The sequence below is a fragment of the Anas platyrhynchos genome, chromosome 5, assembly GCF_047663525.1.
Source record: "Anas platyrhynchos isolate ZD024472 breed Pekin duck chromosome 5, IASCAAS_PekinDuck_T2T, whole genome shotgun sequence".
Classification (NCBI taxonomy): domain Eukaryota; kingdom Metazoa; phylum Chordata; class Aves; order Anseriformes; family Anatidae; genus Anas; species Anas platyrhynchos.
In genome coordinates this window covers 39,669,853-40,246,568 of record NC_092591.1, presented here as the reverse complement: position 1 = coordinate 40,246,568, position 576,716 = coordinate 39,669,853, and the positions used below count along the sequence as shown (strand labels likewise).

The window sequence follows — 576,716 nt, the reverse complement described above, 5'->3', positions numbered from 1 at the left end:
AAATGATTCCTCAGGCTGTATCAACTAATAATCAACTAAATTAGTTTTATCCACTGGGATCACAGAAGTTTGAATGAGTTTTCCATTGGATTGAATGATCTTTCCATGGATTTTTCCAGCAAATTGCTAACTATACCAGCAGAAGAAACGAATTTTCTTGGTTTTGTGCTTTTTATTATAGCACAGTGTCTTCTTTGCTCTAGACTCAAGCACTTTTTCTTTGTTTGTGTTTTGCCAACCGATGTTTACCATTTTTTTCTTTTTCACATGACATACTAGAAATAAACAAGCAAATAAATAAATAAAACAGGATTTATTCTATAGGGATGTGTTGCACCTTGGCTGTTTATAGAATAATTGGCTACATGTATTCATAGATTTTTCTCCTTCTTCATCACATAGATCACATCTAAGTATTCTTTCCTGTGAAAAAATGGGGCTGGATTCTCTTCCCTGATGAAGTCAGCAGGACTTTTAGCTATTGGCTGTAGCAGCAAGTGGATAACAAATATATTCTCCAGTTTCCCACGTATTTCTTTTTTAGTTTAGAAGTTTATGTATTGCATAAACTGTAACATGAAGAGAAATGAGTGGCAGTAACTCTAAGGCAAAATTGTAGGAGCTGCCATGTGACAGCCGCTACAATGTGCTCTCATTTTTTCCAATAATACATTGGAATAGCTCCTAACTCTGTGCTAGTTAGTAAGGTTCTGAGCACTTTCCAGCTGTGAATAATCCCTGTGTGCTTGCTCATGCCCACAATTGATTTTGTGTATTACTGAGCTGACCATATATTTTAAGAACGTTAAAGCCCATATGCACCCTTATGCCCATATAAAAATTTCACAGAACATTGAAGTTAAGCTTGTACAGGTAGATCATGGCGGCAGAGTGAAATGGCAGAACAAAAGCGAACCTCAGTAATGTTACAGTCCTGCTTGTTTCTAAAGCACAGTAGTGTGCTTTAGAAATGTTATGTTATTCACTAGAGACAGGGAAGACAAGCAGGAATACAAAGGTGCACACAGAGGCTTGAAAAGAGGCGGGTTAATGGATACTGGATGCTTTTGTTATTAAAAATAAAAGCAGATTTAATCTTAACATTTCATAGTCAGTCATGTGTCTGACTTTAATAACTGTAAACTTGTACTCATGTCTTTGTGCACTGATACAAATGCTCTAATTACCTATGCATGCAGCCTGTTCCTATGTGTCCTGAGCACACAAGTGAAGTCACTCCACTACCTGCTGGAACTCCAGCAGATGGTTATTCAGGCAAGAGCAGTAGGATTTTGATGCCACAGTTAGATATTTATGAAAAGAGATGCATTGAATTTTATCTCAGTATTATAGATCAATTTTCAGGACAGAGTTCCTAACAGTGTGTTCATAGGCTGGGTACAAAACCAATTTTATCTGCTTCAGTGGTGTGTGAACTGTATAAGGCAAGACATCTCTTTACTCTCTGATAGCTTATCTTCCCTGGTGACCATTTATGCGTGCTCATGTAAATATACATATTTTACAGAAAAAGCTCTTTAAACTATCCTTTGAGATGACCTTGAAGTAAGAGTATTTGAATCTTCCAGGAAATTAGCAGCAAAGTCTGTTTTTATAATGATTGGTGGTGTGGGAAGTGCCACTCAAAGCAGAAGTAATAATCAGAGCAGCAAGCTGTATTACAAATAAAGTTTTTTTACAAGGAAATATGCAAAAAGAAAAACATACCCACCCTTCCAAGCCTGCAAAATTGGATCTGGGAAATCTTTGGAAAATTTGTGTTTGTCAAAGTGGAGCTACTATATAAGAATAAAAATATTAGAAGTAAACAACAGTAAAAATAACCAATACTTTGTTGTTTGTTTGTTTGTTTGTTTGTTTTGTCCTGCTGGACACATAAATAATGACTAAATTTAGTTGATGTTAATAAAGAAAATAATGAAGCTTTTCCAGGTGATACAATGAAAGCTTCATAACTTTTAACAAGGCAACACATGGGATGTTTTATTATATCTTAGTGTGTAGTTAATTATTTTTATTGCCATTTCCCTTCCCTTCTTTCTGCTATGTTTTCCCATTTTGCCACCAACCAAGGCTTCATACAGGAATATCGTTCCTCTTAAAATATGAAGTCCATACTTTGTAAATATGTATGTATAGTGAAGATTGATATCACTTAGATCCGCTGCCTTAGTATATACATAATGAACCAGACAAATCAAAATATTCTCCCTTTATCTATGCACAAGCAGCTTATAACTCCATGCTAAATTCCCTCACACAGATGCACACACTGTACAAATACTCTTGTCTATAAACGTCTTTTGGCATAAGCACTTTTGTCCGTAACAAATGCGTACTTTCCATGTGTACATGCACATTTCATAGAACACACATTCCCGTGTTCCTTGCCAGCCCATATCAAATGCCTGTATTTGCTTTTTCTCTTGCTGTCTCTTCAGAGATGCCTATATAAAAACTTAATCCTTGCATTATGCCTGTATCTGATACTATACATAGATGTATTCGTTTTCTGTACACAAGCACACATGGTCCTTGTAGCATTCCTTGTAGCATTCATTATGTACCTCTTATGTAGTAGCAGCTTGATTAACCATGAAATTATGGTAAAAATTTCTGTGTGGAACTGAAACACACCTCTGTAACAATTCTACAAGGCCTTCCCTTTTGAATGCTATCATAGTGTAAAAATAAGTCGTAAAGAATTTTGAAAAAATAAACTAGCAGATGAGATGACATGGTAATAACATATATGTTGCTATTTTGAATTTTGCTCAGTGGAATTGTTACTGTGAATTTTACTTATTCTTAATGTTTATGAATATATTAGGAGTCAAAGTCTGGTATCAATTCCAGGCACCAATACAAAGTATTGAGCAGTGACTGAGACAGATTCTCAGAGAGCAAGACAGAAATATTTGTCAGAGGTGCAGAGGAGGCAAAAAGCCCAGCTGAAGCTCAGTCTAACACAAGATGTCAGGAATAAGAAGAAAGGCATAGATATGTGAGCAACAAGCATAAGTACAAGGAAGATGCAGGTCAGCTACAGAACATTAGTACGAGCTGACATGTTAGTTAATACAATACAGAAAAGGGTGACATGCATTCTGTGCCTTGGTGTTCAATGGTAAACTTAGCCTGCAAGTCTGTGCCAAAAAGAAATGACAAAGCAAGATGAACCCCTGCCTGAAGAGGAGAGTCAAATGCCACCTATAGTTATTGTACATATTCAAGCATATGGGACATAGTGGGATATGTCTGAGGGTGCTAAGATAGTTGGCTGATAGCACTGCAGAGTTTCTCTGTTTCATCTTTGAAAGGTTATGGGAGACCAGGGGAAGTCCTGAACTAAAAAGACAAATACATACCCATCTCTAAAAGAGAAGGTCTGGGAAACTACAGACCAATGAGCCTCAAGTCAGTCCCTAAACAAATTATGAAACAGGCACTGATGGAAGTTGTTTCCATGATCATGAAAGACAAGGTGATTGGGAAGAGTCAACATGGATTCACCAGTGATAAATGCGTGACCAACTGATTGCCTTCTGTGATGAAACAGCTTGCTCAGAGGGTGAGGGGAGAGTGGTGGTTGTCATCTGCCTTCATTTTAGCAAGACGTTTGACACAGTCTACTATAATTCCTTTAGGAAATTACACTAAAATAGCTCCTAGTCTGTAAGGACCACATCAGTCAGTTAAAAGAGGTAGTAACTGTACAAAAAAGGAAGATAGTAAACTCCAAGGGTTGGCTCAGATTTGTTACCAGTGACATACTACATCTACCTAATTAAATTATTTTAGAAACTACAAAATTTAATAGCTAGCAAAACAAGTTTGGGGGAAGAACAGTAGATATTTTTGTTTGTTTTTACCAAAAGAGCTAGTTATTTATCACCTGATATTTTTCCTTTTCATGAAAAACACTGATGTATTTAAAGTAAGGCTGATGGAAATCCACCAAATTTAATTACAATTTTGTTGGAAGGTTTCTTGTGTCCCCGAGATGGGCATAAGATGCAACAACCCTATCATAACCAATGAAGCAGTAGTGTGAGAACTAAGGGACTCAGTTGCAAGTTCCTCTGCAAAATCAGTCAGAACAAGGACTTGTACTTCCATTTGGTGTATATCTATTACATTTACAGTTGTTTAACTCACAAATGATAAAATTCTGTTTCAGCTGTATGCTTCTAACTACGATAATTTCACATGAAAGGTAATGATAGCCCCTTCTCAAAGGCTAGGCAAACAGCAACCCTACTGTGAAAAAAAGACACAAAGGGAAGAAGAGTTTAGGCTGTGATGTCTGTACAGCACTGACTCTTACTCAATTACAAATACTCATTTCTACTCTTTCTGCTTCTACCCTCCAAAATAATTATTAAAGTCTTCTTTCTTGTTGTCTTGTCATTTAAGCCACTGATTCTGCAAACCTCTGAAATAAAATCCTCTTTGGCTATGTCAGTGACAAGACCCATTGACCTTCAATGTAAGAAGGATTTCAGCTCCATTGGGTACAATGATTTTAAATTGGACTCTATAAGCTTTCAAGAATGTTTTGATGCTGATCTCAAACTAGTTTTACATTGTGTAAGGTAGGACTAGAATTTGATGAGTCAGCCTAACTGAAAAGGCTTAAGAACTAAATGTGGGAGCTAAATCTAAACAAAAGTTGAGTGACTCGATGTAACCAGAACAAGAAAATATATTTCTAGAACTAAATTCTGAAATATTTAATATTCATAATGATATGAAAACAAATATTTGTATCATCTGGATTCTCTGTGAAATACAAATTATGATTAAATTTGAACAGCTAAGTAGATTAATATAGTTTAAAAAGTAAATCAGAATGCTGGTTCCTGTCATCCCTATTTTTGGATACCATCGACAAATATTCAGGTATAAAGGCAGGGCAGGTTTTGTTCATTAGCAATTACATAGGTTATCATAGACTAACTGTCATCACTATGTTTTATGGAAATTTGTTTTTAATCCAGCAGTACCATATTGCTAATGATTGAAACATCTAACCACAGCATCTTCTACAACAGCAGAGAAAAGCCATGGAATTGATTTTAATTAGCCTTTGGAAAACAAAACAAAACAAAACAAAACAAAACAAAAAAAAAAAAACAACAAACAAACAACAAAAAAAACAAACGTAGAACTCAAAATCCATTGTTCAAATCATATGGCAGCCAAGCAGTGTAAGAGGTTTCTACAACTAACTGGACATCAGGGGCTCATGTCTGTGTTCAGAAATGTACTAACCATTTAATACAAAAATGTAAGGGATGTGTTCACTTACACAGTATCTGCCTAGATAGCCATATAATTATGATTATGATTATAACTGAGAAACAGAGACAAAAACAGAGGCCAAATTTTTATCTCCAGAACAAAGTTCAAAAGGACTGTAGGGATTTCTTTGGAGATGAAAGAACATGTGTCTGCATCATATGTTAAATATGCCTCCATAAATGTATGTGAGTGTTTTACTAAAATATGGTTGTGCTAAATTAAGGCCTGTTGTCTGCTGAAAAATGCAAATCACAAAACAAGTTGTTGACTGATACACCATGCCAGATCTTAGGAAATCAAAGCCAGACACCTTTGTACCTTTTTTTTTGATGTTGTTGTTAATGGTCTATGAGGACATCAGACAAACATGATTTTCTTTGGCTACATAACACATGCTTCTGGGCACTAAAATGTTGACATTACAAGCTGAACAAGGTTAACTTTCCTTGCTGATCTATAGCTGTTTGAGTAATCTGACTTCACAGTGTACAACAATTTCTGACACGTGCAGCTTACCAAAGTTGATGGACCTCAGTGCAGATTTCAAAAAAAAATTTAAAGTTTCATTTTTGAAAATATGTGTACAATCCTTGAAATGAAAAATATGTTTTGTGTTGCAACAGGAGTGGCAATTCACTGCTTTTTTCTTCACTGAAATGTCTTTGTAGGGCAATACTGAAGAACTTGTTAAATTTATTGCAGTTTTGTTTAAAAACCTATTTCCACTTGTGGCAGTTCAGAATATTCTATAAAGTGGTCTTGCTGAACCTCTGTGGAAATTTTGCTTCAGATACCCAAATAAGTCTGTCTGAATTCAATATTATTTACATTTATTAACCGTAACATGATAATGAAAGGTCAAAGCATGTAGGAATTCTGTTTTATGACCAGGTTAAATTTTTTTAGAATTTGTAATAATAATAATAAAAAAAAATAAATCAGAAGGACAGAAGGAAAGTAAGAAACAGTAAGGCCATCTAGGGGGTAAAATCATGCCATGGTATACTGAAGATTCAAGTATGACTTTTCTCATAGTAGGTCTTTCTGATCTAGAAAGACAATTCCATACTGGGACTAAGAAAAGCAGTTTTGGTTTCCGTGAATCATAATCTTTAAAATTCTCAGGCTTATTCTAGTCACTAGACTAATATCTCTGATCATTAGGTCAGCAGAGATAATGTTTCTCAGCCTTTTTAAAAATTTTCTGACACATCTTGGAAGCAGAATAAATTAATGCTGGAAGGGATTTCTGGAAGTCATCTGGTCTAACCTCCTACTCAAGGCAGGGCTAACTTTGAAGATAGATCAGATTGTTCATGGCCTTTTGCAGTCAGGTTTTAAAAATCCACAAGGAAAGGGGTTCCTTAGCCTGTTCCCATGCTTAATTTCTCTCACTGTGATTTTTTTTTCCCAGTTGGAATTCACCTTGCTGCTACTTCCAATTGCGATGATTATCTTTCCATGAATATCTCTAAGACAAGTTCTTCTCCCTCTTCTCTATAATCTGCATTTAGACATTAGGTATAAAAGCCTGCAAAAAGATCCCCTACACCTTCTTACCTCCTAGCTGAATAAAGTCCATTCAGCTTCAATGTATATCTACACAAATCATATGCAGATATGTATATGTGTATATTTAAGTGTATATGCATGTGTATATATGTGTATATATCATGTACTCTAGTCTCATACCCATATTGATGCCCTTCTTTTGGGTTCTCTTGGGTCTCTCACTCTCACGGGAACAGGAGAGGACACTGCACTCCAGATGCAGCCTCACAAGTGCTAGGCAGAAAGAATCATCATTTCCCTTGACCACCGGTTCCATTCTTGTAAACAAAGCCTTGTCAGTGGCTAGTGGTATCACCTCAAGGACATATTCCTGGTCTACCAGAACCCCCAAACTGCAGATTTACCGTGTTGTCAGTCAGTTGACAACACATAATGATGGATGGGATTATCCTAACCAGACAGGATTTTGCTTTTGTCCTCGCTGAACTTGGTGCTCCTGTCAGCCTGTTTCTTCAGCCTCCAGCTTAGAGAATCCCTCAGAGTGTTTTCCCTATCTTTGACACCATCAAGCATTCCCCCCACTTTGGTGTCACCCGTGAAATTCATGAGGGTGCACATCATCCCATTGTCTAACACATTTAAGAATGTGTTAAACAACATCAGCCTCGGTATCTACCACAGAGGAATCCCACTTACAATCAGTCACCACGTAGACTGAATTGCTCACTTTTAACGTTCCAGCCCCACAGTCCAGTGAATTTTTCATCCACCTGGTAGTCCAGCACTCCCATCCATAGCTCCCCAGTGTGGCTACAGAGATGCTATGCCAAAAAAACATCCAGTTTGGAAGTAAATGATATCTTCAGCCCTTCCCAGGCCTGGAAAGCCAGTCATTGTGTTGTAAAAGACGGTGAGGCTGATAAAGCATAATTTGCCCTTAGATTTGTGAAAGCTGTTTCCAGTTACCTTCCTCTCCTTTTTGTGATTCGAAAAGGCTTCAGTTAGGACTTCCTCTGTGATTGTCCTATCTTTTTTATTTAAACAATCCTAGAATATCCTTGAAATAAGATAGCATCAGGGAGCCATATGGACTTAGCACCTAAAAATATTCAGAGCAAGTACGTCTCTCCTCTTTCTACAAATTTTGACACAAATAGTCTCTCTAGTCAAATCTAAGGCTTTAGAAAAGTATGCAATAGAAAAAATACCTGATTTTATAGCTGTCCAGTCATTTATACTCTTTTTGTTGTTAAAGCTGCCCTCTTACGAAAGCATTTTATCCAATCTTCCAGTCAAGGGTGGAAGTATAACACCGTCAGGCAGCTGCAGTCTTAAAATGCCAGTTTTAAAACCATCTGCTATCAGTGACATCTGCCTGTGTTCCAAATGGTAAATGTTCTTCCTTTTTTTTTTTTTTTTTTTTTTTTTCTGGAACGATGCTGCTTTCTCTCACCTATTTCAGAAATATCGTACAAGCTTGGCAATATTAGAAAATATTCCTATTCATTTTTATGGCAAGCCCACAGGTACGCATGGATAATGCCACTGTTTGGGAGCTGGCTTTGAATATTTACATATGTATATATGGATGGATTTCCTTTTCAGTGTTAATTTGAAAAGGACTTGGGAGGACTGACACATAGAACTTTGGTATTACTTTAATTTAAGTTGTTGAAGCAAAATGAAATATCAGTCTACCCAGACAGCTCTCTCAGACAGATTTTTCCTCAGAGCAGAAATGACCATCTTGGTAGGAGTCAACACACCAGGTGTCAGTTTGGTCTATGCAGCCTTTTTGGAAACAGCCTTGTTACATAAATGAAAATGAGACACAGGTTGAACAAAAAGCTTCTCCTGAAAACAACTAGTGAACAGTTTCACCAGTGTTGCATTGCACTTCAATATAGGATGAAATATATTTCTATCAAAGGGCTTCTGTCAATATGACCTCTCAAAATTTGCAGAATCAGTTTTGTCCAACAATGTTAGCATAAAAAACCTTACAAATTGCTAAAAGGAGAAAGGTAAGAAATGTTCTCAAATACTGTAGGTTTGAGCAATCAGCAACCATATCTTGAGTTAAAAAAAAAAAAAAAAAAAGAAAAAGGAAGAAGCAAAAAACAGTGAAAAAACAATACCCTTATTTTGACTGGGCCAATGGTCACGGTCCAAAAATGTTTGTATCATATGCAATGAACACTTTGCTATTAAAACATTTTACCTTACAAAACAGTTGAGAAATGAAACTGTGTAAATTATGAGTATTTCACATAGCAAAGATGATCAAAAGCAGTGATTAATATCAAGATATGTCCCAGCTGCTTAGGGAAATGATTGGAAAGATTTTTTACTGGACTATCTCATATTTTCAATATTCAATTTTCCAGGTTACTCTATCTTTTGAAGAACTTAGATTTGGGATTTTTCTGTGTAATTCACAAATTTAAGCTCAAAGCCAGTACATTGTTCCCACTTTTTTTGCAGCATCTTACCTCACATTACAAATATTGCGATCAGAGGTAGTATACATTTTCAAAACAAAATTGCTTCTGCTTAAATTCAGACCTTGAAAAGACCCTTGAGTATTTAACACTGTATAACAAATTATAATTTCTACTTTAGTGACCTGGCAAAGCTAAATTGTGATCAAGCCCAGAAAAGAATTCATACAGGAAAGATGACATACCCTTGAATGGTAGAAGTACTAATGGCCTTTACTGTAAAGCAGCATCAACAAACTTAGTTCCAGAGAGCTTTCCACAATTCTTTTAATATTTCTTTCTCTTTATCATAGCATAATACCTGACATGACAACAGAAATGTCAACAGTTAGGGCTCTATTCTTCAAATCGTCATGCTCTATTAGCGCTGTTTTTCTGTGGGATTTACCCTGTCAAAGAAGGAATCACCAAGGAGTAAGGTCTATGGTTGTCTTATTCACTAAATCCCTTTTCTCAGTGATGCACAAATGACTAAGTACTTTTGGTGCCTCTGCAAGACAGAAAGTTAAAACAGGTCAGTCTTAGGTTAGGGTGAAAGGAAGTCTGTCCTACACAGGCCAGATGTTCTATGTGCAAAAGAAACAAAATTCTCAGGTGTTTCAAAAAGAAAACACATAAGGAATAAATGCTTGAGGGTAGCTCTTCCCTTGTTCATCTCTTTTCGAGGGATTTTATGGGACTCCATGCAATTAAAGGCAATAGAATTACTAGCACACACACGTGTGACCTGTACTTGAGATGTACCATAGCATTGTTCGTCCAGGTCTTTCCAGAATGCATGGCTCTGCATTGTTTGTGTTCTTCACTGTGCAGTGGCACAGGGCAGGCCTGAGACCTCAGAAAGGAACAAAATGAGACCCCTTAGTAGGTCAGTGCCAAGGCCCTTTGCTTCGGAGGTTCCCATGCAGCAGCACAACATCTACGTTCACAGTTCCATGCCTTACCTGTGTATGCTATGAGTCTGACAGGGAAACTTGGTAGGACACTGTTCTGCTGAGCTAAGGCACCAGTTGTCTCGGGCTTGGAAAGGATGGTGAAAGGCTTTTTTTTCTGGTAAGTTGAAAGTATCTCCCCACTTGTCATGCCCTGCACCTCCAGCATTTGGTCTAGCTGCTGAGGCTGTGAACTTGATCTACACTACTGTGCACATAGTATGGCTTAGTCTGTGGGGAACATTCACAGCAGAAGTCCAATTAGGAGGGGCTTATTATCAATGTAGAATTGTTTGATAGAATGACCTCTCCGATGCTGAGCAAATATTGGTTTTGGAAAATGAAGTGGGAAGTTTTGCTACTGTTGCTGTTCAGCTGAATACTATGGCATTGTGTTTGGACAGAGTCTCTTGTGCTGCTTCGATGGTCATTAGTATTTATGAATGTGAGAAAGAATAAGAAATGCAGATGTGAATCTGTAGGGTGAAGCCTCTGTGTGAGCAGCTGTATGTTCTACATTCTACAATTTTCCAGTAATTACTTTTACCCATATTTTGCCCTATAAAAAACTCTAGGACATAACTATGACAGTAGCTCCTACAGAAAAGTTACTCCCTTTCCATTTCAGTCCTTTTAATTTCTAGAAGAAAGTCTAATTTGCCTTCCTTCAAAACAGTCTTTCCCCTTAAAAATATTTCTTCTGCTAGAACCTAAGATTTAATAGCTACATGGAGGTTTTAAAAATGGTTTTTTGATCACTTGATTTCCCCTTCAAACTAGTGGTAAGATTTTTATTTTTTTTTACATCTGTTTTTTACTGGAAAAAATGCTTAGTCAAATGAAGTGTTTCCTGTTTTGTGCAAGTAAGAATCAAATTGGACCAGCTATTTGGATGCTAAGATACATATTAAGGAGAATAAATTGGAATAAATGGAGAGATTTTTAATAAGGGAAAGGGGGTGCACTTAATAAAAAGAGCATATAGAGACCCTGACTGTGGCTAATGTGCATAAAAAATTCAGCCTGTCAGATCCTCACTTTTCTAATTCAGTAATCTAAATAATTTATTTGACATTTTAGCTCAAGATGACCTTTCTTGGGAAAAAATTACTGTTTTAAACTTTTAGCAAGTGCAACCACTGCAGAGGATTGCTGTTGAAGTCTGCATTTTCCCAAACGAGTAAAGGTTAATCTTGTACAGCTCAAACACATTTCTGACCCTTTTAAACAAGTTCACAAAAAGTCATTTAATTTTTTAATATAATTTCAATTATATTGCAATATTTGTGTTAAACGAGCTTTCTTCCCACCCAACCCTTTCATTTCTGTTGCTCAGAAGCCATTTCCCATGTGTTCAGAAGGATTTAGGTGAAGGGCTTGTTTTGAATGAGTAAAGGTACCATTCTACCAAATGTTACTTATAAGGTAAGTTCCATAAATCAAGAGAAAATGCATGGTAGATTAATAGGTGAGTAGGTTAAAACAGCCACCAGTAATAGCAAGAAAATGACTGTCCAGAGATTCACAGTTCCCAGATTGGTCACTTGACTCGAGTAATCAGCCTCAGAGCTATGCCACAAAAAATGATCATGTCTGTCCCTGGATTCTCTTCCTCTAACTAAACAATCCCATATTTTGCAGAGGGCATTTCAGTGGCTCTACTAAAGGACATTTAGTGTAATTTTACTTTGCTATTTCTGATAATTTATCTAACTTCCAGACAGGTCACTAAAAAAATCTTTCAATGTAAGGATTAATATACCCCCAATTGTACATAATAAAGGCTATAATTCTCTCAGGGTGTTCAGGTGACTTTATAGGGGTACATTATTTATTATTGAAAATGTGAATTTTCTAGAATGGCTGAAATATCACAAAGGCTTCAGAGTCTGTGTAAAAGCTGTGGTGCAGCTGCCAGTTCTAAGAGGACCTAAGCAACTAGCTATCAAAGTAGATGACCAGCAGTACTTAACTCACTCATTAGATAAAGATTCAGGGTCAAGGATTCTATCATGAGATAAAGATTCAGCTGTCTTCAGATTGTTTATTATTATTATTATTATTATTATTATTATTATTATTATTATTATTATTATTACTTTATTTATTTTTTCCCCATGTTATGTTTTACCTCTGACTCACATTATTTCTATCATTCTAGATCATCATCTTACTCATAGTGGTGTGCAACTGGAAGCACTCCAGTGCACTCAGTATGAGACCAGTGTAAGTAAAAGGAGGATCATTGCACTCATCTCTGCTGTAATATTCTCTCTTCACACCTCCACTGTTTTCAGCTAATGCTTTCTTTTCTGGCATAACAGTAGGGGTTTGATCTGATATGCCTGCACATACCAGTCATAAACTACTAATATAAAAATGGGGAGCTGAATGATCAGTGACGCTTATGCTCCCAAGTCATTTTGGCAGTTTTAAAATCCAGGGTAAGTGTAATTGGCCTCTTAAAGGCTTCCAGTGTTATTAACTCTTAATTAACAACAATGGAATTATCTGTGTTGCAGATAGTGTTAGAATTGCAGACCCCTCGTAGTGTGCAAGAATTTATTAAGGCAGGTGTGGTATAACGTGAATAATTCTGTGTTACTCTCAGGGCCAGCTTGTCACTGGAAGTGGCACGGCTGTTCCCATACCACATGGAGGTATAACTCTCAAACCCTCCTTTGAAAACAAGCTAAAGGATGCAGATCTAGCCTGCCTGGCTCTTCCCCTATTCCAATAACTAGAAGCACTGGGCAAATACACCCTGACGGTATGGAGCAAGTTTATGATAGCTGTAACTGTCTCATTAACAATTAGAACATTACGTGTGCATATATTCCAGTTGCTCCATTAAGTAATAAAATGGAGATTGAACTGGTGACCACCAGGACTATTAGCATAACCTCTATTGCTTAGGAAACCAGCATTCTTTGTCCAGGGTCCTTTATAGTTGCTTCATTCTCCATAGAGGAGGCATGCAAAGTTTTGTACTGCATACTCTTATGGGAGCTAACCATTTTCACTGTGTGAATAATAAAAATTGTTATAATCATTTCCTTCCCATACACTAGCTTGCAAAAGAGAGCTTTTTTCAAAGGATTGAGTCAACCTTTCTATGTCTGCCTAAATGCCATCAGTTAGGGTATGCCCACTGGCTAATTTAAGTTAAGGCATTCAACTTTACAAAGGATGTCGTAGGGGTTCTGGACAGGCAACTTTTTATGTAGTGCCTCTATTTTCCTATCTGACATGCTTTTTTAGCTCTTAGTCTTCTCAAGCAGATGACCAGAGTCTTGTGCAGTGAAACACTATGGGCTGTAGTTTGTGTAATTAATGAAGTAGGATATTGCACCATGTTTGTGAGACATGGACTATGCATCCAGTTTATACATGTTTCCACTTTATGCAAAATATAAAATATCATGGCAAAATAAATGTAGCAAAACGCACAACAGCATTGGAAAATGATTGCTCCATTTTTAAAATTTTAATAATAGAGATAAGCTATTGTTTTGTAGCTCTTTATTGTCTAACTACCAAAATCCATGAGGTTACAAAATACAGTTTTGGATATTTTAATATTTATTTTTCAACCTGAAAACTGTTAAAAAGGGGATGATTCTAAGTGAATTAAATTGGACCAATAGGATTAAATTTAGAATTCGGAACTGGACGTGTTGAAAATGTGAACTATTAACAGGAAGAGTTACTTTCAGCACTTTACTGGGTAAAGCTAACAAAGGAGAATTGTAAGCAATAAGCTGCATGCACTGCCATATGAATTTTATTGCTAGTTGGTATGATTGCAAAGATGTCTATATGAAAAAAAGCACTGGTATACTGGCACTGGAGTCAGAGTAATCCTGCTGCCTTGCCAAAAATGGCCTGCAGGTAATCTGGTTGCTTACTAGTTATGGTTACTAGTCCTGTTAACCACATGCTGGTCTTGCATTTTCATCTCTAGTTGTACTCTAAAGCTGTGCAAACTATCTTAGACAGTAGGAGAGGCAGCGTTCATAGAGAGATGGAGTATTATTTCTTAGATCAGTATATAATGTTAGGTGATGTTGAAAGACACATTAAGACTTAGTGTTCATAATTGAACAGTAAGTCTTGGACAAGAATTATCACAGAAATGATTTGATCTTTATATTTATTTTTCATTTTAGAAATGTGACTTTGACTCATGATTGAAGTAGGAATTCAGTGTAGTCAATGTGACTTCTAAGGCACTTGAATAAGGACTTGAATTAGCAATCTAAAGCTGAGAGGTTTGTTCTTCTCATTAACAGTTCTCTATGAAGTCTAGATCTTTTGGCTTGTAAACCTGTTGCTTTTGCATGAAGTACTGAGGCTCTGAGAATGTCATTGTGAGAAAATGACAATGAAAAAATGTTTAAATCTTCTTCCATGTTTCCATCCTTATTATGCAAATTGCATGTCTCAAAACTGTCTACCTATCAGTTATAAGTTTGGCTGGTGTTCACATGACTCTTCATGAAAGATGTTTCTAATTGATTTTCTTTATCCATATTTATTTTCTGTGCATCTGTGATGTCCATGCATTAAGTAAGAATCCTATAAGGCATTTGGTGGTGATGTGGCAGAAGGTGATATTTGTTCTGAAGTTATTTAATAGGTATCTTACTAGTCTGCACAGGAGAATGTATGGAGAAAAAAATTTTGAAATGCAGGAAGATTGGCCTGCTGTGCTCTTAGATATCAATGCTAAAGAGCATTTCTTGACATCTTCTGGCCAACTCATTTAGCTGTGCAACCATACTGTACTTAGGAAGATGACATTGTTTCTCACCTTCATTTCCAGCATGCAGTGAAAATACATAATTCTCAAATGATCAAACAATAGTTCCCATGAAGTGTTGGGACTCTTCCATTCCTTTAAGCAGTCAACAAGGTGATAAAGCCATTTGTCACCAAAAAGGAGCAAGAAGAAAGTATTACCAGGTGGTACATGAACCCATTGCATAAGAGGACTTCTTAAAATTTGCCTGTGTTTTTAGGAGATTCCTCAGAACAAATGCAATTTGGAAGAATTAGTCTCACCCATTTACAGTGTGTTATGTAAAATCCTGATGTGAGAGTTCCTGTGTAAGTTCCCTCCCTTGTGCTTATCTGGCCTGCACAGCATTGCAGGATACAGTCATGATCATAATGGGGGCACCAGGGACTTCTGACATCCATGAAAATCTCTGTTGTTCCTTAGGTGTAGGCCAGAAATATGACCTTACCTTTGAGGACAGTGTAGCTCTTTAAAATCTGACATGAAGAACTGCAGAATTCACACAATGGATTGCTAGATGCTGCTCCCAAACTCATTTGGTTAAGGTCAAGAAGCTGCTTGTAAACACACAGTATGGTTTCCCAAAAAGGCACCTCATTCTTTATCCCACTGAGTGGCATTGTGATACATAAAGAAGGTCAGCCTAAGTGACCAGTAAATGAGCCGCTACTTAAGACTGTGAAAGGCAAAACTGGTTTCCAGATGCAGCTGGAAAAAGGCTAGATCTAAGAATCCTTACCACTCCTGATCCTGAGGAAACACAGGCTCTTAATCAGATGCTGAATCCCAACACTGTGGTTTGAGCTATGCATGGTATGTCTGCATTTCTATTTCAGCTTATCAGATTAATACTGCATGGTATTAAAACTGCAGTTCTATGTTAAAATGGTCATAAATGTTATACAAGTCTGAAAATTGTATCAGATCCAAAATTGGTTTAAGACTGTTATTTCCTACAATGAGAAAATGCAAACAAGAGAATAGAATATCGTTCAATTTTTACTTACTGTGTTGTTTTCTATAAAACCTATAGTAAAACTAAATCTGTGCCCCAGATTAGCAGCATATTCACAGGTAATGTGTTTGTGGAATAGAATAGAGACATTACTACATTTTTGCTTTCCATCAGTGAAGAGCCCTGTCATAGCACCTGTACTTGGTAAGCTGAAGTGGAGCCTGCTGTGGGGACCTTACTGGAGTTCTAAATGTTAGCTGGTGGTCTCGAGTCTGAGTCCTGTCTCACTGCCCAAGTGTAGGTAGTTGACCCAACCACCTCCTTTAGGTAGGCAACTACCTCTGCTAACAAAGGAGAGAGTCAGGAATCAGTTAAAAGTACTCAGCTTAGACTGTTCCAGGGGAGTTTCAGAGCAAGAACCTCTTTCCTGTAACTACACAGTGTGATTATAGCCAGCTAACAGCCTGCTAAGCCACATGCCTAAAATTTGCTTAACTGCTCAGGGTTTAGCCTAAAGGTGGTCTACATACCGCCTAAACCTATGCATCATTAGTTAAAACTTTTGCCTGCCTAATACACATGGAAGTCCATAGATCTGTGCTGTCACTAAGCTAACAAGAGCTGTTGAGTGTATGCTGTTTCTGGCATTTGATGGATGATAATGGCTGCTATTTTTTGTTATGACCATCACAGCTTGAGACTGTGGCACACAAAACATTAACCTCAAGCCCTGCATCAAAGTTATTTACAAGATACTTACACCTCTATGCACTGAGGAAGTTGCAAAAAAAAAAAAAAAAATTTGTATCAGAAGGCTGAGTTGTGTTTCTGTATATGAAAAAAAAATAAAATTGCCCTGGATTTCAGACTCTGAATGGGATTACTCAAAATGGGTAAGAGGTGGAATGAACCATCATCTATATAAATACACAGAGAAAGAAGACATAACTAGAGGAAATAATGTAAGGTCTCTTCTCACCTGCACATTAAGTTCAGTCCCGACTGGTAGCAATACCAAGTTACTATAAGCTGTTGGCATCCTGGTAACCTCTGTGAAATGGATTTGGTGACCTCAGTCCAATTTGTATTGCCAGCTGAATATCCCTTTTTCCTGGAGGCATGAAGCTTTTGGGTGCTCCCTGGCATCATTCTTGGAAATCTCGTGGCACAGGACTGAAAAGAGCAGACAGTCCTCGACTGCCTAATAATATTGAAAGGTGCTTCCTCCATTTCTAGCCATTTTGATAGGATTCTCTGCATGAAAGATGCAAGCAACACAATACATAAGTTTTCTTTCCCCAGGGATATCAATCTGACCCTTTTCAAAGCTACTCAGCTTTCAGTTTTTTTTCTTGTATGCTGAGTACATGTCAGGCCCCGTTTTCAAGCATAGATGCTCTGACTGGAAATGTTTCATTCTTTCTGGTGAATTATTTTTTCATTATTTCCCTGTCATCACCACTCCACCTTTCTTTTTTAATGAAAGGGGTGGGGGAGGTGGGGGGAGACGTACAGGTTCATGTGAAGTTGATCTTAGGGCCGAAGTAAACTTTTGGCCTAAAATTCTTTCCCAAGAAGAGAAACATAAGAAACAGTATTTTCACTTCAGCTCAGACGTCTGCATGGGCTTTTGTGCAGCTGTAATAAATTATTCACTAATTTGCTTGTAATCAGACTATCTGATCTGCTACTTGATGAGTAGCCCAATAGAGAAAGAAAACCACAGAGATGTAGCATTACATTCAACTTGTTAGAACAGACCAGGGACCAGAAATATGAATGATCACATGATTTCTATTAAATTAAAAAGGCTAGTACTCCGTTGTGCTGTCCTTCTAAAACGTCATTAAAACTACTTGTGATGGAAAACTGCACAAGCAGTCACCCAGAGCTAGTTGATGTTAACTTGCTTCCTTTGCAGTTTACTGACTGGAGAAGGAAATCCAGAAAGGGGAAAAATGTCAGACAGGCTTAACGATTTCTAAGGGAGAAAAAAATAATAATGATATATATATATCATTATATATGTATATATATATATACACACAGATACTCTACCCACCCGCACCCTGATACCTTCATTCCCTGTCTTTTGTCCTCCCATCTTTTCTTGTATAGCTGCATGATGATTTGGTTTGAAATTCGGAATTGCCTTCCAAGTATAAAAAGAGACAAAATTTTTACCTGTTAGTTGCAGCAAGCCAAAGACATTTCTGAAAAAGCTTCACTAGGCAACTTGTGTAGGTCCTCTCAGAACCTCACCTACAAAGCCTGGTGTTTTTGCAGCACTTTTCTGCAAAAAAAAACAAATCTATGGCAAAAAGAGGCAAGCAACCAAAGCTTTAGCTCCTGCCTGTAGAAGACATTTTTACCTAGAGACAATAGAGATTCATTTTAGACCAAATGCATGCAGCCTATTTTCTCTTCCTCAGAAAGAAACATAAATTTCTGGTCCTCCCCGCAAGTCTGCTCTCCCCAGCACTGCACTCCTCCCTCCCCCTCCAGTCACACTTTGCTTGAAACCAATTCACTGGCGTTTGCTGGTTTATTTTGTTTTTCCAGCCAGAAAATGTACTGTTATTCTGTAAATGTTTTCGTGCTGTCATACTTCGCAGACCATTTTCTTCCTATTTTTGGAGGCCTGAATCTGCCTTTGGTCACACTATTTGCTCCTCTATGGTCACCTCTGAGAAGATTAACCCTTTCATTAAAAAAGCTTGGCCAGGGTCAAACTACCGCCTGGCTCTGGACTCTTACATCCCTTTGATCTCCCAGCTATGGAGAAATTATTAGCAAATTCTAAGCCTTCCCATGTGATTTGTTTTTGTAAATTTGTAGAAATTATTCCTAATCCTATTACGTGGCCGAGGGCAAACCTGCATTAAATATATGAGACTTTTTGTTATGTGGCAGATGGATAATAAAGGAATGCTGAATGCAGCCCATTCCAAGTTATGGGAATCTGGACACTTCATCAGCATTCACTTAATCCTCTGCCATGGCCTACGCCTTTGATGAATGCTCTCATTTATGACCACTGATGCCACTCACTTAATTTCAGAGAAGAAAAATAATACCTAGCTGTTAATGTGAATATTTGAGTTTATAGCTGTACAATGAATAATTGTGACATTATCAAGGGAACATCTTCTTATACATTATTCACTTGTATAGACCACATTAACCAGACAGAGGAAACTTGCAGTTTTGCATCTTCCATCTTCTTTGGAAGGTAGACACTGTGCAGACAAAAGTCAGTGTCTTAACCCAAATTCTAGCTGACAGTCCGTATCAGCCCTCACTATATTTTGCTCATTGTGGTGCCAATCTCCTATCTCACCAATGACATTTTTTCAAAGAAAGAGTGGATTTCCTAGAGACTCTACCCCATGCAACTTCCATAGCTTTTTATTGAATAGGAAAATGTATCCCTCCTTTTCTCTTTAATGCTGTTGCCATGTAGCATGTCTGTAAATTTAAGCTGAAAATTAAGACAGCACACAGTTTTCATTCGTACTTTATAAAAAAATGCACATCCCTAATACTAATGTTCTTTTCATGCATTTAAAAATAAAAATAAAAATAAAAAATAAAAACAGAGTTTATTACATCTTCAGAGTTTCTAATATATTAACTCACAGCTTTCTCATTCAGAGTTACAAATACTAAGGTGTGGAAACATATTAGCTTGGTTTACAGAAATCTGTGTTATCTGTTTGTTTTCTTTCTTTTTTTTTTTTTTTTTAAAGCATGTTTGTACTATCTCTATCTGATCTGTCTCCAAGTTTCCTTATTTCATTCAAGAGAAAATATAATTCATTCCTAGTGTAAATATTATTTTTAATTGAAAACACTTCCACATTTTTAAGCGTATTTATTTGCATTCCTGACTGTATAGCAGTATTTAAGAGTAGGAGTTTGCTATGTTTTTATCCTACTTTTCTGCAAGTGTAGTAATTTTAGTTGATATTTAGTGGTGCTAAAATTCTAAAAGTAGAACCCTGCTGTCCCTTTTGGTTTTCATGTATAAAATTCAGAGGTATATTGAAGCTCTTGAAAATCATCAGTGTGAGAAACATGTCTGTATTTAGTAAAGTGTAATAAAAAAACAGTCAAACATCTTTTCTTAGTGGGAGTTTTCACACACTGTAACTAATTTACTGGAATCAACTAGAATATGCAACAAGAATAAAAATAAATACTATATTTATTTTTAGTACATTTATTGATCACTACTTTGAAATCTAGCATAGCAGCCTATCAGGACACCCTGGACTGTCTGCTCCAAAATTAATATAGATAGGGGTCCCATGTAGAGTGGTTGCTTCAGTGATCCCTTCCACACTGTCACCTAATTTAACACACAGGCAAGCTTCTGCATACAAGTGTTATTTTCTATTTGCTGTATGTATTGAGATGCCTGTCAGAACCAGGAGCACTGTCAAAGTGGAAGTTTGTATTTGGAAAAGGGATTGTAATACCTTGTGCAGTGTGTCCATATAATTGTAATGATCCAAGATCTATTTTTTAAAGTAGAAAGAAATGCAGACTGTTCTGTGATTGTAAAATGGTACAATGATGAAAGATTACAACTTAATTGACTTCAGGGAGAGCAAGGCATGGCCTTAACATCATAATGTGCTAAGCTAAATTCTTCTCACCCACTTAGATTTCTGTGTTGATTTTTGATACTTCTGTTTTTTCCCCTGAGAATCTCTAATCTAGAGACTTCTGCAGTCACACAATTATTTTTAAAGTATTCTATTTACTATTAACCAAAACATTTGGTTAAAAAAAGAAAGTAAGCTATAGGTTTGCAAAAGTAGAAGACAAGAATACAAAGCCTATTAACAGTGGGTCAAATACACCTTTTGGTGAAAATCTCCATAATTCCAGTCAGATATTTTTCCTGAAATAAATTGCACCGAAATTGCCCCCCCCACACACAACCCCCCCCCCCACAAAAAAAAAAATATATATATATATATATATACACATATATGTATATATAGTGTAGTCCATAGTAGAATTTTTGGTGAAGCAAATCTAAACTAAATCCCGGAAACTAAACAACAAAATAATGTATGTAGGTTGTATGTGCATACAGATACTTAGCTATATCTCTTGGTATAAGTAAGAAGTAGTTAAAGAAATCCAGACTGAATATACTTTGGGGAAACCCTTTAAATATATATGGGGTTTGAGAATAAGAGTTACAATAAATATTCTTCACCAGCACCATGTCACTTGAAACATGTAATACTTACCTGTGTTGTGGCTAACCTACTTTGGCAGTCAACTTTGCAAAATTATTCTTTACTATTATATAAAGGTTTCATTATACACAATACAAGATCAATGTCTAAGGGTTACTGGCTGTATCATTTCAGGCTTTGCTGATCAGTCAGCTGGTGGTCAGGGTCCCTGTTTGCTAAAGCAAAGTACAGATCACTCTACAGTCATGCTGTTAAATGCAAAATGTGTAAAACATCTTTCATACGCTGTAAATTGGAGACCATAATAAAAGAGAACAGGCATAGTACAAAAACATTTTTTCTTGGTTTACTAGAATTAGGGCTGACAGTAAGAATATTATATTTTCCAGAAAGTATATGTGTGTGCTTGGGGGTGAGGAGTTACCTCTTTTTTATAATCTACTGGGTACAGACTTGTAGGTTGTTCACTGAATTTTTTCCTTACATTTTTAAAGCTCCTCTTACATGGTGTCTTAAAAGAATTTTAAATGAGTCTAAACAAAGCCCTTCCTGAATGTAATATTACTTTAAAACAATGCATTCTTTTCATATCTCTAATGAAAAGGTAATGAAAGCATGCTGATGTTGTGGCTCAGTTTTACAGTCAGAAGAGCTTGCTTGAACAAAAAATATAAGAAGCAGAAAGGCTAAGCTGCAAAGCTGAGAGAAAGGACATCTACCAAGGCACTGGCTGTTTTGTACTGGGCATTGAAAGCAAAGCAAAAACAGCCTCCTGCCCACCGCTTGGAGTTTGCATGATCACAGAGCAATCCTCCAAACCCATTGTGTCCAGAAACTGAGAAAATGCTTTTACTTGAAAATAAGACATGCTCACGGCTTCTCTTTCATAAGTTTGTTTTCCAGGGTGACTGTCTTTGAAGCATACAGCATATATCATGTGTGATAAATTATACTTTGCTGAAATGTTGCCTTGCTAAAATATGCTAAGAAAGCTCTGAGCAATATTTACAAATAGTTTAAGTGTCACAACAGTACACCCACCACTCAGTCTTCCATTGATTTTACTATAATAAGACTTGTAATAAAGGATACCACTAAGTATTATGAAAGTATTCCTTATAAAGAAAGATAACTGGTGAAAAATCTCTAAAATCTATATCAAAATCATTTTGCAGATTCTGCAATCACAGCTGTCAGGAAAAGCAACCACAATCTCTTGTCTAAGAAGAATTGTGCTATTACTTCTTGTCTTTCTTTCTGTCCCAGGTAAGTTGTTAATTTACTCACAAAAAAAAAAAGCTTAAAAATCAGCTGTGGCCACTGTTTTTTTTTTGTTTTGTTTTAAATAAACTGCTATAATTTAATTTAAGTTGTGCTAGTGGAATGAAGAGCAGCCTTACTTTGCCATTTAGGATAAACTTTAATCCTGTACACCAAGTGTTAAATTCTGCTGTCTGCTACATGAGTGTAAATCTGGTGTAATTCCTCTACTGCCGAAGAAAGCAGTTCAAATTTACATCAAATCGAAAGAAGGAAGAACCAGACCTTCCCCTGAGCATTTGAAAATCACTCCAATATATTAATGAATACTTCTCGTGCATGCGACTGTATGTTTTTAAGATCTTCCTTAGGGAAGGTAAGAAAGGCATTCAAACACAAGCTAAACCTTTTTTTCTATCAACCTTTATCTTTATTTGTTATTTTTAATGGAGTGTGGAATATGCCTGATATATTTGTCAGTCACAAGGGCCTGTTTCACCCACTAATACCAGTGAGTGACATTGGGGTGATTTTAGCTTACTTAGGCTTGTTCTGGCGGGTTACTATATCTGTCGATCCACACCACTTAGATCTTGACAGAAACATAATCATGTTATATGGGTATATACGGAAGAAGTAGTTAAAGTATATTAGAAAACATATACACTGAAGTGGATCATTTTTTTCAGCCTAAGAAAACAAGGTGCAAGCTGAAGGCTGTTGCTCTACTCGGAGCTTACTATTATTTGGTTAACCAAGAGGAAATATGGTGTAATCTGGAGAACTCTTGCTTCTCCTTCCAAACATATTGTCCTGTTTTTCTACTAAAACGAATCTATAGATTCAATGACTTCTTGAACCCTTTTTCTCATGCTGAAATTAGCACTTGTAAAAAGAGAAGCCTAAACGCCTCGACCACATCAGTGTAAGGATCTGAAGTCTGACACTGCCAATGTGCATTACATTCTAGCTGCATTTTTAGCATAGCAACTGGGGATAATATAGTCAGGTGAAATCTAAAGTAATTTACCCCACCATCAAAATGCTTCCGAAGACCAATCTGCATTTTCATATTAATAGCAATGCTTAGACAAGCTGCCCTCCTACCATGAAATGCATATCTATGCTTTTAAATTTTTTATTTTTTTTTTTTGGCAAAAACAAGCAAAGTCCCATAATAATGTTTTAATTTACAAATTATAAGTACATTTACATACAACTAGGAGAACTTTCAGAAGAAAAAATCACTTACATTTAATAACAAACACATACAAAATGTGCAATGAATTTCATGACCAGGTGTTTGTTCAGATGAGCTACAAAGCAAGCTGGGATGGAAGGGAACTTGTGGGTCCCTGTTTAGTATTAAATTTTCAGACTTGATGTGATTGTATTATTTTATCTCTGTGAATGTAGCACATTTGATATATGGTTATAGCCTAATAAATGTAACAATAAATATCACATTTGTATTCAATTTCAGAGGTCTCCTTACCTCCCTCACACCAGCAGCAATGGGTGTGATCTTATAAGGGTCTGACTGTAAATAATCTGGTTAAACACAAGGTTACTGATGCACTTACAATATAGAGAGTCACAGAGACTGTGGTAAGATTCAAGCCCCTAGATGTGTCTTCCTGTCTCAGTCAAAGCAGATGTATTTGATTCTGAAAAGCAATGCATAATCTATTTTTGTTTGTTCAATAAAGGAACTGTATATTTTCCATATCTTTAGGGATTACTTTTTGTTGTTTTCAAGGAAATAATTTCAATGCTTACAAATTGTTGGATGACATTTCCTTGTACATTTTTAAATATGATATGCAGGGAAAATATTTCTGGTTCTAATCTTTTTATTTAGAATAGAGAAGCTATGTGTAATCTAGGAGATGAAATATGATATCTTTATTAAAGTGGCACATGCTAGCTCTATTACACTTACGGGTCTGCCAGTATATCCATTAAGGAATCCATTTTTCAGACTTTTAACACTTGTCTGTATTCATACCAGAGTGAAACTTGGCACTCAGGTTTATAGCCCAGAAGCAATTTGTGCTGCTATTTACAAATGTCTCTTGGTATTCATTTAAAAAAATGTTTTTCTATTAAATGCCTGAAAACCATTTGGTTATTTAAAATGCAAATGGGAGTAGTATTAAAAAGAACAGTGTTGTCTGCTCAAGTCCCATGCTGTAGCCTGAGAATACTTTTGCCATATGAAGTTTATCATATTAAATCATTATGGAATGAGCTGAAAGTTAGGAGATGGGGAATTTTTTGAGATTAGAGGCTTTATATACCCTTGAGAGAGCTGCTTCTGATTATCATTTCTCTACTACATGATTTAAAAATTGTGTATACCTTCATTTGCAAGGTACAGTGATTTGAAAGATCCCTGTACTCAGATAGATAAAAAACTTTCTTAGAAAATATTGAGTATGTATTCATACAATTCAGTGGTTTATTTCAGGATTGAATCTATTAATAGTCCTTCATGGTAACATAGTCTTGCTTATTTTATTATTTTATTTTATTTTATTTTATTTTATTTTATTTTATTTTATTTTATTTTATTTTATTATTCTATTCTATTCTATTCTATTCTATTTTTAAAAAGTAAGTAATTCTATCTAAGTATGCCATTTTACCCTGTCAAAAGGTGGTGGAGAAAAGGTAGCACATTAACCTAAAGTCCAGTCATATCTTCCACTGTCTTAGTGTTTGAATGTAAATTTACAGTGATTTAACTCAAATATACTTTTGCTTCTTTATTTATACATTATCATTTCTATTTGGTCTTTAAATAAAAGCTCACTTCTTCTGAAATGAAAATAACTATCACTATTTTATTCTCAAAAAGTCTTTATCCTCAGCTGATGTAAATCAACATATGTGTTGATTTTTGCTACTTTTTGCATCAACCCAGAGATTACCTTGTACTCATAATAAATACATTAAAAGTTCTTAAACAATTTGAAAAAAGTTGGAACCATAGCATCTATAAACCATTGATATCAAGTCTCCTCATAAGTAGAGATCTATTACGACCTCCTAACTCAAATTCTGGATTTGAGAATATATAAACTAAACAAAATGATAAATAATTTTTTAACCTTATCAGCATGGGTTTCTCTAAACCATGAGAAACCTGAGGTTTCTGAGGTGGAAGCACTGAAGAAAATGTTACAAATAAAAGAAATCCAAAGTCAAGTGTTCTGTATACCTTCGGGTCATTTTAGGTTTTAGGGGTTTAGAGAAGCCCCATCAAGCTCAATTTAGACTTCAGGAATAATTCCTTAAAGCTATTCTGTAAACAAAATGATTCATAGTATAGACTTTTTGTTCAATTCTGTAGCTGCTGTTCCTTAGCTGTGGATAAAAAAGTGCACAAGGTTTTTTTAAGACTGTACTTTTCACTTCTGTAAACCTAATTTTTAGTCTTGGGTTCTGAGAAATCAAAGGCTATTTAGAATACAATAAAGAATAAAAATGTGATCAATTCTAAGAAGTATTTCTGTGAAGTCTGAACAAAGTGGGAATCTGAATTGCAGCCCCAAGTATTTAAATAAGCTATTACAAAAGGAGTGCTAGGAACCATTATATTGCATGATTTCTTGTGAATAATAGAAATGCTCTCTATCAGGTATTTTTGCTTAAATGGAATAAATGTTTGAGAGAGATGGTGTTCATCCATTGTAACCTTTCACGCCACTACTGTTGGTATTGTTATAACTTCATCTATTAAAAATATGCTTTGAATCTATTAAAAATACTCTAAAACTTAGAAGTGTGGTTTTAAACCACCATACATTAGAATCTCCATCTTTTGGTAGTGTGTCATTTATGCTTTAATGACATCAGTGTAGAATTTCAGCATTCTTATACAGAAAATGTCTGTCATACACAAACAACATTATGGCACTTTTAGTATAATATGCCTATAGTAGTGCTATTATTTAATGGTGTGCTTTTATATTGCTCAAGTAAGTTTTTAAGGATAAATGTGCCTACATCATACACTAGTCCTGGGGCTAGGAAATGGGATTACTTGCTGTTAATAAGGTGAGTGGGCTTTCATCTCTAGTTACGATGGTCCTGATGTCACTGATGTTCACTGATTACTTCAGTGAAAAGACTTGTCACATTTATGACTTCAGTAAGAGCATAAGCAGTCTCTGAGTCCATGTTCATCAAACTTCCTGCTTAAATCTGGTGCATTTCACTGGTGGGACATATTCATGTAGTGCAAGAGTTTTGTTGATTAGGGCTAGTTTCACTCGATTGTCATTTAGGAACATAGGTCTGGTCTCTGTTTGGGCTTAATTCTAGCTGACATCCACACTCCTCTTGCTTTTGCCACAGAAAAAAATGAAATTAAGTATTTTCTTAAAATTTTAAAAGTTAAATTAAGGAAGTCTGCCTCTAGACTGTGACCACACTGCAGTCAAGGGTATAGCTTGAATACAGGTAAGAATCTGGCTCAAGTGAGGATCAGCCAAGAAACAAATGGGAGAAGTATATTTGTTCCAGAATGTCTGGTGATTAAAATACCATGTGTTCCGTTGCTGTTCTCATGCAGCACTACCGCATAAAATTACAGTAACACTGCATAACAGGGTATTCTTTACTAGATTTGGTGGGATCTAGTATCCCAAATACAGGAATGGTTCCTGTTCATGCAATATGAAATATTCAATTTGTTTTGGTTTGTTTGTTTGTTTTTTGAAGGAATATATGACAGCAGAAAGGACTGATTTGTATGCTTTATTAGTGAATAAGGCAAAATATACACATTGTCTCTTTCTAGTAATGGGAACTTAATTTAGAATATTATTTTCCGATGTGAGATACAGTTTTATGATAGTATGTTTTAATACTGTGTTAAACACTTATGAAATGGTTTATAATACTGTTTTCTTTTGTTTGTTTGTTTGTTTTTAATTTTGCTTTGTATCTTGCTTTTCATATCCAGTACAGTCATGGTTTTCATATTCTTTGGCCTATGAATTTCCACACTGAAGGTACAAACTGGCTTTCCTGCTAAGGCATAAGATGAATTCTCTGAGCTCACCTAATCCATAGGCATCCTCCTCAAAAAGTAAATACCCTGAAAGCTGACTGAGAGAATGAAAAGATTTATTACCCATTAAAACCTCTAATAAATTGCATAGTTAAGATACTAAATACGGGAGATGTTTGAATTTAAATTGACTGTGTGTGTAAAGAGTCTTTGGGCCATAGTAAATTATGAGAAATTTCAGGATATGTGATTGTATAACATCACAAGGGAACATATCCTTTAATAATGACATCAGTTTTACATCCCCTAATGTAGTTAGAATGCTATAGGTTATTTAGCTCCAATGGACCAAGCTTTCAAATCCAGTCAAACATCTCCTTGGTGGTCTTTTGAGAATGGCCTGGCATGATCTTGGGAAAACAGAGCCCTTCTACTTAGTACAGTCACATTTGAAACCCACCTTCAGGTCTCTCTGGATGTCACAGCCCTTGTCAGAATGTGAGTACTGCAAGTATCTGGTCACTGCTCTCTTTGATTCCTAAAAGAAAGTCTTGAAGCTGTGGCTCATATTGATTTGAATATGTTTTCCCCAATTCTAAAGTAATTTATTTTCACAAGCCAGTGGATGCTAGCTCACTAGTTAGCATACAGTAAAAGTCTTTTGTTCTTCATTCAAGTTAATTCATATAAGATATGAGTGTAGGTCTGCCAATGTAAGAAATAACTATATATGAATTTGGAAGAAGGTGCTGGTTGTTCAGAGGAAATGGACACTTGAGCTGAGATGCTAGGACTCTGATCCCTTGACAGTTAGGAATGGTTACTAACTACACGTGCAACAAATGTAATCACAATTCTGGTACGTTTAAACCCCTGTTTTACCTTCAGACATTGCTACTGGTTTTTAAGCTGAACCAGGTGGCATATCCAGGAGCCCTTCAGGTAAAGTGCATCGTTCCAGGCACACCTGTGCATGTGTCTGGAAAAGAGAGCCTCTCTGCTTTTGCTGCTGAGGCAGCCACAAAATGTCAAGATAATCCTAATTTATCCATTAAAAATGTAGGCCCATATTTAAGAGTCATCAGCAATAAAGGAAAATATACTGAATCATTTCAAGTGCATGCTAATCATTTAATGTAATAAATGGAGCAACTCTAATTATCTCCCGAGGAAATGATTTCACACTAAAACAATGGAAATGAAGAGGTTACTTTGGGAGCATTATACACAGCTGAAAATTACTCATGTGAATCTAGAGGATATTTCAAATAAATAGAAAGGATTGCTTATGCCTTTTCATAATCATTTAATGCTAGGAGAGAAATACTAAACGATGGTAAAGATATTTAGTAATTTGCACTCAGCCAGTGAGGCTTTCACAGGTACAGCTACACGGCCAAACACTGCTCCTTTCCACCGAGACACTGCTTAGCGCCAGATCAATGTCATAACTACAAGTTCTTAACACAGAATAGTTGAACAGCGAACAAAAAGATGAATATACTAGTCTTTGATATTTGTTAATTCCAGTGTGCATTAAAATTTACAGATTTGTAATTGATAATGCCTGTAAGCCTTTCCCTTGAGGTGCCTGGCATTCTTTATTTTTAAAAGGATAAATACAAATCTTTTTTGATTATTTTTTTTTTTCCCAAACTAAATCCCATGAAAGCTTATTTTGGAAATTCAGCACATTTTTAGCCAACAAAGAAGAAAATGAAAAGCAAACTTTTGAATAAGATATAAAATTTCTCAGGGAGTGGGGTTAAAATTGAGTTTAATGATTCAGTCCATTCCCTCCAAGGGAACTGATTTCACTGCAAGCTAAAATGTTTTGTTAAATTATATACTTCAGTTGCTTGGGTGTTATGTCTCTCTTGGAGAAGCACATGAAATGAGCACTATCCTCCTAGGCATTTTAAAAACACATCCACATTAAATAGAATATATATACAGTGGTTGAGCATACAGTCTTTTTAAACTAGATAACAAAATGATTTTGACTTGTTTTAAAACCTTTTCCTTTAAATGGCTCTAAAGCTAAGACTAAAAGATAGATAATGTGGACTGAAAATTTTCCCCCTTGCTTTCAGTTTTGTAGAGAATAGCACATTATAGGTACTTTCCTTTGTGCAAGAATCACATCAAATGCCAGGAAAAATACGTCTGTTTTGGCTACATATTTAACAGCATGCTTTCCAGAACCATAAATTTGTCTTTATTAATACATCAAATGCAGGTTGTTTAAAGTGTTTGTCCATTCTGGTGCCATGCTACTATAGATACTATTAGCTTATACTTATTACTAAAATTGGGTAAAATACAAGAGAATACAGCTTTTTGCATAGTGAAAGATATGACCTAGATCAAGACAAATTAATGCACGGTGATTCTAAAAGCATAAGCAGATGACTATAACTTTTTGAAGGTCTGCGTTTATTTTAAAGCTGACATATATTTCACAAGAGAATAAACAATTGTTTTTTATCATAAGATTACTGCTCATCGTGTACAAGAAAACAATTGTTATCAGGTATGAACTTAAATGGAATCAACTGCAGCAGTCTTTACAGGAATTTACCGAAATGTCTGCCATTCAGAGCTGGCTTACCATAATATTCTCTACGGAATAGTTGACCACAGGATTCTCATTCACAAACAGCCAGGTTAAACAGTTAAATGCTAGCAAATCCTGCATAGCCCTGTGGGAAATTTCACTTTAATCCCGAACTTATAAGAGGACAATCAAAGCCCAAAGCCTGGGTAACAAATCTGATCCTCTGTTGCAATCTGTGTCCTCATGGGAAGGAGAGAGATGCTCCCTGTACAAGCCTGAGATGGATAAATACCTAAATGATGAGATAGATGGGGAATGCAGAAGAAGCGTCTGGCTTCAGCCATTCGCTTCCAATTTCACATTACATTGTGAAAGGCAATTCTTGTGCAGCTCGGGAACAGCCAGTCCTGATTACTATAAGTTGAAGTGTGGCTTAAGGAATGATTAATGACAGTGTCAGGAGAAAACAAAGCACAATGAGAGTTATCTCTAATCCACCTGCTTGCAGATGCTATAGTAAGGGAATGAAAATGGCCCCAGCGAGCCCTGATAATAAAAAAATCAAAATAGAAAGGTGCAAAGCTGTAGATATGTATTAATCTGATATATAAAAACTAGGTCTTAGCTTGAATAAAGCATTAGGCATGAATGGAGCCCCATAGGTGATAGATATTAGAGCATAGTGGACTTCACATTGTCTGTATTTTTTAAATCAAACAGAACTGTTCCCTTCAGTATTGCCTTTGACATTAATAGGTTGGTATTTGAAAAGTCACAGTTCACTAGATGAGCAGGCTTGTGAGTTCAAGCTCATTAAACAAAACCTCTTTTTGTTGTTGTTTCAGAAAAAAAAAGTGACACCATACCACCACCTTGTGGCTTTTCCTTGCATAAGCCCAGGGAGGAGAGACAGCTGTTTCCATTGCCAAACAAGCTACAGTCAGGTAAAACATAATTATAAGATCTTCGTTCTTTCTGAAATGCAAACAGGCTTACAAGCTACTTCAGTTAGCACAAAACACCTGAGAGGCAGCGAGGCCATTTCAAATAAGTCTTTAATTCGATTTCAAGCTATTCCTGTTAGATCTGCTTTGATTCAAGACAGCAGCTATTGCAGACATAAGAGGGTCACTGATCACAGCTATGACTGAAAACGCAGTGGTGGTTTCCTTCAGCTGCATTTCAGCTGCTCTTCTTCTCTCTTTTTCTGACCTATCTTCCTAAACTTCATGTCTGCTGGGAAATCCTGCACTAGTTGTGAGCTGGGATCTGGAGGTTCACTGCATGGAGCTCTAGGACACCCGTTCTCACTCCTTGGTGCTTGTGTTGTTCATCAGACAGGGCACATCTGTTAAGATCCGTAACAGTGACAGTCTGCTGCTGGATATAAATCACAGCAGTCACATAAGAACTACTTGCTTGCTTTGCAGGTTTCATATTCTGAAAAGTAGTTTGATTTAAATAGTTCTACTGTCTTTTCATTAGGGAGAATTGTTCAAATTCAAGGCACAATGTAAGGTTTCATAAAACATCCAACTGCCCAGGAACCTAAACCTTTTTAACTCTCATTGGGACATAGGTTCCTCCTATATCACCTAGGGCAAGTTGAAAATTTTAGCTATCATCATGGAAGATGGGAATATATACTTCTTGAGACCTTCATGTACATCAGATTTAAAGCTATTGCCCCTTGTTGCCAGCACTGAGGGAATTATTTGACCCCACTGAATTCAGAAACAGAAGTCCCATTAATTTAGATGGGTCAGGATTTCATCCCAATTGTCTCCCTCCCAGCCCCCCTTTTTCTTAGTATGACCAGCAACAAATTAAATGTTAATTTATATTTCATGGAAGTATTTTAATATTGAAAATCTAATGAAGATTTAGCACTCAGTTTTTAATGAGGCTGACATAACTGTCAAAAGAAAGCAAATACATTATTTTAATTAATATCAATTCATAAGTGCTCCTGATTTATATATTAAACAAAAAAGAAAGTGTCTTGTCATACACTACAATTCATTCTGTATTCACCCATCATTTACTCAGAATCTTTTCTTTTCTTTTCTTTCTTTTTTTTTTTTTTTTTTTTTTTCATGTGAAGGGTATGATGGAAGCTGCCATGTAGAATTGTGCAGCTGCTGCAGATGCTATAAGTACTGTGATCACATCACCCTTATTTTCTGATGACGCGCCTCAAATCAATTCTATCCATGTGTCTTTGTCTCCACCTGACACCTCCTGCTATCATAATAATCATGCTGTATGGTTTAAAGCCTATAGCTTTTGCATACTGTATTTTCTTAATAACACCAGGGATCCAGACAGTTTCAGTGCTATAAAGATACATTGTTATAACCAGAAAAGGGTTAAAACTTTTGATCAAGGTATTGAAACCATCCAAAATCAAGTATGTTACAGTGGAAGTTTTGATTGGTCCATTTTAGAATCTGATAAAAATTGAAATCTGGGTACATGTTTGGGTCCTGATCTCTCCTCTAGTCATTTGGGTGTTGGGGTGTTTATTCAAGCTAAAATTTGGAATGGAGCAGAACAGACTAGAGTAGGTTATGAATACATTTGGAAGTGCTTTTACTTGTGCAACAGAGCAGAAAGGGAATATTTTAACAAAGAGAAAGTAGTGTTGCAATTACAATGTTTTATATAGTCATGAAAGATGATAGAGTTAAAACTTGAAAATTAATATATCAGCATCATTAAACAGACATTTCACTGTGAAGATGCAATAGATTGAAGATTACAGTTACATAAATCCAAATCCATTTAAGGGTTAACATCTCTGCTAGAATCAAAAGCATGGAAGCAAGAAGGTACCACTGTCAAACAATTGTCTGAGATCCTTTTATACCCATTTGTTACACTATGTACATGGTTATACTCCTCCCCACTTCGGTATTTTTCCCTTTTTTCCAATAAAATACTTCATTTCCTTCAACCTCATCCTCCCTTCCTATGGCATAAGTTTCTATCTTGATCCAATGCAATCCCCAGGAACCTGAAAGGTTTCTTTCAAAAGATTGCACTAAGCTTTCAAATGTCTCCTCACAAGCATGCTACCTTTGGATGAAATTCTGGTCTTGATGCATGCTCTATTTTAGGTCTGTCTTCCTGCTTTCTTTACAATGTGTGCACCCAGGCATCTTCAACCAGGATTCCGTTCTGAATGTACAATTCCTGAAAAACATTGAGTCTTAGCATGATACCCTGTAAGATCTGAAGGCAGCAGCAAACTCAGCAGAGATTTACAGACTATCACAAAATGTATTTTAACAGAAGCTCAGAATCCTGTTCTGTTAAAAGCAAGGGGTGAGAGAAGGTACAGGATTAGAAGATCAAACTCCTAAAAAGGGGGGTGGAGGTTCAGATTGATTTTGGACACTTGACTGAGATTTAAACTGTCTCTCTCCAATCTGTTTTTGTGCAAGCAGATTTGTCTCTGAGCTGCTAGGGGTGAAATCTTCTGTTCAGAAAGAGCTCCTTAACCAGTCATTTCAAAAGATTTTGCATGAATGTTCTTTCTGGCCAAAACTCATTCCACCCTACAAAGTCAGAAACCAGCCAAAAGCAAGAATGAATAATTTACAAAGGGCAGCTGGCCTGGTTCTTGCAAAATCAAACTAAATTCTTGGCTCCAACCCTCCTTTAAATTACTAGATCCAAAGCTGAGCCCTGCAGGTCAAGAGTATTCTTACATCTGAATTGCATATCTGCCTAAATTTCCCTTTTTCTACTGTATGTAGACCTTGGATAAGGTATTTGATTTTCACTTACTTCCTATCCCTAAATTGCATAGCACTGCAGACTCAGCCACAGTTACCAGTGCTACTTGTGATAATGTGCTTTAAGAGGAGGCAAACATTGCTTGTAGTTTGCAGAGGACAGGCAGATTACTGCCTGGTGAGAAGTTCGCTTAAAGTAGGGTATCTGAAAATCGAGCTACAGTCACTTCCTGTAAAACAAAGTATCGCCCAAATTGCTTGCTTTTGTGTAATTATGAGGGCAGTTACCCTGCTTCCAGGGATGTTACCACACAGCAGTGTGGTAGTAAGTGGTCGGCTCACTTGTGTCACTGCTACAGGTAACCTTCTGAGGTGTGAGATAATGCACTTTACCAAGTAATCTCTTGTTTTGGTTCAAAATCCTAGCAGAAGATGTGAGGCAGTGCTGAGATCCCTATCTGAATTGCATGCTAGGGCAGTTATTTTAGAAGACCTGAATATGTTTTCAGTATATCACATAGTGACTTTTCAGCCATCTCCTCTGACACATTAACCTGCAGCAAAATAAAGAGTTCTCTGTAGTAGGCAGATTAATATTGAGTCCAGTTATATTTACCTTAACTAACAAGAATTCCAGCCTTTTATGTGAATGTTGTTCCCGTTGTGGCTGCATTAAAACATTAAGAAAGTGTCATGTTTGGAAACTGGATCTCTCCTTGACATCCAGTAGGTGCTGAAACTCCATGTACTTCAGGTCTGATTTGAGTTCATGTTCCTTAGAGTTTGATTGCATATGCTGCTCTTTGTGACAAAGTATCTGCTACTGCAGCAGATACTTGAGCATTTTCATAAAAGAATCCCAACAACAACAGCAGGGCCATAGGCCATTTATTATAGACTTAATTTCTTGGATAGCTGTATGATTTTCTTCAGCAGTATGTCTACAACATGTATAGCAATCGTCAACTGAGCGTCAGTATAAGGCCTGCTGTACTCCCCAGGGGAATAACCTGCACCGGTATAAACACATTCATGCTGATAACTTAGTCCATGCTGTAGCCTTTTGTGTGTTCAGAACATTTAAAAGAAGCTACATTTTTATGGAGTGAATTGAAGTGTGTAGTCTGCAAAAGAAGCAGAAAAGCTGAAACAGAGCATAAGATGAGGGTAGCTCAGACGCATTTAGCATCAGCAAACAAAAATCAGTGTTCACTCAGATAAATGGATTTCCATGTGATGTTCCTACCTTCTCTCTTTGTTAAGCACGAAGCTTTTTTTTTTTATTATTATTTTTTCTTTTTTTCTAAAGCTAGTGGTAGATCTGCTCCTGGCAGTATGTTATGTTCAACCATTAGTTTATTTTTTAAGACTAAGAAGAGATATTTCTACATTATAAATTATTTATAAACATAAGAACAAAGGGAGGCTTGTCAGGGCTGCTGGTACTTTGAGAAAACAAAACAAAAAAAAGATGATGAATTTATGAAGAATACAATTTTATGAAGGGTGGGGGGGAACGCAACTACTAATTATAAACATTCATCTGCAGACAAAGACCCGAAAGGATAGGATTAGAGGGATACATTTACATCTGTCTGTCACAAAAAGAAATCTCATTAAAGGTTTACTAAACTGTCACAAAACTTCTTCTAATGTTAAACTTGAGGGTCTCAAGGGGGACAGGAATATCTCATTTTTGGCCAATACAGTGAAGTGATATTAAAAAAGCAAACAAAAAAGCAAACAAAAACATTTGCAGTTTTAGGAAAAGCTCTAGCTGAATCTCCTTAGGTGACAAAAAGGTTCATATGCCATGGAAAAAGTTTTACATGTCACTGCAAGTTTCAGTAGTTTCTATTTACACAGCCATGTGTACTTTGAAACATGATATGGCTGCCACAGCAGTCACTTTGTGAATAGCGTTCATCATCTGGACATTTCGTTTCATCTATAAAAAGAAATCTGCAATAGGTTGCTTTGACAATTCAAGATGCTGAGCCACAGTTTCTCTGCTTTAAAGAAGCAGACATTAAGGTTAAATACCTTAAAAGTGCACAAAAATAAACACACTGTGTATGTACAATATGTTGACAATAGCAAAACTTCAGTGTACTGTAGTTCGTGATCAAAGAACTGAATCTGTGGAAAAGAAATCCCGAATCTAGCTAAAGCTGTCATTTTATTTTTCATAGCAAACTAGTTTATACTGAATACACATCACTAAGGAAAAATCTAGAACACTTCTATATTACCTGGGCTGATGTATGTGGCCACATTAGTAAGGTATTCAGATAGTTCCTCTTAAGGTCAGACATCTATTTTCTAGGATTGTATTCTAATTGATTTTATTTTGATTTATACACTGGTTTGATTAACAGATGAAAAGGCTTGCAAAGGAGAATGTTTTCATCTTGAACATCATGTTAGAGAAAGTCAAAACTATCAAAGAAATATACCACAGGTTCATCCAGATCCATCCAGATAAGTCCTTGTAAAGACAGTTCTCAGCTGTGTACAAACCAAACCCAAGTAAAACCCCTGATATTCAACTATTCCATTCCAGTTATTAAGGATTTGTTTTCAGGTTTTGGATTGGATTCAAAAAAAAAAAAAAAAAAAAAAAAAAAAAGCCTAGAACACTAACCTCTGATTTTCTATTCATTACTTTTTCTAACTCCAGTTTGTAGACTATTCTCCAGTCTCAATTTTCAAACCTGACTGGTGATTAACAGTGTTTACTTTTACGTGCATACCCTGAGACAATATAGAAGGCCTGATTTTCAGAGGCTACTTCCCAAGGTCTGCTGAAGTTTCAGCTCTCTAGGTCTCTCAGCTTGGGCATCCAAAACAGATGCATCCAAATGTATGCCCATATGTTTGAGCATGTTGTACCACTATATATGCACTCCCTGGCACTGTTGAAAGGCATACATTCCCTGCAACCCTCCTACGCTCCTCCCTCTGTTCTGCTCCATTTAGGTCTGTGCACATAATCTAGATTTCAGGTAACCTGAATGAAGAAGTTCTTTCTATTCCAGTAGCTGAAAAATTAGATGGTCAAGACTGGAGCCTCCTCTGCAGCCCACTTTCAGCATGTGAATTCCCTGTGCATGCAGGTTTCAGTTACCTGCAGAGGACACTGTCACTGAAAGGAAATACAAAAGTGATGGCTTTTAAAACAGCAGTTGTGTAAGCAGAAATAACAAGATATTTTGTTCTTAATATACCTATTTTCATATTTTCCTTCATCCAAAACTTCTTTTACTGAATGAACTGTATAACAAAGCCAAACAATCGTTGTAACTTTAGGAAACACCGTAATACATTTCTGAATGACTTTTTTAAAAAATAAAGCAAAATTCATGCAACAGTGACAAATAGCCAACAAGTCCTTAATATAAAGAAGTTAAATAATGTAAAAATCCCTAAAAAATGTGAAATTATAGATGTCAAAAGCACTTGGATTCTTATTGCCTTTTTCAAATCACTTATCTTCCAGACAGCTCTTTTTTACGTACTTTTTGCCATTCTTGCTTGATATTTTAGTAGACAAAAACTGTTCAATAAAGGATATTTTCTGTTACTCATAAGGTAGGCATAGGAAGCCAATTTAAGAAGCAAATGGTGAGATTAAAAAAGCTACAGTAAAGCTAAAATTGAATATTTACTTTGCACCTGTTTTCTAATACACACACACACACACACACATATATGTGTATATATACATATATATATAAAGGCAAGTGGAAAATAAAATCTTTGTTTCCTTTTCATTTTACTTTTTACTTGGGAATTAGATGTTTTTCATTTTTATGTCTGAAATAAACATCTGGGTCAGGTAGCCACTTGAAATACCTTTCCAGTCTCCAGATAGAACAGAATTATTGAAAAGCTACTTATAACTGAGGATTTCTGCTAAATGCAAATTATTGTAGTTGACAGCTATATCAATATGAAGAGTATAATACTCTTGAGCATTATTAATATTTGCTTTTGTAACATACATTGCTAAAAATAGAATTGTTGCACTTCAAACATTTTCTTTATGGTTTACAGAAATGTATTATTCAAATGTTTTTAATTTTATATAATAGGAAAATATGTAGTGTAGGCAGGCAAGTAAAAAAAATCATTGCTGAAACTCATCAAAGCAGCGGCAGGATTTTCACAGAGCAATTATTGAATCTCATCAAAGTTTGGAATCTGACTCAAGAAAGATGTGTTTTCAAGTGCTTGTGCCTAATTCCTCTTCTGAAGCAAGCACTTTGCTGCCTATGTGCAAGGTCAGGAGAAACAGCCCTGGAAAATACTTTCTGTCTGCAAGCTTAAACTTGTGTTTGGTCCACACAGCCTGTCATGTTTAAGCTTGACTCCACAGGAGTGCTAACTGTGAACAGTGCGTATGCACGGTGCAACGCTAATATCAGTTCCTCCACTCTTCTTCCCCATGAAGAAGTCTGCACAGCTATGGTGCTCACTCATCTTTTGTCTCCTGCCAACAATTACTTCTGGTGAATTTTATTTCACATTCCCTAAACTGCATCTTTTAGACAGTAGTGTGGGTCATATGTACAAAGTTAGGGCATTTGGACATGAGGTACCTACTGAAATAATAGGATTTGGGAGTTTGGATTCTGGAACTGCTCCTGCATACAATACACATAGGCTGATTAGGAAAGTCTCCTGTGCAGGATTTGCCTCCTGACAGATTTTTGTGTCCTTATGGCACAGTGGGGAGTAGTAAACCTATTTGGATTATTTGTCAAATATTCTAGAAGGCCAAAATTCAAGGCCTGGAGTTAAATATTAAGTGAACTAGAGATTTAGGAAAACTTCAGACTTTTCTGTAGTTCAGAAGCAAGGCATGCAGCTATTGGCATACCTAAGTGTCTAAATACCTAAATATAAACACTTAGATGAATTCCAGGGTTGTGGTACACATATGGACAGAGAATTCTGCTTGTTTTGGGACTGTTTTCTCTCCTGGAAAAGGAAAATACAGTTTCTAATTCTTCCAAGAATACCTATATAGTAGCTTGCATTTCCAGTGGGGACTTACCTCTCTGCTAGAGCAATCTGGGAGATGCAAGGCAACAAAGAACTGTGTATGGCTCATGTTTATCTGATACAGCACTTTCTGATCAGGGATTCCAAAGAACTTTTAAAAATGAGGTCCATTTTGCAAACAAGGAAGTTGAGGCACTGCACAACGCAATGACAAGCTCAACTACAGCCAAACAGTCAAGCTACAAACAGACTTGTTACTTCCTGGTGCTAGATACACTAGGCCAACCTTGCTGTTACTCAGTGCTTTAAAGAAGTATTCCAGATGTTCTGATTTAGGCTTTTTACTGCAGGCATTATTTTAATTTCATTATCAGCAATGATTAATGGAAATTAATTTTGATAGTTAATGGAGCTACCCAACAGTAAGATCTTGATGCTAAAAATTAGTTAGGGATTTTAGATACTTTTTCAAAACTTCAGATAAAGTCACTGAAGTTATTTAAATGCACTGTGTAGATTCTGTAAACACTGGCAGTTCTAAAGTCAAGGCAGAACATTCCCCTAAAGCAACTTTTCTCATTTAAGAAGGAATTAATTCAGGATATTGTGTAGGAAGTCAAACTAGGTGATCACACATCCTTTCTGGCTGTGTAATCCACGAGTAATGTGGATATACAAATATAGTGAAATATCATTTCCCATAGAAGTAACTATATATTTCTTCACATGCTATATCTCATTGTGTAGTGACAGACTTTATATTTCTGATTAGTATGTTGTAAAGTGGGAGAAGATTTCTAAAACATTGTTGGAAAGTAATCCAAGTTTCAGCGTATTTCCTTTCGGTATTATAGTGAAAGCTTTAAGTGCCCTCTTTTGGTATAATATGGAAATTGCAAGAAAGGTGTTTTGTTTTTATCAAAAAAAAAAAAAAAAAACAAAAAAACAAAACAAAACAAAAAACACTTTCAGGGAATCACAAATCTCCAAATTATGGGAGTCTTACCACGAGTGTTATACAAATGAAATTTGCCCACAGAAAAAGCATTTCATTTCATAAAAAGTCTTATTATATGGTATACTTCAATATTGATCTCATATATACAATCACTTCGTGCTTTGCCACTAAATTCTCCAAAAATATTGGACTTCAATTGTGATGCTTCAAGAATACCTGCTTAAAGCCAATGTGTCTGGAATGCATATGTGCAGGGAAAGTAGAATTATAAGTCATATACTTTCTGTTGGTTTAGCTGTATGGTTATGTCACACTGTTTAGCATGGGGTTGAACTTATCAAAATTGTGACTAAGTTATAGTTGCAACATCTATGGTGCACTAAAAGGTCAAAAACATTTATTTTAAGAATATATAGGTACAAATGTGGAGATTGTATTGGTTTAACTTGTATCTCTGTGTTTGGCCATCTGGATGCATGTAGTGCTTCTGTCCTTGTTTCTGGATGTCTAGAACAGTGATACTCTGATCTGTGTAAACTTTTCAATTGTCTCCTTTTCTATTTTTATTTAGTATCCTTAAGCTCATTTTACCATGACAAAAGAAGCTATCTTCTCGTTTCTTCTTCCTCAGTAACACTTGCTACTGAGATAGTTTGCAATACATTCAGAGTTATTGCTAGTAGTTAACATTTATGCTATGTGAGAGTGAATCTCAGATATAGTTCTAAAAGTAGTTAAAGTCAGTTTTTAATAATATTGTCTGCCAATTAAGAAAATCTGTAGAAATTTTTGATTAGAAAGCATCAGTAGGGCGGTAGTCTTTAAATTTTACTTTTAAGGAAGGTACTTCACTGCATGAAAGAGGTGTGCTGAAAGTACATGCTTAACAAGTACAGCATGAAACTAGAAGGGAGTGCTTTACAAGTTCTTTATTGGCACTAAGATATTCTTCACAAATGTTCTTATATCCTGCTACACTTCAGCCTCTGTTTCTTTGATCATATCAACACTAACCAAGAGATAATCGATCCAGCTTTTCCATCACAGGTAGTCCTACCGAGTCCCAGTTTCTATTCCGGTGAGGAATGCTTGAATCCAAAATCTTTTTCAAATAGATACAAGTATGAACATTTAAGCAGGAAGTGAATACAGCTCACAACATCTTTTTCCAGTCCCTCATGAAAAAAAGGAATGGTCTTGGTATCTGCTTTTTGCTGTTGGTATTCTCTTTAAAAAGATGAGCTGCAATTTTAACTACAACTTGCAGAACAGTGGTTGAATATGAAAGACTATAACTTTGCAGACATAACATCAGTACTAGCTTTATGAGCAGACCAAGGGCAATAGGGCACATTGTCACATCAATTTTTAATCAGGATTTTCCAATTAAATCAATGGACAGTACTGTTTAAAAGTCAATAGTATAGTAAAGCCCTATACTTGGCTCAAGTCAACAGATTTAGAGGACAGTCAAATTCAGGCTGACTGTAATATAAATAATGGAGGTTGCTTTGCTTTCAAGCACTCTCAATCATTTAGCTCACTCTAAAATGCAAAGTTACAAACTGTACATCTGATGATACAGTTATACTCCATTTGTAAATACATTTTCTGTAATGTGGAATGGAATGTATTTTTCATAATGTGATGAATAACCAGGTAGTGTGGGGAAAAAAAAAAAAAAAGGAAAAAAAAAAAAAGCAGAGTTTTGTAAGCAGGTAGGAGACAGAGAAGCAATTTGATATAGTCACAAATCATTGATGGCTAAGAAAGAAGTGTTACATTAAGCAACTTAAATGCCTTTTCTTATATTCCTGAGCAACAGCACATATTTGTTTTTTAAACAAAATACAAGAAATTTTCACAATATTTCTTGGCTTTGTATGCTAATAAGGCAGAGAGTGAGAAGACTATTACACAGCAATGTTGCCTAGTGTTAGGTAAAACTGCAAAAATATTAAACATAACCATTCTATAGTATGGACGATATCTGGATTTAGAAATAATGATGCTGTCAGGAACATGACAGAGAGTTAAGTTTTCCTCAAACAAAGGAGAATCTAACAAAGAACAAATGGGGTAGTTCTGACAAGGACAATTTGCTGGCACCTATCTAGAGATTTATTTATGAGTACACTAACATTTTAAAAATACTTTTATTCAGGACCAAAGAGCACTCTGGGAAGACTGAAATTAAGAGGTTAGCAAGATTTTTCAGACCACTTTATTTTACTGTTTGTTGGGTCTGAATTCTCAACAAATAGTTCAGCCTTTAAAGATGGGAGTAAAAGAGATGTCCACCTGGAGACCAAGAGCAGTGTGTTTCAGCAGCTAACTGTGAAGCTGAAAAGTAAAAGAAAAAATTGTCCTAAGTTTTAGTCTGTCTCATATAAATTGAAAACTTGATAAACATACAGGTTTTCGTTGGCAGGTTTTGTTTTTGTTTTTAATTATTACTATTCAGTCAGTTGGGATTATAATCAATTTCTCTTTACCTTTTTTCAAAGGACTACATGCCTGTGAGGAAAAGAATACAGTTGATCAGAAAAGCCTATATTTGCCTAGAAATTGATTCCCTGAAATTATAAATAATCCAGAGTTAATAAGGAAGGTGGACTAGAAATGTTTCCTTTTATATTTCAGAAGTTATAAAATTCTTGATAGGCTCCAGTTCAGAGACCTGAATCTGTCATTCCCATAGATACAAGTAGATTGTAAATTTTCATAAGCTTCTGCAAGAATGTGAGAGTTTAGGGATCAGATTTGCTGATTTTGCAGAGATTAGTAAAACTTACATTTATTTTGTTAGAAGCAGCATTAGTTTCATACATACTGGTTATGTTCTTAAAACAATGGGTTGTGATTAGACCTGAGTGCTTGACTGTATTACCCTTACTTTTTGCCGTTTGCAATTAATGATTTAGCAGTGTTGGCTACTTCAAGCACTCAAAAATCTTGATAAACCACCCAAAAGTATTGAGACTGTTTAGGGAACTACTTTTACAAACAAACAAACAAACAAACAAACAAACAAACCTACATTTAGAGGGTTATTTATCTTTTGGACATAAAGTATTAAGAGCTCACATTCTCAATCTTTCAATCCTTTTTTTTTTTTTTTTTTTTTTTTTTTTTGTAACTAAAAGGCATAAAAAATCTGTTTGAAAAAATGGAAGCCAAGGATCTAATTTATTTTTAGGATTCAAGATTTTGATAAAGCAATAAAAATTAAATTTTGATTTTTTTGATGAAGTCCATGAGAATTCTGTCACTAGTTTCTCACTGACCAAGATCACCCGTAATAACATCAGAATTGTGAGGAATTTATGAATCTGGCAAAGCTGATTGAAGATAAATCTTTGAGGTTGCGGAATTCTCTGCTATTCTTTGCATTTTATATGACCTGAGGGCTCTGTAATTATTTCAGTGGATTATTGGTAAAGATCAGAATTAAAATTTGGATAGATCTAACAGAGAACAATAAATTTTCGTGGAGCTGAGTGTGTTTTAGAGAGTGAATATATGCTTGGTATTTAGCATCAGAATGGCAAAATATTGTCATCTTGTACAAATGCTCATATTTGGCCTAGAGTGACATATCTAAACATCTGAATTTCCTGCAGGAGTCGTCAAAGGGGAACTGCAGTCTTCTACATTCTAAGGAGCAGGAGGGACTATAGTTCCCTGTAGCAATGATTATATTGATAACAAAAAAGAGACAGAAGGACTCATCAGTATAAATTTTGGTCTCAAAATAAGACACTAAGAGAAAATTATACTATTTTACATTATGAAGTCAGGAAAGAGGACAACAATACAATATGGGTTAAGAAGGAAAATGTTATAGGCAAGCAGGCATCATTCAAATGTGCTTTTGTCTAAGAATGCTTTTCTCTAAAATCAGGGCTAATGGTACTCTAGTGCAATGACACTCTGTAATATAGGCCACCCTGGATATGATCTTCAGAGAATCCCAGTTTAGAGCTTTAATGCTCATCCAAGCTCCTGTTCCAAAGTTTTTCTGATGCCAAACTGCTCCCACTCCTTTACCAGCCTGTTCTAGAGATTCTACAATGTTGTTTTTTTTTAATACATCCCACATCTTTCTCAGCCCCAGGTCTTTCCACGTTAGCCTCCTATTCTTTCATATCTATGAAGCACCAAGTGATAAGATGAGGGGAAATGGCCTCAAGTTGTGCCAGGGAGGTTTAGGTTGGATGTTAGGAGAAATTTCTTTATGGAAAGGATTGTTCAGCATTGGAGTAGGCTGCCCAGGGTAGTGGTTGAGACACCATCCCTGGAGATCTTCAAGAAACATGTAGATGTAGAATTTAGTAGCATGGTTTTGTGGTGGACTTTAGTACTAGGTTAAAGGTTGGACTAGAGGGTCTTAGAGGTCTTTTACAACCTGAATGATTCTATGATTTCCAAGCTTCCAGTCCATCAGGAAACCTTCCATATTCTCCCAAGTCTACCTCTCTAATCTACACTCATCAAAATTCATCTGCAAGGAGATGAAGCAGCATTCTGTGGAAACAGAAGGTTTCTTTAAGTAGTTGCATAATGACAGACATGGTGTGTACTTAATCAAAAATCCATCCTCAGGGACCTTTGTTGGAACTAGGAAACATCAATTCATAGAAAATACAGATGTATGGTAGTTACAGCTCAGAAATGATGGGTTTGATAAAAAACCTTCTTTTCAACAAAAATTTAATCTTCTTTAGTGCCTTCTCATATCCATATAGTAAATGAGTACAGTGATTTGAATTCCCTTGTCCAATAAATAGCATTGCTGCATTCCCAAGCCTCAAAATCAATCCTGCTTCCCAGAGCCCACATCAGTTGTGAACCACCCACATCTCTATGATGTCATTTTAGATCAAAACCAGCAAAGACTGATGCCTTAGCTCCTAGTGGTTTGGCTACCAATGAGATGTGGGAAACCCACATTCTTTGATTTCAATTAAGGGTAGGAGGGTTTTGAACTTCTATACAGTAGACTGGGGTTCCAGCCACTAGGAAGGCTGTTACAGGGCTTCTTGGTTGTAAGAGGATGCAAAAATTCTTGAAATCTTTCAAACATTTTATCAGGCTGAGAAAATTGTTTTCCACTCAGTTCTAATTAGATCGTAGGGTCAATGGAAATTGTAATAATTTCTGACTTTGAAAAATGTGATGTCTCATTGGCTTGAACAGTTAATCAATGATTGAATTCACTCGATATAAGTTTACTTAAGAAACCAGAAAACAGATGTTATGTCTCATTCATTTTGTTGTATAGGCTCAGAAAGGTAATTACTAACAAAACTTAGAAAACCTGATCTCTGACAACTGAATTACATTTCTGTGTGCATATACTGTATACCATGAAATGTCCTGGAGTTAAGAGTTGCAGATTCTGCAGCTGGCCTAAGGGAACCTTTCAAGACATTTGGGATTTATAAAAGGTCAAAGATTACAAGCAATGCTGACCAGTTAATTGCTTCAGGTGAAATAAAATGAAAGTAAGAAAACCATTTTGCATAGTATCAGTGTAGTTGTTGGAAAAAGTCAGGACAAAAAACCCCACTTGTTTGGTGCTAAAACAGATTACCAAAGGTATTTCTGGATCTGTAATTGTCTATCATAATTTTTGCTTTCATAATTAATAATTTTACTTTCAGAACATGTGATCAGATTCCAAGTTTACAGTAAGCTTTCATGAGTGAATACAAAAGATTAAAAACAGAACAAATAGGTAACTCTATTCTGTACAAAAACCCTGTTCTTCAGCACAACTTATGACAAATTGTGCTAATGCAATGCTAGTCAGAAAGTCTTGTAGGAAAAAGGTAAAACAAAATTCTGTTTGGATGAGAGTGTCTTTTTTTTACATATTTGAATTAAAAAAAAAAAAAAAAAAAGAAACAAACAAACTTTTGTAAATCTAGGAACTGATGTCCTTGCTTTATATGCAGTTTACAGGGTTATTTTACCAGATCACTTTTAACACACAAGTTACATTTAGTTCCTACTTGACAATTCTGATGTGTGAGCCACAGTAGGTGCTATGATTCTTTTTCTTTGCCATGCAGTTTTAAAAAGGGGGTTGAAACTGAGAAAAAAAAAAATAAATCTGAATTTTGTCACTCCAATGAATATACCAATTGAGCAAGAATTTTTTTTGACATAGTGTTTTATTAAGCATAAGTGTGATCTACGTCATAATACTTGTTAGATTGTAATTTGTATTGGAAGGAATTGAGAATCTAAGAGATCCACAGTAACTTAGAATGACTTCCTGAATTAGCACCAAGTTTTCATTTGATCTGCTACTGCTTAATATTGTTTGTAGAGACAGTCCTCTGATTCTGTTGGAATCTGAAGATTCCAACATTATCCAGAGCCTTAAGTCATTCTGAGATGAGTAAACTCAAAGAATTACATCATGATGCAAATCCAATGACCTTCTTAACTCTTTCACCGCCCTAAGATATTTGATTTTCCTCCAGGAAAGTACATCTAATTCACTCACTTAGTCTAGATTGAAATACCACTTCATTTATGAATCTAGCATAGACAGAATTATAGCACAAGATAAGTGTCCCTTGTCAGCCCTCCCAAGAAGAATGTGCTTTTAGAGAGCCAACTGATGCACATTCTATAATGTGGTAAAACACCCCTCCTTGAAGCTAGCAAGTCACGAAAGGCAGTTGTACATCAAACAGTCTGAAACTGCATTTCAGTTACTCTGCTGACTTTATATTGTTTTATTTTGTTCTGTTGATAAAGACATAGAAGATTAAAGGCTAAACAAAGGCTAAACATTAAACAAGGCTTACGTTGGCTAAAATACTCAGTCTGGAGTGAGGTCTACAATAAGAGGTGACAAAAAGTTAGTGTTGGTTTATATCACCATTAAATTGAAATAGAACATCTAGAGAATATACAAGGTAGGTTTTTTGTCAGGCATCTGATACTTTGTATGTTATTAAAACACAAAAAGCTGTACAACTGAATGCAATGAAACAAAAAATGCATAGTCTACCTGAAGAATTTAGCTTTCTTTCTTATCAGTGCATTGTTCTTTATTACATAAGGATATCTGCAGATTCATATGCCAATCCAAGGATTTCACAGGTTTTAGTTTAATATTTCAATACCTCCTTGAATCACAGATTTGTGCAAATATTCAGTGTTTTCTACCCATACAATCTTACTTAGGTGTTAACGATTGGAGTGGTAAGTGATTTTGGTACATACAGTGCTCAAGCGTACCTGTTTGAAGCTAGTACTATGCCGATCAGCTCCTGCACGGACAGCTTTGCTGGTTCTTGTGAGAAACATTATAAGTGAAAGTTAGTGATAGAGATATTTCAAGGAAAGGTCTGGGGCACAAGGATCTGCAAATATGAATGCAGATTTCTTAAAAAAAAAAAAAAAAGTGAATTCATTTTTTAAAAGAGAATGACCTTTTTTTTTTTTTTTTTTTTTTTTTTTTTTCTGCTATAGAAGTCACATCCCAGGAATGGTGATTAATAATGATATATCTGTGCTGGTTCTCTTCACAAAAGCTCAGTTTGGGGATGTTAGAGAGGCTAATGTGGTATTTTTATTTGTTTGTTAGTTTTGGCTGGCATTTACTGAAAATAAAGTGACTGGCAAAAAATGAAGGAAAGAAATTAAAGCTTTCCTACATAATTCCTTGTAGCCTGGGGAATACACAGGAAATTGGAAAGCCAGAAAACAAGAAATGTTGTCCTAGAGCCTTCCAAAAGCTTTTTCTAATGTTTCAATGCCTTTCAGAACCTACCTGTGAAACATACAAGACTGAAGACAGCACAATTGAAATAACATCATCCTCTCTGCCACTGTGGTAAATGGACTATTCCTGTAATCTATGCTGACAAAATAAATCATTTCCCAGTGTCAGCTGAAGAGTTTGTACAGTCTCTTCATTATTATCTCTCATTGCATGCTGTCTTTCCCTCTGATCTATCGCCTAAATTACTGGTACGAGGACTCCCTCATATGCAGGGATAGCTCCATTGGCTAATTCAGGCTAATAGGAAGGGGAGCTGCTCTGAGGGAGTGCTCAGTTGGCAGATCTGAGGAGGACAGTGGTAATCAGCTCAGGGCAGTGCTGATCAGGTGGGAACTGTAATTTCTTTGTCTGGCAGAGATGGAGCTAGGAGAGCACATACACCCACGGCCTAGGCCACATGTAAAGTTGTGTCACTCTGCTATCACTTCCACAACAAAAATTCTGGATTTTTAATTCAAATGAGAAAAAAAATCATGCTTTTTTCTTTAGAGATGCATAGCTCAGGCTCCACATATGAATGAACTGTGAACACCATAACATTTAGCAGTGCTGTATGTAACCCCTAAATCACAATCTGCCATGAGCAGAACTGAAACACAGTGCTGTTCCACTGCTCCCTGACAAATATCCAAGTCACAGCTAGCAGAGCATGTGTTCGGTGTCCTTCTGCAGTTCAGCTGCTCTTGCATTCCTCAGTATTCACTGATGGGTGAAGTGGAAGAGGTTAACAGTATGAATTTGAGGAGTTTGGATCAAAATATGTAAAAGTCAGGTGGGGATCTTTGAGTTATCAGTAGAATAATTTATTTTTATTACACAGTATTTAATTTAAGTAAAACATTAATTTTACTTTTCGAACTTTAGTGCTTCCAATTTATTTGATTCTCACTGCTCCCTTAAAAACAGAACAAGGCAGTTATTAGAGACTCTGTATGAAGAAAATTCAAAGTGACACATCGGAAATTCTATCCATCTTTGAAAGAAAGCAACTCACTGTTGTAAGACTATTTGGAATGGGAGCCTCCACCTCGTTAAGGTTATTCTGTTAAGGTCACAAGAACACATAGAGACACAGATCTGGTAGGCAAGGCATAAGAAACAATACTGAAGACCAAAAGTCTCCAGTCACTAGTTGACAGGCCATCAAGAAACTACAGGCATCACTTCAGAAAGGGACAACTTGGACTTTGTAGCTGGTGGGAAGAACTAAACAAGAGGAACATGAGGATCTGGGATATTTGAAGGATTTCTGTAGGCTATGCAAAATTAGTGAAGGAATGTTTAGGAAAGGAGCTGTGGAGCAACAAAGGATGAAAGAGACCAAAAAGAGTATAAAAGGAGCCCATCACATACAAACTGTTGCTGCTCAGTACATTCGTCTGACTGAGCCCTGCACCTGATCACTGCAGTCTGCCCTGTCTTATTATTAAATAGTTTCTTAAGTGTGCAATCTCACTCTTTACCCCATGCGTGTGAGAGTAGTGTGAGGGCTGTGCTGATATTCATAGGGACCCATGAGCACAGGGTGCCTGGGAGATGAGTGTGCAAGTGCATGCATCTGTTCGCTAGTGAGCATCACACTGCACCAGCCAACAGGTGGGAGATTAAGGGAGTGGGTCGGAGGGCTCAGCACTGGCTCTGAAGATGCTGTCTCTTTCCTGAAGAACCTAGAATCTGAGAACCCAGTGTTGCAGCTGGATCCTGACAAATTGAAATCATTATATATTTTGATAGATTTTCAGAATTTGATGAGATTAACTTGATTTTAAGGTCAGCAGATGGGATACAAGAAAACAGGAAATTCAGGAAAACAAACAAACAAACAAACAAACATTGGAGTTTTCAGGTGAAGGGGAGATTTTTGGAATTGTTCAAGTGAAGTAGTGGTTTTGGTTATTTTTTAAGGATCATTTAAAAGGGTTAAGTCTAAAGTTATTAGATTTTAAAATCATTAGATCTAAAGGCAGGACAAAAAAGTATTGTATGCATGTGTACTGTCTGCTAGGGAAAAATATCTTGCCTTCCAAGAGATTAGGTTAATAAAACAAGCAATTTGCTTATATCTCCTTTGTAATAATTTAGCTAAGAGTTTGGAGATAATGTTTTTAAAAATATACTATTTGAATATTAAATAACTATTAAATACTTTTTAATATTGAAAAATTAAAGATGAAACCCAGGAAAATACAGCTGTTTATATCATATCACTGTTCCTCTGAATGAGATCACAGTATAATTGAATGAAATATATGTATCTGGAAGGTCATTAATTAGTCAGCATGTAGTAGTTCACAAGACCTGCTAATATATGGGACTTCTGGGAGCTTTTTCAGATTGCAGCAATTGATTTTGTCACAGAGCCAAAAACTGGGAAGTAGTTTTAATATATTTTTTCCCTCTTCTAGAAACATACCTGATAAATCTGGCAGTGCCTTTTCTTTTCTTACCCTCTGTTCAAATCAGACCATAATTACTCTGGCATCAAGGTCAGGCAACTTGGCTAGCTCTGAAAGATATCAGCTGTTTTTCTCATGCTTGCTGAACCTCTCTTAGACAAATTTTGCATTGTTTTTTGTGTCAGTTTTATCGTGGAACATCGTGCTGCCATCTGGGAAGAAAAACACCATGGTACAGGAGCAGCTGGTGAATGAGAATGGCCAAATAAACATTGGCACTCATTCTGCCATTAGGTGAGATAAGAGGGCTGAGGCCAAGCCAGAAGAGACAGCCCCAAACTACTGCCATTATCCTTCACTGTCCCCTTCCCCCTTATCTCTGTTTAAAAACACAGCTATCATTCATTTTAGAGAAGGGCAACCAAACCTATCTATCAGGTGTTGGATGTGCCCTTCTGAAGCCTGTAAAACAGAGATATCCACAGTCAAAAGCATCTGAAGTGTCTTGCCAATTGGCTGAGTGACTGGATGCTTTTATTTCACTGGAAAAATAACAAAAACATATCATATTTCTGTAATGATTCCTATCATAGGAGCTCAAAGCACTTTAGACATAAATTAATTCTCTAAGCACTTTGAGAATGGGTAGGGAGCTACTAGCACCTTTTTCATAGGCAGGCAAGTTAAGGCACAAAGAAGCAAATACCTTTCTTGCCTATGGTTAGATACAGAATTTGTGTTAATGCCATGAATAAACCCTAATTCTATACTGCCTTGCCTTTTGCCCTACCAGCAACCTGATTTTCCCTCCAGAGACTTGAGGCCAAACAAGAAATTTAAGGAGATAAAGTATTTACCCAATTTTTGTGTCCAGAAACACAAAACACTGTGTAGGGTGCTATTTCTGCTTATTTGTTGGAGAACTGAGCTAAGTAGCTGGTTGGGGATCCCTTACTGGCAGACACGTTGCAAGTTAGAGGAACTACTACGTACTTATACGTAGTAGTACATATAAATAAAATATCACTTCTTTTTTAATAATTAGCATAAATGGTTGCCAGACAAAAAGATAGAAATTTGAAACTGATAAAAAGCAGTCTGTATGGTATTCAAAATTAAGAATGGATCATTCCTTGTAATGCATTATGTTTGTCTTGTGGCATCAAACACAGACTCAGTTGTCCACTCAGGCTTGACTGTCAATAGTCTTTACTGGCTGATGGCTGTTTGGGGAAGAGTTTAGTAACCTCAGTCCATTTCCCAGTAATAACAGCTGGGTCATTTGATATGTCCATTTCCCATGTGATAACAGCAACATCATTTTTATGGGCTGAGAGTCAAAAACAGGCAGTTATTCAATGATAAGGGGATAAGCCTTGCTTCCTGTCATATACAGAAGCCTTGCTTCCTCACATATGTGATCCACCCCCTTTTTAGCTCCTTCCATTTTCCTTGGTAATCCTTTGTCCCCTGCACAAGTCTTCCAGTTCCTTCTGTCCTTGATTTGAGGGCTCTAATTGCTGCGTCTATTAGGGTTAACTGAAAGCTCCCTGTGTGTGTGTGATGTTTAGCTTCAACTCTGTAAATGTCTCTAATGGGCTGAATTCCGCCTGCCTTTCTCTCAGTGGGAGCACTGTTTCAGGTCTCTCTCTGCAGCTGTATTCATATTCATAAACTTGTGCCTTTATGCCTTCACCAGGTTGCTCGGAGAAGGGGCCCTTACAGATGGATTCTGTGTGTTGTCACTTCATTATTTCAGAAAGCTGTGCTACTTACCAAACACCTAGACCACTGGGTGCAACCCTAGTCATGGCATATGGACACAGCCCCAGAAGACATGAACCATGTAGCCACATCTCATGGTGACCAACTGTCCTGTTATAGTACCTTCAGTACAGTAGATTTGTTCTACCTTTTTATTTTCCCAGGACAACTTCTGTTCACCATAGAGAATGCTGATGTTGCCATTTGTTAAACCTCCCTCCCCCCCCCCCCCCCCAAAAAAAAAAAAGAAAAAGAAAAAAAAAAAAGAAAAATTAGTGAAGGATGCAAAAGTCAGTGAAAGAAAACAGAGAAAAATGTTTTCAAAAATCATATTTGGTGAAATGAAAAAAAAAAGCTTTAAATCACTGAATATTTTTACACATTGGCATTATAGGTATTTTATAAACCTGGATCTGTTGTATCAGAAACAAATTCTAAACACCTCAGCTAAAGACATTTTAAAACCTTTGGGAAAAAAAAAAAAAAAAAAAAGAAAGAAAGAAAGAAAGAAAAAACGAAGTGACCGTGAATGAGGCAGTGCAATGTTCCAGGGCTAAACAAGAAATTTTAGTAGACTGATGCTGGTTTTGTGCGGGAACTACTCAGATGCTGTGTCATTAGTGTAATATCCTAAAAACATGTCAATACCACACAATAGAGAACATCCCAGTGGGAATCTGCAGTGGCCATCTGGTACAATATATAACCATGAAAAAAATATCTGTTCAGGTCCCGAACGTAATTTAGATTTATCAAATATTACACCTACATTAATTAGCCATAATAATGTGCCCTAAAACTAGGCCTTGTGTTGTCTAATTCATTTTTTCTGAGTATAATATTAATTGCATACTATTTTAGTAAAGTATTTCATTTGCTCTTGACTGTAAGCAGTGTAAACTGTAAGCAGTGACAAAGAAACATGGTTTCTACTGTGAACTCTAAATGCTACTTTTTGGGGGGGTTATTTTTCTTTTTCCCATGAGTTTTGTACTACAGAGAATGAAAATCTGAAATTTTGCTTTGCAGGAAAAAAATATGTAGCTCGATTGATCCACGGTGACTTTGAAACTTCCCTTTATATTTTATTGTGCTTCAACTTCACTTTGGTTTAAATGTCTGATTGAATTCAGTATCTCAAAGAGAACAGTACTAAAAGTGGTTTTCCAGCAAGATTCATGCAAAGTTTGCAAAAACATCAGCAGTTCAGAAAGTGACTGAACACAGCCTGTTGTGACAGTGGAATCTTGACTATATGGTGTGACAGTGTCAAGTCACAGCACAGAGGGGAAGTTATGAGGACGTTATGGTCTTGAATAAATACAGTTCTGGCTTTTCACAGAACAAATGAAAGCTTGAGATGCTAGGTAGGTGCTGGGAAACATGCCATTTAGCAGGTTTCCCAGCTGCAATACTACTCTGCCACTCAGAATCATGTATCTGCTGCTTATTTGTGCTTGAACTGTGAGGACTCAGCCTGACAGTGAAATGTGCTGCCATTATATTAAAGGCAGGTACAATGGCTTTGAGGCATCAAGTGGGGGGCAAAAGAAGGTATATTTCGTTTGAGAGACATGACAGTGAAAGGGAAAACAGTGAGTATAAAAGAGTATTCAGAAGAAATTAGATACTAAACTATTTCTTTGACACTAAGCTTCTATGGATGGTACTAGTCAAATCAGTATGTGATTTATCACTCCATGATTAGTTTTGACATACATAAAAGAAGGACGGCCTCAGTAACAATCGTGATAAAATGCTGTGGGTAAAAATGCTTTGAGATAGATTTTTCTTTCCTAAACCAGTCACTGCATCGAATCTCAGTGTCCAGCTGGAGATAAAATTATTTCTCCTGTGACTCTCCAATGACTCTGCAACCTGCTTTTCCCACAAATTTTTCATCACAACTGCAGCAATGTTGCAAAATATGCACGGTTTTGTTACAGTAGTTTTAGATATATGCATTGAGAAACGTAAAGAAAAAGTGAGCACTGCATAACTGTTCTCATTTGTGCATCTTCTTAGGTTCCTACAGTCTGAGAACCTATATATTGCCATTGCTTTTGGGACTGTCTTGTAGCGGTAACCAACACATACTAGTAGAAGCGTAGCTGCAGCAGCATGGAATTCATTGCAGAAGGAAATGCCTCAAAACAAACTAGATAACTATTCAGTTGTTTTCCCTGGAAGACATCCATACTACTCTGAGCACAATCTTCTTAGTATCAAGGTATGTGGTTTGAAATTAGCTTATGTATGCCCTCAAATACTGCACTTGTATTACTGTAACGCATCCTGGCAATAGGTAGTGATGTGCTATATTCTTCTTGTCCACAAGATGTCAATACATCCTAAGAATTCTAGTGCCCATATCTGCCAGGTTCTGTGTAAAACGAGGCCTAAGTGTTTGTTTTGTTTATTAGTGTTTAGTATAACTACAGTGCCTAGGCTACCATAGGCATTTTTACAGGGTCCACTGAGCAAATGTCGCTGCTCATAACTGATACTAATGGCATAGATCACTCCATCCTGCAGAATGAACTTTTGGGAATGGTGCAAATCTCAAAGATCTTATGCCATGCAGTCAGCTGCTTGTCCTGTCAGATGCCTGGAAGGAGACAGCAGGATGGGGCAATTAGCAGTACACATGCATGCAGAAGGAAAAGTAAGGTATGTTCACTTAAGTATTATGCTTATTAGCTTGAACTCCCAAAGGGGAGCTTTGCAACATCTGACTTGCTCAAAGCGTAGGTGAAATGAGTCTATATGTATCAACAGCTGCCCTTGTTTCCTGATACATTTCAGTTTAAAAGAGGATTAGAATTAGATTTATAGAAATTTGAATTATTGCTGGTCTGTATAGAAAGCTTTAATTTTGCCCCCATTTATATGACAATATTATTGTAATAACATGAATGTCCTGAATTAAAACCAACAGGATAAAGCAAAGAGTTTTTCTCTTCTGGTTATAAAGAACTCTTGAGGTCTTCATATGATCAATATTAGGGAAGTGTTAATTTTGCTGTGTTTTAACAAGTTAATCTTTTATTTGTATCCCATATAGATAGTTGAAGGTCATAATATACTTGTCTGATGTCTGAAGTCATTCATACAAATGAAATGGACCGATGTAGTCCTTATTTGCCTTGATTTAGAATTAGCTGGAATGGCACAAAAGACCTACTTTATAATGTTTGAATTTTGGCATAAGTCAGCAGGACCTAAGAATGTTAAATTGGTGTATCTGGAAAGGGAGATGCCAGAGTGGGTACTTTTACTGGCATTCCCCCAGGGGAGAAGCAGCCAGCATTCATGAATTTGTTTCAGTAATGCAGTAACTGCTGCCAGTTTGTCAGAAGCCAAGTTTTGCCAAATGCCTGTTCATTTTTTCCATAGACCTTTAATATTTTCTTTCAAAAGAAAAGTATGGAAAATAGACTGAATGTCATTTTTACAACAGAGGAGTGAGACTTGTTCTCTTTTGAATCTTTTAGGAAAAAATATATAATTTTTTATGGTTAATTTTGTGTAGTATAAACCGCAATTCAGTCATTGTCATTCATTTGTCTCTCATTTTGAGGAGGAGATTGATTCTCATTCCATCTACTTGCATAAACATTTTATGGAATTAGTGGAAGTGAAATAAAATGAAATAAATTCAGAATTAGTTTTATATAATATTATTGGTTATTAGTTGTCTAGTACATGATGTTTTCATTCTGTTTTCATTGGGATAAATCTGGATTAACGTGCACATTTCCATTTCTACTAACTAATAGAGAAATACAGAGGGAACTTTTTGCTCTTAAAATCCTTAGCTGAAATGCATTAAACAGGATCAAATGCTACCATGATTTCTTGCAATCAAAGTTTACTCATTTGTTTCCCACAGATAAATGTTCTACTGTAGAAAACACAAAGATTTTGTAGGCTTTTTTTTTTATTATTATTATTGTGGTATTATTTTTTTTCTTCTTACTTTGATTCTTAACAATAATATGCTTCTACCCGTTTCTGTTTTTATTTTTTTAACTATCAGAAATTATATCACATAAATAGAATGTTCACAGAGGCAAAGCATCTGTATTTCAATGAAATATTTCATTTGTCAATGAAAGGAGGAAAAGTTAGTATCCTTTCCCAGAAACATAAGTGATACAACTGGATATGGTGTGGAGGAAAATGGAACTCCTTTTTCCCATTACAAAAATAGCATCTTCCAGGATCAGTTCAGACACAAAGAGCTGTGCTCATGGGATCTGGTGCTATAAGCTTCCCACCTGTGGGATCTGCCACTGTTTTGGGTATCTGAGTCTGGATATGAGTAGGGGTAGGTCTTTAACTAAGTTGGCTGGACTGGCAAGACTGACTGGAAACAGATTGGCTGCCGCTTCAATACAGCAGATAAAGTTTTGCCTATGAGTTCATACCCTATTCCACATACTTTGTGCAAACAGACAATCCCGGGTTGTGCCAAAATGCCAGAAAGCTCTTCTGAAATGAACTTGTAGAAAATGTGTTTTGACAGAATAAAACGGAAAAATAGCTGAACAAGAATTACAGCCTAGGAATTAGGAACTAAACTGGTTTTCTTTTGAGTTTTTTGATAACATTTTAATCAACAATACATTAACCTCTCCTAACTAGGAACATCCTCAGGTCCACCTCTGGCAATCTCTCTTTGTTCTCTGTCTCTGTCTCACTCTCTTTCCCATCCTTAATGTCCAGGTTTATGTCTGACAAGTCACCTCAATAATAAGCTATTCCTTTTCTTCCCTTTTTTTGCTTTGATAAATAGTGAAATAACAATGTTTTGCACTTTGTAAAACATTATCTTTAGCATGAGGTGACAACCGATGAGACAGTTAATCTCTTAGGAGCTGAAGTTCCAGGCGTTAAGCAAATTCAGGCATTTCTGTATTAGTTATACTTGCATCACATTTGGATGATCTTCAATGAAACTATAACTTCTGGTTTACTTCTCTAAATGAAAGCTTAGAGTCTAAACAGCAGTTAAAACAACTGCTTTTTTCCTAATATCATACAAGTATTTCGCATCTTGTTTCTCAGAGAAGTGCCCTTTCTTATCCTTGTGCCTTTGCAAGTATGAAGAGAGGTAATCTATTTTAATAGCTTCAAGTGGAGACACTGTATGTTGAAAGGAGAATACAACCACTAAGTCAAGTACCTACCTTACAAAATCCCGATTTCAAGCACTGCATAATATACATAAAATGAGAATCTGAGTAAAACCTAAATTTTTGTGGCCAATAGTCTACATATGACTTCCTCTCATCAGGAGAGTAATCCTTCAGGAAGCTTTAAAGCTTTCTGAAAAAAAGATTCCTATTTTCAAAGGACACTGAAAGACAAGGCTAGCTTCAAACCCTCTTGTTAAACTGCTCCATAGGGCACAGCCACACCTGATTTCACCTCCTTCCTGTAATTAATCATTACAAATTTTTCTTTAACAAACAGAACTTCTGTATACAGCATCTGAATTTGTGGCAATTATGTTTATTCATTTCCACCAGACTGGTAGGGAAGATAGATCAATAGACAACATTTTGACCTGAGGCTTGTGAGATGTAGACTTTGTGTCTGTACTATATGAGACCTCAAACAAATCACTTTGAAACAGATACTTTCAGAGACAGCTAGGTGTATCTCTCAACTGTATTGTTCTGTGTTTCAGGTGGCTGACAGCCTCTGTGAGTTTTGCTTTCAGTTTTGGTATGCCTGTATTGTCATTTGATGGTAGTTTTCATGACAAGACTATGGCATGAGATTTATCTGAACAGACGTACTGTTCTTCATCCACATCATTGTCTAGACTTTCTATGGTCAATGGAGAAAAATAGGCATTGGAGAGCATGATTCATCTGTTCTTTTAGCAGATGATTCATGCCCTAAAAGTGCCTATTTCTCTCCATTGACTAGAAAGGAACCTTAGTCCTCACTACCCATAATTGAATAAGAGACTATGGTCAGCAGATCTGAAAGTGTGGCTTCAGGAACATCTGGAGAGTCACCTTTAAAGTATATAGTGTATCACCTTTAATACTTTAACACTGTGGCTTCCTAAGCTCTGACAGGGTGACAGCAGATGCCTGAAGCTCCATAGCTTTACAAAGTATCGATGAAGACATGAGGAAAAGGAAAGTGCCATGTTCATAGCCATGCTTGAGATTACTCTTAAAGAGCAATGCAGAGTCTAGCATTTACACATTTCACTAAAATGTTGAGGATAAATATCTCTAAGATTTTGAGGAGCTTAGATACTACAGTGTTGAGGGCCAAATAAGGGCCAGCTGAGATAGATAAAGCCTGCTATTTGGAATTATGTGGTTTTGTACATCATGATCTTCTGCACATTAGTGCTTGCCAAGTGTACAACAAAAGCATTTCAAGCACTGAGACATTAAGAATGTCATTCCAGAAGCAGTTAAATTGTTGCTGACCAGATATATGCACCCTGAGAATTAAAGTCTTTTTTTATGTTTTGGAGGTTTTACTTCATTTTGTTTGTTTGTTTGCTTGTTTTTCTGTTTTTGTGCTGCCATCCCCCTACATAGTCTTTTTTTTTCTCCAGATTTTTTTTTTTTTTTTCAAATTAATGGAAAACCAGTCAGCATGTAAATAGTGATCCAGAATGATCATTAAACATCTGTTAAAACAGGCAAGAGCCAGGAAAAACTTCAGCTGGACTGCAATTGTTCTTGAGAGGGTCAGCAAGGGAGAAAGAAAGCACACAGAGCACAGGAGGCAGCCAGATTCTTTCAGATTTGGTGGGCTTTTTTTTCTTTTTCTTTTTCTCTTTCTTTTTCTTTTTTTTTTTTTTTCTTTTTCTTTTTCTTTTTCTTTTTCTTTTTCTTTTTCTTTTTTTTTTTTTTTTTTTTTTTTTTTTTTTTTTTTCGTTTATTTATTTATTTATTTTCCCCAGAATCATTACTGTTAGGAGGAACCAAATATCTGAGGCACTTCTCTCCCAAGGGATACATGGCCCCCTAGGGTAGGGTAAGATGAATAACTTATGTTCCACGCCTGCTGCACTTTGCCATTTTGTGAAGTGCACAGATATGACAAGGGTTATGGAGAACATAGAAATGGATGTTCCTGAATGTTTTGACAGAATGCACCCAATAAGCTATTTATATTATATAGTGGCAAACTACACTAGCTATCCACAGCTTAGGAAGCACTTTTATCTCTACAGAATTTTGAGAAACAAGTTCTGGTGAACCCTTCTTCTGAAATTAAAAATGTTTCTGCCTCCAGCTGTCCATCCCACTCTTCTGCCAAGAGTTACCACGGAGTTGGTAGAGGGGAACACGTGTAGCACTGAAAAAGCCTGGTGTCCTAGCATAAACCTAGCATAGAAGATGGACATCAGCCAGCACCACCTAGATGGAGTGGCTAGGAGACAGGCATCTTCCTTCTGCATTGGTACAGGAACCTTTGCCAAAGGTGGGGTGGATGGCTACCTGCAACAATGTCTTAGCTCTAGAGCAGGTCAGCTATTACAGCTCCTACTAACTTCACCCTTTGTTGATAGAAACTACCGGGAAAGTCTCTATGCACTAATACATGTACATAGAGCCTTAAATGTTACTTGCTTTCATAGAGGCACAGTGTCTATCCAAGTATGAAATCTGAATGAAGCTATTGCAATATGAACTTCCAGTGTATAGCTTTTCATTCAGAGGAACAGGGGCAGAATGCTATCAGTCTGGCTGAGTCTGTTTAAATGGAGTTGCCATCTGTTATCAGAATGCCATGTTGCCCAATTAAAACAATATGACCGGATTACAACAGTTTGAATAGTATTTTGTGCTAGACTGTTCCTGATTCTAAAAAACCTACCATTCCTTCTGGCTGCTTCTGCACCTGCTAATGCAGACAGTGCAAAGAAATAGCAAGCTTGACATTTATTAACAGTATGGCCAATAAGCTAGGTCTGAACCTGAAAATATTTATGCATTTTAAACTTTGGCTGACTGTCCAGTAGTCATTTCTCCATTTTTTTTGAGGAAGTGCATGGATTTCGATATGAGAAAAATTTCTGCAAAGCTTTTGTATACACATAGTACATGGCTACTAAGAATGTGAGTTTATCAATGAATTATTTTTACTTTTAAAAATAAGTTTTTAAAAGTAGTAAATCCTTCACTTTCTTCTAATTTAGAATGTTAAATTGGTAATTCTGAATGTTTCTTATATGCCTAACTCATTATAACAGAATTTCTGTCTTTACAGTGTTCTGCATTTATCAGCTTTTCTGTAAGATGCAGATGAACATTCCTTTCGGAGGTAGTAGAGTTTCCATTTTTAATTTGTATTTTTGAAAAGATAAGAAACAGCAAATGCAAAATGGATACCAGCAACTCAAACCTGTGTTTTCAAGAACAAAAATAACTGTTGACCGGAGAATTAACATGATGGCTAAGAGAGTAAGGCAAGTCTGTTAATCAAAGACTCTATTAGTTCCCACCTCCAGAGCACATTTATTTTACTTAAATGAAATGTTCAGTTTGATAGCTGCCAAACATATCAAACAAGACAATAAGGTCTTTCAAAATATGCTTTACAACTGTATTTACATTTTTTCTTAGAAAGATTTTAATTTTAAAAAGTTAGAATACCTATAAGTTTGGATTTCCTAGTTTACCTATCCAGACCATCATGAAAACATAGCCCCTAGGATTCCCACCCAGCTTCACACATACTTTCTTGTTGTAGTCTAGTCTTCGGCTACCGATAGGTCCCTGTACAATTGCAGTAGCCACACTTGAGCCAAGCACAGGTGTGGATTGCATACCTGTAAAACTGTTCCGTGGTTCTGAAAATATATTATACCACATCCCATTAGATGTCAATCCTGCTGCTGTCATTAATTCAGTTAGCCATGGCACCAACTTTGTACCCTTCTCTTTGACATTTTGGCTATGCTGAATCTACTCTGCACACTGCTGTACTTCTGCTTTTGCTCTCTTTCTATCACTTTCAGAAATCTTCAGTGTTACTTGTGTGGTTTTAGTGTTCTGGTAGTGGGAGGGAGAGGAACTGAAGGCTGTTCATACTCTATTCCTCTGTCAATCAGCAATCCTTTAGAGCTGCTATGGGTACGGAATAAGTGGGTCCTAGGTAGGGATTGAGTGAGGAAGGGGGTTGGATAAAATATTCCTCTGTTTCCAGTACCATGTACCATCAACTTTGTTCTGAAATCATCCCCAGACAGGTTTTGGCCTCCAATAAAATGCTAATATTCCCAAATTAGTAAGGAGTGAGAAAGATCCTCATTCATAATTTTTTTACTCTTTTAAAACCCCGCTGACTTTATATTCAAAAGATTTAGGTTTAAAATACTTGGTGGTAACATGAATTTTGTATCATGAAAAGGTTCACATGATGTAACCAACCACTGGTCCATCACACTCTTTAAGCCTTGTTTACCTATGCTTTATTTTTAGGATGCAACCTTTTTTTGTGGTTTCCTTCCACTAATATTGTCTCAGTCTCCCATCAGCACAGAGCTGGTATTTGGTTTTGAGGACTCTAGGGAGAAAACAAATAGTGGGGCTCCGAGTGACAAGTCTACAGTGACGTTCGAGTCCTGGACTTCCTGCCTACTTACAGAGAGACTCAGGCTAACATTTGCCCTAAGAGATTTTTTTTTTTTTCGATTTAGAACTAGGCCATTGTGTTTCAGTGAAGACTGCAGACTCCTGAGGACTTTGAACATTTCCTGAGAGGAAATTCAAGTTTGATTTCAGAGCATACTTTCTATAACATGTGAAGCTACTAATAGAGCTACTAATAAATGTTAATTATTTGAGTACTGAAAAGGAGTGTAGTCCTTAATCACTTTTAGTAGATTAGACATGACGTAGCAACTCAAACAAGGCATAGTAAGTCAAACTTGATGAAAAGTAAACTTAAACATTTTTTTCTTGATTTCTTGGTTCCTCTCAGAGTCTCCTAACCACTCAGGAGGTAACTTGTCCTGCCACCTGCATGAGCTGCCCAGGCATCCCAGCATATTCTGAAAACCATAGTAACTGCCTTGTAACCATGTCTCCTTCAAAGAGACCATCTACCTTACTTTCATATGTCAAATTTGTCTTTTATGAATTCCTATCTCAAACCTACTTCCTTTCATCAAAGCATGTGGAGTACCATGAACACTTGAATTTTGTGCAGAAAATGACTTAAATTCTCAATTGTCTCATCTTCATCATTCTGCTTACCACAAAATATATCACTGTGCTTCTTTATCAGATTAAAATGAATTATAGATTAATTGAAAATGGCAAAAGCACTGAAGAGAAATTGGATAATTTTATGTTTTATGAATCTGCACAGCTCCATAGACTGCAGAAGTAGCTACTTTACACCAGTTGTGGCCTACAGCAATTTAGAAGTCTGCTTTCACTACTTCATCAGAATTGAAAAATGTTTCAATTACAGTTCTACATGCACCCAAAGTGACTGATCTCTTTGCTTTTCCTCCCCACTAACCAGGAGCAAATATAATTGCTTGTAAACCATACAGAGATGTATCACATGTCAGTCTTATTGCTGTAGTAAGTCAAAGGAGCAAAATATTGAAAAAAAAAAAAAAGATTGTCAAAATCATAAAATGGTGGCAAGAATTTTTCATCCTGAATTATTATCAAATTATTATAGTCATTAGTAGATTGTTTTTTGATTTTTCTTTTCTGTTTTTAAATCACTTGTGAATGATGTGACTGACTTTACCATGAAGTTGCATAATCTCTGGCATTTATACTAACCCTATACTTTTCTATATTTAAATGTCTCAAGTGAGAATCTTGGTTTTCCTTTTGAAAACAAAAACTTCTGAGCCTGCATGGCCACACTTGAAGAAATCTTCATAACCAATGAACCTTAAAATTTGAGAAGCTTGAAAACAAATGAGAATAACAACAAATTTTATTTATTTATCTGCTTCTGAGTACCATAATAATTAGGCTAATCTGAAAGTGTCCATGAAACTCTATTGAACTTTGAACAAACTGGGATTTTTAAGTGTTTTTTTTTTTTCTAGATAAGGAAGGAATCTTCCAGTCTCCATGTGACAACACTGGGCTTAGACCTCCTCCCAGATTCCTATGCTCAACAGTGACACTAAGAATAAAATACTCAAAACCCACCAGCATCATTAGAATCCCAAAGTTAGCAAAGGACTGGAAAGAATCAAGAAAAGTTATTTACCTCTGGCTTAAAACCACAGATCAGAATCAAACCTACTGTATATATAGAAAAGAGAATTATTTCATTCTTTTGTAATTTTTTTCCAAATTCATAATTATTTTCCCCATAACATGATGAATTTTTCAAAGTGGGAAACAATCACAGAAATGTGGTGTTTTAAACTATTTGAGTACCAAATCTTGAAAGTATTGCAGAAAGATAGTTGTGTTTTTAAGAGTTTTAGGGACAATCACATATAGCTTCAAAAAAAAAAAAAAAAAAAAAAAAGAAATTAAAACTATTCTTGTTTCTTATTTAAGCAGCTTTCAGTCTGTGAACTATGTTTAGAGTTCTTGTTCTCTGCAACAGTCGTGCAGTAACACATCTTTTTTTTTTTTCCCAGGGCAGGAGCATACAGCAGTAAAAGAGGAAAAAAAAAAAAAAAAACAAACTAACTAACAACAACAACAACAAAAAAAACAGTTATTTAGTCTACTTATTATTTTGAAATCTAAGCTTAGGGCAAGAGCTACATAAGTGTAATATGATGCTCATAGCATCCGGTCGTAATTAAAGCAAAAACAATAAGGAACAACAATAAAATCCCTTTCTGCTTTAGCTGTGCCTGTCTGCTGGGCACAGCAGACAGGGGCTTTCACAATGGCTGTCTGGCCACCAGTCACTTCTCATTATGATGACACTTTGAAGCCCACCTTCACTTCTGCTAACAGGGAAGCTGATACTAAAGATTCCACTTTGTTTTCAAGAACCCATTGTGAGCAACACAATGTGACTCTTTGTGGGGCTGAAGGGGTGCTGGGAATACATCTAATGGTACACACACCAGGTGTTTATGGATGCAGTGGAGTACCACTGCATCTCACCCCTAAGTATGAACTGAAATGATGAAATCAGCACCCCAAGTCTAAACCACAGTCCAGCACTGAATGTTTGTAAACCAGACTTGTACTAAAAGTCCAGGTAAGTTTTAGGCTCAACATGTAGAGGAGAGAGACGGAAAGACAGAGACAGAGACAGAGGCACAGTGTACATTTACACATGTAGGTAGGTGTAGGCTGACCTGAGCTTGGAGCTGATAACCAGTGAACTAGCTTCTAGTCTTATGAGAAAGTTGTCTCATTACATAGAGCACCTGTGGCTGCGCAAACCCAAATCAGAGCTGTCTAGTGTCATATGACTGTGTCAGCACACTTCTGTATGGGCAGAGTCAAGGCAAAAGAGAAAGGAAGCTAAGTTGCAAAATTGGATGGAAAATTTTTGAAGCTTCGGACCAATGTTCTGCAAAAGAACAACCTCTCTTTTGGGTTGATACTTTATCAGCACTTCACCATTACCACTGCTGTCCTTGTCACATCTCAATAAATTACCCGTGACTGGAAATATAGCTTCAAAAAATTCTTCACAGGCTCTGAACACTTACAAAACTAGGTTGGCCTGGATTAGTCATAAAAATAAGCTCAGCTGCAATTAGTAAACCCTTAAAGGAAATCCTGGTTTAAGCTTTGAGTGAACCCGGTCCTTTCTAAAGGGTTTCATCGAAACCACATGAAACCACATGAAATTCAATGCTTTTCTCTGTCTTCTGCTTTGACTGTTGAGTTCATTTAAGCTCTAAATTAAACAGAAACCACAGTGCTTGAAATCTGTATGAAGTGACATTGGAAGTAATGTGCCCTGGAGTTGAAATGGGAGCATCACATCCTCAGCCACTCTTGGTAATTCTGCCATTTCCTTTTGCACATGAACAATTGCAAGCCACCATGATGCTTTCATTGTCTGGAATGGCAGACAGATTTCCATGCATTTTGCAAGGTACAGCCAGACATAGTCTACTCCATCAGCACAAACGCCAGAACAAGAAATATGAGGCATGAGCTCCCCCAGCCCAGCTGGGTCTAGCTGCATGGGCCTGCTGCCCCACCTAAGCTGGCCAGGCTCAGATGGTTTGTACAAAAAAGATGTGGCTTCTACCCTAAGGCATTTCTTCATCTTTTGTTAGTTCACCTGCCCATGGTAACAAGAAATGAACTTCTTCTAGACAAGTCACAAAGACTGTCTTGTTTTAAACTACTTCAGTAAAATGAAAATAATCATATTTATCTAAGTGCTTTGAGATCTGTGGATAAGCAGTGCTGTATCACTGAAATGGATCACTGATAAAACAAATCAGCAGTGCTGCTAACTGTAATGCAGTGTATTAGAGTATAATTGGAAGGATTTTTAAAAGTCTGTCCACCCTTAAAAGTATTACAGAATTTCTGTATATTGTGACTACTTGCAGTTTGCTGCAAATCATTGCATAACCATTTCCAATGTCAGAAACTGCCTCTGATCGAAGACTTTGAGGCAGTTTCTAAACCACAGTTTCTGCCCTACTAGCACAAAGATGCTGTAAGAACCATTCAGCCCGGTGGTGTTGCCTGAGGACAGGTCATGGCAAGAAAAGCTACTCACCTCAGCAAACTGTCCTGGGGGACACTGTCCTGGAGACACCAAGGAAGCCCTGCTTCAGCACCTGGGCTGTCCAGCCGCCAGGTCTACCATAAATGAATCATAGTGAAGTATAATAGGTCCTTTAACCTTTTTCTGGTCTCCTCAGTGAACGATGTCCTTATTCATTTAGATTCCATCTGCTTTCCCTTGGGCTCACTCAAATATTCAAGATTCACTCCTAACCACCAGTGCATCATTTACACATATGCCATTTAATTTTGACACAGTTTCTGGCCTTGATCCAGCAACACACTTAAGCATATGCTTAGCACTGAGAAAGGTGGTATACTAGACCAAAATAATATAATTATTGCCCTAGGAACACAGCAAGCAAAGCAGTAAAAAGAAACCTATAAAATATATACTTTTAATGTGAGGGCTTGATCTGCTTATTGGTTCTGTATTTCACAGCCCACTGCTCCAAAATCTAGGCTCCATGTTTAGATTTTTTGTAAGTCAATTTTCTTGAATAATGGCAGAGAAAAATCCTCCCAACCATATAAAACTGCAGCCAGTGCCATATGAGCCTCCAGGAGCTCCAAAACGATGCTTTTCTGAGCAGAAACCCAGCTCCATATGCGGACAGGCTGGGCTTGGGAGCCGGTGCTGGGAGAATCCATTAGCATTCAGCTCGCCCCTGTGCAGCTCAGCTGTTGGGCAGAGTGAGCTGGTTGGTGACGTACTTGGGGCTTTGGCAGAACCTCATGTGTTAGCCCCTTTCTCTTCCTGTTCTGATCTGAATGAATAGCCATTCTGCTTAATTTAACCTCCTCTTCTGCCTAAGTATGTACTCTGTCTATTCACCCTAAAGCTAGACCTCCATATTTGTAGAACTAAAATCCTTCCAAATGTTCTAGCAGTGCTGATTCATTTGTGATTTCTTGGCAAGACTTTTATTCAAGAATAATCCCAAGTGCAATTACAGTTATACAACATAAATGTGCTTTTTGCCATCATCACAACTTATTTTGCTCTCCTAGTCAGTATGAAATATATCCAAAAAATCATGTTTCATTGATACAAATCTTATCTACACAAAGAAGGATTCTTGCACTGTCTACACCCACATAGATACATCTGGTTTAGAGAGTAGCCAAATTCATACAAAGACTTCTAACAAAATATAGTCTCTTCTATGTGCAGAATACAGCCAGTAAACAGTTTAGGCTAGCGTATAAGTAGAAGTCTGTTGCTGAACCCATCTTTTTCCAACATGGTAACAGATCAGCTCCCAATTATCTATCCTTTACATTGCAATCCTTAACACAGTGCATTCCTTGACAAACAACATAAGTACAGCAGCTCAGCACCAGATTCTGCTAACAAGCACCACCCTACATAGCATTAAACTACCACAAATTAAGAGAAACTTTGGCAGAATTTAACAGCAAACACTATTCCAGTACGTGCTTCTGTCACTTGATTTGTCATGTAAATACATGGCTCGTATATCTTTTTCCTCAGTCGAGACACAGGAATATAACAACTTTCACTGTGGTAAATGGCTACAAAATATTACATATAAAGACATTTTGTCAGCATTTCTTTCAAATTATATATTTTCCAAACACAGCTTAATGTTGTTTTTCACAGTATGTCCCAAGCCCCATTGTGTTGGTTCATTGATTTTTACTATTGCAGAACTCAGGAAGGATAGCAAGATTAAAACAAAACCCATCCCTTATCCCATCTGAGCCCCAACAGGTTCTTCTTTGGAGAAGTTGTATTAATCTAAGTGTTCCTTTTACACCAGATTTCTTCATTACAATCAAAACCAGCAGTGGAACTTCAGAACCGTAATATTTTGGTTGGACTGAGAACTGTCCCCATGTCCAAGCACTTTATGAAAATGAGTGAAATAACCCTTACTAACTTTTTGTGGTATAGAATCACAGAATCACACAGAATCACAGAATTTCTAGGTTGGAAGAGACCTCAAGATCATCGAGAAGTATTACTATTTTCATTATTGAACCTAAAGTGACATAGTGATGTGTGAGCAAGCCAGCAATTCAATCCGTATCATTGGGTTCCTCTGATCATAACACATTCTTCAAGAAAATCATTGCCCAGTTTTGAAGACCACAAATATTTAGATATCCAATAGAATACATAAAATTAAAATAAATATTGGATGCTTACTAAATCTACTTCATAGGATAAAAAACATAAAGTATATATTTTTGATTTTTATATAACAAAATTAATTTAGGAACCATTAGAACACTGCTACTGACAGAATATGTAATACATCCATAATTGTCAAGGTAATGTAGTGCAATTTATTTTTTCAGTTCATCAAAGCAAGTTGCAATGTCATGTCATAGAGGTAAAATAAATGTAAAGAATAACCTAAAATATATTATTTATAGATAGATCTTTTCTAAAGCCAGCAGTAACTTCCCTAAGAAATTGTGCTTGCCCTACATGGTTGTATGTGTAACTAGCAGCCCAAAGAACTTCAAAATCTTATTTGGGCTGCTCTAAGGTAACACCTGTCTCGGAATGTTCATGAAATAAGAATGACTGTGCATACAATGAGCACTTCACTTTTTTTTTTTTTTTTTTAATAGTGTTGGACTTGCTTTCATAGGTGGTGAGCAAAATCTCACTGCCGTCTCAGTAGGAAACCTGAGTTGTAAGGCCCTGTTACAGGGAAAAATGTTAAGAGTGGCAAGAGCTCTCTCTTGTCTTTATTCATGCAAGAATCTCCTTCCAAGGGCATATTTTGATGAGTTACTTTTATGGACACATTATTCTCCTGTGCAGAATTACCCAAAACATTTTTTTTTGTGACTCGTGGGGACTTTTATTGAGCAGTCAACTTTTGTTCACCAGTTAGTTACAGTAGTGCTTGTTTTTATTTTCTTTTTGTGTTTGTTTGTTTGGTTGTTTTTTTTTTTTTTTCTTTATTTGTTGGTTTGTTTTGTTTTTGTTTGTTTGTTTGTTTTTAAGTTGCATTTGTATTTAAAAATAAAAGAAATGTAGAGACATGTTTCATGGCATCCCTATGCTTTCCCTGGGTTTATCTGCAAGGGTAATGGTAAAATTTTGTCACTAGGTGGAGCGTCAAGCTGCAATCCTTCAGTGCTCATCAGCTAAATTTCCTGCCGCTATAGCAGGGAGTTCCTCAACCTTTCCAATCCTGTAGCTAGGCAACTTCTAAACCATTTGAGGTAAATTTGGTTGTATAATCTGTTGTACGTTATAAATCCTATTAGAAGCGGTTTTTTACATATTGAGTCATGTTTGCTGTGACTGAAGTTGGATAATGATCAAAGAGAAAAGAATAAAGACTTTCCACATGTGGGCCTGCAATGTAACTTGTATATTAAATTGCTCCATGTTTGGCTCTTCTAATGTTCTTCCAGAAAAGCAGGCTGATTGCGAAGAAAATATGGTAGTGCTGGTAAGATAATACTATTTTCTATTAATGTCTGGCCATGGACATTAATTATGCAAATCAATACACTAGTAAGATGGTAGACTGATAGAAGATAACATAACTATGCAAAAACATAAAGCTGGGGCTTCATCAAACCAGGACAAACCGCCTGCATGTCCTAATATATTTAACATGAAGAAAAAAAAAACATCCTTTATGCTGCAAGCTGCGCCAGTTCAGAAAGCTCTTGGAAAAATGCAGCCTCACATATGGTAGCGTGACATTTACTCTTCCGGTGCCACATGGAGGGGAGGAGGAGCTGCCTCATGCTAGCTCTGTTGTGGTAATAACTTGACCTCACTATGGAATCAGGAAATCTCCCCTGATTATTGCAACATTCAGTAGGGCACACACGTCTCCTTTCCTAACAGGAAACCTCTTTCCCATGCTCTGTTCAAATGTAGTATGAGCTTCATTGTGAAAAAATGTGGCATACTGAATTGTGAGCTGAAGTATGTCCAGAAGGACCTAATCAGAGCTCGTAATTTGTGCCTCTTATAGGTAGGCTGAGCTTTCTGACCCTTAAATATTACTGAAAAGATAAGGGTAACTTTCGAGAAAAACAAACAACATTTGTATTTAGGGCAGTAAATAATGCACAGTAGTAAGATTAGGGTTTTAATCCAGATTGTCCTGGCTACACACTATTCAGCAGATAAATTCCAAATGAGGAGCCCATTCAGTGCAAAGGGCTGAATCCTGACTGGCGCAGAGCAGAAAGCATGCCCCGCACAGGCAGACAGTCAGAAAAACTTCTCAGAAGAAAACAAGCATGTTTAGCTCTTTGTTTCAAAGCCACTGCTTTATCCCAATGAACAGATTGAGCTATTCAGATAGGGGGAATCCTGATAATAAATAGGTGTAGTGGAGGCTGTGAGAAGGCACTGCCTGGAACTATGCAGTGTTTATGTATTTAGAGTCATATTTTTGTAGAACAAAAATTGCAGGAGTCAAGCTTGTAATTAAAAGGTTTTTATCTAATAAAAACTGACCTGAAAGGGAAGCAGCACAAGTTACCAGGCAACGATTTGCAATGGATCGAAGCAAACGTAGATAGTGCCTATCTCTTGGGAGAAAGCTCTGCTGATCTGGCAACAGATAAATTGATTCTCAGTGTTCTTTTATAATCTTTGACCGCTCCCTTTATCCCGTCAAACATTATTTCAATTAGAGAGTGAGAACTGTTTCTTACAGTATCAGAGCAAAGTATATGTTCAGCAGTTCTTTCTGTTCTTTTCAAATTTTATCCCAAGTGAACTGGAATTTCATCTATTCTTGAAATATGTAAGTGCACAAACGAAGCAATTGCTTTTATCTGCACATGCTTTTTCAAAACTTTTACAGAAGTTAGTCTCATTAAAGAGCAAAATTTCACCATAACTAATTTCTCTAATTTACTAGTTAAACCAACATAAAATTTGCATAACAAATGAGGCCTATGCTGCATGATTTTGTACCTCTGGTATATATTGTGTTTATATACAAGATTTCCTTTGATATCAAAGGCCCATAGATTATAGTACTCTCAAGATTTGAGACTTTTTCATCATTCTGTACTCTGAACTCTGATATGGTGTCAATGATTACAGTATAAATGCTTGATAACATCAGGGCTGCTTTTAATTGTTACATGGTGTGGCATAGTGCATATAGAATAATTAAGTGGTTGACATAGTAGAAAAGATTCCTTCTTTAAGGAATATATATCTTAGTTTTCAGAAAATATTTTGTTTATAAAAAGCCAAGGTCATCTGTACATTTCACTGTCCAAAACCCTAAAATTTTTTTTTAAAAAAAAAAACAACTACTTGAGAAGTTAGTTCGGAAACTATTAAAGTAGCTGGACCATTGTACCAGCCCAACAACAATACATGCAGAAGTTTCAGACACATTAAATTCTGTTTAATTAAATTCTGTTAGATTTCCCTGAGACTAATTCTGCATGTAGTTTGAGCAACAGAATTAATGCTGATTTTAAAGTGCACATTTACAGATACTCCTTGACAGTAAATTCAAATTCAAATGTATTTCAAGCACTTCTTTATTTATAAACCCACATTTTTTTCCACTTCTTTTTTCACCCATCTACCTGCAGAAAGGTCAAATGGTCTTAATGCTTGACTGCTGAAGGGGGTAAGTCGACGTGCTTAACATTACATCAATATATTTTCTTCCTTTTTCACTCTGGCTTCTGGCACATGATGTTCTGCTGTTTCCTAAATCCTTTGGAAGGATCTTAATGTAATTTACTGCATGCCTGAATTGCTTGAATATGTAGTGCATTGATTTGATATGAATACTATTTTACTAGAATGTGAGTCACTGAATTTGGGAAGATGACTCTCAACACTCCATGGTTAAGTCTGAAAACATTCACAGTTCCACCAATAAACAGGAGATGATAGATTTTGTTCATGTTGCAAATACAATCACTTATTGACCATGTTGAAGTCATGTTTTAAGAGATATACAAAGATAGATTTTTCAGGGAGCAGAAAATTATATTAATATAGCAGTGTGTGTAGTGTAGTTCCTGCTGAGTGGCTGGTGGAAACAGCTGTTCTCTTTAGTCTTGGTCCTCAGATTTGGGTTGATCTGTTTTTGTATAAACTAACTTTGTATGCTATGAACACAGACAAAGTTGAGCCCTTATTCTCTGGTGTCCTTTACAGACTCCTCCTTATTCTGAGACTTTCTGTAAACCAGTACTTCAGCAAGAGAAAAATTTGACAAGGAGCCACAGTAGTTCCAGGCTGAAGGCCTAGTATGTCTGCCTTACTACCTGGACTTTCTTTCATTCCAGTGTTGCTTTTTCACATTTTCATCTATACTAGTATTTCCTGTGGAAAAAAAAAAAAAAAAAAAAAAAAAAAGAAAGAAAGAAAAAAAAAAGACTACTTTTTCAATTTAATTAATTAGCAAATTTGTAATGTGAGCTGCAGTTCTCATATTTTATTTTTTTTTAATTCTCATTCTGCTGTCACAACTATTGCCAGAAAAAAAAGAAAAAACAAAACAAACAAACAAACAAACAAAAAAAAAAACACAGAATACAAAATGACCTTCCATCTTTCTTTTGTCTAACTTCTAACTTCTCACTATACTGCTTCAACACTGCCATCTTTCATCTTTCATGTGGAGAAATAGAAGTCTGATGCCTGATTGTCTCTTCCAGTCTCTCTCTCTACACAGCCCAATGACCGCATCCCATTTCCTGTTCCCACCTCTCTTATTTCTTTTTCTCACTCTCTTTCAGTGAATCATTCACAATATTGCCATGTGTCTCCCACCCAAAAAGCTGTTCCATTCCTAGCTGTCTCTGCAACCGCTTTCTGTCTTTCATTAGTGCTAAACTCAAGCACTATTATATCTTATATGTCTTATATCTAAACAACTGAGGCCTTATACTTTTTCTTCTAATTCTGTGCTAGATGTTCTCTGATTTCTTCCCACGGCGCTGATGAAAATGCTCCCAGGTAAGCCTATACTTACATCTTCCTAACTAAATCTCAGGATTAGTATTCCAACCTCATTCTCTGTGACTTGGCAGCCACTTTAGACAATATCACCCATGCGCCTCTTGAAATCCTGTCCTCTCTTTGCCTCTTTGTGACAGCTATAATGAGAGTCCCTTTGAACTGCTCTCAAAGTATTCTTCACATGCTCTCCAACAGTCCTTTCAGTGTTCAATTTCTCTTCTTACTTTGCACCTTAACTAATGGCAGTCTAATCCATAAACACAAATTCAGTTACTTAGCTGATGCTTCATATTGATTATCTGGTTTTTGTTTACTAGAAATATATTTCTTATCCAAATTCAAATTTCCACCTGATGTAACTATGGAGGTTCAGCACAAGCTCAACATGATCAAAACAGTATTTATTATTCTTTCCCCACAGTCATCCTCAGTACTTCCTTTGTCATTCATCCTGAGCAATACCACATCCTGCCCATTGTTAAAGCTGTTAACCTGAATGTTTTTTCATTTCTGACCTCTCTATAAGTCTTCATATTAATTCAGTGCCTAGGTTTTGTTCATTCTTGCTGTGTAAGTAACATAAGTCCTTTTTGTCCATCCACACAGCACAAACTCTTGCCTGTATTTCCATCTTGTGTTTGTTTTATGTTTTCATCCGTCTCACATTTTTCCCAACACAGGCTTTTACTGCTTATCACCTACTCAGAATATTTTTGCAAAGTCATTTGCCTCATCCAGCACATGACCATGTCTAAGTCGATACGTCTGTATCAACTCAAATTATTTGTATATGGTTTTCAAGCCCTTCATGAGCTCTGCCTCTCAACATGAGGATATGGTCTTTAACTGATCAATGACATTAGCTTCCATTTGACTCAGAAATATTTTCAACATAATTACATATTTGTGTCTCATCTCATGCTGCTTCTCATGCGTGAGAGAAAGTCTCCATGACCACTCAAATATGGTCACATGAGCTAATAGAGCATCCTCTTTCAGAATTAGAAAAGGTGTAATGTGTTTCAGTGGTTGACATGCTGAAACTACCATCTGTCTTTCTGAAGAATATTGCCTCATCATTTTGCTCATACTTCTGTTACCCTTTATTTCATCTTTATGTTGTAAGCTGGGGAAGGTGAAATATGGTTTTGTGCTTGAACAGTGTCAGGTGCATCTGGGACATGGTCTTAAACTAGGACTCTAGCACAGGACAGCAATATAAATAACTAACTGTGGTACATATTTTTATGTCAGAAAGCTGTCTTTCAAGCCCAATTCCATCTCCTTGAGGGACATTGCATGCCATAAATGCAAATTTGAAAACAAGAGTTTTCAAAATTGTCTTACAAAATAGATTTTTTTTTTCCTGAGAAATTAAAGGAAGAAGCATCAATTTTGTTGTGTTTTTATATCTGTGTTCTGCATATTTGAAATTGCAAGTCTGCAAAGGAAGTTTAGCTTCCTTTGTGTTTCCTGTTGTGCTGATATCTCAATGTGCATAGAGTAGCAACCTGACCAAGCAAAATACAGTGGTAAGAGTCCTTTTCTGGTAATAAACATTAGAAGCTTTCAACCTTCCAGGAGATAAATTAATATTTTGATTTATTTATTGTTTTGTGAGCTTTTTGGTATGTGTCCTATATATTCTAATCAGTATTCATGTTGCTAGGGTATTTATTAAATCACAGTGTTAAATTTTAATTTAATAAACCAAATTTTGCATTTATATTTGCAAGTGTTACACAGATCTAATTCTAAACCAAACAAACACTGACTAACTCATACAGATGACCATCCTGTAATCTATAGAATCAATCATTTTGAATACAAAATACCACATACTTTCAATGAGCTGTATATGAATGACAGATCACCAACTATACACAATGCATCCAAAGCAAAATTTCACTATTTAAAAATCGTAATTCATCTACAAACTGAGAAAGTCAGTGTTTGGATGTATGCATATCTGTATATGTTCTTATATTTTAGACACATTTGATATTGCATTTGATATATGTTAATAATATTGCATTTTTGAGAAATAAGAATAAACTGAGTGCTTTTTTCCAGGTGGATTTAAGCATGTCATATTATATTAAGACATGAAAAAGACTTATATTTTAAGCATTGTAAACATAGAAAGTCCATTAGCATTTTTGAGATATTTTTATCTGAGAGTTTAAAGTTTTGAGTTTGAGCTTGTTTGTTTTTTTCTGTTTTGTTTTGTTTTGTTTTTCAGTAAAGGGCAAAAATACAAAATGCTTATATCATTCTCTTGGCCTGTTTCTGTGTCAAATACTGCATTTGCCATCATTTATCCTGTTAACATATTTATAGTGAGGAACCTTTGCTCTTGTTAGTCACAAACAGGACATGCTTTGGCAAAGGAATTTCTTACAGATAGCATGGAACTGGCAAGCATAGTGACAGAGTGGTATGGGTTATATAGACAGTTGGTTTTGAATTGCTCCTGCATCATCTTTATGCACCATCTTCCCTGGAACTGAGTGCAGGAATAAAAGTAAAAGAAAGCTGAAGCATCCTTTCTCTGATGCAGAAGCCCAACTCTTGTTTAGCTGGAGTATTTCCTGCTTTCTTATAAAATATTTCCAAATGTTACATTTTGAAAGTACATAAACAAATGAAATCATGACCAGAAATTACCAAGTTCCACAATTTTAGGCAGAGCAACCTTTAATGAATTGTGGTAGAGGACCTGGAAGAAAATAATCGCTGGTTTGTGTCAGAGAATCATTATTCTAGGTCATCACTAAATCAGAAAAGTTGCAAACAGGATGTAGTGGAAAGGACCTTAAACGCCTTAAACATAAAGGACACATCTATTAATCATTTTCATATCCTCATTACAGTGACAGCAGAAGTCTATGTCATGCTTTATAAGAAGACACTTCAATTTAGTTCAAAATTTTAGGTGAAACTTTATAAATCTACGAGAACAAATGTAAAGATTCTGAAGGATATTTTCTGTAGTCTAGGTGCATTATAACAAATGAATAGATAAACAATTGCACATCTTCCTTTATATAGTAATATGAAGCAATATTTTAATGTTTCAAAAATGATAAATTACTACTTGGCATTCAAGTTTATGAGATCCATAAAAGAATGAGTGAAGTTAGTTTTTTCCTTTCTGTCAATGAAACAGCAAATCCTTATTCTTTACTGATTATATGGTGTTTTTTTCCAGGATGGTCTCAAGTACTTACCAAAAATTTTAGGTTTACCAGTACTAATTCTCAAATGTTTTCTTCTAACTCAGATAATTCCTAGAAACCAAAATATAATGCTTATAAGAAATTCCCTCAGTGTTAGTGTAGGTCTCCTACAGTATGGAAAATGACTGTGTGTTCAGGAATACTGACAGACACTAAAGTTATCAAATGAAAATTCATCTTTCTTAAGCCAAATGGTAAAGTGTTTTAAAGGGGAGAAGGATTGAGGTTGGAAAGAGTTCTGTAGATTTTTGGCAGATTGTGATCCCCTCCAAATGGTACTATAAGTGGAGTAGGTGCCAAAAGAGGAAGTAATTCAGTACTTTAGAGTTTTGCAAAAACAGAATCTGACCAAATCCATAGCAACCCATTGTTGTTAAGACTTATGTTATATAATCTAAAATTGCAGATAGCAATGAATAAGATGAGTAGTGCATCGTTAATGGCTTGGATTTTCTTTGATATCAACCTAATGTAGCAGGACATTCAGTTGTTTTCAATGCGATAAATATTTGAAGCTTCAATTAGATCACCAAGTCTGATCTCTTATATCAATCAGGACATCTTTGATATAGGAGATAATTTTTATGCTTGTATTTTCACTTTTTTGTTGTTGTTTTTTTTTTTTTTGTTTTGAGTAAAAGTGATCTTTAGAAAGTGAGTTTCTACCTTTACAATCCACTAATTAGTTTCTCCAGTAATTATTTAGCTTTCTTCATCAAAATAAATGAATGTTTTTGCTTGGTATTGTCTATGAATGTACTTCCTAAACATCACAGTCATTTCTAAAACTTCCTTCTGATAAACTAAATAGATTTGATTCCATTCAAACTATCCTTGTCAGTCATATTACTTAGCCCTCAGCTAATTTATCCTGGATTTTCTCTGTATCATATTCATCTTGAAAAGATATATCACACAGTATATAATGTATGGGCAAATAGAGCAATCAGATGTGACCCAAAAAGGTTCACATGTGAGCATAAATGCATTATAGCATTAGCATATGTTTCTGACTTCAGAAGTATTAGTACTGAGGGAGGATTTTTTCTTTTAAATGGAACCTTTGGAGGAAAAATGCTGCCATTAGCTCTCTTACAATTCAAAACTTTTTGAGAAAAATAGCAGTAAGGTAGCCACTGTAGAATGGAAACGATGAACTAAGGTATAACAGTGAAGCTTAGAGCTTAGTGGAGTGGTTGTATAAATCCTTAACACAGTCAGATTGGTATTGCAGTGCAAATGCTGCAATACTAGTACAAATAATTGTACAAAAAGGATTGTTAAAGTCTTGAGAATGGAACAAAACTACCCATCTGCCCTTGATTCAGAAGTCTAGGCTCCTAAGGAAACTATGCAGATTGCAGAACACTAAAATCTGCCAAAATTGATCCAAGACAGTTAAACAGAGACAGTGTGAAGAAGAGACAATATGAAAGAGTTAGTTTTTTCTGTTCAGTTCATCTTAGATAACTGTACTCTGTTGGAAATTTGTAGTCTCTTTGCTTGGTTGATCACTGCTGGTTTGATTTCTTCTGTTAATGTGATTTTTTTATATATTTGCCCAGCTTTTCTGAGGAATCTTTCATAACCACAGCAGTGCCACCTGATGGCTTTGCAGGCTGCTTTTATCTAAAACAAAGAGTTTATGCAGGATTGTTTGTTCTCACTGAAGCAATCCGTGCTTTACATGGATAAAAATTGGTTTCAATGGATGATCTGAAATAGTTCTGTTCTGTTGGCAGCATTTGAGTAGAAGAACATTTTACTGGCATCAACAAGATATTACTTACTGTATGTTCAGTGTTAGTGAAAGCAAGGACAAATTGTCACAAAAGGGTATCTCAGAGACTATCAGGGTACCAAGGTCTTATTGGTACAAAGATGGATTTGCAGTTTTGATATGTGTGACTGCATAAACTGGACCCTCCAAGAAAAAGAGGAGAAACAGATGGTGTCTTCTGAAATGTAAAATTACTACCATGTTGTGAGGATATTGGGAGTAAACACATGAGATATAATATTTTATTCAACAACACAATGTTGTACGTTAAGATGTCAAAGTTATATAAAAAAGATTAAGTAACTTGCGCTAAGTCTAAGGGAAGTAAAAAAAGCACTGGAAAATCCTACATCTTCATGTTGTGCTTGAACCAGAAATGTTACTGCGTCTGTGAGAGTATAGATTTTTTATTTTATTTTATTTTATTTTATTTTATTTTATTTTATTTTATTTATTTTATTTTGAGTAAGAAAGATCATGAAGTTAGTAAAATACACAGAATATATATAGCACCCCTACTAGAAACCCAGCTGCCTGTAGTAATGTTGATTCTGAAAAAAAAAAAAAAAAAAAAGATCAAAGAAATGGGAGACACTATCATTACTGAGATTGCCTATGTAGCAGAGTAACAAATAAATGCTCAGTAATGATAAGGGCCAGTGGTATCAAGGCACAGATACAAGTCTATTACGATTATAGCCAAGTGTCACAGTAATAAATATGCTCTAATGAGGTTTTGAGTAAAAATAAGCCTTATCTATCATCTTCTTTGTTATCAGATCATCTTCAAGATAGTGCTTTTAGCCACACGTATTAGATTTGATGAAAGATTGCCCTTGGATCCACTGTAAATATTTTAATGCCACTCTGCAGATGATCCAGTGGTTTACATAAGCTGTCTGCCAAAATGCAACTCGTACCTTATCCATTCTACATATGTGTGTATTTACAGACAATACAAAGAGAAGATTCAGCCCGGCAAGATACACTGTGCCACCATATCATTTTGTTATTAATCTTGATTTAAGCAAATTGTTTGACATACTGTTAGAAGAGGATTCAGATAACAGCAGTAAAAAAGTAATGTGGATTTTTAGAGATAAATACAGTCCAGAATATATCTCTAACACTACACTAGCCAACAGAGAAACATTATATTTCATTTGATAAAGCAGCCCCTATAAAAATCTATGATCACTGTTTGCTCAAAATCAGGCATTAAGACAATGTTTCCATATGTTGGTATCTTGATAACCCCTGAAAGTCATGCTTACTGTGACCAATTTAACAGAAATATATATCTAAATGAAATAGAGCAGGTTGTAAAGTTCCATATTCGGGGATAAAAAAATACTTCTTTTTTATTACTTTTTTTTTTTTTAATCTATATGGTGTTGAGCAGCCTTGTTAATATGGCATGCAGCTGACCAAATTAGGGATGCAAATGAATAACGCCAAAATGTCTTACTACACCTGTTAATTACGTCTATTATATATAACAACTTAAACTGAGTATTCTACTAATGTTACAAAATATTTTCTGTGTAGGTCAGCAGGAATGTCTCTCACTCTCCTTTCCAGAAAGGAATGAAACTTGTTTGTATTTGCTACAGTTGTCATTTGAGCTTGGAACTGGCATGGATAATTTTCATGAAGCTCATGCTTCATAGAATCATAGAATCATAGAATATCCTGAGTTGGAAGGGACCCTTAAGGATCATCAAGTCCAACTCTTGACACCGCACAGGTCTACCCAAGTTCAGACCATGTGACTAAGTGCACAGTCCAATCTCTTCTTAAATTCAGTCAGGCTCGGTGCAGTGACCACTTCCCTGGGGAGCCTGTTCCAGTGTGCAACCACTCTCTCTGTGAAGAACCCCTTCCTGATGTCCAGCCTAAACTTCCCCTGCCTCAGCTTAACCCCATTCCCGCGGGTCCTGTCGCTGGTGTTAATGGAGAAAAGGTCTCCTGCCTCTCGACACCCCCTTACGAGGAAGTTGTAGACTGCGATGAGGTCTCCCCTCAGCCTCCTCTTCTCCAGGCTGAACAGGCCCAGTGCCCTCAGCCGTTCCTCGTACGTCTTCCCCTCCAGGCCTTTCACCATCTTCGTAGCCCTCCTCTGGACACTCTCCAACAGTTTCATGTCCTTTTTATACTGTGGTGCCCAGAACTGCACACAGTACTCGAGGTGAGGCCGCACCAGCGTTTATATATATGTTCCTATACATATGTATGTATATTTACATGCAAACACAAACTTGTATATACACCTACATGAACAAATGGAGTAATGAGAATGGGACTATGAAACATAATCTTTCTGGAATGGCCTAAGAGTAATGCACTGTAGTAAATTTAAACGAGAAGACCTTTGTTTATTTGATATCAAAATCTTGGTTTAATTTGTTGCCTTAACAGTGTTCTATGTTAATAACTGGAACAAAATATTTTAAAAATAGGTTAATTTTAACTTTCTCCAAACAGCATTCCAACAATCTTCATTGGTTTAATATCTATAGCATTGTTTTATAGGACTCCATTATGTGATGAATTTACAAGACACATTGTCAAGGTGAGTAAGATTCAGGAAGCCATTTTCTCAAAGTTAAATATTTATGGTTGATAACATCTCTGCATTGCCAATGATTGAATGGAAAACATAGAAAAGACAAATCACTTTTTTCAAATCTGCAAGCATAATACCATGTTTTCTAAAATGATGAAAACATATTTTTGTGCCACAGGTAGCTTTAGAATAAATGCATGTTGGTCACACAGCAGATTTTGGTTCTGCAAATCCAAAAACAGGATTTCCCAGCATCATCAAGCTTCCAGCATTCAGGCAGGGGCTCAGGATCTTAGGCTGATTCAACATTAACAAATGTTGATAGTAATCTTTTAGACAGCTATAGTCCAAGCCATTACAGGTATCTTTATAAGAGAACACTTACATGTGAACTGAAATACAGGGGCTCTGTTGGAGAACTAATGCTTTCTGTGCCACCTAACAAGCTACTACTATCTTTTAACTTTGTCACAAATTTTTAGAGGAAGTTATAGTGATTCACATCGTCTTTCTGCATCCTGAATTCTCTATGTGTGAAACGGTGATGTTACTTCATTTCACCCACACATTTCTTAAACTCCAGGCTGTTCAATGCAGGACAGTATTATCACAGCTTTCAACAAAATTACACCACTTTTTTTTTTTTTTTTTTTCCCAGTACAACTAATAGATCATTCTTTTAACTGGATTAATTAAATGAATGAATGAAGGTGGAATGCGTCCCATCTAATTTTAGCAACCTAAATTTAGGCACTGAGTCTAAGCTAGTCATGTACATTTCTGTAGTAAATGAAGAGAGGTAGAAACTCCCAAGGGGTGATTCATCCCATTCTAAGGTAAGTGCACAGAAGGAAGGAATTGCTGTCTCTCTCTTTCCCTGCCCCTACAATGAGCAGGGACAGCTGGTTGACTACATACATGCCTCTTTATAGATGAAAGTAGTTGAAATGACTTGTTTTTTTAGTACAGTTTTTAAAATATGGGCATTCATCTTTCCCAGATTAATTTGTAGTAGATATAAAGCCAAAGAATAAATTTCACCAGCCCAAGGATTTAGACAGCACATGGTTAACATTCAGTATGTGAGTATTGACAGGAGAAATGTGTACTGCTTTGTTGGATAGAATTGTTTGAGGAACAAAGTTAAGTGCATGTGAAATGGATAACCAAGTTGAGGCCTACCATATCTTCAGTTTTACTTTTGAGAAAGAGAAGTCATTGCAACCACATACATTTTTAGCTTATATTGCTTTGAAGATTTATGTAAACACACACTAGTTGTAAAAGAACTGGCAGTACTGAAAATCTCCACCTATTTCTATACCACCGTGTTAGTCAATAAATCAAGGCTAAAAAATTAGCTGATGCATCTACCCAAGGTACCAAATTTGGTGGTGCATTTTGAAGATACCTGCTTACTGGAGTTCTTAGTGTTGCTGAGTGGTTGCTCTGTGTCAATTACAGGATTAACAACAGCAACCACCTATCATGCTAAAAATGTTTTTGCATTATCAGAAATAAAGTACTGAAATATTTTCACTGCTTACTTGTACCAAAAGCTATAAGTACATAACACAGTATTATCCCATCATACATGCATATAAATATACTGGACAGATTGCTGTAATTATCATGCTATTATATCATCAATTCCCTTTATATCACCAATATTTTGGTTATTTCTTTTTTAAGCTCATAGTTTTCTGTACATTTCATTCATTTACCAATACATAGAAATTTATTGTTTTGAAGGGAATGGACACAGTTGCATTTCTAAACCTCAGGTTTGCTTTGGGTGCTGAGAATGAAGTCACTTACCACATTATTGAAACTCATTTTTGCTGGAGTTATCCAGCCATATCTTGTGCATATCTCCAAACTCATGCTTGAGCTTTTTCAGAAGTGTATGGTAAAATAGTCAATATTTGCTGAGTGAAAATTATGTGGGATCCATTTCCGTTCTTCTCATATTATCTGATAGTTGTATACTTAGAATCAGCTATCACAACTCTGTGGACATACCAAAGTTCTGCCAGTTCCTGTGATTTTTAAAAGAGATGTGTAAGAGCGTTTGTTGTCCAAACTCTAAAGTATGGACTATTTTCCCTTTGCATAAATATGTCTACAGAAGTTCCAATAAAGTTATAATTCAAACCTGAAAACATGAAGAAAAAAAACAAAAGAGAAAAACACAAAACACGAAAGGCCATGCAGTGCAGTCAATGCTCTCTAGCTCCCAAGACAGTGTACTAGTCTAAGTGAATTCACTAGTATAAGTGAATCTTGTCCATCTCTTTCTCATTGACTGGGAAAGAGCTGTTATTGTCAAACATTATGAAAAATATTTATGCCTTTACCACTAAGTGTGACTAACTTCGAGTTTTAAACATGGGAGTATGAGCAGTAGTGGATACAGAAAGTTCATGCATGAGATGTTGATGCAAAACATGCATGAGATGGCTTTTGACACTGTTTCCCACAGCATTCTCCTCAAGAAACTGGCTGCTCTTGGCTTGGACTGGCACACGCTTTGTTGGGTTAGAAACTGGCTGGATAGCCGGGCCCAAAGAGTCATGGTAAATAAAGTCAAATCCAGTTGGAGGCCGGTCACTAGTGGTGTTCCCCAGGGCTCGGTGCTGGGGCCGGTCCTCTTTAATATCTTCATCGATGATCTGGATGAGGGCATTGAGTGCACCCTCAGGAAGTTCGCAGATGACACCAAGTTAGGTGCGTGTGTCGATCTGCTCGAGGGTAGTGTTATAAATGGCTCAGGATTCAAATTAGGATTAAATAAAAAAATAGGATTTATTAAAAGATTATAAAGGAATAGAGGTAAGCAAACAGCGCTGGGTGCACCGGGAGTCTCTGCTCCACCAGGAAGGCTCTGCAGGAGGATCTGGATAGGCAGGACCGATGGGCTGAGGTCAACTGCATGAAGTTTAACAAGGCCAAGTGCCGGGTCCTGCACCTGGGGAGCAATAACCCCAAGCAGAGCTACATGCTGGGAGATGAGTGGTTGGAGAGCTGCCTGGCAGAGAAGGACCTGGGAGTAATGGTTGATAGTCGGCTGAATATGAGCCAGCAGTGTGCTCAGGTGGCCAAGAAGGCCAACGGCATCCTGGCTTGTATAAGAAACAGCGTGACCAGCAGTGCTAGGGAGGTGATCGTCCCCCTGTACTCGGCTCTGGTGAGGCCGCACCTCGAGTACTGTGTTCAGTTTTGGGCCCCTCACTACAAGAAGGACATGGAGGTGCTTGAGCGAGTCCAGAGAAGGGCAACAAAGCTGATGAGGTGTCTGGAGAACAAGTCCTACGAGGAGCAGCTGAGGGAGCTGGGTTTGTTCAGCCTGGAGAAGAGGAGGCTCAGGGGCGACCTTATAGCTCTCTACAGGTACCTTAAAGGAGGCTGAAGCGAGGTGGGGGTTGGTCTGTTCTCCCACATACCTGGTGACAGGATGAGGGGGAATGGGCTTAAGTTGTGCCAGGGGAGTTTTAGGTTGGATCTTAGGAAGAACTTCTTTACCGAAAGGGTTGTTAGACATTGGAATGGGCTGCCCAGGGAAGTGGTGGAGTCACCATCCCTGGAAGTCTTTAAAAGACATTTAGATGTAGAGCTTAGGGATATGGTTTAGTGGGGACTGTTAGTGTTAGGTCAGAGGTTGGACTCGATGATCTTGAGGTCTCTTCCAACCTAGAAATTCTGTGATTCTGTGATTCTGTGATATGTTCATGGCCCTCAGAGCTGTCTTTCATTAGCTTGAAATGCATTACGTAGAAGTTTGTTTCCTGTGTACAGAACTGCCATGTACCCCTTATTTATAAACTTTTTTCATTCTATAAATAATTATTTGATGAGGCTTCTCTCCACTGTTGGGTTTTGTAATCTGCTTCTACATTCCTGAAGCAAACTTGATGTTACATCTTGCATCTCTTTTTCCAGTAAATATCAAGCATAGCCTAAATTCCTTGGCTTTCTGTACCTTTGCATAGTACTAAACAAATGCCTTATATCCTCCCCATGTGTCTTTAACACTATTCCCTCCCTGAAACAGAGTCACTCCAGATAGCATGGGGATAGAGATAGCATGGGAGAGTTTCAATGGACCTGTTCTACTGTTTTGTATATGCTTGCCTCAGTTACTTTTTGTGCATTTCTAGCATCAGGTATATTGCATACCAGTAATTCTCTACTGTCCAAGCCTGAGCTTTGAACAGCAATTGTCATGTTTCCAAATAAATTCCTGCCTGCTTTGAATATGCAGTTTCCTTTCCTCATGTGAGATTGTTTGTCCATCTGTTGCTTTTGATTTGGCTTTTTTAAACTCTGTCTTCAATGCTGGGAGAACATATTTATGGAAAGCTTATCCATCAACACATCTTTCAGTATATATTTCACTATGTGTTTCCCTTTGACACCAGCAACACGAGCTGCTCCTCCAAACTCAGCTTTCAGCTTGCAGTAAATAGTTTCTGTTCAGAAAATTTATTTACTGAGTTTTATGTGGCATCTTACGTGCAACTTGTCTTTCTGTGAGCTTCTATTAGTTCAGCTGAAAAAAAAATCAATCTATGCAAACAGTTTATGGCACACAGTATTGTCTACCTGAGAATGTTCAGTGCTTTCTCCCATGTTATTTTTATCCTCTTTGTCTTAGTTTACAAAACCATAATAAGGATCCTGCCGTGCTGACAATCCTGCCAGCAATTTGTACTTGTGTGATTGCACAAGATTACTGTGCCTGTCTTTCCATGAAACCTTCATCCCTTCCTCCCATAAGAAACATTTCATCTCACTTGCTGTTGCACTGATGGGAGCCTTTCTTTGTCTGTTTCTACCCTGAGGTATGCTCCACTGCTTACACACCAAACAGTTCTGGTCCTGCAGCCATACAGATCAGGGTCTGGCATGTAGTTTCTAGCCTATATGTTTGCGTTTCCTTCCCATGGAAACAAAAGACATGGAAAGAGAAAGGAGATGTTGTTGTTGTTGAATCCACACTTGGGTACTGAGATGTGAATTTTACGTGCATTCTGTGATCATGTGCCTGATAGCCCCATCTTCACTGTTCAGCAAAATAGGCATGACACAAAAGGTATGTATTTTAGACTGTACTAAAAAAAAATCAGGACATAATTAGGAGAAGCAATAGCAAACATGCTAGCAAATGTATATTATGGAATTAAGTGACCGTTTTACACCTCAGAAAATCTTTTTCAGGCTTTTATATATAAAAAGACTCCTATTAACTATACCATTAACTATCCACCTCAAACTTCCCAACTCCAATACCACCAGCCACCTGCCTGCTTCCTGGACCATGTGAAATGTAGATGTTCAGTGTTCTAGTATATTTTCTCACCTTTGACTCCATCCAAACTGTAGATGTTCAGTGTTCTAGTATATTTTCTCACCTTTGACTCCATCCAAACTGCACTTTCCAAAGGAAAGTCTGTTGATCACTGGAACAAAGGTAAGAGTTCCTTTTGTTAAAGTGAATAGGCAGGTATTTACCAATTCTGAACTGTCATTATTTATTTCTGCAAATAATTAAATGGCATGTCTGTATTCTAAATCTAATGTTTACATCTTTCTGAATTTTCCATTACAAGATATTCAATAAATATATGCATTTCTATCCTGTGAGGAACACACCTTTATAAAGCCCTAGTGTAAGCCATTCAGAATTGGTTGTTATCATGTGCAGAGAATTAAATTATGCAAGGTATATCAGTAAGAACTGTGACAGTTAATGAAACAGACGTCCTCCAGTTCCTTGGCTCTAAGTAATTTGTGAACAACATATACAAAAAAGGTGTTTTGAACGCAAAGGTAGAGCAGCTAAAAACCCCAGCATAACAAGGAAACAGATTCCCTGAGATCATGAACTGCAGTGAAAAAAAAATGAGCCTAATCAAAGTCACCAAATTAGCAACCTGGGAGTATTAGCATGCAAAGATGTCCAACAGATATGGAGAGTTAGTTAACTGCAATACAAATGCTGTCTTGAAGCACTCAAAGAGGCAATAAGGTGATGCTAATGTACCAACTAATACAAGGTTAAATTGTCCATAGATAATCCAAATTTCAGGCAATAGTACCTTTCTTTCATCAGAATTGGAGGACAGTAGTTTATGCATCACAGTCATTAATAATTATTAACTGTCAGTATACTCACAGAGAAGATGATCCATGGACTTAATCCATGGTCATAGAAATTTTCACCTTACTTATTATTACTATTCCTCTTTTGTTTATAGGAGGTGTATTACTGAATTATAACCTGTGTCCAAGAAAGTGGATTTTTTTAACTAGAAAAAATATGATTTGAAATTTAATACAAGGCTGGGAGATACTTTGTGATTCTGATCAGCTGTTTGGGAGTATTTAACAAATATGAAGTGACAGAATCTAGTAAAAATTCTAACTTTAAATAAATCTATAAAGTTTGAGGAAGCATGGACTGTGACCACCAGCGCAGCTACTGAGAAAATGTTCCTGGAGTCATTCGTTAGTGTTATTCTATATGGTAGATGGGCAGAGTATTTCTATCCTCTCCAGTTAGTTTAGAAAAGATCTCTCAATGCTGGAGGAGTATAAGATTATGGTTTCTTGAAACTATAAAAATACAAAAATTACACTAATTCAGACATCTGTTTAACAGAAATTAAATCAAAGAATGCCAGCATGGGTAGACAGCAATGTCTTGTGTCAATGGCTGTGGACACATATAAGATGGACAAAATTTGATTATTTATTGGAATCCCAAGGCTTGGCCCTACAGGAAGAAGTATTGTGTGTATTGGTCATAGATTGTCATTACAAATAGCAAGAGGATCACAAAAGAAAATCATATGTTTGCACATGGATGTTGTTTCAAGACAGACACTTGTTAAAAAAAGGAAGTACAGGAGGAAAGAAGCTCAAAGTGGCTTCGGTAGGATTTGAAGCAAGTGATCTCCAAAGTAGGTTGTAAATCAGGCCATCACATGGTTAAAATTTATGGCTTTACCAACATCTTTAAAAATGTATTCTTGGATATGTAGTTGTCTTTAAGATATGTTCTGCATTGGGACTTTCTGTGTTATTGTAGATTTGACTGTGCAGGATATTTCTCATGGTATGGGAAGCAAAGGGGAAAAGAGGATTGTGCACTGTAGCCAGTTTATCCCAGCTTTGCCAAAACAGAGGCCTTCTGAAATGTTTTCAAAATTCACACCTGCCTGCCAAGTTTCTGCATAGAAAACAGAGCACAGATTCTATAATTATTTTTTTCTTCTGTATGAATAAGCCCACTGGGAATTAAAAAAATAATAATTATGTTGTGACTTACTGCTTTGGATGATGACTATTAAAAACATTTTCCTTTTTTCTTGGAAGTGCAGTAATTCCTTTGGAGTAGATCAACCATGCAATGAAATGATTTCATCAGAAGGACATGAGACATTCAGAACTGTAATAACTTCCTTCCAAGGTTCAGGCCTTATCATCATAACCCAGAGTACTTCAGACTGTTCATCATTCTTCAAAGTATTTGAAAATTCTTGCCATTGTACAGAATATGAAGACTTTCCTCAGTTAAAGGTAACAGCAGCTAAACTCCTATTTGATTCAATTTTCCCTCAAGTTATTAAGCTGTAGCTTTAAACATACATCGCTGCGAGGACTGCATTACATAATGTCTCTCTCAGTCTTACAACTACTATTATGAGACAACACCTATTCAAAATATGAAATGATTTTTTTTTCCCTTACAGTATAGCAGACTGGAGACAGAAGTCTTAAACTTTGTCTGCTGAAGGGTGTGAGCTGCATCCCTGGTTACTAATTTAGTATCAAACAAAATGATGGTTTAATTAAAAGCAGCACATTGCCTTTGATAAACAGATGTGTCCTTTATTTAACTGTTACCCACAAAGTTAGTACAAATAGATTTTTTTTCTTTGTCACAGCCATTTAATTTCTGGCCTTTGGCCATTGTATCCAGATACAGGTCCAAGAGGCACAACATTCCCAGTTAATGTGTATTGCCATAAATATTAGTTCATCCTTGCAAATCTCTATAATTTCCTTAAAACACTGCATCTAAGAAGTTGAACTTTTCTGTATGGACTGTATGAGTAACAGTCCAGTAAAGCCACACCTAGTTGTCAGTAGCCCGGGATTTGGGTAAACATGGTCCAACCCAGCACTCATGTGTCCAGTGACTTGGTAAACAGTGGAGCATTCAGGATTTTAGGGTCCTACCTGCTGAGTGAATACGACCCCACCTTGCTATTATTGCCGTAACAGCAAGGTAAACAAAAACTCGACATACAACTCAAAAGAGCTGCCATTGGGCCTACTTAAAAATAATTCTGTGCAATTGCTAGATAGGTTGCTGAGCAAATAAAGGCTCGGCTTTGTTCTACTTCTTTTGGGCCTAGGTAAATAACAAGTGTAGAAAAGCACTCACGAGTTAATAAGCAAATACAGCTTTTAACTTTTCAAAAATTATCTGTTAGATACTGCAGCAGATGTTATCATGAATATATTACTGATTTCACCAGTTTATGAAGAATGCTTTGCCTTATTTTTTACATTGTGTTTTATCTGTATGTCTTCAAGAGCTACATATTTTTAGCATCGAGCAAAAGGCAGAAGGTCCATCTGTGTTACACTGAAGCGAAAAAAAACTAGATGTACTTTTAACAGTTGATATTTGTCATTTGATTACTTTTTAAGTTCAGCTCAATTTCTGTCCCATAATGTTCACATAGACCGAGACGTAATACTTACCAAGGATGGACATGAACTGATGTGTTTAAGTTGCAATCTCTAGAAGGCTATCTGAATGGATTTGGTTGAATATGCATTTGTGGCAACATTGTTCCAGATTTTCAGAGCTCAGAATCTGATGTACCAGTCAGCTTTGAGAAGCTCTCTTTGGATTACATATTTAAAGTTTCATAGAAAGCCCTCTGGAAAGTCCCGCATCTGAAATTCAAAGTCTGCAATGTCTTTATTAACAGTTCTGAGGTCTAGTGGGCAGAAAATCTTCCTTTCAAGCACTCCATCCACCTCTAATTAAGAGCATTCACTTTAATGGTATTTCTTGTAGGTACATAATAGTACAGTTTCAGTTATTTTGTGCTCATGAACAGTTAAATATCTATGACCTGATCTTTTGGGCAGCTGAGCACCTCCTTGAAGGTGGTGAATGCTCCAGTCAACATGTTGATGGCTACTTGAGGGTTGCAAAGTAGAACTGTTGCTGTGGCTGTGCTTGCTCTAGTGAAATGCAGGGGAATAAAAGAGTTTCTTTGCCTTTATTTCCCTCAGCAAACACGCAGCTGGGGCCTGTGAGTGAATTGCAACAAAGCAAGAGTTCTATCTATCCTACATCCTGTATTTATTTACCCCAATGGGACTTTTTGTTTGAATAAGGGCTGGTAACATAAGCATTTCCAAAATCAAGTTGTAAGGTTTTCCATGTGACTGTGGTGTTTTTTGTTTTGTTTTGTTTTGTTTTTCATTACTGTAATCAACTGAAACAAACATAAAGGAAATCATATAGGCTGTAGGAGCCACTGAGTCTAAAAACTTGTGTGAGGCATACAACCAGAATACACACTTGAGAATCAAGCAAATCACAGCTATGTGAGGAGTTAAGTGATCACAATAGTAAATAGCTCTGTTACTGCAAACAAATATTGCCCTTTTTATTACATAAAATAGCTTAGAAAAACAAGTTGTGCCACCATATAATATGTTTTCATCTTAATACTTGATACAGTTCCTGCCTCGCGTTTGCGATACTGTTCTGTTTTCTCTGAACTGACTAACCCGAAGTCTCACTTGTAAAGAAATGTTGTCACTGTAAATATGTACAAGGTCTCTGTAGAAGAGAGTTTTGAAAAAGAGCTCTCTGAGTATTGCTTTTTCTAAAATGAATTATGAAAAGAGATGATAGGATTCTTCATTAATAGGCCAAATCCAACTAAGCATAAACTGGAGAAGGGTATTCCCCACCTCCAGTTAGAAGATAATATGACATCCCATAGCTTGCTTGCAGTTTACCCCAACTTGGAAGAACTCAACTTACATTTTCTGACAGCTTTCTTAATTAGCAGATGGGGATTTTGGCCCACAAAGAAATTGAGAAAAGTGTACAGATGAAGGGCGAATTTGTCAAACTTTGCGACGTACCAAAGAACTTGTTTAGTGAACAGTTCTGTCCTGGGTGCACTGCAGTTCTGCTGTTACTTACAGCTTGGGTGAATTTTCAGATTTGCAGGTACTCTTCAGCCATTGTAAGATTTTTGCCTTTAATTTAACAGCAGGCCTTGGTTCTGTTTTGCAAGGTAACCATATGAAGTGTTCACATACAGTCTGCACTGTATTTTAGCTTCACTTTATGCTTTTGGCTGCTCTGGCTGTTACAGGCAGGAAAATATTGCGCGGTAGGAAGGGCTGTTTTTCAGTTGCCAGAATTCCTCCACAGTCTTAATGGAAAGAAGCAGGACTTTTTGGGGGAGCCAGCATCTCATTTCTATTCCGCTCTCATACAGCCACTGTTGTATCTGCAAAGGCTGCAGAGTGCAGCCACTGCGGCCGGAGGAACAAAGACACCATTCAGCCGGGAGAGCAGCTTCCCTTCCGCACCACTCTCCGACCACAGAGAGGTTGGCTGGAGCACGCTCTCCGACAGACACGGGATTCACCAGCTGAACAAAACTCCCCGTGGACGCCCTCTCAGCATGCTGAATGAGCCCACTGGGATGAAGACTTCCTTTTCAGTGCTGGCAATGAGGGTCGGCTGTAGCTTGTCCCTGTTCCTCCACTCTTCACGCACACAAACGCATCCTGTGGGCTTTGCAAAGCTGCCATTCCTGAGCACTAGGCTGGCTGGAGGCACTACCCCAGCAATGCTCTCGGGTGGTATGTTCCAGTGCTACACAAGTTATAAGAAGACATTGTGTCTAATCTGCCACCCTGAAATCCCATTGCAGGGGTCATTTCCTGACTTTTGTGTTGCTGCAGCCCAGTCCTTTGGAAGTTCCCACCCCCTGCAACTTTCTAACTGAGTATATAATTGAGGCATCTTCCTGTATCTATTTCCTAGATTATACCCATAAAAGCATTTTCTTTAGTTTAGGATTTTGCTTAAGAAAATTAATGTAGGCATTTAGTGATTTAAATAATTAAAATAGGATTAAGTTATAAATAAGTATTTAAAGAAAAAACACCTTATTCATAGTGTTTGTTCTTTTTCAGACTTCAAGTAGATGAAAAGCATACAAAAAATTGTTAAAACTTCTTAGCAAGAACTCATGCCAACCTTTAACATATCTGTTTCTTTAATAAGCAAAACCAGGTCACAGCTTTCATTTTCAAGCCCAAAATTACATGGTACCAATACTAGATTTGCAAGTCAAGTATTGCTTTGCAGATAAACAACAGATATGGCTGAGAGAGGCTAAGCCACCATAAACACAGTTTCAACAGAGTCACCATTATGAGCAATGGCAATACAACATCAGAAGTCAGCAATTAAAAAGAAAAATAAATCAGGCTAGGATTATTAGCGAACCAACTAATCCATTGAATATCATTGAAGCAATTGAAATTTAGATCATGGAGGAATAAGGCCCAGCATGTCTGCAGTGTAACTACATGTCATTAACAGATACGGTAGAAATCTTCTCCCAGATGAACCAGTTTAGCTCCATTGATTTCAGGGACATACTTTTTATTTAAACTGCTACAATCAGTGCAATCAGATTTCTGGTGCACTGCTAGTCTGGCATATAGTGCAAGCAAATCTCTGATTTGTGCAGTATGTTGTGTTTCCTTCTTTATTTCCCAAAGTAAAATTAATTTATTTCTACTCATCTGCACTAAATGTGTACATCAGTAAAGCATGAGTCGCCAAGACTTGGTGGCTTAGTTCAGATATGTATGCAGAAGTTCAGTAGTTTCCAGAGTTTCCTGATCTTATCCAAAGATCAGTTTCCTGATCTTATCCAAACTTCTCCAGTCTGGAAACTGGATGGCAATCTCTTAAAAGCAGACTGTCTTGTGATTTTGCAGTACTTCCTTGTTTCATTCAGGTCAGCTGTAGTGCAAGAACAGCCTTTCTCACAGTATTTTGGCATTTCCTATTTCAGTTCTGGCTGAAACAGAGAAGTGCCGAGGCATGAGAAATAACTTTGCAATAGCTTGCAAAACATTTTTAAAAGACTAGATTTGCTTCCTGTTGGCTCAAAGTTCAGGTTAATTTTATTCTAGGTAGACTGATCTAGCCATTTCCTTCCCACACAATAATTTTTCTAGTTTCTTTGCTGACCAAATATAATTTGTCCAGTAGCATTTTCCAAAGAACAAGGCACTTTGAACAAAGTGCAAAACCTAACTGGCACATAATAACATAGAAAGATTACTGGACTGCTGACAAATGATTTTCTGTACTTTTTTGCCAAACTTTAAGTTGTAGTATACTTGTCCTTAGACTAAGTGGCATATCTAGATTTATTAAGGGTACTGTTACTGACTTAATTATTTATACTACAACAAACTAGAGGTAGAATCCTGCTGCACCTTACTTGGCGACATTCTCATATGAAAGTTCTCCAGTTGAGTGAAGAAGGATTTTTGAAGCAGTTGCACCAGCATTCCAGTCCAAGATAGGAGAATAATCTTTAACAGTGATATTACTGAAAACTTATGTCTTTTAATTTATTTTTGTTGTACTTCTTATATTCCCTGCAAAAGAATAAAGAGTCTTAGTCATTAATAGAAGTGGATCGATCATTTGCATAAAATGAGTAATCAACTTTCACGCTCTTCAGAACCGATGTAGGGTAAACTGCAAATAGGCAGTTAAAAAAAAAAAAAAAGTTTGATTTGTCCTTCATTATTTAATTTGCTACTCCAGTTTTCTGTATTTAGACATAAACACACACACACACACGTATTTGTACTTTGTTTTATGAAATCCGGCTTATGCAGGCTTCACTTAAAAGGTACACACCTGCACGACTGTTAAGCAGCAGTCTGTTACACAAGTGTCCAAACAGTATTCATACATAACACTTTCTGATAAAGAAAGCCCTGGCAATGTGGCAGGTGTATATTTGCTGGATGTGCAGACTCAGTCAGTGAATTCTAATGGAATCTAACAGGGGCACTGCTGTCGGACTACAAGAGTGCTGCAAATTTTGGTGACTGCAAAGCTATCTGATTGTTTCAGTTTTATTTCTCCTTCTTCCGTCATACTTTCAAATGACCAGCTGAATTCTTGTTAGATGTTTGTGATGAAGAGAGTTTGAAGAGAGTTTGTGACAAAGGGAGTTTGATTTAAAAAAAAAAAAAAAATTCTTCAGGAAGAAGTTTTCAGGAAGCCAAATGATGCAACCAATATAATGCTGCTATAGTAAGGATTCCTTGCTAGGCTTGAGGAGCTTGCAAAGAGCAAGGAATTAGTCTTTCCTGTTTCACTGGGACAGAGAGCATAAGCAAATAAAAAGTCTGTCTATTTTATTGTCTTCTCTTCTGACCTTTCAGAATGTTTATAAATACATTTAAAGCTAGTTGTTGCTAGTAGATTTGCAATAGTTGGGACACACACTTTTTTTGTTGTTCGGAGAAATTAATCAAAATGCAATCTTTTCATAGAATCATAGAATGGCTCATGTTGGAAGGGACCTTAAAGATCATCCAACTCTCTCTGGTCACACCTCTTTTGATGCAGGTTTGCTGTATTGTCTATTAATCACCTGAGGAAAAGAAAATGTCCTAAAATCCTTTATCATAGGAAGTTCTTTAAATCAGTTCTCCAGACCATCTAAAACCAAAAACAAAAAAAAAACAAAAAAACAAAAAAAAAAAAAAAAAAGCTATGAGAAAAAGCAACCTTGAATCTTTGTTAGTCTGATGAAAATTTCTGAGCAGCAGTCAAGAAGGAACTTATTTTTGGTGGTATTACCAAGTTTCAGATCAGAAAGTCTTCACAGAACCTGTATAAGAAAAATAGTTGACTATGCTTCAGGAACAGTCATAATGGTCCTGTCCCGCACAACTCTCATGGGACTTCAAGCTGGCTGAGGATTTTCTATCTACATGTTTTGGCCTCTCTTTTCCTACTTATGGAAAATGTAGTGATGCAATACCTTTTGTTTGTTTGTTTGTTTTTTGTTTTTGTTTTCTACAGGAAAAAGCGTTTATGTAGATTCCCTCCATTTTCCCATCAGGAAAACCAAAAAAAGAAATAGATACTTTCCAGTTGGCTGAATATGAAACCAAATATTCTGGTTTGCTGAACAAGTCTGAAATGTTTCATTTTAAGTCAGCATATGCTGAAATGCGTATCCCTCTGCAGCTGCTTTGCTCTCATACCCATGTTCTCTCATATGGACCAGTGTTTCTTGGTCAAACTCTCTCTTAAATTAGATGGATGATGCTTCATCAAAGACATATGACTTGGGTATTAAATGCATGACTTCAGTTTGGCCATATGAAAATAATTCAGTTGTGAAAATACTGAAATTAAGTATTACCTTATTTTTGTACTGGATTTTTTTCTAAATATTCTGTTCCATACAATAAATTGGAAATTCAGCTTTTGTTTCACTCTGAGATGAGATAATTTATTGAAATATTATAGTCTCAAACAGATGACATGCTGATTTTCATTCAGCTCAGGTATGATTAGAAAAAAAAAAACAAACAAACAAACAACGAACACCAACACCACCAACAAAAAAAATCCTCTCCTACTAGTACAAATTGAATCATTCTGGTCTGTGTACTTTGGTCCTGCATTTTCTTAAGAATCCCATAGATTTGAATAAGGTTTCCATAATCAGAAGAAGACAGCTTTTATGTTTCTTACAGTAAGACCTGAGACTGTTCCCACTGAATTCAGTGGTAGTTTTGTCACTGACTTCAATAAGAAGGGATCATCTTAAGTGAATATTTATGGGTACAAAAGGAAAGGCACTGGGCATGTGGTTATCTCCCTGTAACCCACATCCTGCTGTGTCTTTCTGCTTACAGGCATTATAAATAGGCACTGTATATATACAAAAGAACCTTTTAAAGTAGACGTACTTTTACGTACTTGTGATTAAAATTGCTATCTGGATATAGAGAAGAAGACCACTAAAAACCCGCCTTATTCTAGGGTGTATCATGGCTTCTGAATGGCTTCTAAGACAGAGAAACGGAATCTGCAAGGCTGTCCTTTACCCACCCTGATGATTTTTTTTTAAAGTGTAACAACATATAGAATGTCCATCTATCACTAAAAGTACCTCCATGAACTGATGCTTAAGCCCTTCATAATTTGTTGTGGGTTTTTTTATATGTTATTATTTTCAAAACACTCACAACTATTTTTTCTGCTTGAGTAAGAAGTGTTTGCCCAGTACAAACTGTGTGAGATCACTTAGTTTTTAAAATTTATTATAAGTAACTATTGATCATGTGTTGTATGACAGTGGAACATTTTTTTTCAGTATTAAGTTGAATGCCTTGTAGAAATTTAAAACTCTTCTCGAAATATTAGCAGCCTTTATCAACCAAATTTGTAATATCTTCTGTATTATTACCATATTCCTTTTGCTTCCTCGAGTGGAAATCTATTTTTTAGCTCTATGTGGTATCAAATTTTTCAGAAGGGCAAGGCAGGCCCTGATCTTGATATCCTTGAGCACTTTTAGGAGGAAGCTAGTGCCCTACTTCTATGATGCAATATTGAGTCCTGGTTGTGGGACATTCCGGGTGCTCAGCACTCCCCAGGAAGTGCTGAATTTTTTTCTTTGATAACGGTAGAAGATAAAAGATAAAGCTCAGGTAGGATGGCAGTAGTAAGATATCTGTCTGTCTTTGTTTAAGGTCTGCAATCCCAAATCTTTTTTTTTTTTTTTTTTTTTAATCGTAGGCTGTATTTTAAATTCAAGTCAAGGTGATGAGAGTTAGAAATTCATTCAGTCACAAGAAAACAGAAATTCAAGTTGGGGAAAAACCCTATTAGTCACTTATTCTGTGACCTTTCAAACTCTTCCCTAATTATATTTACTTCTAAATTTACTCACAAAATTCATTCTATTTGTTATGTATTCAATCTAGTTTTAGACATGTTGAAAGATGGGCTCTGATACTCTGACAAGCCTATTGAAACATCTCTGCATTCTGGGTAAGCCTCTAACTCCTCGCCCAAGCCAAATTAAGTAAAGCTCATTAATTCAAACTCCAGGAGACAGAAGGCTAAAGATCAGACTTTTATAAATATGCACGTGCAAAACCTGGTCTCATAAATAAAACATATATGACATTTCAATATCCATCATTCTTCCTAAACATAGTTTGCATCTTATATAATGCATCTAGCTTTAAATATTTGAGACTGAGTGCATCATGCATATAGTCTTTTCTTTTAAGAAAAGGTCTGTAGTCATTCCCAGAACAGAAGTAACTGTCATGAACTTTGTAAAGATTGTCTAAGCAACTGGTGTGAGTATTGAAAACTGCTCTCAGTGAGCTTCTCAGCATTGCTTTGGAATTCTTTCATGTGCTCCCCTACTTTTGTGTATCAAGAAAGATTTATTTCCAAGCATTGTCAACTTCACTGAAAAGCACTTCATGTTTACCTTTATTTGCTCATGTCAAGTAATTTTCAAGTTGTTCTGAGGCAAAACTTATCAAAGAAGTGGAACTAGAGATTCCATTGTGCAAATCATATCACCATTCCACAGCAGCAAAATGCCATCTTTTCATTCTTTTGTAGCACTGAAGAACTGGATTTTTGACAAGCTGAATTCCCAAGACTAATATTGTAACTGACCAGTAACACCAGGAGCAGACATAATGTTTTAGCATTTGGTGGGATGCTATTAGGTAGTTTACTATAATAGTCATTGCTGTTTTCTTTATGGAACCTTGGAAGCAAAAATGGAAAACTATAGGGCAGTGGCCATATAGAAGGAGGATACCTACCCACATTAAAAATAAGATCAATGTAATAATGTCTTACATTCATATTCTTATATTTCTATAATTATGTTGGACCATAACATCTCTTACTTAAGTCAGCTTAAAACACACACAGTCCTTTGAATTTTCCTTACTAAGGTGCAAGAGATTCAAATCTTTGACCCAGGATTGGGTCAAACAAAACAAAACAAAACCAAAAACAAACAAACGACAAAAAAACACCTACCTATCAATTTTTGGCTGGTTCACAGTCTGTTCTATACTATTTTATTTTCTACTTTGGCTTTTTGGACTGACTAATTATGTTACACTGTTTGGCTTTATCATTATGTAGAAACGAAACACGGCTAATATCAATAATAAAAAATCAATAAATGATTTTTTTCTTTTTACATATTTTCTGGCTCTTGAAAGGGTAGTTAAGTTACTGATTTCATACTTTTTTTTAGTGTCTTCACCTTTTCCCATTCATGGGTATTTATAATGATGAGTTTGAAGGTACTGGTGCACTCTAAATGCACCATTTAGATGCATGATTTATTGCATGCATTTTCATGAGTATTTATAATGATGTCTTAAATGATTATTCTTGGTTTCAAATTTACATATTACAGTGTAACATCTCTTTTGTTGATCCATAAGAAGAGAGGAGTCTAACAGGATCAACTTCATGTTACCTAAAGCTTCCCAGGAGGATCCTGCTGAGTCTCCTGTTTCAGGACAGACACCACTCTTTTAAAGTTTGTAGGCTAAATCATTTCCCTAGAATCTGTGGTGGTTTTCTGAAGAGGTCAGACTACAGCTAGAATGCCTTCACCACTAAAATAGGAAACTGTCACTGGTCTGGTGACAATTTCTGCTCAGAGAAAAGTTTCAGCAGTTAGTTTGCTTCTTCAGCATAGATGGGTGTTCACATTACCTGCGGTGTGTCCAACAGCTAGTACTCAGTCCATACATGCTGATGGAAACCTTGGCTGGGAAGGCTTATGCCAGATGGCATGGCGAGCAAGCAAGCAACACAAGGAGCAGTAAGGGCGATCTCAGCTGGAGACCGGGTTTTCAGTGCTGTGCACTTACCATTCTATGCTGCTCCTCCTTAACTGCGAAGCTGCCGTGCTGCTCGGTTTATGTTCTCCTTGTTGTTGTTGGCAATTACTAGATTGTGCAGGATGGATTACAGGAGCATGTGAAACCCAGGTAAAGCTATTTACTGAAGATATAACCTCTGTGCTATTACAGATACTGTACTTACACAAGAGTATCATTAACATTTGTTCTAATAACAGGAAGGGTTGCATTTGTCCTGAGCAAGTTAAGGAAACCTTGTCCCTCTCTAGGCTTTGTGGTAGGACAGTGTTACAGTTCGGTCTCTGTCTGTTGACACTCCAGAGTCATGAGAAACATCTGTAATAGAGATGGTCCTATGTTCGTTCTCACACAGAGAACAGAAGTTAATTCACTGTTGGTCATGTTTGTGATAATGATTAGTGATATTATTTAGAACACAGGAGATACAAGACTGATGCCTTTATCCGCCTACAAGGTTTGTAAATCTACCTTTCCCTTCTCTCTGTGGCAGTTGTGTATTCATCTGCTGACAAATTGTTCTGGGTAAGATGTGGTGACACTGAATTACCAGTGAACTACCAGGTAAAAAAAAGTTATTCTTACAGGGTAAAACTCAACCAAATTTTTTTGTTGTTGTTTTTTTTTTTTTTTTTTTTTCAGCATTGAATTATCCCAACTTATAAGTACAGGGAAACTTTCATCAACATGACATTCCATGCTTAAACATAAGTGATTGTATAAGTACTGCATTGAATTAAGAGCTGTCCAGCATCAGTTTTCCATCAGGCATGGTAGTTACATGGTCAAAGTATTTTATAAAAACTTACAAATTAATTTTATCCTTGCAAATGTGAGATAGTAGAGCAGTATCATCATGCTCAGTTTTAAATAGAAAAGCTGACAAAGGACATTTCCAGGTCTGTGCAGCTGCAGTGACACTGTTAGAACTCTGGGTCTTCTGGTTGTAGGATCTGTCTTTCTTCACACCACAGAATGGTCCTGCAGGTAGTTTCATCTGTAGAGAGTTCCCATGTTCACAATCTCACCAGTTATTTTTAATCATATTTTACATTGTAGAACTCCATTTCTGCCTGACCAACTTACCCTTCTGTAGTAATGCTCTCTAGTTCTGCCTCTGCCATAGGTGCAGGAGTATGAAAAGATTTCAATACTCCAAACTTAAGCTTGATGTCTAAAAGTGTATAACAATACCTTATAACAATCAGCCAACTGATACATGTTACTGTGCTGGCCTGGCAAATACTACATAGAGCTGTAAAGGCATCTTAATTCTCCTTGTACCTTCATGGAGTCCAGCAAATGGAGTACCTAGAGGATTTTGATCTTTTAATTAGCCATACCATCCTTAATCTTAGGGGAATACTAGTGTTCATTTACCTTGGTCTGAGGAAGAAATGAAGGAATGAAGGAAGGAATTCCTATGAAGGAATAGGAATGTTAGAACAAACCGAGATTACAAATGAAAAACTGTAATGAATCTATGCATTTAGAGTGCATCAGTACTTTCCAACTCAGATTCATGAAAAAAACTGATATTTATCACAGTCACTCAGTCACTATGGTTTTATCATGTTTTTGCCAGCATCTATGTACAGGAATTTTATCCTTGTATCAAATTCTGTCTTCATCTGTGTGAGATCATAATGTTATTGGCTTTGTCTGTCTTTAAAACATAGCCAGATTTATAAGTGCAATATTATATTATAAAATTATAGTAGTGCATTATACAGTTATAAATACAATAATAAAAAAATCAAAATCTCACAACTATTCCTATACTCGGATGAAGCTGTACCAAAGAGCTTTGTGACCTTGGTTCTTCCACTGAAAAAAAAAAAAAAAAAGATCAGTGACGGCTATTTTTTATCAATATTATTTGAATCACTGCAACACCTTCAGGCACCAGTTAGAGACCAGTGCTCCACTGTCCTCAGTATTATACAGACATAAAATAAAGACTGTCCTTGCCTGAAGTTTCTTCCTGTTTTTCCATCCGATGTTAATGATTTGAAGGGGATATTTTTTCTCTTTGTTTGTGTTTAAAATTATATATATCAACATCTTTTATGGTGGCTGGGATTCTGTATTTAGACTCATGTAAACAGATCCCTGCTTCCGTGAATTCAGTCAAGTTCTATATAGGAAAAAGAATCAAATTAAAAGTTCAAGGTTTATGTGAGCGTCAGCACCAATTTATGGCAATGGCACAGTTGCTGTATGGGGAGTGACATGAAAAAATCTGTCTAGTTGGGACAGGAAAATCCTGAGCACTTTTTTCCTACCACTCTAATTTCGGCTTCTCTTCTGACACATATCTGCTGTTACTGCTGTTACTGCCTTTTTTTTTTTTTTTTTTTTTTTTCCTTTGTGCTTTTTTTGTTGTTGTTAGAAAAGCCTGCGCAAGGCAAGATTCACTTTGGGTCCTGCCTGTTAGAACCAGGTAATTTCTTCAAGAACTGAACATCAAATTCTTCTTTTTTATTTTCCAGTTAACTGGAAGGTCAGTTTAATTGGTAGTACTCGATCACTTCTTTATAGTTAAAAGCATTTGTGAAAGAAACTGGTATTTAAAATATGTCTGATCCCTGTAGTAGACTACATCTTGCCCAGGTTGTTCTTGGGAGGGGAGAATGGAAGAAGGCTTCAGGGCATTTAAATAAGGAAAAAAATGGCTTGTGCTGTAAGAAGCTCAGTGTTGCATACCACTCACATGCCTAAAATACAGATAATTTTCCTAAGTCTGAGAATTTCCTGAAATCTGTTGTAGCTTTTGACAAGACATGGTATTTCTCTACACTCATTTTCCTATGGTGGCAGAAAGAAATGGCAGTACTGACCAATCTCACAGGTGAGCATTTAAGATGAATAAATAAATGTTTATATAAGGTTTTGAACACAAAAAGTGGATGCATTAGTAGAACAGTATATGTGCATATACAGTTACTATCTGTTACTTAAAGTATCACAGTTACTGAAATCTCAGCTCTTAAAAAAAGTTTAAAGAGATTTCAAAATTCAGAGTATGACTCAGAATCCTGTTTTCCTCCTGTTCTCCCCTTGAAGATCCATTGCGCTGTGTAGAAGATCCACAAAAACAACAAGGAAACAGGCTTTATAGGCAAAGAAGCAAAAGTGCTGTCAAAAGCTAATGTAAACAAATTTAAAGTAGGGGAAAAAAATATATGTGTTTTGCCATTCACTATGACTCAATGGTGTGTTACATCTAGCATTGTCAGCATATGTGTTTTAGGCAATGTGAATATGTTTCAGCTGATGCTCTTTCTTTGATTCCACAATATACTTGAATTCTTCCCAGCTCTGTGTTATTCACCAAGATAAAATATTAAAGCAAATGAATTGAATTTATTGCATTCCACAAATTTACTGTTGAAGACAGTAAAAGCAATGTAATCAATCTGCTTTCTTTTTTTCTAGTTTCTCTCTTTTGTTCTATACACTTCACTTTTTTCTAACAAGGATAAAGGGTAGTTAGCAGGTAGTGTAGTGCAATATTATTTTTACTGTATTTCTCTGGGTCTCATGAGAGATGATGCATACAGATTTGTCAGCTCAGTCCACTTCCTTACATCCGGCATAGCTTTGGTGTCAGAAACAGGAACATGGAATGGTTTAGTACAAAAGGGGGCAAGCAGCAGGAACAAAAATTAGATACGTGTGTGAAGAATGTGCACAACTTGGGAGAACAGTCCCTTTTCCCTGAAGTTCTCTGGTACATTTGTTTCTTAGGAAGTCACAGCTGTCTAAGTTTACAGTGATCTCTATATGAGTTGGACATTTGGGGATTTGTGAAAAGCTGACTTAAGTTGGAAAAACAAATAGTATTTATAGCATTGTGAGATCAGCTACTTGTACAGGCTTTGATTTACTGAAAAATAATGCTAATAGATGTTTCTCAGTCACCTGAATAACCAATATATTATTAAAGCAGGAGCAATAAAAGAGAAGAAGTATTACTTAATTCAAAAGTCAACATTTTTCCTACTTGTCTAGAGTAACTTTTGTGTTTCACCCCGGAGATGGCTGCACTGCAGTGACAGATACATAAGGTTTGGTTATGAAGTATATGAGCACTTCCAAAAGAAGATATACACATTAATATAATGAATGAAGGATTTTTAAAGAAAATGATCCAGAAATGCTGTTCAGAAAAATTGTTTTCAAAAAATTTTTTTTTCAGAAAGCAGAAAAAAGAAAAAGTGAACAACAAATAGGCAATAGATTTATTTTTCTACAAAGCTAGAATAGTCGGCCCTAGTGTGTTTCTTCCCCAAATGGGAAGAAACTGATTCTTATAGGACTTTACTGGCTCTTATAGGACTTTCTTTGATAATCGGGTAAGTAGGTATACCACTGGTGACTTCAAATGCCCTTACCTCATGTTGATTACAAAGGATTAAAAATGTATTTTCTGAGGCAAGGTTTAGGTAGAAGCGATCTTACAAGATCATTTATTTACTGATTTAATTTCTATAAAAATGAGTTATTCCTAATATTCTGAAAGGCTTAGGGAGGTTTTGTAATCGAGCCTGATGATATAGCCCAAATTCTAAAATGATCATACAAGCCTAGAGTGCAAGGGGTTTAAAATTAAATAGGAAAACTCTTAACCTGAGCTTTGTGATTCAGTGTTGCTTATGCAAGTAATTTACTATAATTGCAAAGAGAACACTATGTCCTTACATGCCTGATGTAAATTTGAGCCTAAAACATGGGATGTCCCTCATAATGAAGTATGGGTTTGGGTGTGTCAGATATGTGTGTGGCTTCATTTGAAATTAGCTCCATGGCTGAACATGACAGGGAAAGAATATGCTGAAGTTTCTTCTCATACCATAGCAGAGAATGTCACAAATGAGTGACTCACTGCCAAAGCTATATTTTCAGTTTCTGTTGTGTTTGGTCATCTTTCTGCTGTGTGGGAAGGATGGCATGCCTGGTCTCCAAACCCCTGCTTTATGTGCTGTAGCAGAAACATGCCCAGCTGCAAAAGTGAGGCAGTTGTCTGTAGGTATCTCTTCCCCTTATCTTTCCAATGCACACATTTGGACCTACATCAGAAATCAAGAAAACTTTCAATGAAATTTCATTGGCTTTATGCTCTCCCACATATATTCTTCAAAACAGAGATGGCAGGATTCTTCTTGTTGGCTGCAACCCTACAATATGCTATACAGTGTTTCCTATAGGCACTCAAGCACCCTAAAAAGAACTGAAGATCGTAATCATCCCATCACACCTGTGACAGTTTGCATCCCATCTTTTTTATTATTTTGAGGGGAAAAGATGGCATGTTTATGTCATTTCAGACAGAAGTACCCTTCTTTTAATATAAATAACTATACTCTCACATACAGACAGCACAGTTTGTACTGTTTCTGTTAAGAAGATGATTTTTTAGGGAAATCTTTCAGGACCCTTTAGAGTAAATGGGAAGAAAAACAGAATAATCATCATTGCACTATGGATTTTACAGACCACATTCTCTCTGTTATCTACCTTTACCACGGTACAAAAGTCACAGGATTACATGGAGTGAAATCTGAGACATAATTTCTGTCCAGTCCTTTTACCTAACTTTATTTAGCCAGCTTCACATCCTGTCCAGTGCCCTCATTATCCCTGAGCTGCACTTAAATATGTATATCCAAGAGTCTGTGTAGTCTGACATATTTTTTTATTTCAACAGAAGATCAATCAAGTCTACTTCAAGCAATGCTGCCAAGCCAGCAATTGCAAAGGTCCTCGGGTCAGCATGACACTGTGGGTTCCCATGTACTGGCCACTACCCACTGTCCAGTACTTCAGGGCGTGAAGAGCAAACTCCTGTGTATACAATCAAAGTTAGAAGTAGGTGAACACAGCACAACAAAAGCAAATCTGCAAGTGATTAACATGTGAAACAGGAAAGAATACTTCCATTTGCTTGACAGCCTGATATCTGTTTGCTCTCCTTTTGTTCCTTTTTTTGTTCTCCTTGTGCTGTCACACAAGTTGGCTGTTTTACCTTCCTATATTCTCATATTTATGCACGTATATCACTACAGTTCTTTGTGGACTAGAAGCTGAACCTGAACTTCCCTTTTGACTGTTGAAAAGATGTATCGTGTGTGTGTATGGAGAAGGGGTAATTTAGGGGTTTCCTCACTATTTTTATTGTTTTTCTGTTCCTTCTTTTGATTTAACACAGGCACGGAATGTTATCACAGTAATATTTATTCTATGTAAAAAAATGTATAGTAGCACAAAGGGGCTGATATATTTCATATCTCCTTCAATACCTCAGTTTTCATCTTTACATGGCTTATATCTTATGTGTACTTAACACAAAGTGCACCTTTCATTCTTTGTTCTTAGGTGCCATCCTCCCTGCTGAGATTTGGACAGTTTGTAATGGGATGATCTTTCTGGCTCACTTCATTAATTTCTGTTCCTTGATGATCATTGTGAGACACATTTCTCAATCTCTGCTCACAGAACTCATTGTTTCTTCATACCTGGATGTTGCCTTGTGTGCTCAATCACTTCTTCTCAGTGGTAAATTTGTAAGACACAGATGCAGTCACTTATGATATTTCTTAAATTCCATTGAACATTGTATTTCTGACAAATTCTACATGTTCACTCCAAGGCATGATGCAGTGTTAGTCATCTTTATATATTCATACTAAAAATAGCCAACCCCAAAGCCAGCTACCTCTCTGTAAGTGGAAGCTGGCTCTGTGACTGTGGAAGGGTGACTAACTCCTAGTGCAAACATTCTTCAGAATGCCTCAGCTTAGTCAGCTCTGCTAGGACATTTCCTCCACTCTCTGGATGATTAATGTGCTAGCCATTGTCTTAAACATTAGCTTTGTATTGGCAGTGGTAGTGAGAAATATTTAATATGAAACTTTGCTCCAAATTTAAGAGATACTCTAAGAAGTTAGAAAAGAGGCTGTTTACATTTGTCCTGCCTCATATTCCATTTTTGCTGAAGTACATGAGACCAAGTATGCCCCAAGGCATCTTGCACTACTGTTACAACCTAAAAACTGTGCATTGGCCAGTAACTAGTGACTCCTGATTGTTTCATGTCCAAAGCCACAATTGGATCACCCTGTCACTATAAAACTAATGGAGTTTTTTAACAGTCTTGAGGTATCAGTTGCTGATTATCATCACTTTGCATTTGTCCCACAGAAGACAGAAGAGATAAGTTGACTCACTACACTGAGTAATAAGCAAAAAATTAAAACTGTGTAAGGGAATGCATAGAGTTGTTTCACAACTGCTTTTGGGAAAAAGCAGAGTAAAACAATATAGCTAGAGAGGAGGTGCTAACTTTTAAAATGGTCAAAAATAAAACAAAGGAATATCTGACAGATTTTAACAGGCACCAGAGAAAGGGCCAAACTGATAGAAAATTTGTATATCTACCAAAAGAAATTGAGAATCTTCCTGGGAGCAGAGAGGACAGCAGCTGTGGATTTTTCTGTTCTGAACTAACCCAGATCTCCACAATGCCAAGTAATGGTTACAGTAGTAACAAAATGTAAATTGCCACATCTATTATACATATATACATGTTTGTATATGTACATATATATACACATATGTTTGCATGAGTGTGTAAAATACTTCAATATAAATACACACAGTTCATCCATATATAAATATAGACAGATACATATAGACATACAAAATATAGAGAAATCCATACACATAAAAGAAAGAGCATGTGGATGAAAGCACCACAAAATATCTGAGGTTCATAAAAACGTTGGGGAAAACATTTTTAATCAGCTAATTGAGTTCATATGGTTGCCTCCAACTCTTATCTATGACAAACCTCATTCCAGTTCTTAGTTCTGAGTCACTATAGGTCACTATTTACCTGAAACATATTGTCAGAATCCAGGCTAGCAGATGTTAAACCAACCTGATTAATCAGAAAGTTTAAGAAAACACCATATTGAACTTTCATCCAGGACTCTGATAGACCTGAAGCTGTAGGATTGGAGCCATAAATACCTAAAATTAGTAAGTTCCCAGGAAATAGACGAAGAGCTACCCTACATATAGGATGTTCAGTGTTTTGATGGAAGGTGGTTAAAAGGTGTCAGCATGGAGAGGGGGCTGTACTTTCAATCCTCACATTTAGAGCTAATCATGTGTATCTATATTATATTTCTCTTTTAAATGAAAGCTTGCACACTCAATGAGTGTGCAAATCTTGTACATTTTCTTTCAAGAATTTAAAAAAATAGAGCAGATGAGAAACTGTTTTTAGGTCATTTCTTTTCATTGCTAGCACTTCTAAAAACAGATATCTCCACAAGGACCTCAGAAATGAACAATTACTGCTTTTACTGCATCTTCAAAGTAATTATTTTTTATTGTTACTAAATGTACTTTTTGTCAAGGACACACTGCTCTTGACTAGTTTCCTGACTGCTGTTGACACAACAAAGATCTAGAACAATACTAGCATGACAAACAAAAATAATATTGAGGAGCCTGATATACAAAATAAGTTAATGGCTTTTTCCTCACTGATAGCCCAAATTGTCTAATCAGTAAGTGATACTCTGGCTTCCATTCAACTCCCTGCTTGTGGCCCTAATAATGATGTCAGAGACTGTGTTTCAATATATACACTGAAAAGATATATACACAGACAAAAGAAAAAAAAAGTTTGTAAAACCATATTTAGCTATCTAAACAGAAATAACTTCATTTGGAAAAAAAGGAAAAAAAAAAAAAAAAAGGAGCAGAAATGTCCCTCATCTGGTCTGTACAACAGAATTTTAAAGTAATATACTCCAGAGGATCGAATTATCCAGGCAGCAGAAAGAGAGACAAAACAAGCAGCCAAGGATTTTGAATAAATACTACAGCTGTGGGAAATGAGTTGCAGAAATAAAAGGAGGAGGGACCAGCTACAGAGTTTGGAGGGTAATAACCATATTAAATCTACAGGAAACACTCAGAACAAAATTTACTCTGATTTATACCCTAAATAATTCCATTGAATTCATTGGCGTTCCACAGGATACCAAATCTCAGAAACTGGTTACTATGTGATGGCTGTGAACAAGGAAAGGGAATTCTGCAGAAATACCACTGCTTTTGTCTTACCATTTTTATATTCCACTTTTTTTTTAGAAAACTTGGAAAGTGATGATCTTGGAGTGGTAGCTAGAGCCAATGGTATTGCAAGCCGGTGTTGCACAACTCCCCAGCTCCCAGAGCTCTGGTGTTCTGATTTCATCCACTGCTGCTCTACTTTTGGATTGCTCATGAAGGACTTCAGGCTGTTAATTCTGTGGTGAACTGGCTAGTGTGCATATTATTCATACAGATGTGGAGCACTGACTAGAAATAAATCTCAGGATTTAATTCAGTTTAGGCATGCTGACCTTCTTTTGCCTGAGCCTTTCTGTAAGCATGGATGCTTTCCAGTCATACATGCATGTAAGGTGAAAAACAGAATGGGCTGAGCCACCCAAGAGTGATTCTCACCCAGGGACCCTTTTTCTGCTTCTGCAATTCTGTTTTATGCCCCCTTCCTTGCAGTTAATTTCACTGCTTTGGATCTCTCAAGATAGTTCTCCTATTGCCAGTGAGAGGATTTTGTTGCCTTCCATACGTATTTCCTCCTCACCATCCCTATATGTTAGAGTATGACGAGGCTAGAATTGTTTCAGCCAGAATCTTACCTGCTGTCTGTCATAAGTAGACAGTGCTTCTCTTTTCTGCCAAAAGGTAGAGAAACAAATAGTTAATTCTGATTAGCAGGGAAAGCATGTTTTATTAAAGCTATTTTCTGTCTGAAAAGATACATGCAGCAGTAATTTTGACTTTCTACAGCAGGCTTAAATGTCTCTGTGCCTGAGCCATCCATCTGAAGTGGTGCTTTAAAGTTTTAATTATTTTAATTATTTCCTATGAGCTTCTACAATTTTTTCCTAGCTGTAATAGAGACTGGAGATGGAAATATGACATAATCCCAAATAAGGGGGGTTACTATTCAGAAAGATCAACAGCTGCATAGGCTTATTTTCAGGTGTTCTCCTGCCTGATTGTTAAACCAAACAGGTGGAATCTGTGCCAAAACCCTCCTTTCTTGTTCAAATGATCTTTTGGTTCAGCTTCAGGGGCCTGGAGAACAAGTCCTACGAGGAGCAGCTGAAGGAGCTGGGCTTGTTCAGCCTGGAGAAGAGGAGGCTCAGGGGCGACCTTATCACTCTTTATAAGTACATTAAAAGAGGCTGTAGCCAGGCGGGGGTTGGCCTGTTCTTCCACGTGCCTGGTGACAGGATGAGGGGGAATGGGCTCAAGTTGAGCCAGGGGAGTTTTAGGTTAGATGTTAGGAAGAGCTTCTTTACCGAAAGGGTTGTTAGACACTGGAACAGGCTGCCCAGGGAAGTGGTGGAGTCACCATCCCTGGAAGTCTTTAAAAGACATTTAGATGTAGAGCTTAGGGATATGGTTTAGTGGGGACTGTTAGTGTTAGGTTAGAGGTTGGACTCTATGATCTTGAGGTCTCTTCCATCCTAGAAATTCTGTGATTCTGTGATTTTATCTGCTTTTTATGTACAACTTAAGCCAGGTCCAGATCTTTAAAGCTAGTGAAAAACTAAAAGCAATTTAGGACAGACTGTATCGAAATAACACTTTGCGTGTTTTCAGTCTTTATCTTAAAGGTGAAGAAACATTGCACAGTTCATTAGAAAGCAAATGTCTTCTAAATAGAATCATAATATTCTAATCTTCAATTTACCTGATATCCTCAGTGTTTCCACCATCCCTGGATGTCTTTAAAAGACGTTTAGATGTAGAGCTTAGGGATATGGTTTAGTGGGCACTGTTAGTGTTAGGTCAGAGGTTGGACTTGATGATCTTGAGGTCTCTTCCAACCTAGAAATTCTGTGATTCTGTGATTTTGTGATTTAGAAATACAAGGTTACTTCAGCCTTATGCTATATGTCACCAGACATAATAATGGAAAAATTTATGGGTGTATATTACCAAAGCTGAGACCAGAAACATTTAAAAAATATATATTATTAATAGGGATCTAATCACTGGGCAAAAGACATAGTAATGGAATTATATCCCAATCTTTTTGGATATGGTAAGGCTACAATGCCATTTGCATTGAGAAAAGACTATAAAAATAAAATGTTGCATTGGAAAGCAGGGTTGAGGATGAAATCCTGTGAGAAACATATTGTTGGTGAAAGATAGGGGAAATGAAACACACTACCACCACAAACTGAAAAGTCATACTATATTACTCGTCCCACTGCTATTCACTAGCAAAACATTGCTTTTGCTAATTCTCTTGAATTTCCACAATATCTGCAGAACAGACATGGAAAGTAGATACATACTAGGATGCCTGAGTAATACTGGTGGTCTGGGTATTTTTAGGCCAAAATCCACTATTGATAAGTCTGGGAAAGGCTTAAAATCAGGATTTTCATATTGATTCATGCTGTTGCATTTACCAATAGCTGAATATGATGTTCATTAATCGTGCCATTTGTAAAAATCGTCTTATCTGTTAGTCTGGCTTTACAACACACGTAGTAAACAGTGAGGGCCATGGGAATGGGCTAGTGCATGGAGGCAGACTCTACTGCTAATGTTGGGCAAGATGAGTCAGCTTAAGCTGTTATCATCTAGAGTAGAACCAGTCTGTGCAGGAGATTGACTCAGCTTCAGTGCTGAATGTACTGCAAGCAAAGCCTAAGTCATGTAGTAATGTGTTGACTTTTGTCTACAGTTTCTTCAGAATGAGAATTAACTCCATGTGTGATAGTTCAGTCACAGCCATAAATACTGGGAGTCCAATGTGTTTGGTACTCGGGCAAAGGGTTAGAACAAAGCAAATTAAAATAGAGGAAAGGATAGTACAAGTAATGTTTTCTACTTATCACCCATATTTACAGATGAAATTTCAATAAAACACAGTGAAAGCATGAGCTGGAAAGATATTTTCTTTCTCACTAGAGCTATTTCTTTTCTGCAGTAAACTACTAAGAGACAATACATGTATTGGTAGTATTGGCATCCGATGAAGTAGGCAAGAAAAAGCAACTGTAATGTGAGCTGTTTAGGTGGGAGGATCTTTTCAGGATGAACTGGCAGTCCAAGAGGTTTGCCATAAAGACCAGAAATCAACGTAAGGGAAGGAAAACACTGTTTGGTCAAATATCCTTGCAAACTGTGTCATTACAATGACCTGGTCTCATGAAATCAAGGTGAAATCCATAGGAGCAATGAATATGCAGGACTTTCAGATCCTTGCTTAGATGCTTAAAAGCAGAAATACAAAAGGCAGTGGGCACACACTGGAACACAAGAGGTTGTCTAAACATCAAGAAGTGCTTCTTTACTCTTCAGGTGACAAAGCACTGACACAGGTTGCCCAGAGAGGTCATGAAGTCTCCCTATTTGGAGATAATCAAAAGCTGTTTGGACATGGTCCTGGGCAACTTGTTCTACCTAGGTGACCCTGCTTCAGCAAGGAGGTTAGACCAGATCTCCTCCAGAGGTCCCTTCCATCCTCAACCATTCTGTGATTCTATGAAATATAGCTTTGAAAACTTTATAGTTTTTTCTGTGATTCATTGAAAACCATTGTGAATATACTTGGAAAGCCAATTGAGGGCTTCATGCCACTGGGTTCTTCTACATATCTTATGATGTTTATCATCTTTAACTACAGGTGTCTTTGTGCAGCATTCCATCATGACTTCAGGAGAAGGGCAAAATACCAGTTTTATCGTCTCCTATTTCCAGAGGTTTCTCTCCCAAGGACCACCCAAAAATCAGACCCTATATCTGAGTGCATTGTCCAAATGCTTCTTGAACTCTGACGAGCCTAGTGCCATGTCCACTTCCTTGGGGAGCCTGTTCCAGTGCCCAAACACTGTCTCAGTGAAAAATCTTTTGCTAACATCCGACCTGAAACTCCCCTGGCTCAGCTCCATGCCATGGCCACAGGTCCTGTTGCTGTCCCCAGAGAGCAGAGCTCAGCACCTGCCCCTCTGCTCCCCTCGTGAGGAAGCTGCAGGGCACCATGAGGCCTCCCCTCAGCCTGCTCTGCTCTGGGCTGAACAAACCAAGGGACCCCAACTGCTGCTCATACATCTTGTCCTCTAGGCCCTTCTTTGGGCACTCTCTAATAGCTTCATGCCCTTCTTATATTGTGGCACCCAAAACTGCACACAGTACTCTTGGTGAGGCTTCACCATGGCAGATCAGAGCGGGACAATTCTTACCCTCAACTGGCTAGCAATGCCATGCCTGATGCACCCCAGGGTACGGTTGGCCCTTTTGTCTGGCACGGTACGCTGACAGCTCATGCTCAACTTGCTGTCAAGCAAGAACCCCCAGATTCCTCTCTGCAGGGCTGCTGTCCAGCCTCTTATCCCTGTCTGTACACATATATATGCAGGGTTGTCCCTTCCCAGCTGCAGAATCTGGCATTTACTTTTGTTAAACTTAATGCAGTTGGTGATCGCCCAGCCCTCTAGTCTGTCAAGACCTCTCTGCAAGGCCTCTCCACCCTCGAGAGAATCAATAGTTCCTCTTAATTTAATAGCATCTGCAAACTTACTTAGTATACATTTGAGTCCTATGTTCAGACTATTTATAAAAACATTGAAAAATCTGGCCCCAGGATGGAGCCCTAGGGAACCCCACTAGTTACTGACCACTAGCCTGATGTAACCACATTTACTACATGTGCATGTATAACCCTTAAAGCCTGACCCATCAACCAACAGAAGTTGACAGTATCTGCATGGCAAGAAGGAAGGAGGAGCCTGTATTAAATATGTGAAAGAAAGAAGAGGGGGGTTTTGTTTGTTTTTTGTGTGTGTGAGTGTGTTTTTAAGAGTAAAAAAATAGAGTCTTTCCTTTTATATTCTTTCTTATATGGCCATTTGAAATATTTTCTGCAGAACAATTTTTAAAGATTATACACATACATACACTGAGGAAGCTTACAGTCCACACATGGGAATTTGTTCATGGACCTCAATAAAAAGGAGAAAATCCTACTCTCACATCTGGCAGTCATTTGTTCATTGTGGAATTGTGCATCTGAAGGTATTGCATAATAAATATGCAGGGCCAAAATCATCCTGGGTGTAACAGTACTGACGTCAATTCCCTTACACCACGAATGAATTTTCTGTGAGGAATGCAAACTGTTTTCATGACAGACAGAGAAACAGTTTAGTATGGATACTTCTTATTTTCTTTAAACAGCTGGCAGCTGGTAGACGCTGGCGTGCTGGCCAAGTGCAATAAATGAGATAGACCATGAAAAAGAACAACAAAGAAAATTAAGAAGGTTGCTCAGATAAGAATGGGTCTGTATGAGTTTTCCTGCTTGGAAAGAGAAGGGGAATACGGGAAGATGGTGAAGAAAAATGATAACATCTTATCTTTTCCAATAAGCAATTATAAAATCAAATTTTTTATCACAAGCAGAAGCAGAGTACTATCTCCCATTCCAGACACTTCCAGACTAACTTTCTTCTTAGTGTGGTCATACCAATTAGTGCCACAGCCAGTGCTCCATATTATTTAGCATCTTCATTAATGATCTGGATGATGAGAGTACTTAGAAAGTACTCTCACAAGTTTTGCAGATGATACAATATCATGAGGAGTGGTTGACACACCAAATGGTTTTGATGCCATTAAGAGACATCTCAACAGGCTGATGGAAATCTCATAAAATTTGACAAAAAGAAGTTCAAGCTCCGTCACCTGGGGCAGAATAACTTTGTACACCAGTACAAGCTCAGGACAATTGGCTTGAAAGCAGTCTAGCAAAAAAATGAGCTGTACATTCTGGTGGATAATAGCACAAGCCAGCAGTGTGTCCTTGTAGCAAAGAAGGCTGGGCTATGTTAGGAAGAGCATTTCCAACAGGTCAAGGAAGATGAGTATTGGGTAAGTATTGGAAAGTCCATATTTGGAGTGCTGGGTCCAGCTATGGCCTCCCCAGTACAAGAGGCATGGACTGAATGGATCGAATCCAGCAAAGGGCCATGATAATGGTTCAGGGACTGGGGCATCTTCCATGCAAGGAGGGTTTGACAGAGTTGGTATTTTTCAGCCTGGAAAAGAGAAGTATCAGGATGGAACAAGACTCTTCTCAGTAGTGCTCAGTGAATAAGCAATGGGCACGAACTGAAATACAAGGAATTCCATTTACACATAGGAAAAAACTTACCTTGGAGTGAGTTGCCCAGAGAGGTCATGCCGTTTCCATCCTTGGAGATACTCAAAACTCAACTGACCCTGATCAACGTGCTATAACTGACCCTACTTGAACAAGGGGTTGGACCAAGTGACAAGAGGTCTCTTCCAGCCTCAGCCCTTCTGTGTTTCTATGAAATTCAGCTAAGGTTTTTGTGAGCCACAGCACAGAGATCATTACAAGATCATACAGGTGTGGCCAACACATAATATAAGGCAAAGATTTTGTTTATCTTAGGTTGGAATGTTGTAGCAACATGAATCTGTTTCCTTCCCTACTTCTTCATGTCTTTGGGCTCCTGATCCTGCACAAAAAAGATTCCCGAACTTCACAGAACAGAGGCTGAGTTGCTGCTGGTACTTACAGTAGCCACAAAACTAAGAGGTTATGGAAGTCACAGCTTAACCCAAAATGCTACGATCCTCCCAGACAGGAATATTACTAAATTGAAATGATTTTTTTTAAATATGTTTAAGTCCTTTTTAAAGTCCATCTTTGTAAATGCAGATCATTTGTATACTTTTCTCTCAAGCTTCAGATGCTTTAAAATGTTCTTTCTTTGATTCTACTTAGAGGGGAAAAGATCAAGATACAGGCCCTGGATCTGTATCTGTATATGTAAAGAACACATAAAGGATATACCCTTAACAAAGAATACATTGGAATTGACTTCAAATTTATGTGTATGTATTGTTCAGCTAATTTGCTTCAACTGAAGCTTAATTAAATAGAGCTACAGCAGTATAAACCAGTCTACACAAAGTAAAAGGAAAATTGTGTGTGTGTATGCACAGGTTTTAATTAAAACTGAGATTTTAAAGATTTTTTTTTAATTGAGCTATTTCAGACTGCAAAAATCAACACTTGCAACTTCAAACACAAAACAAAAAAATAACATCCTCAGTCTAGTCACAGTTAACCACATAGTGACTAAATATAGCATCAGCTAGTCCTCAGGATATGTCCACAATAACAGATTACTCAAAATGTTCTGCTGCTATTCCCTACCTAATATTATGCTTACAACAAAATGCGGAAGTTTAAAATATCTCTGTAATTATGGTAAACAGACAACAATCAGTAAAATTGCAGAGTACTGTCTGCTGTTCCTAACCTACAGGCTGTATATAGAAAGCTAAATTAAACAATTTTGCCTGCCATGGGTACTCATATGCATACTAGATTCCAGGTGCTGGTGAAGCATAGGGAAATCATTCTGAGCTGGATATAAACTCTAGTCCAGATTTTCTTGAAGATTTTTAGACGATTTCTAATTCTGAATAATTAGTGTGTGTTCCTTACTAACTGTGTCAAGAATTTTCACAGATATTTTTAAATGTAGGAGTCATTAGATAGAATGACACTATTTCCTTTTGCTTTCTTACTTTGGAATTGTGATATTACTCAGTGTCCAAAAACCTTTATGCTACACTCAAGCCAAATTCCTCTTGGAATTGAATACAAAAAGAGGAATGTATCTGCTTGAGGTTTCCCTCTCCCTGTGTTTTGAGGAAAGCAGTATTTATTTCAGGGCACGGCTTCCACCCCTGCCTGCCTGCGACCCCCCAGATGGCCTTCTGCTTACGTACTGCAGCCTCTGAGTGAGAACAGGAAGAGGCGAATCAAGGAAGCAGCTGTTCTCTGAATCACAATCCTCTCTGGATTTCTCTTTAAAAGAATCATAGGAAGATAACTATTAGAGCAGAAATATATTCCTTGAAGCTACCTCTACAGCTGCTACCAAAAGGACTCACTAGCATGGTGGTAGAGGTGCAATTGTGAGCAAAGAATTGCAATTTGCAATTGTGAGCAAAGAAGTTTTGCTGTCACAGATTGAGAAAATCTCTTTCTCTTTGGTTGGTAAGATCTACAGGGCTGGATGGCTACAACTTCACAGCCTGTACAAAGCTGCCTTTGATTGGCTCCAGAGGATTCCCTTGTATCTCACCCTGAATAAAGACTTCCCAGTCAGGGTTGCTGGAAAACTTAACCTAACAATAGATAGAGCAAAAATTCATTAGGGATTTCAGCATCCAGTGATCAAAGTGAAACTCGGGTTTGATAACAATATCTTATATAGGAATAAATGGATACACTTTACATAACAGAGAAACAGAATCATGTTCTAGCATCTCAAGATGCCAGAATGCATTTTGTTGTTGGTAAGACTTTCATCTTTAGTGACATATTCCATATTACTCTGTCTAGCTATTGGTAAACATTACCGAAAAATATGAGTTTTTGTTTTTATTGTTGTTGTTTTAATGTGGAGAGACAAATTTCTGGATGTCTCATGGGCAAAGAACATCCAGTTTGTGCTTTCTTTTAAAAATTTCAGAATTCTTCAATAGCGTTAAAAAGGTGACTAAAAGCTAAATTACAGAAATACTTGCTCTATTAAGGACATACAGTAGACATAAAGGAGTGCACAAGTCCAGTTTCTGGAAATCCTTGAGGTGTGTTACATACTCACTGTACAACAGAGTTTTCCCAATACGTCCCTGGGGGGCTGCACTTCTAATATTTTCAAAGTCTATATTGAAGAGTCGTCTCTGTCTTAACTCAGCTATTCCAATACAAACCCATGCACAGCTGGATTTGAAGAAAATATAGAAACTGTATCCCTGTTTAATTGAGCATGTAGAGGCCAAAATTGAATGTCAATAATGGTGAACAGTTTTTGGTCAAGATACCTATGAAAAATATAGATTTTGTTAGTCATTCTTCAAATTTAGGAAAATCTTTCTCATTTTAGAAGAGAACAACTTCTGGAGGCAGATATTATCTGTTTCTTAATTACCCCCAATGTTTATTTTATGAATGGAGCTATAAGATGTACTGAATTTCAGAGTAAACCTTTTGCCTTTCATCTCACAGATGAACTAGACCATTTCTGTACCAGATACTCTCAAGATATTTGTAAAACAGCCAAAAATCTGAGCCATATGTTCAGAAATGCTTAAAAACAGCACTGAAATTGTAGTATCTAAAAATAGCTTTGGTTTTCTGGTCTGAGACCTGACATTCTATTCAGTTTTTACTTGGAACTTTATCAGCATTTGGAGATAGCTAGCAAGAGCTAAAATAGCAAAATGAGTATAAGAACTCCTACATTATCAGAGCCATAAATGACTGTGCTTTTGCATCTTCCTTCAGGAAATTATACCAAAAAATGACAGGTACATTAATTCACAACAGATCAATTCCCATGTAAACTCCTGAAAGCTTCTTATACTTGATTCCTTCTCAGATCCTCTCTCAGCCTTCTGAGATCCATTTCCATTATGTTATTTTAAGGAGAGGAAAAACAACAACAACAAAAAAAAGACATTACTGGCTCTCCTTCCTGGCTCATAGTTCCTTCCTGCCTTCTTGCCCTTACTGAGAAATTGTCTTGATCTGGTTGAAAGCTAGAGTAATACAGAAATTCAACCTTTGTAGCATTTATGCATAAATCAAATGCAGATTTAGATAGATTAAGGGATTTTAATATTCCCTAGTTATGCCACTTGTTACGTGCTTCCTCAATATAGCTGTTAGTTCTGAAGTTTTACCTATGCTCTCCCTCTTTTCTATTTATCTCTGGATTTTTTCATGGTCAAATGCATTTTCATTTACAAAGTCCAGGAACTCATTTCAGTGAGTCAATATGAAAAGAACTTCATATATGTAGAGGCTATGTACAGGATGCTGAAATTGGGTGTTTGCTACTTTGTTGCTTGCTATCAGTAAAAGTCACCAAGGAACTTTGGAAACCATTACTTCCGCTCACTGTATTTTATATGCACAGATATAAATACATTTCATAATTTACATTAGTAGAAGACAGTGAAAAAACAAGTTTCTCTGTTCTGACATTATTAAAATTGCATTTTTAATTCCCATTCTGTTAATTTCTAGATACCTTTTCCCATATATTTTGTATGTGTTACTAATATGGATAGAAAAAAAACCTTTCCTACAAGCTTAGTTGGTGACCTCAGATGACACTTTACATTTCAGTTTGAAAACAGACCCAGTTAATTACTTAAAACATTTATTTCCTTGATTAAACATCTCGTGAAGACAGAACATCAATTTTCATTGGAACTTAGGCTTCTGAATGCAGAAGTCACTTTTTAAAAAGAGCTTAGATGCCTGACCTGGATGTTTCTTGAAAATCATGCTTTGTTAGCTTTAGCATTAAAAAAAAAAAAAAAAAAAAAAAAAAAAAAAAAAAGTGAAGTACACATTCCTGTAATATTTCATCAAGTTCTGACTAACAGAGAAACAGAAATGTTCTAAAATGTGCAATTACAAACAGGCATAAACTTTGAGACATTTTTGTGGTTTCAGAGAAAACTGACTTGAGTACATACGTCTGGAAAGTCCCACCAAGAAGCCACTTCTGTATTTTCAGGAAATTAAGTAAAAGGGCCCACTGCATTTTTTTTCCTATTGTCCTGTGTTTGTTTATTTTAAGCGACAAAATAAACAGACATTTGTGATCATAGGTACAACATTTATACCAAAAGACACTGTTTGAAGATAAAAAGGTAGTTTATGAAAACAACAGTTCTTAAAAGTTTTGAGACCATTTGTAATGGTCTTATATTCTGTGAGACTGTGAATAGTGGGGGGATTTCAAAGCTCTGCAGTTGTGGAACCAAGCCACAATCACAGTCATTCTCCCAAGTACTCCTTTTTTACTTCCTTCTTCTGGAATTACCCACAGAGATTGCTTGACATATGAAAAGTAGTAGGATATACCACAAGATGCCCCTGAAAGGTTATGATAAGAAAGGTGAGTGGAAAAGTACTATCCTGAATTAGATCATCATTCCTGAGCATGAGATACTAGATCAGAAGGTCCCTGTAGTTCCATGTCCTGTCTCCAGCACTGGTCAATAGCAGATACCTACAGAAGAATGTAAAAGCAAGACAAGCATATTGTCCATATTCTCCACTATTTGGAAGACCCCCATATTCAGTACCTCGTAATTCAGAGATTTCTTTACATAAGAACAGAAAAGCCTTGTTGGTTCAGAACTAGGGTTTGGCCCTTGCTAATAAATGTTGAAAAGATTAAAATTACAGTCAGTTGGATCCTGATGTAGCTCAGAATCACATTTCCCCTTTTTACAAAGCAAGTGGCTCCATAAGCTCCATCAGGTCTGCATTGTCAGAATAGACAGCCTCTTTCCTTTCTTTTGGAAGGTCTTCCAGATCAAGGGCTCTTTTCATTCCTTCAGAATTTCTTGATTTCTAAATGCCCCTGGCAATCCAGAAGGCAGGCTGTCCACTTGAAAGATTTCAAGCACGAGTACCTTCCAACCTTGAGGCTAGAGATCTGGAAGTCTCAGAAACAAGACTTTTTGTGATGATAGTGATACCAGGCATCAGGAGACTCACAACTGCCACATGCACTGTCCGATCATGCAGAACTCTGTCCCTGCTGACTCCTTAGCAGTATTGCAAAGCTGTGACACTTGGAATGAGCCCTGAGCTGCACAATTAGTGATCATGGCAGAGGCATCACAAGTGAAGGCATTAAATAGAAAGTATATTTCACATTGTAGCTGAGCAATCTTTGCTGCTTTGTGGTGAGGAAAATGGGAATTCAATGGAACTAAAAGAAAAGGAAAGAAAAGGAGAGTATTCCTCACATTGGCATCCCAAGTTCCACTTCATTTCTTCCTCACATTGGTATCTCAAGTTCCACTGGATTTCTGCAATGTTTCTCCCACTGAAAGAATGATGGGATTAAGGTACTTCATGTAATCATATTATATACTTGCCTATACATACTGTTGAATGTCCAGCAGTAATTAATGATATTGTTCCTTTGTTCAGCTCTTCCTTTAGTGTTGTGAAAACAGTCTTCTAATAATATACGATGCTGTTTCATGTTAATATCTTACACTTAGTTCTTCCTTTCTGTTTTTAAGAAAACAAGCCCAATGTCCTTGCTAAAGGTAAGAGGTTGCCTAGAAAAAGCATTTTCAGAAGGCTTTAGTTCAAAAAAATGTAAGCAATGATGAAGAGTTATGGCAGAACCATCCTGTCATACTGCTGCTGCACCCTGCTACTCCCACATAAAGCACGGTGCTAGGGGCAGCATCACGTCCTCACCTCGCATAAGCCTCTGTTCCAACAAGATGTGACAGCTGAGCTCGCAGACACAGTTATGTCTTACTGAAATATTAGGGTTTGTTGTGCACAGTGACATGCTGAAAAACTCTTAATTAGCTGCTATTTACAGTATCTGCTTTTACAGTAGATCCTAATTCATTGCCCTCTGCCTATACTATGTCTGTATATGCCAAATGTAGATTATATTGCAGCTAATATCCTCTTGTGTATGCATATACAAAAGATGATTAGCTGTAAAGCCTTCTGTGAGACATGTTATGTGGAAAACTACTTACAAAATATATCAGGTTGCACCAGACAGCTGCCTAAATTCTGGAATGAATATCTGCTAACCATTTATATGCCAAGATTGTTGTATCTGCTAACCATTTATATGCCAAAATTGTCATTCACAGTTACTTTGTAACTGTATCCAAACCACTAAAGCAAAAACTTTATTTGGCACATAACACATTTCTGATCCACGGTTGCACTGGTACTAAATAATATACCAGCCTAACACAAGCATGTTATTATGCTTTTTCCTTGCTTTACCAACCTCTGTGGTCTACCATGCCCTCACTCTAAATTTCAGATGTCTGTTTCTAATTGGATGCTTCCTTCTGTAATGATAAAGATGATTCATATAGTGTCTTAAACGTATACAAGACTTTTCGGAACATGCTCGATACTTCTGCTTTAAGGCTGCTCTGTGCTCTTCCGTAATTATATAAGGTCTTCTCAAAAGGGGATTGAAAAAGGCTGTACTTTCCAGAGAACAGCAAATAATGTGATTTATAAAGAGATCGATGTGAAAAAGATATAAACACAAATTTGTTCTCTTTGCAGTGGAATCCATGAAAGCTTTTCTGATACTATTCCTTTTGTGACAGTATGTAATATTCTAGTCTTTCTTCTTTCAAAGAAATATGACTTTCTTTTAGAAAACATTATTCTGTAAAGATACTGAATACAATTAAACTTTACCTAAAACTTAGAAGCTCTTTAGGGCAGAGATACCTGTTATATTTTGTCTTTAAGTAGAAATGAACACAGAGAGAATCTGTGCCACTGCTGGAGTGCCTTGGCACTTCCACAATAAAAACAACAGTGACTCTGGTGAGTAATGTGACCTCTACTTTTATTTATACTGCCTTTTTTGTATTTACACTTGTATTTAAATTTCCCTCCTCTTTAAACTTCTCTCCCATAGGTCATAATTTGTTTCCCCAACCAGTCCTTTATTTTGCATCTCAATCATTGTGAGGCTTATGAAGGGGGAACACTGGAGAAAGAAATGAAAAATTGTGCTGGCTGTTTTACCAGAACACGGGAGTTTTCCCTCTTCAACTACCAGGAGGCTTTGTCCATGAAACTCATGAGTGGCCCTGTAAATGCACAGATAAACTACAATCCTGATTTCCCAAGTTTAACAAGGTGGAAGAGGCCCGTGTCTTGTGGCAAAATTTAAGCATTCATTGATTTCTGTGAGTGCTTGAAAGGACAGGTAGAAATAATATTCACCCCACCTTACCACCCACCTACATTGCCCCTGTACTGCTTTTCCTTGTCTAACGGATGTGGCAGTGACTGCAGAGCTCTCTTAGTACAACTGCCAAACCTTCTTTTCCTGTGGGAGCTGGGAGACCTATTAGTAAAGGCATCTTCTGCATAGTCAGATTCAAAGGTCATTATCTGCCTTTAAGTTCAAGATATACAGCAAGCTCAGTATATCTCAGATCCTTTCTTTGAAGCTTTAGCCCCAAAAGACACCATTTCCATTTGGCAGCAGAAGCTGATTCACGTGTTATCAGAAGCCGGCCTTCCTCTTCTGGGAACTGGAGGAAACCGGATTTGTCATTCAAAATGTCAGCAGCCTTTTAGGTAGCAAAAATTAAAAGGCAAGGGAACTAAGGCCAGTAGTTTCAACTTGTATAATAACAGTGTCAAGACATCTGAAAACAGGAAGAAGAACAGGTCTTGGGATGTTTTAAGTTAGGTGCCAACCTGGTTTCAACCTATGCCTGTTAAAAACTACAAGTCATTAGGAGCATAAAACACTGTTGATTTATGCTTCTTATTCTCCTCCCAATGTCATTTTATTCTCATTGTACAATTGACTTTACAAGCTCCAGCTGAGGACTAACGTCACCAAGGACTATGGAAAGCTCTGCTCATGTACAGACACACACAGAGAAAAGGCTGGTCTACTCTCTCAAGAGCAACTGTACCTATTTTGTCCTGGTGTGAGACAGGAACCTGTCATGTACTCATCATTGCCAAAATATGCTCAAAAAGAATAAAAATTCAACACAGAATGGTTTTCTGTAAAGTATTTTGTTAACAATCTGAGAACATTATTATTGGGCAGTCAGAAAATTAGTTGTTTTTGTTGTTGTTTTTTGTCAGAATAAAGTTAATTACAAAATATAAAGCAATATTTATTACATTTACAAGCATGGGTGCTTAATGACAGTGCAAAGAACTTCTATAGAGGGCAATTCTATTGTCTATTACAGTAGTCTGATTTGACCTGATCTCAGGAAATCGACCTTGAATCAGGTCAGCAGTCTGGTGACTTCACCCATTACTGAACCACCTGATACAAACAGACATGAAACTAAGGACTCCATAAAAATAAAATCTGTGGAAAATAGAGTCTGAGAGCAGCACTCAAAAAACTAAGGTGAATGAAATGTTTGTAGATGTAGGAGTGTTACTTCTTTGACACAGGATGGCAGATGGGTAAAGGTATGATTCATAGGCATTTATCAAACAGAGGATTAGCCTCAATATTATAAGTGAGTTTGTGCTAGAGAAGAATGTCTGAGAGGAACCATATGGCTTTAAGTCATGAAAATAGCAAGTTTGCTGTCCTAAAAATAATAATAATAATAATAATAAAATCTTAGTGAGGTATGTGGTTTTGATGGCAGATTTAGAAAATGATTGGTAAACTACGTTAGATTGTAATTTTAAGAACCACTGAATTATCCTACATTGGTGGTACTTGTCTTTTATTATATGGTCTGAATTCTCAGTGTGGCTTTAAATGTTTGTGTCTACTCTAAGTGCTTTTTATGATATTCATTTTTGGCCAAAAAGAGGATATTTTTATTTAAAGAGATGTGTAAAGTGTCAGAGATTATTTTAATTTATACATTGAATGTAGCTTTATTTATTTGGAAGACAGTTTCTAAAAGGAAATTATTTCCATTTGGAAATGTGAATAGTTAACAAGACAATTCTGCTAGTTTTGCATGTAATTCCTTTTTATGGATGCATAATTCCAAGTTTGGAAAAAATGTAAGGTGGACATATTTCTTCCAGTTTTGGAGGTGAGAACACTTTCCCTCACAACACTTGGAAAAAGCAGTTGGGGTGAAATCAGTAATATTCTAAATATGTTCAATGTTTATACAGGAAAAAAAATAAAATGTCTGACTTGCATCCTACAAAGGAACTGACAGTGTTTGTGGAAACTGGTGGTGACAGCTGTCAAACAGGAAACGCGTAGCAGGGAACAAAACGTGGCAAAATGGCCTCCAGACGTTTTCTTAGAACCAGGAGAAAGGGAGTTCAAGTCATACTTCAGCTGTGCAAGGGACTTGAGAGCTACTGGACAAAAGTGCATTTGGTCCTTTCTGTGGAGAACACCAGCTTGGCGTCCTTCTCCAGTGACTGCACCAAACATGAAGGGAGCCCCAGCTGTGCAGGGTGGCCCCGTGTCAGCTGGAAGGGCATGCGAACCCCCAGACAGCAGCACTAGTGAGGAAGAGGGGAGGTGTGGGGGTCCAGCGTGCCATGGCCCCAGCCAGAGGACATGTTCCAGGTCCCAGTGACACTGCATTTCCTGCTCAGCCTGGAATGCATCTTTCCTAACCATACCCACACTACTGACAGACACGAGCAAATTACATGTGTGAAGTCTGCCTTTAAGCAGATTTCCTGCAGCAGTAGGGATGTAATTTGTGACGCATCTTCTCAGTACTTCACCCGAAAGTAGACTGGCCAGCTGAGGAAGAGAAATGAGCAATAGTAATTCCCCTCAGAATATAGTCATCCTCTTCCCAGTACTTCCTCATGGTCCTAGTTTGTCATCTTTTCTTTCTGAATGTAGAAATTCAAATATATGCATGCATAATTCAGTATTTCATTGCATAGCTTCTTCTGTGATTTTTCCTACTACCCTTTTTTTGCCTTAGCAAGAATCTTTCCATGTTCCTCAAACATGGGACTAATCAAGGAAAAGAAAGGCCCCTTTTTCCAGGAATAACATAGAAAAAATAAATCTGAAGCACTTCCCAGCAATTTTGGCACTTCCAGGATGATCTGCAGTCTTCAGTGTAGCTCTAAAGAACTTTTATCTGGTTTCTCAAAATCTCTTTTGACCACTTCTATAAATCTACCAGGGGTACCAACTTGAGCACATAACAGCAGTCCTAAGTGCCCCTAAATTACCTTCAGAAAATACCTGAGATGCCTCTCTTCCATTTACATGCCTGATTAAGTGCTTATTTGCTATGTAGAGCAAAGCTCTTGCTTTGAAAATTCTGTTTACTTAACAATTATCTTTTTGAACTAGAGCAATGCTAGACATTTCTACTCTGGTATTTCCAAATCCCTCCTTGGCTCAGTTAATCAATCCCAAAGCCCTTTTCTTCTTTAAATAGAAGACTGGATTTATGAACGCCACAAATCAGGGGTTTTTACTTGATGTTATAGTAGTGTCTACATTTCTCTTCTGTAATATGAAGACACTGACCCTCAGGCAAGTTTAGCAGCTCTGCATTACGACAGTGAGACAAAAACAGTTTTAACTGCTGATAGGCTCTGTATAAAGACAAATCTCAAGTTCTCGGGGCAGTTCCTGTGCCTACGATAGCTTCCACTTTCCCTTTTCCAAAGACTTGGCATAAACAGTTATCTGGGAGAAGGTTGAGTATGTTTCTGTCAGCTTCATTGTGGCATGAAATGCAGTGGTTAAGTAGTTGGCCAGGAGTGGGAGCAGTGTTTTTTTAATTTCTCTGAATTAAAAGTCTTTTGCTTTGTCCACTCCTTCTTCTCCAGAATCACTTCATTTGAAGTCAAATGGGACCTTCTGGTGAGACTGGATTGTATTGTAGCCATGACATTTAGTAAAAACAAAGACTTTTTTTTAGCTGCTTTTTTTTTAGCTCCCTCTTCTGCTACCCTCACTTCCTTTGATTTCAAGCATGTTTTACTGTTAGCCAGTATATATGACACAATAAGTATACTTTCATTCTTCCAAAAATAACCATAAATCAGCTGGAGACTGATCTGAACTGAGACCACAACTGAGATTTAAAACTCAAAATTGCAAAACTCATGGCAGAATCCAATGTTTGAATCTCTTCTATCCAAAATGATATAAAGCCCTTGTGAATGTGGCTAAAATACTGAAATACACAACAGCTTCAATTATTTCCTGTCTCTGCTTAGCTCTTTTCATGGCCTTGGTCTCATCACTTTGATTTTCTCACACTCAATTTCTCCATCTATAAAATAGTGTTAAACTTACTCCTTTGTTAAGTATTATGAGATAAACTAGTAAAGTGCTTTTATAGTACCTGGCTATTATAGCGAGCATGGATGATACTTAGAAAATAAGTTACCCTAAAAATTGCACTGACTATAAGCAAAAGATTCTTGCTCAGAGATGTGGGTTTATATAAAGCAAAACAAAACAACAACAACAAAAAGCCACCTCCTTTGGACCAGCCTAATGACTATTACAAACTATTGTTTAGGTAGTAAGGCAAGATTTTTTTTAAAGCTGAATATATTGTAAGCTTGAGATACGTATATTTACTCATCAAGGTGAGAAGTAGGATGACAACTATACAAGAAAAGAAGAAATATTTAAATGTATGACTCATCATAGGCACAAAAATAAAGCATTTTTGTGGGTGTCAAAACTGGCTAGACCACATTTGTTGCCCTCCCAGTAATTACCCATTCATGAGTGATGGAAATACTTGCTGGCATGAAGGAGTAGCCTGATGAGTTCCAGCAAAATGGATACCCTTGTTCACCTTTAGTCCATTATATCTGGCATATAATTGAAAAGTCAGTGGATTTATAAAGGTTTCCACATTGGTATGTGTGTTTGTAGGACTGAGACTGGAATTTGTAAGGTATTTTTTTAATCAGAAAGTACTTCCACTTTAAAAGGCAATGTGCAGATCTGGCACATCTGGCTTCTGTTGTAAGGGACAATGAATGAATCCTTTGCTGCTTTGTACACACAGAACATTGACAATTATGTAAACAGAGTAGGTAAGAAACCAAAGAATCTTAGGTGGGGCAGTGCTCTTTCAAGAATAAATAATTCTAATAATAATAATAATAATAATAATAATAATAATAATAATAATAATAGTAATAATAATAATAATAATAAATCCAGTGTAAGAGAATTAGGTTTATTTTTTTTAAATTACAATTTTTGCGGTGAACTCAGTTACCCAGCCCTTGCATCATGTTGCCTTACAAATTGGCTACACAGTTATGCTAACCTAAATTACTGGTTTGTAATTGGACAAAACCTTTGAAAAGTTTCTCATATAGGACTGAACTTTTTATGACCTGTGTCAAAAACCTCTATTTGAGAATAAAAGCTCCAGTTTCAACTGATGAGTTTTGCTCATACAGATGCAACAATTGATTTGGCAATTCAATTTACATGGAGGTCATTCCAGAGAGGGTTTTACAAATGGGACAATTATAGATTATTTTTATTTCTGTGACTAAAAAGTTAAATTTTCAGGGGTCAGTTGGTAAATCTGTCCCTCAAAAGCATTTCAGGCAAACGACCTTTCATGTTATATGAAGCGCATAAGAAGTCCTCCACCTAGGGTTTCAATGCAAAGACAAGGTCACCAGCCTAACTGCTCAAATTGGCTGGTAGGAATGGCCTTTGTTGCAGTGATAAATTGGTCATTTGCTAAATAAAACTATTCTGTGCTGCAGATTTACTTGCCGATGTTGGGTTTATGTATGGGTCATAGAACAAATTTGATATATAGCATACAAGATGACTAGTTGCTCTTTGTTTTAATAACAAATATATGTAGAATATTTGGCCATGCCTAGTCTATAACCTGAATGTCTGTGCTGTTAAATTACACTGCCCATTGCAGATTTCTCCTAAACAACTCCTAAGCACAATTTAGGAGTAAACACAGGAGAGTAACCACCTGCAATAGTAGTTTGCAAGCAGCCACTCTGATTTGGAAGGATAAAGAGAGGTTAACAGTACTGAGAGGACCAGACCATGCCAGTTGGCTTAAGGCCCAGAGGATACACTATGGTACTATGCATTTTACTAGTATGGATGTAACTTTAGCCTAAGAGACCAGATAAATAGCTTAATATGCTATTACCAAACAAAAAATAGGGTGCATTGATGCAGCATCTGAAGTCAAGATATGTTCCTTGATATCTGTAGTCAAGTAAATAGTTTTGTCAATATCTCCATGTTATTGATGTAAATAGCCTTGTCCTCAAATCAAGATTTATGTCCTATGTACACAATAAGCCTGAAAATGTGGATTTTGTTGAACCAAGATGAATCTGGACCCAAGAGTGTTCAGAGGCTTTATTACTTGCCAGCTAGATCTAGACAAGCTCTCTATGGGTCATATATAGAGATACATAGCCTGAAAAGTAGGGAGGCAGTGGGTAGGACGTACTTCCCTTACAGCTCTTCTTCAGGCTATCTCTCAGGATAGTGTAGAGAGTCATTAAAATCAAAAATCTACTCAGCAGAGTACGAGTGACTCATATAACCAACGGTTTGCTGAATCATCCATTTTTACAGTTGAAGGGCTTCACTCATTGTTCTTCTTGCATAGCAATTGCACAACTGCCAGCCTAAACTGAGTATAAAATGCTCCTAACTCTGGAGATGCTATTTTACACTCTGCACTCAGTACTAGTGCAAGTCATTGTTCAAGATAAAGAACAATGGAGAGCTGGGACTTCAAAAAGTAGTCATGAAGTCTCTTTTTATACATACAAGGCAAGTATTATTCTGCTTACACTACAAGCTCAATGGGCTGAAATATGTACAAATCCAAACAGAAACAGAGGATTGTTTACTGTCATTTATTTTTTACCTTCATTATTTGGTGTACTGCTTTGAGCCAAATATTCTATTAATCAGGGCTTAGAAAGTATTTTATGTTTATGAAGAAAAAAGAAGGAACAAAATGGATTAACTGATTGATGCTAACTTAGCTTTAGAAAGATCTTGTTTTTTTTTAGAAAAAAATCTGAATATGTTCACTTGATTAATTTTTTGTTGGTAACATCATTTTTGAGTTGTACTGCGGGTATTCAGCACACAAGTAAGAACTGAGTTTCTTCTTTTTAATTGACTTACAAAATAGGCAGAGGGAAATCATGTTTCAGAATATCAAAGGATCACAGTAAAAAGTTTTGTTACAGAAAGCAATTTCTACCACCACTATGCCTTTTACCTAAAAACTTTGTTTTCATTTGTCTGTGTTATTCTTTCTTTCATGTGCAAAACACCAAAGAGCTTCTGAGTCCCAAGAATATCCAAAGGTTTAGTGTCCCCCTAAGAAAAGTTGGGCCACCTGACAAAAGCTAACCAGCACTGATTTATAGCAGTGTGGAAGTGCATAGGTTGCTGTGGTTACAGAAATACCAAAACCTAGCTTGGGTCTTTGACTACGGTTGGAGGGAAGCACTGTTGCAGGTTTCTGTTTAGAACTAACCGTGTTACCAACAGCAGTTTTTGTAGGATGTATTTCCTGAACTCTTAAAAATAATGTTCTTAAGATAAGTGCTAACACATTAGCAGCCAGATGCTGCTCGTTAGGAAAGAAGAGTGACTAAGCTCAAATCACCAGCAGTATCAGAGTGAAAAAAAAAAAAAAAAAAAAAAAAACAAAAAAACTTTCTGGATTTATTTTCTTTTGGGGCGACACAATTATTTGCAAAGTTCTGTCACGCATCAGCTGGCAATATATTTGTGCTCAGTTTTAAAATGTGCCTGTATTCTGAAATGTTTTTTTTTTTTTTTTATTATAATCAAATAAAATCAATTAATGTATTTTTCATCCTTTAACCAAAACTAAGCACTTTTTGAAACCCCTAGTGACTGTGCATTCAGCACTGCATTCCCTCTGGGAAAAGCTGCTACTCTAAACTCGTGACACAATTACATTGATTCACTTTTCCTCAGCGCTAAAAATGGGCAAATCCAGGTTAACTGTGAGCATAAACTCTACAACAAAAGAACTCCTTCAATGAGCAGCCTAAACTTTCCTTACAGGGGCTTATTTGAATATTCCTATCCCTGTTGTAAAGAACAGACAATTGATGCAGTCTGCTTCACTGTGGCAGAACTATAGATAAAGCTTTTGCCTTGTCCTTAAGGTAGCATTCTCTTTGTACGCAGGTGTCCTATCAAGTTACTTATTTACAGCTGAGTTACAACATTCCTTTCCGTCTTCCACTGCATACGTGTGTGTGCGTGTGTGTCTACAGAAACACACACTGGAACAAAGAGGGGTAAATATGCACTGATATCCTGTCTACGAATGGCACCCAAAATTGGTAACACTTGAGTCTCAAAAGTCTAACCCGTTTGATCTTGTCTAGGAAGCAGAAGTTCCAGGATAGTCATGTAATGCACAAGCAGAGTTTTTCCCTGCTTACTGCATGAAATGTGGATTTAAAACTTAAGCAATCTTTACTGTATGTTCCATTACACTTAACTATAGCTGAGGTCTTTTAAACAGCACGATAATTGCTAATGAAATGATCAGGTTTTCAGTTCATTTAACATGTAATATTTGTATGATTAGGCATTATGCATTTCCTTAACATTCTTATACTTAGCCAGTGAATATACTATGCAGAATTAATGAAAGAAATTATATGATTTTCTCTGTAATGTTTATTCACAGTATTATCACCATGTGATTTAATTATTCTGATCAGTATAGGTCTGACTATCATAACACTCATGCAAAGGAAGGGCAAGTGTTCAGAGCTATAACAGTAATATTTTATCTGCTCTGTACAAAATTATAGAAACACTTAAATGTCCATGTGAACTTAGAATACTTTCAGCCTGAGAATACTTTTGTTTTCTCAGGTTTTCAGGACTTGGGGTTTGCTTGTTGCCCTGGTAAACAGCATTATTTTTAAGTTAAATGAGTTCCTTTAAAAATAAGACTTTTGCACATGTATGGATTTGTATTTGAATGTCTAATAAACAGCTTTTGTTTGGGAACTAAAACTGTCAATTGATTGGACTGTTCTAGAGAGTGACACAGCTCCCTGAACTAATCAGAGCTATTATTGCTTGTCCTGAAATAAGGAAGTGCAAAACTGCAGTTCATATACAAGCACCTTTCTTAGAGAGCTAAATGACAGTTGCCCTTTCATGAACTTGAACTTATCTGCAGTTGAGAACAAAAAAAGTGATAAAAATCTGGGTAATGAAAGTGCATTGGTTTCGATTTTCAGTGGTTTGTTTGAGAGCTAATCTTGATCTTTCTGAAGTTGCTGGTAAAAATATTGTAAATGAGTTGTGTGGGTACAGCCTATGGTGGATTAAAAAGTTCTTGCTCGTACCTGGAGATGTCAGCTATTGGCCCACCTGAAATAAAATCCTGTGTAAGAAAACATTAACAACCTGAGCCTGAGTGAGAAGTCTCATTCAGTGTTCATGCTTGTGGCCTGGGGAGCATGAGGCGATCTGACATAAGATACACAAGCCAATTACTACTTAATGCTTACTGAATAATTCACTGAAAAATGGATCGTAGAAGTGTGCTTAATGCTTTACTCAATTCTGAAATTGTGATTAAAATGTGTGACTGAACCAAGCAGAAGCTTGGCACTAAATCTGCTTGTTAGTATTGGCAATAGATTATTATTGTTGTTTTTTGTTGTTGTTGTTGTTTGTTTGTTTGTTTGTTTGTTTGTTTGTTTTTGGTTTTTTAAGAGGAAGAAGCTCAAAAGAGCTGGAGTATTTTGATTTGAAAATTGGCAAATGTGATTGCCTGAGGGGTAGACAGGGGTAGAAACTGTTTTATTGAGTAGATAAGAATTCTGAACACAGCAGGAAACATAATCTACAAAGCTTTCCAAAAATGCCAGCACTGATATTAAATATGTATGCCTCACCCCATTTGAGTAATAAGAGTACTGTGAGTTAAATTTATTTCTCACAGTGGTGAAAAACACATCCCACACAGATATGATAAAGCACCAGAAGAACAATGAGACAACCTGGGGGATGAGCACTGCTGTGCTACCAACCAGCAGGCCTACGGCCCCTCCAACCTCTTCCCGCACCCCCAGGCGAAGAGAATCCCAAGGATAAGGCTGTGGGCAAGGTCCCTGTGCTACACGGCTCCCATGCACTTCCTAGAGCCTGCCTGGCCCAGCTCCCCGGACACGGGAACCTCCACTACTTCCCTTGGTGAGCTCAGCACAGCCCCACGCATCCGGGCTGCAGGATGCTTGACCTGACCCGAGGCTTCTCACAAGGACAATGTGGTTTTGTTATTGGTCTTTTCCAGGATCAAAAGAAAAAATATGCTGTCCAAAGTACTCCGCTACATGCCACAGGCAAGCAGACCATCCTGCACAGTAAGCAATGCTCTCTTCTCCTTCTCTCATCTGTACTAAGTGATAAATGGAGGGGGCTAGAGAGCACAGCCTTGCCTTGACTAAGAGGAAAACTTTCTTACGCAGTAGTCCCATATCACTGGACTGGGATAGATTTATCACTCTTTAAGCTGAAGTATAGAGAAAGCAGCCATCAAGAATTTCAGCAAGGACAACATACTTCCAGTTATGCCTCCCTGCGCTTGGCAGATGACAAAGGCATTGAATGTCAATAATTAAACCATATGGACTAAATTTTTTACCCTCTCCACTCCCAGCTCCACACTTTTTCTTGTGGCAAAGTATGGTTTCAGCATTTGATCTGTTCTACTCACCCCTCCCATCCCTATGAGGAAATTAGTTGCATATGTAGATTTGGTTTTGTGTTTTCTAATCTCAAATAGGATCTAAAACTGTGTTTTAAACAAAAGGAAGATGAGTGGGCACAGAGCATTACTTTCTATCAGTGTCTTTCACTGCCAACTTCTCACTGTTCTCCACAGACGTTTTTTTTTTCTTTTTTCCTCTTCATCATATATCTTGCTTAGCTTTTTGTGTGTTGGCTTCTGGTAGCTAAGCCTCCTGCAAATGAAAACTTAAAAATTGAAAAAATATACAAATGGCATTAAGAAAATCACAATAGACAAATATGATCCCACACCATTTCCTAATTTGTTAAGTATGAGGGAGTTATGGACTTCATGTTTTAAGTGTTTTATAACTCAACCAAGAAATACAGATGGTATTATTGCAGGGTTATTTCAGACCTCAAAAGCCTAAAGATGGCCATGCCAAAATAGAAAAACATGGAAGAGGTTAAAAAAAAATGTGAGAGAGAAAGCTTTCTCATGCAAACAGTCTACTGGAAGTCTCAGCCTAGTGTACTAGTGTATGTGTCAATCTTAGTGGAAAGGGTTTGCATTTCTATTCTCTGTGAAGTTACAACTCCTCTTTCTGATTGTTAGGAGCTTGTTTGTTCACATATTTTTGCATTAGAAAACCTGACAGATGTATACATCATATTCAATATACTAAATCATTAATGTATTGCAGAAGAGTGTCTGAAGTAGAAATTATGATCAGTGAAACTGTGAAGAAAGTATCAATCATTTGTAGCTTTTTTCATGAGTATTACTCTAAATTTCACCAAATCCAGTTCCCATGTAAGAATTACAGACCACATTTGTTTGGAAGAAAGGATGTGTGGTACACAAAAGAATGATTCACAGAAGAAAAGATAGAAAAAGAAGAGAGAAAAACCTAAAACTGATAAAAGGATTGAATGTTGAAGAACAGAATACAAAATCAGAGAAGTACAAAGTGAACTCAGGAACAGTTTTGAAATCTAGAAAGACGGCTTTCAAGTGACTTTGAACAAGAGTAGAAGAAGTCATACCCTGTATAGTGGGTCTCTCCTTGAAATATTTTCTGCAGGCAAGGTGATCAGGAAACAGATTTTACGTTAAATGCTGGTCACACTTTGTAAGGTGCAGTCTGAGAATTATGATATATGCAAAGAGCTTCCACATGAGTAACGACATACTTATTCAGGCTCATGTTAAAAATCTAATACTAAAAATAGAGAGAACTATATGAAGTTAGAGAAAAACACCAGCTCAGAGTTCTTCATCACATTGGTTGATGTATATTGACTTTCCTGCCTTCTGTGCATAGCTTCATACCTTCTACTGCATTTTCCAGCTGGTGATTATTCAGTTACCAATCAGAAGAGAGAGCATCATATCTATTGTCAGCATGGTAGTTATGTGATAGTAACAATTTTGTTCAAAAAGATTCAATGATTCATCCAAAATCATGGAATGGGGTATCCTGATCTGAAGGTGGCACAGAAAAGGCTTCTGAGTCTCTCTGGGTTTTGAGATAAAATACGATTTATTTGTGATTATACAGCAAAGGGAATGTTCTCAGAACTGTTTCTAAGAATAGCAGGATGACTTCTTCAGCAATTCTCTGAGTAATTTGAGAGTGGCGTATATTGTGTGTTTCTCTATCCCATGAGAACCTTTTGATCATAAATATATATATAATTTTACATCAGCATTTTGGCATTTGACTTTTTCTTTTTCATTCACAGTAGCTTGACTTGCCTAAGAAATTTGCTTTGCTCCGTAGTGTTTGAAGAATCTTTGTGGGATTTTTTGTGGGAAAGCCATAACATGCATTAACTCTCGGACTTCACAATTCTTCACCTTATCTGCAAGCAAATAAAAAGTCTGTGGAAATCTAAATGGTAGATTTGAAAATGAAGGATCTGAGAATGATGGCAAGGAATAAGAACCACAAGAGAACTGTTCTCAGAAGATTTACTACAATGCTGTCAAAGCTTCTTGCATGTACTTCATTTAATATAAGTAATCACCATACAGTAGCAAGCATATATGTAACCAGTATATATATATGTGTACTGTGTATATATATATACATATAGTGTGTGTATATATATCTATGGTTATGGCCAGCATAAGAGATAGTAATAGTCTGATAGTTTGGGGTAATCCCAAAGCAAATGTCAGCTCTCACAAATCCTGAAAGCCATTGATTATGACTCTATTACTAATGGAAGATAAAATAAAAATCAACAGCATTGACATTATAGGAAGAAGGAAAAAGAGTTGTGGAATGATTAAAGGACAAAGGAAAAAAAATCTGATTTAGCTGAATCTGAGTGAATCCAGCTGAAACGTCCAAAGGTTTAGTAGTGGGGAGAAGATGTTCCTTTTACATTCACCAGCTCTTGAAGTTGTTTGTAACAGAGTCAGATCGCTTCAGGGCTCCCTTAACGTAAATCTAAATCACAAGATCAAGAGAGTACTTTGTTAGCAAACTATTGCAAAAGTATAAATTCCCAGTAACAGTGTCTTTCCTACTAAATCACAAGATCAAGAGAGTATTTTGTTGGCCAATTATTGCAAAAATATAAATTCCCAGTAACAATGTCTTTCCTGTGATAATGTCTCACGCACTGTTGGGCTGGGCTGAAAAAGATATTAAAAAGATATGTTCTTTAATTTAGAAGAATATGTTCTCTTTACGTTTCATATACATGTGTGGCTGCCATAACCTAATGCTTCGACAGTAATACAACATCGCATCTTCATACAAGCCAAAATTTGATGCCAATTCTTTTGTAAGCTATACAAAACAGAATAAAATTTCTAAAAGGAAAACTGAAAATTTACAAATAAACATAACCATATTTGGCAGTACGAATGTTTGTACTATTTTTTAGAAAAATTAGATACAGTGGAGGATAGAAATTTCCTGCCAATAGGATTCATAGCAACTGAAAAGCCAATATAGCAATAAAACCTTACACAATTATTGTCTGAAAGTCCAAGTTAGCTGTTATAGTCAATGTTAACTACATAAATGTTAAACTAATAAACCCTGGAAAATATACTGCTAGGCATTGCATCCACTGCAAAATGCAGCAGCTAACCTTCGAAAACTTGTAAGTAATAAGAGCTTTAGCACCAGACCAAAGAAAATGCCCTTACTGATTCATTCCACTATGTCTTTGTCCCAGTTTTTCTATTCCTGGACTTTAAAACACTTTTTAACAGATATAATTTATCCTCTGAGACCACTAACACTGTGAAACATACCACAGCAGTATCTTCCTGATAGTTTCAGATCAAGGAACATAAAACAGATGAATGTGCTAAATGACTGTTTTGCTTGACTCCTCCTCATTCCTGAAGATAAATGTACTTTCTTCTGCTGTTTTGAAACCTGAACTATACTTACAGGAGTGCTGCTGAGATGGTAATCACAATTTGAATAAAGGTAATTGCTAAGTTTATTCAGGAGGACATATCAGCAAACAAGACCTCAAGACTTCATTGACAGGAATCTAAAAAGACAAGAGTTTGAAAGACAGCATCAAAAGCTCTTTTCCATTGGATGACCTTCTGCAGCTGTCCATGTAGTGTCTGTGCTGTAAACAGCAAGTTTCTTTCTAGACAGGTAGCTGAAAAAACAAAGGTTATTTTCTCTTACATTAAAAATGACTCTTGCACACTGGATTGATTGGAGTCTTCTATAAAATTTATGCCAATCAGCTGCTGTTTCCATTGACTTCCAAGAAAATCTTGCTGTTTGATTCTCTCTTAGGGCTTTTAAAATTTCTTAATTTCCCCAAATGCTTTACCAATCCATTTTCAGTATTCCTACTCTTATTGTTCTAAATTGATTCATAGCCAGTCAAGACAAATAACAGTTCCCAGCAATTTCAGATATATGGCATCTTCAGGTATGCATTTTCTAGTAACAGCAGGAGAATAATGTGTGGTTAACATATTAGATTGAGATCAAGAGGTCTGGAATCAATTCATGTTCTTACCACAGAGACTCACTACAACCTTGGGCAAATCACAGCAGGAAAAAATGTACAACACAAATCTTTAAGCATGTGATCTAGGTACCTCAGCTACAATCTAGTCTCCCTGTGCATTTCCTGTAGGCAATGGATAGATAATAGTTGTAGGTACTTCCCATTTCTCTCTGCAACCACTATTGGACTTCCATTCTTTATTGGATTCCTCTTCTTTATCTGCATATTCAAGGACGAGCTCAATGATATCTTTGAGTCCTGTAGACACACTGACACCAGCAGCAACAAAGCCTGCCCAGTAGGTATAATACTGTGGGAGAAAAAGTGCTGAGAAGGTTTATTAATTTATAAATGCTTCATTTTTCTGGAACCACTGAGATAGGTGTTCATGCATATGTATGCATATCTGTGCAAATCCGTGTGCATGCAGGTATGGCTACATATGCATCTGTCTGTGAATGGCCATGTGTGTATCTGAAAGCTTAAAAACAAGGGCACTTTGCAGACATTTAGGAGAAGACTGATTTAGGGATGGAAGAATTCACCAAAAACACAGAGCACATTTCCCACCATGTGTTCTGCGTTTTGCTTGTCTACATTTCCCATTTAGGATGAATAACTGGAAACACTCTGTCAGTATCCCAGATCACAAGAGGAGCAGCATGCTTCTTGACTGCCACACATTCTGTGAAGGAGAATAGACTGTTTGCTGTAGTGTAAGTCAGATTAAGCTGAAGAGAAGCAATCCTATCACTTCCTCCCGCACGCAGACAATTTACACCTGCACTATTCAGCTATGCTGAAGCATTTTAATCAGTCTCAGAAAATCAAGAATATAATTTTAAACCCCCTTGTTCTCTTATACAAATCAGAGATCCAGAAATTTCATAAGTAGATGTCACAGCTTGTGTGTACAATGGAAAGAATTAAAAATAGCTTCTAAAACCTGATTAAATTTTTGTATATTTGTGAACTAGATTTGGTCATTATATTAACCGTACAGTGGTATTTGTACAGCAAATACATGTACTTTGTTATTTGCAGTGTAAGATTAATATATATATATATTTACACATGGATGATAAGAGGAAATATGTAAAACATTGATATTATCCATGATTCATTGACAACAGGGCAGTTTTTGTCCTTACTTCTTTAGAAATGGTGTTTCCCACGATAGTGCCAACTAAGAATAAGACCCTATTTTGCTAAGCACTATGGAAACAGAATAATCTCAAAACTAGCCCTACCTCAAACAGTTTACAATCTAAGAAATGAGAGAAAGCAGATAGTAGGTGTTCGTTTAGTCTTTATGTCTTGCCTTGTATACTGGAACTGTAAAGAATGATATAAATTGTTGCTAGTTCTGATGCAGCTTTGTGATTTGCAGATTAAACTGAAACAGCAAGTATGGTTTCTGCCCTACTGTTCCAAGATGTGTTTGAATCTCTGGATCTGAATGAACCTGACAACCTTTCTCCTCACAAAGGCTTTATTTTGACTTGCAGAGTTTTGATTCAAACTTGGACAGAAGGGGAGAGAAGCTGTAGATTTTCTCATGCCTTCCAAACTGAATTCTAGATCAGATCAAGCCTCAAAATTATATTCTACTTTATATTTATTCCAAATATTATTTATTTGTCTTTAAATGTCCTGAAATCATTAAACCACTCTGATACAAACAGGTCAACAGCAAATGTTAGCAAGCTGTGGCAGTGGGGGGAACATCGAAGGGCTGAAGTGGCATTAAGGCCTTCAGATGGAAGAATCTAGCCTCTGACCCTAACAAAATGTTTTTTAAAATCTCATTAAAAAAAAGATAAAATACGTGCAGGAGCATTGTTCTCCATGTCAGCTTACAAAGTGCACTTGTTTCTCATCGAATGCTGAAAGCAAAGCATGAAGCTGGAGGGAGGGAACCAGCAGAGTTCCTCCAGTACTGTTCTCAGGATGGGTCTCATTTGCACCTACATGAGCGTAGGGGGTCACAGAACATGTCTGTTGTAACTGCTGTAACTGAAGAAAAAGAGAAATGCATTCATAGGCTGTATTGGAAGGACTAATACCTTTAGTGCAGATCTCTGGCAATATTTAATATAAAATATTCTGTAAAGTTTCTGTGTTTCATGTTCAAGAAGTGTGAATTCAAGCTCCAGGAAGGTGCTGAGATGGGCTGTTCAACCAGTCCTGGAAATGGAGAGCCTGTCATGAGAAGAGACTGGAAGATCGTGGTCTGGTTTATCCAGAAGTATGGTGACTGATATTATGATGGTCTAGAAATGCCTCAAGGGGGAAAATAACTGTTTAAGCTAGCCAGCAATGTTGTCATGAGAATACATGAGTATAATCTGATCGTGAATAACTTTATGCTGGAAATTCAGATGTTTCCTCCTAATTAGGGTATGAAGATAGAGATCAGCTTCCCACTGTGAGTATGGAGGGGAAACATGCTAGGGAGTTGTAACATGAAGTTTGGTTAATATAGAAGAAAAATTATATAATGTGGTTGCTCATGTCAGCACGGCACAGCTACATAAGTCAAATTAATATCTTGCTCCTCAATGCTCTATAGAATATTTTTTGCTTATCTAATGCAACACTGAATTTTTAAATTAGTGTTTCACAGACTGGACTGAAACATTTTAAGGTCATCTATATATCCAACTCCCTTTTAATTCATATAATTAAGATATATGGATTAAAACATTGGGAACTCAAGCATTTTTCCCCAAATTATTGATGGGAGCCACACTGTGATGTGGAAGCTGAGGGAAAAACTTTTTAGTTGGTCATCTGAAAAAGCTGTGATATTATTTCTAATAATATTGCTTTCCAGGGCCCCCCAATGGACAATAGCTTAGTTCTTTCCTACTTGGTATGTTTATCAACCAGTGTACAAAGATCATCTGTGCAACTGTCAGCATATAAAAATTTTTTATAAGTTTTATTGTTTACACTCTGAAGATGTTAAATATTCCTAGACAGCTGGCGAGCACTCATTTTACTTTCATATTCCTGAAATACAGTGAAAGTAACTAAGATTATTTTGTGGCATTTCCCACTAAACCTGTATGCCTGCAATCATTGTACTATCAGGCACTGCCTCAGCAGCCTGATGAACTACAGACAGCTTCAAAATCTTTTTCATTTGTAGCTGTCTGTGATGTCTCAAAAGAATTAACATGACCATTACTGATTAATTTCTTTTTTGATACAGGAGAGAGAATGATGCAAAAATACTTTTGAGCCCACCCTTTTTTTCAAACAGATTTAGCGTGTCCTTTTTCTTTAGCATTCAGTGCTCCTTGAGATCCAAGAGTACCTTTTTATGGTTCACAAGTTGCTGTTGTAATCAAGTTGGCTGCAGGCCCAAAGCAAGCTGTGTGACTCAGTGACAGTTGCAATCAGTGCACCAGGAAAAAGACAAAGAACCGATACATTGGGAAGCCACAGCTACGGATGAAAATGTTTGGAGAGCTTTTCACAAAGTCTATTGGTTGGAGAGCTTCAGATTTAATCTGAGGTTTAAAAAATTCAGTACCACTAACAATGAACATATGCAGCATCTAATGCTGTCAATTTTTATACTTAAAAAGTATTGTTTGATTAGATATGATATTGTTAATGTCTCATTGTAAAAAAAAATAAATATATATATATATATATAAAAAAGCCATCAAGGATGTGCTTAACTTGATGGATTTGCTTAATTCTCAGAAATACCACTGAGATTCAGATGTGAACTAGATAGGAAATAATTTGATTTATACATTGCCATTTACTATCCCAGAGCCTGATAGATTCTCATGAAAATGTGAATTTTCATTTCACAAGTTTCCTGCCTAGGATTTGACGAATGTTTTGAAATCAGTGATATTGTTTCAGTAATAAAGGTATCCATCATTTTTCTGCCCATAAAAATTCCCTGATAGAGATCTCTTTTGTAAATTCTTTCAAATGACTAACAAGCATTTTGGTAGTACTTCTGTGATCTACTTCTGAGAGCCCTCAGGAATCTATGCTAGCTCAACTCTGTAGGGAGGAGCTCAATCAAGGGTAAGATATGGCCAATGTTCAATAGTTACACCTGCTCTGCCCTTTCTTTGAAGAAAGGAAAAATGCACAAAGCATATGAGAACAAGTCAAATATATCCAGGATAGCTCCAGCTTATGTAATAGTACTCCCACCTTCTCTGCCAGCGATTCATTGCTTCTTCATGAACAGCAATGTACTCAGAAGTCACCCACAATCACACATATGAATATAGGCCCACTCGTTTGCACATTTGTACAGCAATTCCTCGAATATTACCTTGTATCAAGCAGCTTAAAAATGAACTTTTAAGGCAGAGTATACAATATACATTTTAAATAGCCTTAGGAACTCAGCGGATACATCAGTGAGAACAACGACATGTACTCATGTCACCAAGAGGCTTCATAAAAATTACATTTAAATTGCCACATTGCCTCACATTCATTGTCCATCGAGTCTAGAATCCTGTTGGTGAAGGTGACAAGTACCAGATGCTTCAGAGGCAGGTGCAAGAAACCCCCATATCAAACACTTATGTAATAGAGAGGGTTCTTCCTAAAATCAGGCAGTTAGTGGGTGGCTTATGCTTCACAGCAGGAGAGTTTATAATGCCGTGAAATGTTTATCTTCATTATGTAACTGTGGATGTGATTACCCATCTATAGTCAGCTTGGGTAAAAAGTGCCACAGGGCTTTTAATAAACACTACTAATCAAGACCTGGTGTCATTTCTAAGCTCAGAGACATCAGAGCAATTGTGGCTCTGAGATACCCTGAAGTATTACACCGATTGCTAGACTGTTCATTTTTTAAATTATAGGAAGCGCTTGCAAGTAGGGTTCATTCAGCCATCTCAAAGTTGGATGTCTGGTCTAAGCTAGCCACTAAACCAGAGATTCACCCTAGTCCCAGCGCTACTAACTCACAGTGGTGAGATTCAAGGGTTACATGTGCTGAGCTTGAATTGGGGAAGTAAGCAAGAGGACTTTTTCCTTCAAAACCTTCTAATTCAAAAGAAAAATCTCTTAGGCAATTGACATTAAAAATAGCCCAGGTCTGAAGTACATTACAGTTATAAGATAACATTCATAATCTCTATTATTCAAGAAGAGTGAGAGTGCTATTTTAAATAAAATGATTGATTTGCTTCATAGTAAAGGAAATTCACTCCTTTCCTTTGTAAGGCAGGAATTTAAACATCCAATATAAATACCGAAAGCCTTCTATACTGCGTGCTTAATTTTAAAATTATATTGCTGTTTTAAATTGCAAGTCTCCTCCCCAAGTTAAAGCTTTTCTACAAGAGGCAGCACACATGCATAACAATTTAATTGAATTTGTTTGATGTTATAATCATGCCATTAGTTAATTTAGCACAACTCTGTGTGGGTCCTAGGAATAATGGTACACACAGCTTAGTTGTCACACTGTTCTGCAGCACAAGCAAGAAGGAAGGAAAAGAAACAAACCCCACATGGGAAGACTCAGGCTTTAACATTAATTTAAATTAAACCATTTCATTAAAATGAGAGTAGCAGACATGGTGGGAGAAGGTAGCTAGGTGGTGGCAGTGGTACAAGGCAAGTTCTCTGCATTGCCAGTGCTGGGCAGAATATTTCCTGAAGTGCAGGATACCTGCAACACCTGTGTGCACGTGAGCTACCATTCCTTTCAGATCCTGTGTATCCATTTCTGATTTCTTTTTGATAGTACTGGAAAGGAGGAGCTTGGGAGAAAGGGCTCCTTCACAGTTATGTATCTGTTTGAATCTCTGAAGCACCTTTAAAAACAGAGAGGGCACGTCCTGTCTCATGTTTTGAAGTGAGAGAAATTAGGGTGGAGTAAGTATTGTCCTCCCCTGGTGGTTACAGCTGCGTAAATGCTCCCTGGCCATTTCAGCACGAAAGAAACAGGTTTGCTGTAACTCCCTTCAATGGCAGGTTTAAGCTAATTTCCAGCTGTGCACTGAAAAGTGTGCATACAATTGACCACAGCATCTCAGCTGCAATCTCTTCAACCACATCATACAGCATGGATTTCTACGTGAATTGACAATGATCGCCCAGCCCAGGGGTGGCCAGGCTGGGAAAAGACCCAGAGCTGCTGACGGGGTATACATTGTTCAGTGTATCAGACCACAGTTTCCCCTAGATAACATGTTTCTGCGTATGAGACAGAAATCTGCCCTTGGCTCCTATTTTATATAGACTGAAAGTACTACAGTGAATCTGTCCTCTGCTGCTGGCCAACAGACCTTCCATTAATATCTGAGTATCTTTGGGACTTTCCCTTTTGAGGATCCTGAGGAGTGTTTTTTTCTGAGTGAGCATTGATAATATGGCCCCAAAAGGCCAGAAGATAAATATGTGAAATATTATATTAAATTTAGAATGAGATTCTAAATAAGATTTGTGTGTGTTCTTCACAGAATATTTACTTCTTAATACAACCATTAGCAAAGGGGAAAAAAAAAAAAAAAAAACTTTAGTAATTTTCCATGTACTTAGATTGTCTGTTTTTTTCCTTCTATTTACCCACATTTTGCAGTATTTTGCCCAGTCTCAAAGCAAAGGGCTGAAACTACAGACCACTGGGTTTTCCCACTTGGCATTTTTTGTGTATGTGTGCATCCCATGAATCTGGACAGTGTGGCTTAGTCTAATTAAAGTGACAAAATGCATCCACTATTGAGAAACAATAAAATAGTGTCCTGCTCTGTAAATGCACCACTCTGGGCTTGTAATCACCCATCATGACTAGAAATAACTAGGGGAAGAAAAGGAGAAGGTAGGGGAAAGGTTAGAAGATGAGAGGATATTCTTCCATCTGTGCTGTTCTTTAGCATAATCAACCTTAGCAAAGATTTGGAGTATACTATGAGAGGCATAAATTATTCTGGCTTGTGCTGTCCTCCTTCTAACTTTAAGCTTCCAAATAATCTAAATTAGAAGTATGCTTGCCTTAGGCTTTCTATGGAGTCAATGAAGAGAGCAAAGCATCTCCAGAAGATGACTCAGATATTTCACTGCTTTTGTGCTTGGCAGGGACGGATGCACCTCCTCCAGCCGGACGGCAGCAGGGAGCCAGGGAAACCCAGGGAGCCCCAGTTGCAAGCAGCAGCCACTCTGTCTCTTCCCAAACACATTCAAGGAGTGCTCCTGCACATATTGCAATTACAGTCACAGTATTCACAAAGAAATAGATGGAAGGAGAAGTATCTCTAGCTGAAGGAAGACTGGTGTACAAAGGAGACATTTTTGTTTCCGGCTCTACCTTTGCCTTGAAGAACTACTTAGAATTAAGTACTACTGCTGGCGTGTAAACACAGACAGAAACAGGAAACATACATCCTGAATTAAAAGCAAAACATTTTCCTCATCGTATTTTCTGATTGCTTCCCCCGAGCAAGAAAACATCTCTTATTTTTATCCCACCTGATCCTGAATACAGCATTCAGCTGCAGCGCTTGAAACAGCAGCCCAATTCTAAGGCCCCAGTTTGCCTTGTTTGACACACACAAGTGCTGCACTTTAGGGCAGCACAAATTGGCACGGCCTTCATGAAAAGCAGTTTTGCACTACCATCGTTTTCTTGTTCACCCCTCTGTGTTATCCCTTATCTCGGGCAAGCATGGCTGTTTACCCAGTTGCATATTTAACTGGACCTATTGAAAGACTAATCAGGTTTTATTTCCTACACTGGTGTTAGCCTGGGTGCATTTACTAGTGCAGTTCATTGCTCAGCACACAACTATTTGGGCCCCTAGGTAAGATGCAAGGTAGGGAAGGGAGCAGAGTAGGAGGAAGGTGAGGCTGCGTCTTCCAGAAGCAATGCTGACCCACACCTTAGGGCCAGCAGGGCTTCAGCAGCAAGGAGGAGCCAGGGTAACCTTCTGTCTCCCCTTTCCTGCCATTGGCCTTATCTGAACGTCGACAAAAGAAGAAAGAGGTCAAGTCTGACCTCCATACCTAAGCACTCACAAATACCACACGTTTATCCCCAAACACCCAGCAAGAAAAGATGGAATAAAGTTCCTGAACAAGAGCTATCACAGATCACCACTGTGATTGTTGTGCACCACCAAGATTGTTGTGCATCAGAGGCAGACCAGCTGATACGTCTGAAAATTCACAAGATGTCCCCCACCTCCCTAGCTGAGCCTCCGTTCTTCCAACACAAAGCACCAATTGCTAGCATTTTTCTCTGTACCGTAAATACTTCTAAGCTATTCCAAATACATAACTGGTATAATTTATGAAATTCAGATATTCTGTTGGGTAACAGCCATCTAAAATACACTAAAATGTACACAAATTATGTATACAAATTGGATTCTAATGTGTTGTGGGTGTTGGTTTTTTTTGTTTGTTTGTTTTTCTTTTTTAAATCTTGCTAGAGAACATCTTGGAGACAGTAGGATCAAACAGAGCATGTTTTTATCCTGTATGCAGTAGCAGGATTCCTGGTTAGAACTTAACAAAATCTGACTTTGCTGAAATACTAATACAGATTTAATCAGCTCACTTTGGCTAAATCCTCACTGGGATGTGTGCAATGACCACCCAGCATTTAACTCACACTAGGACTCTGGATGAAAGCTATTACAAAAGAAATTCCCTAATGACCACTAGTAATTTTACCCCAAGGTGGTGGGGCACCCATACTATTTCCAATTTTTGTAAACTTATCATTAGGATCTGGATATATGTAAATAGATCGCTGTTTTGTGGAGGCAGATTTTGCAACTTTTATTCTTAGGAGTTAAAACCTCAAGCAAGAATTGGTCACTTAAGTTCTGCAATGACTAACTAATCTGGACAGCATTACTTCCACTGATCCTATTATGGATTTTAAGATGTGAATGCCACGCTGATCAGAATTATGCAACCTTACCCCTGTAATACATCTTCTATATATAATTCTTCTGCCACAGATTTGTGGCCTGCTACATGACATGGCCACTCCTGACCATCTGTTTCATTAGAAATATTCACAAACACAGGTGTAGTCATTTTAAGGAATTGTATATAAGCATATTGGGCCAGATGCATGCTGGCTCTACGTTGTTAATATAGGATAAATACCTTAGTCTTGCTTAGTCAAACAAATGTATTTTCCAATGTTGAATGGATTGCCTAAGTCAAGCACTCCTGGTTACCTGACCATTTTGAAGACTAAGGAAGGCAAAAGCAGATGAGTTTTGCATGCTAACATATGTGAAAATTACAACAAATAAATAAATAAATAAATCAGAATTCTGGTTATTATTTCATTTCTACATATGAAAAGGCAGCCTCGCACATTACATGACTTCATTATTAAATACATTGACTTCATTTTCCCTCAGTGGTAACTACTGCCCCTGTTTCCCATTTAGAAAGGTCTCTAGAACCAGAAACAGAATATTTACACCTCAGAGGTCCACAGCTATTAAAATGTTCCAGCAGAGCAATGGCTTTGAGGTATAAACTAGTTTTTGTAAGGTGGAGCTAAAGATCTTTTTCAAATCTGAGAAGGCCAGACTGCAACTCAGGATGTTTTAACTGCAAGGTCTGTGACAACCAACAGCACAAAGGCACAGACTGGTCCTGGATCTGTTTGAGTTTGTGTGATTACAAAGGAAGACAAGCCCCTGAAACGTGTGACACTTGTGACATGAAGCGGTCATTTGTCTGATGTTTCTGAATGGTGTCACCTGTGCTTAGGGCACTTCTGCCTTGTTTGCATGGGCAGGGCTCACGCATACTTTTCACATAAGCCATGTACACTGAAAATGCCCGATCACTTACTTCTGCTCAAAAAAAAAGTCCCCAAACCTGGAAGGCCCTGAAACCAACTGCTTCTCAGCAAAAGAACACTAATACTCCAGGACTGTGTTCTCTGATCTTTCCAACCTGGGCCAAGACAAAGAGGATTTTGAAACCAAGACACAGACCAAAACAGATTTTCTGTCTTCTTTGTGACGTTCAGATAAAGGGACGGAAACTGCTTGTAAGGCCTTTGTGGCAAGAGATTGCCTTCAGAAGCTGAAGAGCTTCCCCAGGTGAAGAAGCAGTGGGCCTCTCTCCTCTTACCCTCTCCATGTAGACCACTACAAGCTGTGGGATGAATACCACATTTTCATAACTGAATACACACTTTATTCTTAATGTGGACATTCCTGAAAACCTTAAGGAGACTGACATCATTTGAGGTATGTTAGAAAACAGTTAATTTTATTGAATTGTTATGGTGAAAAGCATTATTACAACAAATATATTTAAGGAATTAAAAAACAGCAACAGGTTAATGTTTATTGTCATCATCATGTCTCTTCTCCTGAGCTGGCTCTGCATAGAGCTATATCACCGTCTTACAAACTGAGCTGATTCCTGAACATTCTTGTACAGGATAATGTTAATCAAATTATCTTAATAAACTTAGCTTACAGAATGGTAAATATAATGACTTTGAAGTCAGTAGAAAGTCAGAAAGTAACAGGAAGTCACAGTATCTGCCAGTCACGAGACAGAATATGCTAAAGGAATTCTCATTGTTAAGTAGAATAATATCAAGTCCCCACAGCTGAGCTTCAAAACACTTTTTTTCAAAGGGGGGAGTGAGGTTCCTAGAATCAAATGGTGTATTTGAATCAATGAGAACCATCAAATTGTACAAAACTGGGTTTCTAATGTATTTTTAGCATTTAGCTGAGATTGTGCCATGAATAAGTGATCCATTTGAGTGTACCGTTTTAGGAAAAAAAAATGTTTTTATAAAACAATTAGAAATTTTCCTCCAAAAGTGGCCCAGATAAGGAAGCAAGCGTTATTACTGCGGGTTTGAAATGTGTGCTGCTTGAAACACGTGCTACGGGCCATTTATCAGGGCAGGCATGATAGCAGTTTACTATAATTGTTCCATTATGCTCATGGTAGGACTCTTCTACAGACACATGGAATTTTGATCCGCGGGAATATTACCAAGAACAGAAACCACAGAAAAATGCCGTGTGCCTTTTCTTGCAATGTATGATAAAAACAGGTTTTCTGATTAAAATGTTTCAATGCTTTACATACCCCTCCCAGAAAAAAAAAAAAAAAAAAAAAAAAAAAAAAGCTGTATATGCTTTTTTTTTTTTCTTACTTTAATATTTTCTTGTAGTTTCAATTACAAAGAAAAAGTCCTCAGGAAAAATCTCGGGACACCACTGAGCCAAATTTTACTTTCATCCTGAAGCAGAAACGAAGTTTTTCCTTAACCCCTGGTAAAGGCGATGCTGCCCGGAGCCGGGCAGCCAGATGCTGCCAGTTTGCAGCGTGGCCTGCGATGCTGTGAGCCACCCGGGTGCCCTGGAAGCAGCGACACCTCCTTCCTCTGCCTCCTTAGGGAAAGCAGCCGAGGCGACCCCCCGGGGAGCTCGCCCCGTCGTTTCCAAGCAGGAAGGCAGAGCTGGGAAGAAAGCTGGCATTTCCAGGGGAAACTGGCACGGGCCGAGAGCTGACGGGGCAGGCTCCAGAGCAGAGCCGGGCGGACGCTCCTGGGAGACGATCGATGCCTTAAACTCCAGAGCCCCGCGGCGACCCCTGCCCGCACCCCGCCGCTACCGCGCCCCACTCCGCTCGCCTCGTTCCTATGGCCCGCGGCGCCTCCGGCTTCACCCTGTTCTGTGGTTTTCACCCCAAAACTGGAAGCTCGAGACGGAGCCGCGCCAGGCTCCCCACGCACCCCACCGGGACCCCCCAGCACGGGGTGCTCCCACCCGGGGATGCTGCCACCACGGCGTGCGCCCACCCCGACCCGGGTTCCCCCCGGACCCCCGCAGCAGGGGGGAGGCGGCGGCTGCGCAGGGCGCGGATCCCTCCGCGGCGGCGGAGGCCCAGGAACGGCGTGAAGAAGCCGCCCCGGGGGGGCCGGGGGGCACGGGGACTACTTTCGGGAAACTCCGGCGCTGGGCAGCCGCCGGGAGGGAGAGCGGGCGAGGGGGCTGCTTTCTTCCCCTCGCTCGTCCCTCCTCCCCTCTTTTTCCTTTCCTTTGCCTTCCCTCCCCCCTCCCTCCCCTCCCCGCGGTTATTTTGGATCAAGCTGTGGCGGCGGAAGGAGCTTGAAGCCAACGCTTCCGCCCAGTTTTCCTGCGAGGAGGAGGAGGAGGCCGCTAATGGAGTTGAGGCCGGGGAGGGAGCGGCGCTGCTGAACTCGCCGCAGGCCGCCCGCAGCCCCGTCCGGCGGCCGGGGGCTTCCCGTGCCCCGCAGCCCCGGCTCCCCTCGGCCAGGGGCCGTGACGCAGCCCCTCTCCCCCCGGCCCCCCCCGCCGGGCTGCCTTAAATCGCCTCCCTCCCCCCGCCGCCAGCCTTCTCCGCGGGGCCGGCTCCGCTCCCTCCCTCCGCAGCTCCCGGCCTCGCTTCCGAGGGGGCGGCAGCGCCGGGCCCCGCCGCTCGGCCCCTTCTCTTCCCTTCCTTCCTTCCCCTCCCTCCTCTCCCCTTCCCCTCCCTTCCCCCGGCCCGTGGCGGCGCCGGCGTCCGGAGGAATTTGTGCCCCGGCGGGGCGCGGGAGGCGGCACTGCCGCCGGGAGGAGGAGGAGGAGGAGGAGGAGGAAGAGGGGGGGCAGCGAAGGCGGCTGCAGCGGGAGATGAGCCGCAGCGGGAGGACGGCGCGGTGCAGCCTTTGGCGGCGGGCAGCCCTGCCTCGGCGCCGCCGCTCCGCGCCCCTCTAGCCGGGGTGGGCTCTACCCAGCGCCGTCTGCACCGGCCCCGGCCCCGGCGAGCAGGAGGGGATCCGCTCCGGCGCCCGACAGCGGGATCTGGGGCTTTTCCCGGATCGAGGTCGCCGTCCCCCGCCTCGGGCCGCGGCTCTGGCCCTCGCCGGGGAGGGCGGACCGGGGGGGTAACAATGGTGAAGTTTCTGGTGAGTTCTTGCTGCGCCCTGGCCGCCTCGGTGCTGCTCCGGCTCCGCCTCGGATCACGGTGAGGAGAAAATGAGCGAAGAGACGGCGGCTTCTAACAACGAGTAAGCTCCGCGCCGCGCGTGTCCGGGTGGCCGTGGGTCTGTGTGTCTGTCTGTCTGTGTCTGGCCGTGCGCGTTCACGCGTGGCCGTGTCCACACTGCGCATTTCGCCGGCGGAGGTGGAAGCCCCGAGGCTGCCCTTTGTGAGGGAGCCTGGTGCGCGGGGAGTGCCCAAAAAGCGGGCTTCGGTGAAGGGGGAGAGGCCGGCGCAGGTAAGGAGGCTGCGGGCAGGGGGCTCGCAGCGCCCGGGGAGGTGCGGGCACGGCCCGGCCCCGCTAGCAGCCCACTGCTCGTAGACGTTTCGCATGGAAACTAGTGTGTGGGAGCTTCATCCTGCAGGAAACTGCTCCTGAATTTTAATTGGATGAGTCAGGCAGTGTAAATACAGCTTAAACCTACCCTAAAGCCCTGCTTTTTTCTTTTTTCTTTCTTTTTTTTTTTTTTTTTTTTTTTAAATGGGCACTTGGGACTTCTTTTTTTAAAAGAGGAAGGGGACAGTTCAAGGATCTCTTAATATTTTTAACGTGACTGGTCTGGAGGAAATCCAGAGAATGTGTATGCGTGCGGCCGTAGCCCGGTGCATGTAATGGCTTTAAAAAAAAAATAAATACGGGGATAGGAGGGGGAAAATACTTGTCAGAAAATACGGGAGTTGTTTGTGGCCGTGAAAAACAAGCAGAAGATATTTTGAAACTTTTGTTTTATGATTATTAGAAGAAAGTTGAGGTGCGTGGCTGCTCGCTGCCCGGCGGAGCTGCGCGGGGCGGCCCTCTCGTTATGAATGGTGCGGGGCAGCGCCCGACCACGGCCCGGGGGGAGCCGCTCCCTGCCGCGGGGGTCGGGCCCGAGGGGCGCCCCCCGCCCGCACCCCCTCCTCCCGTTTCCCCCCTCCCACTCGGCGCGGGGGCGACGATGCCCGCGGGCGCGCCCCGGGTCCCGGTAGGGCCGGGGTTGGGGTTGCTTTTGGGGTCGCTTTTGGGGTCGGGGCCGGGTTGGCGATGCGATGCGATGCGGGCCGCGCCGCTGCGGTGTCAGCGGGGCCGGCGCTGGAGCCGCCGCCGCCGCCATGTTTTCTTTTTTGTGAATCGCTCTCATTTGCATACCACAATCTCCATTCATAAAAAAAAAAATAATAATAATGGGATAAAAAAAAAAAAAAAGCGGCGGCACCGCCGACCTGCAGCCAAGGGCTCCCCGCGAGGCGTGCGGGGCCAGGCCCGCCTTGCCGAGGAGCAGCGGGCGGCCGGGCAAGCGGGCGGCGGGGGCCGGGGGCTCGCCGGGCCCCGCGGCGCTGCCGCTCGGCGCCCGTTGACGCGGTGCTGTGGGAAAGCGCAGCTCGGGGAGGTGCCGCGAGCACGTGACCCGCTCCATTCATAAAATACCTGGCTGCCCATTCACAGCGCGCCGCAGTGCCGGCGCCCAGCGGGCTCCCGGCCCGGACGGACGGACAGACAGACGGACAGACAGACAGCTCGCAGCCGGGAGGGGCTGGGGTGGGGCCGCAAAGGGCTGCCCCCTGCCCCTCTTGTCCGAGGGAGGGCTGCTTCGGTAAATGTCCCCGCGGCGCATTTACCTCCCCGGACCGCCCGGCCCCGAGGTGCTCTGCTCGGAAACCCCCGGGCCTCCCCCTCCGGCAGCGCCACCCAAACGTGGAACAGTGAAAACCGACCTCGGTGTAGGGACGTGCTTCCGAGCCGATTTTTGAACCGGTTTTTGGTCGTTTGTTCCTGACTGAGCTCTGCTAACTCGTGTCTGCATGGGAGCAGCGCAGTGTGGAAGGCAGGCGGGCACACCTAACGAGGCGGCTGCAAACGTTGCCTGGAAGAAATGCAGGCGACGCTGGAGGCTGCACGTTGGTAGAGATCGGCAATGCAGCCTGTCGTGGGCTGTTTACTTTGAGAATTTGATTGCAGATCAGGTGTCAGCGCTTCTCCTTAACCTATACCTTCACAGAAAGCACCTCTAAAATATCAGAATTACAGAGAGATGTTTTTAACGTGGCGTAAGCTATCCGGAGGTCAAAATATTAACTTTGGCTTTAAATATTCTGAAATGTGCCTTTAAAAATAGTTGAATGTAATTCAGCGATGAAAGATCACTACGGCATGCAGTGCAGTGGTTTGATGCAACTGTTCTATGGTTGCCAGTGTTAAAATGGTGATGTTCATCGCTCGTGAACACACTGTTTCATTATCTTAACAAATTATACTTAAGTGATCCTTAATTATACGTTTGTGGAGTGGAGGAGGCTTTGTCATTATTGAGGGCTAAGACAATACCTGAAAGGTTACTGATCTTTACTTAAAATGAGAAAAGAAAGCTCACATGCAGCATTTAGTTTGAGTTAATCCGGTGTTGCTAAATGTATATAACCTAACAATGCATTGTCAACAGCAGGGCTTTTTCTCACAGCACAGATATTTTTACTTCAGTTCTTAGAATATCAAAAGCAGCTCTAACTGGAGAGGAAAAAAAAATATTTCTCAGTTTCCTTTACTGTTTTGACAGCATTTCTGGCAAGGCCAGAGTCGTCATTCCTCTTTGGTTGATTTTGCACGTAGCACAGACTGCCACTGTAAATGGAGGAGAAACATGACTGAAGCTCTAAATAAATCCTTTGTGGAAATAGGGCAGGTCTACAAATTGAAATACATCGTATACTAAAAGTTCACTGTGTTTAATTGTATTGGTATAATTGATATCATCAATGGCCTTGATTTCATTAACAAATCTCTCAACATGCAACGGTGAATACGGGTACTTTGCAACACACTCGTGTCATTGTGGCTACCAGGAATATTCTGGTAATTGAGCATTATTCTTTGTTTATAAAACTTAGTTTCATGGAGTGAGACACAAAGATTTGTGGTGTCTAGAAATTGACCTCAGTTAATAATATTAAATTCTCAATGTCTTTTAAGCTGTAATGTGTGGTGGGAAAGATTAATTAAAAAGCTGCAGTAAGGACTGTTTGGTTTCTTGTCGGCTGTGAGCATGTGGAAGGAAGTTGTATAAAATTCTGATTGCTGTGGCTGAATCTTCTTCAATGTGATTTTTTGATTGTTCTTTTGATTGTGTTTGTCAGTTATGTGTTAATTAACTGAGAGTACTGCTATACTTTTCCGGATGCATATCTGTATTTATTTCTTTTCCTTCGGTGATGTTCTGTGACCAGTGTGGTCAGTGTGAACAGAATGTGGTGCTCACAGATGCCATTAGTTTTTAAATTAAGGAATTAGTAGGATGCGTGGCCTTGTGGGTCAATCTAATGTTCATGCAACTTAACATAATAATGTCAAAGTAAGCAGATCAGCAGGCACTGTACACGATTCCTAATTTGATGGCAGATTTTATTGGTGTCTGGAAACGCTGCTGGGCTTCAGTGTTGGGTAATACAGAAGAAATGTTACGTTATGTAGTGCCTATTCAGTAGGGATGAAGGATGATAGGATTAAGATGGAGTCCAAGTTGCTCCATTAAAAAGTAGGAGCACTGCTTGTTGACTTTCCTCTGGGGTGCAGGTCGCTCCTTCTCTTTCTGAGGGAATGTCTGTGCTCTTGAATTGGATCTTGAGGGGTTTTTATGTACTGCGTTTGTATAGATTCAGGCTGTCATACATGAATCGTTCTGCTCCTCTGGTATAGGTAACCTCATGCTCATTTTCCTAGATAATTTAATTCTAATGCTGAGTATACACTAATGCTGTGTGCTTAACAATATCTAGATTATGACGGTCTAAACAGCCTCACGTGTTGATTTGAAATAAAATTCTTGCCATATTCATATATCTTTCTTGAATATTAATGAAGATACTTTTATGCTTCATATGGGCTTCAGAATTCCTTGTAGCACAAGCCCAAATGCTGAAAGATGAGCATGAGATCATATCCGAGACAGAGAAGCCATCTAGCTTGTTTTTATTAGTTCTGAAAGGATTTTAACATGTTTCAGCAGGCTAATTTTATTTCTGCTGCTGAGGGCATATACAGGCTTCAGAATTCTTCATCCCTTAATATAAGGAATTTGTGTTTAAAAAAAAATGTTTGTTTTGGGGGAAATGTCTTCTAAACCACTCAGTTACATGATGAAATCATTGAAATTCAGATATATTTTCTTTTGTGGGGATGGCTCTTTATTTAGAGTCCCTGGGAGGCTTTTCCAGTTTTGTGAATGGCTTCTTGCTGTCTCTTTGGCTTTATGCTACGCAGTGTTGTTCTGAAGGTGAAACTGAATTTACATATTACATAATCTGGAAGCCAAGACTTTTTTTATTTATTTTTTTAAAAGGTTCAACTTAGCAACATTACTTGGTTATTGTGGTACTGCATAAAATACGTTTTCCATCTGTTTCAGTGTAACTGGAACCTGTGATAATATTTGAATTTTGAAATGACAATTTTTTCCTTCCTTGTTTGTTTAAAATCTAATGTGCCTGAGCTGTTAAAATGGCAGTGACGGCATCAGTGTATGCTTCAAAAGTAAAGATGTTTCTTGAAAGGAATATATCTTGACGGGATCAGAAGTCACAGGATTAAAGCCGAGGGCATTCATGGTGTTTTTAGGCTAAACACTGGCATTTTTCTTTTTTTTGTTTGTTTAGCCATTCTTGTGAACATTTGAGAAAATCATATGCATTGGTGATGACTTGATGGGATATGACAAACATCAGAAACAAAAAATACTATTCAGAATACTGGTGCAAGTTGAAAAAGGAGACAACAGGAATACTTTTGTCAGTTTGGGTTTTTACCTCTGATTCTGATATAAAAAATAAACAAAACAAAAAACCTATGATATGGTTTACAACATACATTGTCTTAAACTGAATTTTCTGATGCTTAAATGTTTGCTTTCTCCTTCTTACTGTTCTCTCCTGATTGAATGGGTTGCAGTTTCCTTAAAGGACCCAGAGAGCTTGCTGGGGGTTGCCATGTTGTTGAGGTTTGCTGTTTCTTTATCGGTGTTTTAAAAATGGCCCATATTTGTCTTTTTCCTCTCTGTTCACATGTTCAGTATTTAAGCAAACAGATTTTAACTAGCATAGCTTGCACAGCTACTGAACTGCTGGAATTGGTTGCAAACAAAAACTGAATGGATCTATCGTGGTTCCTCAAAATCTACTCCTCCTTTCCCTTGAAAATACTTGTTACTCAATCTGAAAGCTCTTCTAGTTGCAAAATACTTATTTAATGATTGGTGGCAATGTTTATGTCTTTATTAAAGTATTGTATTTTATTTTGCAATATTTGTACCATGTATTTGCAACATTTTTCTGTGCTTTGATACCTTGTTAAGGGTATTCTCCACCCAGCCTTAGTATTCAGCAGAAATAATCTTCAGCAATACTTTTCATTTAAAGGAAGGAAGAGAACTGGGTGCTCTTTCGGTATGTTGTATTAGCCAATATTTCTAGACTTAAGGCAATCCATGCTCTTTTTTTTTTTTTTTTTAATTTACTTTTCCTATTCCTGGTAAGAGACTAAGTCTTCTGCTGATGATTAAAATATGATTTCATGAAATCTGTTGGCTGGAACTACTCCATGTGCATTTTTCATAAATGATGCAGTATCATGTCCTATATGGTAACATTTTATGGTATACCATGGTAAACATGGTATATCTCTCCTCCTCTTTGAATGGTATCTGTTACAGAACTCGGTCTCTAAGACTATGGTGGTTTTGAACAGCACCTACTTACTGAGCAGACATTATATGTGCATGTTTGCACATCTTTTCCAGCTTATCTTATTCATCATGCTCATTCTGATGTTTCTTGTATGAATTTGTTGAGAAAATACTTATTATTTTTATATTCTCTGTGTTATATTCACTGTTCTTCTATTTGTGACAAGAAAATATTTTTTAAAAAAAGCAAACAACAAAATTTTAGATATGCTGAGGGACAGATAATATGCATTTGAGCGTTTTGAGTACTGAAATTGATTATAAATGTTCCTCTAATTAAATAATATCAGACTTGTTGCACACTGTTGCAATCCATAATTCCCACTGCTCCAAGTTAAAGCAGGCAAAGAATAAAATCCCAGTGCAGTCGTGGTATCGATGTAAGGAGCTCACGCATTTTTGTCTTCAAGAATTCACTGTCATGTGATAGTAAGTACTTCAAACAAGGAAAATACACCATGGATATGAATATAAGTTTGGTAACAGCAATGCAGAACAGAGCATAAGAAAATACTTTTCTAATATGTGCTGCATGAGAATTGCCCAAATGTATGCCACCAAAACATCTAAACCACATTAAAAACGAGGTGGTAAGTTATTCCCCCCAGATTCTTGTGGTTGAAAAATATGACCACTGTTCCGTGGGATACTTTTGTTGGGTGAGGAAGTCCTGTAATCCATGCTTCTACTACAAGTCAAACACTTCAGCTCCTCTGCCTTACAGACATGATGTGAGCCATTTTGCTTGAATGGTTTGTGAGAACAGGCTTCCTTAAAGTCTATGGAAAGTCTTTTATCTTAAAAATAATTAACAACAAAAAAAAACAACAACAAAAAAACTAGATCTTCCCCAAGAAGGTCTAATCACTGTTGCCACGTGCTCTTTTTCTTTGACTTGCACTGACAGGTTGCGACACTGACAGAAGTTTGCCGAAGCAAAAATGAAAGTGAGTTATTTCAGTTTTAGTGAAGTCAAACACTGTCAATAAACGAATGTAATGACAAGAAGTATCAGGAATTTCATTAATAAAACAAATACTGAAAACTAAGGTGCAGTTTATTAAAAATTGCCACTGAAACTGATTGTCTAACCTAATTAAAGGCAGAATTGGCAAGAGAGAGTTCTCAGTGAAGGCTCCTGTCTGCAATTTATTTTTTTTTTCAGAAACTGCAGAATTGTTTTGGTGAAGTGGTATAAACCTTGAGGGCACAAGTGACTTTTCTCTTTAACCTTTTGAAAAGATTAAATAAGGGTAGTGAAAGGTGGGAGTACAGAGACAGCTCTGATGTAGGAATTTTTATGTAGCTTCCTCGAAACTTGTCAGCCTCTCAGACGTGACGAAGTGCTCAGTGCCCTCAGGTATTTCTCTTCCTGAGCATGGCATGCTTGCTCTGGCTCCCAGTATAGCATGCCATAACGTGAAGCCTGCGATTGAGGCCAGTATCTGCTGAGCTTGGAGAGGAATGTGGTTTTAAAAGGTGTAGAGACTAATTCAGGAGTGGGAGTTGGGTCCCATGCCTCTAAAATAGGAAAATCTGTTTGTTTGCTTGTTTGTTTTCTAGGTGAGTGGCTGACCTTATGTATGAAATTTCTGTGTTTTTTAGCTCTAGTTCCTGGTCTGTACTCCCTTTAAGAACAAGAAAAATTGGAACTTTCTTTGTAGGGTAAACTTTACAATAGCAAGTTTTGTCCCTCTTCAGGGGCAATTATCTATCTCATTACAAATATCGTTTGTAATTTGGGTGCTGCTGATCTGTGCTGTGGATGTCATGGAAAAAAAAAATCTGTCTTCAGTCTTGCAAAATTAAAAAAAAAAAAGTAGAAGTTTTTCGATTACTGGTTCCAGTATTATATAATGGGTGTACTAAGAGAATGCAAAGTTGTAAAATGAAATGCTTGAGAATTTCCAAGCTTCCAAAGAGAAATTGTGAAATTATAATCCATGTGGCCAAGGGGTATGAATTTTGATGATTTCGATAATGAGACAGAGATAGCACTGTAATCACACAGCCTGGGTTCTGCTCTCAAACCTTCACACTAGGAAACACCCATTTTCCCTTTTTTCAGCCCCTTGCCTCACTTGTTGTTCATCCTGTGCCAGGAATGAGGGCAGCACCTTCTGATCAAGCACAGGTGGTTCTTTCTCATTGAAGACTGCATCTTAATAAGGGTGCAAATTCCGTAACTATTAATAATTAGTAATTAGAAGTAAAGCAATGTTCCTCTAACAGGCTTGTTAGTTTGTTTTTGTTTTTGTTTTTTTTGGCTTGATTGTTTCTCCAGTTTCATCTGGTTTTAGTCTTTAATCTTCACATTTCAGCAATGGGAGTATTTCAGATGCTGGTAATATTACTGTAATTCTATCCAGACTTGTTGCCTGTTTCTTATACCCCTTCTGCTAGTGTGATTTTCTTAATCCTTATCTGAAAGATGGGTTTCTCTTGGTTTTGTTGGTTTGGCTTGTTTTTTCCCCTCAGTTTGGAGGCTCTCTCTGTGAGAAGTTATTTGAGGGAGTAATATATTATGTTGAACTTTCCTTCTGCTTTACTTCTTCCAAGGCAGTAACATCTGTTAGCAGAAGTCATGACACTAGCAGCTATGTACACCTTGCATGTTAGCCATGGTGCCAGTTAGGCTGCTGACACGGGCACATGTGCTGTGGGGGAACCCACAGCCACTACCCCATTGGTGTAGGGCTGTTCCCTAGCACACTACCCGTGTGCTCTCTGTATCCGTGCAAGCGAGCGGTTCCAGCTCAAAATATCTCCCATTGTCGTAGCTGAATGCAGCTTGAAGCATCCTTTCCCAGAGCCCCCGTAGCACCTTAAAATGTATGCACTTTGTTTCCATGGCAATGGGGAAGTATCGTGCACGTTGGCAGCCCCGCGTCAGGTAATGGAGGGTCTGCAGAAGGCAGCCCAGCATCTCCCTGGGGCATGCTACAGGAGCCACCTGGGTCTCACAGGGAGAGCAGGTGCTGCTCGACCTACAGGGCCTCTGTCGGGCCGAGGGGACCTCTTCAAATTGAGGTCAGAAGCTCAAGCAGTGTTGCCTTACTGCATGCTTTTAAGCACCTTGTGTCATGGTCATAGGGTGCTCTGCAGGGGTTGAAGCGCCGACAGGCTTGTGCACAAGTGTTGCCAGTATGTTTGTCACCAGTGCATTAGCAGGTTTGGTTTTTGGTGAGCTCCTTTGGCTTCTGGAGCAGGAGTTTGCCACCTTGATTTCTCTCTTGCCTAGTCCTGCAAAGGGAGAATGCGTCCGCATTTATCACTGTGAAGCAAGGCAGAAAACGTGAGCTCTTCATATTACTCCAAATCTGGATGAAGAGCAGGTCTAGTAGAAGAAGTTATTCCAGAATAAGACATGAATTCCAAGTGCTGTAGTTTAGTACAGTGTTATTTCCTGTTGAGTGTCTTTATTCTCCTTCTGAAGTAAGTTGTGGTTAACTAGGGGAAAGCTGATATGCTCGGTTACCTGAGGAGATGAGTTTTTCAGGTTCTTTTCTTCAAGCCTTTCCTTCTATGCTACACCTATTCAAACTCTAGTTCCGGTGGTTTTCTTATTTTGTTTTTTGTTTTGCCTTAGACATTTATTATTTGTGGGTGTGGGGTGGTTGTTGTTGTTCCTTGGGTTTTGTTTTCATTTCCTCCTAAAAGTGGCATATCTTTCTGGGTTTTGAAGTGGTGAGGCCGTTTCGGTTTTTGTTTTTTCTTGGACACTCTGGGACAGTACAAACAGAACCCAAATAAAAGTATGTGTTTCCTTTGTTGTAGAAAGACAAAATGCTTCCCACAGACTATGAGTTATGTGTATAGAATTGTGTGTAACCTCACTTCTGAACAAAATCTATAGATTAAACTCCTGGAATAACCAGAAAGAAGCTTACTGAATCTGTTACTGTTTCAGCTGGTTTTTAGGTGTGAGCAATTACTGGGAGGTACAGGTTTGGCTTTTTTGTCTTTTGGCTTATCTGTGCTGCATGAGCTTGATCCTTACCACTGAAGATAAAAGTGGAAGTAAAAGCTTTAATGTTTGGTCTTCGTGCTCCTTCCAACTTGTGGGTGCGAACAATGAGCTTTGATCGACATACCATCCCACATAAGGCATGATGATCCAAATCTCTGCCATGTGCTTCAGGAAGAGATTATTTCAGTAGAGAAGTTACAAGAGAGATCCTGTGTAACTTTTACATGTCGAAGGAAGGAAGGAGTATCATTTCTGAAGGGCCAGAGTGATTTTGACCAGCTGTTTTCTAAGGTTGCTTCCCTGTTTGTTTCTCAGGCAGTGACAGCAATATTTGGGGGTGGGAGCTGAGTACTCTTAAAATATTCTGAAGAAATATTTAATTGTTTATAAAAATGAAAGATTGCTCTAAATCATTATGCTCTTTATCTTGCATTTGCTGAAGTGTAGAAATTGCCAGATGAGATGCACAAAACCACAGTCTGAGTGTTAAACCAAGTTTTCTTAGTGGTTGTCTCCTTAGGAAGTGTTGGTTTTGTTTTAGATAATTCAAAGTTGAGAAACGCTGCTGGTCTGGGACAAGAAGAACATAATCCTAATAATAACAACACACATCTGTGATTCAAGTCAGTTTAACTTAATTCTCAAGCTTCAGTGTCCAGGATACAAAACAATAATTCACCGTTTTCCATCCTAAAGTAAAAAATCAAGAATATAAATATACCGTACAATAGTACAAAAACACAAGGAGGCAATATGCCTTCTGTAGTAAACATTACTAAAAAAAAAAATAATTTATTGCAAGGTTACATCCTGGGGTAGATCAGTAGTATATTTAGGTTACCAATCTTCCTACCAAATGGTTACCAAACAGTGCTAGTAAGCCTTTCATTAGGAAATTGGAGTATATATGTCAAGGAAGATTATAATTTTATTGTTTGCTAATTTAAAGGAGGAATGAAATAGTAGTGAAAGTCACTACAGCTTGAATCAGTCACGTTTTTCAGCTTCTGGTAACTTGAAGAGTTAGTTATCTTCACCTTGTGAAGCCCATATGTTATCTTGGACACCAAAGCCAGAAAAGAAACCAGCAAGCAGCTGAGATGTCAGTCAGTGCCTCCAGTGGTATCTGAGCATTTTAGGGGAGGCTTGTTTATACATGGCTTTACTTCTTGTGAAGTTGAAGGTTTACTTTTTGGCAGTGTACAAAATATTTGAAGTTTATCAGAGGTAAGTGTAGCATCTTTGGCAGAGCACAGATTTCACAGTATCTGCACTGAGTGTAACCCTATAGTAACATGACCTGTTTTCTACTTTTTTTCTTTGCCTCAATTATAGTTAGGCATATTTACAGTGGAGAAAGCGTAACTGTCATTTCCCAGTTTTAGCATGAACATCTATGATCTAGGGTGTGTTTGAGAGGACTTCTTTTTGTATGCTCCCTTATTTTCCTGTGTTGTCAAAAAGGTATATTTTATTCTAAAGAAATGTAATCTTAGCAGTTAAATTGAAAGGTGCCATTCAAGCTTTTATCATTGACTAGGAAAATCAGTTTGTTGTATCATTTTCAGTTAGGATGCAAATTTTGTTGTCTTTATTTAAATGGGAAAATTATGTTCTTCAAAAGACTTTCTGCTTTCCTCTGCCATGAGTTTTGTCAGAGAATGCTTCTTTGGAATATATCCTTTGGCAGTAACAGTGCTGGTCTAAAAGTAGCAAGTTCTCTTAGTCTAACCTTTTCTTGGTGCATTACTTCAGTACATCTCAGGAAGTTCAGATTGATACTTCTCAGGGTTAAAATTGGCAGATAGTATTTGTATGCCTTCAACCTCCACAGACAGCATGATCAGAAATTGTTCTAACGCGTCAGTGGAAGTAGGCAGGATTACGTATTACCTCTGTATCTTTTTTCATTTTTTTTTCCTAATGACAAAACTTCTGTTTATTAATCTCCTGTCTTGTGAACTCCATTACATACCATGTTCTTCACAAATTAAAATGTTTTGTGTGTGGATTATTAATTGCAATCTGTAGCCTTGCAATGGCACTTGACAAATCTAGTTGTTGAGGCTGCTACCAAGTGAGGTTCCAAGATCCACAGGAGATGAGATGAATTCAGTATTACTGGTAGCATTTGAGAGTGCATGAAGTTATCTGTCTGTAGTTCTGAAGGTCTGGAAGTTGATATTCCTCTGTAAAGCTATGCAGGACAGGGGTATTCACAAGCAAATCTGCATAATTATGATGTGTAGTTTTTTGTTTTTGTTTTAAGAGGTGTTAATCTGAACTTCTTTTTAAAAGCCTTTCCCAAACAGTATGAAGTTTTGTAGTTGTATGACTGATAGGTGCTAGAGGTGAGTTTGTTTTATTGGGTTTTGATAGACTATTTACATAAGTTGAAATACTTAACTCTTCAGAATGCTTTTTTTTTTTTTTTTAAATCCTTTCTGTCAAACTGTGAAGTGTTTCAGTATAAGGTAAAGTTACATAAGTACACAAGCCCTTTAAAATAGAAATAAAAAGAATTCCATTAATACCCAGCGTTTCACCAACACTGACAAATCCAGTTTTCACTGAATAAACAGCACTGGTACTGTCATTTTGACACACAAAATAACTTTGCCTCTATGTAGTTAATAGCCACCTCTTAAAGCATCTAAAGCAAATTTACAGTTGAGATTAGTTAATGAGGGAGAGTGGGAGTAGATTTATTTGAAATCCACTGAACTTAACTGCTCACTTGTTTGCTTTTTAATGGTAAAGCAGATTTGTGGTTTGAAACAGTTTGGGGAAGTTTTTGTGACAAAGAAGATGATGGTCAGAACTACCTTAAAGCTGCAAAAGGGTCAGCTAAAATTTTTCCTCTCTGAGTTTGACATTGCTTAGAAATGACATTGGAAATCTCCCTTTGAAAATCTTCGAGAAACCCGAGATATTGAAGCTCTTCAGAGATGGTCTATTTGCCCGAAGCATTTAGAGGACATTATAAAACAGTAAAATACAGCACTAAATCATTGCTATTTTAAGATGTTAATGCTTTACATAAAAATGTAAGAATTGCTGTAAAGGATCTGACAAAAATTCTTGTTGACATCCTTTCTCTGACTTTTCCCACTTGCTATACGTGGTTAAATTCCACGCATATCTGTTTCCTCATCAGGATGGATTATATTATTTGTTCCTTGATCCCTTGTTGGAAAATTTTACCTTGTGGTTGTCTGGTAGTACTTCATTTTTGCTTTAGTAGCAGTCTAGCTTTAGATGGTTTATCTGTTCTCGAGTAAATGTTGTGTTCTCAGGCATTTGGAAGTTGAAGTAAGCTGAAACTGCTATGCCAGATCATTCAGTTTCAGTCTCTTGGTACACTTAGTTTGCTGTTCATGTTTGTGTATTAGAACTTGAAATTAGTTTTAGTATCTAAATGGATTGTTTCAGAGCATTGTGTACTGCATGGATATTTCTTTTCTCGAAACAGTTCGTTTCACAAGAACGACGTGAATAAGGTGATGAGATGAAACAGCAGTGTTTCCAGTAGCTACACAAGGTTCAAGGGGAAAACATATCAATTCAGGTTTTGTTAGGAAATGCATTGCATTTATGTTCATGTCAGTGTCAACAGCTTGCTTTCTGATGTAAAGTAATACCCTACTAGGAGGAGAAAGGAAATTGGCAGTATTGGCACTCTTGGGCTTTGGCCTTGAACGAGCACCTCCTGAAGTGGGAAGGGGACTTCTGTGCCCTCTCCTTCAGTTTCCAGGGCAGGCAGGGCTGGCTCATGAGTGCTTCCAAGCTGCTTTGTTTCTACCTCAGCTATCAGAAGGGCAGTTTCATTATGCTTCCAAGACTGTACGTGCTTATCGTCAGATCTAACCTACTTTGTGAGATGCAGCTTCTTCACACTAGATACGTAGTCTGAGGTGCAACGAGAAGGCTTCTAGATTTTAGAAGTTAAATATATCCATATTTATCTCTGTGTTCCATAGGTCGGTCTGTCATTTTTATACCTGAAACAAAATGTATTTAATAGAAATTGATTGAATGAAAGGAATTTCTCTTTGTTTGGGCCAAAGCAATACAAACTATAAATGTGAAATTGTATTCAATTATGATAGCTGCCAAGTATTTTAAATTACTTTTCCCCCTTGTTGCTATTAATATTGTTGAATTTCTTATACGCAGTTTCTCAGAAGTAAATTGTACCTTAAATCTTGCTGCACACAATGCTTTCTCAACTGTAAAATCTCAAAGATGTATCATCAGCAAATCCGTCTCATTTTTATCAAGGTGGGATTAAAGAAAGGAACGTATCTCATGGAAAAAAATTGAGTGAAGCAGGGGGAAAAATGGCAGGGTGAGTAAATGTGCTGTGAGAGCTACCTGTGTCTACAAAGTATATTAATTCTTCTCCCCTTCTTATAGCTGGGCCCCCTGCCATAGAGGTCTCAGCCCCAACCGGGGCTGGCAGGAGTGGTGCTGCCTGCGGGAGGTTATGGATGCCCTGCGTACAACTCTCAGTGGCATTGGCACTCACCAAAGCTCCCTTTTTTTGCTCAAGTTTATCCCTACTGGAAGTTAAAATGAAAGGCAAAAGAGACAGGAAGACAATGCTGAAAAGATGAAGAAGACTGACAAGTAAGGAGAGAAATCTAAGGCCTAGCTTTAGGTATGCATTTAAAAGTCAATTAGGCAAACTACCAGCATTAGGTTTCTAAAATTATTTCAGATGCCTGTCTTGTTATTTGATAGCTCTTCTTGTAGCAGATTTTTAATATTTTTTTCTTCATTGAAGTATAGTACAGTGAACATTAGAGTCCTTTATTAAGACTGTTTCTCGTATTGAGTTATTGCCCTGTCACCTAGTGCATTAGGTTCTAGAAAAATACCTAGTAAACCCCACTGCCTAATTGATGTGCTGTTTGGAAGCTATAGATAGTTTGTCTAAGAACTGCTTCCAGTCCTACCAGTGGTATCCATGGCGCTAGTAAGAAGGCATTTCTAGGCAATTTTTGTAGGCTTTATTCATTAGCTTTCTTGCTACTTTAAAAGAATGCCCATACGCTATTCTGAGATTTTAAAGAAAATGCAAAGAGAAGTTTAAATGTCTCTGTGGGCTCTGCAGCTGCCATTCTGTATATGACGAGTGACAGGCTTCACCAGAGCTCCTGCTTCTGAAGGCAGGAGACCACGATTCTGAAACACGTTATAGCGGTGTTATTTATATCCTGCCAAAAGCAATTATCCTGCAAGGCTTATAAATATGTGTTAGCATTTGTGTGTGTGATAAACTCTGTAGACTTTCACAGAGATCTGTAGGTCTACTCAGACTGATATATTTAAATTTTTGCAGGACTGAAGCCCAAATACTTGCATAAAAAGATGTTTCTAGTGCAGGCATATGCTGATTATTCAGTAGTGCGTGGCAGAAGTCTTTCTTTGGGACGGGTCTTTCATGATTAGGCTTATTATTGTAACAAGGTAAATAGTTTTTACATTCAGTAGCATTTGATAAAAGTTGTTTTTAAGAAATATGTTTTGATCCACGAGGATATTTCCAACAACTTCTAAGCTTTAAGAGCCCTTATCTGTCTAAGAACCCCATTTTTAATTCCTGTGAATCCTGTATTTCCTGATGAAGATTTTTTTTTTTTTTTTTTTATTTTTTTTACTCCTTAAAAGTGCCTTCAGTTAGCTACTTTAAGCCCTAAAAGTGGTCTTGTTCTGCACAGTGTCTTTTCGTCACCCTGTGACTGAAAATGAGCTCCACTGTTGGAGGAAAAGGCCTGTGCTTTGGATCTCGGCTACCAAATAGAGCAGCTTTTCTGTTCACCCCGCAGCTGCTGTTACTGTTTCATTCTGCAACTGCTAGAGGATGGGCAAGTAACCATCCTCATACGAGACAAAAATATAACTCCATTAGTCAGCTGGCGTGGGTTGTTGAAGCAGAAATGCAGGCAGTATTTTCTCCTGGTGGAGAAAAATCCATCACATCCTATTAAAGTTGCCATTAGCTGACTATGGGGGAATGTACATTTCCTGAATCCGTGATTGCCTGTTCTCCTTACTTTGATGGCTGTCTACTTTAAAACTTGTAATTTAGTCATAACTATTATAAGATCATGTTACATCTCTGGGGTTAAATCTATTTGACATATAATCTGTCTGAGAAAAGCCCTTAAGAAATAATGGTGCTTGACACTAACTGAACCTTAAATTATTGTGGCGTGAATTAGAGAAACTTGTTTCTAAAGAGCTTTGGTGAGCTTTCTGAAATCTTTATCACCCTGTTGGACTTCTGCATTTTTAATATTTTAATTTTAACTTTTAGACTACTTAATATTTTAACTCGTTGCTGTTAAACATCAATTTCAAGATTTCTTTTGGAGTTTTTTTTAACAGTTGTCTTCTGAACGTTGGAAACTTAACAGGCTAGCGACATCTTCTACTTGCCAGTGTTAAATGTAAGGCTTAAGTGAGGGAGAGTTAACACCCTTAAGCTTTTTCACAGTAGCATTTGAACACTTTTAAGTTTTTGGATCTTAATCGTTGTAATTCACAACTATAACAAAAAGCAGAACCAAGAAAATAAAAAGGTTCCTTCTTGTAATTGCTGCTTATCAGGTACAAGAAAATTATTTTTCATTGTTATTCTGGAAGTAGCAATCTTTAGTCATGGCTACAGGAGTGTTACAGTAAATCATTTGCATCTTTAGGGCAAGTACAGCTGTGGTTAGGTTTCCTCTTAGTTTAGGGCTCAATTTTGTTAAAATCTTAGCCACCCGATTCCTTATCTCTGTCCTTTTTTCTTTTTTTTTTTTTTTATGAACTGTGCACAGATAGAAATGTTTGAATTTCTTACTTTCCAGAGGGATAAATATTTGACCTTAATGTAGAGTGGATGGTATTAATATAACAGGTGTCACGATCTGTGATTGCACTTTGCAGATGTACTAGCACTTGTAAATTAAAGGCAGAACAATGTCAGTCATACCGTGTAAGGCCCGTGTCTGTCTCTATATTATGTACAACATTAAATCTGAAGAAGAAATGAAGCAATGGCAAGCTATAGTCAAGCTTCAATTCTTATTGTAGTTATATTTTATTTTAGACAGGCCCCAGGTGTATGTCCAGTTAGTTGGCAGTCACCTGTCTCAGTGTGGGTTTTTTGCCCATTACCCTTAAGCTGCTTTTGGTTTGCTCATCTCTCCCCATGATAAATTCGCTTCTTGGTCTCAATAAGCTATCTATATGATATTAAAGAAGTTCAAAACGTGATACTGAACAGTAAAGTCAAAGTAAGAAAATTAGATTATTGTGTTAGGCAAATATAATTTAATTACTTAATGACTCTACAAGTTTAATTCAACTCTTTATTAAAAAGTAAAAATTGTGCAGTTCTAGCTGAGGGAGCTATTTTCTGGCAAGTCAGCTTCCTGTATGTTCATTTAAGTAATGTTTGCTGAACTTTGGTATGGCAAGGTAGACAAAGTTTTGTACCATTTTACTCGAAATAGTTGGTTGCCATGCTAAAAAATGTAAAAAAAAAATTAATTATTACTTTGTAAGATTGAAAATCAAGTCTCTATAACAATCTGTTTTTAACTTTAAAGAAAAGGAAATGAGCAAGATCCTATTCCATTGTATTTGATCGCATTACCCCTTTTTACCAAAGAGCTAAATACAACTTTACATATGCAAAGGTTGTGCCCCTTTGAGATGCCTACACGTTCTTGTTGAGCCTGGGTAATGGGATTTCTCATGAGGTCCTGTGACTGAGTGTTGGGTTTTATTGGATTTTTGCACTTTGGTGTTCAATAAAATGTTTAAAATCCATCCTGATGTGATTCTGGTTGGCCTGCCCCAGTCTATCAGGTTCCAGGCAGCAACAGAGGACTCTTTTCAGCTTTCAACCTTTCCTTTCAGCTCTGCTTTCTTGTGAGCAGGATTGTCCTCTGCATGTGTTGTTCATTAAACAGGTACTGGTTTTCATTTAATACGTAATTTTCTTCAAGTCAGAGCCTTCCTGTGTGCTGAATTATAAATCCTAGTCTTCAGTTTTTCTCCAGCTACTCCAAGTTGCATGTAGGCAGCCGGCTAGTTTTGTGTACAAGGGAGAGAAAACCTGGAGCGTGCTGTAAATGTCAGTAATGTCAGCTGCAAATGTAAAAGTGTGAATGTGTGTGTGAATATGGCAAGTGTCTTGCTGTCCTGAAGAATTCTGGAAGCAAAACGTTACCTCAATCAATGGGCAGAATTTAGGAACTGGTCTGTGTGGATGCAGAAACATGAGCACTCTGTATCTGTAGCTCTCTCTTATCTTGATCTCTTTGGATTGGGCTGTTAGGGAGCTTGTTTTGCCTCGTACAAATTGTAAGAGATTGCCATATGGTCTGGTATAGTTCATGTACACAACTGTGATCCAGTAGAGGAAAGGCAAACTCCCTACCCCCCTACTGCTGTTTCAGAGAGGAACAGACAGGAGGAAGTAGGAGTGAGAACAGATTTCTGGATAGATTGGTAGGCAGCGGGGTGAATTCTTAGCACTTCCCACCAGAAGTTTATTCTAATAGCATCAGTTCTTAACTGTGTAGCTGCTGCTCGGGAAGCTGGAATGTAAGGATCAGGAGCAAATGAATAAACACACTTATAGGGCTTGTTTCAAGTCAGAATGGTAAAATAATTTACTTATTATTCTGAAGCAAGGCTGTAGTGCTTTCAGCCTCTAGCTTGATTTTTTTTTTTTTTTATAAGTGCAACTGAATGTTAGCACTAATAGATATATCTGGAAAACAGTTGTAGCAGTGTACTGGCTGAATGAGATTTGGCTAAGATGCACACCTGGTGGTGGAAGTGTGTGCTTAGTATATCCACATTGATTGAAATAGGTCACATGCAAGAGGAAACTTTTCTTGTTTTCTGGGCCTTTTAAAGGAAAGGGGTAATTTTGAGTAGATTTCCAATACTACATAGAAGGAACAGATGGATTTTTATGTTAGACACCCTGCTACTCCATTGGTCATCAGCTTCAGATTGATTTAAACCAGAGTTAAAGCAGTTTAAAGGAAAGGGGGCTGGGGGAGAACCGTTTAGAATTAAAATTTATATATGGAATAGAGAACAACTTTTATGTCTTTCCTCTGGATTAAAGGTGAATTTATATAAATGCAAAAATAATAACAATAACATAAGCTTTTAAATCTGTAAATCTGCATTTCTCGTGATGAAACTTTGGGCTTCATTTTGGTCTGCCTCTGAAAGGGGGAGTTACCTTTGTTTGCATTCACCAACAATGCCTTTGCCTTAGATCTGAGGAGAATGACTGCAGGTGATTTGGGGCACTGATCTGTCAAAGCAATGTTTTTGGGTTGTTGGATTTTCTGCTAAGGTTGCGCAACCAGCTCTCTTCACCGTTGCATAATAGTTTGAGCTAACACAAAGGAAGTAGCACAATTGTGCCCCGAGACTGAGGGAGGAGAAAGGGGTAGGGATTCATTCACACTGGATTTAGGTGAGCAGGTTTAGTTGCCTTCCTATTATCCCACAAGATCAAATAATTTTTGCTGCAAACCTACAAATGCTGAATCACTGGTAGAACTCTGTGTATATGACTGTTTAGACAACTCCTTTGAATAAAATCTTACAATTAATCAGGAGGTCTGAAAATGAGAGTTGTATATATCATTTATGTGTTCTGCATGGTATACTGTACTCCTACCGTATGACTATTCAATGGAGCATCGCCCTTTAATTTGTCTCATGGCGATGCATAGTCTGTCTGTGTCAAAATGCTTGCATGAGTATAATCTGGAAGCTGCTTTTCTTCTGAGTGCCAGTGTACTGGAACTCAGTGTTGAAAGCTTGAAATTCATGAGGTTTGTATTTCCTTGCATTCTCAACAAATACTGAATAACCTTCTGTAAATAATGATCCTTATTAAAGGATGAATACATGAAAACCCTTCAAGTTTTGCAGCTACTTTTTTCTTCTTTTGAGGAGAGGAGATTTGTATTTCCTCTCCCTTATGTGCCTGGCATAATAATGCAGGAACACAAACTAAAGAAGTGGTAACAAGCAGCAGTGGTTCATGATGCCAATAGCACTGCAGTTTGGAAAATATGTTGTACCACTAAATTAACCAGTCTCAATTAAAATGTAAAGAATCGACACTACAAATTGTTCACTACTGGTATAGTCATCTTTATCTTTTTTTATCCCTTAAAATGAATAAATGTTTTCTAGCAAAAAGGTCAGCTGTCAAATTTTCTAGGTTGTTCTTAAAAGCTACTTTTCTATTTTAAAACTTTTTTTTTTATTATTATTTTAAAGGGAATATCCTTTAATATCCTTTAATGATCGTGATTGTAAAATATATCAGCGAAGATGAGCTGGTGAATCACTTCAAACAAATCATATTTGTATGTTAAACTTTATTCAAAATGCTGGTTGCCAAAATTCCTTTCCATTATAAAGGTCCAGAATTGGTATTCTTAAGCTTTGCTAAGCCATTAAGAGTTTGGATCCAGACTTCCTAATTTGTACAGTAAGGCTACGAACTTTAGTATTAATTTACTGTAATATTATTAAGAGTAAAACTTTGGTTTTAATCTGCAGCAAGATAGTACTTATTATACTGTTTTAGGTGGATCAGTTATATCAAAATCTAAAGTTACAAGCATGTGCTTGTAATTGATTCTCATATTGTGATGTATTTTCAGTTGTATTTCACTAAAATTGTGGTTTCTTTGCCTCTTAGTTTTCACCACATTGTGGGATAAACTTTTTGCAGTGTTCAGAAGATCCATTTTCTGTGCTACCAGAGCTAATCCCCTTGCATCATCTGGAATCAAGAGGGCTTTCCCTTTGTGTATTCAGTCCTTACATAAAGGAAACTCAGTCTATTTTGTTAGCATGTAAACTAGGATTTACTAAATACAATGAGGGCCAAAACTTCTAGCAGTAAGAATTTATAGAAAGAAAATGTATGTTTCTTGGGAGGAAGAAAACTATTCATAACTGCCTTACATGTTTGGTGCTCATCATTCCACATGTATGAAGCCAGAAAAGGGGGACATTTAAGATTTAAGTTACGTTGATACTGCAGAAAGAATGTGCCAAAATTTATGACTTAAATCTTAAATATCCATATTGGTAGTTGTGGATTAATCTCAAAATCCATACATAATGCAGAGAAACAGCCAAGCTCTGACTGGGCTTTAATGTGACTGCCCCATCCTTTCCTGATCTAAACAGGTTTATGTGAATGAGCTTGGCAGCAGTTGCTGAATGTGAAGCAAGCTCTCATACATGTGTTCAGGCTCTGCCATAGAACTTGTGTGAAATATATAATCTGTTTCCAGAACCATTTTGAGCAGTTACAAGAGAGCCTTGATACCAAAAATCAGTCGTTTACTGATTAAGATTGGATAATTGTTCTGGACTGAAGTTATCCTTTTGATTCACATCAGCATGCTGGTGTTGATTGCTGCCTGCTTGCAGAAGCAGTGGAGAAAGTGCATGGCAAGAATAAACTATTAGGACAGGAGAAGAGTAGAGAGAGGCTGGTACTTCTGGCAACAGTACTAAGTCATTTTACTTTAAGTGCTTGAGATAACAGCAGTATTAGTGCAGGTATGAAGGGGGCCCTGGACCTGTTGGTAGAAGATAGTGGAGAACTATCAGCAGTATTGAAAGACTTTCTGAAATCAGGCTGCAGAAAGTGGTTACAAGAGATAATTCTGACTGCTGTCATTTTCATCATCATGCTTACTTGCTGTATAAATGCATCTTAACCTTTCTTTCCATTCAGTCATTATCCCTAGCAGTTTTCCACCTATGTTATTTAAAAAGATTAACATGATACAGCTCTACATTGTAATAGGACAGCTTGTATTTGTTGGAAAGGATTTAATCCATATGCACTTACAAATTTAAATTTCAGTGTTTCACTTTTTCCCCTATTTTCTGGAACCAATTTAAAACAATTTTTACTGGTTCAGATTTAGCTACAAATTTTATACTTCCCTTTTAATGCAGAAGATATCAGTATATTATAGAAAGTCACTGCACACAAATTGCATGCTGAACAAGGATATGGTTTGTGATTATGTTTCTCCCACACATGGGAGGGATATAGGTACCTATATCATATATACATACATACACACATACATATATACACAGATGCACAAGTAGTGTTTGTGCTGCATACATTGAAGAAGGGCATCCAGTTTTTCCTCATTTCTCTGCTTCTTTTTTGGGAAAAAGGGATGTTGTTTGTGTTTGTTTTTTAATTTACGTGGTAGGGAGGAATTTATGCAAGCAGTATTCCCTACCACCACCCCCAACCCTGATCTGTTCATGTAACTGACTTTTGAAACATCTATTACTTCATTTTTGTTACTTGAGTTCTGGCATTTTTAGCTCCCCTTTCTTCCCCTTAAATAACTCTTGGGCAATCTTTTCTTTTTTGCGCTTCCTAAAGAAACAACTGTGTCAGCTGTTTTTCTTTAAACATCAGCTTTTCATGTGGAATAGTCAATACTGGTTTTTACTAAGTCTTCTGTGAAAATGCCTCAAATAAATGGTTGCATTGAGTACCAGTCGCACAACACTTCCCAGTCAACATACAGACAAAGAAAGTAAGTAGGAGCTACTTTAGTCATAGGTAGTTACAATGCGGAGTAGTGGTTCTGGAACCCGTAAACACAAACCAGCATTTCTCTCTTGATTTTTCTTGCAGTCAATAAGCTTAAAAATAATAACAATTAAAAAAAAAAAAAAAACAAGTCTTTACCTCTCCTGCAAGTGTTATTTAAAAAACTACAGCCAAATGAATTCTGTCTAGGAATTACTGTATGACTAGGGAGTATTCTTTCATCCATTCAAACACAGTAATTTTTTGTCACTTGTGCAACCAAATTCAAGAAGCAGACTCCTCAAAAACCCCCATCCACCATGACAAACTCAGATGGGACGAGTGCGTTCTTAATTTTGGGTTGTAAACAAAGTCTAGAGAGTTCTCAGATGAACTTTTATAATACAGTCGGTCATTTAAGCTCAAATTCCTAAATAGGGAATTCTATATAGTTTTTAAAAATATATATTTATTAGCATCACGGAAAAAAATACTTGTAATGTGTTATTGGTCGTTTGACCTCATTTTTTCAGGATGCTTAATAAAATGCTGATTACTTTTCTTTAGCTAGTAAAGCAGTTAATGACTTTTCCTGGCTTATTGGGATTATTCAGACAGTCTCATTGCAGATAAAAGTACTCAGTCTAATTTTTTAATAAGATAAAATTATTTGTAATTCATACTACTTTTCCTATTAGATCTTGTGCTTGGGGCATAAGTAGAGAAGGCCCTTCTCTTGCTAGAAGAGCAGAAGTCTGTAGCAAAAAATAAAGATGAAATTAGTAGTTTACCAAATTCAAATTTCTGTTCCTTGTATTTGAGCTTCACCATCCATTTTTGTCCATTCTGCCAGTCTGTTTTTTCCTTATATTTATCAAATACATAATCTTTTCTTCTGTCTCTCTAAGCAGGAGTCTTTAATTCTCTGTTTGTATTTCTTCAAATATGCAGTCAGGATTCACTGTTAGCAGTTCTGTTAAATACAAGCCCACAAATATTTGTGGAATGGCTCAGTATATATCTCACTACATTGACCTAGTAATTTTTTTCAGATTTATACTTTATACTACTTTGCTATTTAATCATACTGTATTTTATGTAACAGAAATGGCAGATAGTTGTACTTAAAACGTTTTTAGGGTGGATTGCCATATGTATTGTCCAGTAAAACTATGCAACACAGATGTCAGCTGCACAAAAATCTGCCTAATTGTTCTGATGTGCCATTTCTGTCTCTTAGATCGACTGAAGCGGGAGGACTTCTTCTTTATTCCTTGTCTAGATTCTGCTGTCTAACAATTGCTTTGAGCTTTCATTATGGCCTGCTGTACTCCAATCATAGGTTTTGTGCAGCTTCCCTTAATTATCTCCAGCACCCTTTTCACCACTTCCCCCTTATGGTGAAGTTCTACCCCAGGCCCATAACTTCTAATGGCATTAATGGTTGTGAAAAGTTCAAAGAGGAAGCAACAAGATGTTATCACTACACTAAATCATCTCATGATCTCAGTGTTGTAACTTTTTGTTTAGGACTTTGTTGTTGCCAAAATAAGGAAAAACTAGCTTAGGGACCCATTTTCAGTTGCTGAGTAGACTTTGAGAGATTCAGTGATTATTATAGGAGTTCTCATGACTAGATATTAGTTATGAAGTGTGAACGTATTCTTATTTCGATGTTATATATTTTCAGGGGAAAACACATGCGTGACTTGTATTCTTTTTCTCAGTAATTGGTTATAAGCTTTTAAACCTCTGGAATAGCAGCAAATAATACAATTTAAGTAGTCTTCCTTTTGTACTGAGAGGCCTTTTAGTTATTTTGCTGCTTGTTGTGTTCATGCATGAACTATGTATTCATTAAGTATTGCTTTTTGTAGAAACTCATGAACACTGTAGTTGGAGTAGGGAATGCAGTTACAACAGGATTTGATTTTTTTTTTTTTTTTTTTCTGATGCTCTGTTAACATTCCGATGTTCTCTGACCTTAGGACTTGTGAATCCCTTCTATGCTTGAGACTGCTGGCTAAGGATACTAATTATTACTGAGATTATCAAACATAGATCATACAGTTACATATTGGCTAAGTAAATCGTAGTGTTCATTCTGAAGTATTGCAAACGTGAAGGGCACATTGTTAAAACATTTTGTATAATCTTGTTAAACTTGTTTCCTCTCCTTTGATGGATTATTGTAACAGAAGTCTTCGCGTTTGTCTTTCACTTATCTGTCTCAGTTCTTCGTCTCTCCCTCATGTGTCTTTTGAGGGGGGGAAAATACAAAAAAAAAAAGAAAAGACTGATTCAGACTGCAACATGTGGTGCTGCATAACAGGGGAGTGGTAACTTCCTTTCAATGGCTGAACAGAAACTCTTAAAATAGAGCTGGAAGTTGACAAGTTATCATCCTTTAAACTGGGTTCAGATTTTCTTATTTACTCTGGCTATGGTGCTAGAGTAAATAAATTCTGTTAAGCATTTTGCAGGTTGGCTTCTTTTCTTTCTCATTTGTTAATGTGGATATTTATGATTTGTCCACTTTGTTTCTGTTTGAAACATAATTTTGGAAGCCTGTTTTTTTGTCATCTTACATTTAAAAAAAAAAAAAAAAAGTTGCATTTGTGATTGTTTTGCAAAGTAAATTGTGTTCCAGGATCACTTTCCTATGGACAAGTTAAGGTCCCTGAAAAGTCATTTCAATGTAAATGTTGAGACAAGCTTTAGATTTAACAATATTAACTACAGTTTTAATGCATATAGTTTTAAAACATTTTTTTCCATATTCATTAGTAACATCAAAGCTCAGCAAGACACTTAAAGGAAAATTATTTTTTTTATAAGCTGATGTGCTTTATTTGATTTTTGATTCTGAACGTTTTCAGTGCAGGGAAATGAATGTCAGGAATGATCTAGGTAGGTCTTTTACACATTTGTTCTAACACTGCAAGGTTTAAATTTAAATTTGTGGTTGCCCTCCCTATGAAGTGTTGCTTGAGGAGAATAAACTGAGTGGGACGTGTATTTTTTTTTTCCTTCGCTAAATATCTTGGCAAAAGATGTATGTAGCAGTTCAGCAGCTAAACTATATACTGAATATCATCATGCATTCAGGGCTTTATTGAATTAAATTTATTACAGGCGGTTGCTGTCCCATAGTCCAGGATAAGGTGAAATAAATTCAGATATAGTGAACGTAAAATAGGAGACTGTTTTCCAGTGTGTTAGAGAAAGTATAGCAGTTTATAGTTTGTCTCTTTTGTACTTATTTTTGCAGAATAATTTCTTAGATGTGCTAGGTGGCAAGTAATAGTTTTTTGGACGTTTGTGGAGTACTATTTTTAACTGCAAGAAGCATAGAAATTACATAGATGCTTGTTTGAAAATAACATATATGCAGTACAGGCAGTCACACCTTCTTAGGGTAGCTAAAACTGCTCATAAAAAAATTCCATAGTTTTATTTCAGTGTATTAGTTACCTTCATCTTATTTTACTGGTCAAGAACATTATTACAAAGTGACTTGTTGATTAATGCATTCATATTTCCTGTTAACAGGGATTCCGGAGTCCTGTCATCCTTAATCTTGATGGCTAGATGACTAATAGCTTTGACTACAAGCATAATCTAATTGTACTCGCATATTTGAGTGAAGCTCAGGGGCTTTGCATGTAAGAGTGGAGGAAAATGGTCCCGAGAAGAGAGAATTCTGACTTGTTTTTCAGATACTCTTTGTGTCTGAACTTTATTTTTTTATTGACTGTAGTAAGCATTGCTATTCCAAGGAAAATAAGTCACAACTGAATATGTAAGCTTTATTTAAAAAAAATAATAATAAAAAAATTTGACTGGATGGATGTTGTCTGAGTATATTTACTAAAAGTGTCAAGCTGTGTTAGTTTTGGTGGAATCTGCCTCAGGCTACAACCTTGTCCTTGTCTTAAGTTTACTGAAGTGCCAGAGCTCATCTTCCATCTTTTCTTTAGACATTCCTCTGCTTCTGCAAGGATTAGAAGAAACAGAAACTTTTCTTAAATTACTCTTGTTTTGTGTTGTTTGTTTTTTTTTTTTAATGGATTTTTTTTCTCTACGTTTCAATAGTAAGCAAGTTGCAATTAATGCATGGCCTCAGTACCCAATACCTCAACTGCTATGTGGTAAGAAACAAGTAGTGATTCCGTGGATTTTGAAGAGTCATTGGCAGTTCTGTGCTATAAATGCAGTGAAGATATTTCTCTGGATCTTTAGAAATTCCAGGATAAGGTGGAGCTAATGAGAATATGTATGTATATATATATATATTTAGAGAGAGAGAGAGTAGAAGCAGGACTGGGATGAAGAGACTGGGTATTTCTGGAGTTCATGGCTGTCAGTGTGTAAAGAGAAGGAGAAATAACGGTTTTCTGCAGGAAGTCTGTTAGGCCTGGGGAAGCATATGATTAGCAGGATCTAACCACTTATATTGTTGTCCCACCTGCCTAAAATTGGAAGGAAATTAGTCCAGGAGCACCTAGTACCAACACTCCTCTGTTAAACAGGTAGCTGTGGAAGTCCCACTCATTTCACTCACTTCTCCAAGGGAGGAGTACTCCTTACTGTTTCTGCTGCTTCTCTTAGTTCTGCTCTTTATCTAAAACATGTTAACCCATGTTTGAATGTTACTTCGGTTCTTTTTAACTTATTTGGGAAAGTTTTTATTTGCTTGTGTATTTGATATCAGATGCAATTTTCCAAATAATATGCTATTATCATACTGTGTTACGAAAGCCATACCATTACAAAAACTTCAGCCTACAGAAGGCAGTTTCTTTGAAAGAGGTGCAACCCGGGTTTGTGATGTGACCTCCTTCAATGTACTTAAAGGTTATTTCATGTAACCTATGATCATGGATGACATACAGTTATATATAGTCATAGAGACTATCTACTATTATTAAACAAGAAGAGCTGAGAAGCAGGGTTAAATATTATTCACACAAATGTCAAATTTCTACTTGGTAATTTTCATGGTTTTCAAAATTTTTAGCAGCTTCTCAGTTTGTCATGCATTCTTGCTTTTTGTAAAAACTCTTGCAACAATAGCCATTCTTCCTTGCATCCTCAGTTATTTCGCACTGTCACAAATCTTGAGTTTTCTGTATTCAAATAGGAATGTGATTCTAGTGCTACCGTTTTTTAGTTTTTTTCCTTGTGTTATGTCCAAGACAACACTTAACATCAATATACTGTTTAGACAATTTCCCATTTTGGACACTCTTTCATCTGTCTCATTTTTCCCTTTTGACTGTCAAACACATTGTTTTACAAGTTATATTGCCTCTCCTACTAAATAAGCACTGTATGTATTTTTTTTTTTGTCTCTTCTGGGATACCAATTATTACCTCCTTAGGTGATATTGTTTCCCATGTAGCCTTTTCTATCTGCCACATTGGGTTCAGGCTAGGTTGCTTGGTAGCTCAGGCTTCTGTAGGTATCTTTTTGCTCAAGCAGGAATGTCCAATTCATTTTTTTTTGCAGAGTCCAAAGTGTGATGGGAACCAAACTATTCATTTGTAAGTTAGTGTGAGTACCAACATCCTAAATATACCAACATTTGTCTATGGTTCCTCCTGAAACTCCATGTCTTTTCTTCCTAAGATTCTCAAAAATAAAAAGAAATAAAAAATAAAAAAAAATTCCTAAGCATGGCAACCAGGCATGGTTGCTGTACCTTCTGTCCTTATAGCATACATTTTACCTCTCATTTCTTAAAAGAGAAAAGGAGATTTTTCTTAGAGGAGATTTTTCTTAACAGTGAAAATCTACAGAAATACTAGAGAAAGAGAAATACTACAAAATCTAGTTTTGCCTTTTAAGAGTATGACAGCTTGGTATGTGTTCTGATATAATGTTGAGAATGGTAACAGACATGTCAGGCAAAGCCTTGTGTATAGTTATTATTATGGCAAAAAAATACATAGTTTCTTTTACACACAAAATAATAGGATATGCTGTCATTTATTTTCTTGTTGTAAATAATGTTTTGCTCAGCATTCTACTAGTGCTATATTTGCATCTCCTGTTGCACATAATTCATTAATGTTTCATGCTGGTGGTAGTCATTCTCTAAACCTTTTGTAACAACAGGCTTTTCATCATCAGTAGGTTACCAATATGGTCAAGTGATACTGATGAAATTACTTACTTTCTTCTAAATTGAATTGATACTCAACAAATGTTATCTGCAAGTCAAATAGACTTTAGTATGGTGGTTTGGTATTACCTTTTGGTATTCCTGGCATGCACTTACTCATTGAACACTTCTCTAGTTGGGAATAGTAAAATCAGCTGCAAAGCTGCTTGGATAATAAGAACCATAAAAAGCCAAGCTCTTTGGGTGAGGCTAAAAACATACAAGCACCAGAAGCTGGAGGGGTTAAAGTACGTGTGTAAAGTGCCAACCAAAGGTAAGGAGCCTTGATCCATGACAAGTTCACACAGAGATTAGCCTGGAGCTGTTCTTTGTATGCCAGCAAATACAGTGTATTTTCATAGCGAAGTGTGTCAAGATTTTTCAGAATTCAAAATCACTTTTTTTTCCTTAGCCTTGTCACAAGTATTTATCTAGTAGTTCTGTGCAATAACAAGCCATACTTCAAAATATGTGAATTTATGATAAATTAACCTATAATAGCTATTTTTTTAAGATGTTTTATTGAAGTTGTTGTACTTTGAAATATTATAGTAAACGAGCAAACGAATTGCAGAATGGTTGAGGTTAGAAGAGACCTCTGGAGGTCACCTGGTCCGACACCCTGCTCAGGCAAGGCCACCCAGAGTGGGGTGCCCAGGACCATGTCCAGGTGGCTTTTGAAGATCTCTGAGGAGGAGAGTCCACACCTCTCTGGGCAACCTATGCCAGTGCTCAGCAGAGTTTTTGTTGTTTTTTTACTGAAAGTGTTTCCTGATGTTCAGTTAGACCCTTTCTGTGTTTCAGTTTGTGTCCACAGCCTCTTGCGTTGCACGAGGGTGCTCCAGGCCCTGAATTACCTTAGTAACTCATTGTAGGCCAGTAGCTCCATGTCTCTTGAACTGGGAAGCCCAGCACTCCAGGTGCAGCCTCACCAGTGCTGAGCAGAGGAGAGCACCTCCCTCCACCTGCCGGCAGGTCTCCTCCAGGATACCGCTGGCCTTCTTTGCAACAAGGTCACGTTCACGGTTCGTGTTCAACTTTGGTGTCTACTAGGACTCTGAAGTCCTTTTCTGCAAAGCTGCTTTCCAGATTGGAAAGAAACCATAACACTAAATATTTTTCCTTAAGCTAGGAGGGTCAGTTTCTTGTACAGTTCAGTTTTTAAGTTGCAGAACCATTTTTTGATGGTGACTTGTAGTAGTTTCATAGCACTGAAAAAAAAAATAAATTACAGTTGCATTTCGGTTGCCTTTACAAACATTTTTGGGACCACTTATTAATTTTCAGTCCTACCTTAAAATAGAACTGTGCAAGATGCAATATAAAAGATATGTAATGCGTAATATAAATCAGCATGGAAGCCTTCCCTTTCCTAGAAAGTGGGTTAAAATAAATGGAATGCAACAAGATAGCTGCCTTTTTGGTTTTGTTCCTCCCCTTCAACATCTCTTCATCTTTTTCTCTGGGAAAAATATTTTGGCAGAAAATTCTTAACCTTCATTCTCTTTTGGATCGCTAATGGAAGAAAGGACAAATGTTGTAATAATGCTTTGGTATCTTTAATTGGCTTGATATTACAAGTAAGAAATACCCTGAACTAACAAAATAACTTTATTATAAAAAAAAAAAAGGGGGGGGGGGGGGAGGGTGTGTCTTTTCCCCTGACATCACCCGATCCCCTGCCAAAGGGGTTATTCATGAGTTGCTAGGCTGAAGATCTCTGCTGGTCAGGGTCAGTGGAGTGCTTCCCAGTATGGAGCAGCAGTTTGTTCATTCAGGTCATAAGTCACTTTGGGCCCAGGAGCATTACAACAATGTACAGTACAGATTTTGGAGGGAGCTGAGAGCCCTTAAAACCTGTACAGGGTCAGATCATAATGCTTGATGTTCTTAAAGTTGTTAGCAAGCAAGGACTGTGTCTTCGGTATCTTCCTAGTCCACTTACAGTTTGTAGTTCTTTGTTTCTGCCCTCCCAATACTTTCTCAGGTTACTTAGCTCACCCCTTTCCATCATTTGGTTTTAATACAAGAATCATCTTCAGTAATTGTGTTATGATAGTATTTTTAAAATCAAATTTTGCAGATCCAATATCTGAGTGCTGAGTAGAAAGTATACTATGTTGTCTTAAAATTACTTTCTTCCAAGTTTAATAGGAGTACAGATCAGACATGCTGCACTTTTAGTGGTACCTAAGTATGAGGAGAAATTCAGTATGATCACAATTTCTAATTTGTTGTAATCACATAAGAATGCAATACTCATCTCCTTACCTGAGGCACTCTTCTGTTAGAGAGAAGTCCCATTTCCCTAACTGTGAGTTGGTGTTGGGTTTCCATGTGCTGTTGGGTTTCCCCAGTCTTCACTGCTGTTCAGGGTTTATTATTGAGGAGCACCTGTCTCCTATGGGCAACATCCTGTTTTGTGTTTCCCATAAAGCTTGCCCTTGACTCAACAGTTTCCAGTGACCGCAACCAAAATCAGAGCCTCTCAGGAAATGTTGAATGTGATACAGTAGGTCTGGACCTGCTCTTGCAGTGCTGCTCTTCATGCTATGCTTCACATTTGTGGTAGTTCTAATAAAAGGTTTAATCAGAGCAGTGCTCAATTGATTTCCTTGTTTGGCTGGTTTTCTTTTGTTTAGCTGCTCTATCAGCAATATCTGAACGTGCAAGAGCAGGTAAACATGTCAGGCTCTCAGGTTTTAAAAATACTGTAGGGTTGGTGCTGAAAAATACGGGAGCACTGTCTGTGCTCTTTCTCCCAGCTAAACCATCCCAGCATTTTAGCAACTTGTTATAGACATTCTGAAATGTAGATAGGGCTCTCACTTATGAAGACACAGGAGAGCTGGGTGGCTTCAGTAGCAGCAGTGGTGTGCTTTGGTTCAGCATCTTCAGTTCATTTGTAGGGGATTCTAGAAATTTAAATCACTCTTAAGACCTTCTGCTGCTTTGCCAACTTGTATCATTACTAAAAATAGCTATCATTAATAATTGTCAGTTCCTTTGAAATAAAATAACTAAATAAAGCAGTCTCTTCATTGTTTTGGGCATTGTTAAACAAGCACAGTAATGAATCCATCTACTTAACTTATAAGGTAGTTGTCATTAAAAAAAAAATTATTTAAAAGATTATTCATTAAATATTACGGATTTGCCTGCTGGGCACTTTTATTTTTGTTCTTGCATTAATGGAGTGGATTTGACAGTTTCTAAAATATTTGAAAGGATACATATTGTTTCAAATAGTCTAAAGAATACAAAATATGGAAGCGAAATATAAGATTGTTAACTAGACACAGATAGGCTTCTTGCAATAGGGAAGGGGGGAAAAAATTCCAGAAGACTTCTCAGAAATGGAAGTAGCTATTGATATATTGATACTGAGATACCTATTGAAGTTATATGCATATTCTACCTTTGCTTCTCCTTCAGTTCTTGAAAAGAAAATGGTTGTGGAGTGCAAACTACCATTTAAAAGTAGTGTTTTAATTTATCTCATTTAGCCCAAGTGAAGTTCTGTGACTGTCCATAAAAGACACTAAACTGAATCTTTACTGCATCTTAAATACCATCTTTAGTAGTTCTAGTATGCCAAAGAAAACTTATTCAGCTAAACTGACAGCCAAATTTATAGAGCAAATAACTTTTTAAGCTAAATTTGTAGTTAACTTGAAGGAAGTATAGTGGAAATATAGTTTAACCAGTTAGTGCATCCTATTTCTTACTGTTTCATAGAAAAGTCCTGGTGTCTTCAGTTTCTGTCAGGGGAGGCCCTTCACCTGGGACAATAAGAGATAAATGATTACTTTTGCCTTAAGTGCACAGTTGCAATCTTGAAATTATCTCTGAGTTAAGTAGTGATTGAAAACAATGAACAATTCAACTTTCAGTAATACTGTTAAGCATCAAAATTATAGCAATTTTTATTTTCAGACATTAGAATTGATAGATGCGTACAAGAAATATAATCAAGAAAAATCCAATCCTTTATCTGCTGTATGGGAGAAGTTACTAAGAGATACTGGTATAGGAATGCTGTAAAATGTTGACTGAACTGTCATTTTAACTGAGTTTAGGAGGAGGAGGTTAGTTTGTGGGGTAAACGAAGTCTCTACAAGCAACTTCACTTGCCTATAAGCTAAAATTGGATAGTCTTGTTTTTTCACCATTTTGCAGACCTTTATGTATTTGAGCAGCAAAATTATTTTATATTTACATACACATTTACACAGATACATATATATATATATAAATATATATATATTTATATATATATATATATATATATATATATGAATCATGTGTGAATCATGCGTGTGTCTGCAAATGTAATATATTAATTATGCAAAAGAGCTTACCTTCTGTTATTTTGGGAAAAGACCTTAGTCTTTTTCAAACACAACAGTTTGGTAATGGCTGTAATGCATGTTTATGTACAGAAGGAATAGCTTTGTTCCCTTTTAAGGACTGAACAGGAAATACTAAATTCTACATAACTAAATGCTGACTGGTGTAAGTACTCAAGCAAGGTATCATGAAGCTTATTTTTCTTGAAGTGGTGGGATACTTGTTCATGCAGTAAACCATATGTAAAATGTAGGATAAGATCATATAAATTCCATGACAAACCACAGGGTTTTCCAACACATGTAGCTGCAAATTCCTACTCAAAACTAAAATGTGTCGTTGAAATAAATAAAAGGTGAGAGAGATTACCACAAACTATTTTTCTGGGATTCTGCAATAGAAATTGGGCTTTTAAGGAACGAAGTGATATGTATTTGTTTATTTCATAAAAATGCTATATGATGGAAAAAGCCATTAAATTGTAAAAAGTAATTTTCCACACGCTGCAAGCACTGGAGAGAACCAGCTAATAGAAATACTAGTTTTTAAGTAGTCATAATCAATTCTGCTGTCAAACCCCACAGCACTTGTGTTCTGACTTACCCCTTCCAAAGGAGGGGCTCTTTATGTGGGAGGGAGGGAGGAGGGAGCAGCATTTCTGGCTAGAAGCCTGTTCTTGTTTAGATTTCAGTGGCAGAAGGCCTGACCTCTTTCTGCTTCCTTGTTCTCTTTTCTGTGTGATTTCATGGTGGCTGACTCGGTTCATGATTAGTCTAAAATAAATCAAGAGCTGATTTGTACTCTTTTCCTGCCACTGGCCCTCTCTAGCTAGATCACTGACTGCAAAGTTTCTAGAAGAATATAAATTCTGACTCTGAGGAACTACACTGTCTGGTTAAGTTTCTTTGCAAGGAACCCACATGTATACTCTAAGTAAAAGAGGATACTTGTGAAGTCGTCCTAATGAGGGCATAAAACTAGGGAGGAATGTTTATTAGAATCTCAGACTGGTTTCTCCTAGGTGACAGTTACGAAAGCAGTGAACCTCCACTACATGAATTATTTTGATCTTGGTTGTGGGTTTGTTGTGATGTTTGTTTTGTTTTGCTTCTTTATTTGTTTTGTCATGTTTCTTAACTAGTCTTAGCTGTTTTGCATTTATGTAAAATTAATTTTTTCTTTTGCATCTCTTCCAGTAATAGTTATGCACGAGTGCGAGCTGTGGTGATGACCCGGGATGACTCAAGTGGTGGATGGTTACCACTTGGAGGGGGTGGACTAAGCTGTGTCACAGTCTTCAAAGTCATTCCCCAGGAAGAGAATAGCTGTGCTGATTTTCTTATCCATGGAGAACGACTCAGGGATAAAACGGTAACAATTTACATCTGTTTAGTGTTCAACAAAGAACTTAATGCTTGCATATTGTTGCTTGTAGACTGGAAAGTAAATTTACAGTCTCAATCTAATGCTGTTGCTGAGCTTATTCATATGACTATATACCGAGACATCCAACTATTTATTTTAGGTAATACCAAACATTTCTAGAATTAAAGATTTTGATCTTTCAGCAACTTTAAAAACGTAATTTTTCACTGTAGATTTTCATCCATTTGCAAAAAACATTTTGCTAGTCATTTTTTTCCAACGGAGGGTCAAAGTAAAATCTGTTTGTTGACCTGTTTATACACTGATGATACTGTGTTTATTAGCAGTGTTGTCAGCATTTAGAAAATGAGAACTTGTTAAGAACACAAAATCAGAAGGAATTTCTCAATAATTGATTATGGTAATTAAAAGGTAGCTGTTCTACATTAAAGCCACTTCTCTATTGGAAGAAATCATGAAGTTATTAGCAGGTCCAAAAATGCATCTGGTTTAACAAATATGTAGACAGTATTAATTTATCAACTACAATAAATAAATAGCTGTAACAAACATGTCTTAAATAGCACCATGAAAGGCAGCCTCCCAAAAGAAAAACTGGTGTAGAGTATCAGCTGTTGCTACCTGCAAACCTATGGAAGATGGAATTGGCTTACTAATGTTTGCTGGGTTACTTGTATGCCAGTCGATTTTTGAAGGGAATGTGTTACACTGGAAACAAAGTGGGGAAAGCACAAAATCTCTATCTTAGCGACTTCTATCAAAGGCTTACTGTTTTCTGCCAATAATCTACAACTCCCTAAACTTAAGCTGTGTAAGCCTAAAAGGTAGAATTACTTCTCTACGCCATGCTGCTGATTCTTCTCAAGCATACCAATTTCTCCCTTGAGGCAGGACTGCTGAGTTTTGTGCCTTGACTGTGACTGCTGTAGGAAGAGAGCATATAAATAGAAATTCTGCTGACTCAGTTGTTTCAGCGAGGCGTAGTGCTGTTAGCAGAGTACCCTGTGTTCCCGCACAGCTATGTGCACCTGCAGTTCCTTCCTCACTTTGCAGTAGTTCCCTTTAGAACTTTTTTTAGCCGTACTGAAGCTGTTTTTGAGCAGCTTAATTGCATTTAGAAGTACTTGACAATTTTCTCTTAATTCCTAATACTTTCAACATTCACTGTTTGCCTTCAGAATCTAAGGTAATAAAATGCTCAGAATTGAAGGCTGACTTGAAGTTTCTCCAGCATGCATATGAAAATGTTGCAGGCATGAGTGTCCTGATCTGTTTGTGTTCTCTCTCCCAATTCCCCTGGGCAAGCCTTGTTTCGTTTCCGCTTCTGGCAGAAGGCTTAAATGTGTCTGCTCATCTTCCTGTCCAAAATCCAGTCCATATTAGTATAAATATGTTTGCAGATTCCTCCCCCATAGCAGGGACAGGAAGAGAACTTTTGTTAGATAAGGATCAGGTCATCGATTCTAAAAAACATTCTGCTCTTTATTTTCTGTGTAGATAATGGCCCTATGTTTGTTCTTAGTGATATTCCTGTGGATTCACTTAAGGCACAGCTTATAACCTTTTCTTAATGAAGCCAAACAACTGGTTTTCTAGTCCAAATAGGTTTGACAGTAGACAATTATGTTATGCAATACAAGGAAAATACCAAGAAGATGAAATGTAATTGTTTGTTCAATATGTGTTTTTAAAGATACACAGAGGCATTTCTGAAAATACTCCAATGGATTAACACCAAAAAAAAAGGAAAAAAGCTAATCCTTACAGATGGTCTTTTCTCTCCTCTTCAGTCACATTATACACTGTTAAAATACCTTTTTAAATGGATTATATTTTGATTTCCTCTGACCAGCAGTTTTTTGTCTTGTTTTGTTTTTATGAGCTACCCCAGCTTCCAGAAAAGGTGCAGAAATTCCCTTATCCTGGTAAAAATAGTAAAAAATAAACCACAAAACTACTGTAGCATGGAAATGTGGGCACTTTTTCTGTGAGATGGGGAAACATGGGTTTTGAAATGCCTCAGCAAATACATTTAGATCTATGGCTTTTACCTAAGATACATGGAAAATATATAAACAGTATAACATGAACAGTAATACAAACAATATTACTGTTCAAGCCTACATGTTGAAGAAAGAATTTATTCCATAGCAAAAAAATCCATACATAAGATAATAGATTAGCCATTGAAGAAGTAGCTAGATACCTTATATTCAAAAAGAATGAGAGAGTTTTTCTTACTGTTTCTTGTAAACTGGCCTTAGTTGCTTCCTCTCCAAGTACTGCATCTGATGCTACTGACAATTGTAATTCCATTCTAAAGTGCCAAATCTCTTCATATATGTTTTAGCATATGTGGGCATCTAATTAAGACTGTAGATCTTGGTCATCATTATATAAATCATATAATTTGGGATTGAACATCAAAATACTGAAGTACCTCATCACAGTTGCCCTGGGGTTTTTCTCATAATTTCTTTATATACCTGAGATTTAGATTACTATCAGCACTGCTATGAACAAACTTCAGATTGCATGTAGAACATAAAATATATATATATATTGTGCAGTGTGTAGCTATTTAAACATCTCCTGGGTTGACAAAAAGCATTCTTGTCAACCGAGAAGGAAATCAAAGTGGTGGCACCACTGAATTAATTTAGAAGAGGGAATGCTTCCTGCTGGTTTACTCAGGTTGTTTAGATCTGTGTTGGAATGTAAAGTCTTCACAAAATACCCTTGACATAATTACACGTTTCCTCCTTTATTATACCCACCTTCCTAGATCTGGCTCCAGCCAGTCTGCTGGGAACAATTGCACTCCCTTCTAACCTGGTCACTCTGCTGCTCTGTTTTACTGTGTTTACAGTAGTTCTCTTCTATCTTAATGGCAGCAGTGTTAAACATATACTACACTTACAGGTTTTTAGACTTTGAGAATCTTACATTCTGAAACGAAAAGTCTAACAGAGTTTCTTGTTGTACCTTATGCTCTTCTTCCGTCCTTTCCTATGCAAGCTTTTACTGAAAAATGTGTCTAATAAATTTTGGATCACTAGTCAGGGTGGCAAGTCTAAGTTTAAAATCTTTCTTTGAAGAGCAAGTAATTGTGTAAATGGAAAGATGCAAAGCTGAAACTGAATATAAATGTTACTCTGTTCTAAAAATCTGCTTGTTGAATTACTTAATTTCAAACTTCAACACCAATTAAAAAACTAAAAGATTGATTCTGATAGCTGTAGTATAGTCCTCGCATCTTTCTGAACTGGGAGAAAAAAGCATGCATAGAAAAATAATTGTCATGGGGTCATGATGGCACTGAGGTACATATGCTTTGTAACAGTAATATGATCAGGTCATGCTGCTTGGTCCCAAGACTAGACAAAAGTCTTTGATTCTGTTATAAATAAAGTCTCATCTCAATCTGAATTTAGTAATATTTATAAAAGAATATTTATAAAAGGTATAAAAGGCAAGTAAACAGCGCTGGGTGTGCGGAGAGTCTATGCTCCGCCAACAAGCACGCACGAACATCAAACATTCTAAATATACAGAACATTGCTTTACATACTAAACCCGAGTATGCCTATACAATCAGGAAAGGTAACAAACAATCCTTTAAGTTCCATGACTTAACAGTCTCCATTTTCCATTCCTTTTGAGCAATATGTCTTGCTTTAAGTTGTCAAGCAATATGGTCTTTGAGCCTTATGTATCCCGTTCTTCCCGAATCGAAGAAAAGCATATCTATCTCCTTTTCGAGGCCAATAGGGCCTGGGTCAAAAGGCACGTCCAGGTCACCAGGGGGCCTAACAGCAAAGGCCTGCGATGGCTGTAGCGGGAGGGGAGGGGGGGGCGATGGCGTAGCAGTCACACAGAATCACAGAATCAGAGAATTTCTAGGTTGGCAGAGACCTCAAGATCATCGAGTCCAACCTCTGACCTAACACTAACAGTCCTCCACTAAATCATATCCCTAAGCTCTACATCTAAACGTCTTTTGAAGACCTCCAGGGATGGTGACTCCACCGCTTCCCTGGGCAGCCCGTTCCAATGTCTAACAACCCTTTCAGTAAAGAAGTTCTTCCTAACATCTAACCTAAAACTCCCCTGGTGCAACTTTAGCCCGTTCCCCCTCGTCCTGTCACCAGGCGCGTGGGAGAATAGCCCAACACCCACCTCGCTACAGCCTCCTTTAAGGATCCTGTAGAGAGAAATAAGGTCGCCCCTGAGCCTCCTTTTCTCCAGCCTGAACAAGTAAAGGAGCCCGCAGCTCCCTCACTGCCTGGCAACCCACACATTTCTGACTGTGGTCCCACAGGGCTCTTTAAGGCCTCAGAGACTGCTCACCAGGTGCCGAGCAATCCCACTGCAACCTTGTCGTTTTTAGTTGCAGAGTTCCACACCTTGACCTCAGTTTGGTCCTATATTTCAGGCTCATAAACTGTCCAATTGTTAATAAGGAGAATAAGCCGTGAGGTTACCAGGACAGTCTTTGTTTATAAGGACGTATGATTCCCCATAACGCGCAACTGCTTACCAGCGAGGGGCAGTTGTGTGCATGGGTCCGCTTCTCTCCAGCTCCAGTGCACCTATTTCCAGCGTATGAGCGGTTTGCTGAGCCTATCTTCATGAGGCAATCAATGTGCCTGTTCCCGTCCTGGTCTTCATTCTGCTAGCCTGTTCCTTTTCTTTCTGCTAGCCTGTTCCTTTTCTTTCCTTCTTTCTACTTCTTTATTGATGACATAACTTCATCGGGTTGCCTTTTTTTTTTATCTTGAGGACAGGCTCCCCTCTTATAACCTTTTCCCCACATCAGTTCTTCTCAAAACAACTTTTCATTGCTCAGACAACTTTGAATATAACAACAGCAAACACCCAGAAACTTCCATGCCTTAACGGCTGGAGAACAAGAAACCTGAGACAGCATGGAGTCTCCTGAATCACCCTTCTGTGTTCCCTCTAAACTCTTTTACATTCCTGATGGACTCATCGTTAAGAGTCTAATGTTATCATTAAACACGGGGCTTTCCGACTCCCATGGCCACACTCTCAAATCTCCTTTTTATCAACCATTTTCTCAGCACTAATTACCACTGCATATATAACAATTCTATGTAGCAGTAAAAGTATTCAAAAATATGATAAAAAACGATATGCTTATGTGTTTCTAAGTTTGGTCTGTAAATGAGAAACTGTGAAACTATCTGGATGTAATGTAAGCTGTGTAGAACACTAGAAACCAGTAAAATAGTAACTGGCTCCAGTTTATAGAGATGCTTGATTATAGGGTCTGTTACCAGAATAGAAATATCTGTCAAATATGATAAGTTTTTCTCATACTTGTTTCCAAAGCAAGATAAAAATGCCAATATCTTGAATATTCATCTCAAATTTGTTTGAAAACACTTGTCTTGGAATTGTAAGATTGAGAAATTTGTCCATACAAGTCAAGTAGATTTAATACCTTTGAAGAATGTGGCTTGTAGAGATGAAGAAAGAAACATACAGCAAGCAAGTATGTTTGAATAATTATGAACTCATTAGTGTTGCACTCAATGAGATCTGGATGCTATATTAACAAAGTATTTTCATATTAAATAGTAGTAAATAGGTACACAGTGCTACATATGCTCTGGGAGTTGAGTGGTTTTTTTCTGCAGCTGTGTGCTTCTGGAGTTTGCTATCATGAGTTTGAGAATTCTGCAACATGAATGAATGCTGAGGTGTCTGCTTCATACTGGCATGGAAGTCTTAGTGAAGAGAACTATCAGAACAGTAGCCCTTGTTTATTAAGAAATGCAATTATTTTGAGACATATTCATTTAATTTACAATTTCACAGATTTTCATTGTGCCTATCACTGGAAATCTTAGGGATGGTCTACTTAAAAAGTTTGGGAAAACAGATTTTAGTAGCCACATGGGAGCATGATACTCTCTTTATGATACTATGCACATACAATCTGGAGAGATAAGAGCCATAACAAAAAAAAGTGTAGTAAAAATTAATTGGAGTTTGGGATATTTGAGAACTCAGAAAGATGCAACTGTTTTTTCCCCTTTCAACATACATCTACTGTATTAACTGGTATGTTTTCATACGTTTCTAGTGCTGTAGAATCAGTCTTTTCCTGTCCTGTCAAATTCATTGTTTCCTTAAATCAGGCTGAAAATAATTATGCTGGTGTATAGGATGCTTGCTTGTTTTGTTAATGGTTGTTTCCTAGAATGTCCTGTAGGTTGAGCTTTTGTTTGGGGGGTGGCAGGATTTGTTTGGTTTGGTTTGTAAATCATACCCTCTAAAGTTCTATTCCATTCGTTTATCTTCAGTGCTACTATCTTGTAAAAATATTTATCTTCCAGATAAGTATTTTCAGTGTAAAGAAATCTGTATTAACTCCTCCAGGAGCAGGTGTTCATTGAGATACTAAAAAATCAGCCTTATAGTACTGTTTACTGATTTTGGATGAAACTGCATACAAAATATAGTGTGAAAGTAGTTGGTGTCTAATATAGCAGAGATCCCCCCCAAAGTGATCACAGATGAAGAAAATGTGATGGTGTGAGAAGTCTTCATTTTGAACTGCTTTTCTTTTTGGAGGAGGCAAGATTAAAATCATCAAAAAATAACAAAGAATGATCAGTTACTACACTGTAGAACTGCAGAATGATTTTTGTTGCTGCAGTACCTTGTAGGGAATTTTTAGGCAGTAAAAAAAAAATTATATATATAGAACTCAGAGTTGAGGAAAAAAAAAGATTTTAATGCTAAAAGGGTTTGTATGTGTGGAAAGAATGCCATCCTTCTAGAGACAGGGATAAGAGACAGTAAAACTTGAAAGGAGATGATTAGCAGTGGGATGAAGTTTAGGGGGAATAACTAATGAAGAGCAGGAGGAAAAAAAATACTTGCCTATGTAATAAATAGACAAGGAAAGGAAAGGAAGAATGCAAAGGATATATAAGAATAAGTACAGACAGATTTTTTTTTTTAACTTAGAGATTTTTGTTATGTTTTTAATTAACTTAATTTTCCCATGTCATAAGAAATCTTTCATTTTTCTGTCACCAAAAAAAAAATTCATACATAACAAATCTGAAACTCAAAAATTGTGTAGAATAAGTACACATATAAAACTCCCAGTACTAGATATTAGCATACTGTTTTTTTTTTCAAGGTGTGGCTTATTTCACTTGCTGAGCTTCTAGTAAGTGTGTACTGACACAAGTGCTTGCTTGCAGGTATGAGAAACCTCAGAGGCTAGGACGATTTGCTCAGCACACAGTGTCCCTAACCCATACTGCCCTATCAGTAGCTGTTAGTGCATAATTTGGCCATAATGGCAACTAAGTTAAAATTACATCCTTGTAATAGGAAGAAATTTAAACAGAGGCTTTTATCTGCTCTTTTGATGCATGTTTTCAGGTAATTCTTGAAGGCTACATTTTGTTCTCAAATTTGCTGTATTAGTTAGTGATACCTTTTCCTTCTGTCTTATTTCTGGAAGGTGGTCTTGGAATGCACGTTGAAGAAGGACCTCGTTTACAACAAAGTTACTCCAACTTTTTACCACTGGAAGATTGATGACAAAAAGTTTGGCCTCACATTTCAGAGTCCTGCTGATGCAAGAGCATTTGATAGAGGTATTCGGAGAGCAGTAGAGGATATTTCTCAAGGCATGTATTCAGATGAAGGGGCATTGATGGTTTTTCTTGTGTTTAATAATGGAGATGATACTATGCAAAGTCCTTTGATTCAGTGCCAACAATATTTAAAGATGTGGATTAATCAATAACATACTGAGATTGTAACAGTTTTAAAATAGTATTTCTGGCATTTTGAAAGTACCATTCATCCAAGCATCTTAAATTGTTTCACAAAAAGTACTGACATAATTCCCAAAACATCTCTACATGAAAAAGGATTGCCTTATTTTTTTTCTAGAGATGATGAAGTGGAGGAAGCTGGAGTGTTACAGTGTCTTATTTGCATCTTCTCGGAAGCTTGTTACAGCTTCAGTGTTCTTAAACTATAAAATTCAATGACTTGAGACCTTTTGACATCTCTTTTTATCTACTGAAAATTTCAGTTCATAGTTGAATTTGTGTACTAACAGTTCACACAGTAGCTCTGAGGACAGATTTAGATGGGACTGTAGAAGAATTTTCTCTAATAATGATATGTCTAATTGGCTCTAGAGCTTCACTGACCTCATGGAAACTAGGGAACAAATTGAAGTTTTTAACGCCTCAATTTTGAGATGTATGAAAAATATATTTTGAAAATATGACATATATATAGTGTTAGATGTGGGGAGAGAGGAATGGCAGAGAACAGGTATCCAGAGTGGAAAATGCATGTCTTTCAGGCTTGTGTTAATGAAAAAAAAAAAATCTGTGCTGTGGATTTAGGGGGGCTTTAATGTGTGATACTGTATTAGCAAAGGGTGAAATATTTTTGAAGGAAAATGCTTTTTGTCATACTAGAATGACTTTGAATTGTGCTGATCACTGCAAGAGAAATGATGAGACACTGACTCCTTTTCCGTCTTAGGGTCTCACAGTTACTATTTCTTCTGATTTATAGCAAAAGAACGTAGCACAACACGCATTCATGATAACCAAATATTATCTGTCTTTAATTTTCATAATGCTACGTTAACAAGGATTAATTTCTTCGTTCAGACTTACAATGACTCTTTGAAAATCCTTCATAAGAATGGTGTGAAGAAGATAGTGTGGGTAGGAATATTTAGTAAAAAAATAAAAAATAAATCACAGAAAATAGTAATTAATAATACTTACTAAAATCAACTTGAAATACGGTGATCTTCTGGTTAAAAAAGTAAACAAACCTATTTATCACAGTTAGATATTGAAGGATGTTGTTGATTCTTTTATTTACTGTATACTGCTTTCAGAATAACTTTTTCCATTTTATTTTTTTAACCTTTTTTGTAGGCTATCCACCCTCCCAAAATGATGTTGAAGTGGCAGAAGACTGCTTTCAAGTAAGTATTTTAGTTTTTATATTAATCATGCAGTTATTTTTTGAAGAAAATGTGCCTGTAATCTTGTATTCCCTGTTCATAGTTTCAGAGAAAGCCTTTTCTTTATTTACCCAAGCACTGACTTCTCAGACTGAAGATATTTAAATTAATGTGAAGCTGATGGAGAAACAAGTTGGCTCAGGGGTCTTAGTGAATTTTCAGAAAACCAGTAATATTCCCAAGAGGTTTCTTGAGGAAAGGAGTTTTGTTATTTATGTAATATTAAATTCTTTATCAGTATGGATAGATGCAGTGTAGAACCTCTGCAACACAAAATCCAGAAAATTAGCAGCCTATTTTGAAGAAGCAAATTGTTAACAAGGCAGTGGAGTATTTTGAAAGGAATGCTGCAATGCAGTAGCAATGCAGAAGTGTCTCCTGATTTCCTTCTGTTTTATGGTGGAAGAAATTTCTTTGTGTAAGAGTTGGCCACTCAACCACCTGTTGTTCCTCTTTATTTGCAGTGCTTTGTCTTACGGCATTTAAAATTGCTTTAAAATTGGATATTTTGGATTTACAGTAAGAATGAGTTCTTGACAGGGTGGAGGAATGTGGGCCAAAGTTAATGCTATCCTTAATAAGCTTTAGAAGACTTGTTTAAACATGCTTTATTGCAAAGATTAATCATTGAGCAATTTCTACAGGCCTAATGAGATTAGAGGCAACTAATTACCTCTTGATTATGCTGCCTAGTTACAATGTTTCTACATAAGGATGCCAAAATTGAAGCAAGTATCTGTGATTTCACATGTTTACAAAGTTTGGTTTCAGAAAAGTGGAAAACAGATAATTTACAAGATCTATTATATGTACTTGTGGGTACAGTCCAATTTGGTGCAAACTGCTGGTAAAACTATCACTGTCACATTTTATACAGGAAAACATATTTCAAGACTTCACCAAAACAAAGACTTTACCAAAACATATTTCAAATTTCAAGACTTTACCTAATTGTGGATTCATTCTCTGGGTAGATAAGAATTCCCTGTTTTCTAGAGTCAAGAAAACTAGCCAGCCAATTTCTTTTACCATATCCCTCTGCATACCAAAGTGAAACGAACAATACCAGAATTGCTTTTCTACTACCCTACCAGAAGGGTAGGGGGAAAGAAGGGGGATGGAAAGGGATAAATACAGGGGAGGCTGAATAATCCCTGGTTTTGCTATGCTTCATCTAAATAAATTTTATGTATTGATAACTAATCCATAATTACAGGGTTATGAATGTCAGCATAGAATTTTGGTTACCAAATACAGGTCTAGTCATCGAGAACAAAATCCTGGGAAATACTAAATAGTGGACATATTCTGCTCAGTGATTAATTCCTTCCATCTTCCAAGAATGATTCTCTTGCAAGTGGAATTTACTCCACTGTATGTGTGCATGTGTATAAATAAATATTTGTTTACTTGAAAGACTGGTAAGACCATTTGGTTTAACTTACATATTGGGGAGCCTGACATGTTCAATCCCTACACATGTACATACACACACAAATAGTTTAAAGGCATAATGATTTCTTTTTTTTTTTTCTCTTTTATTCTATGAGCTGTTCTCCCAAGTATCTAATAGTAGTTTTAATTAAAATATTAAAAGATTTGAAGTATATTTATGGAAGGACGTTTTAGAGTGAGGGCAGAAGAGTAGAGGTTTACACCTGAATGTAAGCATCTCAGCCGCCCTCATACACTAACATTTCATCAGTACAATATTCCAGAACTGCCATTTGTAACCTCTGAGGAATGAAGTACAAAAGATCAAACAGTTGAACTTACGACTACTTAGTGTTTTTAAAATATCAGAATATATTTTTCTCAGAAAGAGAAAAGGGTTATTTCATGCTTACTTTTCATAGCATCTTGGTTTATGGATTTATTTCTGTTTATGCCCTGTAGTAACTGGCACATCTATTGGTATTCTTCAGTTTCATTTGTACATCATTAGTTAGTGTGGTAAATAAAGTCCCCAGTATTTCATTGAGGTATGTTTGAAAGCTTGATTTTTAATAGATCCTTAAACAGTTAATCATCTGCTGTCAAGGTGTTTTGCCTATGCTGTTCCAGAAATCCCATATTTAGTGCATACGTTTGAAATATGAATATAGTATTAACTCTGTACATAAATTTCATTAGCAGTGGTTTGTGTTTTTTACTTGTGTTTTGTTGGTTTTATTTTTAAAAAATCAAAATGATTAGTGATGAATAAAGCAAAACAGACTTCATTAAATATTTTACTGGCCAGTTGTAATCTGTGCTACAGAAAAGAAAGAAAATCTAAATACTATCAAAACACGTAGCCTTCTGATCTAGTCAGGCAAATTGCTGTTACCTCAATACCTACCTGTAGTAGGTATTTTCACATCTTGTAGATATAGCAGGTACAAATACAGGTTCCTCAAAACTTGTACGTGCAACTCTTCAATGTACATCAAAACACTGAACTCCTGTATTGCACTTTCTAGGATAGTGTTTTGCTCATGTTGTTGGATCTTGGCTTACTAGACTTTATGTACTTGAAGTACAGTCTCACAGAGAAGGCATCCTTTTTAATGAAGATCAAATCTGTCTTTTAAGAAGACATAGTTTCATTGTAGCTTCATAGAGATGTTAACAAATAATGTTAAAAGCTTGGTATTAAAAAAAAATCGTTTAAGGTGTTCATATTTGCTTTTAAAGATTGCTTAAATGATGAAAATTACTCTTAGTTATTTAATGAACATACTATGTAAGAATTGTTCATATCATTAAATAAGCCTTTCATAGTTCTACTAGATTAATTTGAAGTAGAAATATACACGCGAGCTAACGCAGAGCTGTCTGACTTCCTGCTGTGTTTGTAAATAAATACTGCAAATGTATATGTATTTATATGGAAGCATACACTGGGAATTTGTTTTGGTAGGAGGCTTGGATTTTTTTGGTATAAAACCAGCTATTTTGAATGCAGTAGACAAGCAGCTTGTTGAAGTCAGTTTGCTTGTTTGCTTAGAGATTGGCTCAGATTCTTGTCCTCTACCAAATACAAACTTCTCACTCTAAATCTGATCTAGCTTAACAAAACAAAACAAAAAATCAGGATTGGTGTTTTTTTTCTTAGAAGTAAATTTAACTAAATGAAATATAGAGTTCTTGCATGTAAAAATATTTTTCTGTAGGTTTCGGAAACTAGAATGCAGAAGTCTTTTGAGAACTGAAAAATTTTGAGTCTTGTCAGTTTGCTGATTCAGACATTGGTGTTATTTAGAGGCTATCAACGTTTTAACAGTTCTGAAGTAATAAAAATGAAATGAAGCACTTAAGCTCATGTTTCTTACTACTGGCAGAAGAAAACTGAAGGCTTATAAATTATAAGTTTGTGGGTTATTTAAAAAAAAAAAAAGATTGTCTTTCAGAAATATGTACATTGATGTTTTTGCAAATACGAATGGGAAAAGTCCTGTAAATTAAACACAACTTCAGTGGTTTTGGTGCAGTCAAAAAAGACCTAAATGGTTCCTGTGCCTCTTTGCAAATAAGCTATTTTAGTGAGCATTTGCTTTATTCTGTCTGTAAACAAAGGTTTGAATAAGTTTTATTTTACAAATATAATTTGACGCTTTAATTTGTAAGGAAATCTGAAATAACTTGACATTATTGTTTGTATGGAGAAAAACGTACTACATGATTGAGCACTAAAGATTAGCAATATTCAGTGTACATTATTTTACTAGGTGTAATTCCTGGAAATAAAAGTAATGTTAACTTATTATCAACTTAATATAGAAGCTACATACCTAATAATATAGGAGCTAAAATTATTTAGGTTTATTAGACCTTTTTGTGCTGTAGTATTCAAAGAAAAGGTATTTCTTTTTTTTCTTGCCAGTATCTATAACAGCCTGTTTACATCTCCATCCCTGTTATTTCCTCAGACTTACACTTTGTGTCTTAATTTACTAGCTTCTTCCTTGGAATCCCTAATAACCTCTAGTATGCTTTATATGTTCAGGTAGAACAGCCTTGGAAGAAATATGTCAAATACCATATATATATATTTTTTTTTTAACTTTAAACTGCATAAAACATTCAGATTAATCTATGTAATATCTCAGTCCGTATCAGAAATACATAACTGCTTGTAATAGAATTTCTTTGCCAACTATAGAAGCAATTGCTCCATCTTAGAAGTAGCTAAAACAGAAAGACATTATTCAAATGTCTTTGAAACCTGTATCATTATTCACAATTAAAAGTTACAGACAAAAATGTAAACTCTTTTTGTGTTGGTTAGCATCAAACAGCAGATTTTCAGGCCTCATGGGAAGTAAAAACAAGAGCTGGGATGCAGCGGAAATGTGGTCTCTCATACATCCTTCTGTGTAATCATTAAACTTACTTAGAGCAGAACATTTTTAACAATGTTTGCAGAACAATGTTGAATTCTCTCCCAGACTTAACTCTGGCAAACTGGGAGAAGTAAGGAGAGAGAACTTGAAGAAGAAGAGAAGCTCAGTCTGGTTTTCATTTTCTCTACAGCTGTCATCTGGCTTTGAATTCTGCTGGAGAGCTACAGCTGGAGTCATTTTATTGCTTTACCCAGCATCCTTTTGCCTGTGCGCACAGAAATGTTTTAGTAGTCTTGGAAAAAAAATTCAGAGTATCTCTTAGCAACCATAGGACAGTAATTATTATACCAGCAGCTGGGAGCAAACCAGATTTCCGTTGTGCATTAAAAACTGGCGTAGGTTACTTTACAGATGATACTGAATAACCTATGCCAGTACTGTACTTTGCAGACTGTGGTTAAAGGATATTGAATGTGGGCGGTGTAATTGCTTTGGACAGTAGAAAAAGGGAATGTGTGCATCTGTGTTTGTGTGTAATATTCTGTATATTTAATGTACCAAGTTTAGTTCTTGTGGAAAACTTCACATTTGCTTTTCACTTGAATGCGTTTCCAATACAATAGCATTTTTGTTTCTAGGGCCTCTTCTGTCAGGTCATCAGTATTTCCATTATAAATACGGGTTTTCAGGTGTTTATAACCTGGTCATAAAACATTGTATTGGAGCAGAAAGTGTCTGTCCAAAGAAAGCGTTTTTGATACTAGTAAATGTGCTTTAGCTGTGACTAAACTATCACTTTGATTAAAAATACAGAGTTTGGGATATTCATCTAGCATTTCTGTAGTTCTGTATAATGAATATTTACAGGCTAAAGATGGTCAATGACCTACTCACTTTTAGGTCGTAGTAGATGTTAGGCTGTATCTACTTACCTGCAGTGTCCAGGTTGGTAAGCTGAGCATTGTTATTTTTTGAACAATGAATTGAATTGTTCATTGCACAGCTCACCCAGGGATAATGATTGGCATGTGAGCAAGTATCTGTTTTTCCCTGGGAAGGAAGGAGTAGCAGTTTTTGCATCTCCTTCATCCTTCACACTAGACCACTCAAATTGATAATAGCTCTAAGGAACCTCAGCTTGTAGGTTAGGTAGTGCTTTTTACTGTGGTTTCTGTAAAATGCCTTCTAGCTGTTAAGTGTGTTTCTAGCTTAAATAGTTTCTGCTTGTAAGCATTTATAACATTGCTTAAACCAAAAATAGTTGTAGGCATTTCTTCTTCATTCTGAATGCAGGTCTCCTGTGGTTCAAAACAATGTTTTGGAAGCTTTTTATGTCATTGGGCAATGTACCTGCAGGAGTACATCCTGCAGGCAAGATGCTTGATATTGCACTAATATTTGATGCTTTTTTGCTCTTAAAATAAGTATACTTCCTTGAAATCTAACTCTTGCCAGTCATTTTAACATTGTTTTGTACTTCTTTTCCAGCAGTATTTGACCAGAAAAGACAGGGTTGATTGCTTAGTAGTGCTGTCATGGTGAAGGACCTTTTTTTAGGGTTTTCAGTCTTTATCATTTTTCAGCTGAACTTTGACCTCATTGAACTACTGTCTTTCCTTTCATGGGCTGGATGTTCACTGGTATTAATTAAAGCTGATCATTAATTAAGTACTCAATTTTATTTTTTTCCACTCAGTGCTTCTGAATATTATATACATTCTTAGTGATGAGATGATTTTCTTCTAAGCATTAGCAACAGAGCAGCTGCTTCAACTAAATCCAGATGTATTATTTGATGCATAGGGCTTTTATCTACATCAGGTGCTAATGCAATCTCAGAATAAGTTCTTACGTATTTTGATAAACGAAGACTAACAATTCAGTATTAGTACTTAAACCTGCCAAAATTTCAGGTTTGCCTATTCCTCAGTAGTTTTCTGCAGTATTTTTTTTTTGTTGTTTGCACCATTCATGTTTTCTTGATGTGTGCAAATCCTTATTAAGAAATCCTTATACTAAAACTGAAACACTCTTATTGCCGGAAGTGGGATGATGCCACTTTTCTCAATGCTATCAGATGGTGACAGCCAGTTAACTTTACAGTGTCTTTCAATGCAAACAAAACGTTGTACAACAAAACATTTTTGGCAACCTAATGGGATTTATATCAATATGCTCCACTGTATCCTGAGTATACCCCAGTCGGCTAGCTTAAAGAATGAGAAGTGCTTGTTTTTCCATTCTTTTCAGAAAATTGCATCATCTTACAAGCCTATGTTCCACCCAAACATACTTCTCTCTCATTCTGAGTGGCATACGTCCTGTAGATATTTCATTATACACTGCCACATGGTTGCATGTTTGTATCAAACTGCCTGATGTAACCTTAATTTCAGAGACAGCCATTAGTTGTTTAATACACACTTGCTGTAATTAGATATTTTAATTGAGCCAGTATATGCTAAAATTGACTTTCTGTTCCTTTCCAGCTGATCTGTTAAGCAGTATTGCTTTTTAATTTATTAAAAGGTCTGATTAACTTTAGCCATATTAGTCTCAGAATTGTTTTCCTCCATTTCTGTGTTTGTAAATATTGTCAGCCTGGTGGGTAGCTAGAGAAAGCATCATCTCAGGGCCTAGGCTTAACCCCTCCTACCTTAAAAGACTTTCCTCATGTCTGATTTGGCAAGCGAGTTAAAGGCCTATGTCTTTAACCCCCAAGCTGTGTATGCTCTGCAGAGAGTCAGCTCTCAGCTTCCAAGGCTGACTCATCATTAAGAAAGTACTTGCGCATTTATATGTACTTTAAAATGTATTTTAAAAAAATCTGTTAAAATGCTTCTAACAAACTGTGTAGTGTATTAATGCATTTATGCATGAACTTGGTGGGTTTGGTACAGTTTTTGTGTAAATGCAAAAGTATTCCAGCAGTGTTCTTGTTTATTCTAGAGTACTCAAGAAAACACATCAGGTTCATTAATGAAAGATCACCTTTTCCAACATGAAACTGTAGTAACCAGTGAACCTTACAACAGTTCAAATTTAAGGCCTTCAGCATTTGAGGATTTCAACACGAGGAGAGCCTGTTTTCCTAGCCAACCTAACCAGGTAAGACCACCACCAAAAGCAATTCTTACTTTGCTTGCTGCACTACTGGCACAGGATGCAGTTTCTGACAGGAAAGCATTTTTATTCTAATCCCTGTTTGTAGTATTATACTCTGGACTTCTCAAAGTGATCAATATAAGCTTTGCAGCTGAAATATGACAGCATTATTATGGCAGAGGTAATGCATTGCAAAAGTATTTACTTGTAGCAGACTACATGAAAAAGTCCTCCACTTTATTCAAAGTCAAATTTCTGTGTTACAGACCTCTGTGTTTGCAGCTTTGAACAGTTATTTAAATTTGTTTAGAAAATGTAAACTGGCCATGGACTCAATCTCAGTTATGTGTATAGTAATGATAGTGATTTGATTAGAAATATTTTAAAGTATCTTGAAAACGGGTATTTAGGATGCATTACACAGTGGGGCACTTCTGCTGCATATTTTTAGTGAAACTTTGTTTATGCTCTCTAACTGATTATTAAACTGAAATATTCAGCGTTGGTACAGAAGGAAAAACTGCAGATTCGTTATGCGTGAAAGGTATTAAGCATTTAGCAGACATTCTTAAAAGAGGAAAGATCACTAACTTGAAGAAGGCTGAAGTACTGACATTTTTGAAAAGAAGTCATGTTTATATGACATGAGTTCAGAAAGGCATGTTGCAGCTTTTTTTTTTTTTTTAACAATACACATTTTGCTTTTTTCTCTCACAGAACTGATTGTTTTGGTAGAGTGTAGAGGTAGACTTCTTAGTGAGAGAGATAACAAGTAATTTGAGGGTCTAATGCCTAGAAGCAAACAGATTGGGAAGCTTTTAGAAGAAGCTTAATATCACATCAAATTACAATGAAAGTTCAAGTAGTTGTGAGCACTTCATCAGAAAATATTTCTGCACCTTGAAAAAACACTTTTTTGTGTGCTGGGTCATTCTGCTTTCTAACTGCCTTATTATGCAGAAGAAACAGTCCTATCTGGAGAACTAATGAAAGTTTAAAATTAAGAATTTTTATTGTTGATCTGTGCCAATTATCATCTTGTATAAGTCGCTTCATATATTTGCTTGTTCTGTTTGTCAAGATAAGTATTCCTCCCTCTTCCCATTTACTTGCAAAGAGAATTTAAGAATTTCTTTGAGCAAGATGGGTGATGAGGTTATGATAACTAATACTTTTTGGCTGTGCTAACTAGTGATGTATATGCAGTTAGTCTTCATTGCATTGTAAAGAAAAGTACATTAGCTTAAACAGCATGTATGCTCTAAGAGCACATATAGAATAGGCTAGTAAGGAAATAATTTAAGCTGTGATATAAAACATACCATGCTTTTTGCATAGCTATATAGTGCACATTAGAACATAGACACGTCAACAAAACCTCACAGTCTGTACGTGCGCACACTGCGCTCTCTGCTGAGCTCCATGCATGTGACCATGTGGCACAGCAGATTTTGATGTAAATACCAATTTTGTTTCAATTAGCTATAAATAGATCTGAACACTTACTGTGCTTGTAAGTCAACTAGTACATGCTGAAACTAAAGAAGTGATTAATGACCATTCAAATCCTTTCCTGTAATGCTGTAAGAATCATAGAATCAGTCAGGTTGGAAAAGACCTCTGAGATCCTCTAGTCCAACCTTTAACCTAGTACTGACAAGTCCATCACTAAACCATGCTATTAAGTTTTACATCTAAGCGTTTCTTGAAGACCTCCAGGGATGGTGACTCAGCCACTACCCTGGGCAGCCTATTCCGATGCCACACAACCCTTTCTGTAAAGGAATTTCTTCTAACATCCAGCCTAAACCTCCCCTGGCACAACCTGAGGCCATTTCCCCTCATCTTATCACTTGGTGCTTGGGAGAAGAGCCTGATTTCCCCACCTCGCTACAACTGCCTTTAAGGTAATTGTAAAGTACAATAAGGTCTCCTTTGGGCCTTCTCTTCTCCAAGCTAAACAACCCCAGCTTCCTCAGCTGCTCCTCATAAAACTTGTTCTCTAGACCTTTCACCAGCTTCATTGCCCTTCTTTGGACACACTCCAGCACTTCAATGTCCTTGTAGTGATGTTATTTAAAAAAAATAGTAATACCTAAGTCCTGCAGTTTCTCATCTTTGTGTGTGTGTTTCAGTTAAATTTTGTGCTTTGCTATGTTATATTCAGCTGCTGTTGTCACATGCATCCATTTGTTTGAGGGAACTCAGGGAAGGCTGCAGTACTGAGAAAGTGTCTATGCCTTGTGTAAAGGTGAAACTCTTCAAGTAAGGTGTAGTACTAGTAAGTTCAGCCATGTCAACAACAATTTTCTCCCTGATTTCCAGCAGGCTAATTATGTTCATAATGAGTTTCTCTGTGGAGTTTGGCTGTAATATTCTTCCTTCCTTCCTGCTTCAGCTCTTACACAGAGTTTTGACCTGCACTGAGATATTATTGTGAACATCTAGAGGACTAGGTTTGTTATTTTCATTGAATTTTGCTGGTAGTTATGCCAAACGAAGTCTGGGCTTCATGTAGTTTGTAAGTTTATGTATCTTATGCTTTCAGACAGATCCCATTAAATACCCAATATGTAAGTATTTTATAAATAAAGTTCTTCCAAAATTTTTCCTGCATTTATCACAAGTTTTCCAGAATTTATCACTTCCTTTCTTAATTAATGATTTCTTGTTATCAGTTGCCTACATACAGTTGTAATATGTCAAACCTTAAGCATTTTAGTAGGTGTTTGGCTGGAGATTTAAAAGAAATAAGTTCTGGTTATGTGTTATGCTCAAACAAATAAAAAAGACTGAGGAGAGATCAGATTTTAGAGTTGCTGGTATTTGTAGTGATCTTTAACAGCTATTTAATGTCCAGGAAATGGGAGGTCTAGGGTGGATTTCTTTATTTGAGTGTTTTTTTGTTTGTTTGTTTTTTCATATAAACAATTCATTTACTATCTTACATGCATGCTTAGTTCTCTGTTTGAGTAGTGGGGTAAGGATCCTTTGTGCTGTAACATATGCAATGACATTTTTGATACTTTTTTCCCCTTTAATTTAAGCTGTTAATGGTTCAAAAAAAGACAATTATCCATAGCCTATTGTTTTAGCATCAATAACTCTTTCTTGTTTTTGAAAACAAAGTCGAGTTTGGAAGCAGTCTGTTTTTATAAGTAAAGGGTTGGCCGGCTTGCATCAGAGCCTGGGAAAATAAGGATGAGCAGTGATGTCAGCTGAGTAGGATATGGCCTTTCTTCACACCATATCCTCTAGATCTCATGGAAATCCAACCAAGTGGCTTGGAGCCAAGATAAAAATTGTTCTTGTTAGCATACTGCAGTTGAAACTCAGAGGGCAAAGCAGCTCTAATCACAATTCTGTAATTAATGTATATCACACAAGGATTACCAAGCAGGGAAGTGGTGATTAGAGCAGGCTATAGATATGCCAACTTCTGTTTATGTAGGAATATTTTAAGAAGCTATTCCATCCTCTTCTGCCTTCTACTGCATTATTGAGACATGCAACCTTCCAGGTAGTAGGAGCATGGACACATGCAAAGTGAAACTGAAGTGTAAACTTAAAACATCATCTTCAGTAACGCTTTGTTTCACACTGCAGCAGATTAGGGACATGCTAATTCTCATGAAGTTCATCAGTACTAATAAAGCTATGATATGGATGCCAAAGATGTGTTCCCAAGTAATTCCTGAATCTGGGAGAATTTTTCAGGCTAATGGGTTAGGGAGTGCTTTTCAGTCTTTTCTGTGAGATGTTTTGCAGACTGTGCACTTGACAGGAGGAAAAAAAAGGCGGAATTAGACTTGAAGCTCAGTTATATTCTGGCTCTGATTATAATAGCCCTACAGTGTAGGAAAATAATTGCCTGTCTGTAAGGCAGGCATACTGGGACATACTGAGACTTTTGCTGTTTTGCTGGATTATCTGCTGTTTTCAGAAGCTCCTTCCATACATGTGCTAAATTTTTACCCTATTTGTCGTTATTTGCACGTTTTCTTAGAAGTTACTTGTAATGTGATTTCAGTGACATTCCATGGCAGTCTGCTATCTTACATTTGTATCCAAGATCTGCAGTATTTCAATTCTGATGTTTCAAATTTATCACCTTCAAGAACTTTTTCATACCCCTTTGCCCTTTCATTGAGACAGAATAAACAAGAACTCTCTTACCTCTGTTGTTTGCTTTGTATGTGTTTAGCGCATTTCTTGTTACTTGTCCATTAAGGTAAAAAGCCTTAAATTATGGTCAATTCCTTACAAGTTGAGGATTTTAAAAGTACTTGCTCCTTTGTCCACCGGTGTCCTAACCTAACCAATCTCAGTAAAGTATTGTATGTATTTGTATGTAAGGGTGAGGCATTTAGAAGCCACTGTTGTTAAACACTTATGTTCATGAGGCAAGGAAGAAATCCTGCACTCTAATTTTTACATTGTAGGTGGACATGAATCTAGAACTTCTCTATAGTAAACTAATCTTGCCTTTGCCGTTTCAGGTCCCACCGAAGTCCATCAGACACGTTAGCTTTCAGGATGAAGATGAAATCGTAAGAATAAACCCTCGTGATATTTTGATACGTCGTTATGCAGACTACAGGCATCCTGACATGTGGAAGAACGACCTGGAAAGGGATGATGCAGACTCAAATATACCATTTTCTAAATCAGACAGTAAAAAATCTGACTATTTATACCCATGTGGGGATGGAACTAAGCTGAATTCCCTGAAAGACTCAAAGAGTTCTGTGGTATTTAAAACTCAGCCTTCCTCATCAAAATTTAAAAACTCTAAAAGAAGAAAAGAGGATGGTGAGCGCTCCCGCTGTATATACTGCCAGGAAAGGTTTAATCATGAAGATAACGGCAGAGGAAAATGTCAAGATGCTCCAGATCCTATTAAAAGATGTATCTACCAAGTTAGTTGCATGCTTTGCGCAGAGAGCATGCTGTATCACTGCATGTCAGACTCTGAAGGAGATTTCTCTGATCCTTGCTCATGTGACACTAGTGATGACAAGTTCTGCTTACGCTGGTTAGCACTGGTAGCGCTGTCATTCATTGCTCCGTGTATGTGCTGCTACCTCCCCTTGAGAGCATGCCATCACTGCGGTGAGGTATGTGGGTGCTGTGGAGGGAAGCATAAAGCTGCAGGATGAATCAGTCTTGTGCCAAACAGAGCTGAAAATCTTTGTTTCCAGGAAGCATCTAACTTGGATTTGTAGAAGCTTTTTGGCAAGCTGAAGGGAATCTTCTTTCATGTAAGAGATGCTTGATGTGGAAGAAGCAAGGAGACTTGTCAGACCTTGGCATTTTACAAGTGCTAGCCATGCCTATTTCCTTTAAGCGCGTGGCATTTGTTGCAAGTTGTGAAGGAGATTTTGCAAAGGAAAGCCTGTTCTTATTATTGGCTATAAAATGAGTATATAAACTATGATTATACTAAAAGGGATTAACTTTTGCCACTTTGTACATTCATGGTTTAGGTGAGGGGGCTCTTTTAAAAGGATTAAAACTTATCTGAGGGGAAATTTTAACTAAAAGTGCACTAGTGACAGTTGATTTAAGATTAAGAAAAGTTAATACTCAGCAAATGAGAAATGAAACTGATTTTAAGTGCAACTAAATCACTTATTAATAGTTTTTTGGAAGCGACTTTATGTATAAATAACAAATGTTTATATTTAACTAAATGTGTAAGGTACGAATTATTACATGTTATACTTCCCTCCCCTCTGATCTAGTAGGTATGGACCATATCTACTGTCACATTCCATGGTAGTATTTTAAATATTTAATTAGTTAATTTAGTTGCATTTTTATTCCAGATGGACAAATTGATATGTTCAGTCCTGTTTCCCTTCAGCTACAGTTTGTGTTGAGTTGTATCCATACATTCTGATAATCTAAAAACCTTTAAAATATTAATTATTCTAGTCTCGAGTGACCAATATTTTTTGTTAAGCACAGATGTAATTGTCTAAAATGTTCTTGTTAGAACATAACATTTATTTTTATATATAAATGACTTTGATTTCAACATAATAGCAAAAAGGAAGTTGTTTCTGTTGCTCAACCAGCAAGTTGTTTTCTTTTGGGGTATCCTCCAAAAATACTTTTATTTACATATGCAGGTGTTCATTAAGCAAAAGGTACATTAAGACAGTTGTAACGAGTTGTCATCAGTGTTCTTGTTTATCCTTCTGTTAAACTAGGATCCTGTTCAGCTGTTTATCAAGTACTATGATTAAAACAAGATTAATAACAAAATTGAAATTGTTTTCATTATTTTGAACTGCAACTTTTTCTTACTTGAACAAAGCTACTGTTTATTTGAACAACAGCAAAAGACAACAGAAGACTTGAAAATAAGTTACAGCCCAGGCAAAATTGGAGTGAACTTAATTGAGTGAATTTGGAGGGAGGCTGGGGAATGGGAAGAGGGTGAGAAGTGTGTGTGTGCGCGTGCACGTGTATGTATGCACATCTGATATTGAGCACGACGTTTGTTATGGCTTTGTATTTACTAAGTGTTTAACTTTCAAATAAGAATTAACCAATTAACCCTTAGATATTTTTTTAAGAACATTTCATGTTTTGCTGTCATGAAGTAAGAAACAGTTACTTCTCATTGAAGATATGTGAAACACTAAAAATAGTTCATTGGGGAAAGTGCCTATTTGCTATCATGGCTGGAGTGGACAGATTGTCCTCAGAGTACCCTTCTTGTTAAACTTAAAAAAAAAAAAAAAAAAAAAAAAAAAAGATTCACATGACTTACTTTTCTCCCTTCCTATGCATTTTCAGTATATTTTCTGTAGCTTTTTGTTCCGCATGTATCAGTGCCCTGAATTTTCCTTTGTAGCCCAGAAGTAAAAGAAGCAAATGTGTATCATCTGTCTGTAAGATACTTTTTAAAAGAAAACATTTATATTTATATTACAGCTTGAATTGACCACATTGTGTACATAGATCATCTCAAAGTATTATTTCACATTGAAAAGAAGAAACGTATATTGATAACTGTAGAAGTTACGAAAGAGCTTCTAGTTTTGTATTAAGACTGCATGAATTAAGTCCAAGAATATGACACTGTAGCAGCAGTCTTGGTTTTTACTGTTTATATATTTGAAAGCTGCTACTCTGTTTGATTTTCATGCTTCACACATTTTCAGCTTAACTTGGTTGCCTGGAATAGACTGTTAACTTAAAAAAAAAAAAAAAAAAAAAAAAAAAAAAAGTAAAATGGTAATGTCTTTCTTGTGAATGAGAGAAATTGAATATTTGTAAGTGCTTAAGTGCTAGGTTCCTAACTCAAGGTGAAGAGAGGTATGAACAACCTAAGAAAAGAACTTGCTGGCTGTATATAGGTAAATGCTGTAGAATCCTGTTCTGTATATACTTCAGAAAGAAATGAGTTTAACAATTTCCTCTGAGCACTATACAACATAGTGTAACTCCTAGTCCTGTACTGTACTTTATATGACATATATGTTTTAATATTTTTTTAGTGTGTGCTTTAGTATTTTCATCTTGCATTTTTAACCACTTCACTGCTAAAATGTTTTCATCTTTTGTTTTCCTCTTTAAAGGCTTGATCCATCTAAAAAAAAAATAAAATGAAATGTCATGTTCACTTTTCCTTCTTGTGATGGAATATGCAGTCTGCCAGTTTTTAAGATCAATGAAAAACAGTGCAAAAATACAGTTACGGAAGGGTTGGTTTTAAAATGATTCACACACACTTTCTTCTTTTTCTGGTGTTAGGGATCTTATCCATGTTTGCAGGTATGCAAAGGGTAATGAAAGGTGTAATACAGCAAACCCAGTCCAGAACTGGCTCTTAAATCCATGCATCTTTTGTTTTTGACAGCAAGTAAAATTTATTTTTCCTCTTACGAACTACTTTATTAAGTATTTGGGAAAAGAGAACTGCCTTTCCCAACCTTTACTTCTCTCCTCTCCCTGGACATCAGAGCAGTAGCTTGTCAGGCATGTAGTAGCAGAGCACTGTGTTGCTTGGAAGGGAGACCTAAGCCTTGGGAAACCATCGTTGCATATTAAGTCCCTCGCTTACTGAAGCCTCAGTTACCATGAAAATTAAATATTTCCCCGTGAAAGGAAGTGAAGGAAGAAGTCAAATGACAGCGGCGTTCGTGCACCATCTACTGGTGGAGAAACATTCAGGCTTTATCCAGGCACAAGCTCTGATTGTGAGGTAATTTAACGGACTGTTGGTGCAGCACTCAACTTATTTTTGAGCTTATAACTATGAATTTACAAAATAGTATCCTGGAATCTTACGGGGATTCTTTATTTCATTGTTCCTATTAAATTTCCTCTGAAATTTTACTAATAATGTTGATTGAAAGTAAAAATTACTTAATACGTCTTGTTAGGCTGTTGTAACTATTTTAAATCTATTACGTAAGAGCCTAAAAATCAGGAATGAAATTAAAATTCTTTGGGTTCTGTCAGTAGATGTAAGAGTTTTACTTTCTCCTAGAGTTCTTTCCAGTAGCAAGTGAAGGCATATGGATATTCATGCAGAAGAAATCTGGCTTTTTGCTTTGTGATGTGAATTAAGTTTGAATATGCACAGGTGTGTCTGTGCACTTGCACATGCAATTCAGTAGTTACGAGGGTGCACCTACAGCTGTGTGCAAGATTAAAGCAATATTCTGAAAATAATCTACAATTACTATGGTAACCGCTTAGTAAATAGCAGCAAATGATGGCATAAAATTCAGATGCCTTTCTGAAGCTTATGTAAGGGATGTTCTAGGCAGGCTTAACCAATTGCTTCTAAGGAAACAGGTATTTTGAAGAATGCCTTAATTTTGCATGTTGGAATAAAACATTCCCACTTCAGATGTGTTCTCTTTAGAATGGCCTGTTCATGTGTACCTGGAGGGTAATGTTCAACTCCCACGTAAATAATGCACAGGTTCAAATTAGACTTTAAATCTTTTCAGAGCTTATGGCATAGTGTGCAGTCAGTACAGTGATACATTCATCTTAATAAAACAAAAATCAAGGTGATGGCTGGCAACGAAATAGTTTTTAAAAGATGCCTTATGGTACTCTTAGTCTAGCAGCTGTGTGGATAAAACTTCCATTTCCTTTGGTGCACTGATAAATAGAAGGAGGGGTGAGTTTGAGGGGTGAGGAAGCTTTGTTTGTTTCTTTTGTTTTTTTGAAAGCCTCTCTTAATTGCAAACTTCATGATTAGTTCAAGAAATAAATGCATTTGATGGAGAAGAAGCCTTCATGATCAAAGCTGAGGTATAATCTGTACAGAATTTTTCTCCTTTTGCTTGGTGCCATTTGCTTTCCACCCTAATGACCTCAAAGTGCCTCATGTGTATGTTGCTTCCATTAAACCTCAACTGCTATTTCTTCCTACTAAATGATGTATAATTTAGTTAACTCATCCCATAGGCGTTTCTTTTTTGTACATGAATATAGCTTATTACTTTGAGTATATAATGTTAATATGCCTTTAAATTTGTAACTGGTTTATTACATCCTATTCTTGTAAGTTGACATAGCAGATAACACCATAAAAATTGTTTAAATATTTTTTTTCTCCTGTAATTACTTAATTAAAACTATCTTGAAATGAAACAGTTGATGTTTTTCCATTCTGTGTGGGGATTACGCCAAACAGTGCATATAAAGTCAAGCATTGCAGCTCAAGAACAGAATATAAAACTATTTCAATACAGGTAACATTTTGCCATAGTATTTTATTTACTGGTTAAACAAAATCAGATCATTTTCTGATTTTTAAGATTGATCAAACCTAAATATTGTATTACCTTCAAGGTCTCTCATCTTTCACTCTAAGAACTGTTGATAAGACTTGCTACGATGTTTTATACAAAAATGTCCTTGCTTTGTGTCTCCAGCAGTGCGTGTTCTTGGCTCATCCTTGCCTTTATGCTATGCAGGTCAAGATTCCTTTATATAAATCATATCTATTCTAGCTTCCACTCAACTCCCATCACAAAATATGTGTGTGTTTAGATATAATGTTAAGCTTTCTGCAAATTAAATAATAATACATTTATGTGTACACCAAAAAAATAAAAAATAAAGGAAAGTCCCTCCGTTCATGAAGAAAAGTGGAGTTGAAGATTAATGTAGAAATCTGAGAGACTTTGCTTTTGAAAGCTCAGTGGTCAGGATTTAGGGTGGATTATTCTAAACTGAATCTTACTTGCCTCTAGCTTTTGTAAATGTTTCCTTACTTGTTACAATTGATAAAGTAATTCTCAGTGTTCATTTGATCAGTTTCTAATGTGAAGAACTTTGGTTGCTGGGGGTAATCATTAGGTGGACAATTAACTGTTGATACTTGAGCTTTTAACTGGTGATTTGAAAGTGCAGCTCTGCCAGAAAAAGGAAAGAGGCACGTGATTTAAGGGACAACCAAGGGAGGGGTTAACAGGCAATGTTATAGAACTATTGAGGACCACATATAAGAAAGTGTTTCAGTGTTAAATGTGGCTTTATAAGAATTGAAAACCTAACTGTAAGATCTCTGTCAAATCCCCCTTAATGTTATGGATAATACACAACCTTCTGGTTTTGAATGAGAGAGAAGGACAGGAAAGAGGGTCCTTTTTCATTTTTTTTTTTTCGGAGGAGAGTAGGGTGGCAGTTAAGTCAACCTTGCCTGCTGGGTTTTATAAATTAAATCCAAAACTGGCTATGGCACACAGATATAGTGGCCAGTTTCTAAGGAGACTTCATAATAGTATCCCAATTAGTCTTTGCTGTATTCCAATTGATGTATTAACATAGTACTTGTGTGTCACCGTTTCTTGAACCTTTTGGCTTTCTGTCATGGATCAATATATGCTTATATACCAGAACGGAGACTTTAGACTGTGGTGTTATGTCAATACTTGCATCATTTGGGAATGCTGAGCTAATGAAATTCAATAGTTTAGAGAGAGATTTCACAAGTAAATGGATGGGAATAAAAATGATTCCTGCATTTCATACCTTAAACTTGAGGCTGGAGAGTATACACATATACACACAATGGGCTGTTGCTAAACTATGCTTTGAGTACAGCACAGTGTGAATGACTAGGAATATTTGTTTTTACATGGGAGGAAAAGAAGAGGGAAGTCAAATTCTTCAAGAAGCTAATATCTGTGTAGTATCCATGTTCAAATATCTTTATAGTATCAATGCTTGATTTGAGAACTTTAGGAATACTTCATGAAGTCCAAGGTAATGAACTCCTCTGATAGAGCAAGTCTCTCAGATGGATTGTGAATTCAGTTAAGTAGGGATTTGCCAAACTCTTAAGAATATCTTAGTACCCACCAAGCTATATCCGATGCATTTTTAGCAGCATACAGTTATTTATGTGTCATTTTGAGGTAATACACAGGAACAATTATATTTGGCACTTTACAATTTACTTTAAAACCACAAAGGAAAATCTCTCCTGTGTTCTGGATGTTGAGTAATGTGTAACAGGATAAGGTAAGATGACCAAAAAGCTCAGTATTTGGTGGGAGGATGGGTGGAAAGGAAAACAGTCATGGCAAGATGATGGCTGTTGCCATAGGACCTGCTCTTTAAAACCTGAGACTTTTCCTATAAAGACAGATTTAGCCTAGTGGCTTGTCATGTTGGACTATGAGAGAGTTCCAAGCAGCGTGAAGGAAAACATGCAGATGTTAATGAGTTTGCTAACCCTGGAAAATACAGCTTTTTGTGACAGTAGAACCTTATTTAGCAGGATTAACAATATCTGTGTGAAAGATCAATACTGGATCTATGTTTGAAAAGATTATTGCCCATGTCCTGACTCTGCTGTAATAGGCACCATCTTTGAAATCCACCAAGTCATAGCACAGACCACTCCCTTTTGTAAAAGCTTGTCTGTGATTTGCACAGATGAATAACCGATATTGAAGACTGACTGCTTTTCAGATGTTTCAAGTAACACCCTGTTCTTAAGTGATGGTGTTCAGATTTCTGAATAATTCTAGTTTGTGGTGGGCTTACAAAGCTAGTAATGTAAACTTATGTTTCAGAAGTCTGGGTTATGAAAGTAGCATACAGAAAACCTTAGTGTGTTTGGAGCTGGTTGCCCAGAGAAGGCGGTGGAGTCTCCATCCTTGTAGACATTAAAAACATCTGTGCATGTCCCTGAGCAACCTGCTACAATTGACCATTCTTTGAGCAGGTAGGGTTGGACGTGGCGATCTCCAGAAGTCCCTTATGACATCAGTGATTCCGTGACTCATTTTTCAAGAAAATGATGATTTTGGAGAAGGAAGACAGCAGTCTCAGAGACTTTGTACCAGAAGAACTTGTTTCCTGATTTGGAGGCAGATCCTACTGTTACTGCTTAAATATTTCAAGTACCATAGAAGGATTGTCTTTTTAGTCACATCATCGCTATATTTCAATGTTTTTCACTGACACAATTATTAAAATATTAATGCATTTCATGAACGAAGTCTTCAACATACATGTAAGTAATAGATATTAGCATAGCATTGAGGTGAGGGGAAAAACTGTTCCAACTGTTAGTAAGTTTAAAAATATGCACAGGTGTTTGCATAAGTACTGAACAGCAGCTTGAAATGCTCTTCTGGCACAGAAAATGTTTTCCCAGAATTGCTAGCTAATTTTAAGATAGTTCAGTTTAAATAAAAATAAAAACTAGGTCCTCCAAATCTTTTCCAGATTACCAATCAAGTTTAAAAGCTTCTCTAAAAACTGGCTGGAATCTGAGGTAAGTTTGCTGAGTGAAGACAGGCAAAAACGCCTGAGCAGACTGTGCTTGGAAGGAGTGCACGTGCTCAGATTGGAGCAGCAGCCGGGGGATGAGACTGGACTCTGGTTTCCCAGCTCATGGAGGGTTGGCAGCCTAGTAGTGGCTGTATCTCTGGGACCCTGCAGGGACCCTGCACCTACTTCACAATTTATGTTGTGCTCAGTGACCAGAGTCAAAGGACAGGTGGGGACTTGAGAAGAAGTTTGAGTCATTTCTTTTCTTGCCTCTCCTGAAAATTCAAAGTAATGTTTCTGCACGCAGACATCCATCCTGTCTTCAGACAGACATTTCTCTCAAATGGTTCATAGAATAATTCTATTTGTATAATGGCCAGTTCAGAGTTCTTGGTCACGTTTGTCTCTTACAAAGTTTAAAATTATAAAATATTCTAAAAACTTTGTCTCTTTCTTTGTTTTTAGAAAATTCCAAAGTACCTGAACTTCACCATGTGCTTGTCAGTTATCTGGTTGTCTGTGGATGTCTGCTAGCTTACCTCCAGCCTGTTCTGAAGGGGCAGCTCCAGCTCACCAGTTTATTCACAATCGTGACTCAAGCCCTTCCTCACTTCTTGACTTCGTTCTCCACAGCTTTCCTCTGCATTGATCTACCAGTCTTTCCAGGAAGTGCTCAATTATTTGCTGAAGTTTCTCTTCCCTTTGGATGGGAGGGTTCAAAAAACTGTTTTCCTCTCAGTCCTCATTTCTTCAGCCTGATACCTCTGAACAGACTCAAATATTTGTAATATGCCAGCAGTCCTGGCCATACAGTACTGTCTGTCCACCAACAGCATTGTCTGCCTGCACCTATTAACTGCAGATCTCATCTCTTGGTAACCACTGCCTTTAGGCTTAACAACAGTTTTAGTAAAGTAGTGTGGAGGATCCCCCCAAGACTAACAGAAAAAAATTAAAGAATCTCAGTCTCTCCTTTTAGCAAGATGGGAAGCAAGCTGAGGGGAGGGGGGAGAAGATGTGTGTGATGTACTTTCCATGTTCTCTCTCCCCAGCCTTGCAGCAGTAGGTCCTTGGACAGGCGCAAAGGTCACACAGGCAGCAGAGTTATGATCTTTGCACACAGCAGCTGAGGCTCTGCCTTCACACCATTAGCCTCTTAGGCAGGCTGGTAGCTGATGGACATATCATTATCAGCATGATTTTTGGCTTCCTGAACTGCCTGTCTTACTAAAACCTAAAGCTAACCCTATCTGGGCATGTGGTCCATAAGTATCTACTGAAACTCTTTCACCACAAAGTATCTCCATTCTCTTTTCAGCTTCCCTTTTTCTAGCTTTCCATTTCTTTAAAATACACATTTATATTTAATTTTACATTTTGATGCTAAAATGGAATGAGAATGCCTGCAGATTTTTATTGTAACAGGACACTTACTATTTAGAAAAAGTTCGAAAATGGGCACAACCTGTTGAGCTTTATAGTTCTAGATCATCTGGAGTAGTTTCAGATTTTCCAGACTAATCTTTACAATGTACTTTGTTCAGTGCAAGTATTTATAATCTGCTATGTATCCAGTGAGGCATGGTCCAGAAGTTACCTTTAACATACGCCTAGGGTTTAGGCTTCAGTTATATCTTGAGTACAAAGCTATCTGCACTTTGCAACAGCTTTTTTGCAAGTCATAGATCCCTTGATTTGCATTTTTTTCATTCTTCATAAGCACCTGCACCTGACAATCTACTTTAAATCTTCTAAGGAGGATAAGATTTCCTGCAAGCAATCTTTAGGTCAAACAGTGGAGATTTTTTTGTAGATGTGTACAGAACACCATATGGGTTTCCTCTTCAATTCACAAGTGGCAAGTACTAAATTAGCAATGGTTTGTGTTGCTATCATTTATCCACAAATGAACCTTTAACAAATGTAAGTTTCCTTATCGGGCTTTTGGTTACAGAACTGTTCTTTGCAAGACACCAAAGCTAAGTAGGCTTCTAAACAGTGAAACTACAGCCCTCTATGTGTGGGGATCTTCTCTGAGATTGCATCCCTTGTGAAAAATTTGTATGTGTGAAAAACCACACTTTGTGTAATTAATGATAATATTGTAGAAAAGATCTTGAACTATGCCCAGTTCAAAATAGTGTGTGTGGTAATTGGGCATAAGAACATGAAAGTGAAACAGCTCCCACGTGTTGCCAAGGTCATTTAGGAAAGGTTGACATCATGAGTGATTCATGTCTGCAAAAACAGGGTGACTGACATACTATCACAACATCACTCGAGATGAAAGTCTTGGCTGTCAGAGTGTTTGGTGACCGCACTGCCAGGGCTTGGTGGAACTTGGACATCTGTGATGAAGTCTAAGATGACTTCTAGTTTGCATATTTACACGGGTGATCAGATGGCACTTCATCAGCAGCAGTCAATCTTGCAATTAATTTTCTTTGCCCATTTCCACTACATCGTATGATTAGGGCTTAACTGTTATATTTCTGACTTGGAAGAACTGCTTTGTGGAGATATATCATAAGAAGTTTCTTTCCAGTGGGGCAGAGCTTAGTGAGCCAGAAAACATCCCCAGGAACAGACAAAATGTCAGCTCATGTCTTGATGCTGAAGCAGAATGTGTTATCCCAAGCAAAATCTTTACAGTCAGGTCATTCTGCTCCTCTCCTGTCACCAAATACATCGCAGAAATGTGGTTGTTTTTCTCGGTTGCTTATTTGCTTACATACACTGTCCCCTGAGCAGCAAATGTACATGGTTAAGGTCTTTCTTATGCTGTCTGCCACCTGTGGCATGAGTATGGAAGTGTTTATACAAGTCTCTCTTCTATATGCACGCTGCTTTAGATTCCTACCAACAGTCAGGGCCAGCTCTTCAGGAGGTCTGTTATGAGCTTGAATCTTTGACAACAAACACCAGACAGCAACATGATCAATATCACTTGTGGTCTTACAGGTTCCTGTGGTGTGACTCAAAGCTTCTTCATGCTTTTAGTTAGTCTCGCTGCTATAACAGCAGCGACAGCACTGCATTTCATCAAGGACCTTAACAATGAAATTGCAATCTTGTGCCAGGATGTAAAGACTATGACAGTTTTCAACCATCCCCTAGAAATAGAGAGGAAAACCTTGGGGGATGGGGAGCACCTCCTAAGCAATGTTTCAGGAAAGAGAAAGATTATACAGCTTATATCAAGGTTTCCAACAATAATATCGTGTAATTATTTGATTAGCAGGTTAGAGGGCACAGTACCTTCAGCTTGAGGTCTCTGCAGAGGAAATTGTTCCATTCCTTTTGAAATGATGAGATCTGATTACACCAGCTCCCTGATCTCAAGCTCTTTTTACACAATCTTTTTTTCTTGTCTCAGAACTTCCACTGTGCTCATACTCTGTTGCCATTTAGTGATGTTAATTTTTATTATTGTCTACATGTATTTATGTACGTTGCTAAGTGTGACCTGCACAGCTCAAATGATCTTAAAGGTCTTTTCCAACCTAAATGATCCTATGATTCTACGATTCTAAGCTAGCTTTCTCCTGTTCACTCTGTCTCCTAAAAACAGGTCCTTATAGGCCAGGGAGAGCCCCTCACCTGATTCCTAACCCACCAAAGCTCCCAAATCCCTCCTTTAGTCTCTGTAAATTGGATCACTACAAAGCCACCTGGCAAGCAGTAACCCTCCTGTGTGCAGCCTTCCAATGGCATTGTTGTGCTCTATTTTAGTTCATTTTCAGGCTGTGGCAGTCCCGAATTCAATTTCTCTCTTTGTTTTGTCCAGTATACCCATTCCAGCTGGTAGCAGGCCTCTGAGTCTGACATTGCTCAGTGAATGAACCACATTGATGTTTTTATAAGTTGCATGGATAAACCCTGTTGTGCTTTTCCTCCTTTACTCCCTCTGCTGTGAGAAGCCTGCATAAATTTCAGCGTCACTTAGTCAGAGATGAATAAGACTCTTTCAATGCCGTGAAAAAAAAATGTCATTGGAAGGCCAGTTATGAAAACAAAATCAATTTCCCTTAAATACAGTAGAAGCTGTAAGTATTAATTTTATCTCTGGATCAGGTCTTTAGCTGTTAGAACTTATATGGGTGCTCTTATTGTGATATACGTCTCAAGTGATTACTTTTTTTTAGTTTCAAGGAAAAATGCATAACTGGATAATGTATGAATTTCATTGTACAGTTGAGGGTTGAGGAATGTAAGCAGAGGAGCGCACTGAATATTTCCAAAATTGTTTTAACCCATAAGTGGTTAATGTTAACATTTGTCTAGTGCCAATAAAGTTAAATTTATGTGGCACGTAATTTAGGAAATTGAGTAGGCAGAGAGCTGGTGGATGCCTTCTTAGCTAAAAAAAAAAAAAAAAAAAAAAAAAAAAAAAGAAAAAAAATGTTCACTTTCCGTGAAACGCTCACACACATTTGTCATAGCAACCTTGAAGGTGGCCATAATGCTAAGCAAAATAAATAGTGCTAGCATAATGTTCGCTGTAATAACATGTCTCATGAGCTAGTTCAGTACTTCTTTTTATTACCTTATTTTCATTGCTCATTCTCTGTGTTGGAGTTCTGTTTTGTGGTTTAATCATTATTACATCATTTTCCTTTCTTAATTTAAAGCTGCTGCCCTGTTCCTGTCATTCCATGCCACCTCTTTACTACGTGCATGTATCACTTCTGACTCGATTTCTTAATAGTGAGTTCTCCACTCCATTAGTTCCCAATAATGACTAATTATTGGATAAAATATATATAAATCTAAATAGTTGATACTTTATTGTTAGAAGAAAAAAAAACAACATGCAGGATTAACAGGAAAAGGGTAGTACATTTAACAAAGTATGACAACCCAAAAGGCACAGAAAGCTTAATCAAGGTGCATCATATACACTTTTACATGAAGCAAAGCTAAGCAAGATTCTGAAGTTTATAGTTAATGATCATTGAACGTAACAAATCATGGTCAAAGTAACCAATATTTTTCACAAATACTGAGTTTAGAGTAGGGGAAAAAAACAAAACAAAACAAAAAAAAAAACAACTCTCTCTTCCAGTCTTCTTCCTTTTTGTAGATGAAGAAACCCATGTAAAAACAGGGCTGGATAAGTATTAATCTGGATTATTTGCAGAATAAAGCACCAGAGGTTTCTAGAGGATTAACAATTGCTATTCTGTGCACCTTTCCAGTCTCTCCTAATACATATGGCAAAATCCCTGCTGACATTCCCTGGGAAAGGCCACTACCAACTCAGGATACAAGAGGGACAGGAGTCCAGGGCTGGCACCCTATTTTATTCTTTTTACTGTTTAATAACTGAAATAATGAAATAACTGAACTGCTTGTTCTTGAGCAACATATGTGAATGGAATAAATAGTGGACTTTTTTTCCTTTTTTTTTTTCCTCCTACCTTTTTAGGAAAAATGTGCTAGTTCATCATATTGGTAGATACTTTTTATCTACCTCATCTGAAAGGTGAAACTTTGGTTGCCTCAATGGCTCATGTAGAGGAAAAGAAATGTTTGCTTTCAAGAACTTTTCTAAGTTTCATTCACTGCATTTTGACATAAATTTTGTTAAATGGACAGTTTTTTAAAGGTTTCATATTATCCATTATCCATCTTCTGAAGTTCTGTCAAAGTGTCCAATTGTGTATAAATGTATGAAAATTATCTTATGTGAGTTTGGTTTTTTTTTTTGACATAATGTTTATTCACAGTGTTATATTTATGGAAAGACTTTGTGTGATGTAAAGAACAGCAGAAGGAACCAACAGAATAATAAAACATCAATCTAATAATATATTACTTACATTAACTTTATATTTTCTTTACAAAGCAACAAAAACAACAAGGCAAAACCAACTAGAAAGGTCACAAAGTCCTCTCCTACCCTCCCAAAATAAAAATATAACCACCAAAAATGTGCTTGTTTCAGGTACTGATAATTCTGTGACTACTTGCAAAAATGGTGCAGTGTATCTAAAGCAACAAAGTTGCTCTTATTTAATCATCTGCACTGAAAATTAATATAGTTATTTTTGCAATGGCTGTATGATTCCCCTCTCTCCTCACTAATCTTTTCAGGTACCACCACTCTCACCAAGCATAGTTCCCCTCTCCTTGTGCTCATCTAAAGGAACAATGGGGAAGAAACACCAGCAGGCAAAACTCACGTCCAAAGGTCTATCTGCATGAGTAAGGACATCCTTGCAAGATTGTGAGTTGACAGTCTGGGTCACGTTCTGCTAAAGCACGGTAGTTTCATTTACAACAACAACAAAACACTCAATTTCTCATTTCAAATGAAAAAGAAATAAGCAACATACTAGAAATGGAGCAAAAGACCTTGACTGGTACTTTTCCTTAGTACAACGTGACAATTCATTTATAGAACTGGGTTTATTTGAGAGTATGCATCCTAACCTTTTTATGCAATGGTATTCAGAAGAAACTACTAGATTAGTCAAGAGCTCATGGGCTAATGCAGTTTGTCTTTGTTTTATGATGTTAATTAGGTTTACTTGAATGTCTGCCATTTACCTCAGACCACAGGATTAACTGAGCGCCCTTGGTATTAACTCTCTCATCAAATAATTATCATTGCTTTTTCCATGCGGTATTATTACATACAGCATTTACTTTAATTTCCTCCAAATACCGAATAAAATGCGCATTCATTATATATTTACTCTCAGAGTCATGCAGTCATGAAATCATTTTAAGGACTGAGGAAAAGAAGCACATATAAAATGATTATGGGCAAGACACGCTGTCTGCCTCAGCAGTCAGTTTAATGTCTATCATGGAGAAGCGTGTTTTCCAAGGCCAATTGTGGCACAAGTATTTTTAACTTGTCCTTGCTTACACTGTTTTAAATCTGGAGTAACTCACTAAAGTTAAAGGAGAAGCCTGGAAAAATTCCACTAAGTGAGAAAAGAATTTGGCTACCAGCATATAAAACTAACACTGTTAATCTTCCTTTTGGTTCTAGAGTAGGTCATTTCTTTATGAATATTTACTACAGTTGTAGTATCCAGGAAGAAAATTATTTAGCATTTTTGGCTGAAAATATAAATTCTCGTCTTGAAATGTGTATCTCAAATGTTGTATTCTATCCAATATGTTTGCCTTTTTCCCTTCCCCCAACTGTATACTTCTCAATATTTCCAAGAGATTTTCTTCAAAATGCTTCCAGGAAGTAAGGATGTGATAGTATTCCCATTTTAGGGACAGCCAGCTGAGTCCCATAGGGATTGTGGTCTAAATTCAGAGCAAGGATTTTTTCCAAAACTGCACTGTCTCTGTGAGGACTTACATATACGTTCAGGTCTCTTATTTACTCAATGCTGAAAGGCACCTAAAGTCAATATCTAATATTTCATTTGTGAAGTCATATTAGCTGTTGGACCTCTCACAGAATCATAGAATAATTTGGGTTGGAACTTAAAGCCCATCCAGTCCCAAAACCCTGCCACAAGCATGGACACCCCCCCGTTAGATCAGGCTGTCCAAAGCCCCATGCAACCTGGCCTTGAATACTTCCAGGGATGGGGCAAATAATCATCAAAAAATTATGTGCAGGTGCATCAGGTTGCAACCATATCAACATAACTAGCTTCTGGGCAGTTCCTGAGTTCTGTCAGGATTCCCAAAGAGAAGTTCCTTGTCTGCTTTTTATCCACGAGACTCAGTTCACTACCTAAATCGGTAGTATAAATTTTACAGAAAGACAGGGTGGTCACACAAGGTGGTCCTGGTGGTTCAGCCTAAGTATTGCCTTGGGCTCTGAGCCCTGGCTTGGTCCCCATTAGTGTCTGTATGAATCCTCACCCCCAGCTTCTAGGCGATTGCTCCATCCACCAGGTGCTCTAGCGATTTACTGCAGTGGGGTTTGCTTTCTGTAAAACACATATTGGCTATGTGAAAAAGGCATATTTACTTGACAAGCAGATAGACAGGAGAGGGTCTATCAGATAGACAGGAGAGTTCTAGAAATTTCTCTGTGCAACCAATTCATTCATAACTGACGATCGATCTTCAGAGTAGAGGTTTGAGATTGGCACTCCTACAATGCCCAGAATGCTGGAATACTGAGTTGAAGTATACCTCCTCCATCTCTCTTGTCTTAGCTGTTGATAAAAGAAATTGACCACTGCTTAGAAGAGCAGTGACACCGATCATTGCCCACCCCTCCATTATCTCCCTGGACGACCATGCTGCCTCCTGCTCAAATCACTCGGTCTTATGAACTTCACCCTTCAGCATCTAAGACCTTACATGCTTTATGAGGAGAATGCTGGGCATTTATATCAGGATGTATGTTGCAGATGGTAACTAGAAAATCAAAACCCAGACATGCAAGACCCAGCCAAAGACTTGAGCACTGCCATCACCTTGCGGGCAAGATTGACAGAGGTGAAAACTAACCTGGAAAATCTGCTCCAGCGTGTTGTCCCAGTTTTCCCTGACGTCTATTGCATTTTTATTCTTGAAACATAGCAGCGTCTCAGTGGCATTGCAAAATATGTTAGTTTTTTTTTTTTTTTTTTTTCTTAAAAAACAAACAATCAGACCAAAAAAATCACCACCAACAAAACACCATCTCACCACTTCTATTTTATTTTATCCTTATCTTTAGAAAGACAGCAAGGAGAGCAGCAACCATATGTGAGAAAGGAGTGGTGAAAAGATCTTCAGTGCATATGTAGCATGCTTAATTTGTCATGGAGGAAAGTAGCTTTTCCACTGTCATTGTGAGATTGAGAGTGAGCCATTGTCAACTTGTATACTTTGTACATGCTGTGATTTGTAACTGTTCCCAAACAAAGAGCCTCCTGTCTTGCATGATGATGAACTCTTCATCTCAGTAAAGCCAATAGAAAACAATACACTTCGAGGTTCAGTTATGCCTCAACACTATTTTTTTTATTATTTGTATTTATGATTAGAATTATTATAGGTAGTCTGGTGTGGTCTGAATGGGTGTCTATATGGTAAAAAATAAATAAGGATGAGCAAAAGTCCCTACAAGAGTGCTCTTAAATAATTCTGGCACATGTATAGGTGACATTTAATGATGGGAACAAAATAAACAGAACAATAGTGCATGATAATCAACATAAAGGGCTAATATAATATATATTAAAGGTAAGTTTATTGCTAAAATATAGTGGGATTTTTTTTAGCTTTTTTTTTTTTTTGAAGGACTATCAAGAAATATCATTCTCAAATAAGGACCTAAGCAGATATACATATGGAGCTACATGTAGTTACAGTGAAAATCAGTTCAGTTGGGAAACAAGCTTGTTTACTGATTTGTTTTCATTTACTACCTTATATGATAATACAGAAGCCAGAAGATCCACTGAAGCAGAACCTGCCTAAGAGTACCTCAACTGAAAGAGGAGTTAGAAAATAAGAGATAAATGTGTATTTTTAAGTTAATATAACTAAAATGATAAATATTTTTTAATTAAAATGTACTTTTTCTTCTCCAAAGTCCTTTCTGTTCCATTTAAAGGAAGGCTATATAACGATTATTTCCTATAAAACCACTCGATGCACATACGGTGTGTATGTAGACAGCATACAGAGCACCATCTACTGGCATGCGAAGAGTATGAAGCATTCGTCCTTCCTAAAGCATTTTTACTACTCCTGGTAACTGTGATTTTAGTTTTGTTACAGTGCACTGTTTGTCCTTCATTTAGCTTGTTTTCTAACTCCAACTCGTGCAGAAGGAGTATAAGGCAAAAGGAAATATGCTGGGAAGTGATCAGGCTGAGGAGTTTCTCATCCTGTATCTCAAACCAGCACATGCTTTGTCCTGAATGTGGTGACTTCTAAGAGTAATTATGTTTATAGTAATAAAAGCCACTATTTTAAAATATATATTTATACATAGCTTCTTGCATTGGCAGGGAGTAAAACAGGTATTTGTACAGGCCGTTCATCTTCTCTGTCTGCATGCATAACTCACACCAAATCCCTGCCTGGCTAATCAGCTCTTTCAATGACAGCAGCCTTAACTTTGCTTGCTTGTGGGAAGAGCCAGTAGCAGGTATTATATGACAGGGATCACTGTATCTGCCTCTCCTGTTAAGATGAGTTTTAAGGTTTTAGTCTGCCATTTGAGAGCTGTTGATTAAGGACTGCCATCTCTCCTTCTCTCAGTCAGGTGTGAGGACGGGCTGTATTCCACAGTTCCCTGTCCTTCCACCAGACAAACTGAATGTGACCTTTCAAGACTGCTCTTGGTGGATTTACTGCTGTCACTCTCCGGATATCCCTGAAGTGGCTCAGATAGCAATAGCTTGCAGATATGAGCCAGTGAGTGGTATATAGCTATACGAGAGTTCTGTAAGCTAAATGTGATCTGATGTAGATTTTTTTTTCCAGTTTATAGAAAGTAAATGCAGCTCCAAAGAATTCAGACATAAATGACAAATAGTGCTTCAGAAATAAAAAGTAAGTTGTGTCTTCCCTACTTGTCCGTTCCATAGTATATTTTTATTATTTTAATAAAATAAAAAAGCTAATAAGGGAGCAAGAAATCCAGGTGTTTTCCCCCATCTGTGTAGTTTAGCCACCAGTTAGTTTACCTAGGAATTACCAATGCAAATAGTGAGAGGGAAACGAATATTTGCAGTTTAGCTGGAAGAAGCCATCACACACACTTCATGAGACTGTCTTGGTATCACCCAAATTACTTCCTCATCTCAGTTACAGACCCCCAGCTCTTTGAGGAGCAACCATGTGGTCAGGAAGAGGGAAACTGATGCTGCACAGAGAGGCCTTTTATTCTTTTTTTTTTTTTAATGTGCTCTCAAACAGTGATCTCCTTGGGGACAAGCTAGGCTTAGGTTGTTGCATAACTTTGTTATATTTCCCCAGCAATTTTTGCAAGATCCTTTTCAAAAGCTTGCACAAACCTCCTTTTCTTAGTTTATAATCTTATCTTTTTGTTTCTGTCTTAATAACTCATCTGAAGGTATGTTATTGGCAAAGTTCTATCATTTAACAAAGGCAGTCCTTGGCAGCATAGCTGATATTTTAAAGGGCTACACTAATGTTAAGAGGACACACAAAAATACTGCCAGATTCTTTCTGAAAGTACTGAAAAGTGTCTGAGTTTCCTGAGTATTCCCTAAAGACATTAAAAAAAATGTGGATAACCCTTCTGATTTCATCTTACCAAGATTATATTGAGGTCATCTGAAATTTATGCAATGCAGACATTTGGGGAAAGGGGGAAGGGACTTTTCTTAAAGAGCTGCAAGTGTGCTAATAATTATTGTTATTATATGTTAATAGTAAGGTCAGAAATATATTAGATGCCTTCAAGCTGCATTAGACATGATGTTACCATTGGAACCAGACCCCAAAAAAAGGAAACATAAGCAATAAATATGCTGGAAGGTCAGAGAAAGAATTTAGTACTGTCAGAACAGAATGGGTCTAAGCATTTTTCCTGATGGGGAAAAATAGCCATTAGAAAAAATGATTGTTGCTATTTATGAACATCAGGTTGCTAAGTGACATCATGTGATGTCGCTGCTTCATCGGCCACCCACAGTTCTCAAGGAATAGCAACAGAGGAGGTGAGAGGGGTGAAAGAAAATCAAAAGGCTGAGTTACTATTATAAAAAGTCCTAGAGCTAGGGAAAAAGAAAAAAAAAAAAAAAAAAAAGACAAAATAAGCTTTCTAAAAATACCTTATTTCTTTTTCTAGGAGAGTCTATCAGAATTAGGTTAAGAATTTTAAACAAAACCAATACATAGGTGAATCATCTGAAAGAGAAAGAACGAGAACCAAACCTACCCCCAACCTCAAACATACGTTAGCCACTTGCTAACCTGTGTGTGTGAATTAATTTCCATATACCACAAGGAAGAACGTATGCAGTTATGGCCACACAGTTTTGAGCTGCTTCTAATGTTGTCAGACTTCAATCATTTGGGCTCAAATGCTTCATACTCTTTAAATGTATGCATTATTATTATTACTTCACCAATGTCAGCTCAGCTGCTTCATGTAGGTTAGATTGTTTAAGCAGCCATGCCACTGAACCTTCAGTACTTCTCAGGCTTTGTAGTATTCTTTTGAGATTTGTCAGAGGAAGTGGGACAAGGACAAGATTGAAGAGGAGAGGAGAAAAAGTCTGGATCAAATACCTGAGGAAAGCATGTCTAAGGAACTGATATGCTTGGATGAAGAAACAGAGAAGACGGACAAGAGACAACAGATTGAATAATTCCATTATGTTGTTGTTGTCTTTATTATTTCTTAAGAAAACATACCATGGGTCCAAGGCCAGAAAGCAAAACCTCACCTCTTCCCAATTTGGATATTCCTCACACTGGGCCACAAGCATTTGTCTTAACTTTCTTGATGCTTTGCCTTCAATATTAATATATAAAATTTGGATATTCCTTACTCTGGGCCACAAGCATTTGTCTTAACTTTCTTGATGCTTTGCCTTCAATATTAATATATAAAATGATCAATATATGTGCATGCCATAAATGTCCTTCCTCCCACCCTCTAGGAACCTTGTGTTTCCTCTCTCTTTTTCAGATGCTTTCAGTTACATTATTCACACACAGAAAAACAAAATAAATGAATAGGTGTTTCTCAAAAATTCTGATGGTTTTCATTTTCAATGAACATGTTATTAATTTGACACAGGTTATTAATTTAATGTCTGCTGTCCAGAGAAAACCACTTAGGATAATGAATTAATTTTCTCTAATCACACATACAGAAAGTGGAAAGGAAAGGCAATTCAGCAGCTGTGAGTACTAGGATAAACATGTTAGCCAGATACGTTTGTTTTTTGCCTCTTGGCATGATTATCAATAAGTACCCATTATCAATACATCATTGCTAACTTTCAGAGTTAGCATGCACAGAGGTACATAAACTGTTTACTGTTTCAGAACTACAAGATTATGCTGATTTACATTCAGATCATACTTTGATTCGGAGCATAATTCCCTCCCAAGAAGGGAATTTCTGTTAGAAAATGAAAAATGTAGCCTTCTAATCTTGCTTGGTTAAGCCTTTCCATTACCAGATTCCCTGAAAACTGTTTGTGTAGCACCACTGAAGCCTTTAAATTAGAAATGTGTCTGCTTTTAGAGGGGAAAAAGCAAAAATTTTATTTCATGCACACTTCTTTTGTTTACATTTTCATTTATGCTGTTAAAAAAAAAAAAGAAAAAGAAAAAGACAAACATGCCCTCAGTTCATTTTCCCATGCTAACAGAGTCACTTTTTTTCTGTGGCAAACACACCTTCCAGACAGGGAGTTGCTTTCGGACTTTAGTGGTTCACTCCCTTCCTGTTTGAGACCAATTACGTCTCATTTGCAATACCATTAGTCAAGGAAGTGGCTATCCTGAGGTCACTTCTTAGCCCACCCTTCCTAAATGGCACTGGTAGGCCTTTCTTCCAAGCCACTGGCCATGAGGTTGGGTCCTCTTTGTGGTTCAGTCTCTTCTAAATGTACAAGCAATGTAAATCTTTCAGGACTGGCCACAACTGGTGCATGCTGAAATTCTCCAAAATAATTTGAAAGCTGTGGTTTGAAAAATGATGCTGGCTATTTATTAAAACAGCAAGCATGATCAGACCAAGCCAACTTGCTGGTTTAACAGATGGAAGCTTGTTAAAAATCTTTATTCCAATACGTTAAGAATTCAGTTTTGCTACAAATTGTGAAGTATGACTTGTGAGTCAAGCCCCAGTGGAAAGGATGCCTCATACTTTGAAACTCTCAGCTTTACATTCAAGACCTAACACTTGCCACTTTATAATGCTTTGATTTGTTTGTTGTTGTTTTCCTGTGCTTCCTTTCTTTTTTTTTTTCCTTTTTTTTTTTTTTTTGAGGGGGGGGAGGATCAACTATTCCCATCATTTAATAGCTACCTCACATTTCCTGTTTTTCCTTTCAACTAGGACAGATACTCTGATACTTTGCATTTTGTCAGTTGAGGAGAGCATGATGGTTACTATTATTTCTTAAATTCTTTAAGCTCTGGTCTACCATTTCTACCATGCAGATAACACTGCTTTTTACACATGAAGCACAGAGACTTCTAAGTGTTTTCTCAGGGTCACAGTGTGTGTGACTAGGAGAGAAATCGTTTTGTCTTACAATTTGAAAAAAACCTGCCTTTCTCTCATTTTTGTTTCCCTCACTAGAAAGAAGCAAATTGGAAAAAAAAAAAAAAAAAAAAAAAAAAGAATAAAGAAATCAGTAGTGAGAAAAAAAATCAGTAGTGAGCTGAGAGAGATCTTTTGCAATTCTAGATGTTTGGTTTCTCTATGGAGGCAGCCTGAAGTGTGCCCTACCACACATGCGTTCCTGGAAAACTTCAGGCTCCTAGTGCTTCTGACACAGGCTGTGGGAATTCAGCAGCAGCTTTCTGACCTCAGAGAATCCCCTGCAGGTAGCTCACACACTTAGCCACATACCTCATTCATCCACTCAAATATTCATCATATTTTAATTCAATTGATACTTGCATAATACTTTTCTCTGTTGTTATCATGAGACTTTTTCTCTTTCTTATAAGGAGGATGGTGTAAGTATTAACCAGGCACCTCTGAATACATCATATATGAGTAAAAAAATCTTAAAATAAGTTTGTGTGCATTCATGAAGAGATTAATTTTCAATCAGAAAACCTAAAAGCAGGAACTCTATATGATTGTTTTTTCACACCTGCAACTCCAAGCTGAGTAAAATTACCTTTCAGTGAAGCAAGTGAAACAACAAAGACTGCAATACACACAGCACCTCACAGTGAGGCCCTACCACTTAACTTCTAAGAAATAATGTCAATGTAAATCATGATGTGATGAATGCTTCACTGAAATGATTCATGCCATATGGTCTGAAGAGCAAAATGGGCACAGTTTATTTTTAAAAGAATGAGAAATACGAACTTGGAATATTCGTTGCTTTGTCCTGCCAGGCTGAACATTTGCTGCAGCAGGGGCCAGACCTACTGCAGGTCTGTCTTTTTTTGCTCACTTAATAGCATATGTTGCAGTAGTTTGAGGCTTTAGTCTCATTCAAAGTGGAATAATGTCTACAAAACTATGACCAGTACTCAGAAGAAATCTTCTGTAAACAGATGTTCACTGTGCACCCAGAGATTAAATTGTCTTCTCACTATCTCTTAAAAAAATCTATGAGAACTTCACAAGCAAACAGTCCTCACAGGGTAATGACTATCTTGGTAGTGAGAAGTTAATTAAATTCAGTCCCCTGACAGAGGCAAAAGGTGCTGGTGATTCCACAAGTCACTCATCTTTCCCTTTTCTGAGGCTACTGATGGTCAACACTTTTCTTGATATTCTGTCATATATCAGTATATTCAACGTGAGATTCCATTTAAGCAAAACAAAATTATCAAGAAAAATTAGGTTCTTTCAATAGTCATAACTCTTCTCTTGCAATGCAACAATGGGAAAGAAAATAAATAAATAAATAAATAAATAAATAAATAAATAAATAAAAGAAGCAAACAAATGTGTATGCTGGGGCTGCAAAGAATTGTTTTTATGTTAAGAGTGGTACCAAAAGGTACAAGCACATCTCACTGAAATACCTTAGGCTGCACACCTACTCCTTGTAAAGTAAATGACAAAAATCTCAGTAACTTCAGCTATGTGCTTTTAAGTCTATAACATCACAGAGCTAGACTGCGCATTATTGATTTTATTCCAAGTTGCGGATAGTGAAGAACCACTGCCTCCTTAGACAGGCACTGGTAAAAGAGGAATGGTCAATAAGTTGCAGTCAGTCTGCAAAGTCTGCTGATGGCTGCCCGCTCCTGACTTCTCCCCTACCAACTGTGCAGAGATGTGTGCCCCAGGAAAGTACTTTGAGAGCAGTCCACTTTCAAGAAATTGACATTTTCATTAGAATTCACAGAATGGTTTGGGTTGGAAGGGACGTTAAAGATCATCTAATTCCAACCTTCCTGCCATGGGCAGGGACACCTCACACTAGATCATCATGTATATAATTTCTAGCAGAAATTCATTTGGGATTGAGAACTTCCATGTCATTACTTTGGGTGGTTTGATTTGGTGTGGAATATGTTAGAAGCGTAATCTCTAAATCAAATGTTTATAATGTCAGGTCAGCTTCAACTTAATTAGGGTGGCTCTTAAACCAACAGGCAGGATTCTTGTATAAATCCATTCAGTTTCAGTGGAGTCAGTAGACCTATCATCCACATCTACTTTATTTGCAAGACTGATTTAATTTATAAATAGACAGATTTTACCTTGCAGTCTGGTTCTACAATGTTCTAATGAAGTTGGTAATGCCTGGGGTGAGTGCTCCCAAATCATCCTTAAAAATAGCAAAGAGTTTATTGAAGGATTAAGAGCAGTTCTAAAGAATGGTACTTATTTTTTTTTCAATAGCCTAGTACTTTTCAACACATGCAAGTTGAACAAATTCAACCTGTATCAATTTAAACTGATGGAAAAAAAATAATTGAAAAGAAGTTATTTCACTTTAACAATTAAAACTGCTATTGATCTGTTTTAAACTCAATTGATATAAACTTTTTATATTGTCTTAAGCATGCATAATATGCTGTTGGTTTTTTTTTTCAATCATTTTTAAACTGTGAACACACAGTAAAACATTACATACAGGTAAGTTTATGTTAGGGGAAAACATTTATTATGTGGTATATCCAATTCCTTCTCTATGCCTGTGATCCCCTCTAGTGGTACTACAAGTACTACAAGTTACTTGTCCCTCTTCTGTATTAAAATAGAGACCGTCTCCTCCTCATTTGAATTCGAGAAATCTGTTTTTTAATCCTGTGCCTCATTTTAGAAGGACAGAGCAACTGAATCTTTCCAAACATGCAGCTGGCATATCTGTGAACAGTTTCGCTCTCTTTACTAGAAAGAGAAAGAGATATGTTGTGCGTATAATGCACAAGCGAGAATGTTTTCTCACATCACAAGCCAGGAGGTGACTGTCCTGCTGCAGCAGGAAGCAGAGCCCTTTCTCCCCACCCTGCCCATTGGGCTGCATGAGAATGCCTGGTGCCCATTTGTGAGTCTGGAAGTAGGAGTACTCCTCAAGCAATTTTGAATAGTGTAACAACAGTTTGTCATAGTCGTACAAGTAGTTTAATAAGTAGTTGAGATTTACCTTAGATTAACTTCAGTAGAAAATTATTATTATTATTATTATTATTATTATTATTATTATTATTATTATTATTATTATTATTATTAAGTAAGATTACAGACACCTTGTAATTGTAGAGATTTAATATGAATTGGCAGAAGACCTAGCCCCAGATTCCTGTCTTCACCTTGCTTTCAACTCAGGGTACTTTCCAGTATATTTAAGAGAGGTGTAGACAGCTGCAGCTGCACACTCCATTAAGATGCCATTTCATATCAGTTTACAGGGATTCAAGTCAGTGCTGATCAGTCCTGACTACATTTCCTAACCCAGTCTGTGCATTTCTGCCCCGTCCTCGTGCTAGCACTGAGGCATACCTGACTGCCAAGTGAGATTGCTAACTGCTAGACTAATAAAAAATAAATCCTGACAAAAAAATAGTTCCGGTTTCAAATATTTAGGTCTCTGACGACAGAGCTGACAGCAGGGAAGCCACATACACCTTTCACGTGAAGGTAAGTAAGAGCTGTATGCTGGGGCCTCCACCCTTGTTGTTTGTGTTTTACATGGTGCATACAGTAAAGGCAAAATCAATTCTCTTGAGAATAAGAGGCTACAAAATATTATTTATCCAGCTTTATCATGATTTCTTTTTTTTTTCACTCACCAGGGACAGGAGACAGAAGAATGGACATGGAGAAAGGTGTGGACTGTATGAATGGCAAAGTTGTAAGAAGGTGTTGGGCAACATTATACGTGCAATATTATCAAATGACAGTAGGAGAAATTCTGTGTATTTTATTTATATTATTATATATTAATTACATTATATTAATATAATTATATTATATTATTATGTTATGTTATGTTATGTTATGTTATGTTATGTTATGTTATGTTATTTTATGTTTATTTTATTTTATGTTTATTTTATTTTATGTTTATTTTATTTTATTTTGTGTATTAGGAGAAGTTTTATGTATTGTTCGGTAACATAGGAAACCACACTTATGACGTTACAAAACATACAGAAAAAACCAGAGAATAATGCTGCCACCTACTTGTATCATGCAGTACTTCTTACATTACCAGATTACTTTCTAGTTTTGATATTGTTATTTGATAGTTTCACTTTCAGTTGTTCCCAGTCCTTTTTCTTAGCGTGAACTGCTGGGTGATACAAAAATATCAGGAAAGAATGAGAAAGAAGACTTTCTGCATATTTTGCTTTCTCACTCTGTTAACTAGGCATTCATTTAAATCCAAAATAGGGGTAGAATTCTGCTACAGTGGCAAAAGCCTGGTGTTTCAGGACCTTAAAATGCACAGACAAGAAAACTTGATTGAAATGTTATTTTTCAGCAGACTGGAGAAGACATTACTGCAGGCCTACAAGACTTCAGCAAAAAAGTTTTCTGACTAAAACAGAGCTTTCAATAGGGGACACTGTTATACTAATTACACCACCCTTGAATAAAATTCACAGTATTTTCCCATTCAAGTTGCTGCAGGAATATCCTGGTTCTGTTTCAAACAGCAAGCACAAATGGAAGAAATAAAGATTAAAATCCTTTTGGGGTTGGATCCATTTCTCAAGTGGGAGAAAAAAAGGATAAGGAAACTCCCTGTGACCTTTTCTTCTTGTAAAGTAGGCAATGCTCAAACTTCCAGCCTATTTCATATTGTCCATGGCTTTCATCATTCTCCTTAAAGCTATCCTGAAATTTTATCTATTCCATTAATACTAACACTACTCAGTACAAGCTTCTCATTGCCAGATGATGCAGGAACGTTTGAGTCTACCAAAATGTGGTCCTAAATAATGTTGTTTTAGCAGGAGTAAGAGATCTTATTTTCAGATTCTCCACTCTCAGAGACGTGCTCTTGGGTTAGGATAAACCCTGCTGAAACAAAACTGCTCTTAAAGCTCTATTGTTGGAGAGAGAGGCAGATGAGAGCTGTGAAAGAGGCTGCAGAGCTACTGGCACTGATGTACATCATATGGTTGACATAAGCCTGCCTGACTTTAGCATGCTCTCTTTTCCACTGACTGTCATAAACATTTTTTTATTTTTTTTTTTACTTTCTAGATTTCTGTCCATATGTGTGGGAGGGTCTCATGGCTGTTCAAAATAGTTGCTTCCAAAATTACGGCAATTTCACTCGTTGGGAGTGAGAGAACACCTTTATATGCCTTCAGTACAGGGTTAGCTGTGAGTTTCTGAAGGTACATGTAAAACATTAAAAAAAAAAAAAAAAGAAAAAGTCAGATTTTTCCTTCATCTAATAGAAAAGATAGGAGCGCATGGCTGAGGTGGGGGTGGGTGAAATGAGTATCTTTGGACGGCTGATGTGGCAGTAGCGTTTTAGAGGGAATGCAGTGATGCTTCAGCAGAAGTGGCTGAGCGAGCCTATGGAATAGCTTGCAGCCAAGCAGAAAAAGAGAGAAAAAAAAAAAAAGATGTTTTTTGGTTTATTTCTCTCTCTCAACATCGCCGAAAAGGGATCTCAGGAGACCCGAGTCAGGACAACGCGACCCGCAGGCAGCGGAGGCCCGGCGTGCCCGCGGGCCGGGCCAGGCCGAGGGGGGCCGGGGCAGCCCGACCAGCCGGCAGGGCCCCCCCGCGGGGCTCACAGCGGCCGGGGGCAGCCGGGGGCCCCCTGCTGGGCCCGGTGCCCGCGGCCGGCGGAACGCAGCGGCGGGCGCAGGTTGCGGCGGGCCGCTTTGAGGCGGGCACAGCGCGGCGCGGCGCGGCGGGCCGCCGGGGCGGCATGAGGGAGCTGGCGGCCGGCCTGAGGATGGAGGGCGACATCTTGGACGCGTTGGAGGCTCTGGGGTGAGCCGGGGGGTGGCCGGGACTCGGCGGGCGAAGGGAGGCTCCTGGCGGCCGCGCGGCCCGGGCCGGCCCTGCTCGGGCGGGGAGCGGCTGGGGACGGAGCGGGGGCCGGGGCCGGGCCGGGGTCTTGTCGCCCGCGCTGGGGCTGCCCCGAGGGGGGATCTGGTCGCTGCCTGGGGCTGGGAGGTGCCCCGGGTCGCGGGGGTGGTGGGTGGCTTTCCGTTTCGTACGGATAAAACGTGTTTTCTTTGTTCGGGGTGGAGAATAGCGGGTGCAGCAAGTAAAAATACTGTAACATGCAGTTCAGTTATCAGTTACCTCTTAGTATTGGGGATCTCGGGCAGCGAGTTAAAAGCGTTGGAAGGAGAATTGCTTGAGTGAGCACTTGAATTAATGCTGGATTTAGTGTGTTTAGCATGTATTGAAACATGGGACTCTGTTCTCATATACCTGTCATGCGTGAAGATGCCTCTCTCATATTTTCTGACAAACTGTTTTGTTTATAAATTACCTCTCTTTTTTGGCATGTTTAAAAAAGTCTGAATTATTCATTCACAAAAGTAATTCACAAGTATTCATCTCAGTGTAGTTCCTAACCAGCTTATGTTAAAATTACTTAGAAGTATGCACATTTTATGTTAAACCCACTTCTTATTGCAAATGTTTATCTCTCTGCACAGGTACACAGGTCCCCTTTTGGAGGAGGAAGCCCTGAAAAAAGCAGTGGAAAATGGATTGTCTTCACCAGAGTTTTTTGACCTCTGTGTTTGGTTAGGGTCCCAAATAAAGCCACTTTGTAACATGGAAGAAAGTATCACGCCAACAGATGGTAAATGGATGTTAATTTGTTGAAGCTACTTAGTATTTAGTGGATTCAGTATATTTAGACTTGCATTTTTAGCTAGTAGTAAAATCAGTGTTGAAATTGAACAGATAACCAAAAGGTAGCCAAAGAGGTGCTGATGTTTGTGTGTATGTAGCTGTTAGATTAAGGTCCTACCTTGTGAAGATTCTTTACAAAACAAGAGAAAAAGGAAAAAAAAAAAAAACGGGCTCATACATCTGGTTTGGTTAATTTGATTCCTGTACCTTGTTCATCAGAAAGTTAATTATGTTGATCCACTGTTTTGTGACATAACCTGTTCACATGATAGTGATGATCCTGTGATCTGAAGAAGGAATAAGCACTGTCTGTTCCTCTGCTTGGTGTAAACTAACTGCTGGTTCATTCCAAATACTTACATTCATGTTTTCAAGCTGTTGTAGCATCAACTTTTGTTTAAAGCATGAATACAACACTGCTTTAACTATTATAAAGGAGTGTCTGCTGGTATGTAGGACTTGTTTAAGAAGAAAGAAAATATTATGAGTGGTAGGTGGTAAATATTTGTCTGGGGTCTTGAAACTCACAATCTAAATGTGTAAATTAAAAAAAAAAATGAAAAAATATAGTTTGATGTTTCTGTAAAAACAACAATAAAAAAGGGCCATTAACTTTTAATTTATTTCTTTATAATTTTATAGGTGATAAAGATATAGAGAGCTTCCAGCTTGAGATTAGTGGCTTTCTGAGAGAAATGGCTTGTCCGTATTCATCGCTTATATCTGGAGACATAAAAGACAGATTAAAAGAGAAAGAAGATTGTCTTAAACTCCTCTGTAAGTTAAGACCATTTTTGCCACTTAGTATACTACTATTTTACATGCATCTTTTATCATTATTCTACAATTTACATCAAATAGTTCTTTGTGTGTATTTTAGCTTATCTCTACAATCACTACAGCCTACCTGAGCATGCTCACTTGTGGAGGGGTGGAAATGGTAGAACTAATATTTCTCTGTGATGTACGGTTCAACCTACTGATGACTCCTGACAATTTCTTGATCCAATTCCAGCTCAGCTGAAACTGAGATTTTCCCTCTCTTGTTTCTGAGAGGTTTTGGGGCAGTTTGTAAGAACATGTGACATGCTTTGAAGGTGCTGAAAGCAGGATCGAGAGGAGTGAACTTGGACAAAGGAGCACCAGCTGAGACTAAGTGTGGAAAGAGATTACATTGAGAAATTGGTGGTGGCAAACACTTGGAATTTTCCAGGAAAAGAATGGAATAACATCAGGGATCAGTGTGACAATATGAAACTAGTCAAGGAACTAGGGGTCTGGGGAAGGAGGTATGTTAAGCAGTTAAGTATGGTGTACAGACAGGAAGTTATATGGAAGTCAGTTCAGGTAATGAATGAGAAACTGATACTGGCCTGTCTAGAAGAGGATTGAGAGTCTGTTTTATTGTTGTCTTCTTATCTGTATTATGAGAATGTGGGCGCAAAAAATTTTGAGTCCCTAAATATGCCATTATCTGCCATTTTTCTTTCTAGTATTTCTAAGTACAGAACTCCAAGCTTTGAAGATATTGCACAGCAAGAAGAGTAAAGGCTCTCATTTGGAAAAGCACAATGAAATTTATCAGGAAGTACAAGCTATTTGTGATGCACTGGGCCTGCCAAACTCATCACCTGATATTCCTCCCTTGTTAACCAAGGTGGAACAAAAGGTATGGGTTTTATGTTTTCTCTCTTGTTAACTCTTACTTCTGTAAGCATTCATATTAGTTGAGGGCCTAACAATATGATTCGTGAAGGCCCTATCCAACAAGTACAAAGGGATTTTTATTCTGGAAACCAGTTTAGTGTACAAGTTAAACTGTCTTAGTTGTGAGGTGAAATATTTGAGTGGTTCCCTCAGGATGAGATGTACCTGATGCACCTTGCCACGCAACCTTAGGGTATGAGTTGTAGGAACGCCTTCCTCCTACCTATTCAAATATATCAATCACAAAACTTTGGGTAATAACTGATTGCATGTTTACATTCCTGTCGTTGTCAATTCTGAGACGTTTTCAAATTTAATGTGCAAAACTAAACTTCTTGCTCTTTGGTTTATGAATACCTTAATTGCAAGTATTGATTTGTTGGTGCCATTTCCTTAGTTTTAATTCAGGCATTTTTCAACCTATCTACTAAGTTAGCTAGTCAATATGCAGCCTCATACCTTATCCAACCTTATAGTTCTTTCAAATGTATCCCACCAGATTCTAACTCGTTTCACTGATGTGATGTTTAATTTGGATTCCTCACTGCAGATTATAAGTGCCACCCACCATCTTCTCTGTTAAAAGTTTGGCTCTTCATTTCTCCCTAGTATTTGGGAAGAGAATTAGTCCCCTCTTGAGTTATGAGAGATGCATGAAGCGAATTTCCCTCTGCTGCTCTCTGAATCTTTGAATTTAGTAATTTTTGCATGATGATCGATTTTTTTTTTTTTTTCTCCCTCCTCATTGCTCAATGGGAAGTTGAACATTCAGAGGTTTTGGGGAGGGAGCCTGTTTTTTCCCGGATTTTCTTACAGATGTAGATCTTTATTGTGGCAAGACAGAACCTTTAATAGATTCATATATAAAAAGCAATATCCAGGTGGCAATGAAATTGTCTGCGTTCCCAAAGTGTCCCTGTACTTGATCTGTCTAGCTCATATGAAATCTTTAAATCTATTCTTTCCATTAAATATCTTTGAGGGGATGGAGAAACAATTCCATCACTGTTTTCTGAGGGTTAAAATGTCAGAGTTCCAGCTAGTAACTAGTTGATTAAAGCTGCCTAGTACTGTTGATCTTCCCCTGTGGGTGTTTACATCCAAGGGGCTTGTAGTCTCCAACAGGAACAACAAGGAAGACAGTGGCCTTCCTTGCACACTTCTTGGCTTCACTTCTTGGATACAGGCTTAGTTTCATGCCTTGTTAAAGGAATAACACTCTAATGCTGCAATAGCAGACATGGTGGGCCAGCTTTTCACACAAACGCCTAGAAAGTTGTCTTTGCATTACAAGGTTTTGCAAAGTCCAAGACTTCTTTCAGATAGGGTCACATGCTTGCACTGATATGTAGGGTGTTACTGTTAAACTGTTTATGTAAACTGTTAACAGTTTCATAAGTCCTGAAGCAGAAAAATCTTATAAGCATGTTCTCTCACTCTCCCTCCTTCCCGCTCTCTCCCTTCTCTCTCATATCACAAACTGCCTTGAGCTGTTTTTCAGTGTTTTCCAGGTCTGTCAATTTCACAGTGGTTATATAACTTATTTGCACTTCAGAGTGTAGAAAGGTGGCAAAACTAGTTCATTCATCTTCTCTGACTTCAGATTAATAGTGTAATTTGTGCTCTGAAATGTTCTGGCCCCTTACAGCTGAAGAACTTTTATTTTTCCTACTTCTCAGGAGATTTTGTACAATTTCTGCTGTATGTTTCATTGTCCTTCATCCCCTACTTTCATGTGGACAAGTTCCAAGTTGATTTTGATACAGTGCATATAGAGTTAAATGCCTATGTTTGTTGATGTAGCTGCATTAGCGTGGTGATGCCCCTGATTGAAATTCTTTGGCTTCGTAAACATCTTTTTCAGTACCATTTATAACTTTTTTAGATTCTCACAAAATTTCACTTGCAATGATCAATTTATTTTTCCAAATATTATGTTGCTCCTGATTTAATTAGGCTGTGTAAAATTGCACTGCTAACATGTAGTGTTATACTATATGATTTGTAACAGAAACTTACATACTAATCTAGCATTTTTATTGAATTTTAAAATGTATCTGCAGCATTTCAACGTGTCTACTCTTTGTCTCTGTCTAGCATCTTCAGCATTGTCAGTAGCTGTTGGAATAGTTCTGAGAATAGTTTGGCTGTGCAGCAGCAATCTACCAAAGGGACAGATCACACATTGTATTTTGGTATTACACGTTAGAATATTGATTGTTTTTAATAATTTGTCAGATTATTTAAAAGACTAGTATAAAATCAAGATCACCTTCTTTATTCAAACTATGAGTTGTGTTGTACATCAAACTGAATGTGCAATCATTGGAAGTACCTTTTAAATTTGCATCTCCTGTAATGAACTACGGCAGTGGTTACGCATATAAGAAAAATTGAGGGAAGAGTTGGTAGCATTACAGCCTCCTACTGCTTAATGTAATGTATTATATTCTATAGCATAGAAAAACTAATGGTCTTTTTTTCTGAGATTCCCTTGTGAAGTTTCCTTAGAAAGTATATTTATAAAACTTACCTCTGGGAGGCCTTCTGAAATTTGCTACTAGAAAGCCCATAACTTGTAAATGAACCTTGATCAAAGATTCAGAAAAGTTTCTGCCAGCATTATGCTACATGCTTATATCTAGCTTTTTCCAATCAAAATGGTGTGAATTTCACACCTAGTTACAAAGAAACTTTCTAATACTGTTTATTCCAAAAACCTCTTTACTACAAAAATATTCAAAATACTTTTTTTTTTTTTTACCATGTATTGCTTTGCATCATTTTTTCTTAGTTTTCTAATGTACAAAAAGGTAATCTCCTAACAGTCTACTGCAACAAAAGGAAACTGTAAAGAGTTACCTAAGAAATTAAATGGAAAGCAAGCTAAAATAGGCTTTACCTGAAATGTGAGGAGGCTATCTTTAAAAAAATATTTGGGAATATTTTCGATAATTTATTCATATTTAAGTTAGCGCTAGTGTTCAGTAATCGTACAGCCATAGTGGTGCCTGTGCATTAAATGTCAATATAGCTTCAGGGAACAAGACAGAAGAGTTGTCTGGTTCAAAGTCTTTGTGCCTAAACTTGTAGGCATTTAGCAGACATAAAGCTCAGGCAAAAATGTCTTTAAAATTAGATAAGTATTGAAAATAAAATGACATGTAAGTAAATGGAAGTCGGGTATTGTTTGGATTAACATGTTCTGTGCTCAAGAATTTAGGTGATCTTTCTGCAAATTAAGAAAATGTTCCTTCCTGTGTATCGATAGCGTTTTAACATAAATTCCTTTAATGACACTTCTTTACAGGTTATTTTTTAAAATATGAGAAACCCTGAAGTTGTGTGCATATATTGTTTCTCTGTGCAAATAGTGTTAAACATAAAAAGTATAGGTTTATTTTGACAGAGGGTAAAGATATTTTTTAAATATGTGGAACATTGAACCTGTATTGTGAGCTAATGTTTTGTTTTTTTTAAAGGAGCATAGACTTATAAAACAAATGAGAAATGTTCGATACATAAAGGTGTGCTTTATTTGGTAAAAAATAGAATAACTGTATGTTTTTATACAACAGAGTTTGGAGTCAAATCCCAATGCTTTTTTCTCAAACATCATAATTTTTTGAGTATATGAACTTCTAAATCAATCTTGTAAATATTTAATGTTATCAAGGAGTTTGATTACAATATATATTGAATAGTCAAATATATGCATCTCCCTTTAGCTTTTAATTAATTATTTTGCTTCTCATAACTAAGTGTGTGAGAGTTTTAGGATGACTTGGCTGGCACAGTTTGTTTTACATTTCTGTGAATATTTTCACTGCCCTTTTATCTGGACACTGCTTTTTGTATTGTTCACACTTACAAATGCATAATTTACACTTTTTATTTTTCCCGCCCAGAACTTCTGTTTATTCTCCTTAATGCAGGGCAACTATCATGGCTAGGACTGAGTTACAGCATAGATTCTTGTATCAGTTGTGCTTTTGTCCTCTGGTAGACAGGATATGTGCCAGAGACCTTATGCTCATAGCCCTGTTGGTCAAGGTTGGACAACATATTCTGAAACTATAAGGCAGCAAAGCTTATTTCACTCTTGTATTTGTAGGACGTGCACTCAGAGTACTGCTAAGTGAGGGAGTAAAGTATTAATGGAGATTCAGAAATCTGGATATGACTTTTCATTGTCTGTAAAACTCTGCAAGTAGATAACTTTATCTGTGGAACAAGTTTCTCCTTAACTTGATTCATTTTATCCAGTGACAATTATACTATCAATGTTTTTTTTTTTTTTTAACTCGGGGTGAGGGGGGGGGAAGGTTGCAGAATTTTGCAGTTTCCTAGCCAGTAAAGGCTAGTTTCACTTAGCTGCTCCTACTGCTTCTGATTGTGAGTTTCACTGATTTTCTTCTTTTATTGTTCCTCTGAACTTCCATTCATATTTCAGCTTACAGAAATCAGGGGTAGATGGTGCTGAGTTAGGTCTTTCAATTGTGATTCACTTGTCATGGCAGAATTTATTGTTTTTTGTGTGTGGAGCCCAGTGTTGTATTTACTTCTTAGCTGCCCTGGCAGCTGCAAGCTTGTAATAATTCTAATCTCCAGAGCATCTTCAGCATCTGTGCTTTCCAGGTTTTATTTCAATCTATAGCTACAGGTTATTGAGGTGTTATGTTGTTGTGTTTTTTGGCTTGTGGCTTTTGTCTTCTCCCAGAAGTCAGGCTCATTTTGTTAGATTTTCATCCTTTCAACTCATTAGGACCTTTGAGGATAATATATTTCTGACCTTAATGGCTACAAACGTCTTCACTAATAGAGCTTTTAATTCATGTGTTGTTTATTAGTATAGAAGTTCTGTAATAATTGCTGGTTTCTACATCTTTTTCTGTCATGCTGATCTTATGTTGATGATTATTACATTTCTTCTTGGCTCTTCAGGTATTTATTTAAATTAAAGCATAGTTTGTGCTAAAGTACATTTGAATTTTGAAGCAGATTGAGAGGCATCGTGTACATGCTTCATTAGAATCAAAACAGGTTGGCTAGATTTACAGGATAGACAAGTCAGTCAGCCCTGGAGGGCTTTTTGTAAATAAAGCTTGCAAAGGTACAAGAATTTAAGAGAAAGAAGAGTGTGGGGGCAATACGGTACATGAAACAGAACTTCAACCCTTATCATAATCACTTCTTTTATATGGATGGAATCTAATAGCACAGGTGGTACTTCTAATTCATCATTTCATGCCATTTGTTCCTTCTTCTATATTAATTGATGATTTCTTCATCTCTTGCTGTCATGCTGATATTATATTGATTATTGTTCATTGACTACCACAGTGCTAGGTGGGCACTTCTCAGTGCCCACTATGCTAACTTAGTTAACTAGGTGCTCTAGAATTTGAGCCAGTTGACTTGTCTCCTGCAGTTACTGCACAGTGATCACTGCAGATGATATTTCTGTAATGTATAGAACTCAAAACTCTGACAAAATGAGAAGGTAATACTAGAGAAGTTAGCACTGGACCTTACCTCTATTATAAATATTAATGTAAATGGCTGTACGCCTACACGAAGTCTTATAATCCTAGCAAATGTATCTAATGTCTCTCTTCAGCTATAGGTTTTATTGTAGGTCATGAATTGCCTTAGTCCTTCCTCATGAAATGTTTAAAAAAGAAAAAAAAAAAAACAAGATATAGTTTTAGTCTTGTTTGACTTGATTCCACATGAAAGCAAGTGAAGATGTAGTTCTTCCAATCAGACCATGTCCAAAACTTCTTCCAATCAGACCGTGTCCAGGAACAGTAATACGCTGTTCTCTAGTAATCTACTACTGATTAAAAATCAGTTGGCCTGAAAGTTATGTAGGAGTGTTGTGACCATTTGTGGTAAGGTTTGTAGAAGAGTGTGTGGAAAAGAAAGCGTGTGCTGAAAGAAGTTCCTTGTCAGAAGCTTTTTGTCAGGAGAGAGGGGGATGCAGTGGAGTTTGGAAGTCAGAAAGAGAGGGCACACTTCATTCCCAAATACTGAAGGCAAAGCTAATGAAGAAGTATAAGGCAAGCTGGTTTGGAGTGAGTGCAAAAGTCTTAAACAATGTTAATTAGAACCAATAATAGGATTAGAAGGAAAGAAGTGAGAGAGCGACCTCATACCTATCATATCTCCTGCCTTCCTTACTGGCACCCATTGTCAGCTTTCTGTAGCCAGGTCTACTATTTGTCAGTGAACTCCCAGCTTTCAGTTGTTAATTTCCTTAGATGTAATTACAGTGCTTAATGATGAGTAAACCCAGTAAATTTAATTAGTTGTATTGCCTGTGTGCACTTGATAAATTTGACATATAGATATTTTTCAATTAAAATTGGGGGGAGAAATGCTATGCCATATAGTCTTTTTATATAGAGGTTGATCATGTAGTGGAAGTATTCAGGAACTCTTCTTTTTGTAATGGATGATAATAAGGCAGAAGACATCTGTTTTTATGAGTCTGCTAAAACAAATGTGCTATAGTTGATCTTAGAATTGTAGCATATTTTTGCTGAAATAAATGTAAATATAAATTGTGTTCTGAAAAGAAGTATGTGTTTTGTTACAGATAAAGGACGTTCTCTCAAAAGTTCAAAAAAACCATGTGGGGAAGTCACTGCTAACAAAACCTCTGAATTCTGATCAAGTGGTAAAAAAAAAAAAAAAAAAAAAGTCCCTCCATTTTGTTTTCTGTGTTTTGTGGGGTGGTCAAAATTAATTCTTATGGTTTTGTCTGTCTATTTTACAGTCACTCTTCTATTACTTAATATTCAATTACTAAATATTAATAATGCTAATCAGATACTTCCAGAATTAATGTTTTTAACAGACTTTGTCTTGATATATGTACATACTAACTTTTAAAATATTTCGTAAATACGTGCTACTGCAGCCCTACATATCTGCACCCCTAATTTTATGTCGTTTGTAGTGGTCACCAGAGAATAGTCATCTTATTTCCTGAGTGGGGTTAACTTTCAATTGATTTGTATATCTTTATTGAATTAATATTTGGACTTTTTATTGTAACACTGCAGGAAAGATTGGAAAAAATCAATGATGCTCTTCGCAGTGAGTATGAATGTCGCCGTCGTATGTTAATGAAGAGGCTAGATGTGACAGTGCAGTCTTTTGGCTGGTCCGATAGAGCAAAGGTAAGGTTGCTGTATTTTTTGCTTCCTGTAGGTGGGAGTCTGCTACAGTTCCATAGGTCTTGTTACCAAGTATATGTACTATGTAAATACACTTCCCTTACTGCAGTCTTCTTTCCAAGCAGTTTCTCATCCTGGATTGTAACATCCAAGTCGTAGGTAATGAGAAAACTGAAGGATTTGAGTAGGTGACACAGTCCATGTTTTGTGACTGTCTATAGCTTCATAAATACATATATTCTAGCATCCTTTGTTGGGGGTTTTCACTTTAAGTCCATACCTCCCTTTTTCTTTCCTATATCCGCCCCTCCAATCAAGTAAAGTAGGAGAAAACCTCAGCATTTCTCTGGAGATGCAGGAGGAAGACAAACACTAGGCCTTAACAGAGATTGGGTGCAGAGAGCGTCTTCCCACAAGGTCAGTGAGATTATTACAGTGACTGCTACCTATCTTGGGTGCAAAACAACTGAATAAACAAACGGTCAACTGAACAGCTGGTGTGAGAAAAGCCTTCAGATGGCTAAAACATCCAAACTATTGTTGGGGATTTTGTCTGCTGGTATTGTTTTAATCACAGTAATTTCATTGTGATATTTTCTAGCACTCTGTATATTAGAAAATAGACATGACTTAACCGGTCGGATATTTCTGAGCTAGAAATGTATATTGTTTCTATCCAGCAAAGTAAGAAGATACTAAAAGTTTGTAACTTGATGAATATATGTGTGGTAAGCTGAAGGCAGATATTTTTGCTCATGAGCTGCAAGATCAACTTTACTTCTAAGAGAAGGTTTGTGTAGAAATCTTAAGATTGATAAGTCTTAAAACTTCAAAAGCTTTCTGAAAGTGATATTATAGTTTGGCATAGATATGTGCAGACAGAGTCTGCTCACTAAATACCACTGAAAGACATGAGTCTAGATTCTGCTTTGCTGCTTCAGAATGGCCCACTTTAATTTCTGCAGGGCTTATGAGTGCTTTTATGGTACAAGAGAGGAAAAGAGAGGGCATTTACCTCAAAATTATCAGGAGATTTCACTATGTGTAACTCTTATAACTGAACCAATGCAACTATAAATTTTCAAATTTAAGGTGTACTTTAAAGACGTAGTTGATGTTAACTGATAACTCAGACTAAAATCTGATGTTTATTCCAAATGACATTAAAAAAGTGAATACTTTTATGATAAATCAAGTTTAATGAGATTTTTAATGATGCCAAAGCAGTAAGATTTCCTTTTCCTGTCTCAGAAAGACTGTTGATGCAAAATAGCATGCAGTTAGAAATAACCCCATTACATATTAAATCTGTGATGAAGATTTACACAAATTGACCTTCATTTAAAATTGCATATATTTTTTTGTACTTTTTCCCCTCATTTGTCATGTAAAATACTTGTTTAGTATGTCTCCAAAAACTTTGGGGGGATTCAAAATATTTTGGCATTGAAATAATTTTGATTTTTTTTTTTTTAAGCAATGAAGCAAGTTCTTGCCCTATTTTAATTCATTAGCTAGCTTGCCTTCCCCTCCCTCTCCATTAAGTAGGTATTGATACCTGTCTCTGCTTTTGATAGTGTGTTTTGTTGTTTGTTTGTTTGTTTGTTTGTTTTTTGGAAGAGTGGTGGCAGTGTATTTTTATTTTTTTCTGTCCCCCAGGGGGCTAGTTTTTCAGATTGAAATGGATCCATAAATGATGATGTAATTGTCTAGCAAAACAGCAGTGACAAAGAACAGCACCTGTTGTCTGGTCCATCCAAGATCAAATGTTTATTTACTCTGAAGATCGCCTAGTTGCTCACAGGAAGTGTAGTTATTTTTCATCTTTTGTTAAACAAGTAAACATTAAAGTAAATTTGGAAAAAAATCTAATTTTTTCCCCTTCTCAGTTTCACTTTTTCATGGCTTGCACAAGTGTTCTGCTTCATTGATGCAGATTTTCACAAATTGATCTGCATTTAAAGTTACTCCTTTCTCACATTTTGGAGTGATCTGTTAAATATGGCTATTTAAAGCACTGCTTCAGACAGCAGCATGGAGCCTAAAATTTAGTCTTAAATATGTTGCCAGTGGATACAGTTTCTGTTGTAATAAGTTCAGCATCAATTACACATAATCAACATGTCCTTGCACATCATCAGAGAACAGAACTGGTAACAACTGCCACCAAATTTTTCATACATCACACCTTGTGCTCAAACTGCAATGTACTGAGACCATTGTGTGGCTTACAGTGTGTGTTTGTATTTGTATGCCTCACAAGTAAGTAACGTCTGATTTTTATTGTTTAGGTAAAGACAGATGACATAGCACGCATCTATCAGCCCAAGCGCTACGCATTATCTCCAAAGTCAACTATAACATTAGCTCACCTTCTTGCTGCTCGAGAAGATTTATCAAAGATCATAAGAACAAGTAGTGGATCAACACGGGAAAAGACAGTCTGTGCGATCAACAAGGTAATGTTTCTTCCTGGGGTATGATAAAAGGATGTGGGAGTTTACAGACCCATCAAAAGTAATTCTGGAATTACACTCTTTGTTTAACATTTTTGTTCCTTTGTACAAGGTGGTTATAGCTGGTGCTTTTAACAAGAAAAGTTTGCAGCATTCCAATAAACACTACATAAAGTTTTTTTTTTATCTTACTACACAGTCAGTTTTACAACCAGATTAAATAGTAATCTAGATGAGAAAGAACAGTGGAGGAAGTAGACAGAGTTCAGAAGTTACTTTTCCCTTCCTACTGAGTTATTCTTTTCAAACAGCAGTCTCAGAAAGCAGGGCTACACTAGCCAGTTCTCAGGAAGAGTCAATGCTTAATCTTTCTGGACAGCTTGGCCTGTCCTGCCTTTTCACAGCAGAATCTGCTGAGCTTTAATCTGCCCTCTGGCAGGGTCAAATGCACCATTCACAAATAAGATAAGATAAGAATCATCCATTTGCTTTGGTATCTGTATTTTCATAGGAAAGGGACTCCATTCAGCATAAAATTATAGTAGTGGTTGTTTCTTTTTTCTTAGTCAACACAGAAACAGGATCACCTGAGAACTGTTAATTTTCCTTAGAGCTACTAGAGAGCAGGTAGAGTATACTTGGTAAAATAGGGGAAAGGAGGAAGGTTTGCTTCAAGTTGGTTTATACTTCATGTTAGGACTAGGGAGTAAATACAATACTTAACACAGCTGGATTCATTATTGATTGTTTTTTGTTGTTGTTCTTTTTTGTTTGTTTCTATATTTGGCTTACAAACTTAGGTCCTTGAGTTCAATGGAACTGTACATCTCAAGTTAAGGATATGTGTTAGTCTTTCTGGTATTGGTGCCTGGGTATTGTCAAGCACAGTAATGAAAAAGTAAAACACAAGTTTGTTTTAGTTTCCATTTGTTGTTGTTAACAAGCATCTTTAGTGTATCGGTACATTACAAACCTCAGAAGTTTCTGTGGAAGTGACATTTAATTATTCGGTAAAATTGTTTGGTTTGGCTGCTTGTAATAAATAAACATAGTACTGCCTTCTGGACTATAACAAAAGCTTGCAAATAACTATGTTAGTTCACTATTTCAATAGTGAATACTTCACTATTTAAATGGTGACTGTTTTCATTAATCCTTTATTTACAGACTTTCTTAAATGCTGTGCCCCATTTTGAAATCCTTTTAATTGTTTTGATCTCAAGAGTTCTGAAGTTTTATTTTACCATACAGGTTCTTATGGGGAGAGTACCTGATCGTGGAGGCAGACCAACAGAGATTGAACCACCACCTCCTGAAATGCCTCCGTGGCAGAAAAGACAAGAAGGTGGCGGAAGAGGTGGCTGGGGAGGTGGTGGTGGAAGGGGCGGCTGGGGTGGTGGAGGGGGTCGAGGAGGAGGAGGAGGTGGTGGTGGTGGTTTTGGAGGTGGGGGTTTCAGAGGTGGTGGAAGAGGTGGAGGTGGCTTCCAAGGTGGAGGTGGCTTCCAAGGTGGAGGTGGCAGGGGAGGTTATGGTGGCAGGGGTGGTTACGGAGATCCATATGGTGGAAGAGGAGGTGGAGGATACCGGCGATACTAAAAAACAAACAAACAAACAAAAAAAAAAACTACAACAAACAACAACAAAAAACTGTAAATACTAAGAGTAACTGGCAAAATATAGTGGTGGTGTTTACTGGTAATCAGAAATTTAGCTATGGTACCTTTGGTTTAGGTTAGATTTAAGTATGACCATATGAATCATTGCTTTAGACCAACTGATGTTGTCATTGAATTCTTTTAGTTAACTGAACAGAAGTTTTATACTAAAATATTATGACTAGAATCCTTGTTTTTCGTACCGGTCATATTTTTTTTATTATGTCCTCTTATTTAAAATAAGCCTCAGAAAACTGAATAAAAACCTTTTTAAAGTAAAAATAATTTTTGATGTTCAGGCCTCTCTAATTATTGCATGTTGCATGTCCATTCCCTTGCTCCTAAAACTGTATAGTACGGAGAGAGAGAAGAGGAGAAAAAAACAAAACAAACAAACAAACAAAAAAAAAAACCAAAACAACAACAACAAAAAAAAAACGGGCCTAAGAACCAGAGGGAAACACTTTCAGAAGAATGCTGCTTTCAGGCTTTTCTCTTCATCCAGTTTTCTTATCAGACATGTAGAAGAATTTAGATGTTAAAACCCGTAAGGCTTTGGTCAAAATTATTCATTTAGGTTTCTTATTATTCCAAAACTTGTCATAAAAGTAATATTCTGAATTACTTCTCTAGAGAAACTGATAAAATTAGGTAGCTTTGTGTGTTCATAAATATATTAGAGACTAATTGAAAGTCAAAGTTTGTACCATAAAATCAGAATAATGGTGACTTTTTTTAATGTTTATTATCATTTTACCTGTTTTCCATTTTATTGAGGTTTCATAAAAGTATTTTAAGATCAGATTGAGCTGGAAATGTCTGCAATTGTCATGTCCAGTGGGAGTTCATTCCTTTTGCATCAGCCTTTAAAAATAAAGGTTGAGTAAAGCTGAGCTTTCTGAGAAAGAACGTGCCATTTCTTCTTCTTTTCCATTTTTTTTTTTTCCCTCCCGCTTGGTAAGGTATCTCATACAAAAGTTGTTCTTCCCCATTGAGTTCTCTGGAAAAAGTGCAATTGCAATTTTCAAAGGCTTTTCTTCTCTTATTCTGCCAACCAAATGGTCTGATAACTTAAAAGAAATTCTGTCTTGATATGATATGGATATCTTCTTCACACACAGTGCTACTCTAGGAGAAGAGCATCTAGGTGAGGAGTTAGATTTTGTATAATTACGGCTGTAAATACATATAGGCAAGTTCACGGCTGTCAGTTAAAGAAGGCAATTTCTATTGTCCAGCTTCTTGAGATCTCCCCTGTTATGATGCTACCTGAGTAGATGTGGAACAGGGAGACAATGCCCAAGTGTATATTCATGACAGTATTTATCAGGATCACATTACTGCAGAGAGATTCAGGAAGACATCTGATAAACCTGGGCATGTGTGTTGGCATAGCACAGAAACCTTCCAGCACTTCCACTGAATATATAACTTAGTCTTAACTGCAGGTTGAACTCTTAAGATTTGATTGTAGTTTATGTTCCACAGTTATGAGGTGTGGTTTTCTTGTTTTTTGTTTTTTCACAAATCTACTGTTGGTGTCTGTATTTGGTCTGCTTTCAAGTTGTTACTCTGTCTTCAGGGACACGTGCATCGTGTCCTCAGTTACAGAGGCAGATCTGTGCACGAATGTAAAGCTCTGTTTAAAATTGGGATTATCTATCACATCCTTTAAAAGCCTGTGTAAGATGTTATTAATTAGTCACCACCAACACGTTCAGTTGAAATCTTAGTCTAGATAACTTGAAAATTCCCTCCTGGAACTTCCCTGAATGCTTGTTCGAGTATGCTGCTTTATGATGGGACTGATGGAGTCTTATCCATACCTGGGGTCCTAGCAGGTGCCTACCAAAAAAGGGGAGTTTTCCTTGCTTGAACACATTGGCTTGGATGTAAACTTGGTGCAATGAGTTGACTCTGCTGGCTTAACTTCACCTACCTGCTAGCAGTATGGTTTCTTTTATCACTTTTTCCTATGCTCATTTCTGTTGTCAGTGTCTGCTGTCATTGCAGAGGTCTTCATGGGTCATGTGGAAACATGGCACTGGTTTACTTGCTTTTGAGCTTGATTTTTGCCTAGTGCTATAGAACGGCTCGCGAGTTCATGACATTCTGGGTGAGTCTACTGGCCTTGGACTTGAGAAGTATTGATCAGCAAGGGAGTGGAAAGAGTAAGTTTTAACAAACAAAGCCTTAATTTTAAGTTTTGTTTCCTCATTCCAGTGATGTTGTTTCTGTTACAAGTAATTTCTGAACTGCAGCCAAGCATTTAGTAATATCAAGGAAATTCGGGTGGTTTGTCTCTACATAAAAATTTCATCAGTCAAGATCTGAAATTGCACCGGTTTAGTTGAACTGTTTTAACTGTGTATGTGGATGTGTCTTGGAGCTTTTATGCTCACCAGTTCATATAGTTTGTAACAGGGAAGGCAGTTTGGAATGAAATAGACCGTCAGGTAAACCAGCTGTGTGCCTACATCCAATTCTAGCAGTTAAGTATGCCAGTATCTTAGTTCAATTGTATTGATGTGGGCCATGTAGAAGACAATAGTTTAAATAGGAGGAAATTTTGTTGGAGATTTTTTTTAATTCAAGCCATTTCATTTTTTCTTGAATAATTCCAAAATGCAAAGGCAGTAGTAGAAAAGTAATGTAAGCACCACCACCTTTCATAAAGGTATCCTTTTCTCAGCTTCGTTTGCTGTCAGAATGTATGTTTTTATCTAAAGATACAAAGATACAATAATATCATTAAAATAATTTTAAGAAGAGGTTTAAATCAATTTTCTGTTTCAGTCCTGACAAGAAGTATTGTCAGAATAAAAATTCTGTTGTAATTTTTTTTCATATATATGTTTGTAAGCATTTTTGTGTTTTAGTGAATGGGTTTGGTTGCTTGAGAATTGGGAAAAAAAAGATTTTTGTGTCAGGTTTTGAGACTTTTGTTAACAGCTGTAAACACTGAGGAATAAAGTACTGTATTTGAAGTTACTTGCATGACTGTATTTGAAATTACTTGCATCACTGTAGTGTGATTTGGATTCTCTATCCCATAGTGCTTCTGTGTTTGTAAGGAAGAATTCCAGCTGGTGATTTGCAGTAATGATGAAACTTGCTTTTTATGATCATGACCAAAATAGACAAGGCAGATAACAATACAGGAAAATTTCACCGGACAGGACAGATTCCAGATGCATCCCAAATGTATTGTTTCATTTGAAAGCATCGGTGTCCAAAAGAATTGGACAAAAAGCATAGGTCTACATGACTGTTACTACTGTCTTTATGTAAATTAAGGAAATAACTTCTAATCACTTGTGAAGCTTTCAATTTTTAACTTCTGTAATTCTGAAACAAAACAGAACTTACCTCCCCGTCAGATATTTTGATGTTCAATACCTCACATAAAAAATGCCTTTAAGATACAGTATTTTGAGTTTTGCTGTAAGGTAAATAGCAAATTTTCAGGGTGCTGTGATGCTTTCTGTGTAATAGCCAGCCTTAGTAGAAAGGTTCTTTATCATGCTGTTAAATCTATTCAGAATTAGTAGAAGATTGTGCTTTGCAATACTTGGAACATTAGAGTGGCAGAAAGTGTCTGCAGCGTCTCAACCACTAAAATACTGAAAGAATAATCTGCACAGGCCTAGCTTCCTGAGCATTCTCAATATTCTCAGGTGCTAGAGAGAGTAGAGACTCAGACACTAGGTTAGTCCAGCAGAAGTGTCACAGATAACAGAATCAAGGAAAATCAGTTTAGGTTAAGATTTTTCAGATACAAACACAGAGGTAATGTACAATTTTAATATTTTTTCTGTTATAAATATTAAACCAAAATCTTACACTTATATATAAAATCTTTACAATCTGTACACTTTTTCAATCTTCTTTAATATCATTAAAACAAAAACTTTTCAAGTTGCTGTAGAGATCAGGTACAACAGAATAACAGACTGCTTCTATAATAAAGAATTCCATAAGGTAGCTTTGTTATTTTCAAAAGCTACTTTAAATGCAGTTGTCTTTAATTTGAATATTAAAAGTAGCTCTGCCATTTTAATTTTCATATTATTCAGTCTACTTTATCTTTAGAAGATCAGAATTTATACTTAAAAATAAACAGTAGTTGTGGCAGGGGTGTTCATTTTTTCTTCCTTCCTTTACTTACATGAAACACAGCTGAGTCTGGTGAGAGCATAAAGGTAAGTGCTTTTCATTTTTATTAACAAGATAAATGGTAAGTGGTGTTCAATATCACTGTTTGCTGATAAGACTTAAACAGCATTTTGTAGTTTAACTCTCTTTTTTTCCTAGCATAGAGCATTAAGATTAACAGAGATGCATGTAATGTTTGCTCATAGCTCAGTCTGTTTTAGCAGTATCCCAGTACAGTCTGTTTTTGCTATTAGCACAAGTCTTTCATGCATCAAAATTGAAGTTCCAAAAGTAATAAGAAGGAACTATCACCAAAACAGAACAAAACAGACAAAAAACATTGTAAAGGGATTTTGGCAAACAAAGAACCTGAAGATAGTTGAGCTCTCAAGTTTTCCAGGTATCAACCAAGTCATTTGAAACAGGAAGCTTTCAGCACACATGAAGCACCACTTGTGATGTGTGATGTTCCTGCAAATAGGTGTTGTAAATCATTCAAACTGTTTGTAGGAACAATAGAATGACAAAGAGAAACGTTAACACTTACAAATATGGTCTTAACTCAATTTTAAGCATTTAGTACTAAAAAAAACCCTTAGTACTCTAACATAATAATGCTGGTCTTTGGGCCAGCTGTTGACATTAGGTTGTCTACTTTGGAGAGGGAGGGAAGGAAATGAACAAAGTATATATATGTATATACACATACAGATATTTTTTAGAATCCAGAGTTCAGAGCATAAGCAAGCAGTTAGCTGCACAACAGGATTTACCAGTCTTTGTTGCTCTTTTTAGCTATTTTCCAAATACATGAAAATATATTCAGTATTTATCCTGTTTTATTTGTTGCAGAAGTAGACTTTTGTTTGCTAAACGCATATCAGAAGTTCTTGCTGTAGTCCTGCATAGAGGACAAATATCAAGAAGCTTACAGAAAATTGGCAAAGCAAATTTACAAACATGATCTGAAAGCCATTTCGACTGCTTCACTAATCAAAGTGCAATTACGTGTTAACTGTTAATAATTCAGGTTTAGTGTATGAGGAACAAAATTTGCACAGTCTTCACAGCTGCTATATGCATTTCAATTCTTTACATACCATATTTATTTACAGTAAATAACAAACTCCATTACTACTACTGTTTCCTTCCAGTCATGGAGGTACAAGCACAATCCAAATGCTAAACAAGGATTTAGAACCAGTAAACTTCAAAGTAGTTTCCAATGTTTGTTGTTTTTTTTTAAAAACAATAATTAAACCATTCATATACTTGACAATTAATGACTGTAAACTAGAGATAGAACATACACTTAACGCCACTTTGAACACAAAGCACGCATGCTATTATAATGGGTCAACTAAAAATTCAATCTATAATGGAGTTTGTAAAGTAACTTGCAAGTTTTGACAAACATTAAGTATAATTTATTAGTAAATATATTAATTTTAACTTTCTGCTGTTTACATGTTTGATGAGAAATGCCTGCTTGATAAATGCAAGTGAGTTTTATACAGCTGTAAGTGTAAGAATTACCTTGAAATGCAAATGCAATTTTAAAATTGACTATTTTGACAAATATACCAGTAACTTGAAAGACTGTTTTGTCATCTTTTGCCAGTATGAACACTTAATAGCATTAAGAAAACTAAGTTAACTCCCTAGCACCTTTTGCTATACAAAATTTATACACATGAGAGCATGGTCATCTTGACTCTTTATCTAAAGTGCATGTGAAAACTATGAGAAAGATAATGGAGAAATCCTGGTTAGAGCTGTAAGATGTTAGAAGCTCTGAAATACATTATCTGTTGCACTGGGATTACTATACAGTTTCCCTCATAATATGGCCTTTGAGGTTTTACTCAGATGTTGCAACACTGGTGTCATTTGACATTATAAGAAAAATAATCAACTTTGTCCCATATTTATGGTAAAGGAACAGCAAGCTATCCTTTAAGCTGAATAAGTAGGGCTCATTTCCACGAAAGTGGAAGCAGTGTTCACTCTAAACTCTCAAGTCATATATTACCTTAACAAAGGTAAGCATTTGAGCAGCAGGACTACAAAGCTCTGAAGGAGTTTTAAAACATCTGTCAGTTTATCCTAACAAAGCCTAAAGAATCAAGTAATCAAATATCATTAGCTTTACTTATTTTAATATTTTTGCTAAACTTCAGAAATATAAGTCACAGTCCATGTAATGATTTTAATTGTTTTCAGACACAATGAGAAGGAACTCTCTCTCAATGAAATATTTCTGCAGTTTTACTTAAATGCTTAGCTTTATGGACCATGTTTCTACAAACCTGAATTTGGACCAAATCTGACGTGACAGTCTTATGAATAGCTATGTTGTCAGAACACTTGTAGAGTAATATGTGCTGCCTGCAGCCAACTCACTGTGGAATCCATCATGAACATAAACTTCAGGAACAGTGTTGCTCCTTTTAAAAGCAATCCCAGAAGATTGGATTTTCATTGTGCAGATGGTGCTAAATTACCTTAAAAATGTCAAAGGTATTCATTGATACACTTGAAAGTGTATTTCTAATACAGAAGTGTACAGAGTAGAGAGCATTTCCATTTAAAATCCTTTGGACTAGCTCTCCAGATCACTTGGTAAAGCAGCTTTGTCACACCTTCAGTCTTTCATTCTTCCATAGGGATCTTCCCCTTTTCTGCTAGGAGCAGTCTCTGTGCTGTAGGTCATCAACTACATGATTTCTTCTCTGGATTGTAAGAGATTCGATTGTTTTATGTGCCTGCTCCAGCTGGATCTTTAAACCTTCATTGTCTGCCTTTAGAATATTTCTTTCCTAGACAAACAAACAAGAAAATAGAGAATGCGTTTTGATTTTAAATCTGTTTCAGGATTGTCTGGTTGTATATTTAGGTTGATTGGCTTAAACATAAGTTGAAGGTGTCTCTTAACGATAGAAAAGATAGTGCATGTAAGCTAGTAACATTAAAAGGATGAGACATGTTAGCTAACAAGCAGTTAATGTATTAAGACTTAATCATTTGCAAATCATATATGTATGCATATATACACAAAGCTATCTATAAGATGTGTTATCAGTCATTAACAAGAAGTTCCTCTTACAATCCAAGGCAGAGTCTAAATTAACATGTTTTAGAAATGTCTCTTTACAGTGCTTGATTACATAGTGAGAATCAAGACATGCAAGACATAACAGTAGACACTACAAATTTTGGAGCTTGTACACAGAGCTAATTTACCAGCATTGTAATCCATGAGGAAAAAAATACAGAAAACTTCTACGCATTGTTCAGAACAGTCGTCTCCAAGGCAGGCTGGGATATTTACTTTTTTTTTTTTTTAATTTTAAGAAAACGTTAAAGCTGTGAACAGATTTTTAATTCCTTGTTTAGTAATAGCTGATGTGCATCTCACTGTATGCTTTCTGTTTATTCTATATTCTCTGTACTTCTAGGATTATTTTTTTTGACTAACATTGTTGTCTTAAACTTGTAGTAGAAGTCAGATTTTCTTTAGCCATAAATATTTTTGTTAAGGTAAGTGTTAAACTGGTTTCAATGTAATGCCTTACATAAATAGTATCCTGTCAAAGTTATGTTAAAACACTAATTCAAGTTTCCCAGTCTTGTATTACATGTGCAGAAGGCTGTTCCTTAAAATAACTTATTTTGTGGAGTAACATCCTGTCCTAAGCAATTGGATTACAGTCACATTCTTACTTGTCACTTTTAAGGCTACAGGGATGAACGTAACCATAACAAAGGCTTCAAAATATATTCCCTAAGCTCTGTACCACTACTAAAATTTACATTTGAAGTGAAACATCACTGATGAGGTTAAAGCGGCTAAGAATTCATTATACCTCTCATGGATTATTCTGGCAATTATAGTGGAGTACAGTGGTAGTGTGACATCATCCCACTCAGCCACCCCACTCTTACCACTTTACAGTACTGTTGTATAATTTTGTGTTTCGCTATGTACATACCTGCTCAAGTTCATGGTATGAGGGTTTATAGCTGTGATGCTCCTTCATTTTCTGGCTGGAGTCCTTGTTTTCCCATTTAACATATGCCTTTTTGCGGCTTAGTAATGGGCTTGGACATGGGGATGGTGGGGTAGGCTGGAGATAAGGATTTTCTGGTATCCTTTCTTTCTTCTCTGTTTGCCTATGAGATACATCACCAACCAGCAGTACAGAATCAGTCTGTGTACCTTTATGAACCACAGCTGGTTTCAGTCTTACTGAGATTTTCTGAGCTGAGGAACCCATCAGCATAATGGTTCGGTCCTTGCTGCCTTCATTGTGTTCCACTACTTCTCCATTAGGAAACGTGAATGGTCCTTCTTCTTGTCCTATAGAACATGCATCATAAATTGAGTCAAGATTTTATCCCAGGAAAGGAGAACAACAGGTACAGTAATTGAACATTATTTTAATGAATAAATAAAACAATATTTGTTCTTTATTTTTACATAAGTAAATGTAAAATTGGTGCCATGGGACATCTTTCAATATCATGTTTCTTGGAACAATGCTGTGCCCTATCTCAGTAGCCTAAATATGGATTATAAAGAGGAAAACATGAGTCTTCCATCACAATCAGAGCATACCTATCATTAAGCTCAGAGAAAAGCCTCTAGCTATTTATATGTTAATAAATTTTATACAGACCATTGATCTTACTGCTTGGGCTGGAGGTCTACTAGTTCTAGTTACTATGTTGGTAAAACTCTGCAATTAACTAACCAGACCCTAAACAATACTGTACAACTCATCTTTAAAAGAAACAGGAACAAAACAAAAATTATCTAGATATTTTGATCTTTTTAACATGACCTTTCCTCACCGTGGAGTTGCTCTTTGACCCCTAGTGTGCAGAGGTTTGAAGCAAGAGCAGATGTTGGGCTGCTGTCTGGAACTGAAGTTTTGGGTCTTCTTTTGCACTCTATCACAACCAGGTCTTTGCATTGCTTGTGGCAATTCATTCCACAATCTGTAAACAAAACAAACTTTACATGATTCAGTGGCTCTGTTGTAGTATTTCAGGTCAGCTCTCACACTGTGTTGCTTCCAAAGGAAGCAGGAAAGTTTCTTTTAAGATTCTCTACATGCCTTACCTGAAACATATGCTTAGTAACAACTCAACTATATCCCCTTGCTATATACACCTCAAACTCCTTTTCAATATGAAAATATCAAATAGGAACATATGGTTGTAACAGTTCTGACTGTAGAAGTTGCAGAGAAAGCAGATACATGCATGAGGTGGAAAACTGCAAAATACTTGTGAATCTGTTACATGGTTTTCAGAGAATTTGTATTGCACTCATCAGAAGAGAAGGGTCTGTTTATCAACCCTTGGGATTCAGTGAAGGTTTGCAAGAGTTTAGGGCTATCAGTTCCTTCACCTTTGCATTTCTTTTGGAGCATGTCTCATCCTATTCTTGAGTCAGCCTTCTCGCTGAGAGGCCAGATTAAATAGGTCTATAGACATAGCAATGGATCTTGGAAAAAATCAAGATGGTTTTTTGTTTGGTTGTTTTGCCATTCACCATAGGTTATAGATTAAATTTAACAAAGAATAAAATATCTTACCTTTGCATCTGTATCCTTGTTTTATGACTCCCCAAAGCTGAAATTCAAACAAACAGAATAATATATTAATATATGTCTGTGCATATTTGATACCTCTAGATAAAAATATTCACTAAACACTCCACTCACATCTGAGATTTGAGCACCTGCAGAGTACTTTACTTTCATATCCTTTTAATGGTAAAAATCAAAATAGGAACTATCTACACATCTTTAGAGTAAGGTAAACAGAATATTTGTATGCATGTTCCTTAATCACAAACAAAATAGCTTAACCGAGTCTCCAATGAATACATCAGCAGATCTAACAACTCCCAATGAAGGTGTAAAACTAGAGTAGATGTAGAATTGTGCATCAGCACTCTTGTTTGATCCCAGCTAAGCCAGGTAGTTGTTGGAGTCAGTTTTACTAAACCTTCCTGTGCCAGGCACAGGGCTTGTGTGTACCAGGACATGAGTTCATATAATCATAGAATATCTCAAGTTGGAAGAACCTACAAGTCCAACTCCTGGCTCTGCACACAACCACCCAAAAATAAAGCCATATTTCTGAGAGCATTTTCCAAATGCTTCTTAACTCCAGTAGGCTCAGATCCATGAATATTTACAGATATACATACATACAAATATTCTCAGTGCCACTTTCCTGGGGAATCTACTCCAGTGCCCAACCACCCTCTGGGTGCAGAACCTTTTCCTAACACCCAGCCTGACCCTCCCCTGTCCCAGCTCCATGCCATTCCCTTGGGTCCTGTCACTGTCCCCAGGGAGCAGAGCTCTCTGGATTTGGAAAGTCTTCTCAGAGAGTGACACAGCCAAATACCACAAGGTAGGAGCCATGTTTAAACAAATAGTAGCACTGCCAAGAGGGATTTAAAGGGTACATTAAATAGCTACACAGGCAATAGCCTGATGTTTGTAGTTTCACTGGTGTTTTAAGCAGATTCATTTCTGTATGTGACACAAAGTAATTATGAGATAAAAATAGGCATTTTTCTAGACAATATTAACATAATTTACTAAAAAGTGAACTTACAAATCCAGCACAGTTGTCGCAGAAAGTAGGCCTTAAATAAGTGGTTTCTTGGAAGTTGTGAGCAAACCCAAGTCCTAATTTGGAATAGATAGAGCTAGCCCTCATAAAGTAAGCGGTTATTTCATCCCTGCTAATCAGACCTTCCCTGAAAATAAACAAGAAAAGTTGTTTGTGAGGCACGTCTTTTCTTAAAAACAATAAGGAGAGCTAAACATACCTTCACAATTTATAATGGCAATACTTTAATTGGCCAAGAACTACAGCAATATCGGTAATTTTGTCAACAATTAAAGTCTACAGAAGCTTTTCTACACATTACAATTGCAGCTTGTGAGGATAAATGAACTACTTGTATATGAGGTGCAACCTCAAAACTATTTTAAAACTTTGAAATAACCATGTTTGCATTTTTCCATGCTTTAATGTGTTGAGAGAAATATTTTTAATTTGGCCAAAATAGACATTTGCCAATTCTCTATTTTTTTTTTTTTTATTTTAATTTTATTTATTTATTTATTTATTACAAACAGGCCATCTTTGGGAAGTTCCTCAGTAGTATATACTGCATGTCATTCTAAAAATATTTCTTCTTCTATTTTCTCTGTTCTTACGATGCTTTTGTCAGTTATGTTTTTTTCATTTCCATTTGTTGGTGAAGAGGATGATTTTACCATTCTAGTGACAGAAGTAAAAAAAAAAAAAAAAAAAAAAAAAAAAATGGAAACAAAACCACCACCAACAAAACAACAGAATAACACACACAGGACCTACAAAGTTGATAAGCAGAACTAGGTTCAAAGAGATTTGTAAGTACTTACCAGTCTTTAGTCATTACACAAAATGAGAATGGAAAACTGGCTGCTATCTTTTCAAATTCTTCCTGAGAAATGTATCCATCCTGATCATGGTCATAATTTTTGAAGACAGACTGTGTAAAATATTAGTAGAATAGTTTATAACATGGACAGAAACTATTGAATTACTACTTCAGAAAGTCTTCACAGTATTCAGAGGATTCCTCTCCCACTTTCCCTCAATATCTATTCAACAGTAAAACAGGTTTTTTTAATTGTTTTTCTTGCTTGAGTCTGAAGAAGCATTATGATTTCTTGATTTGTAGGAAGATATAGATAAGCCAACATAAAACAGACTGAACACTTCACAACACTACCTCTTATTTCATCACTCTTTAAGATCATCATTAAGGCACAACTTGTACTAATACACTCAGTTAATGCTGTCAGTGATGCTCTAGCCAAATCTGTGCAGCTGCCTGGGTTATTTGGTCAGTTTAATGTTATGTGAGAAACAGCTGTATGACAGACCTATTTTCCCTTGTAGAATGACATCACTGATTGTGTCTGGCCCTATTTTTTTCCCTGCTTTGTGTCTTTTCATACCTAAACCTTGAGACTATATTTGAGGTGTAAGGTAGATAGTCCAACCGTACTTACATCCACCATCCTCTGAACATGTTTGCTGATGGTTTTTGGATCAGGTTTTGGGGCTACTCCTGAGGCCCAGTCTGCAACTACTGGTGGTCTGGAAGGTGTCAAAGGCTACAATAAATTGAATGGAACTTTATTAGTACTATGTTAAAATATTTTCAGTGTAATGCTTCCTCAATTTGTGATGATGAACTGTGTGATACAGGACTGCAGAAATGGCCTATCTGACCCGACATCATACTTTTGATAATTATGTGGTACTTCAGAGCAAGCTTTTCCCTCAACTGTCCAAAACAATGGTTTAAATTCTCACAGTTCACTGGCAACCCTGCAAATTCCCTCTTTTCCGTGTTTATAAAACAAGAACAAAAACTGCACTCATAGGTTTGATCATTTGAGTCATGTAATAATTCTTAACTTAAAAGAACCAATATGGTTAGTCAAGGTTGAGCCTGATGTCTCTATAAAAGTAACTGCATTTTTGTTTGTACTGTGAAACCCAACATGGGTGTCGTCTCACATATGCTCTCATTTATGCTTCATCATCATCCTATTCAACCATCATCAAACTATTTATGCTTTAACAAATTTTGCTCAGTCTATGAAGTTTATGCTAAGCCAAAAACATATAAAATAAAATGAATGCAAGGGATAAAAGTTAATTGCTCAAAATTTGTTTTGTTAAGAGTCTGGAAAGGCTCTTACAGCCGCTCGGTGACTTCTTGGCTCTCGTGCATATGAAAGCTCGTAAATTTCATCTTCTGTGTAGTACAGATCAAGGGACAGCTGAAAACAAACACAATATTAGTTTAATCCCAAAGCAGTTGCTGCTACTTGATTCATTTCTTCCTGGCACACGTTAGTATATTATGGTGGGCTATTTTTTAATTTAGGTTGCACCACAAGAAAAAAATGCATTTGAGCTGCATAGGCGTTGACCATGATTTGAAATAGGCACATTTCTAAATTCCAGTATGTTGCTGCTGTTATCTGGAAATCTGTAACATTACACAGCTACAGCCACTAACAGGCAAGTGACTAGGCATGACTAGCTGTGTGTTAATAAGTAACCTGAAAAAAACCTGTTACTCCCATGATATACAGATAGTCTACCATGCAACTAAGCATAATTCCAATGAAACTGTCTGTCAACCATAATTCTCAGAAAATTCTCGTTTCAACATGTCAGGGGACCACACTGAACCAACAAGTATATGACGAGGATAAAAGATGGACTCGCATATGTTTAGTGAGAACTTAGCTGCCAACTACAGTTATGTAAAACAAGAAACTTCACACCTGGATAAATAAAGGAATTTGAAAAAGTTACCAAATTTATATCTTTGCTTATGGGTGTGCCCCAGAAAATGGTATAGCAAATAATTGGAAACAATTTCAAGTTAAGATTTTAAGACTGGCAACATGATGCTTTTTGACTGTATGAAAATATTCACATTAGAAATGTGAACAGAAAAGCCACAGCTAAATGTGTTACAAGCAAGTAACACAAGTCCAAGGCAAGTCTGAAGAAAATATAATGTTGAAATACTCTCTTCATAACAAAATTAGTTTCAGGTTATCCTAGTATGTCAATCCAGATGGTGGCACTCACATATATATAAAATAAGAAACCAATATACTGCTGAATGCAAATAACACATCAGACCAAAGCTGAATAATGTGGCTTAAATTTTATATGTGCAACAACTTTCTTGTGAATGACTAAAAGATTGCTGTTGTAGTAAAAGTAGTGAATAATTTTTGATTCCTGGGGAAATATTAAAGTACTTTCTAACACTCAAAAACTAGTGCAAATGTCAAGATATTTCTATTAATTATTGATTCGTGTATGTAATCACTACTACCTCTTCAAACTGATTTGGCTGTTGTTAGGAACACAAAGGAGAAAGAGTGTTGAGACAAACAAACAAACAAACAAACAAACAAACAAAAAAACAGGGAACAAACAAGAAAATCATACAGCCTGGAATATTAGCAGTTGAGAAACTCCTGCTTTGAAATGAAGAAGTATTTCTTTTATGTTATGTCCTGTAATATATAGTTACATGAACTTGTGGCCAAAGTTCTACAAGCTTGTAATAGGCACTTTTATAAAATGTTAGTGAAAAAAGATCTACTTCTAATCATTTCAGACAAAGCATTTAAAACATTTTACAGGAAGAAATTCACCACTTTATGTAGCTGTATGGGAAGTACTGAATAGCCTGTTTCAGGCCCTGGGAACAAAACTTTACACAAGTGTTCCCAGAGAGGACAAATAACCTTAAGCACATGAACATTCTAACTATCAGGTTTTCCTGAAACAGGGCATATAACCAGAAAGAGTCAGCAGGCTATCTAGCTTTTCCAATCTGTGAGGCTTGTTAGGGCCAAACAAAACAGAAACAAGAAAATATTAATTTTGTTTGTAACATGTACTGACTAGAGATTACTAGAAGCACAATACAACTACACTTGACTGATCTTTATGTCAAACAGTTTTATTAGTATCAGAAGAAACTTGGCTAGAAGTGTGGTATGTTTAACCCTACACATCTTGAGGAACCCCTTTTATGTGCAGGTTTATACGTTCAACACGAGCAAGCATTATAGGCAATCTTCTGCCTCCAAGGTGCACCCTAAGGAAGCTTTCCACCTTTCTCCCTATTTAGGCTTAATCAGCAGAGGAGTCAGGGTGCTTCCATAGGGAAAGTACACACAGAATGTATGCTACCATAGTGAAATGTAAATAAAGGTTTCCTTTCCTTATGGAAGTAATTGGGAGCAAACTTCAATAAACTTTAAAATAATAGTGTTCACGAGGCACCTCTACCCTTGCTGCCAGGTAAACTAACTTTTTCTCCTCTTCTGTTATTTTACACTTCTTTAAGGAAAAAAAAAGTCTTAACAGTGTTATAATTAATGGAATTCTCTACTTAGTTTAATTTGAGAGGTACTTGAAAATCATTTTTTAAACGGAGGTATTTATCTCATCCAATAGACTTACTGTAAGCAAATGAACAAGGTCCATATTAGCCTCCAGGGGAAGTGGCATTTCCTGGAGTTGTATCAGCTCATTTATGTGGTTATACAGAGAGTACAGTTTGTATATGTTAATTTTCTTGTCTTCTAAGTAGTCTGGCATGGCCTCATGAAGTGATATCAAGTCTTTCAGGTGGACCCCAAGGATTGGGATCTTAAAGTTAGTGCACTCATTATAGGCACGTCGATAACTGTCGTAGTTTTTGTAAGACGAAAGCAATTCTGTCATTTCATTAAACACCTAAAAATAAAAGAACACAAATAATCAAAAGTGGTTCCTCCTTCTGTTCTGGGCATATATCACAAGAATTTTCCGTACTCTTGAGTGGTTTGCTCACTGTGACTCTCAACATTGATTTAAAAATGTAAGGCTCCAAATGAAATCTAGTTATTTACCTTGTTTAAATTAATAATACATCTTATGTGCCTCATCTATAATGCCAGCCTTCCTACATTCCCTATTAAGTCAATTAAAAGAAAGAATCCTCTCAAATCAAGGGGATGCTTCTGCAGGTAAAGCAGCTGTCATGTCTCTGACCTTCCTAAAATCAAGCATCCTCACCTTACAATGTGGAATGTAATTCTCCAACTTCCAGGTCACCAGCTGGAATGGACTGGCAGAGAAACCTTACACTGTGCTCTGATTCTATCACAACATGACCAGAATTCTTGCAGTTCAAAGTGGCACATCTTTGTCACTTTAAGAAGGCTTTCTTCCTTGATGAGGATGGTACATATAACTTGTTGCAAAGGCCAAACAAATCTTATGTCTAGCAATATAAATACCTTTCTTGCTTATAACTGTACAGGCACAAAACTGACTTTTAATGTTATAAAGTCACTGGAGCTTTTTTTTTTTTTTTTTTGGTTGGTTGGTTGGTTTGGGTTTTTTTTTTTTTTGGTTGGTTGGTTGGCTTTTTTGTGGAAGTTCCTGTCTAACCACTTGATTTTTAACCTTCACAAGTTAATCTTTTTAGTTAAAATTTAATTACTTTACTAGTGTAAAGTTTACTTTAATTACCAGCCTTTATTTACTTAGTTTTTATTAGTGCTTATATACAATTTCTTGATGCAAAAAGTTACTCAACTCATAGGCATATGCAGTCATAACGAGGAAATTTGTAAAACAACATGCTTCTAAAATAAGCTTGCTAAACTGGATATATAGATCCTGAGATCTGCACCAGTGGGAGGTCATTTCAGTTCTATACTCCAGATATGCACTGTTCATTAAAGCTGTTTAAATATACCATGATCAAACCAAATTCTTTAGATAACTTTATGAAACCTTTCAGGACCCAAATAAGATAAAATAAAGTGTATTAGTCTCTTAAGACCAAGTGACTAAAGCCATTTCATAGCTAAAACCAAACCAAACCAAAACAAACAAGCAAAAAATCTTCACAGTTTTAGTAGCTGGAATCACAGCAAAAATATGTCCATTCTACAACTCACATGAATTAAAATGAATATATCAACTAATTCCTAATGTTACACTGTATTACAATATATGTGTCTTGGAGTTAAGTTTGTTCAAGTCTCAACTAGATAAAATCTGTCATAGGGAAAGATCAGATGAACAAAACTGGTCTTTTCAGGTTTAAAGTGCAGATGTCTGTGCTAACATTTTATAGACTCAGGCTGGTGAGTGTTGCTATGGATAGCAAAGTTTTGTTCTCAAATATTCTAGGATCTAATTGTCTGCATTTGTGTTTGAACGCTATTCTGTGCTACTCCATGTAAATGAAAATGCATCTTCTCAAACAAAAAAATTGAGAAAGCTCTACAAATCTCTAAGAGAGGGTTGAAAGCGTAGGACTAACTGGTGTTTGTAAAGATGAAATGACAACAACAACAACAAAAAAGAACAGAGGGAGTCTTCCTTTTTCTTTTCTTTTTTTTTTTTTCTCCTCTTTCTATCTGTCAGATTTAACAAAGTAAGCTTGGTTTTGTGCATGTGCGCGTAGGCAATGACAAAAAAAAAATACTTAAAGTTATCTCATTTATAAATCAATACCAACCTTAGTTACATCATGAGGAACACATGAGCTTGTTTCCTTGAGTCTGGAAATGGAACTGTGACAGAGACCTCCTATCACTGCCATTAATGTATTGAAATTCTGCAACTGGTGAAGCTTCTGTGTTGACATAAAAACAGTCAGTATTTATTATTTAAAGGGTGAAATTGTTCGACGTGAATACCCAAATTCTACATTTCCTCTATTGTTCAGGGACAAGTTTAATATTGTTCTTACAAGTTTTGTCCCATAATCCATAGCAGTTCATACAGTAGAAAGATAAACAGTTTCAGCTTCAGATCTCACCAGCTGATTGAAAAGGAATTCTAGTTTGTTGGTGCAGTTTCTTCAGAATAGATATGAGAAAGCCATAGTGCCATTGAAGATAATGTAACTGAATACGTGGTATGAACTCACACATATGCACACTGTATATATGAATCAGAAGACCACTGCCACCACCTCTTTCCTAGCTGACCCCCCACTAGTAGCATGGGAAGAGCATCTAAAGGGCTGTTTCAGAGAAAGACAAAATAAATAACTGTAGTTATTTATTTATGTAGGGTTTATGTGGCAAGATTTTGGCAGCAGGGAGTCATAGGGGTGGTTTCTGTGAGAAGGATCTAGAAGCTGCCCCATGTTTGGTAAGGGCCCCACTGCTGACCAGAGCCGAACCGATAAGCAGTGTTGCTTTGCACCTCAGTGAGAGCATATTTAAGACAGGGAAAAAAATGCTGCACCACACAGCATCTGGGAGACTGCGAGGAGTGAGGAACAGCCTTGCAGGCACCAAGGTCAGTGAAGAAGGAGGGGGAGAGGTGCTCCAGGCGCCGGAGCAGAAGTCCCCTGCAGCCTGTGGTGAGGACCATGGTGAAGCAGGATGTCCCCCTGCAGCCCATGGAGTACCACGGTGGAGCAGGGTTCCACGCTGCAGCCAGTGGAGGAGACCACGGTGGAGCAGGTGGCCCTGCACCGACGGAGGCTGCCACCTGTGGAAGACCCCTGCCGGAGCAGATTCCGGGCCAGACCTGCAGCCCGTGGAGAGGAGACCACGCAGGAGCAGGTGACCTGGCAGGAGCTGCTGCCCGTGGGGGAGCCAGGTTGGAGCAGTTTCCTCCTGAGGGATGGACCCCGTGGTATGGACCCATATCTGGAGCAGTTCTGGAAGAGCAGCTGCCTGTGGGAAACCCACGCCAGATCAGTTCATCAAGGACTGCATCCTGTGGGAGGGACCCCACAGCACAGGGAACGAGAGTGACCGAGAAGGAGCGGCAGAGAAGAAGCGCTGTAGACTGACCATAACCCCCATTCCCCCGTTCCCCTGCGCCGCTCGGGGGGAGGAGGTGGAAGAGGGTGAATGGGGGGGGAGGTGCTTTTGGTTTCTTTCCTTTGTTTCTCACTTCTCTAGCTTGTTAGTAATAAGCAATAAATCTTACTTTCTCCCTATGCCGAGTCTGTTTTGCCTGTTACAATAATTACTGTGTGATCTCCTTGTCCTTATCTCAACCTTTGAGCCCTTTTCATCGTATTTTCTCCCCGTTCCTCTTTGAGGAGGTCCCCCTCCTCAAAGTGAGAGAGAGGCTGTGGTGGAGCTCGGCTGCCCACTCGAGCAGAACCACCACAATAACACGTGTCAAAATTTAACTGACCTGTGCAACATGAATGAACTTGATGAACACTTCAGCTCGAAGCTGTGGTGTTGGTCTACTGAGAACCATTAGCTGCACCCACTGAGAGATACCATTGCAAAGAGCAATTGACCTTTCCATCGTTGGATTCTCCTTCACACAACTATTCACGATGTAGTTTTGATAATCTGAGAACTTAAAAGAAAAAAAAAAGTATATTAAAATTCATCTTCCATTTCATACACCTCGTGATCTGTTTGCAAACAAAGGTGTGCTTTACAAGTTAAATACTAAAGAACAAGATCTATCTTGCACTTTAAATATCCATAAGACTCTACTTTGTCAAAGCTATGTTCAGCTTTCTTTAAAGCAGACTTGCAGTAATTATCTGCAGAATGCAGAAATTAACTGAAAGCATCTTTTCTTGATGATTTGTATCACATCACTTGCATCATGTATATCCCACAAGCCTTGACTCTTATAAACCCTAGGATGAGCAAAGTTGGGGTTTTCCTCTCCAGTGGCTCCACAGGTTGGTACATTACATTTAACTAACATTTGCCATAGAAACCTAGATTCAATCAATCGAGTAATTCAGTAATGGTTTATGTTCAAATTATGTATCTACATCACACTTCTGAATTAAGCTATACAGAAACAAAGAAGCAAGTTCAAACATATTTATATAAAACTGTGATTAAACCCATTAAGAAATAAGAAAGGCTATGGACTCCTTAATATTTTGATATGCGTTGTGAGATTGTTGTCTTTTACCAAAATGATCCAAAATTGTTTAGGGGACAAACAGTTTAAACATTCTTTGAAGCCATTCTTCCCATTAAGATTAAAAAGAAGCAATCATTTGTTTTTGTTGATGCAACATTTATCTGTTCTCTTGATATATCCATTGACAGGAATGCACAGAAATGTAACTAATCAGAAGATTTGACAGGAGATTTATATACTCATTCTTTACTATGGGTACTAATACTGACATCTTACCAAAAACTTTTGTAGTCATAGTAGATATGTATTCCTTTCTTAATGTCAGAGAAATACATGTATATACTGAATGGCACTGATCCTTAAGGAAAGGTCATAAATTGTAATACTGCTATGTTTCTTGCCCATTCTCTCTGTTTTTAACTTTGTTTCCCCCCACCCATTTAATGAGAACTAGTAACACTAAAAAGCAGAGACAACAGCAGACACCTGGATTCATCTTATGAAATTAAAAATGGAAAAAATACTATGAGTAATAAGTAGAGCTGTCTCTAAGATTTCATAGCATGCACTTACAGTTATTGTTTGAATGGTGAACCATAGCCAGATTTGGCTGGATGTTGAAATTTAAGCAACCACTCTGTACTGATAATTAATTTTTCAATATCTGACTACATAATTATCAACTTCATAGCAGTTTCAGTGCAATTATAAATCAGTTTGATTAATTTATATTTTGTTGTCACCAGCTCTCTCCTTTAGAAAATGATTTTTTTTTTTTTTTAATGCTGAACGAGTTTATATTTAATACTACTTAAAGACTCAAGATAGCTGTAAAAGAACTGTAAGCGGCATATACTGTAAAGAAGTCCAGGTACTTAAATAATGCAAGGGTCTGGTATTGTAATGACTAATTAAAGAGCCTCAACAGTAAAGCAGGTTCTTATAAGAGAGCATAGGATCCTTGTATTTTATAGCTATGCATTAAAATGATTTCCAAGTGCGAGCATACCTGCAGTCATTACTTTGTGAACACCACTCCCTGCATTTTTCTTTGCTGCAAGATACAAGGTGTCTCCTGGAAGATTTTGCTACGTGCTGTATATGTGTAGGGGATCAAGTATTCCTTGCTCGCTTTCATATGACCGAGTCTATAAGTAGTTATGCCAATGACTGATAACATAACAGGCCATTTGCAGTCTCGTTCCTGCTATATTCTGCCCTGTTAGAAAAGGATTCTGTGGCTTAGCATATTGTGAATACATTCTGCAAAGAGTTAATGATTAAAGCTATTTCTTAATTACACATTTTTTTCCTGATCTGAGGTTTCAGTAAACTCAATTTATACCAAAATGCATGCAGGTATGTAACTGTAATTTGGAGTACTATGACAAATCCAAGACTCTGACAGCAATCATACTTGTTATGCTCATTAATCACTAATTATTTTATGTCTGCACAAAGCTTTGAAAGCATTAAGACTTGTATAAGCTTTAAGTATTAGTACTGCCTACAGGCAGCATGTCTATGCATGACTTTGGTTGCACAGCTCTTTGAATTTAGCACAATACTTGAAGAGTCACGTGCAGTCAGCTCAAAATAAACTACACATAAACTACACTAACACGACTGAAATTTGCAATCTACTGAGAGCCACCTTCCTTACTAGATCTCATTTTCAAATTCTGCTATTTTGAGAAAAAAAGAGTGATTTTTTCTCTGCTTTCAGTGTCATCACATTGACTTTGCAACTCAATTACATTTTGGTGTCTAATGTTTACTATTCTGTTTCATGTGTGAACTGTACCATGTTTGAATAAAAATAATGGATCATAAAAGGATGCAAGTGAGGCCAAAGTGTGTAGGGGAACTAGCATCTTAAAATGCTGTTTTCTCGACTGCTTACTTATCTTTGTTTTTTTGTTACACACACACACACACACACAAAAAAAAAAAAAAAAAAAAAAAAGGGAAACAAGGCAAGTACAGTCCAGTGACTCCTTATGCAGAAAAGCCCTTAGCCACTGTATGAGAATGATGCATTGTTTCCTACTTTCCTATTGCCACAGGAAATTAACATTCTGGGAGCTTTCCAAGTTTTCTTCATACCTTTTCAGCTTGACTTATGATTTGAGTCAAAGGATGATGTTTGTTTCTGTGCCCAATTATACCACTTGTTCTAATAGGGACAGATTATTTGGAAGAAGATTGTTTATTCCTCTTCCTTCCAACGGACCCTGCCCTGACTCTCTTGCATAGCTACTTAAAAGGTTCTACTCTCCCCCCCCCAACTGTAGGGAAAAGAAAGGTACTCAGAATAAGTATCACTGGCCAATTCAATTCCAGTAAGACAAGAAGGGCCTGGACACAGACATGGGCATATATTAGTCCATACATATAATTGTTAGCATAAAATTGAAAAAATTTCAACTCATGCCACTAACACTCTCTCAACAACAGTTGGATTTGGTCCATGCATATATCTGTATGGATATGGACAGCACAGACCAAGGAATATTCTTAACACACAGCATGCATCAGTATCCTTCTCTAGAAGACATGACAGTTTAGCCCTGCAGATGCAAGTTGAGCTGTAATCAGTCTGCTTGATTTCAGGGCCAGGGAACAGGCCTTATCTACTTCATTTAGTTGTACTGATACACAGATAACAGTTTTCTCAGCTGGTTCTGTAATTGACCTCGACATTGCTAGCTCTCCAGCAAAACTGTTTTACTCGTACTGCAGGGTTAATCTTGTAATACTATTCCTCTCCCATCTTTTCTACATCATTCCTGCTTTTGTTTTAAAAAATGAAACAAAATAAATTACTTACTGATATTCTTCTGAAAGACTTAAATTCCAGATAGGTAAGGTGGTCTGACAGCTCCTCTGGCTCAAGGTGATCAAAAAGAAGTGAAACTTTCCGTTTCTTGCTGGTGTTAGCCTTTACACGCTGTGTCAGCTTTCTAGACCAGTCCCTGGAATTTCTTTTAGAGAAATTTTAAAACAGAATTACCCCGAGTTATCTTCTGAAGATAATTTTTTTTCTTCTCTTTATAATACAAAATTTACGTTGTTTTCATGTTTTACTGCATTAAAAAGTTGATTACCTGAATTTCTAAACAGCAAGTTTCTGTCACATATTACAGATTATAAGAATACATTAATATTACATTAATGAAGCACATAAGTACAGTACAACTATATTACTAAACAAAACAAGATCATATACTGCATTTTCCAAACTGCTGTCCTAACTTTGGCTTTATGGAACATGTACAGTGTTCTTCGATTTATTAGGTCTTAACAGATTTCATTGACCTGCATCTGAATAAGAATTATTCCTCCTATGATAGTTGTCTTCAGAGTAACAAAATTTACTTGAGTATGAAAAACTAAATATCATCTTTCATAAACAGATATAAAATGCATGCCAAGTTCTGCTTTGCGTTTTCCTGTGTATTTCCAAAGTATGAATTTATAGTTAGGCGGTTCCACAGTTATCTTACCCTAACATAACGAGGAAGGTTCCCTTCCCAAGACAGAACTATGCTGTACATAGTATGTACAGATGTAGGGTTTGTTCATGACAGTATAAATCATCCTACAGCTAGAAATCACACAAAATAAAGAGTCTGACAATTCAATAAACTGTATCTTCTATCTTACCTTTGGCTTTAAAATGCAAACACATTTTACCTCCTTTATTACCCAATCAAAGTGTACTTTCCTTTTTCATCAACTGAGTCAGTAAGACCTTCAGAACCATTAGGCCTCTACAAATTTTCTAAGTTCCCTGGACAGAATAAGATTTATCTAGTACAGAGCACAAAGTCTACACAACAGTTCAATTGAACGTCAGCCATTCTTGAAAGGCATTCTATTCTTCTATGTAATATATATTTTGACTATAATAAGGTATACATTCTTCTAGGATAAATAACAGTCAACTTATCTTATTACAGACTAAACCTAACCCACTGTAGGATCATGACCCTGTTGTACTGGAACGATATTATATTTGAATAAAGGAAATTCAGAACAAAAGCTTGTTTTCTAAGCATACTGAAACTTCTGCACTCACATTTGAGTTGTGTCAATTAGACGACAGTGTAACTCCTCACCATTAGCTTTAACCAGTTCTTGAAATTCCTCCATAGTTGCGGATAGTTTAGAGTCCATTTTGAACATAACCCAAAACTCTGTAATCCAATATCTATTGTACGGTGAAAAAACAGAAATACAAAAATAAAGATGTTGCTTTACCATGAGCAAGGCTGAAACTTAGATAGTTGCTATAGATGCTCCAGTTTATCATTTGTTTTTGATCAACTTTTTGATCAACTTCAGGGGACAAACCATGCTTTTAAATGCTTCTGCTTTATTCTATCAGAAATCAAATATTCAAGGTTAAAAAAGAAGCTACTTTAATTCTGTATAAAACTATAGTACATTTTTGAATGGAATTCAGTAATTCAATATTAAATCTTCTGTTTTCACATTAAATTTAGATAATATGCATGCCGATTATTTTCTTCGTGATCTCACAAATATCTTATATATTCCTTTAGAACTTGAAATAATTCAGTCTGAAAATGCATTGCGCTAGTCAGAATTTTAACTATTAACTGAAGAAAAATTTACTATTTAAATATATTTGTTTGGTGGTGACCTCCCATGCACCAAATATCTCATGAGAACTACATTTTTCTGTGTTGGGCACTCAAACTGCTTCTGTCATGTATTTTATATTTCAGTTCCCATATGTGAATTGTCACCCATTGTGGTAGGTTGAACCTGGCCAACAACTAAACAGCGACCCAGTCACTCACTCACTCCTCCCTCCTGCAGCAGGACAGGGAGAGAATAGAAAGGGCACAAGTGAGAAAAACTTGTGGGTTAAGATAAAAAGAGTTTAACAATCGAATAAAAGAAGAAAAAAAAATAATAATGAAAAAACACCACCAAACAAGTGTTGCAATGGCAATCACTCACAATCTCTCATGAGCAGACCAAAGCCCATGCATTATTCAAGGTATAGCTACTTTGGAATGGCAACTCAGTTTTTATTGTTGAGCATATTGTTATATGGCATGGAATATCCCATTGTTCAGACTCGTTCAGCTGTCCCAGCTTTGTCCCCTCCCAACCTCTTGTTCACTCCTTGCCTACTGTCTGAGGTGCAGGGTGGGAAACTGAGCAAGCCTTGATGCTATGCAAACCTGTGCAAACACTGTTCAACACAGCAACATTTTACCTGTTACTGTAAACACCATTTTAGTCATAAATTCGAAACACAGCACCATACAGGCAGGTACAAAGACAATTAATACAATCCCAGCCAGACCTAGTACACCCATACACATAAAGATCTGTGCTTGTTGGAAAAATGGAAATGCATACTCTCGTGGATGCATACATGTACATACATCAGTTTGCCAGGAAGCAAAAATGTTCCCTGACCACGCACAATAGCAAAGCACTCTGACCTAATAATCTACTTTGAGATTCTAGAGTCATCACCATTTAAACAAACAAACACTTTCATAACTGATGCTAGTTATTTCCTATTTCATGTAAAGAAGAATTATCATATGCTAATCTGTTACCAGAACTGTATCTTTATTTCCTCCTTTTTGTTTTCTCTACGTTAAGATATCAAATTTTATCACATTTAGTCCAAAAGAAAAAAAAAAAAAAAAGTGATAAGCAATCCAGGATATTTCAAGTGACTAAGAACAGTTACTAGGGAATATTACCTAATAAATACAATGGTGTTTTTCTTAGTATTAAAGTAGCTGCAATATCCCACATCATTTTTTTTTTAATAGGCCTATATAATAACATTAGACACAACGCTACTGATTCCTGAACACTGTCAGTTCTCACTGATGTTCAAGGTACAGCCTTATACAGAATCAGTTTGAAACTGACCCAGTAATTCATGCACTGACTTTAATGGATCTACACAAGGCTACCTGGACCTTTATTAAGTTGCTAAAGTGAAATTTGAAAAGATGAAGAAATGCAACTCTTTCTCTTTCAATGTCATCTTAAGATATGCAAAAGCATTCTTCTATATGGTACAGGAACAACTGCAGACTAATAGCTACCATATGAGAATATTCTTACCTCACAAAATAGCATATCTTTACACATAGCATGGAAGATTTCTTTTCTAAAGCACTAAGATAGGTAGAAAACTGTTAAGGAAAATCATATTTATTCACATATGATATGAAATGTAGCATGCTAAATATTTCCCTACCTTTAAGTATAGTAGGAATCATTCTCATGGCATATGATATCAGATTATAGTTTTATACAAAGGTATAGAAATTATGTTCCAAGATCACTAGCAAATGTTTGCTGTAAATATGACAACTCTGAGTAATACTGATGTAACTGCCCAAGTATAGACCATTAAGTACTGAAATGACTGCTTTGTACGCATACTTCTTTGAAGCATGCTTCACAATTTCTAACAAAAATCACTTGCATATCTCACTAAAATTTGAAACAATACCAATACAATATACAATTATACAATTTATTGTATACAATACAATTATGTTTAATTAAGAAATACTCCAGTTTAGTATGAGTCACTGAAGCTTTTCAAAAAAAAAAAAAAAAAAAAGAGGATATTTTCTTTTAAATATAACCAGCTATATAAAATACTCCTTGCTAATCTCACCCCTCTGACTGCAATAGTTTTCATTTGACATGCTCTGGTAACTAGAAAGAAACATCCATACTTTTAGTCTATTAGCTCTGTAAAACACATATTCTTATATTGTAACCAATGCCTTATGAAGACATGGAAGATACATTTGGAAAAAATATATTATATGTATCTTCAGTCTTCTGCTATAGATAATACATATATTTTCAATACTACAAAAAATAATTTAATGAAAACACCTTGTAGATTCTCTCACAGATTGATTGAGATTAACTGCAGCTGAAATCTTCCCCAACTGAGGAGAGAAAATCCACAAAAAAAGTACCTGTATTAAGTGCTTAAATGAGACCGACAGTAGAGTTCGTGAAGTCTGAAAAGGTTTCCCAAGTATTTTGAAGGGCTCTGAACAAACCACCTGAAATTAAATCATTCCTAACTATCCAAAATCACTCATGAAATTTGGGGAAAAATTTGCATGAGAAAGAATACTTGTAGAAAATTGTCATCTCCAGGTGATAAAATCAGACTATTTTTTAAAAAAAAAATGCTTTTGTGCCTTTTTCTTCTACTTGTATAGAGGAGAGAAAAATAAAGAGAAATCTGGACTAGGCCCAGGTTCATAGTATCTAACTAAGGTGCCTAATTTAAACTAACACCTGTTAGATATTCCCTAGGTATTTCTTCCACAGCTAATGGAGGGTGATTTATCCTACTTAAAATCCGAACTGGAATTTCATCTCTCTCTGTAGATCATAAACTAAACCAAACAGACAAAAACAAAAAAAACAAAAACAAAACAAAACAAAAAAAAACACTAAAACAAAACAAAAACAAAACATTATACAGCCACAAAATTTGTAAGGAGCAAATCCATTGTTTTATTAGTGAAATAGTAGTATACCCCTAAATTTAATATTCTACACTTACCTATTTTAAAATTGTCAAGTATATCTAATTTTACCTTAACAACAGTTGGATATTACAAAGGATATAGATCAACAAGTTTCTGGAGCATGTCTGCAGAGGAGATGAAAAACTGATGCATGGTCAGAATCATCTTTAGCAGCTGGTTGTTCTGATAAGCATTTCCTTCTAAATCTGAAAATAAATAAATAAATATATATTATATATATATATATATATATATAGGAATCTTGATACAATTTCATAAACAACATGCAAGAGGCTTCTTGAGAAAAATAATTTTAATCAAGCCTGTTTATCTATGCTGTTTGAAAGACAGCAGTTACATACTGACTTAGGAAGTCCATCTTTTTTGTGATGAGAGCTATATAACAATTAAAAAGCAAAAAGCTTTGTCTCAAAAACAGTCAAGTATTTAGACAAGTACACGTAATGATCTGAGCCCAGCAACAATAACTTAAATAGTTAGCTTTAGGCAGGTGAGATAACCTTTGAATCAATGAATTGAAGAGCAAGAGAGTTAAGGCTACTGAATCATATCAGTCAGTGGCATGACTGAACTCATGAAAGGGAATTGAGATATTCTTAAGTGCTTGTGAACCTTTTTGCGTTGCTGACATATATAATCCTAAAGTATACACACAGGTTAGGATCTATACCTAGAAATGCATGGAATGAGACACAATGTATACAGAATTCTAGGGGTTAACTGATGCATACTTAGCAGTGGACCTAAAAGCCGTAATGAATTTCCTTGAACTGTGTATTACAAGGATTTCACTTGAAGGACATTTTTAGACTGCATTTGTCTTCTGGGTATTGTATTTTTTTTTTCCATATTTGGAAAAGACCAAGGACATCAAATATATCAGAATGTTTTACAACGTTTCCATTTCTGTTACACACACTTTAACTACTTTGTTAATATTAACAGGCAATGGTTGTGTACAGACTGCCATGAGACAAACTAGGTAGCTTGAAGTGGAATTAGACACCTTTTCAAAATGTATTTTTCAATAATTTTTAAATATTTAGTCCTCTATCAGGACAAATGCAGTTGCCATTTAACAAGAGCAGTATGCAGAAGCAATGTACAGTAAGGCAAAACAGAAGAGGCAGGTGACAGCAGACCTGGAACATAAGAAGTGGAATATAATGGTAGAGGAAAAAATAAATAAATAAATCGCACAGCACAGAAAAAGGTACATTAAGCTGAGCCCGCTCGCAAGACAACATAATCTGTGTTAGTCACTGAATAACAATTGCCATGCCCTTATACAGGGAGGTACCAAATGTGAAGAGAGGACCCCAAAACCCAGGGCTTTCCTTTTGATCAATACATTGGATCTTTGGTAGAACTAACAAAGCCTGATTGCTTCTAGATCTGTCTCCTCTATTCTTCACAACAGTCCTATTCACACCCTTTACTGCCCCCTGGAAGTCTTTGCCTTCTCTTCCCTGTATCAATGCCACAAATCCCCACTCATGCTTACAGAGAGCCAACACAGGGCAGTACATCCTGTGACAGGACCTTTACAGTCAAATCCAGCCATACACACAGGAGGCTCACCTCACTGCCCCTACACCAACTTGGGCACCAAGCTGGATGTCTCCCTTCTGCACAGTCAATTCTTTACAGAGTCCTGTCTTTCCATCAAATTTTTGTATTGTATGATCATTTTAAGCTTCTTTGATAAATTCAGCAATTACATCACTTTTTACAAATTTCAGTCAAAACAAGTTCATGAAATCTTTTCAGGTAAGAGGGGTATGGGTGGGAGAGGTGGTTTATGTTTTTTTGTTTGCTTGTTTGTTCGGTTGATTGTTTTTTTTAAACAGCTGATGCAGTACATACTAGCCCAATATTTTAAGGCAATCAGAAACGTTTGCAGCATCACAACAGAGCACACCACAACTGAGTCAGTGGGCAGTAGCATCTCTTAGTGACTCAGTTGGAAAGGCTCTAACTGAAAAATGTAGGTGTGTAGAATCACAGAATCACAGAATCACAGAATTTCTAGGTTGGAAGAGACCTCAAGATCATCAAGTCCAACCTCTAACCTAACACAAACAGTCCCCACTAAACCATATCCCTAAGCTCTACATCTAAACGTCTTTTGAAGACTTCCAGGGATGGTGACTCCACCACCTCCCTGGGCAGCCCGTTCATGTCTGTCCATATAACCTCAGTCTGATAAACTTATGGAGAGAAAGCACTGGAGAGTTAGGAGAACAAATTGCAGAAAATTTCCTATGAGCAATTGCTATCAATGCAGAATATAAGGCTAAGCTTTTCAAAAGCCAAACCTCCCTGCACTTACACTAAGAAAACAAGTAAGATGATAAAAGTCCTGAAGACTAATCTCTGTAGTGTTATTCTCAGCCTCTTTTAATAGAGTGACAAGTTTAAGTTAACAGAAGCACTTGCAGATATGTTTAGAGATTTGTGTGCTCTTTGCCACACTTCCAATTTTGTTTTCACGTGTTAGCTGAGCTCCAAGGTCGTGACAGTGCATTCACCACTCAAGAAATACAGAAGACTCTGCTTAGCATACGATTCAACTAAGATGATACAAAGAGCTTATAAATACCCTGTTACCAACCACAGGCACATCCTTAAACAGGCACATCCTTAAACATCTAGGGCTTTTTGGTAGCAATGTACAGGAACTGTTAGTACTCCTGCACTACAACAACAGTATAAAGGTTTAGTTTCCTTTCAGGGAATCAAGTAGAGCTAATCAGCATTTTGAACTGTATAAATACATGTTCTCTCAGTGTAGCAGATAGAAACCAGTCATTTTCTGTAGTATGGGATATACTAATTGTATTTAACTACCCACTGTTTGCACAGATAAGAGAGAAACAGGCCATCAGCTACACTGGAAATCAGTTGAGTCAGGACTCTTAATTGATGACATAAGAAACTGCAATTGGGTGAAGAGAGTTGAGTAACTGGAAAGAGAATACTAACCAGCAATCTCCAAAAAGGGACATAAACTAAATAAAAATATTGACTTCTTAAATACAGAAGTTACTGTAACAGATCAATGTAAAATAAAAATTAACGTTGGTGAACAGTCATCTGCATCACGCTTAAAAAGTTCTTGAGCTCTCTTTTGACTTTTACTACAAGTTCTCAATTTTACAGCATGAGCCAAAGTTTCCACATCTCCTGTTCATGTTCTCACGTAATTTCATTCATTACTCAACAGAACCTATTACAACATTCATTATACAACAGATTTTTTCTGTTCTTATTTCTACTAGAACTATAAATAATTTCTATTTCTACTAGAGTATAAACAGTCTGGTAGAGCAGGTGTTGTGTGCCAAGGCACTGATGACAAAACAGCAAGTTTTGCCAGAGAAGTAGGGAATTCACAGGGGAAGGCTGGGACATCAGGAATCATAACGTGTTTTCAGCTCTTTAGTATCTGGCTTTTTGTACTATTCCAAGTGTTTTCAACAAGAGTAAAGTTCTTTCAGGTCTATCACATAGAGGTTGGTATCAATTTTCATCTTTTTTTTTTTTTTTTTTTTTTTTTACAAAACTTATTGTTTTGCTATGGCTTACATCTAATGGGTCTTGTTTAACCAGAAAAGCAGTTCAATGTATCCTTAACTTGAAAGCTGAAATGATTACATGCACAATTATTATTAAGTATGTAGAGCTGTAGTTAAATCACCTGCTTTTAAGACATGCTCAATATAGGTCACACCTTGCTGACAAGGACAGCAAATAACTATCTTAGCAGCTTCTCCTCTGTGCATATTCCAAACTCTTCTATCAAGACGTACAACAGGTACCACTTGGTTCCATGTTCCAAAATGCACTTTTATCCTTTTGTTAGTCTTTTTAATTTTCTTTTTTTTTTTTTTTTCTCCATATTATAAAGGTGCACAGAAAAATAGCATGTTCTGCTTAATGTTAGGTCAATACACTTAACGGAACTGTCTTGCATAACAGAAGTGGATTTTTGCTTCAAAACATCCAGATCTAACTATTTTACAAGAGAGGTGGACTTTACAATATTTTACAGCAACATATAATTATTTTGCACACGCTAATGCATTACCATTTTGTGCTATCCATTCCTCCACTGCACCAATAATTAAAAGGTTCAATCTACACAAAGAAAAACATTGTATTACTGATGGTTTAAAAAACAAACACACACTGCAGCCACAAATCTGAAGGTTCCCAGTACCATCCAGCACTGAACAGCAAACTTGTATGGGATTGTAACAGCACACAATTTTACAAACACATCTGATACCAAATATGTAATGTCATATTCCTGCCAGATCTATGAAGGAAGCACTTTTCAAGTAATGCACTATGACTCCAGCTCAGTTTCAGAATTGTCACTGGTTATTTCACACCTCTGACCACTAGGTCACTTCTTTTTAGAAGAGCTAACCTGCTAAACATAGCCATGTATAAGGAAGTTACAAAAGTCGTGGTAAACTATCTTTGTGCAAATGCTGAAGCCAATAAGAGGGCTTTCCTGACTCTCTTGCAAGACTGTCTCTGACTGCCTCCACAGCATTCTCTTGAACCTCCAGCAGTGCTTTTTTTTTTCTAAAAAAAAAAAAAAAGTTTGAGACTCATTTTCATTTCCGTTTGTATACCTGTTTCTAACCACACACCCTGCTGAGCAGAAACCACTAAGTGAACATTAAATAAAGTGGCATGGGTGTGTTTCAGTTAGTCAATTTACCTTAACAGAATGCTACAAAACACTGTATAAGCCTTAGCTTTGTTTCACTGCAGAAAAATGTAAGTAGTCCACTGGTTACATTCTTTTTCTCCTGTAAATACCCTTAATGTGTTGTTTTAATAAATAATCTTTGAAGCAAACAAGAAAGCAGGAAATGAAAATACTTTTCCAGTATTTAACTACATTAGTACAAAGAGCACAAAGAAATATAGGGCTGAATATTTTAGTATCCATACAGTAACAGAATGCCACTAAAATTATAGCTATGAAAGTTCCATTGCACACGTTACACTTAGAACAAATGAGAGTAAAAACATCCCAACCTAGGTGTATCAGCCACTCTACTGCATGGAGCCAGCAGTTGGAGCATGTGATCTGTGATTTAGAAATAGGCGAAGTATCACTTGTTCCTAGAATAATTAGAAGAATCAAAGTACTCAAAAGCTAATAAGCAAGGCTGTAACAGTTGCCTGTTTTTCACCATCTCCTGGCAGCCACCAAGCCTACAGTAAATATGCTTACTAGAAGAAGTATGTTCTATAGGCTGTATCATTGTACTAGGACCTTCCCACTCATGAGGGCAATCATTAGGCAACAGGAAGAATGCCAAAATGTCTTAATTGAACTTAATTTTGGAAGAAAGAAGTTAGTTTTTCCTAGGTCTGAGAGGCCTTTATTTCGTAAGCATTTCTTTACCAGACAGTTCTAACTCTATCACCTACTGTACAATTTGAAATGAATCAGAAGTGAATCACAGAACCCTGACATCACATGAATAGTGATTATACTACTAAGAATACAAATAACTTCTTGTAAGCTACCTGAAGTCTTCCAGTCATTATCAAAAGCTACCATCAAAAACAACACAACACAAGAAAGCATCAAGCAATTGCCAAGTAGTCCAGCAAAATGCAAAGCTGAAACTCATGGGTTGCTATACTAATGTTGCTGTATAATATTCTTCAAGACTTCTGCAAAGTGTTTTTTTGTTTTGTTCTTTTCCTGGTAACTTAAAGAAGATGGTGTGAGGACGGTGTTATAAATGTCTGTAAAGATTATTATAGCAGCATCTGATAGGAAAACTGGGACACGTGATGTTTTTAAGGTTTAGCAGCAGGAAAACTTAATGAAACATACAGACCTGTGTTAAATACAGAGCTACATGCTAGGGTTTAGTGTCTGAATTGAAATAGCTGTAAGACAGTATCACTGCCCCAAATCTTATGAGATAACTTAGAAGGGCTAGAAGGAGCTAAAACTGAACAAAATATTTCCTGAATACTTCATGGATACTTTCTGGAACTTGACCTCACAGATTGGAACACTATTCCCTGCAATCATTCTGTTTCAATTCAGTTAAAAACTTATACAACACATAATAACCTTACTATGGGCTTATTATTCCCTTTTAGCAAGGGAATTTGCTACCCTGCTAAGGAGGCAGTCATTTAACTCTGTTTGTTCAACTGATCAAATTTGGACAGAATCAGATTATTAAGAAGCCATCCTCCCAACTATTAGTTATGACTGTAAAATCATAGAACAGAATCACAGAATGGGCTGGGTTGGAAGGATCCTTAAGGACCACCCAGTTCCAACTCCCTGCCATGTGCAGAACACCTCCCACCAGACCACACTGCCCAAAGCCCATCCAGCCTGGTCTTGAACCTCCAGGGATGGGGCATCTAGAGGTTCTCTGGGGAACCTGCTCCAGTGCCTCACCACCCTCTGAGTAAAGAATTTCTTTCTAATGCTTAATCTAAATCTACCCTCTTTTACAGCCATTAGTCCTTGTCATATCACTGCACCCCCTCAAAGAGTCCCTCCCCAGCTTTCCTGTAGGCCCCCTTTAGGCCCTGGAAGGCTACTATAAGGTCTCCCCAGAGCCTTCTGTTCTCCAGACTGAACAGCCTCAGCTCTCTCAGCCTCTCTTCATAGGAGAGGTGTTCCAGCCCTCTGATCATCCTTGTGGCCTTCCTCTGGACTCACTCCAAAAGTTCCATGTCCTTTTTATGTTGGGGGATGCCATCACCAAGAGCTGAGAAACAGATTCAAACTAAACTAGGGTGTTTACTTTTTGAGTCAGAAATAGCCTTATTTGTTACAGGCAGCTGAAAGCTCAGTTAACGTAGACATCAGGACTAGAGGCTAATGTTCCCACTCCAATGCAGAATTGGTTCTCTGTAAGCCAGTGTGTTTCAGAACCAGTTTAATTTGTTGCTAAATTGACCAGTGATGAAGATACCAGTCTCTGTAGGTGACTTATTCCAGCACTTGACCATCTGTGTCAGACTTCTCCCTGTGGCCTTAAGTTTTTGATTAGAAAACATGAGCAGCTTCAGGATATTACATCCAACCCCCAGTAGAGAGAAAAAATACTCTGTTTTCCTTAGCAATGTATTTTTTCTATTTAAAGATTTCTTCCCTCATCTCTTTTCTCTATTAGGAAACATTAATATTGTCTTTTTTAAATTTTCCTTAGAAGCCAGGTTTTCTAGATCTCTGGTCAACTTTAATGTTGTTTTCTGAACCTTCAACAATTTACCCACTTATGAAGAGAACTTGAAAGAAGTAATCCAGAAGACATCTTAGCATCAGAGTTAGCATATTATTTTGAATATATATGTATATATATAAAGCTATGGTGCACAGGATAACTGTATATATATGTTATAAATAATAAAAATAAGCATACACACTCCTCTATGCATACATATATCCCCTTAGAGTTTTTGCCTTTTCTGCAGTACTACAATACCATTACATTCTTTTCAGTTTTAAAATCTGTCTTCATGTTGATATTCTTTCTTGTGGAACACCTGTATATCAAGTTCACTGTACTCTGCTTTTACAACTGATTACCCTAAGTGTACCCTAAGAACTTAGTACTTGTTCTTAGAGAATTCTTCTTCATTTCAGATTATTATTTCAGATGGATAATGTCTTTCAGAAATGGTGTAAGCTAATTACTATGACCTTACAAAGATGATGCATCAATTAGGTAAAAGAATGGCACTCAGTAGAGTGAACCAAAGCATTCAGGGAATTATTGCACTAAAGCTTTTTTTGTTGTTGTTTGTTTGTTTTTAATTTGGCTTTTTGGCTTAGTCTGCATAAATGCTTGTAGCCAGTAGGTGAGTAATATATAAACTTATTTACACAAGCAATTGGACTTATGGGAAAAACCTCCAAAATTAAAATGAGAACAAATCAGTATTTTTACAGAGAGGAAAGAACCGTACTATATTGCGATCAGTTATGCACTAGCAGAACCTTAAACAAGCCAAATAAACAGAAATGCTGAAAGAAATGCTATAAATGTGACAGTTCCCCAAGTCTAATTCCCACTTCAAACTCCCTATAGAATGGGAAGGAAAAAAAAAGAAAGCAGAAAAAAAAAAAAAAAAAGTTCTTCCAAATACTCATTAACAATGCAGATATATCCAAGACACATGTGAGTCTAATATGCATCCATGAAGGATAATGAGACTGTTCTGTGTGCAGGTAGGGAACATTAGGGGCTAAAAGCCTCAAGGGAAAGCCATTATTCTCTCTCAGAAACAGCTTTTGGAAAGCTAAATCTTGCAGAAAGCTCTGGGTGGATAATTCTTTAAAATGAAAACAAGAAGATAAAAGCTCTTGTCAAGGGGAAATGGGATGATTTTGAGAAATTAAAATGTTCTTCAAGAGAAACCAAATGAAATGTGGGTGGAAAGCATTCCATTAGCCTTGGAAATTCATATCAAGTACACAGAACAAGGTAAAAAGTTAACACGCCCCTACACACGCTAATATTCATTGTTCTACAGTATGGTTAAAGCATTGATCTTGGCGAGTGTAGATGAAAACTTTTAAATCAAGTACTTTTTTTCTATAGAGCCTAACAATTGTAATTTGAGAGTTCAAGTTTTTTCAAAACTTGAAGTCATCATACTAGAGGAGCCATGTGAAGTTTTTCAGCTACAGACAACTTCTGAATAATTCAGGTGTAATGCCTGGCAACACAGCTGTGCTCGTTCGTATAAACATAGGTAGCTAAGACAAACCAGACTTCCAGAACAGAAACAGAAAATTCTGAAGATGGTACCACTAGGTGACCACTCACCTCAGCTGCATGCTTCACACTTACTCATCCCACAGCAACAGTGTTTTTACAATGAGCTTCTATCTAACTACATGATTGATCCTGGTGCATCCAGTTATCAAACTCATGGAAGCATGAAGTCAGCTTCATTTGAAAGTGTGAATTGTAACAGAGCAGCAGACACAAGCAGCTTTCCTTCAGGTCCGTAAGAGATGTTACAGGTAGCTTAGACCCCAGTTTCTGGCCTTGACTTTCATTGCTGACTCATACTTCTACCCTAACTATAAAGTTGCTCTAGTATAGCATTTCTGACTTAGTTTTAAACTTCTCTTAAATACCTCAGCTTCCCAGTCTTCGGTCTAACTTCTAGATATGTTTCTGGAATTAACATTTACACACTACCAGGCAAGCTATCTTCTAACCCAGCAGATGCGGGCATGCCTTTGTCCCTTCCTCAGACTGGGACATATCTTATTCTGTAAACAGGAAAAAAAAAAAAAAAAAAAAAAAGGTTTCCAAAAAGCTTTCAGCTTCACTACAGACTTAAAACACACCTAAGCACCATGCACCACTATCAAATACTTGCATACAGAAGCTTCCCAATTGCTGATTCAAGCTAGCTGCAGTATGTCAAATTTTCACCAGAGAAATTTTCTCGTATGTTCATGTGTAAGCTTTATTGGCCCTACAGCAGCAGTTGCTGTAGCACAGAAAGTGTCTCATGCCTCCCAAGTACTGTTGTAGTACATTTCTTAATATTAATAACAGAGGTATCTGATCATTTTCTTATTCAAAGTAAACACTGTTGTTTTTCTAGTGTACATTTTTTTAAAAGAATAACACTACATAGTGGAGATGGACATTAGATAGAGCTGATTAAATATAGCTGAGGAACAGAGTTGACAACCTCATCCTTATCCAAACCATAAATTTGGAAGGTGAAATATTTTCAAGAAAATGTAAAGGTTAACATAGAAAAAAATCTCACACTACAGTTCTCTGCCAGAGGATTCTGTATTTTAAAAGAAAAGAATCATGGCATATTGCTAAATGACCACAATATAGGTGACACTAAGCACTTTGTTCTTCTTAACATGACCTCTATATACATATGAACATTAAAGCTGCAGTGTTTGAGGATTCCTGAAGTTATTTCCAATGCAAATACAATCTTAATAGCTCTTAATGGGTGCTCTCTTACCTTTGCCTTTTCCCAGCTTTTGCGCTTTCATATTCTGACCTCTTTAATGCGAGGAAAAAAGTGGTATCATGTTTAGAAAATTATCTTTTTATCTCCAGTCTATCCTGGGTAACAGAAACATTTACTGAACTGTGTAATACTTCACGGGAAGCCCCTTCTTTCTCAGACTTATAAAGAGCATTGCCAAAGTATGTCTTTATACCTGGCAATAAACAGCAGAATACTGAAAGACTCAACATTAAAGCATACACAAACCAAACAAGTAAAACACACGGGAAAGCCTAAAGAGCAAGTGACTGATTTCTTGCTTCTACTTCATACATATGCTGTAGAGAAGAAAGAATTGAAATTCATGAAACATTCTCAAGAGAATGAATTATTTTCTATTGCTATCTAAGCTTTTGTGCACTACAAATTAGAAGTTATATTGTTTTTCTGAAGTTACATTTACAGGTATGAAGATATAATTTTCTGTCATAGCCCTATGGTAACTATCAGTAAATGGGAGGCAGCTTTGTAAAGCAAGATGTCTAAGTTCTATGTATTTTCTTTTATTGTTTATTTCATGACTCAGACAACTATATTGAAAAGACTGAAGTCAAATTAGCTAATTGGAACTTTAAAACACACACAAAGAAATCCAGTTTCATTTCTTTGGGAAAAAAACCCACAGACATCAGGTTAAAAAGAAAAAAAATCATTTTCTTTTTGGTACTATCACAATTACCATTAATAGTTAGCTAAATGGCACTTAGCTTTCTACAGAGCAACAGCTGCTCTTCTGTTCCCACAATGTCATTAATTGATCATTAACATAGTTTCTGTTGCCAAGCAATACTAAATTTTCTGCGCTGTATTTGACCAAATCACACAACACATAATCATTGATGCCATTGTAACACAGTATAACACTGTGAACAAACTTTAATCACTTTTTGGGTGGACCAGGGACTTCAACATTCACTCTAGACTTTGGGAGCAGAAGGGACAAACATGAGACAAACAAATGACTGGCTAGGCAATGCTAACAGGGAAAAAAAAAAAAAAAGCCAGTATTCTGACTAAAAGACAATTATATAATTATATTCTATAATTTGGTATATTTGGTAAAAGAGTAAAGATAAATTTGGTACTTGAACTCTGATTGTTTTATTAGTTATTGCATATTGCAACTAGACTGGAAGAATGTATTTATGTTAAGAGTAGAATATTTTTCTTAGAAGACTCATATTTTTGCATGATACTGATACAAAAGTGAGCTATAAAAATATGAGTTCACAAAACTAGACAACACTGCTAACATAGGTTGTTTTTTTTTAATTATTATTTATTTTTGAAAACATAAATTATGATCAACTTGTTGATCACCTACAGAGACAGCCAGCTCCTTTGACAGATGGTCTCAATTCTATCACATATTTATCTGGCATTTTTCATCCAGATCAGTCCTGAAGCAGTTCTAAGGTTAGTTTATAAACACTCTCTTTATCCCACACTGAGTCAAGCTGGTTTAACACTGATCAGATACTGCAAAACAATTTGCATGACAGCCTAAGGTTAGTATGACCATTAGAAACTTCAAATTGTACTAGGTTCACATGAATTCTGTTAACATTGCTAATTTATGAAGTTAAAATAATAGCTTTTTAGAAAAGTGGACTGCAGGTTTAAATCTTTTTTAAAATACACTTTTTTTCCCTACTGAAGACTGACAACCAATTAATTCCACTGCAAACAGTTTTTCATGACTGAGCTTCTACATAGAATTACAATACATAAAACATGTATTAATGTATGTGTATTATGTACACATATAGATGTACATGTACTCTGGGGAAGAGAAAAACAAAAAACAAAAAACAAAAAAAAACCAACAGCAACAAGAACAACCAGTTGCTTCCCTAAAACCCTTTACTTAAATCTCTCAAGAAACCAGACACAGGGACACTGCATGGTGACAGACACTTAAAAGAAGTTTCATATTTCTTTTTTCCACTGAGCATGCTCATCTTGCCCAGCAGTAACTGAAGTGCCTGAATAAGCAGGCACAGGTTAAGCATAGCTCTTCCATGTGCTACAGCAAGTATGCTTGTAGTGCTTAGACACGGGCAAATATATAAGATCCACACTCAAAGGCTGAAGACATAAATACTTCATAATATTAAAATTGTGACATCTTAGGGATTTCTTAGCTCCTTCATGACCCTCTGATGTTTTCAGGAAGACATAAGCATTTGTAGAAATTAGGACTGTCAAGTATGCTCTTAGGAGTGTTTGTTAGGTAATTTTAAGTAAAATTTCAGGACTTTGCTGTAGACAAAGCAGGGAGGTAGAAAAATGACAATATGCTGTAGATATATTTTGTCCCAATTGCTACAGACTTTTTAAACATTTGTAAAAGTGATTTAAACAAATGTATTGTGTGCTCAGGGGAAAGACCCTTTAACTCTATATGGCCTATAAGCTCTAATGCACATTAAAATAGTTCATTGAATCTTCAAAAGATGTATTTAAAAAAAGTAACAGCACACTTCAACATTAAATTCAACATTTACATGGTAAGATAGAAGCTTACAGTCAAAGAAAGAAATGGGGATCTCTTACCCTACACAGTGAATATATAAATAGGGGGAAAGAAAACATCTGCTAGAACAGAAACTGACTTACTATCAAACAGTCAAAACATCAAGCTCGCAGTAGCACTAGAATAGCCATGGGTAAAACATATGATGAAGTATTGTTATTTCCCTTCTATATGTAGCTGATACAGAGTTTAAAAAATTAAGATATAATTATTCAGTGAAGTAAACACTGCTGAAATATTTTTACTAATTTGTAACACTTTCTGGACTAAATATATTTCAACATGCATTTATGCAGTCTTGCAAAGATTATTATAAAGAAGAACTAGCAAAAATAGAGCTCCGCTACTGAGCGTACGCTTCCTGTGTTCTACTGAACTGTCAGCATTAAATAGTCGATGTGGCCATGGAACAGTGAGCTAGTATGGTGGTTTTGACAACAAAGCTGATAGTACTAGTGTCTTTACAACCAAGCAGTGATGTAGGAGACAACGTCGTACTGACTTCCAGAGACCAGTCTTACCATCAAAAGTACATTATTTTCCAGTTGTTTTATATACTATGTAATAGGAAAACATGGATACAAGGAGTTAAAGCCACTTTTATAATTGTTTTATCTACAATTTCACTACAGAATCACAGTCACTAGCAAAGACTTCCTCCAGAATAAATTATTTCCCTCCTGAAGTTGTCATATTCTAAGCCAAGATTTATTAATTACTTTTTTTTCCATGAATTCACAGCTTCAGCCATCTTGTTGCCAATTAAAAGAGGAAATTAAAAGTAGGTGTTAGTTAAAAGTAGGTGACCTTTCTGTTCCGAATTAACCTCTCCGATGGAGAGGTTCCACCAAATCTAGCCCTTCCTTATGCAAGCTACATTTTCTAGTCTTTTCAATCACCATACCCTACCTTCTGCTCTTCCCCTCTATCTACTCCCCTCCCTCCTTTGATTTCTCTTTTCCTCTATTTCTCTATTACGACCTTCCTTCCATACAAATTTTTTTTTTTTTAATCCTTAAATGTTATTGTCAGCTCCTACACTTCCCCTTCTTTTCAAAGGCAATCAAATGTAATGCATTCATTTGCACTCTACAGCTCTTGTCAATCTAGATCATAGCAGTAACAGCATCCTGCAGGTACTTGTAAAGCTGAAAGGTTTTCTCAGTCACATAGAAAATGTTTTAATCCCTGTCCTATCTAATCACATTTTTTCCTCTTTGCACTGTTGAGAGCTGTTTCAAGCCTCTACAAACCTTCTCATAGACTAAAACCAGGACCAATGTCCCTTTCTGAGAAACTACCTGCCTTCATTCTCTCATCGTACTCTTCTTTTCCTGAATTCTTGTCCTAGTCCATGTCCTGGCTTTTCTATTGCCTTTACTTTTGGCAATTCTTTTTTGGAACTCATTTTACTCATCCTGATGCAACCTTTCCATGGCTTGAAGAAGCCTCTTTCAGCATCTCCTTCTATCTTTGTTAATAAAAGTCATGCTGTTGAATAAAATAAGCACTGGTGTTATACTCTTCTCTCAGATGTAGTTATCCACATGACTTCACACTACCTCATATGACCCTCGCTGTTTCTCTCTAAAGTACACGCCTATCATCCATCAGTTCAAGCTAAAGATGGCCAGATTTGAGAGGGGAGAGAGAGAATACATCAATCATTCTAAAGTACGTGTTCAAGTTGATTACACTGAATAAGATTTTGGTCTTTTCTAAAAAAGAAAATGAAAGTCCACCTAACTCTCAACTTTTGGAAACAGCAGGTAACCACCACCTTGTTGATTTTGGACTCACCACCTTGTAAATCAAGGTATTAAGTCCACATTCTAGTGTCATTTTCTAACCAGCACTGATGCAGACCCACAGACAATATCACAAACTCCAAAATCCAATCTTTGCTTCTTACCTCCTTAGCATAGGTTTTAGATTATCTCAGCTCTCTTGAGCTTTCTCTTGAAAGTTGCCTTTCTACAAAACATCCTGGAATTGTTTACAACACTGTGGCAAAGTTTTCTCACTCATTATTTGAGCTTTACACATCCCACTTTCTCATTTTTCCCCTTATCCATACTGTAAGAAAAATTATGAATACTTGTGCCCTCCGCAGTTTTAAGTGTGGGTTAATTCTTAATGCCTTCTTGGTTAGGCCATCTTTCTGCTATTCCTCACATAAATGGCAGAAGGCTGCCAACTTCCCTTTACACACCATTTTTGACAGCAGCCTCTCTTACACACAATGTGTGTTTTTTTTTCCAAGCTTTTATAATTGATTTCAGGAATATAAATTTGGCAGCATACTTTATAGAAAAATTGTATTTATAATTGTATACATAATACTAGCAAGTGTTGTATAGTAATAACATGATTAAGTACATATTCTGAAGTGTGACACATCAACATCTCTATCTACTACATACTGTATTTCTTAACCCTAGACAGTAAACACATCAAGGGCTTTTTTCCAGAAAGCAAACTAAAAATGTAGTAAGAAGATCTGTGCTTAAGTCTTGGAGGATTCTGCATTTTTAATATTGAAATAACACTTGTTCAGATTACAATAATCAATTTCCGGAATAATATACAAAATAACACACAGCAGCATATTTGAAACTGAGAATACAACTTTAATCTGATTAGAATAAAGGGTAGTAACTTTACTTAATACACTTAATATACTTAAATACTTAATATTATGCATGGGAATAAACTTGCTTAATCATTCAATATACTTGTAATAATTCAGCCTTTTTTTTTACCCACTCTTTTTCTCCCTACTCCTCCTCAGTCTCCCAGATTAAAGTTTTTCCATTGCTTCCTTTGTTGGCATGACAAAACAAACATATTTTCCACAGCACTTTTGTTGATGGCTACAAAAACCTTCTCTAAGCAACTTTGTTAAATAGGTTATCTATAGTTTTAAGTTGCATTTTACAGTTACCCTAAATACTCAGCTTGGAAATTCCAACATATTTTAAGAATATGCATAATGTCATAGAAGACACGCAAATATAGACACACACAAAAAAGAGTCTCAGTGTCTACAGTGCACATCATGACTGTAGCAATCCTTAATGAGCTTAAGTATGAAACCCTTTTGAAAGATTCACATGCATTGACAACTGAACTGGACAGGTACACTTATCTCTGTCACCTTAGTCCTTATAACACATGGACGCCCAGGAATCTGAGGGCACATGCTGATTTATATACTTCGAATATGAAAAAGTTATTAAAATAAAACTAAGCAAACTAAATCAACAGTTCAGTGTTTTACATATCGTACTTAAAATCAACTATATAAAAATAGATACAAGTTAGTATTGGTTAAAAAATCTCAATATTTTAACTGCACAAAGGTCTTACACGTGCTTTAGACGTCTTGCCTCACTCCCAATGAATCAAAACTTATAACTGATGTTTGTTTAAAACCTGGGGCTTTGTAGCAGTTCAGTGAATACGTTATTTACAATAATTAAATGGAGGAGGAAAAGAGCCAGAAAGAAACAAAACAGTATTGATAATTGCATGTTTTATCAACTTTTCCTAGACACGTTTCTCTGTACAAGTTTTAAGTATATTTAAAAAGAAAAAAAAAATCATTTCCAATGGATGCAAAAGATTAGTCATTGTTTATACAGTATTTATGTGCTGCAGTACTACATCAGCGCTGTGTTACTACTTAACTGCACAGATTAATTATTTTTAAAGGTGAGTGGGTGTTTGAGAGCATTCAGTGTCCAAGGACTACTCTGCAAGTAAACTTTGCAAGATGCTTTCAGAGTAGTTCACATTACTGAAAGATACAGTGTTAAACAAATTACCTACAAAGTATCTGGAACCCTTCTGAGTGCTTCAGCACTAGTATATTTTAATCATATAAAAAATGAACATGTTTACTAATGAAAAAGATCGGAAAAGTAGACTAAGGATACAGGGTTACTGCAATAATCATCCACGTACTACAATTCTTATGGCAGAAAGAGAAATGAATGGCTTGAAAAAGAATTCAGCTGTGATTTTTATTAGGATTTTTTCTCACTACTGAGATACAACTTAAAATCTATACAGGTAATGCAAGAGGCAATCCAACATTAGTTTACTCATCTTAAAAATAGCTCTGCTCATTTCAAAATATTTAACATAAACACATCATTGACACATTATGAACATATTACAGTAACATAATGATTGCTTGTTAAAGTTTACCAAATTGATATTCAAAGAACCAAATATATATAAAAAAAAAAAAAAGAGGGAAAAAAAGCACAAACATAAGGAAGTACGGATGGCTGGGGTTTGTCCTATTCTCTCAAGATAAAAAAAATAATAATGACATCAATCTCTTGGCATATATTAACATGCATACAAAGATCAACAAACCCATAAAATATCCATTTACCTACTGAATGCGTAACAATCAGTTAAGCCTTTCTAATTCTCTAGTAAATCAATGTAATTCACTAGTAAATGACCTAGAAGTAACCAGTACAGAAACATATTCATACCATTCCAAAAACTCCCAGACACTCACCAAAAGACTGAATGCAGGTTTCAAGAAGATCTTCCAAAGTCGCCCCTTTAGCCAGGTGTCCCAGTGGCACCATTGTGACTTGGGTAAGGTTTGAAAGGCTGTGACAATGACTGATCTGCTTCAGCTCAAGTGCTGATTCAGGAACAGTGCTGCATCCTTGGGCAGGTTGCCTAGAAGAAAGCACAGTAGCGAAGTAAGTACAAGATGAGTGAGTGGCAAATTTTATGCTACATGGAAAAGGGGGAGAGATTTAAAGGGCAATTAATTCCCTGAAGCTAGGTTGATGAAATACATAGCCCTCCCACTTAATGAGTACACCAAAGAGACTACTCAGTAAATTATTTTTTCTTCTTTCTAAACATGGATTGTAGAGCACACAGTTACAGAGCTCCTTGAATGATCTCTCGGGTTAACTCTCAAGCAAAGCAGTAAGACTTCTGGTATGTTTACATTACTGTTTTAGCACAAGTTTAAAAAACAGCAGCAAAACTTTAAACTGTGTATACAAGCCATGTAACAGGAACATCATTATGCATGAGTGTACCACATATTTTTGTGGTTACCAAAAGTAAAGGAGAAAAAAAATATAACTATAATCAAATATTACACATTGAAAAAACACAGACGAGCTTTATTAATAGTGATTTTCCAAGTGATTTTCTAAGTCCCCAAAATATCAGTGCAACTTTACAGTGGAGCATTTCACAAAAAATAAAAAAAAAATAATAAAAAATGTTGGTGAGTTTGTATCCATTCTATACTATTAATTCCTACTAAAATGTTTCAAGAGTACATACATGACTGAATTAATGGTTTTATTATGAAAGGCTTACAACTATAAATGAGGCCAAAAATAAAGCTAGTATCTAGTTCTAGGCTTGTATTTTGCTCATATTATCATTTCTCAGAGCCTACGAATGCATACATTACAGATAATATTAAAATATGTTCACTGCTTGTGGACATGTTCTTCTTTCTGTATGAAACATTAAAGAAGAACAAATATCATGAAGAGTGCTGAAACATTTTCGCCTGCAAATAACAGGAACCACTTCAAAATCTGACTTGAGAACATGACAGTACAGCTCCCAAAAGGGCAACAGTCACTACTGTTTCCATAAAACTCAGGATTATTTCAAGACAATTCACACTCCGCAATCTCCCTAAGGAAGTTACCGCAGCATCTTTAAGTTGCTATCTTAAGCTTTCATACAATTTTTCTTTGACAGAGCACTATGCAAAACTTTTTATTAACACACTGACAATCCTGAGAAGAAAAGGCATAGAAACGTATCCAGTGTGCATACCACATACAGGCAGAGACTGCAGTAACGACGCCAGCATCCCATACAGGTGGTCCCGAACAAATATTGAAATACGGATGCCTGGCGAAGACAGACTGGACCCTACCTCATGTCAGCGACTTTCAAGACTTCGCTTAAGTTTCTGACTCGTTTCCACGCTGGAAAAGCCACAGAACTCCACGTGATGTCACTCCTCGCCCACCGCCAGCGGAGCGCAGCCCTGACCCCGCAGAGCCAGCGACCATCGCTCAGCTCTCCTGTACTCAATCTGGCACTAGCTATGCAAAGAATTTTCTGTTCCCTTCCCCCTTTCTCTAAATTTCCCTCGTCGCTCTGTGATCTGACTTCCTGTTCTCGCATAAAGCAGAGCGAGGGCCCGATCAGCTTTCAGGGTTCTCTTTTTACATGCTCGGCCACCACCCCTCCGAGCTTCGTGCCAGGCCCCCGCAGCTCAGGGCAGAGGATGCTCGGGACGCGGCGGCGGCGAAGCCCGAGTTTTAGCGGGGGATATTTTCGGTCTGGCCATCCGAGCCGGCACCGAACAGCGCACAAAAGCAAAGTTCACGGCCCCAGATAGGGTCGGAGCAACGCCGCGGCCCGCTCGGCGGACCCCGGTGGGAGAGGCACCCCAAAACCGGCCAAGCGGTAGCGCAGCCCCCGGGGGCCGCGGAGGGGACCCCTCAGGGACCTCCGCAACACCTGCAGGTTCCCCGGGGGCGGAGGCGCCCCCCGGCAGAGCCCTGTCCCCCCCCCCCAGGCTCCGAGCGCCCCGCGGCGAGCCCGGCGCTGGGAAGGGTGAAAGCCGGTCCTGCCGCCGCCTCCTGCCCCCCCTGCCCCGCAGCCCCCGGCCCGAGCGGACTCACCGGTTCTCCCTCCTCTTGCCCAGGGTCCCCATGTCGCCGCTAGCCTCGGCTCCGCCGCCCGGCCGGCGCAGCGGGGCGCGGGGCTGCGCGGGACGGAGGGGATCGGGGCAGCGGGGCGGCCCCGCGCATCGCCCGCTCCCGCCTCGCCTCGCCTTAGCAGCTCGCAGCCGAGCGAGCGGGGCAGCCGCCGCCCGTGACGAGCGAAGGCGAAGATCTTATCGGCAGAAGGAAGTCCCGAGCCGCCGGGCTGCTCTTCTTTGAAGCCGCCGCGTTTACCAGGTACTGAAGCGCCGGCTCCTGCCTGGCTCCGATGCCGGCCGCGACCCTGCCTTGGGGGCAGCCCCCGGGGGCCGACCCTAGCGGAGCCCACGCGTGCCTCCAGGCAAACGCTGCGGCCCTGCACGACTGCGCCCCGCCTGCGGGACGTCCCGCGTGGGGGCCGGGGGCCGCCGCAGCCCCTGGGAGGTCCCGGGGGACCAAACCCTCAGCCCCGAGGGAGCGGCGCAGGGCGTATTAAGCGTGGGCGAGCACCCGCGGGGAGCTGCTCCGTGGGGCCGTGGCTCGGCTTTCCCCGAGGTGCTGGCGGCTGGAAGTGGAGGCTGAGATGCCTTTGTGCAGCTCCTGTCGGCTGCCACCTCACGCTGCCTCGCCGGATGAGATGTGATGTACCCCAGGCATCTGCAGTGCTGACTGTCCCGTTCTGGCCACTGATAGAAAAGAGAAAGAAACTCCTTCGCTTCTGAGAAGAAAAGGCTGGGCAGGAAATCTGAAAGGTCAGGCTCGTTGCACGTAGCACAGTGTGACTAAATGGGCTTGCGTTGAGAAGTACGACCATCTGAGCCGTGCAAAAGTCACAGGTCACTTAGGCTCCACCACTTTGAGAGCTCAGTTTACATTACAGAAGGCTACTTGGGCATCACATGCCGTTGTACTGAGATCCACACCGTTTCTTTGACCAGTAAGATTCAGATATTCTGAATAATTTGCTACCAACAACCTGGGCACATTCCTCTTTAGGTCTCCAAGATGATCAAATTCACAAATGCGCTCATGGGCATTTTCTCAGGTGAACTGCCACTATCACCGTGAGTTGCATAAACCTGCCTGACCGTGCGCAAGACCTGCAGGTGAAAGGAAAAGCCCTGCATGCAACTGGAAATCACGTTAGTGATTCAGCAGGTGCCATTCCCCTGAGTGATACTGAGCTCATTCCCAGCTTGAAGATCACTATGGTTTATGGAACACAAATGCACAATATATATCCAAGACCACTAGTCATGTAATCTGTGATATTCTCTGTAACACCTAAATTGTTAAGCCAATATCCTGGCCTAATTCTACTTCAGACAAGCCCATCCCAGCTATCTTTGCTTTTTTTTTTAACTGTAGTTTTCTTGAGAAGTTCATGTGCATGTGTATACACACACAAATAAATGGGGGGTTGAGAGAAAGAACACTGTCCAGATTTGTAGTTAGAAGGTAACCAACCATCAGTAAATCTTACACAATCTCATACAAAAATGCAATTGTATCTTACACACCTGTATGGCAGCCTGACATACTGACCCTTGAATGTAATGTTTTCCAGGTGAAATGGTCTCCTGCTGTAAAGCACATTCACTCCTGTTTTGTGTCCTGTGGAAAGGGAAGGTAATTCTCTTTTCTGAGAGTTTCTATCAGTAGATGATTGTTTTACAGTGAAACTTACAGAGCCATGCTAACAGAGTTGTAAGAAGACTGTTATGCCTAGGATAGGTCATATTGCTCCTGAGGGAACACTTCTGATTCAGAAATTTTAAACCATTTTGTTCCGATCTCTGGAATATCTTGCAGCAGTCAAACTCACAAAATGAATTTTACCATTGGAACTGAGTGAAGGGATCTACTTTTTGCCTCAGAGTAAGTCAGATCTTTGAAGTTCTGCTGTACTTAAAGATACACCTTTTCCCCTTCAAGTTAGTGTGAGTTCACAAACCTAGCTTGCCCTCAAAGTGGAGTAAAAATAATTTTCTGAAGCCAATGGGCCAGCTAGTAGAGCTCTGTAAGCATACGACTCTGCATGCAAAAAATTAATCAAGGAAAAAACCCCACCCCAACTAAAAACGATGCATGTTCTGCCATATCAATTCTTTCATTTCCCCACCCACTCATATTAGTTCAAGTGCTGCCACAGCCAATTAATGGTAAAAGAACAAGACCACACATTTTTCCAGTAGCATTCACTTAGATCTGTTTTACTTAGATCGTTGTGAAATCACAGCATGAGTGCGAAGGCTCTTAGGTGTTCTTGTGGGATAATGAATGAGGTGGCTTCCTGCACTGACAGAGGACCCTGTTGGGTCATGGGGTCAGCAGAAAACATCAAGAAGGCAAGCTAGACAATCTAGTGTGGAAAGTAATTCCAGAGAAGGAGAAAAGATTACTAATACAATTGGAAAGAAGGAAGCTACAAAGAACTACTGCTGGCTTAACATATGTTATGCAAACAAGTAGTAATCAGAATCACTAGTTCTCTTCAGTTAGGGCCTGCTACCAATTGCTTGTGAAAAAAAAAAAATTAAAAAAAATATTTTATCTGAGTTGTGATATGCCAAAGGTGTGGCTATGTGTGTGATCATCTGATATAAATAGCAGCTTTAATGAAGACTCCATCTGAACGTGCTTACATATTATAACTTAAATTTATAGCTGTTGGAACAGTTTGCCTTAACATGAATGCCGATTTCAGTTGTAGCTAGTAGAGCATTTCTAGTGTCTTGTTCCAAGCCTGGGTCATAACTTTACGTCAGGATTATCTAGAGTTTGGTGTTTCTCTTTTTGTAAAAGTTGCAGTGTTAGTGGAGATTTTCATCCAATAATCCTGTTGAGGTTATCAGACAATAGTAATCCCCTTAGCTATTTTTCTCCTGGTGCAGCTTTGCTAAAGGGGCCAGAGATGGAATGTCCACTTTCTGAAACAATGTGGCATATAGCAGCGTTAGTTTTTTTGTCTTTAGCACATACATTGCAATAGCAATATCTTCCTTTGGTGGTACATGTTCTGGGGCAACAGTTTGGACAACTATAGCTTTTATAAGGAGGAGGCAATAAAACTCCTACTTGCGGTTGTGGAATGGGACCTGAAAATACAAAACTGTAGAATTCAGAGAGTGAATAGCAAATGAAGAGGAATATGAATTGTTGTTTTTTTTTTTTTTTTTTTTTTTTTTTTTTTAAGTTTATTTTTAAATCAGGTTGAAAAAGAATGGGCCAATCTTATTTGAGTGCTTTGGGTTGTCAGTAAGGTACCTGTAAGGCCCCCATTTTCTGAGAGAACAGAGGGAACTAAGCACCCAGTTGTTGTTGCTTGTACTTAAGGGCCATAGATCTGTATACAGTATATGTAAGACATCTTAAAAAATCAGTAGCTGTGCTACTAATAGGTCTATCTATCCAATCTATCTCTATACTGAGGTTTCTGCTGTAAAGGCTGCTTCTGTCAAACCCATCAAAATCCAGTAGCCAGCCTTAAGTAAAGCCTCCACTGTGAGGGCTTAACTCAAAGAAAGTCAGTACAAATGAATTGATTGTCCACATGTCTTTGGAGAGCTTGAAAATATATAGGTAATATTACTTTTAGCATTGAAGATGTATGACAAACTAAATACAACTTTTATCTGTGAACCTTTGAACATAAGGGGGAGGAAGGTCAGTGGAAAATGTGGAAAATTATATAAAGCAGTGTTGTACACCCATCCCATGCTTAACAGCGTATGTATGTTTTATTGCAGTTCTCATACAGAAAATGTTCTTGTATCATCTAGGTGAACAAGTGCTGAAAAAAATGAAAGTTTTTGATATCAGTGTGAAGATAAACTAGTCCCCTAGCATTCTGTTACTGGAAATTCCTTTTTTCTGTTATAGCAAAAAGCTTTAAAATAAAGATTCTGTATTATTCATGCTTCAGATCTGGTATGGTACTTCACTTATCTGAGGCAAAGCTGAACGCCAGAGAAGTAGTGTATGTGCAATAGGCATTTTAAATGATCACAGTGCATAGGAAAATGCTAAGAATTACCCTGCCTGAGTAGACACCATGTTTAGGTCTGTGGTATCTCTCACGTAAGATAGTTTGTGTGTAAAATCTTCTGAATCCTTCATGTTTTTAAGGATGTCTCTTGTGCTTTTTTTAAAGATAGTCAAAGTAAGATATTAAAATGTGAGGCTTGCTTTTTGTGAAAATACCTCTGGGATAATAGCATAAGCAACTGACTACAGCAGTTTAATAGAGCCCAGTCTTACTTAAACTGGACTTGATTTTTTTTTTAAGGCTTGCAAACACACATTGTTCATAAGAAGTGTCAAAAAAATATTCTCTTCTATGGCTGAGTTTATGTCCACATCATTTTACTATTATATAGTAAAATTCCATACTGCTGCAGGTTTCTGTATGATAAGGCACTTAAAATGTCTTTGAATGATTTAGTATCCCAGGTCAGCGAATAGGAATATACAGCATGTAGATTTTCTGAAACAACTTGAAAATCAGTACCAAATTGTCTTAAAACGCTTCAAGTAAATTCTGTGTTCCTTCAAAGAGCAAATAAAGGAACACTGGCTTAGTTTCATTATTCTTAAATTTGTGTCTGATTACCATATACATTGTATAACTCCTGAATATTCAGCAGATTTCTTTGATAAGAACTGATGATTTCAGTAATTTCTTATGGCTGTTTTTTCAGAGTTACTCCAAAACAAAACCTACTAATGATTTCAGTAATTTATTGCGGCTGATGTTTTTTCAGAGTTACCCTGAAACAAAACCTATGCTCTGTGTTTGGATTACATTGTTTTCTTGAAATTAGATCTGCTGGGGGAGGACGGGGGGGATGGGGACAAAACAAACAAACAAACACTAAAACAATGGCAACCTTTTCTTTCCTGTTCTCAGCATACACAGCCACTTCCATATCCAAATAACTAACAAGCCACCTGCCTGTGTACATCATGCTTAGAGGACTGGAGCACCTGTTGTACGAGGACAGGCTGAGAGAGCTGGACCTGTTTAGTGTGGAAAAGAGAAGACTAAGGGGAGACCTCAGTGATGTGTATAAATATCTGAGGGGAGGGTGTCGAGAGGATGGAGGTAGTCTCTTTTCAGTTGTGCCCAGCAACAGGTTGAGAGGCCCTGGGCACAAACTGAAGCATGGGAAATTCCGGCTGAGTATGAGGGGGCACTTCTTTACTGTGAGGGTGACAGAGGTTGCCCATAAAGGTTGTGGAGTCTCCTTCTCTGGAGATACTCAAAACCTGCCTGGATGTCATCCTATGCAATGTGCTTTAGGTGATCCTGCTCAGCAGGGAATTGGACTAGATGACCTCTAGAGGTCCCTTCCTACCTCGGCCATTCTGTGATCAGGAAAGGGTAAGTGATTCCTGCTAACAGGACCGCATACAAAAGGCTTCTTTAAGGCAAACATAACACGATTGTAAAAGATCTTTTAGGGTTTGGCATTTAAAGTAAATGACATTAAACAAGATGGAAAAGAGACAAGACAGAAATTCATGTAAAATCAAAAGAAGATCAGGAAAACTGTCAGATGGATCTCAGACTACTAGCAAACACTTCTTTGCAGAACACAAAGTAGAACATGTAGCACTGGGATCTTGCTGGTTTGGGATTCTGCCAGAGCATTTCATAGGTATTAGCCAGCCATGAATTTCCCACCACACTCAGTGAACACTCAGGCTGATCATTACAGCTACTGTGAGTCATTTTGTCAGTTCAGGTGCCACAGGTCCGTGGGATGGATTGAATGATTCCAGTCCTAGTAATGATCCATGTGGGTGTGAGCACGCCACATGATGGAACGTCTGTGGTTTTGAGTCTTGGAAATTATAGGCAAGACAGTTTGTAGGTAAAGGCAGCATTTTCTATCAGGCCAACTAGCACAGCTGGAAGGCAAGGTTTGGGGTAGACTTGAAGAGAGTTTCTGCAGAGAATCACAGAATCATGAAGTGAATTAGTTTGGAAGGGAACTCAGGTAGTCTGTATTCCAACTTACTGCCCAAAGCATGACCAGCTGTGGGACCAGACTTGGTTGTGAAGGGCTTTATCTGGTTGAGTCTTGAAAGATTGGAAGTCTGAAGACTGCACAGTCTCTGTGGATAATGTGTTGCAATGTTTGACTATTCTCATGTTTTGCTTTTGTTAAACAATAATAATAATAATTAAAAAAAAAAAAAAAAAAAAAAGATTTTTCCTTATACCAAATTAGATCTTCTCTTGTTTCAGTTTGTCTCAAAGTCCTGCCATACACTGGTGTGAAGAGCCTGGTTCCTTCTCAATAAGCTTCTCAGAAGCATTATCAGTCTGTAGTTACATTGCTAATTACTCACATCACACACATTGATGTGAGTCCTCTTGGACACCTCGAGGTGCAGGATTCTGCCTTTGTCATGAGTTTCATAAAAGTTCTTGTCAGTGCAATCCTTCATTCTGGCTAAGGCTTTCTGGGTGGCAGTCCTGCCCTCAAGCACACTGGCTTGTCCTCCTGGTTTGATGCTGCTTGCAAACTTGACAAGAATGCACTCTTGGACTGCTGAGGACAGTGTTAAAAAGGGCTGGTCCCAGGATAGACCACTGTGCTACTCACTGCCAGACTTGTTAGTGTACAACATGTACCCTCTGAGCCTAACCATTCAAATGGCTTTTTACCCATCTAGTTGTACATCCTTCCAGACCTCAGTGTCACAAATTGAACACAAAGATATTGCGGGAAACAGTGTTGAAAGCTTTATTAAAGCTAAGAAATAGCAACATCTGGAAATCTGTCTACTTTATCCTTTATTATACTAGTTGGCCTAATAAAAGGCATTATCTCTACCTACAGATCTTGTCTTGCCTATGTCTGTAAGCCATTGCAGTTATGACAGTGTTACCATACAGAAATGCCCATTGGAGAACTGTAATCCAAAATGAAGAAATTCATTTGTGTCATTGCATGTATGGATGTCTATTGCCTTTAACTATAAAGCAAGGTACAATTTCCATCATAGCACCTCTGCTTCATTCAGATCATAGTGTGGATATGTAAAAAGAGCAAATAAGGAAGCATATTGATGAGAGTTATTTTCAACAGCTTTGGCTCCAGAAGTTGGATTGCATGAGACCATTAAGGAAGGAGGAATGTACAAGTAAAAACATGGTCTGGTGGCTGAGATAAATGTAATTTATCATTAGTTGTTCGTGCAGATAATTTGCAAGTTGCTAGTGGACAAGTCTTGCACTTTCAGCTATATATAACTAAACGATTGAAACAGGTGGTTTTGGTTTTAATCTGGAAGACTTTAGATAATGGAGTAAAACGATTTGTTCCAGCAAGAGAGCAATGAACATATATGTTGATAATATAGGGAGACATCAAGTCTAGTAAGTTAGAAAATGCAATTAGCTGGTGGCATTCTGAGTAGGAGCATGCTTTGATTTTCGTTTGAGTCTCAGTCCTACAAGTAATATCTTGGCCTTTCTATTGAGTAAAGATTTTGTTTTCCTATTTAGAAGAATGCTGAAATACAGTCAGCACTGGACATCAGCCTAGAATGAAGACTTGACTACCTTGCATCCATGTGCAGCTGTTTCAGAAGTAGCACATAGTGGGTTTGTCTTTGAGATATTATGATATTGCAATACAGAGTGAGAGGTAATGATATTGCTAACTGCAGTCTGTTCTGCATCACCAAAACCAAAAGTAGGTTTAATTCTAGCAACAAGGAAATACAAAGCTCATATTTACTGTAAGTGAGTCCAAGAGCAGTGTCGTCATAACTTCTACTTTATGTCTTACAGCAGCCCATAGCGCTTACTTTTATTGTCTTTCAGAAGTAAAATATTTCATCAGTTTTGATTCAGGTCACCAAGATGCTTATGTGTGCGTACAATCTATGAATTGATTTTGGTAAGAATTGTACAAAAATGCCACCTCCCCCCCCCAAGCAAACAAACAAACAAACAAACAAAAAACACTAAAAATACTGCAACATCTTTTTTCTTAAAATGCATGCAAGTGAAATATGGGAAGAAAAAGTGATAAACGTGTGGTACCTTGAAACAAATTATGTCCAGAAACTGTGAGAATCAAGGTACAGAAAGGAAAAGCATAACAGTGCTACTGAGAATGCCTCTTTTTCATTTACCATCTGCTTTAATAGAACAAAACTGCTGCTTGAACAGGATGTAGATAACATCATCCTCAATGTTCCTTTGTAAACATTTTCCAAGGAGACAGTGATTAGCTACTTCCTTCACAGGATATTTCCTGGTCAGCAGCAAGAGGCAAGACACCATTCAGTAGAAATATATAAGTGTATTGTTTTAACATTTTTAAAGTGGTTTCACAGATAAATTGTTGTGGATCTGACAGTACATTTGAAAGTTTGACAGGATGAAAGTCAGGCTATGTGAAATGTATTTTTATTTTAATATATTTATAGCTTAATGTAATACTTCCTTTAAAAATCTGTTTAGCAAATAACAACTAAAATTGCAGTGATCCTTTGAGCTGGAAAGAAATGTAGATACACGATTTCCATCAGAGACAGCTGCTTCAAAATTTGCAAACAGTGCAAAATTTCATTTTGCTGCTGCGGGCTTGAAGGCCAGTCTTAATGATATTGCCTTCTTTATTAGCAGTGACAGAGGTGTTGTGTGAAGAAACAAGAGTGAAAGATGAGGAGAAATAAGGAGTAATCACAGGGGTTTCACAGGATGTGGGTGTGTAGGGAGTGGTATTTCTCTTTGCTGCCTTTTCTGACTGATCTAATCTGCAGGGCAGAAAAGTTTTCCAAGGGGATTTCACCCTGAAGTGCAAGGTGGTGCTGATTTGAACCAAACACTGGATTAAGTGCTGAAAATGTAGGTGGACATGATACACCACATAGATAAGGTCCTCTCCCAGGGGACTTTCTTTCCTTTTGTATTGCTTTAGGGGAAATGCTCTTTTCCCTTCTAACCTGGTTTTGCTTGCCCATCTCTCTCCTCTCAGTATGCTCAGTATGTGAGTCAGCTGGGGAAGAGAGGAGGTGAGAGGACAGGAGAGGAGGAGCAGCATCCCTCAAACCTGTTCCAGCCACCCATGGAGCTCCTGGTGCTGGAGGATCAGTAGGAAGCACAACAGGGCTGGGAACAAAGGCAGGGTGGATGCAGCTAGTGGCAGCCCAAGGTTTTCTGTCTTCTGTTGCTATTGATACAAGAATTAATGTAAGTTGAATGTTATTTAAAATAAAAGAATCATAGAATGGCTTGGGTTGGAAGAGACCTTAAAGATCACCTAGTTTCAACTCCCCTGCCATGGCAATGTCTTATCTGTGGGCTGAATATGGTAAGCTTACCAACCATATGTATAAATAAAGAGAAAGATTAATCTTTCCAGGACTCCATTTGTCTGTTCTGTTCTCAGGAAGGGAATGTAAGACTTGTTCCTCAGTTTGTTGGACTCAAAAAAAACTTGGCAATAAATTATGTTGGGAACAGAATCAGGCAGATGAATGCAGTAAGGAAATTTTTGAGTAAGCTCAGAGATAATGGGCCACCTTCATTTGTGGTCCATTGTGGCTAGATATAAAATGAATACAGGCAAATTGTTAACTACCTAGACCTAAAATCATCCAAGTTTTTTTCTGAACTCCTAAGACCTTTTTCTTCTCCTCTCAGTTTTGTCTCTCCTCACCTTCCCTGCTTTAAAACAAAATGTATTGTTTCCTGTTTTACAGGACCTCTCAGAATAGCAATATTGTCAAGCATTGCTGTTGCTTTCTGGATTAGAAACATTATCAGTTGCTGGCTTCAGTTTTAATCAGGGAGAGTAGTTGAAGCAATTCTGAACAGAATGTAATTGCAAACATCTACCAAAAAAAATATTCAATACCATATCAATAGTTGTATGATTTGAAAGTATTTAGGCACCAGTTCAACAAACACACTTAAACCCACTCTTATTTTAAAATTACAGGCAGGGAGAGACAGTCATATGCAGAAAATTAAACTGGTTTAAAAGAAGTCCGTACTTGCTAGGAGCAATATAAGGAGTTCTTATGAACACCTAGCCCTTCTTATGAAGACCTAGACATTGTTAGCTTCAGGAACTTATACTCTAATTATTGGTGTCTCTGTGAACATCCAACCTAGAAAGCAAGGTACAGTTATCAAGATGTGCTGTACATGTCTAGTGCTAAGATGTCTGCCAGTCAGGTTACAAGAGGGTTAGGTAAAGTACCCAAGACTTCTTGTAGATTCAACTGGATGGGATTATGGAAATAGTTAGTTTGCAACTTTTTATTTTGTCAATGCCAAAATTTTATCAATGTCAAATTTTGTCAATAAAAAACAGTTAATAGTGCCCTTCTATAATATCTTTGAAAGTTTTTAAAATCCTGTGTTAGGAACATGAACAATGAAGTCTTATGACAATGTGAAAATAGTCTGGTAGTGAAAGTTAGAGATTCTATCGCTGTCTAAAAGTGGTAGTTTGGGTGGGTTTTCTCTTCTCGCATCTACCTGTCCTATTTCCTCTTTTGGAAGGCTTCTTTGGAATTTTTTGGATGGCTTCTTTGGAATTTTGAAGGCAAGGGTTGCTAATGGTTTTTTAGGGTGACTCACAGGTTAAAAAAAATGATTTGTGCCATTTCCTTGTCAAATACAAGCATATTTTAAAAAATGAGTTTAAAGTTAGTGGTATCTATCTTTGAAAAGTCAGAAAACCAAAGGGGAAGGGGGAAAAACATTGTCAGTAAATTGTGTAAATAACGAGTCAGAGTAACTTGAACTAATATTTTAAATGTAGATTGGTTTGCATCACTTTTAAGAACATGACATACATTATGATTTTTAGTGCTAATTGCATCAGTTATAGAGTATTATTTAAAAATGGGGACAAAAAAAATTTTAAAGTTCTTTTCTACGGTAAAGGAAAATTACAAAAATGAAGGAAAATTGTGCTTAAGTGGACATGTCAGATTCTACCAATATTCAAATCACTATTTTATAAGGTGCAAACTGTGTACAGACAGGAAAGCTATTTAGGTGCTTTTGTCTCAGTCTGTGGTTGTGGCAATGAAAAAACAGTTCAGGCTCTAAAACAAAATAAGTTTTCTAGTCTGTAGATCCCTCAGCTTTTTTGCAGGATAGATAGCAAAAAATAGACAGCAGCACCATGTAGGAGTAATCGCTGATTGAAATTCAGAACCTGATACCTCTTTTACCTGGGTGTAGATCAGAATAGCTTTTCTGACTTGTCTGAGGCACTCTTGTATTTACACAGTAGTTACTGAGGCTTCAGTTTGACCCATCAGTGGGAAGCATTCACATACCACAGTAACTTTACAACATCGTCAGGACCTACGGAAGTCATGCATATGTAGATGTGCTAAACCATTTCATTTTCATACAGATTTTCAGCACTGCGCTATGCTGATAATTGCGGTGATAATGCCAAGATAAGCAGATGCAATGTGAATATGTTTGACATGGTTAAATAGGAAGTTGTTGTTCCATTTTTGCTGCGTAGATTGCAGAACATAGTTAGGGACTGAAAGGAGCACTTGATTTATTTTTTTGTTTTCTTTTCATGTTCTACTTTATCTGCCATACTTACATCTATGCAGTTCAACTTAATATGCAGCCACTTTTTCAAGCATTGCATGTATCCCTAAAAACTGCTTATACCATTTACCCGATCCTCCTCTTTCCTGAAATATCATCTCAGTATTTTTGTTAATTTTGGGGAAAAGAGATGATTCAGATCACCCCAGCTATCTAACAAGCCTATTTCAAACATGGGCCTTCTATCTTTCATTTTTCTGCCATTTACCAAAAGACGGTGTTTTCTGTTTGTTTTAATTTTATTTTTAATTTCATCTGTTGTGAAAAGATCATCTTTTCCTTTTTTATTTTCTTTATATTTCATGTTTCTTTTTTCACAAACAAATTGTTTAACAAGACAATTATTCCAACATGATTAGCTTATAGACTATATTTTGGAAAACAACAAAAATGTCTCACTATACAAAGTCCTTGTGCTACTTTTTGACATACTATGCATTTTGCAGGCTTAATCCTTATAATTTGTTGATACTTGCAAAAAATGCATAAAGGAATCTTTTAAATTGAAGCTTTTAAACTTAGTTAAATAAATGTCCATTGTATCTTTCTCTCACTTGTTTATGGGATGATCATTTCTGATTTTCTCACAGCTTTAATGTAGTTAATCCCACAGGACCTGGGGCAGGTAGGAAACTACCAACATCATCATTGTACTAATGGACATCTCAGTCCACAGAGTGTTTTATATTTCAAACTCTTTAGATCCAATTTAAAATTCTTAATACCCTGGCATAGCTGCTTCCTTACCCTGGTGGCATCTAAAGCTCTGTTATGAGACGGGTTGTAAGCACTCAGCAATGCTGATGCATCTAAACCTCATCATAATCCATAGGCTGTTTGGTCCTCTGGCTATGTAACCTTAAAAACTTGATCCAAGCACTACTTAATACTTAATATAACAGAAATGGAACTCAATTTTCTCCCTTTCCTAATAAACTGTTTTGGTAGTTGGCCATGTTCATGTTTGTTGTTTGTAGTCTCTGTGGTTCAGTGATTCTTTAATTATTGAATAGGAGAGAGTGAGAGCACCCTTTCCTTTTAAATATCCTGTAGCCTGCCATTTAAGACATTTTTTCCACTGAGATGTGGGAGTTAAGATTTGAATTTCCATGGACAGTGGAAGGAATTGAACTGAGGCATCTCATACCCTAGGAGAGTGCTGTGGCATGTTAGGCATTGAATTTAAATGCATTACAAATGTATTAAGAAAAGTGCTGCCTTCTCTGCCCTTTGAAAGGAAAGTCTCAAGAAGCTACCCATGGAGAGATTCCAAGCCTCAAGTAAAGGAAGTGCTTTTTTTCAACAGAGACTATGTATGTACCTCACTTGAAGTAATTTAAGATATGGTATCTCAGTAGGAGTTATTTACCTACATTAAGCTGCTCCCAACTCAGAATGCAGCCTATTGTAAATAAGTAGTTTAAGGTTCTCAGTTCTGGTTCCTTGGCCAAGCACCTAAACTTGCTTGTTATTGCTCCTAACTTCTAGTCAACACCATGCTTCAGTGAATCTAAACTGGGAGACACACACTCATGGTCACAAAAAAAAAAGTTGTGGAAGAGCAAAACACTGAATTTAGATATCAAAAATCTTAACCAAAAGCCAGCCTTCCTCTCTCAAATATTTCATCATAATTTAATAAACATGTCTGAAGCATGCTATTGACCTATGTGTTCATCTTTCCCTGATTACATCATTTCCTTGCATTGCAGTTGTATTACTCGTCTGAAACTACCACTCTTTATAAATGTGTAATTGCAGTGATTGTGCAATCATCATCTGTATGCATTACTATAGCAACCAGCATAAATACATTCCCTAGCCCAGCCCATATAAAAAGATCTTAGAGTTTCAGCTTCTCTCCTTCAATTTTATGCATATGCTGAGTGAATGTGTGTGACACAATGGAAATTACATGCTTTGAAGGCTGCTCACATATGTGAGGGTGGAAAGTTAAATTCTACTGAAACTCTTGTCTCAAAAAAGGGAAGAAAAACTTCTGACCTGCTCAACAGGACTCAAATGAAGCACATGTATCCTCTCTCCAGCTTCCTTCACGTACTGCTGGCAGGGTACTCACCAGCTAGGAAGAACAGCAATGCTTGTGGTTAGCAAAACAAGTTCCAATACGAGACAGATGCTCAAATTTCATATTCTAACATGAGAAGTTGAGTCTTTGCCCTCCTTGAGCCTTAATGAGGCCTTGCTTATGCTGATATTTTTGTAATGACAACCTTGTAATGACAAGCCTTGCCTAATTGTAACATCTGATATCACTAACATAAATATTCTGAGTCATGAACACAGCTTTGCCCCAGATTTTGTCTCTCTTCCTTCCTTCCCCCTTTGAATACAGTATCAGGTAGTCAGCCTTGCACCTTGTGTTCCAGAGCTTTCTCCAGAGGTTCACCCTCCACAGCACAGAAGAAATTTGAATGGTCTTGAAGGCTTTTTGTAAAAACATGATACACACAAATTGAAGGGAGAAATCCACATAATTTATGCATGTGCAGTTATTCTAGTTAATTATTTCATTATAAATACTGTCATATTTATTTGTCTTCCTTTAAGCCCCTATTACTGCTGTGGCATTGTTTCATGAGATTCTGTTTTGTTCTTGGCTTTTTTAATAATACATTTCTTAATACAGAGGAAAACTTGAAAACCTGGCTGAAGGGATCTGTGCATTGATCTGTTAATAACTAAATGAAAGTAATATTTTTTATACCACATACGTTTTCAAGGGTCTGTGATATTTGCTCCCAGGCTATGGGCTGGCATTTACAATTGTCTCCCTATTTTCACAGTTTATGTAAGGATTACATTATGTTTGACACTACTACTCTGTGTCAAATTTCGATAACGTTTGCCAGCAGGCTCAAAACTTACTACTTCAACTCATGTGCATGTACCCATACACACCCACTGTGATTGCAGAAGTTTCATTTCCTTAGGGAACAAGACTGAAAACAAAAGGCAAAAATAAAGAACTCAGAATTGTGCAACATGCCACATAGATTCTAACAAGTGAATAGATTTAGTGTTTGGTCTCCCCTGCAAATTCTACAGGTAAAATGCAGCATGAGCCACACTGCCTTTTGGACTTAAATGCAGTTAATGTTGATATCATTGTTTGCTATTAGTCACTTGTGTAATTTTGGACATATTCTCCTCTCCCGTTTCCCCTTTTGCCTGCTTAGACAAAGTTTGGTCAGGCAGGAGCACTTTCTTCATGCCTTAAAGTGCTTAGCCTGCTTCTGCCCACAAGAGACTGAAAATCAATTCAGATATGTAGTGCTGCATCTCTCTAGTTGATTGCTATATGAATAACCAGAACAGACACAACGTCTGAGGACTTCAGTAACCAGTATACCAGTGAAGAGAAATGGTCACAGCTAGATTTTTGAAATCTGTCTGCAGATCAAAGGAAATTTGTTCATTGACTTTGTGGACAATTTTAAACTGGGATTTTTTTTTTTTTCTGGATTATTTAAAAGCAGGAAACAAACAAACAAATAATAAATTGTTTCTTATGAAGAATGAGTCTAAGTTAGTAGTTGCTTCTACTCTTAACCACTCTTCTTAAGGATCCTTCTGTTAAGCAGCCATTTCTTCATCTATTTAGAAAATGTGAGAATCCTGTGAGTGAATGATGCTCTTGCTTATTACTTCTCCTTTTTCTAAATGGAAAATGAAAACAACATTGAGAAATTATGTCTAGTTTTGATGTCGCTGGTGGTGCAAGTGCAGACAGCTGTAGTAGAGATTTTTAAGTGAGTTAAAAAGAGTTATAAAAGCCTGGCTTGTGCTGCACCTTACTGTAAACAGCTCAAGGGAGGGGCTCCGCAAAAAGATAGTAAGCCTACACCACACCCTGCGTTCAGTTACTTGAGAAACAGTGACAGGTTTTCATTCACACTGCCCACCTGACATGCTGTTTACTTCTGCTTTCCTTTCAGTACAGTTAGTCTGTACTGAATGATGGATTAAGTTTAATGGCTATAAATAAGCATCCTAAGTTGTTAAAAAGCCATCCATGGCTTAACTGTAACTGGGATGGTCTCATTGGGCATGAAAATTAGGTGCTGTGCTTTGAACTAATATAATGATGATCCCCCCCCAGTCCTGTGCAAATTTTGAGGAACAGTGAAACTTGAGCTTAGATGTCTACCACTCTCAGTTTTTATTAAATCAGTACTAAGTTTTGTATTGGCAAAGCTACCTCCTCCCCCCAGTTACTTTTAGATTTTCTTCACACACAGTATATTTACAAAGGTCTGCTTCACTTTCATGCACTATTCTAGGAATTTCCAGTACTCAAACTTCTGATAAATTTTTCTACCTGTTTGATAACTGATCAGAATTTGTTCTTGATCCATAGAAGGAACTTTAAGAAAAAAACTTTGACAGCAAGATATGCTTATTACTTGGAGTATCAATTAGCAAAATACTTTAAAAATACCAACACCTATGCAAATCAGCCTGAAACAGTAGTGATGAGTACAGTTAAGCTGATGAATAGAGGTTGGAATAGTACAGAAAAGCAAACACTTTGTTTGTGCTAGGAATGTGAGAACTGTCATTGAACAATGCATTAATGCTCTTTCATTTCAACCTAGAACTTTGTATTTATATGATACATTGGGTACTTCAAGCAAGATGTTAAGAGAAAGAAAAAAGTTTTTACTTATTGCTTAAGCAATTACTTCTATAATGTGTTTTTGTAGACTTTATAATACAATATTTTATACTCAGACTGCAGCTTAGAAAAAAACAACACCCAAGTAGCTGGAATTCAACCTTGTAATGAATGCAACAGTACTGTCACAAAACATGATCTGTTTAGATTCCCTAGGTGGAAAGAAATTTTACTTTGAGGGTTAATTCTAATCCCACTTGTTTTGGTTTTTTGTTTGTTTGTTTACTTGTTTGTTTAATGAGTTGTGATGAACTGTAAAGCAGCGTATTGTGCAAATTTTGTGCAACTGTTAGAACACTGTTTTGCAAGATTGGGTAATTCCTTATATATTGAAGATCAGAGCAAAAGCATCAAGAAACTGGTGTCAAAGAAGGCATTTAAAAACAGAAAATTAAACAAACAGCAATAAAACCAAATAAAGTGGCTTTGGGAGTCATATGCCTTCCTTGACAGTTTCTGTAACTTAGATAAATGATATTTACACAGACAGTTTTATGTGGAGCAGAGAAGACTCTTTCAGGTTCTGGGCAGGCTGAGATACATATAATGTATTTTTAGAATAAATCCTTACAACAGAGATAAATGAACTTACTATATAAAAAGCTTCAGATGATGAATAAAGGAAATAACAAAATAGAATATATCACTGACTCAAAAAAAATACATGGAGATTTATCCTTTCTTATCAGTACATTTATGAACAAAATTAATTTACTGAGCTTTACACATTTATAAAATCCAGCTTGTAGCCTCCTGCCATTCATTAAACATTCCTTATTAGACCTACTACATCTCTTAAAATGACTCATGCACTTGTATGTAGAATTTCAGTAACATCCTGGTTGCTAGGGGACATGTGATCACTCTGACATATAAAGTATCTGCTAGAAATAGTTTTTAACTATATAAGGAACAAATCTGTAGGGTTTTTTATTAAATAAATATTTCTGTCATTAGTTAATTATGCAAAACAAGATGCTATTTTAAGCCTTCAAATACATTTTGAGTATATTCAAATATATTTCAAGTATATTTTGAATATTGTACACAATCCCTAGTTAATAAATATGACTTTTTTTTTTTTCTTCCATTTCCTTAAACTTTTTATTTCTGCCATATGTGAGTGATACAATATTTTCACACTGGGTGATTTTCCTTGACTTACTTTTTTCCCCACTGGCCTACTCTGTCTACATTGTTCCTTGCCCATAACTAGTTTTTATCTTTATTTTAAGACCAGCACATAAGCATTACCCCGTGTTTGCATATGGCTTTTAATATGTGGTTTTATGTCTTCATCTTAGAACTAAAGCCTTGCTTATGCACTTGGCACTATGCTTGTCCCTGCATGAAATGCTTTCTTTCAGAAAACAGCAAGAATTGCAGGACTGATCAATTCTCCATTAGTGCAGCCTTCTCCAGAATTTATGTTCATGGATCCTGTGACATAATCACTTTAAGACCAGAGCTTTTTCTGTCACACTGCTATTTAATTTTAAATTGTGTCCTGAAATAATATGTTAAAGGAACATTAAACCTGTGAAGCGCTCCCTAAATTTATACAAATCCTTACCTCAGTCTCTAGGTGAACATGCATCATTAGACCTAGATAAGAACATGTTAACTCTGCAGGATTCCTACCTGATGGCTGTGCCTTCAGCACACACGATAATCAACACTCTCTAATTGGTAAATGGACTATGATGTGATGGAGGAAACTAGCTAAAAGGAAGATAACAAGTGGCACTGAAAGGGAAAGTGCTCTGTTACCAGAGCATGACTGGTGGAGCTCTTCAGGGCTGAGTCTTTAAACAATTTTTGTTTTATCATTTTATAAGTTTAGTCTGTAGAGAAAAGTGCATGGTGATTAATTTGCCAATAGCAAAAAAATATGTCTATTGTTAATAGAGAAGAAAGCTGCAAGGTTTGGGAAGAAATGAATGACTGTAAGGACTGCAATAATGTATAAGGGATAAAATTTGGTAGTGTGAAGTGCAAATACAATGCAGGGACTAAGAGCTGCTGTTGTTAGCTCACTGACTGGAAACAGCTGTGGTGGGGACAACTGCAGAGAGTGGTTGATCACAGTGATTTATGAGTCACCAGTATGATATGGCTGCGGAAAAGACAAGTGCACTAGATGAAATTGGTTACAGTAGTGCCAGAAAGAAGTTGTACTATTTGATGTGCAACAGATTCCTCATCTATGATAGTCATTGGCATCCAAGCTCAATGAGATGAATTCAGTGTGCAACACACACTAAGAAGTGTTACGGAATGAGGTGCTCCATTTTTATGCTATATTCTATCTATCACATAATCTTTGTTCCTTTAGCTGAATATATGAAAATCTGTTCTAAAGGAAGATTAGCACAAGAACAGACACAATCTGTCCATGAATAAATTCAGATTGAGCATTAGAAATTTTCTGGCAAAATGAGTGAAATCTAGAGATGGCTGGGTTGTGGCTTCTCTTACTCTGGGCAAGCAATCCAATAAGCTTTAAGACAAATTTTGAGCATTAGGAAAAAGATTAGAGTATGTGGTTGGCTGCAATTGCAGGAAATTAGATTTTGTGACCCATAGCATAATTTAGGTCTGATTGTTGTACGGTCTTATGAACAGTTTGCAATTTTCTGCAGCATGTTGCTCTGTGAATTATTTACAGCTTATTGCAGTCTGTACTGAGTTCAGAATAATTAGCTTCCTTTTTGCAATTTCTGTTGCTATTACTTACTTAATTTTATTAAGGATTGAAAGAAAGACTGTTCATGTTGTATGCATATAATACCAAAGTACTAAGAGTAAAAGCCAGACAAATAAATGAGGTAATGTTGGGTATCCAGTCTCAGATACCTACAATCTGATCTTCCAAGTATTTAAAAATATATATTCAAATCTTACTTATCACCAAATTTAATTGAAGAAACTCAGCTCTGCTGCAAGTCAGACCACAGCTGCCTTTTTTGTACGTGTCCTGATTGATACTTAGACTGAGGAACTGTATGGAAGAAGCAAATTTATAGAAAATTCTCTGTTGTGTTCTATAACATTAGCTTAAGCTGTAGCAAAAGATCCATTGCTTTGCACCTGAGCTGTTCCTAGCAAGTAGAGGTGTTTATCCAAGCAGTGTTTTAGCTCAAGGTGACTGTTAAAACGGTTGAAACTGAAATGGTGCTGATACGCAGCTTATGCAAAATATTTAACTGTACAACATGGTTGAATTGACACCATTCTTTTTTAGATGCTCTGCCCGTCATGGTTGTTATCCCCCAGAGCTTTGGTTTAGAAGAGAACCCCGCCAGGCTCTAATTCCACTGTGCAACACCTCAGTGGTAGGGCCAGTCTGAGGCGTTTCAGTCTTTCCTATCCAGCACAGACTACTCCAGTGCTGCACCTCACATCCCCTGCCTTGTAACTGCCACTGGTGGTGGGGCCGTGTTGTGAACCAAGTCACTCAACCGATCTGACCTATTTGTGCATGTTTTCTTTCTTTCTAACTCAAGTCAGTTAAATCATCCAGTTCACAGAATGACTCACAAAGTGTTGCTTTGGCTTAATCTAAAAGGGGGGCATGCCCTACCACCTGAATGCAGGAGTAAGCAACCTGAAGAGCTCATTAAGCCACTGTATCATAGAACAAGGACTTCTGTGTATGTCTGTGTTGGACACCAAAAGTGTGACCACTGCTTGGTGAAAAGAATTCAACTGTGAATACATGTGTGGTAAAAGTAACTGTATTCATTACAAAGTTATCAAATGAAACAAATTTTAATCAGTGCAGGCAAATCCACACCATCATCATGGTGAACTTAACAAGGCATGACTGATTATTTGTCCCATAGTATGGTTTACAGGTTGATCCCATGAGATTGTCATTAAGCTCAGACAATACAGTGTACTTGCTTTTAATTTTACTATAGGCAATGGTTCCATTAAAGCAGCTGAAATCTACAGAAATATCCAGCCAGTGGCAAACAGCAGCATGAAAAATTTCAGCCTAAATCATTGGCATACACTATTTTTACACAGGAGATAATAGAAATTTATAAGGATAACAACACTGACAAGATGTTTTTTTTTTTTAAAAAAAGGCAGGAATATTGTTTTTAAGCTGTCATTTTACCCTGTCCTTCAATGATCTGCTTTGATTTTGACATAGCTCATATAAGAGCTATTAAAATCTGAGAAATTATACATATTTTTAAAGTGTGCTTCTGGGAAATCTTCATGCCTGTCAGGTACTGATTTTGTAAAACTTGACAAAAAAAAGAGAGTATTAATCTCATCACCAGCTACCAGTTTCTTTAACTTTCTTTCTCAGTAATGTGCAAGGAGTTTCTATTTAGTCAGAATTCCTGAACAGTCAGACCTGAACTTTTCTCGCACTCGAAGGTGCTGCAGCTTGCACAGGTGCCTTTGAGAAGTGTTTTCTCTCAGATGTTTATTGAAGTCATGGGTTTAAGCTAGAACTTGTATGTTAATGAACTTCATGTTATGACATTCTATTATGCTCACCTGCCATACAGTTTCACTAAGGGAATCATTCTGCTTTTCCTACTGCTCCTTCAAAGTGAAGTTAAAAGATTATAAAAAGTAACTGGAAATTTTAGCAGATGGGTTAATTATAATCAAACAATTACATATCTTTTTGCATTTGCTTCTCATAACTATCACGTAAGACATAAGTGTCCATATTCAGCTCTACCTGGTGTTGAACAGTGAGCAGTAAATGTAGCACTTCAAGTTACCTTCATTAAAGAAACTGGGAATGACTTCTTAAGGATGAATCAGTGCTGTGATCTTTTTTATTCTGTCAGTTTAAATATCGCTCACCAGCTTGCTTGCTAACTCAACTATGGCCTTATATTGAGTCCAAAAAAGGCACATATGACGGAGTGATTTCAAATTAGTTAATTAACTAACCTAACCTAACTCAATTGTAAATACTGTATGCTGTCAACATTGTGACAAGTTTTTAGCTCAGTTATAGCCTAGGTTTATGCTTTATAAAGTGCTTGTTTCTGGTATGAAGTTGGGGAAAAACTTAAAGCAAGTAGATAGTGAAACATGAATTCTAAATGTGTTTTTAAAATCCTGAGTATCACCTGAAGTCCCATTCTCAATCCAGGCTTTTGTGTATAGGAATAACACCTGTACTTTAAATAGTATATCCATGGGATGAAAAGTTATTTCCCTCTTATTCTATGTAAAACTGCAGACAAGCCTTCCTATAAAGGGAAAATATATCCAGTAAGGCAAGTGTCATTGAAAATTCACATTTCTTTAACAGATAGACTCTACTTTTCACGTTGTATGGCACCTGATGAGTAAGACTAGACATTTTGTAAAGAAATTGTACAATTGAGAAGTATATTAAAGTCATTGAACAACCTAGTTGTGGAGTAAAGTTTTGTGCTGCATCCATCACTGAGTATGGAATACAAAAGCACATTTCTTACTGAAAGAGTTCCCAGGCATTGGTTCACCTAATGCACATTTTTTCCTATTAAAAATGTTGCTTTTGTTTCAGTTTTTTTTTGTCATGCTCTCCTTCTCCTGTCAGAGTAGTAATTTAATTGCTGTCTTTTAATTCACAAATGTGTCCCTTGCGATCTAAACAAAGGAAATGATATACTCTTTAGAGAAGGAAACAACATCACAGCAGAGGAGTAGGAAGAAACTACATGGCCTTTCTGCTGTGAGGTGGTATGCCATGTGTGCCTAATGGGAAACTGCAGCCTTCTTCCTCAGTCCATGCCTAAAAAATTCTTTACTTTGTAATTTCCATGATTCACTGGTTACTTTAAACTGATCCACCTATGCATATAAGTAATGCTTGTAATTGAAATTTTCAACTAAAAAATCAGCCTTACACTCTATCCTACTATCTAGGTTGACCTACTATCTAGGGCATCCTGATTTCTGCACCGATATTATATACAAGCATCCACATGAAAGACCAGGGATGTGGACCTCTACCCAGCTCTTGGTGGAACAGTGTAACCAGTTGGGTGCATCTTTTGCTGGATGCATGTGAGTGCACAGGCATGAATATTATTTTCTTACACAATGTCAAAAACAAAGACAAGAACATTATCTTCCTATTTTGATCTACTTTCACCTTCAGAAGAAAAAAATTAATGTATATATTTGTCACAGAAAAAAGTACCCATTTTAGTAAGAGCCTAAGTTGCATAGTATTCAATATTTAATTACTTATTCAATAGGCAACCTCCACTATGTCCCTTTCAGCAGCAGTGCAAAGGAGTAATAACTTTAAAGAAGCAATTTTCAGAGATTACTATAGATAAGTGCATAGAGTTTCAGATGCAATCAGCAGTGTTTCTGAGCTTTGCAGTGATTGATTAAAGAAGCTCTGTTACTCAGCATTGACCCAAACAGGAATAAATATCCTCAGGCTCAGAAGAGATCTTAAGTAGACCTTCCATTTACAGCATGAGTACGTGTTGGAACTAAAATGGGAAGGGAGGAAAAGAACAAAAAGTTCTGTAAAGAAATGTCAAAAGCCATTAGAGAAAGAGCTATTAAAAAGGAAACTGTAACATATGGCAAAATGGTCAGGGACTGCTATGTAAAGAGAAATATTCAGCTATTAAATGAAACTGACTGATTACATCTTAAAAGCAGTAGAAATTCAAAATTTATGAGACTTGTCTGTGAGGTGTTTTTGCTCTGGTTAAAAGTTGTTGTGTATAACAGTTACCAAAGCATGAACATTTGTTACTTATCTGAATTCAATTTTTATTTTTAACTGGAAAAAAAAAAAAAAAAGAAAAAAACAACAACAACATTGTTCATATATTGAATGTAGGCAATATCTGGTTTTTTGTTTGTTTGTTTGTTTGTTTGTTTGTTTTAAGATGAAAAATATATATAAAAACAGTTGAGCAGGTCTACCATTTTAATGAATTGGATTAAAAATACTAGAAACACCATGTGGTTTAGTAAATAAGAGAACATATTAATTAAATGGATGGTTGACATGAGAATGATCACTTTTAGTCATATCATCTTAATGAGGTCATTTTACAGTTGATAACTCAAACCATTTAATACTGGATTAATTGATTTTTCTTTTCTTGAAGTTACTACTAAACAACATTCTTCTCTATTGAATCTAGTTAAATCTTTCTATATCCATCCTTATATCTCTATTTTATGTAAAAATGGCCTCTCTGAAAACTTACTATGTGGCAAGTTTTTAAGAACTGAAAAATTCTAAATGGCTTAAAATGCAAAATGTTTTTATGAACCTGGACCTACATCCTTGATTTTAGAAATGCTTTCTCTAGTAGAGAAGCAAGCACACAAGTTTATTCAATCACACAGTATAGTAAGAGAGAATTTGACATGACAGTTCCTCTTAACCAAAATAGTCTTAGCATAATGCAAAGGGTAAACAACAAGGCTCATTTCAAAATGAAGTATGAAGTGGCCATTAGGCACTTAATTCCTGTAGACTCTTTAGAAAATTCAGTTACAAAGAGTATCTAGTCAGGCATATGATGTTTTCTATGTAGCATAACATCATCTGTTGGTGTTTGACCTAGTTCTTAATCTCATATACTATGCATTTGATATATTAAAAATAGGTTGATATATAGCTATGATTAATTGCATTGCAATTGTGGAACAAATAGAAGCACTGATTTTTAATTGTTTTTTGAAATTATTCCTAGATATTGCCACATGTTTAATTTTGTATTCTGTCATGATCCATGTTTACAAATTATTTAGTCTGTAGATAAGAATCAACATATAATGACAAAAAGCGTAAAAATAAAAATGTAAAGAAGTAAGTTTCTAGTATATTTTTCTTAGTTCTGATGTCTGTTTTGTATTACTGTTTTAAAGGTGCTTAGTATATATTGCCAGGGGAATAACAACTCCTGTTTTACTGAAAGAAATGAGTTATTTACAGTAGTAGCTTAAATGCTTGTTTTTCTAGAAAGCACATACACCCCATTGGATGGATTAGAAGTGATGTTTTGCAATACAGTGGTTGCACAAAGAAAATAATCTTATTAATTTTGTCAATATTTTCATGATTTTGGTCTAAGTGGCATGTGACCGGTAAGATACAAGACTGCTTTGTTCTTCTCAAGACTCGTCCACATCATTGGATGGAGAGAATAGCTTGTCCTGTTGGAAGATTATGTCTTCACCTCATCTTCAGCTTAGTGAAAGGGTAAGGAGCAAAGTTGGACAAGCAGTGTAGGCAACAGATGCCTCAGCTGTGTTGGCCATGCCACATTGAGCAAAACTGATGAAATTTCTTTCCAAACTGACTCTTGGACTTGGAAGAAATGAATTGGAGTAAAAAATCTATCAACACACCTGTGATGTGCAGCATTGCATCCCTTTAGACATGCAAAGTAAAGGATTTACAGAGTATTTACAGTGATGCAGGAGTCTCAGGTAGTGAAGGCATTTAGAGTACATGTCATTCACTGCATGGTGCTCTCACACACAAATAAATGGAACCAGACAGCTTAAACATTTAAGGAACAGTTTCTGGGAAATTACAAGGAAAATCAATTGGAAAAAAAATCAGGAAAATATATATTTACTAATCTAACTAAAAAGTCCAACGTGAATTAGGTAAGGGCAATAATGCCCAAACTGCTGTTCAGTAGGAGCAACTCAATCTTCGGTGCAATTCAATACTTCAAGAAGTTCTTGAAAAACTTTCCAAGCTCATGGACGTGAGAAATGACACCCACAATAGAATGATCCCTTGGGTAGAACTGGGGTTGCACAACAACAACAACAACAAAAAGGTGAGCTTTCTTCTTGGTTAAACTTTTGCAGAACAAGAATTCTCATATTGGAAATTTCTCAGACATGACCTGAAATGAATGCATTTCTGAGAGTAGTCTTTTATACTCAGACAACACTGGGTGGCGTTGTGCAATTTATAACATTAATAATTATTAGAATTTATCCAGATTTTTAAAACGTTTATCGTCTTCTACTCCTCCAGGCCCTAGGTTGTAAAAAAGTTGGGAGTAACTCACTGCCAGCTTGGATACACACTTGCGCTGCAGTTACAGCTCCTGAACACACAGATGGATGTGATTACATTATTGCTACCTCTCAAAGGAAGTGTTTATGTCTTTGTGCATAATTAGCTCCACTGAGAAGTCCTGAGAAGGAAAAGGCTTGGTTATCTTGTTAGACTTGTGGTTCAGCAGGGTTGGAGGTAGTGAGATAGAAGAGAGGGTTTTTCACTTAGTCATAAGCTGTGCTGGAGGCAAGTAAAATCATTAGTATCGACTGGCTGAGTATGGGATTCCATTACCAGCAGAAAAGAAGAGATTCAAAACCTGACAGGGGTTTCAGAGAAATGCTGCTGGGTGGAAATTCCACCCCGTCCTGAAATCTGGCCCTGAGGGAACATGAAAGAGAAATAAATTTCTGTGCAGAGAAACAACACCCATACATCAAATGACACAACTATACAGAGATTTGAATGAGATTCCTGATTGTATTGAAATTTGTTTTCCTTTCAGTTATTCAGTGCTTTATAGTTTCTAGCAGGTAACATTTATTATGAAATGCTACTGAAGAGACACATAAGCAAGGACAGTGTAAACACTTACCTGTATTTAAGGAAATCAGTTGATAATCTAGATAATTCAAAAGAAAAACTGAAATACAAATAAAATGTGTTGACTTACTGCCTTATACTGTCCCTGTTATCTCTCTGTATTCACCTCATTAAATTTTAATGTTTGAGACTTCTGTTCAATGTTCTGTCATTCTGTTCAATGTGAGCAAGTCTGCTCACCTATACAGGAATTTAATGTAAGTACATTAAAATTTCTTTCTACAAGACTAACAAAATAAGGATATGCACTTCACAGGTATGACATGATAAAGCCACTGTGTCATTATTACTGTGCTGTATTTATTTGCAGTTAAACCTGGTCTGTACATTCTCTTATAGCTCTCCTACCTATTTATGCTTAGATGGCTGAGAGTATAAACACATTACTGTATTTATCTTTTAAAAATCTGACATAAAACTGAAGAATCAGTCTTCTATATAAACCCATCTGCTCCCCTGACATAGTTATACGATACTAAAGTCTACAGGTGTTTCACTGATATTTTTTGAATCTTGTTTAGCTTAAAGTGAAATGCTAATAAATGCGTGTATGAACATATATATGTATATGTAAAGAAAGACATTTAGATGGCATTTTATTCTATCTTATATCACTTTGAATATTACAAAGCCACAAGGATTTTAATTGAGTTGCTGTTGATTACAAGTTAATTAGTATCATAATAAAAAAGAGAAAAATAAGCAAGAGTGCTGATCATAATGGATTAAAAGTGTTTGCATATCCACACCAAAAAGTTTCAAAAATCCTTAAGTGGATGAAATCACAGTATTGAAAACTTTAAATCTTTATCTGCACTTTGTTTCCAAAAGTGCCAGTCACTCTGGGTATTTCAGTTTTCTGTACACTTGGTTTGTAAATCCAGATCTCTGGGGGGTGCCCGTTAGTGACTACATTGATTATTCGTAGTGCTAACTACTGCTGTGCATCAGGTCCTAGATATTTTGATCTGAATCTGTCAAAATGGCATTTAAATTCAAAGAGCTCATAAAAAGTCGCAGCCCCTTTTTTATTTATTAAGTACTTTTCCAGTCAATTCTGTGAGATCTGTTTAAATTAGCAGCCCAGGTCTTAGCGGTAGAAGCTGGGCTGTAACATTCTGACTACTCAGGATGGTTAGGTTGCCTTCAAGATCATTTTCAGCACCTGAAGCCCTGTAAGCCCTTTTTTTCTCTCCTGTGTGCACCTTATCTTTCTATCCTGTCCCTCAACTGGCTCTCCTTTGAAGCAGTCTTGGTCCTCACCCTGGTATTGTATTTCCTAGGTGCAGCATGTGAAGTGCAGAAGGATATGAAATCAGGGACAGCAAGCTGTGGAGCTACTTCTAGTTGGTTTCCTGTGCTCAACCCTTTGACACACAGGAAAGCTGCAAACACACATAGAAGAGGAGGGGCTAGTGGAAAAGCAACACAACTGACTTCCAGCCCCAGCATGAAGGAAAATTCCTGGGGATTACATTCAGAGCCTTTTAAAGTGGATGGTTAGAAGGCCTGCGTTTAAGGGCATCCTATCATATCTCAGAAATGATATTCTCACCAATTTCACATAGACATGGGAGCAATGAACACTGCATAGCCTAAATACTGTTAAAAACTGCATACCTAAGATAACAAAGCAGTCTTCTGAGAATTTATTTTTTAGATGTTAAAGTCTGAGCTATTTTCATTAATTAATCTTCATCATTTTCATTAAGGAAAAAAATGTTTAATTTGGACATTAAATACGATGAAGATTTGGCTTTGAAAATTGAATAAGTAACAAGGAGTCATCACCCAACAATAAGTAAATAATAAATGAAATCTGCTAAATACCACAAGTTACCTGTTGCTCTCTGCACATCGCTTTTTTTCATGTCAGTCACGTACAAGCAGTTATCCTGGCACCATGTGTTTGAACCTTGGTAACTGACTCAAACAGAGTGGGAAGGATTTTAACTTTTCAAAAATCAGCAGGTGGAAAGTGAGTTGGTAAAAATGACAGTTGACTGAAAAAAAGCAGCTGCCTACTCTTTACCCAAATGCTCTTCGGAGCAGTTGAAAGTGAAAGATTTAACACTAAAGGATGGAGCTTGCTTTACTTCATGCTATATCATCACATCCAGCAGCATTAACAGCATACGAACGACAAGCAGATTATCTTCTTCACAGAACGTGCAAAAGACTTGCAACCCATTCTGCATCAGATAGGTTTTAACACAGTAACTGCTCTAAGCGGAGGATCTCTCAAAATGTAGCTTTTGTTCTGCAATTAGCTTACGGTTTTTCAAGCAGGAAATCAGCATCAGAGGTGGTGGTTTTTCTGCAGCTAACAAAACAAACGTAGGAATTGTTTGATCTTTGCAGGTTTTGAAACGGATATTTTTGTGCACAGTCAATGGAGAGAGTTAAGTATCTCTGTAGCTACCTGAAATTATCTCATAAAACTACAAGTAAATGGATGCAGAAACTACTGAAACAAGAGCTTATTCACATTCCAGTAATTTTGTTTGCCTATTTGCCTATTTTGAGAGCTTAAATATTTATGAAAGATGGAAAACAAATAGAAGAAATAATATGCTTGCATGATAATATGCAAATAAGTTTGTTTCTTCTAAAACATGAAGGAGGGAAGTTTTGCTTTCCAGGGGGTTACAGGATGTAGGCTATTTAAAAAAATATCTGACTGGTAAAGGGAAAAGGGGAAGATCAGTCTGGCAGCTGTGACACTGGAACTGATGGAACCCATTCTTCCACTGGATAAATTTTCTCTGACACTATGTGCAATTTATAGTCTATTTCTATTTGAAATTTTTCTTTTTTACTTTTCCTTTCTGACAAAAATAGTTACAAATACCACAATCTTAAAGGTGCATCTTTTTTTTTTTTATTATTTTGCTGCATTCCTTTATTTTTTATTGTTGAAGGAAAAATGGATTGTAAACGTTTACTTGAAAAACATAAGGTACTCACAAAATATTGTAGCAATTTAAGAGTAAATTAAAATTGGATGGAGCGTGGGAAGCTAAAATGACATGTAGCATTTTTACCTTGACAGCCTTTCACTGGAGGTGGAACAGCAAAAGATCTTGACACGTCTTGACACCTTCAAGTGGAAGGCAGGTAATTTATTTCAGGTGCAGTAAGAATCTAAACATAACGTAGTCATGAGACCAAAAAAAAATAATGGATGAACTTCAACATTTCCTAAATGAGTGCTGATTTTGTGTATTTTTAGAAGCAAACTTCTAAAATCAAAATACATTTTAAAATGTCATGTAAATAACTTACATGTAAAAACAGTTAGGTGTAATTAATTAGAACTAGTTTGCCTAGTAGTGTAAAACTGGGAAAAATATGTTCATTATGGGAATTTGGAAAATGGAGATTTTTGGAAATGTCAAATGAAAAACAGTGCAAAGTTCCAGACACCAAAAAGAACAGAGAAAATTTAAGTATAGAGCAGTAGGTTCGTATTTACCACTTTTGTTAGGTGTCTGAAGTAACTTTACGTTTTTTTCTTCTGAATTGCTGCCTTCTCTTTAGTTCTCATTCTCAGTGCATTTAGTGTATTTCATTCATCTTTTAAGTTTTCTTCTAAAATAATTGAAAATAATCAATGAATTGATCCTGCAAAATTAATAGTTTTACTACCTGGAATTTTGAGTTTTTATGCTTAAGTGAGGCTGTTGACTGCATTAATATTAACTATGATTAGTTTTCAGTTATCTAAGTTGATGAGAAATGAGACAGTAGTTAAAACATACATAATAGAGTACTTAAGTAATAAAGCTAGAAGAACACAGAGTGAGATGCAGAGATGAAACTACTAACCATTGAACACTTAGCTGTGAAGTGAAGACATTTTCAAAAGCCTGGAAGTTCACACATACATGGTTATGAGCTAGGGAAGCTGCATAGCTGTAGTCCATTGGGATTGCTTTGAAGCCATAAATCCTATCCCCCAGGCTGGGTTACACAGGACCACACCAGGCATACCCATGCTGTAGCCTGTAGAGATCCTGTTCCAATACTTGCACACGGAAAGGAGACCTGAGCTCCTCTGCACTCGTAACATGCTTAGTCTGTAAAAAGGGATTAAGATCCACCCACAAATAATAGAAAGGTATCTATATGTGTAAGAGGTTTCAGTATTGTGGCTTTGTAGGCAATAAGACTACTTGTAACTTCATTCACATATAACCTTTATGACAGTGACATATCAGTGCTATTTATAAAAGTAACTGTAATGATAATAAGAGTAACAAATGTGACCTCACTACTGCCACCTACAATAATGCTGTGTGCTTTTAGTGCTCTGCTTAGATAACAGAATTTCTGTTTAAAAACTCTGATTTATTTTTTTTTTTTTGAGAAAAAAATACTGATTTTCTCTAAAAGTTTGTCAGTAAACTATTCAGATCCAAAAATGAGAGATAAAGAAGTTATCCTGCTGTCTCTTAAAACAGCTACCACCATCTAAATTGAGGTCTGTCTGGATTTTTCTCCATTATACTTACTAACCAGTCCTGACTTGTGAAAATGTACTTGTGTTGGCTAAATTATTTGAAGGTATGCTCTACAATATGAGCTGGACTCAACAACCATTAGAAGTCTTTGTCTGTTACAAACATAATAGGATGAGGCCCTATAGAAGAAACGTATGTCTAAGTCACACAGTACCACTGTTTTTACCCAGTTTGAATTACTGGTACGTTATAAAAAGTAGGTTGCATAGGTCAGTGGGTGGTGAGTGGGATTGAATTTCAAGAGACCTGGATTCTGTTTTTAGCTTAGCTATTGACTGTCCTAGACAAGCCATCTTATTGATCTGTGCCTTTTCTATGTGAATACATGTTGCCTTCTTCATTTGGACTCCAGGGTTTTCTTAGTATGTCCTGTCTCTTACTGGATTTGTGTAGCATCTAGCATAAGTAGGCTAAAATGCTAGCTAAGTCCAGAAGGCACAAATAAATGTTTAAAAGGAAAGAGAAGGGAAAATAATGAAGTAATGAAAATAAAAATATTCTTGTTCATACAGAATTATCTTGTCTACCTGAGGAGGAAAAAAGAAAAAAAAAAAAAAAAGTGGATTTGTATAAAGAAATCAGACTAAAAAAATGCCAGAGATGAAAAGAATGGAACATGAGTAGGGGGAATATATTAAGTAAACACACAATATGCTTATCTACTCACCTTTAAACATTTAGTAGAGAGAGCATTTTACAGATGGAGGTTTAAGAGCAGCCCAGCACCACACAGTAGAAGGACAGGGTCCAGATTTCCCATCCCAGACACTGGGATATAACAACCCTAAAACAAACAACTGGCTATGTAAGGGATGCACATGGAATGACTAGGGGGGAAACTGAGGAAGAAAAGTCCGTGTTTGCTCTTCAAAGTAAGTCTGTTTGAAACTCCACATCAGGTTGTTTCTAGGTCAAAGGGTGTGTTTTGATTACAGATATGCACTACAGAGCCCTCCAGTGACATGTACCTACCTATGCACCATACGAACCTCAGTAACAGTGGCAACATCAAGAATATTATTTACAGAATTTGTTTCTTCAAACACTGTGGTATGTTAAAATAACTTATTTCTGCCTCGCTGCATGCACAAATACCCCATTCCATGGCAGAAAGAGAATGGGGTTAAAAAAGGGAACCTGTAGCTTCTGTTCTCTGCTGTATTCCAATCCTTTGAATTTGCAGATGAAATTTAGTTACAGCTTTATCCACCTTGAACACTACTGTAGATTCAACAACATGAGCCTCAAGCCTGCAGTGAGGCTGTTTCCTAAGACTGTATAGCAAAATGATATAGTGATCATTGTAGCTAACGATATGTTACATTTGTAAATTATTTAAATTCTTAGACAATTGTGAAAGTGGTTTGGGACAACTGATCTGTAATGAAGAAAAATACTTCTGTTACATTCCAATCTGCTAGTACCCTTCAAACTGATTTGAAAAACCAAAGGATACTAATTGTGTAGGCACAGCTTTAAGCCTAAAAACCTTTTTATGCAAGAAATTAAGTCTTCATCAGGAAAATAACTGTTGAAATCTTAATATCTTTCAATGACAACCGCATTTGAAGAGCAATTTTATAGCATAATGATCCTTGTTGCATAATTTGGACAGGCTTTTGTTCTAATTTTAATTTCCCATACACAGCTTGCTTTACCATCTCTCCTTCCCACACTGAAAAGGAAAGATCAAAAGTCAGGAGAGCAAACATCAAGATTTGTGTCTGGAGCTAAACTTCTGAAGATTTCAGAATAGCTCCTGCTTCAAATATGCCATGACATATCTGACTAAAGCCTTGGGTGCCTAATAAAAGACTTGGGCAACTGCATTTCATCTGAGATCCCACTTCAGGCACAAGTGTAAAAAAGCAACCTGTAAAACCCCCACTCGGCTTCCACTCAGGTCTAGAAGTATCTAAAATTCCTGCTCTTTGAATTTTATATTCTTAAGGCATCTAGAATATGAACATGTCCAGAACGCATGTCAGAAAAGAGGTAATCTTTTTCCTTTCTACTTAACCTAATATCAAAGGTTGTCTGACATCTTGAAATTAGTTCCTTAATCTAAACCCTCTTCCAGTAGTGTTCTGATGGGCTTCCTCACAATAGGCCTACAGGACTGGGTAGCCAATAAAATAGATTATAAGATTCTTGTTTTATTATCAGTGTAACTGCAGGAGAGTTCATACCCATCTTTCATGCAATTTCCTAGTAGTTACAGCATTTCCCAAGGAATGGAATTTTTATTTTTTTTGTGTTCAACAAATGAACCACATATTGTTCTCCCATTAGAAAGCCTGTCTATCTACCAGATATTAGTCTATGATGATATGAAGTAAGGGAATTGGAAAGAAAGGAGACTTTCCACTACTTCTAATAAAGATACAGCAGAGGGAAGGAAAAAAGAAGATAAATTCAGTGAGTCAGAAAAAAATAAAAAATAAAAAATAAAAAATAAAAAAAGTAAGTGCAACAATATGACTCATTCAACAAGTTAGTATCAGGATACTCTGGCTGCCACCCCTGCACCAAAATAGTTCTTTTAATTTGTACTGAACTCTTAGCTGGATAAAAAAATAAATAAATAAACAATAATAATAATAATAATAATAACAACAACAACAACAACAATAATAATAATAATAATAATAATAATAATAATAATAATAATAGCAGTCTTTGGAACATAGAACCAATATTTTTTCTTATTTTCCTTCATGTTCTCTTTCCCTCCCACCCAGTCCCCATTCCAGTAGATAAATAAGAGCCTCTCTTCTACTGCTAACCTGGTGATTAGGGCATGTCAAGTGGTGAACAACAAGGATCTGAGCTCCCCTGAAATAGAAAAAATAGCAATACATACATTTAAGTTTCATAATTAGTGCTTTATTCAAAAGGATAGAAGCAATGGAAAAAAGAAAGCGATGTTCAATTGTTTGGAAAAAGTGATTAGGACACCTGCCTCTAAAAGAGTGGCCAGAGTTCCCTTTTTCTGCTCTAAACAAAGAGTTATGCTTCTTATGAAGTGCAAATGAACACAGACTTCTGGATTCCAGTCCAGACAAAGCACCTAAATGCTCCCAAGTTTTAGGGGCTGTTATTTTCCATTAGCTGCCAGGCCACCTGGACCAAGACAAAGGTTTAGAAGATATGCACAGCTGTAAGTACATACCACTAACTGTGGTTAAATATAGCTAGAAAGAGATTGGAATTCATGATAAGCAGATTGATTAAATGCACTTTTCAGAATATATTAAAAGAATAAATAGCATGTGTGAACAACCCAAAGTAAAAATGAAAATGCCTCCCAGTTTTCACTTTGCTAATTAAAGATATCCAGTGGTCCCTTTTAACCCACCATTTAAAATGATGCAAGTGTAAGTTCACATGCATCTATCAATTTTGGTGAATATCTAGAAGTGTTCCCAAAAGTAATTAACGTTGTGATACATTTTGGGGGGTGAGAAAGACAGACCTCAATTTAGATGATGATAACTCTTTCAAGAGACAGCTGGATAACTTCTTTATTACTCATTTTTTAATAGATGAATTTATCTATCTTGCAATAGATGTTTTAAGAACTTGCTAGGGAAGTCTGCAGTCTTTACCAATACATGAAGAGGTGCAGCAGCAGCTAAGAACCAGATTTCCAAATAAGCTTGTATCTTTCCGAGATATAAATAAACAAAAGTATTTATGTACACTAGTAGCAGGGAAACTGTCATTATCCTACCTATATCCTTAGATTAGGTTTTCAGGTAATAGCTCTTTTAAGACCATCTGGTACAGGTGGAGAAAAAAAGAAAAAAAAAAAAAAGGATAAGTCTTTAGGCACTTGGGCTCTTTTTCAAGCTTAAAATAAACACTGGGTAAAAAAGGAAAAAACAAACAAACAAGACAGCTGAAAACTACTTAAAATTGTCATTAAATATATGCATCACTTAGGCTACATTTTGCTTTGTATGTCTTGAAAGTAAAACCTAACCATAGAATTGCTATCCTGAATGAGAGTAACAAAGACTGTTACGAATATCTTCTCTGAGAAATGGAGTATCCTAGGAAAATTAAATGGAGTTAAAAGATTATTTACCTTGAGGCTAATTATCCTGAATTGCCTAGGATGTCAATAAATACTGAGCAGTGATTCTATCTACTGTAGGCTACTATTCACAGAACTACTAAAACTTTAAGTTTTACTGATAAACAAAACCATAATTTATAGGACAGTAATTTGAATTCTGGGAAATGTTTCCTGGGCTTTTGAATGTCTTATGCACTTTGGTCCTCCCTCAGAGTCCCTGTTGTAGTACATGTATATTAAGATGGAAATATGCATGATCAGCTTGTGTGTTAGCTTTAGACGTTTAATATTTCTGTTAAATATGCTAAATATTTAATCTGCAGAATGCAACTCCTACCTTTTCATTTTGATTCTTTTCTTTCTGGGTATCTGTCTTCTTTGATGTAAAGATATATACATATATGAAGACATAACTAGCACAAATGCAACCTGAACAATGTGTAGAGGACAACTGGGAATTGAAGTAAATAATTCCTAACTGAGAGATAAAACCAGGAAGAGGCAAGAATGAGGAAGGATATTCAGAATAAACTATACTAAAAGACAGACACTGAGGACATTAGCATGTAAATGTCCCTCATGCAGTTGATTTTCAGTTTCTCTGGGTGGTATGGTCCAGCATATCTTGCTGCCCTGAGCTCATTTGGTTGAAGAGGTCAGGTAGTACCAGTGTGAGGGATACTTACGCTCTTTCCCTCCGAGTTTTGAGTTTATTCAGTTTGTTCATATTTAGGAGTAAGTTCTGTTTTCCCTTCTCCTCATAATGTTACTAGCTTGTTGAAGAAGCTTGTTTCTGCTTTCTCTGGCTGAGTTTGTAGTTGTCTCAGCCACTGAATGTTCTGAGTGGTCACTGAAATTAGAAGGTTAGTAAACATTTGAGTTCTTTTTTAAAGCTCTCAGTTCTGGAGTAGCTTCCAAAGTTCACAAAGCCCTATACTAATTTCAGGTGTTTTTTGTTGTTGTCGTTCTTATTGTTTTTTAACTCCTAAAATGTAAACATTTACATGTAGCGAATAGTGAAAAAGAGTGTGTGTGTGTGTACAAACACATTTGTAAATTACATGTTGGACATAAAATGACCTGTAAACCTGACCGATTTCATGACATGAGTTATAACATTTACTTCATTCAAGACAGGGTTTTCCCTGTAGCCTCTGAAAATTAGAATTATTTAAAATGTCAGAAGCTGGTAATGTCAATTCTTAGACAATTTTGCAGAAAAAAAAAAAAAAAAAAAAAAAAAAAGTCTAATAGCTGTTTTTGCTTTATTTTTTTAGCTCAATTTTGAAAGAATGTAATAGATTGTTGGGATGCTAGAACTGGTTCCTAAATTAAATGCCTAATTCTTATTTGCAAAGTATTTTTCCGCCTCTGTCTCTAACTGTAAATAAAGCAGAAATGTGTTAAAATAGTCACCTAGAGGATATTAAAATACTTGATGTTTTTGACAAAATACTTAAAGCCACAGTACTATCTAATGCAAAAAAATATATATATATATATAAAAAAAAGACCTCCATCACTTTTTAGATGACAACAGAGAACCCTAAATGCAACACATACTATCATCATGTGTTTTTTCTTAGCGAATTCTGAATAGAAAAGATTTTATATGGAATTAAAAAATATTTATCAGATCACAGCTCCCTCTTGTGTAATTTGTCATTACTGCAGAAAACTAAGTCGGATGGTGATTACTTAAATTAAATTCTAAGATATCTACTTTATTTCTTGGAGATTTTCCCTGTTGTGGGACCCTTGAGGAATATTCATTTTTTATATCATCGCATCTACAGTCATACTGTGTTTGTATGTGTTAAAAATAAACTAATTTATATTCTATAATATTAAACTTGGGCTGTTTTACTCATTTATCTAATCTTTACTCAGGCCAGTAAATGAGTAAATGAGAAAGTAAAAATGAGTAAATGAGAAAAGTAAATGAGACTATTTTGTGTTTGATATATTTCACTAGAGTAAGGTTAAAATTTGCAAGGATGGGGTCCTATATCTATTACTTTTACTCTTGTACTTCTTATCAGTGAAGTATCTTCAGGGTTTGGAATTTCTTATTGTCACATAAATGAAGTGCCAGGACAGTACTTACTTAGACTGCACTAAAACCACATTTACAGGACTATTAGATGTGCTCAAGGACACAATGATTTTGACATCCATAATCAAAATCTTGGGGTTTTACGTGAGAAAAAAATCACGTCTAACCTGCTATTTATTATACAGGGAAGGTGTGTGAGGACACAGTGAGGAACAGGTAAGCAAGCCCAAGTTTAGACAGTACCCCGGTGCTGGTGGTGACACTGCCGCTGTGCCCGGCAGTAACGGCGGTCCTGTGCAGTGATGAGCCAGGGGAGGTGGCTCTGCACGCAGCAATGCTCATGTGGGACAAAGTAGCATAAGTTAAGGTAGCATAAGTAGCAGTAGTTAAGGTGGGCGTGAAGATCTTCACGGTTTTCTGTCCCCATTTATAGTGTCTCTATGGCCAACACTGGCACCCTGCATTCCTCCCTCCCTTGAGAATTCAGCCCAGTCGCGGGAGCGCTGCGGTTTGCCGTTTCAAGTAGGGATTTATTTGAAAACAAACAAAAGGGGTGGGTGACGCGTGCCGGGAGCCGGCTGGGGACGCTGGGCGGAGAGAAGGGCTCGCGTGTCGTGTCGTGTCGTGTCGTGTCGTGTCGTGTCGTGTCGTGTCGTGCAGCAGCCCCGTCCCTGTCCCTGTCCCCCGGGCGCCCCCTCCTGCCGGTGGCGGTGGCAGTGGCAGCGGGCGGGCGCTGAGGTAACGGCCGCGCCTCGCCGCTGGGGGGCTTGAGGTGGCGTTGAGGCAGCCGGCGCGAACGGCCGGAGGCGGCGCACGAAGCAGGCGCTGCCGGCCCAGCCCCTTCCAGCCGTTGGGCGGCCGGGGCCCGATTTCGAACGGGAGGCAGCCAATGGGAGGCGAGGCCGGGGCCGGCGCTGGGTTTGAGCCCGGCGGCGGGCGGGGTGGCGGCGGCGGGCATGGCGCTGCGCTGGGCCTGAGGGCAGCGGCATGGCGGAGCGGCGGCGCGGTGTGCAGCGCCTGGCTGTGCTGCAGGAGCTCCGCGCCTCCTACGGCATCAAGGTGAAGGGCGGCAGCTGCCCGCCGGCCGCGAGGACGCACGGAGCGACGGCCGCGGAGGTAGGGGGGTGGCGGTGGTGGCCCGAGGGCGGCGTGTGCCGAGCCCCCGCCGCCATTTCGGGGTGGCCGTCGACAAGGGGGGGGTGGGCGCGGGTGTTCTCGTCGCTGAGCTGGGCGGTGGCGGCCCCGCGTGCTTCAGGGCCGGTGCTGGGTGTAGGTTCCTTGCTGGATCCTGCTTCATAAAACGTGGAAGTGACCCCTGTCAGAGCCTAACCGAGACCCCCGTGCAACGGATACGGCCCAGAACTGAGTGTGCCCAGCACGGGCTTTCTGTAAGACCGCTTCCGTTGCTGTGAAGGTGTTACAAAGTGCTGCGGTAACCCTTGGGCAATGTCAGATGAAGATGTTGCAAAAACACTCAAAAAACGAGGGAGTGAGAGTAAAGTTAGAATGGATGCCCTCCCCCTTGTCAAAATCAACAATATGAGTGTAGACTTTAGTTATATTACTGGAAGAAAAGGTTATAAGGACTGAATAGGTATGTACGTGCATCATGATAAAAGATCTATAAATCTTCCTGTAGTATTTTAATATACAAGGAAGAAAATTAAATAATAAATGAGCAAGGTAGGAAAAAGCAGAAAATATCTGTTTTGCTTGGGCGATTCTATTTCAAAGAACAGGCATTGTTTCAGTTCAGTTCTTGAAACAAATCATGACTTCTGATGTGCCAGCCAAAACCCAGTGAGTGAGTGATAGCAGTTATGAATTTTAAATATAGAATTGCAAGTTGCTGGAATTCTCTATTAAAGCATCTCATAAATACAGAAAAAAAACATTATATATTGGAGTTAAGCTCCCTTTTGTACTCAAGGGTAGCAATCTGGAATACGATGACAGAAGCATATGTTGCTTCATTTCCCTTATCTGTCATGTGATGTTTGTTTTCTGGAGGATAGATAGGCCAAAGGTGGCCTCGTGGATTGGTTAGTTACTGATTAACTGTTGTCTGAATGTGGTCAGCACTTTGAATTTCGGGCAGAAATGACTGAGAATTTGTATTCATCTCTGATAACAGCAATATTGTGTGGACTGATCAGGCCCTTTTGGATGGAAGGTGGTGGGGGAGGCTTGCTCATGTTTTCTGTTAATTTAAATAGAAAAGAGGTAGGGTAAAGAAATAACTTGTATTTTTAAATCAAATTGTAAGCTTCTATAACTGAAACAACTGTGCAGTCACCTCAGGTAAACGTTTAAAAGAAAACAACATAAAAAAAGGGCCAAAAAAACACTGTAGATGCTCATCAGTAATAATAACTGAAGACATGTATTTTTTAATGCTCTGATGTCATCTTGTGAGGTGAAACTATTGTAAAACTGAATGCTGAAGTTCAGGAGAGGTCTCTACAGTCCTTCCTGAAACATCAGTCTTGTGTGCTTCAGACGATGAGAAAAATTGCTTTCTTTTTTTCTTTTTTTTTTTTTAAGGTTGTTTCAAAGTTGTGCTGATTTGGTTTTACTTATTTATACTTATTAAAGAAAAATGGGATTTTGTCAATTTGAAAAAGTGAGATGTGATTCCAGAAGAGTCTGTGGATAAATACCCTTACCAATTTTGTGTCCTTATAGCAAAACTGACTCCTTGTGAAATAAAATATGCAAAACATACTGCAGAAAAGCTTTCTATTATTTCACAGCAATCTAGTTTGTTACCTGTAACTAGAATGAACATAGGCTCATGTATTTAGAGATGAAAGTTTTTCCTGGCAACATCTCATATTTGAAAGGCTTTCTTTTTGTTTAAACTACTTTTCTGGTTGTACTCTGTGGTATTATGTGCATTTCTGTAATAAGTAGTTGGTAATTCTGTCAGTCTTTGAATAACACTGAGTTTTATCTTATAGGGTAGGATCTTTGGAGTATCTTTTCACGCGTTACCACAATCACTTGTGCCAGGATATGGGTATATTCCCAGGTAAATTAACACTGTATATATGAGAGAGAGCAAAGAAGTGTAAATCTAAATAATAGTGTACTCATCAAGGGGAGGGTGGGGTATCTTTTTTTTTTTTTTTTCAGATCTGTTAAATATTGTAGGGGAATAACAATAGTTTCAACTGGGGGAGGAGGGAAATAGAGATTAGATGAGGGGGGGGAATTCGGAGCCACAGCTTCTTTATTGTCGCTGGGGAAAACAATCCTATGTATTAAGTTTTATCTATTTATTATAAAGCAGTTTTTCTGGGAAAAATATGTTCTGAAGGTCAGAAGTATGTTGCTCTTCTTTCCTTAGTTTTCTGGTTGATGCCTGTGAGTATCTGGAAGAACATATTCATACTGAAGGACTCTTCAGAAAATCTGGATCTCTTGTTCGTATCAAAGCCTTAAAGGTATTCCCTAAAGCTTTTTTTTTTTTTTAATTATCAGTGTTTCAATTGATCATTTGTACATCGTAGTTTTTGGATGCTTTTCAGTCATATTTGAGTTCTAACATTGGAAGTAGACTGGTAACATTATCTGCTTTAGAAATGAGTTGCTTGACTTTTTTTTTTTTTTCTCCTGGGAAATTGTTCAGCTTTCCAGATTTGGGGGGGGGATGACAGGACATACTTGTGACTGAACAAATCTGCTAGCAGGTATACATACTGGATGCTGAGGGTATTTGTTTAACAGTGTTCTCCCAGAAGGATATGTACAGGGGAGAACCAGTAAATAAATACAAGTTATCAGATAACATCATCTGTGTCTTTTTGTAGATAGTGTAATTAGGTAAAGCGTGACAAGGGTAAAAGTAAAAAGTGGGGAAGATTGGACAGTCTTTTTTCTGATACAGGTTAGAGAATAATGCATAAAGTTAGAAATCTGACAGTATGTTGAAACTTCATTTCTTCTGAACAATTTCAGAGTAAACTGGATCAAGGTGAAAACTGCCTGTCAGCTGCGCTACCATGTGATGTTGCAGGGCTTCTTAAACAGTTCTTCAGAGAGCTGCCAGAACCCATCCTTCCACCTCATCTGCAAGAAGGCCTTTTTAAAGCTCAGCAGCTAGGAAATGAGAAGAAAACTGCAACTATGTTGCTTTCGTGTTTAATGACAGACGGAACAATTGAAGCTTTGCGGTTCTTTTTCAAATTTCTGAGAAATGTGTCCCTAAGGTCAGTGTCCCTAAGATGATTGTAAGCAACTTGAAGCAAGGTTAACTTTCTTTTTCAAGCAATTGCTGTAACTTTCAGTGCACATGCAGTCATTTACTAGAAGTTGGGCATGGTCTTCATAAATCCAAAGTGTTTTCTTATGAAACCTTCTTATGCTGGAGACTATTCCAGTCTTTCATAGCTGTATTTCTTCCTACTTTGGAAGGCAAAAGGGGTAACTCATGAAACTAACATAATCTGATACCCATCAGTTTTTCTGAGTGCAAGGTATGTATAACACGTTGAATTCAGTAACAGTCATACAGACACCGAGCCTAGGGTACAGAAGCATACACATTAATTTTGTAATGTGATTACCCAAGTGAATAACTGCATTTTTTTTCAACTGTGTTTGTTATTTGGCCTTTCTCTCTGTAGTGCTTATGTCCTGATAATCTGCATTAAGAAATATTTTTGTCTCATTAAGATCCAATGAAAACAGAATGGATAGCAGCAATTTGGCAGTGATTTTTGCTCCCAACCTCTTGCATGTGAACGAAAGTGAAAAGATGTCAACCACCACAGAAAAAAAAATTCGCTTGCAGGCTGCTGTTGTGCAGACATTTATTGATCATGCAGAAGAAATTGGTAAGTGATAAATGTTTATCAGAATGTCATCTTGCATGTTCTTGTATACAGTTTTTTCTTTATAACTTTTTAAATAATATTAAAAAATATTTCTTAACCAATTCAGGACAGGTACCAGAATTTATCTTGGAAAAGATTCCTGCAATGTTAGGTGTTGATGCCTTTCAATCTACTCCCTCACTGAGGGGCCATGAAGACAGTGAAAATGAATCTCCCAGTGAATGTAAGAGGAGGAAGCACCGAAGTGTTGGGGGTAGGTATGTGGTGTGAAAGCTTCAGCAACTGAAACAGTTTTTTGCAGTTTTAGGTATGCTAACCTTGAACAAATTAGACTTCTAGAAGCACGATATTCCTGTGTAAGCTAGAAATTGTCAAAGAATCAGATATAATATGCTGATATATCTTTCTTCAAGAGCTAGTAGTACAACAGCACCATCACAACTGTGTATCTTGTGAATGGGATGAAGAAATTCAGGGAAATACACTATCGAATCTACATATCTTACATATATGCAGGTTATGAATCATTAATTTTTCTCTCAGTCCACAACATTAATTTCTAATCACTTGCCTGCCATCGTTTTTCATTTGTGCGATACATTATTACTGAGCTCTAAAATACTTAATAGAGGATAAATCAAATTAGTTTCAGTGAAATTTAAACCAACCCAGTAAGGTTTTTTTTTAGTTTTAATCTTTCATTTTTAGGCAACACAGATGTAACAGATTTATACACGCTTTTGTTTTCTCATTTTTAACAGCTCCAGGCTTAATTGTTTTTAAACCTAGATGGATGAGAAGATGGTGTTTTGGTTGTTTTTTTTTGTTGTTGTTGTTATGCATAAATAAGGAAAGGACTGTATGAATTTCGTTGAGACTTACATCTTTTTAAAAAGTGTAATGTGTATTACCTTGAAACTAAGAAGCTATGTGTGTCATCAGAATGCCTGCTAATATTAAAATACTAAGAATACGTTCTTGCTAAGCAGCAGAAAAGCACTAAAGCTACCCACTTGTAGAAACTCAATGTGAGTTCTTACTGAATATTTTCCACTCTATCATGGATTTGTTCTTTTATTTGTAGTGTAGCTATTCAATAGGTTGTTTGAGCTAATATGGACAATGTCTACAATATGTACAATTGGTTAACTGAATGGTTTCTGTTCTGTTAGACTTGGTTCTAATTATTATACTGATCTTGTATGTATTGCTATAAAAATATGAATATATATTTAGCTCATATACTTGGAATATTAAACCTGACAACAGTTGACATTAACACTTTATTACTGTATATGTTTAGCCAAGGCAAGCTTTTGTGTAATATGCTTTTTTGTTTAGCAAGATTTTCCAGAGTTATGAAGTGGTAAATGTTTGTGAATATTCAAATTTTCGGAAGCAGCAGCTAGAATTTGTAAATTCTATTGAATATATCCTGGTAGGAGTCAGCTTCTGCTCTTTCTCCAGATGTAATAGAACGTAGCGTGACTACACTTCATCTTCTTTCAAAGATGAGTTTTGAAAAACTTCCTGACACCGGACACTAAAAAATAACTACTTCAGCCTTGTAGTTTGCTGAGCTTTGCAATGAACATATGGAAATACAACTGTAGGATGCAGTAGAACTTAATAAAAATGATTCTGGTTTACTCTCTTAAAAGCAGGAAAATCAGTAAGAGTTCATGCATACGTTCTACTGGGATTAATTTCTTAGAAAAAGAAAGGAAATAATTATTAATGGAAAACCAAGATGAAAAGATGAAAATTTATACTTGTATTTGGGCCTCTGCCCAAAGTGCTTTTCAAGTACAAGAGGACTGCCCAGTAAAGTCTATGAGAAAGTCTTCAATGGATTCTTTCTAGATGTGCCTACAAGAAATCAAGAAGGGATCTCTTTATATTGACCAGTAGAATTCACTATGAAAAAAACCTGCTGCCTTTGCATGATTTTTTTTAAAGGGGGGAAAAAAGTTTTAAGCTATTGTGAAAGCAACAAAAAAGGCTTTAGGTTTCTGTACATAAAACAGCCATTTAAAGTGATTTGTTTTATATCTCTGAAAGAATACGAATTAAATTTCAGTTGAAACTAGAGCAAGTCAAATTTCATATTTGAATTTGATTTGCTTGGTGTGTCTTGCATTTCAGATATTGTTAGTGGAGCATTGAATAAATTTAAATCTAACAGAACACCCTCCACTACCCCTCAGCAAGACAGAAGCGGTAGGTACCGGTATATTTGTACTAAATAAAGCGCATGCAGTATCATCTGGATTTGTACACTATATTCTACAACGAAGCTCTAGAGCTTGAACTGAAGATAAGTGATTATGTTTAAATTGGGTAAAACTTGGAATATAGTTGCATTTTATTGAGGATACTGCATTTAGTTTAGTTCTTGGAGCAGCTATAATCACTGCAGCAGTGCGCTATGGTTCTAGCATTAGAATTTGCGCTTTTTATCTAATGCACATTAAGGCTTCAGTGCAGTAGTGCTATACTTTATCTTGAGAATGAATTTTCACTTTTACTTTCAAACTTACAGAAAAATGACTATACTTAACTTCTTTTTTCTAATACCTATATTTTATTACTATGTGGTTTTGTATTTTCCTTTCTGGTACTCTAGCTTATGTGCAAAAAAAAAAAGGGGGGGGGGGGGAGGGGAAGCAAAAAACCCTCCACCAACAAATGGCTGTACCTGGCTGCTTTTGCCTGTTCAAAATGCATGCACTTTGACTAAGTTTTTACAACCTCTTTTTGGGGTTAAAAAAAAACAAAACAAAAAAAAAAAAAAAAAAAAAACCTGTCGTTAGTAAACTGTCACCCTTTTAAGCTGTTGTTGAAAACTTTTTGGTTTTCTTAATTTCAGTCCTTTCATCAGTGACTCCTGTGGTTCTTACTCCAAGTACCAAGCGTAAACTTCCAGCTGATTGCTCTCAGGGCTTGTCCAGCAAGAAGAGGCGATCTTTTAAGCCTAATTTTGCTTTTGAGTTGTTACCAAGTAGCATTTTCAACAGCAGCTTGACACCAGCATCAGGTATAGTGCCTTCATTTTTTTCTTTGCTGCTTGAAGTTTTTATTTTTCTGTAGCGTGCATTTAATTGCAATCCAACTTTTATGGCTGCTACAAGCACCAGCCTCACTTAAATAAAAGCAGAAGTTGAAATAATTTCAAGTCAGTATTGCAGAAAATAAGCAAAGTATCTACTCTATTAAGACTCTTCTTCAGTGTTTTATCTCTAAGTCCTTATCTGAATACTTCGTGGTTATTTTAAAATCATGTATTTTGTTTCTGTAGTTCACTTTGAAGCAAGCCCTTCTGTGTCTCTTGAGTCATCTCAAACCTCATTATCTCCTTCAACTGGTGGTGAAAATCATTTGTCTAGTACAGGGAACAGAAGAAGTAAAAGACTTGCGAACAAAAAGTTATACAGGTAATTTGCCTTAACTCAGAAGCAAAAAGCAAATTGATCTAGAACCCTTTTGTGATAAAGTGTAAAATTTCTTTTGGTTTTCAAAATTATACTTGTGGGTTTAAATCATAAGAAATCTTTATAGTATTCTCAAAATACATGGCAAAATGTGACTCAAAATAAGATCTGGTGTAAAGGCCTCAAAAGAACTTTCCTGGGCCTATTAACAAAGCTTGGCATGAAGGTAATAGAAGAATTCAAACCAGAGGGAATAAGATAAGCATAAGGACGGTTTCATTCCTCTCCTTAAGAGTTTTATGTTACTTTTTCCCTTCTGTCTTCTCAGGGCTGAATCGGGAAAAACAGGTTGTTTTTCTCCAAAGATTAGCCGAAAAGAGATGGTTCGTAGGTCATTACGCTTGAAGTTTGGTTTGGGGAAAAGCAATAGAGATGTAAGTATGCTGCTGTTGTTACAGTGCAAATTTTAATGTTATAAAGTTTAAGTACTGCTTTTCACTAGCTGGAAGGACTTCATTGCTAATGGTAGGACCACAGCACAAATAGACCTGCTATCAAGTACAAGAATCTGTAGGTTTATTTCCATAGCAGTAACTGATTGTCTTATTGTTTCGGGTTTGTCTGTGGTGGTGCAAAAGGCTGACGGGGTGCAGCTGGGAAAGCTGACTTGAATTCACCAAAATAATATTCCATGTCCTACAATGTCATGCTCAGTGATACAACTGAGAGGAAATATTTTCAAAGTAGCCAATAGTTGGGGATTGGCTGGGCATCAATCAGTTGATGGTGAACAATTGTTTTTGTATCACTTGTGAGTTGTTGTGGTTTTTTTTTTGTTGTTTTGTTGTTGGTTTTTTTTTTTTTTGGCATATTTTATTTGTTGACTGGGTGGTAGACATCTTTTTTGTGGCATTATATTTGTTTTTTCCTTGCTTCTTCCCTTCTGGCTCTCCACCAACCTTTTTGAGGTAGAGCAAGCTTACCTGACAGTTTGAGTGAAACCACTGATCAGTAGTTCTCACAGTTCTTGAACCCCTTGTTTTACAGAGGCTGTGCACACAATCACTATATTCAGGGTGTGGTTAAGCTTGCCTTGCTGTAGGCAGGCTTTTCACTACTTAGGTCTGCAGAGAGCTGAGGAAAGATGAAGTATGACCAGGAAAAAGCTGCTATGGCTATTTTGTACAGCCTTTTTCTAATGGCTCATCTGTAAATGAGATTCCAAACTTACAAGTTTATATAGGGCTCTAACTAACTTTTTTTTTTTTAAGAATATTGTATCAGGATGTGCAGTTGGCAATAGATCTGAAAATATTGGAAGGCGTCTTGCAAGTCAACAAGGTTTGGAAAGCACAGATGAATGTGCAAAAAGAGATGTACTCTTCAGCCCTTACATCAGTGAAAAAGTCTGTAGGAAAGGTAAATACCTCAGAATGTATTACACTGGAAAAGCATATGTAAAGCAAAAGTAATGTTATGCAGGGAGGTATAAAAACAGTTGGTGTGTTTCTAGCTAGTAAGGTAAAAGCTCACTGAATGTCAGTGTCTCCTGGGGGAAAAATGGTTTAGGACAAGCTTCTTGTGTTTTTAATGTATGTTAGTCTTCTGCTAGTTAAGCATGATGAGATATGAAGAACTAAAGTCACATTGTGACCTCTTTTTCTACACCTGAAAGTTCAGGGTATAATGGTACCTTTTAAATTCAGTGCTGCTTTGGTAGCATTTTTTTTATTTTTAAGCAAGAATTTTGCCTATTCTGGTCATTTTAAATTGTAAGACCTTATTCATAAACACCTGTGATATTTATTTTTAAGGTTCAAAGAATGTGAGCAAGTCAGAAGAAAACTTGTTAACTCCAAAATGCAATGATAAAGTAGTTTACAGAATGTCATGGAATAGTCCTACTGTTACAGATTCGCAGGAGATCAGCTGCAATGAGGGAATTTTGCCAGGACACGCTGAAACAGGAAACAGTTCTTCAGAACCTGCTTTCATATTTGGAAAGCCACCAGTTGTTCCAGATGAACACAGACCCACAGCTGTAGACAAACAAGACAACAGGTTAAAACTCTGTGAAGAAGAAAGTAATTTGACTGCTGAAACATTACTGAAAGTTAAACAAGCCTTCTCTGAATCTGGAAGTAATCTTCAAAGTCTGATAGTTGATACAAAGTCATCTTTCACAAATGTACCAGGTGAAACATTACATGAAACTCTGTGTCTCACAGGGCTCAGCCCAGAAAAAGAATTGGCAGCTGAACTTTCTGGAAGTCTAGCAACTGCAGACTCCAGAGAGCTGTTCCACCAACGGAATCAATCTTACGCTATTGACAAACAACAATCAAACAAAGATGCAGGTAAAATTTTGGAGAAAAGAAGCTTCAAAACTTCTATAGAGATTGAACTTCAGGTCCAAAAACCAGATGTAAAAAATGTAATAGAACAACTTCCTGTGCCACAAGTACAGGCCAGGGAAGATGAATCATCTGTTCAGAACAGTCCAGCAAAAAATGGCATAAATAAATTAGATTCATTTGAAAGAAAAGAGGAAATAGAGTTAACACATTCACAAACATCTGAAAACCATGTATTAAAATGCTGTAATTTAGAAGAAAATACTGCTGAACTTTCTGGGTCAGGACAGCTTCCTGCTTTGCAGTTGCCTAAATCATGTGAAGTAGGCAACCAATACTCGCAAGCTGAAAACCCTGATAAAACTTCAACTAAAACATCATCTGTTTCTGACCATGGAAAGGTTTCTGACCACATACAATGGTTCAACAAGCTTTCCTTAAATGATTCAAGTTCTGCAAGTAAAACTAAACCACCTCTTAAATTCCAGCGTACTCCTGTTCGACAGTCTGTACGAAGAATAAATTCCTTATTGGAGGCTAACAGAAGATCTGTAAGTTCTCAGATGGTTAGAGGTAATGATGTTGGTTCACCACTTGTTAAATCTTTGAGCTGTGATTCTGCACTCTCCTACTGTGCAGAAAAGCTGTCTAAGAATTCCACAGCTTTTTCACTCAGGAATGAAAGTACATATGACCAAGCTTCTGCATCTCATAGTCAGCTTGACTTCACATCCAAATCGTGTCATAGATGTCTAAATCCATCAGATAAGCCTGATCTTTCTGTAAGAACTACTGGAATCTACGAACAGAAAGAGACTGTTCTTCCATCAAAGTCTGTTCTGGAGGATCTAACCAATCATGAAACTGTGAAATCTAGTTTAAAAGTTAATGCAGATGTAAATGTTCCAGGTTTTGCTCCAGAAAAAACTACTGTTGCAAGAAGTGCTCCAGGAAAAGAAAAACTTCGTTATAGAGGCTCTCCAAAGAATCCAATATCTAAAGTGAAACTGCTACCAACTGCAAAACCAGTAGACTTATAAGATTTAATATGATTGCTAAATGGGCTTATCGTAACTTGGATAACCTTTGGAAAAAACTAAATTTTTGTTTTCTGATTTACAAGTTACAGACTTGTACAAATAACAATTTTGGTTTTATGTTGAGATTTTTTTTTTAACTTAGGCTTTTTTGTAACTGCTAGTTCACCCAAATGGATTTGATTTTTTTTTTTAAGCGTGTTTTTACAAATGTTTGCATTAAAGCTCGTACTTGATTACCTCAGCTTCTAAAAGCATGCTGCGTGTCACAAAACAATTTCTGCAGCATTTAGACTAAATACCAGTTCACAAAAAAAAAAAATCTCAGACATTTAAACTGAACAGATGTGAAGAAAAGACTTGATGAATTTTGGTACATTTGTTTTCTTTACTTCATAGTTTCAAGTGTATTGTAGTGCTACTCTGATATTTAAGTTGGACCTTACACCAGCTCTACTTCTGAGACATTTTTGAGTAAAGTGGGAGTACAGTTTCCTTGTTAAGTAAATGAACTATATTTCGACATGTACAAATACTGGAAAATGTGCTGTTTATTCAAGCAATGGAAGTCTTAATATTTCATCAGGTGATGTGTTCTGCAATACATACTATGTATCTTCAGTTGTGAGCAGTGAAATGTTTTAGTACAAAAAGATAATCTTAACTTATTTTTAGAGCTGTATGATAGTGTGAACTAGATGGTGCAGAAGCAGAGTTTAGATGCTGATTATGTTGCAAGGGAGATGAATGTAAGAAGCCATAGTCTGTTAAAAGTTGATTTGCACAAGCAAATGTTTACATCTCTTGGAATGAAAACTGTTTGTCTGTCATCGGTTGTAAAATTATTTAAGAGTAAACACTTAAACTGTTAGCTTTCTGTATGTGCAAATTCTTTATTGGCAAAATACAAGAGCTGAAAGCACTGGATGCTTTTGGTTTTAATAAAACCATGGTTTTTGTCCCTTTTCTGAGCCCATTCTTCTATAGCGACTTAGAAATACAACTTTGTTGTCATATAGACTGTGGGATTTAATGAGTCAGTCTGAAAATGCTCAAGTCAAATGACATCTGGCTCTCCTGGTTATTTATCAGGAGATGCATATTGGTAATTCTCATTACCAGCAAAAGGCATGATATAAAATAACCTAGCAAGAGTAGGCTTTTAAAGTGATGTGTTAATGAAAGGACTTATTCTCATTGCTTTCTGTTCCCCCCCTCCCCTTCTCACATAACCACTGATTCACAAACTGGATTCTTTCAGCTCTCATGGAAAGCTGAGGCCCAAGCACACTTGGATGTGCACAAGTCGATGGGGCCGGATGGGATCCACCCAAGGGTACTGAGAGAACTGGCAGAGGAGCTGGCCAAGCCCCTATCCATCATTTATCAGCAGTCCTGGCTATCGGGGGAGGTCCCAGCTGACTGGCGGCTAGCAAACGTGACGCCCATCTACAAGAAGGGCCGGAGGGCAGACCCGGGGAACTACAGGCCGGTCAGTTTGACCTCAGTACCAGGGAAACTCATGGAGCAGATCCTCTTGGGAGTCATCATGCGGCACTTGAAGGGCAAGCAGGCGATCAGGCCCAGTCAGCATGGGTTTATGGAAGGCAGATCCTGCTTGACGAACCTGATCTCCTTCTACGACAAAGTGACGCGCTGGGTGGACGAGGGAAAGGCTGTGGATGTGGTCTACCTTGACTTCAGCAAGGCTTTTGACACCGTTTCCCACAGCATTCTCCTCAAGAAACTGGCTGCTCTTGGCTTGGACTGGTGTACGCTTCGTTGGGTTAGAAACTGGCTGGATAGCCGGGCCCAGAGAGTTGTGGTAAATGGAGCCAAGTCCAGTTGGAGGCCAGTCACTAGTGGCGTCCCCCAGGGCTCGGTGCTGGGGCCGGTCCTCTAACATCTTCATCAATGATCTGGATGAGGGCATTGAGTGCACCCTCAGTAAGTTTGCAGATGACACCAAGCTAGGTGCGTGTGTCGATCTGCTTGAGGGTAGGAAGGCTCTGCAGGAGGATCTGGATAGGCTGCACCGATGGGCTGAGGTCAACTGTATGAAGTTTAACAAGGCCAAGTGCCGGGTCCTGCACCTGGGGCGCAATAACCCCAAGAAGAGCTACAGGCTGGGAGAGGAATGGCTGGAGAGCTGCCAGGCAGAGAAGGACCTGGGAGTGATGGTGGACAGTCGGCTGAATATGAGCCAGCAGTGTGCTCAGGTGGCCAAGAAGGCCAACGGCATCCTGGCTTGTATCAGAAACACTGTGACCAGCAGGGCTAGGGAGGTGATCGTCCCCCTGTACTCGGCTCTGGTGAGGCCGCACCTCGAGTACTGTGTTCAGTTCTGGGCCCCTCGCTACAAGAAGGACATCGAGGTGTTTGAGCGGGTCCAGAGAAGGGCGACGAAGCTGGTGAGGGGCCTGGAGAGCAAGTCCTATGAGGAGCGGCTGAAGGAGCTGGGCTTGTTCAGCCTAGAGAAAAGGAGGCTCAGGGGTGACCTTATCACTCTGTATAAGTATATTAAAGGAGGCTCTAGCGAGATGGGGGTTGGCCTGTTCTCCCATGTGCCTGGTGACAGGACGAGGGGGAATGGGCTAAAGTTGCGCCAGGGGAGTTTTAGGTTAGATGTTAGGAAGAATTTCTTTACTGAAAGGGTTGTTAGACATTGGAACAGGCTGCCCAGGGAGGTGGTTGAGTCACCATCCCTGGAAGTCTTCAAAAGACGTTTAGATGTAGAACTTAGGGATATGGTTTAGTGGGGACTGTTAGTGTTAGGTCAGAGGTTGGACTCGATGATCTTGAGGTCTCTTCCAACCTAGAGATTCTGTGATTCTGTGATTCTGTGAAATGAGTTGCCCTGCTGTTGCTACAGTGTTGTTGTAATCTAACATTGGGAAAACAGGAGGAGGTAAACAGCCACTACAGGGTCCTAACAAGATTGTTTGGTGTTACTGCTAAGTATTGAATGGGTGAGCTTCATGAAGTTAAGAGCCCATGTAACAGTTCACCATCGTCTAAGGAGGAAGTTACTTCTCCCTGCTCTCAGCTATGTGCTCCTACTCTATCTTTAGTTGACAGTGACAGCAGAGTGAATATAGCCATCAGAGCACCACCTTTTGTATCATTTCAGCTGAGAAGTCCTAGGAAAGTATCTGCAAACTCACAGCTGGTGAAAGGGAAAAGAGGTATGTGATGAAAATAGGACAGAAGGAGGTAGAAGTAATGATGTGAGGAATGAAATTAGTTCTGACCACTTCCATAATAGTAAGCAGTTATGCCAGTTGGTGTTTGAAAGGGTGAGGTTTTTCTGCCGATTTAGTATTCAAAATATTTGGTACTCATGTGGCTTTGACTGCATTGTGGATGGAGCATCCTTTGTTTTGGGTGGAGCTTTGCTGATCAGGGGTCCATAGTTGGAATTATTCTTCATGCTGTCCATTTTAATCCGTCATGCAAGGAGTGTAATATGCACTTTGGGTTTGTGAATATATGTTGCTGCCTTTAATCATGATTAAATGCCCCTATGGTCTTAAATACTGAAAGATGTTTTTCTTGTGTAATGCCAAGGTACAACAGTTCTCTGCAGAAGTCTACCCATTTGCAACTGATCCGTATCCTGATGTTTCTTGTACTTCAGAAGCCTTAGGTTTCTAGGTTTAGTCATCTGAGACATGGGGTATTAAAATGCAAGTTCCCAGTTTTTTTCCATTGGTACTTCAGGCTGTTATAGAGCTGGGGGTGCTGGGAGCATGAGTATTGCTAACTTGGTAGCAGTTAAAGAACTTCACTAACTAATGGTTTTGAGACCCTAAGCAAGCCAGGAAGTAGGATCACTTCTAGAAGACTGGACTAAAGCAACCATGAGGCTTTGAAGTAAGTGAGAAAGCAAGCTGGCCTTCAATTAGACCTAAAGTACAGGAAAGAGAGGGGGGTTGATACCATCCCTTAAACAAGGGAAGGTTGTCACCTTGATGCTATCACTAGAAAGTGATAAGTTTTGTTTTTAGACATTTTCCAGAACTGCTTAGACATACGTGATTTTTTTTGATTTTTTTTTTTTTTTTTGTCAACATGGTTTGAAGAAAGGGGTTAGAAATACTAGACACCCAGTAGAAGTCCCTGCTGCTTAATCCTGCAAGCTACTGAAATGTAAAAATGCTCTAAGGCCAAGCAAAGGCGAGCCGTCTGCATCCAAAGGTAGCTCCTGCACCTGCTGTGTTCTCGAAGGTTTTCTGTAGATATCGCTCCTCCTGAAATGGAGGACATCGCCAGCAGCTATTACTTAAAATAGCCTTCAGAAATGATTGTTTTGCTAAGAGCTATTAAATGACAGACCTCACTTAGCAAGATCCCTTTATTGTCTTGTTGCTAACCTTCGCTGCAGATGGTGTTTGCGATGTGCTTAACCTGGCGCCCTGCGCCCGGAGCATTTTGCTGTGCTGTTGCCTTGCAGCCCCGTGATGCTCCAGCATCCCTTTTATCCAGGGTAGGGAAATCTCAGCGGGAAGCCGGGCACAGCGCCGGCGATAAGCCTTTTCACATCCCTCCAGCACAGTCAATCCACCAGCAGCTTCCAGCTTATTTTTAGCCGATACTGGAGATCTTCCATAGGGCATCTCCATCCGAGCTTTGTGCCGTTTTTCGTGCCCCCACCCAGCGCCAGGTGCCGGGGAGGCGGGCGGGGGCCGGGGCTGCAAACGGAGGATGCGCGGCCGCGGAGCCGCGCCGGGATCGGGAGGGAGGTGAGTGCGGCTCGGCTCGGCTCTGGCTCGGCTGGCGGCCTGCGGGCAGCGGCTGTCCCTGCCTGGGGTGGGAAAAGGTGGGGGGCCGTGAGCGGGACCCCCCCCGGCGGCTGCCCGAGCCCGGAGGTGCAGAGCGCTGCGCTGGAGCCCTGCTCAGGCGCGAAACGAAACAGTCCCGGCGTGGCTTTTTTTCGGCCATTTTTGCCTCAAAGTCATTTTCAGGTGCCTTGTGCTGGCTGCAGGGAGGAGGAGGAGGAGGAGGATGGGGGGCTCCGTGTGCCAAGGGATGGGGAGATGCGCGTTTTAACCGCGCTGGCAAAGGAGCGCTCAGAACAAAACGCTCTGATTGCAATTCCGCCCGAGACAACAGCAGGGTCGTTGTGGTGGTGCTGATTTTATTGTTTGGGTTTTGTGCCTCGTAAAGCTACCCACTGCAGCCGCTTGGTGAAAGGTATTCGAAGAAGACAAATGAAACCTCTTTGCTCCTGGTGATGCGTGCGAGACATGGAGCTCCTTGTCCTGAGGCAGAGACAAAAGCGGGATGCAGGCTGTTCGGCTGTCCCTAGCGCTTCGGTTAGGGGCAGTGCGAGGAGACACGGCTCCCAGCTGCAGAAAGCTTTGCGCCGAGCCCAGGGCTCTGCACAAGAGCATAACAAGCGTACGGGGGTGGGGAGCGGGGTGCTCGATACACGAAGCCGCGGATCCATCTTGTCTGCAGTGGCTGGGTAAGGAACGGTACAGGGAGACGCCAATTAGGAAACTGATTTTGGCAATTCACTTTTCTTTTAGAGGGGAAGACCCTCTCCCTTCTGTTTCCCTCTGGCCCCACAGATTTTCAGCGGGCCCTGTAGGCTGTGGTAGTGAGCCATGATGTGCAATGGTGGGATCAGAAGAGGTGTTTCCAGCACATATGACAGACTTGTTTTCCACTTCCATTTATAATCATATTATTTTCTTTATCACAGGCTACAAGCGGCTACCAGAATGACACCCATCATGCTTTGTAACGTGATGTTCATGCTGGCATTTGGATGGGCTTCAGCTTTCAGCCACAGCCCCAGGACCCCGGACAGGGTTTCTGAAGCAGACATTCAGAGGCTCCTCCACGGGGTCATGGAGCAGCTGGGTATCGCCAGACCCCGTGTAGAATATCCAGCACACCAGGCTATGAACCTAGTTGGTCCACAGAGCATTGAAGGTAGCAAATTTCTGCTTTGAATAATGGTGATTTATTGATTTACTTTTGTATCTTTTGGTAATAATTATTGTCTTGCATATGTGTATATGCAGAATATCCTGAACTTAAAATCACAGGTTTCTTCACCCTGTTGTTGTCCAACCGTCATCAATCTTTTACTTTCCTTAAAGTGATGGTTTTAACAGAAGAAATAGTGTTGTTGTTGTTGTTGTTTGTTTTTTGTTTTCTTTACAGGCTTTGTAGAAAAAAATACATTGTCTTAATAGTATCTGGCCTCTAGTATCTCAAAACAATTATTTACAAAACATTACCCCCATATTGTGTATAAATATATCCCATATATTTTTCACATGAAATAGATGTTAACTGTAGAACCCAAATCTCACAGATTTTTGGAAACATTTGTAGACTGGAAGAGACCCACCATTTGCGGTGTCATACAAGATAAAATAAAGGGAGAAACCTCATGGGGGTGGACGAGTTCCAACTTTCCCCAGAAGTCTGTTTTGCCCTGGGGAAAGGACCAGGGATGTGGTGCACAGGGCTGTGGGTGGCGTGGAGCCCCAAGCTCCAGCTGCAGGAGTCAGAAAGACAGAGTTTCTCTCCTCCTTGCAACCAGCAGTCACAAATCAAGACTATGCTGCTCTGATGAATGCAAAGGACTCAGGTTCATTTTTTTGGCCAGCATTTCTAGTCTCTGTGGAAGTAAAGTTTCCTTGGAATCAGTCTGTTATAACAATGCAAACCATCTGAAATATCTGGCTCAAATGTTAGGGTATTGGGATAATGTTGCAAAATGCATTGCTATTTGTATCGTAATAAACTGGCTTTATTTGGGGATTACAGCAAAAGGTTGAAGGTATGCAACTCAGAACATTATGGTTAACATTCAGGCATCAAAACAGAACAGAAAACCTCAGCCCTTCTCTGTCTCGCCTTTAAGCCAGTTTGACATAGCGTAGCAAATAGCTTGAAAGTTTACAGCAAGGCTGTGTTCCTTGTTTTCTTCACATTCAGATCTTACGACTGTCCTAGACAAAGAGATAAAATTGCCCTAGTGAAGATGAAGAAGAGGACTAAAACTGAATATGCATCTCCACCAGATAATTGCAGACCTAAGTTTATATATTTTCTAAAGAAGCTTTCATCATCGTCTGCTTTTCTGCAAACATATGTGCAAGAGAGAGAGAGTAAGCTTAGAGAGTAAAATTTGGTCCATGCCCTTCCCTCTTTTACTCCTTTATCAATGTTGATATGTAGAGAAATTGGGACAGACTGGTAGTTCTGGTAATTTTCTGATAATTTTACTCTCCATCATCCTCTTTTCCTCATTTTTTGTTTTGTTTTGTTTTGTTTTGTTTTACCCTAGAAGTATAAGAAGTAGCAAATTTCTGACCCCTGAGGTTTTGTGTGTATACACATATATTGTTATTTTTTGAAAAGCGGATGAGTTGTGTTTGACTGTTATGAAAAGTAAATATAGACCTAAGATAAATATTTCATCTCAGCTGTTTGCCATTACTCTTTAATTACAGTGTTAGCAAAAACAGATTAAGACTCTCTTCTCTTAAGTATTAAAACTTTTCTGGTACCTGTGAAAATATAATAATATTAGTCATCCACACAATCTACCACAAGAAGGAGGTTGCACAACCCATTTTTTATTTAATTTTTTCTTCCTTTTTAAAATTTAAATAAAGATACTCCTTTTCTGTATATATAACAATAAAACTGAAAGGCAACCAATCTAATTTTTTTATTATATTTAACTTTCTACTTTTGATGAGATGAGAAATACTTTCAAAAGAAGATTCAATTGTAGATGTTTAACAGCTTATTGAGAAATCTTTGCAAAAGCAGAGATGAATGACAGCAATCTGTATAGAAACAGACATGCAAATCCAGCCTTCATGTCAAACATTTCATGAACTCTTCTGTGGTAAGCTTTTCAGATAGTAATCTCTTGCTCTTTCTTCGGTTTCTTGTGGTGATATATGTCTATTTCTATACAGTTATATAGATATCTGATGAAATACCTGATTAGAAACTTCAGCTTAAGAAAAATAATACTTTTAAATGTTTTGAAAGTGTTGGTTCCAGTTAATATGATCTTATGGCATCAAACATAACATTTTCTTATCCTGCCTTTTTAAAAAGTGCATAGAGCTCACCAAATTTTCACTGTGTTTCTTTTAAAATGTAGACCATGTATGACAGGAAAGCTAATCCAACAAAGCCAGCATTTCATTCCCTACCAGCGATTTTAAATATTACATTACGAAACACTTTAGAATTAACAGCACTCTATTTTATCCTCTTTGTATATTTATTTTTGTATAATTGCAGCAAAAATTACATGGTGGTTTTGACTTTCCATTAGGTGTCTACTTTGGAAACAGAACTGCTAAAATGGCATGGTAAGACACATTCAAAATAGCCTAGTTTTGCAAGAGATGTGTAATACTTCCACATACGGTATCTGTCTGAAAAGCTGCAGTTGTGGCTGCTTTCCCTGCTGTCTGCCCACTAATCTGTTATTGCCAGGAGACTGACATTCCTGACCTCTGAGCTGCTCCCTTCAGCCAGCGTTTTCTAACCAAAACAAAGTAGGAAATGGATTAAAGCAAGGGCCTTGTCCCTTGGTGAGGAAGGCTTCCATGAGCTGTTGCCCCATTACAGGCAGAGGAAGCGTAGTGATTGGTGCAATAATAATATTGTGACCTTTTTGAACTGGCTTTTTTGGATTGGTGTAGGGTGTTGTTTTTGTTTGTTTTTGTTTTTTGATGTCATATACAAATATGAGGCAAAATTCCATCACACGATTTAGAAGCAGAATTTCCCCAGAGAAGGCACTCCAGTCTCTGTTCTGCTGAACAGAACTTGCAGGACTTTGTGGAATAAGGTTTCTGACAGTGCTGAGCTCTTAGATTTCACCTGTGCATCAGATGCCCCTCGGCCAACATACAAGGACTTGAACTGAGAAGCAGCAGCACAAGAAGCGGTAGCATGGAGTGTGATGTTTAAGCCAAAAACCTGAGCACAGGTGTTGGCTGACACATTGTCTATGGATTGGCAGAGAGAGGACTTGCAATGAATATTCCCAGTGGTACATGTATAAACAGTAAACAATTTATGCTTGAGCTACAGAAAAAAAATAACTGCACATGTTTTTAGATGACATCAGCTCTTATTCTTAGGGATTCACATGTGGGCTTTCCTCAGTGTGCAGTTACACAATCATCACTGGCCAATAATTGTGTATGCAAGTGCTTTTAAAAATCTATGATATAATAGAAGAGAAAACTAAGAGGGAAGGAAGGGCAGAAAGATACGGGCAGAAGTACTACAAACTCAAAAACAAAGGTCAATGGGAGTTTTCGCTTCAGATCAAGCGGGGAGGCAGGGACTGGAGTATATCACAGCAAAACAGGAGTTTCATGCTAAATGCTGTCAGTACCAAAGTGATAATTCACCAAATACTCTCATGAGGTGCTCTCTTTCTTGGGAATTTTTGCCCAAAAGTTGGGGAGAGTAGAAATGTGTATGAAACTCATTACCTGTCAGAAATTCTGAGCTGCCAGGAGTGTTGATGTCTGTCCATTTTTCACTCCATAGTTTGCAGTGACCAATGTGGACAGCTAAAGCGTGCTTCATCCCATCCCAGCGTCATTATCACCAACCCACAGACCATTTTGGAATGCAAATATTTCTCATCTCGATCATGTCTTGCACCTCAGAATAATAATTTAAAAAGTCACAGTTTAACAATTCAATACATTTATTATGTTCCTACAGAAAACTGTTTAGATCATGTTTTTCCTAATAAAATGGTTTTTTTGGACATTGCTCCACCAACTGTAGTGTAGACCTAAAGCTGAGTTGATAAGTGTGGCTGCCATCACCTTCAATAAAACCAGGATTACAAAAGATTTTTGAAAGGCCACGGTTTCACCAATTACATGTATACTTTTGCAAATGAGGTGCTGCCAGGGAAAAAATAAGTTGTGTAGCTTTGGAATTTGGAAAAATATTTAAGCTGCCATAATATAGACAAGTTTATGCTAACTGCCTTATTATAATGCAATCTTCTGAATGATAATCACAATAACCTTTTCCAGCTGAATAAGATCTTAATTTTATACATAAAAATACTATCGCTGCTAGTTCATAAACAGATTTCCTAATTATGGCCATTTTCCAACTGTGTTATCTACATTTTTTCCACTGTTAATCATCATATTTTGACTTTAAAACACCAAAAAACAGGTCGGATATGTTTCAAGGAACTATATATGGTCTTTCCTTTCCTTTCTACCTCTTCCCCCAAAATAAAGGTTAGGGCTTACTTGGCAGTAGTCAGTAAAGTCAGAAGCTTGCTATGTACCAAAGGCAACTAGAAGATGCACGTTTCAGAAAATACATTTGTCAGCATGCTCTCTTTCCTGACTGATCAGATCAATTTCTTAATGATGGACAAAAAAAAACCAAACCAAACCAAAACAAAACAAAAAAACAGACAACTAAACAAAAAAGCACCAAACACATACAGCTTGTTATTTAAAAGATGAAGTTACTGTCTTTTATGTTGAAATCTGGTAATACCAGTCTACTTTTTTCTCCTTCCTTTATGTCTGTCCATTTACCTGTTATCTCAGGTGAATCTGCTAAAATAGGAGTAGAGTCTAACAGATGCCTGACAGCAATTTCTTGGCAGATTAAACTCTGTGCACTCTAGTCTGCCTATCACCGAAGGAGACTGAAGGTCCTGAGGACGATGGGAGTGAGCGGTGGCTTTCACCTCCCAGGGGCCGTACTGGCTACTAAGGCGACATCAGTCCTCATCTGCTGCTGGAGCTCTCTGAGCTGAGTAGAAGCAGTTTTCAGGATAAATATGTCGCAAAAATGTGAATTAGAAAAAGATGCACTGGAGTGGCTTACCAGTGCTGCAGAGAGGAGGAAGAAATACATAAAAACAACATATAATTTTTTAAAATGAGAATCTGTGTTTCTGTAGTTACTGTTTTGGTTTCTTACTGCATGAGCACCACTATGATATATTCAGGTTTCCTACTAAGAATAACAAGGCTGCATCTATGTTAACAGCACAAAATAATAGGATATATGTCTTCAGCTTTTCAAAAACAGGTGCTTTTTTCTGCCTGTCATAGAGTTCAGAAAGTAAGAGACTATGTGATTTTTTCTTTCTTTCCTTGCATATTTATAAATTTAGCCAATATTTAGTGTTTTTGAGGGGCAGAAGGGATGGAGAGGTGAATCGTGTGTGGTTCCAGTGCCCAGATTAGCAACATCTCTCGCAGGCACTGGGGGGCACCAGTAGCCCAGCGCGGGCAGTTCAGAGTGCTTCAGAATGGTAAAAGCAAAATCTTTTACTTTCGCAAATATTGTCTGCTTACATTTTCGTTTCCTCCTGTACAATTCAACATGACAGAAAGCTTCTCAGTTGATTTTTTGTTGTTGGCTTTGGCTTGGTTTTGCTGTTATGTTTTTATTTCTTAAAAACCATCCAAACAAAATTATAGTTGTCAGAGGTGCTGGCATGACAGCTGAGAGGCTAAAGGTTTTGATCTGCAGAAGAGTCCTAATGTTGTCAACCTCAGTGAAAACACTCAATAATGTCTCTTTAATCCTGATCTTTTGTAGGAATAAAAAAAAAATACAATGTCTCTTCGGGAATGAGCAAGGCTTTTCAGCCTCCTGCAGAGACTTCTTACAGCTGCTGAGGAAAGGCTGGGTTTCATTTAGTTATTTAGAAAGGAAATATATACTTGTTTCTCATTTTAGAAAAAAAAAAAATAAAATAAAAAAAAAAGTTAGTTCGTTTTTGCCTGAACGAGATGATAAAACTCAAGGAGCCTGGAAAGTTTTGTTGATATCTTCACTAAGAACTAATGACTTATCAGCACAGGCTACATACAAATGTGCCTTGCATAAAATGTACATTATGAGAAAAACATGCAGAATATTCACATATTACATTTTCCAAATAAGATGGGCTGAATTGCCTTGCTGTCTGCTCTGTAACACGCCTACAAGGCTGCTACTTTCTTCCCACAAAAATGGTTCAATCCCCTTGTTGCTTGTGAATGAACCTGGTGAAACTAAGACAAAAATGACTGACCACTGCACTCGTTTGCTGTTGGGCTACTGTGTGCTATGCCTGTGCCCCAGCACATTTGCACATCCTTGGGTGACTGGAAGCAATATCCACTGACAGAGGCAGGGGAATGGAACATCTGAGGGTCAGCAAGCATGACGATGGTGTGGCGGCATCCCCTCTGTTCTCATTTACATCCCCTGTGCCAGCATCTGGGGGTAGCAGCATAGGAGTCACTGAGCTGGCACTGTGCCGCTGGGCTGGGGCAGACCTCCCACAGCCAATTTTGCTGCTTCGGGGCCACTTTGTAGTGTCAATTTGGTGCACAGAGACCACACAATGGTTTGGGATTTGGATTATTGTATCTGTTCTATAGAGAAAGTCCTGCTGCAGTTAAAACATACAGTTACATTCACAGTGGGACTGCTTTTGCTGAAGCACACATGACTTTAATCAAACACTGTGTTATGGGCCTGACATTTAACAAAGAAAATCAAACCTCAACATCACTCTACTAGTCTGTAGTCTCTGCTTTCAGGGTTGGTTTTGGTTTGGTTTTCAAATTAATGAAAAAGCCTAACAAATATTATTTCAAAATTTAATATGGGCATCTTGGATTTGCGACATAAACTGAAAATGGTAAAGCTGTACTTTTTATATATAAATATGGTAGACATCTGGATTTGTATAGATCTTATTAAAAATATTTAACATTGTCTTTGCATTTTATTCCAGAATTATAAAGTCAGATACAGCCAGAAATAGAGTATCAGGAGGTGGTGCATGTCTTAAGAGAAGCAATTTAAGATGTTAATTCCTGCATTTAAAAGCTAGGAGCCAAATTACAGTCGTGCTTTATAGCGGGTTTTCTTCATCTGAAATTGCACATAAAATAGTTTATACCTATATATCCATAAACAGAAGAATAACAAGATTTGAACCGTTTTTTTTGTTTGTTTGTTTGTTTGTTTTTAAATTATGTGTGTATGCAGTCTCCTCTTTTTGTGGTGGCAGGAGGGGGTTCAGGTGTCACTGTTGTAGAGAACCAAGAAGATAAAGTAACCCCAGCTCCTGAAATTTCCCACTAACTTTGTGACCAGCTGTTGTGCAATACAGACCTCTGCTGCTATTTGCAAAGCTATCTCTGAAAGTTGCTACCAAAGGAGAAATCAGTTTGAGATGGGGCCCTTTTGTGGAAGAAAGGTGGCAGGCAGGTCGGCAGGAATTAGAAGTAGATTCTCATGTACCTAAAGGTAATTAATCAATTAGAATGGGATTAAGCAAATGTTTATATCCAATATTGTATTTTTGTGCATGTTAGTTGAGGGAAATAAACTGAAAAGGGAGGCAAGAAATCTGAGGAGGAGGTGGAATATGTTAGCTTCTGTATTGTCTGTTGCTTTACAGTACTACTGTTTTCTAGTGTTGGCAGATGGTGTGCAGAAATTTAATACAAAATTGTAAAATTTTATCTAGCAATGAAATATGCTCCATAACTATTTAAAAATCTGCCAGTGAAGATTGGCCAAATTATGATGAGCTCGTGTTTTCTAAGATTTTTTCCCTGCTTGTCTTTCACAAGCATAAAATAAGTCCTTGGGTGCATTTATTAGGATTTATACCTTATTGCAATTGTTCTCACAGTCATGTGCATTTTCCCTGCTCCCATCTGGATTTTAAATTAACTTGCAGTAAGGAAAGATTCCTTAATTTATTTGGTTCTATGAAAAGATATTTTAAAAGTCTAGACAAAGAGGAGATTCTTGCTTTTCTTGATTGTGGTGTAGTGTGCAGAAGATAGGATCTCTGGCATGCTCCAGAGGTTTCCAGAACTATTCTCTTTGTGCTTCCCGTTGTGAATGCTTTCAGCAGTGCCCTCACAGCTGCTTTGGGAATGAATGAGAGGAGGAATGTTCTCAGCTGCTGAGCGGGAGAGAGAAACAAACCAGCTTCTCCCCTTGGGATGCTGGAGTGCATCAGGTTATCCAGCCTGGGTCCCTATCATAGATCGAAGAGCAGTTTGGCCTGGTCTTACCTGACCCTTGTGTCTCCATTGGGTGTCAGTGCTTGTACTCAAGTGCAGGAAAACCTGCATCTTGACTCAGGCTGTGCTGGGGGAATTAGTGAAGAGCAAGGCCTCTGTATCTGTGGTTGTGAGGCTGTACAGCTCACCAAAGCAGAGACTTAGGAAACCTGTAACCTCACACTGCTGCTGTTGATGATATGATCATTTCTGGGAATTAGAAAACCTATGCTGGTTGCACTTGTCAGAGTTCGCAGTTGTTAAGCAAAGCTTTGAAATGCTTCTGGTGAAGAACCAGCTGGGACTTTGTGCCATCTGCATGAAAAATAGAATTGAAGTGGATATGAATGTGAAACAAGCATGAAAACTTCATAAAGTTCAGTGGAACAGAGGATAGAAAACATGGTCCTGTTCTAGGTAAATCAGCTGCTTCTGTGCTTCCCATTGTAGGATCCAGAGGCATATTTTGCTGTATGTTGGTAGTGATGGATCTTTTGGACTTCTCACAGACCCATGTCAATGCCAGTGAATAAAGTGCTCTACTCCTTAGCTGGCACATCTGCATTTACAGGATGGGAATAGTGTCGCATACCTTGTGAGATAACGTAGGTCATCTGCTTTCTTCTGTTGTCTGTTTTCACAAAGCCGTGTGCTGCACACATCGTCATTAGATTACACCTTATATGCCAGGAACAGGCACATGTTTCTTGCTGGACATGCTTTTCCTTGACCCTGCAGGTGCACAGTAGCTGGAAGTCAATGTGGCAAAGGCTGCTAATTGCCGTAGGCTGCACTTTGTAAAAAGGCTGAGCTTATCTACACAGTGAAGTGAGAAAGCTTTCTACTCAGGCTGAAGGCAAATTAATATAGCCATTACAGAACTGCTGAACAAAAGGAGACAGAAGAGATTGCTTTGGTGCTCTGTCAGCAAGTGAACTGCTAGATATTTTTATTGTGTTTGCAATTTGAATAATGAATAATAATGGCATATAAGCTACTGTTATAAATTCTTTGTGAGAGAGGCATGGGCGTTGTTTGGTCCCAGCCATTTCACAATAAAAGCATTTTGCATCATAAATATCTGTACTGTTTGTAATTAAAATATGGGATAAAACTGAATCATCCACTGAAAACAAGGTCAGTAATTGTATGATGTGTGTGCTAAAGCTTTACAAAATACATTGAGAGGAATTTGTCCCTCTGCAGAGAAAAGGAAAATTAATGTTTACAGTTTAAAGAAACTTTATGCCATTAAGAGGAGAGGAAGCTGACTCTGGAATCTGGGATGCTTTTTTATGTGCAGTTGTAGTTTGCTTGGGTTTCCCCAGGCATGCTCTTAAATGGCTAAGGAAGCTGGCTAGATTTGCTTTTTTCCATTCTTGGTTCTCTTGTGCACTTTCTCCTTCCCTGTTCTCTTATTTATCAGCTTCTGTGGAATAAATAAATGTTATTGTTTCTAATTTCTTCTGTGCTGCTCATTTCCTGACCTTGATTGATCTCAGCAACAAAGAGTAGTACTTTAAGATGAAACTAGCTGAAAACTCAGAGGGGGAAATGCAGTAAAGTTTCCAATTATGTTAGAAAGGGTAAGAAAAATTAAAATGCATTTCTTGCTTTTTTTTTTTTTTTTTTTTTTTTACATTCATGATATTTTGGACAGTTTGAATTAATCAAATTACATTGTGGGGACTCTTGCAGATAACAAATGAAATGAAAAAGGTTAGTGGCTGATGTCCCATTTTAAGGTACAGAAGTATCAGAAAGCATACTGATGAACTTGCCTTTGATTAGGAATTAGACATTACTTTTGAATGCAGCAGTGACACAGCAAAGGTAAATAGGGCAGGATGACTGGTGTCGGAATTGCAGGATGGTATGGAAAGCTGTCACGATGAAAGGAAAAAGCTGTTCCTGGATCAGAGAGGACACACTGGAAAAGGAGTTGAAGATTTTCACCAGTTACAAGAACTAATAGTCTAGATTAACAAAACATTTTGAAAAGAAGTAAAGATGGTATCGAATCTCTGATTAACATCTATTTAAATTTAATGAATTAACTTACAGCAGAGAAATAATATACCATACAGATCTTGGAGACCAGCCTGGGATGCTGCCTGCTAGAGTTCTTCAGGCAGTTAAGTTTGCTTTGCATGCCTGGCGAAATTCAAGGCAGCTGCAAAGAGCTGCCAGAGGAGTCTCCCCATGTGAAGAATTCCTCTCCAGCATCACATTTCCTTGTCTATCATTTCCTGTACTGGTCATCATGTGAGGGAAAATGGCAAAAAGGGTGCATGTCAGACAGATTCTTGGTACACTTCATCTCAAGCTGGCAATGGCTCCCTGGGGAACCTTACACAAGTGGGATAAGGTATACCAGTCTTCCCTTGCAGCTCATACTTGGCGTTTGTACAGCTCAAGATGGATTGAAAGAAGTGCACTTCTCATGTGGGAGGACTCTTCCCCCACATGTCTGGGAGGGCTTGGGCACTTTAGGAATCTAAATGCTTCATGATATTTAAGAGTAAAAAGGTGAAAACTAGAATAGCAATCATAACTCTGATAATAAAGGGCTTTAATTTGGGACTTGTTTACTCACAGCTGACACAATCTGTTCTATTTTGTTCTTCTGTGCTAAGATTGGCCAAAGAACCTCTTTTCTGAATTTTTTAATGGGGTAACCTTATCTACACAATGAAGCAGGAAACTATTCTACTCAGACTGAAAAGGAAACATGTCCCGTTATTTGTCTTGAAATGTTTTACAAAAGTTTTACATTTTTTTGAAGATCAGTTCTTTCTGGCCTTATTGAAATGACTTTCAGGGGTAGTGGTGGCTGGTTGTATTAAATAAGAAGGATTATTTCTGAGAGCAGATGTCTTTCAGTTGTACTTTGTGCCACTAACAGATGGGTAGCAGCAACCAGAACTTCAGCTTTTCCATCAGATCTGTTTTATCAGGGGAAATATTCAATACTGGCAGGAGACTAGTTGCTCTCTGTCCTTCCTTTTCTCCCTTTTTCCCTTTTCCCTTTTTGTTTTTTTTTCCCACTTCTAAGAACAGAGTGGTTTTGTTGTCCTCCGAGCCACAGAGACAGTATTATTGCTACAGAGAAATGAGCTAAAATGTGTACTTTAAATTTTTAGTCATTCCAAGTATCTCTAATTGAGATGATAGTAGCAGTTGGTGAGATAATTAAAGACTTTTTCAGGATTATATGAATGTGGGGAGCAATTGATCCATTTCTTCTTTTCCACTCTACAACAGTTCATGACCAGTACCAGAACATGGCTACGTATATGCATATGTTTCAAATGAAATCCAAAGCTTAGTTATGACAATACAGACCTCAGTCCAAAAGACCTAAACTTCTAGTTTATCCTATAGGGAAGTAAAATAACCACATGCTTACACAGATATCCCACACATGAAAGGGAGCTGATTATTTTTGTTTTACTTTTTCTGCTAGTACGTACTGCACAAAGCCAGTTCATACAAGAAGCAAGCAGAGAGGAGAAAAACATACAGCTATCTAGCCCACCCTTTCTCAGTACAGGACTGTTCTCTGTACCGTCCCTCTGGGTTTCTCTAGTCCAGTTTCAAACAATACAACAATGGTGTCTCTCATGCTATGCTTGGATAGGAAATTACAAAAAATTCCTCAATATTTAGTCTTCTTGTCATTTTACTTCAGTCTCTTCCTCAAGGTTTGGTAGAGACCCATTTTGTGCTATTTTTTACATGGCAGTGTGTATGTTTGTGTTACAATATTTTGACTTGGTAGCTGCCATATATTAATCCTAATATGTTGCTTAATATCAATAACATTACAATACCAAAACTAATGCAGTTAGTGAATAACTGTACATAATACTCACATTTGGTATATTAATAGCATTTCATTTTTATTATTGCAGTCTTGATTGAATGGACTATTTATCACAGCTTATAAGGAATGATCTTTGCTAACACTATTAAGTCACTCAAGCGTGCTAAATTGTGGCACCAGAGCAGGTGCTATTGTATCCAGTTCTTTTGGAAAGAAAGGAAAAACCCTTAAATGATCCTGAACATTTATACCTAAAGGAAACAATCTTTTATATTAATATAAAAAGATTGTTTTGTACTCAGTCAAAAGAATTCTTGGCAGTCAGTTTAAACTTGCCTGTATATATAGCACGCTGGAGCCTGCTAAGTACCTCTGTTTTCTTTATGGATGAAGCCTTGGTGCCAAGAGGTCTGCACCACATGCAAGTGTAGATACGCTTGTATCTGATGGATTGTCCCATAGTGAACCACATTGTATACAGGATGTTCAAACATGTATTGATTATGTGGTTCTTTAGTTTACAGCAGAATTATAATCTGATGCTTTAAAGTACATATATGCAATCAATCTTCATGTGAAGGATCTCAGTGCAAAAGTATTTTATGCTGTATATTAGATATTTGAATAATACCATTAGAAAAAAAATGTATATTATACATTTTTAATGTATCTCCGTAGCATTATTGTGAATTTATACAGTTCTTTCAAGCATCATCTTTGTGTTGACTATGAACTGTAAATGTATAATAAAGTTCATAGTGTGTGTAACTATTTTCAGGTTTTAGTACCACATCTCATAGTCAGCTACATGAGCTACAAACCTCATATAACACAGTTACAAAGTTTTTATAGGACTACGTTTATGTTTGTTACATATCTGTAAAACTTTCCTTCAACATTGCATTATAGAATAAGAAATCTGTATTTGAGGGGAAAAATTACATTTTGATTAGATTTTAGTCCATCATGCAAATAAAATTTAAATATATATGCTTAAAGACTAAGTTGCTTCTGGTACTATGGTGCCAACTTCCAACTGCTTATTTGTGAAATACGGAAAACTTGACAGAACTACTACTTCTAAGTGTAGAAACAGATACAAAATTTCTTAAGACTGACTTATGTTAGCTATTTTTGAGAGGGATTATGTTAGTTTACAATGCCTAGCTGCATAAAAAATGCAGCTTATGCTGGTAATATTTATTTGTAATTCAGGACAGGAGTACTTGAACGATTCTTCTGGAGCAGCTTGTGCATTTTCAGAAACTTTATTCCAATCTTTTGGAGCTATGATAATTATATAAATTGAAAATAAGACTTTGTTGATAAGACGATGATCATGTTATTTACCTAAACAGTTTTATCTGCATTCACTCTTTAACTCATATTTTTCCATCACTCAAATTCCTTTTCCTCTCATTGACTGGTAGTGGAATCTCTCAATGGACATTACATTTTTAGTCCTCACTATATACTGTTTTAAAAATGTTGTGCTGTCACACAACCATCTCAGTACTCAAATATACATTAGCTGTTGCTGCAGTATGTGTGGTGTTTGCTTTATGGCAGGACAAAGAGCATACTTGAAACTAAGTTTTCATTGGTCTAAAATTCAAAAAAATGCTGTATTCTTTGAAGTACTTAGAAAACTCCTCAAGCAGCTGGGTTTTAGCATTTAGATGCATTTGGCCAGTAATGCATGCACAAAATATAAAATACAAAACAAAAAAAAAAATATCTCTATATTCTTTTCTACAATTATGTATGTGCCCTTGAGCACATACATAATTGTAGAAAAGAATATAGAGAGATTGGACTGAGCTCGGTTCCCAAAACTGTTGTGGAAGACCCTGATTATCAGAGGTGAGGAGCCCAAGGCTGAGGTGCATGGGAGAAGGAAGGAGAGCCACAGCCTGCTCCCCCTTCCCCAGTCCCACTGGCTGCAGCATGCCTGTTGTGTTGCACTTGCCCAGGAGCAGGAAACACCTCTGCCTGCCCTGCCTGGCAGGGTTACGGAGAGCTGCTGCACTACCACAGGGCTGCGCGCTGCCATTGTGACCTGACAGTCACGGTGCCCTGTGTCCTGCAGGACAGGTATGAAAGCTTGAATCTAGTACTGAGCTAGTAGGCAAAGGTGTAAAAGTCACTGAATGTGATGTTTTGTACCAAAATGACTGCAATGTAGGTGTACGTGCACAAGAATGCCTTGTATACGTCCAGTGTATGGACTCTTAATCACTTTTCACTGTTAGTGCAGGAAACTCAAATTTGCATTTAGGAAACAGTTTGATTTTAAAGTCATTTTTCTGGCTGTATATACCAAATTTGATATGGTGTATTGAATCCCTTCACATGACTGAATTTATTAAAGTATAAATAATATGCAAGGCTGTAAACATAGTATTATTTCCTTTTACATTGTCATTAATGTAGCATGATGATATCTTGCCACATCTTCTTCAGTTATTACTTGCTTCAGTGAACAATAACATCATCAGTGAGTGAAGATTGTATAGTAAATATTTTAAGTTCCGTTACTGACTCATGTTTATTTGTTTTTGCATTTTCTTACCTATAAATTATATAGTTAATAATAATTAAAAAAGGGAGGAGGGGGAGAGGGAAAGAAACCCTGAGATTAATAAGCAGCCAACTTTGTTTCCTAGTTTAATTTCTTGTTACCTGTTATTTGATTTAGGTCACATGGTGATATTTTTAAAAGAGACTTTTGAAATCTAAATTGGATCTGTCTCTGTAAAAATTATATGTATTTTTAAAACCTAAATCTGGATTACTTAGAGAAACTAAAGCATTTATACTTTTCATCTTGTAAAAAAGCTGTGTATAAATCTTCTTTGCTAGGTGGTGCACATGAAGGTCTCCAGCACTTGGGTCCTTATGGCAATATCCCAAACATTGTGGCTGAGCTGACAGGAGATAATATACCAAAGGATTTCAGTGAAGATCAAGGATATCCTGACCCCCCAAATCCCTGTCCTATTGGAAAAACAGGTAATTCTGCTGCAGCCTTCGTACCTCTGCATTTACTGTGCTACTGAGTCTTCCGGTGATGTGCTAAACAGTACAACAGTTGATCACTGATGTGTGTTTCCTGTCTTTCTGTACCCTGGGAGAAGAACTGTAGAGCAATCAGTTGTTTTATATTAGATTTTATTTTTATATAAATATATGTACCTTATATATATATATATATATGCACCTTCTCTATTGTTATATGTCTGCTAGAGAAGGTGAGATGGAAGAAATCATCTTGACCTTGGAGTAGAAGTTGGTGAGTTTTGTGATAGAATCTTGTTCCTGAGGGAGTTCATTTTTAGGCTGGCCCCTGAAAAAAAAAAAAAAAAGTTATTGTTCTGTACAGATGAGGTTTACCCTTATTTTGGAGACTTTCATTGTGCCAAGAGGAATGAAACTGTCTGCCCTGATCTCCAACCCAGACCATGAGTCAATATTTAAGATACCTTGGCTCTCATCCATGTGGCTTTATAGCTCACTGAGGGTGCATCCGCGCCAAGAAATGGAGAACTATGTGGACGTACCCCAACTCATTACAAGCAAGCTAGCTCCAGCAGAGTAGCAGTGCAGCTGGGGAGAGTGGGAGTGGTGGTATACCTGAGACACCTAGCGCGTCCCTCATTTGGTCGGACCAGTGTGTTTCCTAAGCCATGCACATGGCTAGTGCTCAGTGGTCTCTAAAGCAGCACTACATGTGCATGATATAGACATACCCTAAGGAAATAGATCTTTTTTCCTGTTACTTGAGCCAAGGAATGATTTCCAGTACAGAAAATAGTAGTAAAATACCCATTGGCTGCCTTGGATGCTGGAACTCGGAATGGGAATGAGCACTCTTTTTTTTCTGTCGCTTTTTATTTGTGAGCTAAGAGATCCTTTCAAAATCTTTTCTCTTCAGTCTTCATTTATGTTCTTTGGTAATGCAAAACAGTTGTCCACATTTTTATTTAAAAATATTCTAACTAGCTTAGAACTGATTTAAAAAATTGTCGTGAGAAGCTTTGCAAACAGTGTTTTTACATTGCATTCAAAACATCATATAATAAAAGAAATCCAAATAGCCATCCACACTGATTTCTATTACAGCCTGTTTGGTGATAATGACTGCATCACTTCTGAAGTAGTCTCATCTTCCATTTGTTCAATATAGCTGCATCTGACAGGTTGCAAATGATGTTTTCTCACACACAAAAGCACATAGACTTTTTATCTGCTTTGCTTGTCCAGCAAACTTCTGTAAGTGATTAAATAAATAAAAACCTGGCATCCAGAGAAATGACTTTGAAAATCCCTTTAATTTTTCTTTCTTGGGTGAAATAAAAGTTGCTATCTAGACCAGTACAGTCAGATATGAGCATGAGGAGAATTCCTTGAGAAGTGCTGCCTGCTCAGATAAACTCTGCCATAGGTACGCTGAGAGTGAAGATAGCATCTACTAGGATTAGAGTAAAATGTTTTTCAGAGCCTTAAATGGAAATTCAAGTGGTGACTGTTAAAACTGTATTATGCATACAAATTACCGGAGGCCTTCCTCAATCAGGTCTGTGGATTTGCTTAATGGAAAACAATTTTTCCAGTCACTGTCTACATATGCACATTCCACAGCAGGAATACATAAGCCTCGAGCACTTGAGTTTGAAGACTTTTTGATTAGCAGTCGCAGAGGGCACACATATGTCCAGCTTCTCTTTGTGTTTTCTACCCAAAGTCATAGACATAGACAATGTGAGGAGGTCAACCACATTTCTGTTGTCACCTACTTCTCTCCTGAGATGGCCTTGTCCCTGCTGAGACTGAAATAAATTTTAAGTGCTCCTAGTTAAAAAGAATATTAGTTTAAGTGCACAGAAACTAAGTGCGTAGTTTCTGTCTGTTAACTAGCATGGTTACTTTTCCCACTTCTTACATCTTTTTCTTCCTAAAGAGAAAAGAAAGAAAATGGGATCCACTGGAATAAACCTCCTTAGGTCATTTAATTAATTCATTTTTATGTTAGGTCTTTACTGTTTCCCACATCTAAAGGAAAAAAATGATCCACCTATAAAGTTTTGTACAAGATGATCACACAAGGATGGAAGGGAAGGTCCAGTGTTCCTTCTGTAGCGTCTGTCTTCTGGTGGATGCAGCTGCTTGCTGCCCAGTGTCATGCCGTGTGTGCTAGCATCTCCTTGGGTATGTCTGTGAGCAACAGGGATTGCAAGTGCATGATGCTGGCAATGAAAAGAGAGCTCCAGAAGCAAAACTCTATCCAAAGAGCTGATCTGGCGTCAAGTTCCTGAATTGTTGTTTAATCTAAAGGTCACTTATTTTGGTAAAAAGTCCATAAGCAGACTTTTTAAAAAGATATTATCCTTGACATGACAATGTCTGCAAAGCCATCCATTGTGATAAAAGAGATTTCTACACTCATCAGATTAGTATCAATCTGCACAAATACCCTTAGCTTCTGCCACATTGCATTTTTAAGGGAATGTATGATGTGTAAACAAATTTAATCTATTTTTAACAAAATAGCAAACCAGAAATGGAGCCCCACAAATAGCTAATTAGTGAAGGAAATTCTGCCTTTGCTTACAGACTCATTTTACCATGAGCTTCAAAAGTATTGTTTAAACAATTTCTATCACTTCCTGAGGGCATTTAAAAATGAAAATAAGATCCCTTCCAAATCAGTGTAACAAGCAGTTCTATGTAAAATTAATCTCAATCACTGCTTTAAAAGAAAAACAAAAAGGAGATGGGAGAGCTTGGAAAATAAATTTTGTTAGTTTTGGAGTTTCAATAAATTGTGGGGTTCTTCAAGAAATATGGATCCTGACAAACTCCTTGCAAAAGATAAAAAAATAAAATAAAATTGTATTTCCAGTTATCCAGTTCTTTATATGCTTTTTTAAATTGCAAAACTACATTTTAAAAGTTTGCTTCTAAAAGTGGATATCTGTTTTAAAGCTACTAAGGACTCACTGCTTTCTAACATGCCTTTGTAGTCAATGATGGGTGTCTAGAAAACACCCCCGACACAGCGGAGTTCAGCAGGGAATACCAGCTGCACCAGCACCTTTTTGATCCAGAGCATGACTATCCCAATGTGGGCAAGTGGGTGAGTTGATATTCTTGATATGTTGATATTCTTGCTGCTTGTGAACCTGAGTTTCATCTGCTGCTGCCTCGGATACTATAGAGTCACAAGGAGAATACTGGGTTCATTGCTGATAGAATTATCACCCTAAAGGAAGCCTCTTAAAAAGATGAACTTGCCCTTAAAAATACAGAAATAGTGGCTAAGAAAAATGATCGATGAAAAGCCCATAAAAGCAGAAAATAGAAACCCCTGTCTCATTATGTCCCAAAGCATGACAACTATGTATGTGCGTGATAAATGCAGCAAACCACATTTCAAAATGCGGTGCGCCTGTAGCCAAAATCGGCTCAGCTTGTTAGTTATCATGAGGCTCCAGAACATAAGTGGGTTCCTGGGCAGAGCCTGGTGCAAACCAGACTGGGGCGGGTAAGCAGTGCGGGAGGGGGCAGTTTGCCTTTGTGCTGTTGTTTCCCCCTTCCACTGCTTTTGGCTTGCATGGGAGCAGAGCATCAGTAGGCTCTATTGGAGCTATTTTATAGTATTTTTTTTTAAAAACTATTTTATACATTGCATATAATAAATACAGCGAGATACACTAAGGGTAAAAATCTTGCTTTACACGTACAAGGACTTTAATAACTCCAGCTAGACTATTTCTTCAGGCTAGAGGCTCCAAAGAAAGCTCTGCCGCTTAATCTTAGATTACATCAGTTAAATGTCCGATCCCAAATCCATCTTCAGGCGCCAGGAAAACAATAACAATGATCATAATTTATGCTGCTAGAGCAAATCATGAAATCTCATTATACATTGTTACAGCACTTTACTTAAGATTGCCCTAAACCCGTGCTCTCTAAGCGTATATCGATAAATAGACATGTTTGGCAGCCTCTTCTCCGGCTGTAATTGTGAGACAATGATTCATCGTTCATGATCAAACCAATGTAAGATTTATAGTCTTAATTACTTATGTGAGTGCTAAATTTCTACAGACAATCATGCCAAAAATCCAAATTTTGGAAACCCCTGTTGCATTCTAAGTAATTACCATCAAAGGTTTTCATTTTAAAAACACCAGATGGTGAACTTTATTATTTATGCCAGATAATGCTGTTAGTTTTCTTATTATTTAAAAGTAATTTACTTTCATAATGCCACTTTGAAGACTATAATAACACTTCTGCAAATCTTTGGCCTACAGCATTATTTCAGAATCAATGTACGTACTGTGTTGTCATCAGCAACACACATAGTTAACAAATGGTAGGTAATCCTTAGCGAATACTGGCCTTTTTTCATTTCTCCATCCATCACTTCTAATTTAGGGAATAAACTACTCACACGTGGATTAAAAGAGATTGTTAGGTCCCAAACAGTAATCATATCTAGCTTCAGCAGAGCCAAGTCCCAATCTTTTTAATCAGAGATGAAACAGCTGGTAATGTACATGAGTAAATGTTCTGCCGAGATCCAGGAGTATTGCCCTGACTGCCTCCTCACTGTATATTACTACACATTAAAAAGATTGGGAAATACAGTGGTATCCATTTTTATGGCTGCTTTTGTTATTTTTCCTTTGCCAGAAAAAAAAATGAGAGCTGAAAAGCACTCTAAAAATTAGCTATCTGAGACTTTATAACGGAGAAAGAAAGTCGATCAGATCTTTCTCTTAGGTCACTTACTGTCATCTGGGCGAGGTCAGGCATAAATGAGCATCCCAGGGGGGTCAGGGGTTAAAAAGAGAAAGTTCAGCTTTGTTTTCTTAAACCAGTATCAGTACAAATAGTAAATTAAAAGCAACGATGTTTTTCAACAACACTTTTTTCTACTGAAATAGTGAATAGCATTTCACTCTCAGGGTAGAAATAATGCCAGTTGTGCTTATCAGCTAGCGAGGAGGGATCAAATTCAGTAGAAAGAAATGCAAATGGGAAGCAAGGAGGAAAACATACCACAAGACTGATCTCCTTGTTAAAAGAAGCTGCCATCTCTGGCTTTCTAATTTTACTGAAATCCTGAAACTAGTCACTTACAGATTTCATTTTATTCTAACTTCAGTTATAATGAGCAGTGTTAAGTGCATCTCGCTTTGCCAACTGACATTTTAAAATATCTGGCTGGCAATGGTGGTTATTATTAATGGTGGGTTCAGTAGGTTCGGTATCCATCTTCAGTTTCAGACAATAGATACAGGTTATTGAACTCAATGTAGTATGCTTGATGTAATAGCAATTATCATGCTTGATATTCTTGATGGACTGCAAATTGACTAATGCAGGAATAAAAAAGCCCTCTTGAAAGTGTGCAACCTTGGTAATGCAATTTTCCTTTTCACTTTTGCTTAATAATTGTGCAAGCCCACATTACAGAGCTGCTGATCATTACTGACCTAAACAAGTTTCAGTGACCTCTGAAAGACTGAAGGGTAAACCTTTCTGGCACTGGTTGCAATCATTTTAGTTCCTGAGTTCTTCTGCCCAAATCCCAACCTCCAAGTACCTGGTGGGTGCAAGGGAAGCTCCAGGAGCAAGAGGGAAGCAGTGGTTCCTCGTGCCACTGCTGTTCCTGCAGTCCTGAGGCCCTGCAATGTGCCAGGAGTTCCCCTTCACTCTCCTCCCAAAGCAACATCTCCTCATCAGGCGTGCAGCTCATCTCCAGCTGAGGCTCATTTTTAGCTGGGGAAGCTCTGTGCCTCCACGCCTAAGAAGCCCCAGGCGCATGGTGAGAACAGCGAGTGCTTCACAGGCAAAATTCAGCAGCCGATGAGCTCAGGGCCTTACGCCACGGCACAAATTTCCAGAGCTGTGGTTCGCCATTCATGCACACCCGTAGATCATGCTCCATAACCCCATTTGCTTTGCACTGCATGCAGTGCTTAAAAGTAGTAGTTACGGTCTTAATGCATTCCCAAACAGACAAGGCAAATATGACCTTCCTGAGCAGGAACACTTCAATTGCAAGGAATTTTCCAGAGGGACAGGAATGTTAGCTTCGGTAGTCATGAAATTGTTCTTATTTCAGCGACGTTATTTTTCCTCTCATGAAAAGTATAGCCATATAGTTTATGAAGAGAGGCTTCAGTGGCACTTTGTTACTACAGAGAATAATTTACACGTTTTTTTTAAATGTTAAATTTACGTTTTCCCTAAGTGAGTTTGCACAAATGACTAACCAAGAATGTCTCTCTTGGCCAACTTCATCTCTGTTCCCTTTTGGCACAGTTCAGATAAAATAACTGAGGTTGGGCAAGAGATAGGCCTTGCGAATTTTGGGCTTAATGAACATGAGAAGTACAAACCAGACAATTTTGGCAGATGTCATTGTAACACTTGAAAATGTTTGTTTTTTCTCATATCAAGGCTGTGCAGAGGGTAGAAGTGTTTTGGTGAATTTGTCTCGCGCTAGAATTACACTTTCTATTTATATAATCAACGTTAGGTCAGTTGTTTATAGCAGAATTAATGGCTTTGTTTATACAGTGTTCTGCTTTTATACATCTAATTCTTCTTTCCTTCCATTTTCAGGTTAGGGTCTTGTTTTGTTTTTCTGTATAATACAGAACTGAAACAAAATGTGTTGAGCATGTGTGTGTTATTCCAGACTTTATTAGAACTCACTACTTGTATGAAATATAACAATATGTGGATGCACTCATATAAACCATGGTCAGAGGGTTTTTTTTGTGTGTGTGTGTGCGGTTTTTTTCTTTTTTTTTCTTTTTTTTTTCTTTTCTTTTTTTTTTTTTCTCATCATCATAACTTTCCTTTCTGCCAAGATGTTTTTGGCAGTTTTTAAAAGGTTCACCATTAAAAATGTTATGGACCAAATGGTTTTTAGAAACTTTATTGAGGGCACTACTTAAACAAAGGAAGAATTGGCGCTGAACTCATTTCAGCAGAACTTTGCACTGTAAAGTGTTGATATCTGGAAGGGAATAAGCAAAGACAACAAAACAGTAGGAATCACACTGACTATAGTTTTTAAAATTCATTAGAAAATCCCTTGTAAAAGAAATATTTTTGCTTCTGTTCTTGTCACCTCAAATCTATAGAAAGATGTATCAGAGATAGAACTTCTCTCCCTCCCCCTCCCCATTTTTTTCCTTTTTTTCTCTTTTATTTTTCTTCTTTTTTTTTTTTTTTTTTAACGTATATGTATTTTTACTATGTATGTGGGACATTATGTGGGACTTCCAACCTATATCATTATACAAGCATGTACTTAGTGTGCTTCTGCATTAAGCTCAAAGATACAGTGCAACACAGTGGAAAATTACTGGCTTTTTAGTTGTTGATGAGACTGACTGCTCCTGAAGAACTGCAAATGTTTATCTGGATATTTCTGCTAACATTCTGGATATATTTATCTTTCCTGTAAAACTACACACCCATCTAAACTTGCTTATGAATTGTTCATATGCTAATATTTAATAGGAAGAGTAGTATTTTTAAAAGAGTGTAATGAGTTTGATGGCTATGTTTTTTCCCCTTCCAGAGCAAGAATTTACTCTTTGAGAAGATGAATGGTGGTCCAAAAAGAAGAAAGAGGGTAACTATCAGAATAATTTATAGTCCCTCTATCATCTACAGAGCTAATAAGAACTAAAATCATACTGCTGAAAAAGAAAGTTAGCCTAATGCATCCATGTTATACCTTAGGTAATGCCTGAAGTCAGGGAGTGTCTGTGATAAGCTACTACAGCAGGCTCTGTGACTGTCACTGAGTACAAGATGTAATTCACTAAAGCCTGTTGCATTCTGAAGATGCACTTCAATGCAGAGCATTTGTTGACAAACTTTGTATTATCTGTGGTGATCCTGATTCCATGAAACCATCTGAAATTATTCAGATTTCTTTAAAACAAAATAAAAATTTTCCTATTAAATGTATCAGTAAAACTAATTACCACTACCCATACGTGTCAGTATGCGTTTGGGTGTAAACGACAGCAGAATTGGTCCTTAAGCCTATGAAATTCAACTAACTTGCACACTGCAAAGCAGCTCAGAATTAAACTCCTAGCTCTGTGTCCCACTTGCTGGGCAGACAAGGATGAATGGGTTGTTACCTTGCTGGCCCTTACACTGAGGAGATACACATACCACAGAGAATTTTTGCACAGTTCGTGTCACTATATTCTCTTGTTTTTCAGTAGCATCAGCTTGTCATTTATCACTTTCAGACAGAGTAGCAGTCTTTAGCTTTGCTGCTGGTATATTTTTTTACAAGAAGAAAACGAGGCTTTACATTAAGAAGCCTAGCTCTCTGCCAAAAAAAAAAAAAAAAAAAAAAAAAAAAAAAAAAAAAAAGTAGCTTTGTAAAATATGACAGCACAATTTATACTGTAAATGAAGTAAACTTGGGTTGAAATAACTGAAGCATAAGTGAAGGTGATTTATTTATTTATTTATTTGTCTGTTTAACTCTCAAACCTAAAGTTCTTTCCAGAAAGGGAAAAGTCAGCTGATTTCTTACTGATTCACACATAACTGGTAATAAACCCTGGTCGATTATAGGTAATGACTTATATTCAGCTTAGTGTCTGCCTTCCATTTCCATTTGATTTTCAAGTTACATAAAAGAAAATGAAAAAGTGTGGACATACTATATTTGGTCTCAAGTAAGTAAATTTTACTCTGGAAAGATAAATACAGAACACCATTAGAACACTCATTAGAATACTACGTTAAAGTATGATTAGTGAGATAGATACATAAGAAGAAATAGTACATATACACATTTTCTGTTCATGTGCTGAGTGATGTAATCAAATATAAGGCAACTAATGGCTGTAGAGACATGACAGACCCTGTGGGCAGGAATAGCCCAGAATTTAGGAGGTGAAAGTGTCAGTTTCTTTCTTTGCAGCAGATTTTTTTTTCTTCTTAGCATGGGTGTATCATTTAGGTGTGAATTTAACATCACTTAAATTATCTTACTGTTTTGAGAGTAATACTGTAGTGGTTGCTAATGCTGTAATAAACTATTTGGAATTGTCACTGTATCAACAACAGGATAAGCTAGAGATGACAGCAGTGGAATGGTGTCTTTTTTCCAGATACCAAAAAGCCCATCTGACACCCTCTTACCTGCTGTGCTCCCTGTCACTCCTCTGTGCCCTTCTACACCGAAGGAATTTACTGAGGACAGTTGCTGGCAACAAATTGCTCTTTTGGGTCAGGACATCCCAGTGTTAGATTAGAGCACATCTCCAAAAGTCCCATGTCTGGGGATTTTTGGGCTGTCCATGGAAAGGAAGGGCACTGTACAATGCTATAGCATAACCATCAAAAGGGGTCTATGGGATTATACAAAACCTAAGTATTTGTGCATAAACGTATGTTTATATAGATGTATATAAATATACATCTGCACACACAGGCATATATATACATACGCAGCACTTATAGCAAAGATATGTATTTACTATTTGCCACTGTGTTAAACTTTGCAGCATTTGCAGTGGAAGACACGGAGGTGTATGGGGACCTCTAATTTAACTAGTGATTCTCACTTTGTTGAATTTCTAAGTATGAGCAGTGTCCATAATCTAATACCCTGTATATGACAGGAGTTCTGTAACAGAGTCACACTGTACACAGCTCTGAACCTACAGCAAAGGTATTCCTGAACCACATTGCTTTGAATTCTACACAGCTGTATGGGATTAAAAAAATTTTAGTCATATCAGCCAGAATTTTTGCATTATATTTTGTGTTTTCTTTTGTTTGTTGAGGATACTTTTTTTTTTTTAATGTATTCTCATTCTCTTCTACTTTATTTCAAAAAGTAGCAAGCAAGTACCATTCCAAAAAAAAGACCAATTAATCTTCCTAAGAATCTTCAAATAATTCCTAGAAGTTTATGCAACAGCTGAATTTCACTAAATTAACATTAAACAGAACTTCTTTTAACAAACACAAACAAATCATTTACATGTGTCTTATTTTTAACAATTTAGAGCATTAAATTAGTGTTAGTTTTATTTTCAAAGATTTTTCCACACTCATTTCTGGTTCTTAATACTCTTATGTTTTCACTTGTAGCAGGCAAAGCATTCAGAAACAATACAAAACAAAAGGGCTGCTCTGCGCTGTGATCAAGTATTAATGATAGCTTCCACAAATATGGACAAACTTATGGACTTAAATGCAAATAAAAACAAATCCAAATATTTTCCAGAGATTTGACAAATACTTGCGATATTTGAAAAGAAATATTTCATGTATATTTTAAGGTTTTTTTCTTTGTTTGTTTTTGCCTAGCTTTGAACTCCTAGGTTTTAGTGAAAGAGACTTCTCAAGAAAAGTACCTCTCTCTATATCTCTACGATAGAGAAGTCTGATGAGAATCAGGAGATACTAGAAAATTTGAATTCCTCTGAAGTTTATCCTTAGAGAGGCAAATAATTTTTATTGTCATCAAAAACCAGCACACTATATTTTTTGTCTATATTCATGAAGAAGAGAACATGCATTTGCATTTTGCATACATGGACACAGTGGGTGTAAATAATACTCTTTTAATTTTAAAACTCCACAAAGCTGATTGATACTTGCAGATACAATTAACACATTTTAATAATTGGTACAGATAAAATTCAAGCAGAGGCTTTCTACATTACCATAATGTCCAAACAGTTTTGAGACAGGATCTGTTCATCTTCAGTCTCACGTTGTGCTGCTTACATGGCGCAAAGAGAAGTTAAAGCCTCGCCAGGGATCTTCTTTCCAGCATTCCCTTGTTCTGGCAGTGGTACGAGGGCCATTTCCTATGCCAAAATTTTGCTTGGCTCTGCTTCTGTGCCAGCAGTTTTTTATCTCAGCATCAAGAAAGGGAGCAAAGATGGGTTTTCCGGTGAGATGGGCTGAAGAGAAGACTTAGGTTAAAAATGGTGTCGTAGTATCTAGCTTGTCTCCCAGCTTAAGGTCCATCAGGGAGCAGTGATTTAAGCTAAAGCTTACCTGTACAGTCACAGTGAGTTCTGTCCTGCCTCGAGAGTGAGGGGATTAGATCTGCTGCTTCTCTGTTGAACTGGGAAAGGAGGAGTGGAGCAAAAAGACAGTGTTTAACCCAGCCTGTCCTGTACACTGGGTAGTCCTCCTCCACTTGTTCACATTGTGGGGTAGGTAGCAGTTTTTTGTTTTTAGTGGATTGGGTTAAATTCTCACACACAAAAAATGTATTAGAAAGCAGAGCACTGATTGACTTTTAGATTTTACTCCCTGGGAGCAGTTTTTTTTTCTTTGTCTGTTAACATTTGACAGATATGAAATATATGCATATGTCCACTTTTCCTAGTTACCTTTTCTGTATTTTCGTGTTTCTAATAAATATTAATAATTTTACATTTTTTTTCAGAGTGTGAACCCATATCTGCAAGGACAGCGACTGGACAATGTTGTAGCGAAGAAGTCTGTTCCACATTTTTCTGATGAAGACAAGGGTCCTGAATAAGTACAATAAAAATGAATGATGAAAACTCATGCCATCCTTTGCTAGATCGTAATATTGCTTATATATAATCATCTATTAAAATCCTTGTGAATGGCAGCATGTTTATTATTTATATAATTGTAGATGAAAAACAGCTGTATTTATAACAGTATGTTCTCCTAGATAACAAAAATATGGTTCTGCTTTTCGTTAAGCTATGGTAAAAGGACATTTCTGTTGTTTTTATTTTAGTCATGGAGCAAACTTTTAAAATGTTAGTCATTTTAATAGCTAACGTGAGGTAAATGGTCTTAATGAGCAGCTTGTAAATAGGAAGATGTAAAAAAATGCCCTGTCTGACTCCAGCATTTAATCTTAAATGTTACTATGTTTGACACATGAAAATTATAGTTTTATGTTTTGTTCACAAATATTGTTACTTAGCAAAGACAAAGTATTTATTTTACCCAGAGAATTTTGGCTTTTGGTCTATTTTAATAAACATTTAAGCAATCTACAAGGTTTGCAAAGTGACGTTTTCCAAAATATTTCATAGGCTCATCTGTCTCAGTTATTTCTGTGCAAATTTAAAAATTAAAAAGCTGCTTTTTTTTTTTTATTCTGTCCGCTGGAATACTTTTCTGTTAGTTTTAATCATTCCATGTCCCCAACTTTCCTGAACCCTTGCGCATTTTCCTTCATTATCAATGGCACTTTGGGGTGGAAGTTAATCTTCCCCTCTGTTCTTTTGTCTTAGTAAAGGCAGCATTTGTGCATAATGAAGTGCTTAAATTAAGTGTCCCTGGGATATAAGTGAAGATGGAGACAGTTATCTGTGTTAATAAGGTTGTGCCAACATCCTCTGAATACAAATCCAGGATGTGCAGGTCATAGCAGTTGATGATCTTCTAAAAAGTTTTGATATTCCAATAACACTGGTAGCTATCACTGCTCTTGAAGTTACTCCAGGAGGCTTTAAACTGCCCTTTTGCCCCTAGGACCTGAGGAACTTTATATGGCAGCAAACTGAGCTCTGGATTTCTTAAAGATGAGAATACAAAATTAAATAAAATTGTTGTTATTTTCAGGGTGCATCTGAAATAGTACAAGCGAAACAAGCCATGTACATGTGGCATTGGAATTATAGAAAATAACATTAGCTTTGAACTTCAAACCTATAAAAAAAAAAAAAGTCTAGTTTTCTTCCCTGTCCTACAAAGAGACAGTAAAATAACAGTGACCTCAGATAAAACAGATGAGACAGTAACAGAAACTAAAAGTCCTAGCTATGTATGATTAAACTTAACATCACAAATATGACTTTGTATGGTATTTGCTTTTTCTTTCCTACCAGTAAGTAATTCACAATAAATTATGTATGCAGAGAGTTGTTCCTCTCAAGTTATTTATGGGTGGATTGCAAAACTCGGTAACATTCTAGGCTGAACTATAAAGTCTTTCATCATATTTCCTCTTTAAAAAAAAAATGTTGGAAGAGAAAACTAAGAGAGTATGTAATGCCGTGGGGTATATAATTGCATGTGGCAAGAAATGAAGGAGTTTCTGTGAAATGTTGAGCTCCCTCAGTTTCCAGGGCCTTAAGTAGGGTGGGAGCACCCCGGCTGCTTGCAGGGCAGGACTCATGTTCTCTGTTTATTTTAATTTGCACTCCCACTTAGTCTTCACTCAGGTACTGAGAGCTGCAGAGGTGCAAAGGTTGTCTACAGGACAGAACACATACCATGTTATGAACTAAAAACCAGAGCCCTTTGGTACCCAGTGACCGAAAGTACACCAAATTGCCATTCCTTCCTCCTAGCCCCACAGCCAGCCCCTCCTGCTGACAAGGGGGCTTTCACTTGATTTCTACTCCTCAGAAACTGGTGTTTCCTCATCTAGTCACCCATCTTATCTACTTTTAAAGTAATTTGAGCTACATTCTGGCCTTATTAACTGCAGTAAAATCCATTTTAATCACACACAAAAACAAAAGAAGAAACAATGAAAGTTATTTATTTCATTTTTAAGCTCTTCATATGGACCAGCACATAATAAAAGGATGTGTATACGGTAAATGCGGGGCTAAAAAAAGGGAGGGGCAAAGAGATAATATTTGATTAATGGTACCAGAGATGATTCCTATAAATACTTTACCCACTCACTACACCCACTGTGTGCTGATGTGACAGGCACCACAAACCACCATGACTGAGATTCCTCTCACTGCTGGAGTCTGAGGAGCTGCCCTTCCACGTGTGGTACATCAGCACAGAGCAGGCAAAAGATAATTACACAGCTTACACATATTCTTGTCTTTAAATACAGCCTCCTCCTCCCCCCCTCAAAAATAACAAAAACAAAAACAATCAATCAATCAATCAAACAAACAAAAACCACCCATCTTTACATTGCGCAATGCAATGTTGTGTTTTACAGGAAACGTCTGCTAGAATGAAAATACATAGCAGTACCAGTCATGAGTCCATCAGACAACTGTAGTGTTCAACAAATAAGACTGAAAAACACTACTGTCAAATTTTGATAAAATATAGCTATGACACCATGATAATAAGATTAATTATTCTAATTTGAGTTTCATAGTAAAGCTATGTTTTTGAATTGGGATTGGTAGTGCCACAATCATTACAGATCAAAAAGCAAGCAAAACATGTCTCCCAACAGCAGTCCAAATGTTTTTATGTAGTTTTATACAAAGAATGAACAAATTGCTGGTTTATTCCAATCAACGAACAAAGACACCAACTAAAAGAGTAAGAGCTGATGCCACAAAACAACATATTAAAGGATATAAGTGGCTGGTCATTCTCTCATGTGTAATCATTCCTTTTTCCATTAATAGTGCATGTGAGTTAAGGAGCTTGTATATAGCTGTCATTGTTTAGAAATTTCATTATTTGGAAAACAAAACATTTTTAGGCACTTTAAAATCTGCAAGTATGTTAATTACCTCTCATATTTCTGACATAACTTGCTTGAAGAAGCTATACAAAATAAAGTGTAACACCATATAACACTGGTTTTGGCTGGCTATAAAATATTTATGACCCTATTAAGAAAAAAAAAAAAAAAAAAAAAGGTGTAACAGCAAAATCTAGGTTATATATTTTTATATACATGTACTCACACGTGTGGCTTTGTTTTCATTTTTTATGCTGTACAAAAGGTACTCTTTTTAAAAGATAATGTAGCCTTATAGTAAACTCAGCATAAAAAAAATACAAAAATGTGAACCCCCAGAAGAAAGTAATATAAAAATATTTAGTGAATTATTTCAGAGGAGAAATTATTATATGATTGATTCTATTGGCACATTTGGATTCATCTAACAAATCTATGCTGATAATCTGTCCAGCAATTCACAAGCAAAGCAAAGAAAATTGGAACTAGTTGCTGGGGATGTGGTGTCAGGCTTCTGAGAGTCATGTACAGGATTGTAAATTAAGCTGACCTGAATCTTATTTTATTGAAACACAATGAAACATATTAATCTGCTAAACTGATGAAGGACATGGACAGAAAGATGAATACCAAGTCAACTAAGTTTTTGGATTTGTTATAGACAAAGTAACATTCAAACCTCTTTTGTTTCCAAATGACGACAGGAGTTGGGGATGAGGAAAAGTACTTTTTTTTTTTTTTTTTTTTTTAAGATGAAGAAGAGTTGAGTCCATGCCCTCAAACTAGATCTCTAACCAGTAGCTCTGTGAAAGTGTTGAAAAGGCTTTGTTTTCATTTTCATGCTGTACAAAAACAAATGTTTCAAACATTTAAATTTTTTGGAAAGAAGAAACAAACAACAACACAGCAACACCAGCACAAAATAAACTTGTACTCTTCTGGCCTTTTTGCTTGTAAGCTTGTTAAAGGAACTCTCACCTCATTTATAATGCTTTATCACAGGTCCTGTGAACTGATTTTTATGCAAGTATTTCTTTCTTACATGCAAGTCTGGAACGTCTGAATCATTAGGACACAGTGGTCAAAGATGAAAAATTCTCAGACTCATATTCATGGAAGGAGAAAAGGAAGGTGTGAAGATGCAGAAGATGCTACCATGACCAACAGTAAATGTGTAATTTCACATGACTGAAGGGGAGATGAGTGTGTACACTGTTTTATTAGCTAAGTGCACACATAAAAAATTATATATATATATTTGAAGTCATGCAATTATCTTCAACAATCTTAAATAAATATCATGCTTGGGAATCATCTCATATACTAATCCTTTTTAATTACTGTGTCCCTTAAATGTCTGTCTGTTTATGGTGCCTAAACCCAAAGGCAGATTACAACCATGACTGGCAAATGGCAAGTTCCCTTAAAGTGCTCAGCTACTGGCAATGACCTACTTAGATGAAAACTAAATAAAGACTGAAAAAAAAATGTAGAAAAAGAGTATGGAATTCCCATCATGAAGGCCCCATGAACCACAAATAAGATAAACTGGCACAAGATTTTGTCCTAAGCCAAGATTTCCAACTATGAGACCATGAAAGGGTTAAAGGAATCATTTCCCAGGTACGTATGTATGTACATGGTCTACCACGCTCAAGCTTTCTGCTGTTCAGTGAAGAATGGGGTTGAATTCTAGTTCATCATCCCAATTCACCAGGAGAAGAAGGATGTAATATCTGCTCATATTTGCTTTATTTATGATGCTAACTGCTTTGCCATGATTACGTGAATCCTGATGGCTGGAATAGCTGCTAGCCATGTGTTCAACACATGGGAGTATAACAAATCTTAAATGATGCGAATGTCATGGCAGCATCATTACCAATTGGAACTGAAATAACTTTAAAAAAAATGTTGTGTCACTATGTCTCTTTTTTGTATATGTGGCAGAAGTGCAGAAGGGATCAGAGATAGTAGGAGTTGAGAATGGCTTCCAGATTTAAAGATCAGGTGGACCTGAATCATCTCTTCTTATTTTTTCCTATAAGTCCTGTTAACAAAACACATGGAATCCAGCAATGCATGGGAGTCTTACATTTACTTCATCCTACTCTGTTCTCCAAGGAAAATAGTATTGGGAGTCAGTGGCTAAATTTCATTATAAACTGAGTGAGGCAAAAGAGAAAGCACAAAGTAAAATAATGTTGAGAGGCTCAGGCTATCCCTCTTCCCTTAACCGGTATCATTCATTTATAGATCCTTAAGCTCTGATTTTAAATGTATAAACAATGACAGCTTTTATTCCAAATGTTTGTTCTGACCCTAACCAGCTTATAACTTTCTTGGGAGCCACCAAAGACCTCCAGACCTCCATCACAAATATATATATATATTAGGTTTGAGCAAGAGTTAGCTCACAGAATGGACATACAGTTTTGATGCCAAATTCAGTCTTAGCCTGCCTAAATTAATTCTTTACTCTGAAAAAAAAAAAAAAAAAGATAATAAAAAAAAATATTGCAGTTTTACAGAGCATTACCTACATCTTAATGACCAAAAGTCATTTAAAAGTGGCTGAAATTCAAGTGGGATAGCCCCCATAGAGAAGTGTGGCCCTAAGTCATCATCCTAAGGCAGGCAGAACACCTTTCCACATTTGGAAAAAAAAGAAAATACTACATCAGGTCATTTCATATTTCCAAATGGCCAAAACATACCCATGAAAGATGTCAGGTCATCCAGAGATGCAATGACAATTCAGCATTGGTTAAGTTAAACTCAAAAACAAAACAAAACAAAACAAACAAACACACACACACACACACAAAACAAAAACAAAAACAAAACAACAAAAACAAACTGTGCAACCAGAAACCAAGTTGATTGCCAAACTTTCAGTTGCTCCAATGCATAGTGTGATGGCTGTAAGATTTATGGGCCTTAAGGCTGTGTTACTGCACTTGAACTAAGAAACTCATTTTTATTGCTACATAAAACATTTATCAAATAAAAAACAGTCATAGCTGATTTAAGAAAGTTCTTAAAAGGTCATTATTCTAACAGATAAGCATTGCTGTCATAGTTTACACATACTCCATGGCTATTATTAAAATTCCCAAACAATCCTTTGACTCAACTGTCACAGGGTTATGTGCATACACAGGTAATGTGTGTACATAGTTTAAAAAGCAGAAAAGTTTGCCCTGCTTCTGATTCCTTATAGCTTCCCCTTGCTATTATCCAGTTTTGTTGCAGCTTATTTGATGGTCATGGGTCTGAAGTTATGGGATCTCAGAAGACTTGTTTTCAAGGTGAACATACACTCATGAAACCAAATGCAAGGAATGTGTGTCAAAATAAGGTACATTTCTTTCAATTTAAAATACATGAGTTATCTCCTGCTCTGGTAGTTGAGGTGATTTTCTAGTTTCTGTGTCTCTCCAGCAGCATTGGCTATTTCCTGCTGTGCTTTTGTGTTCTCAGCAGCAACCTAAGAGCCCTGAAAAGGATAAGAATTATCCACTAACTTGAAGGTAAGACCTTCATAGACTGTCCCTAAAATATTGGTTGCTCCTTACAAACATATTGCATCTATTTTGTTGTGTATCTGCAGGTTCTCTAAAAGGCTAAAGTCTAAACAGCTGCAAAACTGGGAGCTATCTCCAACATGACAGATGGGAAAACAGAACCAAAGGGATTGAATGCACTAAAGGCTTAAATGCCTACAGCAGGACTTGTGTGGAATACAAATGCCAAAGCCTAAGAACACAGCCTCCTAAGTCCAACTCCTTAGGAAGCTAAAGTATATACACAACTATGTTTTCTTGTCAATAAAGTACCTCAAGTACCTCAATTTCTACTTTTGTACTTGTCTAGGACTGTTTGAAATTTGGTGAACCCACATAGCTCAACACCTATTTCAGTTCAAAACACAGCCTGAATTCACAAACTTGGCAATTTCTCCCCTACAGGGGGAGAAACTTGGAACCAACTTGGGTAGGACCCACCTCAAGAGCAGGACCAGGCACAGCTCAAAACAGCACAGCAGAAGTAGACAGATTAATTAAAAAAAAAATAAAAAAATGTCTGGAAGGGGTATGGCAAAAGATTTAAAGCTCTAACAGCATTTTTTTTATTCACTATTAGCATCCCAGTGAAAATCTGATCTTGCAAACATTGTCAGACATAGGGTTTGCTGGCCAAGGGCTCCAATGATGCTAAGGAGCCCTGTTAGTGTTGTTGACAGTACAACTTCTCATAGAAGGATATGTCTTGTTATAAATATTTGCATTGTTTAAGCTAAAGGCAGAGTCTTTCCCTCCATACTAGCAGGAATAAGTCCTTTCAAGGTGCTTGTTTTCAGGTGGAATTCCGCCTGTTTAAATATTTAAGGCCAAATACTAAAGTGGTTTTCAAAGCTCTCCTAGAAGGCGGTGGTAGTATATTCAGATCAAGAGGAATCTGGATGTCAGATAAAGTAAAAAAATTGATTTGATATATTAAAGCATAAAAGTATTTGGTTTTCCAAAATACTTATCTAAATTAAAAACAAAGAAGTTACATTTGGCTATGATGGATTTTCTCTATCTAGGAAGAAGGTTTTGTTACACTTGATCGTAGTAGTCACTTCCTCCCAGAGGCTTTCTAAAGAGGCTTTCTAAACAAATTGTTCAGGTTTTCTAAACAAATTGTTCTATCTCCATTGTGCTTTCTATCTCCAGATAGCTCGTGCCGCCACCTGGATTTATTTTAACTAATTACATCAAGGAAAAACATGCTTGTCTCTGATCAAAAAATCTGATCCTACAGAAAAGGCAGAGACAAAAGAAGTCATATACTCTAAATCCAATAATTTACTGTATTAAAAAGCAGGGTTTCTTCTTTGCCTGACAACACAGGAAAACATCCTATTCAATTCTGTTTTTTCTTTGATCAGATCAGAAGAACAAGAAATTGCTACAAGTTTTTATTTTTTTTGTTAAATGTGCCTGATAGCTTCTGGTGACTCCAGCTCCCAAGGATTCTTTCCTCTAAATGTTTTATTATATTTTTCAACAGGAAAAATATGTATTTTCTACCATGAATTCATATGTTCATTTTGAAACCATGACAAGAAATAATAATACCTTCTTCACGAAGAGTCTAGTTCCATCTGGTTCAGAACCAAAAAGCCCTGCCGCAGTCTGATCTGAAGTGTAATTGATTTGGTCACTTGCAATTTAACTTTGCTTACGTCTTTAGTGCATTAAGACTTCCTGAGGAGAGGAAAGAAAACTGTTTACATTTTTAGACTTTTTAAAAGTGCATCCAAAATCTTAAAGTGTTTGGTGTCTGATTAATTATGAACACCTAGAGGATAGCTTCCGAACTATTTTCAGAGCCTCTCCTAACATCAAGTCATTTTACTCTTTCCCGGGCACTTTGTTACATGTAAAAATAAACATAATTTAATAAAACTGCAAATGAAAGCAGCTGATGAAGAATTTATAGGCAGTGTGGTTAGTTACAGAACACAAGATGACAACTCTTCCATGACTCTGAACAGCTCCACAGAAGGGGAAGAATGAGGTCTGTTGTAGCTATATTTAGGGAATAAAGTAAAAGAACTTGAAAAATTCTAATTAGAATTCAAGATACTGTGATAAAGGGAAAGATCAATGAATAAATATCCAACTGCCCTTAGCCAAACAGGCTAAACAGGATACTTTTGACAAGGAAACAGAAGAAGCAAAACAGAGCCATTGGAAATATCAGGACGAGATTTGGCCCTAGGCTTGCCTGTGTAGTTTCCCAGAAGTGATTTTTTTTGGCAATTTTTGAAAGAGTAAATTTTTGGTAACCATACAGATTAAAAAATAGACTTTTTTTTTTTTTTAAGTTGTACTTTGTTGTTATTGAATTGTATTTTTAATCCTTCAGTTTGTAAAGTTTAGAATTCAGACATACACATCAACAGGAAAAGACACATATATAAATCATTTGAGAGTCTTCAGAAAGGCTTGCCTGACTCAGGCCCCTTGGATTTAATGTGTACTTGCTTCATTTTATACACTCTGAAAAGTCCCACTGAAAAAGAAGTAAAGCATCTGGCAGGCCCCTGTAGGACTGGGGTCCGAATCTAAGTTTAGCAAAAAAAATCAAAATGTGCACACAAGTCCACCTTCCTTAACAAAGCACTTAACTGTGTGTTTGCATTTAGGTATATATTTAAAACACTATTCAAATCAGCAAAGTCTGCTGCATTGGAGCATTATCTTTAGCAGTTCTTTTAGATAACCACAAGTAGTAACACTACTTTGTCTGCCTTTAGATTTTTTTTTATTATTATTTTTTTATTTTTATTTTTGTCAACAAATATTTTTTGTCAGTGAAAACTTGGCTTATTCCCTGGAAATATCTTTTTTTTTTTTTTTTTTTTTTTTTTTTTTTTTATTGTGGAGAATTGCAGAAGTTAAAAGGCCTTCTTCCCCAGTAAAAGCTCTTAGAAATTTCAAAATAGATGCATTCAGGCATATAGAGAGAAATCATTAAAAAAAAATAAATGCATTTTGTCTTCCCAGATTAATTTGAACTCCCTGCTCCTCTTATTAACTACTTATTTCATTGGAAGTTTGGTACTGAACCAGCTTTTAGGATTCGGGCCAAAATGATTCTGGCTCCTTTGAAAACTCTGTTCTCTGTTCCTGGGGAAATGGAGTCACACGAAAATCAGTGTGAGTGAAAGAAGGGAAAAGGATGAAGAAGGTTGGGAGGGTACTTGTGCCTCTTACATGTCATCTTCTTGACACTGAGATCATCTAAATATAAAATGTCAGCGAGGACAATTTCTGTTTCTTCCTACCTGCCTCCTCAGGAATTGTTGCTTTATATTCACTCAGAGAAGTAGACTAGCTGAAGTGGACTAGCTGAAGCAGTACAATAGATTCACAGAGCTCTTTCTTTCCTCTAACATAGCAGTCATGTTTATTACAGTAGATTTCAACTATGAAATGCAGAACTTCCACACGGTCTGAATAAGTTTTCGCAGCCAGAAGAGGGCTGATGCTCCTTCATTCCTGCAAAGCCACTTTTTTATCTGGTGTTCCGTTTTTACCTAGATATTGCCAGGAAAAACAAAAAGAGCAGATAAGATTTGAATTTAAAAAAGCAGGCAATGGGAAACAAGAAAACCCAAACCAAAACAAAAGCCTTGTGAACCTTCTTACATAACACAATGGTTCTCCTGCTTTGAACTCCCTTTTCCTTTGCTACAGGCAGTAAGTGGTACAGTCAGGAAAAAGGACACAGTTTCTTAACTTCCAGCTACCTTAACTGAGAGGCTAGCATCACATGCTCCATGGGTTTTGTACGAGAGTCCCCATACTGCAAAAAAGAGCAAGCACTCCTCTTCGAGCCTGGTGCAAAATGGCAATGTCCCGAGTTACAGTGCCTCCACCACAGCAAACAGCTTTGCACCACAGCAAGGAATGGACTGCTTTGCCAGAACTGGGTAGGGGATATCTATACATGTCTTAAAAGTGGATGTGATCTGTTTAAAGGTTACTATCAACATGTGGGATGCACTACAGCATGGGAAGGGAGTCTTTTAGCTTTGCAGTGTAACTGGAAACTGTATTTCATAGCTGTCATATCCCTGGAGTGAAATATGTAAGCAAATAACACATCAAGCTCCTTCAATGCCTCCGTCCATAATACCCAGACACAGCTTTAAACTATAAGGGCTTCTTAGACAAAGTCAGTTTGCTTAGCTGAGTCACTTCTGCTATCATGTTGCTCCAGAACCATCCGGAAAGCAAAGCATATCAGCAAACACCTCCTACAGGTTCATGAGACAGCCCTGACACAGAAGAACATGCAAAGCAAAAGCATGAGGGCAGAGGAATTTTTCATGGCTATTTTATGGCTTTCATTTTCTTGGCAAATTCTTCTATAGTCATCAAATACATAAGATGCATAAAAAATATATATATAAATAAATAAAAAAAACTGTGAAAAGAGTAATAAAAACTTTAGCTTGACAAATGATATTTCCTCATTTGGCATGAAAGTTTATACTTGTCCAACAGTCAAACTTCATCCTAATAAAATAAGCTTTTCCAAATCACTTTTGAAAAATAGTTACATATGGACTGCATTACATATGTAGGTGTTTTGAGGCCAGAAAACATATTTTTGTTCTACGTCTGCAGCACATAGTACAGTGGAATTCTGGTCAGTGACTGTGGCTCCTAGGTGTGGAGATCATTACAAGCCCACAACCTGACTCTACATGTATTATATTCTAAACAAGAAAGGTTTTCAGACATACCAGGATACCATACTTTTCAGGGCTGGATCCCAGACTTTTAAAATGCTTAAAGCTAGTGATTTTATCTTGAAGCCACTTATTCTTATGATTTCTCATGTCCTGTTTCTGAGCACTCACAAATGAAATGCAAGTACATTTCTAGATTAAATGACATTTTGAAAAAACAAAATCAAAACATTTCATTAAAAAAAAAACAAAACAAAACACAAATAATCATTTTCCCTTGCTTACTTTTTTTATTCAGCCTATAGAAATCTATACATTAAAATAATGATGTTTGCTCGACCTAAATCTAAAATGTTGTGTTTTTTGTTTGGTTGGTTGGGTTTTAATGAGTATTATATTATCCAAATCTTTCTTCTCAGTCTGTGAGGTGGGGCCTCAACAAAATAGACATTAATTCTAAAACTGAAATAAAAGAATGATTTAAATTATTTAATTAAACAGAATTTTGCTAAAGTGCAGCACAGTCCAAAGCTTGATTTTGCAGTACATTTTATAATAAATTTATCACAATTCACATTAACTTCATCTTTTTCTTGTATTATTTTATATGGCTTGATATGAAGTACAATGCTGAGATAAAGTTCAACAACTCATTTTTTTTTCTTTTTTACACATTGATCTATATGAGAATAAACAGTAGAGTGCCTAAGCAAGAACCACAGGACTGGTGTTTTAATAAAGTGTCTTGAAGTGAAAGTACAGAACATCTTTTTTTTATTTTATGTCACTTATTACTCTCTGCCTGAATATAAAGCTTGACATTAAAAGTGTGTGGTTTTTTTTGTTGATGTTTTGTTTTCTGTTTTTTTTTTTTTTTTTTTTTTTTTTTTTTTTTTTTTTTTTCACATGGCTTTTCATTCGTTATTTCTGGATACATCAATACCCCACAGGGAACTTCATTCTTTGAGTCTGTTCTGTGACAAAATGTTTCTTTTCCAGGTAAGGCTAACAAACTTCCACGTGGCCAATAATGTAGCAACAGGCCATTTCCATGCACAGACCATCCAACACGTGCTGCATATGACCCTGCCTATGCTCCAAGTCATAAACTGCTTCTGAGATGCTGCTCATCTTCCCCCTCTTGAAAGTCAGGAAAACCAGCTGTTTACACCACCAGAAGGTTGGCAGTCCCTGTAACATGACAGTATCTCTTGCCTCTCAGAGCATATCCTGCAAAACGCGTGTCTGCAGCAAGACACCTCTGCAATGCACACATCTCCTGTCGTATCAGGTAACACCCATGCCAAGCCTCGTTGCCTTGCACCTCTGCAGGACAGCTCAAATCCCCCCAGGAGGGCAGGTGGTGAGCACCCTGAATGTCAGAGATTGCTCCTAGCTCAGCTGTAGAGCTCAAAGAGAAAAGTTACAGTTGTGCTGGTGAGAAAACTTCTGAACACTTTGCCCCCTTATTTTCACAAGATTTGCACAAGCACCACTGTAATTTTGAAGGGCAAAAAGTGCAGCTGAACATCAATACCTCATGTATTAATATCTATATGCAATACAGATGCATACATTTGTATTTTCTGCTTCAAAATACATGAATAGACTGGCTTGGCATTACTTTTCTTGAATGTTACCAGCAGAGAGGAAATATATCAAGTTGCTGCCATACAAAAAGCACTAAAAACATTAGTGATTTTTTCATCAATGGCTGAGTTTTATGTACCCTTTTAGTTTTTCTTCTGTAAATTAGTGCCAGATTCATGGCCCTATAAAGCCAACTCCTTCCTCTCTATAACAGAACTGTTCAAAACACCAAGGCAGGCGGCTCAGATGTGCCTTGTCTCTCCTGCGGCTTACCTTACTTCTGACCTGGAGGAACATGTCTAGGAGTGAGAGGCATTTGATTTCTGGGTATATTAGGGCCAGATTCTCTGCTGGCATAAGTCAGTTACATCTCCCTGAAGTTATTATAAGCTATTCCAATTTGCTCAAGAAGAGGATCTGGCCCCTGTCAGTCTTTGGCTCCTCTGCAAAGGCTTTTAATAAGGCGCCAACTGTCCTGGCAATGAGGATGTATTGAGTAGTGCTCAAAGTGAGCAGTAGCAGACAGGAGCTCAGCCCAATACCATTTTTCTATGCAAGAATTAAGTACAGCACTTCTTTTAAGCTTAAAACAATTCTTACTGTTCCACTAAAACAAAGAACAACTCACACAGCGAATACCACCGAGAAGTGGGAGAGGAAATTAAAACAAGAATAAAACAAACAAACAAACAAAAAAACAGAAGGAAAAAAAATAGCAAGTGGGTAGTTGAATCCAGCCAGGTTGATAGTGTGTGCTATTACTACCCCATGGCATCAAAGCTCTTCATCTCAAACCTATGCCACAAAAATATACATATTCCCATAGGCCACGGCTGTACTTAACAGTTACATGAGTTTTCCCCAGTTGTGACTGAGCTCCAATTAGCAGCACTGCTGAGCATCAACAGAATTCCAAGTGTGAACAAGGTGGGAGAAAGGGGAGGTGTTTTCTTTAAAGCAGAGGGGGCTTTTCAAGCTGGAAGATCCCAGAACCTCATCTTCAGTGGGGATCTGACCAGCACAGCCAAGCTTTTGGAGTAAACCCTAGGAATATTTTGTTAATGAACCCAGCAGCAGAAGGAATACAAATTTCCCAGCTGGAAATGATCCGGATACCTGATGTTAAAAGAACAATGAGAGAAAAAGCTGTCTTTCCCCTACCTACCTCAACCACAAAGAAATAAATTAGCCCTAAATATTTCTTCCTATTTGCCATTTATTTTTTGTTTCCACCATCATTCATCCAAAGGAAGCAGATATGGCTATAATTATTTGCCTTTTTGGTCCCCATTTGGCTTATTTTTCTGAATGAGCAGACAAACTCTCGCAGGAATAATTCTACTTCGCAATGCTCAGAAAAAGCTGAAAAAATATCTTGCTGGACCCAATATGTTAGTGTCTACTTGAAACACTCCTTATGGATTAAACTGAGTGAAAGAAAACAGATGGGAAAATACAGTCACAAGAAACCAAGAGAGGTCTTGAGGAGGGAGCATACCTTCTGCACCAAAACATGCATCCAAAAGGGATTCTTGGTTTGCTGACATCTTGGTTTGCTGACATCCACTCCAAATCAGCAGCTCCGGCTGAGTGCTTGAGTGCAGTGAGGTGCTGGGAGGAGCTGACCATTCTGCCACAGGTGCCCAGGGTATCATCATCTAGAGGTGAATGCCCGGGTGGCATGTAAGCTGCATCCCAGAAAAATACAGCTGAGAGGCAGCTTGTCCACAGGCCGGCAGCAACACGTGGCAGTGTGTGCAGTGCCAGTGCCACATCAGGCACCAAAAGGAGCAATCGCAGAAAAAACTTCCCCATCCCCATCCCCAGAGCAGCACCAAGGGGCAGGAGCTGGCAGGCGCTCCCCTAAACCCCAGCCCAGCACGAGGGCATCTGTTCAGAGGGGCGCAGCCCCTCTCCCTACACGAGTGCCACGGCTTCGCTTAACAAAAGAATAGAAAAGGCGCATAAAGTCTGTCGACATACTGAGAGGTGGGAATTGTGACTTTCTCTCTGGATTCACAAAGGATGGACCCCAGTTAATTAAAAACATCTATGAAGTCCAATAGCGCTTTATAGAGCAAAATAATGAAAAATCCAAAAAAATTCCCAGGGCCTCTCTTTCCATCCATCTAGATGTCACTGACTGTGATTCTTTGCCAATAATCCTTCCCCCCCTTCATTGCACTGAACTTCAGTGGCCCCTGCACACCAGCACATTTTCTCTCTCATGCTGCCATCTACCACTGCACCACTGCTGCTTCTGCAGCATTTGTGTGTGCTGCCGGTCCCACTACTGAAGGGATTTTTTTTATTATTATTTAATTTTTACCAAGTTATAGCTAAACTCGCATGTGAGTTAAAGCCATTGATCCATTTTGCTAACGAGCTGAGCCCTCACCTGTGCAGCGGGCACAAAGTGCGGCCGCGGTTCTGCCTTAGCGATGAGCGAGCTGATGCTACCGGCTCTGAAAGCTCAGGAAGCTGGCACCGTACCTTGGCCCGGCATCCTTAAAGCAGTAGCCCCTTTTACGTGAGTTTCAACTCGTCGTCCCCACCTGCAAAGCCGGGGGGCCAGCACAAACTCTCCATCCGCCAGATCCGCGGTGTTTCCGCGGCGGGGTTTCGGGGGTGCGAGGTGTGCGGGCTGCGGGGCGCGTCGGGCAGCGGGGACGCGACGGCACCACCTGCAGAGGGGACAGCCTCGATGCCCAGCAGCCCGCAGGAGGGGACAGGCCCCCCCGGTATCCCGGTGTCCCTCGGTATCCCCCGGTCCCTCCTGGTCCCCCCCCGGTCCTTCCCGGTCCCTCCCGGTCCGAGCTCCACAGTCCGCCCGGCGCCGCTCCGGCGGCAGCCCCCAGCAGCCCCGAGCCGCGGGACACTTGGGGAACCCCCGGTCCCCCGAGAGCCGAGTGATGGCAGGGGAAAAGCCCACCCGAGGCGGTGGGAGAAGCCCGTCCTCGTGCAACAGCCACGAGCGCGGCTGCGGACGGCGAACCGCGCTTTAGCATCAAGCCCTGCACGCCCGCTGTTTTGTGTTATTTCATCTGGAAGCTGCGTGACTCCGGGCGTGTTTGCAGCGGCCCGGCTGGCAGCGGTCGGGGCAGGGAGGTCGCTGCATCCCTCCCGGCCGCAGGACACCTCTCGCCCCGGCGGCGCCGGGCAGCGCGGTGGGAAGGGATGGGAAGGGATGGGGAGCGGAGCGGAGGCAAGCCGGGGAGTTAACGCTTCTTAAATGTCATACTTTAGCGGGGATGGAAAATGTGAATTTTCTGTGCATTCCAGGAACAATTCCTTGGGGTGGTGACCTTTAGCACCGATTCTCTTAAGAGAGGAAAGTAGTCGAGTGTTTATCTGCATGACTGAAAGCTTTCCCTAGTGGAAGTTCAGGGAAGTGTTAAAGGGGGCGGATAACGCGGGATTTGGAGGCGCTTGTCCAATGATCTGGAGGGGCTTGGAGCGCAGATCTCAGCTGGCAGACATTTAAATGGGAGACAGCTCGGCGCTGCTGCAATTTGTAGGCAGGATCCAAGGCTCTCCCTCTATGGACTCCTGGGCAGCGCCGGGCTCACACTTCGCCCGCTCCTCCGAGTGACACCGCAGGGCAGAGGCGCACCGAGCCCCAGGCCCCGCCGAGGAGCCGCCGCCGCCGAGCCGGGCCCCGCGAGGAGCCGCTGCCACGCAGGTGAGCCGGGCCGGGCCGAGCCGGGCCGGGCCGAGCCAAGGCAGAGCCGAGCCAAGCCGAGCCGAGCCGAGCCGAGCCGAGCCGAGCCAAACCGCGCTGCGCGCACTCACAGCGGGGCCGCAAACGGGTCCAGCAGCGGCCGAGCTTGGCCAGTCCGTGGGAGGCAAAATGTGCATCCCTTTATCCTACCTTTGCGCTGGGGGCATGGGGAGGGGTCGTTCGCCGGTGCCCAGCAAAAGCTCCGGCCGCCCCGGCTCTGCGGAGGATGCCCGTCAGCGGGAGCGGGGCTGACACCGCTATTCCCGCCGAGTACCGGGGCCGGGGCGCCGTGCCATGCCTCTCGCCCGGCAAACGCAGGGATTGCAGAAGCCCCGTTAGCTCTGCCTCTCATCTCCGCCTACAGCATCCCTCCCGACAAATTGGATGCGGCGCCCACCCGAACCCGACACGCGGCCAAACCCCGGCCCGGCCTCTGCGCGGAGCGGGGCGGAGGCAGGTCCAGCTCCAGGTGCCGGCCTCGCCGCCACACGCCCCGTCGCGTCGGGTCCCGTCCCGTCCCCTCCCGTCCCGTCCCTTCCCGTCCCGTCGGGTCCCGTTGGGTCCCGTCCCGTCGCTGCGGGCCGCCCGGGACAGGCGGCGGGCGCGGGGCCGAGCAGCGGTGCGCCGCGCAGCGCTGCGGCCCCGGCTGTGCGCCCGCTGGAGAACCCTCAGCTCCCCTAAGCCCGGCACGGCCCGGCCCGGCACGGCCCGGCCCAGTCTCCCACCTGACTTCTGCCGCCTCGACGGCTCCGCGTTCCTTCGGCCCTCGTCGCCTTCGCGGAGCTCGGGCAGGCTCGGGGGCCGTCGGTGCCCGCGGGGACCCGGGCAGAGCAGGGCCGAGCCGAAGCGAGCCGGCGGGGTTGTTGGTCGGGCACAAGCGCCCCTCGCGCCCCTCTGGGGCCGCCGCATCGGCCCTGGCTGCTGGTGCCGGGGACAGGGTAACGGGAGAAGCTCGTCCCGTCCCGTCCCGTCCCGTCCCGTCCCGTCCCGTCCCGTCCCGTCCCAGCAGGCAGCGCCCTCGGAAGCGCTGGGCCCGACCGCCCCGCAGCGGGCTGCGAGGGGACTTCGTGTCGGGGTGCAGCCAGCCCCGGGGGCCCCACTTCCTCCGAGCCACTGGGGTCGGCGAGCCCGAGAGCCGCTGCCGTCCCGGCCGCTCCTCCCCGCGCCGAGAACGCCCAGAAGCAGCCGGCTCCAGGCGGCGGGGGCTGCACGCAAGGCTTCGGGGGCGCCCACGCCCGTGTCTGTCCGTTCCTCTTTAGGCTTCAGCCTCACGCCGTGCCCCGGCGTTTGCTTTCCCCTCGGTGGGGTCGCTCTCCCGAAGACCTCCTCCTTGCTGCCTCGCATCGCTGCCCCGGTCCAAGAGTCCTGTGGTGGCAGTGGCACCAGCCGTGCCCAGCGCTCAGCTGCCCTCTGATGCCCTGAGGTGCCCTGTGGAGATATCCCTCCTCAGGGGGAACTCTCAGAGGAATCAGGTTTTTGGGTTTTGTGTGTGTGTGGTTTCCTTTTCCCCCTTGTACAGCTGCCCGCACTTACTACGTGTCTCGGGGAAGGCATCTCCGTGACTCAGACGAAGGAATTATCGGAAATGCAAATGTATCCAGATTCTACCAAATGGAGATGTTAGTTTTGCTACCTTGATCTCAGAAAGAAAAAAAAAAAGGTTCTGTGGGAACTGCCACCGCCATAGAAAGTATACTTTTTTGTGTATTTAAAGATACAAATCTAGGAACTATGAAAACATTGCATAAAACTATTTCTGTAATTCATATATTATGAACAAGGCATAAAATTATTCCAATCCATTGGGACATAAACCATTTCAGTTTTCTCAATAACCAAAGTGTTGTGTTTTGCCTCTTTGCTTGGCTGGTATTTGAAGCCCACCAAGAACATTTATTTTTCTAGGTCTTCAGCAGATTATTTTTCATGTTTTCTGTGAAGCACATGAGTCCATGGCTCATCATAATATTTTCCTAGTAAATATGGTTCACAGATGAAATTATGGGCCTGCTGAGGTCTGTGAGAATTTTGCTGTATATTTCAACAGAACCGGGACTCCATCCAGTACTTTTAAACAAGTTGCTTTGTGTTAAAAGTTTCAGTGATCGCTTTACAGCTCTGCCTGGGAACTCATAGGGAAGTGCCGTTTATAAACTGACATTTGGAGGTCCTTAATTTATAGCAGAAAATGTATAAACTGAAAAATTACAGTTTACTGTATTGAGTAATAACCTGGAAGGTTTTACACTTCCATAGAACGGTTGCTAGTATTAATCTGCAGCATTCCTCATCTGCCGTAGACTAGTAGATCCCCGGCTCTAGATAATCCACATATGAGGTGATTTGAGGGTCCAATTCTGCTCCTGTTTGAAGTCAGCAATAAAACTGCTTTTGGCTTTAGGACTGAGTGCTTACACATGATAAAGAGTAAAACTCAGCTCAGCAATGAAATACAGAGGGGAAAAAAAAAAAGTTTTTTTGAAGTATTTTGTTACTTTTTGAAAATAAATATTAATGATATCAGATCTCTCAGTGGATCTGAATGAAGTAAGTGGGACTTGAACGAGGTGTTTTGTCTGTGGACATCTGTATGTTCAAAAGATTCTCAGAAAGGTTTCTGATTATGCCAATGCTTCTACAGCCACTATCAAGTATTAAAAATTCAGCAGAAATTTGGCATGTAAGATTTTACAGCCTGATTCCTCACAGCTCCTACCCAAGCTCCAGACCTATTACTGCTTCAGAATTATGGCTGTGACAAGGAAAAAAAATCTGGAGAGCCTTTTTGTAAAACTTTGGATATGGTAACACTGATTTAGTCACTTGCACACTGTTGCGTGTTCTTTTTTTATTATTTTTTTATTTTTTTCAGTAATAAAAAAAGCTGTTAAGGAAACATTTCTCAAACACTAAACTGCAGATTGGATGAATCATTCTAGTTCCTAACTTAAGCAGAGGTGCAGTCTTCTCTCATAAGCAAATGCATTCATTGCCTCGAGATCAGATATAGTGCAGAATCCAGGCACTGCATTTTGGCTGCTCTCCTTATTGAGGCATAATACCTCATTTTCTTTTGTATTTTGCTTTTCTTTTTACTTTCTTTAATAATCTTATTTTTTTAATAACTATTTGATTAGTTACTATTAAAGGGAGTTTGGGCTTGAACTGCCATTGAAGGTCATAAAGTTGACAGAGCCTCTTTGGTGGGTCTATGTTTAAACTGTATTTAGTCTTCAATGTTAGGATTATTTTTTAATTTTAGATGCATATTTTGGAAGTGACCATAACAAGGCTTTGGCTGAGTTGTTAATTTTCATTTGAATCATAATCGCTTTTTTGTGCATTTAATATAGTTTCTGCCTCTGAGGTTGTAAATCAGCTCAGTGAAAAAAAGTATTTCACCCCTAGTTCTAGGATAATATTGCAACACATCCCTGAATTTCCTTAGTGTTAAGTATGTGCATCTTACAGACACATGATCCTGGGATACATATCATGCAACAGTAGACATTACCATCAGATTTTCCCCAAATTACCATCCCAAAGTACCTTTTATTTTCACATGACGGATGACTATGTCATAGGTTGCACGCTTATGGAAAAAAAGTGAAGCAGTGTGGAGATGATCAGCTCTAGAAATAAAAGTAGAACAGGAATACACATAGTGGTGAAAGAGCAACTCAGAGTTATGGGACACTAAACAAATACCTGAAATTTCCTGGCACTGCTTAGAAACTAGCAAACTATTTTTGGTTGCATGCAATGCCTTTTTTTCTTTTTTTTTTTTTTTTCTTTCTTTCTAAGGTTCTGGCACCACATTGAGTAAATAACATGCATATTAAAATACTGTCTAAATACAGTGTGGGTATACAGTCACCAGAGAAATAAGAATAGTTTTGGAAGGAGTCATTCTGGTCACTTAAGGAAATAAGCAGTATTTTATAACTACTTTTTTAAAAATATTTTAAAGACAGAAGATGGAAACTAAAAAGAAACATGTTTAAGTAACATCGAGACTGCAAAAGAGAAGGGGAAAAACAGCAAATACGAAGTCCAAGCTAATGCTTGAAATTCAATTGCATTGGTCTTCAATTAGAATTTCCAACTCTTTTTTTTCTGTTCTATGACAGAGCCTTAAGCTTATTAAAATAACATGCTCTGTACAATATTTCATTTTGATATTTAAAGCAGCCCTTCCAAGTTGCCTGTTGGAGTCGGTAGTAGCATCATTTTTTACACCCCTCTCTTGAAGTCTGAAGCTTCTTCCAAACATGTGACATGCTGGTACATAAGCCTAAATGAATAAAATGAATCTGTACTGGTAAATAAGCCTAAATAAACAAAATGGATGCATACTATATGTATGATAAAATACATATTATAAACTCCAGGTACACTGACAGTCTGTAGACAAATACTTACAATAACTCCACACTTAAACTCCCCAGGCAAATCTCTGAATATAATGGGAACCTCCTATGGCACTTTTCCACTCCAGTAGTTCCTTTCCCAGTCCATTTGGTAAGAAATGCTTTTTGAACAGCATAATAAAAAAAATATTTTCTCTGTGTGAGTGGAAAGACCTAGTAACAGAGAAATTAACAGGTATCTTGCATAGTAAAGGATACTTATCCTGAGCCTTGACTGAGTCTCTAGGTGGTCCTTCAAGGGCTGGCATTTGGCTGCTTTTCTGCCTTGCTGTGTGGTCTCAGGCCGAGCAGATAAAGCAGGACAGGACAGTGCCCTTGATTTCATGTATGTTGGCCACGTAGGGTAGTAACACAAACAGAAGTTTTCAGGTCAAACAGTAATTAATCCCTTACTGATAAAATGAGTTAAATAAGGGATGTGACAGCAGCGCTCCAAGCAGGTAGGAAACACCAACTTCCTCATTTGTTCTTCACAATTCTTCCAGTTTTTAATGCATGGGCCTCCCACTTCTGGTGGCTTCTTCCAAGCTCCCCATGGGGAGGGTCTCCTGAGAGCCTCCCTCCCCCATATGCCTTGTTTACTGCCACATCCCTCTCTTTCCAAAACAACATAGAGACCACAGGAAGGGGGAAAAGCATGACAGGTGATGAGTTGCTTCCTGGCTTGTTGGTGGCTTCAGCTGACCTAGCAGCCCATATTGCTCAGTGCTTTTTGAAACAGCAGAACTTGTGGAAGGTAACTGTGTCATAAAGACTAAGAAAGGAAAGAAAAGCTGCTTTTATGCTAGTAACTAGGTTTTGGAGCAGGAGTTCAGTTTTAAAGAGTCTTGTTGTCTCAACTTACTGCACTTGAAGTCTTTTTGTGCATGCACAATCAACATTCTTTACGATATTGATGTCACATACATAATGCCATACATGAAATTCTGCTGTTCTCATGTCGTTTCATTATCCTGCTGGATATAATGAATAAAACTCAGAGATCTATGACTGCATTTCTATAATGTATCTGTCAAGGATTCACAGTAATATGTGAGAAGGTGTAATTTGAAATTACAGGCACACCTCTTTCAACCTATACCTAAATATCCATTTATGTTTGTTGCCTATCTTGTTACACATCTCTTACCTTAGGCTTAATTACATTCAGACTCAGTGGACCAGTTCAGAGGTGCAGTATGGCAGAGCATGGGCTACTGCGTTCAGACAGCAGGTGGATATAGTCTGCACATATGGTCAGTCTACTTGGACGTGTTATGCAAGAAGAGGTACAAAGCTTCTGAGTCTGACTAAGGGACACGCAGTTAGGATGCATGCCCTGAGTCAAAGAGTTCAGTCCTCTGGTGTTACAGATAACTATATCATTTCAATCATTGCACAGCATAAAATCTGTTCTTCCACCAGTGTAAATCAGTAGTGCTCCTAATGTCAGTAAGCTATAGGAAGGGAATAAAAACTCTTTAGAAGGGTAGTATACATGGATAAAGGAGCTGGAAAAAGATGTATGCTACAGTTAAATTCTGTTTGGACTTATTGTAGCCTCTGACTTTCAATCACCATATATGAAAGCTTTTATTACTTAGTAATTTGGAAATAGCTTTCCCGCGGGTGAAGGCAAAGTGCTCATCTTTTATAGGTAAGTGTGCACTCCTGCACACTTGTTTTGTCTGTGCGCACACACTTCCTTTATGGAGCTGAAAATTTTCTGCATACCTGATTTCTGTTGATATCTGAAATCCACAACTGTGCTTTATTTCCTCATCTTCCTCTCTATAGGATGGTCCGCACGCTGTATGCCGTTGCTGCTGTGTTTCTTCTGATGGGATTTCTGGTACCAACAGCAGAAGGGAGGAAGAGGAATCGTGGATCCCAAGGTGCTATCCCTCCTCCTGACAAGGAACAGCCCAATGATTCGGAGCAAATACAGACACAGCAGCAGTCGGGCTCCAGGCATCGAGAACGAGGAAAAGGCACCTCAATGCCTGCTGAGGAGGTGCTGGAGTCCAGTCAAGAGGCACTGCACATCACTGAGCGCAAATACCTAAAGCGGGATTGGTGCAAAACTCAGCCCCTCAAACAAACTATCCATGAAGAAGGCTGTAACAGTCGCACCATTATCAACAGGTTCTGCTATGGCCAATGCAATTCCTTCTATATACCCAGGCATGTCCGCAAAGAGGAAGGTTCTTTCCAGTCTTGTTCTTTCTGCAAGCCCAAGAAATTTACCACCATGACTGTTACTCTCAACTGTCCTGAGCTTCAGCCCCCTAGGAAGAAGAAAAGGATCACCCGTGTGAAGGAGTGCCGGTGTATATCTATCGATTTGGACTAAGCCGAAAAAAATATTGTACCGATTGCACTCTGACTGTCCGCAATCATTGTCAGTGTGAGAGGGAGTGGCATGAAATAGCAAAGCTTCAGGGCTGGACGAAACTGAAAGGAACCCAGTGAATTACCTAAAAAAAAAAAAACAAACAACAACCAACCAACCAAAAATCAAAGAACAAAATGGATGTAAGGGAAGAATAGGCATGAGTTTGGGTGTAAGAGAGGAAATGGATGTGTACAAGCAAATATATGAATGTTCATTCTGACAAAAAAAAAAAAAAAAAAAAAAGAAAGAAAGAAAGAGTCAACAGGAGTATTAAAGATTAAACAATCTATTTATCCACAGTCATGAATTAGGTTTCGTAATGTAAATTCACATTTTTGCCACTTACTGGTAAAGTGGAGCTGTGGCTTTTGCTAATGTTCACCTGCCATGCTATTTGCTTTTACTGTATTATGAGAAACATCAAAGTGAGAGGACAATATATTTGAAAGCATGAATCTATTCTTAAATATGAAGTAGGCTACAAGAAGTTACGGCATAGCAAAAACATCACTGAAAATAGCAGCTGTATCAAGAGTTTGTAACGTGCTTCTTCAAAAAAATAGCTGTAATCCAAAAGCCGCTTTTGGAGAACAATGGGGGAAATGGGAGTGTTGAAATGTCAGTATAGGTGGATGGAAAACAGAACCACAGCCGGTTAGACAGCAAAAGGCCAAAGTAAGTAGACAGGAGGAGTACAAAAGGGAGTAGAAAAAGGAAAGATACATAAATAGAAAGACATGGAGGAAGAAATATTGTCTTCTGTTTACGTTTTGCTTTAATTTATATACCTAGTCATATATTACATAAATTAAAGAGAAACTATATACAAGGCTATTAAATACACTTCTGAATTCTAATGGCTCTCCACATCAATCCAAACCCATTCTTGTGCCACTAGATCCATTCGATGTCTTGTATTTCTGGTATCAGTTATTCCTCATATTACATATATATGTATATGCAGTATCTTTTATTCATTGGTATCTATACATACATACAATGAGTATGCATACTCTATTGTGCGTATCTGAACTCTCTCCTTCTCTTTTTCACACGCATACATAAAAACGTACATACCGCAGCACAAAAATCTTGCTAACCATGATCAAGTACAGAATGGCAGTAATTTAGTACATAAAGAGCAAAGCAAAAATTAAAACAAGCATCATGTGACTGCAAATGCAATAACCACACAAGAGACAAAAGACACGACATTCATGACTAGTAAACATTGCATTGTTATTGTTATTTTAGCTTTGCCACAGGCATGCAGTTTGTTGAAAAAGAGATGCAGAACTTTGCCAGCAATAATCCTCTTTTTATATCTTTTACCACAGACTTGCATTTAAACAGGATTTGGACTAAGTAAAGAGAATTTCCTGAAAATTAAGGGCTAACTGCCCCCTCTCATCTGGGGGGAAAAACACACGAAAGGGGACACGCTACTTCCAACAGCCCAAAGACACTCACCTGGGAGACCAGCCTGCATCGTCTTTCCTTCAGGAGTAGGAGCTCAAACCAGACCAGGGTGGAGGCACTTGGCGAGAGCGCAGCCGGCCCTGTGCAGCTGGGTGGACGCAGGGCCACACGACCCCGCAGGCAGTGCCGCTGCCCCGGGCCCTGGGGATGTCTGGGCAGCCGCTGTGGGCTGCAGCCACCCCGCACCTCAAGCAGCCTTGTGCCTCCTGCTGACACCTTTCCAGGCACAGGCGCGGTGAGGGCGCTTTCTGTCCAGGCAGTGAGGGCACTGCAGTGCTGCTCACTTTCCTATGCCCTGACAGAAGGCCCCCTGCAAAATGGCGCTTCCCTGTGGCAGCCCTGTCCCAGTCAGTGGCACAGTGGGGCTTGCCCACCCAGGACTCATTTTCCCCTTCAGCAGCAATGCTCTTCTGTCACCACTATCAGCATTGCTGTTCTTTCTCACACCAAAAGCCTCTCTCAGCCACAGGGTGATTGTTTTGACTGGATTTCTGTCCACTGAACTCTGAGGAAGACCACTCTGCTCTGAGTAACATGTCCATAGGAAAGAATACACAGTGGCACGTCACGGATGTGTACAATGTGCAGTCATTATATTAGAAGCCACCACTGTTACACAATGTCTCATGCAATTATTGGCGATATCCTGTGTCTCTGCAATTATTATATTTTTCCTATAAAATCCACAGCTACAAGGTCTGCATTTATAAGATTGAGAGGTTGCAACTCATTGATTCATATTATTTAAATGCATTTCACCTGGTGTACTCTCACTCAGCAGGTTTGACACATTTCTTCATGGATTTTAAAATCCAATTTTAAAATCTGGAATTATAGGAGGTAGATTTCCACTGTGTGGAATGTGAATAGTTAAACAGAAAGATATGGATATTTAATGTTATTATTAATACAAATCCTCTTTCATTGATAATAGGCAGAGATTGTTTTCCTTTAAATTACTTTTTTGAGTTGGTTTGCAGGTGACAGGGCCAATCTCAGCCTTTGCTGAAAGATTTGTACTAGCTAGTGTTTCTGTTCAATAAATGGGCACAACTTGATGAAGAAATTGTTTTATTCAATTGCTGTCAATAGAAAAACTCCCATTGTCTTTAATAGTGATGGGATTTCATTTTAGGCTGATCTATCCCTAAAGCCTTAGACATGAAGCAAAGCTTTAGACTTTACCGACTCCTTTATTTAACATTAGGCTAGCATTCTGAAGGAAAACCGATAAAAGTGTTACAAATCCTTATGTTCCAAACAGCCTGTGCACAGATCACAACAGAACTCCCCTGGAGGCAGATCCCCCCCATAACTATGTAAATTTTATACAAAGAACTTTTATGAATTGCTAGTTATTGCCTGAGAGTAAGAAAGTTCTGCTAACTTACAATTATACAAGATATTTAATATCAACCACAATATGTATTTAAATGTCTGCTTTATTCTAAAAACAATGGACTATATAACCTAAGGCTGCAGTATTTTCATGCTCGGTCTCACAAAGCAAAACTTGGTTTAAAATGAAGTTTTAATTATTTTGTAACTGAATAGAATTGGAGGTTTTTCTTCCCAGCATTTTGTACGTCATTTTAACTACTAGTAACAAATAAATAAAATATCTTCTTCAGCCCATGTCTATTGTTGGTTTTTATTTTTTTAATTTTATTTCTTCCTTAAGTTTCCAGCTCTTTCTGGATCTGTTGTACTTTACTCTGACTTCTGTGGTTTCTCTTAATTATAAAAGGGCTTACATTATGACAATGAGACACAGAGACAAGCAATGGCACCATCATTCAACACGGCTACTTCAATAAGGTTTTAAATGAGATCTGTCACTTCCCCCTCACCCTTTCACAATTTATAGAAGGAAAATCTCAATCTTTACTCACACTTTTCCCCTTGTAAACCATATAGTGACAGTTCAAAATATAAATCAAACTCAAATTGTTGTAGAGTTGGAGTTGGGCTAAGCATGCCTGCCTTACACCTCACCTCAGTTCTGTGCCTATTCATCATTGCACTCCCACTTTTTAAAAAAAAGAGTAGGGAACACCTTTGGAAACAGAATTTTACAAGCTTTCAGTGAGGACAGAGGAGATGAAAAGATGGAATTATGAAGGAGCACAGGAAGAGCTGTAATTTCCTTTCACCTTCTCTGTCCCTGCTGACTGAATTTGAACAAGGCTGGTGTTGAGTAAAGGCTGCTGCCACTGAGGGCGGATTGCGGCCACCCAGCTGGGAGGAGATAGCAGCAGCACTGCAGATGCTGTCTTTCTAAACTGATGCTCTGCCAGGTGTCCAGAGGACTAGGTCAGTCCTTCCAGAGGTCAGTGCAATGCTGCAGTCTTCAGCAGTGGTGGTGTTTTCTGTCCTTGTGGTGAAAGCTGCTTAGATGGGGATCAGCATATCATTGTACCATGCTGAGGACAGCCTCTTATTGCACACAAGCCTTTGAGCAGTAACATAGCCCTGCTCATTTTCAGACTTGCACCTTTTCATTCAAAGGAGAGTCAATGACACAGTTGGGCCTACAATGCCACAATGCCTTGAGTGATCAGCATGTTGTGGCACACAGGGGTAACCAGAAGCAGATGTCCAGCACCCAGCTGTGAAAGAAGACATTGCTGCTTTTTCTTTTGAAATAATGGAGCTGACCAGTCTATGGAGTACTGATTCTCAAGCTTTTTCTTTAGTCTCCTCTTTTTTTTTTTTTTTTTTTTTTTTTTTTTTTTTTTTTTTAGGGGATATGGTGTGGGGGGGAGGAAGCTTCTAAAATTTACTGAAAGGGAAATAACATTAAAATCATAATTTGTAAAATGCATTTGACCTTTTCTGGTTGGAGATTTAGGCACAATTGCATGGAATAAATTTCCATGAAGAGATGTGAAAATATATCTTTATCTGAAGATTTAAAACAGAGAGAACAACCTCCTGGGCTTACCTTTCTAATACTTTCTAGCACTATGGTCTTATTATTTATATGCTAACAAGCTGAGGCAGTCATTATAATTTACATTTGGCCTTCATACCAACTTTGAATTGAAGATATGTCCACTGTGAAGTCCTGCGTGCTTTATAGATAGTTGCACTGATCAAAAGAAGATGAGAGAGAGAGAGAGAAATCACACACCTCAATCAGCTTTCAGGGGACAGATAGAAATAAGGCTCTATTTTTCTCTCAACCCAGCGAGGTAGGCTAGATTCCTGTTCAGGATTTCTGTATGTGCTCTGCAACCCATGTGTTGTGCAGTAGATTTGCACACACGTGATAAGACTAAGGCATCAAGAGCAAGTTGAGCTGGCTGAGCATATGTGAGACATCTGAGCAACACATGGGTGCAGTAGGTGTGGTGTGCTCTGGATGGGTCAGTGGAACAGGCAACGCCGTGGCTCCACTCCAGCTGCCTGTCAGCAGCACTGCCTGCCCGGAAAAAAAGGGCATCATATCTCCAAAAATGATGCGGTAATTTCAGCTTGTAATTCACCTTCTCCTGAGCAAAAAATAAATAAAAGATAAAAGGGAACACTGGGGAACTGTAGCCCTGGGGACTGATATTTTGTGCTACCCAGCGTATAAGCCTGGCTTGGAGCTCTTAGTTCCAACAGACCTCTGAAAGGAGAAACACCAAGTCACTGGCAGAAGACAGAGCCTGCAATGCTGCTTTGCTTAAACCAGTATACCACGGACTGCTCCTTCTCTTTTAAAATAACACAGGTCTTATTCACTCCAAAGAATTCAAACTTGTTTCAGAAATTTCCCTAATAACTGACATACGTCAGTCACTTAATATCGGAAGTAGAAGGTCTGAAATTATTTCTGAGTGACTGTGCTTACTTGGGCAACTGCACTAATCAAAGGGAGGAGCTGCACAATTTAAAATTTTTGGGAATGAAAAAAATAAAGTATATCTGTACCTAGTATAGACTTACACTGGGGGTATCACTGCTATGTATTTTTAAAAATCCTCAGATCTTGGCCTTAAAGTATCAAAAAGTTTAACCATAATAATATTTGGGCACCTTGCTTTATTTTTTATTTATCAGGTAAGACTTAAACCAGAAATACACAGCAACATACAGGTATGGTAACAAATCTCAGTAGTGCAGATTTTTGATGCTACCTTGTAATGCAGCTTCATAAAAACATCTGAAGCCTGTCTGCACTGCCTGCCTGGGAATGTAGCTGATGACTTTAAGGTGCCCTTTGACAATGTGTGGCTTCTGGCTGCCTGAATTCCTCCCTGAGCTTTTATGGGTTTGGGGGGAGGAGTACAGAAATTCTAACTGTCACTTGCTCACTCTCTTATTATTTTCTAAAAATATTGAAAATAAAATTCACAGTCTGCCTCTTTTAAATGTTCGAGGATCAAGATGTGAGGATCAAACTATATATACTGACATAAAAGAAGAATGTTTGGGGTCACATTAAAAAAATAAATTTCTAAGTTGCAAGAAGCAATAACTCCTCTTTGCTTTGATACAGATGTACATAGCTTGGGGATGAATCAAATAGAGAAGTTACAGTGACTCCCAATAAAATTTCTGCAAATAAAATTTGAAATTGCCATGTTTGCATTTCTTTTTTAAAGAATGCCTTATGGAAACAGCTATATTCCAATTCATATTACAAGAGATCAAAAGAACAAAGGTTAAAATAGTATCTCCATCTCTGGAGTCATTGAGAACTATATCTTAACCTTCTGTCTAGTAATACCAATATGGAGTCCAGCAAGAATGCAATTGGAAAGAATTAATGTGTCAGTTACAGTTTGTCTGGGACACCAACACTAAAATTCATTAATCATAATTTTATAGCTATTGCATGGCATCACTACAGAGCACTGTTAAGATTGTTTGATTTATTTAATAATGAATCTGCAGACCATTGTATTGTTTTCCCTTTAAGTTAAACTATACCAAATTTCTATAGTTCATAATTAATTTGTTGAGGACTAAAGGCACAGTTATTTTTATATTAAAAAAAAATTATATATATATATATAAATATTCTCAATCTTACCTCTATCTTAGTGTGTTCTTCTTTTCAGGTAATAAATAGTTGTGCTATATGGATATAACATACATATATTTGTCTCTAAAAAAAAAAAAAAACAGTATAAAATGCCTAGTAATGCATTAGATATTTTTAATAAGCCTGAAGAATGCACATTTGCCATGTTTAAACATAAAATTATGGGCCGGTATCCCAATCTTCTTAACACTGTGCTTCATGAGTGATAATTGTAAAATAAAATCAACAGTGACAGTAATCACAACAGTAAGCATGAATAACTTATTTTTAAGGAGGGGGACAGGGTTGTGGATACTCAGTAAGGTTTATTTCTAGACTTTTGCAATTAATGGCAATGATGAAGGCTAGCTGAACCTCTCTCCTTAGGATCTGAAGGACCTTGAACGTCCCTTGGGAAACAGATGTGCATGAGGAATATATATGAGGAACATTTTTTTCCACTTTTGTTATTAATTTGTTTCAGCTCCAAATGAATGAAGAGGCCAGATTTTGGAAGCTAAGTTAGATCTAGCAAATAGAAAGGAGAAAGAAAACTATGTGTGCAATGGAAAGATCTTACTGAATGGATCTAAATCCTATGGTAGGTAATTTGATCTAATTTTTGCAGAAAGGCAAATGCCAGATGTTTGCTCCACTTTGATCTTAATAACACTTTAGGCTGCAGACAATAAGATTGGTTTAAAATTTATTGTCTCTTTGATTTCTCCATTCTAATGCTTTTTAAATTCTTTACACAAGACAGATCTATATATAGGCAACTGGGGTGGCATCAGAAGCGTTGTATACTTAAGACATTCTTGAAAACCTCACTGTGGAACAGTGTTTGCTGTTTTATGCATCAAAACAAAGCCAGATTTTATACAGGCGACGTTCAATTTTCTTTTATTATAATGTCTCTTTTTATTTTGCATATGAAGTTCTGACGGTTGCATCTGTGGCACAGCTCCTTATATGCTTTTATCTTTCAATAACCTTATTAGAAGTCAAGACAATATATTAAATCAACATTAAGCAGCAGGAGTTGAAAGAAAAGTTCATCCATTCTCTTGCATAGGGAATAATCTATGTAGATCTTCAATTTCACCTTTACATTGCTTTTAGGAATATTTGTGTACAGAATATGTTTTAAAAGGGTAGACACCAGTGAAAGCCTCTGAGGAACCACATCCTCCTTGCCTTCAGTCTTGCCTTCAGTTTGGATCTACAGGCTCAAGGATGCCATTGCTCTGTGTACATGAGTTGAACTCAGACTAAGGCAGTTTATTAAGTCATCTCAGGTTTCTAGCAGAGCATCTTATATATTCACTTATATAATACTGAGAAACAGTGGAAAGCAAGTGAGGCTGAGGACAAGTGATAGAGACAGAGAAGTGGTTGAAAAGAAAGAAATAGAAAAAAAAAAAGAAGTTCTGGTGTGCAGCCTGAATATCTTATCATAATTCTCTGGCATAGTTCACAGCCATCTGTCCCTTACATCCATGCACAGTGTCTCTAAACAATTGTTTTCACTCTGCTCAGCCCAGTAATCTGAAAGTTCAAAAAGTCAGAGTCAATTTTTTTCTGAAGGAAATTCTGACTTTTGTCTGGTGATGAACTTGCCAGTTGTTAGCCAACTGATAGAACAGCTACCCTGGCAGGTTTAATTTCAGCTGGCAAGTGTGTTGAGGCTCCCTACTCCTCTACCACTAAGTTTAGTTCTTGCAGCAATGTTCTTCGTAAAACAAAAGAAAACTGCCTTTATTTGGAAACAAATATTTTAATTCACTACCAGGAACAAAACATTATACACAGATGTATGGTAATAAATATTCTCTTTCCTATCACATCACTGTGACAAGTGAGAAGACTTCCATCTTCCATGCTCTGAGAGACTGAAGCTTGGTAAAGCAAAAAATGTCCCCCAGTGTGAATTGCTTAGGTTCAAATGCTTCTTCACAACTTTTCTTCATTATCCTTGCCACATCTCCACAATGAAAATGTCTTTAATGTAGTCTACTCTCTTTATTTATCACAAGTATGCCAAAGTACTGTTTGCATAATTCCAAGGCATCTTTTGTCAATCTTCTCTTAGACACAATACACCACCTGTACCATTAGAAAAAACTGAACAACAAAGTCATAAAACATAGAGGTTTAAATGTCATTTGATTTCAATTAAGAAGAGTGCAGAAGCACCGGTTTGCTAAAAAGGCATGATATTATGAGACTCCAAAAAAACTTTTGCAACACCGGCCTTTGTGCATCATAACTGAAAGGTGTGCAAATGCTACCCAATGTGAAAATGCTACCCAGTTTAATGGAAGCCACACAAGGAAAGATTTTAGTCTCGACATTTATCTTTACCAACACATGGAACCACCTTGATCTGTTTTACTGTTGGTGAAAAAAGAAGGTAGTGTCTATTTCACAGGATAGAATAGGAAGTAAGAGTCAGTGTGATGGATAGTGGAAAGAAACAGAGGGCAAGAGGAAAGAAATATGTGCATCAGGTACTGATCTCAAAGATGAGGTCTAGTCTGCTGTCAGAATGTGCATAAATAGCTTATTAATAACAGGGGTGATGCATTGGCATTAGTATGAAAGTAGGACTATACTCAGTTAGAGCAAACATATTATGTTGTCAGAAAAAAGACATCCAGATAGAGTACAGTTTATATTTGTTCAATATAAATAGACTACACAAGAACAAATCAATTACAAATCAATTCCTGTGGAAATATTAAGGCATTTTCCAAGCAGATCACACTGCAGTAACCTCTACCATCTCTGTGACAGTGAATCTGTCACATTTGCTTACAGGGAGTTTATCTATCTGCACTTCTATGTGGCAGATAGACCTCAAATAAATTTTAACCTCACAAACACATTTACCGGTAATAATATAACTGCAAAAGCTCTATGTTCTTCAACTAACATCACTCAATGGGTGGGACAAACCCTGCTTTATGTCCCAGTATAGGGAAAAACAAGGGTTATCAGGGAAAATTTCCTTTAATCTTTATGAAGATTACATCATACTGTTGAGTGCTCCTACATTTAGGAATGACATTCAATTCTGTCACTATTTTTCTCTTCACTTAACCTGCCTGCTTAACCAGGCAGCTCAGTTTCCATAGAGGCTGATATATTGGAAACAGGAAGAAGAAAAACACTCGGTGAGGCGATGCTGAAGCGAGGAACTTTTATGCTGAGGAGAACCCTCTGAAATGTGGGTACTGGTGCTACTTGCATCTTGTCCTTGCTGGCAAGAGGATGAGCTCAGGAAAGAGTGCAATATCAGAAATATGTCTGCAGTGTATCCTTGATGTAAGTTCAACAGTTTGCTGCTTTAATCTGTTGCTGTCAGTACCAGTGCAACCAACATCTCCTGCGGACTGATCTGGTTTATTGCTCCATTCATAGACTTTTATTTTATTTTATTTGTGATATTCAGAAAATGCTTCATTCAATGTTGCAGGTCTTGCTTGATTGAAACACCTAAGTCTCATCTTCAGTGACTTTCAGTAAAGTTGTTCTTTGATCTGTTATTTCTTTTCCAAATAAAAATAGCATTAGGCACCAAATTTCAGTTCTGGGTTTCTCAGATTTCTGAGGCTTGCACTAAATCAATTTGCTGCTGAGAAGCAATGCTGACTGATAGCAACCTAAATAGCTTCTCTGGTCTATGGATTGTGCCTCTAAGAATAAACCAAGCATAGTTTCTATTCATATGAAATGTTACAAAGGAGCAACAGACTGTAGGCTTTCATCAAGGCTCATTGTTGGTCAAAATAGCTTGGAAGCTGGGGTGGCAGCTCTAATTTTTCTAGTTTCAGCCTTAGTCTGTTTGGCCTTGCAAAAAAAACTAACCTTATAGTACAACCTCAGACGGGACTTTTTTTGCAGAAGGCAGAAGCTGCCAGAGCTTATCTGTGGGGCTACGTTTAGGGATGGACTTCCACAATGCAAGACCTGGAGTGCTTATTACCCTCTGAGTTGAAATCGGATGTTACTCCCTGAGGCACAGGTCAACACGTCCTTCATGCATAGACGAGACTGTCTGCTCCTCTCAGTTGGAGAGGGATGTTATTTTTTTAAGGAGCAGGATGTTATTCCTAGAGGTCTGCCCCTTGGTAGGGTCAAGAGTAATATTTTATGGTTAATGTTTATGATTAATTTTGGCTGTGGCCTTTCTTTTCAGAATTTCTATGGTGTCAGTTCAAGTTGGTAAGGGAAAAGCTTGACAAGGTTAAGGCATGAACCATCTACTCACTTTTCCTTCCAAAGTAAATACTACAACAACAATGCACATGGGAAACAAGGAGCACATTCCTAAATCAAACCATAAAATTCACACAGGGAACTAAAACAGTAGGATTCAAGAGGATGTTTTTTTTTTTTTTTTTTTTTTTTTTTTTTAATCTAAAGGATACATTTTCAGAAGGATGCCTGGGGAACTAGCTCAACACAATCCCAGGAGCAAAAAGGGCAGTTTGGCATCAGATTTCTTGTGCTCACATTACTTAAAAATTAGTATTGTCTTTGCCCCTTTTCCCTCAAAAAATATCTGTTAAAGAAGTAAGGTGAATGATTCTCAGCTGTACAATACTGCTTAAAGGAAAGGACATGCTAGCCTCACAGTGTGATGCAAGTTTATTTTGAATGTATGTTAATCTTGCTTTTGGAATACATCCAGATTTTCTGCCTGGATTTGAATAGGATCTTTAGCCTTCTATGCAATCTGTTCTCTTTTTAAGAATCTTCTCTTTTCTCAGCTTCTGGAAACTCTGATTTCTCTTCACATTTTTTGCTTATGCAATTGTTTCACAATAAACTTGAGGTTGGATTTGGTTTGATACTTTAGAAGATACTTAAGACCAGAGAGATGGGATTTTTCTTTTATAATTTTAAGGCATTCTTTTTGTTGTCAGGACAAGGTGTATGAGTACAAAGATTTATTCTTCTGCTATTGTTAAAACTTCCAAAATAGGTTACTGCACATAAGCCATAAAGATGATGACTTCAGAAGTGTGTACATGAAGCAATTTCAGAACTCTACCTTCAGTGACCTGCATCATCGTTTTGGAGTTCTGGAATGCATCATCAAAGCATAGGGGGGAAAAATGATCATTACATGAGAACTTCTGATGATGATTTTAAATTAGGAAAAAAAGAGAGGGCAAAATTCGCATGGTGAAACACCTTCTCTCTCTCTCTTTCTGCAGTCAGAGGATATATCTGACATTGTGCTTTCCTTTCAAATTCAAAGAACTTGGAAAAAAAAATGAATATTTAAAATTACTGAACTTCAGACTCTAAGAGGAATTATGTTTTGGGTAATCATCCATCTCAAACATCAAAAGCACTTTGTGATAATTAAAACTCTATTATCCGACATCATGAATGCATGGCCTCCTTTAAATATTTGCATCATATCATCAAAGACAGGGTGATTATGACTGCTTCAAATCACATATAAAAGTTAGCACAGCTAGCCTTCATCAATACTTCAATGGAAATCAAAAATGCTCAAAGAAAAAAAAAAGCACAGCACACTTCTGTCTTTTTCACAATGAATCAATGGCACAAAATAATGCTACAGACTGAGTAGGATCAGCAAAGAGCATCATCTTGCCCTCTTTTGAGGTTATTGAGAAATGGAAGATAGAAAAGTAGGAACATTTTATGTTTCTCTTAACTCATACTTTTGAAGTGTGTGTTTTGAAGGTCTTTTGAAGAAGGTCTTAACTCACATCATCATATGGTGATTTGTGGCTCAAGCTTTTCATTAAGACATTAGTTTTAAATTCTACTGCTTGTCTATTTACATAATTGTGAAGTTCTCAGTGGTTGATTCACACTATTTTTATTAGCTATGAATCATGTAGTAGGCTTTGTCCGTGACTCTAACTAGTAGAGTTGGAAGTAAAAATCGTTAAGTGCTAATACAAATTCTTATAAGTATGATCAATAAGTATGATTAATCTTATAAGTATGATTAATTTTTTCTCAGAAAGAGTGGTCAGGCGTTGGAATTGGTTGCCCAGGAATGTGGTGGAGTCACCATCCCTGGGGGTGTTTAAGGAAAGATTGGATGCGGTGCTTAGGGACATGGTTCAGTGGGTGACATTGGTGGTAGGATGATGGTTGGACCAGATGATCTTGGAGGTCTTTTCCAACCTTTATGATTCTATGATCTAATAATCTGACTGAGAATTTTGCAGATCTATTAGTAGAGTTAATTTCATAAATCATTTCAAAAGGTTTAATCATTTATTGCAATCCTGGCACTTAAGAGTTTGAATACATTCCATCATTAGTAATGAACAAATGTAGGAGAAAGATGAATGTACATTCAATTAACAAGGGTTTCTTAAACAGGGAGACAGAAAGAGAAAGACAGCAAAGAATTACAGAAAGGACACAATGCCAAATGAAAAAAAAAAAAAAAAGGAGAGAGAGAAAATAATAGTCTTGTAACACTGCGAATGAAGAAATTATTCCTCACTTACTCCTCACATTCTTTTTAAGAAGTTGCAGAGGGTTTTTATGAAGGCCCGGCATGCCTAAACAATTTCACTCAAAAAGAATAAGTTGTGAAAGTTAAATCACCGCTCATTTCTTCTGATGCTGTCTTCAGCTGTGATCTGTGGAGCCTGTTTCTCTCATCAGAGACAGATAATACAGTACCATAAGATCAAACTTGAAAATTCCTAAATTTTCTTGTGTGGGGGGACTAGGTGTATGAGAACAACTGCTAGTATTACTTCCAGCAGTAGCCAATACATTAACCTACATGGAAACCAGAAGCTTCTGAAGCCTGTGCATCCACTGTCATATAGAAAAGACTGGACACATTTATGGTTGTTTGCAAGATGCAAAACAAACAACAACAACAAAACAAAACCCTAGAGCAAATAAAGCCAATGAAATGCAGCAAACATACAGCAAAACCAGGACTTGGCAATTGTCACATTTTTTCATCCTTCCAAAGAAACCAGCACAAACTGAAAGGCATATCCTATTTAGCTGTCTCTGTGTCTTGTTCTCTTTGCATCTGGAATCCCTTGGTTTGTTGACTCATGGTATTGGGCCTCTCAAGACCAAGGACTGCTTTGTTTGACCTGGTGTATTCATCAATATTTGCATTGTTAATTTCATTATTTTGCAAAGCACCTTGTCTCATGAAAGAGGTTACACAAAGAAATCACCAGTCTGCTTTGATTAAAGTTTTTTAATCTAAAATTCTACTGTCATCAGCTCATTTGCTTTTAAATTATTTCAGTAACTACAGTATTCCAGCTTTTGATTTTGTGCAATCTCTTCCTGAAACAATGGATATATGAAAATTTCACTACATATTAGTGAAGTATATGTATATTAGATCTATGGTTGGATCAATTTCTTTGGCCATATAAATAACACAGCTTCTGTTAGAAGTATATATATACATATAAATATACACATATATACACATATATAATATATAAGTGTATATTTATAAGTATGTTTTTATATTTATAAACAAAATAATTTAGGAATAATTGAATGCTTTTATCTACAATTTTAACTCATAGATAAATAGCTGTAACATCTATGGGTATGAAATGGTGCATCTCTGAAATTACTGAATTGTATAAATCTTAACTGCTTATTAATTGGAAGAAGACAATTCAACAATTACAGCATTTTACAATAGTCTACCATAAATTCATTCTGTATTTATGAAATAACACTTTTCAATAAATCTAAAGATGAAATACAGTAACAATGAAATAATGAAGAATTCTACAGCACGGGGAAAAAAATAAGGTTTATATCTGATGACACCTTTGTATGTTCAGAACCACAGAGTAGCATTCATTTTAACACTGAAAGATAGGTCCAACTATTTTGAACTTCTATTAAATTTTGGTGTTGTTGCATAGGTTTATTCTTGGAAATTCACTTCAAGACACTAAACAATAAAAAAATAAGAGAATGAAAGACAGCAAGTGTCTCTCTAAGTTGGACTACTTTGGCTAAGCTAATTTTTATTAGGATAATCATTATACATGTGTTTTGACTCTTCAATGTCTACATAGATGTTTCTCACTGTGGCAATTTAAGCATCTGTCATATCTTCCCAATACCCATATGTCCCTTCTCTTCTACAGGAAGTGGATTGTAAACCATTCTTCGTGTTTGGTTAATGCCAAAATCTTATTGATTATTTCTATCTAGCATCTCTAATTCATTTACATAGCCAAAATCTTTATTCAGGTTCTTGTCCCCTCCAGTCTTAATACAGAGTCTCTTCCGTGATGATAAATGCAGCTTTTAAAAACAAACAAAGAAAAAACATACATATAAACAAAACCCACTGTTTGATCATGTCACTGTAGGTTTGTTGAGTATTGCCACTGATTCCCTCTTTTTAACTCAAATAGTTTGTCATGATTTTCAAGGTCCTTCATAGTGCATCTCTGTCATTCTCTGTTGACATGATCACTCCAACCTCTGGTAACAACTTTCTAACACCCTTATGCTGTTCTCAGAAACATCTAACAAATCACTTTCTATTTATTTATTTATTTATTTATTTATTTATTTTTGTGATACATGATGCCAAACCCACCTCAAATATACCAGTCTTCAGAAAGTTGCCTAGCATCCTGGCAAAAATGCTTCCAGCTTCTGTACTCCCCAAAAGGTCAAGAAATTACTCTATAATTTTATTTATAAATTGCAGCTGTTCCCTATTCTGACTTCAGAGAAATTGGGAAAAAAAAAAATCTGTAATGATGTACAGTAAGGTTTTCTAGGCTATCAATCTAGAATAATACAAGTAACAGTAAAATATAGGTAAAATGATAAAGTAATTTACATTTTTTTCTTAGTTAATGGAGCTCAAATATTAGTGTCTGGAGACATTAAGGATACATCCTTTGAGACACTATTTTAATATTATTTTGTGGGCAGCATGCTTTGATTTATTGAAAGTCATTTAAGCGCTTTTCAATATTATGTATCTGGAAATGTGACAAGTTGCCAAAAGTAGCATGAGAACTAAAGGAAATCCACATCCCCAGAAATGTGTGCAAATTGTTTCAGACACAATCCTCCCAAACATTTATTAAAATATCTTCAACAAATTTACATCTGTAACCTACTTATTTTAATGCTTTGCAGATCTCCAAAATACTATGTATCTTTTTAACAAGTGCACTGAATCTGGAATATTAACTAGATCAGTAAAGTAGAATAAAACCTACAGTATCTCAAGAATATATTTTACACAGAAATTTTAAATACAATTGATAAGATGAACAAAAATAGAGGAGTAAAATATAGTCTTTTATTTACAGACAATGGTTCCTTAAGAATTTAGTTTAAAAATAAATATTCAGTTCCATTACAATAACTTTTACAAAGTTAATCATTTGCACATTTTGTTTTTGAGAAAATTAAACCTTCAGTTACATAGTAGAAACACACACACACGTGCTCACATACACACACACACACACACGTAATTACAATGTAAAGAGAAGAAAAAAGCACCTGAATCTATTTAGCTTATTCTTTTTGCATATTTATATAATATTTACCCAATAACTACTGAAAGGACTTAAATTCCTGAAAATAATATACTAAACTATACTAATATTCCATTTTTGTAGTACATTTTGTGGTATGAAAAGTGCAACATTGAGCTCAATTCAAATGACAGCAAATATATTACTGCTGAGTGTATGTGTTAACATAAAGGCAAAACTATGATCTTATTAAAGCAAATCACATGCAGACATGAGAGACTAAACCTTGTTATGTCTGTGAAACTTGCTAGGTACACACAGGATATTAATAGCATTACAAGAGAATTTGCCATTTTGCTATGTCTTCAAAGAGAAGTTAGAGAGCCAAAGAGGCCCATATTTTGATGTTTTTGAGTTAGATTGAGAGAAGAGAGGGAAGAGTACCAACAACAATAATGTTCAACAGTGCAACTATTCAACTTAAATTGATTGGAAAGGAAAACAAAAAAATCTCAAAATAACTAAATAGAAGTTGAAAATCATACTATAATCCTACTAAAAACACTTTCTAGAGGCCAACTCTGATTCCTCCCAAAATAATCTTTCTTTATTTTTGCTTCCTGTACATTTGAACATGGCTATGCTTTTAGCTTTGTACTTCAGAAAGTAATAGCTGAGTGGTATTCCATATGAAATGACAGGTTGTATTTTCAAAATCAAAACATTGAAGTTTAAATCATCTTTTCAAAGAGACTGGGGCACTTAGAAGCCTAAGACTCACGGAATGATTCCAATGTGTTGAAGTTACTTTTGAAAATTAGATGTGGCCTTTTTATGTTGCCCTGTATGATATTAAAATTTTACTCATTCTGTTCTCACAGTACATATGGTTTGCCTGTAGTTTTCCTGGACAGGGGCAGCTTTTTTTCTATACCTGAAAAACATTGCCATTATAACAGATTTGTATTTTCAAAAAAACTATAAAAGTACATGCTGCCAGCCATTAGCTGGGTATTCACAGCTTTGCTGAGGACTTGTACAAGAAATAGCACTTTTCCCTATTCCCTGTAAAAAGTCCTTATCCAGTTTCATCTTACATGGAGCATGAGCTTTATATTCCTTTGCAAGAGATATCAGTGACATTTCAAAACCAGTGCAATATGACAAGAATGCACTTCATTTGCATTCATCTTTTCTGAACTTGACACCTGAAAATCCTCTCAAGCTTTTCCCTTTTTCAAGTTATATGCAGATGAAACTATGCTGTTCATGCTACAGTAGCTAGCAAATTGGAACTGTTGAGTATGCACATGGATTATTTCACCTGGCTAGTACTCAAGGCCCCATAGAAACTTGTCCAAGACAAGCTGGCTTGATTACCTGATATAAAATCACCTCTGAATCAAAACAAACAAAATCCCAACACTTTAATAGGAAATTCTGTGAGGATGGATTTCTTCAAATCAAAATCAAAATCAACTAGAAAGAGTGAGCTTTGTATATTTTAATGTTTTTTTTTTTTTTTTTTTTTTTTTTTTTTTTTTTTTACCAGCCTCTTTGTTTTCAGGTATGTTACAGAGTCCTTTTATTTGGCCCATTGATAAGTGAGTGAAAATATGTATAAAACATAATGCAAAAGACACTCAGAATTCTCATATCACACATATTTTTGGTCTAAAATAGAGCAAAAGCCTTGGTTACATAATTAAATGCACAAGTTCTGCCTCCTACTCAGAGACAGGCTTTCTTGATGTAAAACAATAAGGAACAGAAATGCACGAAACATTGTACTGATTGTCTAACCCTTTGAAACTGAAGCTGTTTAGGTGAATTAGTAAGGTTCAAATCATGCTCAGTAAAGCTGAGTAAGTCTTTAGTGTGGTTTGGAAGCTAAATGACCTCTCTTCACCCAATAGTTGAGTTTTTCTTGGACATTTAGCAACTAGTTTTGTAACTATGCGACCTTACTTTTAATAAAATAAGGAGAGTGGGGAATAGGGCAGGAGCTCCTCGGGTCAGTTTGTTGAATTAGAACATTACAGGGAATCTTTAAGGAATGAGATTCATACCTGAACCTTCTAATTTCTTTACAGCTTTCCCAAAACATGGTAGACTGTAAAACAAAATGAACAACTAGAATGAAAAGGAATCAGAAGAAAGATTGTTTTCATGCACAAGGGAAAAACAAAACAAAACAACAACACAGGTTTGTTCCTTCACCTTCTTGTCAGATTTAAAAGAAGTATAGAACAGAACTGTGATCTTGCTCTATTCTTTGTATGAAATGGTATATTTCCACCTAGTCTCAAATAAACTCACACCAGAAAACCTTACTCTAAGAAAGTAAAACAAAACAATACAACAAAAAAACTATAAAAATAACATGGCTTTTACCCAGTGCATAGTCATTAGCTGCTAATGGAAATATATTCCTTAAACTACAACTGGCTAAGAAATAAGCAGCAGGTGCCATACAATAAATATGTTAATTTACTGATTATAGATGCTTCAGGCAGCAGGAAATAAAATCACATTTTTTGATTTCTACACAGTTATGCAGTTTCTGTAACATGTTATCTCTGAACAGTTGCATAGGATGAGCATTTGCCCAGCAATAATGGAATGTATTTACAGCATGCCAAATGAGAAAGTGAAAAATTAGAACTACAAGCTTCATCCTTCTGGGAGAAAGCAAATGTATCATTTGGGTTTTTTAATGAGTAATTCACGTCACAGAAGATTGACCAAAATTTTGCTGCAGATTCTAAAAATGATTAAAGAAAGACTTTCAAATGGTGAACAGATATTGCATCTCCTCTTCCTTAAAGTCACTGTATCTTAACCTATAAGGATGCTGTATGCCAGAGTCAATATCGTACATGAATCTGAGGCCGTGTCAATGCTCTTAAGGATTTTACTTTTATCAAGTACATTACAGTTCATTAGGAATCACAAAACCATCCCACCCTCATCTTCAGGATTATACTGTGCCCGAGCTAACTTGTAACTGCAGTGAAAACTATAGTTATCAGTAATGACAAAATTTCGCAGCATCATTTGCCCTAAGCTAAAACTACCTGTTTATGATTAAATGAGGCTGAAAACTCAGGTGGTGTGGCTGTTAAATTTTTCTTAGGAAAAATTTTTCTTTTAGGAAAATATGAAGATTCCTCTCAGGGCAATACATGGAAACCTGAAATGCAACTGCGTGTCGGCACCTTGTTAATGGATCTCTCAACAGTTTTCACTGTAGTCAACCTTTCAGTGGTCACAGCACACTAAAAGAGTAAGAAAATATACACAATCCTGTTCATATTAAATTATATGAAAATAAAAACAAAAATACAGGCACAGAATTAAATTCGTATATGAATGTAGCGTTTCAGAAAATCCATATAGCCTCATTAAAGAATATATACAAAAATTCTGCTATTTTGGAAGAGCCTGCTAGCCTCTACTTTAATCTGGAAATATAACTATGATCTCTTTCCCCTTTGAAAATGTATATATCCCTTGACTGTATTTTCCAGTCCCCCTTCCAGCAGTCCCTGGGGCAATCTTGGCTCAGGGAATTGTACTGCAGTGTCACTTCATAGCAGCTGTGGTTTTAGGAGTTGATGGCCAATGGCAAATATTCCATGCAAACAACCTCCATTCTCCAAAAGCTACCAGAACTCCAGTTAGCTGTTGAGGCAGATTCCACCCCACAGAAAAGAAATCCACATCCCATACAGGGACAGCTCAGGATAATCCTCATGACAAGATTCAGAAAGAGATTTTGTTCAGTTCCACGACCCCATAATGTCCTCTACAGGTATTTTTAACTGTGGTTTGCAAGAATACTCATATACATAAAATTACTTGTGTATATAAGAACTTACTGTAACAGCTTGTATGAAAAGGCTTTGTATTTCCTCAGTATTAGATTGGTGATTTGAGAATCATTTCTTGCATTATGTTCTACACCACACTATTTGTGATATTTTAAATTCAAAATCACAGCAAAGAGTTGCTTGGATATGAATAATTTCCTTTAAAGATGACAAAATAAATATTGTTTCATTGGGTCTTTTGACATACTTCTAGATTTTTCTGTCAAGAGGGACTATATGATTTGGAAAGTCAATGTACATGGGATTCAGCTTAGCACATCTGAGCTAAGTCCAGTAATTTGCATTAGACTACATCAACCTTTCAGAAAGATTGTCCATCCTGATTTGAAAGCACCAGAGAAGAATGGAGAAATCACAACTACGTTTCCTAACTTCTTTCTATGGTTAACTAGGCTCATTACTAACAGTTTGGAATTTACTTCTAATTTTTATTTCTCTTCTGTTTTTAATTTTCAGACTTTTTTTTTTTTTTCTTGGTGATACTTTTCCTTGCTAGCTCAAGGAGCCACTTAGTTCCTAATACTGTCCCTCTTTGAAGCAACTTATTGACTACAATCAAGTTATCTCTTAACATACTATCTTTACATTTATATGCAAATATATAGGCTTATCTTCATAAGAGAAAAACCAAAGAGAACTCTCCAGACAGCAAATCCTGAAACCCATTATCATAAATTAATAAAGTATAAAGGAGTTTAAAATGAATAAATAATGAGTGAGATCCATAACAAAATTAAACAAGATCCAGACAAGGCCACGAAAAAGCAAAAAATACATGGATATGATTTTCTGACACTTTAATATCAGCCTGGTGCCTAAGCACAGATTATAGAGCAATATTTTCAAAAACACATCAGTCCTGTAATGAGATATATATTTCTTATTTGTTGGGGTTTTTCAGGAATTTCACACCCACATAAGATTAAGGCACCATCATATCAATATAAATACAGTATTCCACTGCCTTATATTCATCTGGTAGGAAAGATGTTTAGATCAGAGAAAGAAACTGCTATCAATTTACTAGAATATCAGGGCAGTAAGAATCCTGTGCATCATATGGAAAACAGAATATTTTGTTCATGTTCTACGTAGAAAACAATTAGACTGGTCAGAGATACCCTGGCTGTTAGAGGAATATCCTCAGCAATTCAGAACGTTTGAGATCTTGTATAAGCTTCCTAGAACTGCTGATGCTCAATTATTTTTCTCTCTGCTTTCTGAATATTCCAACCACTGGACTTTCATTTTCCATATGTACAGAAACCGAAGAACACACAGTTTCTGTTTTGTTGAAAAATGTCTAAGTTAAATACAGAAGTATATATATTATTCAAGCTTTACACTTACAACCTTAAAATAAAGCACATGGTAAAATACGTATAAGTCATGGCAAAACACTGGGGTAGTTCTCATAGATTAATAAAAACACCATGAAAATATAATTTGTACTGTAAAAATATCTCAAAGATGCTAAAAATTCGTTCATTTTACTATCAGTAAGTAGTAATATTGTAAATACATTAAACAGCACTTCACAAATTAGAGATTTACTCACCTAAATTGAGTTCTTAATTAGTAAATTAATTCATTGGTAAATTAATTTGTTAGCAAATTGATAATCCAGTTTATAAATTAGCAAGGTATACATACCATTTTTTGTGTAATAAGCACCTACTGAGCAACATGGATTTTAATAGTGCTTTGCTTAACAGACCGTACGAAGCTTGGCAATAATAGGACAATAAATAAACAAAGCAAAACAAAAATTCTCAAGACAGATCTACTTTGTGGTCACAGAAGCAAATTCCATGTTGTGTAGAGGTATTTTAAATTAACTAGCTTGGAAAATGGTAACTGCCTTTCTACAGTTGGTTGGCTTAATTTAGTCCATTCTTTACTTTTACTTCCTTGACAACACTGTAGACATTTACCAGAGACTTCTGTTCCCTTCTGTCTTTTTATTTTCTTTCTCTTCCCTTTCTGTCCTCCTTTTCTTCACTCCTCAAATTAGAAAGATCCAGGTAAAGTCAGGCACCAATCTAAATTTAAGCTTAAAACATAACTTTTGGTGACACTTGGTAACCTCAAGATGAATGCTGGTTGATGCCTATTTGTTACATCTGTAGCACCTAAGCATTTCATAATTTAACAGTTTACACAGTATGTAATATCTGTTAATATCTCTTCTTTAATACAACAGTTTAGTTAAGTTCAGCAAGTATACCATTCGTCACGGTTTGATGACACCTCTGGGTACCTGTAGGGGTGTCAGTGCTATATTTAGCTGATTAATTCCATCCAAGAGTCTTAAAGGCTTGAGTAAGAGAATGAGTCAGATGCTCTAGATGCACTTTTTTTCTACTTCACTTAAAAACAGTGTAACTACTAGTAGACAATTTAAGTCATGGATGAAATTGTAAGCTAAACCTCCATCTTGAGAGAAAGGTTGCAACAACTGGAGATAAGGAAGAAATAATGCCTCTGTGCTACATAAATTTTGAAGACTTCTGAAAAATAGCCTAAAAACTTTTTCTAGTTAATAATCTGAAAAAAAAAAAAAAAAAAAAAAGTTATAAATCTGATCAAGGAATGCTTTACATCAAAATTTTTAATTTTAATCCCTTTTTATATACATTTTTCAACATTTCAAAATGAAAAGTCAGTTTGAACTGAAAAATGAAACTTCACATGTAGAAATTTCAAAACAGGCTATTTCAATAATTTAAAAACTTCTTGCCATAATATATTTTTAATGTGAATTTATAAGATCAATCCTTTTTCAGAAACAGTGTTACTCTTGTTGATTAGTATTCCAAATAAAACATTCTATTGAAAAATTCCCAATTAACTCAAATTGCAATATACACTATCTTCGTGATAGGAAACCATATGAAAATTCAACAGTTGTTTGCTTAAAGACTCATCAGAATTGCCTTGCTTGCTCTTGTTCTTTTGTTGTTACAAGCATTATTGCTCCTGTTTATCACTGACGATATTGGAAATACATAAATGTACTTTATCTATTTGGTGGAAGACAGAAAACTTGGAATCATAGAACCAAACTTAAATCTTTGTAATTTATTTTTCTGCAATGGGAATAATGGAACTAAAACTTAGTTTATTTTTGTTGGTCTATTATTGACTGTTTTCATAAGAATTATGCTTACACTTCTTAAGTGTAAGCATAATTCACAGCAGCTAGAAACTCCAAAACATACTGGGCATTATTGATTCCCTTATTTTTATGTATGCAAGAATGATAGACTCATTTAAGAAACCTGTAATATATGAAATCTTCAAGCTACATTCACCAACAACTGAGCAACAAGTGTTCATTTCTATTGATGAAATTGCCTCATGTGTATCCTTTCTGTTTACTACATCAAAGCACTAATGCTTTCCCTACAGTATCTTTTGTACTTTGTTCTTTACCTAATTTATCTTCCTATCCAATTTCAGATACCATTATCATAAAGAAGGGGATTTCTCTCTTATGGACAAAAGCAGAAGCATATTTTCTCCAGTTTGTTCTTCCTACTTATAAGCCATTATCGTGCTTGTATTTAACTATCAATTTTCTGTTTTACGTTAAATTAACTCCTGCTTCAAGATCTTTACTTCTAAGAGTCTGAATCCTTAAAATGCAGTAAGAATCTTGAAGTAACAGCGGATGTTCAGTGAATTTTTTTTTCAGGCTCTGTTACTTCACAGGCAATGATTACAATGTTACAGGATGACAGCAAACTTATTTCTTCCTCAAGTTTTACTTTTAAAATTATATATTATATATAATATATATATTCTGGATACATTCTTCATATAAATATAGCAGGACAAGATCAGGCTGCAAAATATATGTTAGAGAGGTCTTATTAATTTTTTAAAAGAAAGCTTTCAATAGAATTGAAAGCCAGAGATTAAATGGCAAGCGTATAACTTCATGGAGACACACTGTTATATTTTAGTTCAATGAATAACAAAGACATCATTTTATGGAATTGGTAGTTTCAATACATACTGAAATAAAAATATACTTCTTAATCATTTTTCTTTTGGAGCTCAGAATTTAGGAAATGTTAGATTAAAACCATAAAAATAATGAATCAGTTATGCCATTGATCATACAGCTAAAGAATTTGAAGCTATTCCTTTTCATGTGCAAAATATTGCTTACATTTCAATGTGTGGCATAAGCTGAGGCTTCTATAAAAATATTTATAGTAAAATACAGAATAAATCTATAACTATATTTAATCAATTTTAGAAAGGTGCATCCAATACTCAAGACACTGTAAAATTACTTACTGATGAAGTAAACAAAAAAATATTATGTAATAGTCCTTTGTGAGCTGAATGGCATATTCGCTCTAATCTACACAAAGCCCTGTAAATAACCTACAGGTTGTTAGTCATTTCTTAACCCAGCATCCAAAATTCTCATTTTAGCTTTTCCATATTATTGCATTACATATAGAGTACTTTAAATAACCATTAACAACCAGATGCATTTTAAGCAATGTGAGGAAAAATTACAGAAAATCATTCTGAGTTCCCAAGTAAAAAACATCTTATAATTCCTTCATCTGAAAGTACAAACTCCTTTGAAGGAAATCAAAAATCTTTAGTAGATTGTCTTGGAACAGATCAGCAAAGCAGAAATCAATAGCTAACATAAGGTGCTCCCTGGGCCACGAGTGTAGTAAAGTATCATGAAAAGTCTTAAGACACACTATCATTTTCATCTTTCTTCACTCAGTTGGCAGTCACGTTGGCTTCCTTCTGACGTAGTCTTTCTTTCTGTTAAAAAAAAGTGCTTTATTATTCTTTCCTCTAATTTTCCATCTTCTCTCAAGTTTCCATAAGCATTTCTAGAATAGCATAGTCTAGAATACTACGAAGTACGGAATGAGTCACAGTAGATTAGAGTTCTCCTTGATTCAACAAACAAACAAACAAACAAACAAAAACAAAAAAACAAACAAACAAACAAACAAACAAAAAACTCCTGGAACACTCAAGGGAGGCTCTCAACCACTGCATTATTTACTGTAGGGAAACTAAGCTTGCTTTAGCTACAGAGTTGTCAAATACTGTGTGTCTTTAAAAATATCCCAACTGATCAGCATCTCTGTGAAGACTAGTGCAGCTAGAGAAAACTAGACACATTGCTACTGTGACTCTTAACACTTTATTTTGTCCAGAATGGTTTCTGCTGACATAAAGACTAATTTCGCATTAGGCAGATTGTGTTGTCTAATGACCTCTTCCTCTTCCCAACAAACTTCAGTCAATCATACTTCTGCCACCTCTCCTGAAATAGATATACTGTGTTGGGAATGGAAATAATATACCAATTCCTTCATGAACATTTCCTTCCCTTAATCTCTTGCATCCCATAGTTTAAGAAATGTGACTCTAACCTCTTTGCCTTTCATAAAGAAAAAACATTTTTATCTACAGTGTCAATTATTAGTCCTCTTTTTGTGACCTACAAAAAACCTTGGGAAACAGCAAGGAACAAAACGGGGATTCAATCCCTTCTACCATTATTCAACAAACAACATTTTGTAAGGTTTTGAAGAAAAGAAGATCCATTGGGCAAATATATACAGTGAGCCCCAATACATTATATAGCATGAAAGAAAATATAAGAGACCTTATTGGCAGAGGGGAAATAACCAAAAAAACAGCACTCATTGTATTTAGTTATCTCAAATAGCAGAACCATGCTTAAGTACATCTACACCATGCTTTAATTTTAATTATTGTAGGGCCCTACAGTAATGTAGGGCATAAGCCTAAAGACTTTTATTTGGGAAGAATAACAACCTGCTATGCTTAAACCGTCAAAGGATACTGTATCACACTTCAACAAGAACCAAAACCCACCATCATCCTGAATGACAAGAACAGTGTCACAAAAAACATTCTGAATGTCATGCTGAGAAACATATCATACCAGGCTAGCTGTAGGATTGATTTTCTTTGTTTCAACTTTCTTCTCTGCAGTCAACTTGCTTACTGATTGCTGAGCCACTTTAATTCTGAAACAAGATATGTACAAAAGACATCTTTAAGTTCAAAGAAATTAAAACTGCTCTAAGTTTGCTTGTTATATACTTTATCTGTAAGAACCATCACCACCAACTTTTTTAGGCACATTAGCCAAACAAAAGGCTAATTACTACTCAAAGGCACTTTGTAAAGTACCAAAAAGTAGAACAGAGTACATTTTCAACTGAAGAGAAAATCAAAAGCACAGTTTGTCTGCATTGCTCACTGAAAACCCCACTAGGCAAACAATTTCTCCCTTCTTGCAGGATCTGGGTTTTATGGAATATCTTTCTCACCAAGACAGCTGCAGTATGAAGGCAAGATACTCCTCTGAAAAAAAACAAAAAAAACCAACAACAACAACAAAAAAACAACCACAAGCTAGCTGGCTAGGTCTTTTGTATATATAGTATATACTATTTTAGTGGGCCATTTGCCAGGCTACACATTTTATTTCCTTTGAAAACCTTGAAGTGAAAGCATCTGCCAGTTTTTTCCTCAATGTTTTCCCTGTTGCTTTACATGGAATTGCCTGGCCAGTCTCACTGATGTGGTGATAGGAGCAGGGGCAATTTAGAAGAGGTTCTTGCCTATGGATAGTTAAGGCAGTCTTGTGTACGTCTACATACCAATCTCCTAAACACACTACTGAGATCAGGGCAAAGATGATCACATTTGATTCCATTATTTCTATTCTTGCCTTTTGCTCTTAGGGTCTTGCAGACCCTAAATCCTTTGTTTCTGCTGGGATTCAATGAGAAGAACCCAATCAGAAGTTTTATCAAGAGAAAAAGGAGAAACAGAAATGGACAAAACAAGTCTTTTTTTTTTTTTTTTTTTTTTTTTTTAACAAAAGCATACTTCATTCTCCTCTAACAGAGAGGAAAGGGCAGGGGAAGTTATGTGCTAAACAGTGATAAAAAGGGAAGAAAATTCCTTGGACTCCTGAGACAGGATCTGGCCAGCTATCAGTGCCTTTAAAATGCTGATGTTCTAGACATCTACTTTACAATTCTATATAGAAATGTAGAGGGAAAGAAGTTGCAAGTCAGTTTTTACAAGCAAGAACTCAGCAACCCTGTTTTCACTACTGCACACAAAATCAGTCTTTTACTATAAACAACACATTTCTTGGCACTCTGGAAGTGAAAAATTGTATTTTCTTCTCTTATTTTTTTCCAGTAGTAGAAATAATTGTTATGGCCAGTCAAAAAGTATTTAAAATACCATGTCCAGTTCAAGCTACTTTCGACACACTCAATTTTTGAGGAATTTTGGAACAAAAGCAAAAAGGAAAGTGGATTATAGCTGCTATTACTGATACGTATTTCCTTGCTGTAACACTAGCAGAAAAACAGATTCTGGACATCTTTTTAAAAATACAGAACATATTCATAAGTTCCTCATTGTGTTTATCGAAGTTAAGTGTTGGAAACTAACATTCCTTGTCTGAGGTATGCATTTTAGAAGCTTCTCCTAGGTAGTTATTCGTGTTGTCTCACTTTTCAGTGCTTAAGAACAGCAGGAAACAGTTACACTACCTTTAAGTGATCTTATTTCCAACTCTGTTTAGCTACAACATTGATTCAAGCTGTAGCACACCCTCAAATATGCCAATATGAAATTACTATTCTGTACATTTTTAAACATATCTGTGCTCTTTTTAGAACGTAATTAGTTTTCCCTGTTTCCACAAGTAAACAACTAAGCTGCAACATACAGTCCCATCTTTTTACAGTTTTTTGTTAATCACTACAGTTTGCTCCTTTATGATAGATGACAGCAGCCACTGGACATGGCATGCCATTCCTCACAGCTAAAAAGTTTATGCAAAGATGATAAAGCATGTCAAGTGACAGTATTTGGGTTTAGTACAATCATATGGAGGGATCAACTTCTAAACTCTTCCCTATCTCCACCACATTTTTATTTTCTATCACATTTTCATCAGTCCTAGGATTGTTTTCTGAATAATTTTTAAACATTTAGTGTCTACATTTTCATCTGAAGGGAGAATTCTAGGGATTATAAACTTTTGGACTTGAAAAGAAAATTACGCTTGTCACTGATTTAGGCATTGCTCTGTGTATTTTATTCCATACTTGCACCACTGCCAGGAAACCTGGAATTTTTTAAATAGAATGAATAGTTTGGAATACAGAATAAAAATAAACCAGCTCACTAACATGATTTGAATCATGTGATATTTGGCTCATAAAAATGACAGACATTATATATTGCTCTTTGGTCTCCTAGGAAGTAAAGAAATCACTTGGTTAACATATGAGTGATAAGATTAGCAGGCATTCTCAGAAACATAAGTGCATAATTTAAGATGAATGTAATTCTTTGGGATTTTAAAAGTAAAATAGTTTGATTTTAACAAAACGATTAGCTCAGTAATTACATCAGTGAAACACCACAATGCAAAGGTGTCTAATAAATAAAAACGAATCTTTGTTACACATGGGTAGGATACTAGGACTGGTTATTGTGTCTGGAAGCACTGTCCTTGAAATGAGAAAAATGAAATGGTATGAAAACCATCCAAATTAAAAATCATCCATTTGTTTAGTGGCAGAAGTCTAATCTTTCCCTTGTTTCCTTTCATAATCTTTCCCTTGTTTCCTTTCATTCCTTTCCCTTGTTTCACTTTCATGAAAAAACTTTAGAAATGAACACGTAACTTACAAACACACAATATCCTTTATCTTCATCTAAAAATGAATGTGTGCATTACATTTGACTGACACTGTTACTGAAACAGGTAAGTAAAAATAAACAAATCACATAAAAACAATTATCTAGTGACTAGACAATTTTTGCTAATAAAACTTTGGTATGCCTCTGCTGTTCACTCTTTTTTTTTTTTTTAACTACCTTTCCCTAGCACAAATAAAAATAATTACATGTTTGTATAAATCATATAATAACGTAATTTTATTTGAAAAACTTTTCTTTTTTTCAGATTATACTTTCAGAAATATATTAAAATCAAAATAAAATTAGAGATAAGTTACAGAAAGAACTACGTATAAAGTACAATTAAAAGGATAGAACTAAACTAACAAATATTTTCTGATGTTGTCTTAGACACACATATTATGTCATTAGTCAATGTGCAAACATACCACACAATATGCTACTATTTTCAGTTACTATTATAAAGGTGTTCAAGGAAGTAGATATAGCTTATGAGAATTTATATAGATGTAAATTGTTTAACTTCTTACAAAAGTATAACTTCCTCAGCTACTTTTAATTCTTCAGCAACTACTTGTTCAAAGTTGAAGTAAAACAAAAGCTAAGTGACAAAGTCAAAATGTAAGTTAAATAAATATTCTATCAAATTTCCCTTCTTACTTGTAACTGCAGTTATATTAGATGATAATGAAGGCAACCAGTTTTAACATTGTATACTTTATAGAAATTTGATGAAAAAGAAAATAGTTTTTGAAAATAGAAGGAATGCCTTGAAGTCTTATGTCAAATACAAGGTCCAACAAAACATCTTAAGATGACTTTTAAAAACATTACTGAAATATTTACTACAGATGTACTGGACTAAGTAGTTTCTTAGTGAAAATGAGTGAGGTTTACAAAATATGGGCTTAAAATGGTTACTCACTTTATGCTACTTGAGCTCATTTGTTACTTACATGTTACTTGAAACACCACACAGAAGTTGGGAGAAGATGCAGAATTTTACATAGTAAAAGGGCTCCCTAGGGAGGTCGGGAAATCACTAAGATAGTACAATAACCAGCAGGAAAGACAACAGGTACTGATACATTCTGTAGATTTAGGGAAGTTCAGTTAATATACATAATTAATCTGACAAGAGTCTCCTCAAGTGCCTTATCCTTGAGAAACAGGAGCAGAATCTAGCTCTGAGACAGAGCTTCACAATTTTCAACTTGCAGGCATAGGCTGAAAAACGTGAACCAAACATCCCACCAACTACTATATATCCCTTTCTTCTGAGTTTTTGTTGTGTGAATGAATGTGCACAGGAGCAGCTCACATGAACAGGGCCACAAACATAAGGGAGAGTTTGGAGACGCGCAAAGGAACAGGTGGAACAAAAAGTTACTTTTTTTTTCCTGTATCAGTATAGAATAGCATAGGAAGATGCATTAGCTTGTGTAAAGACTGACTTGTCTTTACAGAAAACAGATGAAGATTTACTTCTGTCAGGGTCACCTCAGTGGAGGCTTGCTTTTCTAATGCATGTTTTATAATCTTCTCAAGCAGACTAGGCAATAAAATTGTAGATATTCCTCACACATTGTGTTTTGGGCAGTATTAATCAGTGAATGACATAACCTAGGTCTACTTACCATTCCAAGACATTAAACACTAATAGCTTTTGGTGTTTCAGTGTTTTTCAAAGGAGAAAAAAGAAGAATTAAAGAATGTGAATCAATTCAGCTTTAAAATCTGATTAGCTCCAATATGGATGCATTCAAAAGAAACACTACTCTCATTCAAAAGTGAGCAAAGGAGGTCAATATACCCTAATTAATAAAGAATATGTGGTGTCAAATGTAATACTGAGCAGGATGACACAGTACCACACAATATGGAAAACAAAACTGAATGAAGTGATAAAAACGTATTCTTAATTAGGGGAATCATGAGTCTAATATTGTGTATGGATCTTTACTATAATCAATGTGAATATAATTTATTTTTTTCCTGCCTGTATGTGGCAGGTACTGGCTTGAGTCAGACAGCAGAAGGTGTGAGCCTGCCCATTCTGTGCTCCAAAGCCCACAGTTAGGATACATAAAATCCCTTCTAAGCAAGCCAGTTGCTACTCAGGTATGTTCAACCCTTACTGGTGTGTGAAGACAGACAAAATTATCTGGTTCTCTCTCAACTCTTGATATTCTGGAATAATCCATTCTCTTTGCTGCTATAGCTCCTTCCCTGCAGCTGGTGGATTATGTGGATAGCTGAGGGTTATGAAATAGCTTGGAATGATCACTCCATTTGAGCTTTCCATGACTTGAAGTTCAAACTTCTCCCATAAGACTGTGCTGGCACAGGAACTATTGTGCAATTCAAATCTGATATGGGTGGAGATGAACAAGCAGGGGCAGCTATGGTTAACATCAAGTTTTCAACCTAGAGCCAAGCTGCATACCCACCTCAGATCCTTAAACTCAGCTAAACAGTGACTCCCTCTGAGAGACTAAGAAATATCCCCATAGCTCAAATACCTTTCATGTGTTATATGCCTTACTGCTCTCAGTCATACGATAATTTCTGTATGCAGACCATAAACTAATCCTTAAGCAACAGCACAGCTTCCTGAAAACACTGTAAGCCCATAAAACATGGCAGCCTACACTTCAGTCTTAAAATTTTAGAAGATGGATGCCTGTGTATTACCTGGCCTGGCACATTATTTGATGGAGTCCTTGGTTAGCTTAACAAAAAGGAGCCTTCTAACAGACTTCGAAGTTTGAACATAGTCCACTTCTATTACTGTACTGTACAATACAATTGGCTATTCAAGCTTTCAGTCAAGCCTTCTGAAAAGAACTTCATCATTATTGATCGAATCTTTAAACTGTATTTAGAATAAATGTTCACTAACTAATTCAGTACATACACAGCAAAACATATGTTCTCAGTGGAATTTGTCTCCAAAACCTCAAATTGCTAACACACTTGGTTTGCTTCTATTTTTTCCTGGATCTACTGACAGTATTTTGATTATCTGTTTACAGGTGAGAAATTTCAGCTCTGTAATCACAAGAAAAAAAAATCTAATTCTATGCCTTTATGAAAGCTGTTGCTAAACTAAAAGGAAACGATAGGCCAAAAAAGACTGCAATAGGTTAGATTAAAAACATGCTTCAGTCCATTTGAGCTTTATACTAGCAAATACCTAGGAGCATGTAAGGATAGCCAAAGCATTCAGTGATAATCCCCAGAATACTTCTGCAGCTGGAAACTCTATTCACATTTAACAGTCCTTCATGGATTTTTCTAATATGAATTTGTAGTGTCACCATTCAGAAGCAATGCAAACTTTTGACACCTGGGACATCTGGTGGCAATGTGTTCAACAGATTAAGTATGCCTACTGTAAAGATGCATCATTGCATTCGGCTTGAACCAGTCACTTGCAAGTTTCATTCGATGCTTTTCAGCTGTAGTATTAGATGAGGTATGTAATGACTATTTCACATTTGCCCTTCATGCCTGTACAGTTCTCTATTGCATCCTTTTCATTAGGTTCTTTTCCAAGCCTATAAATCCCACTTTATTTAAACAGTTCCTTATGCAGAAGCTGTTCTGTACCTGATCATTCTTTCTCTTCTCTCTCCATATCTTGCTGGAAAGGAAGAGATCAGAACTATGCATAGACAACCGTAGATTTATATAATGATTCAGTAATGTTTTCCGTTTTGTTGTACATTTGTTTCCTAATAACACTTAAAAAGAAACACTGCTTTTCTTTCCAAGAGCACGAGCCTTAGGGCAGCACCTTGCCAGATCTGCTGTATGGAAACTAGCCATTTCTGTTTTGCCACACAGGCCTGTAAATCATAATTATCTCCTTGATTTGTCCTATAGCTATACTTTAACCTCAGAAGCGTGTAAAATCTTCCTTTTTTTCTCTGTCTGCATTGCTAAACAATCTGGTACAACTTTTTATTAATTCATGTTGTAATTCATCAGCCATTTCAACTCTGCCTTTCTCACATAGAAAAAAGGCTACATTGGCCACCTAATTTCTACTGAAAATGCTTATAGAATGTAGCCATGTAGAATGCCACATTTTTCTTTTTTCTTCACTCAACCAGATAAGCAGATTTTATGATAGCTGGATGATGCCTTTTTTGCAGAGTTAGACTAATACTCAGTACAGTGTGTTCTGCCATAGTACACTTTGATCAAAATGGCTGCAAATCTAGATTCTCACCTTTTTTTTTATTCATTGTCTTAGGTGACAGACACATGACATTCAATAGACAAAGGTTTGTCCATTGGAATTCCATCTGGCTTATGCATTTTCTTATTCCAAGTACCTGTATAATGTTTTATGCTTTTCATTAATATGCTTGTAATGCTATATGCATTACAAGCATATATTATGATTTTCATTACTTTCCCCATTCTATGTCATTGAGTTGTGTGCATGTGCAGAGAATCATGATAGGTATTACGATAAGATAGGAAGGTTATGATTATAATATGTTAGAAGTGTTGGCACTACAACTGTATAACACAGCCTTATGTAAAATTTCCCCATTTCTAGAAGATATAGTTATGGAAATTCACTTTTAAAATCAAGTTATAACGTAAATCTGATAATCTAAAACTTGTATAACATCTTGAACCAAAGATTATTTTTCCTCCTTGGTGACTGTAATATTGAAAATGAAAATACAATTCAATTCCTCTGTGGCAAGTGTTTCTGTCAAGTTTCAGTCATTTCTAAGGTGCAAAATAGTCTCATAGATTAGCTTACTTGATGGTTAAAGATTCTAAATATTCTGTTGGCCAGCATTTTTATGAGCTTTTGCAATTCACAGGGTATCTCTTATGATCATGTGGTGTTACAAACAAGAACTCCCCAAACTTACTCTCTACGTGTTCTGAAACAGTGAACAACCAATACAACTCATTCTGTATTTAGTAAATTAACACCAGAAAAGAAAAAAGGAGAAAAGTATAGCCAACTCCAACTTACTATAATAAACAAATATTTACTGGGCACTGTTCAGTGTCTTTCTTACTGTTCAGACATTTTCCTCTTTAATATTAGCAACTTACACTGCTACATTCAGACCTTTTGCTTTTTGAATGTGTTACTGCTTTTGTACCAAAAAAGTCACTATAGCTTTTTTCACAAGATTAAGCTGAGACCATCAACATGCTTTGTGACAGAGATAAAATTCAAGAACGAAAAATGCGTTATAAAGGGACTTTTCAAAAATAGGACTTGCCCTATTTTAAAATGTAGCATGTATTTCTCTTCATTAAATAATGATCATGTCTTCTCCAGCCATTGAGACAAACTTTGTTTCTATTTTTTGTTTTCTGATTTCTGTTCCTGAGCTATGAAATGTTAATATATGTTCTATCTGAAAGAAATGGCTTAATCCAGTATGGCAACTATGCTGTAATCTTTCTTTTGTGTAAGATACATGGTATGTACAGTGTAAGCAATGAGAAAAATTATCAGCAATAATTCCTTTAATATGTAAGTATTGTTAATATGTAAGTATATTCCTTTAATATGTAAGTACATATGGAATATGTAAAGCATAAACATAATGATAATCCTTGTCACACTTATTCTGCAAAACATGCAATCACACTTTGTGATGAAAATAGTCACTACAAACTCCTTTGTATTTTTTCTATATTTATACTTTTCCCCTACATTGAGACTTGTCTAGAATATTCTCTTGAAATATACTTTAGCAGATCTCGAATGCTTTAATAGCTGAGGCAGGGGAAATTTAGGCTTGACATCAGGAGGGGGTTCTTCACAGAGAGGGTGGTTGCACACTGGAACAGGCTCCCCAGGGAAGTGGTCACTGCGCCGAGCCTGTCTGAATTTAAGAAGAGATTGGACTGTGCACTTAGTCACATGGTCTGAACTTTTGGGTAGACCTGTGCGGTGTCAAGAGTTGGACTTGATGATCCTTAAGGGTCCCTTCCAACTCAGGATATTCTATGATTCTATGATTCTATGATTTATGGGTAGGCATTCACATAAATTAAATGTATTCAAGTTGTTATTAATACACATTTGTTTTGATTCTGAATGCACAGACATACCCACTGAAAATAAAATGAATAGTCTAAAAAAAGGAAGCGAGACTGGAATTACATGTAATCTACCATGGTATAAGTGCACTGTTGCCAGAAAAATATACCTTCATTTTAGGCTTCAATTTGGCTAGTATCTCAAAACTTCATAAACAGAAGAAAGCAGAAAACTTGATGTACCTGGATGCACACTTACACTAAATAAAAAAGTTCCTTCGTTTCCTTTCAAATTTTCTTCATTTTATCTCTACAGTCATTTATTTATTGTATCTATCTAAGTTTGTTAGCTGTCTGCAATTCTGTCTTGCTTTTCTAAATGGTGTGCAAATTTTGTCCAGGAAAGAGACAATGATTCAACTATATCTTGCAGGCAGCTAATTCATTTTCATGGTAGGTTAAGTGCAGGACAGCTCAGTTAAAGTGTTTCCCTTACTTTACAAAAAAGCCTCATAGAAATCTAATTAGATTTCTACAGTTGTGTTACATTTAGCAGCCAAGTGGATTTTAGACAAAACAGGCTCTTGCAGCTGAGGTTGTCATTTTCTTAAAGGTGGTATCCTTTTTTCATGAAATTCAGATATTTTAAAGTTCCTGTTATGCAACCCAAAGTAGCTTGTTTTCAACATAAAATTTTAATTTTGGAATACATCTTTTGATTTAGTTTAACTATTATGAATTTTAAGCTAATATGTTTTTAATGATAGATTTGGTATGGCACACCATAATTAATGTTTTAATTTTCTGAGCTGTATTTACTACGAGAGAAATTAAAACCCAATACTAATATTAACATAACCCTATAAACAATGAAATCCGTATTTAGGTATCTACATTCTAATCTAATCTAATTTAGGTATTCTACAGTCTAATTCAGATCCATTTTATGCTTCTGCAGCTCATCCTGAAATTTGAAGAGTAAGATAATTGTAAAAGTATTTACATAATGATGTCAATACTTCAGTTTCAGAACCCAAGATTGAAAATATTGACTTATACTGTCGATTATTCCTCTTTAAAATTTCCTTTACAACAAAATAATTGGTTGAAGATAAACATTTTTATTTTTATTTTTTTAATTACAATCTGTAAAAATGCAAAACAAATAGTGAATCCAATTAATTAGCCAGTTAAGGAAGACAGCTGTCCATTCCTGTCATTCTAAGGTTTTTAGTTACCAATGTGCACAATGATTCTTAGCTTTCAAAATTTCTTGGACAGCAGTTCATCAACTGTTAATCTCATACTTCATAAAACAGGAACCTTTAAAGGTCATGACTTCACAGGACATTTTCAAATGATTAAGATAGTTTTCCCATCACTCTAATTTACTGAGGTTCTTCTTTTCAGTAGTACATTCAAAGCAATTTAGCATAATGAAAACAGCTCTTCTGCCATTCTAATTTACTTATTACACAAGGCTCCTCATTTCAGCAGCACATTGACTCAATGAATGACCCAGATTTTGAGTGTCAAGGACAATGCATTGTTCTTTTGACATTAATGAAACTTTACAAAAATAATTTGAAGTGAACTCTGAAAAAGAGTCTGTATAACCCAGAAAGTATCACTACTTTGAAAAAATATACTAACTGGCATTCTGCATTCTACTGATACTGATTTACATTTATGAATAGGACTAAGGGTATATATTAAAGGAACTGATGAAATATTAGTTACATTTTGATTTTTACGTTTTATTTAAATTGTTATTAAACAATAAGAAGTTCTCATCTCACCCCAGTAGGAAAGCACAGAACATAGTAGTTTACTTAGAAACAAAGATCTCTTGAATATTGTTTTAAGAAACTGAGTTTTGTTACGATTTCCAATATAGCATTAAAACATTTACAAGGGACTTTAAATCAATTTATCTGAAGGGAGAAATTGTATCCCACCATCAAGGTGCTAACTGCAGAAAAAAGAATGGATGTGTGATCTGGACTTTTTTTTTTTTAATCCATTCTTCTCCAAGGCATGACAATGTTAGCACTTTCTAGGTCTTTTCAAATGAATTGAGATATGGTAAACATGGTTCCCTTTTAGTGGAAGTGTTTTTTGTTTGTAAAAGATTTTTAGCTTCTTTAAGAAAATCAAGCAAATAATTGAAGGGTTTATATATATATTTTTTACTCTAACTAATAAAATCAGGAGTCTGTGGTGAGATCTAGCGGCAAGTAGTTTGATGTCCTCAGCAGGACACCAAAAGTCAGAAGTGGTGCTGTAAATCCAGTGTGGGGCTTCAACACAGTGCTAAGTGTGGCCTGAATCTCTGGGGCTTCCCTTTGATGCAAGTGCAGTATATTAACTGGAAAAGCATTCACTTTTATTTGTCTGTACTGTCTGCGACAGCAATATCGCCTCATTTAGGCTAGTTCAACATGAAAATGCACAGAGAAGCAATCTGTTACAAATTAGCACAGCTCCCCTTTCATTTTACTAGCTAGTAATTGGAAGGGGTTACAAAAGTGTAATTTATCAGATTATATGTGTTTATCTTTTTGTGGGGACAGCATGCCTTTGGTGAATTTTCCTACGCACCCTGAGGGAATAATCTTTCCTTGATGTCCATTAGATCTGAAAGAAAACAATGACGCCTGTGAAATATAGGAGTATAATTTGTTGGGTTTGAGAAGGAACAGTTTCCCAGACATCTAAAATGGTATTAATGACTTTATTAGAACCTTACCGCTCCTTGGAAATGCTTTTGCTCTCTCGTTTCCAAATGGTCTTGAAGTCACTGCAGAATTCGTACCACACCGTGAAAACATAGTTTGGTGTGATCTCCTTCTCACCAGGCTTTGGCTTTATCCCAAAGTATCCCACTGTTTCTTCAAAGCTATGATGGGGGGAAAAAGAAACTGTCAACACGTAAGACCACGGGGGAAACAGTTTCTCTGAGGACTGGTTCCTGATTCAGTAGTCAAGGCTGGTAATTACCGTAACTTCCCCTTAGCCTTGGAAATCATAGCAGCAATTCATGCTGAGTATAACTAACCTTCCAACACCTACCTCACTCTTAGGAGGTCAACTTACAGATGCATGAGCTATCATATAGACATGTCACATAGTCAAAACAATTTTAAACAGAAAAACTGGATTTAGTGTATTAAAGGAAATGCTATATTTTATCTATGTCTTTAATTTTGCAACGCTCCATAGAGAACTTATTTTGCCATTTATCTTTATTGAAGGACTACAGAAGAGTCATATGCCAAGTCAATTAAAAAATCTCCAGGTTAGGCTAGAAATAACGTTCAAGTAGTTAGGGAGAATTCTGAGTAGCAGCAAAAAAAGCCACTGTCTGTGCCAATACTCATTTTGCTAAACTCTTAGAGAAAATAAATCTCCTTCCAAGTGTGTAAATAAGCAGATAACAGCAATTATTTTTATGAAAATACATTGCCAATATTGTAATGCCCTTTTATTTTATAGTGTGGATACAGTATTGTTATGCAGCTGAATATTTTCAAAGTAGCCTTTTATAACAAAAGATACTTCTGATGGCATTTTAACTGCCTTTATGACATTGCTTTGTAAGATAAAATGAAGCAATTCACATTACTAGCGATACTATGTGGAGACTGATCTAAACAAAACAAAATAGTATGTTAATTTTTGTAAAGGTTGAACCACTTTTCTCTGCAAAGTGTATGTCACAAATCCTGTAAAATTTGGTGAAACTTACTAAAACTAATGCCATAATTTAAAAATAAAGGTAACAACATATTTCAAAATAATCCATTTTTCTTTAAAAAACAAACTTATTTAAACAAAGGAAAATTATATTCTTCTTTATAGCTGCCAATTGGTCCTAAATCTAAAATACAGGAAGTGTAAATATTGAACATAAAATAAATAAGAGGTATTTGAAAGATCTGTTAAGAGTCTCTCAACTATTAAACGGATGTCACTTGAACAACAGATGCAGCTTGAGGAAATACTTCTTTCTTAACTTCTACATGTATTTGCATAGTCCGTTGTATGTTTTTATATGGACTTGCCGAGGTCAGCATCAAGTATTAGCTGGGCTTGAAGAATACAAAGTAACTATCCAAAGACAGAGAAGATACCCCCCAAAAAGCAAACCAAAATTTACTCCAACTGCTTTACAAAGTAAGGAAGTTCAGACTTGAGATACGCTAGCCATATGCTCTGTTTTTTATTCTTTAAAGACACATACAGCTTCTAGGACATGTTGGAGAATATCCCGTATTGCTGGTAGTTTTTTAAATCCTTGTACATGATAACCTTTAATTTTCTCGCACAGGTTTTGCATGAGACATGAAAATATATTCAGTTAATTGCTGATCAACGGTAAAGGAATGACTGAAATGAGTACCAATAAGCCCATAATATTCCAAGTTGAAGGGTCCTGTAGTGAAACTACCAGGAGAAAGTAAATAAATAAATAAATAAGCTAATGCAGATTTCAATGTCTGTGTTAACCATTCTGGGATTTCAAACACTAAAAATACTAAAATGCCTTCATTGGTCATATGGTTAAAACAGTTCACCTCTACTGGACAGGGTGAAGGTGATTTTCATCTCCATTACACTCAGCTGGCAAAGTACTCCTCAGTTGTTCATACAACTTGACTAGGACAGCTGAGTGAGGGACAGTAGGACCAGAAACTTTCTTTGCAGGTTTGCTTCAGATAACAGCATCCCTATTAACATCATGATCTCTTCTTCCTTCCTAACTGAAACCTTCACTGTTCCAACTATACCTGTCCTGAATTCTGAATTCTTCTACACCCTCTCTTTCTTCCTCCTCCCCTCTCTGTGTTTCATCTTTGGATGTTCCCCAAGTAGCACCGTTTTGCTTTAATTTAGCTTGCTCTAGCTTCCTCTGCTGCTTTTTGACTTTTAGGAGCAACAGATCTTTTTATCAGTAACTTAAAATACTGAACATTCAGGTAGCATTTGTGAAACACAAACTCTTTATCAGACAACTAATTCCTTAAGTCAACTACAAATTAAGCATACTTTTGTACCCCTGAGTGTCTACTCTGCTTTAGAAAGGCTACAAAGCTAGAACATTAGAGCAACTGCACCAGAGAGGGAAAATTTGGAGGTAGGCAGAAAGTAAAGAGCCTCACCAGCTAATATTAGTCAACAGGTTCAGCCAACTTTCTGCCACCCTCTGCAGCAAATGGTAACAGTTCACCTAAGACTTGAATTGAGTTTGGGAGGTGCCTCTCTTCTGAATATCTAGGAAGATTGTCTCTCTTCTGATTGTCTAGATCACTCTTCTGATCTGGGTGTCTCAGTTAGGTCAAGTCACTCAGGGCTCAGAAATCTAACATAAAAATACAGACTGCAACAAATCTACCTTTAGACCATGAAGAATAAATATTCATTGAAGTTAAAAATCAATTTTATTGAACATATGACCATATACATTATGATGTAGAAAACTACTTTTTTCTAATATTCAGATGAAGAAACCTCATCTATTACTCTTTATCTGGATGCTCTTCAAAAAAAGCAAAAAAAATTGTTTTATAAGGTTTTCTTTAAACAGTCTTACAGCTGGTTTACATTTTATATGAATAGAGCAAAACAATCTCAAAATGTATGAGGATAGAAATTTTTCGTATGTGATAATGTGATATCTTTACAACTAAAAGTTTTAACAGCTAAAACTACCTTCATTGATATAAAGAGTTCCATAGCTAACACAAATAAGGTTAAAAGCAGATACTTCAATCTCAAAAAAAAAAAAGAAAAAAAAAGTGGTAATCAATATTTATTATAAATATTGTTTTATTAAACATTTTTTTAAATCTATTCAGAAATCAACTTATCTTACTTCTTCCCATATGTTGCCTCCAAAGGCCTAAGTAAGGAATAGATGTTCAGGCAACAAAAAACATTTAGATTTCATTGGCTTCTTAGTATACTGCATTCAATAGCTTAGGTGACAAAAAGGTTCTATGACACTGAAACACATTTTCAGTACATTAAGCAGTTAATCAGTTTTTACAATATTCTGTAAGATTCTGATTCAATTAAATGTTATGATTCAATGATTCAATTAAAATCTCAAACAGAAGACTGGGTAAAAATTCAACTGAACACTTTCCTGGAAGGCTACATAAGAAATGTTCAGAAAGTACATTAATTCTTTGAAGTTCAGATGCTTTTCTCTATTTACTCTGTTCCTAGATCAATAACATCTTTGACCAAAAATAAACTGTTAGAAAGCAGAAGCAAAAAACTTACTATTTTTGTGCATTTTCCAAACTGCTCTCTTCTTTTTTACGTTCTTCTTTAGCTGCCAATGAAAAACATTTCCAATACATAAATTACTCCCATAATGTTTTAGAGATCCTATGTATTTAACATTTCTTACATTCAAAATTGGATAGGTTGTACACTAAATATAACAAAAGTGGTAAAAAAATTACCAATTTTCAATTTTTATTTCTTGTACATAAATTTATGCTTTTTAATGTAGCAATAAGGTGTATTGGATTTTAAAAGTCATTTAAAATCTGATACTATAATATACAGAAATAGATATTTATCAAAATAAAACCCAAATAATTAGACTTGAGTTTCAGATTAAAAATAAATAAATTGCTGTATATTCATTTATTGCTGCAAAAACTTTCAGATTTAAATCCATTTTTGCAGTGCTAATAATTGAAAGTTGATGAACAGGTACTGAACATAGTTAACACCAAGTGTTCCATATAGCTATCACATTTTGTTCAGGAAGTTGGTAAATAAAAACACATGTACTAAGTTTTGAATGTATGGTATGTACATCATTTTTTGAAAAAGAAGCCAAGAGTTTGAAATACAGTCAGTGAATGTGAACCCCTCTGTTACAGAGTGCTGACATGAACTACTTAAAGGGATTCAATTTTCAAAGGATGGGCATTCTCTGCTTTTGAAAATGTTTCCTGAGCTGGATACTCAAGCAAAAGCATATTTTTTTACAAAAATGTTGATCAATTCTTCTTAATTCCATGTACAGTATAGTCAATTTAGCTGCAGCAGAATACTACAGATGTATACAAATTACTGAAGGGGTAAAGTTATTCCTATTCCATAACAGAAAAATTATTTATGTGAAATGTTAATACAAACAGAATTCAGACATGGTAATGATACCAAATGAAGAATTGTATCTTCAGGCTGCTCAGTCTATAGAAGTGCATACATTGGTTGAAATACAGTTACAAACTTTTTTTTTTTTTTTCATACAAGGCCACTGATCCAATTTCATGACAGGGGTACCCTCACAGAGATCCATACTAAGCTAAAATCACTTAAAAAATGGTTTACTTCACAGCACTGCTGCACATGGACAAAACAAATTAAATTCTACATATATATTGAGTGAATGTGTTGTAGATACTTATTCAAGTATTTCATTATGGCAACAGTAGAAACAATGTTATGTGTCCTGTGTCAGGAAAACAATGAATTCTATACCATTATATTATCCACCTCAAATCTTGGTGGCAAGACAGCTATGACAGAAGTTCTCTTTTATGTGTTTGTTTCGGGCTCCTGAGAAATTCAACTCAAGTTAATCTACTATACTTAATTCATTATTTCCACAGCTCTCATATATTTTTTTTATCATTAAAAGTAGAAAACGTGAGAATTCTGATAGTTCATCCTGATACAAAATTAACTACAAAGATGATGAAAATCTGAACTATGTATAAAACTGTATGCTTTATGATTACACTGATAACTTCTTTCTGGTTGTTGAGGAGATCAAAAAACATTTAGTAAACCAAAATCCCCACATAGCTACATTCAGAGCTACAGCAGAAATCCAGTATCATCAGTTCAGTTCCCTGATACAACTGCACATAAGCAAGAACACAATGACAAGGATAGCATGATTATAGGCTTATATAACTATAGGTTATATATAGGTTATATAACTACAGGTGGTAAGAACCCACTTACTGGTTTTTTTAATCTCGTAAGAGCAGAGTAAGGGAAGACAGAGGAAAGACATTTTAATTTATTATAGAAATTGGAAAAAAGGTGTGACTTATAGGAAAGAACATGCAAAGTTTACATTAATATGACAGTGTGTTTGTTTGCATACCAATATAAGGGAAAAGAGGAAGCAAGAAAGTAACTGTATTATATGTATGACTGTTTTCCACACCTTTAGCTATAATCATGTCTACCCAATAACTACTTAAAAGCATTACTTTGAAATTAAGATTTCAGACAGTTTTGAAACACATGTTTTGGAGATGTGCACCTCAGATTAAATCTAACCCAAAGTTTGGATCTCTGTTGTATACATAGTGGCATTAGTCTCTGTTATTTCAAACCACAGATCCAATCCTACCGCACCAAATCACAATATAGATACAGATATACATTGCAAAATACAGATTTTTTAATCTGCAATTTTGTAATGTGTACAGATTACTCATAGGTCCTTCAAAATGACTTACCAGAAACTGTATTTGGTAAGGTGACACCCTTCTGTCTGCCCTTAGTCATTAGGCTTGACTACCTTTGAAAATGAAACTGCCAAATGTAGTTTGCTGTCTAGTCTCATCTCCAAATGCAGGTTCTTAATATACTCTTCTGTTTGAATTTGGTTAAGATACTGAATAAAGTCACAGACCCTATCTTATGACTAACAGACAATGTTAATGAATATGCTTTCTTCTAATACAGATATGAAAACCAGGATCAATGAAGAATTTTTATCTTTCTACAGACAAGAGTTCTGAAAGGATAACATCTACTGACAAAATATTCAGATCTAATATGCTGCTGGAATAATCTTTTGCAATACAAACAACTATAACAAAATTGGCCTTATTCATCCTGCTATCTGTATCTAGCTAACAGAATAAGAAAATAAATGGAGTACAATCTTATGAATTTGCCTTATGAACCTCAGATATTTCTAACAACTTCTTTTTACTGAAATACAGAAGTAAGCATTTGAAGAGTCATGATCCTGTAACAATTCTAAGAGTGAAGTGGTAAGGGGAAAAAAAAACAACAAACAAACAAAATACAAACAAACTTTATTTATTAATGATACATATTCTGCTTGCTGAGGATAAAACAGCATGCCAAACGCTATCTTGAGAAATTATGAGAAAATATTTATTTTTAATGCTTCTAATAAGTGCACAGCAACTCCCAGCTACAACAGAACTAAGATCTTTTCATACATCTGGCTGCTAAGAAATAGTTCCCCAAAGAACAAAAGAAAGTAAATATTGGATAATGACACAGACTGAACACTGGAGAAGGCCAGTAAACAAAAGACAAAAGCAGAAGGATGAGACAGCTTGCTCCATGAGTGGAGGGCAAAGAAAGAAAAATGCATGGACACAACTGTGTAAAACTATGAGTTACACCTGGACTGCTAGTCAATATTTTTAACACCGGGTGGAAAAGTCTTCTGGCATTTCTCTCTGATACTAAGTATATGAATGCACGTAAGAAGAATAATTCAGAAATATCTACTGATTTAGTTGTGCCCATTACACTCACTACAGCTTTTTCATTTTTCAATATCTTATTATTTTCAGAATTAAAAGATCTTGTGCATAACCTTTTATAATTTTTACAAACATTCTGGAGAAATGAGAACCTTCAAAATTATGAGAATGACCAGAGAATGTGCAGTTATGGTATAGAAATCATAACTTAGTTTTTTATTTCAAGGCTGAGTTAAATATGCTTCATGTATATTTAGAGACTAGCAAATTATAGTTTTTTTGTTTGTTTGTTTTTTGGGGGGCGTGGAACTACCTTAAAACAAGGCTTTTTTTTTTTTTTTTTTTTTTGTTCCAAGTAAGGAAATGGGTCTTTTCTGACTTTTCCAACCAACCACACTTACATTAAAACAGAATCTGGGATAAGACATAGTCACAGAAAACAAGCAAAACCAAACAAACAACACAAAAAGAAACAACCCTAAACATGCAAAACCAAACCAAATCCCCTAATGATATTCCTCTCTGAACTTTATAGAGCTTGGACAGTGAGACAAAAGACAGGACATTTCCTAAGCATACAAGAACTCACATTCACCATTAGTCAAGACTAAAACTCTTAAGCAGTTATGCCAAAAGAGAGCCAAAAGAAGCCCACACATAATTTGTGAAGATAGGAATGTATTAACCCTTTAAGCAAGGGTTGAATAAGAAAGGTGTATACCCAGAGAAGCTCGGATGGGGTTATCTTTCCAATGTGCTAAATGTCACATTCTGTGGCATTACAGAAGTAAGGAGAACAAGCAACAATTGTTCTAATTTTCTTTTTAAAGCATGAAGACATGCCACCATTTGATAACAGATCCAAATCTCTTCGAAATTATGCATTGCAGGTATACTTGGATATCAGATGTTGAGGTCAGAAGACTCTATAGTTAGAAGTACGCTATATATGTCTCCATGCTCAAGTACAATCATCATACAGTCATCTGAGCCATCCCTGAAAGTGTTTAAGGCCAGGCTGGATGGGGTGTTGAGCAATCTATCTAGTGGGAGGTGTCCCTGCCCATGGCAGGGAGGTTGGAATTAGATGGTCTTTAAGGTCCCTTCAAACCCTAACTATTCTATGATTCTATGATAAAAGAGAAACATCTTCACAAATGTATTTAATCAAGGACTGTGCAGGGTGAGAAAAAAGGTCAAAGAAGGCCTTCTAGATAGATACACAGACTAGAGAGGATCATTAAAAAATACACGTTCTGCTTTCATACAAAATTCTAGACAGGTTTAAAATCCTAGACACTACAGTAATATAAAGAACAGCAGGTTCTACAGCAGGATGGATTTAGTCTCCCTTGTTTTTGCTTTCAGTAGAACTGTTACCAGTGAAACCTTCAAAACAAATTTCATTTTTAAGCAACCCTTTATTCAAGACACACACTAGGTGTGAAGTCTGGGGAAAAAGACCTTTCTCTTCTCTTTTAACAGCACTACCAGAAAGCACTCTTTTCTCCAAAAGAGTGTGTATAAGTGTGTATATATGTATATATATATTAGTATAGCCAAAGCATTCAGTCACTTGATTTATCATGTTAATCTGTAGTTTTCAATGCAGTATGAGATTTTATTGATTAGATGACGCTATCAGAACCACATGCATGTTGCTAACAACTCATGCACAACATCCATTCAATGCTTTTATTATTAGTGTTACCTTACTGGCTAGAAAAAGAAAGGGTGCTGCATAAAAAGGCAATCATTAAAATACATTGCAAACTATCTAAGTGAACGACCTGCATGCTGTAACACATGAAAATACATTTAATTACCTGACACTGCCAAAATCTCCTTTCTTGAAATGTGAATTTTAAAGGAATGAAATCAAAGGAATTGAATATTTTAAACAAATTAACAGGTATCAAGTGCAAATAATAAAATATTCATGGACATACACATATGAATGCAAGAGAATGTAAAATCAGAAAATGGAAAGAAAGCCATAATCTGTACTGCATTTTGAAAACATGGATCAATTGACAAGAATAAGTATAGTACTGAGGATATGCTATTGGGATAAAATTTTACATTCCACATAGACTGAATGCAATTTCAGAATGGTTCATTTGCTTTCAGAAAACACATCATAAGCATTGCTATATAGGACATAAAATTTCTCAGACATGGTGCTTACAGAAAAAAATGAATATAGTTATTTCAGACACTTATGCTTTTCATTTTAATGATTGAAAGCCTTTCCCAATAAATTTAAAAAATTTTAGCAAACTATGCAGTGTCAGAAATCCTAAAGCATGTGTCTATTCTGTTGTAGGAAGAGATATACTCATGAAAAATCTATGTATCTAGAGCTATGCATAGGGACTGAAGTTTCTACTATTTATGCATTATTATGTTACTTCTGCATTATTTCCATACAAAATAAATCTTACTATTTAAGAATTGACTTCGAAAATAAATATAGCGAACAGGAGAGAATATTTAGTGTAAGACATTTTCCAGTTTAATTTTGATTGTATTCAATTTCAAATTTGAACAATTCATACTTAATATGACTACAATTTGCTCCACTCTGGTTCACCATTCTCATGCAGGAGCTTTTTTGTCTTATAACAACAACAAAAAAATCACCACAAAACCTTAAGTGTCCTATGTACACAGTTCAAGCAACTAATTTTTCTAATATGTATAATCTGATTAGCTTTCTTTAGCTTGTCACTAACTTCTAATTTGCTGTCTTTATGAACTCCTGAAATTTGACAGACAACCTGGAAAGTACATGTAACTATTTCATTGTATGTCTAATACAGTTTTTCTATTCCAGCATACTAGAATCAACAGATCCTTCTTTTATGGTATTGGTTAAGCAAGGAGGTCTGGGAGCAATGGAACAAATGAAATTTGGCCTATTATTGATTTGTATTTTAGAGTTAGTTCCCAGATGGATTCATTAACATTTAATTAAGGGTTGAGTTCATGATACAGCCTTTCTCTCCCTAGAAGGCTAATAGGGTCACTCTTCTCTGTTTAGCCACGTATTTTTATTGAGATTTTAGAAGCTTAATATCTTAGGGACCTCTAACTCTGTCACGTTTGGTCAAAATTGGCCAGTCCATTAAAAATTATCGGCAAGGGAACAAACAACAGGCAGTGTGATCACATATGACTTGTTTCCTTTACCTCTTCTCTGAATTAGAAAATGTCACATTTTTAACATAGGATTTGGCTATGCATATTTTTTGGACAGTTTAAATACTGGTATAGACATCTTAAACCCTTTCAAAACAATCTTCAGAACACTTGCTGCCATGAGGTCTTAATCATGCTTCCTTGAACCAGTCCTTACAAGTTTATTTTCCTTTGCAGTGGTACAAAAAATATTTTTAACTAAGAAACCCACAACCAATGATGAAAATGTACAACTGTTCCTATCATACAAAGAGTCTCTGTGCAGTCTTGGAAAGTTGCTTAACAAACTAGTTTCCCTATGAGCAATCAGGAATATTATTTACCAACCTGTACCTTAGGTACTGTCAAGGACTAATTAATTAACACTAAGTGCACAGAAATTGTTAAACATTATAAAATGTTCAGTATTTTTAATGTTACCAAAACTTCACAAATTGTAGATATCAGTATACATACGGAGGCACACAACATGAGCAGAACACACTCAAGCAACACATTCAAGGAAGTGTTTACTATCATAGGTAATAAAAAACTAGGAAATTCTGTTTTCTTTTAAAAGTGATAATGCTGTCTATAAATTTCTCAGAAAAAGTGTTGAAGGTCATTTTACCGGAATGTTATAACCAACTATGAAAATAAAACATTTTTTGTGTATTTACTAAAGCCCTACATTTCTTAAAATGTATTTTTTTTATCTCAACACTTTTACTGTATTCTGTGAGAATAGATTTTAAAATTAAAGCTGGTTTTTTTTCAGTTAGCTTGTATAGAAAAAGTTCAGTTTCATTAAAATTTGAATTATCATTAGTCTTACTTTCCTATGTTCTGCAGTTATTAATTAAAAGACAAGAATTAGCAGTACATTTTTCAATTTATTCCAATTACATTATTTGAAACTGTATTCTGTTAAGGTGCAATTAAACCATTATTTTCTCATTCTCCCATACTTGTGGTATTAGAGAAGAAATAGCTTTTAAAGCATTTTAAAACTCTGAAAATATATACTAATTCCAATTTTTATTTAATTAATTCTGTACTGTAATTCCAAATGTGATTTTGCAGACTACTCTTTGAGATGACTAAATGTATCTAAACAGTTTACAGAACTGGAAAATTAGTTCTAATCCTTTCAAACTGAAGAAGGTTAAATCCAATCTGTTCTGTATTTGGGAAAACTAAATATCCAGCTTTTCTGTAACTACAATCTCATATTGTAAGCAGAAATAAAAACTTTTAGGATCAACAAATTTTTTGTAACAAGGCAATATTTTAAAATACATGCAGAATGATTGTTTAAACCAACAGGAAACAGGTCTTGTCAAAAACATGAGGGGGATAAAAAAAAAAAAAAGTTAATTAGATGGTGAACCAACAGCTAATCTGCTGGGTAAAGAATAAGTAATTATATAAAGAGAATTAAAGTAATTTCAAAAAAGATTGTGAAATTTGTGGACTGAAAGCTTTCAGGAGAGAAAAGCCATAGCATTGCCTCCTCTTATGGAATGATAACATTGATTTATGAAGCGAAATTAATTTCTGCTGATTGAACTCACTAAAGATTGGTTTCACATGATCAGCTAAAGTACAGCAATGTGTGATGTGTAGTGGCCCCACACGTTTGAACACACTAGGACATGCTCTTCTAGGTGATCCAAAGGATGGGAGTATGGGGGTTAAAAGCTGCTGCTTTGTTTTCCATACATTTTCCCCTCATTAGGATACACTCCTTCTGCAATGTAAGCTACTTCTGGTGGTCGGGAGCAAAGTCTCATTGTAAATGCACAGCAGGATAGTGGCAAAGCTGAGATTAATTCTCCATAGATTTATATAGACCTTTCTCACTGTTGATTGCTTGTACTGTTTCAAAGGTGTGTACGTTGCCTTTTTTATTGCTGGTTACTGACTTTATTCCAGCATATGGTGGTTGGCGCCATGACACAAAGTGAACATTTTATACTAGAATTAAAGTGGATATTTGACAGTTTCTGTCAGAAAGTTCAGAGAAAAGAATTTGTGAGACAAGATTTATTGCATATTTTATATGGGACACATCTGTTTCTTTGCTACGTTTTTGTTTAAATAAAAAAAAAAAAAAGCAATGAAGGCTCTTTAAGCAACAAAGACTGTCAATAAAAAGCATGAACAGAAAAACTACATTATTGAGAATGAATTTAATCATTCTGACCTACAAATGTGCTGCTTGGAAGTATGATGGTCACCTTCCCTTTTTTATTCAGCCACATAACACAGGATGGGGGCAGGGAACTTCAAGCCCAAATTGATTATCGACTACGTTTGAGCGTAAATCAAATACGTAATCTAGGTATTGATATCAGATTTCACATATTTAAAAATAAGTGAAACATTAAGGTAGATTTTACCAATTAATATATTTTTAGCTTCTGTAACAGCATTTCAGTGAAGTGGAATGTGCCAAATAAACATTCCTCATTTTGAAAATTTCTTATAAAATTACAGGTTAGCTACAGTGGGTAAAACTCTATACAAAGGTTTATATAATGGGTATACCTCTGCTCTGTATAGTGAGCAAACCTCTCCACATAAGTCCACATAACATCACTAAACCTGATGCAACTTGGTCTTTGAAGTTTGGTGTTTTAGTTTTCAGCTATTTGAATCAAAACTGAATTTGGAGAACATCTAGCAAGATCCGGTTCAACAACAAAAAAAAAGAAGTTGTATATGTTATACAACACATATAAGAGAGAGAGAGAAATTTCAATAAAACTTGGAATTTTTAATTAACAACCTTCCCATTTAAAAAGGTTCATATTTAGTAAGAAATCGTATGCTTTACCTTGTGAAATATGAATCGGTATGATTTAACCAAACATCACAAGCACAAAATAAAGAAATTCTGTTTAAATCATGTATGTTTTGTAAACGTGTATGTTGTTTACATGTATATTTACATGTATGTTGTTTACATGTGTTTAAACATGTTTTAAAATTAGATATACATATTCATGTATAACTTTTTTCATGTTTAACTTCTACTGAAAGAACATATCAATAGAAGAAAAAAACTCGGGCTACATTCATTCTACACAAATACTTATGATAGATGGTTAAAAATACTATAATCATAAGTGTTTGTGTAGAAAGTATGTACATAAGCGAAATGATTTTCTAAACAAAAAAGTAGCAATTTCCTTTTCAAGATCATGAAGATATATTAAATGATTTCATACTACCAATGTATTTAATTCTTGCTTTTAACTCAAGGTTATTCTACATCTTAGATTTAAGCAGGAAAATTCAGCTAGCTATTAGTTTTAAAGACCTGTAATTTGCAACAAAATGTAAAAAAAGGAAGCAAATTTAGACCTGAAATATTTCTCCTTCTTGTCACAAATAAGACACAGCGGTAAATAGCATATTTTAGGCTTCTGATTTTAAAGAGTCTTTTGTTAGGATTCTTTTAAATTGATGTTTTTACAAGAAACAACAACCTGCTTCCCAGTACAAGACATATAGATTGCTGAACTTGCCTTCTTTATGATAAACATAATATATAGAATATATTTATACTAAATAAGTATATATACTAAAAAAAAACAAACATCTAAACTTCTAAATAAAAAATGTACTATTCTCCTTATGGGGAAAGGATGAAGGGAAAAGTAAAGTATGCATAACACACACCAGTTGGGCCATTTTATGTACTCCTAGAAAGCACTTAACATGATGAGAGAAATGAGAACAGTATACAAGAGAAAAATCCTTGTGTTTGCTTAATTTAAGAATGGGAAAATAACAAGAATTATTTTTACATCTACCTGATCTATTTTTAAGCTTGTTTATTTTCTGTTGACCTCTATGCTGGCTGTATGGCTGTGTCTTTTTTTTTTTTTTTTTAATCTCAGAGTGTATGTAAATATTTCTACATTGTTCATGTTCATCCTCATGTAAAAGGAAATGAATATTACATAACAGGACCAGAGAATGTGAGTGCAGCTGCTCAGCCCTCTGCAGACTCTTTTCAGTTGTACCTCTGGGACTTTGTTATTACTTTACTGTTTATTAGGTACCTTCGGTCTCTTACAAGTTACTTTTATACAATAAAAATAGTAGGTTGATTCAAAAGACAGACAGAAGAATAGAAATATATGATAAATTTAACTGAAATCATAAAAAAAAAAAAAAGAGATAATTGCAATTTTCTACAAGTAGAAGGGGTTAATATTTGATAGCTGAATCAAAATGGTAGTCAAATAAAACTTCAGCTACAATCTTAACTAGTAATAGACAAAAAACGATTTCTGGGAATGATAATTAAAACAAACCAATATCATTTGTATCTAAACTCACCCTGATGTAATAACCCAGTCATAAGGAACTTAATTTCTCTTCATTTATTTCTCCATTAGGACAAGGAAAAACAGACTTACAAAATTATGTATATGTCATGATAGCAGAGCTGTTTTAATCAGTTCATATAGTAAGAAGAAAAGACTGCTGATATCTCCACCTTGGCTAAGATGTCCACAAAGCAACACTGTAACTGCTCTTTGCAGGACAAAGGCAGTGAAATTGCAATGGTACATTTCTAAATATTTTGCCCTGGCACCTGAAGTATTCAGGCACAAAGATATTACCATAGAAGTTGCAAAGAAGTGACCTTCTAAAACCAGACTTTCATTAGAAATCTGTCTTCTATTTCAGTTCTAATCTTAAAACACTGTATCATTCATATGTTTTTACTCCTTCATTCTCCAATTTTGATAGTTTAATAGTAATCTGGTACTTTGTCTTTCAACTAGCTTCAATTGCTTATGAACATAGAGACTATTAATTTTGTTCTCAAAACAAATGGTCTTGCTAAACCCTGCTTAACAAGTTTGGGTGTCAAATTAATTTGCCTTTTCGTCTTAGAAAGAAGCCTCATTCTGATGTCTATTTCATGTCTGACCTACAGATGTTACCTGTTATCATTGCTTAACAAAGAAAAACACAGTTTACACCAGAAGAGATTCTAATCCAAAGAGCTGCAATTTCCTGCTAAAATTTTCAGCAACGAGTATTTGTATTAATCATGCAAAAGCATTAAAACAGGATATTGATGTGTTTGCAAAGGTATGAAACATGATTGAGAAAAATTATCAACATATTGAAACTACAAAAGTCTACAGAGAAATTCTACATAAGTGCCTATCAGATTAAGCATGTTATTAATTATTATGTCCTAATTAGTTTGTGTTACGGTAGCAGGGAAGGGTATTTTCAAGCTTAATCCAAAGATTATGGTGTGAAATTAAAGAGGATATGGGGCAAACATAAGGTGAAGGTTACCAGTGAGTATTATTGGCTTTTGAGAGTAAGTGTTTGGGCCTTTCATTATTTAAATAAATGCATTAATGTCTTCTATCCTATCCTTTCCATTTATTGACTCTGCTCTTTTCCTCAGAGTAATTTCTTCCATCTATGAGTAAACTGCTTACATAGGATATATAATCTAAAATAATTAATCACTAAGTATCTGTATTTCCCACCAAGAAAAGCTTTCACGGGGATTTAAGTTATATTAGTTCACTGACTTTCAATACCAGCACAAATAGGATAAGACAAGAATGTAAATAGCAGAACAAATCGAGATAAACTGCATGCTAATGGAGTGACACTTCAGTGCAGAAAATAATGACATGAAAAGATATGAAATCATGCAGGAAATTCATTAGAATATAATAAAAAAGAAATCAGCTGGACAAGAAGAGTCCATGGAAAACTAAAATATAACTTGAGATTTGGTTTACCTATATGCCTATGATACAAGCACTGGAAAAAATCTACACTAATTGAATTGAAAATAAGGGATTTGATGAGAATTTAAAATCACAGAATCACAGAACTGTAGGGGTTGGAAGGGATCTCGAAAGATCATTGGGTCCAACCCCCCTGCCAAAGCAGGTTCCTCAGAGCAGGCTGCCCAGGTAGGTGTCCAGACAGGCCTTGAATATCTTCAGAGAAGGAGACTCCACAGCCTCCCTAGGCAGCCCGTTCCAATGCTCTGTCACCCTCACTGTGAAGAAATTCTTTTGCATGTCAGTGCAGAACTTCCTGTGCTCTAACTTGCAGCCATTGCCCCTTGTCCTATCCCCACAAACCACTGAGAAGAGGTTGGCTACATCCTTCTGTCCCCCACCCCTCAGATATTTATATACATTGAGGAGATCCCCTCTCAGTCTTCTCTTCTCCAGGCTGAGCAGACCCAGGTCTCTCAGCCTTTCTTCATAGGGAAGATGCTCCAGGCCCCATATCACATCCATACTCTTTCCAGTAGATCCCTGTCTTTCTTGTACCAGGGAGCCCAGAACTGGACACAGTACTCCAGGTGAGGCCTGACCAGGGCAGAGTAGAGGGGGAGGATCACCTCCCTTCACCTGCTGGCCACGCACCTTTTAATGCATGCCAGGATCCCATTAGCCCTCTTGGCCACCAGGGCACAGTGCTGGCTCATGGTCAACCTGTTGTCCACCAGGACTCCCAGGTCCTTTTCATCAGAGCTCCTCTCCAGCAGGTCGTCCCCTAGCCTGTACTGATACTTCAGGTTGTTCCTTCCCAGATGCAGGACTCTATACTTGCTCTTATTAAATCTCATTTGGTTTCTTCCTGTCCATCTCTCCAGATGGTCCAGGTCTTGCTGAATGGCAGCACAGCCTTCTGGTGTGTCAGCCACTCCTCCCAGCTTTGTATCATTGGCGTACTTGCTGAGGGCAGACACTATTCCCTCATCAAGGTCGTCGATGAAGACGTTGAACAAGACCGCACCCAGCACCAACCCCTGGGAACACCACAAGTCACAGGCCTCCAGCCAGACTCTGCTCCACTGATCACCACCCTCTGAGCTTGGCCAGTCAGCCAGTTCTCAACCCACCTTGCCGTCCACTCATCTATCCCACACTTTCTCAGCTTTGCTAGTAGGATGTCATGGGAGACAGTATAGTAAGCCTTGCTAAAGTAAAGGTAGATGACATCCACTGCCCCACCTACCCAGCTGGTGATGCCATCATAGAAGGCAATGAGGTTGGTCGAACACAACTTCTCCTTGGTGAATCCATGCTGACTACTCCTCATAACCTTCTTCTCTTCCAATTGCTTGGAGATGGCATCCAAAACAAGCTGCTCCAATACCTTTCCAAAGACAGAGGTGAGACTGAATGGCATGTAGTTTCCCAGATCCTCCTTCCTGCCCTTCTTGAACACCAGAGTGACATTGGCTATCCTCCAGTCTTGAGGCACCTCATCCATTCTCCAGGACTTTTCAAAGATGATAGAGAGCGGTTCAGTGATCACATCTGCCAGCTCCCGTAGCACACGCAGATGCATCCCATCGGGACCCATGGATTTGTGTGCGTTGAGCCCACTTCAGACGCTCCCAAACCACTCCCACGTCCATCAGGGGGGAGCCTTCCATTTCCCAGTCCCTTTGTCCTGTTGCCAGGGGCGAGGAGTCCCGGGGGAGTGTCCTTGAAGCAAAGACTGAAGCAAAGAAAGCATTCACTATCTCTGCCTTCTCAGCATCTCCCGTGACCAGGACACCCCCTTCATTCAGCAAGGGACCCACATTATCCCTAGTCTTTCTCTCTCTTGCTGCTTACATACTTGAAAAAACCTTTCTTATTATCCTTTATCGCTGTCGCAAGCGTCATCTCTAGGTGGGCTTTAGCCTTCCTTGTCACATCCCTGCAGGCCCTGACAACACGTCTATACTCCTTCCAAGAGGACAGGCCCTTTTTCCACATTTCATAGACGTACCTCTTCCTTTTGATCTTATTGATGAGCTCCTTGCTCATCCACGTGGGCTCCCTGCCCCCCTTCCCCAATTTCCTATTCTTTGGGATGCACCGATCCTGAGTATGGAAGAAGTGCTGCTTAAATGTAGCCCAGCTCTCACAAGCACCCTTGCCTTCTAGCAATCCCATGAGATACTACCAAGCAGGTCCCAGAAGAGGTCGAAGTTGGCTCTTCAAAAGTCCAGGGTAGCAATCCTGCTTTTAGCCTTACTTCCTTTCCCTACTTCCATCTGGAACTCCACCATCTCATGGTTGCTGCATCCCAACAAAATATTAGATTCCAGACAAGCTGATAACAATTATGTAAAGGAATCAGTGATTCTAGGTATACATTTTATAACAATCAAATACATCACAATTTTTTGTATTAAATCAAGGGTATTAACACTAACATTCATCATGCCACTGTAATTGATAGGAAATCCTCCTCTATCATGAAGTGCTAACAACTGTGGCATCCACAGTAATTCAGTGTAACACATAATCAAACTGAAAAGGATCTGGAAGGAACCTCTGAGAGAATCTTTCCTTGTCTTCTAGGAGAGGATGATACTGTACTTGTATCATCCTTCTTGTACTTGTATCAACACTTCTAAATTACATATTACACACTGCAATGGAGTTTAGCCCTCCAATTTTAAAATACGTTATGATTATAGTGAAACTGTAGCAGTCTGATGTAAAACTGTCTCAAAAATAATCAGTCTAAAATTTCCTGTGAAGTCATATTTTTAATTAACATCAATTTTCAGGACTTTGATGCTGGTAATTCTTTTGGTAGTGTAGGAGGAAATGTTCATTTCAGAGGAAATTCTTCTTCTTTGAATCAGCTCACTGTCAATATTGCATTTGTTAGAGGCATATGGATGCAATCACATTCCAGGACACCTTATTTGGTGTCTTACGGACTGAGGCTATTGTCCAACTATAAAATCTCAGAGTACCACAGCAATAAGGATCTGTGCTTTGCAGACTCATGCCAATTTATGTAAATCACTCTTTCATCTGTTTAAATACAACTATCTTTGAGTGATGAAAACAGTTACGACTGTCACAAACAGTTTGAAAGATTAAAGTAATTCTGCTGCTGGCATATAAAACAATGTTCCACATCTAAACACAAACTTTGCAGGGTCTGTAATGTCATTGCTGGGAAGGATAAAAAGTTATAAGCAAACATTATCACTGCAAGGAAGTATGACATATTTTTCATGTTTGACACTGGACGTAAATATCCTCCCACACTGTTTAATGTGAGAACTGCATATGTGTGGCAGAGATAATAAAACATCTCAGAGAAAACAAATGAAGGGGAAAAAGAGTTATGATGAATCGAACAGAAAATACAGCTTTGAAGCTGGAAGTCTTCATATTTGTACAGTTTATTCGCGAAAGGAAGAATCAGTATTTGATACAGTAAGTTATGATTATAATGAACAGTCACAGATTCTGCAAGAGAGCCTGATGCCTTGTCGAACTGGTTATCTTTACAAAGATAAAGTATTTGTTTGACAAAAGTAGCTTCATAATTGCAGGTAACAGAAAAACAGGGCAACTATAAGATGCTTGTAAGTGCTATTGCTCTTCTGCAGTTGTTTATACACTATATATTAAAAGTCAATTGTGACTGAAATCCAATGTTCCTTAAGAATTGAGTTTTTGCTTAACTTACACAGCATTAAAAGGTTCAAGAGCTTTACAAAGAAAATGAAACAAAAGTGTCATAATTCAGTATGTTGGTTAAGGTAGAGGAATACAACACTAGTAATAAAAAGTATGTGTCTTAGTTTCATGTACTGTTTTAGAATATTTTTTTTCTAAGATTTCATGTTAACTTTGTTTTTGTGGATTTACTTATTGGGGAGAAAGGCTATGTTTTTGTTGTAGAGAAATGAAGTTTTTCAGGGTTTTTTATTTTTCAGGCATTTTGGACATTTTGGGAAGTCATTACAGGAAAGATCTACCAAACTACTATGAATATGGACTTAAAACATAATTTCTACATCTGTTTTAAAACCAATATAATGCTGTCAGATTATTAAAGGAAATAAATGGCAATATAAATTTCTTCCTAATTTTTGACTGTATTAAAATTTATAAAGGTACGTCCTGTTAATAGTAAAAGAGAAACATGAAATACTATATTGTGAAAATGGTATTGATAATACTGTTTTGGAGTATTCTTATGTTAAAATCCTATTTTATATGCTGCTTTGATTGAAAAGTAATAGAGTTTTGAGTGGAAAGACTTTTTTTTTTTTTTTTTTTGCCTTAATGTAAGAAATTATATTATCATCATCTTACAGATCAAGATATGTACAGGGGCTATAAACTAAGAAAGGAAGGATGCTTACCTTGGGTTAATACAACGGCTGCTAGTAGATATAGAATAAATCACAAACACAAGAGATATGCACCAGAAAGGAAGTAACAATTCTTTATGTAGTTGCAGTGACCCAGATCAAGCAATTCACATGATACTGCTTCAGATATTTGACAGGGTCAGGAGGTATCTGCCTGTTTTGGCAGCCAGGTCTGCTACAGAAACAGACAAGCACTCCTATTTATCCTCCTCATTCTCATGTCGAAGAATAGAGGAGTTCTGATCAGAGTTTCTGGCCAGTGCACTTGAATATTGTTTTTTAATGACATTTCTTAATTTCTCATTGTATTCCCCCAAGAATAATATAAAGTGGAAAGTGGTCAACATAAAAAAGAAGGGGGCTAGCCTTAATAGAATTTATTTCTTATTTTCTTTCCCACTAGATCACCTCAACAATCCTCTATGGTGCACTGAAATAGGCAAATCAAGAGATGTGGATCAAAGCTCATGTTCTGCAGCAGAAATACATTAAAAAGCACAACAGATTGGATGCATGCCCAGGTAGCTACTGCAGCCTGGCTAATATTGTTAAGAAATCACTTAGCAGTAAAAATCAGATTTACTGACATTTTCCATGTGGTTGCTAACCTTGCCTGAAAAATGTACTACCTACCTCCTGACGTAGGGCTGCAGTGACTCACTTGGTCTATGACTCTATTTTTCTATTGTACAGCGCCATGACTGAACAGTATGCATCTTTTATGTAGTATAATATAGATGAACAGCAATTGTAGCAAAGCAATGAACTTAACCAATGTTACTTCCAAGTGTCAGGCTAAAATTCTAAACACATGACAACTTCTACCATGGCATTGATCTCATAGATCTACTCTATTTGACAAATCCCTCCTTCTCCATCTTGTTTTTTACCTTGGGCACTTCAGCATATCTTGTGCCTTTCCACTATTAATGATTTTCAGAAACTGTCCTGTCTTGACATCAGACTACTTGCTTCCCAGACTCTGTTGTAAACTAAATGAATTCCTGTAATAGCACAGTCTCCATCAGCAAGATGCGTTATTCTTGGAGAAATGAAAAGCTATGCACTTTCTATGCTAACTGCTACTATGACTAAAGACTTTTTGATTTGCACATTCCAGAATAAAAGGGAGGATATGCAGCCCAGATTAGAGTTCTTACATGCTTTCTGACCTGGAACCAGTGAAGGGGAATTTGACAAGATTTTGCAAGATCCTGAATGAATGTGTTATGCATTTCCATATTTATGACAATGGACAAACAATATGAGATACTCAAAGGGCAAAATGAAAAATAGATTTTGTTAAAGCTAGTCACCCACTCCTGTATGTCATCTATTTCCTGGCTCATTCTTGAGAGAATGCAGGCAGAGAACAAAAAGTGTCAAGAAAAAGTAACAACAATGGCTGATGGCCAGCACCCTTTCTAGTGAGCTTCATAGCTGTAGTAACCAAACTTTTTCTTTTTTCCTTTTCAAAACAGAGTTATTTTGCATCTTTCTCACATACAGCTAATGATTTTGATTATTTTTGGTCACAATCTGGTATCCAAAGAAGAGTATTGGTTGTTTTTTTTTTTTTTTCTAATCAATTATGAGTACAAATTTCATAACTTAACGAGCATTCCAAAGCAACTATTAATATCAATATTTCAATATTATTTTTGCAAATCATGGCAATTTAAATGGAAAATACTGTGAATGTATTTCTGAAAACAGCATGCAGTAATTCCACTGGAAATACAGTAAGTGTATACTAATTTATTGTAATTCTTAGGTCTCTATAGTGTAGGAAAACTAATAGATTTAATTGTATGTATAAAAATATGTTAATGATTATTTCCACTTTTAGAGTAATTTTTAGAGTCCTTTTAAAATAGCATGGGAATATCAAATATAGCTAATGAAGTATTAACACAGTTTAAACACAATGTCTTTCTTGTGGGAATCACACAACACTTGACAAAGATTATCCTTCATTACAAAAAAGAGCAAGAATCATTATTTACACTCTGTGTACTGGAAAAGTGAAGCTCTCTGAAAAAGCGATTAACCAACTCTTCTAGCATAACATGTGAAGTAGCTAAACTGGGAATAGAACCTAAAGGTTCTGGCACCTAATTCTCTGTTGAAGGCACTAGGCTATGTTACATCCAGTTACACAAAACAGCACTGACATCATCAGCAGAAGTACAGTTTATCCCTTCTAGCATTTTAGAATGTCAGTCTCCATAACACTTGGTGTGTTTTTTTATTACAACACAGCAAGTATTAGATTTAATTACTATTAATTGTAATTAGGAAATGTAAACAGCTCTGTTAAAGCAAATCAATCTGTTGCTTTTTTTTTTTTTTTTTTTTTTTTATCCCCTCCCTACAGTATTTCCCATTTAGCTTTGAGAAGAAATGATGGGAAATTGTGCGTCTGAGAAAAACCTGAGTATCTATGTGTTCCAGCCCTATTTTCAAGCCAGAAGTTTTAGAAATGCATCTGAGCTTTGGATACTTGCTGTGAGCTGGCAGTAAGATAACAGACAAATTTTTCATACATTTGCTTAAACCAGCCACAACTCTTTTTTAAACAAACAAAACTGAAAGCAGATGCTTAACGGATGCTCAGTATTATCAGTTAACTCCTAATTTTGGAGAAGCAGCTGAGTTTCCAGACACTTATCTGAACTCAACCTCTGAACTTCTTGAAACATGTCCAATACCTATTTCAATACCACAAATCAAGATCGTTGTCTGTGTTATTTTTATGTGTCTTCAGTGCACAGTTTTATACGATTTCCCTTGTAATACCACACCAAGTACCACCCACCGATTATAAAGATTCAATTGAAGTAGGTGACTGAAGGACAGAGTCTGGAGCTCTCAGGACTTTGTACCTGCAAATTCTAATGAAAATGAGTATAAACTGAGGGCAAGTATAACAAAGACATCAATGGAAAACATGGAGAGACAGAACAGTGTGATTCTCCATGCTTACTGTTGAACTCTGAAACTTTTGAGATTGATTTTTTTTTTGTCTCTGTTGACATTTGTCTATTTTTATAAGTGTATGCTTGTGCTATCCTATAAAGTTTCTTTCCTAGGAAAAGCCCTACACCATCCCAGTGAATCACAGAAGCTGAAAGAGCATATAGACTGGTGTACAGAAACATACTAAAAATATTTGTTTTGAATTTGAAGATTTGAATACAGGATTTTCTTTTAAATTAGGTGCATAAAAAAAAAATCAAAATGAATCCCTACAACTTGTGAAAATGTTAGAATGAACACTGGTTCCTGGTGTTGCCATTTCTTATCCGCCTTGATGGACTAATGCCCCTTCAATGCAGTCTGGAATCTTAAAATTTGACAGAAAAAAATGATATGGAACTTCAAAACATCTATATTTGAGCTGCTCTTTAAAGTTGTAGGCCCCGTTATTTATTTATAACATCAAACATGCAATAATAATGTTATCTATGTGTCTGCATGTGTAGCAATTGAAACTGCACATCAGTTCTCAGAGAAGAGGCCAGACATGCATAAACACACTGATTTTCACTACTGATCACAACTTGCATTAAATGAGCAAATACGAATTGTCAACAAATCTCAGGCACAGAGTAGAAGAGCTGCACAGAGGATATTTCCAAGTTCTGACTCTATCTTAATGTCAAGCTAAAACTCATTCAGGTAAAAGTGACTGAAATTAAGGTCTAATAGAGCCTCATTTAGCCTTCTGGAAATTATTATTTGCTATAAAAAAGCTTGTATGAGAAGAATAGGTACTAGAGTGGCTGCTCTACAGCATCTAAAATCTACAGCATATTTTGTTGCTTTTACTGATGTGTACTCGCAGTAGATCTGAAAGTGTTCATGGCTGAACATTTACAGCCAACCAATTATATTGACAAACATAGTTGATTCTAGTGGTTTGACTTACTGACATAATGCTTACAGATGAGAAAAGAAAGAAGGAGAAAAATCCACAGAGGCCCAGTGAAAGAAAGAGGCAATGAAACAACTGAAACAGCAAATTTACTAGGCATTATCACCATGCCTAAGACAGAGGAAAAAGCCATCCAATGTTAAAAGATGAGCAAGGAAAGAAGCAGAAAATTGCTAGTACAATACATGAAGTCAGTGTTTTTGGTTTTACTTTTGTTTCAAATACTAAGGACAATTTTAAAAAGAAAACTACAAAATTAACTTTTGGTCCACTGACTGTTGAGGAAGAATCAGTAAATGCAGTGTAAGAAACTGATAGCAAGTTATCTAGAAGATAAAAATTCAAATCCCTTTTGTTCAGAATAATTACCTGCTACAGCAAAACCACATGTCAGTGTAGTTAGAAAGCAAAGCAAGCATCCACATTAATACAGCAGTGACCAGGACATTGAGATACTCATGTTCTGAGTTATTTTTCTGTGTAGCCTTGATCAAATCACTTATGCTTCGTTTTCCCAGTTGCTAGCTTAACCTGTGGAACAATTTCTTGCAGAAACTAAGTACAATCAAAAACTTCACAGCGATACGTTAGAAGTAAAGGTTATATTCCTTTTACTATAAAAAAGTTAATTGAATTCCAGTAAACAACTTTCCACAGCACACATATTTTAATGAAAAAAATGAAGAACCCAAAGAAAGCTAAAAAATTACAAGCATCACTGACCAATTCAACTTCTTGTTTCACTTTCAAGTTCTCATTTAGTTGAAAGTAATAACGTAAAGTCCTACATGCCGACACAGGCAGTTCAATAAATGTGTGATATTCAGAGCATTGTTATAGGCAAAATATATTGTTTTTAAAAATCGATGAGTGTGTGATGGCTACATGCAACAGCACAGCCTAATTTACGACTTTAAATATTATGAGTCTCTACTGACAACTCATCTCAGAAAAAGGTAGATAAAACAACTGTCAGAAGATGCGAAGTTATTTTATCTAAAATTAAAATTAAAATATGTACATGTATAGCATAAAACAATATTATAAAGTAAAAGGTAAACAAGAGAAAATAAAAAGAAAGTGGACACTTCATGAATGTGGTTTTGCTCTTCCCAGAACACAAAAACGAAAACACTAAAAAGTGTCTGATAAATTAAATAGTTTACTAGTCCAATATTATTAATAGTGAAATAAATTTAATAGACCTCAGTGTCCCAGGACATCATGCAGGAATGTATCCTCTCTTAAAAATATATATTATTCACAGACATAAGGGTAACATTTTCTGTTACACTGATAAGGATAAATTCTAATTCTGTGTGTATCTGTACAAAGATAGTAAATGTTGTGAGGACCATGTTGTTCTGTTTTACAATTATTATTTTGCAATTTCTTCAAAAACAGAACTAACCCAAGATCAGCTCGGTAATTTTATCAAGTCCCACTCATCATAAAGTAGGGTAGATCAGTTTTGCAAGAGAAACCAGGTACTGTGTTACCTTTATTGTTTAGAACTGTGGTGACATGCATTTGCTATTCCTTGTACTGGTTTTGGCTGGGATTTTCTTTATAGCAGCTCACATGGTGCTGTGTTTTGGATCTGCGACCCAAACAGTGTTGATAACACACCAACTTTTTAGCTACAACACTGTGACAAGCAGCATACTGGAGATCGTAAAGGTACTGCAGAAATGTACGAAGTATTATCTCAATCTTGGCAGTATAGTTAAGCTGACAGTAAAAATTTCCAGTTAAATAATTGGGAAATGTAGCTGTCCTGCTGTGACACAAAGATTTCCAATTTTTATTTTTATTTTTTACAAGTTCTGTGGCAAGAAATGTGCAGCTTTAATAGTGTCCAATAAATTTAAAATAAAATAAATATATTTATTAAGCTCTATTGGCAGGGAGAAGGGTGAAGAAGAATACTAGTTTATTCAACAGTACAACTTAACAAGGACTACTACTTTTAAAACATCCTGTTTCCACTTCACAAATTATATAAGATAACCTCATGAAACAAAGTCATTATAAAAGCACTACAAGGATCTTTATAAAATGGATTAAGCTAATTCATAAAGTATTACAACAATTTGAATGTAAATAATAGGAAGTACACATTCTGCCTGGAACAGTAGATTCAAATAGTTCACTTGACTTCTCAAACAGAAAATTATTAAATTGTTCACAATTTCTGGGAGAAATAATAGCACCTTGGTAATTTTTAATTAAGAATTAAGAATTCTTAATACAGTCATCAGAAATACTGAGATACTTTGTTTATTCTAACAGACTGTATGTACTCCCTGCAAACCTGGAGAAGAAAAATCTATTCCCTTACCTCTTCCACAGCTCCAGAGACCCCAGTGCTGGCACATGCAGCACTGTTGGAAATATATGGTGTAGGAAAACAGGAGAGAGCAAGACTGCTATTTTCAACATCAGCAACATGCACTTACATGTCTTGTACTGATCATCAAATTGCACCCTCAGACCTCATCTATTTTATCTCTAGACTCTACCCTCACAGATTACTTCCTTATGTCTGTTTTTGTCTCACTCAAGGCAAAAATCTTAAATCGAAATTAGTCAGCTAATAGGCCCACACCATTGATACAAAACAGCATCACTTCATACATGTACCTTCTCTCAAAGGGTACTATTCATTCTAGTCTTTTATAGACTTTAAGATTTATATTCTATCTGAAAAATGTGGTCTGTGATATGTATCTTTTTCATTTTACCTACAAATAATGATAAAGAACAAAAGCACAAAATAATCAGTAAGAAATTTGTGAGATAAAACAATCATCTTTGACAAGTGAATTCCAAGATCCCTGTATCCATTACTTTTAACACATATATTTATTGTATTAGGAACATAATCCATAACAGATAGTATGAAATTTTAGAGGCAACAGGTACTTAATGCAGCATACATTATGTACAGAACACCTTGTAAAACACTATGCTGTTTACCGATATTTTTCTTCAAATGTGCTTACCTTTTTGGAAGAATTCTTCTAATTTCTCCTTGAAGGGCTGGAGATGCTCTTCTGAAGACTCTCTGCAAACTAACTTCATCTGCTTTTCAGACGCTATAAAAAGAATTTGAAAGACATTAGATGTTAGAAAGAAGTAGATGTCAACACTGCAGAAGCCTACATCCAAATTAGTCACCTACGCATACTGTAGAGTGAATTAAAATAAATAGTCACTATATTCTAGCAATTACATTATAATACAAAATACTGAATAGTCTAGTATACCAATTAGAAAACTCTGTGTGTATTTAAAGAGTGGAATTTGTCTTTAGTAATGACTTGTTTGTTTTAATACTCCAGTTCTGAGCTGAGACTTGCTGCTACCACAGCTTTCCACACACACAAATTCTAGACAATATTTAAAGACCAAAACTTTGTTCTGTGGTGAGTGGAGCATGCCTTCTATCTGGACTGATTTTGATCCATCAGTACCAGGCATGTGTACTCAAGCATTTTTCTAACACAGATGCAGAAATTTAGCTTTACTTAAGTATTCAAATTACAGGCCATGACATGAAATAGTGGAAGTCTATAAGAAGAAAGTTAACTTACATAACTTATAATTTGTTTACTATTTAGTCTGTTACTTTAAGACCTGATGCCATGTCAATTTATAAAATCTCCAGGTTATTTGCCTAGACATATTTGCCTAGGTATTTAACATTACCTAGAACTTCTGTTAAACTTTCAATATTCTAGTGTTCCACATTAAAGATGAAATTAGACTTTTGGAAATCAAAATGCAATTACCTTCCATTTAGCAACTGACTTTATGAAATACTATAAGATTTTTTTTTCCACAACTCTTAATTCCTATGCAACTAAATTTAGATAGAAATTTATTTTGGAGTTAAACCTGATAGTTAAAGTTTGGCTGCATGAAACATTTTCACACCATATTGCTGCCACCACTATATAATTCAACTTATTCCAGCAAAAATTAATACAAAACTGTGGAAACAGAAACTGAGAATTTTAAATTAACGTGCAATGGAAGGTTGAAAACACATGCATACGTTTTATTGTACATCTAAAATTGTGTTGCTTACTGTTATTGCCTATGGTAGTTTTGGGCCACCAGGACTTACAGCTTGTGAATTAGAAGGAGTTTTCTATATCTATTCAAGCAAACCATAAAACTTCAGAATAAGACAGGGACATTGGAATTCAATATAAAAAAAAATCTAGCATAATAACTGAGATGTTACTTCAATTTCCAGCTGAAATTTTACACAAAGCAGCAGCTACAGGTCTGTGACTAATTTTCGTCACGCTTAAAAAAATCCACAAAAAGTATATAAGGTAATATTGAGAAATTATTCTAAAGCAATATAAAATGACAAAAGGGTAAAAGTATTAATACACATCATATTGTTGCATTTGATAGAGTGACTACAGAATGCACACGATTAATATAAACACCTAAGGTTGATGATTGCATTAATGACTGCAAGCCAGTCATTATTTTATAATAACCTTATACAAATACATTTGTAAAAATCTACAGAGAAACAGATACGAACAGATATATAATAATAAGCTTGTAACTACAGTAGCATCAAAACATACCCTAACATACTCTAAAAAGGTGTTTTTGCAAACTTAGTGCTACTGATGTATTATCTTGAGTATTCTAGCCTCCTAGATGCATCCTACAAGCATTAACAACACAAGATTATTAGAACAGTTAATTGGATATGTCCCATGGAAATAATTAAGTGACCAAGATTAGGACCAATTGTTTCTAAGTTAATTAAAAAGAACACACATGTAAAACCCCTTCAATAAAAAATATATATTTTTTAAATAAAGACAACTAACATTAACTACATTCAGATGAAAAGAGCTAAAGAAAAATACTGAAAAGTAGAAACGCCAGTGTACAGAGAATAAGCTGATTTGGGTTGTGAATTCTTTAGCAGAATCTTAACATCTTTAACAAGAGGATCAACATTTGGAGTGAGGAGAGAGAATGAGTAAAAGGAAAGAAGTATCCGAGATGATCAAACGGGACACATAACATAGAGCAAGTCAGTCCTGGGCACTGATTAAAACTCTAACTTTGAGATCATACAAAATGAGATGAAATGCCAGTTAGCATTGCTTAAGTCATCTTAAGGCAATGAAACTGAAAGAGACAAAAGTCAAGTAAACGCTGGAAGATTCTAAGAAATTACATTATTGGAAAGCCTGAAAAAAAAAAATAAACAACAACAACAAAAAACACCTTAAATGAGCCTCTGATGAAGATATTTACTTAGACAAAAACTACCTATCTGGAACAAAAATCTACCTATCTAATTCCCAAAGTTCTTTAGATAACTGTAAGAATAAACTGAAGTGCCTTAAGAAAGTTTTAGATTTGAGCTAAGGCAATCAAGGACAATGGTGATGAGGTGAAAATCACAGGAGCAATGTCTTTGCCCTGTACTGCTTAATCCTCCTTTAATTGACTGAGTTTAGGTTACACTTCACTCAAAGACATATAGTTCTGTTCTATAAAGGAAAATAAAAATATTTTTCTGGGCAACTGAAGGTTGACTAGGTCTGTTTGAACTCAACTGCCCTTAAATATTTGAATAAAACTTTAATTTATTTACTTGCTAAAGCTGAAAATAAGACAGAGAATAGATATGGAGTAAGTGGCTGAAGGCAATTTTAACTTCAGTTTGAACTGCAGTCTTAAAAATTATGTATTCCTGCTGAAATGTCTCCATTCTATTTCAGTATCCCCTTCAATAATCAAGTGTCCAATGCAGAATAATGATTCTTTCTCCAAAATTTATAAGAAAGTGATGTCTAGGACTACCAACAAGATGTATCTTCCAGGCTGCTGAACGTTGGAACTTCATTAAACTTGCCCAGGATACAGAATAGAGATGGAATAAAGATATGGAAAAGAATAGTAAAAGTGTGTTCAAAGGAATTGCAAATCAGATACAAGTAAAGACACTGAATGATGATTTTCATGATCAGGTTAAATCAAGGATTTTGAATAAAATGTCAGTTGTATTCTATAAAAAGTTAGCTGATCAACCCTATGACATGCCTCAGTTCCACACAACGTGAAGGTTTCTGCTACCTACCATTTACTGAACTTCATGTTATTAAGCTCAATGATACTTTCCTAATGTTTATTCACAAGTTTTCTTGAAATATACTAATATTTAAAAAAAAAATCTACCAACTCAAACAAAACATTATATAAAGAAATTAAAACTGAACAGTTCTGCTCCATTCCTTGCTCTGATTTAAAATGAAAATTATTTTAGTAAGGTTTTTTACTGGAATGATTCTGAAGTAAGGATCCTAATAAACATTCATTCTTTGACATACATTCTGAGAATTTTCTTTCTGAGAAAAAAAAAAACAAAAAAACCTGAAATTTTGAGGAATCTGAAGTAATTCTGAGGAATCTGATAGCTAACATATCATACCAAATGTCCTCTCTCACCACCTTATTCCAAATTAATCATTTGAGGAACTAAACAACCTGCTTCAGCATTAATGAGCTCAAGCAGATGCAAATTCTCCATTACTTTACTAAACCTTTGGGTCATTTTTTTGGTATGCATTATATGTTAGTCAAATTAAATGTAATATACTACTTTGAAAATTGTTTATTTCTAAATGAGCTATTGCAAAAAAAAAAAAAAAAAAAAAAAAAAAAAAGAAGAAAATATGAGTGTGTAACAGTATTTGAAAGCCCTTACAAATTTTTGGACGTACATCATGCTTCACCCACTGCAAATCTTGGCCATAGAAATGGAAACCATTAGCAAAACATTAGAACAAAGCTGGAAACTGCTGATTATCAGTTTGCCACTGTCTTCAGATTTAATGCAGTATTTGGCTCAAATAGTTCTTTAAAAATCCCCAATATAAGTGAAAATATTTACAAAATAGAATGTCTCTCACTTAATGCCTATTGGGCAATAGTCTTTTAAAACTCCACAGACACTTGTAAATCTGTCAAAAGAATCACTGCCCATAAACAAACTTTCATGTAAAGAGCATTTCAGTGTCAATCAGACTGGATTTGGAATTTTTTAAGCATCATTTTTAAAGTAAACGCAAAACCAGAAATAGTTTAATGTTGATAACAGTAAATTACTAACTATTTACTCACCAGAACCCACCAGTAGCATTTACAGGAATCATCCTGACAGTGCAACCATGTATCAACACCATGAATTCCTATAAACCTGTCACTGACACTATCCCCCATGAGTTATGCTATTGTGAAAGTTGCTAACAACCCCCACTTCTCTTGTCTGTTCACAGCCTGGCAGCTTATACTGCCAACCTTGCTTTTTTTTTTTTTTTTTTTTTTTTCCTTGTTCCAATGCAGCTGATCTTTGACAGAAAGGTTGCTATTTGATAATTCATTTTTAAAACCCTTTCCTTTCCTGTTCCAAAGGAGATTTGAAACCATACCTCAAATGAATTCAATGTTTTACCCAAGAAACCCAAATTTCTGTATGACTTTTTAAAGTGCAGGAATCCCACTCTTTAGGCCTATATACCCAAACTTCAGCAAGATGTTTGTAAATATAAATTAATTCATTTTCCTCATTATTTATTTTATATGGTGCAGCTTTATTACATTTTTTTACTTGCAAACAGCATTCCAAGCTAAATAAAAAATTATGGGAGATACATGTTTAACTTCTGAATGCTGTTGCAGCATTTGATTATATTCTTCTGCTATTAAACGTGACTTTAGATACATATTTACAGCAGGTATGCACATACAAGCATTAGCCTAATTACAGTCCATTATACCTATACCATTTGCAACTCTTGTCCTTATTTATAGTCCTGCAAGTTAATGTTCAATTTCATATAGAATTTTAAACAAGTGTGGAGACAGGAAGAGATGTATCACGATTCCTTCTGAGTGCAGTCCAAAACATTTGACAACTTCTAACTGCAAGTAGTTATACTGCTTTTGAGTTATTTTCCAGAATAATTTCAGAGACAGCATTTTACTTGCAGGTTTGGACTGCCATTGATAATCAGTCATTGATATCAGCGATGGCAACACACAGAAGGTTCAAGCACTAACAGCCTAGCCAGAGCCAGGCTGACTAATACAGAAGCCCTTGAATCAAACAGAGAGAGAAATGCCATGAAGAGGGGGTGAGGTTTACTGAGAAAAAGGTAGCAGAGACAAAAGCAGAAGAGGAACAAATCATGATGGTTCTCTGTATTCTCAAGGCTGGATTTTATTGTCTGAAATAAAGATCAACAATGTGATGCAAAAGAAGTATTAGCACACAAAAGTAAATGCACCATAGTTACAGTTCTGTGCAAAGTTATTTTCAGCGAATTTAGGACAAGAATGTTTATATGCACAGTTGTTTTCTTCACTCATTAATAACTGTTCTCTTAAAAAGCTGTTTCACAGGATAAAGCCAGTATGTAAAACTTTAAACAGTCTGATCTTTTTCTGTTTGAAATACACTTTCCTTTTGTGATGCACAAAACCAAATATCTATTTAGGTGCTTAAGGCAATAGCTCTCATGTCTAAATGAGACAGTAGCAGTTTTAAGTGATAAATCCTAAGGTGGGGAAAGTGAAATAATTGAATTAGAATCTTGGAAAACAGCCCGTAAGGTTCATCTGTTCTACTGGACATCTAATAGAACACTAGATTTGTAAATCTTGACAGTTCTCACAAACTTTATCAGGTATTCTGGCTTTGTTTTTCAGATTTAAGATTTGTTAGATTTTTTTTCTGTTTAAGATTAAAATATTTTGAACTTTTACAGTGTATGGAGATACGCAGGGAAACTGTCAGACCTATATTAATTGCAACTAACCTAAGGGAAATTTTATTTCATTTTTTTTCTCCTTGTTTTGACAAAGCACATCAACATTTTATATATATCATTTTAAATCCGTTCTGTTAAGATTGTTTCCTAAAAATACATTTAACAAAATGAACAAAGATTGCTTTTAAAACTAAATATTTTTCACACCATAGCAACATGTCTAAGACTCTGGTTAATGTATTCTCTCTGAAATGGTAGTTTACATTTAGCGCACCCTTCAGCAGAAAAGCATATTGCATCGGACGGAACCGCACACACAAATGAATATAATGACTAAACCCTCATAATTTTCCAGTCAAGGCTCTGTAAGATTCTTTAAGTGATTCCAGCACACACTATTAGTAGAAAGTTTTGGTTTAATGTCAAGATCCAAACATACAGACCTCCGCACATCATGTCAGGAGTGTAGAAATGTACGCGAGCAGAACCCGCTGAGAAATCAGAACATTTCACTTCTGTCTGCACAGTACAAAAAATAAATATCTGAAATGGAAGCATCTTGTCTGGCTAATTTAAAGCATGATGAGATTTTTAAGAAGCAATAATATTTTTAATCGATGAGCTAAACTTTTTCCAGTGAGAGAAAAAAGGACCTTCCAAACACACAAACACATTACTATTTGGAGTGTTGGACACATAGAAGAGAATTGCCAGGCAATGACTGAAACAGTATGTTCATAAGCTGAAACTGCAGAACCAGAAGTGATCTCCTCTTTCTCGCTGTACTGCTGGATATCTGATTTTCTGTGCAAAACAGATCATAAAGTTCCACCTAATTAATTCTTCTATCAAGCGCATGGTTTTGGTTCAGTTAGAGTATGCTGCTTGGTTGATTTTAAAATCACTATGTGAATTCATACTTCTTTAGGTGCTAATTACCATAACTATTACTAATTTCTATCCCACTGTCTGAATTAATGTACTTTCAGTTTTTGATCACTGGTAGCAGATGCATAACCCACTGCATCAAATCTAGCAGAGAGATCTGCCCTCTCTTTTACTGCATACTCTCTCAGACAGGAAAAGCTGATGAGATCCATTAATATGAAGTCATTGTTCCTTCCAGCTCTCCAGACTGCATCATTCATTATCCATCATACATTGATAGGGACAACATTCCTACTCCCAGATGTATAATACCTGCTTCCAGATGTATACTATGCTGTTACGCAACCAATGCTTAACACACACATGCATGTAAAACAGTACACAGAAAAGAAAGGTGCATAGAAGATCTTTACTTTGGTATTTCCAAAATTTATTTGAGAATCTTAACATTTGCAGAATAATTTTAAATAAGAAATTTCCTAGGACTCTTTAGCCAAGGGAAAAAAGAAAAAAAAAAAAAAAAAAAGAAAAAGAAAAAGAAAAAAATTAACAGCATGCCATTGTTTAACAGATAGAAAGCTTTTTCCCTAGCCTTTATGAACATGTGCAGATATCTGCTTTTATGCAATAAAATCTTCTAAAACGTAATTTGTTTGCCCCTCTACTATACTTCTGAATCTTATTGAAACCCTCATATACTATTCTATGATTATCATAACCTAGAAAATCTAATGGAATTTTAAGAAATGCTCCACTTAGTAAAATTTCTAGTTAATCTATTCGCATATGAACATTACCAGTGGAACACTGTCAAAATGTTAGTTTTATTGTACAATAGAATCCAGTGCACATATACAAAATGTGTTTTTTAATGCCTGTGTTGTACCTTTGCCAAATGAAAACAAACTGAAATGTATCTCAGCCTGCTGAGGCACAAGACTATTCAAAAAGAGGTCGGAAAAATCTAAGAAGAAAAAAACTCATTTCACCAACTAATAATTGAAAACAAAATAATTGTCCTTGCATAAAGCTGTCCTTTTCTCTTTTTCCCTACATCATTTTGTACTGCCTCTGAATATATCATGTAAATCTTGGACAGAACAAAAATATAGTGATACTCATCAGGTACATAACAACATGCTCCATTTATGTTGACACCTAAAGAGCATTGCACATCACAGGCACCTATTTGGTTCCTCATGCTCCACCACCCAATTCAAATTTGAGTATGCTTTCAAAATTTTAAGTTTAATTTTAGAATTAGAAAGTATAATTAATATTTAAGAAAAATGGTAAAGTTATTGGTCCCTAGAAAATATCATTCAATTTCTCTGCTGACTCTGGGAAAATTTTTCCAGAAAATGTGTGTGACTCAGACTTCTAAATCACACTGTTAGAGTGACTTAAAGCATTCCATTTAATTAGACTAAGGCTTGAATCTGCTGAACATATTTTTGAAAATATGTTTGATACTTTTTTGAATTTTGACCTGTAACAAATAAACAATCATCTGCTGGTTCAACAAATTATTTAGAAAGTTAACATTCAAGCTGATATTGTAATTCTCATGATGTGATTCAGTAACCTTTGTCAATAAAAACAAAGCAAACAACAGACAAAATCTCTCAATGTTGTAATCGTTGTACTGATAATTATTTTATTATGATTATACTAAAACTCTAATCTATAAAATAATTTTTCCTCTGGCCTATAGCATTATGTATGAACTAATTGTATAATTCTATCTGAACAAACAGTAACACATTCAATTAATTTCTCCATTTCTGCTTATATAAAAATCCAACAAAAGCTGAAAATTTCTCAATTCATTAACTGAAAACATCAATTACTTTCTAGATCAAAATTGGTTTATTATTCATTAATAGACATAACGCAAAAACGTGTAACTTATTTTGAGGATTCCAGTGGTAATAAACACACATATATTTTATTTCAACTCCTTGTAAATAATATCGATTAAACTTATTTTTTCCTATTGGTAAATATATTCCATCATAATTCTGGATAAGAACAAATGTTTTCAGGATTTTCAGTCAGGAAAATCAGAGTGCTTTAGTCTTAAATGAGCATGGACTAATTATTTTTTATTTTTGCAGCTTCCTTCTTTGCTCTCTGTATAGCAAGAGCGGATGCGAGAATTGAGAACAAGTGACATTTCAATTTCCACCTATTTCTCATTTCTAAATTCTGTTCCATCACTGTCTTTTGTAACACATTTCTGCTTTACAGTACAATGTCATATACAGACCTTCCTGAGGAATGTACTGAATGAGGATAATGTAGATCCAACAGTGTAATATTATCTCTGGTCTAAGCCTTGCTAAGAGACAGGGTTAATTAGCTATGATGTTGTTATTGGTATGGCAACCTAATACTATAACAATATATAGTATACTACAACCTAGTACAACCTATACTAATCATATCCAGTGAAATGGATGTTTCTCTGCAATAAGGCCACAGAAGCTGTGGAGACAGAGAATTGGTCTCTACTCAAAAGACAAGTATGTTTTGAAATTATGTATTATTATTCAGCTATTACATGAAATACAGGAAAAGGTGAAAAAGGGACTAATTCTCATACTAAAAAAAAATTGTAAGCATCTTTAAGGGCTGATTTATTGCCACAGCAAAGAGGGATAACAACTTGAAACACAGAATGGGACTAGTCTACAGAATGTGTGTGATTATTTTGTTGAAGACTGATTTTATAAGTGATCTTCTAAAGCAATCTTCCAAAGAAGATGTGTAAAATACTAAGCATTGAGCACTTTAAATACATTAATGAGGATTTCTTCATCACCACCGTAAGAAAAAAGCAGAGCAATCCCTTTCTGGTTCTTCCTTCTCTGTCTGAACAAGTAAACAGCAAGAAAGGGATGCTATCGGAACCAGAATAGTGAAACTTAATAGAGGAAAGTAAGGACACAGGAAACATGAGTTTTGATATGGAACATGATCAGTGCAATTAAAAAGTGAATTTTGTACTGAGTATCCTGTGCAACATCTTGTGTAGAATTTAGAAATTACTTGGCTAAGGAAGGCCATATTGTGCTTGTTTGCCTCTTTATTTAGATACTCCACGTACTATATGACATTAGGATAAAAAACATGTATATTGTCATGCCATCTGAGAATGAAAATAAAATTAAGTACTTGAAGAAGAAGCAGAGGTAGCCTGGTGAGTTCAGATATCTAATGAATATAGAGAAGAGGGAGACAGACTTTTCATGTACATCTAAAAAAAAAGGGAAAAGACTCACAAGTTGCAATGTAGGAAATTCTGACGAGAGATAAGGAAAAAAAAAATCATGACATTTACTCAACACTGGAAGAGGTGCCCAGAGAGGAGTTGGAATCTCCATCCTTAGACTCAGAACTGAGCCTAGGGCTCAATAGGCCCTATGGAACTGGATCTAAATGTGAAGTGAGTCCTGCTCTAAGATTTTGGATCAGATGACCTCCAGAGGTATTTCCAACTTAAATTTCTTTACAAGATGTTTGTAATGCTTCTGTATGAAAAACAATATGAAAATGGCCAATGTAACATTGTAATTTCTCCATTTTTCATGCATAGTTTATTATCTTACCTTTTAATTTTTCTAAAAGGATTATACAATTTTAAAAGGTGTGGTTGTCATAAACTGTTTTTATGTAGGTGCATTACTTAAAAGCAAGCAAGTTGTATCTTTTGGAAGATACAGATCTGTCAACAACTAGGTTAAGAGGCCCCCAGCTCCAAACCATGTCTCCTGGAGTACTGAAATCCAACTGATTATTAAAAGGTAGCTGATTCATGAAGTCTTGTATCTATTTTAGATGAAGTTATTTCTTTTCAGTCATATATGTGCGTATTTATAAATATCTACATATATATTCATATACTCTCTTAAGTTAGTAACAAATTAAAAAATATACAGTATTGAAAAAACGTTAGTGTGACAATGGCAGATAGAATCTGTACTGGCAGCCATGAAAGAAAGTAAAAGCCAAAGTTCACAAAAAGCAAAATTCAAAAAAAAACCATGGATATTCAATGAGATCAGAATGTCAAAATGTTATAGTAAATTTAATTTATCATGAGCAATAAGGACAGAGCATTCAGCATGGAACTACTTTGGTTTCCATTTTTAACAATTCAGTAGATACCTTTGCTCTTTCAGCTGTTATGGTCAATAATACTAAAAAGTTATAATGAACATTACAGTAAATGATACAAGGAATCTAATATTGCTTTTGAGTGTGCATGGTGTAGCATTTTAAGATTTTTTGAACTGTATTGCATGGAAGAGCAATGAATATGACAGATGGAAACAATCTCCAATGCAATTAATTTTGAATAATTAAGGTAGTTCAGCTTTGGAGGTAGATGAATAAAGGGTTCATAGTAAAACATATAGAAGTCTATTATACTTTGGTGAAGAGGTTTGCTTTCTAAAAATCTTCATATGACTAAGTATTTCAAATATTCCATGCTTCTTCCAGAACAATACCTATCAAGTGGCACTGTCCAGACCAGAAAGGAAATACTTGGTCATACAGAAAGAAAAAGTGGTAATTGTTGCTCTAGACAAGGAATAATATATATATTATGATCTTAAATACTGATGCAAATCAAAAGCTTTGTTTTCATAAACATAAAGATGAACTGGAAAGCTAATACCAGTCAAATGTGTAAGTGTACCTGCTTATACCATTCTATGCAATACTTGGAAATCCTGGAAATGCAATGACTATTCAGACCTGGAATGAAATTCTAAGCTTACAGAAAACATTTTTTTTTCTATGACTTTAAAGCAGAACCAGATTTCATTCTATAACTGCCATCTCACTATTTAAAATCAAATGCTTTTGCACTTCTTTCCACTTAAAAACATATATTAAATGTGCATTTTTTAATCATGCTTTTTAACCTAAAAATGCTTATGACTGCAAAGTCTGTTCTGGAATGTGTGTTAAAAACCTACTGGACTAAGGTTTTCAAAAAAGAGATGTTCTAATTTTGAGCCAAACTTTAGTTGACACTGTCCCTTTAAAGTCTAATCTGAAGGACTTCAAAATAGTAAATTGCATGGAACCCAATCTGTTTATCTGAAATGGATGAAAGGGTTTGTGCTCCATCTAGATCTGAACTCTTGGTTCCACAGTGTCTAGGTATTTCAAGCCCAAAGTTCAGACCTTTAAGACGAGTGCCTCTCTCATGAATTCAGTCTTTCCCATGTTAATATCCGTCATTAAAAGGTGAATGAATGCCCTGACTAACTAGGAAAAATACTTTTAAATACTAAATGGTAACTATTATGAAGAGTTTCTATAAAAATCACGACTTCAAACATAATAGGTGATGCTTATCCTGCTTTTACTCATCTTGTACAAATCTCTGAAAAAAAAACTAAGTCACTAATAGACACATTCATTTGTTCCCACACAGCACATAAGAAAACCTCTCTTTCATTTATTACCTTTGTCTCATCCCACTTTCATGGTAATCTGTTTAAGACTACCTTAGCCAACCAAAGTGTGAAATAAATCCAATGTACCCTATAACATAGGCAGCTCCAGTTAATATTGTTCAAATTATTTACATCTGAAGGGCCGCGCCTGTCTGGATAGCTGGGCCCGACGCTTCTCTGGACTTGGTTTCTGCTACTCACATCTGTTTCAGCTTTAGACTTTCACTGGTATTCTGCCAGCAGCCACAACTTTTTAATGGCTACAATAAACTACAGAGACTCATCAAATCTTTGCTGAACGTGTTAAAATTATAACCTCTTCAATTAAAATTTTGATTTAAAAATAAACTGCAGCATTATCTGAAGAGAAAAAAATTGAAAGGGAATGTTTGAAAGAGATACAACATTTTTATATGAGTGACTGCTTCTTTGTTTAAATGTAGGAAAAATTATTCACAGGAATGCTTGTTAGAATCCTGCTGCATATTTCTGAGTGATAAAATACCAACATCTGAAAACATTTCCACAACCTTTTTTGTTTCAAATCTTTGCTGTCATTAACTTTATATGTTAATTGCTTTGGATGGGTTTCAAATACATCTTTACAAAGAAAAATTGTGAAAACAACCTCAACATAAAAAAATTTCTCTGAATATCTAAGAAAACACGTTGAAAGAGAAATCAGTGATTACAGGAAAGCTGCAGTTTTAATTTTTTAAGTTAGTTGAAGTGCTTATCCTACTTTCTGTCTCTCTCTTTGTAATGTAGAACAAATACGATGTGAATGTCACAGCCTCAATGCAGGTCCTGCAAGACTAAGATGCATTACAGCAGGACTACATGCTGAAAAAGTACAAGATCAAACACAGATCATGTTTCTGCACAAACTAGCCCAAAAGAGGGCAGGCCAAGGGTTTTACAGGGCCAAGCGATGAGAGGAGATAGAGCACTCACTTCTGCCCGGGTCGAACAAACAATAACTGATACCTTCCTACCACTGTTAACCTTTGAAACTATCCTAAAGATATTAGTGACCTAATTTAGCCATTTCTAACTGTAACAATAAATTATTTCTAACAGTTTTCATTGCTTCACATTGAAAAATCAGCTTGTTCAACTCTGATTCAAAAAATACTCTTGTATTTTGATGCAGATGTGTTATCTAAATGTAAATGGAGATTTTTATGAGTTTTTATGCAGATTCTGTCCCCAGTGTAATTGCTTCAGTAAAAATAGCAGCTTTGCCTTAGCAAAAATGACAGGCTTGAAATATTCAGTCATCATTCACTGGATTTATTTTTAAGAGTCATATGAAGCACAAAATAAAAATGAAACTGCTTGTAACAGTTAGAGAGCAACCCTTCCGACTTCATATCCACTCAATACCTTGATTGATAGATGAGCTGGGTTTCTGAACCCCTCTTTATAATAAACATTTTTAAATGTTTATTTTATGTCCCAGGATTAAAATATTTTGAACTGGAGCTTTCCATTTCCCTTTGCTGTGCCTTGGCAAGCTGTGTTTTATTTCTACATTAATAGTATTAAACTCTGTCTTGAAGCTGTTAAATTGTTGTTACATGAGTACTGAAGGAAGTATTTATGTTATGGAACTAGCAGGTTATCTACAGTTAAACATACAGTTGTGAAGAAGCCAGAGAAAAATTCACACATTTCTTTAGGGGTCTTTCACTTGTAAAAGGGAATTATAGAAAATTATTTTTCAGTACCTTTACTTTCATTTTTATTAAGTCATGAGTTTGAAATATTTTTTTCTGTTTTATGGGGGTAGTTTGTGCCACAGTGTAAAAACTTCAAATGAATCAACACTATAAACCTAATTAGCAATAAGCAAACCTCATAAAGGTCACATTTTAAATGGCACTTAGTTGTTAGCAGAACAAATTTCAAAGTTCCCAGTTACCTTCTAGGTCTCTCTTCAGTTTCCTTAAGTCTTTTATTAGGTCTTCAAACTTAACTTGGGAGGCCTGGAAAAAATCCTGTGGTTCTGGTAAAGGAAAAATACTCTTGTCTGTTCCTGCTTCCTAAACAAACAAACAAACAAACAGGCCACTATGAAAATTAAATGCATTCAGAGTGAAATAAATTACTTTTTTGAAATGGCATCTATAAAACACTATTAAACAAACAAACAAACATATTTTAAATATTTCTTGCTAAAAGATGATATATATATATAATTTAAGATGAAATCCTGACCAGTCTGAGTATTGAATCTTCCTTTTAGACGCTGTAATGCAAACTGTGCTCAATTTGAACTACGAAGCAACAATTACCTAACATTTTAGGTAATTTTATATCAACAGAAATTTAGATAGCAGATTAGAAGTTTCTTAAAATCAGATAACGTGAATGCCTGTTTCAATAGAGGAAGTGATCTTACGCCAAAAGTTTGTGGCTTCACTCTTTCCCAATGCAATACATATATACACGCTTCATATGGATAAATTGAAAACAATATTTATATATTGCCTGGCGTATTTTATACAGAGAAAAATATATTGTTGAAGGTCTCTGCAGTTCAATAAATATGTTTAATATCTGTATGGAACTCCAAAGCATATACCTAATTTTTAGCACAATAAAAACAAAATAAAAATAAAAAAATAAAAATAAAATAAATAATAAAAAAATTTAAAAAAAAATAATAAAGAAAATCCAACAGCTTTAGGAGATTCTAAGCAGGGGAAATTTAACAAGTACAGTGTATAAACAGTACTACAATGACATTATTCTGCCTAACGGTATACTAGTGAGTTTAAACTACTATCTGCACACAGATTTCAGACTGAAGTAAAGGAAAGCTCATGGGTTGGAGAACTAACAATTTTGTAAACAGCGAACAAATGATTTCATTATTAGAAAGATATGAACACTCAGGGAAAGAAAAGAGTAGAGTGAAAAAAATTTAAATTGTCTCCACTTCCTCTGAGGAGAAGATAAGCTGTTTTGTTTTTACAGAATTCCCTGAATGAAAACTCTATAGCAGGAACTTTACAGGAACAATAAAAAAAATAAATAAAATTACAGACTAGACAAAATTGCTTTTGTAATGAGATTTTTTTTTTTACAAGACAGGCACCTAGGGTAAAGTAACTTTATTTTCCTGCTTCAGGAAAAAACAAACAAATAAACAAACGAAATCAACAATCCTATTTGTACAGATCTACATATCTGCTAGTTTTCTGTCTTTTCTATAGATCAGCCTCAGGAGCTGTTCCACAATGTCCTGACGTGCAGACCTTCCAGTGCTAGAGATGTCTTCAGTTACTTTAGTCTTACTCCTTGAAAAAATACCTATGACAACATTCTTACATTCTATGTAAGAATTAAAACAAACAAACAAAAAAAAGGAACCAAAAAAAAAACACCTTTCAATAATAAAAATAAAATAATTAAAAAAAAAGAAATAATGTTTATATTCAACTGGGGATAAGGCCAGGAAAAATCATTCTGGTCAATTGGCCAGAACTGACCAGAATTCAAATATCAAACAGAGACATCATCTTAATTTCAAAAATAAGAAATTACATACTTAAAATCAATCAATAGTGACATTTTCATTTGAAGAAAACAGTTCAAATTTTCTACTCCAAAACTTTGGACACATCAATAAGCCCCATAAACACACGTAACTCAAATCAGCAGCCATGCCTCTTCCCACATTCCTTATCTAATTCCACCTCCATTAACTGAGTCACCTATTCTAAAATATCAACCTGTCATTGTATTCTGTCACGAGAGACGTTTGTGATGTTTATTGCTTTTGTCTTGCATTATTATCACATTGAAAAAAAAAAATTTGCTATGTTATAGTAACCAGGTATAAGAAGAAGCGATTAGAGGGATAACCTGTCCAGCCTGCAAGAGTCACACACTGTCTTTGTTGTGTTCCAGAGTTAATGTAAGATTTTCCAAAGCCCTATCACAGAACCTACAGCAAATTTCAGACTTACTGAGGTCCACAGCTACTGTGGTCAAATGGAAAGAAAAAAAAAAAAAAAAAGGCAGATGCAAATCCTTTTACAAAATCTTAAAGAAATCACTTTTAGAGAGGTGTATGGCAAATAAATCTTTTACCTTATCACAATGGCGCAGGTAATATATAACAACATAATCCACAAGATTAATACGATTATCCTAGGGAAAAACAGTAATATATCATTAAAAATGGATTAGGGATACATACAAACATTAAATAAGTAAGTGAAAAATTACTGTATTTTAAAAATGTATTATTTAGTTTTATTGCTGTGAGAAGAAGAATTCAAAATATCATTATTCCTAACATTGCTGACAAAAAAATTATAGAACAATCACAGGTTTGATTATGTTACCACTGGACCTAGACATTCTAAATAGCCGGTACAGAAAACATCCAGTGGGAGAAGCTGCCACTGTACATTTTTTTCATAATACAAGACATTCTTGTATTATATTAACTATATCACTAATAATATTATTAGAATATTATATCATATATGCACTGTAATAATATTATTATGTAATTCCTGAATACAATATTAACTAAAAAAATATAGTGAAATATCTTATATATTTAAGTTAGCTGAAATTCTTGACTTGACCAGTCTCGAGTCACCTACAATGAAGATCTGGAAGGGACAAATGCAATTTTCGTATTTTCCACAAAATACAAAACCAGACAGCATGTACCTAACAAGTATATTTAATCTCCTTTTTGTTTAAAAACATTAATTTTAATGCTGTCTTTGTGGAAACATCATTTCCGTTGGTCCTGCATACAATGAATATATACAATGTTTTATTTTATTGTATGTCATTGGTTCAGCATAGGACATGAACTAAAGGAAAAGGAGAAAACTTTGACTTACACATTACAAGGTACTATTCAACAACAGAAAAGAATTAGAATATAGGGAATTATATCTGGGATCTTTGGGTGTTTTGCTGTTGGTTTTTGTTTGTTTGTTTTAATATATGTATGTTTTTATACCCTATATTGACAAGTATTGGTACAAATGTATGTGAATGCCTGAATTCCTGTACACAGCTGCCTCCCCTATATTACAGCCAAAATACATAATAATAAAATACATAATATTTTATTAATATCAAACACCAGCAAAATTCTTAACTAAGCAAGTGATTGCTATCATGTAGTCAAAACCACTCTGCTTACATAACTATTTCAGAATACATCGCTGGCAGGTTGTGTGACGAAAAAGAATTGAGGTGGCTTATGATTATTTGATTACTCTTCTGAAGTTAAATATGCCTGTTCTATTTTTTATATATTTAGCTATCAAATCTATGACTTTTGTTTAAACGGTATTTCCATTTTTATGAAAAAACACAGAGATTTTGAGGTGGTGAGCTATGATTTTTTTATTTTATTTTATTCATGTTTTTGTAACGAGTAGCTTTCTAGGCTCATCCCTGTGACAACAAATAACCATTACATGAAATAAAAGACATTCAATGTTGACATTTTACCTTAGCTCCTGGAATTTAGCTTACCTAGAAATCATATTGTTTGCTGTCAATTTCCAGAAAGTGAACAACACACAGGACACAGGACACCTTAGTATTCAAATATGCAAGACCCTCCATTCTTCCTCACAAAAACACTCTCCAGTTATCTCTAAGTTTCTATATCTGCCTATAGCAGCTGGCCCCTTTGATATCTTTAATGCATTTTGGAGACTATTTTTTCCTACTTCTTACAGCAATATAAACTAATATATATTTATTTTGGATACCAGAAACTGCTGTAATTTTTTAGCTTGTTTTGTTGAAGAACAAGTCTTATGCAATCATACTGTACATCTGTCACTCCTTTTCATAACTCATAATTTTGCATTGTGTTGACTAAATCCAGCCAAATTGGAAAGTCCCAGAGAAGATTAAATTCTTACAAGTTAATGGTTAGATAGAAAGAGATAAAATTAGTACTTCAACTGAGAAAAGCCAGTCAGAGCTCAGTTGTTTTATGTTTTTCCTCATGGCAGCTAGCTGACCAATGAACACCTGAATACTGGGAAACTGGGCCTAGATTTAGTTTAGCTGCAGCCTGTATTGTGTCTTATCCATGGAGTAGAACTGGAAAAAAGTGGTCATATGGGACAGCTGAACTATTGCAGTGAAGAGGAAAGTAAGAGTTAGGAGACAAAAGACACAAATCCTTTGGAAAATCTTTCATTAAATTCAGTGGCTCACAGAAAAAATTGTTAAATCTTGGCTTTATTCTTTGTTAGTGGTGGCACTCAAATAAAATAAAAAGCTCCCTAGACATTCTGTTTATCTGACATTGCTTGTCTCCCAAACTGAAAACATTCCTATTTACATACAGCTTAACTGGGGAAAAAACAACTGTATTTTCCTTACAATTTAGAACAACACTTCAATTAGGAAAAGAGGAAGCATGTGAGAAAACAGTTTTTCTCTACCTCCAAATCTTTACCAACATCGGTAGAAAATACCTCCTACTCTTTGCTAGTTCTGCTATCCTTACGGCACCTAGGTATGCTTTAGCAGAGAAGTATTTTTGAGTGGTGTTTCCATTGTCTGCATTATCTAGCACCTCAACCTCTACCCTGCTGAAATAAGGATCAAGGTAACCTCATCTCAAAAGGCATGCACAGTGTGTCTGAGCCTTATTTTGTTCCTAGCATGACTAATCAAAAATGGGCTACTGGTTCTCAATTTTTGACAAAAATAATTTACTGCCATCTATGAGCATTTGCTTGTTTATGCCATTCAGAATTCATGCCCTTTATCTGCTTAACTGCCAATTCAAAAAAAAAAGACTGACAGTATCTTGCTGGATCTGACACACTTTTTTGAAGAGGATTAAAATCCTGTAATTTATATATTTAAATACTTTATGTCTAATTCTTTAGTGTACATTCTATGTTGCTTTTTTTTTAAAAAATGACCTTTAAAGCCTTTTTACTCATATACAGCTACAGTTAAAAGAAGAAAGTACGGGTATATTTACTGGAGAAGACTTCAGTGGTCTGTGATCTCTCATGGCTCTCTACCTACTGTAATTTAGTAAAACTAGTAAAACAGACACACCAAAGTTCTCACAAGAGAAAATTATTTTAGTGGTAGTGAATAGAAGAAATAGGAGATTATGAAGACAAGTGTATAAGTAGAAGAAAGAGGTAAAAAGTGTGGAGGAAAAAGAAGAAAATAGTACAAAGTGCCTCACTCTTTCAAGCAAAGAAATGAGAAATGATTAAGTTTGGACAAATGGTGGAACAGAAAGATATCAGAAAATAAATCTTTAATTAAATAGAGTACTTACTCTGCTTTTGACATCCTTTAGTTTGGGAAGTATTTCCAAACCAAATCCATCAGCTTGACCTCGAGTCCTATTCCCACCATTCATGTAATTTCCAAAAGCCAGAATCAAACCTAAAATTTCCTTTACACTTGTCATGTTCAGCAAAGCCTGGAAAATGGATATTAGTATGAAACATACATTGGCACAAAAAATCTAATTGCTCGTACAACAAAGTTTTTTAGATTTTATTTTTGCTAAAGGAAGTTTTGTTTCTCATGTGCCTCTACAGGGAAAGGAAGCTAAAACTGGTACAGGAATCAAACATTTAAAAGCAGAATTTATTAGACTATAGCTGCCTAAGATACTATCTTTAACTTAATCCACATGAGGTAAATTATATAGCATTATATACTATGTAGATGACAGAAAGATTAATGGAAGAAGTTTTACAGCAGGATATTACTAAATATCCTCAGTAGCCTTTAAAAATCTCACAGACAAAGTGTTTTTTTCATGAGTTTACATAATGCACAGTCAAATGGAGACGTGTTATTTTTGCTGCCACTGGGTTACACTCAGAAAGTCATTATTCAGTCTGCTTCCCATTGGCCCTGGTGCTCTGAAAATTCACATTTCAGAATCTATATATACTTAGTGTAGATATACCAGGGTAAAGGACAAAATTATTATGCCTCAAAAGAAAAAAGAAATCTAGTAACAAAGTGGAGAATTAATAAATTATTTTAATTTCTATATAAAGACACTTATCAATCAAGCTTCTGAGGCCATGAGCCTAATTCTTAACTATGTAGCTTTAAACACATTGAAAAAATCAATTGTCATATGAGGTCCTCTTTAGTAAACTAAAGGTAATGACTCTTCCCCTATCTCATACAAGTTCTTTGTGTCTACTTTGGAAAGGCAATACTAAGTAATTATTTTTCTCAGAATATGCAAAGAATATCCAAAGGAATAGAGTGTGGGTAATTTGTGGCAGCAAAGCTGTTCAAAAGATAAAAAATAACAATAAATAAATAAATAAAACGGCCAGGCTGTTTCAGGACACTATTTAATTTCTCTTTTAATTCTTATTTAATCTTAATTTTAATTCTTATTTCATTTTACTTGTAATATTTTGTTATAATTTCAAAATCTTCTCTTCAGTTATTCATTGTGAAGAAACCTTAGGTAAAGCTTTGTCAGGTACTAGAAATCTGCTCTATCATGGTAACAGAAATATATGGATACCATGGGAAATCAATAAGTTAATGTATGTTATAGGCAGCTACTATACAGTTCACTGTATTAGTATGTTTACATTGTATTACCAGTACTTTCATGGTGGACAAAGCACATGGTCTCTGATTTGACACAGGCTAAAAGCAAGTTAAGATTGCATAGGGGTATACTAACAAAGTAACTTTGCACGGCCATGGACTATGTTAGTTTGATATTTAATTTCTATTTTATAGACTTTATCTATTTTTCCACTTAATGTGTAAAGTAACCAAAATCTGATGTTCAAGTAAAAATAATTTTTCCTAAGTAGAACATACAGCATCACACACAACTCATCTTCCCTCTTACCACCTGCTCATGTTCTTATAAGCAGTTAAAAATATCAATAAATTTTTATTTCCCTGAAAAGCCAATAACCATGCTTAAGGTTCATCACTTTTGGTAAAAACAATCAAACAAACAAACCCACATAAGCAATCTAAAACACATTATGTTTTTATTTAGTTCCCATTAGGACTTACCTTGGAAACACGAGTAATGATATCAACTTTCCGGTGAACTGATGTTATCCCTTCAGAGAAAACTGACTGGAAGATAATACACTGAGCTCGTTCTGTGAAGTTGGGAATCTGAGATAACTCATATAAAAATCTGGGGGGGGGAAAAAAAAAATATACTAAATGAATCCCTACATTTCACATCCGTGAGGTACATACTGGATCAGAGTTGTAGTGTTATGAAATACATATATAATGCAATATTTCCTACTTTGATTCAAAATTCTGACAGAATTTATAATTGTATACTTTCTCCTCACTGTTCTTTGTGTTCATTGTGTTGAGAAATCCTGATAATATAAAGAAAGATGTAAGACGTTAATTCTTGTAACATTAATCCACTGTCTAGTAGTAAAGAGGAATTACAAGCCAAGATCATAGGTTTAAGAAAAAAAAAAAAAAAAAAAAAGCTAGAGAAACGCTATTTAGTGTTTTCTCTTGTGTGTTTTTGCTTCAATTTAAAACATGCCCAGCAATACTGAACTCAACATATTCCTACAAAGTTATTTCATAATACAGAACGTCTGCCAAGAAATTTCTTCTGATGCTCAACCTCAATTTTCTTTTACTAATTTGCACCACACTTCCAATTATATAGCAGCATGTCTTATAGTAATGCACCTAGCCGCGTATTTAGCTCTAAAATATTTGCAGATTATATCTCTCTTCAGTCACTGTCAAACAAAGTTACTAACTCTCTAATTGTTCTTTATCTCTTCTCACACTTTCACTTTTCTCATGAGGCTATTCCAGCTTTTTTACTTTAACTCTTTGGTAAATAAAAACAGTTTGGGTATTACAAAATGAAAGCATCCCAAGACACGAATAACTACTTCCTTTTCTTCAATTTAAAATGTAAGAGTTTGGTTAAATAATACAAGAAACTTTAACATTTCTTATAATAACAGGGTTTGCATAATTTGCTTTGTGGGTTTTGAGTCAATGATTCCAGTGCTACACATGTTTTCTTGAAATCTAGAAACAAACTGTCTTTTGCTCCAGTATCACTTTAGTAGAATTCCTCCAATCTCCTGTCTACAGCTATTCTTAGATCCCCTTTAGTATGATGCTTTAAAGATATTTTTTTTTCATGATTGAACTCTGGGACATTTTCTGAATCATTATTAGATTGAATTCTTATTAAATTTATTTTAATTATTTAAACCAATTCATCCGATTTCTTCAAACTATTTCTTTTTTTTTTTAATTATTATTATAACTAATACCAGTATCTTTAAACCACCTTTATAAATTTTTCATGCATGCAATGCTTTGCTGAATACATAGCACATGTCTAAAAAATTGGTAACATCCACCTGTGGCTGGTGTGAAATACAACATTCTAATTGGACCATCTTTTTTTTTTTTCTGACTTTTTCTCTCTTGCCTGATGAGAAAATCTATTGTGAGAACAGGACTGGGGAGGCCAGGCTTGGCTCTAGGATTTAAGCAGTGGGAAAAAAAGAAATGCCAAGCTGGTATTAATAAAAATACTTCCTATTGGGAATGAATGGTATTGCCAGGAAAAAAAAAAAAAAAAAAAAAAAAAGAGGATACTTTGTGTGCACTTCGTGTGAGAGAAACAAAAGAAAGAAAAACCCCAACTGCTTCACAAAAGTTCTGACATACATACATGTATTTTAAAAGTTTAAATTTAAAATTTCAAATGATACATTTTCTTGCCTTCCCTTGAATGGAGAACTTTTATCCACATTTCTGGTCATCAGAACACAACATAATTGTGCTGATAATTCAAAGAGCTTTAGCATAAAAAGATAATGTCTCCAGATTTTGGAATTCAAAGTATTAGATGTAAATATCCTGACCAAACATTTATAACTGAAATATGTCACAAAGAAGAATTGATCTTAGCAGTTACCAAACAGAATGTCATGGCATCAAAGATAAACCACCCACATTCAGGTGGATGAAGCTCTTTTCAGAGAAAAGTTCAGTCAGTGTTGCTATTTTAAAATGAGGAAAGTATGATTTTGACTTAAAGTTACAATGAGATGACTGTGACATAACTTTATGATGGGTTTCTCATTGCTACACTTCTAATGGCCTAAAGTAAACACAGAGAATTTGCTGTTCATCTGTGTGAGGTCCATTTTACTCCTCTTCTGCAGAAACTATAAATAAAAAATACATTTACTTGAGAACTCTTTTATCCTACCAGAAACTTGTAACAAAGGACTTGAAACTACTTTCAAAATCAGACATATTACCATGTTGTTAGCATAATACAACATTCTTCCAAAAGAGAGTCAAAGAAGGATGGTTCTATGACAGTGAACTATTTATCGGGTCACATTTATCCACATTTGAAGACTATAAAATTTAGATTTATTTTTTTGGGGGGGTTAAAAAGGTGTATCTAATCCTGCAAGCTTCTAAGGAAGCCAGTGGGATTTAACCTGAAGTCAGTGAAAATTATTTGTGTGCAGAAGACAAGCAAATGGCATTGCTTGTACAGAAAGCCTTATTTGCAATTATCAATAGTCCACAACTTCCTGAATTCAAACTATATACAAAACAGAACATTTCAGTAACGTATTTTGCTACCATTTCCTTCATTAGTATTTCTTTCACAGTAGCGAGGACTTCACAGAGATTATATTAAAACTAGAAGGATCCTATTGGAAACTAGCTTAAGCATCTGTATCCTGCTAGCAAAGACTCAAGTTGTGGCCAATTACGCATATAAATCTTTGTTGTGTTAATTAATATTAATTAGCATCTTAGCAACTATTATCATGAAGGATAATTTGGGGGATATTGTCATGTTGCTAAGATATATTTACAGTTTGTGCCAACAATAGCAAGTGTAACATGCCAGCAAAACAAATCAAAATCACATGTGAAGGAGAGCATTAGTGATACCAGCAAACTTTTCTATTTGTATGGGAATCCAAACCATTTTAAAATGACAGAGATTTCCATTAGACTTCAGTGAATTCAAGTCAATAAATGAATGTCTATCACTGGTATTTACAACAATTTATAAAAGGTTTAATTTGCACTTTTTTTCTGATCCTTATTAAAGAAAATACATCAGGTTTATGCCCTGTGGCAAATTATTTTACTCATACCTACAATTTTGCACTTTTCTGTCTTTAATGTTTCATGGCGTTATTAAGCATATGTAGTTCCAACAAATCTCTAGTTCTGCATTCAGGCTAAAACTTGATCTACTGAGTTTTCAGAAGGGACTTTGTTTTGAAGGAGCAATAGAAATTACTTAAGAGGCAACATCTTGAAAAGCTAACTTTCCTAACTTATGCAGTTTAACAGAGTGAAAAAGGGATAAAGAAGACTTGCAGTGACAACAAAGATTAATGATTGACAGAGTAGCTTTTGCTTTTAACACTATTATTTCACTCTGAATGACCAAGTATAACTACTTTATTTACAATTCTTTACTTTTAATTATGGAACAATTATAGACTAAGTCAAACTTTGTGTTTAAGATCTGCCTCTCTCCACCAACCTCTCTCCACTATAATTTACAAAAAGAGACAACCTTTTATAACTCTGGAGCTGTACAAGACTCATGTTTTCCAGAACACAAAATACATTTATATTTATTTCACTCAGACTTGCAGGTTGCCAAAGATTCAAACTCTGGAAAACATCAACTAGTCACACAATGTATTCTTATGCACCAAGCCAAGGCAATGAAAAATAATGGATACAGGATACCTGAACACGATAGTATAAGCGTTCTTAAGCCACTCTTACTCAAGAGAGCATGATAGCCTCATTTTCCAAGATGAATTATCTCTAGTGAACTGTATGTAGCTATCACCATTGAGTAGTTAGCTGCTTTGTGTTAGGAGAAAGAGGAAAAAAAATCCACTCTTCACCATCAACAGTCTAATGGGAAAAAGGTTTGGAAATGTAGTAAGTCTGACATCAAACAACAATATGCCATCTCTACTGTTTCAATTCTTCCCCTTGCTACCCTTTCTTATGCCAAAGACAGCAGAAAATAAAAAAATTGAGAGAGAAAAGGATGCAAAATGGGTAGGTGCTTCAAGGCAGGAAATCACATTGTGATTAGGAGAGGATGGAAATACAAAGGGAAAAGTGGCAAAGCAGCAGAAGACAAATACCACTAGTAAACCTAATCTGGAATCAAATACAAACACTAAAATAAAATTCAGGTTTACCATACTGTTCACAGATTTTTATGATTTCCAGATTGGTCTGAAGTTTATCACGACAACAGGAGCTGCACCTAGGAACTGTTTCATCCAAATATTTGTCTCTGCCCACAACGGTCACAGGAGACAAACTGTGGAATCAGCCTAGTAGGCTCCAAACAGCATGACTTCAGTGTACATTGTGCCTCAGACTCCCCAAAACCGTCTGTTTTTGTAGCTCTTCCAAAGTATTAACAAGCAAAATCAGTCTGGCCCTGCTTTATGGGACCAGGCTTTTAATTTTAAAGAGCCTTGAGAGCTCTAAGGGAAGGATAAGCCTTCTACAAATGTAAGAATAGGAACATAATTTTTTATTGATTTAAGGCCACATATTTAATCAGTTCTGGTGCTCCAAGTAGACCAAGTATTTATCTCAATAGACCATGTGTTTATCTCAAAAGCGAGATAAACACAACTTTAACACCATGCCTTGAAATGCAGGAAAAAAAAATATTATCTAGCAAATACTATGTATAAAGATTCTTTTTAACATATCACACCAAAGGACTACACTACATAATTGATAAAATATTAAGAAAAAAACTCTTACTGTTCTGGTTTGTCCAGAAGCTTCAGTTCTTCCTCTTTTGAAGTCTGATAATATTGCTTGATTTTCTCCAGTTCATCTTTTTGTGCTCTCTGAGTGAATAAAGTAATTAATAACATATATGTATATATTTTTAATAAAAAATATTGCTTTACCTGTTGTCTTCAAATAATTATATACTTAGATGGACATATTTAGATTATCCAAGAGTGACCTAGCACTGATCTAGCATGACAATTTCCTTCACTGCATTGCAGTTCCATTTACTACGATGTTCATAAAGCAAGGCATCCTTGTAGGGCATGGCACTGCAAATATTGGTATAGGATGCTTCAAAGCATTTAGATCATAGAGGTAGCTCTGATATTTCTACAGCCAACTATAAACATATTTTTGTATGAAACTTCAGCATCACACAGTCTAAATTAAAGAATGCTGTCTGCAAAGCAACTTAGGTAAGGATGGCAACGCACTAGCCTGAGTTCACTGCTTTATCCACTTATATCTTGGATGAGGAAAATTCAGCATGTTAGCACACAACATGCCTTTAATAAGACAAGTATTTTTCAGGCAGTTCAGAAGAGAACATTGCTAGATGTTTCTTCTTCTGTTAATTGTTACATCACTTACTGTTACATCATTTTAGCCTGATTCCAAAGGCATGTCGATGTTTTAAACTTCTGACTTTTAAGCCAGTCAGAGAAATACGCATCTCAATGGTATCTTTTGATGTCACCTATTTTATTATTGTTAAATTCCTTAAATATTTTTTCTACATAATGTCTCTAGTTTTAAATGACAAGATAAAATAAAACTTTACTTATTGAACATATGAAATTCTGAATGCTATGGTGATTAAGCACAGATGTATCCCAACTTACTTACATTCTCATAAAGCGCTTCCAGTGTTTCCAGGTCTACTACAGAGTCATCAACACACAGAATAGCTGTATAGGATACAGTCACAAATTAGTTGTTAGAAAACAAACCGTGAGTTCAATTCTGTTTCTTGGGAAACATATGGAAGAGATCTGCCCTTAATACATTAAAAAATGTATTTACATCCAATTAGTATTTTCTATTTTCAACATCTTATTTTTCTGAATATATGGCAGCAATCATGCAAGAACTTATAAACTCTATCTCAGGAGAATGGAGTTCTACTCTCCAGTATATTCAGCAGTCAATGATATGACCTGCCAGGTGGTCAACTTTCTGTGTAGCTGCCAGCCTGAAGAACATGAGAACACGGTATACCAGACAATGAATAGCACAGATTTCGCAATAGCTTAGAAGGCTGAATAGGAAGAAATTGAGAGTTAGGGCATTTAAAGTATCCCTGTGTGCATGGGAGTTCAGGGAGATACAAAACTGAGATCAGTTTGTCTTGGAGCTACCAGTCTTGGGAAGCTGGTAGACAAACTTGCAAAAAAATAAAGTTGTTAAAGATTTTTAAGGTATCTTCACAAAGAAGTTTGCAATTGAGTTAGCTTTATCCACTAGAAAACTACCCACAAGAAAATTTCCAGATAAAGACTTCTAAATCTCACACAGACACCAAAAGTATATTTTTCAATGATTAATTATTGCTTGTTACCAAAAATGAAGTCTCAAAATGTTTCCTAGCTTAGTTCCAAATGTTACTACATTTGGATTATACAGTATTATGTGTTTCCAACACTTGAAAATCCCATTAAAATTTAGGCAGTGTATTGGTTCATCTCTCTTTCTAATGCTCTGTAAGTCCAGCAAGCTAAGAGATGCACAATGGCAGATGAATAACTTGGATGTTTAATTTTTCTAGAACACTATTTTATCAAGATTACTAATGGGATCGGGCTCAATTTCCCAACTACTGACTTATGTTTAAGTGTTATTGGGAACACTAATCCTAAAAGAATCAAGATTAAGGCCTCTACCAGTTTCCCACATAACCAGTGAATCACCCTGTTACTAGTACTTGATAACTTTTAATTTCAATTGGATTATATTCATTCAAAGGAAACTTGACTACTAGTGAATTTACAAGATTTTAAAAGCTTTTGCTGTATTTGCGATCCAAGCTTGAAAGAGGCAAGTAACACATCTTTAAATAATTATTTAAAAGTAATAAGCTTTCGCCTGCTCTTCCACCTTCCCCACGATTTTACATTGTGATATTAACCAGCAGGCTAGTAAATTTTCTCTGTGGCAGGGTAATTAATTTTATTAAAAGGTCCAATGACATTTAGAATGCTTTAAAATTTTGCTTGTCAATTATGATTCAATCTGTTGACATTACACCTGGCTTAGAAGTAAAGAACTATATTGAAGAAGACAATATCAGTGAAAAAAAAACAAACAAAAAACAATGTCTACAGCTATTTTGTCTTATTTCAAATATTCAAAAACTCCCAAGAGTGTAACCAAATATAAAACCCCACCTATCGAGCTAGACAAAATTCTGTTTTTAAAGAAAAATCCTTAGGAATTGAATCTATGAGACCATCTGTTGACTCTAGCAAGACTGTTTCATGAACTGCGTTATATTTTGCATTATCCAGTGAAATTTCAAAAAACCCTTAGTGATTAGAAAAGCTACTGGAAAATTGTTTTCATAGTCTAATATGTTTAACATAATGATTTTTACATATGCATATTTAGTTCAAAAATTTTCCCTTGTGCTTTCACTTCCACCCTATTTTGGAATAGTCTGAAATCTGCTTATGAAGAAAAAAAATTAGTCCATAGTTGTTTAGAAAAACAACTTATAGGAAGTAATTTTAACTCTTACTAGAAATGCAAATCACATAACAAATAGTTGATCTTTTAAAGAATAGAACTATTAGAATGAGAGCAAGGATTTTGAAAAAAGAACACATTAACAAGAATATCAATGTTTGTACATATAACTGTGACAAAGATGGTGCCAAAATCACAAGGTGTTTTTTTAATGCCGAATGCTCGGTAGTTAAAAACTTTTCTGTACTTAACAACAGCCCTAAGAAAAAAAGCATTGGTTTCAAGTAACATGATAAATATTCCCTATGCCAAAATGTTTGAGATTAATAAAACACAATATGAGCTGTTAACAAATTTTAAACAGAATTAATAATAATCAGTGTTAAGAGACATTAATATGAATTATTTTATCTTTTGGGGCAACTGTCTGTTTCAATGGAAGTACGAAGAAAATATTTTCTGGCCTACTTGATATACAACCTGTCCTGCTGTTATTGGTAATGTCCACGCAGACAGGGCGCAGTTAAAATCTAGCCACATTTCTCAATTCAACAACAGAATGACATCTTAGGATGTTAGCATATGTAGAGACACACTTTCAAAAAACCAGAAGTACTGCCAAAATTGACAGCAGATTCCTTTGATTCGTTTTATGTACTTTATAACTTTTTGTTTTTCCTTCTATATTTTTTCATTCAAACTGATCAAACTTAATGCCATGCACATTTGGAGCAGAAGACAAAAATGAAAACATATAGAATTACAAAAATTGGCCATTTATTTTTCTTCTTTCTCCTTTTTTTTTTTAATTAAAAAAAAAAAAAAAAGAAACATTGATTTTAAAAGCTGGAAGAAATCCCCAAATTCACAGGTGTCTCAGTATTCTTCATATTCTTCCTAAAATACAGCATGTGCAATAAGTTCACAGTATGTTGTTGTGTAAATTAACTTGAGTCGGGGCAGCTGAAAAAAAAATTTCTCTAGATCAAAGAAACTAATTACTTTACTTTTTCCTTAGAGCTGCAAGGAACTAAACCTTTTCAATTTGTTTTGTTACAAACAAAGGAAAGCTTTATTCTTATGTATTTTAACATTAATAAAATTAATAAGAGCTTTGATGTTTTTCAAAATGCTATTCCAGATACAGTGAATTTAGCCACAATTCTTTAATGCATTGAATTTCATTATATCAAGACTCACATAAGTGTAAGTAATATAGGTGAAGTGTCATAAATCTACAAAAGAGGCTCCAAAACAATTAATAGCTATTACAATATCAATCATCATTGGTGGGTTTTACTTTTATCTTGCTTTCTAGTTAGCTGTCTTCCTTACACTGTCAGTTCAGTTAGAATATTTCACCTACACCTCACAATGTTGAAAGGAAGTAGACTCATGCTGTGAAAAGCTGGTAATTTTATTGGGTTCCTCTACCTTTAAAAAATCTGTTACTTGGCCAAGTCTGGTTTCTGAGATCCTTTTTTGCAGGGAAATTGAGGCAAACATTTTTATGTGGCCTATGGTGTCTGCTCACAACAAGAAGAATTTATATACACAAGGATCATTAGTGCAGGGTTGCACCCATTAGGATATAATAACCGTCAACTAGGACAAAAAACAGATCAGCATCATGCATTCAAACTAACAGGCACATAAAAATACTTGCCAACTACATTTCACATGCTAAGAGTAATGCTTCAAATATAAACTTTTACCAAAGGTTTTTAACAGACTCTTTTTAAAAATGAATCTAACTGTAAAAAACAGATTCCCTACTGGCACAGATTTTTCACATGCTCTATTTTATCGCTTTAAAAATGTAAACCAAAGAGAAGCCGAGAATTTAAAGTATACTGTCTGCAGTCTACATAGAACTGTAGAGCTTAAAGGTTAAATATGAAAAAGACAGTTCTTTCTTCTTAACTTGCCTAAATACCAAAAGTCTTAAGGCTGACTCTGATATACAGCCTCACTCCTACTAACCACATTTTGGTTAAATCAGGATTTAAGTCCTGACGACAGAGCTTACATATATGCAACAGTATCACGCCACTTAATGTGACAATTAAACTATGAAATATGAAGAAATTATCTTAACTGCTCCTTCATGATAAAACAGAAATATTTTATTTAAATAAAAAGAGCTTGCAAAAGTTGCATTCATTTGGCCTGAAAGTACTTGATTTCTTTTATGTGTTATATTCTTCTGAGTAAGGAGAACCACGAGTATCATGAGAACATGAAGCTCATCACCATGAAATGCAAATGAAACTGTGACTGATGTAGTCAACTGGGAAGACACTGTGATTGTTAAATACAAATCCCTACTTGACAAAACCACCTAAAGTACCCAAATTGCTCTGGTTAACTTCTGAAAAATTGATCTGATGATTTGAACTTATTTAAGGGTTTTCTCCAGTGTTTAGCAATCACACAATACAAAAACTTTAAGATATACAATACTAAGAAGCAACATATGCACAATGTAGGTTTAGAAGACTAGGAAAGATCATCTGCTGCAAGAAGACATGAACAAAAGACTCTGGCAACCAACACTAGACTGGATGCCCAAGGCAGACGTACAAAAACATATGTTGTGAATTTTACAGAACAAAGAAAGTAACTCTTAAGGAAATTGCTTTCCAGCTTCTGAGATGGGTATACAGCTATCTCTGTACTTCATCTGTAGTATGCAGAATGCACAGAATGCATATGCATAATATTCTGTATAGATGGAAAAGTCAAACAATTTCAGAACAACAGTTGTAACTTTTACCTCTGCTTCCATTCCTCAAAATATTTTAGTTGAAAATCCTTAACACTCTTTTCATATAGTGAAAGTAAGAAATATTCCAAAACACTTTATCCAAAAGTATTACTAAAATACAATACAGAATAGAATTGTGAAATTATTTGTGCCACATGATATGGTTGAAACACAAGCTGGGATTTAGAAATTCTGAGCCCACTAAGGTTTGCAGATTAGAGTTGCTTTGGAATACCTTCCATTATTATTAAGACATAGGTTCTTGGGTGTTAAGACAAGTGCCTAGTTAAAAATGATACTGTTCTCTATGCAGCCTATTTATATAACTCGTATAGCCTCTCATTAGAGGAAGACCACACAGAAATGACAGAATGATTAGAAACATGATATATAATTTGAATGGTTATTGAACTGGTCATCAGTGTGGGTGAGTTAAGCTGCTGTTCACATTCTTCCAATTATTTGCTCCAATATGTTGACAATGGAGGGTAAATCACAAATCAAGTTGGAGAAGACCAATCAAACACTTTTCTAATTGGTTGGCTGCCATTGCACAATAGTATTATAAGTGTTCTTTCTAGAAAGTCAGATTGTCTCCTCCCACAATACAAAGCAATTTTTTAAATGTAGATTGGCATGATAGCCATTTGCATTGTCCATCATCAGAATATCATTACTGTGATACTAGTCCCCTAATAAATCTTTTCCACATGAAGGTGAATCTACAAAAGCAGATGGCACGACCCATGTTTTGTAACAAAATCAATTTTAATTCATCCCATCTAAGTATGATCTAAGTTCTTTATTATCTTCAAAGCTTAATGTGCCTCTGCATACATAGCTTGCATTTTTGGTAAACAAAAGAATGCTTCAAATGCACAATGAACATACTAGGTCCCCATACATGCTATTACAGGTTGGCCAGTACTGTTCAGATTTAATAAATGGAGTATTACACATTACATTTAATCACCCAAAGTCTAGGAAATAATATATATGTAATATATATATAATTAGCATTAGAAATAGTCTTAATGCCAAGGATCACCATTCAGCTCTCTCCTTTGCCATACAAGCTAAGTTCTGACAGCATTACAGCACTATCCTGTGTTGAACACTTGCCTGGGTAACTGTGTTAGCACAGTCTGCAGCTGTTCTGCATGGAGTAATGCGGTACTTCATTGCCACAGAGTGCAATAAGCTATAAAGTGTGCATCTGGTGTGATCTACCACATCTCATAGATCTGGTCCCAAAGAAAATATTCCAGTATGTGAGAAGACCTAGTTCTCACATCTAGTCATCCTGATAGAAATAGGAGGTATTAGACAAGGAGTTATTTCCAGCAACATACCAAAGCAGAACTTCTTGTGCCTCACAATTTTAAGTGGCAAAATGCAGGCACTATGGCAGTAGGCAACGACTTGGGAGAATCACTCTTTTGGACACAGGCATCTATATTTTATCTACATCTTACCTTCTGTAACTAAAACTATTCTTCATCTGAGCTTTCCCAAAATTTTGTATGTTTACTCTCAAAGATCTCAGTACCTCATGGGAAGCCAGTCCAGATGACCTAAACTACAAACAATATTATTATTATTCGCTTTCTAGTCCACTGCTATGGCTAGCTCTCTAAAGGAAACTGCCTGAGTGACTGGAATGATGGCCAGTAAGCTGTTGGGACCAGTGCCCACAGAGGGTCTTTGCATATACTTATAACCAGCATTTCCCATTAGTTACAGAACTGAATCTCCTCACTATGGATGAGTTGTAATATTTTAACAACAAAACCACACAAGTAGTCTTGAGCCACAAGTTTGTCTCAAGCTGTAATGTTTCAGCTGAACAATGACAGAAGAAAGACGGAAGCACACTCATGAAAAAGAATTTACTTCTTTAATTCTGCAGTGTTAACAGCATGTTCCTTATCTCACAGCTGATTTCCACTATTCCTCATCCCTTCCTGTGTAAATGTTAATTAAAAAAAAAAAACAAAAACAAACAAACAAACGAACAAAAAATAACAGTGAAAATGACTTGAAAATAATCTCAAACCTATGCACAATTTACCTCTATTTGATTTTTAAGTATATATACAGGTTCTATATAGCATACTGAGACAGACATATTCTGTCCACTTCTGCTCAGGAAATTAATATTATTAATAGTGGTCTAACTAGAAACTGTATTACCCTCTTCAGTACTAAATTCACCAGTAGCATTTGTTACTGTTCTCAGAATATTACAGCACTTAGGATCTCTCCCACCTTCCAAAAAGCTGAGCATCAGGACAGGTGCAGAATGACAATATAAACTTTCCGTATTCGTCATATAAGTGTCAATACTACACAAAATGTTTATTTTTACCCTGCCATCTCCCTAGACTGTGCCCAGATGCAGGAAGAATTTAAATGTATCTGTTAAAGGATGAACTCTCTCAAACGAACATGTGCAGGAGATTCCCTTCCTAAAGTGTGGCAGCTGGCTCATTATCAAATGCAAGCTGAAACATCTGGGTGCCAGATATGGTCGTTTATTTGTTTTGCACTGCTGAGTTATCTAAAGAATATGTTGTGAAGCTATTTACTTTAGCTTGAGAGGGTAATCCTACAGATGTAGAAATCTCACAGTATCTTAGAGAAGTGTGTAATTTTGGGGGGGATTATTGTTGTTTTCTCTACAATTGTCTACTTTTTTGCATACCTCTCTATGCATATGACAATTCTTCACAGAAGTAATTTGGGGATAGTTTTTCTATACCTACAACTGACATTTAAGATAGAGTAACAATGCATGGACAGTAAATTCATTTGTTTATGACTTTTCAAGAAATACAGTCAGAACAACTTGAAATAAAATTATATGCCCTATTTTTCATTTCAATTTTCTTTTCCTACAAGTTTATTCATTCTCTGTTGCAAGCTGACAAAGACAGTTAACTTTTCTCTTCCTCATCTTTCAAATACTGAATTATGCAATGGAAAGTGGCTTGAAAAAATGAATGAGTGTTTAATTTTTATTTTTCTCAGAAGTAACTCTTTGTAACTCTACTTTCTAAAACAAACAAACAAAATAAAAAAAAGACTTTGACCTTCAGCATCAAATGCATGAAATGATCATACTCTTTTTTGGTTAAATGTTGTCATGAGCTATTTAGCTTATTATGATCTTTCTGGTCATTGACTACAGCAGCCCTTAAAGTCTGCTGAAAGGCAGGACTCCACACATTTTTAAATTAAACAAAAAATAGGGAAAAAATACACTATATGTATGCATAACTATTTTTTTTTAAGTAGTTATGCAAGCATAACTACTTTTGTCCTCATTATAGTATGCATTTCTAGTAGGCCCTTCTATAATACAGATGTTTTCCGCGAGTCTGGTGAACTATTTATTTTTCTTGGGTTTTCTTTTTTTTTTTTTTTTTTTTCCCAAATAGAATATACACACAGATCTTGATTAGAATCACTCATACTGTTTTGAAATTTATTTAAAAAAAAAAAAGTTCCGCTAAAAAAAAACCAACAAAACACAGTATTCCCAAATTCCGCTTGTATCACCTAGCTGCTTCCAAAAGCAAGTGACAGCATATCCTATTGCTGCCTTGAGCAACACATGTGGTGACAGGCCAGTCATTTGCTACCTCTCAGAACAGAGCAGGCGATGAGTTACAAACTTGCCTCAGTGACAGGACACTTGCTTTGGCGTCCCTCTTCTACTAACACTAATTTTCATTAAACTTGTAGGACTACATTAACACTGTCCACAAACTGCAAGCAGTGTAGTCCTGTAGACCTGCAGATGGTACTGGGGATGCAGTATTCATGCTATACATATTTCAGGGAGTTTTACTTTAAACTAGCTCATCTGATACTGTGGACTTTAAAGACTGCTATAGGTGAAGACTGCTGGTGTGCTCCCTGAACAGAAAGTCCAGTTTAATTTAATTCCAAAGAATATTTGTGCACTCAGACTGCACACAGCTAAGGGGAAAACTGGTAGATTTGCTTCAACAGTACACTGCTAATTCAAACTAAAATACTAGTGTACACACATTCAAATACTTTGAACACTTCTCTCTCAAATTTGGGATAAACTGGTCAAAGGGTTTCAAAGGGTGTAGAAGTACAGCAAACAACTGAGATAGAAATAGATATGCTGCAGTCATATATGCCTTATTTTAGTAGAACATCACAGCATAGAAAATAAAAAGTACCTCTGCAGAAACTTAATAATACTACTCATTTTTTATATTACAGCTGCTATCCTATCCTATGCTGTTATAATTCCTGCCAGTAAATTATTCACATCTTCAATAATAACAGTTTTTTTTCCCATCTCATTCTGATACCTTTCACACAATACTGGCAGGCACAAAGTTGTTCCTTCTTCTTTCTCTCCACCCCAAGAGCCATCTGTAAACCCTTGTGCTTTTAAAGTGTTAGATGCTCAAAGGCTCTTCTGAAATTAATAATAATCAATGCCAGCAGCATCTCAACACCCTACCCAACATTTTCATGTGATGGAGGGAAAACAATAGCAAAAAGGAGACATCAACTTGAATTCTTCCAGCAGTTGTTTTAAATGGTGAATATTTTCCTTTTTTTAATGTGAAAAAGAAATAAACAATATCCTTAAACAATATCTTTTTAAATCCAGAACATAAGCAGAATCTGAATTACCCCAGGGTTCTGAAAAATCTTTATTTCTCTACAGTTGCATTGGCAAACTCAGATAATTTCTACCAGTAATGGAATTTATACACTGAGTAGCCCCATGCTTTGAAAAATGCCATCCAGTAATCATCTTCTTGTTACATGGTAGCTGCATCAGTTTTGGATGTGCATTTCATGCTGTTAGCAAAGAAGAATTTAAATATTCAACAAATAACAACTGCATGTTTGAAACCCTAAAGACTTACATACGAGACCTCTGATTAATTTTTGTCAGTGTGGAACTTGCTTTGGCAAAAGGAAGGAACCACAGGGGAGGAAAAGGAATATGAAAACATTTTGAGAAAACACTGTTTTCTCAAAAGTGATTGGTGAGCTGAAAAGGTACAGGAGTTGTACCAAAATTTGTTTCTGATTATTTAGATGAAGCTTTTACATATACTGGAATATACTGGAAGAATAATTCTTAAGATATCATAAAGAGAATCATACTTAAAGCAAATGCTGTAAGAAATTCTCTAAGTGGTCCTATGAGAAAATCATCGTGTAAATAGTTCTGAAACATTTACCTTGTTGAATATCCTTCATCTCCAGGTGTAAACTGGATATTAAAATTCCTACAGTTTGAGATCGTTTTCCATCCAACAATTTGATAATCTAGAAAGATAATTCAATAATGAGATCAACATGAGATCAAATGAACATTCTGCAAAGTCTTCATTCAAATAAATGACAGAAACTAATCTGTGAGTTGAACTCAATGTTTCTACAAACATTTTTATTAAATAAAGGAAGTAGTAGGGTCTTTATACTGATGCTCTGCATCTTAATGGCTGATAAAGATGAATGGCTGAATGGCTGATAAACATAAGCTTGAATTCTGACCACTGGTAAACACCATCAGCTCTTATTTGCAGGATGCTATTAAGAGGTAAAACGAAAAACACACCAAATCTTTATTCTGTTACATAATTTTTATGTCTTCCCCTTAAGCTGATCAGGGCAAAACTCCGTGAGATACTCTGAGTACAACATAAATTCCTTAGTTTGTCTGAGAGTTGATCTTTCAGTGTGAACACATGTAACTCTTTTTGACAGAGGTTCACTTCTTGACCAATTGGAGAAATTTCTTGTGTACTTCTAACACTCTCTGGAACAGCAGAGGTTATTAAAATGATTCCTTTCACTTTTGCCTGATTCTGCTTCTTCCCCGCCTTTGATACTGCAAATGGATTTGAGGATTTTGTTCATATTTTGGGTAACAGACTCTTGTTAGTATAATACACCAATTTTTAAATTGTAATTTTTCACATGTCTGGTGCAGGGAAGAGACAGAAATAGAGAGGGAAACCTTGAAGAAGTTATGCTGATTAACCTGTCAATTTAAATTAACTGAACTTATGTTTATCAATCCATAAATAAAGTAACATAAGGTAAACTACCAGGATTTTAGAATGTAGTTCAGACGTTAGAAGAGAGAGATTCAATATGTGAAACTTGTATTCAGAACCAAACTTCCCACAATGTCTGGACTGTTTGTATTTGCAATTTTGATTTACATCATAAGGGGATATACGACAGCAGCACATCACAGAATGCAACACAGATGCAAAGTTTTTCAAAATACAAAAAAAAAAATGTTAAGATCTAAGTAGTTGGCTTAAATTATAGTGCTGAACAAATATTATAAACAACAATAAATCACATGTAAAATTAAAACTAAGCTTTTTTTTCTAAATTTATGCATCTAAATATAATTTTAATATTTGAATTATATTAATATTTGTATATTTAATAATATTCAAAACTATAAGCTGTTGTTTTCCCTGGAATATTCTTATAGATGCTCACATTACAGATATTTAAATGATAAACTTATACCAACTTATAAAAATATTTCTTGCTTGTGTTTAGGAATATTTAATTGTGCAACTACACAGTAATTCACCTATATAAAAGTGGAGTTGTAGTTGAAAAATACAGGCAAAAGAGAAGCAATAGTGACATTTTCACCTGAAAAACTGCAGTTAGTTACTACTACTTGTAGAGTGCTAAAATTGGACAATACATGAACAAGTACAAGTACATGCCACCTTCAACAAGATCAGCAAATATATGACAATAAAGATCTGACTTTATGTCCCTGTCATACATACTCAAAATTAAATAAATTTATGTTAAACTAGATGTTGCTATTTTCTGCCAAAACTGGGAATAAAATCTATCCTGAGAGTTTTTTCAATTTACAGGTATAGTACCTATGTGGTAGGAAATTTACAGGTATAAGTATAGTACCTTGACTTAGGAAAGGAATACTATTTAAACTTTATTTAAAATATTTTCTTCAAACAATAAAGAATTAAGGCTCTTAACCTCCTGAGTACACAACCAGACAAGATGATTTGGCTAAAACTTACCAGAAGTTAATACTCCCTAGGCATCACATCCGGTTATCAGTGTTTTTTTCAGAGCAAACTGCTCAGTTCAGTATGGTCATTTCTGAAGCTCTACATGAATTTGCTGAACTCCCCAGCACATTAACTTCTTACAGGGATAATTACAGGCTTGAGTAATATGCAATTTGTATAGCATTCTCTGACCTTAAGGTTGACCTTGTTCAGGGGCAAATTCATAGGTTGTCATAAACCCCATTAGACATGCCTAGTTTGAGGCAAAACCTTTCCAGACTATAGTTGTTATAGATAATACAACATTTCAAAATATTCTACTATTTTTACATGCTAAAACATCCTCTAAATATGATCAAACTAGCTTCCATTCCTAAGTAAGGCTTTCACCTTAAAAGGCTAGAAAAATACATTTAAAGAATAGCTTGTATGATTTTAAAAGCTAGAACAGAGATTCATGTTTTAAAATGCCTGACCAACTGTATGTTAACATGCATTTTAGACAAATGTACACATGGTCACAATTACCAGACATCAAACTAGACTCAGATTACCTGAAATAGTTTCAGTGAAGTGAAATCTATAATTGAAGGCTAATATTTTATTCATTATAGAGCAAAAATGGGACAATAAGACAACAGAATAGCTCAAATTGGTCATAAAACTATTCTAAAACACAGTAGTAATACGGAAGAATTACTTAGGGCTTTTGTTACAGGTTTTAAAACCAATGTGCAACTTGAAAGATTTTACAACAAAAATATAAGATCAGGGCTAAAACAGAGAACATGTTTTCCAAGATACTCATTTTTCTCCCAAATAATGCTTATTTTGGGGAAATCACTGACAGAGAATTAAATGTGTGTATGAATTCTGAACGGAAAGGAGATACAAAAAATTTTCTAGTTCATAAAAACCGTAAGGGAAATAAAAGTTTGTAAAGACTGCATTGAACTATTTAGTCTATGCTTTTAAAAGACAAATCACTGATCACCTCTCAGCATATTGGGACTTGCTTTTCGCTGGCAGTGACAGGTAAGAAGCTAAAATCCAGCTGACGCCAGTTGATGTTGCTATGCCAGCTGGCAGGGTTTGCCAGCTGCCTGCTGCTCCTCCAGACTATGAATGTATCATTGTAATGGATGCAGCATCTACTGGCTCAGTAACAAAGCAGTGATTGCTAATGCTAATGTATTTAATTCACTGATCCATAACATTATTTGCTCGACATGGTGTTCTCTGTTATTTTAACGTTATTTCATTGATTTGCTGTAAACAAGTGCCTCTTCTATCTTTCAAATATTTATCATATAACTTAAAAGAAGAGACATACTGAAGCTCAAATACATTCATAAATTCTTCTGTCATTGCCATTAAAAGGTGTTTCTCTAATGTAGCCAGAAATGTATTTCATTAAATATTGCATGTCAGACTTCACTGTTTTGTCTAACTGCAATGTCTACATTCTGTCCAAGACACTTACTGGTGCTGAAATCTGAACAGATTCAGTTTACTTTAGTGATTAAAAGCTAAATCCTTCCTCCTGCTGGTGCATGGATTCTTTCCATTATATTTAAATTTATGGAGAGAAACTATAAGCTAAAAGGCTGTCCTGTATATTGGAGTATTTCCCTACATTCCCACTCATTAACTTTTATAGTGAAGTCAACAACATGGACCCATAAGTAGTCTGCCGAAACCCTGTTGAAACAGAAGAGGAATATCCTGCTCAAGAAGCAAGTAAGCATGCCCCACAGGCCATTCTACATAAACACCCCAAGACTACCAATGAAATTTTGGAAGCTTAATGCTATACATTATCTCTTCTATACCTTCTCAAAGGAGAATGAGATTCAACCATTTTTTATTTACTTAACCTGGCTGAACAGTTTTGTATTTTATCCACGTTCTTAATATTTTAGGAGACATGTATTTCTAACTGCAATTCTATTGGATGAAGAAAAAACTATTTTTTAGCTTTCCTTTCTAAAGGACAAGCAAGTGGCAACATTTCCAGATAAAATAAGAGGTAAGAAATCTAGTAGATCTGATAGTAATTTCTATCAAAACCACATGGATAAAACAAAGCCACAAAATAGATATTTACCCTTTATGGATACCTTCCCCATCCTACATGACTGCAGAGCTTGTGGCAAATAAGGAAATGCTGTATTCATTCTTCTCAGCACAGCACAAAAAATAAAAGAAAGTGAGAGTGCCTCGGAAGAGCACGCACTAGCATTTTACTACTTTTACTCAAGTTTGAACACTGTTTATTATCTTATGCAGACAGCTGAAGACAGTCATTGTGTTTCAACCCTGCAAAGCTTCCAACATTTTCTGCAGTATCTGCTCTTCTTGCAGAAACACAAAATTCATTAATCGTAATTCCTCATTTAGTTAGATGGACAAAAAACTTGCTGACAGACATATCCCTTTCAGTTAAAAAAATTCAATTCACTCAAAATATTGACACTCTTCTTAAATGAGAACACATGTTAATAATTATGTGAAGTCTGTTAGAGATAATAGACAACAGAGAAGCCATTATCTTTAATGTCCTCCTGTGTCTTTGAAATGATAATCATTGCACTAAAGGGCCAAAAATGATTGATGGACTTTCATTTGGAGCATACACCTGACACAAATTACATTTACTTTTTTGGTTTTGTTTTGTTTTGGCAAGAAGACGTCAGAGTGGCATCGTAAACATCCAACTATCCTGTTTCTTGAAAAAAGCATAGGAGGATAAGTTAGTCACAAGTCCTCAAATATACTGGAAAAAGAATGTCACTTCAGTAATGGAGCTACAGAATGCACATGGAATAAATCACAGAGAAGGAATGCTCTTTTCTAAATTACCTTTTTTTTTTTTTTTCTTCTTTCTTTTTTTTTTTTTTCCCCCCAGGCTTACAGGGCATCATATCTTAATACATAATGGATCTTGCTTTTATTTCATTTGCAATTATATTTCCTAATTCCCCTTTTCTTCTGTTTGGTACTACAAGAACAGATTTTGATTCTGCAAATCTGACAGGAAAGGGAAGCCCTATGGCTTGAAAACAATTACATGTGCCTACCAGCTTAAAAATCTGCATGGACATGTACAGACAAGAAATATTACCAGTTTAGAATGAATGAAAACAAAATTATTTGCATGTAAAACTTCAGTGCTTCATCTGACATGAAAATGTCTATAGAAGATTTTCACAGTTGGGGAAAGACACTTCATATTATACTCAAATCTGTTGAAAGCTGAGTTCTTTCGAAAAGGACAGATGATCATTCTCAGCAAAATAGGTTAAGAGTTTTTATATATTGATTGTTTTCTGTTCTCATTATTTTCATAAACAGCTACGGACCTTAATGGTAGAGTATTTAATCTATAGTTGAACATTACAGTTGAAAATTTATGTTTGAGGTTCATTTACAATTTCATTTGTAGAACTTCAAATGTTTTCTTAAATAAATCATACATTCGTAGACAAATGCTTTAATGGTATTCTTACTGGATAATACAATAGGTACAGAAATCGTATATTCAGAAAACTACAACTGAAATATAAGCTTAAGAAAATACAGAGACGATAATGAAAACAGTCCAGTTTAATACTGGCACAGTGATACTTTAAAAATTGGGTCACAAAATAGGAGTCACGTTCAACATGTATTAAGAGCCCAAATGTCTGATGAAATAGGACAATCATCCATGCAGGCTGGGTGGAGAATGGATTGAAAGCAGCTCTGAGAAGAAGGAAGGAACTAGGGGTGTTGGTTGACAAGAAGCTCAACATAAGCCAGCAATGTGCTCTTGCAGCCCAGAGAGTCAACCGTATTTGGGCTGCACCAAAACAAGCATGGCCAGCAGTCTGCAGGTGATTCTCTCCCTCTGCTCTGCTCTTGTGAAACCCCACCTGAAGCAATGTGTTCAGCTTTGGGGCTTGTATATTGTTCTTTTTTTCCCCAACACAAGAAGGACACGGAAGTGTTAGAACAAGTCCAGAGGAGGGCCACAAAGATGATCAAGGGGCTGGAGCATCTCTCCTATGAAGAGAGGCTGAGGGAGTTGGGCTTGTTCGGTCTGGAGAAGAGAAGGAAAAGGGGAGACCTTATAGAGGCCTTCCAGTACTCAAAGGGGGCTGCAAGAAAGCTGGGGAGGGACTCTTTGTCAGGGAGTGCAGTGATAGGACAAGGGGGAATGGATTTAAACTAAAAGGGGGTAGATTTAGATTAGATATTTGGAAGAAATTCTTTATTCAGAGGGTGATGAGGCAAGGGAGCAGGTTGCCCAGAGAAGGTGTGGATGCCCCATCCCTGGAGGTGTTCAAGGCCAGGCTGGATGGGGCTTTGGGCAACCTGGTCCAGTGGGAAGTGTCCTGCACATGGCAGGGGGTGGAACTGGGTGGTCCCTAACAGTCCTTCCAACCCAAACCATTCTGTGATTCTATGAAATCAAGACCTGAATTGAAGTTACATACCAAAATAACCATGTGGATCTAGCCCTTTTTCTTCTTGATTTCCAACAAGCTGTAACTTTTAAGTCATTTTGACAGCAAAGCCCAATTAGTTGCATAAGAAAAATCTTAGCTACAGACCACAGTACCTTGCACGCTGTAAATATATTTAGGTCCTATGTATATTGCCAAGTTGCATCATACTAGTAACATAAATATTTAAATTAAGCTAATTCAATTAACCAAAATCAGAGAGAAATTGATTTGATTCATATGCCGGTGCTAACTCCACTTCTTTATTTTTGTCTAGTAACTTTGACTTTGCCTGCTGCATATTCAACCACTTCTGAACTAATCTAGAAAATAAATCCCACTCATACATTATTCATCCATCTAGAGTCTCTGGGAAAGTCAGGATTCAACTATTGCCTCTTTTCCATTTCATAAATATCACATCCAAGAAATCACTGCATTGTATTATCTTGTATAAGACTAAAATGTCTCTAGCCTTACATTTCAAAAGCATCATTGTAAGAAAATAATTGCATTTATTAATCCTTAAAGATATTGCACAGTATTTTGCTCTAACATAGGGACATAACTAATACATGACATAAATTCTCCCCATCCAGAAAAGTCAGGCTCTACTCTTAAGAAATAATACCTAGAAGACTAGAATATTTATTGAGCTGGGAAAAAAAAAAAAAAAAAGAGTTCTTCCAAATCTGCTGAATTTTCCGGAGAAGTACATGAGCTGCCAAATACCCTAAAGAACTTCTGAAGCCCAGAGAAGCATGACCATAACAAACATTAAGAATATGTACGTGTACCAGAAGGTACATCTGACCTTCATTTATATGACCTTCACCTGACCTTCATTTAAATTAACATTTAAACGATATTGTTTTCACATTTTATCACTGTCAAATGAATATAATGTATATGCCTAAAAAATACACGAAATCTCCCTCAATGTAGTCCTTTAAGACACTGTCTTGCCATTGCTGTTGGAAGGTTGTTAACTTCCCTTCCTTTTTTTCCCAAATAGTTGTTAGAATACCTTATTTTTTAATTAGGTCACTGTTAGTTATAGTAATTACATTCTTAATAGACAGCCTCAAGTAAGTACTGTAACTGACTTAGTAAGCCAATTTCTGGCAGGCATGAAAGCAATGAATTTGGGAGTCACAGAAGCACTTCCACTCAAAAAAAGGACTGCCAGCTGTCTTCAACCGTAGGAGTATGGACAGAAACTGGATTTTATGACTTTAAATTGAGCATCACGATGTTGGAAAGGCACTCAAAACGTCATCCAAAGCATTTCTGTACTTCAATACAGTATCAACTATATGTGTATAATTCTAAACAAATTTTCTTAATGATCTATCTCCCAATACAGAAACACATTTTCCCCAGCCAAAAGTGCTCTGCATTCCTTTAGTATCCTTACTCTTAAAAAGCTTTTCATAATTTTTCTTTGCAGCAGCTGTATGCACTTGATGATACTTACTGTGTGTCCCATATCAACCTCCTCTCTTCTAGACTAAACAATCATAATCATTGAATTTTTCTCAGAGACTACTTTTACACTTCTGATCATTCCCACTTTTCTTGACTCTTCACAGTTAGTAAACATTTTTAATGAAGGCCTGGAGTGCCTAAATCTAGACACTGTTCTTAACTGAGACGTGGCTAAGTAGATTTTCTTGCAAGCAACACTTCTGTTTATATATCAGTCTTGTTTTCCCTTTCTGTAGTACCATGATTTGAAAATTCATGCTCCTCATGCTCCATTACAATTCCTGGATCCTTTCTGCTAAACTGTCACCTAGACAGTCAGTTGTACCCCATCTTATTTCTAAGTAGGTAGATTAACCTTGACTGTACAGACTTGTGCTTATCCCTATTTCTCAGATCATACCACTGAAACATAAAAACTTTCTAAAGGGTCTAATCCAAAACATACACAGCCTTTTGCAACTATGAGAGTTGTAACTGTGAGAGCAGAGTTTAGATTCCATTATCCAGGTCACAAGTAAAAATATGCAGATGACCAGACCCAGCATTGATCGCCACTGAATCCTCAATGTATTCTCCTATTTTGACAGCAAGGATATGTATGTGTATAAAATATATTATGTATTATAAATATTATAAATTTTACATTGTATTTTATATACATGTATGATTACACATGTAATTATATACATGAATAAAACATATACTGACTATATATTTTATTATATATGTATATATACTATATTAGTATATATATGAGTATACTTTCCAAATTGCATTGGACATCATCAGTTCCATTTATGTAGGACAAGATTTAGATATTTCTGGCTGAAAAAGGCAGATATATACAACCATAAGCAATAAAAGTGTAGTTGACAGTGAATGGTTTGATCAGGATTGTCCTACAGTGTCTATTATGTGGACAAATAGGTAAGAGTAGGACAAAGTGAAATTTCTATAGGTTTAAATTAAGCACTGTTTTGCACTTAAGCATTCATTTCACAGACGATGCATACAGAGTATTCTGACTGACAAAAAAATAATCTGAGAATAAGTTAAATAATATGATTTTATTTGAAACTACAAGAGGTAGTAAAGATTTCATAACTCAGCAAGCCACTAATCGTTAAAGTCTACTTAGATTTTATAAAGAAGACCCAGTTAAATAAGAAGCAATTCCCCCTTGATTTGAAAGACAGATTCTTCCAATTGCATAAGAAACTTGATTGTGAAGCACTGATTTAATTCTCGTTCAAGGAGAAAAGTATTAAGTAATCATGTTTTAACAAGGGATCCTGCACAGCCTATCGGCCTGTCATTTTTCTAAAAACCAAGCATGCCAAATATAGCTTGTATAAGATGGTATGAAATGGGACAAAAATTTGGGTGGGTGAGAAGAGATTTAATGTAACGACTAGGTCAACACTAAGATGTAGTATTAAATAAAATAATTTACCTATGCCAAACACAAAATGCTACTCCAGATTCTACAGATGTAGCTGTATCTTGCTTGGGAAGTCTTTTTTACAAAACATTAAATAGTAATTTACGAAGAATCATGATAAATGATAATCATGATAAAATGAATGAAATGAAAATGAATCATGATAAAATGATACAGCATCAGCTAAAAACACATGACACATGATGAACATCATCAGATTCATCTTTCATACTGTCTGTATAAAGCATTTTTAACCAGACTATACAATTCCATATACCACAACACACCATACTTAAGACCAGACAAGCACATATTTGCAGCACTGTAGCAAAGAAAAGGATTGCTGCTAAAGCTCTTCTGGATCGATGTAACTGTTAGAAAAAAGGTAAGAGAAGTTGAATCATGAGGTAAAGTATGAGAAAGGACAAATGGAGCCAGCAGAACTGATAGTTCTACATTAATCTACAAGAGCTTTCTCTTACCATCTACTCACAAACCATACTGTAATTAAACAAAATGCCTTCCTATCATCATTTCGCTCACAGCCCACCAAGACTGATCCATTGGAACTAGCCCGCCGACAGCTGGGATTTCAGAGAGACAAAGGAAAATACAGGACTATATAAAGAACCAACTGTCTAAAAATTTTCAACTGCTACTATGAGTCATTTAGCAAAGAAAGTTGGAAAGACAGAATATAAAATAAGAAATGCTTATAAACCTAATAAAATTCAAATTTCATTTCAATTCTAAAAGCTGATTTATTTTTTTCCAATGGTTCAAATGACAGAAATTGTAGTATTATTGTGCAAAAGATTTTGAAATCTTCACTGAAAAAAAATATTACATGGTTTGTAACACCATGATCATAATCCCAAGAGTTTCACCAAACTAAGTAACACATATTATGTGTAACTTTTAACTTTTGGGGGATTTAAGTTTGTATTTTCGAGGAACGTTTTTATTCCTATAATTCCAGTAAATACGTCCCTAGCACTAAAAATAAAAACTTGCCTTTTAAAAACAAAACTATTTAATTCAACCACTGACATAAATAAAGAATATATCTTTGTAAGAACACATTGTTTTCTCACAAGCAATGGTACTTATTATTACACCATTATTTCCTACATCGTATATAGCAACTACTATCGAATTCAATTTTGGATTAAGTTAAGAGGGATCATTGAAATATTGTGCTGCTGCAATTTAGTTTACAAAACGGTAAGGAAAAAGAAAAATGCACATTCATATTTCAGAAAACAGGGCTAATACTCTATCTGTTTTGCTGCACAGACCTAGAGATCCAGGTATATTCCTTTAGTTGCTGATGTTTTGAAATAAATAGATAAGTATTTGTGCATGCTGTTTCTCCATTAAAGTTACACTGGTTACAAGCCACATGCACTTGAAGTGTTTATCAAGTAAAATGTAATATAAAAATATTTTTCATAGGGGTGCTTGTATGCAATTTCAATCTGATATTTAAAGGACTGTAATATTAAATATTTCCTTTAGGGTATACTTCCAAATGCCAGCATGCTCCCACCCTCCAACTCCCCACCAGCCTCTTTTCTCATTTTTCACTTTTGGTATCACATTAGTTGTTTGAATTTCATAAGTTCTACAGCCTTATTTACATTTCTCATTAATTACACTACTAAGTGCAATACAGGGAGCTTATGATCAAAGATGTTTTGGAAAACTCAGTTTCACTGATACACTTTCAGGAAAATGCACTTTATATGTATGATAAAATTGAAAAAGATACAAAAATTGAAAAAGCACAGCTTACAAATGAAGTGCCCTCTTGTGGTTCCAAGCAGGTGAACATGATAGATTTATGATACATACAGATTGATGATACAGTATATATTTAAGCAGGTTTATAATCTATAACAATGTTGGTTTAGGAAAACATAATTCAATTATTGTTCAGACCAGAATTTTTCCTGCAGCAAATACTACTAATGCTATTTATTAATGTTATTGTACTATATGCACATTGTAACTGAGCATATGCTCTCTCTGTAACAGATCCCATCTGAAGCAAATAGTATCTGCTCTGATGATGACATAGTTACTACACAAACTTTTAGCCATCAAAGATACGATTGCCCTGTTTTTCCTTGACAGCTATTTAGCCATACCAGAAAAGTATTTTTTGACACTCTTTATTCAAAACAAGAAAGAGTGGTTTTCCTATCTTCCTTTATACTTTATTTTTCCAGTATTTGGAAATATAAATTTATATATTAAAATAAATCACATATTGGAGTTAATATTAATATAAATTTATATATTATGATATATATTATAATATTTGGAAATATTTATAATTCTCAAAATTAATCTTAATGGAAGAGATGTTTGCTAGAATAATTTAACTATAGCCTTTACTTATAAATAATTGCAAGGGCAGAAATGGCCTGAAATACTGGTACTTTTATATACATATTTGAACTTCCATTCAGTTCTCCTGTACACTACTTTTTCTACCTCACTCTGATATAGAGCCTTCATTTTCACAAGGAAGAAAACTTCCACAGTAAATAATAAATTTACCTGAATTATCTAGCTAGGGTTGATTCAGCAATCTTACCTATTTTGCTTTAAAGTGGGATTTACAAGCCAATCTATTATGCAGTAGTTCATCAATAAATAAAAAATTAAGTTTTTTAAAATGTAAAAAAAAAAAAAAAAAAAAAAAAGGAAACCAAACCAATCAACAACAAAGCTAATACAAAGAAACAATAAATACCTTTTTGGCCTTGTTTTTTTTTTCATAAGTCTCTGATAATGGTTTTCTTTTTTCCTGAGTGGTGTCTTTGGAGAACAAATATTCAAACTCAGTAGTATCAAGTATATCAGGTTCTTCTAGAGATTCCCATAATGTAGGTATAGCAGTTTTCCTATAAAGGGAAAGATAATAATAAAAATTCCACTAAATATCTATTAAAAAACATATGTTTAATAGAATTAAAACTCAAAACAAACACAGCTAGTCTACAAATAGCATTCCTTCTCTATACCTTTCTTTTGCAAGAGTCAAAATATTTTGCACAAGGTTGTGAAAGTGTAGCTAAGTGTAGCTACTTAGTAGACTACCTGTATGTATTGTGCAGTTTTTTTTTGTAAAGCAACGAAATACTGCAACTGCAGCATGTGCAAATACATCTCTAGAGATTTCTGCCACTTCAACTAGGATTAAGAGTATTTCAACAACAGCATTTTTGAGTAATTCCAAGTAATCTGCTTAGACCTACAAAAATAAACAATATCAACAAATAGTGACTACACTTTATTCAAGCACGTTTTAAGAACATTTGTAGAGAACTTGGTTCACTTGATGTTAGCCGGAGATGCTTTATCCTCATAGTTATCATCGTTGCAGGTTTAAGAAACTATAACAGTTATGTGGCTTATACATTCAGAGACTGAACATTGCTGCATTCAACCAACTTGCAATTTTACGTGGAGATTATTCCTTTTTTTCTTAGCTTTCAAAGCAGATGTAGTGTAGGTAACCATCACCATTTACACTTGGAACCTATTAACACAATCCTCTTGTTTTATCTGAATTTAGGAAAAATACTTAGTGGTGCTGCAAACTGAGTTCTTGAATGACTTTCTAAGTACTCTGAATGACTTTCAAAATTTCAATATTTTTTGAAAGTATGTGTGACAAAACTAACTTCAAACTACTCTTGTCATATGCTTATCAGTGAAAGGTGGGCCCACTTCTTCCAGCAGATGTCACTAAAAGGCAATGAAATATTTTGTGATAATATATATACATAAAGATATATGTATATATAGATATGAAAACGCTATGAGCTACAAATGGCTGATATCACCAAACATACATTTATTAGATGTAATATATAAAAAATGTAATACCTACCAACATAAGTGGGAAGAGAAATCCAAGTCATATAAATACTTCTTCTCAAATTTAGGATTGTTTTTACTTAATATGCAAACACATATTTATTACAGTGAATGTTTAAGGAACTCTAATTTAAGGAATCATATAGTTGCTGGATCATTAGAGCAGGTGACCAGCAGTTCACCATAACTATGACTTAGACTTTATTATGCACTGAGCAAGAGCTTGATGAACCAGCAATGTTTCAAAATGATCGTCTTGATCTCAGTGAATCAATAGGAAGAATTACATCAAAGCTTATTTTTTGGACCAGCTATCTATTCACTATTTTGCGCTAGTAATTTTGGGAAAGCAAGAAAATGCCAAAAATTCCTGTTCCAGAATATTTCACTTCCTTTAATTCTGAAGCAATGAAAAAATAAAACTTACACTTCATTAACTGTTTGTTCCTGTTTTATATTTTATATAAAATATGAACACTTTATGTTTGGTTACACCAGAGTAAAATTTCCAGAATTATGATTCTTTCTTATCAAAATAAATTCAGACAAAAAGCTGTAAACTGTAATAAAATTCATATTTAAATAAGACCGGTAAGCTTTTGTTTATTTTAACTACATGTACAGCGGTCTCTACCAGCAGTGAGCCTCCTCCATACCGGATGTTTTACACTACAGATTTCTGCATTGCATTTATTTATACATATGCTTCACGCTTCCTGCCCCCCCAGGAATTATACACAGAGGTTAGTCCCAGTTTATTTTTTTCCAGAGCTGAAACTACAGAGGCTGACACAGTGCTTTGAAGATGGTATCACCTCAAATGACTGGAAAGCTAAAGGAGATGAAGTTCAAAGTTCTCACTTGACCAGATTCTACCATTTCAATTGCAATCTAGTTCTATTTAAAAATATATATTTTTTCACCTCCTGGCTTTTTTTTTTATTATTATTATTATTATCTCTCTAGTGCAAAGTCAATGAACCATTAAAATATCTAGCTGCTCTGCCACTAGTTGTCCATGAAGTACTCTGATTTGGGGGAATAAAACTAACAAACTTCTTCCCATTATAATGCATATAATTTTCGTTTGTATCTAACATTTTAAACCCATTTCTTATGATTATTATTAGGCTTCTAGAACTGATTCCTTTTTTGTTTGTTTGTTTAAACATGTAAATTCCATGCCTCTACACTTATATTTTACTTCTTGTTAAGACCATACACTTGGACACGATGCATAAAGAGCCACGAAGTCTAAATAAATATATTTTACCTGGTGCCTTGCAATTGTATCCGTGTCCAATACAAAGGCTTCATTGGACGGCTAGGTTCAATGGCAGGTTTCCGAGGACCTTGACTTGATGATAAAGTGCTATTAAAAAAGAACCCAGGGCCAGGGGGTGGAGGGGGTGGAGGTAACCCAGATCCAGGCAGTGGAGGAGCAACAGGAGGTCCCAGCCCTGGAAGCGGTGGAGGTGGTGGTGGTGATGGCACTTGAAAATCTCTACAGCCTTCAGAAACTGGAGGTGGCAGTGGTGGCCCAGATCCAAACTGAAGTGTCGGTGTAGTCAAACCTGTTGGCAAAGGTGGTGGTGGAGGAACTAAACCTGGTAGTGAAGAATCAGGAAAGGTAGGAGGAGGAGGAGGCGGAGGAGGTGGTGGTGGCGGTGGAGGAGGCAGCATTTGTTTTGGTTGACAAGATAAGACACTTTCTGAAACTGGTATATTGTAATTGTCCTTATTTTCACTTTGGGAAGAAATACAATGTGTCAAAGAAGAAATATTAAGCTTTCTGGGTACTATTTGGTTATTTTTCACAGCTCTGTTTTCTTCTTCATTAGGCTTTATAAAAGTTTCTCTGTCAGTCTGTATACATACATTTCGGTATGTCTTTGGTGGGTTATCATCTTCAGTAGAAACAGCAATATCCTTTGCTTCTTCATTTCTTCTGTTTAATTTGTTATCAAGTTCATTCTTCAGATGTGCAATGGTTTCCTCAAGCTGAGCAGTTGATACAGCATGTTCTCCACGAATATGGAATACCCTGAGTTCAAACTGAGACTGCAGAACAACAACAAAAAATCCTCAGTGTACATATTTTGCTAAAGTGTTTAATTTACAGCAATTAAAATTTTTCACATTTAGACTATGTTCTTAAAACCTATATTGACAGAAATACATCACTTTCCCAGTTCTTAATAGCTTTATTGCAAGCTATTACATCAGTGGTTAATAATTAATCGTTAATGAAATGTAAGCAATATATATTTCAGCAAAACACATTTTATGAGTAAATATACGGAACCCTGATTAAACAAATTCTAACTTGTCTTTATGCAGACTTAATGTTCTTTAGTTTCTGAATGCAGTAGCTAATAGTCCATTAAGGAAAACAGTTGCCTGTTTCAAACAGTATTTTACTGTTTTCATTGCCTTCTTCATTTCATAAATATACCTTATATTCTTAACAGGTTAGGAAATTTAAAAAAAAATCAACAGAAGGTGAAAATCTTCCTGGATGAAATATTAAATAAACAAATTACTCATCTATTAAAATTATTCTCATCAATTAAATTCAGAGAGATACACACAAATTCTCCCTCAAAATTATCACTAGATTAAAACTGCTTTTTACCAAATATCTTTTAATCTTAATTCAGAGAAAATATAAGTAAATCTTAGAACCCTAAGAAATCATGAAGATTTCATTGAGGTAGAATGAAATAGCAAATGTATTTCAAGAATATATAAAACAAGGAAGAAAAGCAAACTTTTCTTACGCTTTAACTTGATTTCCCCCATTTCTGATGTAATTCTTGCAAAGATAATTAAACAGCTTTGTATTGGAAATAACCCAATTTCAATTAAGTTTTATAGACTAACTAGAATGTATATTTGAACATCTTTCACTTGTTTTTTTTTGTTTGTTTGTTTTTGCACTTTTACTCTACCAAAGTTTGTTATGGCTCAGCTTAATTAGTAGCTCATTTAAACTATCACAAGATTTATGCCATTTGAATTGCTTCACAGAAATCACCTTTCTTTTTAAATCCAGCATACTGATATATAAACAAAATAATGAAGTAAATTTGCCTTAGGGAATTCAGTTATTTTATTTTTTTATCATATTATTTTGCCCCTATTGGATATCAAAAACTCAACAACAGAACAATTTACTTTGAACATTCAAGACTTTCCCAGTTGTAAACCTGAAGTCACCTTAACAAACACACTGTAAAACACAGTATTTAACATAACTACTTAAGAAATTTAACTGGGCATGAAACCAACTGTGGTAGCATTATATTCCTTTTCACTTACAGATCTGCAGTCTTTAATTTTTAATACAAAACTGTTGGCTTAAACTCGAAATTATATCCAACATTAATATTTTATCCTTTCTTTTGTTTTTTATTCTTTTATATTTTGAAAATTGTTTTCTGTTAATTATAATAACATTTGTATTATTTTTAACAAGAATTAATACAAAAACTACTAAGGACAAAAGAGAAAACCAGGCTTAACAAATATGGCACATTGGGAACCTATGTTGAACATCTCATCAATGGAGAAGATGAGTCTTATCCAACTGGCTGAAATATCAAAGAGCAATAAGTAATAAAATAAGTTTTGATTTTAATTACCTTACATCTCAAAACAAATATTTTTCATCAGAATAAGATTAAGTATATAAGAATATACTTAAGAATATATACAAATATGTTAATACATACTATTTACATATATACAGATACATAATAATAAAGGTCTGTTTCCTGGCAAATATTTCTTCCTGAGAGCTGAAATGCTCTGAAATTTTATAACAAATCAAAAATTCATGGAGAGCAAACAGCACAGCTGTTCCATGTAGTGAGAATTTAAACTTTCACTTTCTGTCATGTAACACGATAATTATGTATGAAGTCCATTATATTTTCTTTATTACATCACAAAGGATTAATTAGGTATAATGATGTAATATTAAGTGATAATGAGAAGCAGTGTGTTCTAAACTTAGGCACCTTTAACTCCTGAAAAAGAAAAAAAAGAAAAAATTTACACATATCTGTAGTTTCAAACTTCTATGTGTTACTGCCTACTAGAATGCAGTCAGAGAATTCAGGCTGCAGAATACTTACTGATAATAACTAGACTTGAATACACAAATCTGGAAGAACCATATGCAGAGTTCAAACCTAAATTAACTTAAATACAATTACCTATATTAACTACATTGAACTAAATTTCAACTAAATTAAGATTTGCAGCAACTTTTTTGCCAAACAACTGCTCCTTGCGCAATATGATTTCTTGGCTTTACAAATCTGTTGCGCTTAAAATTTTGAGATTTACACTAGGTTAGAATCTTTCTTCTGATATATTATCAAATTTATAGTTGCTATTTTATACCATAGTATAAACAGTGTAGTTTGAAGTTATTACAGTAAATCATACTAGTTACTAACTAGCATAGAAGTCAGTTAGTAAGCTATCGTACAGTTTATAGTTAGTAAAGATAAATCATTAAATGTTGCTACAGCAATTGCTGATGCAGTACATACCTTAATATAAACAAATCTTACATTGAAGTGGAATATAAACAAATCTAATTACACCTTACAACTCCAAGTGGGAAACAGATCAATCAAAATCTACTTTTATACTATAAGCTATAACTGGAATCCTGAAATATTAAAAATATAACGTGAACATAGACATTTTATTCAATATAAACTGTTGTTAGAAGGACTTGGAAAGACTTGTACACAATCCTTCCAGTTAAAAGACTGCTTTCATCTCAATGGGTACCAAACTGTTGTGTTTTTTGATATTTTTTTTTTAACTACAGAATACATAGGCATACTAAGCTTACAGTTTTATTTCCAGGTGTCTGTCAACACTCCTTTAAAATGTTTATGATGGCTACATAACACTACCTGTGGCTGATGATAAGAACAGATTTTTTACTGAAACTCAAATCCATAGGAATTACAGGTATACAGAGATCAAAATATTCAAATCTTGTTGCTGAATCATGTCAGCAATTACTACTATCATGTCAGCAATATACAGAGTCTGTTGCATGCTACTCCATGAAAGAGATTCCTAGACTGTTTGACAACAGCTGTAAGATGAACAATGACTAATGGCTATCATAAGAACATAACAGCTTGGACACAACTATTGAAAGCAGAAAGAAACAGACTTTTTTTTTTTTTTAACAGGAAACAGATGTCTGAGGGAAGGAAGCTTGAGAAGTCTGGAGGGATGGAAGATACAGGTAAATGGCTGGAAACTAAAGCTTAGAAAGTCACCCTATGCAGTATGAATTAACCTGATTTATTCCTGAAGAAGGGTAAAGGATGTGGAAACCTATCACAGTAAAATGTCTATAAAAATATCTGTACAAAATGAAGATATTATGAAGAATAATTTAAATAGATTGACTTTCTCCAGATTAATGTTAAATGTACCAGGTTAAAAGTAGGCAATTTCAATAAAACCTATTTCCTCTTCATATTGTCAGTTCAGAAGAAACTATAAGTATACAAATAAATTCATAGAACCAAGTACTGTAACAGCTTTAACATGTTAAAATCAGATCTCAATTATAAATTTGAAAGTACCTCCTGGGTATCTTAACCCTAATCTGCGTAGCAATATGCTGCTGAAAAAAGTTGGTACAATCTTTCATGCACTCATTATAGTCCCTGTCTTTCCTTTTAAATAATGGCCCCTGCTTTTCCTTGATTTCTTTGTTTCTATAGCTGAACAATACTTCACTGTATCTATAAAATTAGTTTTGCAAGATGTAATTTAGCTTGTTGTCAACTGTCCTTTCAATCTCACTGTTCTTCTTACCTCTAACATTAGCCTTTCTGTTCAACATACATCTTTTTCCATTCTTCCTTGTCTATTTCCACCCAATATCCATTCTGAAGAGGTTGAATAAATAAATATACAGTTAGGTCTAGCCCTCCCCCTTACAAGCTTTGTTTTGCTCCTCCTTCTGCCCTCACTCAGAACGCAGGTTACAGAGGTTTTGCACCTCTGATTCTGACCCAATACAGGCCGTGCCTATCTGCTATTCAAGCCTCATTGGTACAGTCATGCTCAAAAAAATTAGTTTCTTTTATTTCTGAAGATTTCTCTTGTACTTGCCATCAGAACAGGACATCCATTCTCCTTGAGTAAAATCACCTCACCAAAGCAAATGGTCCCAGCTGACTCTCAGTTCCCTTGAACACTGACTTTATATATACGATTAGAAGGTCAGTATTACATATTACACTCTTCCAAAAAATATACCACTATCAATGGGTAAAATACAAATAAAAGTCATCCCTAAAAAGTAAAATTGCCCCCTTTACTGAAATACATATTGCCGTAACATAAAGATGATTGTACAAATAACAAAAACATTCCTGTATTTTTTCCCTTACATCCAGCCCTCTGTTGTATGAGTGACTTCCAGTGACTTCCTTTTTGCACCCATGACTTTATGCAGCACAGACTAAAAAAAGGCAAGAAGATACATTTTCTGAAATAATATTGAGACTCAGAAACATCTGAAACATGTTCAAATGCAGAAGAAAGGCCAAATGCTGAACCAGTGTATTCTATCTCTACCTCTCATTTCAGACTCAGATAATAAAGCACATAACTAATCACAAAAGAGATTAAATCCTCTCTTTCAGAATTCAACCTGCAGGTTGTCTAAATGTCTTCGAAATGATAATGTGGATTGGCAAACAAATTGTGTAATACCAATGTGATGGCTTTTCTTTGTGCTTTGATAGATAACAAAGATTAAAGTCTAATTTAGTACAGTCAGTATAGCCAGTAATAGTCTATATAGTCAATTAAATGCAATGAAATCAATTATATTTGTTGTGTTACTGCTTTATATAATGTGATTTTACATGGACAAAGAAAAAAAAATAGTTTGTATGTACAAATATGATGAAATCATAAATCTATATAACAATTTGCATTCTAAAATTAGCTGGTGGCCTACAAATGTTCAAAAAAACTTTGAAAACTGCAATGGTAAGACATTCCTTAGAACACTGTTTAGAGCAAGCAACACGCAAAACTTTTCTTTGAAAGCAGCATGTTAATGCTGCACTGCTAATGCTTAATATTTTCTCACCGGTGTTAACAGTGCAATTCTACTCTGAAAAGTGACTGCGTAAAAATGGCACGTCTATAATGAACAGCCACTCAACGTATATCAGACACAGACCACATCTTTAACTGAGAAACTTATACTTTTACTAGTTTTTAACTCCAATTAGCCTGGAAAAACAACACAGTGGTGAGAAAGCTGTTTTATTCCGTTCTATGACTTTATACAGTGTTACATCTAATGAGTCACTTACCTTATGCCAAGTTATGAAAATAAAAAAAAAAAATTAAAAAATTTAAAAAAAGGAAAAAAAAGACAATGCAAAGTATCTAAAGATAGTTTCATATACTATTTTACCACTGGAAATGCTCTTAGGGGGAGAAAAAAAAAGATAAGAATTCTTGAGATGCTGCTGAAACTTTTTTTTTTTATAGACTTCACAGCTTTTTTTTTTAATAGTATTTTGGTCATCAAAGTACTGTGCATAGAAAAGAGAGGAAAAACATTTTTCAAAGACAGCCTCTGACTTTTTGTTCCTCCTAAGTGATTTCATCTTCAGTTTTTGGAAGAGCTCACACTTTTTATTCTTGCATTGTGTTGACAAAGAACAAAAAAGTCTTTTTTTTGTTAAATCTCTGTCCTTGAAAAAACATACATTTGTTTTAAATTTTAACAACAATCACAGATTTAGCAAAGAATTTTTCAATGAAAAAAAATTAAGCCTGTGCCAATTTACATAAAAATCAAAATTCCTCTCTAACAAATACCTCAACAAATATAATCATTTACATATGGTATATCACTATATTCAAGGGTATGCAGTAAGGATTATTCTGACAGCTAATAGTCTCAAACATTTTCAGCACTCTAAATCTTTGAATAGGCTATATATATAAAGTATTATTTTCTTTGTAATTTAAAAATGTTAAATACATAGTTTTATAGAGAATATGTAGGAAGATAGTTGGGAGGAAATATGATCATAGTAAATATATATAACATAGTTTTCTATATATTTTTGGAATATTTAATTATTTAATGACAACTGGCATTTAGGTAGTCTAGAAAGAAACACAGACATACAGTGAGTGAGATTGATTTTTCAATACAAAATCATTAGCCTAATACACCATTTAAATGTAAGTCACAGTGCAACATGCAGGGTTTTTTTTAATTGTATCAACACGATTAATTATATATAAGACTACAGATGGCCTAAAATTTACATAACATTTTAAGCACTAATTGACTTAAAATTTGACAATTTTAAATATTTAGTGTGAAAATACTGTTTTTTCTTCCTGCATCTATATATCCCCTCAGTCCTTTCACTGGTAATAACTACCACTCAACTGTTTTAGATTACACAAATCAACTCATGTGGAGAACTCTGTTACAGAATACACAGCTCCCAACAGCTCACCACTGGTCCTTGCTTTTCCTCAGCTGTCCTATTTACATGTAACTTTATTGAGATGAACCTTGTTATTAAGAATAAATCTCTCCCTCTCTGTAACTTTTAGTCAAAGACACAGAAACAACCCCTGATGTGTCCTTGAAATTTCTCAGTAATCTCAAAATCCAATACACGGAAAAATGTCTCTAGTAATGCTCATTGTACTTCACAGCTTATCCACATTTATGGACGCAATTATGTCAACTTTTGCACCTGGTCAGTGATTTACTCTCCTGTGCCCACAGAGAAACATCACCAGGCCCTAAATCTTTCTTGAATCTGATACATAAATATATAGTTTAGTGTGTTTGGGAACCATACAAAATTTTCAAAGCAGAGCAATTTTGCGCTAAAAAAGGACTATAAGAAATCACAACGCTGTAAGCATGAAAATACCAATTTAACTTCATACTGACTGGTTACAATTATTATACTTTTTACTGACTTCTGTCCCCTACAAAATACAAAGACTATTCAGTCTTCCACACACATTAAAACGTTTAGGCTTATGTAAATTAATATGGTAACAGAGGAACAGAGCAGTGCCATTCTCTTCAACTCTGCTTTGGCAGCAACTGCCATCAGTCCCACACCTTCCACAGGCATACAAATGTCCTAACAATGAAGAAGCTGGACATGACCAAAGACATCAAGTAGAATATTATTAATGACTTGGATTCTCTAACTTCTGTCCACAGACGCATTTGCTAAGTAATGTCATCCTTTGAGGTAAGTGATAGCACTTCTAAAAACAACTAGACTACATGTTACTTAATGAAATCAACTGTTAACAACATGTGAGTAAAACACTAAATTTCAGGTTATTAATAAATACTAACAGTGGATAACAAATTATTGGATATAGATTTTATGTGTTTGGTAGGTAATAAAAAATGTCTACCATTACTGAAGTTCTTGTTCATTTGAATCAATGTTTTTGAAAATAGTAGAACCACGGCAACGTTCAGCTGCCAAGAATAAATAAATAGATAGATAGATAGATAGATAGATAGATAGATAGATAGATAACCCGCATGAATCTCACATAGCCGTAAGCAGGGAACATCACTTGCACCGGAATTTTGCAGGAAAGGTAAGGTATAGTAGTTACAGGAAAATATGTAACAACAGATTCGTGTCATACAGATACGTCAGAAAGGGAGAGAGATCCTTGCAGAAAGTGCCCATGTGCTGATTCCTCCCAAATGTAAACTAGTATATGCTAGGCAAAGTAAGTCTCACACAGCTTGCAAAAAAAGGGAAGCAGGCTAAATAGAGACTTAGCTAGAAATTTCAAAGAAAACTGATAGGTTCACGGACAATTTCATTGGCAAAATCTCTCCATACTTGTAAATCCTGTTAAAAATTAATTTCAAACTTTTGTTGAAGCTGGTCCATGAACAACTAACATGAAGACTCCAAATACAATAACAGAAGCCTTTCGTATTACAAGCACTGTAGTTACTTCCTACTCTGTTTCTCAATCGCAGTTGCTACCTTAGTCTTAGGACAGCCTAAGTTACTATGACTGTAAAGACATATGACTGTAAAGACATATGACTGTAAAGAATGCTAAAAGTATGCTATGTTTTGCATTGGAGGTCAAAAGATTATACCCAAAGACAAAAAAAAAAAAAAAAAAAAAAAAAAAAAAGGAATTATTGCTATTATTCAAATATTTTAAAATACAATATATAAAAATTATATTCTATATAAAAATATAGAATAATATTACTAATTTTGTTTTAGTTAATAATTTGTTCTGATGACAATTTGCTTTTAAGAAATCATATTATTTACCATTTGCCAGGGAAACGGTATGAATCATTACTGTTACTAATTCATATGATTTGACATGTAAATTCAAAAACGATGTGAAAAATTCCTGAAAACAAGTTGAAGATGAAGTTTCAGTGACTAAAGCTACAGAGGTAGTATGGATCCAATAAGAAAACTGATTGTAGTAGAAAGCAAGTTGTCTCTGATCTTGGGAGAATGTTTTTGGACACCTAACAGCTTTTTTATTAGTGTGGCTGATTAAAATGAAAAGCCTTACTACTAAAATGTTCTTTTTGATGAGTTTTTTTGCCATGAACTATAGACCTTGCAGTCCAGTGGGATACAAATCCTTTGATCCTGTGCAGTCACATAAATTCAAAGTCGTAAAACAACATTGAATTTGATTTTATTAGTGTGGCTGATGTTGCCAGAATTGTAATGCAACCTTGTTTTTCTTTTCTTTTCTTCCTTTTATTTTGGGGAGGGGTGGAGAGGAAAGGAGAGTTTACTGTCAACCTTGCTTCACAGTATAAAGAACTAATTTCTTTGGCAGCCAGACTCCAAGATTAAGCCATTATAACAAAGCCTTGTAATGATTTGTAAGAGAGTAATGATACACATCACATTCTAAGTTTCAATGAATGAAGCAAAAGCAAGTTGAAGCAAAAAGCAGCGTTAGTACAGCAGATGGGAAACAGTAAGAAAGGATAGAGTTATACCTCTATAGAAGAACAACAAGTAACAACAAACACTATTTTTCAGTAAGAAATAACCAGCCAAGCAGTGCTATAAATTGTTAAGAGATTATGAGTTCTAAAATAAAGTAACCCTACGTTTTTTAGAAATTGAAGCTTTTCATTCTTCATGAATATAATTTTTGTCAGAAAAAAAGAAAAATCTATGAATACCTACACTGGCCACCCTCTCTACCAATGCATAGAGTGCTCACAAAAGTAATGAAAACAACTGAAACATTTAGAAGTGTAGCAAGCCATTCAGTTCCTTGCTATGGAGGGAAGTGAATTTTCTGGGTCCTGGCTGACACCAGATCTCAAAATAACAGCAGACGTTCGGTTTTACTTTATGGAACATAGCCACCTGAAAGAGTAATTCTCTGCACCTAAAATTGTCACATTCCTCGGGTATTACAGAGAGAAACCTCAACACATCTAAACAAACTGCTTGGTGAAACAGTTCTTCCTCCAACACTTTATACTCCAAAATACTCTACTTCATTTTTCTATAGTAAAGGAAATGAAGGCAGAGGTTACCTTCACAGTCAGCCTCACATTCAGAAAGCAACAGCTTTCATTAAGTTACACACTTTACCCTCTAGAAAAAAAGAAAAAGAAAAAAAAAAAGTATATATATATATATATATATATATATATTATTTTCCTCACAACTTCAGGACAGGATAGATTTTTTTCTATAGTGGCAATATAATATGTGCCTCAATTACAGTGATTAAAGAAAAAAACACAAACTGCAAATATCATTGTCAAGGCAAATTCTATGAGGAGATCCTACAAATGTAAGGTATCTTGCATGTCATCTATCTTGGTTTAGTCAGGAAGTCCAGTTCTGCTGATACTATTGTACACTTTAGTGGTAAAAATAGAATACTGTGTTTAAATAATCACCAATCAGGTAATGTTAAGAAGAAAACCCAACACTGTATTTATGAACAGACTTCTTTTAACATTGTAGAGATGTTTACACTGGAATTTCTTAGCAGGTAAAGATACACTTAGCTAATATACAGTTTATAACCCCCAGAGATGCTACTTGGCTAAACAGAAGTAAAACTTCAATTATGGAAATGACCTTGTAATTGTGTAAAAGACATAGCTACTTTAAAGTGATGTTTACTGAATGCTAGTTATGCATTAGCACGTTATTCTAGACATTCCCTTTATGGGATTCAAAGAAAATACTGCACACACACAAAAATGTGTTAAAATTATTAAAAAATAACAACAAACAGCTTTGGTCAATTACATAAAAGGAAAAAATACAAGCGTAGATGCCAGAGCAATCAAAGTTTTCTCTCACTCCATCAGTGTTTCCATGTAAGGCAGCTACACAGAATCTTTCTGTTTGACAGACCCAGAATCTCATTCAGTGAACATTGATGGGAGCTATTCCAGAGAAGAATAAAAACCATATTATGAAAAAGCTGCCAGTTTTAAGACTTCTGTTTCATATGTACTGAAGTTGAAAGATATATAAGGTATATAATGAATGAAATATGGAACTTTGGGAAAAGATATAACAGTATAACAGTAAAGGTATTATAATGCTGACCTGGAAAAGCAGATTCTGTACTTGCCCAAAATGCCAAATTCATGCAAGGTGTATCACAAGCCATTTTAGCCAAAGTGTTTCTGAAGTGGTAATCAATGATACAACTGATTTTTTAAGCAACTATCTTTAGATTCTGGTAGCCAACTTGTAGGTTTTTAGGCATGCTAAAAATGAACTGTGGTATGAACATAAAAGGCAAACCTAACCCATTAATTTCCTCTGAAATACCTTGAATCAGAAATCTCAAATTAGTGGTTGCTTTTAGTTTATTATACTTCAGGCCTTTGTGCCTAACGAATGAATGATAATAGCATATGCCTATCTGAACACATTTTGTAAAATCTGATTTATATATATGAAACATCCTGACAGATTACAATCTATGAGACTGGAAATCCATAATGAAAGTATCTATATTCAGACAATTCTTTTGCATTGCATTGTCATCAAAAAGAAGGTCAGGAGACAGGCTCCTAGCTTTCAATTTGAAAGCATCCTTGGCAGCATGATCCTTCCCTAACCAAGGGTAAATTGTGACACCCATTAACCAATGGAACTTTTGCCCCACTGCTATTGTATAACATAGGTGGCTGCAGTATCTTCAAAGGCTTTGTGGAATTGGCATGTGAAAAATTTGGTCAGCAACATAAGATTTAATAGATACAATAAGCACCAGACTTGCAAAGTCAGAAGTGTTTACTGAATACGAGAAAAAACTGTTTTGCTTCAAAAGCTTATAAGCTACGATTTCAGTTAGATTTCTCTTGACCAGAAGAATGTACATCCTTGCCAAAATTGTCCCTGTTCTAAAACCACGAATATTAGAGATTATCAAAGGGGATTTTGCCAGAATTTTTAAAGTACAGAAAATTATGCATTTCATTCAGAGATACAGCTTACTATTCTTCAACTCAAATAAACATCTGGTGTAATAAATCTAGAAAAGCCACTAAGCTTGACATGTGGGTACATACATTCAAAATCAAAATGATAGGATAATGCTATCAGAAACATGGATACTACTAAATTTCTAGTGGCTTTTATACTGCACGATTACATTTCACTTAATTTCTCTACTGGGTAACTGCTTCCTATTTTACAGAAGTCTTCCAAATCTGTCAAAATAAAACGTCATCATGTTCACAGTAGGCATTCTACTTTATTCTCCTTAGTGCATAACATACTCACTTAAGGTGATGGAATAAATGAGCTGTCACGAACTATGATAAATGCAGGGTTTTTTTATAATGAATTTCATTTTAGCCCTAATTAAGCAAAGTGTTTCATAATGTGTCCAAATTTGAGCATGAGGGCAGTCTTGCTGGCGTTTTAAGGCTATAAATTATCTTGTTGATCTCTATGCACATTCTAACTATATAATACCATGTTCTGTGGTACACTGTTTAATAAACAGGGCAATCCTTGGATTAACATATGAAATTAACAGCATTCTTCAGTTGACAAGAAGTCTAAACAAGACAAGTTCTTAAAGTGAAATTGCACTGATGAAAATAATAGGGTGGCAATCTAAGACATGGCAAACAGTAGTGAAAAGGAAAAAAACAAAAACTCGAAGAAAGAATATTCAAGCTATCTGACAAGAAAACAGTTACAATGTAAGCATATAATTAATGGAAAATGAAGATGAAAAACACCTGTTACATCAAGAATACTGAAAATATAAAATAAATGGAGGAGAAGAAAAAGGAGAATTTTGCTTAATTTTGCTTATCAGAGCACAGAAGTAGTACTTAAAACTTCAAGTATGTGATTACAGATTATGACATGGATATAGGCATTATAATCTGCAAGTTTTTTAACATGTAAATAAGCAGCAACTCAACTGGGGAATATCTTTATTATTTCAGTAATTCTTCATGTTCTACATTAAAGAAAATCAATAGTGATGAAAAATATACATGATTCGTGAAATTTCTAACTTGCCAAATTTAAAATTGGCTGATTCCTCAATATTTTCATGTGCATTATAATGCAGTATGATATATTTAACATATTAGTAATTTAAAACAGTATCCAGAGATAAAAAGCATACTTTTATGTAATAGCACAAATAACTACAAACTAACTTTCCTTCTAGAAAGCAAATTACAGCACTAGCAAAGGCAAGAGGACGATGAGGAAGAGGAAGTATTGGAAGGAAATTAACTCATACACCATGAAGAATCATTCCAAACTTCCTTTCTGATTGAAGATAAAATCATCAGCATGTGCTTCTAAAGAGACTGAAGAACTTACTTTCTGTGATTGTATGCAGTGTAGAAAGTTATTATTTTATTGCTCTTGTCCTTTGCTCTCATTCTCTAGTCTGCTACTCTGTGTTCTCCATTACTGGCCATGTGAATTTTCATTACAGAGTGATGAACATTGGTATAAAAAATGTGTATCTATTTCAGGAAACATACTTTGAAGATAATCTTGCTCCCATTGTCTAGGAGTCTTAGAAATACTGAAATGGGTATATTGATACCATTTCATAGACTTTCAGTCTCTTCTTTCTCTTATGTTTTATTTTATTTTATTTATTTTATTTTTTATCTTTGAAACATGGAGAATTCCTTCATGAGGACAATGTAGCCAAGAGGAAGATTCGTAAAGACACACAATACATGCACAGTGGTGGAACCATTCATTTAGCAGCTAAGCACAAAAGACTGAAACGTTTCAAGTTAAGCAAGAGTAGTATCAATAATTAACCACAAGCTGGGAGAACTTCATCAGTAACAACAGATGGAAATGCTGAAAAGCCTGAACAGCTCATTAGGAAAGACTGACTAATAAACCCTGCTGACCTTGGCTGCTCTTTTGGACTGCAGCTCAGTTTCACCAGACAGAGGCATACACGATATATGGATTTTCTTCTATTTGTACATGCTGAGACATGAAAATCCAGCGAAGAACACACAAAGCAGCTAGCCACATTACATATGCATTTAATCTTGTAAAGGTTAAAAACATTAATCTTAGCATCCTGAAGCAAAACTGTTACCAAAAGTCAGCATATTATCCACTACTTCAATGCGGTTTTGCTAAGAACTCTGGCATATCTGGCTCTCAACGCACTTCTTCACTGGCCCCCATAGTTTAATATCAGATTTCAAAATTTGTAAAATACCTATCCTATGAAAGATTTCACATATGTACACACAAAACTGAAGGGTGCCAGGAGGGGGAAGAATTTTAAAAAATTTCTTAAAGATGCCTGCCTATGAACATACAGGTCAGAAATTTTTCAGTTGAATCTGTTTGAAAAAAAATCACTTTTCTGTTATAGACTATTCTTAGAACAAGAAGATTTAGACAAAATACAAGATTTTAAAATGTTTTGATTTGGTGTTAAAGCATCTAATTTCTGCTGCTGCTTCTGAAGCTGTAATTTCACTTTCATATGTAAGTAAAAAGCATTATAAATTGTCAAAATAAAAGTAAAATTACCCAGTTCCATAAAAGAGCTTTTTTGATAAGGTTTCTGGCATGCAGCAACTTTCAACACTATTTATCATTACCTCTCACAACCGAATTACAAATTTCAAAATATATCAGGGAGATATATTTCAAAATATATCAGGGCACCTTTTGTTATACTCAAAATACAATTAAAGAGCAATAGAGGCATTCACAAAAGGAAGCACACTGACCATGAGGAAAAACGAATGAGAAAGTGAAAAGACATGGTCAGGAAAGGAATTGTGAAGCATAACAGAAATTAAAAATAATTTTTTAAAAAGAATGAAGAAGCCATCACATTGGGAAAGCTTTATTTCTTCATTCAGTAATGAAGAAAATGTTTCTATACCTTCATGATCTCAGAATCAAATAAAAATCAGTTTGAAATTATCACACACTTTTGATTGGTGTTATGACTTTCCCTTTCATATGCCTTTTTCTGTGAAACTTAAAGGCTCTTCTCTTTAAACTGAGCTTGTGATAAAAAATTGTTTTCAAAGTTAAGCAAGTTCTTTTGTGAAAAGGAAACTACTCTCTACTCAGTTCTACATTTCAGCTCCTGAATCCTTTGTGAAAATTTCTTAGGAGATCACATAGGTTGCTATGAAAAGCCCATGATACATTCTTTAAACGAGACCAGCCCATTATTTCATAATGTCATGGGCAGCTACACATCAACCGTTGACTATTTCCTAAATATCAATAATACAATCATAACTGTATTAGTGGCAACTACAGGCATGTCATTCTAGAATTTGCAGCTGGATACTTTAAGACATCTATTATTTTAGAACATTATGTATTATTATCACAGAATATTTTAGAATTATTATTATTGTAGAATAATGTTATATAATACATAAGACCATTGTATAATAACTCTATATACTTGTATTAAAATTATATAATATTTATATTTTACATATGATCTATGGTTTCTATATCATTTATCAAATAGCTAATGTTATTTACATCATTGTATATGTATATTCATACATTATTATATATCTCATATAACCACATTATATACATAATTATATACTATTCTTTTATATCATTTTATAAAAACATTTTATTATTATAAAAAGCTGTGATTTATGGCTAGAGACAAGCATTCTTGGTTGGGAAAGATGCAAAAGATGTAGTGAGTTGTTAGAAGCATAATAAAGTGTATCAGAGAGAAGATCCATGCACAGAGTAGAGAAAAGCTTAAAGACTTTGACTCCATCATCCGAAAGCAGTATTGCACTTCAGTGTAACTGAAGAGAAGAGGATTTCGATACCTTTGTTCTAAAGGAGATATTAGGGAAAAGTAGTAACTTCTTTCCACACATTTTATCAAATTAGCTTACAGAAAAAAAATAAAACTATACTGTGCCCTTGTGTTGGATTAATGATTAAGTACTACAACTGAATTACTACATTCACATTATTTCCTTCATTTTGTGATTCATTAGTCCTGTTACAACATTTTGATTTAATATTAAGACATTTTCATCTATCTGGTTATTAGATACTGTAGACTTGGTTCTATAGGGAAAAACAGTCTGATTTTTTTGACGCACCTCCCCTGTGAAGAGGGGCTAAGAGAGTTGAGGTTGTTCAGCCTGGAGAAGATGATGGGGAGACCTCATAGCAGTAGCTTCTCAGAGCTTAAAGGGGCCCGCAGGAAATCTGGGGAGGGACTCTTTGTCAGGGGGTGCAGTGACAGGACAAGGGGGAATGGATTTAAATTAAAAGAGAGTAGATTTAGATTAGCTATTTTGAAGAAACTCCTTTCTCAGAGGGTTCTGAGGCCCTGGAGCAGGTTGCCCAGAGAAGCTGCAGATGCTCCATCCCTGGAAGTGTCCAGGGCCAGGCTGGATGGGGCTTTGGACAACCTGGTCGGGTGGGAGGTGTCCTGCACATGGCAGGGGGGTGGAACTGGGTGGTCCCTAACAGTTCTTCTAACCCAAAGCATTCTCATTCTGTGATTCTACAGTCCTATGACGATGACAGCTGCTATTTATATACTGAAAAACTGAGCTTTTCCTTCGCCAGGTGCGCGGCAACCCCCGCGCCAGAGAAAGCCGGCGGCGGGGGGGGGGAGGAACGCGGGGCCTCCCCGCGGAATGATGTGGAAGAGCTCGGCCGCCATCTCGCGGCGGCGGCAGGAGAGGCCTTTCTACGGGAGGGAACAAAAGGGGCCAGTCTTAAAATCACATCGTTTCAGTTCTGGAAACAAGAGGGGTGAAAAATTCAAGGAATGCCTTGAACAAAGCAGATAGTAAAAGTAGTTGAAATCAAATGAGTGAAAATTAAGTATTTACCTCTACTATATGGCACTTTCTCATGTGGATGTTTCAACTGAATTACAGAATCACAGAATTACAGAATCACAGAATTCTCTAGGTTGGAAGAGACCTCACAACCCACTCAGTAAAGAAGTTCTTCCTAATAACCAACATAAAACACCTCTGGCACAACTTTAGCCTGTTCTGCCTCATCCTGTCACCAGGCACGTGGGAGAATAGACCAACCCCCACCTTGCTACAGCCTCCTTTAATGTACTTATAAAGAGTGATAAGGTCGCCCCTGAACCTCCTCTTCTCCGGGCTGAACAAACCCAGCTCCCTCAGCCGCTCCTCATAGGACTTGTTCTCCAGAACCCTCACCAGCTTCATCACCCTTCTCTGGACTCTTTTAAGCACGTCCATGTCCTTCTTGTAGTGAGGGGCCCAAAACTGAACACAGTACTTGAGGTGTGGCCTCACCAGAGCCGAGTACAGGGGGACAATCACCTCCCTAGACCTGCTGGCCACAGTGCTTCTTATGCAAGGCATGATGTCGTTGGCCTTCTTGGCCACCTGAGCACACTGCTGGCTCATATTGAACCAACTATCCACCAATACTCCCAGGTCCTTCTCCGCCAGGCAGCTCTCCAACCACTCATCTCCCAGCCTGTAGCTCTGCTTGGGGTTATTGCGCCCCAGGTGCAGGACCCAGCATTGGCCTTGTTGAACTTCATGCAGTTGACCTCAGCCCATCGGTCCCGCCTATCCAGGTCCTCCTGCAGAGCCTTCCTACCCTCAAGCAGATCAACACACACACCTAACTTGGTGTCATCTGTGCACTTCCTGAGGGTGCACTCGATCCCCTCATCCAGATCATCGATAAAGATATTGAAGAGGACTGGCCCCAGTACTGAGCCCTGGGGAACGTCACTAGTGACCGGCCTCCAACTGGATTTGACTCCATTCACCACGACTCTTTGTGCTCAGCTATCCAGCCAGTTTCTAACCCAACAAAGCATACGCCAGTCCAAGCCATGAGCAGACAGTTTCTTGAGGAGAATGCTGTGGGAAACGGTGTCAAAAGCCTTGCTGAAGGTCAAGGTTGACCACATCCAAAGCCTTTCCCTCATGCCCCAAGCGCATCACTTTGTCATAGAAGGAGATCAGGTTCGTCAAGCAGGACCTGCCTTTCATAAACCCATGCTGACTGGGCCTGATCACCTGGTTGCCCTGTAAGTGCCGCGTGATGACACTCAAGATAATCCGCTCCATGAGTTTCCCTGGCATTGAGGTCAAACTGACAGGCCTATAGTTTCCTGGGTCTACCCTCTGGCCCTTCTTGTAAATGGGCCTCACGTTTGCTAGCCGCCAGTCGACTGGGACCTCCCCCGATAGCCAGGACTGTTGATAAATGATGGAAAGGGGCTTGGCCAGCTCCTCTGCCAGTTCTCTCAGTATCTTCGGCTGAATCCCATCTGGCCCCATCAACTTGCGTACATCCAAGTGCCGTAGCAGGTCACCAACCATTTTGTCATGGATAGTGAGGGCCACATTCTGCTCCCCATCCCCTTCCACCAGTTCAGAATACTGGGTATCCAGAGAGCAACAGGTTTTGCCGCTAAAGACTGAGGCAAAGAAGGCATTAAGCACCTCCGCCTTTTCCTCATCTTTCGTAACTAAGTTCCCCCCCGCATCCAGTAAAGGCTGGAGATTCTCCTTAGTCCTCCATTTTGCATTATTGTATTTGTAAAAACATTTTTTGTTGTCTTCAATGGCAGTCGCCAGATTGAGCTCCAGATGAGCTTTGGCCTTTCTAGTTTTGTCCCTGCACTGCCTCGCAACATCCTTATAGTCCTCCTGAGTGGCCCACCCTCTTTTTTCTCCTAAGCTCAGGCCACAATTCTCTGTTCAGACAGGACGGTCTTCTTCCCCGCCGGCTCGTCTTCGGGCACGTGGGGACAGACCATTCCTGCGCCATTAAGATTTCCTTCTTGAAGAGTGCCCAGCCTTCCTGGACTCCTCTGCCCTTCAGAACCGCCTCCCAAGGGACTCTACCAACCAGTGTCCCGAACAGTTCAAAGTCAGCCCTCCGGAAGTCCAATACAGCGGTTTTACTGGTCCCCTTCCTGGCTTCTCCAAGAGTGAAGAACTCTACCATTTCATGGTCAGAGGGGTGAACCAGGTTGGGAAGCTTTCTGGCAATGTCCCTGACCATGGCCCCAGGGAGGCAGTAGGGTCAGGCCGATAAATAGGTCCCTCTGTTCCCCTGAGAAAGGAGTCGCCCACAACAATCACCCTTCTTTCTGTCCTGGTGGAGGCAGTCCAGAGGCGTGGAGTCAACTTCCTCGCCCTAGGCATCCTCCTGGGTAGACTTTCTACCTCTTCCTCAGCTACCGGTCTCTCAAGCTTCAGCGCCTCAAACCTGTTGCATAAGGGCACCTGGGAAGGTGGGGCCGGTGGGGGAGGGCATCACCTGTGATGTGGAGCAGGGACCTGTTTCCATTCCTATTCAACTCTTAGGTCCCTCCTCTGCCCAACAGCAACAGGGCAGGGTGTTCACCCCATTTGGGGTGTCTCACCCTGGTATCTGTCCTTCAGGCCATGCAGGGACTTCCTACAGAGCGCACTGTGTCTGGTGGGACCATTGCAGCTGAGCTAGCAATAGACCACCGTTAGAAGAATTGTTCGTATGGGCGGGGGGAGCGCTCTGCCCTTTCTGCTCGCCCTGCCTGCGCCAACTGCCGCGCCACTCCCTTCTGACGCGCCACGCCCTGTTTGCCCGTCCTGGTCGCCGCGCTCCCTAGGGGCAGCTTTTGAACGGCCGGGGAGGGGGCGCTGCTGGCTCCGCCTACGCCTCGTTCGCATCCCTCGGGAGGGCTGCCGGGTCCTGGCGGCTCCCTCAAGAGGGCTCGATGCCCGAAAAATTAGCCCTGCCCGTCCGATCTCCTGTTCTGCTGCAGAACGCGTCTGCCCTCAGTCGATCGCTTTCTCTCTGTGGATGTTTCAGCTGAATTACGTACATTAACAAACTTGTTCAGAGATGTTATGCACTATTATGGCACAGATTTGTCAGTAATGCAATTGGTGTAATAAATATTTTGTAATCTCGATTTAATTAATATGCACATTACATGACTAGAATTGATTTCAAGTGACACCGAAAAAATAGAAAAGTTTCACTGTCATAACAAAGAGAGCACCATCAAATAACCACAGTAAGCCTTTCTGTCTTCCTTCCTAGCAACTGTTTTACATCCTTCACGACTGCCTCGAGCATTGACAGCAACCCTTTCAAACTGGTGGTATGGGTAAAGCTCTGATTCTAATGAAGTTTACAGGTTATGACCATAGCAATAACAAATCTTAAACAATAAGAATCCATTCTGAATTGCTTTCACATACTCAAGGAAAAATATAACTTACAAAAGGAAAAAAAAAAAAAAAAAAAAAAAGATTAGGTTACATACCCTTCAGGACAGAAGTATAAGACACTTCATAATTGCTGAAAAGTAAACAGAGCTCTCACCAACAAGCCATCATATAAATTTCATGGGACGGATTATGCATAACTTTTTTTTTTTTCTCTGACATAGCTGAGGACTAACTGTTCTAGGCAAAGAATGTCTACAGTAACCCTAGTTGCTCAAAATCCAGACCATTCCAATTGAACAGTGCCCCCCCAATCTTAATCGACTCAGCAGTGAAGATCCTCTTAAAAAACACTTGCCTCTTTGAGCTTATCTACCACCTCTACAATGCTTTGCCATGGCCCTATAATCATACACAGCTAGGATTTCGTTGTTTCTTTTACTTTCAGAGGGCGGTTTAATAATTTCTTGAGAATCTTGCCACACACATACCTTCAAGCACTCCTTAAGGTTTTTCTAAGCTTTTTAGGAGTAAGAAAGAATAAGAGTCTCACTCCTAATCTTTAATACGGAAAGTATGATGAACAACTTTCTTCATAAATACACAATACAGGATTTGGATCAGATTGCAAAAGAGCTGGTTCAGAGAAATTTCTGTCTGTAGGTTTCTTCGGTGCATAATACAAAATCATATTCAACTCAAACACTTCCAATAGTCAGGATATCTACCACCATATTCGTCTGTTACATCTTTAAAGTATAAAATGCAACAAGGTATTACACTAAATCATGGCACAATATGACTTCTCTATGTGGTCCATATTAAATTTTATAATGTGAAGTTCTACACATACAGTAGTATGTAGCAATTAATATTTTTTTTAATCTTAAAACAAGGCATTTTTGCCTTTCTTCACATAATGAAAAGACACTGGAAAGACCCAGACAATGTCTGATGTTTTTAATATGCTCTATTTTTACCAGTGCAGATGCTCATAACATAAAGAATGAACAAGTATCATGTCCCTTTCCTGCCATATTTAAGTATTACAGACTGAAGCAACTTCAGGGAAAGGCAATAATTTTTAAATTAATTACAAAACCCAGAAAAAAATCCTATGAAATAAAATACAAAATAATAAAGGATAATAACAGAGGTGCAGAGAAAAAATGTTTTTTAGAATGTGTGAACATCACAGAAGAAAGAACCTTTCAAAGTGGATGGGCTGTAAATAAAAGGAAAAAAAGGGAAACAAACAAACAAACAAACACAAAAACAACACAAATGAAGATTATACCCCCTTCCATTTAGAAAACTACTAAAACTTAAAAGCAGAACTATTTATGATTTACCAATGCAACATACCCATGTAAGCGGCATCTGACTGTCAGATTATATTCACTATAAAAAATAACATGTTGCCGTAAGAGTTGACATTCTCTTCAGAGACTGAATAACTAGGTGTTGACCTTCCTTTGACATAGGACATACCAAAATACAGGAATTCAGTACCTCCGTCCTAAGTGTTTTTCAGATTATTAGTGTGTCACTATATAGAGATTTTCATATTGCATTTTTTATGTTCCAGAGAATTAAAGAGCTCTGAACAATTGTATATACAAAAAGGATGCATCTACAAAGGGTCACATTGTAGTACAAGTAATTCATTGTCAAGGCCATACAGAGAAAAAACTGGAACACTGTTCAGATGGTCAGAAGTCACAAAAGCATGTGATATTGTAATTTATTCATTGGTATATATATTGTATTGGTATATACCTTAACCTGAGTGCAGACTCTGTTTCAGGAAAACCTTAAAATACTAACTGCTGGAAATGGCATACTTGGGTAGCATTTCTGAGCAGTTTAGTCAGCATGCATCTTTTATGAACCTGACGCCTTATACCAGGCTGGGCTGAGGTCCAAAAATCAAGAAGCACACTGCTAAGGAAGGGGCATGGAGGCAGTGGTAGTAGAAACAATGAGTAAGAGACAATGAAGGCACTCAGATTTGCCAATAAAAAACAAATCAAATACAAACCCACTGTACAGGAAGAAGGCATTCTTACAGTCTGCATTTTATGCTGTTTTCCAGCACCCACTGCTGGACACTACTGGAAACAGAATATTTGCTCCAACTGGTCTTTGATATAGGAAGTTGCTATTGTCATTCAATAATGTAAAATGAAAAATTACACTATATCTCAGAAATCATTAACCTTATAAACAGAACTTTGTGTAAGGTCTTGTGTGACTTTTTAGTAACTCCTAAATTGAATTCAAAAAGCCTTGTTTGAATTGCATCATGCATACACTTATTATTTTTCTGCATCAATTATTTTTCTGATCACTGTGATATAGATCTTACACATCACTGTTATAACCTAAAAGGCTTATAAAACAGTTCTATACCTGTTTCTGGTTTGGAACTAAATAGTCTGAGATAAAACAGTGTCAAGCATCAAGATAATCACCAAACAAATGTATAAAATATAAGTAAACAATCTGTCAGAAATTGCCACTATATCACTCTTCCACTTCATGAACAACAAATATTTGCATTTTAGCTCATTCAAATTCTATTTACATACATATGTGTATAAGATGGTGAGATTTTATGGTGTACTTATTGTTAAAATTTACTTCACAAGTCCACCTGCCTGGAAATGACCCATTCAAAATTTCCTTGCTACTAAACAAGATAACAAAGAACTGCACTTAAACAACAAGACATGACAATACCTGAGAAAAACTCTAATAATCCGGGTAAAAAATAATAACCTGATTTGAAAGAGCACATTTTTATTATTCAAAGTTATGAGCAGCAAACAAACGAATCTCTTTCTCCTGCAGGTTCTTGCAGATGTATTCTTATGGAAAACAAAATGTGCAACACCAGTGCTATTTTAATGAAAGGTGAAATTCAGAACATTGTGTTACAACTGAAATATCTGAATTTCATGAAAAGTGAAAGAAAGAGAAAACACTCCAGTAATTAGGTCATGGCAAGCTTCAGTCTTCCTGGACTGCTACGAGTACCTGCCTTCTCTGCCACTACTATTTCCAGGGTTGCTGGAAATGTGCAAACACAGATTTGTTTCTCACCAAGCCTAAGTATTGTTTGAAATAACCTCTAAAAAAGAATAAACCCCCTTTCCATCTCTGTACTGTTCTTGTGTGGGAGAGTTACACTGTTCTTTGTAACAGTTATTTGAAATGTTTATTGTACATTATTGCTATATTTACTTCAGTGCCAGCTTGCATTTCCCTGTGCTGAATTTCAAAAGACGCTTAATAGGAAAGAGTGCACTCACTGCACACAACAGACTCCTCACCTGTCCTTTCCATGCCACCAGCTGCTACCATCGTTCCGCCCTGTCTACTCAAACAACTCAGACTCTCAGACTTCTCAGTTTAATAGGTTTTATGCTATTATGTCCTGGCCTTTGTGCAGACATAAATAAACATTCTGTAATACAAATACTCTAATTGTACTAATCTGATGACTGCTATATGTGATCTGCTTAATGAGAAGTATGTTTTGGTGAGAAAGAGTGAGTAGTTAAATGTCAGTGCTCTAATATGATAAGCAAATGGAAAAGTACAGCTTGCTGAGATAGACGGAAGAATGTCTTCCGTGCTAAATGAGTACAACAAACAAAACTATGAAAGGGAAATATGAAAAACTACTTTTTGCCATCCTATGTGAGCACATATATGGATTTTAACTAAACTAATTTTAACTGAATTGACAGTCAACTCAAAATGACTTTTATAAAGAAAGGAATTTTTATTATTTGAAGGTAAATATATGTTGCACTATTTAAATCTGTAAATCGCAGTCAGAGAAAGGAAAAAAAATATTACAGAAGTATACCTTTAATGTTTCAATTTCCTCTTTGTGTTCCCTCTTTAAATGCAAAATGGCAGCTTGGTACTCTGTAAAGATAAAAAAGAACATTCCATTAGAGTCAGAAACCTACATGACGTCTTAAGCATAGTGTATTTCATACCCTCACACCGTGAGGTCTGGAATGCAGATGCAGGCTCTCAAATAAAAGACCTTCTGCAAATGGTGATGGAAAATTAAATGCAACGTTGTAATTAGCATTTTTGTTCTGAGACCCCATGACAAGATTTTCAGTGGTCTTACTGAGAACAGAGAATAAAGCAAAGAGGTATTCCATGCTGAGAGGGAAAGGTGGGGTGGAGATATTTCAGACTGGAACAACAAGAAGAAACAGAAGGGTTAGCTTTGCAGATAAAAGTAGAGCTGATAGGATATATTATGACATACATGCATTCACACACACGTACGTTCTAAAAAAAGCATATATTAAATGAAATTATTTAAACTGAACTGTAAATATATGACCACTAAACACATGCAAATTGGATACAGGACTAATCACAAATTCAAAGAAAGACCTGAAAAAGTACCCAACAGCAAGAGATACAAAAAATTCTTAAGTTTGTCATATGAAGCTTAATTGCAAAGATTAAATAATTTCTGAGGGAAAATATACTACATACTACATAATTCTTTTTAATTTGGAGAGGCTATAACAAAACCCAGAAAATTAAACTTAAAGCCAGGGAAATTTATGTCAGCAATGAAAAACTGAAAACACTGAGCACTGATTATATAGTTTTAGAGGTGACTGTAATGTAGATTTACCAAACAAACCTCCAGAACCTGTATCTCATGCTATGGTGTCCCTCACTCCATACTGGCTACATTTGACCGAAAAAGAAAGAAAAGAATTTTCATTACAGTTGTGTAATGATTTAAGAAAAGCCTGTCTCCTGTCCTGTGAGACACTGGTCCAGATGCTCTAGCCCTCCTAAACAAGCAACTGGAGTTAATTCTATTAAGGCTCCACTCCCATCTGCTTCCAAATCAAAATTTATCTGATGGTTCATTTCCAGTTCCCTGGCTAGCTTCTGCTTCCTGAACTAAAAAAAAAAAAAAAAAAAAAAAAAAAAGAATCAGGTCTTAATTTAAACAAGGACTCAAAATAGTCCAAGGAGGTTAAATTTTACTGAAAATGTTCTCCAGTGCTATGTCTCTGGAACATAAGAACCAGTAAAACAGCATTAGATCATCAAAATATGGACCAAAGCACCAGATCAGTAAAATATTTCAGTGGTTCAGTGGTTAGGTGGTTTTCTTATTTTTCTTTTGAGAATACATGAGCAAAAAATAAAAGAAAACCTAACCTAGTCATCACCCTGAAGTCTGTATGATGAGGAACCTTTTAGTTTAAAACTTTTTTTTCCAAATATTTTGAGAGGCAGGTGAAGCTATATCCAAGCAACTGAATTGATAAACAAAACTGAATGAAGTGTTTGATATTTTACAAGATGCAAAACAAAAAACAAAACAAAACAAAAAAAAAGCATAAATACTATAACTAGTCAGAATCACTCATCTGAACACCTCCATACTCTCTTATGAGGTTCTCCTTAGAACTTCCCAGCACGGAAGAACTGACTAACTGCTCTCTTTGAATTATAAGTGGTTAGATCTACACACTTTCAGATTTTATTCCATTAACTTGGAATCTCAGCAAGTGGCGAGCCGATCGCCTCACCACTTCTCGAGGCGATTGGCTCCGGCCGGGACAGACACATTCTGCAGCGGAGCGGGGGATCAGACAGGCAGGGCTAATTTTTCCGGCACCGAGCCCACTCGAGGGAGCCACCAGGACCCTGCAGCCCATGCGAGGGAGGTGAACGAGGTGAGAACAAGGCGTAGGTGGAGCCAGCAGCGTCCCCTCCCCAGCCGTTCAAAAGCTGCCCATAGGGAGCGCGAGCGACCAGGACGTGGCATGTCAGAAGGGAGTGGCGCGACAGTTAGCAGGGCAGTTTCACGCAGGCAGGGTGAGCAGGAAGTGCAGAGCGTTCCCCCCCCACCTATATGAACAGGGGTGGTGGAAGTGGCTATGTCAGAGAAAGTTTTGATGTCGCGGAACTTGAGGCTAGGAATGATAAGGTTGAGTCCCTATGGGTTAGGATCAGCAGGAAGGCCAACAAGGCAAGCATCCTGGTGGGGGTCTGTTATAGGCCGCCAAACTAGGATGAGGAGAATGAGGAGGAGTTCTACAGGCAGCTGACAGAAGTTGGGAAATCATCATCGCTTGTTCTCGTGGGGGACTTCAACTACCCAGATATATCCTGGAAGCACAACACAGCCCAGACAAAGCAGTCTAGGAGGCTTTTGGAGAGCGTGGAAGATAGCTTCCTGACGCAGCTGGTTAGTGAGCCTACCAGGGGAGGTGCCCCGCTAGAACTTCTCTTCACAAACAGAGAATGTGGTGGTTGGAAACTGTCTTGGGTAAAGTGACCATGAAATGGTAGAGTTCTCCATTCTTGGAGAAGCCAGGAAGGGGACCAGTAAAACCGCTGTATTGGACTTCCGGAGGGCTGACTTTGAACTGTTCGGGACACTGGTTGGTAGAGTTCCTTGGGAGGCGGTTCTGAAGGGCAGAGGAGTCCAGGAAGGCTGGGCGCTCCTCAAGAAGGAAATCTTAATGGCACAGGAGTGGTCTGTCCCCACGTGCCCGAAGATGAGCCGGCGGGGAAGAAGACCGTCCTGTCTGAACAGAGAATTGTGGCCTGAGCTTAGGAGAAAAAAGAGGGTGGGCCACTCAGGAGGACTATAAGGATGTTGCGAGGCAGTGCAGGGACAAAACTAGAAAGGCCAAAGCTCATCTGGAGCTCAATCTGGCGACTGCCATTGAAGACAACAAAAAATGTTTTTACAAATACAATAATGCAAAATGGAGGACTAAGGAGAATCTCCAGCCTTTACTGGATGCGGGGGGGAACTTAGTTACGAAAGATGAGGAAAAGGCGGAGGTGCTTAATGCCTTCTTTGCCTCAGTCTTTAGCGGCAAAACCTGTTGCTCTCTGGATACCCAGTATTCTGAACTGGTGGAAGGGGATGGGGAGCAGAATGTGGCCCTCACTATCCATGACAAAATGGTTGGTGACCTGCTACGGCACTTGGATGTACGCAAGTTGATGGGGCCAGATGGGATTCAGCCGAAGATACTGAGAGAACTGGCAGAGGAGCTGGCCAAGCCCCTTTCCATCATTTATCAACAGTCCTGGCTATCGGGGGAGGTCCCAGTCGACTGGCGGCTAGCAAACGTGAGGCCCATTTACAAGAAGGGCCAGAGGGTAGACCCAGGAAACTATAGGCCTGTCAGTTTGACCTCAATGCCAGGGAAACTCATGGAGCGGATTATCTTGAGTGTCATCACGCGGCACTTACAGGGCAACCAGGTGATCAGGCCCAGTCAGCATGGGTTTATGAAAGGCAGGTCCTGCTTGACGAACCTGATCTCCTTCTATGACAAAGTGATGCGCTTGGGGCATGAGGGAAAGGCTTTGGATGTGGTCAACCTTGACCTTCAGCAAGGCTTTTGACACCGTTTCCCACAGCATTCTCCTCAAGAAACTGTCTGCTCATGGCTTGGACTGGCGTATGCTTTGTTGGGTTAGAAACTGGCTGGATAGCTGAGCACAAAGAGTCGTGGTGAATGGAGTCAAATCCAGTTGGAGGCCGGTCACTAGTGACGTTCCCCAGGGCTCAGTACTGGGGCCAGTCCTCTTCAATATCTTTATCGATGATCTGGATGAGGGGATCGAGTGCACCCTCAGGAAGTGCACAGATGACACCAAGTTAGGTGTGTGTGTTGATCTGCTTGAGGGTAGGAAGGCTCTGCAGGAGGACCTGGATAGGCGGGACCGATGGGCTGAGGTCAACTGCATGAAGTTCAACAAGGCCAATGCTGGGTCCTGCACCTGGGGCGCAATAACCCCAAGCAGAGCTACAGGCTGGGAGATGAGTGGTTGGAGAGCTGCCTGGCGGAGAAGGACCTGGGAGTATTGGTGGATAGTTGGTTCAATATGAGCCAGCAGTGTGCTCAGGTGGCCAAGAAGGCCAACGACATCATGCCTTGCATAAGAAGCACTGTGGCCAGCAGGTCTAGGGAGGTGATTGTCCCCCTGTACTCGGCTCTGGTGAGGCCACACCTCAAGTACTGTGTTCAGTTTTGGGCCCCTCACTACAAGAAGGACATGGACGTGCTTAAAAGAGTCCAGAGAAGGGTGATGAAGCTGGTGAGGGTTCTGGAGAACAAGTCCTATGAGGAGCGGCTGAGGGAGCTGGGTTTGTTCAGCCCGGAGAAGAGGAGGTTCAGGGGCGACCTTATCACTCTTTATAAGTACATTAAAGGAGGCTGTAGCAAGGTGGGGGTTGGTCTATTCTCCCACGTGCCTGGTGACAGGATGAGGCAGAACAGGCTAAAGTTGTGCCAGAGGTGTTTTATGTTGGTTATTAGGAAGAACTTCTTTACTGAGTGGGTTGTGAGGCATTGGTATGGGCTGCCCATGGAAATGGTGGAGTCACCATCCCTGGAGGTCTTTAAAAGACGTTTAGATGTTGAACTTAGCGATATGGTTTGGTGGAGAGCTTGTTAGTGTTAGGTCAGAGGTTAGACTGGATGATCTTGAGGTCTCTTCCAACCTAGAGAATTCTGTGATTCTGTGAACTCCTTTTTGATATGCTTTTTGGACACAAACTGCTTATTCATTCGCCTAAACTAGACTTAAAAAAACAGCTGTCTCAGGTCCTCAGAACAGTCAGTGACCCTTCTGGCACCTTAATTATTTAAGCACTCAGTTTGCAAGGCATGAACCTTATGAACATTGTGACTTGAAGTTTAGCTCTTTAAGGTCACATGATAGCCAGAGCAAATAATAGGCTTTCAAAATGCTTCTAACAATCTTAACAAAAGATCTACTGTCTCTCTTGGACTGCCCAGTGCTCAACATTCTTTAGGATTTGGGTATGAACTTGTGCTGGCATAGACGTCTACTGCACCTAAAGCAGATTTTTCACTCTGTCTACCCACTCCTAACTCTCTGTTGCCTCTTCTCTTATGTTGCCATGAATGTTTGTGAAAGCACAAAATGATGGAAGAACCCTGGCAGTTTAAACCTAATACAGCACAAAAACAGTTAAAAAAAATAAAAATAAAAAATTAGTTGTGCATTATTTTTTGTGATAGACATTTTGCAAGATACCATCATTTTAAGTTATTTAAGTTCCAAAGTCCCAAAGGCATATGCTTTTCATTACTCCTAGCTGAAAGTTCCAAAATAAATTCTTGAGATTGCTTTGTTTAAACTTTGTTATAGAGTAAAATAAAAAGTAGAGATTCTTTTACAGTTTGCTTATTCCAAATAGAAGTATGCTTAGCAACTACTAGATTATAAGAATAAACCTAATTCGTTCCTTAAAATACTGTTACTACATAAAAGCAAGTGTATCATACATTGGTATACTATAATGTATTTAAAACATTGTCTACTATGCGGTAAGTAGGCATTCTGCAGCATAAGCTTCTTTTGTTTCTTTCTACCATTGTAGTTTCTCCTAATTAAATAATAAAAAGAAATACTTATTGGATTAAAAACAACACCCAATGAAGTACTGTTTTTATGGATTGTTCTTGGAGCCAGCTGAGATACAATGCTGCAACAAAACCTCTCAATACATGGTGCTACAATACCTTAATGACGTTCAGACTGATATGGAAATAAAGCTAATCATCACAGAAGCACAAAGTTACAGAATGGTTGAAGGCTGGATGAGACCTCTGAAGGTCATCTGGTCCAGATTCCTTCTTCAAGCAAGGACACCTAGAGCCAGTTTCACACTAACATGTCCAGATGCATCTACAAGCACAAAGATTCCACAACTACTCCGGGCAACCTGTGCCAGTGCTCAGTCACCCACACGGTGAAAAAGTGTTTCCTGATGTTCAGACAGAACCTCCTGTGTTTCATTTGCTGTCCATTGCCTCCTGTCCTGTCACCCAGCACCACTGAAGAGAGCCTGGATCCGTCTCCCCTTACAGACCAAAGCTGACCTGGTGTCAGGGTGTGGCTCTTTACTGCATTCCATGTCAGCACATCCCCTGTTTTACGTAATGTCAAGATTTTTATATTTTCTGAGGTTTTAAAATCTTTCATTATCCTGGGTAACAGAAGACTGATGGTGGAAATATCCTGTTGTGCTTGCCTGGTCTACAAACAGCCTGCCAGCAAGAAAGTGGCTGTAAGGCATAAATAAGTTAGCCATCCCCAATTCAAACAGTACTCTGAAGAGCTTTTTAAACAAACAAATAAGATACAAATCAGATGGGAAATGCTCTTACCCTGACAAGTGACCACAAGCAAATTAGGATTTAATTACTGAGAAAACAATGAAAAATGTGAATGTTAGTCATTCACATAAGGCAAACAAGTGAGAAGTAAATAATCTCACTGTACAAATTCAGTTCCAACCAGCTCTAACAATTTTAATTTACTACTTCCAGTACACTTTTTTCTCTGTGTTGAGAGGAGATCGTCCCAGGAAAAATATTATAAAAGTTGGAGGGTTTTTGACCTACTTGGGCATACTCTTTACTTATGCAACTTGGTGCTTCCTTCAGTCAATAATTATAACCCACTGCTGCTAAAGCAAACCATCATAAGACTAGTTGTTTTTTTTCCTGAGATTTTCCTGAGATAAAGCAGACGTACATGTGGCATAGATATCGATTTTTTTTTTTTTTTTTTTTTTTTTACCTCTTCTGGTAGTTAGGAAAGCATTTTCTGTGTACCAGGATATTGAAAAATGTTTCAGTAAAATACTTGCTTTAAAGTAACATTAATATTGGCAGGAAGCTAGACAGAGGCCTTGGTGAAAACTAAAGATATAGAGTAATTTTAACTTAGCTAATGAAAAAGCACGGCAATGCGAGGTTTCTATTTTGGATGTACGTTGTTGGAAAATTAAACTGGTTAGTTATTGTAAAAACAGAAATCTCCTTAGTGTGAAACTTAAATTTCCACTTGATCCCATGTTTTGCCATTGGACGTAGGTAAGGCAGGTATATAAAACAGTCTTGCTAATCATACAGATTCATCATCAGATATACTAAAGCTTTACTTGGACTTCATTATCATGAGAGTTATAATGATAACAAAATGAACTTTCCCTCCCTCCCCACTACTGTTTTTCTGTACTTTCATCCTTTACATTCACACTTCTTGTATCTATGGTGTAATACACAATAAATGTTTGTTCATTGTCTTTTGTATTATAAAAACAAGGAGTTGTTTGAGGAGCGGGAGTTGTGAAAGCTCCCTGCTGAAGTAAGGAGCTGTATAATACTTGGCTAGACACTATGAAAATTCTTTTGCTTAATGTAACTAAAAAGAGAACCCCCTCCCCTTCTCTCCTTCTGCATCTCAGTTGCCTCTTTTGTTCAAAGACACTGCTGCAAAGCTCATGTAACCATCAAGGAAATAAGTTGCTAAACTAGCGTATCAACATCCTGCGTTCCTGTCTCACGCTGGGCCAACATGACCAAAAGAAAAGAAGTTGAACCACAACGCTGAGGAAGACTACGGCCTTCATCTTCACGACCACCAGAGGGACAGAGACGACCCCCTAGCAACAGTGTGCACAGTCGCATAATATAGCAGGATGTGCTGCGTAATCCCAGAATTACCAAGATATAAAAAGGGACCCTGGCGGGGGTGAGGTGCACGCCGTTGGCGGAGCTGAGACTCCCCGGCCGCCCAGCGCTGTTTTGCTTGCTGTTGCTTACTCAATAAATTTCTTTCTATTATTAATGGAATGCTCTCTGAAAATTAATTAAGGGGGCAACTTATAACATACGGTTTGCCGTATGTATTTTAAATCCATTAGGCAACATACACCAACATTAAATCATGCAGGTCCTCTCTGCACATAGAAGGTCAAAGAGATGCCTCTGGCCTAGGTCAAATCACTTTTCCAAGTTCTGAAATCTATCCAGATCACTTTCAGAGAAATAGTTAGCACCTAGTGAAAGTACTTGAGATTTACCCAGTCAAGTAGATTTCAATGCAGAGCTTCACTGAGTCATATTAGAGAAAAAAATAGCTGTGTAAGTAAAAGATTGTGTCTAATTTGGAGAGAGAAACTTGTTGTAGAACATTAAAACAGTAAAATGAGTTGGATTTCTTATGGGAAACTAATTTGGTTTCCAGAAGACACTACAAAGCAAAAGGAAAGTCAGTGAATTAAGTAAAAATATCTTATTTTGTTTGGGATTACTCATGTTACTAATCTATGGAGGTTCAGGAACACATTGCAAAGTCTCTATTTTGTTCCTATTTCTACAAGTCCCTGCAGAGGTAAACAAAACTGCCAAGTGTAGAGTGGCAGGACTGTGATGAAGGGCATTCTCAGGAAGCTAGCACTAGATTTACAGCAAAAGACCAGTTGGAATGGGGAGTTAGCACTCTCATTGCTTGAAAACAGTATAGTTACAAAACTCAAACCAGAAACCAGACAGTGAAAACACCTCGGGCCTCAGAAACTTTAAAGCACACAGGTCTAAACTTCTGAAGCCAAATACAAAAGCTTAGCTGAGACTTACCAGAATAAAAATCTAAAAATACAGAACATATGACATATTTCAGCTCACATTACTTTGTGAGGAAATTCCTCACTGAAGTAATACGTAAGATGACTAGTCATATGTATACCATATGTATCCCAGTTGTCACTCTGAAATAAAAATCATTCAGCTTCATAATGAACAAAATTGTATGCGCCTTGAGCCATGCCAAAAGTCTATTTTGCCTAGTATACCGTCTCTGACAGTAGCCAAAATGCAGGTGACATGAAAAATAAGAACAGGCAAAAAGGTAGCCATACTTTTCTCTCATGCTCTTCCAGCAACATGATTTGCAATTCAGAACTTTTAAACCACAGATGTTGTTTTCATATTTAACAGTTTGCAAGTGGATTCCTCTCATGAATGTGCATTGCTGATTTTAAAACTCCTTGAAGCAGATAACATCCTGCAGCAAATAATTAATTACACATTAGGTGAAGACCCTTTTGTTTATTTGGAATCTCTACCTGTTAGTCTCATTTGATGTCTGCAATACGTGCACTGGAAGAAAAGTGTTTGCTATTTACTCATTTGCTATTTGTTACAATTTTAGAGATCTCCATCATAAACCCCTTGATTATTTCTTTTTCGGGTGACAGTATATTAGTCTATATAGTCTTTCTTCATAAAGAGCACATTCCATAATTGTGATCAAACTTACTGTCCCCTTCTGAAACTACAGTTTCCCACCAAATTCAAAATGTGGACATTTAAGCACTGGAATTACAGTAATCTACATATTTGTCTTTTATTTCTGTCCTACTGTTTCCTACTACCATTGGTTGATCACTACTGAGTATGTGAAATGAGAGATCTTTCCCAAGATCTATTTCAATATCAAGGTCCTACCGAGGTCTTGTATTTAAAGAGTGATGACCTGATCAGAGTTCATTATATATGTGAATTTAGGATTTCTTTTTTTTCTTTGGATTTCTTTCTTCCTCAAGTGCAAAACTTAACGTTCTTCATTTTGGATTTCCTTTGCCATTATCCATCAGTCTTCAAATGTTTGTTGCTTTTTTATTTTGGCATTTTCATGAGATAAATTTGCATTGCACTTTCTCAGGTCTTATTCTTTTCTACACTTACTAATTTCATTTCAGGTGCAAGCTTTCCTATCTCCTGCTCACTTTTTCAGTTCATTTATGAGTATATGTGCAGAGTGTAGAGTTGCAGAGCCTTTGCACCCTCATCAGTTTTACAGATGACACAAAATGGGGATGAGTCTTTGATACACCTGTGGGACCGTCAAGGGGGACCTTGACAGGCTGGAGTAATGAGCTGACAGGAACACGCAAAGGAAGAGGCATGCAAAGTCCTGCACCTGGGGAAGAACAACCCCAAGCCCCTATGCATGCTGCATGCAACCCTGCTTTGCAGAAAAGGACCTTGGGGTCCTGGTGGACACCAAGTGGAGCAGGAGCCAGCAATGAGCCCTTGTACCAAAGAAACTTGATGGTATCCTGGGCTGCAATAGGGAAAGTACTACCAGAACGTTGAGGGAGGTGATCTTTCCCCTCTAATCAGCACTGGTCAGGATGCACGTGGAGCACTGTGTCTGGTTCTGGACTCCTCAGTAGGAGAGAGACATGGAGCTAGCAGAGGGAGTCCACCAAGGGCCACAGAGGGACTGACATGCCTATAAATCACAACTGCTTGCAGAAGCACGGAAATCCATCTACCTGATAATATTTCTGTGCAGACCTGAAGTTGAGTGTCCTATTTGTCACTAATTTGCTACATAAAGTGTTAGTAGCTTTGTATTTCTGTCTATATGATGTGATCCTATCTGACAACTGGGCCAGGAAGTAGAAGTAGTAGGTATAATAAAGCACTGTGCCTCCAGAAATCTATTTTGGAAATATTTTATATATACGCACGTTTATATATATATGTATGTATGTAAATGTATGTATATAAAAGGTATGTGTCCATATATGAAAGTATACACAAAGCCTTTGATTTTTAACTTCAGAAGGAAAAAAAAATTGCAGAAAGAAATCATGAATCTTCCATGCAACCATCCTGGCCCAAAAAATTAGTAAGAAAAATTCTGCAACATTTAATGTCTTCATACAGACTGGGAAAAAGTATTCTAGGCTGACAGTCACTGACAATTATATTATATACAGACTGATGTTTTAATTGCATATTGAGAACTGAGTTAACAGATGAAGAGCTATCTGAAGATATTAATATCTGAGTTTTAAACATTAACACAGAATGACCGAAACAAAGAGCCATTAAAGCTAATTTTACAAGAATACTCTGCTCTGGAATATGAATCAGAGTAAGTTGGTTTGTACATGAAACATGGTAAGTTATTCCTTTCCAATTCTCCCCTACATTGTAAGTTAAGATGCCTGAAATGAAACCAAACTAAAAATGAATTACTCATCTCTAAATTGCTATTCAGTTAGTTGTAAACAATGATTTACAGCCTAAATCTTTGCTAACACATTTTAGAGCAGAACTGAGTGGTAGGAGTTTCTGTTTCATGAACAATTCTTTGATGTTTACTTATTTGTTCCACTGGAAAGGAGGGAAAAAATATGACATTTTTATGAGATGGATAAACTGAACAGCATGCTCATTTGCCTGGTCTCCAAGCAAGCAGTGAATTACATGAGTGGCCTGGAACTCCAAAGATCTAAGTGTTTCTGTGGCCTCCATACCACCATCAAAATCCTACTTCATGTGAGGGAAATGGAAAATGCCAGCAATTGAGTCGTCAGAGAGAGATGAACCGAGCCGACCAGACCAGACTCTTCAGATGCTCACTTACTGACAGTTTGCACAGACAACATAACTTTTACAACCTGAGATAACTGATTGAATGTGCAGGGGAACTCTAACAAGCTTTAACAGTTCCAATATAAGTTGCTTTTATTTATGCAAAAATGCCTGAATACTGTTTTATTTTTTACGATGTACACGTACTAATGTACATGTAACAACCACGAGTGGACTTTCATCATGATATTTCAGAGGCAACAGGACAGGGCTTCAGAGTCATTTGGATTCATTTCTTTAAGTATCACTTAAAGAAATGAACTAACACTTGTTAGTTCACTTAACACCATCATCTGAAAGCTGTAATTCCTTTAATCCACCAAAATAGTCTAATACTGAACTAGTACAGGCTAAATTTAGTTCTTGTACACACACACAAAATCAGCTGCCATTTCTATATGCAATATTTACTCAAATCTGTAAAAGTATGCTGCTATGAAATTTCTCAACATTTATTAAATTATTTCACTTTGTCTTTTTGCTTAAATTCAGCTGTTACCTTGTTTTGACATAAGGAACATCTCACAATGGAAAAGTATAGTCCACAACTTCAGAATAAACGCCTCCATCCCGATTCTCACTACAGCTGCAGTCTTCCCGTCAAGGCTCATTATAATCAGGCATTGCTTATTCTAACAAACCCAAGCATTAGGGATAGAAGATACTCCCTAAAATGGGTTACATTTACCTGGATTTTGCTCACAGACAACCAAATTAGAGGAAAGTAATACATCAGTTCCCTATTGTGATATCACTCTGATCTGTCTTCAAATTTCAGCTTCACAAACTTTGACACGTAGCATTGTGGGATGGATCTGAAAGTCAGGGAAACAGACCTAAGTACCACTTGCTGTAGCAGGATAGCTGCAACTGAAATTGCAGCCTCTCAAGCTAGAATAATGAAAACAGTTCCTCGTCTACAGACTCTGCCTTTATGATTCCCGTTCTATCAAGGAAAGGTACATACCACCTTTACAACAACAAGAGAGAACAAAGACTTGACAGAGACAGACAACGTTATGCTGTTCCACCCACCTGGTGGTCCCTCCTCATAAAGCTTTAGGTGAGCTAGAGACAAAAGCATTAGTAAGATTGTATTCAAGTTTCACACAGGGCACTTAGACTTTTACACTCATTAAATATGTATCCTAGCAGACAGTCCAGCAGACTCCCTGCTTTTTATTCATTGCTATAAGCATATACCTCAGTCAGTATTGAAAAATACATGTAAATAAATCAATAGCCAAGATATGACATATGCCACTGGATAGTAGAGATAAAACACAGTATGATATTACCAATGACAAGTAAAGTATGAGGCGTGCTTCACTATTCTGCAAAGAAAATATATACTTCAATATGCATGTTTTTTCCTAATGAATAGAAAATCAAATATGAAATAAACACTAGGTGTTTTGAACAGCCTACACAGTTCAAGCAAATGCCTAAAATATGGTCAGATATGTAATTACAAAGAAATTATTTGAATACAAAGCAGCAATAACATTTACAAATATATACATGTTCATTTAAATCTTTGTCATGATACAGAGCAAGCTGCACTGAGCATTAGCATTTCAAAAAAAAAAAAAAGGTGAATTCACTGGTCAATCTGGTGAACTGAAGATATAACCTGAAGCTTTGGGAGTACTAGATACAGTGGATCACAATGTTCTTGTCTCAATTGAATGGCAATTCTCATTTCCAAAACTGCTGCACAAAGCAAGTGTATACACTAAAACATTATTCAGTACTATTCTATATGTGTTCAAAACTGTGCTGATTATGCTTTTTTTCAGAAGACCCTTTATGCATAGAGAAGATGACCTTGAGCACCTGATTCCAGAAAATACAACATGCTGACTTCCTGAAAGAAAAATGCCTCCTGATATTTCTTAAGATCCCTGAAAAGTTTCAAACAAACTTAGATGCAAAATATTCTAAGGTTACCTTTTCTTCTTTGACAACAAAGCAAATCACTTACTTTCTCTCAGCTTAAGTAAAATCTTACATGAAAACCTTTCACACAGAAAATTCCACAACTGACATTTCAAATAGATGAGTTATTCCTCAAAACTTTACATAATCAGTTTAAGAACCTTCTCCCCCATGATCTCAAAACTTCAAGTAGACAGTCAAAGGTTTAAAGGCATTTAAAGTACATTCATTTTTGTAAAAAATCTTACTTATTAAACTCATCAAATGAAAAGTCCAAAACAATGTTATCAAACAATTTAAAAGTAATTACAGAAGAGAAGCCGGAAAACTTGAGTGTTATCTACATGCCTTGAGGAATCCATTATCTTTAAATTGAGTCAATTCATTAAATTTCTGAATAGTGAGAGTTTCTTATTCTTGTCTCTCTCTTTGGTAACGATTGGTCCCACCCCTTTCAAATTCTCTTTTACTGAAGCCTTTCTTTTCTCTTCCATTACTTTCCCATGCAGCTTTCCGCTCTAACCACCAGGTGCCAGAAGTGCATCTCCTCACCACAGCTGCTTTCTTTTTAGCTATTTATTTATTTATTTCCACAAATGTATTGATGCATGTCATTTCTTCTGTCTTGAACTGGTATTTAAAGTATAATTTTTACAAAGAAGAATTAGATTTGGTAGAAATATAGAAAAATTTTTAACATGTTAAATGAGTGCAATGTTTTAAGCACATAAATCATGGCTTACATGGTTTTTTACAAGGTGATTGGTCAGTGAAAGCCCAAAGCTTAGGTTTATAAAGAACGGACAGAAAGACTTAAACTTTCTCAGAACCAATTTGAACAAGTTTAATATTTAAGCATCTCATTGTAACTAAGAAATTAAAATTGACTTATTTAGGGATAAGGGCTTGTCTAAAACTATACTGAATATAGTTTTTCATGTTGTTCTAACTCTTCTTCCCTCACCTCATTCTATCTACTCTTGCCTTTCCTCCTTTATTTACTTCCTGTTTAACCTGAACTCTTTTACAGCCTTGTAATTCAATATATCGATGGAAATCAATTCCCCAGCCTAAGAAATAAGCAGACATCCCTCATGTCTACTGAATGATTTTTAGACTTTCAGGAGAAGGAAGAAACATGCAAGCCTAAGATTTAAAATGATAATTTTCTGCACCTTAAAGATTCTGTTAGAGTGAAAATAGGGAGATGTGGAGAAGGGAGACAGCTGGAAAGGAACACGTAGAGAAACAAGTTCCAAACACACCATTAGTTAAGTATTTAAACACTGTCTGAGTATTGAGATAATACCTGTACTGTTCCTGAAGACATAGCTGTTAACTTACTACAGAAAACAAAGTAACTACACAACAGTTATTGAATTCCCTGGGAGTAATAGAACGATACCCACAGAAAAGCAGGCCTCCCAGAGGAAAAACCAGCAACCCCTTGATTCTGTTATGTAAACAAAGAAAATAGCTTCTACTCTTTCTGGCTGCAAAACAATATAAAGCACTATTCAGAAATAGTCACCTGAGTAACTATCTACTTGATCATTTCCCTCCTGTCGCAGGTGAGGTTACAGCAATAGTTCATTTACTTGATAACAGAAATTAAGTTTCACTTGTGATTTTCATCCTCACAGGAAGGCACCATTAGATGTACTGTTGTTGGGGACATTCAACATGATTTCTTTCTCAATATATGTCCTATTACATATATTGAATAACAATCTATTTCAGGATCGTGTTCACAAGTGCAATATGGCAAATAAATTACGCCTTATCAAAAATACGAGGAACAAATTTATTAAAGCATTTCTTTAATGAGTAACAAACCCTCTCTATCCACTTCATTCAGAAAAAAAGTTAAAATACCTAACATTTATTCTAGACTGTAGATCTCTAACACCTTCTCAATCACTATATAGTATATATAGCAAGCATGCATTGAGAATGCATGCGTACATGTACATTTATTCGAAAGTGGATGGATGTGGGTATAGGAACATAATGTGTTCACACCCCCACAGGAACACTGCTTCCCTGATATATTCTCAGAAACCTATGAGTTTAGAGCAGTAGACAGACATTAAAACATGGATGTGTACAAAATGATGAAACGTACAATAAATAGGTGTGGTGGCTTGTTTTTTCTTTTTCAGATAAGAGTACGTGTCTGTGCCATAGCAGAGAGGGCGAACTTGGGAAGGATGTTATCAGATGTAACTAATAAAGCCTCAGAACAGTTCTGAATCCAGGTTCATATTTTCAGAAAGCTTCGAGGTGTTCAGATTCAGGATTTCATTTGGACTGGTATGTAAATCAGTGCTGTACAAATGGTGCAGCAAATAGAACCTTGATCATGTGAACAATGAGACTGGAGAATGAGATCTGATACAAGGAAGTGAATTCAAGAAAAATCAGAGGCATTTGTCTTACACAAAGGGCCTCATATATTTTGAAACAGAACAAGGGAAATAAAATACAAGGTCATTCTCTTGTGCTGTACACAACTGTTCTTTCACTGTGTTTCAGTTAAGTAACAATAACCATCTCATAAAATTCTGTGACCATTCTGGGCCTTCACAATGCCACATTGGTAGGACCCATAGCAGTGCCTGCATTTCAAAGTAAAAACTATGGTAAAAGAAAAGAATACACAGAACTTGCCTTCATTATATTAAGTTAACAGATTAATCTCTTCAATAGGAAAATGTAGTTTAAAATCAAGTTTCTACTTTGAGTGGACCAATGCGGTTCTGTATATAAATTCTGTATATAAATTCAAAATTTTATCTACAGCTACACAGATGTGTGTATTCAGATATGGCTTTGTATAATGTGAAACATGTCCTTTTTAGGCATCTGCTATAATATGCATCCAGACTCAAAACCAACAGGTCTCCTGAAACTGCTTTATTTAAATAAACATGGAAAAAAAGCAGAAATTTTAGCTGAAAAAGTGAGTCACACTTCTTCTCCCCCTTTACCCTGTAATAATATAATGCCCCGTGCATAGAAAGGCAAAGATGTTTTATCACATGGCCTTAGGCACAATTTCCATCCTGTGTTATTATTTGCAGATTTAAACATGGGAAGCCAGTATTCTTTTCCATTCTTCTCTCATATATGATGTTAATAATCTCTAAACAGAAAAGGGATTTAATTTGGCTTGAAAAATAGGTCAGAATTCTTATCTGAGTTCTACAGATGGGTAAACTGAAGTGTGGAAAGGTCAACACTCGTGTTTCCTGAAGTCATTCCAGAAGATAGCATAATAAAAGCTGGAAATGGAACTCAGGTGTTTTACCAACAAATCAGCAGCATTAATAGATGTCTGTCTTGTTACTCCCATCTCCAAAGGCACAGTAGGAATGAAAGTATCAGCCAAGATGGGAAGAGAAAAGTTCCTTTTTCATAAGCCCTGCATGTCTTCTAGTACGCAAGAGGAAGAGACTGATCCCTCTTCACTGCCTGCAGCCCTCTGGTACTACACTGCTCAACAGACCTGCAGTTTGAAAAGCGAGTACCTCTCATATTGAGAAACATACCCATATAACAAGATTTTTCATTTAATAAAGTTAAATCCCAAATTCTCTATTAAAAATATATATATGAGGCAAAGGCTTGCCTTTATTTTATTTTATTTTAATTATTTAAAAAAAAAATATGATAAAACCAACATTAAGATCACCTGTTAGAACTTCCTTCAGTATACTGACATCAAGCATTATGTCTGTTGCAGAGACAAATATAAATTGAGGCAACAACAGAAGCCCATGTTAAAGACGGATATGAAAGCTTATCTCTCATCTCTTTGTTCAGATCATTATGCCTCTCTTTCTGTCATATAAGCTGGTTATTCTCTGCATTTACGTCACGACCATAAAGTGATTTTCTTGCTGGGAACCCAGAGCATAGGGGACCAAGGCTTTAATATACGAAAGACTTGGGAATAAATCTCTGCCATTATTTTTTATGTCATTTGCAACTGACTTAGACACTTTCTGTTTAATAAGAGTTTTCTTAGTCACCTCCTGGTTTCCTTATTTACCCTGAAACACAAATTGTGCTTACAGCTTATACAATTGTGTGTATATATATATATATATATATATATATATGTATATATATGAATGAAGTGGCTCCATGTGGACAACAAGAAACAAGATGTCATCAAAGATTTAAGTATGATGAATAAGACAGACAATGAGAGAACAGGATTAGGTTTTTTTGTCAGATAAAAAAAAAAAAATTAGCAAGAAAGCATGTAACAAAAAAGAGCACTAAATGGATTAATATTTCAACTTGATTTTCTTTCAATGTTTTCTCTGATCAGAATGACAAATACTTCTCTCATCATTTTTACCATTTTTGCTCCGCTTAAGCAAAAGATGAAGTACTCTCAGTTTTATATGAGAACTAATTTGATGGCTAAATGCATATTTTAATAAGGATCACAGGACCTGAAGTTCTTATCTTCTATATCTCCTCAACATGGAGATTGTTCTTCAAACATAAGTAGTTTTATGAGCATAAGAACTCATCTCTAAACTCCCCTTCTTGGACATCGCAGGTTGCAAGCTCTTATCAATCATATGCAGCAGCTAAGATTCACTGTATGTGGATTCTATGTGATCCAATACCATAGATGAGTTCACTCATTATAGACATGTATTTGTCTCCTCTATGTGGCTAAGTATTCTCACATTTATTAACAGCTGACACATCCACCCTTCTATCAGATCTAATGATTCAGAAATGGGAGAAATTACTCTACGAATTATGAGGAAAAAAAGAAAAAAGAAGCTTTTACTGAAAACAGAAGAATTGAATTTTAGGACCAGAGGAGTATGCACAGAAATGTCTCGAGTATACAGTAAAGATTTCCATGGAATAAACTAGTAACTATAAATTAAAATACCCTCCTTCCAGTCTACCAGGATGTAAATACTATAATCTGCTACAGTCTTGTTGGATTTTTAGACTGACAAACTTCAAAGAAGTTCCAGTTTCTCTAGAGACCCATGGAAGCAGTTTGTGTTAATTACAGAGAGACAGTTGACGGTGCAGTGAATTGCACTATGGAAACAGAGGAATTAAAGTTTAAGAAAACAATAATAAGGTGTGCCAAAATCTCGTAATACCTTCCTTTAATTCAAAATTTGCAACTCAAGATTTGGGGATATTTACTGGTAAATTTTAAATGTTGGGAGTGACAATACTATGGCTACACAAGATGTTATCAAAGGCATGAAAAAAATCTGGTGAGGAGTTGTATTTGTTCACTAACTTCTTTCAGTTCTAATATTCCTAACAGGCCTAGTCAGTTCCACACACGTGTTCCTTGTTATGTCCATTTGCTTTTCAGTTGGTTTCCCACATACCAGGCCAGACTACGAGCCTCAGGAGGGAGTTAGCTGCTTCTCCAAGCTGCTCTGAGTCACTGTGATGTCTGCCGCGTAGGCCAAATTAAGCCTGAATTTCTTGCTTCCAGTAGGCAGCAAGAACAATGAGGAAAAACATGGCAAGGAGGCGAGAAAAGATCAAAAAGCCAGTAATCCTCTCACACAATATCTCTACCTTCCTGTCATAGCTGTCATATTGCATGGTGATGGAGGAAGTAAATCAAAGACTTAGAACAGAATTGTGAGAAAGATCACAGTATTCAGCTTGCAAGTTTTCAAACAGTCTTACTTCAAACACTAATTTCTCATGACAAATGAAAAAGCTATGCTACCTCATAAAATAAGTATGGATTCTTGTACCTCATTAGAAGTACTAAGGCATATGTCCACAGATTTCTTCTCCTTGGATGTAATCACAGTTATGACAGCTTTATTTTGGGTTAAAACCCCAAATGAATTTACCTAATAATTCTGCCTACTACTACTGTTCGTATACAGGTTCCTATTGTTTCAGTGAATGGAACTCCTAATCACTGAAATTAGAACACTAAGATAAACTGTTGACTGAAAGTTAAAGCAAGTTATTTTAGCATTGTTCTATGGTACCAATAATAATCTGTTCAGGAAAACTAATGGAGGAAGATCTCTGCCATGGAAAATTTTTGACTGATTCTGAAATTAAGAACTCTTCATTTGATCAGAGCCGTCAGAACAAGATACTGTGGTAACAGATGGGGTTTTAGGTTACAGGTTGAGAACAGTCTAAATTCATCAATAATCTGCTTTGGATCATACTTTAAAGAAACACACTTTGTGGACAAGGAGCTCATTTGGTACCATTAGCAGGGAGGGAATTTTGCATGGGACGGGGCATGAAGGGAAATGTCACTATACACACGTACTTTATTTGCAGATACTTTGCAGAGACTGAGTGTAGAAGTAATCCTGTACCAAAACTTCCATTTAATGGAAAAAAAAGGACAACAACCTAGCAGTAAGACCAACTTTGAATACAAACTTTTTTTTTTTTAATTACACCTGTGCTGGTCTCATAAACAGTGCTATCCTTCACCTGCAGAAGATTGTATATACACATTCCTGTGTATAATGCTTTAAGGCATTATAGTGTACATCTCCCTAATACTCAGAGAAGCCAACTGTTGTAACTGACCCATCATATGCAACTTCTAAGTGTTTCCAGTGTCCTTGCTGCCATCACTGCTTTCTTGGCATCCATGAGTATTAACAGAGATGAAAGAAATACAAACCAGTTAATACCTATAATGCTGCTACACTCTTAAAACATAGTCTTTGCCTATTTCCTTTAAAAGCACCACTTCTGTCTCATCCTAGCTGGATCACCAGCAATTTGTTTTCATTCAGATCCCTCTCTGCCAGACATTGGAGTGACTAATGAACTGAAAAATCTGGTCTGTATAAAAACTTGACTTAGCAAACCAACCATCAGCATGTTGATGACACTGCCACCCAAAATATCACAGTAACAAAAGAGTAACAATTTACATGGGCTCTAAGCCAGTCTGTCCTTTCTATTCAAATTTCAGGAAAGCATGACCTAATTTCTCTGCAAGTAGTAGAATCTGGAGCTTTTGTTAATTCAGTTTCCTTTTTTCTTACAGCATGTGTTTTTGCCACAGATGATTATAGTCATTAGAAGGAAAAATATTTATCTGGGGAAAATTAAATACAGAAAGCACATAGCCTATAATAAGAATCTAAGCGTAACAGAAAGAGACTGTGGTGTTGTCAAAAGCTGAATACCTGTATTTGCACAAAAAAAACCTGTGCTGGTCATCTAGTGATAGACACACACCTCAGAGCAATCAGAGGCAATGTAAATTACATTAAAACCATGTTGATCCTGCCAAAACCTGGGGGAAAAAAGTTTTCTTAATCTTAAACAGCTTTTCACCTTCATTAACATCCCCTCTTTATCACAAAACAATACAAAAATAAAGATGAAGGTAGAGAGAGCTCAGGAAATAGAGAGGAAAAAAGCAGTACATTGAACAATATAAAGAAGTAGGTTCAGGACTCCTACTTATTCTTTCTCTTGATACAAGGCCAGGTAGATATTCACTGGCATTGGAAATAAATGTACACCACCACCATGCACATTTTCTCACAGCAAGGCAGTAGAAAAGCTTGTTTTTTAATTCCACTTAATCCTTTTGATACGGTATTTTCTAAAATCTTGAGCTGCATGAAGCACAACTGGTCTTTCATTTCAGTATTTCTGACAATTCCATGGTTCAGAACTGACTTCTGAGTAACAAGGACATCCTATTTTATACTTAAGAATATAAATTTGGTTGTGGCACCTGTAATACTCACTCTTTCCTTGTAAATATGTGATATAAGTATTTATATAACAAAAGGCTTTTTTTTTTTAAGTTAAAAAAAAACAAAAAGCTTTAAAGTATCTTTTTGTGGAATGTTTATCTGATGACTAGGTAGCATTGCACTTCAGAAGTGCCCCCTTACACATTTGTATATGAGAATACACATGGCTAGCTACACACATGCTCTGAGTGGATATTATCATTCCTCTGTTTACACACAAGTTGCAAAAGTGATAATGATTACTTTTATTCTGGACTTAACAGTGTGACACTACAGAGAACTGTGCACATCAGACTAGACTCTGGCAGGGTCACTGCCAGAGCCAATGGGTAAGGTTGGCAAGTCACCATTAGCTCAGTACTGTCACTTAACAGATAAGAAAATATTGTGACTTATCACTGTCTCTATCTCAAACAACAAAAATGTCAGAAATTAATTTCTGCAAATGCTTCATCTCTTTGTTTTACCTGCTTCTGTGTACTTCAATCCTACTTTCACTTCTTCATGATTTGCTTTCGGTGGTGGCCAGACAGTCTGGAGTCTCCCTGGAGTCTTGTCATCTTGCTCTGAGGGGCTCAGATCAGGCTGTTAAAATTATGAAAAAATAAAAAATTAAAGTCAGCAGTATCAATTGATTCCAAAATAGCAACTGCCATCCCCAGCTCTACATATGTACTCAAGAATGGATATCTGTCTCATTCCAGTGATCCAAAAAGTGCTCAGTTATTTGGAAGGGACACAAAGAAATCAGTATGGAAAAATAATTTTGAGGAGAAAAATACCCTAATGCACATGATCTACGATGACTGTGTTGAAACTGTTCATATCAGCATGGAAGGCTGTCTACGCTTTGGTGAACCAAGAAGTCAGGAAGCTTTTTTTTCCATGTATTTTTTTTCCAAGAACGAAAAGCCCCATCTGCACTTCTCCTACAAGTACACATTAGTGGGATTCACCTAAGACATCATTTGACAATATAATTTTCTGGAAGCAGAGCTGGTTTAAGAAATTCCAGCCACACCCCTGGCAGCTTGCTCAGTCCACATAGTATGTAACACTGCCACATCAAAGTGCTGCTGCAGCTGGTTATGGGACTGTGCTGTCAATTGGAATGGTGAAATAATCCTTTAAAGGAGGGGTGGGGGGAGATAAACAAGAACATTTTAGAGTTTACTTTTTTGGTTGGTTGGTTGGTTTTTACAACTCTAACTTTTCTGTAATCTGATTTACAATATACAATCAATGGCATAGACACAACTGCAACAGCAGAACACTACATGAAAGTGGCTCCATAAAAGGCCCATTTGGGCAAGGAAAAAGGAAAGGCAAGACCTTTTGCACTGGCTTTGCTCTGGGAAAATGTACCTGTGTACTAGACCAGACACTGAACAGACATTTCTAAAAGCCGCTCACGCTGGCTCCTGTGCTTCCTCCCTCACCAGGCGTGAGTACAGCCTCCCGAATCAGGTTGCTGTGAGGCACACAGACGCTTGTGCCAGCACAGCCCAGGGAATGGCGTAAGCAGGAACCAGCAACCCAGGAATGGGAAGGGCACATTGACAGCATTTTCTGTACATGCCAATGAGTGCCTCTTTTCTCCTCCTCCCCGCAGGTAATTTACTTAAAACTGGTAGTAGCAGTCTGCCCAGTTGTCAGTCATCTTTTATGAGCATTTTAATTATACATAAGAATAAAAATTTTAAGAGAGTACAACCAACGCAGCAAATTAACTTATGTAGCTTCAGGTTTAGGGTCAGATCCTGCAAATTTAATCATTCAGGTAATTCCCCTGTTAGCCAACATGAACAATCTTCTGGACTGATACTATCTGCCAGAGACGTAGCTGAAAGAGTTTTTGCTTGGGGGGCATAGGGACAGTTACTCATTTTGTTAAAGTCTAAATTGCACTCAAATTCATTTATCGTTGTGGTTTTTATAAATAGCAAAGATTTTTTTCATTTCTTAAAAATTTACATCAGCAAATATACATACGCATAGGAATATTAACCTCGCAACTATTTGATTTAACCATAACTTAAGTGGTCTAATTAGAAGCACTTGGTTATACTTGCATAAGGTTAAATAGTTCTCCATATTTGTAAAGCCAAAATATGTAAGTAAATAAGAAAAAAATACTATAAAATTCTATTTAAATTTAAATTTTACAGAGCTTCCAGCTCTGAAGGATCTGCAGTTGTTTCTTTTTTGGGAGGCTGTGTGAATACATTTGCCTTGGACAAATCAAACTGAAGATCATCCACAACTTCTTGTATCAGGTCTTATCCTAGAATTATTCCTAAAGGCAAAATGAAATAGTACTTTTAAAACTAAAATAAAAATAATAAAAAAATAATAATCAAAGAAAGAAAGCAGAGGGAGATTGGGAAACTATTAAATAATATCACAGTTTGTATTTGCAACACAAAACTCATTTTAAGCTCTACTTAATATATGAGCAACTGTTTCATAATCATCTTTTAAAATCAGAAACTGATGTTTAATTTCTGACTTTTAATCCAAATCTGTGATTATCACCAGGTCTATTTGATTTCTGCAAGAACTTGAGATGACTGAAAATTTTGAAAGCCCCAAGATTTCTTCAGTTTGGAATCCAAGATTTGAGATTGCTAAAGCAGAAGACAATTCCAACACTTTGACCTTATGTCCCCGCCATTAATTTAAAACAAGAAAATATTTTATATCCATATACTTCCAGATTTTAGGAAGAAAAAGTAAGTCAACCTACAGATTTGTCTGATGGTCCATCACCAGGTCTGGATTTTGACCTTTCAAATACGGCTTTCAAGGACTCCTTTTCGTTTCTCATTTTGCGTTTTAGGGCTTCCAGCTCTGAAGGATCTGCAGTTGTTTCTTTTTTGGGAGGCCGTGTGAATAAAGCTTTAACGACATCCAGTGCAGGGTTTGGTTTTATATCCTCAGAGGGAAACTGTGGTTCTATTTTGCCAGGGTCTTTGTTCTCTTGAGCTTCATCACTTTCCTCAGTCTCCCCAAACCCGTCACCAGAATCTTCGGTTCTATCATCATTCTTGGAGACGTCTATTTTTAACAAGTGGGAGAGTTGTTCCAGGAAAGTAGGACTTGCTTTAGGTTCTGCTGATTTTTTCTTTGTGGTCAAACCTGATGTAATACTGGATTTCTTAACAGGCTGTCGTAACTTCAGCAGAGCTAAATCGTTCTCCCTTGGTTTGATTTCTGTAACAGTCTCCCCGTCCTCTGTGCCTAGTCCCTTTTTCCTCACTCGTAGTCCACTAAAGAAAGCGGGCAGCTGAAAAGTCTTTTCAGCCAGCACTGCCTTATGGAGAGATGTATTATCAGCTGAAGGTCTTTGTTCTTCGTCTGGAAGCTCTGGAGGGCATTCCCCTCTAGCAAGCAAGCGACTCAAGTGCTCGTCCATTAGCATTCGGGCTTTTCCATTGGAGTCATGCTCCAGAAAACCATCCAGCTCCTTGGGGAGCCACTTAGAAATTGGCGGGTGTAACTCAGTTTCATCTCTATCCGCGGTGTCATCACTGTGGTTGCACCCCTCCGAGTCCTCTGACTCCTCCTGGGTTCCACTGTTACCGTCCGAAGCCCCAGCGGACAAAGCCGCGTTGTGTAGCCCACACTCGCTGTCATGGGTCCCGTCGCTGTCGAGGTCCTTACCCTCGCAGTCCGACTCTGTGTCGCTGGTCGTGTGCACCAAAGTGCCCTGCACCAGAATGGCATCCTTGTCGTCGCCGTCGGACTCGGCCGGAGAGCTCTGTGCCGACCCTAGACGGCGAGGGGACCGCTGGCCAAGCTCGGGGGCCTCGGGCGGCGGCTCGGGCCGGCTGCCAGCCATCGGCCCGGCGGGGACACCCGGCTTTTCGGAGCCGTCGCCACCGCTCCCCTCGCGGGGCTCCTCGGCACGGCCGTCCGGGCTGCCGCGCAGGGGCTGGAAGCCTCTGAGCACCGTCCCTTCCTCGGCGGCAGCCGGCTCCAACCTGGCCGTCAGTCCGAATCGCGTCTTCACGGAAAAAGTGGTGCAAGCGCCGTCTGCCGGGCTGGGCGGCCCCCAGCCCTCTCCCTCCATGCCGGGCACCGGCGGGGTCAGGGCAGCGGCGGCGGGGCGCGGGCCCGGCACGGGCAGGCAGCGGCCCGGCCCCGCTGCGGCTGCTTCCGCCCGGCGGCCGCGGAGCCCATGGGGCCCGCGGGGACACGCGGCGAGTCCTGGGCGGCCGCGGGGCCCGGTCACCGGCACCAAGGGCTCTGGGGCGCGGCACGCGGAGCGGGGCGGCGGTGCGGGGCGCCTAAACGCGCGGGGCGGCCGGGCGGCGGCCGGGCGCTGCCTCCTCGGGGCGGGAGCCGAGCGGGACGCCTTGCCCGGCGCTGAACGCCCGCGGGACGCCTCGGCACGGCCCTTCCGCTGGGGTCGGGGTCCGCCGCCCTGCACCCATAACGAAGTCAAGCCCGAGTCAGCCCGAAGCTCCCCGCTGGTGCTGCCGTGCGGAGCTCCAGGTCTCGGCTGCCCGAAGAGAGCCCCGGCGAGCGCCCGCGAAGTCGAATCCAGAGGGGGGACGATGAAAAAAAAAGCGAGAGCGAGCCTGCCTTCCGATTTGCTGCAGGTTTCATCCGGAATGCAGATCGCAGCCCGCGGGGCCACGGGCAAAAACCAGCGCGCCTGGTTTCGCGTTACTCCCTCCCTCCTGCGCCGAGCACCGCCGGGCACCGCGCCCAGCGCCCCCGAGCCGCCGCCGGGACGGGGCCGGACGGGACCCGGAGCCCGCAGCAGCTCTGGAGCAGGCACTGCGCCGCCCCTGGGCCGGGACTGCTGCGAAACGACCCCCCTCTGCTCACACCTTTCTCTTCTTCTTTGGTAACCTGGTTCTGTGCGGTGCGTGGGTAAGATTGTTTAGTTAACATGGGTGAGTGTACTTGAAGGAAATCCTCACGTCCGCATAAATCGGCATTAAGAGAAGCTGTCAGGGACTCTCTTTACATATGTTTCTTAACTCACATGAAAGTGCAAAATACTTAGGCACAGTTGAAATTCAGGAAATCATTAATGTTCGGGTCAGGTTCTCATCTAAAGTCTTCACTTTTCCTATTTTTGGAACTACTGAGACTGCAAATCTGCAAGAGTTTCTAATCATCTTATCCCCCTGCCTTTAAGAAGTTACTTTACTCAGATTTCCACATCGGTATGTTAGAAATTCAAAGACAGCACTGATTTTGTTGCACCCAGGCAGAGGGGTCGTTCTGCAGTCAGCCGTTTCGCTGTGCTGAGTAGCCTTGTGTAAACACCAGGCCGAAAGCAGGCCTTCCCAGGCGGATCAGCTGTGCCTGGCACCATTGTATCACATTACAGGAAAACATTTACTGAAAAGCTGAATGCTACAAACTAGCAACAGCTATGTATGCCAACATACTTATGTTTTGGTGTAGTGTTTATGTACAAAAAGCATGTGTTTCCCTTTAAGGATACTATAGAAAGTAAAGTCGTCATAAAGTCAACAGCGAACGTCATTGGTATCTACTGCAGGAAGCAAGTTTCCTGAAATCAGAACTTAATAATACTAAGGGCTTAGACAATGCCTACGGACACCTTTTCAGTTACAAAGTTGCATACATACCTATAGACAAAGAGTACTGGAATCACTCCCAGCTTCACTTGTGATTTAAGCATAAAACAACACTATCTACCTTCCTATCTGCCATTTCCTGCATGCAGAAAGTTCTGGACTTGCACCTCTGCTGTGCTTAATCATCAGGGCAAAGGCAAGGAACATCCCAATAAGCTACGACTTACTGCCCCAGTTTTCTAGGCTTATATAGACCAGTATCATAAAAGGAAGTGCTACATAAGGAAAGTCTTTTTCACTCCCGTGCCAACTTTCTCTTACAACCCAGCGTTACTAAGACAAGTGGCAGGAAGCTGTCTCAGCACTGGTGAAAATTTCTTCCAAGACCAGACTTCTTTAAGGCAAGTCTACAGCAATTCTAAACTTCAGTTTATGACAAAATATCGGGCAATATTGACCTTACTGAACCAAAATTTTCTACTCATTACATTTAAATGTATACCTATTTTTATATTCAACCACAGGATAATTGTTCAAAGAACAATTACTATTGTCCTGATAACTTCTATAGTTATGCTTTGCATATTTTATGTGCATATTTATTTGAGGTATGGTTAACTTATGCTGTATAAACAGTATTGTGTTTTTCAAAAGTAGTTTGGTTGTTCAGTGATCAAAAACCTTCTATGAAGTTGCTCATGTAGCTGTATTTTAAACTAAACATACTTACTAGATGATGCCAAAATATAACAGGTGACAGCAGGTGTCGACAACACTACACCAATGCTTAGATAGAATAAAAAACTTATGTGTAATACTTTAGGGTCACCAAACTGTGAAAGTCCTATGAATATTGTCTGTAAGCAGGTTACTGAAAATAGCCACAATCTAACTATTCTAGATTTTAATAATATGTATGAAAAGTTCAGTTATAACTCCATCTAAGGCCATATTGTGATGATAATTCTTAAACATGTTTTTCACAGAGATGAGGGGTGGAATGTATTGGGTTTACGTGGCAATGTTTTAGTAGCAGGGGACTGCAGGGTGGGCTCTGTGAGCAGAGCCCAGCAGCTGCCCCATGCCAGATCAGAGCCAGCTCCAGCTGCTCCAAAAGGGGCCCGCCCTTGGCCAGAGCTGAACCAGGTATAGGAGCAACATTGGTTGGGTCTCTGGGAGAGAAGACTGAAGAAAGGGGAAAAAAAATGCTGTAAACTGCAGCTGGAGGAGTGAGAAAATGTGAGAGGAACAGCCCTGCATACCCTAAGGTCAGTGCAGGAGGTCAGGAGGTGCTCCAGGCAGGCAGCAGCAGTTCCCCTGCGGCCTGTGGAGAGGCCCCTGGTGGAGCAGGCTGTCCCCCTGCAGCCCATGGGTCCCACATGGAGCAGATCTCCACGCTGTCGCCCATGGAGGAGCCCCCGGTGGAGCAGGTGGATGTGGCCTGGAGGAGGCTGCAACCCATGGAGAGCCCCCGCAGGAGCAGGCCCCAGGCCGGAGCTGCAGCCCGTGGAGAGGAGCCCACACAGGAGCTTTTGGTCCTGTGTGGTCTGGGGGGAGCTGCCACCCGTGGGGGACCAATGTTGGAGCAGTTTGCTCCTGACGGATGGACCCCATGGTACGGAGCCGTGTGGGAGCAGTGCTTGATGAGCTGCTGCCTGTGGGCAGCCCCTCAGGCTCAGTTCGGGTAGGATGGCATCCCATGGGAGGGACCCCACGAGGAGCAGGGGCAGAGAGGGACCGTGAAGGAGCGGCAGAGACAAAGTGCTGTAGACTGACCGCAGCCCCTATTCCCTGTTCTCCTGCACTGCTTGGGGAGAGGGAGAAGTGGTGGATGCGGGGGAGGTGTTTTTAGTTTGATTTTAGTTTCTCACTGTTATAGTCTGTTAGTAATAGGCAATGAATTATATTAATCTCCCCATATTGAACCTATTTTGCCTGTGACAATAATTGTTGAGTGATCACCCTGTCCTTATCTCAACCCTTGAGCCCTTTCTCTCTCTCTCTTTTCTCTTTCTCTTTCTCTCTCTCTCTTTTCTCTCCCTTTCCTTTTGAGGAAGGGGAGTGAGAGAGCAGTTATGGTGGAGCTCAGCTGTTCAGCCACATAAAACCACCACAGAAGCAATCTCACAAGGCTACAGAAAATGAGACTGTTTTATAGGTACCTCTTCTCTTGATAATAAACTAGAGGAACAGAGAAGAAAATGTTAAACTTTTTAAGCATTAGGATGAAAAAGGGAATTTGTCCCTGTACCTACCATCAGAGAAATTATCAAAAACTAGAAGCCAACCAGTATCTTAAATTCAGCACACGATGCATAAAGCCCCAACCTCAAATAAAGATCCTGTAATGACTGGCTTCTCACAGTCTGACAGTCACCCACCCGACAGCCCCTGTGAAGGGACTGGATAGCTGATGAAGAAATACAGTGTTTCTTAGTAAAATGCATGTATTGATACATGCCCTTAATATTTTTACATAAAAAGGAGATCATTCCATGCGTATGCAAATGAGACTGAGCCAGTTCGGTGACAGAAGTGTTTTAACATTGGGTGGTTCTATCTCATGAGGGAAGTCTGAACAGACTTTAATGCTGCATCTGAAGGATGAAATGACTTCAAATTCTTTAGAAAAAAAAAAAAAAAAAAAAAAAAAAAAAAAAAGCAGTTATGATAATGTTACAAGCCTCTTCACTTAATAAAACTGACAACCCTCTGGTGCCTCTGAAAAGCCCCTACAGCCCATCACAGCAACTTTCAGGACAGTCAATGCATTAATTATACAAAAGGACAATAATTCCTTATAGTTTAAAGAACATTTAATAATCCACACCCTTACTGACCTACATTTCATCACAGACAGAAGTCACACCTACAGCTCACTCCACTGCTGTTCTTGAGGTGTCTGAGAGCTCCCCTGAAGGAAATTTTAAAACTACCCTTGAAGAAAGCACACAATAAGGCAGAAATAAAACTAGTATTTTCAATCATTTTTATACAGCAAGACTCAAGGCTTCCTGACAGCATATCTATCTAGATTGCCTTTTCAGATTATAACAGCAAACCACAGAAACATGAACAAGGCATAGAGACGTAGTCTACAGAACAGTAAAATGGTAGAACTGTGTAGAAAAATTTCCGATGCATTTTCAACATAAAGGGGCTGGAAACAAGAATAGTTTGCATAATTTCTTGAAAATCAAAATCATAGAATCAAAATATGCACTAAACTGTGCCAGGCTTAAGAAAAGCCAAGCGAAGCTGCAGGCTTCACTCCTGCAATTTGAATTGATCTGAGGCTTGGTTGACACAGTCCTGGCCTCTGCACTGTCCCCAGTGCTGATTGATAAGAATAAGGATCTTAACATTCTCCAACTCTTCCTTCTGCCTCTCCTGCCAACTGTGTATCTTTTATACTTATTATTTTAACTCTTCAGATGCTTTAAAATAGAAAGGAGAGAGAATATGGAAGGAAATGTATAGGCCCTGGATTGATGCCATTGTCTTCACCTTTGTTAACTTGCTATACGTGAGCAACTTTGGAAATCTGAGTATCACCATCTACTCATTGTAAATATAAACAATTAAGTTTAGACTTAGCAACAAATACATAGATACAATAATTCTTATCAAATTTCAACATTAAGTGATACTAACAATGAACATCAGACACATTTGGTCTAGGGAGACTGTACACCCAGTGTTTTTCAATGACTTAATCACAATTCTGCTTGACACTGGTATATTAACTATTTTAGGCAAATCGAAAAACGAAATATCAGAACAGTTACATAGTTATAAAAACAAAAGGCACATTAAAAAAAAAAAAGACAATTTACTGTTTTGAGGACATCTATATCGTATCAGTATACATAATGAACGGTGAAGGTATAAACCTACAGTAGCTCAGAGGGAGAGCTTGTAGAAGAGAATTTAGCAGATGATCAGGGTTAAAACAAGCAGACATACAATTAACAAAGACAGAGAATAAAAGATAACTGTAAATTGTGTAAGTAAACTGAGACCTTTGTGCAGTAAGGCACAAAGGCTGGCACTGAGTATGAGAACGGAGATTAAATCTGAATATTTTGCCTTTGTGCTTTACTTTTCTAGGTTGCTCTCTTCTGTCCTCCATTGCATTCAACAGGCCTCTTGTTCCCCATATACACCATGATGTAATAGTTTAAAGATTTAAAAACAAAACAAAACAAAAACACAATTTTGTAAAATAAAATCCAGTCACATCAAATAATGTATCAGAATTTCTTTAGTAATTGTTATCTATTAATAATCTATTTTAGCTGCAGTTTCATACCTCATTTAAGTGCCTTTTTATCTGAGATAAAGTACTGTATAAAGTATAGGGTGGGGTTGCGTTTTTATTTTGCTTCAGTATCTTCTGTATCTCTGTATCTTGTACATGCTGATTGTGAATGAGAACCCAGCATGCTCAGACTAAGATCTTAAAATCTAATGCAGGACTTTTTTTCAGGCTTCTGATATGGAATGTGCATTTTAAACTCCTGTTAGAGCAGAATTCATTCATTGTTTCCCTTACCTAATTTATCTGCCTCCTTCCAAGTAATAGTCGCATAGAAACATTTGTTCAGTAACATAAGCAAGCTGCCCAGGGAAGTGGTGTTATCTCCATCCCCAGAGACACATGTACACAACACTAAGGAACATGGTTTAGTGATGGGAGTGCGAAAGTCAGGTTTTTGGTTGGACTTGGTGATCTTAAAGGTCTTTTCCAACATGGATGATTCTATGATTCTACCTAGATATGCACATATTCAAATATATTGCAAATTTATATAAGGCTGCTCCTAATATATCAAAAGTAGAGCAGAGCAAAGCAGCTTTGTTTTTCTTATTGCCATTGTAATGAATATATCTACATTTTAAATCAGTAGTGCCCAACTTTTTGGTCAACTAGGCTAAACATATTTTTTTTTTCCCCCCACCAGTAAGAAAGGGCCATAGATCACATGACTGGATCTAGTATGGCTGAGTAAGTAAATCAGTCCATTTTGGCTGGCATTTCCTGGAAACATTTTTGTTTTGGAGTTGTTCTTCAGACACACGCTCATTTTTTGACCACAACTGTCTTACTGTTCAGTCTGAGGACTGAACAGGAAAGACATCTGGGAACAGATTGCTGTCACCAGAGCAATTCATGCAGCTTATCTCTGGTAATGACCGTTCTTATAGGCTTCTTATAGTATTACAGTACAAATAGATTCTGATGGCAGCACCAGCAGCAACCTTTTCACCACCATTCTTTTAGCAGTTCCTCCTCCAACCCCTTGTTACACAATTCGACCTGGGCTCATCTTGCAGCAGAAAAATAGGCAGCGACCCTAGGGTTCTGCAAGTAATTCATCCCAGGGTTCTGTTCTGAAAGACTTTCAAGAAAGAAGGTCACAGGGAGTGAGTTGCAGGATACAATGTCCTGGTGGGTCACTCACAGCTTATCAGCCACATGCTGAGCACACCTCTCCCCACCCCACCCCACCCCACCCCTTTTTTTAATAGAAATTGGGGCTCTTGTTCTGAATCTCTTAGAAACGGCTGAATAAATATTCTTATATGTTAAGAAACTGAAATCATTCCCTCTTTCATACTGTAGTCACTAAGATTTCTAGACAGAAAATGCTGCTTGAATGAAGAAAAATAGAAATAAACTGCTTACTAATCTTTGATTTCTCTTACATTACTGAAATTGTTGTGCTTAAAAGACTTGATGTAAAGACCCACCTGCTCTATGCTCTATACAAGGATTTAAATACAGATGAATTACTCTCATTGACTGGATTTTTCCTGTTGTAGCATGTATTTGTAGTAGCAGTAACAACTGTGCCACAGGGCTTTTCAATCCAATTATTTGTTTTCATACCAACACTTTATTGCAAGTATAAACCTGTACTTTCATGGTAATACAGCAACATTCCAATTAATTATTTTAGGAAAAGAAGGTTAGGACACGAAACTAGTTTTAAAACAAGCTAAAGAGAACAAGAAAGGTGAGTTTAATCATCGTGAAGTATTATATTATAAAAGGTTTTCTATGTCAGTTTTAGTCTTTCTACCAATAGATGTCACTGTTGGACAATTATTATTTTTTTTTGTCACAGTGTTTCTTGTTTGCATATACTGTAAATGTAATCCAGTCTTCAAAGCGTCGTCTTTTGATCTTTTCATTCTTTCCATGGTACTTTTCTCATCTACTACATTCTATTCCCTTCTCCCTCCAATTTGAAAACTACTGCCAAAATGTGCCTATTTCCTTGTCCCTGGAGCACGTAAATATTCCCAGGTAGATCTGGCTGGGCCATGTTAAACTAGTGTCTCAAGTTGCAATTAAATCAGGTTGGCACTCAAAACTTCAGTGTCTCCCAGCAAGTTTATCAACTTCTTCTGTTACATATATGGCCGGTCTGACTCCAATGCCAGTTCAGCTGCTTCAAAACCTTAAGAATTTTTGAAACTAACAGCAGTCCTGGGCTGTGTACACGCCTATATATACGTGCATATGTACACATGCATGCACACACACCACTTACTGACTCAAATCTTTCTGGTCATCTCATACTTTTGAGCTCCTCCAGTCCATTTCCAGGAAAGCAACTGATTTAAACAAAATGCCCATCATGATTTCAGTAATGATACATCATGCATCTTATTTATTTATATACATATATATACACACACACATATATATATTGCTCTCTGGCTTAGTCATATATAGGCATATGGACTCAGAAACCATCTGGAAAACTACATCCCATCCAAAACTTTCCAGTTTGCCAGATTTTTTAGAACACAGTTTTAGACACCAGAAATAAATGCATACCAGAAACATAACAGTATATAATAAATGCTTGTTGAAATCCAACATAGTATGAATAGAGTCCTACTTACGTTCAGTTCCAGGCTCAAATGCAACACATTTCTGTTGATCTTCTCCTTCTCACATGAATGAGCAAATGGGCTTGACTGCCCCAATCTGCAATCCAAAACCCATGTATCTTCATCTCTGTTTGACACATCCAAATTCGTCAGTCGTTCAGTGAAGTCATCCTTAAAAGCAGTCTCTGCTAGAATGCCAAAATGAAATGAAACAAAATAAAGCATCTGCAGATAATCTCTACATATAAAAAGTTCTAAAAGTTTCTTTTAGAAATTGTAGGGCATGCAATTAACAAATACGCACTTTCAGTTTTCCTATTTAAAACAAAATGGGATAAATGGGATATGTTTTCTTTTCACTCAGAAAAATATACCTTTGCACTTAACTTTCATCTAGTGAAAAAGTGGACTGTTTGTCTTCCTGCCCAACACACACACAGACACACAGTGTGTAAGCTGCTTGAGTTGTCACCTCCTCTGCCAAGGTATTCTTGAATGCATTTGTTACATGCATATATTTCAGAGGTGGCTGTGAAGCATAAAAATTAAGCTAAGGAAGCTCAAGTGACTGATTAGACGAAGTTTCTAACATAAGTTAAGCACAGCCCTAATGGATATTGTACCCATTACAGCAAAAGCATAAAAAGCAGAATCTTTCAATCAGAAGTGGTATTTTACACTTTACCTTGCTCCATTAACCTTAAAAAAATATTGTCCTAGTTTTAGAACGTTACAAACATTTAGTTACAAACATGCAGTCATGAATGTAGTGGGAGAGGTAAGTGCAAAAGCTGCCAGCCAACAGTATACTCCTGTGTCATGCACTCCAGTTACACAGCATTCTCCTTTGCAGCACTGCGAATATTTCAGCTCCCCAAAACAATGACTCTTTTTCTGAATGATAGCCTCTAATTTACGAATGAGAAAAGCAATGAATTCCACGAGGCCAGTGTGTTCTCTGAAGTGTAATGTGTGACTTGGTGTAGAACATACACAGACCATCCTATCACATATGCAGTTCTAGAATCCTAGAACATTCTCACCTAGAAAATTCAGATCCCAACATAATTCAGAGCTGTCACATATGGTAATTAGCTTAACAATGCACAAAGAACTGTACTTACAATTTTGAAATTTATTTTTAATTTTTGGTATTTCCCCTAGTTTCAAAATATCATGTTAAAAAGAAGCACAAGAATCATAATCTCTAAGCATGTTTGATTAAATTTAGGCTGATTTTCCAAGCTTCTGAAGGCTTATAGCTCCAAATAATTTAGACACTAATAATGATTAGTAAAATAATTACAAATAATTATCAGTAAGCATAGCAAGGTAAAATACTTGGTAAAATGGCCAACTATCCATAAAGCCATAATATTCCCCATGAAAAGTAAAGACCTTATGGAACAGAACCTTTCATGAAATAAAGTACCCTAAAACACTGTAGCTGAATATAGTTGTTGTACTTGAATTTCACTTCTTGCCAAAAGAGCTCAGACGTAGTCTACAAGGTGTACAGTTTCTGGGCTGGAGTCCAAAGGCAGTCCCATTTTATTATAAAATGCTACTGCTCATGAGGTACTGATTAACTAACCATTCTCAAGATTAGGAAGCAATAATTATGTTTTCATAAAATATTTGTAGAAATTTCTCCGTGGTTTACTCAGAAGCAAGTGTAAGAATTCTGATTATACAGACATGGATAGCAAACAGTAATAGTTTATCGTAATGCTTTAATGAACCTTCACTAACATGCAAGATGAATATGTGTATCCCAATTAGTTTATTCTTCAAATGTGTTTATTTTTTTTCCTAGCAGAACCTCTAAATTGCATTCCACTTACAAAAGGGAATATTACAGCATTTGAACAAATTAGTCATTCCTAGCTAGGGAAGCATCAGCACATTATAGAAGAGGGATTTTCAAGTTGAAGCTACTGTTCATTCTCATCCTTCCAGATGGCAAAAGACAGCATCTCTGCAAAAAGAGATACACTAAGCTTTTAATTTTTACACATACCCTAAACTTTTTGAAATTATGCACTGCATAGAATATGAATTGTAATTGAATTTATAAGTATTTGCAATGTTGTTTTAATAAAAACGTACTTCTTGCTCTGAAGTGTCACATTATAGCTTTAACAGACTTCATGGCTTACTACTGACAAGAACAAGAGGCTGTTTCCTTCCATACCCATCAGTGCCCCCAGTCATAAAGCTTCTGCTCATCGGCTCTGGATCTCATCTGTGTCCATGCTGAGCTGATTTAACTTAACCCAGCAGATACTTAACTCGACAAAGAAGGACTCTCTGTGGGCCAAAGCAGGGTTGGAGCCAGGTGGTGGCCTGAGCAGGGGCTGAGAAGAGACTTGAGGAGGGGGTACAGCTCTGGAGGGACTGGTGGAGGAAGCCAGGAGCAGTGGTGTAAGGAACAATGAGCAGCATGAGAAAAGGAGCCACTATGTTCTGGCCCTGGTGTTGGGTCCAGCCCAACTCAGCAGGGGGACATGATGTTCGGTGTGAGGGCTGGAGACCAGAGAATGGGCAGGAGGTGTCCCCATGGAAGCAAAGCTGTTCACCAAGTGTATGCTTTTTAGTTTGGTTGGTTTGTTCATATAATAATATATATATATATATATATATATATATATATATATATATATACACACACACACTATAGATATATTATACATACACTATGTATATATAACATATATAGATATATAATACATATATACACTATATATATCTATAATATATATATATAATATATTCTTTTTTTTTGTCTTTCAATACCATAATCAGTTTGTTACAAAAGCTTGTTAATTTCAATAAATAAAATCTAATAAAATTTGCCAGCTTAAAACTGTTTCTTTCCCACCACCATAAAGCCACCACAGTGCTTCTCTAAAGTTTAAACCCAGCCAGGACTGAAGGAATACATTTATGTCCTACGCCTGCAAGTACTTGCTCATGAAAAGGGAATTCCTTGATTTCAAAGGGAATATTAACTGCAAATTCATAGTTCCTATGATTACACAGCTCAAGAAAGAGTCTGGGGTAAAGGAAAAAAGGGGGTCTGAAGAAACAGGACTCGGAGGAGTCATTTGCAATGAAAACACTGAGAAGCTTTATGTACTTCATATTTTTTTCCCCTCCACTCAGAAATGGACAGTGGATTGACTGATTACACCAGCAGTTCAAACAAACTACTATTTGAATACAAAAGTAAATTATTTTAAAGCGTTTTACTACAGCTCATCTAAATTACAGGTAAGTTAGACTCCATATATACTCCATATATTCACTGTTGAAAAACCTGTCAACTCTTCCATGTAGACAAGCATAGTCTAAAACTGCAACGGCACAGGAAGATGAGCCCTGGTTAATCTAAAGCTCAAAGCCCACTCCTTAATAATCAAGAAGACTAAAGCTATGAATTCAATATTTGATAACAGTAGTGCTTCACACATTAAATGAAACCAATACCCAGTGATTTGCTTCCATCACTTGAGCTGTCAAATGGCACAGGGATTCACCCTTTCACTAGCTTCCAGCTGAATGAAGGGTGGCAGCTGAATTTTGACCTCACCTTTATTATTCCATACAATTAGCTCAGTGGCCACTCTATTTTACATTATTCTAGCTTCTGTAGAAAATACAAAGTTCCAGGTGATTGCAGAGAGGAAAAGAAAAAAAAAAGAAAGGTATCTGCACAGTATTTGTGAGTCAACTGAAGACTATCTGTATCATGCTAGCAAACTATTGTGCCAGCTTTTAGCTTTTCTCCTGATTCCTATCACATAATAATGTTATGTTTTTGTGGCTGTCTACTGACTTTACATTGCAAAAACTTTGAGTCTTGTGGTGTCACCTATAAAATCATACTTGCTTCCAAAAAACAAGAGCCAAGAGGAAATTTAGGCAATTTCTATAATTTCAGTGACTATTGTTGATTTATGTTTGTTTGCTACATCAATTTATAATGAATGCTTTCAAATGTCTGGGTGTTATGTACATTTTATCCATGTACATGCAGACAAGTGTATATATCCATTCAATCAGAGGTTTAATTAAGGAAATTTTGAAACACATATGCTTATCCTTAAGCCACTTTAATCAATTTGACAAGTTTTGTTGTTTTGTTTTGTACTTCAAAACAACAAAAACAAACACAAACTCTCCAGGAGAATCCAGCTGCTAACCAAACCATCTTCCAGGTTTCACAGCTGACATCACCAAGGTCATGCGTATGTAGAAAGAACTGTGCCCAAATACAGATTTGCTGCCATCTATTGCTGCCAAGGGGGTGGAAGCCACAGCCTGCTCACAGCTGGACTGTCTGCTCTTTCCCCATTGCTACACCAGTCCTGGCATATCAAACCCAAACACGTGTAACACTGGCTCCTATGGTTTTCAGTGGCTCAAAATCCAGGAGATGACAGCAAGGGACTGGGGTACATACACTGTCTCTAAGAGGCAAATCATGAGACCGAGGCAAACCAGGACCAAGTCAGACACAAAATGAGTGTGTATAAAATCTGTCTAAAAATCTGTATATAAATGCGTGCATAGATATATTAAATGTAAATAATTATGCATATGCAATTCATTAAAATTATAGACTCATGTTTTATAATGAAATTAAAAGTATTTTTTCCACACTGATTACAAGTTGATTTTTAAAAATGAAAAGGAACCATATATTGCTGCTGCTTTTCCGTAAACTGATTTAATGTCACAGGGGTTAAATATTTCTTAATTCTTATTTTTTGAACTAAAACAAATAGATATATGGCAATTTTTATATACAGATACATGGCTACAATATGTGGCTATTTTTTATTACCACAAGTAATATCTTCTGCAAACTGAGAAATCTATAAAAAATATTTTTGCAACACTTGTTTTAGAACTTCACAGTTCTGTCTTTAAAAGATAACAAACCATTGCAGTATTTTTAACACACATTTTATGCGTTTTTTTTTTTTTTTTTTTTTTTCCCTAAAATACTAAAATCACAAAACAATTATTTTTCAACAAAGATCCCATTAAGGGAAAAAAATAATATAACACAACCTAAGCTACTGTACATAATCCCTGGAGAGATATTAAGCAATACATAGAGAATAAACAGCTTGGAAGCTGAATAAAGAGTTGGAATAATTCAATCGTTCAGGAAAATAAGAATGAAATGTATAACAAATGTTAGATGGGATTATTTAGGTTGCTTAGGACCAGGATGGACTGTGAGATCATTTAAATAAGTTAAGCAAACTTACCATAAGAGCAAATTAAACTGAAAAGTTTTTAAATGTACAGTTTTTTACATAGTTAAATCACTGACAAATCAGAAGCAGGGGCAGATCAAAGAAAAGCAAAATCATCAGCTGAGGATGCAAACAGCTGTAATTCTCACCTCAGGCACTTCCTATGAAGGAAGCACATCTGCCATTTTTAGTTCCAATTATCAAACATTCACGTGAGCTTTTGTTATTACAGTCCCTGTAGCAATTAAGACCTCTGTGTAAAGCACTAAACCAAACTCTAAGTTGGATTTCTTAAGCCTATTTCAGAAATTTAAGTTGCAGGTTAATTACAATACAGAAAGAAGCATTACAATTAGTTTTGGCAGCAATATAACTCAGCTTTTAAATAGAGTTTAAGTTCACTTTCAGAATTACACATAATCAGGTTTTGGACAATGAACATTTCCCAGAATCAAGAAAAGCCTGCAAGCAATATTACCTAGGTCTCTGCAAAATGGCTTGCAAAGCTTTTGTTAGGTCTGCCTGAAGCCAGGAGGAGGATCTGTGGGTCCACAAACGTGTCTATTTTTCACAAACATAATCATGATGATATCATGGTCTCTCTAGAAAGCCGTTCTTTACCTTCTCATCTGTCTTGTATAAAGAACTTCTTGGAGAAAAACAATCAGATTTTCAAACATCTTTTTTTTTTATTATTAGACATAAGAAATCGGATGAGTCATAATATCCACACTCCGTTGGAACATGGTTTGCTTAACCACAAAGCACTTAAATCTGAGACCAATCTTTACACTTTGTCTTTTCAGCTTTTGTTTCCCAACTGCTGGTCTATTCTATGTATGTCTTTTAATCACACTCCATTCCTTCTGGGTTGTTTTGTAAAATCACACAAGATAAAAACATAACAGTTAATCTTTTTGTATTATGATTCCTAGGTAAGATACAATTCTGTGTCTATTGTCTATTTGATAAAATTTTATAAACATTCCTATAAATTTGTGAAGCACAAATAAAGAAAGTCTTTAGTTATTTAGATACTTTTCACTGTTCACCTCTTGGAAGGACTGAAAAAATGGTAGAGGAAATAAAATGTACGTCTTTGAGAACCAGTCTCAGAATATCATCTTCTGTGGACCTTTAGGATTTTGGGGGGTCTTAAATTTCAGAAAGACAAGAAAATAGCCAGTTAGACTTACTGGGTAAGTGGATCACATAATTGAAACAAGCTAAGTGGCCAAATTGCTTATTTAAAGGTACCGTTTCAACAGCAGAGCCGAACATTCTCAACACCATCACTAGATAGAACACTTACACGGGTAACTGAAGA

General features: G+C 37.0%; 7 protein-coding genes and 2 long non-coding RNA genes across 19 annotated transcripts; 6 read left to right on the top strand and 3 right to left on the bottom strand.

The window, feature by feature from the left end:
* The first annotated feature begins 127,404 nt into the window (after positions 1 to 127,404).
* Positions 127,405 to 135,433, top strand: LOC119717248 (uncharacterized). The gene is made up of 3 exons (XR_005266482.2): positions 127,405 to 130,936; positions 131,037 to 131,106; positions 133,220 to 135,433. It is a non-coding gene; the product is annotated as an uncharacterized lncRNA (long non-coding RNA).
* An 11,966-nt stretch (positions 135,434 to 147,399) lies between these two features.
* SPRED1 (sprouty related EVH1 domain containing 1) lies at positions 147,400 to 206,806 on the top strand. Of its 2 annotated transcripts, none has more exons than XM_005009776.6 (6): positions 147,400 to 148,499; positions 182,493 to 182,667; positions 190,193 to 190,361; positions 191,646 to 191,695; positions 199,009 to 199,167; positions 203,664 to 206,806. In XM_005009776.6, the coding sequence occupies exons 1-6, from the start codon at positions 148,468 to 148,470 to the stop codon at positions 204,321 to 204,323; spliced, it is 1,245 nt and encodes a 414-aa protein (XP_005009833.1). In that variant the 5' UTR covers positions 147,400 to 148,467; the 3' UTR covers positions 204,324 to 206,806. The 2 variants fall into 2 exon arrangements, with proteins under 2 accessions (XP_005009833.1, XP_071895017.1); XM_072038916.1 differs by lacking the exon at positions 147,400 to 148,499 and adding an exon at positions 149,905 to 150,414.
* A 24,652-nt stretch (positions 206,807 to 231,458) lies between these two features.
* On the top strand, positions 231,459 to 246,208 carry FAM98B (family with sequence similarity 98 member B). Its single transcript, XM_027457833.3, has 8 exons — positions 231,459 to 231,952; positions 232,633 to 232,781; positions 233,477 to 233,611; positions 234,328 to 234,503; positions 241,143 to 241,223; positions 241,612 to 241,728; positions 244,017 to 244,184; positions 245,433 to 246,208. Exons 1-8 carry the CDS (start codon positions 231,888 to 231,890, stop codon positions 245,775 to 245,777), a joined length of 1,236 nt encoding a protein of 411 aa, XP_027313634.1. The 5' UTR covers positions 231,459 to 231,887; the 3' UTR covers positions 245,778 to 246,208.
* Positions 246,209 to 249,626: 3,418 nt separating this feature from the next.
* RASGRP1 (RAS guanyl releasing protein 1) lies at positions 249,627 to 293,101 on the bottom strand. The gene is made up of 17 exons (XM_027457832.3): positions 292,396 to 293,101; positions 290,229 to 290,398; positions 273,167 to 273,272; positions 271,622 to 271,684; positions 269,574 to 269,705; positions 268,323 to 268,476; positions 264,788 to 264,961; positions 263,142 to 263,258; positions 261,086 to 261,361; positions 258,784 to 258,864; positions 258,085 to 258,189; positions 257,449 to 257,558; positions 256,631 to 256,775; positions 255,595 to 255,631; positions 254,846 to 254,992; positions 253,984 to 254,351; positions 249,627 to 252,810 (listed from the first exon to the last, which is right to left on the bottom strand). Exons 1-17 carry the CDS (start codon positions 292,425 to 292,427, stop codon positions 252,676 to 252,678), a joined length of 2,352 nt encoding a protein of 783 aa, XP_027313633.1. The 5' UTR covers positions 292,428 to 293,101; the 3' UTR covers positions 249,627 to 252,675.
* On the top strand, positions 292,537 to 302,909 carry LOC113843711 (uncharacterized). Its single transcript, XR_003497408.3, has 3 exons — positions 292,537 to 292,674; positions 293,984 to 294,045; positions 297,326 to 302,909. It is a non-coding gene; the product is annotated as an uncharacterized lncRNA (long non-coding RNA).
* Positions 302,910 to 329,853: 26,944 nt separating this feature from the next.
* Positions 329,854 to 374,531, top strand: LOC101794040 (neuroendocrine protein 7B2). Of its 8 annotated transcripts, XM_038179741.2 has the most exons (14): positions 329,929 to 330,153; positions 331,992 to 332,057; positions 332,376 to 332,472; positions 332,987 to 333,237; positions 333,704 to 333,864; positions 333,971 to 334,117; positions 336,010 to 336,084; positions 336,734 to 336,901; positions 337,163 to 337,298; positions 346,394 to 346,626; positions 361,453 to 361,602; positions 364,614 to 364,726; positions 369,203 to 369,256; positions 373,070 to 374,531. In XM_038179741.2, the coding sequence occupies exons 1-14, from the start codon at positions 330,014 to 330,016 to the stop codon at positions 373,163 to 373,165; spliced, it is 1,887 nt and encodes a 628-aa protein (XP_038035669.1). In that variant the 5' UTR covers positions 329,929 to 330,013; the 3' UTR covers positions 373,166 to 374,531. The 8 variants fall into 8 exon arrangements, with proteins under 8 accessions (XP_027313653.3, XP_038035667.2, XP_038035669.1 ...); XM_027457852.3 differs by lacking the exons at positions 346,394 to 346,626; positions 361,453 to 361,602; positions 364,614 to 364,726; positions 369,203 to 369,256; positions 373,070 to 374,531 and adding exons at positions 337,624 to 337,729; positions 338,567 to 338,714; positions 339,110 to 341,652 and having other exon boundaries at positions 329,854 to 330,142; positions 331,987 to 332,057; XM_038179739.2 differs by lacking the exons at positions 336,010 to 336,084; positions 346,394 to 346,626; positions 361,453 to 361,602; ... (1 more) ...; positions 369,203 to 369,256; positions 373,070 to 374,531 and adding exons at positions 337,624 to 337,729; positions 338,567 to 338,714; positions 339,110 to 341,652 and having other exon boundaries at positions 329,860 to 330,142; positions 331,987 to 332,057.
* On the bottom strand, positions 370,034 to 393,155 carry LOC106016928 (uncharacterized). 3 transcript variants are annotated; one of them, XR_003497421.3, is made up of 4 exons: positions 389,779 to 390,324; positions 387,406 to 387,565; positions 372,673 to 372,742; positions 370,034 to 372,575 (listed from the first exon to the last, which is right to left on the bottom strand). XR_003497421.3 is itself a non-coding variant. In XM_038179742.2 (4 exons), exons 1-3 carry the CDS (start codon positions 390,970 to 390,972, stop codon positions 372,718 to 372,720), a joined length of 804 nt encoding a protein of 267 aa, XP_038035670.2. In that variant the 5' UTR covers positions 390,973 to 393,155; the 3' UTR covers positions 370,034 to 372,575; positions 372,673 to 372,717. The 3 variants fall into 3 exon arrangements, 2 of the variants coding, with proteins under 2 accessions (XP_038035670.2, XP_071895015.1); XM_038179742.2 differs by lacking the exon at positions 389,779 to 390,324 and adding an exon at positions 390,354 to 393,155; XM_072038914.1 differs by lacking the exons at positions 370,034 to 372,575; positions 372,673 to 372,742; positions 389,779 to 390,324 and adding exons at positions 382,492 to 383,156; positions 390,354 to 393,155.
* Positions 389,135 to 399,541, top strand: GREM1 (gremlin 1, DAN family BMP antagonist). The gene is made up of 2 exons (XM_027457854.3): positions 389,135 to 389,589; positions 395,835 to 399,541. Exon 2 carries the CDS (start codon positions 395,836 to 395,838, stop codon positions 396,388 to 396,390), a length of 555 nt encoding a protein of 184 aa, XP_027313655.1. The 5' UTR covers positions 389,135 to 389,589; position 395,835; the 3' UTR covers positions 396,391 to 399,541.
* A 12,699-nt stretch (positions 399,542 to 412,240) lies between these two features.
* LOC101793866 (formin) lies at positions 412,241 to 562,517 on the bottom strand. Its single transcript, XM_072038908.1, has 17 exons — positions 560,399 to 562,517; positions 558,120 to 558,237; positions 536,515 to 536,576; positions 512,133 to 512,920; positions 509,730 to 509,880; positions 497,714 to 497,801; positions 487,868 to 487,929; positions 486,986 to 487,074; positions 482,195 to 482,324; positions 480,456 to 480,602; positions 477,245 to 477,304; positions 475,068 to 475,188; positions 460,965 to 461,057; positions 437,418 to 437,469; positions 433,879 to 434,028; positions 422,299 to 422,383; positions 412,241 to 421,136 (listed from the first exon to the last, which is right to left on the bottom strand). Exons 1-17 carry the CDS (start codon positions 561,722 to 561,724, stop codon positions 421,092 to 421,094), a joined length of 3,567 nt encoding a protein of 1,188 aa, XP_071895009.1. The 5' UTR covers positions 561,725 to 562,517; the 3' UTR covers positions 412,241 to 421,091.
* Between the last annotated feature and the right edge of the window lie 14,199 nt (positions 562,518 to 576,716).

Bases quoted from the DNA above. Each gene is read 5' to 3' on its own strand.
- LOC106016928 (XM_038179742.2), bottom strand. From the start codon at position 390,972: ATGCGAGGCAGCAAGGAGGAGGTCTTCGGGAGAGCGACCCCACCGAGG. The intron at 387,566-390,353 runs GTGGGAGACTGG...ATTCACCTCTAG, and splicing joins GTCGAGGCGGCAGAAGTCAG to ATGATGATACCCTGGGCACC. The intron at 372,743-387,405 runs GTATGCTCCCTC...CTCCTTTCCCAG, and splicing joins TGCATGTTTTGGTGCAGAAG to TTCAACAGAGAAGCAGCAGA.
- RASGRP1 (XM_027457832.3), bottom strand. From the start codon at position 292,427: ATGGGGACCCTGGGCAAGAGGAGGGAGAACCG. The intron at 255,632-256,630 runs GTAAGTTCACTT...TTTGAATTTCAG, and splicing joins GCGACAACTGTGCTGGATTT to CTTTGGGGAGTCATAAAACA. The intron at 252,811-253,983 runs GTATGTACATAG...TTGTTTGTCTAG, and splicing joins CATACCATGAACTTGAGCAG to GAAAGAAATATTCTAAAGGC.
- FAM98B (XM_027457833.3), top strand. From the start codon at position 231,888: ATGAGGGAGCTGGCGGCCGGCCTGAGGATGGAGGGCGACATCTTGGAC. The intron at 231,953-232,632 runs GTGAGCCGGGGG...CTCTCTGCACAG, and splicing joins GACGCGTTGGAGGCTCTGGG to GTACACAGGTCCCCTTTTGG. The intron at 234,504-241,142 runs GTATGGGTTTTA...GTTTTGTTACAG, and splicing joins TAACCAAGGTGGAACAAAAG to ATAAAGGACGTTCTCTCAAA.
- LOC101793866 (XM_072038908.1), bottom strand. From the start codon at position 561,724: ATGGAGGGAGAGGGCTGGGGGCCGCCCAGCCCGGCAGACGGCGCTTGC. The intron at 487,930-497,713 runs GTAAATGTTTCA...TATCCTATACAG, and splicing joins GATGAAGGATATTCAACAAG to CTATTCTGTGTGTTGATGAC. The intron at 475,189-477,244 runs GTAAAAGATTTA...TTGTTTGTTTAG, and splicing joins ACCTGCGCCATTGTGATAAG to GAAGCAGGAACAGACAAGAG.
- LOC101794040 (XM_027457852.3), top strand. From the start codon at position 330,014: ATGGCGGAGCGGCGGCGCGGTGTGCAGCGCCTGGCTGTGCTGCAGGAG. The intron at 330,143-331,986 runs GTAGGGGGGTGG...TTTATCTTATAG, and splicing joins ACGGAGCGACGGCCGCGGAG to GGTAGGATCTTTGGAGTATC. The intron at 334,118-336,009 runs GTAGGTATGTGG...CTTGCATTTCAG, and splicing joins GAAGCACCGAAGTGTTGGGG to ATATTGTTAGTGGAGCATTG.
- SPRED1 (XM_005009776.6), top strand. From the start codon at position 148,468: ATGAGCGAAGAGACGGCGGCTTCTAACAACGA. The intron at 148,500-182,492 runs GTAAGCTCCGCG...CATCTCTTCCAG, and splicing joins ACGGCGGCTTCTAACAACGA to TAATAGTTATGCACGAGTGC. The intron at 190,362-191,645 runs GCATGTATTCAG...CCTTTTTTGTAG, and splicing joins AGTAGAGGATATTTCTCAAG to GCTATCCACCCTCCCAAAAT.
- GREM1 (XM_027457854.3), top strand. From the start codon at position 395,836: ATGGTCCGCACGCTGTATGCCGTTGCTGCTGTGTTTCTTCTGATGGGA.